Source organism: Heteronotia binoei, chromosome 16, assembly GCF_032191835.1.
Source record: "Heteronotia binoei isolate CCM8104 ecotype False Entrance Well chromosome 16, APGP_CSIRO_Hbin_v1, whole genome shotgun sequence".
Classification (NCBI taxonomy): Eukaryota; Metazoa; Chordata; class Lepidosauria; order Squamata; family Gekkonidae; genus Heteronotia; species Heteronotia binoei.
Window position 1 is genome coordinate 37,409,117 of NC_083238.1, and position 576,716 is coordinate 37,985,832.

General features: G+C 43.3%; 3 protein-coding genes across 10 annotated transcripts; 1 reads left to right on the top strand and 2 right to left on the bottom strand.

Moving 5' to 3' along the window:
- Positions 1 to 548: 548 nt before the first annotated feature.
- Positions 549 to 268,506, bottom strand: ZNF385B (zinc finger protein 385B). Of its 8 annotated transcripts, none has more exons than XM_060257192.1 (9): positions 268,211 to 268,506; positions 106,202 to 106,344; positions 72,254 to 72,364; positions 40,601 to 40,763; positions 23,173 to 23,301; positions 14,063 to 14,320; positions 9,000 to 9,178; positions 7,174 to 7,275; positions 549 to 2,215 (listed from the first exon to the last, which is right to left on the bottom strand). In XM_060257192.1, the coding sequence occupies exons 1-9, from the start codon at positions 268,461 to 268,463 to the stop codon at positions 2,003 to 2,005; spliced, it is 1,551 nt and encodes a 516-aa protein (XP_060113175.1). In that variant the 5' UTR covers positions 268,464 to 268,506; the 3' UTR covers positions 549 to 2,002. The 8 variants fall into 8 exon arrangements, with proteins under 8 accessions (XP_060113175.1, XP_060113180.1, XP_060113179.1 ...); XM_060257197.1 differs by having other exon boundaries at positions 268,396 to 268,481; XM_060257196.1 differs by lacking the exon at positions 268,211 to 268,506 and adding an exon at positions 246,975 to 247,177.
- A 78,783-nt stretch (positions 268,507 to 347,289) lies between these two features.
- Positions 347,290 to 393,146, bottom strand: CWC22 (CWC22 spliceosome associated protein homolog). Its single transcript, XM_060256857.1, has 20 exons — positions 392,884 to 393,146; positions 382,472 to 382,572; positions 381,248 to 381,315; positions 380,395 to 380,511; positions 379,865 to 380,092; positions 378,812 to 378,940; positions 373,832 to 374,000; positions 372,250 to 372,303; positions 370,018 to 370,153; positions 369,720 to 369,926; positions 369,553 to 369,615; positions 369,099 to 369,200; positions 367,966 to 368,047; positions 366,485 to 366,545; positions 362,395 to 362,472; positions 358,490 to 358,642; positions 357,632 to 357,759; positions 354,645 to 354,746; positions 353,949 to 354,139; positions 347,290 to 348,136 (listed from the first exon to the last, which is right to left on the bottom strand). Exons 2-20 carry the CDS (start codon positions 382,490 to 382,492, stop codon positions 347,547 to 347,549), a joined length of 2,679 nt encoding a protein of 892 aa, XP_060112840.1. The 5' UTR covers positions 382,493 to 382,572; positions 392,884 to 393,146; the 3' UTR covers positions 347,290 to 347,546.
- Positions 393,147 to 416,923: 23,777 nt separating this feature from the next.
- Positions 416,924 to 421,521, top strand: LOC132585110 (baculoviral IAP repeat-containing protein 5.1-like). Its single transcript, XM_060256858.1, has 4 exons — positions 416,924 to 417,221; positions 418,504 to 418,637; positions 419,662 to 419,782; positions 421,109 to 421,521. Exons 1-4 carry the CDS (start codon positions 416,979 to 416,981, stop codon positions 421,229 to 421,231), a joined length of 621 nt encoding a protein of 206 aa, XP_060112841.1. The 5' UTR covers positions 416,924 to 416,978; the 3' UTR covers positions 421,232 to 421,521.
- The last annotated feature ends 155,195 nt before the right edge of the window (positions 421,522 to 576,716 follow it).

Below are 576,716 nucleotides of genomic sequence, written 5' to 3' on the forward strand. Positions count from 1 at the left end.
ATATGAGTAGGGAGAGGGGAAATGCTTTTCATCCCATTTCTCCTGTAGATCTGTTTACCTTATGCACTTGCATGTCATACATGCGGTTATCATTCCAACTACAGTCACTTAATATTTACTTCTTTTTTTGTATCTGATCCATCAGTTTGACCTTTTAATCTTCAGTCTATTATACCACTCAGATCTCCCATTCCCTTCCCTCCCTCTTGGCTCTTTCCTGCCCCATTTTTTTTTAAGTCCTATGCATTTACATGTACCAAAAGGACAAAAGCAATTTCAGTAGTATTTCCAGGAACTGTACTTGATGAAAAATAACAACAACAAAGAAACAATTTCAAACAATCTGTATCTTATTCAGTGAAGTATTTGACTAACATGTCTTTTCTTCCCTGCCTCCTTTTGTTATCTTTCATTTTCTTCCTGCTGATTGTCACATTTGCTATACACTTAAAAACACACACACACACACACATTAACACTGGCAAGAAACTCTCTCCCAAAGCTTGCAATTCCATTTGCGTCCCTTTGCTCACAAACAAACATTTTGCTATTCTTCCATGTTATTTTATTAAAAAGTCATGCCTTTAAAAATACACATATATTTTATTCTTTACAGATTGTTTTTGGAAATTACCCTTGTTTCCTCTTGACGACACAGACTGGGTTAGATCCTGCGGATTTGTTTTGCTATGGAATGCATTTTTCTCCAGCGGGAAGTCTTCCCCTGATATAAGGGGCCAGGAACGACGTCAAGGGAACGTTCTCTCTGTTAGACTGAAGTGCTTTTGCGAGTAGAACAGATCCAAAGGATCCAACCCACTGTGTTGGTCAACATCCGGGTCACCTTTGCAAAACCAAGTAGGGGGAGCCAGGGGATGGGATGGGCTAAAACAATAATATATTAGTCAACAGAAGAGAACAATTATGTTTTATAAATATCTTTTTAAAATCTTCTGTACATTATTGCATTAGGGAGCCACAACTGAATATGGCATTGCTATATAGGAAAGAAGTTTAAAAATGGAAAAAAATATATTTTAATATTATATATATATATATATTTATATATGTATATTTATGAATAAATACACAGGCCCATCATCTCAGTAAACAATGAGCACAATCTGAGATAAACATATAAATGATGTATCTGTCTTCTGAAACGGGTGGGTCAGCAACACCAGGGAGAACAGGAGGGGGGGGGGGGAAATGAAACAAAATAAGTTAAACGAAAATAGCAAATGAGTCATAATCTCTATTATTTGATATATGGCTTTCTATTCTGAAATCCTTCTAAATAAATGTTAAATTAAAATACATCTATGTTAACATCTTTTTTTTTTTTAAATAAGCTTCAAGGCTGTTCTGCTTCCAAACGTTTACACACAGCAACTAGAACGGTTCAAATCAGATGAGAGATCAAATCTCGAGTACTACACAAGATACACTAGCACCGAGGCCTAAAACATTACACAACCCCTTGTCAACAGGAGCACGCAAGAAGCCCGAAGCTGCAATCCGCTATTGAGATGCTACCGGTAATTTAAGCACATGGATTTCCTCCCTGTCTAGGTTAGTTCCACACCCGAAATCTATCTGGCTGGTTTCCAGAGCCTGTAGATGTCATCAAATGGGAGGACGGCCCCGGTTTTCAAGTCAGTCAGGAAAATATTCCACATTCCTTGCTTACAGTGCCTGTCATGCATCCATGTTAAAAAGCAGATGTGTGAACCCTTGATGTATTTTGTGCACAATTACATATTCCGTAAACTTTGTTCTGAATTACTTAAAAAAACAAACAAAATCAACCCCCCAGAAACAAGCTTAGGTTGCCCAGTGCGTAATACCCGTCGAGAAAGAATTCCCAGATCCTGTTTTCTGGGAAGCCAAGCAAGCATGTCGGTTTCAAGATTCAGCAGCTTAAAAAAATATGGAATCCTCGTTTGCCTTCTACCTTGTTCTCATCTGGATTGGCCATGGTTGTGTGCTGCCCATTCAAAGGTCAGTAGGGTGTGAAAAGGATGGATGTTGGAGTAGCTCGGATCGGGCCGTGACCTGCCCTTAGGAGAGCGGTGGGTATCACTGGTGCCTGGAACAAAGCGGCAGAAGGACGAGGAGGAAGAGACAACGTTGTCGATACTGCAGCAGCGAGTGGAGAGGAAAGGAACGCAGGTGCCAGGGGTTTAATGAGATCTTTCTGGAATGCAAGTTTTGCCTACGTGGAAGGAGAAAAACAACAGCATGGGTATTTTCTCACTTTGTTGGATTTTTCAACACATTTTCTCCTGGAACAAAGGATTGGATCCTATGGTTTGACCATGGCAGGGGTCATTTTGTAGAAAAATAGGTGGTGGAGCTCATCCAGGGATTGTTATGCAGCTGCACCTACTATTCAATGGACAAGGGAGTAGAACTCTCAGAAGGAGGAGGTGGAACTTTCAGAAAGGTTCAGGAGCTGCGCTCCTGTGAGCTCCCACTGTATCTGAGGCCTGGACCATGGAAGGAAATGATTTTGATCCTTTCTTGCTCTCCAAAGCAGCCTTCTGACCTAAGAGACTATAATGCCAGGCATGTCCCACGACACAGGAATAAACTTTCCCAGGGTCAGGAATAGCAGATGGTGGGAGGGGAAAGCAGAGAGGATCTTTATGGAGACCTCACATGCTGCTTGCATTGGATCCAACCCCAAAGCTTTTAATCCTTTTAAAATTATTGTATCTGTAAAGGAGGAGTGAAAAAACCCCCACATTCCTAAGACACCTCACTTTAGAACTACTGATCAAAATATATTTATTTTATTATTTTTTAATTTTTTTATTTTATTCGATTTATATCCCGCCCTACCCCACCGAGGCTGTTTTCCATTAACCTTAACATTCAAGAGTAAATCAAGAAGAAGAGAAGAAGAGATTGGATTTATACCTCGCCTTTGGCTAAACAAAGGAGTCTCAGAGTGGCTTACAAATCTCCTTTCCCTTCCCCTCCCCACAACATTGGGTGGATTAGACAAACTGGGCCAATGAAATGCAGCCTCTCAGAAGAGCTTAGAATAGTAAACCTGGCGTTATGAATACACTTTCCTACAGAGGTTTGTTCCCCAGCTCCAATAAGGATACAGTTAGGATGGCCTGGAGATCCCCCAGACTTACAAATGATCTCCAGACAACAGAGATCAGCACCCTTGGAGAAAATGGCTGTTTTTTTGGGGGTGTGTGTGTGTGTGTGGATTCCATGGCATTATACCCCATTGAGGTCCCTCACCTCCTTCAAATTCAGCCCTCCCCAGGCTCTACCCCCAAATCTCCAGGAATTGTCCAACCTGGATTTGGCAACTCTAGACAATTCTGAAGACCATTTCCTATTTTTTATGACACAGGTGTACTCTTGAGAGTGAGGATCTATGGCAAAAATTACAATACAGGGGGTATTAAAGCATGTTAGCAACCAGGGTTTTTTTTGTAGCAGGAACGACTTTGCATATTAGGCCACACCCCTGGATGTAGCCAATCCTCCAAGAGCTTACAGGGCTCTCAGTACAGGGCCTCCTGTGAGTTCCAGGAGGACTGGCTACATCAGGGGTGTGTGGCCTAATATGCAAAGGAGTTCCTGCTACAAAAAGAGCCCTACCAGCAACTGAGGAAAAATGTACACTGTGCATCCTAGAATGGCTTGATTATACCTATGAAGCAAAACTGGCTCCAAATTTACAAACATTAACTACAATACGAACAGAAACAACTGTCAACACTTGTGCACCACAATACATTTCTAGGTAATGGCCGGTTACAAACAGCACCTTCTTCAAGCATTAGTGATCACATAAGTGTTCACATTAGGCAGAAATACTTGGTTACTCATGAAATAAATTTCAACCCCAAAGAAGCTCCAAGTGCAATAGAGAAAAAAGACCTGTCATGCAGCCAATTACATTCAATATTAAAGAGAATCCAAAATGGCAGGCGGCAAGAAGAAGATATTGTCTGTCCTGGTCCATGGCCACTGGAATGAAACTGATTGATGTGATGCTTCAGATAAAACCAATGAGTTCCTCCTTAGAGATATCTCATTTGAATTACCTCAGTCACATGCACTGGCCATAATTGTCTGCACACTTATCTGATTCCCTTGTCGTCCCCCTGTAACACAGTGGTAATAGCCAACCACCTTTACAATTAACATTTTTCAGATTGTGGCCGCCACAATTACGTACCAGCCAGGACATAACTGACTGGAAAACCAGAGCGACAAATTCCTATTGTTGGCAGCAGGTGATCAGTTTTCACTGATGTGCTGTTTTGAGCAGGGCTTTTTCTGTAGCAGGAACTCCTCTGCATATTAGGCTACACCCCCCTGATATATTCTCCTGGAGCTTACAGGGCTCTTCCTACAGGGCCTACTGTAAGCTCGTGGAGGACTGGCTATGTTGGATATGTGGTTGGAATTGTATCAATGATATGGAGTTCCTGCCTGGCTCATTGGAGACTGTAGGACTGAGCTTGGGGACTCGGGAACAATATGCAGTAGGATCCAAATTCCTGCTGCCTGCTCCAATCACGAGCCCCCTGCAGGTTTGAATGGTCCAATAGCATGCTAGCATGGGAACTTTGTGTGTATATATAGTTGGCCCTGTTGGCACAGTCTTCAGTCTTTTGAGGCAGCAATATACTATGCTATATTCAATAAAAGAGCTATGTTCACTACCACCTCGCCTCATCATTGCATAGATCCCACTATATTATAGGCTACATCAGGGGGGGCGTAGCCTAATATGCAAAGAGTTCCTGCTACAAAAAAAAAAGCCCTGGATTTGAGAAATCCCAAAGTACTCCTGCACCTTAAAAGCTAAGAGAGAAAGTTGTCCTGTGTGTTTTATAAGACAGACATATTGGATTGGATCTAGCTAGTTTCTTCCTTCAATCCCACCTAGTTTCCCTAGATCCAGTTTGGTGTAGTGGTTAAGTGTGCAGACTCTTATCTGGGAGAATCGAGTTTGATTCCCCTCTCCTCCATTTGCAGCTGCTGGAATGGCCTTGGGTCAGCCATAGCTATCTCAGGACTTGTCCTTGAAAGGGCAGCTGCTGTGAGAGCCCTCTCACCCTCACCCACCTCACAGGGGGTCTGTTGTGAGGGAGGAAGATATAGGAGATTGTAAGCTGCTGAGTCTCTGATTCAGAGAAAAGAGTGGGGTATAAATCTGCAGTCTTCTTCTTCCTAACTTTAGCCCCCTTTTGTACATGTCATGTCCTTTACCCTCTGAAGGTCTCATGATACCCAGCATAAATTTTTTAGTGGTCAAAGGGGACCTCCACTTCTCCTCCACTTCTCAATGGAAAAGCTAGCTGGAGCCAACCCATCGCTGACAACAATTATGAGACTTAACTGGATTCTGCACTAAAATACGCACCTTTAGCTTCCCCGCCATGAAACCAATACTTTTATAAAGCCCGAAGCATTTTCATTACACTCTTTATAATTATACTGGGATTTTAGTTTTGTGTTTGTTTCAAAAGGTAATTTAGGGAGTGGAATATGTTAAAATTAAAATATTTGGCTTTCAGGTATATTTGTCATGCAACAGCGTAAGTGACATCCAGCTCCGTTCAAAATAACAGAGGTTTTGCTACCGACTACAGTGGGGAGCCTATTTTTGCAGAGCGCAGACACACTGGTTCAAAGACAGGCTCATTAAAAAAGAAGACTGCCTTCCAAAAGGATACCCTGGATTTGTACCTGAACAGGAAAAAACTGGATTCCAGCCAGGACTCAAAGTAAAATGCCTGATCAAAACCTGATCAAAAAAAGAATGGAGGCAGCACTACACTTTAACTCTTAAGAGTCACTAGTTATTCTTTGAACATCTGCACTGGTGACCACCGGAACAGAATAGTTTTGCGAAGGGAAAATATATTCTAGGCCAGCAGTGGCTTGGGATCCACATGTGGCTCTTACAAACATACTATGTGGCTCTCGAAGCCCCCACCACCCCAGCTGGTTTGGAGAAGGTATTTTTCTCTTTAAATCATTTCTCCAAGCCAAGCCAGCTTGGAAAATGCATTTAAAGTTGCTTGCTTTCCACCTCTCCCTCCCATTTACTTGCCTTCCTTCCAACATCTGACATTCACGTCTTGCAGCTCTCAAACATCTGACGTTTAATTCTGTATGGCTCTTATGTTAAACAAGTTTGGCCACTCCTGTTCTAGGCTGCATCATGTGCTGCCCTGACCTGGATTATCCGAGCTAGCCTGATCTTGTCAGATCTTTAGCTCCATCTTGTCCATCAGATCTCAGAAGCTAAGCAGGGTTGGCCTCAGTTGGGACTTGGATGGGAGACCACCACGGAAGTCCAGGGTTGCTTTGCAGAGGCAGTGAATGGCACACCATCTCTTGTCTTGAAAATCCTGTGGAGTCGCCCTAAGTCGGTTGCAACTCACTCTGCGGCTTGAAAGCTGAAGTGGGGTAGTTGTGATTTTATACACCCTTTTCCCCAGCCAGCTTGCTCTCCTCTCTCTTGCTTGAGCTACTGTGTCTCATGTTGAGAGAATGAGAAGGTACAGGGGGAAATTCTTCCCTTAACACCAGATAAAGAAGGGTTGGCTAAGATTTAGTAGTGGTGGGGAGAGACAACCCTGCATTCTCAGAGGTACTCTGGTAATTTAAAAGGTCACAGATTTAATATTAAGAGTTACATCTTACATATTTAGTAGTTATCAATAGACACATCTTACATTTGATGGGGCAATGAATAGGGCATACAGTATTCATGTGGCTCTTTTAGCTGAGGGTAAATGTAAATGAAGGTCTATGTTAGTGCTCCCCAACCTTTTTGAGCTTGTGGGCACCTTCAGAATTCTGACACAGTGTAGTAGGCACATCCACAAAATGGATGCTGCAGGAGGCGGAGCCAGTCATACAATGATTGCCACACATTACCTTCTGTCACAGTGAAGGTCCTTGTGCTGTGGTGGCAGTAGTTGCCAAACCGTTAAAAAAAATCTGCACGGCCAATCAAACCTCCAATGGTCAATCAGAAGCCTTGCTGAAACAAAAGTCCCCCCTGGCCCTGCCCACTTTCTAAAAATCCTTCATGGGCAACAGAAAAGGTGTTGACGGCATCATGTAGGGGACCCTTGCCCTATGTCGCCTGCAGAGTGAGTACCACTAAACAATACTTACTGCTAAAATACTCGGGCTGCGCTGCAGTTTGTTGTAAGGACTGTATTTCGGTTTTGTAGGTTTCCCTGCAACTCTGTCTTTGTGTCTTCTGCTGGAAATGTGCTGAAAATTAAAGTAAGATTTTGAGTTTAAAAAGAAACAAACACGGCCATTTATTGGAAAAGGATTCATCCCTTAGCCTTGTTTGTAGAAAGGTCCATTCATCTTTGTATAAGGTTCAATGGCTCACAGCTAACCTTGCAAACAGGATCAAACTGAAAAGTAGGGCTTCAATGTCTAATTAAAGAAACTGATTAATTAAAAGCAATATGGTGATCAAGTAAAAAAAAAAACCTGCCTGCAATTATTTGGGCAGCAGATTTTAAAAAAAATGTTTTAATTCAACTATTTAGAAAATCTGTATATTGCAAGTCCTGACATGGATAGTACAGGATATCTTGGTGCTTGGGGGGGGGGGCACAGTGCGTGTGTATGGGGGGGTCTGGACCAATGTTCCCTCTAAGCTGCAGAGTCTTGTAAGCAAAAATTCTACTTTGTGAGCTAAAGCTGTGAGCTACTGCATAAATTATTGTGCTCTGGGGTCATCCTTCCTGAGCTAAGACAAAAATGTGTGTGCTGGAGGCTAAAAATCTGCAAGCTAGCTCACGCTAACTCAGCTTAGAGGGAACACTGGTCTGGACTTCTGGTCCTTATGGTGGACCTCCTGACGGCACCTTTGGCCACTGTGTGACACAGAGTGTTGGACTGGATTAGTCATTGGCCTGACCCAACAAGGTCCCCCTCGTGTTCTTAGCTCAATCTTGTCAGTTCTCAAAAGCTAGCAGAGCTAGTCCTGGTTAATATTTGTATGGGAGACCATCAAGAAAGTCCAGAGTTGTGACACAGAGGCAGGCAGTGGCAAGCCCCCTCTGCACATCTCTTGCCTTGAAAAGATGTGGGCTATGCTGAGAACACGAGGTCACAGTTACCATTTCTTCCATGAGCCGGTAACAGTACCTGCATAACTATTTCAGATGTCAGAATTTCTTGTGTGAACAATTCTGTGATGTAAAACTGACATTAGCAAATTCTGTCTAAACATTTCAAGACTTAAAATTCAGAAATCTAGATCAGTTAGCAGATCTTCACATAATTCTGAGGGAATTCTGAGTTAAGTATGGCAAAAAAAGCAGGCATGGTCTTTTCAACCCTTTGGACTTGACAAGTTACCCTTTGCCAAAGAAGGATATAGACAAGCTGGAACGGGTCCAGAGGAGAGTGATGAAGTTGGTGAGGGGTCTGGAGACCAAATCTTATCAAGAAAGGCTGAAGGAGCTGGGTATGTTTAGCCTGCAGAGGAGGCGGCTGAGAGGTGGTATGATCACCATCTTCAAGTACTTGAAGGACTGCCATATTGAGGATGGTGTGGAATTGTTTTCTGTGGCCTCAGAAGGCAGGACCAGAACCAATGGGGTTGAAATTAAAACAGAGGAGTTTCTGGCTCAACATTAGAAAGAACTTCCTGACCGTTAGAGCGGTTCCTCAGTGGAACAGGCTTCCTCGGGAGGTGGTGGGATCTCCTTCCTTGGAGGTTTTCAAACAGAGGCTAGACAGCAATGCTGATCCTGTGAATTTAGGGGGAGGTATTTGTGAATTGTCTGTATTGTGCAGGGGGTCGGACTAGATGACCCTGGAGTCCCTTCCAACTCTACAATTCTGATTCTATGAAAGAAAATCCAGTTAACTTTATGAACTCAACATGAGACCTGAAACTAAGGACTTCACGGCCAAGGAACCTGACAATGGTTTTACTGAAGCAATCGTTTGCCCTGTGTGCTTAAACATACCTGCTTAAGTTGAATTTCTGAATTGACATGGACATCACAGATCTCACAATGAAACGTCTTGTTCTGCAACCCAGAGCCTTTAATTCCATTCGCAGTCTTCAGCCTGGATCCAGGCCTAGGGTAAGACTTAATTGGACCAGCCCCGTTCCGAGCTTCAACCATCGTCTTGTGCTTGGAACCTGATGAACCATTTTGTAAAAGAATCGAAAGTTCACTACGGTGAAAAGCAGAAACTATCAAAATATTGGAAGCTATTTACATTGATTTCCATCACTTTCTGCCCTAAGGAAATACAAAACAAGTTTTAAAACAAGTTTTAAGCTTATTTATGGGCCATTCTAGTCTTTCATCAACACCTTATTTCCATACCAAACCTTTAATGGTATAACAGTTGCAAGTGAGAATACACTGAATATAAAAAATTTAAACATTGGAGATAAAATCAAAAAGAAACTGAGATTACAAATGCATGGTCAGATTTAAATTTAAGGATGTCAACCAAGAATTTTGCCACAGTCTTGCTAACCTCCTGCTCAGTATCATTCAGTAAATAATGACAGGGTGGCAGAATAGATGGATCTGGGGAGAAAGAAAGCTTGCAAAATAGATCTTTACGGAGATTATGATATATAGAGCAATCAAGCAATATATGCTGAATTGAGTTGGGAATATTCACTCCATAGGAACAGAGTCTATCTCATAAAGGGACTCGATGATATCTCCCTTGTAAAACTTTTAAAGGAGACGCACTTAGTCTAGCCAACATAAATGCCCTGGGATGACTAGGAATAGTTAAGTCTGATAGATAATGGGGCATTTTGCCACAAAAAACATTGAGACCTATGCTGGGGAGCAGGTATAAGGGTCTGTTGGGCAAAGTTTCATTTCCTCCAACAACAATCTCAATTTAATACATCTGAAGATATATGACTCATCAGATGTAAGAAAATCATCAACCGCTATCCCCAACTGGTTAAATTTAGACATAAGAATTGCTGACCAGGATGAGCTATATGGAAACACCTTATTTCAAAAATTTACTGCAGGAAGCTTTGTGAAAACCCGAAGGCAGCTCTCACTTCCCCCCAGTTTGGAGTCCTGGCACAGGAGGACAGAAACAGTTTCCAAAAGTGTTACAAATTGCTTATCCAGGAAGGAGAGATGTTGTCCCTGATTTATTCCTTCTTGATCTAAGAGCTATTTTCCCTCCCTTTGTATTTAAACACAAAAGAGAAGCATAAGTATTAGAGAACCATGTTTCCCCAGCAGTACATACTTAAATGATGAGAGATCACTTAACATTTAATGCTGAAAATATAATTAATGTGTCGTGGGAAGCCAAAGGAAAGTCCAAATACCACTTCTGTTGTGAAGTGATAAGGATAAAGCTTAACACATTAAAAAAGACTTGCTCTTCCACAGCGTAGATAGGTAAATAACAAAATTGATCTGAGAAATTGAAACAAAGAGTGAAACTATACTTTGAGAGCAAACATGGGGATCTCAACTAATGTGTGTGGAGGGGTGAATTTAGAAGAGAAAATCAGTGGGGTGGTAGGAAGAGTTAACTTTCCCTCACCTGTTTGGAAGCCGGTCAGGCATAGTGGTTAAGTGTGCGGACTGTTATCTGGGTTTGATTCTCCACTCCTCCACTTGCAGCAGCTGGAATGGCCTTGGGCCAGCCATAGATCTCGCAGAGCTGTTCTTGAAAGGGCAGCTTCTGGGAGAACTCTCTCAGCCCCACCTACCTCAAAGGGTGTCTGCTGTGTGTGTGTGGGGGGGGGGGGGGGAAGGTGAAGGAGATTGTAAGCCATTCTGAGATTCAGAGTATAGGGCAGGGTATAAATCCAATATCATCATCATCTCCTCCTCCTCCCTATCTCCATTTTTCCATTTGCCCGCAAGGTGAAGTTTAGTGTGTGGTTGATTTTTCCTATGGTTAGTTTCAAGTTGGTGAAACCAGGATTCAGCCTGCAGATGATCACTGGTAGATGTTCAGTGGTAGAGCATCCACTTGGCATGCAGAAAGTCCCAGGTTCAATCTCTGGCATCTTTAGTTAAAACAGTCAGGCAGTAGGAGATGTGAAAGACCTCTTCCTGAGATCCTGGACAGCCACTGACAGTCTGAATATAAAGCAGGTTCATGCGTTCACTCAAATCCTGGTTTGGTGTAGTGCTTAAGTGTGTGGACTCTTATGTGGGAGAACTGGGTTTGATTCCTCACTTCTCCATTTGCAGCTGCTGGAATGGCCTTGGGTCAGCCTTAGTTCTCACAGAGGTTGTCCTTAAAACGACAGCTTCTGTGAGAGCTCTCTCAGCCCCACCCACCTCACCGAGTGTCTGTTGTGAGGGAAGAAGATAAAGGTGATTATAACCCGCTCTGAGACTCTCATTCAGAGAGAAGGGCAGGGTATAACTCTACGGTTTTCTTCTTTTTGCCTCAGCAATCGTTGATTTATAGTCTTTCTTCTTTCTCCTCCTCCTATACAGAGAAACAGCTGGTATTCCAGCCTGCTTGGTTGCATGGGGCAGAGTCAAGCCAGGCTTAAACCAAGATTTCTGTATGTCACACGAATCCACAATTAAAACAAACTATGGTCAATGAACCAACTTAAACAATGGTTGCAGACCCTAGTTTGAAGTTAGTGGTGTGGCCCCTATTCATAGCAATCACACTAACCATGGTTTATTTAGATTCAGGTGGGGTAGCCGTGTTGATCTGAAGCAGCAGAACAAAGTTTGAGTCCAGTGCCACCTTTAAGAGAAAACGTCTTACTCATGGTATAAGCTTTTGTGTGCAAGCACAGTTCCTCAGATACGGTGTAACAGAACCTCTTCAACCATCACCGGGGCTCAAACTTTGTTCTCATGGTTTATCTAGTAAAACTATGGTTTTGTTAGATGTTGATTAACTGAGGCTGAGAACTGAAAATGGGTCCTGGGAGGAAAAAGGGTTGAGGACAGGGAAGAGAATGGGCATGCACCAAAGGAATTTCCTTCCCCTTTTACCCACCGGGGCTCCTGAGCAGGGCCAGATCTAGGGGGGGCAGAGGGGGTGCTTGCCCCGGATGCTGATGGAGGGGTGTGTGTGCCAAATTGGGTAGGGAGTCCATTGTATTCTTTGGGACAATAAGATAGAATGGCCCAAAAGGGGGTGTCATTTTTTAATTTTGCCCCCCCCCCCACTCAAAAAACATGTAGATCCGGTCCTGCTCCTGAGCAAATGCCTCAGCAACTCCCACATCACTGGTGCTCATCAAACACGTGTTTAGGAATTCCACCTCCTCCTTCTGAGAGTTCCACCTCCTTGTCCACTGAATAGTATGTGCAGCTGCACAACAATCCCTGGATGAGCTCCATCACCTATTTTTCTACAAAATGACCCCTGGTGAAAGTAATGAGTATTTCTGCCCTAATAGCATTTGACTTAAACAAGCTTTGTTTATCTAGACTAACAAACTTCTGACTCTTACAAGCAGACTTTGTTGACTGGAAAAATGAGGAATAAAGAAAGAACATATGGCTCTTTATTGTCACTGCTCTATATAAAAATAAAGATTCAAATACTCTTTAAGGAAAAAGATTCATGGACAAAATTATACTCCTCCTGCAGAGACAAAAAAGTGTATTTTTAACAACATCTATTTTCTCAAAAAAATTTTTTTTTAAAAAACACACCCTACACTAAATAGCAGATGTGAGTCCAATACTCATGAAAAAGCGGGAAAGCTCTGTGCATAAGCTTTTGGTTACCTGCCTCATTCCACTCATGCATGACTTGCCCATCTGATGAACTGGGCAGTAGTCCATGAAAATCACAATACATGTATTAATCTTCTAGGTACCACAGGACTCAATTGGTTTTGCTATCATAGACAGACATGACTTCCCCTTTCCAGAATTAACTATAAAAGCTTCCCCTCAAAACTGAATTGACAGAAGCTTTGACAGTCACTCTGGATGTACAATATGCAGTGCTTCAGATTCAAGTCCAATAGCACCTTAGAGACCATCAGGACTCTAGCCAGGAGTGACTGCTGCTGCAATCCTAAGGGTACGTTCCTGGGAGTAAGCCCCATTGAATAAAATGGGACTTACTTCCAAGTAGACCTGCTGACGATTGCTGGCTGCACCACAATGATGCAGGAGTCATTTCGGGATTGTCTTTCAGGTGATCAGCTCCTGGTGCCAAGTTAAAATATTACAGGTCATCTTCTCACCATTCTTTCCAATGGTGCTGCTCCTTGTGGCAAAGGCAATATGTAAATGCTCCTTACAGTATGCATGGCCCTAACATGTCAGTGCTTCACAGGGCTTTTTTTAATAGCAGGAACTCCTTTGCATATTAGGTCACACACCCTGATGTGGCCAATCCTCCTGGAGCTTACAGGGCTGTTAGTACAGGGCCTACTGTAAGCTCCAGGAGGATTGGCTACATCAGGGGTGTGTGGCCTAATATGCAAAGGAGTTCCTGCTATAACACCGCTCCCCCCATGCTTCATATTTCTAGCCATGTGTGTACTTCTCAGGAATGGGGAGAAACACATAACAAAGAGTATTTTTTCAGTGTAAACTGGCATATGGTGTGTGTGGGCAGGGCGGGGGCTTCCCAGCAGTCACACAAGGGCTTTGACATTAAAAAAAATTTAAGAGGGTCACCCTGAAATTTCATAGTGAAAACAGTATTCTGTGTTCACATTACAACACAAGTTTTCTTAGAATCAGTGTAAAATATGATTGCCAAGAAGCTGAGAGAAACCATCAGTTTGGCCTATATTCATGAACAATGGCTTCACTAAGCTTCTAATAGATGACTATTTCAATATAACCAGATGATTAAAGCCTTTAATAAACAGCAGGATTTATGCTTCCCGTGTTGTCTTTAGGCAGGACTGTAGTAATTGCTGTTGCATACTGCAAATAAAATGTTCGTTCTTTTTCGGCGAAACGCTGAAGACAAATAGTTACACACACCACAGTGACTAAATGCCAATATGTATTAAGTGCAGTTCCCCCCTTCAGAAATACAGTTACACATTTAGTTATTTTTGGTAGATTCTTACCCGTGTTATGGGCTTCTAGCTGTGAAAGGGAGTTCACAGCCACTTTGCATAATGAACAGTAAAGCAGTTTTTTGGCTTTCTCCTCTTCTGACTCAGAAACAGCATTAGTCGTTCCATTTGTGCTCTTGGAGGAAGTTGATGGTGATGGTTTTCCCACCGTGGCGGCTGATGATATAATTCCAGATTGAGAGATAAGAGGGACTGCTTCAACATTTGGAAGCTGACTTGAGCCATTCGCTTTCAGGTTCGCTGTGTCTTCTGAAAGAAAACCACAAGGTTAGGTTGTCCTATTTTTGCTATTTCAAAGGTATCTTTCACATCAGCCCTACCAATGACTGGGGGACATCTTTACACAGCTATTTATTCTGAGGTAAAAACTCATTTCTTCATTTTAGTGTTTTTACTAATGCATCCTATCAATGAACAAACCCAAGGATGAAGCAGGTCAGAAGCAGAGCCCCTGGATAACCATGGGCTTTTCTTTGCTTCAGTTTATGGTCAGGAAAATTGGCCAGGCTAAATTACTCCATTTTAGGCAGAGTTTGGTGATGGTGGAAAGTGCCATAGGATCACAGCTGTCTTGTAGCAACCCTTTGGAGTTTTTAAGGCAGGAGAAGAAAAGAGATGGTGTGCCATTGCTGTCCTTTGAGTAGCAACACTGGACTTCCTTGGCGCCTCCCAGCCAAATCTATGGCCAATCCTGCTTAGATTCTGAGACTGGGCCGAGTCGGACTATACAGTTCAGGGCAAGAATTTGAAAGCATTCACATTTCACAGCAAATACATGGACAGTTGGGGTCTATGCTTGATGATGTACAATAACCAGCACTTGCAGGGCCGGTTGAGACTATCTGGCACCCTAGGTAGGGCTAACGTCTGGTGCCCCCTGGCACTGATAACCATGTGGGGGGCACCCAAAAGGCTGGCACTCTAGGCAACCACTTAGTTTGCCTAGTGGTAGGGTTGGCCCTGAGCACCTGTATTCCTGCTCATGCAGAACAAACCTAAAAATACTACAAGAAATGGTGAAAGAACTATCTCTTGAGAGAAGGATTCTCACGAGGAAGGTTCTCAAGTTGATGCAACTGTAGTGACTGACAAAAGAGAATTTCCCTCAGGAGGACTTCAGAAGCCAGGTCTGCTGTCCACTGTTTTCCATGGGTTCCATGTTTTCCTCTGGATGCAGGACAGGCCTACTGATACTCAATACTCCCACACCTGAAACACTTACCCCAAATGGATTTTGGAAACATTGCCTATACTCCTTAAACTTTCAGGAAAAGATGCCCCTTCTGAAATAACGAAATTAAAATGATGTTTTTGGAAATGCACAATTCCTAGTGATGGGTGAAACCCCACTCCCCTGATATTTATATTTTAATCACTAATTACACATTTGCTTTGAAACCAATCAGGAAAAAAAAAAAAGAATGCTTCCCCCCCCACACCAAATTATCAGTTGGGTTTGGCAAGGTCACTGTAGACCAAGTGATACATAGTTGCCATTCCAAGACATCTTTTTTTGGGACCAGGTCACTGCTCTGTAAATTACAGTGTCATTTACAAAATATCAGCTAAACTTCAGATACCAGGAAGGAAGGAGAGACTAATGAGTTAAAATAATCAGGTTTTGAGGCTACACCAACAGTGCATGGTTGCTTGGTTTGACGAATGTGAGCAATGCCCTGTGGGTGCACAAGCAGGCTAGCTGTTCATGATTGTTTTGTTAGCAACTATGAACAATTTTGAGCAGACTTCGGAGGATGGTAGAAGACAGGAGGGCCTGGCGTAACTTTGTCCGTGGGGTCGCAAAGAGTCCGACTCGACTGTGCGATTGAACAACAACATGAACAATTTCAGGTGCAAGGGTTCCCCAGCCCATAATAAAGAACAAGTAGAGAAAATTCACATTTACATCCCTTTTCCCCCACGAACTGTCTCAGAGTCACTGCTACACATAAACAAAACATAGCACAAATCAAGACATTAAACATGTACAATAGTTTGCTAGCTTAACTAAACAAACAATATTCTGACTTTGAGCATCAGGTCAAGTTGTTTTAAAAATTAGCATTCTAGGACCCATGGCCAGATGCTTGATACTATAGTATGAAAGTTTAATAAAATGTCTGCAAATGATTGTAAAATTTAGCTTGCATGAGTGTTAATTGTAGTCTTATATTATATAATATGTAGATTATATATCTGCCCCATGGCGCAGAGTGTTAAAGCTGCAGTACTGCAGTCCTAAACTCTGCTCACGACCTGATTTCAATCCCCGGTGGAAGCTGGGTTTTCAGGTAGCCGGCTCCAGGTTGACTCAGCCTTCCATCCTTCAGAGGTCGGTAAAATGAGTACCCAGCTTGCTGGGGGGGAAGCGTAGATGACTGGGGAAGGCAATGGCAAACCACCCCGTAAAAAGTCTGCCGTGAAAACGTTGTGAAAGCAACGTCACCCCAGACCCGGAAACGACTGGTGCTTGCACAGGGGACCATTCCTTTCTTTCCTATATTTTGATTAAAATATAAGATTACAATTAACACTCACGCAAGCTAAATTTTCATTTGTTTGATTCACAGGTAATACACTGAGCAACTTATATAAATATGTAAAATCTAACCAAAGGAAGAAATGTTGGATCATCACCAGCTTGGCTTTAGAGCCTAGCTGAACTGATAACTTCCATAAATAAATGAATGCATGTACAAATAAAAACTGTTTCTCTATGTTGCTATTTTTCTACAAAGGCAAGAGGTGATATGTTTTAGAGATTTTTTAATATTACAGAATAGAATATAGTAATAAAGCAGCTATTGATGGAACATATAAAACTATGTATCACCTCTGCCTCTTTAGGAATGTGTTCCAATAGTCTAATAATTTAATTAGCTTCTTTCTAACCTGAGACCAATGGCTTATATAAAGACGAATGATAAACTCCTGAAATATTATAAATAACCCACCAGAGTCAATACAGTATAATGGCTAATCAACTGAATTGTGAATTAGGTTCTTATGTCCCTTCTTTCATATGTGACTTTACACCAGTCACCCGATCTGCTTTATGGGGTTACTCTAAGAACAGAGAGATAATGTACTTGAAGTAATTTGATCATTCTGATATGATATATAAATAATAAATATCAGGAAAAATACCAGAAAATCACACAATGTTAACAGTACACTCTGTTAACATCCTGCCCTGAGCCATTCGTGGGAAGGGCGGGATATAAATCCCAAATAAATAAATAAATAAATAAATAAATAAATAAATAAACAAACAAACAGTGTGATACCCTTCCAAATCCAATGAAGTCAATGGGGTTAGAAGGGTTTTGGATTAACCTCCCTCCCCTTCATTACTTTATTATTCTTGGTCTAGATGCAAAATGCTTCTTGCACTAGGACATGGCACTCTGCTTGCATAAAGGGGTGTGTAACTTATAATTTGTGCAGATTTCCCCCTTGGGCGTTAGCCCTTAAACTGCATCCCATATTGTCCCAGGAGGAACAAATTTTGGGGGTGATATGGGAGAACGAAAAATGCAGAAGTGGGAAAGATCTGTTCTTTGGATCCAACCCAAATTAACAGCAAAACCACTTTGTAATTATAGTATTCTCGCTGCAATTCTCTCACTTATCTTTTTACTGCACTGTTATTTGTCCTGATACATTTGCTTACATTTCCTTTTTAAGATTAGGTATATTTGCTTGTTACCTTTGCCCCCCATTCCCTCTTTTGCCTCTCCCCCAATCAAATTTTAGATTGTACGTTCCTCAGGGGAGAGACCTGTCTTTGACGGATCCCCAATGTGATGCCTGTGGGTACCATCGCACCCACCAACAACTCTTCTGGTACCCACCAAGTGTTTGTAGGAAGTGGCTGGGGCCAGGTAGGGTTTTTGTCCAGCAAGATTTCTGACTGATTACTGGATTGGCTGTGCACATTTTTAAAAATGTTGCTTTGGCAAGACAACAGCTGCCACTACAACACAAGAACCTGCACTGTGTTACTGAAGTTAAGCTATAGCAATCATTTTGTAGATAGCTCCGCCTCCTGCAGCAGCCATTTTAGGGCAACCATTTTGTTGCTGCGCCTACCATATTGTGTCAGACTTTCAAGTATGCCCACAGGCTCAAAAAGGTTTGGGACCTGTCTACAATGAAATTTTCATGTCTGAAGTCAGAACACAAGACCAGTTTTAATGCCTTCATGGATTCTCACTGGAGGTAATAAGTTATCAAGCGGTGAATGCTGCTTGCAACTACATGTTCAGGTACCCAGTCTACTAACTGACAAAGCACTTTCACAAGCATTTAATAATTCCTTTTTAAGACTAGGTATATTCACTTGTTACCTTTGCCTCCCCCCCTTTCCCTCTTCTGCCTCCCCCCCCATCAAATTTTAGATTGTACGTTTTTTCAGGGGAGAGGCCTGTCTTTGAGTTTGCTACTTTCTGAAGTGCCATGCTGATGGCACCACACAAATAAATCATTCATGACTTTACGAACCAAGAGAAAGCTATACAACGAGAACAACCAATTGACAGCAAACTTGCAAGGAATTAATAAGTTATTATCATGTTGTCAGATGCAGAGTTTTGGAACACAGTCATGACACCTCTAATATCAGCCAAACAATGAAGTATACATACACACACACACATTTTATAATAGATAGTTGCAGACAAGAATAACTCTTCATGAGTTTCTAATTAAACTGGGGAAATCAACAGACATTCTAAACCATGTCTATGTAAGATGACACATTATGAGGAAGCCACCAACCATATCTTAGTTGTCAATGCAGGGGAATACTTTAACAATATTTACTGCTTATTACTTTTATAGCATCTCTCAGAGACTAAACCGCCATAGAATTCTCCACTTTTTGTAAAACAAATCCTATGAAGTAGATTAAACTGGGAAATATTTCCACCAGAACAGGAACTGAAGACCAAATCAAATATTGTGATGTATATCCAATCATTTGTGGATTGGAAATTTCTGAATTCCTTCTCCTGCTACAGCCCTCAAGCTTCTTGAAAATTTTGTTCATAGAGTTAAGAACATAAGAGAAGCCATGTTGGATCAGGCCAATGGTCACACAGTGGCCAAAAAACCCAAGAGCCATCAGGAGATCCATCAGTGGGGCCAGGACACTAGAAACCCTCACACCATTGCCCCTCCTAAGCACCAAGAATACAGAGCATCACTTGCCCCAGAGAGTTCCAACAATACGCTGTGGCTAATAGCCACTGATGGACCTCTGTTCCGTATGTTTAACAGACTTTCAGGAATAGAGCCTAGGGGAGGTTTGCAGTGGGAGAGGGGAACTGGCAGAAATTGCTGGCCCCTCTTCCATATTGCCATTATCGAAGGACCTGAATGGTTGGACACATGGTGGTGGGCCTGGCAAAATTTAGTACAAATAATAACAAATTAGCCATTTAGACAACAGTGGTTGCCAGTTCAGCAGTGGCTGTCAGCAGGAGCTTTAAGGATGAAGGACATAAACACAGGCAGCGCATCAATGCTGTGACATCGCTTGCGGCATGAACCTGGAAGGGACATCATCACATTGGTGTGATGTTCTAGGATCCCCCAAAGCTCTATGGTAAAACTAAAGAGGTTTTTTTTTTGGGGGGGGGGGATCCTAGAATATCACATCAATGTAATGATATTACTTCTGGCTTCATCGGTCTTGCTTCCACCATGCCTTCTTTCTGCCGTTTCACGACCATATGACAGTTTTTAAAAAACCAGTAATGTGGCTATAAATTTTGCACATCTGGCATCAGTGGTGGAAGCCAATACTCTTGTGCCTGGTGCAGGACTTCTGATCTTGACGTGCTTCTTCAGGGATCATCATATATACCCGGACTACTTTCTTTGATGGTGCAGCAAGTCTGAGCATCAGAACTTCTGTTAGTTTTGAAATTCTTATCTAGTAACTACATAACTCTAAAGTATCTAATGGCTATTTCTTTTCCTCGCCACATTCACCAGAAGGTATACAACAGCCTGCATGTATACATACATCATTTGTGAACTCTTTTGTTTGTTTGGGAATGTGTGATTTCTCAGTAGCTTTGAGAGTGCCCTATGCAGACTCTAGAAGAATCTTCAAATGACAATGCAGAGGTTGGGTGTGGAGCCTACTGCTGTGATCACGCTTCATCCCACGCATGGCTTAGAAGACACATAAAGAGATAACACAATAATACAGAATAAAGAGAATGATATGCGTGTAACATCGATATACGACTACTGAGCGACATACTGCTTCTTCACCTTATGAGACTACTTTTTACCTCCTAATGCAAAGCTCAAGGTACTTTGTTTCTCAATCCTTGTGATGGACTATTTCAAATAATTAAAATTCTAGTTCTGCAAAAGTCTGGAGAGAGACACAAAGAAAAAAAAAGCCAACTCCTTTCCAATTCTCAATTTTTTCTAAGAAAACCCTCAGCTTGTTTTGAATTACGGAAAAAGAGAGCCCTCTAATTATGCATCGCTTTGGGCTGGGTGTGATAAAGAGGTCTCTGTCTCTTATGCTGCTTAGCTTTTTGGTTAGGACGACTTCTGTTGAACTGGCTTTCAGACCCTAATAGTTTAGTTGCATCTAGTGATTTAACAACAGAGGCTTTGTTTAGCTGATGCTTAGTCTTCCATTTATGTTTACAATGCTACAAATATTTCAAAAAATGACCATACAAATTCAAACCCAAGAAGAGTTATTTGATTTCTTTGTCATGGCAATGGGGAGTTATTTTACAAATTATCTGCATTTTAAAAAAGTAAATAAAACATTTACTTATAACAGAAAAAAATGGCCCTTTCAAGACTTCAACAAAATCTGTGTAACATGTTTTATTAGGACCAGCCAAATAGACATTAAAAAAATTGTGACGCCAATCCAGCTGGTGTTACAAAATTTAAAAGGATAGAAGGGTAGAAGGTGAATTTCTCAGGCCATGCTGTTAAGGGCTGAGTTAAAGAAAAAGAAAGTGAAATATAGCTACATAAGTAGTGCTAATGTACAAAGTATCATATATAATTTAATTATACATTCAAAAGCGTTAAGATATCATTTAAAAACCACAATCTTATGGTTCTGTACCTAATCCTAATATAAAGACAAATGTCCAAATACAGGTTAGAAGATACAAATTATATCCAAATACAAGAACCAGTACCAAACACATTTTGGCTAAAAGCCTTCCTCAGTGGTAAAATTCAAACAGAGCACCCCAGAAATTTAAGAAAAATATACATAAAACTCATAATACACAGAATGGACCTCACTCAAGCTGAGATGTTCACCCAAGTGGTGATAAATATTCTTGAGATGCAACATTGCAATTCATCAAGATGTTCAATATTTCATAAGCCCACTTGAATATTTCCATAGGACTGTGGCTTTAAAATGATATTTTAGCACTTTTGAATATATTTTGTACATTAGCACTGTGTGTGTAGCTATATTTCAATTTCTTTTTCTTTGTCTCAACCCTTAACATCATGGCCTGAGAAATATGCCCTCTTCTGTTCCATCGTTTAAAATTTAGTTTCTTTTTATCTCAACCTTTTTAGTCACCAACTATAGCGAGCAAGGAAATCCAGGTATCTGTTTTGACCCAGATGTGATATGGTATTTAATCTTTTTATGAGTTCCATTTCAAATTCTTCTTTTGGAGAATTTTTGCTGGAACAGTGGTTAAGATTTGCAAGAGAATATCTGGGGAGATGGAGATGTCCCTCCACAGATTTCTGAATGTTGAATTTTTGATGGCAGATTTATATTCATTTATTCTGTCCCATATTTAATTATTTAAAACATTTTTATCCCACCTTTCTACACAGTTAATGCTCTCAAGGCAGGAATCAGATGAAATAATTAAAAACCCATTTTAAAAACAATGTGTGTGTGTATATATAAACAGGGCTCTTTTTCTAGCAGGAACTCCTCTGCATATTAGGCCACACCCCTTCCAATGTAGCTAGGCTTCCCAACTCCCAACCCCCGATATGGAAGCCTCCTCCCCCGCCCTCCCAAAATTCGGAAGCGGGGGGGAAATGGCGCCATTTTGGTGTCACTCGCTCTTGGGGCATTTGGAGGCAGAGCGGCCTTTTGCAAATCGCAATGGCAAAAAAAAAAAAAGTGCCAGGGAGGCCTTGCGAAGAACAACCCACCCCCGCCTGGCGCCCCTTTTGGAACAGCCTTGAGCCTTTCCGCTTCCTTTCCTTCCCTTCCCCGCTCTGCGATTCCTCTCCCCACCTTTAGAAAGAACTACAACTCCCAGCATGCCTAGCGCAGCAGCTTTCCAGGCTTGTGGTTCTCTGGGCCGCTCGCCTCCCATTGGCTTGTGGGGATGAGCTCCAGACGGGGAGCTATGCTTCCCGCCATGCCCCGCAGCAGGACCCAGGCTTCTGTGAGTCGTCTTCGTTCCCACACAGGGAACAGCTGAGGGAGAAGCGGAAAATGGCTGCAGGCGGCGGGGCGGCTGATGCGGGGCGGGGGCGAAGGCGAGTGAGCTGGGAGGAGACGGCAGGTAAGAGAGACCCCCCCCCGTCCGGTAGGGAAGGGGCAGTGGGGCTGGATCTCGCCCCCCAGTTGCAAAAGGGGGGAGAGAGAGGGAGGCTTGGGAATGCCAGAGGGCGAATGGGGATCGTGCATGTTGCTGCACTTCTCCCGTGCCCCAGAGGGCGACGTGTGAAAAAAGCACGTAGGAAGAGTTCAGGGTCTCCAACGGCCCGCCCAAAGCCGGTACACCTGAGCGTGGAGGTGCTACTGCTGATTGGGTTGCCAATCCCCAGGTGTTTAATTATGCTTGTCACAGCCTTGATCTTGGCTCCACCCCTAATGTCTCCTGGCTCCACCCCCAAAGTCCCCAGATATTTCTTGAATTGGACTTGGCAACCCTAGATGTAGCCAATCCTCCTGGAGCTTACAGTAGGCTCTGTACTAAGAGCCCTCTTAGCTCTTGGAGGATTGGCTACATCAGGGGGCATGGCCTAATATGCAGAGGAGTTCCTGCTAGAAAAAGAGCCCTGTATATGTATGTATGTATATATATATATGTGTGTGTGTGTGTATACACACACACCTGTCTGTCCAATGTAGATAGCGGAAGGGCATTGTTGGTACATGAAGGCATATATTAAATTGGATAATGTGGAAGTGGATGAGCCCAAGATGGTGCAGCTGATGTTATTGGATTCAGTGACAGTACTGCCTGAGTGTATACAGGGACAAAAGGAAGAAGTCATGACTACAACTTCAATGGAATTAGGTTCACGGTAGCTTCCTCTTAATCATACAAAGTTCATGTTGGATCGGGCCTGAATGTGGGAGCAATAAAGGCATGATCTGTGGGCCTCAGCTGATCTACTGAGGCCTACTGCTAGAAAAGGCTTACTAGGCCCCTGCTGCAAGCAGGAGTTCTCCCTCTGCCAGTGAGTGTTTCCCTGCTGCTAGTGGGGAGAAAATGGCAGGGAACCAAGAGAGGATATTGGCAGTATCCTGGTGAGCTGATGGCACTGCCTGTGCACCTGGATGTGATGTCAGTGCATTGCTAGGGAAACTCTGGCATTGGGGCAAAAATTTTTGTCCCAGTGCCAGAGTGTCTCCTGGTGATGCACTTGTGTCACTTCCAGGTGCGCAGGAAGTGATGTCAGTGCATCACTGGAAATGCCGTTATGTTACTAGCAAGGGGGCCCATTGCTGTAATTCCCCCTACTTTTTGCCAGGCCTCATGGAGTTGTACATCACTGTACGTTCCTATATGGGGAAAAGTGGCGCACAATAAAACGTGTTCTTTAATGCTTAATAAAATCTTTAATGCTTTCACTGCATTGTATTCACAATATTGGGCATATTTCTTTCTGGGAAATATATTGCCGTGATATAAATGGATATAAATGACCAGATCCCTGCTTCCGGGATAGGGCAGGGTATAAATAATAAAAAAAATAAATTAAATTCCTGAGACATCATATACACTGCTGTATCTAATCATGGCTAGGGATGGGCATGAAAAGGAAAATGTGTTTTGGTCAGGGCTTTTTTTTTAGCAGGAACTCCTTTGCATATTAGGCCACACACCCCTGATGTAGCCAATCCTCCAAGAGCTTACAGGGCTGTTCTTACAGGGCCTACTGTAAGCTCTTGGAGGATTGGCTACATCAGGGGTGTGTGGCCTAATATGCGAAGGAGCTCCTGCTATCAAAAAAGCCCAGGGTTTGGTTCGTGATTTGTGAAGTGCCCCATTATGAACCACAGACTCAAATTTTTAGCTGCCTTATGAACCAGTTCACTTTGTGAGTTTCGTGACCTGGTAGAAGATCCACCCCCTCCCCTGGCATACTAGAGACACCAAACTTGCAGGGGATCTCTGTCTGACTATCCTCTACCTGCCTTCCAAGTTTGGTGAGGACTGGATTTACAGGATCCGACAAAATATATACAAAAAAAAAAAGTGCCTCCAGGAAAGTGGTTTCTGGGGAAATGACTGCCTGCTATTTCCTGCAAGGTATGTCCCTTGAATGCCCTTCAACATGCCCTCCAAGATGTTGCTCTGAAGTTTTGTAAACATTTTGACTGATCAAAGACAGTCTGTCTGGGAATGTATCTGCTCTAAGAACATCAAAGTTCATAGAAAGTTTGTGCCAGGCACCCAGCCACAAATTTGACTTTGCAAATCACAAACAGAGCAAAATTTTCAACAAATTTTGCTTTGTGATTCAGTTCATGCCCATCCCTAATCATGACTTCTATTGCTATCTTTTCATCATCTATAATCATCAGGGCTTTTTTTTGTAGCAGAACTCCTTTGCATATTAAGACACACACCCCTGATGTAGCCAATCCTCCAAGAGCTTACAGAGCTCTTAGAACGGGGCCTACTATAAGCTCCAGGAGGATTGGCTACATCAGGGGGGTGTAGCCTAATATGCAAAGGAATTCCTGCTACAAAAAAAACGCCTCATAATCATAGACTTTAAAGTACACAGGGACACATAGTTCTTGATGGATGTGCTATAGAATCCCGTGACCCTGGAAACCCACCAAAGGCTGAGGGCCAGCATTTACATTATACTATAATTATTACTCATCTGTGTTCTATTCAGTGCTGTTCCAGTCATGTTGACATGTAGAAACCATGTGTGTACACAGAAGAGAAAACCACATGACTGTAAGAGACCAGACTTGTAATCATGTCATATGGGCTATTAGATGTTTGTGTTCTGAACATGCTTCCTGGTACCTTTTGGATCACTAGCTGGTCCAGATTCCATTAAATAAAGAAAAAACTTCGTATGATTAAATTCTAGCTGTTTTAAAAAAAAAAAACTTCCTTTAATTCTGCCATGTGTTATTCTTCCACAACATTTGTGATAACTACTGAGATCACACACAACTAGTAGGCAATTCAACAATTAATGTGCTTGCTTTGCATCATTAATGCATTTGCTTTTCTAGTGAAGTAAGCCATCTATATTTGGAAGACAAATATGGCAACCAGATAATGGTGTGTGTTTGTGTGTGTGCACGTGTATAAATTAGGATGGTATTTCCTCTATAACCCTTCTCCTCCTACATAGATTTATGTTCCCTGAGCACAACTGAAAAGACATGGAAGCCATAATATAAGAGCAAGGCTTGAATATTTCCCAGGAATAGCGTAAGATCTATTTTCAAAATATCAAATGGGTTTGGCTAGCAAGAGAAAAGTTGAAATTGACCGAGTTTTCATACTTGTATTGGGTAATATGATTTTATCTTACCTTTACCCACCATTTGCTGTAGGGACGAGGTGGGCTGGTAATCAAAATCAAATGCATAATTCCAGGCAATATGAAAATATACTGAGCAGGCAGCAACATTTCTGAAGTTGTTATGAGTTTGGAGATAACTTTTTAGATCCCTGATTATGTAAAATAAAATTTAAATTAACACATCTTCTGTCTGCTTGAAGTAATTTCTTTATTCCGTGTGGTGGAAACTGCCATTAAGTTGTAATTAACATGGCAACCCCTTGGGGTTTTCAAGGCAAGAGATGAATGAAGGTGGTTTGCCATTGCTTGCCTCTGCATAGCAACCTTGGGCTTCCTTGATGGTCTCCCATCCTAATAAATAAGCCAGCCAGTCCCTGCTTAGCTTCTGGGATCCAATGAAATAAAGTTAGCCAGGGCCATCTAGGTGAGGAGTTACTATTCCATAAAAAACAAGGCAAATGAAACTTTGGAAAGGTAGACAATAACCTGACAGTTATGATGAATGGCTTGTGAGGCAACAGTGTAAAGAACGAAGCCGATTTTAGAATAACAGTAGCCCTTAGGACATCTCGTATAAGCATATATCCTTCTAGGGAAAATTCATTGATGACTTTGAACTAAAAATTCAGCTGGGGGGAATTATATATGTATATACACATATTCTATCTGTATCTCAGCTGAATATTTTTATAAGTTCAAGACCATCTGAATGCAAGATTAATTATATTTTATAAAGGGCAGTATTCATAAACAACATCTATAGAATTTAGCACAAGTAATTATGTGAAAATAATTAAACAGTGGCTGGGGGACAGGAGTTAGTTTTTTTATTGTAAGTCTAAAGGCTTCCTGTCCAAAACTTCATTCTCATTAAAAAACACCCCAAACCCAAAAGGCACCACATTACTCCTTGACATTCATTAAGACAAAGTTAGGCAGATTTGATAAGGAACTCTCAGACAATTCTTTTCTGCTTTACTGCCCCATTTTATGAATAATGAGAAACTAATGGGTGTCACTCAGAGCAACAACTTCCTAAGATGGTTGTGCAGTCTATTGCGAAATGAGGTTTTAAAAAACATGGGACATTGGAGAAATAGAATAACCTCGCAGACTTGCATGTAAATCAGCTTGGAGCGGAACATCAATTAACTCTTTCTATTCTTTACAGAAAATACATTTCTGCTCGTAATACAACAAACTTCTAAAGCACCTCAAAATTAGTTCTAGTCTCAGATATGCAGAAAGCAATTCAGTGCTGAAATCACTCTGCAACCTGACCAATGTCCACAATAACATCTACACAATCATAGAAAAAGCACTGTTCTCATACTGAGTTTCCAAACATGTTCATTTTATCAGGGTTCCAGAAAGTAAATGCATTTTTAAAAACAAATTAGCACAAATCGAGTGCAATTGTAGCTCGCCTTCTCATGGTGGACTGCATCAGAATCTGCCAAATGAATATTCAAGGTGTAAGCAAGTCTAAACGCCAGTATTTGTTGAGAATTTTATGAGAAACTAATGGGTGTCACTCAGAGCAACAACTTCCTAAGATGGTTGTGCAGTCTATTGCGAAATGAGGTTTTAAAAAACATGGGACATTGGAGAAACAGAATAACCTCGCAGACTTGCATGTTATAAAATAAAATAGATTTAAATATTTTTCAAAAGACTCATCTTGATAGTCAAAATCAAGCCCTCCACAGAGTGAAAATTGCAGGATATGTTATTGGTATGACATACCATCACACCTACAGAATAGTGACTTATGCCCGAAGCAACATTGAAAATTTGAAGATGGTATTGGCCAACGCCCACAGTGACATCCACACAATCATAACGGTTGTGGAAATACAAGTTGTCAATGTTTAAAAACATCCTGCAGTTTCATGGCCAGTACATATCCTCTATCAAACTACCCTAATCCTTCTGTATACACTTTTGACTTTAACAGCCACCATGGAAATTGGAGATGCAATTAATTATAAGAAAGATGAGGCATTTGTCAACTGGGCTGAAGAACATGGCTTGCATCTTGTTTTTGACACTAAAGATAGAAGCATCTTCAGATCAGCAGCATGGAATAGAGTTCAACCCTGATTTAATGTTTGTTTCATCTGACCAGAGAAGTCCATGTCTATATCCAGAGTTGTTCTTGAGGCTTTCTCACACAGCCAGCATCGACCTGTAATCCTTAAACTTGGACTGAATGACTGATTGAATCCAAATACCAGTTATCAGGACTTTTCCAAGACAACGATGGAACTTTAAGAGGGTGAACTGGAAAGGTTTCAGTGAAGATCTGGATACGTGTCTTGGGTGGGTCACTCCAACACATTATAACTACCACCAATTCATTGGAGTTGTATCTATGGCTGGAGAGATCAGCACGAGAGGCTGCATCAAAATTTCCTCAACAGCAAAGACCCAGAAGTAGCAGATGAACTACTCCATGAACCCGACGCTGCATGTAGATAGAAATGGACTGAAGCAAGTGCAAATTTGGATTTCAGGCATTCCAGTAGGAAAGCATGAAGCATTCCAGTAGGAAAGCATGAAATCCCACTTGTGTTCTGAGGAAATCCAGCGGTAACATAAAACCAGGTAGTTTCCTGACTGGTATCCCCAACCAGAGCTCCAGAGGACTGAGATTTTACAGTTGGGATAAAAGAAGAACTGCAGATTTTGAAACACACCTTCCCTGAAGACTGTGAGCTGTCAGGGGATCTCAGTGCTGATGAGATGTCCAAGGCACTGAAGGACATCAAGAGTGGAAAGGCATCAGGCTTTGACTGCATCTATAGTGAGTTCCTGATCAACAGCGACATATTCACCAAGAAGTGGCTTGTAAAGTTTCTCACTAACATAATCAACAGGAAGACTCCCAGAGGAATTCAAGAAAGCAAAGATAGTTACTATTCCAGAAACTGGAAAACCAAAACATCTGGTGGAAAGTTATTTCCCTTCAGAGCTCCTGTTATAAACTGCTAGAGATGTTAATCCTGATCAGAATTAGTGACAGAATTAACAAACATGTCCCTATAGAGCAAGCAGGATTTAGACCCCACTGTAGTTGTGATGACCAGATTCTCAGTTTAACAACTTTCATTGATGGAGGGTATCAGAAGAGTCTTAAGACATCAGTAGTTTTTGTTGGTCTAACTACCACTTATGACACAATCTGCAGGATTGGCCTTCTGTACAAGTTTTCCTCTGCAGAACATTATTTCGACTCCTAAATAACATGCTGAGCAATAGAACTTTCCAAGTAATTATGTATCAATCAGCAAGCAGAAGAAACCGAGTAACGGTCTAGCCCAAGGCTCAGTCCTTGCTCCAGTTCTCTTCAATGATGATCCCAAGACAATGTTCAGGAAGCTTGCTTATGCTGATGACATGGCGATTGCAGTAAGGCACAAATCAATTGAAAGGACTGAGGAATTACTGACTAGGGACCTTGAACTTTCAGCTGACTATTACCCTGAATGGCGGCTTATCCCAAGTCAGGAAAAACAGAATGCTCCTGTTACCATATCAATAACACTTGCCAACTGTGAACTGAATGTCTACCTTAATGGTACTCGACTTACACACAACCATAAGTATTAAGGACCTTGAGCTATAAACACCATTTTACCAATGTAGCAGTGAAAATACACACGCAAAACAATATTCTCCAAAAATTATGTGGTACAACCTGGAGTGTATCTGCAAACAATACTTAGATGCTCAACGTTGGGTTGGTGTACAGTACCGTGCAATACAGTGCTTCAGTGGATCTCAACAGCCTCCATGGCCACAAACTTGATGTCCAACTCAATGCAACAAGGAGAACCATCAGTGGATGTATTAAACCTGCTCTGATCTATTGGCTATCCACATTGTGCCACATCACTCTCCCGCATCCCTGAAAAGAAGATGATCTTCTTCATGAACATAGAAAGATAACTGACAACAGAGAGTTGTCCACCCACAAAGACATGACTGATGTGGGCCTATCCAGACTGACCCCCAGTAATAACAATCTGCACAAATCCTGCAATCACAAAATAAATGGTTGAGAGCATGAATGCAGTCGGTTCCATAACCTGATAAACACCAATGAGAGGCCTGCAGGATTTGACTTGTCATGTAAAGTATGGAAGAAGAAGATGATATTAGATTTATATCCCGCCCTACACTCAGGGTCTCAGAGTGGTCACAATCTCCTTTACCCCCCCCCAACCGCAACAGACACCCTGTGAGCTTGGTGGGGCTGAGAGAGCTTTTACAGAAGCTGCCCTTTCAAGTACAACTTCTGTGAAAGCTATGGCTGACCCAAGGCCGTTCCAGCAGCTGTAAGTGGAGGAGTGGCGAATCAAACCTGGTTCTCCCATATGAGAGTCCGACACTTAACCACTACACCCAACTGGCTGTAGATAGTTAATAGAATATGAACAAGCTTTGGCAGTTGTGCAGACCTATTGTTTAAACTGGGCAAAATAACAGGACCTGAATGTGATTCTGGTGCAGCTCGCCACACTATTTTCCATCTGTCACCAGAATGTATCATGTTTTCCAGGGAGATGTGATGGAGCTCTATGAACTCTCCTCACCTGCTCAAATGATAATGCTTGGCTTGTAACCTCGTAACGTTTATTTATTTATTTATTTATTTATTCGGGATTTGTATCCCGCCCTTCCCAGGAGTGGCTCAGGGCGGCTTCCAACAATAACAATTTAACAATTTAAATATAAACAATTAAATACTTCACATTTAAACATTAAAACCAATACATTTCAATTCATAAAAACAATGCAGCTTAAAACCAATAACATCATTTTATATAAACAGATGGCAGGCCAGTTACGTCAAGTTCCATCCCGGCTAGGTGTAAGCTAGCCGGAAGAGGGTCGTCTTACAGGCCCTGCGGAATTGAGCCAAGTCCCGCAGGGCCCTCACCTCTTCCGGCAGCTGATTCCACCAAGTGGGGGCCATAACGGAAAAAGCCCTATCTCGAGTGACTTTCAGGCGGGCTTCTTTTGGCCCGGGGATAGAGAGGAGATTTTGTGTTCCTGACCTCAGTGCTCTCTGGGGAACGTATGGGGAGAGACGGTCCCTCAGGTAGGCAGGTCCCAGGCCATATAGGGCTTTAAAGGTAATAACCAGCACCTTGTACCGGACTCGATACATCACTGGAAGCCAGTGCAGAGTCCGAAGACCCGGCCGAATGTGTCCCCACTTTGGGAGACCCAATAACAGCCGGGCCGCGGCATTCTGCACCAGCTGCAGCTTTCGAGTCCGGGACAGGGGCAGCCCCATGTAGAGGGCATTGCAGTAGTCCAACCTCGAGGTGACCGTAGCATGGATCACTGTTGCTAGGTCGTCGCGCTCCAGGAAGGGGGCCAGCTGCCTTGCCCGCCTAAGATGAAAAAATGCGGACTTGGCAGCGGCTGCTATCTGAGCCTCCATCTTTAAGGAAGGCTCCAACAGCACCCCCAAGCTCCTGACTCTGTCCACCGCCATCAGCGGCGCACCGTCAAAAGCTGGCAGGGGGATCTCCCCCCCCGGGCCGCGGCGACCCAAGCAAAGGACCTCTGTCTTCGTAGGATTTAGCTTCAGCCCACTCAGTCTGAGCCACTCAGCCACGGCCTGTAATGCCCGGTCCAGATTTTCCGGGGCGCAGACCGGCCGGCCGTCCATCAGTAGATAGAGCTGGGTGTCATCAGCATACTGGTGACACCCCAGCCCATACCTTCGGGCTATCTGGGCAAGAGGCCGCATATAGATATTGAATAACATCGGGGAGAGAACCGCCCCCTGGGGCACACCACAATCAAGTGTGCGCCTCTGGGATAGCTCCCCCCCTACTGCGACCTTTTGTCCCCGACCTTCCAGGAAAGAGGAAAGCCACTGTAAGGCCAACCCCTGAATCCCCGCGTCGGCGAGGCGGCACGTCAGTAGCCGATGGTCGACCGTGTCGAACGCCGCCGACAGGTCTAACAGCATCAGCACCGCCGAGCCACCCCGATCCAGATGCCGTTGAAGGTCATCTACTAGGGCGACCAACACTGTCTCCGTCCCGTGTCCCGGGCGGAAGATGGGGTAAGGAGCTATTTTATTGTACTGCCTATAGCTGTTTCCAAAATTCCAAAAATGCCTACAGATTCAACAAGGCAGGGGACCGCTGTTCTGAGATCTGATATCACTGGGCTTAGACTAGAGAATCTCTGCATAGGATGGGATGGAACCGACTCCAGCTATGGAAGAAAGCAGACATCAACACAGGGCTCACTCACATAGTGGGATTTTGCGTTACGTCAGGAACATCTTACCATTTTTATTCCCTCATCCAGCCTTGACATAGCTCTTATCCTATTCCCTCCATATTCCCCATTCCTTATATCTCCAGCTGATTAAACTGTAAGTGCTGTTGTTAATTTTATGTACGGCAAAACACACGGTACACGTTAAGCGCAATTAAAATAATAAATGATGATGGTGGCAATAATTCTGCAGTGCCATTTCAGATGCACTAATGGATGCACTAAGGGGGAAGGGTACAATTCTCTGATGAGACTTCATACATTAACTCCAGCCCCCTTCACTCAACTATTATTGAAATTAAAAAGAAAATTATGCCTGCCATCATTTATTACATTACTTCTTAATATCTCCATTCATTTTTTGAAGTAAATAACCTATGTATAATTTCAGAGGGTAGCTGTGCTGGTCTGCAGTAGAACAGAGATTTTGAAGTGAGCTTTGATTCTCAAAGGGAGGGGTAGCAAATACAGGAGGAGAAATGCAATACTCTAAAGGAACAGAAATGCAATACTTGAAGGGAGTGGTAACAAAAAGAAGAGGAGATTGGATTCATACCCCACTGTTCACTACCTGAAGGAGTCTCAGAGTGGTTCACAATCTCCTTTCCTTTCCCCTCCCCACAAGAGACACCCTGTGAGGTAAGTGGGGCTGAAAGAGCTCTCCCAAGAACTCTGAGAGTTATGACTGACCCAAGGTCACTCCAGCTGTTGTATTTGGAGGAGTGGGGAATCAAACCTGGTTCTCCCAGATAAGAGTCTGTGCACTTAACCACTACGCCAAACTGGCTCTCTACAGAGAAGATGATGATATTGGATTTATATCCCCCCCCCTACAGTCTGAATCTCAGAGCGGCTCACAATCTCCTTTACCTTCCTCCCTCACAACAAACACCCTGTAAGATAGGTGGGGCTGAGAGAGCTCTCACAGAAGTTGCCCTTTCATGGATACCTCTGCGAGAGTTATGCCTGACTCAAGGCCATTCCAGCAGCTGCAGGTGGGAATCAAACCTGGTTATAAGAGTCTGCACACTTAACCACTACACTAAACTGGCTCTTGAGTCAGGATACAGGATGATCTTGACAGGATAGAGAACTCGGCTAAAATAAAACAAGTAACATGAATTTTAACAGGGATAAATGTAAAGTTTTGCATTTAAGTAGAAAAAAACAAATGCTTAACTGTAGGATATGGGAGACTTCTCTTGGCAGTAGTTTGTGTGAAAAGGATTTAGGAGTCTTAGTGGACCATACACTGAACATGAGGCAACAGTGTGATGCAGTAGCTAAAAAGGCAAATAAAATTTGGACTGTATCAACAGAAGTATAATGTCCAGATCACGTGAAGTGATGGTATTACTTTACTCTGCTCTGGTTAGACCTCACCTAGGGTATTGTGTTCAGTTTTGGGTACCACAATTTAAGAAAGGTATAGATAAACTGGAATGTGTCCAGAGGAGGGCAATGAAGATGGTGAGTGGTCTGAAGACCAAGTCCTACTAGAAAAGGAAGAGGGAGATGGGTATGTTTAGCCTGGAGAGGAGATGACTGAAGTGATAAGATCACCATCTTTGCGTACTTCGAAGGACTGTCATATAGAGGATGGTGAGGAGTTGTTTTCTGTTGCCTCAGAAGGTCAAACCAGAACCAAATGGGTTGAAATTTAATCAAAAGAGTTTTCAACTAAACATTAGGAAGAACAGGCTTCTTTGCAAGGTGGTGGGCTCTCTTTCTTTGGAGGTTTTTAAACAGAGGCTAGATGGTCATTTGACAGCAATGCTGATTCTGTGAACTTAGGCAGATCATGAGATGGAGGGTAGGAAGGGTTGCATCCGTGCTTAGTTCTTGTGGACCCTTCTTAGATGCCCAGGGAAATGCTGTTTGCCCACTTTGGGGTCAGGCAACAATTTGTCTCCAGGCCAGTTTTGCTAGGGATCCTGGAGGGGTATTTTTTTGGGGGGGGGCATCTTCTGGGCTTGGAGCAGGAGTCACTGGGTATGTACTTGTGATTGTGTAGGGGGTTGGACTAGATGACCCTGGATATCCCTTACAACTCTATGATTCTATTATTCAAATGCTCCCCTCCCCAAACTTGTTAGTCTCTAAGGTGGAACTGGACTTGAATCTTGCTGATAACTGATGTATGAACACTCGATTTCTGAACACAGATGCTGGGGGTGCCAATCGTAATGGACTTTTGTGTGCACAAGACTATCCCTGAATGACAGTCAGTGTCATCTTAACTGGTGTTGGGTTTGGACATGGGAAATGTTGGTGTGGTTCTATACCCATTGTTGTAAATGGCCTGTATTCACCCACAACTGAATCTGTGTCAGTCATTTCCCCCTCTATCCAGGGGTTGTTTTGCAGAAAAAAAGGTTCAGCTCCATAGCATAACTCATTTGCATATATCACATATGAAGCACTCTGAGCAGAGTTGGGGGGGTGGGCAGGCAGATTCCGAAAGTTGGGTGGGTAGGTGTGCAGCCAGCCCCACCCCCTGCTCCCAGCAGTCCTTAGTCTGGCCATGGAGAGCTGGGGGTTCCATGTGCTACCTTATTTTCCACCATCATAACAGTAAGTTCTTGAGTGGGTGGGAGGAGAGGCCCTCAGACTGCACAAGCTGCAAGGGCAGGTAGAGTCCTTCTTAGGTGGGGAGGGAGGGAGGAGGGTGGCTAGGACATGTCTCCCCCAGCCACCATGTACAAGCTGCACTAGTTCCCTCCTGCTCCTGGTTGGGGAAGGGCACAGGAAAGCAGGGAAATGAGGAGGGAGTGCAGAGGTACAAATCATCCTTCTTTTGAACTTCGGAATTGGAAGTTGATCACTGCAGGCTGAGCTCCAGGAAAGGTAGAAGGGAATCGGAGCTTACATGCAATTTAAATCACACTGGTGGGGGAAGGAGAGGGGTGGCCACCACCCTCTGCAGCTTCTTGCTCTCCCCCCCATGCCCCCCCCTCATTTGGCCCCCTGCGACTGTGACTCTTAGCTATGGGGCTGACGCAGACCCTGGCTGCAGGCTTCTGTTGCTGGGTGGCTGAAACTGCCTGGGAACAGAAGCTGGCACTGGGATCTATGCACAGTAGGGAGGTCTCTCCCCATGGCATGCAGACCCTGGCTGGAGGCTTCTGTTGCCAGGTGGCTGAAACCGCCTGGGAACAGAAACCAACTTCGCTTCCCGGGCTCTCCTAGGCAGCTCCCCCACTGCTGAAAGGTAGGTGGGGAGGAGGCAGGGGGACTGCTGGAGGTTCAGGAGCGGCGCTCCGGTGCACTCCTGCTCAATCCGAGCCCTGCCTCTATCCTTACATAACATTTTAGGAAGTAAACTGCCCTAGAGAGAAATCAGTAGCCATTTATTTTATTTGTAATAATCACAGAATAGAATATGAAGCAATATGGTAAAGTGCTTAACATTTCAGATATTGAAGCTGGTATTTATAAATAAGTGCAAAGGTAAAGGCTATGTCCCATGATATAATATCTACTTAATAGTGTTCAGAAATGAATGGCTGCCTATTCAGCTCCTTTGCAAGCAGAACTAATGAAGCCTCCAAGGGTTACTAGCCATAACAGCAACTTATTTTTACAGGTGTTTTTTTTTCTTTCAGATTATGCATTAGGTTTAATGGAGGTTACTGGATTATATAGGGAGAGAACAAACGTTCCCACAAGGTTTTGTAGTCAGCATTACCAAGGAAAAGCAGGATGAGTGTGCTACAGGAATCCCCACGAGGTTGTTTATGCGGTCCAAATAGATGAAGATGCATCATAGGTTGCCCTGTTGCAAGGTTATTATTGTGAATCAATACCAGTCTGGATATCCCAAGGTCTTACTTAAGTAGAAAAGAAAACTCTTGCCCCCTTGTTCATTATTCTGAGCCACTCTTATAGCATGCACACTGATCCAGTAAAAGGGGAGGTCGGTTTGAGAGCCGTGAACTGCGCGCTGACCCAGTGAAGGGGGTGTGGGTGCATTCTGCACATGTACCCCAAAGCTGGATGAAAAACGTGCAAAGGTGTCAAGTTCTGCACAGTCCTCCTCAAGGATCACCTCTATGAGTTTATCAAAGAAGGTTTATTGCAAGACAATAGACAGGTATAGCATACAAGAAGGGATTGGATAAACATGGAGCAGAGATCCATCGGAGGCTATTAGCCACAGCGTATTGTTGCAACTCTCTGCCTGGGGCAGTGATGCTCTGTATTCTTGGTGCTGGGGGGGGGGGCACAGTGGGAGGGCTTCCAGTGTCCTGGCCCCACTGATGGACCTCCTGATGGCACCTGGGTTTTTTGGCCACTGTGTGACACAGAGTGTTGGACTGGATGAGCCATTGTCCTGATCCAACATGGCTTCTCTTATGTTCTTATCTCTTGCTAAAACTGAGGTTCTCCCCCAGATATAGGTTCAGGTCCATACGTTATACATTCAAAATGCTGAGCACCCAAATCTACCAACTGCAAGCCCCTCTATTCCCTCTTAATAACATTCCAAGTATTAGCTGTGAGAAAGAAATGAAAGTCCATTCTCTGAGAGTCAGATGACGCTGTGTGACCATGGCGCCACTGCGCACACCTTCTCAGGGCAGAAGCAGTTACGGTACTTAGTAAGATAAAGACAATAACAAGAAAGTGGATCCATGAGCAAAGAAATAACAAAGCAAAGCTCGGAGCTTTTGCAGGTACAACAGTCATGGCAAGAGGCACTCTTGATTAAAGGGAGCTGTATCCAGTGCTTAGAAATGTTTGTGGCTCAGATCAGGTGGCTGGCGTGGTTCCCTCTGATCTCCTGTTTGGCAGCTGTGGGGGCGTGAACTGTGTCCCTGCTTCCCTGTCACCAGGCAGGACTGACGGAGCCTATTAGCTTTGTCAGTACCGGCCATCTGTTGGACGGCTAGGCAGGTGAAGAAAAGCAAACATTAGCATCTCATTGTCGCAGAACCAGATCTCTGGATCACAGCCACTGTGATTTTCTCCTTGGGGTGCTAGATGAAGCCATATGTTTACCTCTAAGTAACCGCTTTATCTACCTGTCAGCAGTTGCACTAGGAGCGACTGCAAGTTAAGGAGATAACTGTAGACGTAGAGCAAATTTCCGACTCCGTCAACCTTTGCAAATCTGAGTTGATGATGCCAGTTTTAAACTAGTCACTTGTTCCAAGAGGGAAGAATAGATGGAAGGGAAGAACTCTCAATATACAGGGGACAAACAAAATAGTTTGCTCAGGTGAACATGTACACCTGAAATACATTAAGAAGAGATGGTCTTGCTGCATTTGATACCACAAAGAAACATACAGCACTTCAGTAAGTTGGTTTTAGCAGAGGGTTTTTTGTGCCTGTTTGCACCAGTATGGTGCACCTGTTTTTCAGCTAACAAGGAATGGGGCTGTAGTTTGGTGGTTGGCAGAGAAGGCAGCAGTGCAGTGAATAAACACTGTTGCACCTCCAGATGTCATCAGTTGCTGTGACATGGGGATGGAGACCCTGGGAAAGGATGGGGCAGGCCAAGCTGCAGCTCCCAAGCAAACAGCCCAGACCCTGGCGGAAAGGACAGGCCAAGCCACGCCTGACCAATCAGCCCAAGACTCCAGCAGAAAGGACAAGGCAAGCGACACGCCTGACCAATCGGCCAAGACCTCCAGCCAATAGGTTCACCTAGCCCCGCCCCTGGAAGACCCAGACTTTCATGAGAAGCTGGGGAGGGGTGGTGTCTTGGGCAGCATATAGGAGACACATACCCACAGCTGGCAGGCAAGAACACTAACTGCCTCACATACTCAAACATGGGTTTTTGAACGCTCCACTGCCACCGCCTGTCATACTGTTGCACACTCTTGGCCCTAAGTTCCAGGCTGGGCATGGAGTACTTCAGGGTACACATGCAGAAGGTGCAGTCGCTGCAGCCCTTCAGAAAATCTGAGGAGGTGGGTGGCAGATGGACTGCTGTTAGGGAGGACCCCACTGACAGCAGGGGATATGATGGCCCTTAAGTACTGGCACCTTTTTGTTTACAAAAGAGAAGCACTGTGTTTTATCCACAGGCCTAGGACATAAGCACACCACCATACAATTGAAAGCTGCCATCAGGGTGATGGTCCATAACATAGATCAGGGGTGGCCAAATTGCAGCTCGGGAGCCACAAACGATTCTTTTACACATTTTATGTGACTCTTCAAGCCAGCTGGCAGCTTGGGGGAATGAATTTAAAATTAAAGTTGCTTTCTTTCCACCTCTCTCTCCCCTCCTCCCGCCCCATTTTCCTTCCTTTCGGCTCTCAAACATCTGACATTCATGTCCTGCAGCTCTCAAACATCTGATGTTTATTCTAAGTGGTTCTTATGTTAAGCAAGTTTGGCCACCTCTGACATAGACAGTGAGTTCCACTTTCTTATTCAGTTTGGCTCCAATGACTTCATACAAATGTGTGCATTGTTTATGAATATCAACCACTCCAAGCTCTTGCCATGCTTTTAAAGCTGGTCAGATTTAATGTTGTGCCATCTTGTACTGACGACACAAAGATATTGTATACATTATATATATATATATATATATATATATATATATATATATATATATATATATATATATATATATATATTCCAGCTAATTTTAGATATTGCCCTGGTCTGATAAATTTGATTGAATCACTGGCTCAATAGTATGTCACTGTGGATTTTATACTTAAGCATGCCTGTATTCCCTCTTTTTTTAGTGAATAAACGATTTTCTCGGCAGAAGGCTCTTAAATTTCATTTGGCTAGGTTGACCAAAGAATCATTGTACAAGTAGCTAAGTTTCCTCTGCTATGCAAATATGGGCTCAGGTAATGCCCTGTGACTCTCTGACAATCTCTAACCAATGTTCCCTCTAAGCTGCAGTCTTGGCAGCAAAAATTCTACTTTGTGAGCTACTAGCATTAAAGTTGTGAGCTACTGCATGAATTAATGTGCCATTTTTCTTGAGCTGAGACAAAAATGTGTGAGGTCGCTAAAAACCTGTGAGCTAGCTCATGCTAACTCAGCTTAGAGGAAACACTGTCTCTAACCTTTTCAATGTCTGCTGTGCTAGGATGAATGATATATGTAATAATATGATTTCAGGTCATTAATTAGCGTTGTTCATTCTGCTTCTGTATGGCTTGTGGGTTGTAAAAAAGATTATTATAGATGGATGTGTTGTGGCACCCCTTAATTTGCCTGTCATCGGTCACCACCCTAATGGTCATGTTCAACAGGATACAGGAAATGCCACTTAAACTGTATAGGAATTGCTTCTTTCCATTTCCAGACCACAGAGCTTTGCAAATTCATCTTCAACCTTTGAGGACAGTCCTGAGAACATAAGAGAAGCCATGCTGGATCTGGCCAATGGCCCATCCAGTCCAAAACCATGTGTCACACAGTGGCCAAAAAATCAGGTGCCATCAGGAGGTTCTCCAGTGAGGCTAGGACACTAGAAGCCTTCCCACTCTGCCCCCTCCCTCAAAAATACAAAGCATCAGTGTCCCAGGCAGGGAGTTCCATAAGGATAGAAGATGAGTGGTCAGCAGCACCACAATGTCCGTAAGTTCTACAATTTTGTATTCAGATTTCAGATCTGAAAAATGCTTCAGATTTTTTTTGCGATGAGTATTTATGTACATATGTGTATGTAGTTCTGAATCTTGGATTTGTTTATTTAGAAAATATGCCTGCCCCCCTTTCCAGAGACCTGACTGAAGCAGCCCCAACCAAACATGCTATTAAAAACAAGCCAGAATATAAAACTGGAAAAAACCAACAGGTGAGTTTCAAGGGGGAGGCCATTCCAAAGGCAAGGTGTCACCACTGAAAAAGCCTCACCTCTATTTGCTATCTGCTTCACTCTCTGTGAGGGTGCAGAAGAAGAAGACAATATTGGATTTATATCCCCCGCCCTCCACTCAGAATCTCAGAGCAGCTCAGTCTCCTTTACCTCCATCTCTCACAACAAACACCCTGTGAGGTAGGTGGGGCTAAAAGAGCTCTTAGAGAAGTTGCCCTTTCAAGGACAACTCTGCGAGAGCTATGGCTGACCCAAGGCCATTCCAGCAGCTGCAAGTGGAGGAGTGGGAAATCAAACCTGGTTCTCCCAGATAAGAGTTCACGCACTTAACCACTACACCAAACTGGCTCTCGCACAGAGAGTAGGGCTTGAGAAGAAGATCTTAATGGGTGGGATGGACAATACAAGAGAAGGTGCTCCTGCAAGATACTACATCCCCAATAAGCTTAGGAACAAAGGGTAAGAACCAACACTTGGAATGGTGCCCAGAAACACAACACAGTAGTGAAATCAATCTTCTGTCATTCAGTACATCAGTCCTTTCCCAGGAAGTACTGTAATGATCAAGCAGCATGCAAGTCAGAAATCTCATGCAAAAACAAGGCGTGGAAGCAAAGAAAGTATAGAACAAAAATTTCATTGACCTGATTTGTCAGAGATGCTGGCTGGGACTGGCGTGGCAGAGCAGCTCGCATTACCCTTTGCGCTGTCCTTGGGAGCACCAGCTTTTGGTCTATTTTTCGTTGCCTCTAGTGCTTTGACCTTCTTGGCATGTTTACTTCCTTTGTAGTGGGCCTCGGCCTGGCTCTACAAAGGAGAACAAAGCAGGCTCATACTTCATATCATGCAACCAATGATAATGTGGGGGTGGGAGAGAGAATAAAATATGGCTTTCAATAATAGGCACCACATTCCTTTGCCTGACCAGGTTTAGCCGTGCTTCATTAATGATCTTGGCTTTTATGCGTTCCGGAGGTAAACAATGGACTTTGAGACTCTAATGCCGAATGTACATTTTTGAGTCCGGAAATAAGAGACACAGCCTTCTAGCTAATCTTACTTGAAACTGAAGCTGTTGTAAAAGGATAAATATAGAAGATTTAGAACCTTCGTAGTATACCCCTGGGTGGGAATTATTCCTGTCTAAGCCCATAAGTAACTCTGGATAAAGGTAAAGGTAGTCTCCTGTGCAAGCACCAGTCGTTTTCGACTCTGGGGTGACGTTGCTTTCACAATGTTTTCACGGCAGACTTTTTACGGAGTGGTTTGCCATTGCGTTCCCCAGTCATCTACACTTCCCCCCCAGCAAGGTGGGTACTCATTTTACCGACCTCAGAAGGATGGAAGGCTGAGTTAACCTGGAGCCGGCTACCTGAACCAGCTTTCGCTGGGATCGAACTCAGGTCATGAGCAGAGGGCTCTGACTGCAGTACTGCAGCTTTACCACTCTGCGCCATGGGGCTCTTAACTCTGAGTTACAGAGCTCAATCCTATGCAAACAGGGCATGTCAAAGGTGACTTAATTCAACATGAGTTTATAGCCCATTTACTTTTCCTAAACTTTACTGAGTGTCATTGGAAATGTGCAGTGAAAGCGCTCATATTACTAAACACTGTGATCTCTGTACTTCTGCTTGCTGTACCATAGGACTGCACAACTTGTGATACACTACAACCAAATGCCACTCACCCGCCATGTATTGAAGCCTGCTTATTCCCCCACCTCCAGTGTTCCCTCTAAGCTGAGTTAATGTGAGCTAGCTCACAGTTTTTTTAGTCTCTGGCTCACACATTTTTGTCTTGGTTCAGGAAGAAGAAGACTGCAGATTTATACCCCACCCTTCTCTCTGAATCAGAGACTCAGAGCAGCTTACAATCTCCTATATCTTCTCCCCCCACAACAGACACTCTGTGAGGTGGGTGGGGCTGAGAGGACTCTCACAGCAGCTGCCCTTTCAAGGACAACTCTTGTAAAAGCCATGGCTGACCCAAGGCCATTCCAGCAGCTACAAGTGGAGGAGTGGGGAATCAAACCCAGTTCTCCCAGATAAGAGTCCACACACTCTGGCCCCAGAGCAAATTTATTTATGCAGTAGCCAAATTGCTTGTGCACAACTTTTAATTCCAGTAGCTCATAAAGTAGAATTTTTGCTCACAAGACTCCATAGCTTAGAGGGAGCACTGACCACCTCCACTCCCAACACATACACAGTATCTTGGAAACAAGTTTCTTGAACTTCTGGTGGAACACTGTACATGGCTGATGGGCTGCAATCAGTTTAGTAGGACGCAAGTTGTACTCACTTGCACTGGTACGAGAGTGTAAATGTTAGCACTGTTACAATACCAGCAAGCAGACTAAGTTTTATCGATGAATATACAGATTTCCAAGGCTTGGTATGTGCAGTTATATTCATTTTAATATTAGAAACAGATCCAAAGGAAGGTTGGCATCATGGTTCATTGCTTTTAGGTAGAGTAAAATATGCCTATTGGCTTTGAAATTTTGTAAATGAAGGCTGGAAAGGGCACAATCTGGCCACAGTGAAGCGCTTCTGCATCACACAGATTTCAATGGGTGTAAGCAAAGCTTAGGCTGAACTCTCCCATAATGTCAGAAGGTCTGGAATGTGCTTCACTATGGCTGGATTGCACTCAGAATAAATGACTGTGTTAATGAATTTTTAAAACTCGCTTTCCAAAACTCTTAGTGCTGTAAGTATGGAAAACAATGCAGGGGAGCAGACGTGAGGACATTTAAGAAAAAATGATGATGTTGAAGCATAAAAGACATAGTTCATCCATAGCACCTGCAACCTAAAACATTTTCTGGGAAATGTTCAGCATAACGCTCACTTTCATGGTAGAACCTATGGAAGGAACTGTTTTAATTGGGCACTTAAATTAAGTGCAAGGCCTAATTGGAACTGGACCATAGCACTGGGTATGGAACTTCACATCTATGTATCCAATAGACAAGGGCTTCCATATATCTCCCTATAGGCAAATCTGTACGATAGGGCCAGTCATGGTTTTAGTATAGTGTTCTGACAACCTGGGAAAAACCACAGACTTGCAGAAAAAAACCCTAACTTGGGGGTACACCCCTCAATCAACAAGTGAGTTGGGACTGAACATATGCCGATGTCACAATTCCCTGGAGTTCAAATGGAATCAGAGTTGCTGTAGCCCCCCCAAACTGGCAAGCACAAATTTGCCAGCTATGGACACGAGGAGCAGGTAAGGAAGGAAGCTGAAGCCAGCACCAGCTCGCCTCTTCTCCCCCAGTCTGCTTTTCCCCAGTAAGGCAAGCTGAGGTGGCTAAATATGGAGGAAGCAATTCAAAATAGTGAGGGGATGAAGGGCCAAGCAAGGTGAAGCCAGCAGGTAGGGTGAGGAGACAGGCATGGAGTGGGGAAGCAGAGGTGGTGGCAAAGAACGGGAAACAAGATTTTTCCTTTTCTGTGAGTCCCTGTGGGCCCCACCTTTATTTAATCCAGGACAACTGTAACTACCTGCTCTTTGTCCTGTGGAGGAACACATATGGTCTTCTTCTAAGGCCAAGGCCTTTTTTTTTTAGCAAGAATACAGTTCCAGCATGCTTGGTGACAGGGGGTGTGACCTAATATGCAAATAGGTTCCTGCTGGGCTTTTTCTACAAAAAGTTCTGTGTGAAACAATTGTGACATCAGCGAGTGTGGCCTAATGTGCAAATGAGTACCTGCTGGGCTTTTCCTACATAAAAATCCCTGTCTAAGGCTATTTTTAACTTTAAATAAAATTCCAGAAGCTCTGATCATGGATCTCCCATAGTCTCAAGTAATCTGGCATTCAGTTATAACCAAAAGTCAGATATCTCCTATTTAGTAGGAATGATTCATATTTTTTAAAGGTGTGCAGCACCACTCTTGAATACTTGTTTCTCCATTCTAAGCCTGGGGAGTTGGATTCCACGACTCTGTTTTATTAATAACGGATTCTTCTTCCGACCCAAGACACCTTTGCCGGTGGAAACATGCCCTCTCCCATCGGAACAAGGCCCCTTGAGCCTGCAGAAGGCTCTCCTGCTAAAACATGAAACATAATAAATTTCATTATTTATTAATGGGTTTCAAGTGTGCTTGTGCCTTTATTGAAATATACATATTAACTAAGTTAATACCAAAACTGTAGTTCAGACTAGCACACTGAGTGGCCTTAGTGCCTAAATACATTAATGGGGAATAAGTAATTCTGTATTGCTCCCATCTAGCACATCTATAGCAAAGGGTGCATGAGAAAGCATGCTTCTCACTAACGACACAGAGAGATGGGCCATATCGGTACCTCACATACAGAAATAAAATGCAAGAGATGGTTCTCGTACCATGCAGAGAACACTGTTAAGAATCGCATCGCTACCGTACATTAGGGACACTGCCTTTTGCTCATTTGTGTTAAAAAGGGAAAGCAAGCCGTAATAACTAAGCACACAAACTTTTCTCAACACCTCCACCAAGTTCCAATCCCTCTTGGGGGTGTCTTGAAAGCTTTGTTGGTTTAGAAAGGGCAACTGTATTAGTCTCAATGAAACTAGAAGCTATTGAACCATCACCTTGGGAGAGAGCATAAAAAACAGAGTCTCGTCACTGGAATGAAAGTGAATAATGGAAAGAGAAGAAATGGAAAGGTGGAAAAAATACACATATATCTGGTGTTAAGTAACGGCCCTCATTGCATATACTTGCACCATGGAAATTACTGTGGGTAAAAACAGCCGTTAGACTAAGCAATGTGTAATGAGAAACACAAACATTTCCAGAAGAGAAAAGGCTGTGTATCTATGTGCTGACTTGTTTTTTTGTTACAGAACTGCTCAAAATAGCTAAAGGCAAAAAGTAAAATAGGGCAGGGGGACATATCCAGAAAATCAATAACGCATTGTTAAAATATTGACTACAGTACTTATTGCAGACATGCTAATGGTGGCTGAACTTTTAACACTTGCTTACTGTTACAATATTAATCACTTACCATGAATAATTAGGGAAATGCATTGAATAACTGGCAGCCCAATCCTAAACATGTTTACTAGGAAGTAAGTCCCATTTAGTTCAGCAGGATTTTCTTCCTAATAAGTAAGCTTAGTAAAGTATGGTTAATAGAATAAATTCACTACTTGTACATAGAGTATTTAAAGAGACACTAAAACAAAAACCATCCATTTAAAAACATTCAACCTCTAAATCCATCGTCCTGTAAATAATAAAGAGCTGAATATTTTTAAAAAATGTTTGGTGGAGATTTTGCACTCTTTTTTTAAAAAATGTATGTGCCTGGTAAATTTATAATTTTTTTTCCATATGGAAAAAAGTTCAGATTCCAGTGCTTTCTCTATGGGTAGTGCCATATTGTTCTTTGTTATCTCTGCAGCCTGGCTTCTCTCTTTAAGGTTTCTAACTGCTGCAGAATAATAAGACCATGTGCCTCATAAACACAATGACTATAAGACTTGGTGCAGATACAATGTGAAACCACGGTTTAATTAAACTATATGTGGCTTGTGTGATCATCTGAGGATAGCCCATTCCACTATATTGAGTTAGAGGTTTTGTTTTTTTGTCAAACCAGGATCTGAAACCATGGTTCAAAGTTGGTTGATTTTAACAGATTTTATGGATTTGGTTGTCTGAATTTTGCTCATTTGATGCTGGTTTCTGGTATGCTTCTATGTTGTTGTTGTTCAGTCGCATAGTCGAGTCCGACTCTTTGCGACCCCATGGACAAAGTCACGCCAGGTCTTCCTGTCTTCCACCATCCTCCGAAGTCTGCTCAAATTCGTGTTTGTTACCATCAGTAATGCTGTCCAGCCATCTCATCTTTTGCCGTCCCCTTCATTTGCCTTCAGTCTTTCCCAGCATCAGGATCTTCTCCAGTGAGCGCTCCCTTCTCATTTGGTGGCCAAAGTATTTGAGCTTCAGAATCTGACCTTCCAGGGAACAGTCAGGGTTGATTTCCCTTAGGACTAACTGATTTGATCTTCTTGCAGTCCAAGGGACTCTCAAGATTCTTCTCCAGCACCACATCTCAAAAGCATCTATTCTTCTGTTCTTGGCCTTCCTTATGGTCCAGCTCTCACAGCCATACTTCTATACTTTAAAGTTTTATACTATTTTCTTTGCTAATCTACTGTTGGATTAAGATGGTTTTATTGCACGCTGGGTTTAAGTCATTTTTCTTTTTAATTACTTCATTCTGACCTGTTTGCCTTGTATGGCAAAGGCCAAACATTCTAAGTAAATAATAAATATTATGCACAGTTAATTTGAAGTCTGGCTTCCCTTTAATTACCATGAATAGTTCCCCTATACTGAACTCCAGAGGAGGAAGGTTTTCTGAAACAGACTCCCCTCCCCAATTCTCTGCACTCAGCTGCCTAAAAATTGTCATGGTTACTTGTCAAGTATAAAGCTTTCAAATGGATGGCTAATTGTCAAGTAGACAGTGCCCCTTTAAACATTAAAAGGTAACTATGTTTATTGCATAGCTTGCACTGTTGAAAAGGCCCAAGGCAAAACAAAAAATTACAACATAAGAGACATAGGTGCACTCGAGAGAAAGGCTTGCTCAACGTAGACACCGCCTAAGAAGCCTTTCTGCTGATATTTGCAATGGGGATGCCTGCAATATCAGTCAAAAACCTACTATACTGTCTGTGATTCACTTCATTCTTTCCTCATTTACTGTACATGAAACCTGTTGGAAACAAACAAGCCCAGACAGATTGAAAACTAGTTATCGAAGTCATTTATACAATATATTACAGCATTTCCATTCATTCATCTGAATACTGATTATGATACTTCAGAACAGGAAAGGAAAACGCATGAACGAAAGATCTCCAAACCTGAAAACTTCATAACTGAAAATTGTATTAATTCAGCAATCCGTCAAGGGGCAGGAAGGGTTTCACTGCATGGGTCACTTTTCGTGCAACAAAACGTTTAGAAGAAGAAGATGATATGGGATTTATATCCCGCCCTCCACTCTAAATCTCAGAGTGGCTCAGAATCTCCTTTCCCTTCCTCCCTTACAACAAACATCCTGTGAGCAATGTTCCCTCTAAGCTGAGTTAGCATGAGCTAGCTCACAGATTTTTAGCTTTTAGCTCACACATTTTTGTCTTAGCTCAAGAAGAATGACCCCAGAGCACCCTAATTTATACAGTAGCTCACAGCTTTAATGCCAGTAGCTCACAAAGTAGAATTTTTGCTCACAAGACTCTGCAGGGAACATTGCCTGTGAGGTAGATAGGGCTGAGAGAGCTCTCTCAGAGAAGCTGCCCTTTCAAGGACAATTCCTGCGAGAGCTATGACTAACCCAAGGCCATTCCAGCAGATGCATGTGGAAGAGTGGGGAATCAAACCCGGTTCTCCCAGATAACACACTTAACCACTACACCAAACTGTAAGCGTTTCAACAGAAATATTCACATTGATTTTAAACAGAACTGGTGTGTGCAGGAAAAACGAACAAAACTGACATACAGATTAGCTTTTACTGGAAAAATACACTGCATAACCAATAAAGCACCCTTTGTCACATTTGATGGTTCCATCCCCTGCTCCTAGCTAGTATACCGCGGTGACCTAAGCAACTGCAGGCTTTTCTGTCCCAGACTTTCTACCAGATGGAGGTCCTTATGGGAAGCAGAACTAGGCAGAGATGTTGGTTGTGTGCCCATATGGGTCTCAGACATTAAACCACCCAGCCTGCACTGGCTTTTTTGTCAGCATCGAGCTCCTTCTGTTCATTATTTTCTAAGGTCCCTGATACGCAGGATCTGGAAAAAAAAAGAAACACTCGAGCCCAATCCTTTTGATGGGACTTTCAAAAGGCTGCAGCAATGAAAGATTTGATAATAAGGGTGACAAAGGCATACTAATCTTTCAGTATTTCCTTTAAAACATTCCATTTATACTCAGTGCAACCCATGCGCAGATGTAGGTCTCAATGCTAATGGAGCTCCCGGAAAGCCACAGCAACCTGGCTGCATTTTAATACTGACAAATGTTCTGCATCAGCCGTTTCCTGATATTTCATGTGAGTGCGGAAGCCCTTGCTTAGGCAGAGCTCCATCTGTGAACTGGAGCCTTGCCTGGACCACAGACCCTGTTGCTACAATACGTTAATGTTTGCATTTTCAGTGTTCATGTTTGACTAACTTTAAATTGTCTTCTCTATAACATTAATTTCAGCGAGATACTTTGTTTAAGCAGGAAAGTCAAGGCAAAAAGAAAATAACCAGTATAAATGCTTTATACAGTCAAATAAGAGTTCATAAGAGCAAACGTCTTTCCCAGGGCTTTCTTTTCTGGAAAAAGAGGTGCCAGAACTCTAAAGAGGGAAATGAAGGAGAAACAAGATGATGATGATGATGATGATACTGGATTTATATCCTGCCCTCCACTCCAAATCTCAGAGCGGCTCACCATCTCTTTTATCTTCCTCCCTGACAACAGACACCCTAAGTGGGGCTGAGAGGACTCTCACAGCAGCTGCCCTTTCAAGGACAACCTCTGCCAGAGCTATGGCTGACCCAAGGCCATTTCCAGTAGCTGCAAGTAGAGAAGTGGGGAATCAAACCTGGTTCTCCCAGATAAGAGTCCGCACACTTAACCACTACACCAAACTGGCTCTCTAAAGGTGCCCCTCATGAACTTTTAGCCCTTTTTTTTTGATAATTTTGTTTCCACAATGAGATTATGAAACTCTGTTCCACAGGGAAAAAAAGTTCTGATTTTTCCACTAAATTATTTCCTATTATATCAATTTGAGCCAGGATTTTCTATGGAGCATAAGGAAACTTACTACTTAGATGTTTCTATAAGTACAGATTTCTTTCTCAGCTCTAGATTGTTTACAGTTTTAGAATCTATAACTGAAGCCTGGGAAGTTTAAAAAATTAATCTGGATGGACAACACATAAAGAGCTGGGAACTTCAATTATAGTTTTGTACTACCCCATTTTGATAAAAGTGACACATCCCTTTCATCTTATAGCCTGGTACCAATAGAGTTACCAGATGGTTAGAGAATAAACATGGGGCATGAAACCATTCCGTACAGTAATATAATAGTAAACTCTCATTTCACTCATAGATTAACCTGCATAGCAGAAGAATTGGAAACAGGTGTGAGGATTGCTTTACACAATAATCTGCGAGCTTTATTGTCACCAGACCAGATACCATGGCCACCCTGGTGGATATAATGACAATGGGCAGTGCAATTGCAAAAAAAAAAAAAAAAGGGAAGGGGGAGATGTCATGAAAAAGACTTTGGTCGTTTTCGCACTCACCTTAATCAGCAGCGACGACCCGCTTCACCGCACAGGATCTGCGCGGATTTCGCACTAATTGCCGCGGAGCACCCAGAAGAGCCGGAAAGTCCCGGCGCTTTTGCAGCGCAAACGGAAACTGGTTTTTGGCAGTTTCTGTTTGCGCCGCAAAAGCGCCGGGACTTTCCGGCTCTTCTGGGTGCTCCGCGGCAATTAGTGCGAAATCCGCGCAGATCCTGTGCAGTGAAGCGGGTTGTCACTGCTGATTAAGGTGAGTGCGAAAACGACCTTTGTTAATTTCAGACCCCATTTCTGCATAGTTCCATTTAAGTGCATTTATATTTTAAGAAACAGCAGTAGCTTGCTGAGTCTTCTTCTTGGGTTGTGGGCTGAGCTTCCTGAACTCTGTTAAACACTGACTAATTTTGCACCAGGGTTCTTCCGGGTGGAGAGCCCCTTTGCTCCCGGCACTTCTCTCGGTTTTTGCATAAAGCTGCCATAGAGCTGCGAGTTGGAGCACCGATTTCCCGCTGCAACCAGGATCCTCTTACAAGTGGTTTCTGCTTGCCGCTGGAGAGCAGCATGCCAATTCCTAGCTCCGCAGCAGCTTGTGCAAAAACGAAGAGAAGCACCAGGGGCAAAAGGGCTCTCCACCCGGGACTAGCTCTAGTGCGAAATCAGTAACTATGTCTCAAACTCCCGATTTTTAACTGCAGTGGATGATGTCAAACCACGGTTTGCATAAGTATGGAGCAGACCTTGGTTAACCATACCGCTCTGCTTATAAATTAACAGATGCCACTGATGTCTTCCTTTCATATATGCAATGGAAAATATACTAATTATGATCTGACCTGAACCATGCTCCACACATAAATATCAGAAATGCTGAGAATCCAAAGAATTAGTCCCAACATTTGGAAGTGGCCGAAGTCTTCCAGTCCTTATTCCAGTCCCACAGAATTATTCCAGTCCCTCATTGCTTGGTTTCAATTTCCCAGTCAGCTGGAAGTGCCGGAGAAGTGAGGGGCAAGAATGATTCATTACCAGTAAACTAAATTGTCTTGATTGACCTTTTTTTGTATTCAGCATTTCTATTTTCAGTCAACCGTTTCACCTTCTCACTGGCTTCCAAGAGATTTTCTGATTTGATATAATCATGGCATTGCCTGAAAATTCCATAACCCAGATCAAAGGCAGGTAGTGGACAGGCTGTTCTTGTATCTACTGGAAATCAGGCAGGGTAGAGCTGGCACAGAGGAAGTGAGGCTAGAGATTGTATGACAGGTAGGTGGTGCCAGCAAAATCACATATTTCACATGTAACAGAATCTGCTAGAAGGTAAGGGTGGCTGAAAGACAAGGGAAATAGCAAAATGGTCACACATTCTCCTCTAATAAGTCTGCTGTGTGGGTAGACAGACTGGGGAAATGGAAGAGATTATTTGTTTAGTATAGTTACATATCACACAATTAATGACATTTCTAAACTAGTTAAAACTAGGTTTCCCCCACCCCAACAATAACTCCCTCCCCAAAACCAGACTGAGAGTCTAGGGGTGAGAAAGGATCAGATTACCTCCCCCTGCCCTGGGTCAGCCACTATGTCTTAGCCCAGGGGCGGCCAAACTTGCTTAATATAAGAGCCACACAGAAAAATGTCAGATGCTTGAGAGCCACAGAACAGGATGGAAGGAATAAGGCAAATAGATAGGGGAGGGAGGAGGGAAGGAGAGGTGGAAACAAAGCAGCTTGAACTTTAAATGCCTTCTCCAAGCCAGCCAACGGGACGGCAGGGGCTTCAAAAGCCAACAATATGTGTGAAAGAGCCACATGTGGCTCCTGTGCCGCAATTTGGCCACCCTTGCTTTAGCCTAACCTACCTCACAGAACTATTGGAGATAAAATGACGAAGTTGGGACCCATCTGGATCATGCGGAGCTTCACTGAAACAGGGCAGTGTAAAAATCTAAGCAATAATCAAATACGCATGGCGTTGCCCTGAGTACCAAGCCACAAAAATAATTCTGTGAAACATAAAGGGTATGAAAAACAATATACAATTTGCATTAACGTTTAAACACAAAATTCATGTCTGAAAAATTCATAGGCTTGGAAAAAGTATGTGAGGGAAGTAAAAAAAAACACCCCACAGATAAACACTTGTCATATCTCCTTTAACTACCTGTACTGTAGAAGGAGACAGCTATTCTGAGTTGCTAAGACAGCTATGCTTATACACACTGTCAACTGAGTCCAGTGGGAATTGCCTTTAAGAACTGTGGGAATGGGAAACATTCCATTAAAAAACAACAGCCAGAAAAAAGCCTGCTCCCACAAGACATGCCAATCTTGTTGCAAACAGGCTGGTTTCTTGCACCGTTGCTCAGAGACCTCCGAATGTGTGTTCTACAGGAAGTCATGGCAATGACCCATGGTTGTCTGAAACTTGTGCTGGTAACATCAGTGCGGAAATTCCAGATGGCTAGACTACGAGAGGCATACTGGGAGAGAACAGCCAGAGAGGAGCTGTTTTTGAAGCAACTCAACAATAATCAATGGATGCAGTTTAAAACATCTGCATACAGCACTGGTCCCAGCACACGGGCACAGTAGGAAATTGCTTGGGCTCCAAATTCCAAGAGAGGGGGCTTGCCTCATCTTGGTGGGAAAGAACTGCTGCCTGCACCACCAAAAATAACTGTGTAAGTAACCCAAAATGCAATGAAATTATGAAAATACAAAAGACTAGAGCAGGGGTGTCAAATTCATTTGTTATGAGGACTGGATCTGACATAAAGGAGACTTAGTCGGGCTGGGCCACGGGTCATAAAATGTAATACCAGGTAGCGAAGATATAAACTTTATTAAGAGCATACAAACTTAAAAGATGCTTTTAAAACTTAAACATGCTTAAAACATTAGCACTCTTGCAATATTTTGGTTATTTAACAGTCTCTGATAACTGACACCTCTTGATCTGTATTATTGCATCAAAATCTGGAGACAATGTTTGTACTATAGCAATCATGAATATGCTGTTCAGGTGTTGATCTGGTGTGTGTATCTGTAAGCCGCAAACCTACTTATGATTTATTAACATTTATTACAGAACTCTCATGGTCAATGCTCTGTGCCTTAGGACACAGGGGAAAACATGAAATGGCTAGCCATTGTGAGCTTTTGTAAGTAAGTTGCTTTGCGTGCTGGCACTTTATTGCTGTGGATTGGAACTCATAAAAACTTTGCCAGACTTGTAGGATGTTATGTTCTGTGCCCATGCTTTTCTTTGCACAATCTACGTTGAAACTTTACTTTTAAGGATGTTTTTGTAAATCATTGAACAATCTAGTCTTTTTATTTTCATAATTTCATTGGATTTTGGATTACTTATACAGTTATTTTTGTGTTGTTCATTTCTTACTGTGTTTCTCACTTTGGATTTGTTTTATGCATTGTTGGATAAGACATCACAAAGAGGCACTCTCAGATATTGGACAGAGTTCACTGCACATTACTGGACAAAACACTACTGTGAACTATGGTGGCCACAAGTCCCCACTCCAATGTTTTTAGAGGAAAATTTAGACATTTTAAAACTGCTGTTTTGGCCCTGGGAAAGGTGTGGTGGTAGTGGGGATACAATCACCTGGTGCTCCTGCACTGTGGGCGGATGAAGATTGGGCCCTCATGGCAATTTTTAAACAAGCCAAAATTTCCTCTGCAATGGCACCAGTAGTTATGGGTTGGACCTCTGGATGTTGTAATGTGTTGTGTTGTTCACATTATGTGTTAATGTGTCATAATGTGTTGAGAGATCCCTTTCCACTTAGGACTTTATCATCTCCTCTGGCTGAGTTGTGAAGTGGAGGAAATAAAAAAAAAATCAAGGTGGGTGTTAACAAGGAAATTAACAACAAAATAGCTTGGTCCACCCTTGATCTTTTCATGAGCTCCTGCAATGCTGTTCAGCAGGTGATTAAAAAAAAACTCATGGGCAACATTTTAATGAGCTTTTGGCAACAAAGAGTAGCTCAGCCCGCCCTTTTAATTAAAGTGCTGATCTTTTAAAATCACTTCATAGTGTGCTTTTAATCAGAAAACTGTTAAATTCACTTTGAGCTGATTTCTTCTTTTATTATCTGGCTGAGGTTTCTTAATGCTGGGTTTTAATGTATGTTTTTAAATGCTTTATGTTTTAATATGTTACTTGGTAAGCTGTCTCAGGTAGGTTCTCCAGGACAAGTGACCTAAAAATTCTCTAAAATGAGCGAACAAATGAGACTTGGACCATGCTAGTTTGAAAATAATTTGTCTGAATAATGTAATGAAGAATCATTTTGAGGAGCTGCCATTTGCCTTTTTGCAGGTCAAAATTTGGTGTTTGGCTGCCTGCTCATGTTTGGGAAATACCTGGAGATTTTGTGGGTGGGGCCTGAGGAGGGTTTGATTTGGGAAGCGAAGGAACTTCAGTGGAATATAATGTCACAAAAACCACCTTCCAAAGTGAAGGTGAACTGATCTCTGTCCCCTGGAAATCAGTTGTAAAAGTGGGCAATCTCCAGCCACCACCAGGAGGTTGGAAGCCTAGATTCCTCCCTGTTAGCAATGATCGAGTGGCTTGGATCCAACCATCCTCTACATGGCCTTTCTCCACCTTAAGTCCCACTTAAGTTAGAGGGAGACTCCTTAGACTGAAAGCCGACTTGAGCCATAATGAAAGGTGAGTACAATTATTTTAATAAACGAACGAATAAATGAATAACCTTTGCTCAGTGGAGTGGTAGGATCAGGGTAGGACCCACCCCATTATTTGCCACAACTATTTTCTTCCCTGTAGAACACAAAAAAGCAGCATATTAAACACATTCTCTTCCTGCTGCAACTAGTATAGAAGTAGCTGAGGAGAAAAGGGATGCTAATGTCTGAAACCTTACAGGGCGATAGATTGCACTAAATGGGACTGTATTCCCACCCACTCAAAATGTGCGGCCTTAATAACAAATGTTCTGAGTGCACAGGCTGAGACTTGCCTTCCGAAGCTGTGACTAGTCTGGGTAATGACATGCAAATTAGCCAATTCCCACCCACTGTTCTTCAAAAACGTGCGCTATCAAATATCTGCCCATTACCCCTTTGATTAATCTGCCCTTTTAACTCCACTCCAAAGTTGCGGAGGGGGAAAGAAAGCAATGGAAGCATTATAATACCAGGAAAAAAACCCCATCCTCTTTCATAGCTATAAATATTTTAGATTTGATTCTTAATGAACACTAGCTATTTCTTTTAGAAAATGTTTTGTGTGGAAAAAATGCCAAACCTTCCAAGTGGAAATCTTGGCTTGAAACCTGAGATTGGCAAAAACAGAGAAAGAACATTACATAACCCAGCAACGGGATCATCCCCGTGAGGACACAGGGCTTTTTTTGTAGCAGGAACTCCTTTGCATATTAGGCCACATCCCCCTGATGTAGTCAATCCCCCAAGAGTTTATAGTAGGCCCTGTAAAAAGAGCCCCATAAGCTCTCAGAGGATTGGCTACATCAGGGGGGTGTAGCCTAATATGCAAAGGAGTTCCTGCTTCAAAAAAAGCCCGAGGATCAGTGAACATGGATAGCAATCAGTTATAAGGAACTGGTCAGATTTAGCTATGGGGGCGGGGAGGACAATCTGTCTCTGCTGGCAGATCTCCTGAGGGCACCTGGGTTTTGGCCACTGTGTGGCACAGAGTGTTGGACTGGATGGGCCATTGGCCTGATCCAACACGGCTTCTCTTATGTTCTTAATCCTGCCTCCCTCATCCCACCCCATCCCATTAGCATGCATTTATTACTGGCAAACCTTTAATCATTTCTGACCTTCCGTTCACATTAAATAGAATCTCTGGGGCCATAGGAATAAGAAACCTCAAGGACCGTCTCTTCCTGTATCTCCACATGCCAGATGCAATCTTCCGGTTTCTCCTCTACTGAGGGCAGACTGTCTTTCATCGAGCAGAGCCCATGATTTTTCCACCATAAATCCCAGTAATATGGAATGGGTTGCCTGAGGAGGTGTGTAGCGAGAGGAGGGATACCCTGTCCCTAGAGCTATTTTGCAGGCAATTCAAGTTTGTTCTGTTTGTCAAAACATGTAGTGGGGCTGTAGACCACAGACATTTTTAGGAGAGCTATGTGGGTTTTTATTACAGTTTGTGTTCTTAATTTGAATTTTTCAGCCACTTTGAGCTATGGACAAGGCAAGGTATAAGCATTTTCACAACAAAATAAAACAAAGCCCAACATCTTGATCTATAACCAAGCATATTTAATAGATTAGTCCCATTGCATCAACCAAAGGTCTATACAAGAGTTGCCTTGTGGGCAATGGAACGTATTACATTTCCACATGACTCCATGGAGCTCAATAACGATCATGGGACAAAAGCAGGCTGTGATGATCCTGAGTCTGCATAACATGACCAGGGGGGGCAGGGAGGAAAAACAGCACTGGAAAAGGGCCCAGTCTGTCCTGCTCTCACCCCAAACACCGCCAAAGGAGAGTGGGAGCATGCCCAGGCAGCAGTGTGTCATGTGCAATGTGGCTGGTTGCCTCTTTTACTGTGCAACCCTTGCCCAAGTGCGTCTGTTGCCATGTGGAATGGAACAAGGCTGAGCTGAGGCTATCCTTTGCTGTGAGGAGCAGGGTGAAGCTGGGCCAGGTGTATACTGTGTTATGCCTGATCACTGTTATGGCAGATCTTTCCTGCCCTGCAGAGGGCAAGGCCTGACTCTCTCTTGTGGCTGGGGTGGCCTTGGCTAGGGAGTACCCTTTCCCGGACACCATTCCATTGAGACTTCTCTGGTGGTGGCAGAAAGTGAGGTCAAATCACAGATGACATAGGGTTCTCAAGGCGAGAGATTGCCTGCCTCTGCATAGCATCAGGGACTTCCTTGGTGATCTCCCATTCAAATACAAACTAGGGTTGCCTCTGCTTAGCTTCCAAGATCTGATGAGATCAGACTACCCTGGGCCACCAATGTCAGTGCCAGAGATTTTTCTAGTGGTGGAGAGGGCTGAAGTCACAGCTGACTTACGGTGATCCTTCAAGGCAAGAGATGTTCAGAAGTGGTTCGACACTCCCTGTCTGTGCATAGCATCCTGAACTTCCTTGGGGAGGGGGTGTCTCCCATTCAAATACTAACCAGGGCCAACCCTGTTTAGCTTCTGAGATCTGAGGAGATCAGGCTAGCCTGTGCCATTCAGGTCAGTGACTTCTCTAGGTGCCCTTAAATGACCACACCACCCCTACATATAGTGTAACAGTCCTTTCTGAGAGCAAGTAAAACCTAGGAAGCTACCAATCATTACTGGATACATGTGATTCCTTTGTTTAATCCTGTTTGTCAAACCAGAAAGAAGTTTGTCTGCATGTCCCCCATGCTTTTCATCATGTAAATGGTAATAAATGTTACCAGGAGTTAAGTATGATTATCTACGTGGGCATGAAATCATTCATGCCTTGTTCCTCTGTATTTGGTCCAGAGATCTGCAAGGTCTTGTTACCAAGGCAAGATTTGAGAAGTTTAAAAAATAAGCAAGACCACCAGTTATCACCCTCTCTTTTTATGCTTTGTGTTAGATGCTTAAGGGCATATAGCTACCCCAAGCTGGACTAAAGAAAATGAACTTCTGAAATATGCATCCTAGTCTTATGCCCCGCTTATACTACCACTCAAGCCAAGGAGTGTAGAAAGGCATCTGCATAAATAAGGCAGTTTTGCTATTTTGTAATGTTTTAAATTCCAAGTAATGTGATTTATTAGCAATAAACCTATAGTTAATCGATCACACTGAACTGGCTCTAGATTTGAAGCTTCTGTACTCATCTACTCACTTTTATACCCTTGGTTTGTGCCGTATGCTACTAGTAAGGATATACTGAGAAACAGAGGCACCTCCAGATGTCTAAAAAGGCTAAAAGGAAAGAAGGAAGAGCAAGAGATGGTAGAAATCCACTTTCTGTGGCTGTTTGAAAACATTTAGAATAGGAACAGATTAGGATTCAAGTCTTGGAGATATGTAAAAAAAATATTGTATGGTGCTAGGCTTTCCACAAGTGGATTAACTTTTTGGATGCAGTCCACAGATATGGACAAAGGAATTTTCTGCTGCCTAGAACCACCAACATTTAGGATCTGCACATAGCGATCCATACTGGATTATGACATTGCATGTAGTCCTTGACAGAACAGTGGTTCAGTCAATGTTGAAAGTCTGAGTACCTGTTTGGAGTATCTCCAGAGACTGAAGCCCTTTCAACATCTGCTCCCCAACAGGTAAATTCATGGTGCCCCCCAAGCAGCGTTACACCATTTTAAGTCCACTGACTTCAATTGACTTAGAAGAGTGTTAACTCTGTTCAGGATTGCACTGCAAGGCTCTCAGAGTCCTTATTTTGATGCGACGAGATGAAATGCCTATGCCTGACTTTCTGTGTCAGTTACATTCTCAGCAGCTGTGTTACACTGAACCCCTAAACAGCTTTTTAAATTTGAGGGGGGAAAAGTTTCCAAAGCAGTTTGCCAAAACAGAATCTAGCAGAAAAGTTCCAGAGTACATGAGAAAGTGAAATGTATGCATCTCCCCAGGTCATCATCACCATAAAATGTTTGGATTTCAATGGGATTTAAATGTTTGGATTTCAGGGGGACGCAATGCAATGTTTGTGATCTCGCAATGCCTAGGCACAGTTGGACTTTCCCCTCTCTTTTTTCAAAATGGTGCATGCACCACAAACTGCCTTTGAAACTCATAGGCTCTGTATTCAAGAACCCAGCTGTTTAAAATCAGAATGTTTAATGCTAACTATGACCAGCATGGTCTGACAATGGCGAAAACCACAGCCTCTCATTTTTAATCCAGATGTAACACTTTCTCCTTCAAATCATTAGTGCTTCTTGAATTTTAGTTTATCAAATTAAATTAACACAACACATGGTTATTAACTAAAAGGACACCGAGAGACAGGAGAAACACGGTCGTGTCAATGATTTAATAAGTAACTACTATATGAGTTCTGTAGGCAGCCATAAACTTTTGTTAAAAGCTTTGTTAAATAGACCCTATTGAAGCAAACTTTCAAGTGCATCAAACCCCTCTAGCCTATAATCATGTAATATTTCTGTCATGTCGGAGCTGAAAGTGTTCATCATTTTGTCAGCCTCGTCTGCAAAGCAGAGAATTACCTTCCCAAGCTCCTCGAGATTTATGCTTTTAATTACCCTCCTATCTGCTTCAATACCCTCAAAACTTAAAGAATCAATATAAATAGTCTTATTTGGAATGAAAATGTTTGACAAAATCCAGCTACACTGTTGGTGGGTTTCCACTTGATGACATTGATTTTTCCTTTATATCTGTGTATGTGTTGTGTGGTGTGTTGCCTATATTTACTGTCAGCTACCATACTGTTTTCTAATCTGGCCCAAGGTTTTCAGAATAGTGCTGGCTAAATATATGAATACGTGAAATAATAAATTGTCATTTTAGAAATTGAATTAACGGTTGTCAAACAATTCCCATTTAGCTTTTATTTAACTTGTTTGTTGTGTATCTACATTTCAAAAAATTAGAACACTGCCATCCTAATTTTTTTTTTTTTAATATACTGCCACCATGGGGTAGTTTTAGCATGGTCCCAGCAGTGTCCCCTCAGGCTTTATATAGATATCTTGCAAAAATTTTCTGAACTGACTTGTAAAGTTTGTTTTCTCTCACCTAATCTCACATTTCCCAAACTGGTATCTTCTGATTGTTACAAAGATAATTCAGCACACATTGCATCTTGTCCAAGGCTGCAATGAAGATATAAATCGGTCTTATAATGAAATAATACATATTCATGTAATCCTGAAATACGGCCTCTGGGTAAAAGGAAAACATGGTTTTTAGGAAAAAAAGTATTGCTATCAAAATACAGCCAATTTATGGCGATCCCTGTAGGGTTTTCAAAGCAAGAGACGTTCAGAGGTGGTTTGCCTATCTCCACATTGCGACCCTGGTATTCCACGGAAGTCTCCCATCCAAACACTAACCAAGACCAACCCTACTTAGCTTCCGAGATCTGATGAGGTCCATTCAAAGGAGAGGGAGCAAAATATGAATTTCATAAATAAATATTTTTGACCAAATGTAGCCTTTATTGAATCCACTCATTCTGAATCTACTTCTCTGTGTGAATTTTTATGGCACAGGTTATGTGGACCAAATATGGATAGTGTTGGCCAGGCCCCAATGAGACCCCTTTGCTTGGGGTAACCAGCTCTGGGTTGGGAAATACCTGGAGATTTTGTGAGTGGAACCTGGGGTGTGGGTGGGGTTTGAGGAAGGGAAGGGCCTCAACAGGGTAATATCATAGAGTCCACCCTCCAAAGCAGCCATTTCCTCCAGTGGAACTGATCTTGGTCATCTGGAGATCTGTAATAGCGGGAGATCTCCAGGTGCCACCTGTAGGTTGGCAACTCTACTTTGTTGGACCTGGCACCTAGTAGACATGTTTCTTGGACCAGTGTCCAACATGAGGCGGCTGACACTAATGTTGGGGAGGATAAGGGATATTCAATTGAGGGCCTCCCATTCCTATCTATCCACTTACCAGGCAACCGGCGTTTTCAATGCCAACACCAGCAATCACCCACTTGACTGAAGTATGCATGGAAACCCTCTCACATAGCAGCAGCAGGATATATGGATTCTGCAAGTTATATTTTCCAACAGCTGACATTATACAGCAGTTTCAGAGATGCTCTATCTAAGAGAGAACAGCTGCTATAGGGGATATCTGTCACATGGCAGATGGCTGAGAAGCTGTAAGCTCTTGAAACTGAGCTGTTTGGGATTCTCCTCTTCTCCACTGTTACTATTTGACCTCCTCTGTTTGTTAACAAAAAGTAAGAAGACAATCTGGTTTGTTTGTTTAGGAGAACTCTATAGAACTACCCCTTTCAAATAGATTCTTCAATAATTTAGTAACAACTATACTGACAATAGTCAAAATTGACTTAGAATTGGATGTGACCAAAATGATTTTTTTTTTGTAATTTGCTTAATGAAAAGCAAAAGGGAATCCTTCATGGCCTCCCACCTCAGTAGGAAAGGGTAAAAACTGGCTTTGTCACCACCATACTTGGAAGCCAGCTGGTTGGCTGGCTGGGTGGCCTTGGGCCAGTCAACATTCCCTCAGCCTAACCTACCTCACAGGCTTGTTGTGAAGATAAAATGGAGGGCAGAAGAATGCTGTAATCTGCCTTGGGTCCCCACTGGGGAGAAATGCAATGTACAAATGAAGTAATAAAAAAAAACTGCACGAGGTGCTGAAACCAGTGCTTATTTTGTTGTGACATCGAGGAATTTTCAGAAACATTCAGAACTACTAAGTTGATGAAGGAGTCAGCAAAGGCACAGTGAAAAATATGACAGCGATTAGGAAGACAAGGAAAGTTATTTTGGGTAGAGTGCTGAATGATAACTGGGGAGACCAACATTCAAAATCCTGCTAGCCAACAAACTTACTGGGGGATTTGGTCCAGTGATTCTCATTCCGTCTAATCTATATAGTAAATTAACTGTGAGGAGAAAACATGAGAGCATGTAGATCCATATAGGTTGCCCTGAGTTCCCTGGAGGAAGGGCAAAATTTGAATGTTTAAAAAATGTAAGAAAGAGTGAAGGGAAGGGAAGGAGAAGCGAAAGGGGGAGCATAGGTTATGGCGTACCTCATGCAGGCCCTAGTACAAGAGGTCTCTGTTTAGTTGCCAGGGCAACAGCATGGGAAACAAAACCTGGAGTGATGGTTTCATGCTTAAGGCCCAACAAGAGGATGCCAGCACTGTCAGCTTTTTGATGGAAATGTTCCTGTACCTTTAACAATAATGCTGAGGTAAAACCAGGGCTGCCAAGTCCCTTCTTTGTTATGGTGGGGGGATTGGAGGGGCATTCCAGGGGTGGGCAGCCCAGCATGATGACATCACTTAGAAGTGACATCATCACACTGGTTACGACACTCTGGTTTTGAGCCAAAACTCTATGGCTTTTTGGCTTCAAAGCCATAGAGTTTGCCTAAAAACCAGAGCACTGATGGTTTGACATCATCACATTGGGGTCATTGTGTGACAACATCACTATTTGGGGGTAGGGTTTCCCACGCTGGCCTACTGGTCCTTGGCGGGCCACAGCCCCAAAAGCAGGGGAACCCCCACTGGGACCTCAAGGGCTGGCAACCCTAAGTAAAACAGGTGAACTCTTCAGAAGCTTTTCACTGCCCACAAAAATTAAATTTTGGTAACATTTTGGGAGTGGACAAACAGAAACGGGACCATTTGTTTCCTTTAAAGTGGCAAATTTGTGTTCTATGTGCTGGTTTTCTACAGGCTGGAATATTTTCGCATGTATTTCACTGTATGAGCCCTCCCTCTATTTCCTTTAGTGGTTGGAATTAAGATGCCTTGCTGAGAATTAGTTTGCTGTGCTACATATGGATTCCTCCAGGTTTTTAGATAATCTTGCCCATTGCACTGCCTCCCTTCAAAGGATGGTTCTGTACCAGAGGTCCTTAACACCCCATGGTGGCCACCAACATCTTTCCTGGAGCCCATCAAGTGTTCTAGGGTCAGGTGGGGCTTTTGCCCCAGCATGGCTTCTGATTAGCAATGCAGATTCTTTAGAACTGTTGCTTTGATAGCAGCTGCCACCACAGCATAAGGATTTTCACCATGTGACTGAAGGGAAACTGTGGCACCCGTAGTACGGCTGGCCCCACCTCCTGTGGCAGCCATTTTGTGAGTGTGGCCAACACACTGTATCAGAATTCCAAAGGGACCCACAGGCTGGGGAATCCCTCATCTACACACTTAATCCAGTAAACAATAATTTAGCCTCAACCAGTGGGGCCTGCCTCGTGAAACCAAATGAACTCAGCTGCTTGGTGCTCCCATGCCATTCCGGGATTTCATAACTGCAGATGGGATATGCAAGAAACAGAAACCACAGTACCCAGATCGCTTTGCATTTGTCTCCCTAAGGACTAAAGACTTGTTTAAACGGTAACCGACACGGAATCAATTCAATCAACTGTAATGGATATTCTCAGTTATTGTAGTACAAGCAATGTTGTAAACACTTTATAAAAGCAACAAACAAATAGAGGGTGCTGAAGGCAGAAAAGCATCAAGATATACAGTGCACAAATGGCTATGGAAATGTCAGTGAATGGTGCAGATTGTTTAAATACTAGTGAACGCCAAAGATTTCTAAATGCTGGAGATTCTTTCATATGGGAAGCACAGAAAAATTCCTGAAAATTGCTACGAATTAAAGGTGGTGTGTGCGCATTTCCCTCAGTGTTGTGGTGCTTAGTTAAATGTCAGAGTTCATTTTTTGATTTGTAACAGGTTGAAAGGACTGGACAGGAAAGTGGCACCATGCAATGAGAGAAATTAATAATTTGGTTTACCTGAAGGTGTTTTCAGGATGTTCTAATGGATTTTAACAGAACATCCTGTAAATGGTTATTTGTGATCCAACTGGCAATCTATGGGCATCATGCTGCTCTCTATATGTGTCAGGCAGGGCATGCTGGATCCCCTGGTACTAGATCAGTTTCCAGAATATTCCCTCAAAATCAGCAGCACGGCTTTGTTCTGTGGCCCTTTTCGGTACCTCGCACTTCAGAAATGTTCCACCTTTCTCACTGAAACACTCACAATAACTCTTAATAATAATGTGCTAATGGTTACTTGACACTTAGATATTCTGCTCTTCAGATTTATCAATGTGTCAAGCTTCTTCCTTAATAACTAATAGTGATAAAATCAGCTACCACACACAGTATACTGATCACATGGGGGGGGATCCATGATACAATGGGAGAGAAGATTGTTTATTATACCCCTCCTCACGGAATGAAAGTGGCACGGTGTAGGCTACCCTTGTCAGATCTTGGAAGCTAAGCAAGATTGGTACTTGGATGGGAGACCATTACGATTTTGGTCCTTGCCTTCCTATATGAGGTATTTCATGGTTTCTCATTATGCTAGTGCTCTGGCTTGTCTTAATGCTAATCCCTCTGAAGTATTGCGTGGGAGGTTTTGTGACATTCCATATTCAGATAATCTTTGTCCTTGCGGCCAAGGTAAAACTGATACTTTATCTCATAAAATACTGGAATGCTCCACTTTTACTGTTTTTAGGAACTGCTGGATTTTAACTGTTTTATCAAGTTTATCGTTCAATTAATTTTCAAAGGGATGTTATTCCCTAGCTGATGCTAGACAGTGATCCAAATATAATCTTATTGGTTGCTAAATTCCTGTCTAATTAAGTGCCATTCTAGTTATTGCTTAAGAGCTGTTGGTCAGAGGAGCTCTGAAAAGGAAAGCAAAGGAAAGATGGGAGACTACCAAGGAAGACTATGTAGAGCAGAGGTTTCAAACGTGTGGCCTGTAGGCAGTGTTCCCTCTAAGCTGAGTCAGTGTGAGCTAGCTCACAGATTTTTAGCCTCCAGCTCACACATTTTTGTCTTAGCTCAGGAAGGATGACCCCACAGCACACTAATTCATGCAGTAGCTCACAACTTTAATGCCAGTAGCTCACAAAGTAGTATTTTTGCTCACAAGACTCTGCAGCTTAGAGGGAACATTGCCCATGGACCAGACCGGGCCCCCAGAAGGCTCCTATCAGGCCCATGAGCAACTTTTGGCTGTCATCTGCTTCTTTTTCTCTCTTGCTTCCTTCTGTGTCACAGCTTGCTTTAAATGTAAGGGTTTTTTTTAAATCTTTAATTGTGTTTGTCTGTGTCCTTTATAAAATTTGTATCTCTGATACCTGTAATTACATTTTATGGCACATATGGCCCAGCTTGACAAGGTCTCATTTGTGTCAGATCCAGCTCTCATAATGAATGAGTTTGACACCCCTGAAATGGCAACTCACCTCTGCTTCTCACTTGCCGTGCCTTGCTGGAGTCACCTTAAATTGGTTATGACTTGATGATACTTACATATATATTATATGTTGGTCTTTGTAAAGAAACTTGTACAAAGAAAAAGAAGAGGTCAGCAATGGGGGAGCTGATAGTTGTCTTGGAACAGCAAATCCCAAATACATAATCCTAATCTCTTTTTTGAGTTGCAGATTTATTAGCAATCTCTCGATGAAAACAGGATGATGGGCGGTTAGTTCGTTGAAGGCAGGACAACCTGAAAACTGCATGACTGATTGAGTGGTTTGGACAGTCACAGTATAAATTCAAACATCACAAGGTTGGATCCTATGACTACCTTCCATCAAGTCTTCTTTCAAGACTTTCCTCCATCAGAAGAAGCCTTTCTTTCTGGAATAAAGCCTTGGCCGTTGGATTGTCAGCTCCAGGCTGGGAAAATACCTGGAGATTTTGGTGATGGAGCCTAAGAAGGGCTGGGTTTGGGGCATAATGCCACAGAGTCCAACTTCCAAAGTGGCTGTTTTCTCCAGGTGAACTGATCTCTCTCACCAGGAGATCAGTTGTAATAGTGGGAGATCTCCAGCCACCACCTGGAGGTTGGCACAGGATGCAAATAATACAAGGGTTCAGTTTAGCACAGTATCCAATCCAGAATCCATACCCAAATGCCCATGTTTGTACATCTACAGGAAGAATACACAGTTTTAATGCAGATTATTAGCAGAATATGAAGAACAAAGCTCCCCTAAAAAAAGCTGTGCTCAGGTTTATCAAGATGCAGGATTACATAACTTTAGCAGGAGTCTGACTAAAAGAAAGAGGTGCTCGTATTCCTGTAAGAACGTTTGCATAATGTTTCTGAAGTGTTCATAGCATTGCATCTAACACAATCTGACTGTGATCCTTACAACAACGTGGTGAAGCAGGAGACAGTATTATTATTAGGCAGGAGTGGAATTCTAGCAGGAGTTCCTTTGCATATTTCGTCACACACCCCTGATACAGCCCATCTTCCAAGAGCTTACAAAAAAAAGCTTTGTAAGCACTTGGAGGATTGGCTACATCAGGGGTTTGTGGCCTAATATGCAAAGGAGCTTCTGCTAGAATTCCACCCCTGCTATTAGGAATACTGCAGATGAGGTGCTGAGCCCCAGCAGGATTGCCAGATGGTGACTGGCACCTGGTGGGAGACTGGGGTGGAGGGATCATTGGGGCAAACATGCCATCACATTGAAAGCATAACGTCACTTCCAGGGCTAATGTGGAAGTGATGCCATGTATCTCTAGGATTCAATGGAAACTCTATGGTCAATGTTATGGTGATTTTTGCTTTATTTTTCCTCTGCTGGCCAGTGGCAGGGGCCAGAGGAAGGTCTCTCACTATATCAGGAGACCTGGCAACCTTAAGTCCTAGAGAAACCACCTCACTAACTTCATGGCCAAGACAATGGGTGCGCTCACACACTGTATAGCAAAAACTCACTTGCAAAATGACTTATTTAGCGTAAGTGTGAATGCACCCTGTGTCTAGTTAGGTGGTTAATCATTTAAAGAGGCTGTGCAACAGAGGCAGTCAATGGCAAACCACCTCTGAATGTCCCTTGCCTTGAAAACCTCACCAGGGGTCACTATAAGTCAGCTGTGACTTGTTGGCAAAAAAAAGTATAATGTATTGTTCAGTGCAGAGTATCTCCCCTTCTCTTTATCTTTAAATGCCAAGAATAAACTGAATTCCTAATTAAGAATTGATGGATTAACAAGAATTTGATGTTTCTGGGAGAAGACCTAAGGACCAATTACATGGAAAGAACAGAGAAAGAGAGCTTGAGTCAGCTCTGAAACTCAAGAGTGGTATTGAATGGCAATGCTTCGTCATCATTGTCGTTTTTGCAGTCAAGTTGCAGCTGACTTACGGTGACCTTGTAGGGTTTCCAAGGCCAGGGCCAGCTCTGCCACTAGGCAAACTAGGCGATTGCTTAGGGCAGCAGTCCCCAACTTTTTTGGCACCAGGAAATGGTTTTGTGGAAGGCAATTTTTCCACAGACCGGGTTGGGGGGGGGGGATGGTCTTGGGATGATACAATTGTGCACTTTATTTGGTGTGGTGGTTAAGTGTGTGGACTCTTATCTGGGGAAACCGAATTTGATTCCCCACTCCTCTACTTGCAGCTGCTGGAATGGCCTTGGGTCAGCCATAGCTCTTGCAGAGTTGTCTTTGAAAGGGCAGCTGCTGTGAAACTTCTCTCAGCCCCACCCACCCCACAGGGAGTCTGCTTTGAGGGAGGAAGATAAAGGAGATTGTAAGCAGGTCTGAGACTCTGAGATTCAGAGTGAAGGGCAGGATATATATCCAATGTCTTATTATTATTATTACTGTTACTACATTGTAATATATAATGAAATAATTATACAACTCAAGGCCTGGTTGCTAAAAGGCCATGGACCGGTGCCCCCATGTGCTTTGTTGACATTATCAGTGCAGGGAGGAGGGCGCTAGACGTTAACCTTGCCTAAGGTGCCAGACAGTCTAAGACCAGTTCTGTCCAAGGCAAGAGACATACAGTGGTGGTTTGCTATTGCTGGCCTCCGTGCAATGACCCTGGTATTCCTTAGTAGTCTCCTATCCAAATACTAGCCAGGCCTGATCCTATTTAGCTTCTGAGATCTGATAAGATCAGGCTAGCTTGGTCAGGACAGTGGCAACACAGTTTTAGAAAGATCAAAGGACATTGCCTAACTTGTTCAACCACACCTTAGCACACTTTGTTTCAACAGGATTATTGAATTAACCCCATGGTATGCCAGCAAACTGTCTTGAATTGGCATATTTAGCTGTGTGTTTTAGCTATATACTTCCTGAACCAGGGCTTTGAGCAAGAATGCAAAGGAATGCAGTTCCAGCTGGCTTGGTGTTGGGGGTGCGGCCTAACATGCAAATGAGTTCCTGCTGTGCTTTTTATACAAAAAAAGCCCTGTCCTGAACCATTTTGGTAGATAGCTTTCTTATTACAGATCACCATGGAAGAAGGAACATCTGGGATAAATAATGCCTCCAACCTCTTTCCCTGAGGTAGTCTACCATCCCCAAGGAGAGTCGGACCCTTAGCAGTCATCCTTCAAGCACCTGAAACTTAGGGTGTTTCTTCTGCCATTACCCTCTCAAGTGCATGAAACAAACCAGCTTCATATCAGCTTCAAGAGAGGATTGGATAAAAATATGGAGCAGAGGTCCATCAGTGGCTATTAGCCCCAGTGTGTGTGTGTGTGTGTGTATTTTGGCTACTGTGTAATACAGAGTGTTGGACTGGATGGGCCATTGGCCTGATCCAACATGGCTTCTCTTATGTTCTTAAACCAGCTGTGCTACAGTACACACCACTAGAACAGATTGTAACTCCTTTTATTCTGAGCAGCCTGAATGCCTGTCCCATCAAGGCAAGTAGCAGCTCCATGTGGCTTTCAGGAAAACAACACAAGGGAGAAGGGCTTAAATCCCCCCCCCCAAAAAAAACCCTGCAATACCAGTCCAGTTTGGGTTCTGAGCACCAGCTATCTCAAAGAAAAGTAATGGTTTTGAAGGTCATAGAATGTCTAGCATTGTGTGTGTTTGGGTTCTCAATGTGGTAGAACAATAAGCTGACAAACACTGTTTCTGCAGTCTGTCTAGGGTTGCAAGCTAGTCCCCAGGAAACTTTGTAGGGGAAGGGCATGGGGAAAAGGACATTGTCAATGCGTCAAAATCCCTTCCAGCTAAAACCCTAAAGTGATGTCATCAACATGCTAGGGTTTGTCAGTTTCTATGTTTTATCAAAGAGAAATTCCATGCAAACTCCTAGCATGCTGGTGATGCCACTTCTGCGTTTTAGTCAGAAGTTACATCAATGCATTAGTGACATCCCCCCCCACCCATTGCTGTTCTGACCACACTTAGGGTATGCGTGTGCTCTGGTGAAGGTCTGCCCACCAAAACCAGGAAAATGGCACCCCCCTATATCTGCCTGCCTCAGTATTCTAGCTATGGACTTAACTGTTTGCTGCTTGAAGGGCACTTGGTGTAATTAGTGGACTTTTTATGCCTTACCAGTGACCTAACTGAGGCTCTGAATGCTGACTGTTTTGAACTCCTGTCATTAATGGATAGAAATTGTGGTTAAATCAATTTTTGAACACCCTGCGAAATTCTGAAACTGCTTGAGTGCCTCAGGCAAGTTTTTATGCTTTACCCTAACTGCCCTTGCAAGGTTCTTGTGAGATTACAATATTACTTCTGAACAATCTTTAAGAAGGAAAGGAAACAGAAATTGTTAAATACATAAACAGGACCTGTCAGTGCTTTAGTTCTTAACTTTGATTTAGAAGAGTGGCACACTTGTTTTTTATGTTATATTTCATATCTCTGTTAATGGCAGTTAAGCAGCATTCATTACTGTCTCCAGTGGGCATAATAATGTTTTAAATGTATTGCAAAAGGTAATTAGTTGCCTTGAGGTTAACACTAACGGAAATGTTAATCATATTTACACTTCCAATGTGCATCCATTTTATGTGGGGTTTATGAAAAGGGCATTCAGAACAGAATTGGTGGCTCGATCTGAACTGTTTCAGACAGAACAGAAAATACTGTACAAAACTTAGATAACTGATGTCCTGTATTGTAAAGTACTGCATGCTAGACTTATGCTGTTGTTTTATATATATTTTATGTGTTATATATGTTGTAATTTTTAGTATTGCTAATTAAATTTTATTTTTAAAAAGATGCTTCACAAAACTGATGAAAACTGAAGTAACTGGCAGAAAGTGACTATTCATTGTAATGGATTTTTTCACAGAATACTTTAATCATCACAAGAAAACAGTTGGGCTGCATCTCCATAACCCTACGCGATAGCAGTAATGCACTATCTGCATTATTGTTCATACATGAAGATTCAGTTGTGAATGGTTACTAGTGTAATGCTCCCACAGTACTGAAAGATGTGTGGATGCAATTCTAGAGATTTCTACTGAAAAGGAATAATCAATGATAATTTTTGTCCTGATTTTTCTCAAGTCCTTTGAGTAATCTAGAGCTCGAAAGTCACCTCCCTTCTGGGCATGGAGCAGGGGGTCACTGGGGATGTGTGTGTGGGGGATGTATTTGTGAATTTCCTGCATTGTGCAGAGGGTTGATGACCCTGGACGTCCCTTCCAACTCTATGATTCTAAATACAATAAACAGAATAACAAAGATTACAGTGACTACAGAGAGCAATTCCTAGAAGTCCTGTTTTAAAGTCTGCCTTGAAGCCACATTTCCTGATCTACCCCTTAGCCCAAACAAAAGGATTGATCAATGTGATTTCAGCCTTCAAAAGCACATACAATACAGCAGGATTATACCTGCTAGCCTCAATGTCCATGTTTTCACTTCGAAATCTGAACAGTGACTGATGCATTTGGGACCCTATTTTTTTTACAAAGCTCATTTACATGTTCATCCAAGTCTATATGTGAAAAACTCACTGTGGTCAAATGTGTGGATGTTTCAGGCAGAAGAAAAACAAAGGAGGGGGGGAAGCTTAATGAAAAAACTGGAATTAAGAACCTGAAAGGTTAATGTGCAGTAAGGGTGAAAAATTAAAAGCAGAATCTAAGGTAAAATAAAAACCAAAAAATACATGTCTTTATTACAGAAAGTTAAAAGCATGTAGGAGCCCATCGTTAGCCGCCTTACTTAGTAAAAAACATACAACCACAACAGGAAACGCGTCAAGTCAAGTGGCTTCCTATTGCGGTTGTATAGTTTTACTAAGTAAGGAGACTATGATGGGCCCCTAAATGCTTTTAACTTTATGTGACAAATACATGTATTGTTGGTTAAGAGCCCCATGGCGCAGAGTGGTAAAGCTGCAGTACTGCAGTCGGAGCCCTCTGCTCACCACCTGAGTTCGTTCCCAGCGAAAGCTGCTTCAGGTAGCTGGCTCGAGGTTGACTCAGCCTTCCATCCTTCTGAGGTCGGTAAAATGAGTCCCCAGCTTGCTGGGGGGAAAGTGTAGATGACTGGGGAAGGCAATGGCAAACCACCCCCGTAAAAAAGTATGCCATGAAAACATTGTGATACAACAACAGCCCAGAGTTGGAAACGACTGGTGCTTGCACAGGGGGCTACCTTTACCATTTATTCTTGGTTATGATTTTACCTTAGATTCTGCTTTTAATTTTTTGCCCTTACTGCACATTCACCTTTCCAATGTTTCAGGCAGAGCCACATCAGCAATCCTACTCCCCTATATGCTTTTTAGATACCAGCTTAGGCCTCGCATAGTGAGGGGAATACAGACCGATTTTGCACTAGGGCTCCTTCCATGTAGAGAGCCCTTTTGCCCCAGGGGCATCTCTCCATTTTTGCATAATTTGCTGTGGAGTTTAGAGTTGCCGCAGCAAGCAGAAACCATTTGTCAGAGGATCACACTTGCTGCGGAATAGCTGTGTGCCAGCTTGCAGCTCCAGGGCAACTTGTGCGAAAACGGAGAGAAGCCCCGGTAGCAAAAGGGCTCTCTTCCTGGAACAAGCCTAGTGCGAAACCGATCACACTGTGCATATATTCAGTCACACTGTGCCCTCTCCAGTTTATTACGAATTTTCATATTCACAGGCTGATCCTGGGCATTCCATACTCAAATGAAGCCCAGACCAAGTTTATATTTTATAGGGGCCTTAAAATATACTAAATGAATCTGAGTAATTTACACACATCCGTGTTCTGAACAAACAAACTGTATTTTCTTTTGTAGACATGTTACCCTAATTGAAACAGTGGAGAATTTTACATAACGCTAGACAAGCTGGTCAGTGAATAACGAAGCCAGATAGTGTAAATGCAGTATAGTGAACCAAAGGGTGATCTGGGGTCATTTTCTACAATCAGGTCATTTCTGTTCCACAAGTGCTAGCACTAGTTGTGTATGGAATTACAATGGAGGACCTCCACAGTGATGAATATTGTGCTTCTAAAATAATTTATCTCCCAGATTTCTTCAGCCACAAAGAGGGCTCTATTCCATAATGGTCACGAATCCACTTACCCCTCTATTTATTGACTTCCGTTCAAGGATATCTCCATATTGTTTTTCAGCCAATTGGTGCTATTACATCATGGCCACAGGAATACTGTTTAATGGTAGACACAGAAATAGTGACTGATTCACACTAACCTTGCTCCGTGGCAGACTTCCTTTTTTGCTCTGCAGCAATCTAGCGATTTCGCACAAGCTGCTCCACACGGCCATTTTTCGTCGCAGCAACGCAAACCTGTTTTTTCAGGTTTACGTTGCCATGTGTCAAAATCGGGGGCTGCTGCGACGAAAAATGGCAGGGCGGAGCAGCTTGTGCGAAATCGCTAGCTTGCTCCGGAGAAAAAGGGAAGCCTGCCGCGGAGCAAGGTTAGTACGGAATCAATCAGTGACTATTTTTAAAAGAGCCAATTTCATTTAAAAATAAAAGGTGACTCAGGCAAGCTGGAGGGCTGATAGCAGGAACTATGCTTTTCAACATGTGACAAAACACACCTTGTCCTGAGAATATGTCGAAATAATAATGCAAGGGCTGTCCATGCACCACAGATACTGTGCTTCTATTCCACACAAAAGCAAAACAAAAAAACAAAAATACAACAAACCAGGTCCTTGTTTGGGGGTGGGAAATGGGAACATAATGGGGAAAGAACAGGAGAAAAGCAGATCAATGACAACATCGTCTTAGAACCCTTATTACTGTTTGTGAAAATTATAGTAATTGCACCACATTTCACTAGTGTAGAACCACCATACCAATCAGCATATAGCCATATGAGCTGTTGAAAAGTGACTTTATGGTGCTCACAATGTTTGTATGTACTAACAGTAGTAATGCACTGTTTTAGAATATATATACGTATAAATATATATATACATATTTTACCTCATTAATACAGTAAATACAATGAAGATACCCAGAGAGTAGAGACAGAAGGTACTCACATCAGAGTTAAAGCGAAGTTGACAGACGTTGCAAGAGATGACTTGTTTCTTCTTTGGGGGAAGTGACACGCCAAATGTGTGGTTTATGACTGCTTTTTGCACCGGATCCATCTGGAGAACAAATAATAAAACATCCAAATGATTATTACATAGGAATTTAAAATGAAGGAAGGAAAGCGCAAAACAAGATTTGTTTTCCTTTGTTTTTTTTGAGAGACGAACAATATTTCAAATCTCCAAAGACAAACAAACCCTCAAAATAATTAATTAGCATTGTGGATGGTAGGTAGGGATGCCAGCCTCCAGGTGGGACCTGGAGATCCCCTGGAATTACAACTCTTCTCCAGACTACAGAGATTAGTTCCCTCTGGGAAAACGGATACTTTGGAGGAAGGTATCTGAGGCATTGTGTCCCACTGAGGTCGCTGTCCTCCCCAAAGTCCATCCCCAAATCTCCAGGTGTTTCCCAATCAGGATCTTACTACCTTACCCCCACATCTGCCACTGGTGGCTGGGGGGGAGGAGGGCGCGACTGACAACCCTAATGGCAAGACATTTAGCAAAGACTAAAGATTATAAAAATGATCAGTTTTCTTCAGCCTTTCAAAACATTGCTGCCAAGTTACTCCTTAACAGGGGTGGAATTCTAGCAGGAGCTCCTTTGTACATTAGGCCACACACCCCTGATGGAGCCAATCCTCCTGGAACTTACAGTAGGCCCTGTACTAAGAGCCCTGTAAGCTCTTGGAGGATTGGTTACATCAGGGCACGTGTGGCTTAATATGCAAAGGAGCTCCTGCTAGAATTCCACCCTTGCTCCTTACTAATACACTGATGCAAGATGATGAAAACTACACTGAAGCCAAACCTTGCCACTTTGAGGGAAGATTTATGAGATTAACAGTACAATCCTAAAGAGACTTACTCCAGTCTAAAATGAATAGGTTTAGACTGGTGTAACCCTCTTTAGGATTGCACTGTAAATAACAAATGTGTCATCCCAACCATACTCTTAACAAGTAGTTAGCAATTTTATTTTGCACCCTTGAAATAGAGAACTACCAGCAATCCAGAGAGAGAAGGGAGATTATTTTTTATGACCCCAACACAGGCAGGATTTTAATGGAATGTTTTAAACTTGTGTTTCTTGCCAAACTGGCCCCACTAAATGGACCTAGGTTTTTGAAAGTGTGTGCGCGGGGGGAGGTGATTATGTTCAGCAAGGTGATTATGGAAAGGTTTTTCCCAGATAGAAAAATGCAGACCATTCTCTCTTTATAGTCAAATCATTATTTTTTATTTACTATAATAATAATAATAATTGTGAATTATAAACAAGCTACTAAAACCTCAGATACCGCTAGTAAAATTCCATCAGAATGTTGTGCCTTGAATATATCCACAGATTTAGGTCTTGAGAAATAAGATGCAGAGTGGTCAGCAAATAAGAATTTAAGCATAGCCCTACTAGATCACCTCAACAGTGCATACAAGTTCCACATTGTGATCATTCCCCTCTTAGATTTGTCAGATCAACCACAGCGAAGGAGGAGGAGGAGGAGAAGGGTTGGTTTCTATACCCTGCGTTTCTCAAAGTAATCTCAAAGCAGCTTACAATCACCTTCCCTTCTTCTTCCCACAACAGACACCCTCTGAGGTAGGTGGGTCTGAGAGAGCTCAAGAGAGAACTGACCCAAGGCCACCCAGCTGGCTTCATGTGGAGGGGTGAGGGAATCAAAGTCGATTCCCCAGATTAGAGTCTGCCACTCTTAACCACTATACCACACTGGCTATCTATGGAATGGCTCCCTGGAGGGCATTAGAAGAAGATGATGATATTGGATTTATATCCCGCCCTCCACTCCGAAGAGTCTCAGAGCGGCTCACAATCTCCTTTACCTTCCTTCCCCACAACAGACACCCTGTGAGGGGGGTGGGGCTGAGAGGGCTCTCACAGCAGCTGCCCTTTCAAGGACAACCTTTGTCAGAGCTATGGCTGACCCAAGGCCATTCCAGCAGGTGCAGGTGGAGGAGTGGGGAATCAAACCCAGTTCTCCCAGATAAGAGTCTGCGCACTTAACCACTACATCAAACTCTATCAAGGCCTCTTCTATCAAAATGTAAGAGGCAGCAGAAGTCTGAAGTTTTTAGACAAGTTTTGCAGGTGGGCTGATCTTAACGTTTTGGGAGCATTTTTATAATGTACATATTTTGATGGATTTTTATTGCTATGCACTGCCCTGAATCCAACATGGACAAATAGAGGTATATGATATATATATATATATATATATATATATATATATATATATATATATATATATATATATATATATATATATATATATATATATATATATATATATATTAAAAAATACTGTCTGTAGCAGCAGCAGACCAGAAGATTCTAGGAAGGTTATAACATACAGGCATGAAGGTTTTAGGTGGGTTATAACATGCTAGCAACCTGTCAGCTGGTAGGGTTAACAGACATGGAAGAGTTGCCAGCCAGTTTCTCAGCTGAACAACCAGCAGCTGGCCCATCAATCACTCTCCCCACATTCCAGGCACCAGTGTCAGCTGTGGACAATCAATCTCCTTCAAGCTCTCCCCCTCCCATCTCAAGAGTTCGAAGCAGGCTCCAGAAAGAACTTTCAGAGCCAAGACATGAGCCACTCTAATGCTTCAGATCTCTCAGCCCTGAGTTCTAGCAGAGTCGCTGCCACCCAGGGAGCAGGCTGATTGAGGCTCCCATATAACTCCCACCCAGGACCTTGTGGAAGCAACAAGTCTATTCTCTGGCTTGCATCCATGTGCCTTCCTGATTCCAGATCCTGACCTGCTTGAATTCCTTGGCACCCTGACCCTTTGGCTTTTGGACACTGACTTCTGATTCCGGTTTGCGATTTTGCTTTGGTGACTTGGCTCCTGCTTGACTTCCTGGACTCCCGCCTGCCTGCGCCCTGAGAATGTGACATTGACATCTATTCCTGGAAATGTTTTAGAACAAATCATCAGTCAGCCCTTGAGTATTTAGAAAGGATGGCTATGATCACTAAGAGCCAGCATGGGGTTCCCCAAAACAAGTCATGTCAGACTAACCTTATCTCTTTTTTTCAAGAAAGTTACTACCTTGCTGGATCAGGGGAAGGCTATAGACATAGTTTATCTTGATTTCAGTAAGGCTTTTGATAAGGTTCCACATAATATTCTTGTTGACAAATTGGAAAAATATGGTTTGGATCCTATTACTGTTAGGTGGATCTGTAACTGGTTGACAGATTTCACCCGAAGAGTGCTGGTTAATGGTTCCTCATCCTCTTGGAGAGGAGCGACAAGTGGAGGTGCCCCAAGGATCTGCTCTGGGACCTGTTTTGTTCAACATCTTCATTAATGATTTGGATGAAGGAATAGAGAGAATGCTTACTGCATTTGCAAGGGGGTAGCAAATATGGTAGAAGACTGAGTCAGGATACAGGATGATCTTGACAGGCTAGAAAACTGGGCTAAAAGAAATAAAATGAATTTTAACAGGTATAAATGTAAAGTTCTGCATTTAGGTAGCAAAAATCAAATACATAATTATAGGATGGGGGAGACTTGTACTGGCAATAGTATGTGTGAAAAGGATATAGGGGTAGACCATACATTGAACATAAGTCAGCAGTGTGATGCGGTTGCTAAAAAGGAAAATGTGATTTTGGCCTGTAGCAACATAAATATAGAAATCCAGATCAAGCAAAGTGACAGTTTGCTCTTCACTCTGCTCTGGTTAGACCTAGAGTATTGTGTTCAGTTTTGGGCACCATAATTTAAGAGGGATATAGACAAGCTGGAATGTGTCCAGAGAAAGGCAACAAAGATGGTGAGGGGTCTGGAGACCAAGTCCTACAAGGAAAAGCTGAAGGAGCTGGGTATGTTTAGCCTGGAGAGGAGACAACCGAGTGGTGATGTGATTACCATCTTCAAGTACTGTCATATAGACAAGAGCTGTCATATAGAGGACGGTTCGGAGTTGTTTTCTTTTGCTCCAGAGGGTTGAACCAGAGCCAAGGGTTTGAAAGTAAATCAAAAGAGTTTTCAACTAAACATTAGGAAGAACTTCATGACATAGTGCTTCCGCAGTGGAACAGGCTTCCTTGGGAGGTGGTAGGTCTCTCCTTCTTTGGAGGTTTCTAAAAAGAGGCTAGATGGCCATCTGACAGCAATATGGATCCTGTGAACTTAGGCAAATGATGAGAGGGAGGGCAGGAAGGGTTGCATCAGTGCTTAGTTCTCATGGCCTTTTCTTACATGCCCAGGGGAATGCTATTCGCTACTTTGGAGTCAGGCAGCAAATTTTCTCCAAGCAAGTTTGCCAGGGATCCTGGAGGGTTGCTTTTTGGTTTTGTTTGCCATCTTCTGGGAGTGGAGCAGGAGTCACTGGGTGTGTGTGGGGAGAACTATTCTATTTGTGAATTTCTTGCATTGTACAAGGGGTTGGACTAGATTATCCAAAAGGGGCTGGACTAAGGGAACAAAATGTTATTGGTACACAGCATTAGCAAGTGTACACTATCTTTGAATATGGCGATTCCATACATCTACCACAGATATATGCTAATAGACATGTCCTTCATTGATATATATAATCCTTTTTCTTAAAACTCCCACCAAATCTTCCAATAATGAATTCATGAAGAATTATTTCATTTTATCTGTTCTATATCCATTACTGTCAGTTTGACTGGGTGACCCTGATGTCTAAGGACAGAACACATTCTATCTTTCTTCATTCTATTCATAATTTTATACACCTCTGTTATTCTCCGCCCCCCCCCCCGCCCATTCATATATTTTCTAAGCTAAAAGTTTTAATTTTTCAAAACTTTTGTGACTTATTTAGCAACAAATTATGCTAGGATACACTGGACATCACCGTAGCACTTTCTGAGTAAAGGACCGTAAAGAGTCTTATTGCTGGCACAAGATGTGCCCCGGTGGAGGTGTGGAAGATTTGTTACCCTTCTGCAGGCCATGCAACACAGAGCTGTTCCGCCAGGCATGTAGTTGAAGCAGGCAGGTGTCCTCTACTCCAGGGGTGGCCAATGGTAGCATGGCCAGTGGCTGGGGCTGATGGGAGTTGTAGGCAAAAAACTTCTGGACAGCTACCATTGGCCACCCCTGCTCTACTCTTGCCTATACCATCGCCCCCCCCCCCCACAGTGATCTATCATCTGAACCTTTATATTCGGGCCACTGAATTATTACACCTAAAGTTGCACTATGTGCCGCCCGCCTCTGCTATTTAATGTTGATGTAATGCTGTTGTTTTAAATTGTATTTATTGGTTTTACTGATTTTATTAAATGTGACTGGTTTTTATCTGTATGTGATCTGCCCTGAGCTCACCTGGGAAAAGGCAGAATATAAGTGAACCAAATAAATAAATAAACATAAGCTTTGGACCTGTCCATTTATTTGCTCTTTTTGGGAGGAAGTACTTAATCATAGCAGCTCCATGGCGCAGAGTGGTAAAGCTGCAGTACTGCAGTCCAAGCTCCCTGCTCGTGACTTGAGTTCGATCCCAGCGGAAGCTGGGTTCACGTAGCCAGCTCAAGGTTGACTCAGCCTTCCATCCTTCCAAGGTCGCTAAAATGAGTAAGCTTGCTGGAGGGAAAGTGTAGATGACTGGGGAAGGCAATGGCAAACCAGTAAAAAAAAGTCTGCCATGAAAACGTCATGATACGACGTCACCCCAGAGTCAGAAATGACAGATGCTTGCACAGGGGACTACCTTTATGTTTTTACTTAATCATATCAATTTTGTATTAGAATGTTCTTTCAGGATGCTTACATACTTTCAGGGCTTTTTTGGCAGCAAGAACGCCTTTGCATATTAGGCCACACACCCCTGCTGTAGCCAATCCTCCAAGAGCTTACAGGGCTTTTAGTACAGAGCCTACTGTAAGCTCCAGGAGGGCTGGGTACATCAGGGGTGTGTGGTCTAATATGCAAAGGCAGTCCTGCTACAAAAAAAGCCCTGCATACTTTTAAACTACTTGTCTGTCTCTTGGCAGCTAAAGGTCAACAAAAATAGACTCTTTGTGCTTTACTGTCCCTAAAAGACTTAGACTGCAACACTGAAAGATAAATGCCCACCTCTAATAATCCAATGGATTGAGGACCTTACAACTTGTCAGCATTTGAATGTGTTGTATCAGCACTTGAATGTATGACAACTGTGCATGGATATGTTTTTAGATATTTGGAATTTTGGACCTCTTCTATATAGATTTGCCACCACTGTTATTATATTTTGTTGTATTTTTTAAATTTTTTTCTGTTTAGGGGTTTGATTTATAATATATTTTTAAAAAAATTAATTTAAAAAAACCCAAACCTTCTCCAGTCACTAAAGGTGTCTTTCCCTTGGTCACAGAAGACACACAATTAGCTGAGAAATTCATCCTTTGTAAGAATATTTGTTTTTAAGTGGGCACGTCTATACTTCTTTCCTACTAGGAAAAACTGACTCATATTCCCCTAGGTCTTCCACACAGAATCAACAAGTGATGCAATTCTACCAAACACTCAGACAATGAATTTTTAAAACAACTTTGGGAAAAACAGAGGAGATGGTATTGATATGCAAGGCTGATAAAATTTACAACATATCCTGGATCAGTGAGTTATTTTGTGACTTCTTTCTGAGATCAAAGGTATTAAAGTTTCTTTGTTTTAACCATGGATCATTCAAAAACTTTTTGGGTACCAGTCCTATCTATCACAGCACACACTAATGCCAGAAAGCATGTTGTTTGTTTCACAACATATTTATCATACTTATCAAAATAATGTAATATAACAATGTATTATAACAAAAATTATTACAATCAGGGATGGAATCCTAGCAGGAGTTCCTTTGCCTATTAGGCCACACAACCCTGATGTAGTCAGTCCTCCAAGAGCTTACAAAAAAAGAGCCTTGTAAGCTCTTGGAGGATTGGCTACATCAGGGGTGTGTGGGCTAATATCAAAGGAGCTCCTGCTAGAATTCCACCCGTGTGTACAATGATATCTCTTCATTCCATGAAGTACATAATAATAAAAAGGCACAATCCAACCAGAATCATGGACTCCTGAGTGGAGTCATGGCTGAGCGGTAGAGCATCTGATTGGCATGCAGAAAGTTCCAGGTCCAATCCCCAGTATCTCCAGTTAAAATGACCAGGTGGTAGGTGATGTGAAGCAGTGGCATCCAACCTTTTTGGCACTAGGGGCCGGTTTTGTGGAAGACTATTTTTCCACGGACCAATGTGTGTGTGGGTGCTGGGGTTTTTGCTGCCCCTGGCTGCCCCCCATGCCCCTCGGGGTCTTTAAATGAGGTGTAGGTAAAGGTTGCTGCTGCGCTGCCCCTTCCGCCTGCCCGGTACCCAGGTGGATGAAAGAGGTAGTGCTTTGGAGTGAGACCACGCTGCCTCTTTTGTCCCCTGGGTCCCAGGTGGGTGGAAAGGGCGGTGGGGCTGCTCTGCCAGGGAGCGAGGCCGCACTGCCTCTTTCATCCACAAGGGTCCCAGGTGGGCAAAAGGGGTGGTGCAGTGCCTTTGTCCGGTTGCTAACAGGCCATGGACCAGGACTGGTCCACAGCCTGGGGGCTGGGGATCCCTGATGTGAAGGAACACTGCTTGAAATCTGGTGAGCTATGGCCAGCTAGAAGACACAATACTGACCTTGATGGACTGATGCTCTGATTCCGTATAAGACAACCTCATGTACTGATTTCAGTGGGAGAATAAAGCACATAAATGACTCCCATTGAAATTAAAAGGACTGCAAACTGTTTAATTTTGGCTGTATTGTACAATTAATACTATTTTGTAGGCCTCATTTTGGGCACAGGAGTGGAGCTTTGGAACCTCTAAATGTTATTGTGCTCTTTCTCCCCCACCCCCCCAATACTGGCTTCTGGGCTCCATTGTTCAAATCTGTCCATTGTCCATTTTGAGAATTTTGCTGAACTATAGGATTCGACAAACTTTCTAATATTTTCCCCCATTAAAAAATGGGAAAATAACCAAAACATATCAAGCAGACAGATGGAAATCTTCATCATGCCACTGTGGCCCCACAGGAAAGACGAGAAAGTAATTTGAAAAGTATGATGGGAGTATATGAGCTTTTTTGCCATTAAATACTACCTGTCTATTTAAAGATATTAGGTTCTAACACAAATACAAAGTGAGATGGTTAAATAAGATGCTTCTTAATCCTGCTAAGGAAAGTAAACCCTTTCATAATCAAAGGTGATCCAATCATTGTATTTATAACTTTCTAAGTTATATCAAAGTTATAAATACGATTGGATCACCTTTCATTATAAAAAGGTTTACTTTTCTGTATTTCCCAGCTGTAATACTGCAGGACCTAAACATATGTTTGAGAAGCCAACAGATGCAAAGTCCTGCTGCCATGTTAAGCGCAGGTCAGTGAATGGAGAAGAAACAGACAGATAATCATTTCACCCAGAAAACTTGATCTGTCTGTTGTTTTTATACTTCTGCTGAAAACAGAAATCCTGCCTGTGGATATTTATTTATTATTATTTATTATGTTAGATTTATATCCCGCCTGTTCTACAAAGACTCAAGGCGGCTAAACAAGGATATACAAGGGTGAGAACGTCACTGAGGATTCTAGGCTTGGCCCTTTAGCTAGTCAAAACCAAAACCTGACAAATAAAAGAAACGGAAAAATAAAATCAGTAGACTGCAACTCCTGGGGGGCTTGAGGGTCTGCTGCAAAATTTCTGCACTGAAGAATATCATCAAGAGTAACTGTGGCTCACAATGAGGGCTGGTTTTGTTAGCTGCTTGCTGAATCCCATTCCTTAGCTGGCAGCCCATGGAAAGCAGCCAGAACCCCTTCATCCTACTGCTGCTCTTTACCATTGCTACATTCTCCAGACTATGGTAGGGGCAGATCCCAGAGGGAGAAGGGGAGTGGGTTGTAGTGAGGGTGGTGAAGAGAAGGTGGGCTCAATGAAAGAGGAAGGTCCCCATACAAAATCTGGACTTAGCACTGCCTATACACCGCTTCCAATAATGTCCTTGGAAGCTTCTTGAATCTCTGGACACTTATAAGTAGGGATGGGCACGAACCTCGTAATGAACCTAAATTCATCATGAAAACCGCCAAGTTTGTGAGCCAAGGGTCATGTGATTGCACCTGCAGTGAACTTCCCATGAATCTCCATGGTTTTTAAGGTTTGTGCATCAGACATGCTGATACTGGTCAATTCATCATCAAAGCAATGGGGGGGGGGGTTGGACTCCTGCAGCCCAGGAAACACCAACAGTGGTTATCCAAAACACTAAACAAAAGTGGTCTTTGTGGGACCCAGGGTGCCAGGCAGGGCAGGGATCTCCCACTTTGGGGGGCTTCTGCCAACCAAAACCCCATTCCCAAATAGCGACAGCACCATGCAATGATGCCAACACAATGACATCACATGGAAGTGATGTCATCACACTGGGGAGTCACATGGCAATACTCTGGTTTCAGGGCTATTTTATCAGAGTTTTGCCCGCAAACCAGAACACTGCCACATGACACTCATAGTGTCACTTTGTTGGCGATGTGTTTGAGGGGTGAAGCCCCACCCCACTCTCAAAAGGCTTCCTCCCACCCCATGCTGGTGTGTGGTAAGTGCCTGGCAACCCTACATGTGGGTGAGATTTAAGTTCACATCCTGGAAACACCTCTACTTAAAAGGATATACAGTCTTCTTATTTCCATACTCCCACTAACAGCCCTCTTCTCAAGCCTAAAGACAGATTCCGCAGAATTTCCCACTTGATGAGTGTGTGAACAATTCTGAAGGGATTCTTTATAGTGCAGAGCTACTTGGCTCTGTCACACTTCAGTGCCTATTGCAGACTTCAGAAAATTTATAGAAGTGTACGGACCTACCACACTGGGGATACCTTAAGTTGCATGAGGGGTTTTCAGCAGGAATCTGGATTTCTGCTTTTCCAGAAGCAACTGCACCATGCATTCTCATCTCTGCATTAATGATTGCACTGTATGCTCCATGAATACGTTAGAGAAAGGACAGAAAGGAGAAATTAATACGTGGCAAATACTACTGCATTCCATAAAGTTCTTAGGAAGGATGGACAATGGTCAATGACAATTATTTCCAGCGGACCAAAAAATAGTGAAAACCTGCCTGAACTGTGTCATCACACCACGGAGACACCAGCAGTATCTTAAACCATTCTATATGGGCTAGTACTACTATCATAGGCACTTCATCTCTAATTGGTCTTGCAAAGTCCGGTTCAGGGCTTTTTAATAGCAAGAACTTCTTTGCAACTTAAGCCACACACTCCTGATGTAGCCAGTCCTCCAAAAGCTTACACGGCTCTTAGTACAGGGCCTACTGAAAACTCCAGGAGGATGGGCTACATAAGATGTGTGTGGCCTAATATGCAAAGGAGTTCCTGCTACAAAAAAGCCCTGGTCAGAATAGTAGCTGAACCAACATTTGTATGACCATCCCAAGGATGTACTGGTACACCCAAAGTACTTAGCAGGGTTTTCTGACAGTGGGTCCAATTATGAAGAAGAAGTGATTAGATTTATATCCCGTCCTATACACTGAATCTCAGAGCGGTCACAATCTCCTTTACCTTCCTCCTTCACAACAGACACTCTGTAAGGTGGGTGGGGCTGGGAGAGCTCTCACAGCAGTTGACCTTTCAAGGACAACTCCTGTGAGAGCTATGGCTGACCCAAGGCCATTCCAACAACAGCAACTGGAGGAGTGGGGAATCAAACCCGGTTCTCCCAGATAAGAGTCTGCACACTTAATACACCAAACTTGCTATCAACACATCCATACTAACTTATATGCTACCAATTTCTTGAAGTACCTAACTAGGTCTTAATTAGCAGAGTCAATACCTCTTCTTTAATCTTGGAGTGATCTACCAGTCTATTTTCCCACATAAGATATTCTGCATAAAGTTCTAGCTTCATCTGTGTTTGAAAGAAAAATGTCTTTAATCTCTCAACCCTGTATTCCTCCTGGCCATTCCTTCTGCATTCAATTCATTCAATTGTGTCAAACTGAAGTCTCTGTGGTTTTCAGCTGATCTGCTGTACTGCTAGCTATAACACCACTTGGACAACCCATTAGTACGATCTCACATTCTGCACTTGGGACTTCCAAAGGAGAGTGTTGCTAAGGTGATATAGTGAATGGATAAATAAGGGTACCTACTTCCACCTGCCTGGAACAGAATCACATAATGACAACATCAGGGTCCAACTTGAGGATATTGCAGATACTGAAGAATGTTTAACAAGCAATGCAAGTAATGACTTGAGGGCTGAAAGGACAATGCCTTCCTTACAAACAGTAACAGGACTTATGGATCCCAAAGAGAACTGAAATCACTAGTATTTTTTTCATACTTATACCCCAACTGCTGTTCCATCATAGTACCCAAGTTGACCAATGTTCCCATCATAGTACCCAAGTTGACCAATGTTCCCTCCAAGCTGCAGAGTCTTGTGAGCAAAAATTCTACTTTGTGAGTTACTGGCATTAAAGCTGTCAGCTACTCCATAAATTATTGTGCTCTGGATCATCCTTCCTGAGTTAAATGTGTGAGCTGGAGGCTAAAATTTGTGAGCTAGTTCATGCTAACTCAGCTTAGAGGGAACACTGACGGTGACATATGTAGATTCTGAGGAGCCTCCCATCCAGGCTATACTTGCTCAGTCTCTGCAGAAAGGAGCTGTAGCTCAATGGTAGATTGTGTTCTTTGTAGAAGCAAGGCTCCAAGTTCAATCCTAGGCATCTCCAGTTGAAAGAATTAGAGAGCAGATGCTAGAAAAACCTCAACTGGAGAGCCATTGAAGTCTCTGTAGACCATAATGACCTTGATTGACCAATGGTTTGATTCAGTGTAAGGCAGTCTCATCAGTATTCAATATGTCCTTTCCCCATTTCTTTCTATTTTCATTTATTGCCATTGTAATCTTTCCACATTACCCATTACTTGCTGCTGGCACTCCTGATTCATTTCTTTTATGCAATTTTAAAACCACTTCAATGGTGATTTCCCCACCACCACCATTTCGTGCCATCTCTATGCTGTTTATGTGGAACTGCCCCCAAATGATGTTAAAATTGTGTTAATTCGACAGAAAATTTTGGCATGCGAAAATAACAGGGGATGAAAATAAAGATTAAAGTTTGATTCATACAAGGGGAAGCAAAAATGAAACAGGTGTTTTTGAATGGAAACAGTGTGGTTGAGAGTTTCAGCAGCATCCCTTGGTGATCAATGCTCTTCCAGTCTCAACCTGAATCTCAGTACCTCCTAAACCAAAATATTTTAGAGAATAAATGCTATCAAACTTCTTCTGAAGTCAGTTGTCAAAGCCTATTCTCTACCTTATTCTGAGCACTGTTTTATTCATTTAATGTGTCCTATTTGGTGCTTAGGGAATGAGTGAGTGTTCTCTCTATTACAGCTTTCTGTATTTGCTTGTATTTTCATTTACGGTTTCCAGTTCTGCTTTTCACTGTTGGTTTTGTAGATTTGCTTGGTTGGGTACCCATGTTGTATACGTGTAATGTAATTCATACATTCAAAAGTATGTTATTTATACATACGATAGATCTGTGACGATTTAGCCCTGCACAAGACACACTGAAAAATGCATGTATTTTATGAGGAAGATTCGGTTTGAGGAAACAAATTAGCACTGAAATAAAGAATCACAGGTCCAGTTCGCACAAGTTGCATCAAAATAGGGATGTTCAAGTCAAAACAGAAGGAATAAGAAATCTGAAATAACTCCTATTGTAGATAATCTCCATAGGAATCCAGCCTGAGTTAAGCATACTTATATCCTATTGATTTTAATGGGAAAAAAGGTTTAAGCGTTTCCTTCACCCTCTCACTGGGATCGATGGATAAGAGTGCTTAATTTTGTCTGGATTGTGTTGGAAAAACTGAAGCATGGTGTAAGTGGTTTCTCCCCACACTCCTGCAGTTATGAGTCAGGCAGTCAGTGAAATCAGTAGGGCTTACTTTTATGTAAATTTGCTATCAGAATACAGGTACATGAGGCTTTATCTACATAGGATTAAGAGTTCAGCTAACATTATTTCATGTTGTAGATTCAGGATTAATTAAGTCTAGTGTCTTCCAGAATCCTAATTAACTTCCAAATGGCAGATAAAAAGAATTTCACAGCTACAATGTGTTCTTTTGGGACCTTGCTGATCCTTTTGTTTTTTTTTGGGGGGGGGGGCTTTTGTTATTAAAACATTACATTTTAACAACCACATGCAGCTAACTAACAAGGTCTTAATTAATGACAAACAGAATATATATTCAAGAAAAACTTCTTGCACACGGAATGGGAATCTTCTATTGCAAGACTAGACAGAAACGACTACACCTTTCAAGCATTCACACCATAATTAAAACATTTGCTCTTCAAACAACAGTTCCTATTTTTAAAGTCTGCCGCTTACGGAAACCATCGTTCACAGTAAACTGCCTAAAGCACTTTCCTAAATCTGCACATGCAAAAAAGTCTGAGATCTTTCAAATATCAAATTCTAACTCAAATGCATAGTGTGGTAAATTACATCCAGCGTTTGCTATTGCCTGTTGTTAGCAGGCAATGTAGCATACAGGTGATACACACATACCCGACTGCACTTATGCAGCAAATTCTGTTTTTAGTAGGCAGCTTTATAAATAACACCGTGCTTTTGAAAGCTCGTTTCCACACACCCCTCCCAATTAAACTGCTAATTACTAGACCCCACTAATAGCAAGCAGCGATGAAAAGTACCTGAACCATCTGAAGTGGCTGGCACCGGTAGAGAGAAGGAGCAGGAAAAAAGGAAGACGGCTGTCTGTAGAACTGTTTGAAGACCCAGCCGCGATCCTCCTGAGATTTCTTGGATAATAATCCACAGCGTTAACGCGAGGCAGTTGGTGGTTCAAATTAAAAAGGCAGCGCCACAATGCAACGCAGGTGGTGGGGGAAAGCCTCCCGTTCCCCCCAACTAGAAGCAGTGCCGGGAGAAACTCTCAGACAAACAATACAGCTGACAGAGTCTCCGGAGGGTTGAGCTGAAGGCTCCTGCAGGAGCTGCTGAGCTCCCTTCCAAAGCGAGCACAGTCGGCTCTCGCAAGTCATGGCTAGAATTCAAGAAAGTGCAGCATTAACAATTAATACCCTTTAAATATGTCGCAACGCTGGGTAGATTACACCATGTTTGAATAGTAAAACAGGACCAGTCTGCCAGAAGGTGAGTGCAGCGCTGTAAACTGATCTGGGCTCACTAAATAAAATTAAAACATGCACGATGAATAATTGGGGTAATTTGTTGATCGGCTGCTGCTAGTTTGCTGCTCAGAGGAGTTCTAGTAAGTGTGTGTCGGGTAGTAAGAACCAGGGACTGTTTAGCCGAAAATAAATTGCAACCATCCAGCCTAGCATCTAGTTCTGTTTTGGCTTTTTTTTTTTTGCTACAGGCAAAATATACAATTTGACACACTTCCTAGCAGAGGCGAGTTCCAGCAGCACAGTGAGATTAAAACCTAATCTCAATGTAATCTGTTCTATACACACATATATGAAACAGAGGGATGGAAAAAAACCTGTTGAATGGATCAATGTCTATAGTCTGTGACAACCTGTTCCCTCTTCTGACTCAGACCCATATGAAATAGTCTTGCTCACGTGGTAGCACAATTCTATGCATATTTATTTCAGAAGCAAATCCTGTCAAACAAACTCCCAAGTAAATATGCAGAAGACTGCAGTCTGAGTCACTCCCCTTCGACTTGAATTCCTAATTCCCAATAGCGCAGGGCCCCAGTTCAGACTGGAAAGGCAGAGCAAAGGGCTAAGAGGCTTCACCATTTTCCCAACCAAAATGGACCCACAGGGTAATTTTCCTGACTGAAATTTGCCCTGTAGGGGGGCTGCACAGGTACTGATGGGCTACATGGGCAGCCCCCCAATGGGGCAAATCTTGTCCCCTTGGGCCATTTGGGATCAAGAAGAAGAAGACTGAAGATTTATACCCTGCCCTTCTCTCTGAATCAGAGACTCAGAGCGGCTTACAATCTCCTATATCTTCTCCCCTCACAACAGACACCCTGTGAGGTGGGTGGGGCTGAGAGGACTCTCACACCAGCTACCCTTTCAAGGACAACTCCTACGAGAGCTACGGCTGACCCAAGGCCATTCCAGCAGCTGCAAGTGGAGGAAAGGGGAATCAAACCCAGTTCTCCCCAGATAAGAGTCTGCCCACTTAACCACTACACCAAACTGGCTCTCTGAATAGGGGTAACCCTCTTTTCCTCCCATACTGTGGTCCTTCTCCAAGTTGGGGCCCGACATGCTTGGGAAACAAGTTCACTCACACCCGGGGCCAGTCCTGCCACCATGCAAACTAGGCAATTGCCTAGGGTGCTGGCTTTCTGAGGGCACCAAACGGGGTACCCCCCCCATGTGACTCAGTGATATTATTGGTGTGTGGGGGGGGGGAACGCCAGAAGTTAGCCTGGCCTAGGGTGCCAGACAGTCTAGGGCCAGCCCTGCTCACACCTCATGTCTGGTGGCCTCCGTCAAAGTCAGGCTGGCAGAACCCAAATACACATTACAGATTGTACCATATTGTCTGATCCCCTGAAGGGTAGGGGAAAGTGATCGTTTCTAAAAACGTAGAAAGAATAAAATTAAATGGATTAATAAAAATGTTGATTATAGTAGCTTCTCATGGAACAGAACTTATCTCTCCCCCCCCCCCCAATTTCCCTCTCTCACTGAAGTCCACTAAGCCGCAACAAAATTTTGTTCCTGGGGGTCAGTGGACCCGGAGAAACAACAATGGACTGACGGGATTGAAGAACTGGCAGAAATCACTGCCTTCTCCTCTGAAGACTTAAGCAGCATTAAGTCTGGAGAACTAATTAATTTGTTGACTGTTTATTAATATGTGCTTGATCCTGAGGGTTCTCTGGAATTACTAAGGCTTTTTTTTTTCTTTCCCTAGCTGAGAGGATCTAGTTCTTGACTTTCAAAAATTCCACCCTGGACTTCCCTCGGGAACTTTTACAAGGTCTACTTGGAGATCTCATTCATATTGTGTTTGTTCTAAGTGTCAGGATTTGTTCAGTTCTCAAAATATGAACTATTAAAAATAATCTAGGAACCAAAATATATATGGACAGTGGTTCTTACGTCTCAGGAAAACACTACTCTGTTCAATTATTACCATCCCTTGCAACTCCCACCTAGATTTTGGGCACAGCTTTCAAATAAATGAAGAAGACTGCAGATTTATACCCCAACCTTCTCTCTGAATCAGAGACTCAGAGCAGCTTACAATCTCCTGTATTTTCTCCCCCCACAACAGACACCCTGTGACGTGGGTGGGGCTGAGAGGGCTCTCCCAGCAGCTGCCCTTTCAAGGAGAACTCCTGCGAGAGCTATGGCTTACCCAAGACCATTCCAGCAGGTGCAAATGGAGGAGTGGGGAATCAAACCCGGTTCTCCCAGATAAGAGTCCACACACTTAACCACTACACCAAAACAAGAGTTAAGTGTCCTTGTATGTACACACATAAAGAAGAATGGTCATTTGTTTGTTTATATGCATATGCACAAATCTAGTTAAAGCCGGACATCGTAGTGATAGCATTAATTCACAGTGTGTAAGTTTTAGTGAGAAAGGCAGGCTATAAATAACATAAACAAAAATAAAATAAATTTCAATAAATGGGGTTAAGGTAATCATTACTAACCTGCTTGGCTGATTTGCAAAGTAGTTAAACTAGACTAATTTTAGCTGGATACTGCAGTGCACAGGGAAAAAAGTGGGTTGCTTCATCATTTGATTATATTTCTATTGATTATAAATGCTCTATTTATAACACTTACTACCAACTCAGCATAGCTTGTAAAATGGCCACCTGGATCTATGCCACAGTAACATCAAGACTAGACTACGATGATGCTCTGTACATTGGTCTCTTCTGAAAGTAAATTCCAAAATGCCAACTGGCATGGCTCAACTGTTATCAGAAGCTTGAACATGCATAAAACCAGGAGTGTGACTCGGGGGCCACATGTGGCTCTTTCACATATATTGTGTGGCTCTCAAAGCCCCCACTGCTCTACTGACCAGCTTGGAGAAAGCATTTGTCTCTTTAAATCATTTCTCCAAGCCAAACCAGTTGGTGGCTTGGAGAACGCATTTAAAGTTGCTTTCTTTCCCTCTCCCCCATCTATTTGCTTTCCTTCTTAAGCATGTGATGTGAGTTTGGCCACCCCTGCGTAACACTATCTGTTGACACTCCACTGGTTCCCCATTTGTCACTGGGCTCAATTTAAGGTATTTGGTATCACATACAAAGCCCTTCTAGGGTCACCAACCTCCAGGCGGTGTCTGGAGATTTTCAAGGATTATAATTGATCTCTAGCTGTCAGATATCAGTTTCCCTGGAGAAAATGGCTTCTTTGCAATGTGGATAGTATGGCGTTATATCATCCCCAAATCCTGCCCTCTTCAGACTCCACGCCCCAAACATCCAAGAATTCCGTAACCCAGAGCTGGCAACCTTAGTTCATGGCCTTGGTCCCTCCTACCCCCCCCCCCCCCCCCACTTTGCTCTGCCACATCAGCTTTGTGCATGTCAGCACTGGGCCTTCTGTGGGTACCAACCTGCAAATGGACAAAATCAACAACTGCCCGTACACGTGCCTTCTCTGTTGTGGCCCCCACGTTATGGAATGGCCAGCTCAAAGAGGTCAGGAAGGCCCCCACTCTCCCAGTTTTCCACAAACTATACAAATCTGAATTAGTCAAGAGGGCTTTTCTGTGCAGATAACAGGGTTGCACAGTACAAAATATTTCACAAATTTAACTTGGATAAATAATCAGGGACTCTGGTCTATACTGCTGTGTACAGTTTACAGTAACTCAGATCCTATTATGTAATTTTTGCACTGCTTAATGTGTTTATTAATAATTATGCTATGCTTGAGTTCTTTCTGACTGGTCTCACACTTCTGCGATCCTAATGCATCATTTATTAAAGGCCCAATTTTGTTGACTGTATTGAAGAAGAAGACTGCAGATTTATACCCCGCCCTTCTTTCTGAATTAGAGTCTCAAAGCGGCTTATGATCTCCTTGATCTTCTTCCCCCACAACAGACACCCTGTGAGGTAGGTGGGGCTGAGAGAGCTCTCACAGAAGCTGACCTTTCAAGGACAACTCTTGCAAGAGCTATGGCTGACCCAAGGCCATTCCAGCAGCTACAAGTGGAGGAGTGGGGAATCAATCCCAGTTCTCCCAGATAACAGCCCACACACTTAACCACAACACCAAACTGGCTCTCTATGATTCACTATGTGTGGTCTACCTTGAGACCATGAGTAACGTAAATAAGTAAAAATAAATATTTAATCTAGTACATTTACCAACCAATCCCTCCCTTTGATTAGGAAATATTTGGAACACTAATTGGAAACCAAATTTAAATCAGTTATATATTATTTTGTTTTAATGGTTTAAATCAATCCATTTTGACATATCCAATAAATCCCTCCTCCTTTTATAAACTCTATAACTCTAGTCTAGAGAAATTCACTTCTAAGAAGCTTACAGGTATCCATTTATCCTATACGAGTGGCATCATTAATTCTGAATCCATGAACAAACAGGATATATGATTCCTATTTTTAAATATCTATCTTAAGTAAAATGCCTGAGGATCAACTTCTGAATTCTTCACACAATGCAGTTTATGAATTCTGTTGTATCTATTTTCAAGATGACATACACCCACAGTTCCAGAAATTTAGAAGTTCTAATTTGTAGCAGAGCATCTAAATTTAAAATTTTGGATACTTGCCCAGGTCTAATGAAAATGTCTTTATTCATCTGATGTAAATTTTGCTCTTCACTTTCATGTTACAGGTTCATAAAGAAACTCACATTCATAAAACAAAAATAAATAGAATAAAAAGACTAAGTAGTAAGCATTCATTAATAGCCCAAACAACAATAAACCAGATTTATCAGCGTCCAGGATACAATGTAAGCTATACATACAAGCCAATTTGCTTGCTTCTAGAGATTTAACAATGAAGATTATCTTGTCATGAATATACTTTTCCCTGTGTCAGTTCTGGCACTTAGGGCAGTTCAGCCCAGCAAATATCACTGACATTTCTCGCTAAACCTTTGTTCAGAACTGCAACCGTTCTGAAAAATCAGAATAGATGTTTTTACCATTTTCCTACAAACACATTTAGATTCCTCGCAGAATTCTAGCCTTCTGTCATTCTGATCCTCAGCCACTGAAAGGCAGACCAAATAAGGTGCTCTTTTGTCGTTGTTGCTGTCAAGTCACAGCCGATTTAAGGTGACCCATTAGGGCAGCGTTGTCAAACATAACGGTCTAGGGGCTGGAACCAGCCCATCCACATCTGTGTTCAGGTCCTATGAGCAAGGAAGAAGAGGGTTGCAGCAAAAAGATGTGAGTCAGGTTAGCTGGCTGGAGGGTCCATTCTCCCTTCCTCTGTTGGGCTATACTGCACACATGCAGCTGCTGCCCCCTCTCCTCCTGTCATGGGTGTGGGGAGGTCACCACTTCCCTGTTAGTGCATACTGGACCTCCCCCTTTGTGTCAGCGGCAGATTCCACTCCCTTTGCCACTACCAGCTTCTTCTCCTCTGCCTCCTTTGCCACTACCACCTTCTTCTCCTCTGCCACTACCACCTTCTGCTCCTCTGCCTGTCTCTCTTCATTTTTTCTCTGCTGTGATGCCAGAGAAGCAGCACTTTGGGAGCAATGAAGGAAGGAGGAGGGAGAAAAAAGTGGTGGGGGAGCTGTTGATGGAAGTGGGTGTTAGAGTAGTGTATGAACTGGAATGCCAGAGTGAATCTTTGGGGAGAGTATACAGGATTGGATGGAGGGATATGGAAGGGAAAGCATGGAATGGGTGCAGTGGGATGTGTGGTGGGAACTGAGGTTGGAAAGCCATGAGAGAGGAGGAGAAATATAGGGGTGTATGTGTGTCTTTACAGAAGGTCAGGTGTCTAAGTGGGACTGAAGTGCAAGGGACTGAAGTGCAAGTGGTCATGGGAGCAGACTTGAAATTTGGAAGTGGGTGGATTGGTGTGAATGAATCACAGAGGTGGTGGGAGAAAAGGGCTGATTTAGGAGTTCTGGTCAGACAGATGGATGGTGAATCTGTGGAGGTTCATGGTTTTTGTGGTGGACTGAGCATGTGTTGAGGGCAGTGTCTCCAGTTCCTTGGAAAGTTTATATTATATGTATATATTTTGGGGTGGACCCTCTCTTAAGAGGGGAAGCAACCCTGCTTCACAAAAAAAAATGTGCAGAATTGCAGAGAAAAAAATTGCTTATCTAGTTTAGTAGGGAAACATATTTTCAGAGAGGGAAGAGGACCCCTGGGATTACTTGTGCTGGGAAGGGGGGGAAGATGAACCAGGAAAAATTTCTCTAAGGTGGGAGGTGTACGCAAGGCAGATTAGACATAGTGGGTCAGTAGAGTTGACAAAATGGGACATTCACACTGTTAATGTTTTAAGGGTGTTTGTATTTCGAGTTAAAAATAATATAGTTAATTGGGTTTGTGTATGAGAGCCAGTTTGGTGTAGTGGTTTAAGTGTGTAGACTCTTATCTGGGAGAGCCGGGTTTGATTCCCCACTCCTCCACTTGCGCCTGCTGGAATGGCCTTAGGTCAGCCATAGCTTTTGTAGGAGTTGTCCTTGAAAGGGCAACTGCTGTAAGAGCTCTCTCAGCCCCACCTACCTCATAGGGTGTCTGTTGGGGGGAGGGAAGGTAAAGGAGACTGTGACCGCTCTGAGACTCTGAGTATAGGGCAGGATATAAATCCAATATCATCTTATTCTTCATAAAGTTTCTATGGCATACATAGCCTGACCTGACAAAGTGACATCTATGTCAGATCCAGCCCTTGTAAAAAACGAGTTGGATACGGTTTTCAAGACAAGAGATGTTCAGAGGTGGTTTGCCGCTGCCTGTCTCCGCATCATGATCCTGGTATTCCTTGCTGGTCTTCTGTCCAAATAATAGCCCGGGCTGATCCTGCTAAGTCTCCAAGATCTGATGAGACTGGGCTAGCCTGGGCCAAGGTGGTTTTACAGGGTATTAAAAAGAAGTCTGAGCTAAAACAAAGCAAAACAAGAAATCTGCTTGTCTTGAGGTCTGAATCATAAATTTCATCTCAGCCTTGAAGTCTGAAACAGCTTAATCAAAACCTTTCTATTACCTAAAAGGACAAATGGTAGCAAACCACAATACACTCCCCAAATAGATAAATCTGCAGTTCATTTCTTCCCAATACCAAAAAGGGTCTAAATCTTGTTGTGTGAAAGTCCTTCCAATTCACTGACAGGGGAAGGGCAAAGTTTTCTTCTGGTGACAACATCTACCTTACATGGCCAGTTTAGTGTAGTGGTTAAGTGTGCGGACTCTTATCTGGGAGAACCAGGTTTGATTCCCCACTTGCAGCTGCTGGAATGGCCTTGGGCTAGCCACAGCTATTGCAGGAGTTGTCCTTGAAATGGCAACTTCTGGGAGAGTTCTCTCAGCGCCACCTACCTCACAGGGTGTCTGTTGTGGGGGGAGAAGATATAGGAGGTTGTGAGCCGCTCTCGGATTCAGAGAGAAGGGCAGGGTATAAAACTGTAATCTTCTTCTTCTTCATGAACTTGGAGGAGGTGTGAAAGGGTACAAGTGGGAAATACTCTGCAAGGGAAAAGTTCATCAGTGTGAATCTGCCTCTCTGAACTTCAGATTTCCTCCCTTAGCGATTATGCAACTGAATGCAGCTAAATGTTGGATGTGGTGAAATGGATGGTGGCCAAGTTCAAGCAAGAACGGGATTAAGACACGGCAGTTCTAATTCATCACCGTATACTCCCGACTGTACCTCCTGCATACCAAGTCAGAACATGGCTATATAACAGAAGATATTTTCAAATTAGGTAAGAATGAGGCAGTCAGGGATTTTGTATAGGTTGTTCCTGTCATGAATTACATTCCTGCATGTCCTGGGGACTGGGCAGGACATGAAGAGTTCATGTAGTCCAGTATCACACCAAGTATCCCTAGATGCCCAGTTCCGCATTAAGAAGAAGAAGATGAAGAAGATATTGGATTTATATCCCGCCCTCCACTCCGAAGAGTCTCAGAGCGGCTCACAATCTCCTTTACCTTCCTCCCCCACAACAAACACCCTGTGAGGTGGGTGGGGCTGGAGAGGGCTCTCACAGCAGCTGCCCTTTCAAGGACAACTTCTGCCAGAGCTATGGCTGACCCAAGGCCATTCCAGCAGGTGCAAGTGGAGGAGTGGGGAATCAAACCCGGTTCTCCCAGATAAGAGTCCGCACACTTAACCACTACACCAAACTTTGTCCCAGTCTCATTCTCAGCTCTCGAGTTTGCGCAGGGCAGGGAACAAGCAGGAAACACGCAGCCCTGCTCAGAGATGCCAATGCAGAATCCGGGAAAGACAGCTGCCATGAAGAGCCCACACAGAAGGGAGGCAAGTGCTAAATGCGGAATCATGATGTATTGCTTACGTGAAGAAATCTACTCAGCAAAAAGAAGCTATGCAGGTGATAAAATGTTGCACCTGTAGAGAGATGATGTACAGGTTAAGTACCCTTTCAACACAATGCCAGGCCAAGCACAAGCGCTTTTTGCATGCGCCGCATCTCAGGCAAATAGGTACATAGAAAAGCGGCACCTGATTTGTTACTTATGTCTACTATGATGATATGTCATAGAATGTGAGATCACTGAAACTTTCTAATGCAAATGCCAGAACATAGTTAAGGCAGAAATTTGACATAGGGATTAATTCTCTGCTCCTCAAAGGTAGAGCAACTCATGAGTATCACACAGGTCTTCTTCTGGAACTGTTTACAGAAAATTGAGCAAACTACATACATAACTGCCATTATTTTCTGCTCCAAATGCAAACTGCATTTTCATGGACTAACATAAAACAGCATTCACATGAAATGTATGAGAAACAGAAATTTGGGATTAAGACACATGTTTTTTGGCACCTTCAAGACTAATGAATTTATTGTGCCATAATCTTTCCTAAATTAGGGTCCACTTTGTTAGATGTACCAAGGAACAAATCTGCTGGATCAGACCAGTAGTCCATCTAGTCCAGCGCAGAGTCTAAGGCCTTCCCCAGATGTTGCCTCCTGGCACTGCAATTCAGAGAGTTTTTACCCCTAAATATGAAGGTTCCCATCAGTCACTATGGCTAGCAGACACTGATAGACTTATATGCATGATCTGATAAAGTGGGCTGCCAGTTCATGAAAGTTTATGCTATGATAAAATTGTTAGTTGTTGTTTTGGTTTCAATAGACTTAATATGGCTAGAATTACAACAAATGACTAAGCATTAAGTCACAGACCACCACCACACGTCAGATGTTAGAATTTCTGGAGGTCCTTACTACACTAAAAGGTAAAAGTAGTCCCCTTTGCAGGCACTAAGTCATTATTGGGGTGATGTCAAATCACAATGTTTTCTTGTTATGCGGTGAACATAAGAGAAGCCATGTTGGATCAGGCCAATGGCCCATCCAGTCCAACACTCTGTGTCACACAGTGGTCAAAAAATTATATATATATATATACATACACACACACACACACATATATATATACACACTGTGGCTAATAGCCACTGACGGACCTCTGCTCCATATTTTTATCTAACCCCCTCTTGAAGCTGTCTATGCTTGTGGTTTGCCATTGCCTTCCCCAGTCATCTCACTTTACCCACAGCAAGATGGGTACTCATTTTATCAGCCTTGGAAGGATGGAAGGCTGAGTCAACCTTGAGCCGACTACCTGAACCCAACTTCCACCAGGATCAAACTCAGGTTGTGAGCAGAGCTTCTCCTTACTACAGTAGCACACTTCTTTAGGGGACTTAGAAGACAGTAACTTTGCTTAGGATGGCACTCACGTATAACTAAAGCAGATATTTATAGGAGATCTAGTGTTAAAAGCACTCCCGGAGAGTTTGGCAATGAAAAGAAACTTTGACAGTACTCACTGCTGAAGTACTTTAAAGACAGGAACTGCAGTAGTTAAACTCTCCAGACGTCAGGTTCCCACTGAAGCAATACAGGACTCATGGAAATGAAATCTATTTGGAGAGTTTTTCACTAACTATAAAGGCTATACTACATTCTCTCTGTGAAATCTGGGAACAACAACACAGCTGCAATTCATCTTTCTAAATTTAACAGCATATAATGTTGCTGTACTATTTGCTGATTAATGTAAATTCACAATAGAAAAATTAAGCTTTATCCTAACTGTTTCTGTTGGCTATTCTGGACCTTGTTAATCATGTATACTCTTGCCTGGACTTGCATAGAATACAGATCAGCAATTTCAGATCTTTATTTTTTTAAGAGAACATGGAAAATACCATTGCTTACCTATTTTCTAAACAAATCCGGCAGATTTGAGCATTGATTTTCTGGGATAAATGACAGGAATCTCACTTCCCCCTTCATTAATGCAGCTCTGCTTAGATTTCTGCAAGTTCAAAGGCTGCAAAGCAGAGGAAGAGGTTCTAATCCATTGGGATCTTCCCACTACTACTACTACTACAGTAAAGTGGTGAAGTTTAATAATACAATCTCTGATTTTAAAGCCCAAAGGAACTTCTATGAGCATAAACAATTTCCTGCAAACATTAGCCACAGAGACTGCTTTTAACGGAATGCAAGGATTTGGGGGTACAACGAAAGCCTACGTGCGGATATTTGATGCCATGCATCACTGTGGCTTGGATTATCTCCCACAAGGCATCTGACAAGGGCTATCTATCATTATAATAAATACATTTTCCTATATACTGTGCTGGCACCCAGAATTTATCCCTTCATAAAACAGTACTGGAAGACGGTCTCAGCAAACAAAAAAGAGGCAGAAATGGTCCATGGATCAAGAAGCAGAAATGTCCTAGGGTTGCCAACCTCCAGGTGGTGCCTGCAGATCTCCCAGCGTTACACCTGATTTCTTTGACGAAGGGACCCGTTGACTCTCAAAAACGTATATGCTAAAAAATCTTGTTGGTCTCTATGGCACTACTGGACTCAAATCTAACTGTTCAACTGATCTCCAGATTACAGAGCCCAATTTCCCTGAAGGAAATGGAAGCGTCAGTGGGCGGATTTATTGCATTACATCTCAGTTGAGCTCCCTCCCTTTTCAAAACTCCACTTTCCCCAGGCTCTGTCCCCAAATCTCCAGGAATCTCCTTGACTGCACTTTGCAACACTACACATATAGGTGGATTCTAGTATTTTTATTGTTTTGTCAGAGCTTTAGTCTGCTTTAGCAGGGCTTTTTTTTAAATCCCCTTTTTTTTAAAACCCCTGATGTAGCCAATCCTCCAAAAGCTCACAAAGAAGAGCCTTGTAAGCTCTTGGAGGATTGGCTACATCAGGGGTGTGTGGCCTAATATGCAAAGGAGTTCCTGCTACAAAAAAAGAAGCCTTCGTCCTTTCTTACACATGGATATAACCCATTTTACAGGGGAAAGACAAGATCTCAACCACTCTCTTCTACATGATAGGACTGCAGGCCCCAACTATGACTGGAAGCCTCCTGCTGATTGTTGATGCTTCCCACCACCATTTTGAGTGGTGAATGGAAGGAAAAACAACAACCGCCGCCACCTCTGCGCTGGTATGTCATTTCTGGATATGACCCAGAAATGATGAAATGGCTTTAGTAATGTGACCTACATTGCACGCCTTCCCATGTTCCCTCCCCCAGCCCTTCCACTGGGTTTCCTCCAACCTCCCATATAAACAAACCAGGCCAAGAGGTCATGTCTTAGCACCTCTTCCTTTGAAGTCAACAACTGAACACTGCCCAATATTCTCCAAACTGTAATCTTTTAAAAAATTAAGCTAGGATAAGACAGAAAATGTGTATCGCCCTCAAATTGTCTTCCTTTTCCTATCGTGTGTGATGCTTAGCCTGCTTTGTTTGAGAGCAGCAACCAGTTCAGGCAATAACAAAAGAACTTAAATGGTAAGGGACCAGGTAAACGTATCACTCATTCTCCTACAGTTCTGAGATAATAGAGTCCACAGGTTTTCCCTATTTCTAAGCTAATACAATTCAGAGGGTGATATCTCCACGCTGATACTCAAAGTCAGAAGCACGCATCCTGAATCCTTAATGTTGGAAGAGATATTGTAACATATGGTTTCTTCTGTACCGGAGTTGTGAATATTCCCAGTGGTGGGCAGAATAGAATCTGGCTTTTGGAAAATCCCTCTTTCCTTTTATTTTCCTTAAAAAAATGCTTAAAGGTCAGAAATTGTGCAGGCAAGCATGACTCAGAAATCAGAAAGGCAAGTCATATCTCAGAACGAGGAAGTCTCTCTCCCGAACAGGAGGGCTGCCATGAGGCAGTCTGGGTGTCGGTCAAACAACAGCTCCTGATAGTATATTAAATTAAATAATTAACAATTTGCTGACTCTTAAGGGCTGCTTTAGGCAGCAGCTTCAGTCTAAGATGAAAAGCTGGCTCTGTTCTAAGCTATTTCTCCGTTACCCCTTTCTCTCCGTTATCCTTTTTTGGCTTCTATTGCTCCGCCAGAATCATGCCTCTTCCACTTGACTTATCAATGTGACATAGAATATGGTAGAGGGCCATACTCCAGACATACATTATAATGAGTAACATGATTTCCAGGGTATAAGCTTTCATAAGTTAAATTTCCCTTTGTCAGATACAAGACTGCTGTATCTGACAAAGGAAGCTTTGACTCTCAAAAACAGGGGCTACTGGTGTTACTGGTGTTTTTACTGGACTTTTAAAAGGTGCTACTAAAGCCAGTTTGGTGTAGTGGTTAGGAGTGCGGACTTTAATCTGGGAGAGCCAGGTTTGATTCCCCAATCCTCCACATGCACCTGCCGAGTGAACTTGGGTCAGTCACAGTTCTCAAACAGCTGTTCTTTCAAGAGTAGTTTTTGAAGTGTGTCTGTTGTGGGGAGAGGAAGGTAAGCTGCTCTGAGACTCCGAGTGAAAGGCAACACAACCTCCTGTTCTTCCTTCTATCTTGCTCTTTCTACTGCAAACCAGCATGGCTACCCACCTGAAACTATTTTACTGTAAACAGAGGTGGAAAATGCACACGCCAGCTTGTGAAAATAGCCTGAACTTCTGCTCTCCACATTTCTAAGAGTTGGTTAACTATCTCTAGTTGAAGGCACAGAAGGGCTGCTCCTTCTGTGGATCAAGAACTAAGCTCTGTCCCTCACTTTCCCTGCACTGATTTGCTATGATTCAACCCAGTTATTTTTTCTTAGGCCCAAACTGAGGTTGCATTCAGATGTCACCTGTAACCATGGTTAACTATGTGAATGAAACAAGCTCAGCACTGGACTCATTCATGCACCTCACTCCTCTTCCATCTCAACTTGTGCTGAGAATCATGACTGAGCATTAACTCTGGCAGGGTTGGCATCAACATACTCTAGGGTTGCCACATCCCCTTGTCACATCAGCAGGGGGGATTTGGTGAGCATTCCAGGATGTCCCCAATGCAATGACATCACCCGGAAGTGATGTCATCACGTTGGGGGACACCACACAGCGATGCTCTAGTTTTTTCGGGTGAAACTCTATGGTGAAGCCAGCTTCAAACTATGAAGTTTTGCCCTCAAACCACAACATCACCACGCGGCGTTCCCGACATCATGATGTCGCTTCCGGGGGATGCCATTGTTTCAGGGATGTTGTGCATGGCATTGTGTTTGGGCATGAGGTTTCCCCCACCAGCCAGTTGACCACCGGGGGGGCAGAAGCCCTGAAAACCAGGGCAACCCCCGCCGGGACCTGAAGACTGGCAACCCTAGCATTCCCTGAGGTGGACCAGCTGCCAGGGTTTAGAAGTTCTGGTGAACTCCCTTGATGTATGAATACAGGTTGAAGAGTTAACCAGAGTTATTCTCATCCCATCTACCATTATTGTAAATTTAAACCGTTTTCGCACACAGCTTACCTCGCAGTCTCAATCCTGTTCCCTCTGCAGCATCTGTCTGATTTCCCACCATCTGCGCAGGAGTTACAGGAAGTGCTGCGGCTTTTGCGCAGCAAATGTAAACTGGGTTTTAGCGGTTTACATTTGCTGCACAGATGGTGGGAAATCCGACCAGACGCTGCGGAGGGAACAGGATTGTGACTGCGAGGTAAGTTGTGTGCGAAAACAGTCTTAGACTAAACCCTGGCTTAGGATCCTGCTTTGTGGGAGAACTATTGCTGATTAGCCCACACACTTGCACATATATGTCACAGGTTAACTGGATTTAGTATTAAGCTGCATGAGAACGGAGAGGCAAAGAACCTGAAAGTGAAGCATGAATGTAAATCCAACAACAAGCTAAATTCATGCACATTCTGCTTTAATAGAGGGTACAGGTTGATGTCTGAACCCAGACAGCCATTCATTGCTAAATTTCCTGCAACTGCAAAACAAAACAGCAAAATAGAAAAAAAAACCCACTAAAATTATAAAATAACAAAATGCCAAGGATAAAGATGTCAAGACTACAAAGCATGACTCTGGGAGACAATGCAATTTTTATAACATATTGTAGGAATTAGTAATTTCTTCTAAAATCTCCCCCACCCCAACCTGCAACTTTCATCAGCAAAACCCAATAACTAACATGTGTGAAAAATGCACGTTAAAAGTTAATTCTGGAGAAGGATCAATGAGAGATACCTTCCTTGGAACTTAGACAAAGAAGACAGATGTAGATCATAAAGGAAGGAGATTAAAGACAAAGGTCCTTCAGTCAATAGCACTATAAATAAATTCTCTGGATCAAAGGAAAGTGGAGAATGGTTGATTTTTTTGCAGTCTGTAAGCTGGAGGGGTTGGACAATGGCCAAGGCTTATTTGCAAGAACTTTTATCATTCAGCGTATTACCATCTGCAGTCGGTATAGTGACGCCTACTAAAATTATCTTTCAGATTTCTCCTGTTCAATAATTCCACGGGTTCAAATGCCTCTCCATAAATATCTTGCCAGTCTGTACCACTGCCACCAAATTCTGTCATAGATATGACTTCCTATTACTAAAAAAATTCCTCCATATAAACATACTATGCTTACACATAATGTTGCACAGGGACATCACAGAATTGGGACACAAGGAAAATAGCGAAGAAAACATCCCTGGCAAAACACGCACTGAAAAGAAAATGTATGAAGTACTTTAATCCCTCATGGTGGCTGAACCCTGAGTGAACCAAGGCAAGCTTCCAGGTTTCATCTTTCAGACAAGGGCCCTTCATGATGCGTAAGTAGAGTTTTCTCTTGTCCCCTGAGCTGCTTCTTTCGAAATTTAGAGCTGATAGATGGTTTACTCTGGGCAAAGCGGCTGGAATAGTTCTTAGGTTTTTTTCTGAGGAATCCTTCTTCAGCAGTATAGCATCAATTCAGAATCTAGATGGATGCCTCAGGTCTGAAAGATCAGGTTAAGTCCAATTCTGATCTGGATAGCCTAGGCTAGCCCGATCTCATCAGATCATGGGATCTAAGTGGGGTTGGCCCTGGCTAGTATTCAGATAGAAGGCCTCCAAGGAATACCAGGAGCATGATGTGGAGGCAGGCAATGGAAACCACCTCTGAACGTTTCTTGCCTTGAAAACCCTAAGCGGTTGCCAAAAGTCCGCTGCGATTTGATGACACTTTCTGCTACCAGCTTCCAGGGCATACTCCAGTCTAATGAAAAAGTGGGTTCTTGAGACTAAATGACCCACTTGCCATGAACACTGAGCTTCTTCACATGCGAGATTTTGTTTGAGTTTGCCCATCATTTCATCTGCTGTCACTGTTAACTGCTCCGGTCTCAAGTAACCTGTGCGCTTCCTTTGCCCGCCCACCTCTCAAATGAAATACGACACAGGTTATGGTTTAAACTGGGACTTGTTTTACATAAAAGCTGATCTGTGCTACTTAGATAACATGTTAAAGCACAGGTTGTATCACACTTGGAATGCAAACTTCTCAAAAAGGGCAAAACCACTCACAGCCAGATCCAAAATCCTTCCGAACTTTTCTCCTCATGGCCTGCATGTGAGTGTTTAGAGCAGATGGAGGGGCAGTCTCACCCACGACTGCTAAGTCTTAAGGCTCATCATATCTCCCCCGCCCAACCCCAAAGAGGTCCCCCACTGAGTCACCCAGACTGCCAAGCTGATAGGCGCCCAGTTTGACGACCCCTCTTCCCCCATTGCTATCTCGGGGTGCTTACCAACTCTAAATCCCCTCAACCCATGCTCTTCCCGCCTTCCCAGTTAGGGCCTAACCAGATTTACTAGGCCTATTTATACCTCAGCCCTTCTGATCATGAGGAGCAGAACAGTCTGGAAAGGAAAGGTCCCCTATGCAAGCACCAGTCGTTTCCGACTCTGGGGTGACGTTGCTTTCACGTTTTCACGGCAGACTTGCAACGGGGTGGTTTGCCATTGCCTCCCCCAGTCATCTACACTCCCCCCCCCCCCAGCAAGTTGGGTACTCATTTTACTGAACTCGGAAGGATGGAAGGCTGAGTCAACCTCGAGCCGGCTACCTGAAAACCCAGCTTCTGCTGGGGATCGAACTCAGGTCGTGAGCAGAGCTTAGGACTGCAGTACTGCGGCTTTAACACGGGGTGCTTACTGGTCATCTGAGGGAGGCACAAAAAATTCCCTCTCAGTCGCAAAACAGGCAACCAGCTAATCCCACACAGTCACAAAAGAGGGAAGGTAGGGGATGATCTCATAGAATCAGAGAGTTGGAAGAGACCTCCAGGGTCATCGAGTCCAATCCCCTGCGCAATGCAGGAAACTCACAAATACCTCCCCCTAAATTCACAGGATCTCCATTGCTGTCAAATGGCCATCTAGCATCTGTTTAAAAACCTCCAAGGAAGGAGAGCCCACCACCTCCCAAGGAAGCCTGTTCCACTGACGAATCGCTCTAACGTTCAGGAAATTCTTCCTAATGTTGAGCCGGAAATTCTTCTGATTTATTTTCAACCCACTGGTTCTGGTACTACCTTTTGGGGCCACAGAAGACAATTCCACATCATCCTCTATATGACAGCCCTTCAAGATGGTGGTCATATCATCTCTCATCTGGACTGGACTGCTGAGAGAGGCAGCTGATGCCTGATCTGGCTGGCGAGCCAGCCTCCAATTGGCCAGCGTTCTCATGCCCAGCATCGATTGGCTCCCCCACTGTTGTGATCATTCTGAGGAGTTGGCGGTGGGGGAGGCGGAGACTGGTGCCTGCTCTATTCAGTAGGCACTGGTCTCCTGTGTGTCTGCAGCACCACTACTGGAAACTCAGAGCGCACACCATGTATGACAAAATCCAGACAAGGCTGGAGAGGCATAGAAACATGGTATTACCTAGAATATTATCCCTACTTAAATAAATACGTGGCACATACTTATTATCAGGTTCACATCTTTGGCTGCTTTGAAATGAATACATTAATATTTAAAGGTACTACTTCTTGTTTTCAAGATTGGAATGCTATTCTATCCTCTTTCTACTGTACTTCATAGCAGACACAAAATCTGTCAGCAGAATTTATTTAGAAGTAATAAAAAGTACTCTCTTGGTCCCCCACCCAACACAGAATGTAACCATAAAAAGGCAACAGTTGGAATTAGTTCAAACTCCCACAGTCTGGCACTGCTGAAAATGCAGAGGGGGTGTGGGGAGGGGGGTTTCGCCCCCCAAACTGTAATGACAGCTATAACACTCGGCATCTCTTGTAACTGTTGTGTATGAGCAAACTGTATTTACTCACTGTAAGGCATTACTCAAAAGAAATGACTTGGAATTACTCTACTTTCTATTGCTGAGAGCTTGTTATTTACACAATGAGTCCCTGCTGAATTGTATGAACATTACAATGTGGGCATTGCAAACATACAAGACATTGGTTTTAAGCCATATGCAGTATAAATATATAGGAAAATCCTTTCGACCGTGCTGTCATAAGAGTTGAACTCTGCTTGCAATCTGTTTAAGAGCATAAAGAAAATGAATTGTAAAACTGAAGATTATGTGAGTGGAATATATCTTTTGTGAACCTAAGAAAACTCAAATAGCCCAGCAAGACCTCTTTCCCCCCGCCCTTCTTTGTTGGTAATGCCATTCATTTACTAAAGCCATTAATTTTTTTTAAAAAGCCAGATTTCTAAGCCTTCCAAATTGTTGCTGCCATATGTAAACTCAATTATTAAGGAGACAGTAGTTTCATCAGTTTTGTGCCCTAATTTTAATTATGGGGGGGGGGGGGGGAGAGAGAGAGAGAGAGCACCAATGCAAAATCCAGGTATCTTGCAGACAGTGAAAAGATGGTTGCTACTCACACACAGACACTATAAGATGAGTGTCGTGGTGCACAAGGAAAGGAGCCAAGAATTACAAGGAACAGAGAAAACCTTACTGAAGATAGTCTTTCAGCAATTCATGACAATGAAGATAGATGAAAGAAAGGGGCTACTGGGCAAGAAGCCATTCCAATAGTAAGAAAAATTACACGCAGAGACAGGTGAAAGTCCTGAGCTCCGAACAAAAGACAGTGGGGACTGAAGAGAACAAAGACCTAGAGAAAGGAAAAGAAAGAAAATAGGTAAGAAGGGATGAGAGAAGGGAGAAGCATCAAAGTAAGCTGGAGAAGTTTGAATTCCATCTTATGGATGTCATAGAAAATGGCAAACTTTAAGAAGAGAATGTACATGAATGTATCTGTCTGTGAGGCTGTGCTTTGAATGCCATACATAGAATTTTTCTAAATAAAGAAATAAATTGAGTAGTGTTGTTTTGGGGAAACCAGGTATTGGCTATGCCTCCCCATGCAACCATTTAAAAGCTAAATTCATACCTATGTCCCAACATCTGCATGTGAAAGAAGGAGATATAAAGGTTCTAATTTCTAATGGCTGCCTTGACAAGAAAAAGCCCACTCAAGTCCCACAATGAGGGAACAGGTGGCATCTAGAGAGAAACTGAGGAGTTTTTGAATGCGCGAACCCAAGACAAGGCAAGCAGGAGATAACAAGTTGTACTGACCAAGAATCACAACTGCAGTGCCTCACAGTTAAAAAACAACACTTGTGGGTTTGTTTTGAAGCATGGCAACCATTTTGAGAGCAGATTCTTCACATTTATGGGAAGCTGCATAAAGCCATCCTACAGAATGGGTTAAGCAGGAAGGACCACAGTTTAATAGTGAATTATCTGCTTTGAATGAAAAAGGTCTCAGGACCAATCCTTGGCATTTCCTGTTAAAGGATATTGGCAGGGGTGGAATTCTAGCAGGAGCTCCTTTGCATATTAGGCCACACACCCCTGATGTAGAGAATCCTCCAAGAGCTTACAAGGCTCTTTTTTGTAAGCTCTTGGATGATTGGATGTGTGGACTAATATGCAATGGAGTTCCTGCTAGAATTCCAACCCTGGATATTGGGTAAAAGGTGTTGAGAAAGACCTTTCTCTGCTTGGGACTCTGAAGCGTTACTGCCAGTCACGGAACACATGGCTGAAACAGATGGACCTGGTATACAGTAACTTCAAAAGTTCCTGTGTTTGAGGGCAGGTATTCGGAGCCAGTAAAGAGTCACAGCATTTGGATATCTGTTCATGAGCAAAATCACTGGAATATCTATCCACGCCCAACTAGCAATGAACATTTGTGAGATGTACTTACTGTACACTGTGGAGAAAGCAAAGCACAAAGGGTGACAGAAAATAAATGCACCACATTGTTTACTTACAGTGTTGAAATTGGGGAAGAGCCCAACTGCAGAACTGCCGTCCACTGGAAAGGACATAAATGGTTTGATATCCAGGGAAGGTTGCATCATTAGCGTAGGTGTTCGAACGAGGGTAGGCAGAGTCGTTGTGTGGCACGTACTGCCTGCAAAGGGGGAGATAATGTTAAACAGAGAACGAAACCTGCCTTGTAATGAAAACAAATACTGCACGCATTAGAAGAAAAACAGGCCAAATCTCTGATATATCCGTTATAAAACTCAGCATCAGAGATCTGTGGTAGGAATTAATGCAATTAAAAATGACTACTTTTCCACAGAGAACATGAAGCATTTCTACACGACGACAGATGTTTTGATCCTGAAGAGATGACATATGGTGCCTAAATCAAATTGGCAGGTATAAACAAGGCCTCCTAGACAATGAAATACTCTGATTAGCCAAAATGGCATGAATGGGCACCACTCGAGCCCAGATGCTCTGGCAGCACGGTGTTGGCTATATGAACATCCACTGAGGGCCCTTCTGCCAAGCTGAAACGGAGAAGGGATTTTTCTCCCCCTCAGCAGTAGAGGATGAATTTATATATGCAGCGTATGAACTAGTTCTACCTGAATGGTTCATTTGTGTCTATTTCTTGTGGCACATCTAAGGGATATTCATCCATATTGATGGGGTCTGAACTGCTGGTGGGTGGACTGGGAAAGAGATCTTTGGATCACAGTGGAAGGCTCAACGAAAATGTTGACAGCCGTAATGGTGAAAAAAGACCAGCTCTATGCTAGGGAGTATTACAAAACAGATTAAAAACAAAACATCCTGTACCGCAGTTGTCCTTAGTGTAAATGTATGGGAATCAAATTTGGAATACTAAGTCAGTTCCATTCTGTTAAGATGAATTCTCTTGATAATGCTTTGGCTAATCTTGTCTCTTATGAGTTCTGGATCACCCCATTAAATTGTCATGCCTGACTCCTGAAAACACTTGCATAGAACACCCTAAAAATTCACCACACGTGACTGGACCATTATTTTAGACAACTTTCTTTCACATTTAAATCTGGCAGACCAGGTTAAGCTTTAATAACTACTACATACATTTACAATATCTTTAGTCCTGGTTACATAGATCTTTCTTATAAATGGTACAACTTTCTGCTACTGACAGAACCAGGTTTAAGTTCCTTCTTCATTCACACAGTTTTATGGGTGACCACTGTGGCCCATGGGAAAGGGTCTGGCCCTTTCTTTTGGTGTGTGAGCAGAACAGCTACCAGCCAACAAGGATCCCTAATCTGAACCTTCAGAAAAACAGACATGGTTCTGTCTCAGAGTTTGCCCCGTGTGTAATAAGGCTAAACCAGTGAAAGTGAATCTGTGGAAATAGGGTTTGCATCTTTAAAGTTTTAGTTGGGAGAGAACCTGTCTCAGGAGATTTTGGAGGTCTCAGAAACTCTCTTTGGTAATAAAGCAAACTGGCTTTGATAGAGGCTGTAGTTGTCTCAAAGCCTCAATTTCTGAGGGAAACTGTGAGAATCCTGAGGCTGAAGGAAGGCTAATATTTACCTGCATGTGGTCCCTTTTGAAGCACTATGATTTTCTTCAGAAACTGACACACAGAGATGTCGAGGGTCAGCAGCCTGCAGCAGCTTATGCTGATGCCCAGCCAGATAAGTCTGTTGTCACCCCTGTCAGTGACTCTGAAGTGGACAAAGTGGGTCCTCGGGCACCAGTTGCTGAAGTTGCTAAGGACAGTGTGGCCCCTAGCCTCATGGGCACTGAGATTACAGAGGAGGCAACCCCAACAGGTAGTGAGCCAACGATCCAGCTTTCAGGAAAGGCTGCCTCACCTCCCCTTTCCCCATAGCCAGGGGAACACAGGAGGTGAAGGGTGTGCTGGGAGATCCTTAAGAGGAGATGGAGGGTGCACCTCACAGCTTGGTGTTTACAAAGTCAGGAGGAGCACTTGGGGCTAATGAGCCAAACGGATGGCTCTTCTGTAAGTTCTTCTGTAAATTCAACGAGATCCAGCTGTGAGCTACACATAAAACACAGGGTTTCAGACAGCTCAAGTGTTGAAGCAACTTGTCAACATTCCAGAGACGCTGCAACCACAGCTTCTGACCCTGACACCTCTCATGTTTTCTGAACACCTGGCTTTTGACCCACGGACCTGCTCGACTGTGCCTCTTGGAGCTGCTTGTACCTTGGTTCCCTGGATTCTTCAGTTTAAAACAATTTTATTCCAGTAACATAGGGTAACAATCAATTCTTGCATTATTAATTACTTCTTTTATCTATCCCATATATTACTTTTCTAACCCCTCCCCCCCCCGTTACTTGACCCCCGCCGGTGTTGTATACTTAAAATACTAATATTTAAAGGTACCCTTAACTAATAAAACAAAATTTTCTATTTTTCTTTCTTTTAAGACTTATTCATTATCAAAAATTGTCCAATGTCATTTTATTTTCCATTCTTTTTCTATATAACTTCTAAACTTCTTTCACTCCAACTTAAAAGTTTCTAGATCATAGTCTTTTAAAATTCTTGTCAATTTGTCCATTTCACTCCATGTTATAACTTTTATAATCCAATCCCATTTCTCTGGTATTCTTTCTTGCTTCCACAACTGCGCATACAATGTCCTAGCAGCTGAGAGCAAGTACCAAATTATAGTTCTATCTTCTTTTGGAAATTTTTCCGTATATAATCCCAACAGAAAAGTCTCTGCAACTTTCTTGATTTCATATCCCAAGATCCTAGATATTTCTTGTTGAATCATCTGCCAATACTTTTTTGCTCTTTCACAAGTCCACCATATATGGTAAAAAGAACCTTCATGTTTTTTACACTTCCAACATCTACCTGGCATCTTATTGTTCATATACCATCTATACATCATTTTAAAACAGTTCTCTTTAATACTATGACATGTTGAAAGCTTTATAGAATTCTTCCAAAGATATTCCCAAAGATATTCCCAAAGATATTTCCATCTGTATTTCTTTATTTACATTTATTGCCCACTTAATCATTTGAGATTTTACTATTTCATCTTCTGTAGATCATTTCAAAAGCAGTTTATATAGTTTTGAAATTAATTTTTCATTATCTCCAAGCAGAACTATTTCCATTTCTGTTTGTTCTTTTCTTATTCCTTCAGTTTTAATGTCTTTTTCCACCAAACTCTTTATTTGTTGCATTTGAAACCAGTCATATTTATTGTTCAACGCTTTCGCAGTTATCAGCTCTATTTTACCGCCTTGTATTTTTAATAACTGATTATATGACAACCACTTTTCTTCACCCACTTCAGCCGTTATTTTTATCACTTCTGCTGGCACTATCCATAACGGTTTTCTCTCATCACCATATTTCTTATATTTCATCTACGTATTCAACAAATTATTTCTTATATAATGGTGAGAGAAAAAACCATCCATCTTTTTTCCCCATAGTACATATAAACATGCCAGCCAAATTTATTTCCATGACCTTCCAACGCCAAAAGTTTTCTGTTTAGTAGCATCACCCATTCTTTTATCCACACTAAGCAGACTGCTTCATGATATAGTTTTAAATCTGGTAATTGGAATCCTCCTCTCTCTTTTGCATCTGTTAAAATTTTCATTTTGATCCTTGGTTTCTTCCCAGCCCACACAAATTCTGAGATCTTCCTCTGCCATAAGTTAAACTGTTTACTGTCCTTCACAATTGGAATAGTTTGAAATAAATACATTATTCTTGGTAAAATGTTCTTTTTAATTGCAGCTATTCTTCCCAATAATGACAAATTAAGTTTATTCCATTTTATCATGTCTTCATCCATTTTACGCCATAGCTTCTCATTATTTTTAAACAAATCAATATTCTTCATTGTTATCTCCACACCCAAATATTTTACCTTCGAGGTAACTTCACAGCCCGTTAGCTTTTGTAACTTCTTTTGTTTACTTACTTGCATATTCTTACAATTTTTTTTTGATTTTTCTTTATTTATATAAAATCTCGCCAGTTCTCCATATTCTTGTATTTTAGCTAACAGCAAGGGTGTTGGATATTCATTTATAAACATTATATCATCTGCAAGTGCTCTATATTTATAAGTAAATCCTTTTATTTTTAATCCTTCTATTTCTTTGTCTTCTTGAATTTGCATCAGCAAAATTTCAAGAGTCATTATAAACAACGGTGGAGAGAGCGGACAACCTTGTCTTGTACCTTTACTAATGATCATATCTTCTGTAAGGTCTGCATTTATACATAGCCTTGCACGTTGTTCAATATATATTGCTTTTATCATCCTTATAAAGTCTTCTCCCAACTCCATTTTCTCCATAACTGAAAACATAAAGTCCCAGTTTAGATTATCAAATGCTTTCTCTGCATCCACAAAGAATAATGCTACTTCCTTTTCTGGATGTTTTTTGTAATATTCTACAATATTTACAACAGTCCTAATATTGTCTCTTATCTGTCTTATTGGGGAGAAACCCCGCTTGATCTTCCTTTATAAAATTTATCAAATATTGCTTAAGTCGTTCTGCCAGTATTCTTGTGTATATTTTATAGTCATTATTCAATAATGAAATCGGTCTATAATTTTTTACATTCGTGACATCTCTATCTTCTTTTGGAATTAACGAAATCACTGCTTCCTTCCATGTATTTGGTATTTTACCTTTTATATCATGTTCATGAATTTTTGGAGCTTCGGTATTAATTCCTCTTTAAATGTTTTAAAAAACTTAGCTGTATATCCATTTGGCCCAGGAGCCTTTCCAATTTTCATTGCATTGATCGCTGCTTCAATCTCTTTTCTTTCAACTGGCGCATTCAAAACTCTTTTCATATTTCCTGTTGGGTGCTATTTTAATATTTTGTAAATATAGTTCCATCTTTTCTTTCTTTATTTTAACACCCTTAAATAGTTTAGCATAATATTTTAAAAATTCTCTTTTTATTCCTTCTTGATCCATCATCTCTCTTCCACCAACCATAATCTTACTAATAATTTTACTTTCTCTCTTCTTTTTCAATTGCCAGGCCAGGTACTTTCCAGGTTTATTTGCTCCTTCAAAAGACTTTTGCTGTAATTTTTTCAAATTCCATTCCACTTCTTTATTTAACAAATGTCTCATTTGTGTTTCTAATATTGTAATCTCTCTCATAATTTTCTTTTTCCCTGGCCTTGTCCTTAATTCACCTTCTTTTTTCTTTATTTCATTTTGAATGTCCAACATCTGTTTATCTTTTGCCGTCTTATCTTTATTATTCAAAGTTATCAATATTCCTCTCATTACTGCCTTATAGGCATCCCACACCATCTGGAATTCAATATCTTCTCTGTCGTTTATTTGGAAGAAAGCTTTGGTCTCATTTTCTAGAGATGTCACTATTTCTTTATTCTGTAGTAAATCTTCATTTAATCTCCATCTTCTTGATTTTTTCAACGAATTTGTAATCCATATTATTGGGTTATGATCAGCTCCTATTTTAGGCAAAATCTAAATTTTCTTTGTTATAAGGCCCAAATCTTTAGTGCCTCACAACATGTCAATTCTAGAAAAAGAATTGTGTCTTGCTGAAAAAAAGGTATAGTCCGGTACATCAGAATTAAATTTCCTCCATATATCTTCCAGATTTTCTTGTTTAACCAGTTCAAAAAAAGATTTTGGCAATTTTCCTTCTTTATTATTTTTTTTGTCCAGATCTATCTAATGCATTCTGAATTGTTCCATTAAAGTCCCCCATTATCAAAACTTGATCATATGTCAATTCATCAAGTTGTTGTGTAATATCCTTAAAAATTACATCTTTCGCTCCATTTGGCACGTACAATCCCAATAACAATGTATTTTTCCCATTCAAATTTATTTCTACTGCTACAAATCTTCCATTTTTATCTTTAAGTACTAATTTCGGATCCAATTCCCGTTTAACATAAAAAATCACTCCCCTTTTCTTCTGCTCAGCCAGGGAATAAAATTCTAATCCCAATTGTTTATTCCATAAAAATTTATAATCCTTCTGTTTTATATGTACTTCTTGTAGACAAACTATATTACAATTTTGCTTTTTAATCCAATGAAATGTTGCCCTTCTTTTTTGTGGTAAATTTAGTCCATTTGCATTCCAAGATAATAATTTGTAATCCATCATGGTGCAAATTCTTTATGTTCTTCATAAAATCTATGCAGTTCCTGTTCATTTGTAATTGTGCGTTTTTTCCCCTGAAGTTCAAAGCTCAAACCTTCAGGTATTATCCATATATACCTCATTTCATTGTCTCGTAATTTCTCTTTCAGTTTTTTGTATGTTCTTCTGTCATTTATCACTTGCCTTGGTAATTCCTTCATGATTCTTACTCTGCTACCTGCCACTATCAATGTCTTTTCAAAATTCTTGTTCATAATCTTTACCACCATTTCTTTTGCCATATATCTTATGACCACATCTCTTGGTAGATTATTTTTTCTGGCATACAATGAGTTCACTCTATACATATAGACATACATATTTTTAGTCTCTTTAGGATCTTCCTCCAAAAATTCTGCAATTATTTTTATTATACATTCTTTCAAGTCACTCTCTTCCTTTTCAGGTACTCCTCTCAGACGTATCTGAGTCTCCATCAATTTGCAGTCATGGTTTGCATTTTTTCCTGTATTTTCAACAAGGTGGAATCATGTTCTTTCATTCTCCCTTCTACCTCCTGCACTTTCTTAGATGTTTCCTCAGTCCTCATTTCTGAGATCCTCAATATCTTTTTTAATTTCTTCTATAATTTCTTTCTTAGAGGCAGTTATCATGTCCTTCATACCTTTCATCATTCTAGCCTCCATTGCCTCTAATTGTTCCTGCATTTTCTCCAGAGAGGTCGCCCTAGTACAGGTTTGCTCATGCTCTTAACATTTAAAAACACCAAAAATTTTATTCTCACCAATTTAAAATTTAACTATCAAATTCAAAAGATTAGAGCTTGCTTTTTCCAACAAGCCTAATTTCACCGTCTTCAGAGCCTCCTAGGCTGAGATATTTTTAAAATTTTTATTTCTTTCAAAATGGCGGTCGCAACTTTCTACTTCTTTACATTTTTTTTCCTTTAAAAGCTTCTAAAATCCAATATTGACAATAATGTCCAATAATATTTATCCTTTCATCACCATCTCAATTATTTCCAAAAATTATTAATGTCCTGAACACCTTAAAATTATTATTTTAATTTTGACCTCCTTGCAATGGCCGCCGATGTTTTTCTATGGTATTATAGTCCTAGAGTCGGCTTTTCATCTAATGCTTCCTGCTTTACTTGCCACCAAATCCCATTTTTGCTGGTAGAGAGATCTCATGATACTTGACTTCCTGTGTTGACTGTGTATGCTGCAGGTCTGTGACGATGGTGCTCTTTTTTCAAAACCGCAAGTAGACCAAACAATGAATTCCTTCTCACTTTTTAGCACTGTCCTTTAAATTTAAAAAGTCCAAATTTCACCTCTTCATCCCTTCTTCTTCCAAGCTTTCTAGATTTCCATTTCCCACCTTTTGAATTTATTCTGTTTAACTTTAAATAGTCCCGGAATGAAAGATAGTAATCTGTACCTTTTCTGCAAATTATCCAGATCCACACCGGTCTTGTGTAGCTTTAGATGTTTAGTGATGTCCAAGAAGGTTAGGATTCGGTCGAGCTTATGTCAAATAAATGACTCTGGAAACTTCTGCAGATGATGAAAATGCAACTCTTCTCCGGAGACCCCTCAAAGGACCCCCCCCCCCCCAGGACTCCCTTTCAGCCAAGGTAAATCTCCTCAAAGTTTTCTATGCATATCTTGGACTAATCTCTGACTGAGAAAAGTAGGCAGTAGGCATTAATTTGCCTTCCTCTACCCCAAACAGCAGTTCCAGCCTGCTTCCTTTATGAGAAGCAGCTCAGCTCGGCATTTCCCTTCCCCAGAAGTCCTTTGTTCCCTGGATTCTTGGCTGGCTTCCCTTGTGTATGACTTTTGGACTGACTTCTTGGCTACATGAACTTGGTTAGTGTCCCTGTTTTGATGCTCTTGGCTGCTACTGCCCGAGTTTGCTCTGCTCTAGGACACAATGTCGTGTTCAACTATCAAAGACCTTGAGCACTTTGTTGACAAGCAAAGTCTTTCATATGTAGCCCAAAGTGGGGAAAGTCTGTTCAGATATAGCATCTTAGCAAATCCACATAGCAGCAATATTGTGCATTGAATATGTGCCAACAGATTGCTGAAGAATGTGAATAATTAATAAGATTTCATTAACTAGTAAAAACAAAGTTTGCAAGCACTGCTGTTTATCAGAACACTGCCATAACTACCTAAGGCTAAACTTAAAATTGCCCTCATATCTATTATCCAGCACCAATGAAATATCCCCCAAATTCATAATCAGATCTCTTACAACCTCAGTTTAGCAATCAATTGTATTATTTTGACAAGGAAGCTTCAAAATCCACCTGTTTTGTGTTACTGTTCAAACCACACAACCCCATTATCTTCCTCGCTCAGCTCATCAATGCAATCCCAATTCTGTTGAGGTTTCTTGCAGCGTTTTTCCTTTAAGTTTTCTATTAATAGGCAAGCAATGACCCATCATTTCTTATGCTGACAAACTTTCTGTGGTTTTCAGTGTTGACTGGTTTGCCTTCCCTGAGATTGTTAGCTATACCATTCTTCAAAAGTACTGATTTCCAACCTATTCTATTTTACAATTTTTGACAGATCACTTGAAAACAAAATGATGTACCCATGAACTGATGATTCCATTAATAGACTTATTTATTTGATTTGTACCCCACTTTTCTCCCCAATGGAGGCCCAAAGCAGCTCACTTTATTTGCCCTTTTATTCTTGGTGCTTGCGGGGGAGGTGGGGTGGAACAGTGAGATAACTTCTAGTATCCTGGCTCCACTGATGGACCTCCTGATGGCACCTGATATTTTTGGCCACTATGTGACACAGAGTGTTGGACTGGATGGGCCATTGGCCTGATCCAACAGGGCTTCTCTTATGCTCTTATGTTCCCCCTCCTCTGTTTTATCTTAACAGAGCTACATAATGTCAAACCTCCTCTTGGTGAGCTGGTGTCGTGCCATTTATGAACATATGAATCTGCCTTATACTGACTCAGACCCTCGGTCCATCAAAGTCAGTATTGTCCACTCAGACTGGCAGCGGCTCTCCAGGGTCTCAAGTTGAGGTTTTTCACACCTATTTGCTTGGACTCTTTTTAGTTGGAGATGCCAGGGATTGAACCTGGGACCTTCTGCTTACCAAGCAGGTGCTCTACCACTGAGCCACCATCCCTCCCCAAACATCAACTTGTCTTGGTGCTGGCTGCAGGGACTGTTGTGCAGATGAACAGTGGGAGGCGCTCATTGCTTTTCTGAAACCTGTAGCAGGAGATGCAGCTGAAAAAATGAATAATCACAAAAGGCATTCATGTCCCTACTTGGCTCACCTGCGCTCAGCCTGGATGGGGAATGTGTACAGATCCTGTGCTACAATTCAACTGATCTTTCCTTCCCCCCAGTTGCTTATGGAATGCAAAACTTTCTTTAGAAAGCCCTTTAAGTAAGTCAGCATTTGTAGTCTGCCCAAGCCTGAAAAGCCTGTTGACAGTTGTGCTTAATTATCTGTAAGTCAGGAGCTTATTCAAGTGTATTCAGAAACACAAAAGAACTGCTGAAGGCACTCTAATATGCAAATATCCCTCTCTGTAAATCTGCAGTGAGAAATATATCCACTGGAAGAGAAAACTGCAACCAAATGTCGAAAGTTTTAATAGCTCACTCTGAGTTATTAGCATCTTCGGATCCAGCACGATATCCACGTGCTGTATTTAACTACAAATCTTCCTTCTAATTAGCAAATGTTACAGTCACTGTCAAGGTGAAGAGTTTTAATGCACGCTGATGCCCATCAATCATTTTACTTGGTTACAGAACCCTATTGTTATCATTCAGACTGTTGTGATTTATATCAATGGGTCTATCACAATGCTCTTGCCAAATGTTACAAAATGGGGGATCAGTGACTTCAACAAAAGACTGAATGTTCCTTTGTGACTTTAGCCTTTGGATAGTAATATCCATTTTAGGGGAGGGCAGAGGGTAAGACAGAGCTGGAAGGAATTTGCAGAGCAGGCAGAGAAAGCAAAGGAGGACAGCTGAAAGATATTTGCCAGAATGCAATGCTGCAGGGGGTTGCAACAGTTGCCAGGGTGAGGGGAATCTACCACAAGACGGAAAAGTGGCTGTACTGTCTACTACAGGAGTCCTTTCGCCTCCATGATGTTCTGCAAGACATTATTGATGAAGCGGTTAAGTGTGCGGGGAACAGAGGAGCCAGTTGGGTGTAGTGGTTAAGTGTGCAGACTCTTATCTGGGAGAACCGGGTTTGATTCCCCACTCCTCCACTTGCAGTTGCTGGAATGGCCTTGGGTCAGCCATAGCTCTTGTAGGAGTTGTCCTTGAAAGGGCAGCTGCTGCAAGAGTTCTCTCAGCCCTACCCACCTCACAAGGTGTCTGTTGGGGGTGGGAAGGTAAAGGAGATTGTGACTGCTTTGAGACTCTGAGATTCAGAGTATATCATCATCTTCTTCAATGGCAATACGTTCACTCAGAAGAACTCTTAAGACCATGCCAGCTTCAACTTTTAAGCAATTACCACGGTGCCTCACACTCCCTAAATGGATGAGCACAATGAGAAAATGGTGCGAACCACAAAAGATATCCTGTAGGACAGCGGTTGCCAATGGTAGCTCTCCAGATGTTTTTTGCCTACAACTCCCATCAGCCCCAGCCAGCATGGCCAATGGCTGGGGCTGATGGGAGTTGTAGACAAAAAACATTTGGAGAGCTACCGTTGGCCACCCCTGCCGTAGGAGAATGATCAACAAAACTGGCAACAAAACATGTAATTTTAAGATGATCTGGTGAATTTCATGAATGTTGCAAGACATGTCTACAGAACGTCTACCTTAACCTTGCAAGAGATCTGTAGCTCATGGAATAGCAACATCTTTGGCACCTAACTTCTGAAGCTCATTCTTTCAACAGGAGCCTGCGTACACCTAAAACTATGGAGCTAAATCACAGTACTTGTCTACAACTGAAGGAGCATAGCAGCCAGGCATGGCAGAGACTGGGAAAGCTTGGTTCAGTCTGGGGCTCGCGAACCAGGCTGCCATGAACTGAATCCCTGAATAAAAAACTTGTCCAAACTGAATGGGTTTGGGTGGTGTTGGGTTCCTCCACCAGCACACCCACATCATCCAGAAGTGATGCACGCACGTCAGCCCCTGACATGCTCACATCACTTCAGGGTGGTATCAGGCCTCGCCCCTGGCATGCCCACATTACCCGGAAGTGAAACAAGCATATTGGCTGTGCGCTTGCATAACATACGGATTATGTGGACCCACTAGGAGTGGGGCCCGATGTCACCTGGAAGTGGCATGCCAAACACGCAAGTCGAACTAAAAGTTCAATGAGTGTCCGGAGGGATACCTCGTGAATTCTAAACTGGGCAGTGTCTGGCCTGGACTTTGGCTCGGGTTCAGGTCTGGGCCCATTCCTAATAGCAACTACCTCTGTGCAGTTCAGACTGCTAATTTTTGGAATGTCATGGTGGCTAGCTGTGTGACTACACTCCTGCTGGTGTCCTTTCACTTGAAGAGCATTCAGAACACCAGTCCTCTAACACTGCATGAGAATTCATCTTAGAGGAGTTCTAAACTCAAGCTCGTTTCCTCCATTTTTGTGACAGCACCTTTCACTCACCAGGTGAAGAACTAGAACTATCATCACTCAAGTCCAGCAGGCAGACCATAATGGTGTTAACCAAGATGGATGGCTGATTATGATGTTGGATGAAGGGGATGTTGCATCTTATTTATTTTCCTAGCTTTTGTTTTATGGCACCATTGCAAAAGTTTGCAATAGCATGAGTCAAATAGGATAGACAGCTTTCAGTTTTATACAGTTGTTAAAATGACCAGAAGAAATTTGGTAATGGCTAAGCTGAAAATCAAGCTGACACACATGCTTCGTTGTTATAGTTTATAGTGTAATAATAGAAGTGTCTGTTGTGCCACTTGTCATGCAACCCGGGGGGGAGGGGAGAAAAAGAAATTATTTAGTGGAGTTATTTATAACAGCCTTATGCTGGTAATTCCTGGGAGCTTTGGGGGATGGAGTCTGAGAAGGGGGACTGTTGCTGATGCAGGAATCCAGAAATGACATCACTGCTGCTTCCCTTCCTACCATGTAATGCTCTAGGAATTCCTCCAATCTCTATGATAAACATAAAGATATAGGAAATTCCTAGAGTGTAGTATCTGTATGGTAAATATAAAGATATAGGAGATCCTTAGACCGTAGTGGATGTGGCAACCGGAAGTGACATTGTTACGTCCACAATATCATCTCCCCCATTGCAAGAAGGGATGTGAGCTGGGAGAGGTGGGAGGTTGCCATAGAGAGCAACCTAGAAAGCCTAATAAAAGAGAGCAATAATTATTTTTTTTTCTTTTTGTCTACTTGGAGGCCAGAGTCAAGCAAGTGTTTTCTCCCTTTCTCCTTAAATATTCCTGACAATAGTAGCAGGTTAAAGATAACCAGAGGGGCACTGCATACACTTCCATCAAGAATCATCATGTCAAACGCAGAATACTGCCAACGTTTCCTCTAAAGGTCAGGCTCATTTGCACCAACGCCCAATCAAATCTGTATGCAAATAGGAACCAAGCAAGAAAGCATTAGCACAAGAAAGCTGTAGCTGCCAATGTTCATTATAACTATGAATGTAACAGATGTTTACAATTTAATTAGCATTTTAATGATAAGGACAATTTAAGGGTGTAAAACACAGATTGTTTTAAAACATTAGGAAATCCTGATTAACCTTATTTGAAGGATTTGAATCTTGTACTTTCTGGAATTCCAAGGTAATTTAGCATACAATTTTAAGAATCTACCATAACCTCTCAAAAATCAAAAAATATATTTTGGATTTTTCTTGTAAATTAAGACTGGGATCAACTATGGTAGCATAGTGTCACCATTTTAAAGCCACTTAAAAATACTGTGACAGTTTGATGCTGATCAGGCCCGCAGCACAGTAGGCTCGTCTCCCCCCGCCCCCGTCTCTTTTCAAGTGGCTGCACCCCTCCCCCATGGTTGTTTGACACTCAAAAAGGAATAGGAGGATCAAGAGCATCTCTACCTATTGCTTTAAAATGGATATCACGTCTAGTTTAACCCTAAAAAGCATTTGCACTGATTCACGGGGGGGGGGGGGGGGAGAATAGCAGATTTTCTCTTTAGAAAACAGACCCATTTATGGAACACTCAGTGCCTCTTCAGAGAGTCCCTTGATTCCAATGAGAGGTCTTTTAGAGCACTAAAGAGTACATGGAATAGAACAGTATGCCTGGAAAGTCCATGCTATATACACAGAACAACTTTGTGTTCTACATTCAGAAGACCTTATTTAGCTCAGCTAGGTTCCTGCCCCCCCTCTCCTCTCCTCCCTGCAAACGGATATGATAGCTTTATGGAAAGAGACATTATCACTTTGAGTTTTACCTGTGCTGGAAATTAACTTGACAAACATTTAAATAAAACACAGTGCAGGAGAGGGCTGGGCGATATATTGATTCCCTCAGATCTTTTTTTTTTTCTTTCCCTATTTCAAATGCTTTTTTTATTACTTTCCCAAACACTGCAAGTGAAAAAGTAGATTTTTGCCAGAATGTATTTGTTTTCATTGGACATCATTTACATAATTCTGAAAAGCTGCACAAACAAAGGAGAATCATCCAAGGCAATGATCAAAGTTCTGCTTCTGTGTTGAGGTGATTCATAAAGTTAAATTAACAACAGACCTGATAATCTATAACATTTTATCCTACCCTTCAGTTTAGGGGTGACCCTCACAGATCTCTTCTCCTCCATTTTAGCTGAACAACCCAGTGAGAAAGGTTAGGCTGAACAACAGTGATCAATTCAAGTCTATCTGGACACAGAGACCTTAATGGAAAGTCCATTCTGCATTTTCATTGCAGCTTTGCAAGCCCAGAACTGCTTCCTGCTACAGACTGCAAAGACAAGGAAGAAGGATCTGGGAACTTCGGCAGCCTTGGAGCTTCAAAGGGTGGGGACAGGAAGAGGCAGGGTGGAGAAAAGAGCTCCAGGGGCCTAATTAAAGCCCGGAGTGGGACGGTTCCCCCGTGGGTCGGACTTTTGACACCCCTGCTTTAACCTAGATCAGCTCTCTTATGCAAAAAATAGCATACCTGGATCTGGGGCTTGCATGGATCAGCTATCTCTGGGGTTGAGACTGGGGATGCACACATACTGGAAAAATACAGTTCGACTCATGGCCGCACAACAAACCAAACTGAACTTGGAGGTCTGTTTGTGAACCAAACTGGTTCGTGGCCATGCAAACCTCATTGAAAGGGGCCACAGTCCCTTCAAACAGGGTTTGCAGAAACTGAAGAGTCCCTTTAAACCCCTGCTTTCTGCTCCATCCATGAACTGCTTTAAGAGTTTGTGGAAGTTCATGATGGTACCCCCTTCAGGAACTTCTGTTTGGGAACCAAGAACAATCCAAGGTTCTTGATGAATTTTGTTTTATGGTTCAGTTTGCGCCACCTTTAGTTGAGACTGTGTGTAAGTGTCAGAGTCCCTGAGAATTCATTGGAGTTAGCACATGCGAGCAATCCACTTTATTAAAAACAAGTTTTTCCACCTCTTTTCACACAAGGGTTTCTCAAGCAGAACAACCCCCTTAGGCAGCAAATGCTTGTTCTGCCCAAATAATAAATTTCTATTCTGTGCACAACATCAGTTTATACAGTTACATTATGACTGGCTTTATAACGGATAGAAGGTGTCGCATTTATTTTTTGGTTCAAGACCGGCAAATGCATTCTTAGAATGTGACACAAACATCACAAATCATGATGTTAGGTCAGTGCTGAATGGATATGGCTATGATGAAATGTCAAGGATCCAAGAAATATTCTGAAGAACGTGACTGTGAAGGCATCCCTTCTTATTATATTTAGAAAGATAATAGTCCATGCAGTATATATGGCTAAGAATTTTGGTTAGGCCAAGGTAGATACTAGAGTCATTATCCAAAAGTTCTTGATCTTAATGTAGCTGCTGCCTTTGAGACTGAAGACCTGTCATCAGAGACCTTGTCTTTCTTTGGGATGGTGAAGTACCAGAGCTCTTTGGGGTCACAGTGTTGTTTTTATCACTTACTTCTGAAGGTGGAAATCCATCTCTTGAATAAGAGTTAGGTTGAATGTGAAAGACTCAAACATTCTTGAGGAGGGTAACAAACAGCACATCCTAGCCTGACAATAGTAGGAAAGCAGTAGTCTGATGTTATGGTCTTGCTGTCTGAAAAGTGTTGATGGAGATGGGAAAAAGGAGGGAGATAGAAGCTGTGTGAATCCTCAGAAGCTCCACTTTAGAGCCTGAGGTGCCCTTGGGTGGACGGGTAGACAGTCTTAAGATTTGTGAGTCTAAGGCCTATGATCCATGGGTGTTTTCTCTCGCTTTCACCATGCATATCCATTGGGTTTTCTTTGTCATTCTGCATTGATTTTCCTCACTTCTGTGCTCAGTTTGTTTTTTTGGGCTCTCTCTCTCTGGGTTTTCTGAGAGTGCTTTTGTGACAATTTTTCCCTTGTTTCATTTCCAAGTCGAAGGTAATTCAAAAGCATACAGAGTCCATTGGATCCCCCCCCCTACTCTTTTGCTGCCTCTTAAAGGTCACTCCCCCACCCACATCGAGGTAGGTCCACCCACTCTGCACCTTCTGCCAACTTTCCCCTTCATTGGTATACAAACTCTATTTCCTCCTCATTTTAAATTTTAATTTTTTTTACAAGTGGCATGAATCTAGTGATCTACCATTGATAGTCACAAATCACTTAATTAAAAAATTAAAATTATGTTTTAGATAAGTTTAGAAGGATCTGTGAGAGGTTTAGTTCTCTGCCGGGATTGACTTGAAAAATGGACTTGAGAAGAGGGAACCAGCAGCGTCTCCCATACACACACACACACACACACAAAGGATTTCAATGCTGCATACAAAAAGGGAAATAAGGGGGGGGTCGTCAGCACATAATGAAATTGACATGAGATGGAGAGAGAGAGAGAGAGAGAGAGAGAGAGAAACACTGGGATGGAAAGTCTAAAGCTTTGAAAACATTTTTCCATTTAGCGCTTTAGTGAACAAAGTTTGGAGGAAACCATTTTGGCAGTCTTTGGAAGCCTAACATTAAAATAATGGCTGAGCCACATGGATCTTCTGCTAATCATTGATTTTAACAATAGCTTGGAATTGATTCATTTGGAGGACAGAGTGCAAAATCAACACAGAATAGGCTTTTAAAAACTGTGAAGATCATGACCAGTATGCAGAATCAAATTAGAAAACCACAAAGAGAAAGTCACACATATTTGCAAGCAAAGAGAGGAAACAGGTATCAGCAAAAATACTCCCCATTTTTTCTCAGTTTAGGGCACAAAACATCTCTCCAGAGCTTCAGCCAGAGGACTCCTCCTCCATACAAACTGCAGCCCTGTGCAAAGCATAGTGTAGTTGCACAGGCGAGTGCATGCACACATGCTGCCAATGATCACAGTTTGCAATGCTATTGTCAGTGGGTTCTACTATGCATTCCGCACACTCAACATGTTTCTCATATTTTGAGATCATGTGACTTTACTATTTTTCACAGTGGCCAACAACAGAGCGGAGAATCAGTGCTCAGCAATATGAAAAATGCAGCTTCACAGCTGCTTGTCAGTTTTTAAACAAGACTTGCCAATTTCAACATTGGGTCTCCCCCCCCCTCCCCTTTGTCTGTGTTTCTTCATGTTCCTTTTAATTCAACTAATTAACATTTAAATGCATGTGCAAAACTTGAACAAGAATGATTTAAATGGAAGATGATTACTGGACGCTACTGTGCAGCTGATCGGGCAATTGCATTAAAAAAAAAACACAAAAAAACTTTGGACACCATTCCCCACACACCACAAGCGATGTTTCACCCTGATTTTGAAAAGTGTGACCAATTTCTCACTAGCGTTGCTCTGCCCCCCAGTTGCAAGCGATCTATTTCCCATCAGTTGCTCCTTCCAATTCCCCGCTGTAATCCTTAAAAGACAGCATCACAAAACCACGCAGGGAACTGGAGGGAGCTCCGTGTCAAAATGTGCCTGCAGTTAATCTGGACATTGGTGGGGGTAGAAGCTGGTTTCAACCAGGTGCCTTTTGCCAGCCAACCTGAGCCAATGGGTGAGAAGAGGTAGCTAATTGGAGAGGACTTGATCTGTCCTTCTGACATTGAAGCGACAGGTATCAGGGAGGTCCCTGCCGCAGGAGATGAGGTCAGTGGAATTCTCACAGACATCACCCCAAGGTTGTTTCCAGCAACAGTGGAGCAGTAGCACTGGAGAAATACCTCTGTACTCAGTACTGAAGAAGACAGCTAAATTGCAGACTGATAATACTTTAGCCAGAGGACAAGACCTCTCCATCATCATGGCGCTGAAAAGCTGCTAAGATGGAAGTAGCTTCCCAATCCCCAGGTCCCAGCGGGGGATCCCCCGGTTTTACAGGCTTCCCCCCTCCCCCAGCCAGCTGGCCGGCGGGGGAAGCCCCGCCCCCAGAGCCATCATGCACCTCCATGAACGATTCCCATAGGGAATGATGGGGAATTGATCTGTGGGTATTGGGGACTCTGGGGGGGCTGTTTTTTGAGATAGAGGCACCAAATTTTCAGTATAGCATCTAGTGCCTCTCCCCAAAATACCTCCCAAGTTTCAAAAAGATTGGACCAGGGGGTCCAATTCTATGAGCCCCAAAAGAAGGTGCCACTATCCTTCATTATTTCCTATGGAAGGAAGGCATTTAAAAATTTGTGCAGTCCCTTTAAATGTGATGGCCAGAACTCCCTTGAAGTTCAATTATGCTTGTCACACCTTGCTCTCGGCTCTGCCCCCAATGTCTCCTGGCTCCACCCCCAAAGACTCCTGGCTCCACCCCCAAAGTCCCTAGATATTTCTTAAATTGGACTTGGCAAACCTAGATGGAAGCAGTTTGCAACAAGGCAGCTGTGTCCACCATTTCATCACACATTATCAAGATCCTTTCCTCAGAGGGCATATCGCAAACAAAAGGCCCAGTTGTGATTTGCCTACTTCATACATTTATAGTATGGTGGATGCCACTAACTTTATGTTGCTTTTCCAGGCAAAAGAAGCAACAGTCATGTCCCTCTGAAGTAGGGATGTTTCTCTCCACACTTTGGCAGTCTTTTGTGCCATCAGCATCTAAATGGCAAGCCAACAGGAAGCTTTTCATTCTACATACATAGCTAACTACCTATCAGGAGCCCTGTGGGTGCAGAGTGGTAAGCTGCAGTACTGCAGTCCAAGCTCTGCTCATGACCTGAGTTTGATCCTGGCAGAAGCTGGGTTCAGCCTTCCATCCTTCTGAGATTGGTAAAATGAGTACCCAGCTTGCTGGGGGGGTGGGGAAGTGTAGATGACTGGGGAAGGCAATGGGAAACCACCCCATAACAAAAAGTCTGTCAAGAAAATGTCATGATGTGATGGCACCCCATGGGTTGGTAATGACTTGGGTCTTGATGTAGCTGCTGCCTTGGAGACTGAAGACTCGATGCTTTCACAGGGGACTACCTTTACTTTTTTAACTACCTATTAAGAATAACAATAAACTACTTCTTGCATCTGAATGCTAACTCTGGACATTTCTGAATTGAAGCTGTGCTTAGCCTCAAAGCCCACCACAGTGTAATAAATAGAGACCATGAAATAGCAACTACACGTTCTCACTTTAATAGAAGTGCTTTAACAGTTAGGAGTTTGAAAACAAAATTAAAGATTTTTTTTTTCCCTTCTCTGTTTTTAAGTAATGACATTTCAAAGAGGAAATGTGAGGTCACCATGCAGGTGCTGGAAGTAGCAATTACCCACCCGCCCCCCTTTAAAGGGTGAAACCAGTCCTAGGTTTTGTTGTATTCCCTGCAGGCTAGAGCCTCGCCATAGACTGTCACATCAATTTACCCAATTATTTTTTCCCTTTAAAGTTTCAGAGTAACAGCCCTGAGGAGTAAACAGGAAATGATTGAATCTATTTTTTAAAATCCAAGCATGCATATCCACAGCATCCAACTTCTTTGCAGATTTAAGGCTTTGCTACTTTACTAATTTGCGTAGAAGCCTTGCACGCACATGTAAACCGCATTTATGCAGGCACTCGAGTTTCTTCCTTTAATTTTAAAGACGTGTGTTCATTAAACAGACGTCTCTCTCTTTCTCCTTTTTGCTTTTAATGAAAAAAAACCCAGTTCATTTCATAGGCACTGTTGGTATTCCACAAACATCCTTAAAACAATTAGAGTACAATCTTATGAACTAACCTGAAAATCAACTGTACATTACAGGACAATACATGTTCTTCTCTTAAAGCAATGGTCTTCAATGTGATGCCACTGAGGAGTTCCCTGATGCTCATCTGCTCCTTCAACAAAGCAAAGAGCCAACCCTGGCTTTCTTCCACCTCAGTGGAGCAGACGGTGCTTCAAAAAAGAACAGGAGGCACAACAGTGCCAGCAAGGAACACCTGTTCAGAAACTGCAGCCTACATTGTAAGCAAATGCTTGGCCTTGCAACCTCCCAACATTGGCCACAGAACCCCATGACATTTTGTGAATGCCCTCCACAGCAGCCATTTTGTGGCAGCACCCACTCCCCATTCTCAAAATATCAAATGGGACTACAGGCTCAACAAGAGTGCTGCCTTAGAGCTTAAAGATTCTCTCCCCAGAGTATATAGATTTTCCAGTCATGCCAAGCCATGCTCCCTGTTCTTCCTAGTTGATGTATGGACTATGTTACTGCATAATATCTAAATTCTTCCTAAGTTTTCAAAGATTTCAGGTTTTCATGGCTGGTAACATCACTAGGGTTTGTAGAATCTTTCGGGCTCAAGTGCCGTGTTCTACTGGAGAAAGTTTTTCTTCCAGACGTTGCGTTCTCAGCTGCGGAGAACATCCTCAGTGGCGTTGCAGCCGGAGCAGGCGCTCTGACCTTCTCGGCTGCTGTGCATTGAGTGTGGCCAGGGCTGCTGGAGAGCTGCTATTTCTAGGCAGGAGGGGGTGTGGTGAAAGGGCAATTGGTTTGTGGATGTGCCCATTGTTTGGTGGGGCTTCCTGGAAGGGTAGTGATAAGGAAACTGGCTGTTGAATGTGAATGTGGCTGTGTTGTTGACTGTGCTGATTGTTCTGTGGAATATGCTGGTTGTTCTGTGACTTTTAACAGAAAGGAAGAAGGCATTTCCATCCACCAATCTTGGTATCCAGCTCTGCAAAACACCCTACAGACTATAAATTGCAGAAAGTCACAGAACAACCAGCATATCCCACAGAACAATCAGCACAGTCAACAACCATCTTCCTTATCTTCACAACCCTTCCAACCCTCCCAGCAATTAACACAGAACAATGGTCCCAATGGTCACATTCAACAGCCAGTTTCCTTATCACTACCTATTATATTATAACTGAAGTAGCATATTATAACTGAAGTAGCTTATTTTCAAAAATTACTATGAATCAGTTTGCAAAAGATGCTTTCATACTTCCCAAATATCAGAGGAAGACCCACTCATTGTTAGGAGCACAACCATTGTTAACGATGAGCGCTCAGACATTCCTTCACAAGTCTATTTTGATCTGAGTGTCATCAAACACCCTGAAAATATACCCCAACATATGCCATGCAATACTTACTCAAAGGCGTCAGAAAAGCCTATTCTCCCTCTAGATGTCCTTGCAAGTTCTTTATACGTTGGTGGATAGGATTATAAAGAGCTTGCAAGGAAATTCTAGGCCAACTGTTTACAACCTGCTTAGTTGTCCAAGTCAGCATTTCAAATGCCACCAAGAACAGTTCATTTATCTAAGGTGGGTGTCTTGTCTTTTTAAAAAAAGGATTCTCAGGGTGTTATCACACTTATTACCTTACAGTGTATGGGTTTTATTTTGACATCTGCAGTTGTGACATCTGGCAGTGTTCACTTGTGGGTTTTTTTTTAATTCTTCAATATTTACAATCACCTGTAAAAGAATCTGTCCCTAGATTCAGCAGTGTAGTAATGTGTGTTCATTACAATTGGCTTTTTGTCAAGCTTAAGCAATTAAATACATTAAGGATCAGTTCTTGCTATATTTAGAAGACACATGTTGGCTGCTGTACACCTGTAATTTATGCCTATCAAGGAAAAGCGTGGACATATTTATTTCTTCAGGCAGTCTACTAAAAACAATCTGTTCAGCTAGAATATTAGGTGGAATGCTTCCCCTCTGGTAGCAGAGAGTGTACTCTTGAAATATACCCCTGGGGCACTGTATGCCTCTACAGTCATTAACACCCCTGTTAACACCATTCACTTCCCAAGAGGAAGGTCCCAAATATAAAATCCTGGCATTTCCGGTTAATGAATCTCAAGTAGCTGAAGAGTAGGGTTGCCAATCCCCAGGTGGGGGCAGGGGATCCCCTGGTTTGGAAGCCTCCTCCTGCTTCAGGGTCATCAGAAAGTGTGCGTGGGGAGTGGGGGTGGGAATGTCTGCTGGGCACTCCATTATTCCCTATGAAGATCGATTCCAATAGGGTATAATGGAGAATTGATCCTTGGGTATCTGGGGCTCTGGGAGGCTGTTTTTTGAGGTAGAGGCACCAAATTTGCAGCATAGCATTCAGTGCCTCTCCCCAAAATACCCTCCAAGTTTAAAAAAAGATTGGACTAGGGGGCCCAATTCTATGAGTCCCAAAAGAAGGTGCCTATCCTTCATTATTTTCAATGGAGGGAAGGCTTAAAAGGTGTGCGATCCATTTAAATGTGATGGCCAGAACTCCCTTTGGAGTTCAATTATGCTTTGCACAACCTTGTTCCTGGCTCCACCCCCAATGTCTCCTGGCTCCACCCCCAAAGTCCCCAGATATTTCTTGAATTGGACTCGGCAACCTTACATGAGCAGGGTAAGACTTTGGCCTGAGACCTTGGGCCAACTACACACTCTCAGACTAACCTACCTCACAGGGTTGTTGTGAGGATAAAATGGAAGAGAGCAGAACAATGTAAGCTCCTCCCAGCTTGGGAGAAATGTGGAGAATAAACTAGATGCAGAAATTGGTCCTCCTCTGTTTACTTCTAATATATAGGAATTTTTTTTTTTCAAAAAAGACTGTTTTCCTGTGCTTTTAATGGCAAGCACAGATATGGAGCAGTCCCCCACCCAATGTTTATAAACGGATACCAAGGGTCCCCCACGTAACCAATGCTGCTGTTAATGGCATAACAGTGGGTTCCTGTGAAAACACTGGCAATGCTAATTAAAGATTAGTCCGTCACTCTTGAGGTAGCATACAAATTTGTCTAAGATTGATTTCCTACTCTGACTTGGACCTAGCTACATAACACATTGTTTCCAAAGTCCTGTCAACTGGCACGCTCTTGGATTTTTGTACCCTGAATGTTATTTCTAAATGTGAAGTGGTCTGGTTCAGATCGGTACTACAGTATATTGGGAAAAGGGACTTAAACTTTCTCTCTGTGTTGTTTTCTGAAACTGGTAGTCGCCCCACTGGGGGTTACATGTACACTAGAGTTGCCAGTTCTGGATTGTAAAATTCCTGGACATTTTGGGGGTGGAGCCTGAGGAGGGCAGGTTTTGGGGAAGGGAGAACCTCAGTGGGGTATAATGCCTTAGAGTTCACCTTCCAAAGCAGCCATTTTCTCCAGGGGAACTGATCCCCTTTTACCTGGAGACCAGTTGAAATTCTGGGAGATCTCCAGTCACCACCTGGAGACTCGTGTGCACCGATGGGTCAGACGTAAGTATCCTGAGTGCTTACTCAGTCCCCAGAGCACCCTCTAGGTTAGTGGTCAATGCACACATCTATGTCATAGCATTGAATCATCTTTATTGAACTCCTGAAATCACAGCAGGTTATTTACTCACTGTGGTCTGACACACCAGGTAGGAATCAATTCATGCTGAATCTAGTTCTTCTCCGCCTAGAGGTGGAAAAGCAATGGAGTCCTCCTTTGTCTCAACCTTGCTACCGAGAATACGATACAATAGGAGGAAGAAGAACAATGAAACAATAGAACAGATTCTCCTGAGCTCATCAGGAGCTGGAAAAATACTCCTATGCTAACCAGGACTTTATAGGAGGAAGAAGAACAATGAAACAATAAAACAGATTCTCCTGGGCTCATCAGGAGCTGGAAAAATACTCCTATGCTAACCAGGACTTTTTTTCAGCAGGAATGCACAGGAATGCAGTTCCGGCTGGCTTGATGTCTGGGTGTGTGGCTTAACATGCAAATGAGTTCCTGCTGGGCCTTTTCTACACAAAAGCCCTGTGTGAAACAATAGTGATGTCAGGGGGTGTGGCCTAATATGTAAATGAGTTCCTGCTGAGCGTTTTCTATAAAAAACCCATGATGCTGACCAATGAGTTACTATACTCAGGACCATCTGACTTACAGTACCCAAAAAACTACATATCCATGGTTCCTACATATAAAGGTACAGAAATATTTTCCTACTTCATATGCACTGCTATATATCCGCTCTGTCAAGGTAGCACAGTAAATTTTGCCAGCTGCTCTCCTTAATCTCAAAAAAGGGCACACGGGGGAAAAGCTTAAACCTGCTGCTCCCACCATTTTGATCTGAATCAGGCCCCTTTTTAGTGCTTGGGACTTAAGTTCCAACCTTAGAACCCCATGAGCACATCTGCTGACAGGACCCAGGGAAGAATCCAGGAACAGTGTTTCACTGTAAGGCATGTGCTAGCGGGAGTCTGTCAACCAGTGTGTCAGGAAAGTGATGACTGGCATCTTGTGCGAGCTGGACAACAGAACACAGCTAGAGCCAGTTTGGTTTAGTGGTTAGGTGTGCTGACTCTTGTCTGGGAGAACCAGGTTCGATTCCGCACTCCTCCATTTGCACCCACTGGAATGGCCTTGGGTCAGCCATAGCTCTCGCCAGAGTTGCCCTTGAAAGGCCAGCTTCTGTGAGAGCTCTCTCAACTCCACCTACCTCACAGGGTGTTTGCTGTGGGGGAAGAAGATAATAATAATTATAATAATATTTAATTTGTATCCCGCCCTCCCCGCCAAAGCAGGCTCAGGGCGGCTCACATAGCATAACATAAAATACAAAAATTACAATAATAAAAGCACACTGTTTACACAACATATTACATTTTACAATTCACTTATATATACTATTACATTACTATTATCAGTTCTGAAGACAGTCCAGCAGTTCAGCTACCTGGGGTGCATCATCTCCTCAGATGCCAAGATCGACAAGGAGATTGACAACAGGCTGGCAAAGGCAAATCGTGCATTTGGCCGACTGCACAAAAGAGTGTGGAGCAACAAGCATCTGAAAAAAGGCACAAAGATCAATGTTTACAAAGCGGTTGTGATGACAACCCTCATCTACGGCTCCGAATCGTGGGTTTTATACCGTCATCACCAGCAACTCCTTGAGCGCTTTCATCAGCGCTGCCTTCGCACCATCCTCAACATCCACTGGAGTGACTTTGTGACCAACACTGAAGTCCTCAAGAGGGTGGAGGTTACAAGCATCGAAGCACTGCTGTTGAAGACGCAGCTGCGCTGGGCAGGGCATATTTCTAGGATGGAAAACCACCGCCTTCCCAAGATTGCTCTGTATGGAGAACTTTCCACCGGCCATCGAAATAGAGGGGCAACAAAGAAGAGGTACAAGGACTCCTTGAAGAAATCCCTTGGCACCTGTCGCATCAACCATCACCAGTGGTCTGACCTAGCCTCAGATCGCAAAGCATGGAGGCACACCATCCACCAGGCTGTCTCTTTCTTTGAGAACGCACGCATAGCTGGTCTTGAGGACAAAAGGAGATTGAGGAAGAATCGCACTGCTACAGCACCAACCCCAAATCAGACTTTTCCCTGCAGCCACTGTGGCCGGATCTGCCTGTCCCGCATTGGTCTTGTCAGCCACCAGCGAGCCTGCAGCAGACGTGGACTATTGCACCCTTCTTAAATCTTCGTTCGCGAAGTCAAGCCGAGAGACATTAAAACCATCTAATTAAAACCATCAAGTTAGTTTGGTGCTAATTGTAAGCCACTCTGAGATTCAGAGTGGAGGGCAGGATATAAATCCAATGTCGTCTCCTCCTCCTCCTCATGGATTTTCCATGCAAAGAAATTCATTCCACACATTCTCCAGTCCACAAAATTAAGTAATCACACATATCAAGTGCATCATGGAGGCCAGGCAGTACATATGGTTGGTAGGCTCTCAGTCTTGAGTGAATGTAATGTCTGTACAGGCCTGTAGTTAGGCCATGAATCAATAAAGAACTCCCAGATATGTAATATATTGAATATTTTCCTTCAGTGGTTACTTCCACTTTTAAGACAAGGCTTTGGGCAGTTCTGACGCTGATACCTCTGGCTTCAGACTTTGAGCTCACTTGAGATTATGGGCACAGTACCGTTTTGAACACAGTTATGCTGTTCTAAGCCTACAGACTTCAATGAACTCAGAAGGGTGTAACTGCTTAAGATTGCAGTATTCAATACTATGATGACAGATAATAAAGCCATTGTCTTCCCACAACCCAGTGTGATAGAACTTAGACCCCTTAACCTCACTAGGCAGCCACCGAATTCCCCATGCCAATTAGGGTTGCCAATCCCCAGGTGGGGGCAGGGGATCCCCCGGTTTGGAGGCCCTCCCCCCGCTTCAGGGTCATCAGAAAGCGGGGGGAGGGGAGGGAAATGTCTGCTGGGAACTCTGTTATTCCCTATGGAGATTTATTCCCATAGAAAATCATGGAGAATTGATCCGCGGGTATCTGGGGCTCTGGAGGCCCTGTTTTTTGAGGTAAAGGCACCAAATTTTCAGTATAGCATCTAGTGCCTCCCCCCAAAATATCCCCCAAATTTCAAAAAGATTGGACCAGGGGGTCCAATTCTATGAGCCCCAAAAGAAGGTGCCCCTATCCTTCATTATTTCCTATGGAAGGAAGGAATTGAAAAGGTGTGCCGTCCCTTTAAATGTGATGGCCAGAACTCCCTTTGGAGTTCAATTATATTTGTCACAGCCTTGATCTTGGCTCCACCCCTAATGTCTCCTGGGTCCACCCCCAAAGTCTCCTGGCTCCACCCCAAAGTCCCCAGATATTTCTTGAATTGGACTTGGCAACCCTAATGCCAATCCAAGCCCCCTGATTATATTTGGACTGAGGAGGCTGTAGAAACAAAGGATTTCATTTAATACAGGGGTCGTTTTGTAGAAAAATAGGTGGTGGAGCTCATTAGCATAACTTATTAACATATGCCACCCCCTCAACCAAAAGCAACCCAATGCAAGAAAGGAGAGCCCTGGGCAAGTGAGGCCTGCTTGGGCTGGCTAGAGATCCAGTCAGCCCAAGTAGGCCTCGCTCACCTGGGGCTCTCCTGGGCCACCCTGCTTCCAGACAAAAGACCAGCAAGCCACCTGCTGCCCAGAATCACATAAGAAGAAGAAGAAGATATTGGATTTATATCCCGCCCTCCACTCCGAAGAGTCTCAGAGCGGCTCACAATCTCCTTTACCTTCCTCCCCCACAACAGACACCCTGTGAGGTGGGTGGGGCTGGAGAGGGCTCTCACAGCAGCTGCCCTTTCAAGGACAACCTCTGCCAGAGCTATGGCTGACCCAAGGCCATGCTAGCAGGTGCAAGTGGAGGAGTGGGGAATCAAACCCAGTTCTCCCAGATAAGAGTCCGCACACTTAACCACTACACCAAACTGGAGAAGTGGAGAAAAGGTGGTGCGGGCTTCTCCAAGGGTTAATGAGGGCTGCTGGGGGCATGGCAAAGCCCCTGATGGCTGGCTGGCTGCCGGCTCTGCTAATCCAGGGATTGTCAAGCAGTTGCACCTACTATTCTATGGACAAGGTAGGTGGGGAGGAAGAGGGAGAACCCTCAGAAAGGTTCAGGAGCTGTGCTCCTATGAGCTCCTGCTGAATCTGAGGCCTGATTTAATATAAAGAAAACTATTGGTATCTGTGCGATGGCAACAAAACAAACTGAAGATAGTTCTGTCATAGTGACAGAAGTTCTGCATTTAGAGTTCCAAATTGTTCTCCTTTGTTATTATCAGTCAATTCCGATTGGGACTGCAATTTCTGACCTCAAATAATTTCACAGAGCAGCTGTTTACATCACTAGAGCGAAGCTACCCACCACTTTACTTAACATAATGTATTAAATGAATTACCAGCTTCCCTTGCAACTGATTTGGGAAAAGCTGGAAAATCAGGAATTGCTAGCTTGGGTAACAACTCAGATTTCTTTTCCCTTTTTATAGAGGTACTGTGTTTGGTATTGCAATGGTGTCAAGCCCTGTGTACTAAAACCTGTTAGAAAAACCTTGTAGGAGATGAAACAAGACGACACTCAAATCCAGCAAGTTCTATCCAGAGTTATTTCCCCGTGACACTGTTCTTTGAAATGTTGTTAACATTGACCAACACAAGACAAATCTCCCATTTGCATGCTAAAGAGACCTTTTGATGCTTACCTCAGCTATAGGATTACAGCTCAAGACATCGTTAAGGCATCAGATGTGAAACTAGGTATCTAGCCATAAATAATTGCTTCACTCCACCATAGTGCTTTTGTGGTGCTTGGTGCTAGGAGACAGCAGGTGAGCGATAAGCCTCAGCAAATCCTGCTCCCTGACACCACCGCCACTTAGCTCTAATTACAGTTAAGGAGAAAGTTTGCAACTTGACTCCAGAATGGGGACGGCCTACAGGGTGACATCACCACATCAAAGCCTGGCAGGATAGATCTTCCTATTGTGCCTCCAAACAAACTCAAGTACACTGGAAACCCTGCTTTCACCTCCCCCTTAATACTAAGCTCTTCACTTGGAATACTTTTGTAAGGTGGTGATTTTGAGTTATTGTCTGCTTTAATAAGCCTAGAATAATACACATTAACAGACGTAAAAGGAAGTTCCTGATGAGGCCGCAAGAAGCGGCAATCTAGAAAATCCTTATGGCGCTTAACTATTACTGCTCTTCAACAGTCCTCCCCCCCCCCCAAAAAAAAATATTTTGGGGGGAGGGGAGAGAACTGGAACTATCTGATGACCAGGGCTGGCCTTAGGGTATGCAGCTCCCCAGGCAGAATTGCCATGCCACGCCTTTCCCCCCTTCTTGTCACATTTGTACAGCGCCCGCTCCCCCCCCCGCATGCTCAGAGGAACGACGCCAGCCTCCCCTTTACCCGGCGGCTTGACTGGGCATTTCCATAAAGCGTTCTCTTAAGAAAAAACATAATGCAATGAGGCTTTGCTCCCCCTCCCTTCTGGAAGGGAGGGAGGAGCTAAGCCTCATTGCATTGTGCATTCTCTTTAGAGAATGCTTTACTGAGATGCCGGCTTCGAAGCGGCCGGGTAAAGGGGAGGTTGGTGTTGCTCATCTGAGCGAGGGGGGGTGGGGTGGAAATGGCCAGCCTGCCTGCCGCCCTCCCAGCTCACTCAGAGGAGCAATGCCAGCCTCCCCTTTACCTGGCCACTTCAAAGCTGGCATCTCAGTAAAGCATTCTCTTAAGAGAACACACAATGCATCGTGCGCTCTCTTAAAAGAATGGTTTGGGGAAATGCCCAGTCAAGCGGCCACGTAAAGGGTAGGTTGGCATTGCGGGGGTGTGTGTGGAGATTCCTTTGAGCTCGCTGCGGGGTGTGTGGAGCTTAGCCATTTGCCTGGGGTACCCGGAGGGGGGAGCCCAATTTGGCGCCCCCCCCTCCTGGCAACCTAGGCAAATATCTAGTTTGCCTACTTGACAAGCTGACCTTGCTGATGACTCAGGTTACCCTACGGAACATGGATCCCTGCTCCTAAAGACTGCCTACTTGAAGGCCGTATGATTTGTCGTATTAAAGTATTTACCTATAAGGAAGAACATGAATGGTTTATAACTGAGAGTTGTGTGGAAGGAGTGGGTGGCAAAACTGACTTTCTGCGACAGAAAATGCTGACCCCTAAGTAAGAGCTAGACTAGGGTGGCCAAACTTGCTTAATGCAAGGGCCACATAGAATAAATGTCAGATGTTTGAGAGCTGCAAGACATGAATGTCAGATGTTTGAGGGGAGAGAGGGAAAGAAAGCAACTTTAACTTTAAATGCCTTCTCCAAGGCACCAACCAGCTTGGTTTGGAGAAGCGATTTAAAGAGAGAAATGCCTTCTCCAAGCTGGCTGACAGGGTGGTGAAGGCTTTGAGAGCCACACAATATGTGTAAGAGAGCCACATGTGGCTCCCAAGCCACAGTTTGGTCACCCCTGACCAGTGTTCTCCTTTAAGCTGAGTTAGCGTGAGCTAGTTCACAGATTTTCAGCCTCCAGCACACACATTTTTGTCTTAGCTCAGGAAGGATGACCCCAGAGCACACTAATGTATGCAGTAGCTCACAACTTTAATGCCAGCAATTCACAAAGCAGAATTTTTGCTCACAGGACTCTGCAGCTTAGAGGGAACATTGTCCCTGACCTAGATTATAACCTAGTACCTTTTATTTGTATCTAAGGGTCTGATTTGTTTTATTTAATTTATTAGATGATATGTTAAACACAAGCTGGTTTGGGGGGAACCCCAAATCAACTTGTGTTTAATGTATGACCTGTGATTCACCTTGAAAATAATTTGTGGGGGGCTAAATCAGCTCCCAAACATGGCATGATGGCAGGAAGGGCTTCATTCATCATCCCCCGCTTTCAACCCCATGAGCTTTTGCTCGCAGAAATGGCGGGGGTGGGGGTGGGGAGGCTGTTTGTCTCACTGATCTTGGTCGCAGTTAAGCCCACCACTTGTCCCTTTGACCCATGCCCATCCTGGCTTATTAAAGCAGGTGGGGATGATATTCAGGGGCCCTTGGCTGAAATTATCCCTTTCATCAGGGGTATTTCTGGCCAAGCTTAAAGAGGCAGTGGTTTGCCCGCTTTTGAAGAAACCATCTTTGGACCCATTGGTCCTAGCCAATTATTGTCCAGTCTCAAATTTACCGTTTCAGGGTAAGATAATTGAGAAAGTGGTGGCAGAGCAGTTTCAAGTCTTCCTGTTAGATACACCTGCCCTTGATCCCTTCCAGTCCGGCTTCCGCCCTGCCCATGGGATTGAGACTGCACTGGTCACCCTCACAGATGACCTCAGAAGGCACCTGGACCAAGGCAGGGCAGCGCTGCTATTGCTTTTAGATCTTTCAGCAGCATTTGACACGGTCGACTACGATCTAATGACTCACTGCCTTGCCGACACTGGAGTTCCGGGGGTGGCCTTACAGTGGTTTTCCTCCCCTCTCTGTGGTCGGGGACAAAGGGTGGTGATTGACGAGCAGTGCTCCCTGCGTCATCCACTAGAGTGTGGTGTGCCGCAGGGAGCTATTCTCTCGCCAATGATGTTTAACATCTATATGGGCCCGCTTGCCCAGACTGCCAGAGGTTTTGGGCTGGATTGTCACCAATATGCAGATGACACCTAGCTCTGTTGATGGACGGCCACCCAGTCTCCACCCCAGACCATCTAACCAGGGCATAGGAAGCAGTAGCTGGTTGGTTGCAGCGGAGCCAGCTGAAGCTCAATCCAGCCAAGACAGAGGTCTTGTACATGAGCCATGGGGGGCTAAGATCAGGCATCCGGCTCCCCACCCTGGATGGCGCATCTCTTGTGCCAGCTCAGAAGGTGATGAGTCTGGGTGTGATACTGGATGCCTCCCTTTCTATGGAAGCCCAGATCACAGCTGTTGCACGATCTGCCTTTTACCATCTTCGGGAGGCCAAGCAACTAGCGCCCTATCTGGCCCCTCGTGACTTAGTTACAGTGATCCATCCAACAGTCACTTCCAGATTAGATTACTGTAACTTGCTCTACGCAGGTTTGCCCTTGAGGCTGACCCGGAAACTCCAGCTGGTGCAGAATGCGGCAGCACGATTGCTGACAGAATCGCCTGTAAGGGCGAGCAGTCAGCCGATGCTGCGCAGTTTGCACTGGCTACCAATTGAGTACCAGATCCGCTTCAAGGTTTTAGTACTGACGTTTAAAGCCTTACGTGGCCTGGGACCGACATATTTGCAAGACTGTCTCTCCCCATACGAGCCCCAAAGGTCATTAAGATCAGCAAATCAACATCTTTGGACCGTCCCTGGCCCAAGGGATGTCCGGCTTGCCTCGACCAGGGCCAGAGCTTTCTCAGCCCTGGCCCCAGCCTGGTGGAACCAGCTCCCTTTCGGGCCCTGCCGGATCTGTTGCTATTCCGGAGAGCCTGTAAGACGGAGGGCCTGGCTGAGGCAGGCGGACGTCCTTACCTTACTATACCATCAAATTGGCCTCCCTGCACTGTTACTTAAGTCGGGCCAATACAGCTGATATTCTTGCCACCAAAGCTGCATTTAACTGATGTGTCCACACCATTCTATGCCGCACTGAAATTAACATTAAGTTAAATGGCTTAATCTGTTTAAATTTCAGTTTAAATTTTAATCTGTTTTTAATTGTTTGATTCTGTTTTATTGTTGGCTTGATTGTTTTATTGTGTTGGAACCCGCCCTGAGCCCATCATGGGATAGGACAGGCGATAAATCAACAGAAATAAATAAATGGTTTCATGTGTCTACATGGCTCACCCCATCCATTTGCACAGTCCAGCCTCAAATCCAGTTTCTTGGTCACTAGAGAGAGTGACAGAGACAGAGTCCTGAATGTGACTTCCAGGGGTGGAATTTTAGCAGAAGCTCCTTTGCATATTAGGCCACACCCACCTGATGCAGCCAATCCTCCAAGAGTTTACAAGGCTCTTTTTTGTAAGCTCCTGGATGATTGGCTACATCAGGGGTGTGTGACCTAGTATGGAAAGGAGCTCCTGCTAGAATTCCACCTCTGGTGATTTCTATGTATGTGGCTAAGTGGCAGCCTGTCAATTTGGGGGCGGGGGGTGGAGCTCATAGTTCAGTGCCTTCCCTCTCATATTCTATCAAGGTAATCACCAACCAAGGCCAAACAGCTGTTTCAGAATGGTTAGAGAGCTGGACTAAGATCCAGGAGAGTTGGGTTCAAATCCCCACTCAGTAATGAAACCCAATGGGAAGATGTCGCTCACTCTCCCCTCAGCCTTTACCTTCCTTGCAGGTCTGTTGTGAGGATAAAAAAAGAGGGAGATGAGAACAATGATATCCTTGGAATAAAAGTGGGAGAAATGTATTATTGCCCTGACCTGGATAGTCTAGCAGGGATGGAAACTAGTCAATTTAACTGACCAAAATCTCTTCCCCAAAACCTGGCCAAATACTGACAAAAAACTACAACCCCTCCCCCAACAAATTACTAAACAATTTAATACCAGCCTATCTATTAATTAAAGAAAACTGAGACTTCATTTAAAACTTATTATTATCCGGCCTCCACTATCCTGTAGCCAGTCACTGCACACCTTTTAATTGGAAAAAAATATTTTATGAAGATAGGACGTTTTCATTATTGTGCAGAATTTAAGAAGACAGGACAACATTTTCATTATTGTACAAAATTTAAGGCAAAGATTTCCTTTTAAAAATAATTGCATACTGAAGATAACGAAACAGCAAGACATATTAAAAATCATACATAAAATAATCATTACGAGGATGAAACATAATTACTGTAACTGTAAAAACCACAAATTGCTTTCATGAAAAGAAAGAAAAACTGACTTTACTGATACCGATTTCCCACTAGCCTTATGCTGCTCTCACGCTCCTCTTCTCCGCGGGGCTTCTGTCGGATTTCACACTATCTGCCCGGGGGCTGCAACTCGCTTTGCCTTTTTTGAGCAGCAAACAGAAACCGGTTTTTAGAGGATCTTGTTTACTGTGCCAAAGAGGTGGAGCGAGTTGCAGCCCCAGGGCAGATAGTGTGAAATCCGACAGAAGCACTGCGGAGAAGAGGAAAGTGAGAGTGGCATAAGGGCTAGTGGGGAATCGGTCTGATTCTTTTTTTAAAAAACCTGACAAATTAAAGGCCAAGATGAAAAAAAAAAAAAGACCTTTACTGATTTTACTGACCATTTTCCACCTCTGCCTACACTAGCCTGATCTTACAATCTAAGCAGGGTTGGCCCTGGCTAGTATTTGATTGGGAGAAGGGCAATGAGGTTACTAGGCAGAGGAAGGCAAAGGAAAACCACCTCTGAATGTCTCTTGCCTTGGAAACCTACAGGGTTGCCATAAATCAGCTGTGATATAACAGCAAAAAAAAAAAAGTATTAGCTAGATGAAACAGATAAGCTCAGGATCATGACTAAATGGGGTTCATAATAATGTACAGGGGTCATTTCATAGAAAGAGGCACCAGACCTCAGCACAACTCTTTTGCATATGCCACACACCCGACATCACAGGAAGGTGTGCTAAATTACATCATCTCAGCATCTACCTTAAAATGCTTCTTGAATTATAATTGTCATAATAAAACTTTCCTCCCACCATACTTTTAAAATTATTTTCTGCTATGTGGCCACAGTGGCATGAAGATTTCCATTTGTCTGCTTTATATGTTTTGGTTATTTCCCCACATTTTTTTGCGGGGAAAAATATTAGAAAGTTTGTCAAATCTTAGAGTTCAGCAAAATTCTCACAGAGGGTTTTGAACAATGGAGTCCAGAAGCAATTTTTTTTTTGGGGGGGGGGGGTTAAGAAAGGAAGAGCACAATAAAATTTAAAGGTTCTGGAGCTCCACTCCTGTGAGGTCCTGCTCAAAATGAGGCCTGACAATGTAGAAGAGTAACAGCCTACTGTACACTTCTAGCATCTCTATATACAGGGATCTAGGGAAAGGGCTTTTTTGTTCTTAACCAGAGTACTGAAGTTTACTTAATTACTGCACGAGCAATTAATATTGGAATGCATGCTCAAGAAGCATTCACTGTAAACTTGTGAAGAACCCATTAGAGCGTTGCAGTCTTGGGATTTACTAGACAGAGGAGGTGCTAAATAGTCTGAAGATGAATTGGTAATATAAACCGCTGGCAACAGAAAGGAGCTGGATTGCACATGTGTTTTACTTTGTAAAATACTAAGTTTTACAGATCTTTCACAACTGAGAAACATACTGAGCAAAGGATATCACAACTCACTTAGTGGTGTATGTGTGTGTGTTTGTGCGTGCTCAGAAAGCACTCCCTGTTTTCCATTACTCTGGATACTGTTTGTAATCATATTTAAGTTATTTATGTGTTACTTGGAGGCTTTTTTTTTTTTTTTCCCTCTGGCTGCTGTTTCTCTAGCACCGTTTTCACCTCTCTGCCCTCACTTCCATTTTAGAGGGCTGGCTGTGTGAATGACATGTAATTTGTCGATCATATAACAATGATACGTTTGACCTGATAACACAGTGGAAAGATCTGGTAAACAAAATCATATATGCATGTTCAGCCGGATTATACAGCAGTAAGGCGAAAGCAAGAAGAAAATGAAACCTGGAAGAAGCATCAGACAGAAGCCAAATGTCTGTACACAGTTTCATAACATGAATGATTGGTGAGACAAATATTTTTAGTTTGTTTGTTCAGTTAGGTGAGTGTATTCTGTGTTCATTTCATGGCAAATCTCCAAATGAAAGAACATTTGGGTGCAGCCCCACTCTAGATATTATAAATAAATGGGGGAAACGGGAGTAGGACCCCCCCCGCCCCCCCAAAAAAATCCTCTACAAGCTGGAATGTTTTTCATTTTTTGAAGCTGAATATTAGAAACATCATAGAGTTAGACAAAATTTAGCTGGATTTTTATCCATTCTTATATGCAAACAAGAACAAAAGCTATGGGATGGACAGTGGTTCAGTGGTAAAGCATCTGCTTGGTAAGCAGAAGGTCCCAGGTTCAATCCCTGACATCTCCAACTAAAAGGGTCCAGGCAAGTAGGCATGGAAAAACCTCAGCTTGAGACCCTGAAGAGCTGCTGCCAGTCTGAGTAGACAATACTGACTTGGATGGATCAAGGGTCTGATTCAGTATAAGGCAGCTTCATATGTTCATATATATGTTCATTCCCCCCTATATTGCTGTTTTCCTTAAAATTCTTCTTGCAGGTTCAAAATCTGTCTTTCCTGTTGTAAAAAATTAAGATATCTTAGAAAGTTATGTTGCTGGGACATTCAGAGCCAAGGTCAGCATCTGACACGGTTGGTGTCCTAAAACCTCAAATAGGCTTCATTGATGTGTCATATATTAAAAAACCCAATAATTTAATCATTTACTTCATTTACGCCCTACCTTTTTCCCCAGTGGGAACTCTAATAATAATAATGATAATATTTAATTTGTATCCCGCCCTCCCTGCCGAAGCAGGCTCAGGGCGGCTCACATAGCATAACATAAAATACAAGGATTACAATAATAAAAACTATTACACAACATTTTACAATTCACTTATATATACTATTGCATTAAAACCATCTAATTAACACCATCAAATTCAATTCCAGCATTCTCAGTGCTACATTCTCAGTGTTTTTAGTTTTAAACAATTTTATTGATAACATATGGTAACAATTTTCGTTAATAACTTCTTTTCATCTATCCCATATGCTTCTTTCTAATCACCCCTCCCCCTGTTACTTGACCCCCTCCAGTGTTATTTACTCAAAATACTAACATTAAAAGGTACCCTTAATTACTAAGAACTAAAATTAATATTCTTCTTTCTTCTAAAGTTTAATCATTATCAAAAATTGTCCAAAGTCCTTTTACTTTCCACTCGTCTTCTACATAACTTCTAAATTTTTTCCACTCCCTTTTAAAATCTTCTAAATCATAGTCTCTTAAAGTTCTTGTTAATTTGTCCATCTCACTCCATGTCATAACTTTTATAACCCAATCCCATTTTCCTGGTATTTTTTCTTGCTTCCGTAACTGCACATATAGTGTCCTAGCAGCTGAAAGCAAGTACTAAATTATAGTTCTATCTTCTTTTGGAAATTTCTCCATTTGTAATCCCAACAGAAAAATCTTTGCAGCTTTCTTGAATTCATATCCCAAGATCCAAGAAATTTCTTTTTGGATCATATGCCAATACTTTTTCGCTCTTTCACAAGTCCACCACATATGGTAGAAAGAACCTTCATGTTTTTTGCATTTTCAACATCTGTCTGGCATCTTGTTATTCATCTTGCCATTTTTTTAGGAGTCATATACCATCTATACATCATTTTAAAACAGTTCTCTTTAATACTCTGATATGTTTTAAAGTTTCATAGAGTTCTTCTATAAATATTCCCATGTATCCATCTGTATTTCTTTATTTACATTTATTGCCCATTTAATCATTTGAGATTTCACTACTTCATCTTCTGTAGACCATTTTAAAAGTAACATAAGTTTTTGAAATTAATTTTCATTATCTCCAAGCAGAACTTTTTCCATTTCTGTTTGCTCTAGTCTTATTCCTTCAGTTTTAATTTCATTTTCCACCAAACTCTTTATTTGCTGCATCTGAAACCAATCATATTTGTTATTCAACTCCACAGCAGTTTTCAATTCTATTTTGCCACTTTGTATTTTTAATAGTTGATTGTATGACAGCCATTTTTCCTCATCTGTCTCAACTGTTATTTTTATCACTTCTGCTGGCACTATCCATAATGGTTTTCTTTCATCACCATATTTCTTATATTTCATCCAGGTATTCAACAAATTATTTCTTATATAATGGTGAGAGAAAAAACTATCCATCTTTTTCTTCCCATAATACATATAAGTGGGCCAGCCAAATTTATTTCCATGACCTTCCAACAGTAAAAGTTTTTTATTCAACAGCGTCACCCAATCTTTTATCCACACTAAACAAACTGCTTCATGATATAATCTTAAATCTGGTAATTGGAATCCTCCTCTTCCTTTAGCATCTATTAAAACTTTCATTTTAATCCTTGGTTTCTTCCCAGCCCATACAAATTCCGAAATCTTCCTTTGCCATTTGTTAAATTGTTTACTGTCTTTCACAATCAGAATAGTTTGAAACAAATACATTATTCTCAGCAAAATATTCATCTTAATTGCAGCTATTCTTCCAAGCAATGACAAGTTAAGCTTATTCCATTTTATCATATCTTCCTCCATTTTACGTAATAGCTTTTCATACTTATTTTTGAACAGGTCAATATTCTTCATTGTTATTTCCACACCCAAATATTTTACTTTAGAGGTTACTTCACACCTGTTAGTCTCTCCAACTCCTTTTGCTTATTTACTTGCATAAATACCTTTTTAGCCAAGGTAAATCACCTCAAAGTTTCCTGTGCATATCTTGGACTAATCTCTCACTGAGAAAAGTAGGCAGAAGGCAAAAAATTGCCCTTTACTATCCCGAACAGAAGCTCCACTCTGTCCCCCTTAGAGAGGCAGGTCAGCTCAGCATTCTCCAAATCCCGGAAGTCCATTCTCAGTGTTTTTTTATTCTACAGTTTTTCGTGACAACGGTACAATAGAATCCACATTAGGAAAAGGCCAGCTGAAAGAGGGTAGTCTTACAGGCCCTGCGGAACTGGGCAAGACTCTGCAGGGCCTGCACCTCCTCTGGTAATTGGTTCCACAAGTGGGGAGCTGTGATCGAAAAGGCCCTTTCTCTTGTAGCTTTCAGTCTGAAATCCTTCGGCCCAGGGATTGTCAATAGATTTTGTGAACCAGATCTCAGTACCCTCTGGGGCACATATGGGGAGAGACGGTCCCCAAGGTAGGCAGGTCCTCGGCCACATAGAGCTTTAAAGGTAATAACCAGCACCTTGTAATGAATCTGTTACACAATTGGCAGCCAGTGCAGTTCCCGCAGCCTCAGCTGTATATGCTCCCACTTAGGGAGCCCCAATAGCAGCCTGGCTGCCGCATTCTGCACTAGCTGCAGTTTCCGGGTTCGGCACAAAGGCCTTACAGTAGTCCAACCTCGAGGTGACCATTGCATGGATCATTGTTGCCAAGTCGTCACGCTCCAGGAAGGGGGCCAACTGCCTCACCAGTCTAAGATGAAAAAAGGCAGATTTAGCAGTGGCTGCTATCTGGGTCTCCATTGACAGGGAAAACTCCAGTAGCACCCCCAAACTCTTGATCTTGTGCGCCGTTTCCAATGGCGCACTGTCAAAAGCTGGTAGGGGGATTTCCCTTCCCAGGCCGCCATGCTCAGGCAAAGGACCTCTGTCTTCACTGGATTCAATTTCAACCTACTTAGCCTGAGCCATCCTGCCACAGCTTGCAACGCCAGGTCCAAATTTTTTGGGATGCAGCTAGGCTGGCCGTCCATCAGTAGATAGAGCTGGGTGTCATCAGCATATTGGTGACAACCCAGCCCATACCTCCAGGCAATCTAGACAAGGGGGCGCATGTAGATGTTAAACAATATCGGGGAGAGCACTGCCCTCTGTGGCACCCCACAATTAAGTGGATGACTCTGGGACAGTTCTCCCCAATCGCCACCCTTTGTCCCCGATCATCAAGGAAAGAAGAAAGCCACTGCAAGGTCAACCCCTGAATCCTCGCGTTGGCGAAGCAGCAAGTCAGTAACCGATGGTCGACCATGTCGAACGCAGCCGACAGATCTAACAACATCGGCACTGCCGAGCCGCCTCGATCCAGATGCTGCTGGAGGTCATCCACCAGGGCAACCAGCACTGTCTCCGTCCCATGACCCGGACGAAAGCCGGACTGGTGAGAATCTAGGATGGAAGCGTCATCCAGAAAACTCTACAACTGTAATGCTACTGTCCTCTCAATAATTTTGCCCCAAAAGGGCAAATTTGAGACCGGCTGTTAATGAGCCAATTTGGCCGGATCTGATGTAGCCTTTTTCAGGAGGGGGCGGACCACGGACTCTTTAAGAGGTTTACATCCTCCTCCTTTCCTCCATTTTATCCTCACAACAACCCAGTGAGGTAAATTAGCCTTAGAATATGTGATTGGCCCAAAATCACAACGCAGATTTCCATGGCAAAGTGGAGATTCAAACCTAATCCAACACTCTAACCACATCACAGTGTCTCTACATTTGGCACTAGCCTGTAAATCAAGGCAAATCAAGTTACACATTTATCTCTACGCTTTCAATTTTGTCAGAACATCTTAGTCTTCCGTGGTTGACATTGCTAAGGCTCCAATCATTCTAGCTATAAACAAGTTCACCCCTCCTCTAATGATCTGAGTTTTGCATTTATGCAGGGGTAGAATTTGAGCAAGAGCTCCTTTGCATATTAAGCCACACACACCCTGATGTAGCCAATCCTCCAAGAGCTTACAAAAAAGATCCTTATAAGCTCTTGGAGGATTGGCTACATCAAGGGTGTGTGGCCTAATATGCAAAGGAGCTCCTGCTAGAATTCCACCCCTGAATTTATGTAAGTGGTGCCAAAGCAACAAGCACAATTTCCCACACATAGGGCCTTAAGTATTTAGAATATAACTTCATGATGTGTTGCTTTGCAAAGCACCAGGTATTTGGTTGGTGCTAAAAAAGAAAAAGAAAAGATAATTATTCACAAGCTCTCAATCACACTTTGATGGGATTATTTACTCTTTTGACTGGATCTTTTTCATGTCTCTTCTGTATAGTGATGCCCTATGTCCATCTCTTGACTGCTTGAACATCTACTCTTTTTGTTTTAATCAGCTTCCCACCCCTCTTCTGTTTGCTTCTTTTGTGTGTCTATGTAATGTATACCCGACATATCCTGCTCCTGAAGAAATGTACTTTGTTGACAAAAAGCTCCAGCCACAATAGATTTGGTAGGTTTTTTTTAAAAGGTGTTACAAAGTCCTTTGTCACAATAATAGCCATGTGAATGGTTTCGAGATCTTTGGTGGAAAAGTACAAAACACTATTACTTACAGCACCCCATAATGGGCATACTCCATCCATGAATACTCACAGATCTTCAGTCTGAAGATCCAAACAAGGTACCAGTACCTCTTCCAGAACAGCTTTGTATAATCATTCAGGGCCGGCCCTGCCACTAGGCAAACTAGGCAATAGCCTAGGGTGCTGGCATTCTGGGGTGCCAAACCTAGTGCCCCCCACATGGCTCAGTGACGTTACCAGTGCAATGGGGGGCACCAGAAGTTAGCCTTGCCTAGGGTGCCAGACAGCCTAGGGCCAGCTTCGTAATCCTTCCAGGTGTTTTTAGGTTTAAGAAAGATGGGAGGAAGGAGAGCAAAATATATCCTTTGTTGACTCCAGGCTCCTCACAGGCCTAGAAAAGGCCCAACAATTCTAATGTATGTGAATACATATCAACATGAGCATCCAGCACATTATTTAGCACCAAATCAACATTTAAGATAGTCATCCTTCATTTATTGAAATGGTTACCAGATGTTACTGGTTGCCGCTAATTTTTTTTTCCCTTCTTGCTCCCCAGCAGAATCTTGTAAACCAGATGATGTGTTCAGAATCTCCCTGCTCCATACATGGTAGTTAAAGAACTGAAGCAAAGGTGGGGAAACCCAGAGTGCTATAGTATCCCCTCATATTGTTTGTTTTACTACACATCATACCAGGGGCGTAGGGGGAGGAGGAGGCTGTTTTCAGTGGCTGCCCTGTGTCCCCTGTAATGTTTATTGTCAACTAGTGTCACACCTGGAAGATGACAATAGAAGCTGAAAGTTAAGAAATACCAACATGCAGGGCTTTTTGTTGTAGCTGGAACTCATTTGCATATTAGGCCACACGCCCCTGATGTAGCCAATCCTCCAAGAGCTTACAGGCTCTTACCAAAAAAAAGCTCTGCTGACAAGTATTGCTCGGCTGACTTGTATCACTTTTTATATTTAAAAAAGTAAATTTCTGAAACAAGTACAGCAACCCCATTTTATTTTTCTCTGTTAGCAGCAGAGTAAAACGTTTATCCATTACCTGCCTACTGATGCTCAGTTGGTACCAAAAAACACCACCTGAAATATTGATAACATCTTATCACAATGCTAATTGGGCTCACCAACGCTCAGAGGATCAATACGCCTCTTCTTCAGTAGGCTGATAGCCAACAGAATAAATGGTAATAGCTTCTTTATTTATGAACAATTTAAAGCCACGATTATAGACATTTAAAATTTATGCTATCGCTGCTACAGTAAATTTTAATTTAAGAGCCTTTAACGGCTAATACACCCCATCGTTTCATTGCCCAAGTGGGGATTCTTTATTGTGCGATTTATTGAAGAGTCAATAGCATAAAGCAATATCTAATGATGCATTCATGACTTGAATCGCTGGCACATCAACAACAAAGCAGAAGCCAAGGTGTCTTGGAAAACAGTGTTTCAAATTAATATTGTTGGTATATATTATCAACATTGCATGCCGTTTATTAATGAGGAAGCTTCTCTGTCAATATGATGCCTATGAGACCAAGAGAAAGACCCCCATCTAGTAGGCCATTCAGTTCACACGCATGCACACAAATATTCATACCATTCATCCCAGGCAACTGAATGGCTTAGGGAGACAGGGTGTCTAACTGATTGATCATCAGGCCTTCCTAATGGCTAATTCTGCTTGCAGTTAAGTTGTGGGGAGGAGAGAAGCTGAAATGCCAACATGACTTTCAGTCTACCTAACAACAGAACAAGGAGCCCCGTGGCGCAGCGTGGTAAAGCTGCAGTACTGCAGTCCGAGCTCTCTGCTCATGACCTGAGTCCAATCTCGGTGGAAGCTGGGTTCTAGTAGTCGGCTCAAGGTTGACTCAGCCTTCCATCCTTCCGAGGTTGGTAAACTGAGTACCCACCTTGCGGTGGGGGGGGGGGGGGGAGAGCGCAGATGACTGGGAAAGACAATGGCAAACCACCCTGTAAAAAGTCTGCCATGAAAACATTGTGATGCGACATCACCCCAGAGTCAGAAACGACTGGTGCTTGCACAGGAGACTACCTTTACCTTTTTTTTAACAACAGAACAAAGTAGGGGCCCCGTGGTACCTTTAACACCAACAAAGTTTTACTCAGAATGTAAGCTTTCATATGCAGGCATCCAAGGAATTCTAACTTTTTACTACATTGCATGCTTAACCACTGCCCACCACCTGTATGTAGCATTGCTTACTGTACCCCATTTCATTGTCTGATGCATACAAAAGCTTACATTCTGAATAAAACTTTGCTGGTGTTAAAGGCAGGCCTTGAATTCAGCAGGAGCTCACAGGAGCACAGCTCCTGAACCTTTCTGATGCCTCCGCCCTTCTCCTCCCCACCTACCTACCCTATCCAATGAATAGTAGGTGCAGCTGCATAACAATCCCTGGATTAGGAGAGAGGGCAGCCATCCACCCATCATGGGCTTTGCCACACCCCCAGCAGCCCTCATTAGCCCCTGGAGAAGCCCCCCCCCCTTTCTCCACTTCTTATGTGATTCTGGGTGGCGGGTGGCTTGCTGGCCTTTTGACTGTTGGGGGGTGGGGGCCAAGGAGAGCCCCAGATGAGCAAGGCTTGCTTGGGCTGGCTCGATCTCTAGCCAGCCCAAGAAGGCCTTGCTCGCCCAGGGCTCTCCTCTTTTCTGTCGGGTTGCTTGTGTCTGGTGGAGGGGCACATGCTAATGAGTTATGCTAATGAGCCCCACCATCTGTTTTTCTACAAAATGACCCCTGGTTAAAGGTACTACTGGACTCCTGCTTTGTTCTATTGCTTCTGACCAACACGGCTGCCAACCTGGATCAGTCTACCTAGAGGTGAGGAAGCTGGAGCAGAATGACTCCATTTCACCCACTCCTTGCTGGTCTTCCAGCAAGATCAGCCTACTAAGAAAGGCCAGCACCGGCATACCATGATGCAAGGCAGTTGCAGGGTCCTCTGCTGCCAACCCCACACCAGTGCACCCATTCCCCACCCATTCACTTCTGTGTGCTCCAGCAGCCAGATTCCTGGCTGTACATGCAGCCCAACATGCAGTCCCTGAGGAAGAGTGTACAAACCGTGCACAGTAGCCCGGAGGCCAGGATTGAGGAGGAAAAGGCACCGGGGGAGGGGGGGTGAAGCGTGCAAGTGGTTGTGAGTGCAAGTGATAGAAAGGCTCACACGCAGATGTGGGGAAAGACACATAGAGATAGGTGGGGCATGTGGGTAAGTGGAAAGCGAGGCATGAGTGGGGGGGCACGTGATGGTAGACAGAAAAGGCCCCTTAAGTACTTTCTGCCCAGAGACCCCAAAAACTGGAACTCACCCCACTGCCGGGTACTAGGAAGTAGGTGTCCTTTTGCTACAACTGGCCCTTTGTAGCAGTGATAGAACTCAAGGGCAAGTGGGAAAAGGGGGGAAGGGCTCTCCATGTCATAGTCTGATCTTATGATTTTATGCATACATACACAAACATCAATCTGCCGTATAATGAACTAAACCACAGGTCCATCAAGGTCAGTATTACCTACTCAGACTGGCAGTGTCTCTCTAGGGGCTCAGGTAAAGGTCTTTCTCACCACCTCCTACTGTTCTTCTTAAAAAAATTGAGGTATCAGGCATTGAACCTAGGACCTTCGGTATACCAAGTACAGACTCTACCACTGAGACATAGCCTCTCCCCATGTGCAGCAAAGGCCCTCATTCTTTCTAACAGCTGCACCTTGAGAAATTAGTCCTCAGCAGATACCTGACATCTTACTATGGCATACCATAGTTGTTACATTTTCCCTGGCTGCCCCGAGGTTTGAGCCAAAAAGCAAAATTTGAGGAACAGGACAGGTGGGTGGACAAAGACTGTGGGTGGACTACCTGTTCTTCAGCTGGCAGGTTGCCTGAACAGCCTCTCACCTAGCTAACTAGCTTCTCACCTAACTGACAGCCAGTTTGGTGTAGCAGTTAGGAGCGCAGACTCTGATCTGGGAGAACCGGGTTTGATTCCCCACTCCTCTACATGCACCTGCTAAGTGACCTTGAGTCAGCCACAAGTTCTCTCAGAGCTCTCTCAGTCCCGCCTACCTCACAGGGTGTCTGTTGTGGGAAGGGGAAGGGAAGGGGAGGGGAAAGGAGACTGTATACTGTTCTGAGGCTCCTTTGGGTAGTGAAGAGTGGGGTATAAATTCTATATCTTCTCTTTTATTTTTGTGAGTTATATCTCATTCTTCCCCTAATGGGAACCCAACGAAGCTCATCATATTGTCCACCGTACCCTCACAACCACCACCACGTGAGATAACTTAGGGTGAGAGACTGCGATGGGCCCAAGGTCACCCAGGAAAGCTTCCATGGCACACCAGGGATTGGAACCCAGTTGCCCCTTATCCTAGTCTGACACTAAATCACTATGCTAAGCAATGTTCCCTCTAAGCTGCAGAGTCTTGTGAGCAAAAATTATACTTTGTGGGCTACTGGCATTAAAGTTGTGAGCTACTGCATAAAATATTGTGCTCTGGGGTCATCTTTCCTAAGCTAAGACAAAAATCTGTGAGCTGGAGGCTAAAATCTGTGAACTAGCTCACACTAACTCAGTTTAGAGGGAATACTGATGTTAAGCCAGCCATAAGTCAATGCTTTTCATTGTCATAATGAAAGAAAGGATCAGGTCTTTGAGATCCCCCCCCCCCCACCAAATCTAATGTTTATATATCTAATAGTGACATTTGGCCCCCATCTGTGGATCCTTAAATCTGTGGATCAGAACTACACTGATACTAAACATGTTTTTCTGCAGACATGGAGAAATCTCCAGGTTTGCAGAAAAATGTGAAAAGTTGTAAAAAACACACTATCTTGTCTGAGCATGACAGACAGTTACCAGTTGAGATGGTGATGGCAACTGCCACCACAGATATCAACACTGGGCTTGGTCACCATAGCAGAGGAGTCCAAGAGTGGCTGCAGGCCCAGCTGCTGCTGTGATGGTTACCAGGAGAGGCTCCAGACACACTGGCAGAGCACTCTGGGAGACACTCCTTGCCTGGCTGTCACAGCAGAGCATTCTGGGAGCAACTCTGCCCCAGATATTCTCCACCATGCATCTGGGCTCCTATATCTCTCCCCCCACACAACAGACACCCTGTGAGATGGGTGGGCCTGAGAGGGCTCTCACAGCAGCTGCCCTTTCAAGGACAACTCCTGCGATAGCTATGGCTAACCCAAGGTCATTCCAGCAGCTGTCAGTGGAGGAGTGGGAAATCAAACCTGGTTCTCCCAGATAAGAGCCCACACACTTAATCACCACACCAAACTGGCTCTCATGAAGGGATCATGATATCCAGAAAATACAAGGTGAAGTATAATAATGTAAAATACAGATCTAAACAAGAAAAACAGAAACCATATTCACAAATCAACATGTAAAATTGAGGGGAATCCAAGGTTTCGGTTAGGCAAAGGTACACAGCTACAGTAGCAGTAGAAAGTGCCATCCAGTCAAAGCTGACTTATGGTGACCTTATAGGGTTTTCAGGGCAAGAGACATTCACAGGGAGTTTGTGGGGCCAACCCTGCTTAGCTTCCGGGATCTGCCAAGATTGCACTAATGGGATGGAAATCCTCTTGGTTTTTAAATGAGTGGAGAACTGGCCATTGAAAAACTGATGAAAGCAGAATATGTGAAGACGACGACGACTGCAGATTTATACCCTGCCCTTCTCTCTGAATCAGAGACTCAGAGTGGTTTACAATCTCCTATATCTTCTCCCCCCACAACAGACACCCTGTGAGGTGGGTGGGGCTGAGAGGGCTCTCACAGCAGCTGCCCTTTCAGGGACAACCTCTGCCAAAGCTATGGCTAACCCAAGGCCATTCCAGCAGTTGTAAGTGGAGGAGTGGGGAATCAAACCTGGTTCACCCAGATAAGAGTCCGAACACTTTACCACTACACCAAACTGGCTCTCTAAAATCAAGGATAACAAAGCCACACAAAAAATAAAAAGGGAGAGGACTTGAGCAGTAATCACTAGTACAATAATAGAGATAATGCAAATATGCCCTTGTGTTCATCTCTAAAATGCTGAAGGGTATGACTTTTCCCTGAATGAAATCCTAGTTGTCCAGATTTGTCTCGTCATGGGACTGATTTAACACTATCCAAATATCACAAAGCATGTGGCACGCACCAGGCAGACGTTCGCCTCTTCCTACTACTCACAAATGTTATGAGTTTATTAGACGCCGGTGTCTCATTACAAGACAGTGACAGATTGGTAAGAGATGAAAGATGAGTGAGAATAGTTAGCATGCTGGAAGGGCTAACTGAGAAGGGAAGATTAAGAGTTAAATATGCATTCCCTGAGTAAGTGATCATTCAGTGGGGACAATATACAAATATTTTATGAGTCTCCTCCATGCCACAGGATAATAAAAAAAGAAAGAAAAAGGGAACTAGGAATATAGTTTTCAAAGGCACATATTAAAACTACATGGAAAAAAATTAATGGACAATCTGATTAATGTTACCAAGAGGTGGGATTCTAGCAGGAGCTCCTTTGCATATTAGGCCACACACCCCTGACGTAGCCAATCCTGCAAGAGCTTACAAAAAAGAGCCTTGTAAGCTATTGGAGGATTGGCTACATCAGAGAGGTGTGGCCTAATATGCAAAGGAGCTCCTGCTAGAATTCCAGTACTGAATGTTATTATTAAAGCAGAAGAGTGTCCTACTGCTTCACAAAAATCAAATAAAATAATTAAGAATTAAAGAACAGAACCCCATTACTTACCGTTACTTAGAACATTTCTATACAGCCTATGTAAAATAATAATCAAGTTCACTAGGAAAGCCAAAAGCATCTAATCCAGAAGTGAATGCCTTAACATTTGCATTTATCTGAACAACAACAAATACCCATACAATACACAATGATTACACAATGATTGAATTTAACCATCTGAATCCTGTTGGTTTTACTAGGACCAAACCAATTTAAATCCAAGTCTTGCGGCTTATCTAGCCTATGAATCACAGTACCCTAAAGACACATTTGGAAAAAAAACAAGAAGTAGGGAGAACAGGTATTATCTTTGAACTATCAGTTTGTGACACAGTTCTATAATAGAAAGCAGACAAAAATAATGAGGATGCATTTGCAAAGGGAAAATGCTGTTTCCAGAGCACAGGGTCACTTCAGACATGTTTTCTTGAAAATAAATCTCATTGATTACAATGGAACTGATTTCTAAATTAGTCTGTTGAGGACCACAGCTCGAGTAATTAAGTGCATCCTAAGTGGAGACCTTCCACTCCTCTGGTTGGGTATAGCAGGACACAACTGGGTGTTAATGAAAACCATATGGACCAGTGCTTCCAAGCCACAGAGGAGAGAGATCTGAACAAAATTTCTCTTGCATCTTAAGCAGACTTCCTTTGCAACAATTTTCTTTCCAATGGAAATGTGCTTAGGACCAGGATGTTGAAGAATGCTTTAAACTAATAAAATAACCCTTTTTTTTACCGCAGTACAGTCTAAAATAAGCAATGAGCCCTGTGGTGCAGAATAATAAACTGCAGTACTACAATCCAAACTCTGCTCACAGCCTAAGTTTGATCCCAATGGAAGCTGGGTTCAAGTAGACAGTTCAAGGTGGACTCTGCTTTCCATCCTTCCAAGGCTAGTAAAATGAGTACCCAGCTTGTTGGGGGTAAAGCATAGATGACTGGGGAAGGCAATGGCAAACCATCCTGTAAAAAATCTGTCAAGAAAATGTCATGATGTGATGTCACCCATGGGTCGATAACAACCTGGTGCTTGCACAGGGGACTACCTTTACAGTCTAAAACAGGGCTGCCAGGTTCAATTCAAGAAATATCTGGGGACTTTGGGGATGGAGCCAGGAGCAAGGTTGTGACAAGCATGATTGAACTCCAAAGGGAGTTCTGGCCATCACATTTAAACGAACCGTATGCCTTTTAAATGCCTTCCCTCCACTGTAAATAATGGGAGGATAGGGCACCTTCTTTTGGGGCTCACAGAATTGGATTCCCTGGTCCAATCTTTTTGAAACTCGGGGTGTTTTTTTAAGGTGACGCACTAGATGCTATGCTGAAAATTTGTTGCCTCTACCTCAAAAAGCAGCCCCCCCCCCACCAAGCCCCAGATACCCACGGACTGATTCTCCACTATTCCCTAAGTGGATTGCCTTCATGGGGCATAATGGGAGTACCCAGTAGACATCCCCCACTCTGCTTTCTGATAGCCCTGAAGTGGTGGGAGGGCCTCCAAACCAGGGGATCCCCTGCCCCCAACTAGGGATTGGCAACCCTAGTCTAAAATGACTTTAACAATCAGTCATAATTTTTATGAACAATTCTACCACTCCCTTCAGCTAAAAGCAGCACTTTCAGTGCTAGACTCATGTCATTTGTGCAAGGGACCTCTGCTAGTGGACACTGTACTGACTGCTCTTAGCAGAGCAGAAGTGAAAGATACAATCCATTGGGCTATGCTGAGGATCATGGGGACTGTGTGGACAAAAGCCATGAGGGGACAGCAACAGTAGAAGGGGAGGGAACTGTGCAAGGCTGAGGGGAAAAAGCTGGCAGGATGCAACTGAAATCATCTCTGCAGTAGTGAAATTCCCCACACTGACGCTTTAAAAACTGCTTGTTATGTGAAATTTTCCACAGTAGATTTTTCCTCATCAGGCACGAACCCAAAGTTTTCTCCTTCTTACCCTGCATATCTGGAACTTGCTAAAACTGGAGATTCCAAAAACACGGGTAAGAAGGAGAAAACTTCAGGTGAGGGGAAAAAAATCTACTGTGGAAAATTTCACATAACACACAGTTTTAAAAATGACAGTGCAGGGAACTTCACTGCTGCAGAAATGGTCTGTGTCTCCACTATTGAAACATTTTATTAAAGTGGTTGTGTGAGGGGTTATTTCCCCCCTGCCCTGGAAAAAGAGTCTACCCAACACTATAATCACCGGTCTTATCAAAGATGTCCTAGTAATTTATGTTGTACATATCAAATAAAGGTGCTGATCACTGAATATCCTGACAAAATAGTTGATAAGATTAACATGGATCCCACAAACGAATGACTGAGTTTCACTGAAAATATTTCACAATCAAATTTACTGAGCAACTACAACGGCACAAGTTTCAATTATACTTCATCTGCTCTAATTATTTTTCCCAGACGATACCATAAAACACATTGAAGTAGGAAACAGCAGCAACATTAACCCTCACCTAGATAACAGAAACGCTCAAAGAACAACCATTGGTACTTACCGTGAGGGGTCATTCTCCTCTGAGTACAGGAAGACATCTTGGGTGCTTTCCACCATCTTGTCAGGGAGGCAGGAAATAGAATAATTCTTCTTCCTCTTCCTTGACCCTGGAGCACCCAGATCTCCTCAGCTGGGATACTCCGATAAGCAGTCTCTAAACTATCAACCTTACTCACAATAAGGAAACAGTAATAACAGTCAGTTAATATGCAAAAAGCATAACATAAGGAACTGTAAAGAATTTAGAACAGCAGAAGAAAATGGAATAGATATAGCAGAATAGACCCTAGTATGACCGATGCAACATGGTGTGCAAGATGTCTTCCTGTATTCAGAGGAGAATGACCCCTCACGATAAGTACCAATGGTCATTCTCCCTCTGAGTCGGAGGCCATTTTGGGATCTCCTATAGCAGTAAATTAATGACTGGGTGGGGCATTGCTCTCTTCTAGGACCACATATTGTAAAACCTTTCTGCCAAATGCTGCTTCTGCTGAACTGTAGGAATTTAATTTGTAGTGTCGGACAAATGTTGAGATAGAGGACCATGTTGCGGCCCTGAACACCTCGTCTACCAAGGCATAATTGTTAAAGGCTGCATTAGTTTCAGCACTTCTAGCTGAATGTGCTGTAATACCTCTGGGTACTTCTAATTTCATTGCTCTATAGGCTTCCGCAATACATTGTTTAATAGCATAGCTGATGGCTGAAGTTGACATCTTTTGGCCCAATCCTGGTTGTGCAATGTTAATGAACATGGCATCCGTTTTCAGTCCTGATTAAATATGGTTGGTTCAGTCCTGATTAAATATGCTTTTAGACAGCGTCTGACATCTAAGTTATGCCACATTCACTCCCTAGGATGTTTAGGGTCTGGACAAAATGATGGCAAGTGAAGTTCTTGAGACTTGTAAAATTTTGACACAATCTTGGGTTGAAAAGTTGGATCTGTACGAAGAACTACTTTGTCTTTGTGAAAAATACAAAGTTCTTTCTTTACAGACAGTGCATTGGTCTCCGACACCCTTCTTGCTGAAGGGATCGCTATTAAGAAGATTGTCTTTAAGCGTAACCATCTTAGAGAAATGCCTTGAATAGGCTCAAAGGGTGTTTTAGTGAGTGCGGACAAGACAGTGTGTAGACGCCACATCGGAAACCTATAAGTCTGTGGAGGGCACTTGAGGGTGGCTCCCCTTAAGAACCTCTGTACATGTGCATGCTTGGAGGGATCTTTACCTTGTATCAGTCCCAATATGGAAGATAGTGCTGCTACCTGTCTCCGTAAGGTGGCTGGTTTCAGTCCAGATTGTAATCCATCTTGTAGGAATTCCAATATGTCTTGAATTGATGGATTTAGTGGATCTTTTGCTTTTCTGCGACACCACCTATGAAAAGCTTTCCAAGTGGTATTGTAAATTCTAATGGTGGACTTCTTTCTGGAGGCCGATAATGTGTCAGTGATCTCTGAAGAATAACCTAACTTCAGGAATGTAGACCGTTCAATTTCCACACGGTCAATTGCAGCCAATCTGGATGTGGATGCCAAATTGGACCCTGCGTCAACATGTCTGGAACGATTTCTAGCCGGAGAGGTTGAGTGGTTGATAGCCTTTGGATAGATGAGAACCATGGGCGTCGTGGCCACCACGGGGCTACTAATATGACCCGTGCTTTCTGATGTTGTACCTGTCGAAGAAACCTTGATAACAACAGAATCGGGGGGAAGGCATACAGTAGGCCCTGAGGCCAACTCACTGTCAGTGCATCCACCGCTGCTGCAGCCGGGTGAAAAAATCTGGTGCAAAAGGTTGTTACCTGGTAGTTGTTGTGAGAAGCAAACAGGTCCATTATAGGTTGACCAAACTGTTTGACTATCTGCTGGACTACTGACATCTTTAATCTCCATTCCACTGGTTGTATGGTCGTTCGGCTGAGCCAATCTGCTAGAACATTGGCAATGCCCTTGATGTGTTCTGCCCTGACGGAAAGAAGGTGGTGTTCTGCCCAGTTGAATAATGTCTTTGCTTCCCTGGACAGAGCTGATGACCGTGAGCCCCCCTGATGGTTCAGGTAGGACTTTGCAGCCACATTGTCTGTTCTTACTAGTACATGCTGTTTCTGTACCTGATCGGTGAAGAATAATAGGGCTAGGCGTATTGCTCGTAGTTCCAATACATTGATCGGCAGTTGGGTTTCTGACGGTAACCATCGACCCTGCGTTGGTATGTTGTCGAGTGTTGCTCCCCAACCTGACAGACTGGCATCTGTGAACAGCTGCATCTCTCTGGGAAGATAGTAAACTCTCCCTTGTCGCAGATTGGAATCCCTGGACCACCACATCAGAGATTTTTTGACCTCTAATGTGACTTTGATCTGTGAATTCTGTTTTGTCATGATCTGGTACTGGTGAGGGCGGATTAACCCTTGTAACAGTCTCGTATGTAATCTGCCCCCACTGAACTGCATCTAGTATGTTTGAGATGAGCAAACCCATCAATTTGGCTAAAGTCAATAATGGAGTGTGGGTGTTCAACTATCTGCTGGAATACTGACATCTTTAATCTCCATTCCCCTGGTTGTATGGGTCACCATGGGTCAGTAAATGAGTGCATTTGGAAATTCTCTGGAGTGGAAGTTAAACTTGCTCCCCCTGGTCCCAGTGATACCAGGATGGTTGGTTCAAGTTTTGCCTTTATTCCCCAGTAAATGAGTGCATTTAGAAATTCTCTGGAGTGGAAGTTAAACTTGCTCCCCCTGGTCCCAGTGATACCAGGATGGTTGGTTCAAGTTTTGCCTAGTGTCAAAGCTAGTCACTGAAAACTGCCAGGCCTTTCACAGCCCAATAGTGGATAGCACTTGATATAACATTTGTTGTTGTTCAGTCGCACAGTTGATTCCAACTCTTTGCAACCCCATGGACCAAGTCACACCAGGTCCTCCTGTCTTCCACCATCCTCTGAAGTCTGCTCAAATTCATGTATTCCACATTCCAATAGTTCTTTGCAGCATCGGACTTTCCTTTCACCATCAGACATATTCACAGCTGAGCATCCTTTCAGCTTTGGCCCAGCCACTTCTTTTTCTGTGGTTACTTGTACTTGCCCTCCACTCTTCCCCAGTAGCATATTGGGCACCTTCCGATCTGAGGGTTCATCTTCCAGCGCCATATCTTTTAGCCTTTTGTTACTGTCCATGGGGTTTTCTTAGCAAGGATACTGGAATGGGTTACCATTTCCTTCTCCAGCGGATCACATTTGTCTGGGTTCTCAGCTGTGGCCTGTCCATCTTGGATGGCCCTACATGGCATAGCCCGCAGCCTCACTGAACCGTGCAAGCGCTCTCACCATGTCAAGGCAGAAATCCATGAGATTTGGGTGATATAACAGTAATATGTGACAATTCCAGAAAACTGACTTGTATGAGCTTCACTAATGGAAGGTCCACAAAAGACCTGTGGGAGACTTGGACTAGGACCTGGGAGACCTGCATTCCAATTTCCTCTCAAGCTCAGAGTGGGTGACTACGGGCCAGTCACTAAGGCTGAACTTAGCCTATGTCACACTGTTGGTGTGTGGATAAAAATGGAGGATAGCCTTGTACACTCCCCTGTGCTCCCTGAACGTAAGAACATAAGAGAAGCCATGTTGGATCAGGCCAATGGCCCATCCAGTCCAACACTCTATCACACAGTGGCCAAAATATATATACACACAAACACACTGTGGCTAGTAGCCACTGATGGACCTCGGCTCCATATTTTTATCCAATCCCCTCTTGAAGCTGGCTATGCTTGTAGCCGCCGCCACCTCCTGCGGCAGTGAATGCCACATGTTAATCAACCTTTAAATGAAGAAGTACTTCCTTTTATCCATTTTAATCTGACTGCTCAGCAATTTCATTGAATGCCCATGAGTTCTTGTATTGTGAGAAAGGGAGAAAAGGACTTCTTTCTCTACTTTCTCCATCCCATGCATAATCTTGTAAACCGCTATTATGTTACCCCGCAGTCAATGTTTCTCCAAGCTAAAGAGCCCCAAGTGTTTTAACCTTTCTTCATAGGGAAAGTGTTCCAAACCTTTAATCATTCTAGTTGCCCTTTTCTGGACTTTTTCCAATGCTATATCCTTTTTGAGGTGCAGTGACCAGAATTGCACACAGTACTCCAAATGAGATCGCATCATCGATTTATACAGGGGCATTATGATACTGGCTGATTTGTTTTCAATTCCCTTCCTAATAATTCCCAGCATGGTGTTGGCCTTTTTTATTGCAAACGCACACTGTCTTGACATTTTCAGTGAGTTACCTACCACGACCCCAAGATCTCTCTCTTGGTCAGTCTCTGCCAGTTCACACTCCATCAACTTGTATTTGTAGCTGGGATTCTTGGCCCCAATGTACATTACTTTGCACTTGGCAACATTGAACCTCATCTGCCACGTTGACGCCCACTCACCCAGCCTCAACAGATCCCTTTGGAGCGCCTCTCAATCCTCTCTGGTTCTCACCACCCTGAACAATTTAGTGCCCTCTGCAAACTTGGCCACTTCACTGCTTACTCCCAACTCCAGATCATTAATGAACAAGTTAAAGAGCATGGGACCCAGTACTGAGCCCTGCGGCACCCCACTGCTTACCGTCCTCCACTGCAAAGACTGCCCATTTATACTCACTCTCTGCTTCCTATTACTCAGCCAGTTTTTGATCCACAAGAGGACCTGTCCTTTTACTCCGTGACTCTCGAGCTTACTAAGGAGCCTTAGATGAGGCCCTGGTGGAATAAATACATGACAGATACATATCACTCAGACAGACTGGGAAGTGTTTAGTGGGTAGGGGCTCCACAACTTTGCTCTGATTGCATCCCACCCCCATCCCGTACTTTCCTCATGGCCTCACTCTCTAACCAAAGCTCCATCCTTCATCTTCTCCCCTCTCAGCTTCTGGTTTCTGAAGGAAGGCCTAACTCATTTTGATGTTTTTTTCCTTCTTCCCTGGGAAAGAAAGGGGGGGATGGTATATAATCAATTCTTCCTGGTTCAGTCCCTGAGGAAAGGAGGAGAGCATCAAAAGTTCAGCACCCTTTCATGCACTTCTGAAGCTGCCTTATACTGATCCATCTACTAGCCCAATATTGCCTGCTAGGTCAGAGGAACTGCCCAGGATTGTAAACAGGGCTTTTTTTTTGTAGTAGGAGCTCCTTTGCATATTAAGCCACACCCCTAATGTAGCCAATCCTCCAGGAGCTTACAGGGCTGTTAGTACAGGGCTTACTGTAAGCTCCAGGAGGATTAGCTACATTGGGGTGTATGGCCTAATATGCAAAGAAGTTCCTGCTACAAAGAAAGCCCTGATCATACGTGAGTCATTTCTCCAGACCTGAAGCCTAAAATCCTTTAACTGGAGATGCTGAGGATCAAACTTGGGGATTCGTGCATGAGAAGTCTGTGCTCTTCTACAGAACTATTGCCCTTTCCTCTCTCTTGTACAAATGACACCGAAGTTGTGAAGGAAGAAATGAGCTTTCACATCCTATGACTAAAAGAGAGAATGTTGGGAACTGGTTATTACACAGAAGATTGTTCCATTAAGGGTGCTTTTTGTTTCCTGAAAAAAGCATTCATAAACTATCCTGGACAAAGCATCAGTGATAACACAGCTGTCCTTTTATAATGGATTATCACTATTAATTTTTTTTTAAAAATCCATTTATGAGAGCTTTTCCTCTGAAACACATAAATAGATTGAAACGCAAAGTATTAAGATAAATAGGGGCATCTCAGCATTAAAGTCAGAAGCAGACAGAAATGATTTCTTAAAAAAATAAATTGCCTTTTTAGTGCATCTATTCTGAAGTGTATATATACACACACAATAATATGTGTGTGTGTGGATGAGAAACTGAACAGGTTTAAAAGCTTTTAAACAGATTTCAAAGTGATTCAGTATTCACGTATAATGCAATTCATTATCATACATCTAATAGGAATGGATTGCTCTCCCATGCAGATCAAAAGACCAACACATATGGTATAATAATATAATTCATATATGTGGTATAATATAATGCAGTATCATATATCTAATAGCAATGGGTGGCTCTTCCATGCAGATTAAAAAATCCACACAAGGGGGCCACCTAAGGCTAAGGTATATGTTTCTGTAAACCAAGAATACTCCTGAGGTTTGCAGAAAAATGTTAAAAGGTTACCAAACAACCCAGGGGGTTAACACCCATCCCTCCCCCCTAACTTGCAATTGCATTCAAAAACCTGCACAAAACTCAAAAAGTAGAGGATAACCAAGAGGAACTATTTATTAATATATATACTATTTAGTTTCCAAGAGGAGCGATCAGGCTGGCTGAGAGAGGGCAGAGAACAAGGAGTGTTTGGGCATGTTAGAGAAGAGGAAAGGGAGAGGATTTCCCAGCCCCGCAAGTCCCCCCTCTTTTAACATATATGATTCCTTTCTTCCAGGATTCCAAACCCACTCATTTGCTATACCTTTTAGCTGCTCTACACACACATGCATGCACAAACACAGAGATTTAGACTAGAACTGATTTATCCTACCCAGGGCTTTTTTTGTAGCAGGAACTCCTTTGCATATTAGACCACACAGAAGAGTTAAACCACTTGGTCATGCTACCAGACAGAACTTTCCTTCAGACTGTCTGCTCTTTTTCTGAGGCATACCCAAACTAACCCTGCATTCTCCCTGAGGCAGATTTGAACTTCTGTTATGCTTCCCTCCAACATTCCATCACCTTTGAAAGATGATTGAACTCTCTGAAGCAACACTCCCATAGACTCAGCTGAATGCCCCCCAATTATATTTAGGTTGATTGATGAGGTCTTCCTTGTAACTAGAAAATGGACACGGGGAACCAGGACTTTTTTTGTAGCAGGAACTTCTTTGCATATTAGACCACACACCCCTGATGTAGCCAATCCGCCAAGAGTTTACAGGGCTCTTAGCACAGGGCCTACTGTAAGCTCCAGAAGGATTGGCTGAATCAGGGGTGTGTAGCCTAATATGCAAAGAAGTTCCTGCTACAAAAAAAGTCCTGGTTCCCCGTGTCCATTTTCTAGTTACAAGGAAGACCTCATCAATCAACCTAAATATAATTGGGGGGCATTCAGCTGAGTCTATGGGAGTGTTGCTTCAGAGAGTTCAATCATCTTTCAAAGGTGATGGAATGTTGGAGGGAAGCATAACAGAAGTTCAAATCTGCCTCAGGGAGAATGCAGGGTTAGTTTGGGTATGCCTCAGAAAAAGAGCAGACAGTCTGAAGGAAAGTTCTGTCTGGTAGCATGACCAAGTGGTTTAACTCTTCCTCTGGAAAAGAACAGAACACCCAAATGTGTTAGGCCTCTCTCTAGTAATGGGCAGACCTTATATCATTTAGTCTAGCTCTTGGAAAAGGCAGGTTGGTGTGGGTGGAATCGTGTGTGTGTGTGAAAGAATCCAATCTAGTAGCTTTTCAGTGAAAGCCAGTTTGTATCTAAAAGCATTAAAGGGAACTCACACCACACTCTGAAGCCATAACTGGCTTAAATTTATATTGCCTTAGCTAGGTTTCTCTTCTGACTATCTGGAGACCAGTGCTGCCGATCAGTTCTTTCAAACCAACCTGTCATTAAATAAGTTTTCTTTGTTATTTACATATAAATCAGTGATCTCCATGTTCTACTTGCTCACCACAAAATTTACCTCATGGCAGCAAGCCCAAAGCCTTTAAAAGAACCTGTTGTAACTGAGGGGAAGATCTACAGTTTAATACAAATCTGGTTCCCCCAAATCATAGGAGGCTGTATGGGCCCCTATGGCTGGTAGAAAAGGCCTGTCACAGCATGTAATGCTTGTAGCAAGTGCTCTTCAATTTATTCCATTATGTAAGTTAAAGAGCAGTTTTCTACGGCACCTAAAAACATAGCATTATGTATAATTTATACAATAATGCCAATTGCATCAGCCTTATTCCCCGTTATATATTTCTATGTAAAAACATCACATGAAATTCCTTGGTGATAGGTGCAGTGCCTATTATTGTCTATTAAGTAACCCTTGCTATGGCATCTGTTGTGTTGCTATCAACAATACTGCGAACATGAGATTTTTAGGTGGCAACCTCAGTGGCTATTCTTTTGTTTCTAAGACTCTCAGTTGTTATGGAGACAACAGAACAGATGAAGAGTGATTTCCCTGCCTGATAAATGCTTGTTACACAAGAGAAGAGAGTATTCACTCTACCATATACCAGCTAAAGTCCAGCTCTCTCTCACACACCCTATGTAGCTGCCTGGAATGCCAATGTATAGGGTGAACACCACAGAATATCCCACAAGTTCAAAATACTTGTTAAATGCCCATGAGTATATGTAAGCAAGACCCACATATATAGTGGCAGTATACTACTAGTGATGACTTTAATGAGTCGTTCAAGTATACATATTAACGTTTGATAATATACTAACCAAATTGCAACATGTTCAAATTTGAATAAGTTTTGAGACTTGGACTGCCCATAGGTACAGTAACAGATAACAGGCACTTCCCATTATCAAAGAGGAAAAGTACAGGCTGCTAAAACTGTACAGCTTGGCACCTGGAATCTGTGGGTGGTCTAGATTATAACACTGCAAATGTGTTCCTGTGGGAAGCATGCACATGTTTTTCAGAACATTTCTAATTCTCAGGAACACATCTGCATGGATAACTGGCAAAGAATATCACAGCTGTTAAAGGGCACAATACAGCACAGAAAGGTAAACAGCTTCCTGTATAATTAGCAGGTGACCAGGCAAAGAAAAAAAATTAAAAGACTATTTTAAAAAACCCATTTCAGGCTACAAATGCCTAACACAGATCTGTACAGATAGGTTTGATGGGGAAACTCTTTTTGAATACACTTTGATTATAAGTAATAAACTATTCCCCCGTTTGGTTGATGAAATTTATTTATTTAGAATATTCCCATGCAGTCTCTTCGGAACCCTGCTCAAGGCAGCTCACAGTTTAAAACCAAAGCATAAAAGAGAAACCATTAAAAAAACCCCAAGCCATTAAAAACACAAGCAACATAAAAACCAGGGCTTTTTTGTAGCAGGAACTCCTTTGTATATTAGGCTACACCCCCCTGATGTAGCCAATCCTCCCAAGAGCTTACAGTAGGCCCTGTAAGCTCTTGGAGGATTGGCTACATCAGGGAGGTATAGCCTAATATGCAAAGGAGTTCCTGCTACAATAAAGCCCCTATAAAAACTATCTATAAAACAGAGCAGACCATTAAAAAGCTGACAAGATAGCCCCCTCATTGAAAGTCTGGATAAAAAGATGTGTTTTAAGAAACTAAAAGGAACTAAAGTAGGTGCAATGCATGCCTCAAGAGAGGACAGCATTCCCAAGGTGAGATGTGCCACAGAGAATGCCACCCACCTCGCCTCTGAAGGAGGCGGTACAGAGAGGAGGGCTTGAGACGCAGATCTTCACTAGCAGTAATATGGGAGAGATGGTCCTTCAAGTATCCTGGCTCCAAGACTTTTAGGGCCTTAAAGATAAGAACCCACACTTTGGGTTATGCCCAGGAACAGATACAAAGTCAGAGCACAACTTTCAGCTCAGGGCTGATATAATCACTGTAACCAACCCCTGACATTGAGCCTTTTCAAGTTATCTTTCTAAAACGGATGGTATTCGTTATTGGCCTGTCATCCAGTAAACCGGTACACTGATTGGGGTTTCACACAGTGATCTTCCTTCCGAAGATAATGAGCCATAGCTGAAGCACTGTGTCATTTAAAAATGTGCCCCTTTCTCTTCCCACCCTTTCGCTCTGTGCGCGATCTTCCTCAGAGGTTCCTTTTTAAAAACATTGTATTGGGAATGCTATGGTGCTGAAACCAAACACGAAATTGACACAACAGCACCACCACTGGGATGCCTGGCCACCATGGTCCTGTTTCAGTGCCACAGCACTCCCAATAGAATTTCTTTTTTTAAAGGAAGATTGCACAGGGCTAAAAAGGGTGTGAAAAAAACATCACTGCAGTTCGCGGAAGAGGACATTTTACACAGTTCACCACAGTGATTCAGAAACAGAGGAAGGGGTTGAACATGGGATGAAAACTGTTTGTGTCAATAATACCTAAGGCATGCTTCACCAACAGAAGACAACCAGGATAGTATGAACAGGTACATATACTCCATTGGCAGCTAGTTACTAAAACAGGCCTGTCTGAAATGACAGAAAAAAACCATTAGTGTCCAGTTACCCCAGCTAGTTATAGTAATATAACTTGGACATGACCAGAGTATGAATCCACATAGCCAGAACTTGCTTTTCATGAAATGTCTGTAGCTGGTGAACCAGCCAGAGCTGATAAAAGGTGCTATATGCAACTGAGAAGACCTGAACCTCCAATTGTAGGCCAAGATCTAGCAGCATTCCCAAGCGATGAACTTATTCCTTCAGAGGAAGCCCAAGCCACTCCAGTGCAGGCTGTAGTCCCTAAGAAGCCTCTCCACTGAGATTGCATTTCAGAACACAGCATAAACTATTTTATTTAGTAGATTTATAGTCCACCTTTCCTCATAATGGGCTCAGGGCAGATCACAAACATGCTAAAACAATAAAACAGTAAAATCCAATAAAAAACCATAAAACAAACAATGAACAACCAAATTATGCAGCACGGTCTGCTAGATGATGTCAGCAGTAAGGTAAGGATGCCTGCTTGCCTCAGCCAAAAGCCTGGCGGAAAAGCTCCACTTTGCAGGCCCTACGGAATGGTAGTAAGACCGGTAGGGCCCGAATCTCCATAGGGATCTGATTCCATGAGGTTGAGGCAAACCGGACATCCTTTGGGCCAGGGATGGTCAGAAGATGCAGAAGAAGCTGGTCTAGGGGTGCCAGCTCTGGTTTGGGAAATAAATGAAGATTTGGGGGTGGAGCCTGAGGAGGGCAGATTTGGGAAGGGACTTCAATGGGGTATAATGCCATAGACTCCATACCTCCAAAGCAGCCATTTTCTCCAACATGTGATATTGCACATGGTTTTATTGTACACTGTATTTACATGTTGTGAGCCGCCCTGAGCCTGCTTGCGGGGAGGGCGGGATACAAATAAAAAGTTGTTGTTATTATTATTATTGTCATCTTAGTAGCCTGAAGATCAGTTGTAACAGGAGACCTCTAGCTACCCCTTGCAGGTTGGCAACCATGGGTTGTTCACATATTTCAAATTCTTCCATATTTCCATTGCTTTTTAAATTGGCTAGGGTCTGAGGATTTGTGACTGTTTGCTGCTGTTTTTTGCTGGGCAGTTTAGGCTTTCTTTCTTCATTAATACATTTTTACCACACCTTCCTCCTGGTTTCAAGGCTGCTGAAGGGTTGGGATAAATTCAATAAAATAATAAATTCTAATAAAATAAAACCAGCAGCCTTTGGAAGGGCATCACTCTCCATTTTCCATCATCTGGCTTCAGGTACTTGGAAGATACCTTCAAAGCCAATTTATCCTTTGGCCAAACCCAAACTTGGAAGGTACATTCAACCCAACTCTTTTTAATAATAATAATAATAATAATAATAATAAATTTTATTTATACCCCGCCCTCCCCGCCGAGGCAGGCTCAGGGCGGCTGTCAAAGTTCCTAAAGGACTGTCAGTTCCTAAAGGACAGTTCCTAAAGGACTGTCAAAGTTCCTAAAGGAAACTGCCACCTACAAACCAGTGTTGTTTGGGGAAGGTGAGGAAAGATTTTGAGCTGATGATATCAAATGTAATCTGTCTGGGCAATGCTGTCTACCCAACCATATTTGAGATGGAAATATACAGGTGCCCAGAGTTTGATCATTTTTAAGTATTGCTACATGAGTCAACTATCATCTGTGTGGAGTTAGAGTAGGGAAGTCTGACATGTTTTGAATTCTGTTTATCTTATAAACTACCTGTTCCGTTGACACCTGTTATCTCCTGCAATTTTACCTACTAAAATAGCACTCTCGTTTCACTTCTGTAGATTGATGTGAACCACAACTCAAGAATAATCTCATGTGACTAAATACTATAGTGTAGGGGTGGCCTAACTGTGGCTCTTTCACACATATTGTGTGGCTCCTGAAGACCCCGCGGCACCACTGGCTGGCTTGGCATTTTCTCTTTAAATCACTTCTCCAAGCGAAGCCAGTCGGTGGCTTGGAGAATGCATTTAAAGTTAAAGTTGCTTTCTTTCCACCTCTCCCTCCCTCCACCCATCTATCTTCCTTCTTTTCAGCTCTCCAACATCTGAAGTTCATGTCTTGTGGCTCTCAAACATCTAACATTTATTCTAGGTGGTTCTTACATTATGCAAGTTTGGCCACCCCAGCTCTAGTGACACTGATTTGAACAGGAGTAAGTGCTATGGAGGGAATTTAGAAAGTTGCAACACAAAGAGCTGAGTCAGCCCTTCTGTTTCCTGAATAGTTCCACCATGGGCTCACAGAACAACCATCAGACCTTGATAGGTCCTGTACAATATAGTGTGGCTTAAGTCCCTTGAGTAGGCAGCTTGTGTCAAACAAGCAGGTTTAATGCATCATCTTCTGGGCCAGCGGACTTATTTGCAAGGTACAGCAAAGCTATACAGCTTGTTACCAACTGATCAGACCACAGGTCACTAGTAGCTGCTGATACATGGATGTTTTACTGCATGCTTGAGACAATGCAAACAAAAGGTTTTATAAGCACCAAGGATTATGCGCAAGGTCAGTGGGCTACAGTTTGCCTTGCTGGTCGTAAATTGTCTGCCCACAACACCACATTTAACTAGAATCACTGTCATTAGGCCCAAACAAAAACGTTACTTCTTCAAAAGTGGAAAACGTACCACTTAGGCAACCTAGCTTCCTATTCAGAGCAGATACATCTGCTATTAGCTAGGGAACGCTTACACATTATTCAGTGACAGAAACATTAAGTGATGTCTTGCAAGCGCGATCAAACCCAACAGACAAAGGTTTTCATTATCACTGCATCAGCTCAAAATAATACTTCACAACAGAGGCAGACACAGAATGATTAATATCCATGCAATCTACCCTGTGGTTCTCTAGCAATAAAGATCCAAGTAGAATTTAAACCTGAGCAAAAAGTTGTGCAACTATCCTGATAGTGTACCATTGCACAGCACAGATGGAGGACTCACAATGAACACCCATCTTTCATGTTATTTTTAAAGTTTATTGATATTTAATAAATTGAGTACAACAAACTTACTATATACACAATCTTAATACATATATTCAATTCATAATAGGAAAAGGGGGGGAGGGAAGAAGAACAAAAAAACCTTAGTCGGTTCATTCAAAAAACATATCATAATCCTTCCTATTAGGAATAGTAATGTTACTTTTGAGATACTCTATCACCGGAATCCACACTTCCTCATGATTAACTCTCCATATATTTTTAACATTTTCCGCAAAAAAAAGAATTGTTGGTTATTTTACTCATTACATACATTCCCCATATTTTATTACATCACTGCACCCTCGTAGTAATGTTGATGCTTGCCCTTCCAATAAAGGCCAGTGCATCACAAAGAAGTGTTGTAGCCTATTTCTTTTCCTTGGGATGCTAAATTTCCTAAGTGTAGGGAGATTTTCTTTTATACATGGAGGGGCATTCACATGTGTCAGAACTTCCCATCCTGTGTGACCAGACCCCAAAGTGGGTGCCAGAGTCTCTGAAAGTGAGTCCCAGGATTTGCAGTTCTATTGATTTGCGCACGCTCCGTTTTATGTTTTTTAAAGTGGAAAAGCTGCTGAACAAAAATGCACACTGAGTCAAATAACTGGCAAGGAAAACATACCAACGAGTGCTTCCAGCTCTGAACTGAATATGAAAGCACTTGACTTCATGAAAGATGGATATCGCAAGGGCAAAATGTCCTGGCAGTAGCTTCCAGTTAAATGGCAACGTTACTCAGCAGGTGGCACGATACTGCTGAAAGCTGTGCACCAGGTGCAGCCTCTGACCAGCAACGTAAGAATGTCAAAGCCAATTCTTGCTGGTTTGTTTAGGCTGGCTCATACAGACAGGCCTTATCTTTCCGTACGAGATGCTTTCCTAACGGAACAGATCACGTTGATGCAGTTCCAACAGAACCCCTCTTCATTTTGAATAGCTCCAACTGGTAACACTTCCCCCAAATGGCATGTTATCTAGTCTGCATGACCCAGCAGACCATTTAGAAATCAGCATTCTGAAACATACCTTTGACCTCCACTTTTGGTTGTTAAACTGCACCAGGGCTTGTTTTTGCAGCAGGAACTCCTTTGCATATTAGGCCGCACAACCCTGATGTAGCCAATCCTCCCAAGAGCTTACAGTAGGCCCTGTACTACAAGCCCTATAAACTCCAGGAGGATTGGCTACATCAGGGTGTGTGTGGCCTAATATGCAAATAAGTTCCTGCCCTGAACAAAAAAAGCCCTGAACTGCACAATGGTAACCACTTTATTGCAAAAAAGAGAGAGAGAGCACATGAGCAGAAGACTGGGATTAGCAAACCTGAAACAGGTAACTGTTCATAACTTCATTTGGAAGTTTCCTTAAAGTGCTAATCTGAAAATCTCTAATTCCCCCATCCCTTCAACCAGCCTAGAACAGCATGGGGTTGAACTCTTCCAATAAGAGAAGTCCACATTTTTGCAACTAGCTCCTGAATGGGTTGCAGGTTCAAAATAATGGTCTGCTTGTACAAACTTAGACCAGGGCTCCACCAGAATAGTTCAAAGCAGCCATCTCTTGAAAGAAATCCAGTTCCTGACAGACAGGGCAGTACTCTGACAGATGCTGCAACTAATTATCAGAAAATGAGAAGATAACTACCAAGGAAGAGCAAGTTGTAGGTAGAGGGCTTGAACAGACAGCTTCAAGAGGGGATTGGATAAACATATGGAGCAGAGATCCATTAGTGGCTATTAGCCACAGCTTATGGTTGGAACTCTCTGTCTGGGGCAGTGATGCTCTGTATTCTTGGTGCTTGGGGGGCACAGTGGGAGGGCTTCTAATGTCCTGGCCCCACTGGTAGACCTCCTGATGGCACTTGGTTTTTTGGCCACTGTGTGACACAGAGTGTTGGACTGGATGGGCCATTAGTCTGATCCATCATGGCTTCCCTTATGTTCTTAACAGTCATTTTAGCAAGGAGAAAGGGAAGCTAGAGCCAGAAACTTCTCATTTTAGCCAGAGCTAAGAAGCTGATACACCTTTTTCTTTGAATATAAATAACTGTTGCTGGTTGAAGCAGTAAAAACAACCCAAGGAGATAGAGAACCTATTTACCTTAGCTAGATTGTTAGCCCACCCACCATCTTTGTTAACCTATCTACCATCTGCCCCTACCAAGCCTTGGTCAGGATAGGAATCCTATGTAAATCTCACCTGCTATACTGGCTTGAATCTTTGTCAATTATCTTACTAAGATTCACTAGACCAGCCACATTAACTTTTGGTAATCTGTGTTTGTGTGGTTAATTACTGTTCTCTTTTAATAATAACAGTCATATATTCTGATCTCTCAGTTTTTATTCTGATGCTTTTACAGTCCCTATCCCCCCCCCCAAAGGTTTGCCAAGTAACACTCAGATGAACTTCCTCTATTCAACTATAGGTAAAGCTTTATTGAAATGCTACGAGTGCAAGACCTCACCTACTGAGAGGCATTGCTAGGAACGAAGATACAGAAAATACATTAGAACATAGCATAAGAGAAGCCATGTTGGATCAGACCAATGGCCCATCCAGTCCAACACTGTGTCACACACTGGCCAAAAAAACAGGCGCCATCAGGAGGTCCACCAGTGGGGCCTAAAGAGCCCAACAAATGTGGGTCGTTCCATCTCCCATTCCCCTGAAGAGCCCAACAAATGCGGATTGTTCCACCTACCACTACCTTCTAACATAAACAGGTGAAAAGACAGTTCCCTATTAGCATAAGCAATCCTGGAGATAGTTTTATCTCAGAGGCTGCCCTCCCCCTTCGGATCTAGGTGGTGAGAAGAGAAGGTGGCAAGGCATTACAGCCAAGCATTCACAGACCTCCTGCTGTCTGTCCCAAGGACATTAGATAAAAACAAATGTCTCCCAAACCCCTCCCATCCATATATTCACAAGAGTAACAGAAAATATGGTGGTAATACAGACATATGGCAGGGGAGAGAATATGGCTCCTGACACCCCTGAACTCTTGGCACAGTCCCCCCTGTCCCCCGCAGTAATCTCAACAGCAACATGAGGCAAGAAAAGCCACTTGTAGCATAATATTTGCCAATTCTGTGTGTCCGTTCTGGCCTCCTGCAAACACTCGTTTCCAAACATCAGCTTATAAACACATAAACATAAAAATATTACATTTTGTGATTTATTTTCTTTCAGAGAAAAAGCATTTCCATGTAAATGCAATATTATGAAAGAACATCATATTTCACATTATTTTGAACTACATCATTCATATTATTTTGACACTTTAAAAACCTACCATTCTAGATTGTCAGGAGGGGGGGGGGAAACAGGTCACAGAAGAGAGAGATTTGTCATAGGCTACACTGCCAAATGAGTTTATTTACAGCATTTCAAAGCAAGCCACAACTGTAATCCTTCATCACAAGTATCACACATGGGTATGTACCACCCTATTTTTTTTTTTTTTAAGGATTGGGCTGCTATCTGCTGGTGGTAAAAGACACAAATGTAGATGGCTAACCATGTGTAGAATGATCAAGATGGGTAGCCACTTTAGTCTGTCTGCAGCAGTAAAAAAGAGCCAAATTTATTTCCCACTCACCTTACGCCACACTCACATTCGTCTTCTCAACATGGCTTCCTTCCGATTTCACACTATCTGCCCCGGGGCTGCAGCAAGCATTGGCATTTTCACACATGAATAGAAACTGATTTTTAGTGGTTTCTGTTTGCTGTGCGAAAACGCCGAAGCTTGCTGCAGCCCCAGGGCAGCTACTGTGAAAACTGAAGGAAGCCGCGCTGAGAAGACAAACGTGAGAGTGGCATAAGGTGAGTGGGAAATCGGTTCAGGAGTCCAGTAAAGACCGTAAAGACTAACAACAAAATTTGTGGCTGGTATGAGCTTTCATGATTTACTGCTCACTTCAGTGTCTGGAACTTCACAGCATATACACAGCTTTCAGAAGTTCCATGTCAAACTTAAAATAAAAGCTTCTGATTTCTCTACATATTATTTCTCTACATATACACAGCTTTCAAAAGTTCCATGTCAAACTTAAAATAAAAACTTCTAGTTCCTCTCTATATTATTTTGTCTTCAACACTATTTTATATAGTTTTAGTTGGAGTTTTCAAGTTCAATCACTTCAGTCATGGAAGAGTTAAAACTGTTTAGGCATGCTAATGTTAGTTAGCTTAGAACCAATAATGGTAGACATGTATTTCCTGCCAAGGAAAGAGAGGTGATATTCCTAAGGAGTTGGGATCGGGCCCAGCTATTGGATGATCAATTTTATTGGGGTGCTACTTGCACTTTGTCACATAGACAGGAAAAGATGGGGGCTTTGGGGGAAACCTTCTATCTCTTTTGGTTTCACACAAGGGTTAGTTATCACTTTAACAGGAAGTAGAAGAGAAAGAATTTGCTATTTTTCTCTCAATGCAACCCTCCCTATTATTTTTTAGTAAAGTCCTTAGAATAAATACACACGTGTGGCTGCCTCCCTTCTTTAATCTGCTGAATATCCAGCAGTTTTGCATGAACAGTACAATTTAGGGTTGCCAGATCTGGGTTAGAAAACTCCCGGAGATTTGAAGACAGAACCTGGGGAGGACAGGGACTTCAGTGGGGGACAATGCTATAGCCACCACCCTCCAAAAACATCCATTTTCTCAGAGGAACTGATCTCTGCAATCTGGAGATGAGTTGTAATTCCATGAGATCCCCAGGTCTGGAGATTGGCATCCCTAAGATGCAACTGTAATTGACAATTGTCCAAGGAGCTGGGAAGGAAACTCAACCCACTATAAAATCCTATTCCAAGTAATTTTTTTCACCAAATTCCTGCTGTCTGAGTAGAAAAACCTAGCCAGAGCTTTCAGTCAAAGAGATCAACAGGGCAGGACAGCTAACTTACAAAGCTGTGAGGAGGCTTCTGGCAGGAAAAAAAATCTGAAATTCTTCTTCTAAAGTAGCTGCCCCTTCCTTTCTTTTTTTCAGACTCCTAGCTGTCCTAAGGGTGCAAGTTCAATACCCGCCTTTGTCAATGTTACAAAAAACAACAACAAACACTACCGGTACCTCAGCTTTGGTGACTGCCCATTAAACTTTATTGAACAAGAGCACTTACCACAGCAGTCTGCAACCTTTGGCTCTAGAACCAAACGTAGCTTAGTACAGAGGAAAAAGATGGTTCTTTTGATAAGAAAACAGGAGTAAAGGTTGTTTTATGTAGCCTGATCTCATCAGATCTTAGAAGCTAAGCAGGGGTGGTTGGATGGGAGATCACCAAGAGGAAGGCAAAGGCAAAACACAACTTACTTGCCTTTAAAGACTCGTGTTGGGGTCACCATAAGTCGGCACTTCCTATATAAAAGTAATTATAAATAAAGACATATTTAAGTTAGGGCTGGGGTCTCTAAACATGCTGAGCCACAGAAGGCACCTCTGGAACACAGAGCGGTGAGCACAGCACAAAATGGCTGCTGAGGTGTCACCAACCACAAAATGGCTACGACAGGAGACAAAACCATACTCACAAATAGGGTTTGCCAAGTCCAATTGAAGACATATCTGGGGACTTTGGGGGTAGAGCCAGGAGACTTTGGGGGTGGAGCCAGGAGACATTAGGGGTGGAGCCAAGATCAAGGCTGTGACAAGCATAATTGAACTCCAAAGGGAGTTCTGGCCATCACATTTAAAAGAACGGCACACCTTTTCAATTCCTTCCTTCCTTGGAAATAATGAAGGATAGGGGCACCTTCCTTTGGGGCTCATAGAATTGGACCCCCTGGTCCAATCTTTTTGAAACATGGGGGATATTTTGGGGAGAGGCACTAGATGCTATACTGAAAATCTGGTGCCTCTACCCCCAAAAACAGCCCCCCCAGAGCCCCAGATACCCGCAGGTCAATTCTCCATGATTTTCTATGGGAATAAATCTCCATAGGGAATAATAGAGTTCCCAGCAGACATTTCCCTCCCCTCCCCCCGCTTTCTGACGACCCTGAAGCGGGGGGAGGGTCTCCAAACCGGGGGATCCCCTGCCCCACCTGGGGATTGGCAACCCTACTCACAAAGCTCCAGGTAATAAGAGCGGTGATTTAAAAATACACTGGGAAAGAGGCATGAGAGGGAGTATCAAACCAAAGCTGTGGCAACTGTTGTGGAAATTATGTTATTTGAATCTGTGTGGCCCATCAGAAGCCCTCCTGGGCAAAGCTCCACCCACTTTCTAAAAACCAGGGCTTTTATTGAGCGGGAACGCATAGGAATGCAGTTCTGGCTGGCTTGGCATCAGGGGATGCAGCCTAATGTGCAAATGAGCTCCTGCTGGCCGTTATCTACAAAAAAAGTGTGTGAAACAATGGTGGTATCAGAGGTGTGGCCTAATATGAAAATGAGTTCCTGCTGGGCTTTTTTTTTTTTTTAAGCCCTGCTAAAAACAATAGGTAGGCCACAGCACCTATAACCCCCCCCCGGGCTTTTTCCATAGAAAAAGCCCGGCAGGAACTCATTTGCATATTAGGTCACACCCCCTGACATCACCATTGTTTCACACAGGACTTTTTTGTAGAAAAGTCCAGCAGGGACTTACTTGCATATTAGGCCACACCACCTGACACCAAGCCAGCCGGAACTGCGTTCCTGTGTGTTCTTGCTCCAAAAAAGAACACCCCACTAGGGAGTTGGGGAACCCTGAGTTAAGGGATACTGGTGGGACACTAAAATTAACTAGCATGTCAAGCAGAATTGCAGACAAGCATTTTTATGGGACTTGCTTTATAGAAAGGGTTTGACCACCCAAGCAACCTAATCAAACAATACTGTCCTGACCTTTGGCCAGCAAACTTTATCAGTGGGACTGCAGCCTCAGAGAAAACAGCATGGGGGGGGGGGGTCCTGCTGGTTTAGTGAAAACACCTTGCGCTTTTCCTGAGATTCAGCTTCACTTTAAGAGTAAAGGACAGTGACCTACATGCTAATTTTATTCTGCCCTGTATTTATTGCTCTGGTTTGTGAAGCATCCTGTATGAGAACAGCCACACTCGGAAGATTTATAGTTCGTTCCTATAAATATCTCTCCAGCTAAGCCGAAAAATAAAGAGACAGAGACTCCCTTGTTTATGGAATCAACAGGTAATACATCTTTTTCGCATAAGCCTATTTCTGTGTCAATCAGAAATCTCTAGTATTTGTGCTCTGATAGAGAGGTTCTCTCATCATCTCTCTGCAAGTTTTCCATACGCATGGATATGAAATCTTTTACAAGTTAATCTCATTTTAAAAGGGGGAGGGATGCTGTCAGCTCTTCACAGCGAAAAGGGTATTTAATATGTAGTACAAGCCCTGCCCTCGATGGCCCAGGTAGGGTTGCCAGCCTCCAGGTGGGGCCTGGAGATCTCCTGCTTTTACAACTGATCTCCAGCTGGCAGAGATCAGCACCCCTGGAGAAAATGGCTGCTTTGAAGGATGGGCTCTGTGGCATTGTACCATGCTGAGGCCCCTCCCCTCCCTAAGTCCCGCCCTCTTCTGGATCTACCCCAAAGTCTCCAGGTAGTTTCCAACACCGACTTGGCAACCCTAGGTCCAGGCTAGCCCAACCTCATCAGATCTTAGAAGCTATGCGGGGTCAGCTCTGGTGAGTATTTGGATGGGAGGCCATTAAAAAAATCCAGAGTCACTTTGAGGAAGCACACAATGGCAAACCACCTCTGAACATTTCTTTCTTGCCTTGAAAAGCCTATGGGGTTGCCATAACCTGGCTGCAGCCTGATTGCACTTTCCACGATCGCCTCCACAAGAGGGGACCTGTGAGACTCACCGGGGGGGGGGGATTATGCTTCCCCAAGCCCTCCCTGTCTACCCAGCAGTCCCCTCACCACCGTTCTGCACTTCTGGCTGCATGCTTCCCTCAGTACCCATTCTAGCTAACCAGTCATAATTTCTCCTTTTCCACCTGCCCATGTCTAGTAACACTGCCACTACAGTGGAGGAGGGAAGCTCCAGCACTTCCTTGCCTACTGAGTCACAGTGGTGGTCATGAGACCAGGGCTTTAATTTTTTTTTTTTAAGCAGGACCTCACAGGAATGCAGTTCTGGCTGGTTTGGTGGTCAAGGGTGTGGCCTAATAGGCAAATGAGTTTCTGCTGGGCTTTTTCTACAAAAAAGCCTGATGTGAAACAATGGTGACAGAGGGTGTGGTCTAATATGCAAATAAGTTCATGCATTATCCATGTAAGTCAGACAACCGCTCTTTATTTTGTGTCCCCCCCCCTACACCTCCCCCTTTTTTGAGGTTTGGGATTTCCTCCAAGTTTGAAGAAAAGTCTCCCTTCTGTCAATGGTGGCCCTGATCCATGGATTTAAGTTATCTATTGATGAGGCCATGCTGACTATTAAATATATTGATACCTTAGATGTAATCAAAACTTCATGGGATGGAAGGCAAGAAAAACGAGAAATAAAAAAAAAGGTTTTGACTATCCTGGGGGGGACTTTAAAGGAAGGGGACACTACAAAAATGCCACAGCTATTAAAGTGCATGCTGGTGAATAAATCAACACCGTTCTCAGAAGCTAAAAATAAAACTTCTGCGTATATAATAATAGGGCAGATATTCTATCTTCTGCATCTAGTTCCAAAAGCAGATTAACACCCTGATCCTGTACACATTGCACAGAATTAAGTGCTACTGAAATCAATGTGCCTTGTACTGTGTTTAGGGTTGAGGTGTAAATCACTAAAAATAAACTTTTGAAAGAGTCATCTCCTAAAATGACAAGATGACATTTGAATAAGCCAATGATGAATAGGTCTTAGTGGAAATGGAACACTTTAACAGAAGCTGATGAAAGGTCTTTTCAGAATATGGCCTCTTGGCTTGAGATGAGGTATTGAAACATTGGGATAAGTGGTGGTGGAAGGTTCTGAAAACTCAAATCCCCACCCTGGGTACAGTGGCCTTTTAGTGCCGTGCAAAAGCTACTGCAAACAGTCTTCTGATGATATATGCATATGTTTTTTGGGGGGTGGGAGTTTAAATTCCTGCCAAGCACCAAAGAGCCCCTTCTCCACAAGTGACAGTAGAGCAGAGGGGCAGATTTTAAGGCAAAAAAAGAATATTTTTTTTGGAGGGGGGAATCTTATTCAAAAAGTATGCACAGTCATTTTGTTTTGTCTGAAAAAGAATCAGAGCAAAGAGTTCCTTGGTTGGAAATTTTGGTTTTGGAGATTTGCTTAAATCAAGACATGCTTTGGTCGATATTAACATTTTCGCTCCGAGATCATATTAGGGTTCTGATTCTGATTATACAAGTGCATTGTAAAAAGATGTTTGGACTGCCAGAACCAGAAGATGGCAGTTAACTGAAGTTTTTAAAAGTCTTGGATGGGTCAAGGAGATGGAGGGGGCGTGATTTTAACTGGAGAGTATTCTCCATGTGCGCAAATAGTATTCTCCAGACAAGAACACATGGCACTTCTTTATAAAGAAGCAAAACATTGGTCCATCAAGGTCAGTATTGTCCACCCAGGCTGGCAGTAGTTCTCCAGGGTCTCAAGCCAAGGTATATTTTTTTTCTTTTAATTTAAAAACTTTATTATAACTCAACACTGCAATATAGTAGATATCCACAAAAAACCCATAGTATAAATAAATCATTCATTCCAATAATCAGATTATTAAAAATGTCCATTACGAATTTAATACAGTGTAATTTGGTTGAATTTTAAAATACCTTTGACTTCACAGACTCAACACAAAACAGAAAGCTAATCTAAATCAAAATTATTATGATCCACACTGTGGTGTTTATTGGCAAGAAGAGTCTTACACCTCAGGGATTCCTTGTCACCAGATAAGCTATAAAGTTTCAGACCATTAACCAATGAACAACTTATTATATTTTTGGTTTAAAAAAAAAAAAACATTTTCAACAGCAAGATATTGTTTTATATACCTTAACCATTTAAACAACTATCTCTGAGTACCTGTACTTTAGGTATACAGTTTCAGTACTTGGCTTGCCACCCACTATTATTCATTTGGCAGGAACAGCTGGAACATTACTGAAGGAACTATATGGGGCAATCAACCAGAAATTATGAGACAAGAGGTATGGCATTACAGTAAATGGACAAAGCCGTGATATTTCTCATCAGCTCCTGCCAGATCTTTTAACTTGAGATGCCTGGGATTGAACCTGGGACCTTGTGCATGCCAAGCAAATGCTCTACACTGAGCCACAGCCTCTCCTCTAAGTGATCAGAAGCAAATGCAACAGAATGGAGGGAGAACTAATGTGCCCTTTCCTGTGAGGCCCAGATAGAGGGATGGAGATGAGAACTGGGAGAACTGGGTTTGATTCCCCACTCCTCCATTTACAGCTGCTGGAACGGCCTTGGGTTAGCCACAGCTATCGCAGGAGTTGTCCTTGAAGGGGAGCTGCTGTAAGAGCTCTCTCAGCCCACCTCACAGGGTGTCTGTTGTGGGGGAAAGAGATCAAGGAGATTGTAAGCCGCTCTGAGTCTTTGTTTCAGAAAGAAGGGCGGGGTATAAATCTGCAGTCTTCTTCTGGCAGGGCAGGCAGGAGGGAAAGCATGCAGGTCATGGCTTGCATTGGTGCCTTGTCATGGCACATGAATGTATGGCTCAAAGTGGTGGCATTCAGCTATACAAAAGGGTGCTCAGGTTATCAGTGGTATGACCCCTGATAGAAGCAACCATTTGCAACAGGATTGTCCTTGTGAAAGAGGCTGTGTCCATTTGTGAATTACTGCAATAACAGTACGCTATGCAATGTTGTATGAATGCAGTTTTTGGGGTCTCAAGGGCCTTCTGAAACCCAGAAAAGATTCACAGCCCAAAGGAAAGCTTTGCCTGTGGAAGGGCAACCAAAATGTGTAGTCATGCATGGCTCAGGGGCTGTGTTTGCCCCTTCCCAATAAAGAGGACCAACAGGCTTACCCTTTCTTTACGCCAATTAATTAGTTTCAAGATTTCACACAGATTACTTGTTCTTTTTTGCTTGCTCTTGTAAACTATTTGAATGGAGGAACATTTAATTTTCTTGAAATGTTTTTTCTAAAACATGTTCTCTACCGACAACTAACCAAATATCAGGTGCTTAATATCACAACGTACACCAACAGATGAAGACTTTTTAGTTTTATCCAGCATATCCTGGCCCTTCTAATGCTGTTAACGTGTTTATAATTGAATTTTATATCTTTAATGGTGTTTTGTTTTAATGCTTTTTATACTTGCTGCCTTGTAGACCCTGACTGGGTGAAAAGATGACATAAAGGTGTACTACATAAATAAATGATGCAATGCATATGGATGTGTATTATCTTTAACCTTTCCACTTCAATATGCAATAAACATTCGCATTTCCACAAATGTTTCTGTAATCACATTTGAGCTTTGCAGACTTCTATGCTGATGTTGATTTAATTAATAAAGGAATTGCCTATTTGGACACATGAAGCTGCCCTATACAGGATTAGACCTCTGGTTCATCAAGGTCAGTATTGTCTACTCAGACTGTTAGCAGCTCTCCAGATTTTAAAGGCAGAAGTTCTCCACATCACTTACTAACCAATTCTGTTCACTGCAGATGCCAGGGATTGAACTTGGGACCTTCTGTCCACAAAGCAGCTGCTCTACCACTGAGCCACAGCCCTTGCTTTCACAATTTATTTCATCAGAGGGGTTTTTTTAATCCTACCCTTCTTCTAAGAGCTTAGAACGACATATAAATTTAAAGTAATAAATAAATAAATAAATAAATAAATAAATAATACATATACACAGCCCCCTGCTATTTTATCCTAATAAAAAACTCTGTGAGGTAATGTATGAGAGAGAGAGCGAGAGTGTGTGTTTTTAGCTGGGCCAAACCCAGCAAGTGTCCATGGCAATGCTCAAGGAAATTAGAACTACAAGTGAGAGCAATAAGGATCCTGTGAATTTAGGGGGAGGTATTTGTGAGTTTCCTGCACTGTGCAGGGGGGTTGGACTAGATGACACTGGAGGTCCCTTCCAACTCTATGATTCTATGAGGGGTATAGATGAAGTTGTAGTAGCAGCAGGAGAAAAAGAGGGTAATGTTTCTGTGGGAACAGGCACGTGTGTGTGATACTCTTGGGGGAAGGGAGGGTGGGAAGGAAGGAAGGAAGGAAGGAAGGAAGGAAGGAAGGAAGGAAGGAAGGAAGGAAGGAAGGAAGGAAGGAAGGAAGGAAGGAAGGAAGGAAGGAAGGAAGGAAGGAAGGAAGGATGGATCATATTTTCTTAGCCATACAAAATCCTGCAGCATCTTAAAATGAGTTTTCATCAGCAATATGCACAAAGTTTCAGTAAAGATGTGTGAATACTATATCAAGTTATAAGGACTGGCCTTAATATAAATTTGATATAAGTGATACTAAGTATTTATAGGAATAAATTTGTTAGTGAATGTGATATGAATTAATTAAACATATACTTTAAAAGTTTGAAATAGTAACAATTTTAAAAATCACTGGTCAAGCCAGAATCTTTGTAAATTCTCCTGTTACAAATGTTTAACTTTTATTAAAGGGAAAAGTTAGCTTAATCCACTAGCATTTTAAATCATAAGCCTGTGAAGAATGCACTAGTTGGAACACACCTTTTTGGAAGGATAAATTTATGTTCATAAACATTCCTTAGAGATGAAGTATCAGGTAAAAACCATCTGTCTTCATGAAATTCAATGCGTCTTTCAGCTACTGTGGAGCTCCAATCACTAGTTCCAACACCCAAGGACATCATATAGGTTTCTGTCACACTCTGGAAAACGTGCGCTCCAAAATTAATTATTGTTTTTCTGGTGATCTATCAGGGGCCTTTCATGGTTATGACAGCCAATCTACTATTCCTCATAAGCCCCACACAAGTTACCCTCTTTAGACATTGGAGAGCATAAATCAGAGTTAATCCTATTATCCTTAATGGACTTACACTGATTTATGTGATACAAAAATAAGACTTCATGTGTGGATGAGAGAGCAAGCAACAAAGCATTGTCTCAGATGAGAAATGTTATCAAATGCTTTACTCTTTTGAGTAGCAGTACATGAGCAGTTCTGTACAGTGCAACTCATGCCAAACCCTTTAAGTACTGATTTATGGCTGATAAGGCTACTGGGACTCCATCACCGATCCACATCCTTGGTATGTATTATTTCAGGCCAACTCACAGTCTGGTTTCAATGGAATCAAAAGTAGCATGACCTCATCTGCGCACAGACGGCTCTGCCACTAGGCAAACTAGGCAATTGCCGAGGACGCCAGTCTTCTGGGGGCACCAAGCTGCACACCCCCTTGTGACTCAGTGACGTTATCAGTATGGGGGGGAGGGGCACTAGGGGTACCAGACATTCTAAGGCCAACCCTGCATCTGGAATCAAGTCTTTGGTATTACTTCAATTAGCAATCTGCTTTAAAACATCACCACGGTTTCAAACACACACAGAAATGCACACATATTCTAATACCTAAAGAAACGCATACGTATTCATGTTACTTGACTTCATAAGGAACACTGGGATTTTAGTTTGAGAAAATTAATAATTAAGACATGGGGGGGGGAATCTAGAGTCTAAAAGACCTCTCTTTACTTGTAGCTCTCTGATTTCCTACACAGGTGACTCTGAATTAGAAAAAGAGTAGCATTATCACCTTATAAAAACAGCTTTTTGCAATCCACTTCAGGTAGCCCCGTGGCGCAGAGTGTTAAAGCTGCAATACTGCAGTCCTACCTGGGTTTTCATGTAGCCGGCTCGGCTGACGCAGCCTTTCATCCTTCCGAGGTCGGTAAAATGAGTACCCAGCTTGCTGAGGGGAAAGCATAGATGACTGGGGAAGGCAATGGCAAACCACCCCGTAAAAAGTCTGCTGTGAAAACATTGTGAAAGCAACGTCACCCCAGAGTCGGAAACGACTGGTGCTTGCACAGGGGACCTTTCCTTTCTTCAGGCAGTGAAAAGAAACAGCTATAAATTACTTGAACATCTGTTTTATGTCCAAAGATGAAGGACTCATAACCCCCCTGTAAGGATATGAGACAGATGTGCATTTCCCTCTTCAAGTGTGATCTTCAAACATAAAGGGGCTGCTTATAGTTCGCCAGCTCAGGGCAGCATCAAGCCGCCCCAGAAGTGAGTCGGTCGGAAAAGGAGTGCCCAGGAGCATCCAGACATGCATGGCCCACCCCGGAAGCGGGACAGGCTTTGGGCACCCTGGAGGAGCACCCAGAGCACTCATGTGCCCATCTGCTGCTCCCTGGATGCTCCTGAGAGCCAGTTTGGTGTAGTGGTTAAGTGTGTGGACTCTTATCTGGGAGAATCAGATTTGATTCCCTACTCCTCCACTTGAACCTGCTGGAATGGCCTTGGGTCAGCCATAACTCTCACAGGAGTTGTCCTTGAAAGGGCAGCTTCTGTGAGAGCTCTCTCGGCCCCACCCACCTCCCAGGGTGTCTGTTGTGGGGGAGGAAGATAAAGGCGATTGTGAGCTTCTCTGAGACTCTGGGATTTTGAGTGGAGGGCGGGATATAAATCCAATATCTTCTTCTTCTTCCCAGCCATCCAGATGGCTGGGGAGGTACCTTGGAGCAGCCTTGAAAATTAGGTGTCATTTTGAAAGTGGTACCTTTTTGAGGCGGCTCCCATCCAGACCAGGATGGGGTGAGTACAGGACAGGGACGGCAGGCAGATGTGCACATCTGGACACACTTTTTAGATCAGCTTGCCTGCCGTCCCCGGGGTAGCCTAAACCACTGGTCTGTAAGCAGCCAGGGAGAAAACAAGAGTGACTATTCCTCAAAAGCCCCACACAAGGTTCCCTCTTTAGTGACTCATGCTTTTCTATCACTGCTTCTTTTGAATGTTCAGGATGGTCTTGTGTTTCTTTACTGACATTTTGAAATGTGAAGAAGTCAGATACAAGGATAGCTGACACGTTCCTGGAGATTTTTGCCCACCCATCCTCATGTTACAATTCAATTTTCTGGTTGCTCCTCATTTACAATGAAAGTACGGAAAAGCGACACTGGAAGTGGCCTATTCTTTCGATTTATGTCAGAGGTGACAATAACAGCAGCAGGTGATGGCTTGATATAATTACTGCTGATGAAATGGGTTAGCTGACTGAAACAATATTGATGGATACATGCAGAGGGAGGCCTTGACTTGACAGTTAGGCATTGTCCTCTTGCTTCCACACAGTGCGATTTGCATTAGTAGGTTTTTTAAAAAGAAATCAGGCCCCTAATTATCGGCCATTGTCAAGTTTGCTGAGAATAAAACAGTAGCCTTCGCTGTGGAAAATGGTTCACCACCCACAATTGGTTTCTAAGAACATGACTGAAGAAAATTAATCACAGGGAAAAATTCTCTCTCTCAATATCCATTCCTTCAGAATATTTTACGTTTGCAAGCTCTCTGATCACTCAGAAATAGACAGCACAAAGGTTAGACTAAAGGAGGGAGGGTCCCACAAGGACTTGTGAGGGCTTCTCATTTCTCCTCCCCCATATTTCCTCTTTCCTCCTCTAAGTGTTGCTATAATAGTCTCTCCCCTTTTCCTGCTTCCTTCTCCACTTCTGGCCAATCCACCTTTTATCTGGTCCCCTGTCTTCAGCTTTCCCTCCTTCCCTCACCCTGGCTGCCGCTATCTGGGAAAACACCTCTGGCCCAGTTGTGTAGGTGCAGGCTGCCAGCCCAGGCCCAGTTTATGGTGAGTAACCTGCAAAAACTTGTGAGGGGCACTTCACTTTCCCCTGCACTCTTCTTCTCATACTATTTTCTCTTTCTCTCCTCACAGCCCTCCTATCCTCACCTTTCCCTGACTCCTTCTTACTCACCAACTAACCTACCCTTTAGTTAACCTTCAGCTACATTTATTATTTACTTCACTTATATCCCACTTTTCTCCCTAACAGGGATCCAAAGTAGCTGACATTTTTTCCACTCCTTGATTTTTTCCCCTCAAAGCAACCCTGTGAGGCTAGGAATGTGTAATTAGCTCAACACCATCCTGTGAGTTTCCACAGCAGAGCGGTGATTCACATTTGAGACTCCCAGATCCTTGCCTGAAACTGTAACCACTATGGCACACTGGCTTTTGTAAGATAGCTGCAGTCAGTCTTGGATGAGTCATGCAAACAGGTGGTTGATGCTAGGCATGACCCCTCAAAACAGCCCTGGAAAGGGCCCTGACCCCCCTTTTTTTCTAACAAAAAACAAGGGTTGAGGGCTAGTGATACTGTTGTGATTACCTAGCAACAGCCACAGCAGCTTCTGAGTTTCTTAAAGCAACAGACACTTCTATTATTTTGGGGCTCACACTTGCGTTGTGTGTGCTATAAATTTTAGGGGGAGGGGGATAATCCTCCAATGTACTTTTTCATATTTTTCTACAAAGCTGGAGCTTTTTTCAGATTTGTAGAAAGATTAGTCTCATCTATTCATGACTCCAGTTTCTGGATTTATGTATCCACAGATCTGGCCACATGGAGAATTGGATATATTGGTGTTATGCTTTTAAAAATGGGTTTCGGCTATAAAAAAAGCGCATAACCTGTCACCTACATCATATGCCCCCCATACATGCCATGGAGTTTTAAGACATGCTACTCATACAAACCAAAAAGCCATGAGGTATTCTGAATATCATTTTACAAAACTTGTTTCTATGACTATAGGACGTATCTTTGTGGTACTTTGGAAGGACTGTAATAGAGTAAGCTAAACACACTGATTTTCAGTCAGTTGCTGTTTATCTAAACCAATTCAGGAGGAATTAGAACAAGGGGGATACATTAGGGATAGATAGGAAGGAAGGGTCCCCTGTGCAAGCACCAGTCGCTTCCGACTCTGGGGCGACGTTGCTTTTACAATGTTTTCATGGCAGACTTTTTATGGGGTGGTTTGCCATTGCCTTCCCCAGTTTTTTACACTATCCCCCCAGCAAGCTGGGTACTCATTTTACCGACCTCAGAAGGATGGAAGGCTGAGTCAACCTTGGGCCGGCTACCTGAACCAGCTTTCGCTGGGATAGAACTCAGGTGGTGAGCAGAGAGTTCAGATTACAATACTGCAATACTGCTGCTTTACCACTCTGCGCCACAGGGCCGCTAAGGGATAGATAAGCATGCTGTAATTTGAACTCTTCAAAATTTCGACTGAACTATCCAAATAGTTAATCTTCTTTAACACACGCATCTCAGCCTCCTCCCTGAAATATGATCACTGAGCAAAGATGCTGCCTGGAGGCATGTGTAAACAGGAAGATCTATGTTGGCTCAGGCTGCACCTCTGGATTGGATCCAGCGCGCTTTTCCATTTAACTACACTTAATTTCCCCTTCTTCCTGACATCCCAAATGTACAGCCATCCAAGCACATCCCATGATTTCCAGCATAGCCTTTTTGGTTAGTCAAAGAGGACCCCTCTCCTCCTCTTGTCACTACGGGAAACTCTGGCTGGATCCAACCCACTGAATAGTGCACTACTGTGTGAAAGCAATCATCTGCAACTGGACAAGGCAATCCAGTTGTGAACGACTGCTATGGCAAAGTGACAGCACAATATCCAACATTCAATGGACCAAACTTTCCTGTCTTACATTATCTTTGACTTCTTGAACCTGCAACAGCATCTCCTTTGTGCCTTCAGGTGGGCTGCTTTTGAGAGCTTTGAACTCTCAAAAGCTTATACCCTGGAAATGCTGTTGGTCTTCAAGGTGCTACTGGACTCAAATCTTGTTCCCCCTCATATTTTATTTCTCTCACTGATACTGTAGTATATTTACTGTATAGATCAGGGTTTCCCAAACTTTTCTTTCCCGTAGCCCAGTTATTTTTATACTTCTCCTTCATGGCCCACTAAAATTTGGGGGTGGAGCCAGGAGACTTTAGGGGTGGAGCTGGAAGACAGGAATTATGTCATTTCCTGTGGTGTCACTTCCAGGGCACACTGAACCAAAACTCCATCTTTTCCTGTGATGTCACTTCCAGGGCACTCCCCCAACCCTGCCTCTTCTTCTGAAGTAACCTCATTTTCAGAAAAATCTCTCTGAAACTCATGCTAAGCCAAAATGAGGGTGAAAGTTGGGCAGTCCTCTCTTTCCACCCCCATACCTGCATGCATCTATCTGTTTGTGTGTTCTTCTACAGCTTCCAAGCACCCCTAATGCCCATGTTCAATTGCCTGCACCACCTACACACCACCTACACACCCCGCCCTCCCCTGCTTCGACGGGGAGGGCGGGATATAAATACAAAAAATAAATAGATGATAGATAGATAGATAGATAGATAGATAGATAGATAGATAGATAGATGACAGAGAGAGAGAGAGAGAGAGAGAGAGAGAGAGAGAGAGAGAGAGAGAGAGAGAGAGAGAGAGAGATAGATAGATAGATAGATAGATAGATAGATAGATAGATAGATAGATAGATAGATAGATAGATAGATAGATAGATAGATAGATAGATAGATAGATAGATAGCAGTGGCCAGTGTATGCAGTTGGGAGTGCTGTTGCCATTGCCATCAGGAATGCCAGAACTGTATATCACTCAAACTGGGCCCTGGCAGCTGCTCTACCTCAAAATATGCTGACACATTTAGTAGGCCCTTCCTTCAGCTGCTACTACTGGAACCCTGCCTCAAGCTGCAGCCAAGCTTGCTTGGTTTCAAGAATATCTTTTGACAGCTATTTTTCATACTTTTCCTTTGCTGAAACATTGGGAAATTGCTGTGAAAGGTAGCAGAGAATTGTACTGCAATTAATGAATTGATTTCAAGTTATATGAAGTTCATACAAGCTTTTCTGCAGTTATCCCAAAAAGGAAATTTATGAGGGCCTTGCAGCTTTTTACTGGCTGTGTTTCCCATGCCTTTAAAAGCAACCTGTTCTGCAGATATTTAGCCAGTGAACATCTTTCATCCTTTTTAATATCTACAGAAGGAGTTTGATTTTGGTGTCAGACAGCTGTTAAAAGCAGGACCAGTAAAATGGTGCCAAGTTCATAGTACCATCACTTCCAGTGCTGTTGAGATATACAGCAGTAATCTCCAATAATCTCTTTCTGCCCCACACCTCTCACTCACTCACATAGAAATCTTATAGAAAGGCCAGCTGGCTACAACTGGGGGGTGCCAACTTTTCATTGGCAGAGCTCCTATGTCTGCAACAACAGTATGATGAACAGAAAAGTTTTATCCAGTAAAAATGGAAGGAAGGCAGGAAGGCAGGAAGAAAGAAAGAAAGAAAGAAAGAAAGAAAGAAAGAAAGAAAGAAAGAAAGAAAGAAAGAAAGAAAGAAAGAAAGAAAGAAAGAAAGAAAGAAAGAAAGAAAGAGAAATGGAAGATAAGGAAAAGACAGACATAGAAAGAACATAAGAACATAAGAGAAGCCATGTTGGATCAGGCCAGTGGACCATCCAGTCCAATATTCTCTCAGACAATGCCCAAAAAGCACCAGAATGCCCACCAGTGGGACCGGGACACTAGAAACCCTCCCATTGTTGCTTCCCCGCCCCAGCACCAAGAATACAGACAGAGCATCACTTGCAGGGAAAGAAAGAAAGAAGGGGGGGGGACAAAGAAAAAAAAGTCTTACTCACCATCAGATGACCCCAGCCAGCAACAATTCTGCCCAGGGGTTATTTCATTTTTTAAAAAAAGCTACTGGAATGCCCACTCCCCACCCCCCCGGGTGAAAAAAATACCCCCCCTTCTTTGTTGCCCAGGCTTCCTGGAGAAATCTCCCCAAAAGAACATACTGCAAGGCACATGAAAATCCGTACCTTGAAGAACACTTAATGGGTCTTAAGTGCCAGTGGACACCAGCTTTTCTCTCAAACACTGGGAGTGGGAGGGAGAAGGAAGGAGAGGCAGCCCAGCTCCTCTCTGCACAACACAGAGATGGGGGAAGTAAGGAAGCCAAACAGAACTCAGGCTTTGCAGCCTGTGGCAGTCTTCAAGGCTAGCTTTTCTCTGCACAACACAGAGACGGGAAGGAAGGAAGCAGAGCAGAGGTCACACTTTGCTGTGGGTGGGGCTAGCTTTGAATTTTATTGTGACCCGGTAGTGAGGCTTCCATGGCCTGCTACTGGGTCACGACCCTGTGAATGAGAAACACTGGTATAGATGTATGTATGTAATGGAACAGTCTGCTCCTCCCCTAATACTTGTGTGATTTAGTTTGGTCCTATTGGGTGGAGCCCAATATCAACATCATATTTGATCCTATTGGGTGGAGCCCAATATCATTGTCTTCTTCTACTGTGTGGCCGTATCTTTTTAACCTCTTTATAGCACAGGGCATTCTACCTTTCTGCCATCCCCAAGCATCAGATGCACATGTTGCCAAATAGCCCTGGGAAGGGAAGCAGAAGAATTTCGGCCAATTTCCTTGGCTGCAAATGATGCTAAAACTATCCTGTATTTTGGTCATCCATGGACACTGGAAAAAGAAGATCCAAACTTCTCCTGCCAGCTTAACCCAACACTTGTAGGAGAAGTCACTGCTAGTCTTTATGCCCTATGCCTATTGATTATTGTATAAACACTGGACTTCCTGCTTACGCAGAAATGGCTGCAAGCTCTCTTTCAGGACTGTTTGCACATTCCAAATGAGTGCATGGTTTAAAACAAGGAAGTTTATGTAATGTTCCAAAAAAAGTGCTGTATTTCATGGCCCAGGTATGAATACACTATAGAGATGAATACACAAGTGTTCTTTTCATCAGAAATTCAAGCAGTAACTATTTCTTCCCAGGTTTGACCAGATTGAGTCACTGGAAAGATTACTTTCTGAATCATCTATCTTAGAATAATGGAAAGAAACAGCATGAATATAACTAACTTTTCCTTGTGTTTTTTTCCCCAGTCTCTGGTACTGACATATAGTATTTACTTAGCCAAATTTTGGGTGCATGCAATGGGACCCTTGGCTGGATTCCCCTGCAGAACACGGTGACACTGGAGCTTGTGTTTTAAATTACGTCACAACATTAATAAAGAACTGCAGAGTAGTTATGTTGATCATCAATCAAACCTGCTACTGGACTCTATCTAGGGGAGGAGGCTGCCTCTTTCAGGCTTGTTACGTTCAGGACAACCAAGTTAGGACAACCTGAAGGAAGCAGTCTCCTTTCCCCATGCAGTTCTTAGCCTATCGGAATGTAGCTGCCCATCCATTGGGACTTGAATACTATTTACCATACTGTGGACCCCTCTGGTATCAGCACTCTGTGAGGTGAAATAGTAGGATTGTGAGGAAGCATTTCCCAGACAGGAGTCATGTTATGTGCTCCTTGGCTCACTCCATAAGTTATATCCTATTATATCCTATATCTACTCTTCTCTAGATGCCTCAGAAAAACCCTTAGAGCAGGGATGTCAAACATGCTGCCTAGGGGCCGAACCAGGCCCCTGGAGGGCTCCTATCAAGCCGCCGAACAACTGGCTGTCATCTCCCTTCTCCCTCTCTCTTGCTTCTTTCTGCTTAACAGCTTGCTTTGCACAGGAGCTACAGAGCAAAACCTCTATTTTCTCCATTGGCTGAGGATCCTCCCTTGTTGAGCAGGGGGGGGGAGGGAGAGCTTGCTTTGCCAGGCTCTCTCAATCGCACAGCACAGCTACTGAGCCAAGCCTTTCTTCCTTCTATTGGCTGAGATTCCTCCCCCCCTTCTGGTCCCCTGGGGAAGGAAGGAAAGAGCCAGAGCTTTCTGTGCTCAGTTGCCTGAATCCCATTAAAGAAATGCAAAGAAACCACCTTTAAGACTAAGGAGTGGTAATGTTTTAAGTTGTTTTAAAAAAAAACTTTTAATTGTGTTTGTCTGTGTCCTTTATAAAGTTTATATCTGTGCTACCTAATCTTAAATAGGTACACACATGGCCTGGCAAGATCTCATTTATGTCAGATCTAGCCCTCATAACAAATGAATTCGACACCCCAGCCTTAGAGTGACCTGGATAATTAGCCCAACATAGGCTCTGAGTTATTTATAATATTTGACTTAAAAACTCAGCAATTTGGGGCACACGTATAATGACAGGAAACATAATGATCCAAGATGTCCACTGCTTGACAACTTATGAAGAACTGAAGAAAACACTATGAAGGATGTATCTTTCCAAATGAATGCATATGACTTAAATTTTGGAAAAAAACTCAACAAGTTTGTGAGCCAAAGACAAGCAAAATAATCCACAGCAACATGTCTTAGAACCTCAGCCTTCTACAGATATGCCCTAATATGCACAGAACATATTTCTTACTTAAAACTACAGCAAGGATGTATTTTGATCCTTTGCTGACATCATTCAATGAAGCGAATTTCTCAAAAAAAAAATCAGCTGACAGTTATTAAAATATTGCAATCAGCACAAACAATACTATATAAAGCATAAGTAGGTGTTTGTCACAAGGAGCTTACAATCTAAATTCAACAGGACATTCTTACAATCTAAATTCAATACCAAATAGGACATTCAAGAGGAGGAGAACATTATGATGATGATATTGGATTTATATCGCGCCCTATACTCTGAATCTCAGAGCCTCAGTGCGGTCACAATCTCCTTTACTTCCCCCCCACACACACACACACCAGACACCATGTGAGGTAGGTGGGGCTGAGAGAGCTCTCACAGAAGCTGTCCTTTCAAAGACAGCTCTGTGAGAGCTATGGCTGACCCAAGACCATTCCAGCAGTTGCAAGTGGAGGAGTGGGGAATCAAACCCGGTTCTCCCAGAGAAGAGTCTGTGCACTTAACCACTACACCAAACTGGCTCTCAGTTGCCATATATGTTCACCTGGCTGATCACCGCTGCACTACTTTGCCAGGATTCCAAGTTTGCTTCCTCACCTTTCATTTCCCCTCCTTTTATACAAAGCAAAATGTGAAGGCCACGTTCTGTCCAATGTTCAGTTATTGATGTGTTTTAAAAGTGATGCATCACTTTTCTACTGGAAGGCACCTAGAGTTGTTTAGTGAGAAACAAGACAGTAGTTCAAGCCTCCCACTGTTACAGTCAGTGAAGGAACCCGACAGACGTGATGGACACAACTGCTGCTTCTCATTCTGACAAGCACTGCTATCTTCTGAGAACGAAGCATGAGTAAATCCTGGCAAGAGTAAGAGGTGAGGTATAGAGATTTTTTCTATGATCCTTCCCCAACTTGTCAAAAGCAAGTGGTAGACAATGCAAGAATTAAAGTACCTGTTTTGCTAGAGTTGCCAGGTTTGGGATGGGAAATTCTTGGAGATTTTGGGGGTGTTGCCTGGGGAGGATACAGTTTTATGAGGGGAGGGACCTCAGTGGGGCAGGGATGTCGAACTCATTTGTTATGAGGACCAGATCTGACATAAATGAGACCTTGTTGGACTGGGCCATGTGTGATATAAACTTTATAAAGGACACAGACAAACAGATGTTTTTAAAAACTTAAAATAAACAATGCTTAAAACATTAGCACTCTTTGGTCATAAAGGTGCTTTCTTTGTATCTCTCCCATGCAATCCACAGAACTGGGCAAAGGAAGCTCTGGCTCTTTCCTTCCTTCTCCAGGGGACCAGGAGGGGATGGAGCCTCAGCCAATAGAAGAAAGAGAGGCTTGGGGCTCAGTAGCTCTGCTGTGTGATTGAGAGACCCTGTCAAATCAATCTATCCTCCCCCCCACACCCCTTCCTCCCCAAGAAAGGAAACTTAGCCAATGGAGAAAACAGAGGCTTTGCTCTGTAACTCCTGTGTGATTAAGCAAGCCTGGCAAAGCAAGCTGTGATGCAGAAGGAAGCAAGAGAGGGGGGGGGGGAGGAAGCAGTTGACAACCAGTTGCTCGGGGGCCTGATTCAGCCACCGGGCTGCATGTTTGACATCCCAGTCATAGAGTATACTCTCCAGGGGAACTGATCTCTATAGCCTAGAGATCAGTTGTGATTCTGGGGGACTAGCAACACTATGTTTTGCCTAATTGGCAAATAATTTGTATAATATGCAAAACAGGCCACACAGATTTGGAAAACTGGAATATGGCTGAGACATTCAAAGAAAAGGAAAAGAAGGAATCCCCTTGGTGTTATTGGGGGTAGGACTTTTATGGCACTACAATTGTAAATTAAAACTGCTTAGATAGCCTTGTGGTAACTTCTGTTTATAAATTGCAACTATGCTTTATTTTCCTTACAAAATGCTAAAAAAAAACCACCCTAAAGCATTCCATAATAAAGTGATCTTGGATGAAATGTCCTTCCTACTGGTTAATAATTATTCTAAAACTCACAAAGACTTACACAGAGAATTAAAACAACTTTGTATTTTCTACATACTGGGAGAAATACCACAGACTCTGACAACACATCCCCACAGTTTATCACTTTTCTCAAAGAGTAGAGTAAAAGCAGCGGCACATGAATATTTTACAAGCTGAACAATTTAAAAAATATTATTCCTTGTGTACCCAGAAAAGGGCATTTGTCAAGTATCAGACAGCGTTCCAATTTATTTTAAGCACCATTATGGATTTTGCAGCAGAATCCTAAAAGGCATATTCATTTATGAACCACTAAACAGGCTTTTACGCCATGTACCACTTCACTGAAAAAAAACATACAAACACCCTCATGTTCTACTGTCAGAAATGAAATATTCCTTTTAACGATGGTTTTCACATAATAAGCCACCTTTAAGAAAATGCTGTGATCTTTTCACATCCATTGGCTCTGGCAATCTCTCTAACACTCATCCCAGTCAAACAGTTAAAAGAAATTCTAAAAACATAATCCACTAGCATTTTAAACATTCACAAAAGATTCAGCTTATCTAAATAATAGGGCAGTACCTAAACCAAAGCAGATAGCAATCCATTAGTATAAATTGTAGCTATGGAAGCACTGCAAGCAGCACCAGATATGTCTCTTTGTGGCAAAGAGGACAGTATATAGAATGTACCCATCGATTATACACCATCCAACCCTCAGTTCCTGAAAATGTTTATTGTGAAGACACACAAAAGTCTCCTTGATTTAAATACAACTCACATTCGAGTAAGTGCACTTGAGATTGTAGCCTTGAAGTTTGAGCCTATTTAATGATCAGAAGCAAATTCTACCAATCTAAAAACAAGGGATTAGTTTCCAGGAAAATTTAGAAGCATGCAATATTAAACTTGGAACCCATGCTTGAAGTGAGGCCCACTGGGTTCATGGGCTTACTCCCAAGGAAAGCACAGAAATTAGTATTTTACTTACCTAAGAGCATGTTTCTCATCACCAGATAATTCATCAACGTTTAAGTCCTGAATAAGGGATAGATCCTAACAGCTCCGCTTTAGTCTTGGCAAGACTGACTAGAGCTGGAGTAGGAACTAGGAACTATTGAGAAATAAGTCCTCAACTGAAATCTGTAGCGGTATAGTGTGCTTCATTCCTATTGGTCAACAGATACCTCAAAGGAAGGTTAACTGAAACAACAGAGATACTGTCCAGAACTTTTGCCACTTCATGTGCGGTGAAGCAACAGCCTTCCCTCAGGGAAGAGTCACAGTTCAGCAGGAGTGGGCATATTTTGCATATGGAAGGTTCCAGGTCCAATCCTGGGACTCTCCCATTAGAAGATCACGTAGCCATTCTGGGGAAAGACTTTTGCATGAACTGCGTGAGAATAGTTGCCAAAGTAGACAGCACTCTTCTCAACAATTCAATGGAATGACAAGGCAGAAAGCACTTTCATATTTATCCAACAAACTGAAACCAGAGGATTTATTGCCCTCCACATCAGTAAGTCTGGCTCAGTTATAGACATCCACCGGAACTTGTACATGTTTTTCCTTTGGGGGAAAAAAGTAGATTCCCTATGCTGCACTCAGGGCAATTTTGGTAGGAAAAAGCCCAGCGGGAACTCGTTTGCATACGAGGCCACACCCCGTTGTCACCATTGTTCCACATAGGGCTTTTTAATAGAAAAAGTACAGCAGGAATTCATTTGCATATTCAGCCACACCCCTTGACACCAAGCCAGCCGGAAATGCGTTCCTACTCAAAAAAAGCCCTGGCTGCACTACTTCTGAAAGTGACCTGTAGCCTATGGGGCAGAACTGCTGTTTAAGAAACACTTATGGAGCCCTAGCAAGTCTGAGATAGATGCTACCCAGGGCTTTTTTTGGTTGGAAGAGGACAATTTTGAAGGAGACAAGGAGATAATGGCCCTCTCCCAAAGCATGGCTTTCAGGCAAATAGTTCTATATGACCTTGCTTTTGGGGTCATCCCCTGGCAGTTTTTTCCAAGCCCTGACATTTTAAGTTTCCCCCAGACAAATTAGGCACATGGACTGCTTGTTGCTGTGCTTCATTTTAGTAGCGCACTTGGTGCATTTCCTGAATAGTGCCTTTACCGACATGCCTCTAGAGGTAGGGGGAGCTAGGCCACCATAAGAACAGTTCTCTGGTAGGTTGGGAGGATGTAGGTCAGCGAAAGCTACCTCAACCAGGAGGAGGTCTGCTGAAAAAGATCGGCACTGAAGCCAAAGAGGGACTTCAACTCGGCCAAAGAATGAAAAAAACAGCTCTTCAGGCAAACAACAAAAATGGACAAAGACCCTCAGAGACGCAGCGAAACTAAGGAGCTGCTATTGCAGTGGCAGCAAAAGAGGAATTGAGAGAGAAGGGGGAATGTGCCTCTAGAACACGTGATGATTTAAACAGGAAAAGCCTTTGAGTTTCTCGGGGGGGGGGGGCATTCCTTCTTGGTTCCTAAGGAAGCTAAAATTCCTATCTGCGTCTCTGGCCTAAGTATGTGCAGTTCCAAGGTGTGTTGGCACTGAAAACAGAAGATGAACAATATTTTTCCCTCAGCCATTTTTCCATAACCCTATGAAAGTTTGAGAGTATATTACAGGCCCTAGATCATCCAGTGAGCATTCATTACAGAAATGAAGACTCAAACCTGGGTCTCTCAAGATACTAATCCAATACATTGGCTGTCTACCCCTATGTCCATCTACTGGGGCAGTTTTAAAATTCAGAATTAGAAAGGGAAAACTAAAAAGATCAAAGAATACACACAAAAAAGCACTAAAATAACAACATCCATTAAAAAGAACAGCATCAGGAAAAGTGTCAGTCAGTCCGTTTATTTACGGTCACAGACCATGCAAAAGTGTAAAACCCCAAAGCCCCCCAGGAGAGCAGCATTTTAACTTTGTGTAGGAACATTAATGAGAGGGCTAGATGAATGGGCCACAGCAGTTTCCCACAAACATGGCACTATCATGGAGAAGGTAATAATGCATCAGACTTCAGACAATGCCAGTATATCCACATCCAACAATGACATCATACTGCAGTTCTAGCATATTGGACAGAACCCCCTTCATGAGTTTTAATAATAATAATAATAATAAATTTTATTTCTATCCCGCCCTCCCCACCTCGGCAGGCTCAGGGCAGCTAACAACATTTCATAAAAACATACAATGGTTAAAAGCCTTTAAATTTAACAATATAAAACAGTAAACATTAACTTAACAGCATTAAAACAGTCCAGTAAGTGCAGTTATTCAGCGGTATGGTCTTAAACCGCATTGGCGGATGCTTAATTGCTGATCTTCTTAACAGTCCAGGTGTGCGAGCTTAAAAAGGGCGGTCTTGCAGGCCCTGCGGAACTAATCAAGGTTCCGCAGGGCCCACACCTCCTCGGGGAGTCGGTTCCATAGGGTAGGGGCCGCGATTGAAAATGCCCGTACCCTAGTATTCTGATATTTAGTCTCCCTCGGCCCGGGGATGGTCATTAGATTTTTCCCAACTGATCTCAGTGCCCTCTGGGGTTCATACGGGGAGAGACGGTCCCTCAGGTAAGTAGGTCCTCGGCCATATAAGGCTTTAAAGGTAATAACCAACACTTTGTACTGGACCCGGTATATGATCGGCAGTTCACGTAGCCTCGGCTGTATATGTTCCCGTTTTGGGAGTCCCAACAACAGCCTGGCCGCCGCATTCTGCACTAGCTGCAGTCTCCGAGGCTCTGCTAAATATCATAATCATATTATAAATTTAATCTCCAGGATGCCTTTCTAGCCAGAGGATTAGAAATAGGAATACTTTCCATAATAACTGAATTCAAGTCCAGCAGAGTGTGGGTGCCTGTGTTGGTCTACAGCTGGAGGAGCAAGATTTGGGCCAAGTAGCACCTTAAAGACAAAAAGGTTTCTGGGAATAATCTGAGTCAAACCTCCATTCACCATCACCAGGTACCCTGGAAATCTGGTTGCTCTTTAAAGGGAGCTACTGGGCTCAAATCTTACTCTTCTAACTGTTCCAGACCAACATGGCTACCCACCTGAAACTGTAATAGCTCCAGTAACACCTTGAATGTTGTTGCTCAGGAAATCAGGTTATATTTTGTCCAATGTTCCCTCTAAACTGCAGAGTCTTGTGAGCAAAAATTCGACTTTGTGAGCTACTGGCATTAAAGCTGTGAGCTACTGGCATTAAAGTTGTGAGCTACTGCATAAATTACTGTGCTCTGGGGTCATTTTTCCCGAACTAAGACAAAAATATGTGAGCTGGAGGCTAAAAATATGTGAGCTAGGTCACACTAACTCAGCTTAGAGGGAACGTTTGTGACCTTTGTTTACTTCACGGGTTCCAGGGATCTCTGATAAACACAGAGATAAAAGGTTTCTGTCCCCACAATTAAAAAGGTAAATGCTAAAAAGGCATACAAACCTCCCCTCAAAATGGTGAAGAGTTCCAGGTTTGTATCTGATCGATAACGTTTCTTTATTCGTTTAAGCAAATAAACAACCGTCTGTATAGTTTGCGTAATAATTATCACTTGTTCAGTCTGCGGTGAGCTTAATGGGATTTAGATTCTCGGGTAGAGTTTTATTTATTTAAAACATTTATGAATACTTCTCTTCCAAAGCACTTAAAATGGGCTACAATTTAAAATAATGACTTGCAACACAACAGACACGATACCGAAAGAAAAATAATGGAAAGAAGAAAATAAGCACTTCCAGTATCAACTAGGCATACAGAGAGCCTCAACATGAACAACACACAAGAGTGAACATACCTTATCTGACCTCCTTCACTCACACAGGAACTGAGGTCTTGATCAGATTGCTTTGATTCTTCTGGTTTAAGTTGATCTCATGCACAGCACCATGCCCCAAACAGCTCAGAGCCTATAGTTTAGTTTAGTTTATTAAATTTATACCCTGCCCTCCACGCCGAGGCAGGCTCAGGGCAGCTTACAACATTGGTCATAATAACAATAGTAATAAAATTTAATCTCACATTAGTAATAAAATCAGTCAATTAATAAAACAATTTAAAACAGCTGGTGCTAATAACATTTTGGTATTATCCAGTTACCCTGGCATCATTATTTCCTGGATTCCTCCTGCTGTTATAGGTCTCAAGGGTCAGCTGAAAGCAAGCTGGAAGAGTATGGTCTTACAGGCCTTGCGGAACTGAGTGAGGTCCCGCAAAGCCCTAACCTCTTCCACTAGCATACAGTATACAGATACAGTAGCAGCTTTGTGCTAAAAGGCAATGCTAAAAGGCAATGTTAGGTGCCCCCCCCCCCCCCCGCCAAATAAAAAAACTTCCAACAACAAAGTCTGCAAACTAAGGCTGATTCCGCATTCACCTTGCTCCGGGGCAGGTTTCCATTTCTGTGCGGAGCAAGCTGGCGATATTGCACTAGTTGCTCCGTGCTGCCATTTTGTGCGGGACAAGCCCACGATTTGCTGCGCTGCAGTGCAAACCTGTTTTTTTTCAGGTTTACACTGTGGCGCAGCAAATCGCGGGTTTTGCCCCACGCAAAATGGTGCAGAGCACCTGGTGCAAAATCGCCAGCTTGCTCCACACAGAAACAGAAGCCTGCCCTGGAGCAAGGTGAGTGTGGAATCAGCCTAAATCATCTCATTTACTAGAGAAGAGGTAGGTACCCCCAAGGGTCATTACTAGGTCAATAAAAAACCTTCTTGTAAAGCAGGGAATTGCTCCCAGTTCATCCCCTTTGCATGGTCTAGTAGTTTAAGAAAGCAGAGTCATTGTGCAAACAGTTGTATATGAATTTATGTAAATAGTCTGGCTATTGGGCTGGAATTCTAGCAAAAGTTCCTTTGCATATTACGCCATAGACCCCTGATGCAGCCAATCCTCCAAGAGCTTACAAAAGAGCCCTGTAAGCTCTTGGAGGATTGGTTACATCAGGGGTATGTGACCTAATATGCAAAGGAGCTCCTGCTGAAATTCCACCCCTTTACCCCAATCACGAGTGGCACATGAGCAAAATCAGCACATGGTCAAGAATAGCCAGTGCCAATTCTCATGGAAAGTTTTTGATCTGCTTTAAACAGAAGTCCTTAACAGTAGATAGCCATATCAAAACACTGATGAATATTTTAATGCTACTTTATCAGGATTTTTTAGAGTTGCCAATCTCAGGTAGGGCCTGGAAATAACCCAGAATTATTCTTGATCTCCAGATGACAGATCAGCTCTCCTGGAGAAAGTGCATGCTTTGGAAGGTGGATTCTATAACACTATATGTTTCTGAGCTCCCTCCTGCTCCAGGAATTTCCCAGCCTGGAGTTGGCAACCCTATTTAAAATTCGCTTCTTATTACAGAAGGAATAAGGTGAGTGGGGGAAGTGTAAACAGAATGCAGTGAAGGAAAAGAGAGACAAAGGAACGGAAAGAAATAAAGCATAATAAGATTTAATGCATGCCATTATAGGATTTTTCAGTATATTCAGCTTTATTTTTTTTAAAGGATCCTGACTTTGTAGATATTTTAGAAAGTGATTTTCTGATTGCTTCAGAACTTCACCCTCTTGTTGCAAAAAAATGTGAAAATAATACAGCAACAGTTGAAATAAAGTTGCATGCTGATAAACTGTCATCTTATCAGCACACTTCTCTTTGTAGCTGCAAGGGGGGTAATCGGAGTTCGCAAAATGATCATCAGTTCACAAGGAATAGAAGCTAAAAATGCTATAGTTACCAAAAACGTGAAAAAGAAAGAAAATAAAAGCACTGACGTTTACAGGGTGGCAGAATGAATGCTAATATAGTATGAAAGTGCCATGAAATTGTTCCAGTATCTAGAAGAGGCTCAGTGGCCAAAAAGAAAAACCATCTATGTTTGCAGAGGCTAGCGCAGAAGTCCCTGTGTGGGGCCCCAGGGGCACCACGGGGCACACCAATATTTTTCCTGGTGCCTGCCAACTGTTTATTTTATTTTGTATTTATAATTCAAATGTACAAACCGCCCTGCCTCTGAGTACACACGGCTCGGAGTGGTGAACGATATAATGAGAAACATTCATTAATAATAGAACAATTTAAGTAATACATGAATAAAAACATTCTCAGATGGTGTTTAACACCTCTTTTAGAAGGTAGGTGGAGTCCGCCCCACAGGGCTTCTGATTGCCCACTGGAGATCCGACAGGCAGTGCAGACTAAAACAACATTTTGGTAACAGCTGCCATTACTGTGTTAGCTTTATTCTCTATCTCCTCTTCACCACTATATTTTTTAAAAATTTACTATTCTCATTCCCTGCACATGGGGTTCCAATTTGGTGTAGTGGCTAAGTGTGCGTATTCTTATCTGGGAGAACTGGGTTTGATTCCCCACTCCTTCACTTGCACCTGCTGGAATGGCCTTAGGTCAGCCGTAGCTTTCACAGTAGTCCTTGAAAGGGCAGCTGCTGTAAAAGCTCTCTCAGCCTCAGCTACCTCACAGGGTGTCTGTTGGGGGGGGGGGGGGGCGGGAGGAGAAGGTAAAGGAGACTGTGAATGCTCTGAGATTCAGAGTATACGGTGGGATATAAATCCATTATCATCATCTTCTTCTCTGCATGCATATGTGATTGGCTCTGCCTCACACAGTTGTCGTTTTGTGACTGTGCCCACCAACCTGTGCTGGAATTCCAAAGGTGCCTTCAAGCTCAAAAAAAGCTGGAGATTCTGGGCTGGCATATGCAAAATGCTCAGTGCCTTCAGAAAACAGCAGTGAATTATAAAAGCTCCACTGAAAAAACGAATCTCCGAAGAACAAATGACATATCCAGGTACCCCATGCAGACAAAGCAGACAGCAGCTCTTTCTGCGTGGGGTTCTTGGATATGTCGTTCGACATCGTGCTATTCCCAATTCATTTGGAGGCAGACTCATTAAAAACACCCCCAGCATTCTTCAGGCGTTCCTGAAGGGATTATTTTTAAATGAAGGTTTACATTTTTTTAAAAAAGCAGTAGCAGAGGAAAAGAGAGAACGGCGTCTCCTCAGAACAAGACATAACACTGACAATTATTAGGCTGGTGTTCTTTTTAAAGCTGAGCTGCCCAATTCAGTTCCCTGAGGAGGCACAAACTGAGGCCACAGATTGGACCAAGTGCCACCCATCCTGAAAGTTGGACAATGAAGAAAGCTGACAGGAAGAAAGTAGATATGTTTGAAACGTGGCATTGGAAGAGAGTTTTATGGATACTGTGGACCACCAAAACAACAAATTGGGTTCTAGATCAAATCAAATCAAGCCTGCACTCTCCCTAGAAGCTAAAATGACTCAAATGAGGCTATTTTATGAGAAGACAAGAGTCACTTGAAAAGACAATAATGCTAGACAAAGTTGAAGGCAGCAGGAAAAGAGGAACACCCAGGCCTCATTTGGGGCAGGAGCTTACAGGAGCGGAGCTCCATAATCTCTACATGTTATTGTGCTCTTTCCTTCTTACCCTCCCCCCCTCCACTCCAAATACTTGCTTCTGGGCTCTATTGCTCAAACCCCCTGTGAGAATTTTGCTGAACTCTAAGATTTGACAAACTTTCTAATATTTTTCCCCAAAACATATAAAGCAGACAGACCGAAATCTTCCTCATGCCCCTGTGGCCACATAGGAGAAAGTAATTTAAAAAGTATGGTGGGATTAAGGTTTTGTCTTGACAATTATAGTTCAAGAAGCATTTTAAGGTAGATGCTGTGGTGATATAATTTAGTACACCTTCCAGTGATGTCAGGGGTGTGTGGCTTATGCAAATGAGTTATGCAAATGAGGTCCAGCACCTCTTTTACTACTAAATGACCCCTGGGAAGATCCAACTCAAAGAAGCTTCTGTTTGCAAGACTTGAGCAAGTCTGTAAATGAGGACCTTTTAGAGGTTATTAATTCACAGTGTTGCCAAAAACTGAAAGCAACTTGATTGCACTTAACACACACAGAGAGATTAATGGAGTCATGAAAAATATTAAAGAGCTCCTTTCACATTCCGCTTTGCGTGCACAGTTCCTAAAAAAAGTTGTTTGTAGATGTGAGAAAGGGTTGCATTCATTCAATCCATCATTTATTAGAAGCATGGACCAGCAGAATAAAACATATGTTCATAGGATGGTTATAGAGAGAGATATGTACAAACAAAAAAAATCTTCTTTTATTTATAAAAGCAAATACACTTTACTGAATTCAGACTGCGCCTTGGTAGTCTCGGGCAGCTGGAGAGAATCTGGAAACTCTATCCGAGGTTTCAGATTGCAAGAAGAAAGGAGATATATCGTTCCTCTGATCTTCCTGGGGGTATTTTGCAGGATGGGTATAATAAATATATGCCTAAGATCTTTACGGAAGAGTCAATGCAGCACCTGTCCAGCTGCTTCAGTTTCCCCAGCAGCACAAGAGCACAGCCACAGATGCTCATGAAGAGCTGCATCACACCATCGCCCCTTCTAATAAAGCAAATGGAAGACAGGCCAGAATTAAAGTTATCCTGCATCTGAGAATCAATAAATTATATAAATAGTTTGACAACACCAATTTCTTGTTCCTAAGTGATGGCATTTGCATCAGAACTTAAATGGTGTTGGAAGTTTAATGTCCCAAATCTTTTTCTAATTTCAGAATTAGCTTGGGAACAATCCAAGGCTATTAAATTGCTAAAAGAATACTCAATGGACTGTAGTTCTCTGAAAGGGTTTTTTTTCCATTTTGACTGAAAGGTACAAGAAAGAAAATAAGCTTCAGTCAGTAATTGATCCTGTGCAGGGCTTTATTTTGATCAGGAATGCAGTTCCAGCTGGCTTGGTGTCAGGAGATGTGGCCTAATATAGAAGTAAGTTCCTGCTGGGCTTTTTCTACCAAAAAAGGCTTGCGCAAAACATTTGTGACATCAGGGAGTGTGGCCTAATATGCAAATAAGTTCCTGCTGGGATTTTTTTATAGGTTCTGTGTATCTATACATGAGCTTCCAGAAAAATTAAACCTATTTCAAGATGCAAAACTGCATAAGGAACACAACAAGGGAACCGCAAGTATGGCTCTCAGAAATTTAGTCAATAATTTGAAGGAGTCTATAGTTGGCATACGTGCAGAACTGGGAGCCTTTTCGTTCACCATCAAGTCACAGCTGACACGATTACCCCATAGAGTTTTCAAAGAAAGAGAAATTCAGAGAAGATTTGAGATTGCCTGTTTCTGGCAACTTATCCTGTTTCCTTGATAACTCATCCAAATACTGACCAGGGTCAATGCTGATTAACTTCTGAGGTCTGAAAATACCTGGTTAGCATGGACTATCCAGGTCAGGGTGGGAACCATATAGCAACTGTAAAATAACCTTGGCCACAAAGACAGGGATAGCTGAAGGGACATATTCACCTCCTAAGAATATAGGAGAAGCCATATTGGATCAGGCCAATGACCCATCCAGTCCATCAACACTCTGTGTCACACAGTGGCCAAAATAACCAGGTGCCATCAGGAGGTCCATCAGTGGGGCAAGGACACTAGAAGCCCTCCCACTGTGCTCCCCCCCAAGCACCAAGAATACAGAGCATCACTGTCCAGACAGAGAGTTCCATCAATATGCTGCGGCTAATAGCCACTGATGGACCTCTGCTAGTTCAGAAATCCGCCCCCCCCCCAAAAAAAAAACCCCAGATACATAATCTGGACATTCCTCACCACATCCTTAATTTGAATGTGCCAAGACCCAGAAAAATGAAAAATTACCTGTAAAAGGAGGGTTGAGACGAGAAATTCCTGGAGATTTTGAGGGTGGAACCTGAAAATGGTGGGGAGTTCAATGGGATATAATGCCATAAAGTCCCCCTTCCAAAGCCTTTTCTTTCACCATCAAGTCACAGCTGACTTACAATTACCCCATACGGCAGGGATGTCGAACTCATTTGTTATGAGGGCCAGATCTGACATAAATGAGACCTTGTAGGGCTGAGCCATGTCAGGCCAGGCCATATGTGTGCCTATAAACTTTATAAAGGACACAAACACAATGAAAGTTTTTTTTTTAAAAAAAACCCCTTAAAATAAAACATGTTTAACACATTGGCACTTGTTGGTCTTAAAGGTGCTTTCTTTGTATCTCTCCCATGGGATCCAAGGAACTGGGCAAAGAAAGCTCTGGCTCTTTCCCTCCTTCCCAAGGAGGCTGGGAGGAGCCTCAGCCAATAGAAGGAAGAGAGGCTTGCTTCAGTAGCTCTGCTGTGCAATTGAGAGAGCCTGGCAAAGCAAGCTCTGCCTCCCCTCCCCTCCTTCCCCAAAGGAGGAGCCTCAGCAATTGGAGAAAATAAAGACTTTGCTCTGTAGCTCCTGTGCAATTGAGCAAACCTTGCAAAGCAAGCTGTTATGCAGAAGGAAGCAAAAGAGAGGGAGAAGGAAGCAGATGACAGCCAATTGCTCAGGGGCCTGATAGGAGCCCTCCAGGGGCCTGATTCAGCTCCTGGGCCACATGTTTGACATCCCTGCCATAGGGTTTTCAAAGCAAGAGACATTCAGAGGTGCTTTGAGATTGCCTGAGATTTCAGCAGATGAACTAAGCTCTGTCACCTGGAGATTAGTTTTAGTTCCAGGAGATCTCCAGCCACTACCTGGATATTTAAAAAATACACAACACTCGGGTTATAGTGACCATGATTACTAAGTATATAATGTCCTGCAAAAATAGTTACAGGTAAGGACAACAATTATTACAAAAATACATTTATAAATACTAATAGTCCCAATGTACAGGAAGTCGACTTGGTACTCCTGCTTCAAAAGTTCTTCTAGAAGAAGACCGCAGATGTATACCCCGCCCTTCTCTCTGAATCAGAGCAGCTTACAATCTCCTATATCTTCTCCCCCAACAACAGACACCCTGTGAGGTGGGTGGGACTGACAGGGCTCTCACAGCAGCTGTCCTTTCAAGGACAACTCCTGTGAAAGCTATGGCTGATCCAAGGCCATTCCAGCAGCTGCAAGTGGAGAAATGGGGAATCAAACCTGGTTCTCCCAGATAAGAGTCCGCACACTTAAGCACTATACCAATCTGGCTTTCAAAGCAAAGGTGTACTCCACTTTTTCTCCAATAAAGACGTCTTCAATAAATGAAGTCAGTTTCACAATCTTCTTCCTTCATACACAAATAATTACAGTAATTCTTAAGTACATTAACAGAGGACACGAAGTCTCAATATGAAAACTCTTAAAATGGGCAGTAGCTCCAAACCGGCTCAAGGCCTCTTATGTTTCTCACCACCAGGATGTTGGCAGCCCTGCCTATAGGGATACTTGGAAGACAGCTTACCCTCAGAGCTGGTTTTTGGTGTCACACAAAGAGCAGCATGTGCTAAGAAAATAGTCCTGTTCACACAACCTACCTGTGTGAGGATGTGTGAACACAGTCCTAGCAGAGTTATATTGTTCTAAGCCCACTGACTTCAACAGACTTAGATAACTCTTCTTAGGATACGCTGACAAATAGCAGCTCCTATTCTGTGGGAAGAGAAAGCACAAGTTAAGATCTCACACAAGCTCTCGCGCTTATCCTTCAGGTGCAAAACATTTTCATGCTAGTCAGCTTCTGCTCTTGAAACAGACTTAGTGGCAATCCTGGGTTTCCCCTGCATGAAACATGAAATGTCCCTCAAGGCAGTTATGAGTAGAAGATCTAAGAAAGCTTGTTCCTCTTTTTACAGAACAATTCCTACCAGGCTTCAGCAACATTGCTGAATACCAGCGTCCATAAAAGAGATACATATTTACCAGTTAGTGATTTTCAAAAGATTATATACCATTTTTTTATATTGAGGTTCAAAGCAGCTTACTAATTAAACAGAATATCTCAAATAAATATAGTGCAGCAATACCAGAGTTTTAGGCAGAATTTCAAACCAATGAAAATACTGGCTTGGCTCCAACAAAGTGTTTCTGTGGGTGGAAGGCTCCTGTCCCCCAGGAACTGCATTGTGGAGGGGAGGGCGTTGGGGACTTTAAGGGAAGGGGGAAGCAAGTTATGCATAGTGGGCAGAAAGCCTTCCACTCTCAGAAATGGTGCCCTGGATCCAAACCTTAAGCTGGTGCTGAAATGATATTAGCAAAAGTTACAGACAGAAATCTAAGGGGGAGATATTTCAAAGGCGTGGTGCCACTACAAAGAAGGCTGGACGTTATCCATTTCAGCTCCGAAGAGCCTCAACCAAGGCAGAAAAGATCGTATAAGAATCCAAATGGCTGGCCAGGCTCATAGTGATGCATATTAATAGATTTAGCATGTTGATCTCTATGATGCTGCCTGAAGTGGGTTTCTTAAGAACAAAGGCACAACCGCTTAAGATGCTCTGAGCCTACAACAGGGCTGGTTAAGATAATCCCGTAATCGGTGTGTGTGTGGGGAGTTCCTTCTACCCCTCCTGCCCCTGACAGGGATAGGCAGCTCTGCCACTGCTGCAGACAGAGGGAAATGTTTTGCTTGTGCCCCTAAGCCCTTGGGAAGGCAGCACTACAGACTGGGTGGCAAGGAGTAGGAAAACCGAGATAAATGCTACACTTGACTCTTCCATGATGCAAAGCAGCAAGGCTGCAAATTCCAGGTGGGGACTGGAGATCTCCCAGAATTGCAACTGATATCCAGACTACAGAGATCAGCTTCCCCACAGAAAATGGATGCTTTGGAAGGTGGGCTCATATTATAGTCCACTCAGGTCCTTCCCCTTCTCAAATCCCACCCTCCATCCTCAAATCTTCAGGAATTCCCCAACCCAGACTTAGGAACCATACCAAGTGCTGTCTGCCGCCATATCTCAATAAGAAACTTTTACTGCAATCAATACTACTTGGATGGAGTGAAAGTGAAACTGACTTAAGCTCAAACTAGTTCAGATGCTAGTTCAACTTGATGAGGATCTGAGATCTCTCAACGTCTTTGCCAATATGCAGCCAGGAGAGTAAATTGACTGGGGCTACAGGGAGGAGTTAACCCCTCTCCCCCCGTGCCATTTCCCACAGAGAAATCTCCTCTTCTCCCATCCTATTAGCCCCCATTGGGGAGGTGGCATGGAACCACCAGTTTAGGTGATGGGTGCAATCCCAGATAACCATATCCCAATCAGACAGTTGAAGTTACAAAATATGTTTCCCACTGAAACAAAACTGAAATAAAACATTCATTCATTCAATTTATACCCTGCCCTATCCCACGAATGGGCTCAGGGTGGCTTACAGAATAAAACCTCATCAACAGTAAAACACTAAAAACATAATAAGAAACATAATAATATGGCAGAACAGATCATAGCAAAAATCGTAACAGAAATTCGTGCCTCATGTCAGGCAGAAAAGAGGTGGGCACTGGGGAAGCCAGAATGATTGAACATCCACCACCTCAGTCAAAAGCCTAGTGTAACTGCTCTGTTTTACAGGCCCTGTGGAATTGAAGTAAGTCCTACAGGGCCCTGAATGCAAACGGGGACATGTTCCACCAGGCTGGTCAAGGCTAAGCAGATGTCCAATGACTGACCTCCAAAATGTCCTATCATTAATAGCCTTGCTCAGGTCTTAATACACTTAATTAAACCAGATCAAGTTTTTCAAGAATAAATGTAATGTAAACACAACAAAGTACATGTCCTTAGCAAACAATACAGCCACAGAACTTGCCCCTTGAAGAAATTCAGTTTTTAAAATGTGTGATTTTAACAATGAGAACTTCTGTACCATCACTTACTGTATAAGATTTAATTAACTCTCTGATCTCATTATTGAATAACCCTGTTTACAAAGCAATCATGCAGACTTCCCAATTAGTCCAATGAACTTAATGTGGATTTGCAGTATAGATCCTCAAGAAAATGCGTATATCACAAGACTATAGCAGTGGTGACTAGAGGTTAATTCAATCATCTGTGATCCAACATACAAAGAGCAAATCAGGGTTTTATTTTGTTTTTTTAATTCAGTGGTCAGCAGCAATCTTCTGGATTTTAAAATTCTTCAAAACCCCCCCAAAACTCTCTGTGGCTGCCCTCTGCAAATGCAGAACGACCATTGGTACTTACCGTGAGGGGTCATTCTCCTCTGAGTACAGGAGGACATCGTGGGTACTTTCCACCATCTTGTCAAGGAGGCAGGAAATAGAATAATTCTTCTTCCTCTCCTTTGACCCTGGAGCACCCAGATCTCCTCAGTTGGGATACTCTGAGAAGCAGTTTCTAAACTATCAACCTTACTCAAAAGAATTAAACAGTAATAACAGTAATGGCAGTAATAACAGTTAGATAATATGCAACAAGCATAACAGAGAGAACTGTGAAGCAGCAAGAAAAAATGAAATAGATATGGCAGAACAGACCCTAGTATGAGTGATACAGTGTGGTGGGCAAGATGTCCTCCTGTACTAAGAGGAGAATGACCCCTCACGGTAAGTACCAATGGTCATTCTCCCTCTGAGTCGGAGGCCATCTTGGGTTCTCCTATAGCAGTAGATTAATGATTGGGTGGGGTATCTCTCTCTTCTAGGAACACATGTTGTAGTAATTTTCTGCCAAATGCTGCTTCTGCTGACCTGTAAGCATTTAATTTGTAGTGACGAACAAAAGTTGAAATAGAAGACCATTTTGCAGCCCTGCATACCTCGTCTACCGGAGCGTATTTGTTAAAAGCCGCATTAGTTGCTGTGCTTCTGGCTGAATGTGCTATAATCCCTCTGGGTACTTGTAATTTCATTGCCCTATATGCTTCAGTGATGCATTGCTTAATAGCATAGCTGATGGCTGGTGTTGACATCTTCTGTCCCAACCTAGGTTGTGTAGCATTGATAAACATGGCATCTGTCTTCCTAATTGGTTCAATTCTGACTAGATACGCCTTCAGACAACATCTAACATCTAAGTTGTGCCACATTCATTCCCTTGGATGTTTAGGATCTGGGCAGAATGATGGTAAATGCAGTTCCTGCGAACTGTGAAACTTAGATACAATCTTGGGCTGAAAGGTAGGATCTGTACGGAGAACCACCTTGTCCTTGTGAAAAATACAGAGTTCTTTCTTTACCGATAAGGCATTAATTTCTGAGACCTTTCTTCCTGATGTGATCGCTATCAGAAATATGGTCTTCAAATGTAGCCATTTTAGAGAAATGTCCTGTAACTGTTCAAAAGGTGATTTTGTGAGCGCGCACAGGACATTGTGTAACCGCCACACTGGAAATCTGTGAGTCTGTGGAGGGCATTTGAGTGTGGCCCTCTTCAAGAACCTCTGTACATGTGCGTGTCTGGAAACATCTTTTCCTTGTATCAGTCCCAATACTGACAACAAAGCTGCTATTTATCTATGTAAAGTGGCTGGTTTCAGCCCAGAATGAAGTCATCTTGCAAGAATTCCAAAATGTATTGAATTGATGGATTTAGTGGATCCCTTGTCTTTCTGTGGCACCACCTATGAAAGGCCTTCCAGGTAGTATTGTAAATTCTGGTGGTGGACGCCTTCCTCGAGGCCAGTAGTGTGTTAGTAACCTCTGATGAGTATCCTAATTTTCAGAATGTAGACCGTTCAATTTCCACACGGTCAATTGCAGCCATTCTGGGTGTGGATGCCAAATTGGACCCTGTGTCAGCATGTCTGGAGACATCTCCAACCATAGTGGCTGGGTGGTTGACAGTTTTTTAATAGACTAGAACCATGGGCGTCGTGGCCACCATGAAGCTACTAGGATAACCCGTGCCTTCTGGTGTTGCACCTGATGAAGAAATCTTGATAACACTGGAATCGGAGGGAAGGCATATAATAGACCCTGGGGCCAAGTCACTGTCAGAGCATCCACTGCTGCTGCGGCAGGGTGAAAGAACCTGGTGTAAAATCTTGGTACTTGATAATTGTTGTGAGAAGCAAACAAGTCCACGACTGGTTGCCCGAACTATTGAACTATCTGCTGGAATACCGACGACTTCAGTCTCCATTCTCCTGGTTGTATGGTCGTTCGGCTGAGCCAATCTGCTTGGATGTTGACAATGCCCTTGATGTGTTCTGCTCTGATGGACAGGAGATGATGTTCTGCCCAGGTGAATAACGTCTTTGCTTCTCTGGCTAGAGCTGCAGATCTCGAAACCGCCCCCCATGATTCAGGTAAGATTTCGCTGCCACATTGTCTGTTCGTACTAAAACGTGTTGCTTCTGTACTAGATCGGCAAAGAATAACAGAGCTAGACGGTTTGCCCATAATTCTAACACATTGATCAGAAGTTGAGTCTCTGACGGTGACCAGCGACCCTGCGTTGGAATGTTGTCGAGTGTTGCTCCCCATCCTGACAGGCTGGCATCTATGAACAGCTGTATCTCCTTGGGGAGGTAGTAGATTCTGCCTTGCCGGAAGTTGACAGCCCTGGACCACCATTTCAGAGAGTGCTTGACCGCTAAGAAGATCTCGATCTGCGGATTCTGTTTTTCCATGATCTGGTATTGGTGGGGACAGAGAAAACTTTGTAAGGGTCTGGTATGTAGTCTGCCCCACTGAACCGCATCCATGTTCGAGATGAATAGCCCCATCAATTTGGCTAGAGTCAATAGTGGGGTGTGGATACTTCGGATAACAAGGTTCACAAGTTGTTTAGTTTTCAGGATCTTGTCGCTTGGCAGAAAAAGCGAATTTTTTCGTATATCTATGATCATCCCCAAGTGCTCCAACCGTTGTGTTGGTTCTAGTACACACTTGGATAAGTTTATGAGAAACCCAAGTTCCTGTAGACACCGGATAGTCATTTGGACGTTTGACAGGGCTTTCTGATGGGACGATGATCTGATCAAGAGGTCGTCTAGCTATGGATGAATATGGACACCCTGCTGTCTGAGCAGAGCCACAACTTTCACCATCACCTTCGTGAAGGCTCTGGGGGCTGTGGCTAAGCCGAAGGGAAGTGCCCTGAATTGGAAGTGTCTGTGCCCCATGCAGAACCGAAGGAAGCGCCGATGGGATAAAAGAATCGGAATGTGTAGGTAGGCTTCTGTGAGATCCAACGACGTGAGGAACTCCCCTGGTTGCAGAGCCTCTGTGATTGACTTTAGGGTCTCCATGTGAAAATGTCAGAGATGGATGAACTTGTTGAGAAACTTTAGGTCGAGTATTGCTCTCCAGTCTCCGTTCTACTTGAGTACTGTGAAGAATACTGAGTACATGCCTTGACCCCTCTGCTCTATGGGCACTTGTTCTATGGCATTGATTTCGAGAAGATGTGATATGGCTTTGTTCGTTATTGATCTCCTTGTAGAATTCTTTAGAATTGGGGATATCAGAAAACGCTCCGGCGGGGTGCTTTTGAATTTTATTGCATAACCGCACGATACGATTTCTAATGTCCAGCAATCCGTCTGGAAAGCCTCCCAGGCGTCTTGAAAATGATGCAGTCTTCCCCTTACCGGAATTGAAGTCCAGTCACGCTTTGTTGAACTTCGGTTCCTGATCCTGCTTGTCTCTGAGGTCTGCGTTCTGTTTGGAGAATCTAGGATTATTGAATCCTTTTCTGAAGGTCTGTCTTGGCTGATACCAGGACGATCTTTTATCATCTGCATAGGGTCTAGATCTGGCCAATGAGTGTGAAGAACGAAAGGGCTGGTTGTAAAAACCTCTTTTATCAGTTCTCCTAATGTTCTTTAGCATTGCCTTCTTTTTGTCTTTAGTTTCCTCTAAAATTTTGTCTAAAGCACTGCCGAAGAGCTTTTCTCCTTGAAACGGGTAAGAGATCACAATTTGTTTGGAGTGATTGTCAGCCGGCCATGCTCTCAGCCATATATCTCTTCTGGCTACTGCCCCTGAAGCTAAACCTCTGGAGCAAAAGGTGAGCGCGTCTAAAGATGAATCAGCCGTGAACTCTGCTGCTTTAAGAAGCCTAGTGGTTTCCTCAATTAATTTCTTATTGTTTTCTGGCAGTAGTTGTGCGAGTCTCCTAGCCCAGACTATAGCTGCTCTAGAAACAATAGAGGATGCTGTACTTGTCTTTATTGTCATTGTCACCGCTTCGTGTGACCTCTTTAATGCCAGATCTATTTTCTTGTCCCAGTTGTCCCTGACAGCACCATGACCCTCCTCTGAAACTAACCCTGAGTTTTGAAGTGCCGTCACTGGGGCGTCCACTACTGGAACCTGTAACATTTCATTTGCAAAAACAGGTAAATTATATAACTTTTTCACCAACCCAGGAAATTGGCGATTGGAATTAGGTTTTTCCCATTCAGCCTTGAGTTGCCACTCAAAGAATTGTGGAAATGGGAAAACCTTAGCAGTTGTGTGAGAGCCTGGAAAAAGCTCCCTATTCCCAGTAGTTTTGTTCCTAGGATTAGTGTCAGTGCTGGTATTCTCCTCCTCAGAGGATGGATCCTGGAGTGCCAGGGCTGCCATAACTCTGGTTAACAAATACTGATAATCGTCTGCTTTAAAACAACAAACCAACTGAGGTGGAACACAGATATCCTCCACCTCCTCATCTGAAATAAAATTTTCTTGATCTCCGTCTCTGACTGTGTCTCCTCTGAATCGTTCTCTAGTAATCTAGAGTCAGACATCTGCTTTCTGGCCGCCTTAGTTGGCCAACTGTCCTGTCTGGGCAAACTCTGACCTGTGCGATGCGAACGAGGAGGAGGAGGGGAAGGAGATCTGGATCCCACTGACCCCATGCTAATAGCCCCTGATTGACAGGCATTGAATAATTCGGCCCTAATAGTCTGCTGAATCATGGTCATAAAATCATTAGAAAAAAGCCCCTTGGGGTTGGGTACATTACCACCTGGGCACATCAGGTCTGGATCCATCACGGAGGCTTGATCTGATAGGGGCTGGCCTCCTGGGTAGTCTCCCGGCTGGAGATTGGCAACCATGCCCTGTAGTGCAGTAGATGGCTCATGGCGCCAATCGGGCGAAATGTGCGCCAAAACTGCGTCTTCAAAATGGCTGCCGTCAGTAGCTCGCTTCTGAGAAGCAGGAGCCTCAAGTGCGCCCGATGATGAGCCTGCATGCTTCTGCCCACTGTGACCGGAGTCACTAGAGCGGGACACGTTGCCAGGAACCGCAGCGAGCTGCAAAGACATGCCAGTCCCGGAGTCCCTTCTCAAGGCGTCAGAATGAGGGCCGAGGGAAGGTGCATCCTCCAAGAATTCATCCCTGAAGCTTTCCATTGCCGTGGCTTGCACCGCTCAGCGGAGAAGAGGAAAAAAAATCAACCGCTTTGAAAATTAACCGCGGTATTGCTGCCTCCTCACAGATTGTGAATGAAAGAGTTGAAATATAAGGTGAGAAGGAGGACAGGGCTAGAGGACTAAAGTTCAGGAAATAGTTAAAAGAAGTAAGGTTAAAGGAAGAAGAGTTAGGTAATAGGAAAAAAAGGTAAATTGCTTCCTATCTTTTTGGAGCTAAACTAGCTATTTGCTCTCCCTTTAGAGGAGGGAAAGAAACTGAGGAGATCTGGGTGCTCCAGGGTCAAAGGAGAGGAAGAAGAATTATTCTATTTTCTGCCTCCCTGGCAAGATTGTGGAAAGCACCCAAGATGGCCTCCGACTCAGAGGGAGAATCCGAATGTGACTGCACAGGTTCCACAACGATGAATTAATCCTATTTCACGTGCCCAGAGCTGGATTTATCAAACATCTATTTGACAACTTTCCATCTCCTTCACTGACGTAACTTGTCCATCTTCTCAGCAGAACAACACTTCTTCTTCACCTTCGTCTTCAACAAGAGGTATGTTAAGATGACGGTGATTTTTATCCGTAACTACCTTTAAAATGCTGTGATTATGTCTCCTTAGACTTATTTACTACCATGTACTTTGTGTTATGTAGAAGACATTGCAAATTCAGACAAGAGTTTGTGTAGGATGCAATTTTTCTTCCCTTTCGCAGCAAAATAGCAGGTTTTTTTCTGTTTGCTTCCCACAACACCAAACCATTTTCTCGACTCATGTTTACAACACGCACATTTAGGCAAGGCAGTCTGCACAAGCGTTGTGTTAATAGGTAGTCTGCAGTCCTCTGCATATACACTGCCAGGGATTCTGAATACTCTATTAAGGCTTTAAAGCTTTTACAGTACACTTTTACTAATAAGGTCAGTCCCATTGTATTTTGAGATATTTTCAAGAAATCACATCAATTGTGAATCCAATTCGTCTTGGGCTGCCTCTAAGGTTTTATTGGCTTGCTGTGCCCTTATAAGCACATCCATGTAAGCTGATTAGTCTCCTGTATGATCACATTGGTAAGGCAGCATTATGAAGCACAAAATATCAGAACGGTAACATGCTATTTTCCCCTTCCCCCATTGAAAGAGGCTTCAAAAATCATGCATTAAAATGCATATAAGATTATAAGCTTTAAAAATATATTGCAACCATTTTCTTCTGCCTCTAGGCAGCTCAAAACAGATACAACATTTCTTTCTCTCTCTCTAGTTCAGCAGAGCAGCCTGATATACCAGCCCAGCCCAATCTCATCAGAGCTTGAAAAGATAAGCAGGGTAGGCCAGGGTTAGTATTTAAATGGCAGATCTTCAAGGCAGACAGTGGTTGCTAGGCAGAGGAAGGCAATGGCAAACTAGCTCTGTTCAGGGCTGGCTTTAAAATGTCTGGCATCCTAAGCAAGGCTAACCTCTGGCACCCCCCCCCCTCATAACATCACTGAGTTATATGGGGGGCACCCAATTTAGGCCGGCACCCTAGGCAATCGCATAGTTTGTCTAGTGGAAGGGCCAGCCCTGTCTCTGTTTGTCTCACCCAACAGCCCTGTGGTCACCATGTCAGTTGTGGCTTGACAGAACTTTCACCACCTACACCAGTTTGTTTAGTTAATTTATAGCGACATACAAGGCTTGCTCGGCCTAGAAGTTAGTCTGAAGAAGACAGAAGTTCTCCACCAGCCTGCACCCCAGGAAGATTATCACCCTCCCTGCATCACTGTGGGTGAATCAGTACTGAAGACAGTCCAGAAGTTCAGCTACCTGGAGTGCATCATCTCCTCAGATGCCAAGATCGACAAGGAGATTGACAACAGGCTGGCAAAGGCAAACCGTGCATTTGGCCGACTGCACAAAAGAGTGTGGAGCAACAAGCATCTGAAAAAAGGCACAAAGATCAATGTTTACAAAGCGGTTGTGATGACAACCCTCATCTACGGCTCCGAATCGTGGGTTTTATACTGTCATCACCTGCGACTCCTTGAGCGCTTTCATCAGCGCTGCCTTCGCACCATCCTCAACATCCACTGGAGTGACTTTGTGACCAACACTGAAGTCCTCAAGAGGGCGGAAGTTACAAGCATCGAAGCACTGCTGTTGAAGACGCAGCTGCGCTGGGCAGGGCATATTTCTAGGATGGAAAACCACCGCCTTCCCAAGATTGCTCTGTATGGAGAACTTTCCACCTGCCATCGAAATAGAGGGGCACCAAAGAAGAGGTACAAGGACTCCTTGAAGAAATCCCTTGGCACCTGTCGCATCAACCATCACCAGTGGTCTGACCCAGCCTCAGATCGCAAAGCATGGAGGAACACCATCCACCAGGCTGTCTCTTCCTTTGAGAACGCACGCATAGCTGGTCTTGAGGACAAAAGGAGATTGAGGAAGAATCGCACTGCTACAGCACCAACCCCAAATTAGACTTTTCCCTGCAGCCACTGTGGCCGGATCTGCCTGTCCCGCATTGGTCTTGTCAGCCACCAGCGAGCCTGCAGCAGACGTGGCTACTACTGCACCCTTCTTAAATCTTCGTTCGCGAAGTCAAGCCGAGAGAGACAAGGCTTGCTCTGCTTCTGTGTCATCCTCAGGATTCTATGAGGTAAATGACCCAAATTCAGCCAGTGGGCTGATATCAGAGGTAGACTAGGGGGCCACAATGGCTGTTGTTGGGGGCCACAATGGCATCATAGTGGTACGATGAGGCGGAATCTCTGAGGGAACCACAGGAGCGATGGGGTAAACAGTTGCTAGTGGTAGGGCTCTCAGGAACAGGAAGATTTCCCTGCGGTGTCTCACACAGATTTCTCCCAGTAAAGTAAAAAGCCTCTGACAGACAACACCAATATCAATACTATAAGGAGAATAGAAATATAGCTGAAGTACATTTTTTAAAAATACACTGGTTGCCTTTTAAAAAGTTCTTCGTTGAGTTTTAGAGATGCAATGCTGGTATTACAAAATATCTGAGGCTGCCATCACACACACGAAATAATGCACTTTCAAACCACTTTCAGTGCACTTTCCAACTGCATGAACTGGCAAAATCCATTTGGAAAGTGGACCGTGAGTGCATTATTTAGTTTGTGTGATCACAGCCAGAGAGTTGTATTGGATGCCTGGTGTAATTTAAAGGGAGGGGACAGGGCACAAAGACCACCTTCTTCCAATCTTCTTTCCCGTGCATCATTACATAATCCAACCCCCCAAGGATTTATTTATTTATTTATTTATATTTCGATTTATATCCCGCCCTTCCCACCGAAGTGGCTCAGTGGATCCAAATTCATTCGTTTTATTTATTCACAGATAAAGAATAACCATCATCGACTGATTCCCTGGTATTGCATACGTGGAAACACTGAATGCTACTTTAATTTCAGGTGGGTAGTCATGTCGTTCTGGAGCAATAGAACAAAGTAGCATCTTTAAGACCAACTTACTTTGTTGGTCTTTTCCAAGAACACAAAGGAACTTTAAGAGGACAAACGGGAAAGGTTTCAGTGAAGATCTGGATAGGCATCTTGGCTGGGTCCCTCCAGCACATAATAACTACTGGCAATTCATTAGAGCTGTTATATATCTATGGCCAAAGGGCACATTCCTCGAGGATATCCAGAAGAATATATTCCAGGCTGAAGTGATCAGAACGAGAGCTGTATCAAAATTTCCTTGAGACGAAGACCCAGAAGAAGCAGATTAACTACTCCATGGACTCAATGCTGCATGTAGACAAAAATGGACCAAAGCAACTGCAAATCTGGATTTCAGGCATTTCAGTAGGAAAGCCTGGAGACTGCTTGGGAGGAAAAAATGGATGCAAGCCCACTGGTGCTCCAAGGAAATCCAGAGGTAACATCATGACAGGTAGCTACCTGACTGGTATCCCCATTCAGAGCTCAGAAGGATCAAGATTTTACATCAGGATTTTAAAAAATAAAAACAAACTTCAGATTTTGAAATGCACCAGCTCTGAAAACTGCGACCTGTCAGGGGAACTCAGTGCTGATGAGATTTCAAAAGCATTGAAGGACATCAAGAGTGAAAAGGCATCAGGCTTTAGCCGCATCCATAATGACTTCATGATCAGTAGCGGCATGTTCACTAAGAAGTGGCTTGCAAACTTTCTCACTGACATCATGAGGACAGAAAGACTCCCAGGGGAATTCAAGAAAGCAAAGTCTGAAACCTAGAAAACTAAAACGTCTGGCAGAAAGTTACAGACCTATTTTCCTTCTGAGCTTTTGTTATAAACTCCTCAAGATGCTAATCCTGAACAGAATCAGTAACAGAATAAACAAACATGTCCCTATAGAGCAGGGGTGTCGAACTCATTTGTTATGAGGGCTGAATCTGACATAAATATGACCTTGTCGGGCTGGGCTATGTGTGTCAGGTAGTAGAGATATAAACTTTATAAAGGACACACACAAACACAATTAAAGATTTTTTTTAAAAAAATTAAAATAAAACATGCTTAAAACATTAGCACTCATTGATCTTAAAGGTGCTTTCTTTGCATCGCTCTCATGGCAATATCCAGAAAGACACCCCTGTACTGATTCCCAAGCTATGCACCCCTGGAATGTGATATTGCAATGTAACCCTAGAATATTAATATGACACAGCAATGCCCATTTGAATTGGAATGGTCTTTCTTATGCATAAGGGAGCAAATCCAGTTCCTTCTAGGCCCCAGGCAGGCTGGAATGATGTCAAGTCTGGTTCACAGGCTGGGCAAACGTGGTGGCTGTGTGGAAAGGCTAAAGAGCATCCATCTTTCTGCTCCTGGAAATGAAGAATTCCAGGCCAGAGAGGGACACGTAGTTGTAAGTTACTTCACTTCTTTTGGCAATCTTTTAAGTCCTGTTATCAAACATAAAAAATAAAGATTACCAGAGCCCCTGCAACACAAACAAGTGTGTGTGTGTGTGTGTGTGTGTATATGTTCTGTTATTCTTCAGGGCAAGACAGCAGAAACACAAAGGCTAAAGGTTAAGTGGCCATCTTGTTGTGAATGTGTGGTATCCCTGTAAACTGGTCTCACATTTCTGCCAGGGAATCTGACTTTTAACAAAATTGCTATTTTTCTTTAATTACTGCTAAGGCTATCAACGTCTCCTGAACACTTGATGGATGCCGATCCATGTTTGACATTAAGGGAGAAATCTATCACTTTTGGGGAGCTTCAAAGGAATCAGTTTGGAAAAACAGGGTCATAAAAAGTCATTTGGCCAGTGTAATTAAAATTCCTCTATTGGGGGTATGGATCTATGACACAATTATCTCTGATTGGATATTCAACATATAACACTCTAATTTTCCATTGGTGTGACACCCTGCTTCCTCACTGGGTAATTGAATCGCTTGATGTGACGTAATTTACCCTAGAAAACAGTCAATCCTACCTGTCAAGATTAGATTTCTCCATTCTCTCCTCCCTCCATCCCTTCCTGCCTTCACCCCTCCCCTTCTTCTCAAAAGAAATCTCCCTCCAGAGGCCTTGTGTTTCCTCTGACTGAGCCTACTCTGTAAGATCTAGGTATTGTATCACCTCTCCCCTATCCCCACTTATGCAGCTAACCACTGTATTCCTCTTGTATGTTTAAAATTGTTTGATTGGGATGTAACTATTTGAAAACCAATACCTATAATAAAATCCATTATTAACCAAAGGATTCTCGGTGGTCTATCTCCATAAACATTGACAGAGATCCTTGCTCACCTCACCTCTCGCAGACTCACCATTTTGAGCTAAGAAATATGAATATTCCCCAATAAAATGTTAGTTGAGGTGTAACAATGGGATCCAGGGAACTGAGCAAAGAAGCTCTGGCTCTTTCCTTCCTTCCCCAGGAGACCAGGAGGGGGAGGTGCTTCAACCAATAGGAAGAGAGGCTTGGCTCAGTAGCTCTGCTGTGCGATTGAGAGAGCCTGACAAAGCAAGCTCTCCCTCCCCTCCTTTCCTCCCCAAGGGAGGAGCCTCAGCCAATGCAGAAAATAGAGGTTTTGCTCTGTAGCTCCTGTGCAATTGAGCAAGCCTGGCAAAGCAAGCTGTTATGCAGAAGGAAGCAAGAGCAGGGGAGAAGGAAGCAGATGACTTTTCCCATATAATTTGTAACTAAATTGAGTTCACTGACCATTTATATTCTACTAGATACCTGACTACTTCCCTGATTGAGTTCTCAGAACCAAGCAGGCAGCACAAATAGGAGAAAGGCCTATCACAGACAGCTGGCCTAGGGCATCACAAGAACAATGCTGCCTTTAGAAAAAAAGGAGCTTCAAAGTTTGCCCACTCACTCACATATAAAGCAGAGCCAAGCTGTATTCTCCTCCTTTGTTCCTATTCAGCTTTCCCCAAGATACTAGTTACATACTTGGCAGATATCCACTGATACCCACAACTACAGGTGGTTTCGCTGAACTTTAGATGCTTACCATAAAGAGAGGCTAAAAACTGTCATCCAGAAGATCCTCATTTTCTCTGCAGAGCTTTCCCTTTCAATTGTTTTATCACCTCCTGAGGCCCCGTCTACAGATAAAACTCACTATAATCCATTCTTTGCAGTTGCCTCTGCACACTGGAAGAAGGGAAATTTACAGATCTCCTGGCAGTACACCAGGCTCTAATTGAGACCACTGTAAGGACACAACGATATAGCTTATCATGCTGAGACACCTGGAAAGACTGAAACAGTATAGAAGTCTAAATGCTTTGAAATAAACTTAAATAAATGCTTCAAATTTCAAGAATAAATGTTTGCAGAGAGAGACTCGTGAGACCAATAAGTCTGTCTCTATAAACTAGGTTCAGTTCTCTGAATGCTTCTTTTATGTACTGGCACAATTTTATTTTCTTTCAAATGCTATGAAAACAAAGCTGATATGTACAGTGGCTATATATAACACAATTTGTAGAAGAGAGATTGTTCTCTCTGTTAATAGATGGGTGATCTAAATTTAGCCTATACTCCAGGGCTCTAAAATAGCATCACAAAATGTCATGAAACCTGCAGCTATCAACCTATTAGAAAAAGCTCAGCACCTATAATGTTAACAGCTGCTACCAAAAGAAATTTCCAACAAGCTGTAATCAGTTATTTTAAAAATGTGCCCATTACGAATTTCTTCAAGAAATGGGACAATAAAGACAACTGCAAAACACTAAAAGTTAAAATAATCGTATTTTAAGCACTACCTCTGATACAGGATATGGCGTTCACTTCTTTTCCCCAACCCATTTAAAGACGGAAGAACAAGAAACAAAAACTGCGCAGTATTTTTTATTAGGGCCATGGGATTTGGCATGCGCCACCCGGGCTGCTTAGCTCTTACCTGGATGGCCCAGGCTAGCTCAATTCTGTCAAATCTCTGAAGTTAAGCAGGCTCAGGCCTGGTTAGTAACTGGATGGGAGACCACCAAGGAAGTTCTGGGTTGTTATACAGGGGCAGGGTTGAAACTTGATGGCACTTTCCACCACAATAGGGATGGCCACAACTCCCCCCCCCCCCACACACACTTTAAATGGCCAGCAGTAACTATCAAATTATGAAGAACGGCTGGCCACACACACACAAAGATTTGATCCAAACACAGCCAGCAGTCAGGGAAGTTGTACACCCAGGAAATAAGGGGTCAGCGCTTCTTAATGGCAACTGGGAGGATCAATAACCTTATCTATTAACAATTCATGATGGCAGCAGAAGCAAGAGGTCACACTAGATCACAACACAGCACAGGCAAACTGCAGCTTTGTTTGGTGTAGTGGTTAAGTGCGCAGACTCTTATCTGGGAGAACCGAGTTTGATTCCCCACTCCTCCACATACACCTGCTGTGACCTTGGGTCAGCCACAAGTTCTCTCAAGGATGTTCTGCTCAAGAGCAGTTCTCTGAGAGCTCTCTCAGCCCCACCTACCTCACAGGGTGTCTGTTGTGAGGAAGGGAAGGAAAAGGAGATTTGTAAGCCGCTCTGAGACTCCTTTGGTTAGTGAAAGGTGGGGTATAAATCCAATCTCTTCTCTTCTTCAGCTTATTAGCCAGCAGCCCTTCCATGTGTCCAGTACAACCTTCCAATACCTTTCCTCTCCCAGCAAACCAACTCAGTGGTTTCTGGCTGCGTGCAGAGAAAATCTTTTCTGCTTCATTGTGCACTCTATTACACCTTGCCCCTTTCAACATTGCCATACATATTGAAGATGCCACTAAAATTCTCAAGGGCAGGGTCACTCTACAAACCCAGCAAGGTGCCACATTCTCTGCTGTAATTGGGTATATCTTTTTCTTCTTCTGAATGAGGATGATGGGCTTGGAAGGAATCACTGTTAATGTTTGGCAGGGCTTTTTTCTGAGCAGGAATGCAGTTCTGGCTGACTTGGCATCGGAGGTGTGGCCTAATATGCAAATAAGTTCTTGCTGGGCTTTTTCTACAAAAAAGCCATGTGCGAAACAATGGTGATGCCAAGGGATGTGGTCCGATATGCAAATGAGTTCCTGCTGGGCCTTTTCTTTTAAAAAAGCTTTGCTGTTTGGCAGCCCTGTTTCTTCAGTACTCCCGTTTCCCCTCTCCTAGTGGTTCTGATGAATTGCACTGGAAAGAGGAATAGATGGCCCAAAGAGAAGCATTATTATCTCCTCAAGAAAAGGAAGCAGGCAAATCCATACACCCTTCCTGTGCTCTTCAGTAGAGCAATCTTTCCATAGGTCAACATGGTCACTACCTACTTCTTTGGGTAATAGTTTCTAAATCGCTTTTCAAGTCTTGTTACCAAATTATAGTTGTGATCTGTGTAATTTTTCACCAGGTCATGTGGAGGCCTTGTGAGCTGCCTAGTGACTGATACACTGCTGCTGCTGGAAAACACAACTCTTCAAATACCTGGTCAAAGTAGACCAATAGCTTGGAGACCAAAGCAAACAGGCAAAAAAAAAAGGAGGCATATAATTTTATATCAATGTGAAAGATTCCCCAGCCATCTTTGCAATCAACTGGTTATTACCTTTAAAGCCCTATATGGCCTAGGATCTGCTTACCTTAGGGACCGTCTCTCCCCATATGTTCCCCAGAGAGTACTGAGATCGGGTTCTCAGAACCTCCTTACAATCTCCGGGCCAAAGGAGGCCCGTCTGAAGTCAACTAGGGACAGGGCTTTTTCGATTACAGCTCCCTGCTGGTGGAACAAGCTGCCGGAAGAGGTGAGGGCCCTGCGGAACCTTGGGCAGTTCCGCAGGGCCTGTAAGACAGTCCTCTTCTGGTTGGCATACAACTGACCGGCATCTGAATATTTGAATTTTAAGGAAGACTGTAGGATACCATGCTGACGAATTGTGTTTATTTTGTGTAAATTATTAATGTATTTTAATTTTTGATTTATTGTTAGAATTTTGTGTTGTGAGCTGCCCTGAGCCCGTTTTGGTGGGGTAGGGCGGGATATAAATCGAATGAAATAAATATTGATAGTCATGGGCGAGTGCTGGATAATTTGGATTTTACAATGGCTGATAAGTGGCTTGTTTCCACATTTGTTCCCATGTGTATATTGCTTTTTATAGATCTTTTCGCAGGAGATGGAAGAGATGAAGGAGGATAGGTGACAGCATATTGTTCACTACTCGATAATTATTGCACGCAAAATGAGAAAAATTTAGCACAAACTATAAATAAAAACAGATGCTGCTGTATTAAAAAAAATCAGAGTTGCTAAGAGAATTCTGGCAAGAAGCAATTTTACTACTGCTGCTGTTCAGCCCAGACGGAGCTTGTTATGGATCTAGTGTGGCCGTGCCTGAATTTAGGAAAAGACTTCATTTCTACATGTTTGCTGATTTTCCCCTCTGCTTCTCTCGTACACTTACTCCTACACAACAGCTCTATTACATTGCGGTTCCTTATTCCAAGATCTCTACCCCTCTCTGTATTTTAAACCAAACCCTAAGAACAGTTTAGGATTCATCTGGGACTTGCTCTCCACTTGTCAATTCCATGGTCAGATGTCCCAAGACACCTGTTTCATATTGTGGATTTTTGCCACAGCCCACATTTATAGTTAATCTATCACTGAGAAAAGATTTTGAGTCCACCTTTTAGACCAACAAAAGTTTACTCAAGGTATGAGCTTTTGTGTGTACTCGTACCTCTTCAGAACTACATAAATAAGATGGCCACCCTTCAGTCTTATTGTTAAGCCCACCAGTTCACATTTTATGGAGCCCTGGTCTCTGTATCTCAGCCTGCAGAGATGAGGCAGGTGGTGACTACAAACTAGGTTTTTTTCCGTGGAGGTGCCTCGCCTTTGGAACTCCCTTCCCCATGAATCTTGCCTGGTGCCTACTTTCCTTTCCTTCAGGCCTCAAGCTTTCTTGCTGGAAGAATTTTATTGGAAAATGAAATATGTACAACTAACAATACATATTCCATTTAAAGACCATTCATCGTTTTGCTGCTTAAGAGAAAGAGCTGGAAGAAATGTTACATCAGCACCACTGGAGATGCACTAGGTCCTAAAATCACCACAGATAGATAGAAAAACAAATGTGCCTAATCCCATTAGATGCTGCATTGCCATCCCCCACTGGGAACATTCATAAAGGTCTTGCACAGCTGTTAATTGCTACCCACTATTGCCATGTATCTATAAAACTCTTTTATGGATATGTGTGCGATGGCTTCTTGGTTGTTTATCTTCAAAAGCAGAGCTTCCAAAGATTCTAATAAATAAAGAGCAGATCTCAAAAAAGGAAAAAAAAAAGATCATTCAAACAGAAGCTTATCAAACTGTCCATCGTTTACAATAAAATTCTTACATAATTTACTCCTCAAATGAGGAAAATTCCATATGCCCGGTGACATTTCTCCATCGTTCATCCAGAACTCCCACACCCTTGTTATTATACGTTGCTGTGAGTCACATTAAACTGAAGATCTTATACTATCTCAATTACATCATTCTTTTGGGGGAGCTTATCCTGTTTCCAAGCTCTAGCTAATGCCAGCCTAGCAGCAGACAATATATATCGTTCATCCAGAATGATATTTTAGGGATATAAATGACATACGTTCAAACCAGAGTGCCCAGCAGAGCCTGTCTGTAGGAAGAACTCTCCCCTCAGGCTGAGCTGGGGCTCTTCTGGACAGCCTAGTTCAAACCAGACTGCCCAACAGATTTTCTGACAAACCTGGAATCTCCCCCCTCTCACCGAGGTTTGCTAAAAAAATTCTGAAAACAAGGGGGGGGAATGGAGACACCTCAAAAGCAGAAGAGCTTTGTAAGTACATGGGAAGTCTGTACACCTCGGAGCCAAACTACAAGTGCCACTGGGTATAGTTCATGCCATGGCTGCTGCCTTTTCAGAAGTTCTTCAAAAATAGAACACAAAGTACAGCAGCCCCTGGAGTTCTTGTTTCCACCCCAACATTTCTTCAGGTACAGAAAAGCTCCCTTTGGCTATTTCATTCATTCACTCATTCAATTTATACCCCACCCTATCCCGCAAGTGGGCTCAGGGCAGCTTACAGAATAAAAATCCATCACCAAAAAATACTAAAAACATAATAAGGGACACAAGATGGCAGAACAGATCATAGCAAAAATCATAACAGAAGTTCATGCCTCATGTCAGGCAGAGGTGTCCCAAAAGACTCTAGTGCCCAAATAATATCCAAGAGTGGGTACTGGTGAAGGGGCCAAGAGCAAAGGAAGCCAGAATGGTTGAACATTCGCCACCTCAGCCAAAAGTCTGCTTTAACAGCTCTGTTTTGGCACTTACAGTGGACAGAACAAGAATTCCTAGGTCCAATGGACCCGTTCTGGATCAAGGCCTTGCAGGAATTTTTAAAGAATTACAAATGCTTCTAAAATGGCATCGGTGGCCACGGGATGCGCATCTGTTAAGCTACCACCTGACAGCAAAGGAAGCAGTGCTATTGATTTGATTTATAGGACAAGTGGGGAGTGGGCAGAGAGGCAAGTGGATGGAAGGACAGAGTTGTGGGGAGTAGCAGAAGCTGCAGTAGTCCCTCAAGGATGTGAGCCAGGGAGGTGGGAGAGGAGGCACCACCTTCTTCCTTAAGAGATGGACAGTTGAGGGAGAGCTACCATGTGGCAGGCCTCCAGCCAGCAGGCTTAACAGTAAGTTGTATAAGCTGGCCTCCCTGTGGTCCACAAAACTGAGGGAATAGTCAGAATGTTGCCGCTCATCAGTTTTCCAAGCAGGAGCATGGTAAGAAGTTTCCGGAAGACATAGGCCATACAAAATGAGTCTGACAGACTGCATATATCCTGTGTCATGGGTACTGGGGACCCTGCAGAAGAAGCTGAGCCTGCAGAAGAAACTGTGCCCCTGCCACCTGCACCAGTGCCCCTGCCTCCTGCTGGAGAAGATCCAAGCCCCCCTGCCTTGCCCTCTCGGGTGGCTCGTGTGCGTGACCGCCTTCGTCAGGACCTCAGGGATCGGAGGAGGGCGGCACGCTCACGAGCAAGACACTCCCTGAGCCCTGAGTTTTGAAAGGATTCTGGCCCTTCTAGGAGTGAGGATGCTTGAGTCTCAGCAGGATCCTGGCTGCCTCTCTGAGCCAGCAATTAGCCCAAATGGGCAACAGACAGCAGAGGGCTATATAGCTGTGGGCTTTGGGAGGAGGCTTTGTGGAAGCAACTAGTCACTTACCTGACGTTCTAGCATCTACTCTGGCTTTTGACTTCGGCTTCTGAACCTCTAACCTGCGATACCTGGACTGTGATTTGGTTTTGGCGCCTTGGACCCTCTTTGCTCACCGGCTACAGACCTTGGACTGCCCCTGGACTTTGCCTGACCCGGCCCCAGCCCGTGACATCCTGCAGGTCAAGTATTTTGTACACTTATTGATTTTACAGAAACTGGATTTCTTAATGTCATATTTAAACTAAAATAGCTTGGTTTTAAAAGAAACATGAGTATAATTCAAACATATCGAACTCCACATTTCTAAAGCTGAATCATGACTACCTATCAAACACACAAGATGATGAAGATGATATTGGATTTATATCCCACTGTATACTCTGAATCTCAGAGTGGTCACAATCTCCTTTACCTTCCCTCCTCCCCCAACAGAAACCCTGTGAGGTAGGTGGGACTGAGAGAACTCTTACAGCAGCTGCCCTTTCAAGGACAACTCCTACGAGAGCTATGGCTGATTCAAGGCCATTCCAGCAGCTGCAAGTGGAGGAGTGGGGAATCAAACCAAGTTCTCCCAGATAAGAGTCCACGCATTTAACCACTACACCAAACTGGCTCTTAAAAATTCACAAAGGTTTGAAGTTAAACATTATAAATAACACAAAAAAGCAATGTTGCACTCAGGGGTTCCGTATAAGAACTAGTGACTAGACTAGCAAGTCATCACAGGTGTAAAGATACCATCCTGTACCTCATCAGTTACCCAGACAGTCCATGCGGGTGATCCAGGTTTATACCTAAGCTCTTTGATGTGTCCTGCTCTTAAACTTGGGATGTATGATGAGAAATGCCAATTTGGCATGGACGTCAACTTTTTTTTTTACTTATTAAAAACATCTTAAAGCAATAAGAATAGCTGCAACATAATATACTACGTACAAATGGCACTACATTATGGTAATACTATAACAGACCTACTGTTCAATAACTAGTACGGCATATACTTTTCATCTGCTTTGGCAACTTACCACTATGTTGCTTCTGAAAAGTTTTGGACCCTAGGTAGATTCTTATGCTGCTTATTGTCATATTTGTATTTGTATTTTATTTTATTTTATTATATTAAATTATATTTATATTCTGCCCTCCCCTGACGGGCTCAGGGTGGCTAACATCAATTAAAACAACCTAAAATTACATTATTACAGTAAAATTGAAATAACCTAAAACATCTCAAATATATACAAATTTAATACCTAGATGGCATTGTTATTACTTCTTAATTAGCACTGTTTATTGTGATGTTAGTAGGTGTTTAGGTTGCCAGTTTAGGTTATCTTTGGCCTCAAAACCATCTGCACCAACTATGGAATAGAAGCCAATCATTTGACAGTCAAACCTTCTGAGCACTGGACTCCAGGCTTACTTCCTTTCTCAGCCATGAAATTATTTTTTCATCTATTTTTAATTCATGGTCAATTTAAGATCTTAATTTTTTTTTAATATCACTGAAGGAGAGGAGGAGGAGAAGAGTTGGATTTATACCCTAACCTTCACTTGGAATCTCAAGAATGGCTTACATTCTTTTCCCTTCCTTTCCCCACAACAGACACCCTGTGAGATAGGTAGGGCTGAGAGAGCTCTTTTGAGAACTGCTCTTGAGAGAACTGCTCTTGAGAACCTTTGGCTGACCCAAGGTCATACCAGCAGCTGCATGTGGAGGAATAGGGAAGCAAACCCAGTTCTCCCATATTAGAGTCTGCATACTTTACTACTACCAAACTGTCTCTCAGACAGTTCTCTAGGAAATGCAGGGATTTTACATTTCTTTGAGGGGGTGAACAAACATGTGGACAAAGGAGACCCAATAGATGTTGTTTACCTTGACTTCCAGAAAGCTTTTGATAAAGTTCCTCATCAAAGGCTCCTTAGTAATCTCGAGAATCATGGAGTAAAAGGACAGGTCCTCTTGTGGATCAAAAACTGGCTAATTAATAGGAAGCAGAGAATTATAAATGGGCAGTCTTCGCAGTAGAGAACGGTAAGCAGTGGAGTGCCGAAGGGCTCAGTACAGGGTCCCATGCTCTTTAACTAGTTCATAAATGATTTGGAGTTGGGAGTAAGCAGTGAAGTGGCCAAGTTTGCAGATGACACTAAATTGTTCAGGGTGCTGAGAACCAGAGAGGCTTGTGAGGCACTCCAAATGGATCTGTTGAGGCTGGGTGAGTGGGCGTCAACGTGGCAGATGAGTTTCAATGTGGCCAAGTGCAAAGTAATGCACATTGGGGCCAAAAATCCCAGCTACAAATACAAGTTGATGGAGTGTGAACTGGCGGAGACTGACCAGGAGAGAGATCTTGGGGTTGTGGTAGATAACTCACTGAAAAGACAGTGTGCGACTGCAATAAAAAAGGCCAACGCCATGCTGGGAATTATTAGGAAGGGAATTGAAAACAAATCAGCCAATATCATAAGGCCCCTATATAAAACGATGGTGTGGCCTCATTTGGAATACTGTGTACAATTCTGGTCACCACACCTCAAAAAGGGTATTATAGCATTGGAAAAGGTCCAGAAAAGGGCAACTAGAATGATTAAAGGGTTGGAACACTTTCCCTATGAAGAAAGGTTGAAACGCTTGGGGTTCTTTAGCTTGGAGAAACGTCGACTGCGGGGTGACATGATAGAGGTTTACAAGATTATGCATGGGATGGAGAAAGTAGGGGAAAAAGTACTTTTCTCCCTTTCTCACAATACAAGAACTCGTGGGCATTCAATGAAATTGCTGAGCAGTCGGGTTAAAACGGATAAAAGGAAGTACTTCTTCACCCAAAGGGTGATTAACATGTGGAATTCACTGCCACAGGAGGTGGTGGCGGCCACAAGCATAGCCAACTTCAAGAGGGGGTTAGATAAAAATATGGAGCTGAGGTCCATCAGTGGCTATTAGCCACAGCGTGTATATATATGTGTGTGTGTGTGTGTATATATAATTTTTTGGGCCACTGTGTGACAGAGTGTTGGACTGGATGGGCCACTGGCCTGATCCAGCATGGCTTCTCTTACGTTCTTATATCCTTCTTTTTCCTGGGCTCAGAATGCAAACTTCACCCATCTTGATAGCCTGCTCCCTTAAAGAATTAACGACAGAGGAATCCAGCTGCTTGGACAATGGGTATGACTATGAAGGTTGGGCTTTCCTTTTGGCTTAGCCTTCTAAGAAAAACATCTCAGGATCTGTGCAGTATTCCAATCTACCGAATTCAGTATAATCTCATTAAATTGTTGCAAACAAAGAAAAAGGTAGTGTTGCAATACTGTTGCTTGACAGTCTGCTGTGAAAAAGAGAATAACGTTCTCCTAGCGTAAAGCTCAGGATCCAAATGTTCCAGGCTGCAGTCAAAGAATTTCAAGTCACTTTCAGGGCTTGAAACCAAACAAGGAAAACAGAATTACATCTTGTGCCAAGTTCTAGACGGCACCACTTGAGCCTGAAGGTTTTTTCTCCCTTTAAATACTCATAAACAACAACTTCTGTACAAGCACATGAGGAAGAAAACAATACAAAATAACTCATTTATCATTTACTAATTAACCAAATCCAGTGTAGATCAGGGGACTGGTATCAGTCCGTGGTCTGCTAGAAACTGGGTCGTGGAGTGAGACAGAGGTGTTGCACTGCCCTTGCCTGCCCAGAACCCAGGCAGATGAAAGAAGCAGTGTGGCCTTGCTCCAAGGCAGGAAAATAGACTCAGAGCAAAGTAAATCAGCCCCACTACCCCTTCCACCCACTCAGGACTCGATCAGCTGATCGTTGGGGGTCTTTAAACAGAAGGGGGAGGCAGATTGGCCTTCTGTTGCCTGGCCACCTAATGGGGAAGTGGCAGAAACAGCCCCAGTCTCCCCCCCCTCCAATTTAAAGACCCCCATGTGGGGCAGCAATGGGGTGTGGGCGGGGGGGGGGCAGCCTGGGATGGCAAAAACCCCAGCACTGCCCCTCCACCGGTCCATGGAAAAATTGTCTTCCACAAAACCAGTCCCTGGTGCCAAAAAGGTTGGGAGCCATTGGTGTAGATGACTGGGGAAGGCAATGGCAAACCATCCTATGAAAAGTCTGCCAAGAAAACATCATGATGTGATATCACTCGGTTGGTCGGTAACAACTCGGTGCTTGCACAGGGGAATTTTATGTGGAGAGCATTTCATTTGTAGTCCTATCTCTGCAAACCTTTTGGTCAGTTTCCTATTTTTCTGACAGGAAAAGTTTCCTTTTTTTCTGACAGATTTCTTTACCTTTGGTGCTGCTGAAAAGGGACTGAAGAGTTATGACTAAACTTGAAGTGAGAGCTCTTCTAGAGGGCACATTAATCACATACGGAATAACGGACAGTCTTTGCAATCAATGTCTGAGAAGTAACGTCAGTAATGGGAGAAGCTAGAACCTGATGAGTCATTTGCAAAGCGGCAAAGATGCATACCCTTGCTACTGGAATAGGAGGGGGAAGACAAAGTAAATATTTGAGTAACATGAATTCAGAGTTGAGAGGGATGTGCTTTGAAGAAGGCACAGAATAATATCTCAGCAAACTTGGAAGGATGATCTATTGATTTGATTATCTTGATGACCTTGTACTCTCAGATAATGGCTTCTGAAGTAGAATGCCTGTAGTCAACAAAGATCACTTCAAAGCAGAATACACCGGGCCTCTCTTCAGTCCATTTTTGTCCATGTGCTGAGAATACAAAAGAGTGCCCAGCTCTCCTATAAAATGTTATATCATTGGGTGTATGAAGATCTAGAAATATGCAAAGTTGTAGAGAGATCACTCTGACCTGGATGGCCCAGGCTAACCCAATCTCATCAGATCTTGGAAGCTAAGCAGAGTCAGCCCTGGTTAGAATTTGGATGGGACCAGGGGTGGAACTCTAGCAGGAGCTCCTTTGCATATTAGGCCACATACCCCTGATGTAGCCAATCCTCCAAGAGCTTACAAGGTTCTTTTTTGTAAGCACTTGGAGGATTGGATACATCAGGGGTGTTTGACCCAGGGATGGAATTCTAGCAGGAGCTCTTTTGCATATTAGGCCACACACCCCTGATGTAGCCACTCCTCCAAGAGATTACAAAAAGAACCTTATAAGTGCTTGGAGGATTGGCTACATCAGTGGTGTGTGGCCTAATATGCAAAGGAGCTCCTGCTAGAATTCCACCCCTGGATGGGAGACTACCAAAGAAATCCAAGGTTGCTATGCAGAGGCAAGCAATGGCAAAGCACCTCTGAATGTTTCCTGTCTTGAAACCCCCAAGGAATCACCATAAGTCAGCCATAACTTGGCGGCACTTTCTAGCCCCACCACCCTACAGACGTTAGAGAGGCATTTTGTATTTTTATATTCATTTCTTATTACAGGGACTATGCAAGCAGATCACTTGCTTGAGTGAGAAGGAAAAAATAAGCATCAAAACGTAATCATTCTGAAATAAATCAGCACTGCCTCTAAATTCGGTCAGCCCTATGAAAGTGATTTAATAAAAACAAACAAACCTGGAAGGCACTACTGATCCATCTTACTTTACTTTACTAAAAGGAAATCCCATAGAGGTAGAAAATCTTTGAAACTCAGTACTGCTGGGGAGGGATGGTGGCTCAGTGGTAGAGCATCTGCTTGGTAAGCAGAAGGTCCCAGTTTCAATCCCTGGCATCTCCAACTAAAAAGGGTCCAGCAAATAGGCATGAAAAACCTTAGCTTGATACCCTGGAGAGCCACTGCCAGTCTGAGTAGACAATACTGACTCTGATGGACTAAGAGTCTGATTCAGTATAAGGCAGCTCATATGTTCATATGTACTCTGAGGCAACATCAAAGGAAAGCCTTAGCCTCTAGGCCCTGTTGCCCAACCTATTGCCCTCAAAGGCAATAGGTTGGCTGCTGGAGTAGACAGACCACTGGTCTGCCTAGTGAGGCTCTTCTTAGAGTCTAAAACCACTGCCCAAAGTCAAGATTTGTGATAATAAGCTTTGTAGATGGCAGAGGACCAGTGTCCTGAGCTTCTCCTGAAATATTCCAGACCCTGGGTAAAAGCCCCTGGACTCCAAAACAGATCTGAGAAAGTGACAGTGTGACTCAGCTCTTCCTCTTTCAATAGCTCTGCATCATGGGTATAAAATCCATACGATATGCAGGTGGCATCCCATGAGGCTGGTACAAGGATGCACCAGCATGGCAGCATTCTGACCCCTCCTCAAGAAAAACCCACTTCACTGCTTCCCCAATATGAGACACAACAAGAACTATCCTATTCCCTGGGAAGAGGGGCAATTTCTCATCATCTCCCACACACGGATGGAGTGAGAAGTGTATGAGGAAGGTCAGAATGCTGTCTGTCAGCTGTTTTCCGGGTGAACAGGTGGCGTTATGATCCCACTCACACGGGAAATTCCACTGAAACTAAAACACACACTACCATTATAAAACACACTGTCTTCGGGACTGCGTTTCCTGGTATTTCCCGCATACAGTGTTACACTCAAGTGAGCAAAATCCCCAGCCACCAAAAATCTGGTTGTCTTCAACCAGAGTCAAGGCCTTTTTCGGCCCAGGAGAGATCATGGCATGTAAAACAGAGTTGTTCCACTGATCATGTCATGATCCTGGGCCTAGTGAGGCCTATAGGCTCCCGAGAAGCCTGCCTAGGAGTTATTACAGAAAACCTACATTTCCCAAGATCCCTTCTATCCCTCTGATTGGGTGGCAAGGTTTTGGAGGGAAACTAGCTCAGAGATGGGTGGGACCTGGGAGGAAAGCATAAAAGGGCCAAGCACAGACAGGGTGTGTTCTCTCTGGAAAAGGCTGCAGGAGAGAAGGCAGCACCCAAGGTGGTGAGTTTTGGTATTAGAGGAAGGTAACGTCTAGCTAAACATGTCAGGGCTTCTATTTATTTGCACCCACCTTTACTGTATATATATTTCACTGTTTTACTCACTTATTATTTGAGCACTGTAATAAACTGTTGTTGTTGTTATAATGCCTGGGTCCTCACATCTCCTTGGTCAGTTAAGAGGTATTTACTAATAAGAGATGGGGTGGTTGGGTGCTCTGGGCCCTCCCATGCAGACCCTTACCAGAGTGGTGGCAGCCAGTAAAAGGCCCTCCTAGGCCCCTGCTGTGAGACAGCACCAATGGGCTCCTTGTTGATAGGTGTCATTTAGCTTTGGCCTCCCCCTCCTCCTTTCCCTGCCTTTTCCCTTCTTGTCAGATGTCTATATACGGCCCCTCCATATGAGTTTCACGCCATCTTACATTGTACAGTAGTTGTTTTTACTGATTTTATGGTGGGACAGTCTCTCCCCATATGTGTCCCAGAGGTTGCTTCATTCGGCCTCCTAAGATCTTTTGACTGTCCCTGGCCCAAGAGATGCCCGCCTTGCCTCTACCAGGGCCAGGGCTTTTTCGGTCCTGGCCCCAACTTGGTAGAATCAGCTCCCTATGGAGATCCAGACCCTCCCTGGCTTGTTAGCCTTTCATAGGGCCTATAAAATGGAGTTGTTCTGCCAGGCTTTTGGATGAGGCAAAAGGCATCCATTTCTTAGACCGGTTGGCCTCCCCTGCTGTACCATCATCAATGCCAAAAAATTATGCTATTAATATAGTGTTGCTATTTCATCATTATTTGGACTACTTGTTGCTGATGTGGGTTATGTAACATCATAATATATGGTATATAAAGTGCTGATGAGATTCTAAGCTTAATGCTGTAACTGATTTAATTGTGATTTTAGCTGTTCTTGATTGTTTTATTATTGATGTACTCTGCCCTGAGCCCCCATGGGGGAATGGGCAAAATATAGATAAAGTAACAACAACAATTATTATTAATTGAAATTAATTATTTTTAAATATCCAGAAGCTTTTGGAATGTATATTTTTAAAATTGTTGTCACCTGCTCTGAGTTGGCTTCAGGGAGAGTGGGTTATAAACTGAATGAAATAAAGTGAATAAAATAAACGAGTCACCACCTTACACTACTTGTGATGGAGTGACTGCCTGAAGCTAGTTTCCTGCATTGTGCAGGGGTTGAACTAAATGACTCTGAATGACATAGAGGTCCCTTTCAACTCTATGATTCTCATTGATGGGGGGAGCTCATATGGAAGAAGGTAGTTCTTCAGATATCCTGGACTCAGGCTGCTCAAACCTTTGAAGTCAAAACCAGCATCTTACTGGCAACCACTAAAGCTGTTGTGATAGTATATTAAGATGGTCCAAGAGGTTGTACTGGCAATCACACATTTTGAACTAGCTGTAGTTTCTGGATACTTTTCAAAGGCAGCATATTTCAGGAGTCCAATCTGGAAGTCAACGTGATCATTAACTGCAGTCAGATCCTTCCGGTCAAGGAAACAGCACAGTTGGTGGACAACCTGTAGATAATGAGAACGAACTCTGGGCCCCTTCCAGATCTGTTCCCAGACTGCAAACTACATTTTTGAGGGAAAGGCAGCCCCATTCAAAACAGACTGACTATCCAAATCTGTAAATCCTATCCATGAACAAAATTATTTTTATCATTCCTGGAATAAACATCACATGATATCAGCCTTCATGAGTCAGTATCTGTTCTACCAGATGCATGAAATGTTGCAAACAAAGAGACCTTCCTGGATGTGGCACCCCAACGTTAGAATTTTCTCCCAAAGATTTGCTCTACTTTTACATTAAGTGTGGAATGTTGTTAAAACTGGCATTTGAAGATGCTTGATTTGCATGTCAGTATTTTGTGGGGCATTTTGTGTTTAAATTTGTTTTAAAAAATGGTGGTCACAGCAACTTATGACAACCTGATAGGGTTTTCAAGGCAAGAAACAAACAGGTGGTTACCTAGTGCCTACACCTACCTAGCAACCGTAGACTGCCTTGGTGGTCTTCCATGCAAATACTAACCAGGGCTGACTCTACTTAGCTTCCAAGATCTGAGAACAAAATAGATGTATTTAATGAATGAAATTAGAAGAGTGCACTCAGGCTGTAAAGATGGTTTATAACATTTTAATAATATACAGAACTTAGGTTTAATCATGAAACGTACTTTCATGCTCCCACTTTAGAGCCAGTTTCCATTGTTGCATGAATTAAGCTGGTGACCAAGATATGTCCAGAGATTTGCAGAGGATCTTGGTACAGTGGTTAACAATGTTCAGTTGTCCATGACTTGCCATGATCTCCCGTCAAATGTGCTTTGAAGGAGTGTGTGATGATTTTAAGCTGTACCTTTCAAAAGGCTAAAAAAACAACAACCCGCAACAAACTACCTCCAGAAGTCTCACCAGCACCATGTAAACCAAGTGTGTATGTTTTAGCATCCTGTGAGCAAATAATAGGTTGTATACATAAGAAACACACTTTCCCTTTTCTCTGTACCAATGACATTATTAGAATCATTTTGAAATTTCAGTATGCCAAACTGATGGGAACATAAGAACATAAGAGAAGTCATGTTGGATCAGGCCAATGGCCCATCCAGTCCAACACTCTGTCACACAGTGGCCAAAAAAAGTTCCCCAGTTCAGTTGCAAAAGAGCACCGGTATGCATATGAGCATCTAGGCGTTAATTAGTTATGTCTTTGGGTGAATCTTAAAGGTTGCAATTCAATAACAGACTATGGAGACGGTGATATCCTTATCTTTATCAGGCAACAGATATATTAAATGGTAGTCATCTGAACATACATGGAAGTGTGATATTAATGCAGAAATAAAAACTGATTTTATTAAGGAATAGAAATAATAGCTAAATTAAAAAAAGAGTATGTGATCCAGTCTCTACATTTCTGTATGGGCAGGCCGTCTGTTTGATTGGACTACCAGAGAATCTAACAAATAATTCGGAAAGGGAACAGCATTGCATTGAGCCAGAAAGAAAAGGTCTTTGGTAAACTGGGATTGTTAAACAAAGAAATCAGATAATCTGGAAGCACTGGAAAAAGAAGGAGCACTCAGCCCCCCCCCCCCCAAAAAAAGGGTACACATTTTTAAATCACTGCATAACTCAAGGTAATCCTTTTGTTCTAGGGCTAGGCTAATAGTGATCTTGTTCATAATTAAAGGAAGATCTGAAAGAAAAAAAGGGGAAGAAATACACAGATATGAGTGTTTTTTCTACTAACCTTGTCCAAAAGGACCCAAAAGGATCAAGTTCAGTCCATTTTAGAAAGTCAGGAAGAAAATTTCACCACAGCCTTCCATACCATCAAAGGAACAGAAAATAAGGCCAGTTTCTATACACAATTTGGAGTTTGAAATGCAATTAGGCACTTGGAAGATGGAGCGGAGAAATTTCAATTTTGGAAGCCAGAGTTGGGAACCAAATTGGAGCTCTGCAGAGCAGAAAGGATCTAATTTTTGCTTTGTAAACTTCCAGAGCCCTCCAGAATGATTTTCTTAAAAAATCTCATGATTGCTACTAGATGTTCTTTGGTAGACTCAAGGAGACAAGAAAAATGAAAATTCCAGTTATTAGAAGAGGCAAAATGAAGGCCTAAATACTTGAAATTAAACACTTGGTCAATCAAATACCTAGCCAGCATCCATGGGTCTGCTATCTTCCTGCAATAGATATTTCAGAAAATATGTTATTTTAGATTTGGTATAATTAAAAGGAAGCAGATTATCATGGCAACAGGAAACAAACAAATTCTTGGAGAAGACGTCTTAATCCCACCCTCAAACAAGAGAGAAGAGTTGCATCATCTGCATAAAGTAAAACTGGAATGGGATGAGCAGCCAGGCTAGGAGCATGAAAATGATTCACTTGTAATTTATTTGAAAGGTCATGTAAATATAGGTTAAATAAATCTGCTCAAGGCTACCCAAAATCCCATTCATGAACATTTGGCGGTGGAAAGTGTCATCATGTCGCAGACAACTTAGGGCAGGGTGTCAAACATGCAGCTTGGGGGCAGAATCAGGCCCCCAAGCAACTGGCTGTCATCTGCTTCCCTTTGTCTAGCTTCCTTCTGCATAACAACTTGTTTTGCAAGGCTTGCTCAATCACACAGGAGCTACAGAGCCAAACCTCTATTTTCTCCATTAACTGAGGTTCCTACCTTGGGGAGGAAGGGAAAGAGGGATAGCTTGCTTTGCCAGGCTCTCTCAATCGCACAGCAGAGCTACTGAGCCAAGCCTCTCTTCCTTCTATTGGCTGAGACTCCTCCCCCTCATCATCATCTGGAGAAGGAAGGAAACAGCCACAGCTTCCTTTGGCCAGTTCCCTGGATCCCATGGGAGAAATACAAAGAAAGCGCCTTTAAGACCAACAAGTACTAATGCTTTAAGCATGTTTTAAGGGTTTTTTTAAAAACTTTTAATTGTGTTTTTCGGGTCAGGGCCATAAACATTTACTTTCCTTTTTGAAAAATTATTGTAAAATAAAATAACGTGGCTAGAAATACCCACAAAGGTGACATCTCAGAGAAAGCAGGTCTTTTAGGGTTGTTTGTGCACAAAATAATGGGAGGAAAAAAAATATGCATCAAAAGTAATACACATCTTACATTCAGGGAAAATGCAGGCTTGAGAGCGATCTAGTCCACAACAAAATAAGACAGCATCAAAACAGATAAATTTAAAGTTTCAGAATATGGTTTAAATTAGATTAACATAAAACAAAGGGGAGGGGACAGATTCCATGGAAACAGGTGTAGGTGTGTGAAGAATGACCTGTTAAAACATAAATGAATAACTGGGATAGTAAATGACAGCATAAATTACTATTTACAAAACAGCTTTTCAACAAAGGTCTGTGAGGAGAAAAATGTGTTATCTTTTCTTTGTAACTAACAGCAGGAAAAATTAACTCCCTACTTTCCTAATACGAGAAGGGAGAGAACTCCTCCAAAGTAACCAGGAAAATCTATGGTTTAAAAAACAAGGTTTCCATAAAACTGCAGAGGGAGAACATATGTTGTACTTGAATGTGGTAATAAAAAATGACAGACGCAAGCCTAAACTTGCCATCTTCCTGCTGCGGCAGGAAATCTACTGTCCTGCTCCCGTTGCCCGCCTCCACTCAGCTGGGCAAAATGGGCAGGGGGGTTCTCAGCTGGCCTCCCCAGAATAATGTTGCTTCCAATGCGGCCTTGAAATGATGTCATCACATTTAGTGACAGTCTAGCATTTACCCCAAAACTCTATGATCAAACCATAAACGATCATTTCCCATCCCCTCATCTTTTGCCGCTTGCCTGGACACACCTGGCAGCCTAACATCCTTCCATAATGTACACCATAAGTTCCCAACTCCATTCAAGTCCACAGGAACTTTTGGAATCTTCAGAAAAGGTAATGGGAATAACTGGGATAGTAACTGGGATACCTACAAAATGGCTGCCATGGAAGACAGGACCAATCATAAAATGAGAAGGAGGAATTAGCAATTTGCTTCAATGAAGAGATGCTAGTTGGTTCCTATTTCTGAAGGAAGAGGGGGCTTTGTTCTCAACAGGGAGAAACTATCAAGCCCTAACAACATGACGAAGTCAATATTTGTGACCAAACTACACATCCATGTCTCCAAAGCACCTGCTCATGATGAGCTCAGCACTTTGGGAGCCTATTCACTAGAAGAAGCAATATGAAATTCCTTGAGGTTTTCTTCTGCTCCATTCAAGGATTTTATGATTTTTTATCTCCCAAGCCTCAATTAGGAAATGGGCACCGAGAAAACCACTGGCAGTACTAAGGCACCCACAGGCTCCACGTTGGGCACTGCTTATGTATCCCACTAGGTATGCATCATCCAAGTCCAATTCTCCCCTATTCCTATATCAGAGACATGTATCACTTCTGTACTCAAGAGGAATATTTCCTGGCTTGAGTATACTGGCTGTAGCAACTAGCCACAGAGCTAACTCAATGGAGTCAGGAACTCTAGTCCGGTTGTGGAAATGTGTGCATAGCTACCACTTGCAGGACTATGAAACAGGAATAAATTGGATGCACATTCAAATGTATACCAAAGTTCATACTGCATTGTTTTAAATAAAATTTGTATTCCAATGCGGGCTGAGGTACTCATCAGAATGCACATGCCATGGGAAGCAAAACATGGAGGACAGATGTGCATTCGAATGACCATCCAAGTTATGACTCTTGCTTTTTTTGCACATAGTTTCAGTAGATAGCCACGTCAGCCTGCAGTACAACAGCTAGTTTTCAGTACAGCTAGTTTTTCAGTCCAGTAGCCTCAAGTTGGCCAGAGGTATTAGAAAGGGAGGAAACTGGGAACATCTGAACCAGCTGGACTGAGCATCTTGTTATCTATTGCTCTTTCAAGGACATTTAGGTGGACATTTGATCCATTTTGTTAAAGTGTGGGTTCTATCTATCTATCTATCTATCTATCTATCTATCTATCTATCTATCTATCTATCTATCTATCTATCTATCTATCTATCTATCTATCTATCATCTTCTTTAAATATTTACTTACAAAAACATGAGCCTGTATCTACAGCTTTCTTAGCCTATTTCTTCTAGTTCATTTTCCCTCTCCCCCTCAGTTCAGATCATCACTATACATACACCATCTGGACTCAAGAGGCTTATCTCAATTCTTCCCAACAGAGAATTCACAGTGAATACAAAGAAGGATTCTTGGTGACATCAAAGAAGGATGATAAAATAAATCAAAAGTCACTATATACTTCACAAGGCAAGAACTATCAAAACCAAAAGACAAAGTCAAAGGTCACCAGATTGGCCTGGATCTATCACAATCTACCTCTCCCCCTTTTGCCAGTATCTTAAAGCCTAGACTTGGTTAGAACTGTAGAACTGGGTTAGAATTGGGTCTTGAGAGCCAGTTTGGTGTAGTGGTTAAGAGAAGCGGACTTTAATCTGGGAGAAAGACAGGTTGCTTACCTGTAACTGTAGATCTTCGAGTGGTCATCTGTGCATTCACACTCATGGGATAGAGTGCTTGCGCCGATCCCCGAATCGGTACCTAAAAAGCCCGGGATTTTTTCACACTCGGCACCAATGGGCATGCGCAGGCGTCCCAATGCACATGCTTGCCAGCGCCAGAGCAAGGATCCTGCCAGTTCCTTCCTGACCACTGGAAGCCCCTACTGGAGGGAGACTGTCAGCAGTGGGGAAGGAGGGCATGTAGTGTGATATGACCGTAGGGGCCACGGCCTCTCCCATCAGTACTGACGGGCCCGATGCCATCGTTTGAGGACAAAGTGCCAACTCGACCAACGCCACCGAAAGCCTCGCCGCTCAATTCTTATGAGTTTGCTTGGAGAAATTCAGACAGTGTGTGCAAGAGTCGACGCGATGTCCCTCGCCCAGACAAAGGAGACAGAGGGAATGGCCGTTGGGGGTGGGGGGGGGCAATCTTCTTCCCACAGGAGTGGCACCTCTCAAAAAAAAACCCAACGTCTCTCCATAGACGCCCAGGAAAAAACCCACCCAGGAAAGTCTCTGAGGGGGAAAACACGGGGGGGGGGAAACTGAGCCCCGAAGGGCAAGTCCAACAAACTCTTTTTTAAAAACAACACTAACTATCTAACAACTAACTAGCTAACTACACTAAGAAAATAACAAACGGGCTATATACAACAGGAAATAAGCAATCTAAGATTACTTTACAGACCGGGGACACAAAAGGAGATCCTCTCAGCGCAGCAGTCAGAAAGGAACTGGTGGGATCCTCGCTCTGGCGCCGGCGAGCATGTGCATTGGGACGCCTGTGCATGCCCGTTGCTGCCGAGCGCGAAAAAATCCCAGGCTTTTTAGGTACCGATTCGAGGATCGGCACAGGCACAGAGCACAGAGACCACAAAGCAGATCTAGATTTGATCCCCCACTCCTCCACATGCACCTGCTGAGGGATCTTGGGTCAGTCACAGTTCTCTCAGAGCTGTTCCCTCAACAGCAGTTCTCTCAGAGCTCTCCCTGTCCCACCTACCTCATAGGGTGTCTGTTATGGGGAGAGAAAGGGAAGGAGATTGTAAGCCACTCTGAGACTCCAAGTGAAAGGCAGGGTATAAATCCAACTCTTCCTCTTCTTTGGTGTAACCCAAAAGGTCTTGCCCCCTGCCTCTTAACCGTAGCCTTCTGTGACCTATGCTGGCAAAACCAGCACCAAGATCCTCTTGTGGTTCACCATCTGTTTTAAAAATGGACTGTGAGCTTGTTGGGTCATGTACTTTTAACTTTGTATTTATGTGTATTCTACTTAGTAAGCCATCTGGGGAGGGGTTATGGCTCGGTGGTAGCCCCGTGGTGCAGAGTGGTAAAGTAGCAGTACTGTGGTCTGAACTCTCTGCTCGTGACTTGAGTTCGATCCCAGCGGAAGCTGGATTCAGGTAGCCGGCCCAAGGTTGACTCAGCCTTCCATCCTTCCAAGGTCGGTAAAATGAGTACCCAGCTTGCTGGGGGGAAAGTGTAAAAGACTGGGGAAGGCAATGGCAAACCACTCCGTAAAAAGTCTGCCGTGAAAATGTTGTAAAAGCAACGTCACCCCAGAGTCAGAAAAGACCGGTGCTTGCACAGGGGACCCTTCCTTTCCTATGGCTCAGTGACAGAGCATCTGCTTGGTATGCAGAAAATCCCAGATTCAATTCACAGCATCTCCAGTTAAAAGATCTGGCAGTAGGTGATGAGAAAGGCCTCTATGTAAGACTTTGGAGAGCCCATATAAGTCTGAGCAGACAATACTGACCTTGATGGACCAATCATCGGATTCCATATAAGGCAGTTTTGTGTGTGTTTGTGTGTTCATTTTGAATCCCAGTTTGGCAGGTAAGTGGAATAAGGTAAATTACATGGCAACATCATTGTTTGGGGGGGGACTTGCCAACCAGGTGGCTGGTGGCAGGCAGATGCCCCCCAAAAATGGGGGATTCCCTTCTCCAAACTGGAGAATGGCAATCCTACTGGGAGACCATTAAAAAAAAGTCTAGGATTGCTACATAAAAGCAGACAATGGCAAACCATCTGTATTCATCTATTGCCTTGTAAACCCTATGCCATGGAGTTGCCATAAATTGGCCACAAATCGACGGCAAAAAAAAAATTAAAATAAAAAATCTCCAACTGTACCCCTCTAAGATTTGTACCAAAGACCAATGTGTATTGGTCATATATTATTTATCATATGGCACAGTTGCACACAAGAAGAATAACATAAAATATGGAATCAAGGTGATACAATGGGTATGCAGACAGATTGGGCAATCTCCCTAAATACTGCTATCTTCAATCTACTCAGTTGCAGCTGGGGAGCTCCATCACATCTCCCTGGAAAGCGCATTGCTCAGATTTCTGTGATAGATGGAAAATAATTTGGCTGCACCACAATTGCATTCGGGTCCTGGTATTTTGCCCCATTTAAGCAACAGGTCTGCACAGCTGCCAAAGCCTGCTTGTATTCTATTAGCCGTATTCAATATTTTATGGGGTGCAATTCTAGCTTACCTCCTCATGGTGCAACCTGAATAACATTAAAGAGCTAGAATCTTAGGATCCCCTGGCTACATGGAAATCAGCCAAATGTAATAGCAAGGAACGAGTGATTTGCCTGGGAAGGAAGTCAAAAGATGGTCCAGAAGCTAGGCTGACTTCAGCCCAAAGCCAGTAATTGGTTGCACAGTAGCTGATCAATAGAACTCAACTACCAGCTTCCCTTCTGCTTTATTATTAGGTCATCATACTACAAAGATCCAAGCAGAGCTGAATCTCGAACACCATTCTTCTCAATTCACTGATCTGAAGAACTAAGTAGTTCCCATGTGCACTCATTCCTACCATTCTCTTTTGTTTCTGAATATGGAACTGTAGTATGACCAAAACTTATCATTCTGTTTATATGTAACCACCTCCCCAAAATGCCTTTTGCTATGTGCAAGGCCATCCTCTGCTCGAGAAAATGCTTGTGGGGAATAAAGTGTAATAGACCGAAAACCAGAGTGAAGAAACTTGGTCTATTTTTCTGCCATTACCCTTGTTGACATATTAACTGCAGCCGAAATCTATAAAGTTAACTTCAAGCCTGTCAATGATTTTTTACTGTGGAGCTGACCTTCAATCAATTTATAGTCTCTCAGATCTATTTCTTGTATATACAGATCACTACCCAGGGAAATTTATTAAAGCCGAGCATCCAGGGGGACTGATGAAAGCTTCCTTTTAAATGGAAGAGATCTTTAAGGAAGTGAATGAAAACTTAAAAGAGAGGGACTCCTCAAAAAATGGAGTTGCTCATGTAAATTAAAGTCATGGCCTTTGTTCCAAATATTCAGTAAAGAAATACTTGAACTCTGCCATCAAAATATTAATTGTGCCAATATCCAGGATATAAAAGCTGTACAATGTACAGAAAGTTGTTTGTAGATGAAATACTGGGCTTCAAGGATTTTTCTGTAGCAGGAACTCGTTTGCATATTAGGCCACACCCCTCTCATGTAGCCAATCCTCCAAGAGCTTACAGTAGTCCCTGTACTAAGAGCCCTGTAAGCTCTTGGAGCATGGCTACATCAGGGGTGTGTGGCCTAATATGCAGAGGAGTTCCTGCTACAAAAAAAAAAGCTCTGCTGGGCTTGGATTGGACCAACAATCTCTGGGTGGGGCCTGGAAACTTCCAGGAATTAAAATTGATCTCCAGGCTATAAACTTCCACTGGAGAAAATGGTTGCTTTGGACAGTGGATTTTATGGCATTATGCCCCACTGTAGTCTGTCTCCTCCCCAAATCCTGCCATCCCCAAATCTTCAGAATTTCCATACATGCCGCTAGCAACTAGGCTTGGAAGGTTAGGTTTATTCGATTTATATCCCGCTCTCCCCGCTGAAGCAGGCTCAGGGCGGCTCATGGTTTACAATGAAACAGCAATAAAACATCGAGTTAAACATTAAGTTAAAAACAAGATACAAGTGCTATAACATAAGCCGATTATATGTAACTACAGTCTGGTATTTCACTTTAGAAACATATATCCTCAACTGAGCATTAAAGAGTATCGTCGTATGACAAACACACCATCCAATGTAACCAAAACACTGCCGGACATTGATCTTTTTTCTACTCCAGCTCTGCTGCCGGGAAATGCTAGCTATTTATTTCAACATACTTATGACACTGGCCTCTAAAGCTTACTGCAGAATGGCAACCATACAAGACCTCTGCATGTTAATTGCACAGGCCTCCAGAATATTTCCACAGGTCACATGCACTGACCTTCCTCGTTGGTTTTGCCGTGACCTGGACGGCCAAGGTAGCCTGATCTCATCAGATCTTGAAGCCAAGCAAGGTCAGCCCAGGTTAATATTTGGAGGGGAGACCACCAAAGAAGCCCAGTGTTGCTCTGCGAAGCCAGGCAATGGCAAACCATCTCAGCCTTGAAACCCATGTAAAGTCACCAGGGCTTTTTTTGTAGCAGGAACTCCTTTGCATATTAGGCCACACGCACCTGATGTAGCCAATTCTCCAAGAACTTACAATAGTCCCTGTACTAGGAGCCCTGTAAGCTCTTGGAGCATGGCTATATCAGGGGTGTGTGGCGTAATATGCAGAGGAGTTCCTGCTACAAAAAAAATCCCTGAGAGTCACCATAAGTGATGGCATTTTCCACCACCACATAGGTTTGTACAGGGGTGGAATTCTAGCAGGAGCTCCTTTCCATATTAGGCCACACATTCCTGATGTAGCCAATCCTCCAAAAGCTTACAAAAAAGAGCCTTGTAAGCTCTTGGAGGATTGGCTACATCAGGGGTGTGTGGCCTAATATGCAAAGAAGCTCCTGCTAGAATTCCATCCCTGGATTTGTAACATAACAGGTTGATAGTGTTATTCAACCATGGTACCTCCAAAGCACATTCTTATGGTGGGCGATCTCAGAGCAGGGGAAGACGTTTGAGCACACAATCTCCGCCACCAAGCTCATCTTCCCCCACTTCAGTGGCAGAAGCTATCCTAGTTAGTAGGGGTGTCATTTAGCTCACAATGATATCTTCCGGCCAAGTGACTCAGGAAAAGGCCAAAAGTAATATTGACAAAATTACCAACAGCTGATTTACACAACAATTTACTTCAAGACACAACAATTTACTTCAAAGGTACTTTATTATGTATGAAGTTTTTGTTTCCAAGTTGGGTTAGCTCTTGGTTAAAGAAATCCAACTCAAAAATTGGCAGCAGCAGGAAAAAAAAAATGTATCTGCAGGTAATTATCCTGAAATAATGCTGGAAGACGATTGCATTGATGGGAACGATCCCTTCCACTTGGTTCTAATTAGTGTTTTTTTCCCTCCTCTTCCAGGTCCTTTTTTAAAAGAAGTTTTATCTCCAAGAGGCACCTTAGCAGAAGCTATCAGCTTTGACAGAAGACCAAAATCCTGGCAGTGAACCACAAATTGACCATTTCCATAAAAAGAACTGCTAAATGAGAAACCATGTGCTGGGTATAAAACTAATTTCATGCTTTCAAAAGCACACAGTGGCTTCTAGCAAGATAGTGGCCCTGGGACTTGCAAAGACAGATTGGCTAACGCAAATGGGTCTGCTCCTGGCTAGCCATGCTTTACATGTACTGTCAAGCAAATGGAAATTCTCGAATCTTCTGTCAAACAAACATGTTCTTATCCATCACTCTGCGGTCTGAAGCTATAAACCCCTCCCCCCGCTTCATGCATTTATTTACTTCAAAAAACATGCAGCAAGCAATGCTCCCTCTACGCTGTGGAGTCTTGTGAGCAAAAATTCTATTTTGTGAGCTACTGGCATTAAAGTTGTGAGCTACTGCATAAATTAGTGTGCTCTGGGGGGTCATCCTTCCTGAACTCAGAAAAAATGTTTGTGCTGGAGGCTAAAAATCTGTGAGCTAGCTCACACTAACTCAGCTTAGAGGGAACACTGCTTTGGGGTCATCCTTCCTGAGCTAAGACAAAAATGTGTGAGCTGGAGGCTAAAAATCTGTGAGCTAGCTCACGCTAACTCAGCTTAGCGGGAACACTGGCAGCAAGGTAGGTCCATTTCTGATTAAAGATCTGCTAAATTACTAGCACTAAACAGATGTTTTTTCTCAACATAAAGAAGTTATTTTAAAATAACTGTTTCCACCATTCTCTTCTTTTAGGGCACTAAATATATAAGTAAAACGACATCTGCCTCAAAACAAGGTTTACTGTATAATTTTCACACCGTTAAGATTGGCTAGAACTTTTTAAGATAGGCAAACACAACTTAATTTCTCTGCCAGACTACCTGAAGCATTACTGGGCTGCCAATATGAACTTCACAGATGAGTCTCAGCAACATATTTACACCTTAAATAAAATTTTGCAGCACTTAAAATGTCATATTTAATTAAAGCATGGTTAGACGGCACTGACAGTAATTTTATGCCTCTCGTAGAACAAGTTGTCACTGCAAATGAATTACTGACGGTTGTCCTCCATCTGACGGGTCATGCTATTAAATACCAACAAAGTCAGACTCTTACAGTTCCAGAATGCAGCCTGTGTTGCTTTCATTTTATTAGTTTCAGCTCATGTTCACCATTCATTTCCTGCATTCTGCCTCCCCCCATAACCCCAAGACAAGCTTGCTTTAAGCAGGATTTAATGCTCACATATTGCTTTCTGACCATTATCACAGAAACCAATAAGTCTCATTTATTAACTATCAGTAAGCTGTATTATAGCAATGACTACATCCTAATGTCCCTGAAATGCTTGACATTTGGAAGAGAGACAAAAAAACCCAGAAAGGAAATTCAACCCACATTTCTTATAAAGTTATGTTTTAAAATGAAATAATAGTTTAACAACCCGATCTGTTATCTCCCAAGTTTTAGCCTCTGTGTCATCTGTGCAGGCATGACGAACACGCAAAAATGTCCCTTCCATAAAAGAATGCCAAACATGTGAGAATGCATAGGAATGTAACTCAAAGCAATTCTGCAATGCTAATAAATTTTTTAAAAAATCATTGCTCACCTCTGCTGGAAAGTCCACTCCACATTATTCCAGTTATTAAATATCCAGCTTAAAAAAAACAAAACCAGGTTAGGAATGCAAAACTTCCAGTATGCATCCAGTGAGAGAGAGGTGGTGGATGCTACGGAGACTTGGCTCTCCAGCCTTAATCATCTGCGTGACAGTAAACCGCTATTTCAGCGCTGTTTCAAACCTTCCCCAATGCTCGCTTATTTGTACTGCTCACTGAAAATCCTTCACACACTGGCAGCATTTTAGGGAAGGACAAGCACACTGAGTCATTTGTAAAGAAAACAGAGCAATTTGAGTTCCACACATTTGTTCGTATTGACACACACACACACACACACACAGTGCTGTCAAAAGGTAGAAAGTCCTCGTGGTGGGTTTATGCTGTCAAACAGGAAAACCTGAAGGATTCACGATCAGCACACTAAATCAGCTTGCTGTGATTGAATTCACAAAAAGACAGATAATTATGAAAAGGCTCGACAGATATAGCTCCGAACCACGCAGAATGAAGAATCATCTTCTCCAAACTGTATCAGCGTTAAAATTAGCTCTGAGTTTTCCACGGTGATAAAGGAACATCCGCTGCCAACATGTTGGTGGAGGGTTATTATGGGAGGATGGTTTAGGAAGTGAAAATAGTGACATATTGAGCGAGCTTTTCTGCTTAGGAAAACACACACACACACATGTCCAGAAGAGAAGAAGCATCATTTATATGCTGTCCTAGAGCAGACAGAAAACATTTCCTCACATAACTGAAATTTATTTAGTAAACATAAGGTTCATAGCTAGACATTACTGATCTTTCCATTTAGACCACTGGGTACCCCCTTGGGACCTCATCCACTCCACCTAGTGAGCTACCCTGTTCTATTGCTCTCTTGGTATGCTCAGAGGCTTCAAACAAATACAATGCCACTTTTCAGCCTACTAGTGCTTGACTCTAGAATCATGGCATTCATCTGTCTTCCTGTTTCTGAAAATCTTCATTTCCTCCTCCTCCCATAGGAACTGGGGCTCTTCCTTCCAGAGAGCAGTCACATGACCAGGGCTCTTTTTCTAGCAGGAGCTCCTCTGCATATTAGGCCATGCCCCCCTGATGTAGCCAATCATTCAAGAGCTTAGAGGACTCTTAGTACAGGGCCTACTGAAAGCTCAAGGAGGATTGGCTACATCAGGCGTGTGTGGCCTAATATGCAGAGGAGCTCCTCCTAGCAAAAGCTCTGCACATGACACAACCTCCCCCACTGGTCTTTTCCAACTCTTTGGCTTGGGTCCAGACTTGACATTTCCATGTGGAAGGATATCAGCCTTTTCCCTCCCATGGCAGCCTGAAATGTGGCCCCCTATCCTATTCTTGGGGTGAGAGGGGGGCATCCAGAAACAGGATTGCGGAGGCAGGAAGATTTTGCTCTGTCTGGCAGAAATTTTTGCACTCAGGTAAATGTTAGTCTGGATCCAAACCGCTTGACCTTACCATATTTGTCCCCCCCCCCCCCCCAATACTGGCAACAGTGCTGCCTTAGAATTCTGTTCTTAGCTGGTCCTTTTCCTTCTAATTCATTTCACATTGCTTCTCTTGGCTGGGCTCACTCAATGTTGTTTTTTGGTCCCTTATTATTCATGCTGTCTCCTTGGGTGGCCTCATTATATTCCATCCTCACTGTAGTCCATAATTTCAGGAGTACCAATATGTGGAAAACACCAAAGTTGGGCCTTTCTGCCTTAATCTTCTTCTCTCCCTTCAAAGTTCTGCATCTTTGCTGATTTGTCCAATGTATCCTCTCAGATGACTCATCACCATCTCAAATACAACATGTCCTAAACTGAAATACTTACCTTTCCTCCAAGCCTTCCTTCCTTCCTTTCCTAATCACTTCCCGTATCTACTGGCAGAATCACAACTTACCCTATTGACCAAATGTGCTGCATTGGCTTTATCTTTGATTAAATTCCTTCTCCCTTGGTCCCACATTCAATCAGTTACTGAGTCATGCTGCTTGTCCAGAACTTGGCAAAAACACAGACAAAAACAAAACAAAACTCACTTCTCTCTGTTCTTTCAGCCAAAACTATGGCTCATCTTCTCACTTTAACTACAACATATGAAGCTGCCTTATGCTGACTCGGACCCTCGGCCCATCAAAGTCAGTATTGTCCACTCAGGCTGGCAGCAGCTCTCTAGGGTCTCAAGCTGAGGTTTTTCACACCTACTTGCCTGGACCCTTTTTAGTTGGAGATGCTGGGGATTGAACCTGGGACCTTCTGCTTACCAAGTAGATGCTCTACCACTGAGCCACCGTCCCTCCCCAAAGTTCTAGGTCTTGAACATATGAAGTTGCCTTATACTGAATCAGACCCTCAGTCCATCAGTACTGTCTACTCAGACTGGCAGTGGCTCTCCAGGGTCTCAAGCTGAGGTTTTTCATGCCTATTTGCCTGGACCCTTTTTAGTTGGAGATGACAGGGACTGAACCTGGGACCTTCTGCTTACTAAGCAGATGCTCTACCACTGAGCCGTCCCTCCCCTAATTTATCTTTCCTGCTGCCCATGCAAGGTCCTTCTGGATGTAATTCCTTCAGTTCATAAAATGAGCTCCTTGCCCTTAAAACACTTCCAGCTGGAACAAAGTTCTGGGTATATTTGAGCAGCCTGAATAGTCCAAACTAGCCCAAGCTTATCAGAGCATGGAAGCTAAACCAGGTTGGCTCACATTCTTCTTTTACCGTCCCTCTCTTCTCTCCCAGACGGCTCCTGGTTGTTTTCTCCCCACTTTCTATTTTAGATTGAAAGCTCCTATTTATGCTATGACAATCCAAATCATAAGTTAAATACCTTTGGGCGCAACAGAATTTATGCATACAGGAGTTGACAATCACGCCCTCCTTCTCAAACGCAAATGCCACTTTTTGTTACTATTTGAAAGTCTTCCATCATCTTTGGTTTTTAGCACACTCAACCCTCAAATGCTTACATTAGGTAGCAACACAGGGAACAAGCAACAAAAATATTCAACCAGTGTCTTTCACAAAACAAGGAGGTTAAGAGAATGATCATCTTATCTCTAGCTAGAAAACATGTTTTTAAAGAACTTTATGTCACTTCATGAGAGCCAGTGTGGTGTCGTGGTTAAAGAGTGGAGGTCTCTAATTTGGAGAAGCAGGTTAGATTCCCCACTTCTCCACATAAAGTCAATTGGGTGACCTTGGGTCATTCACAGTTCTCTCAGAGCTCTCTCAGCCCCACCTACCCTCACAGGTTTCTGTTGTGAGGAGAGGAAGAGAAGATAATTGTACACCTGTTTGAGACTCCTTTGTGTAGTAAAAGGCGGGATGTAACACCAGCTCTTCTTCTACTTCCAAGAAAAAGGTGAAAATGTTACAAGAAGGGAATTCCAAAATAAGGATGTGGCCAGACTCAGAATGATTCCCCAAGCGCTAAATCAGACAAAATGATTTTTCATGGGTTGGGTGCCAGTCCCTTTACACTTATTACTGATGCGTGTAGCCCCACTACTGAGCCATTTCTGGTGAGGGAAACACTGCAGGGGGAAAGACTGAAGCCCCTCCCCTCTTACACTGTGGTCCCAATCTGAATTGGGCCCCTGTGCATGTGGGAAATGTGTTCCCAACAACATGGCATTGTGGTTGGTTGTCTGAAAGGTCTTTTTCGCATTCTGATTTTCCTCACAAGTTCCTGTTGCTTCGGTGGGGAAGGGGGGGGGGTCCTGTTCCACATGTGTTTTGCTCCCTTTAAGTGATTAATTCAATATTACATTGGCTTATGTCCAGCATAAAAACCTTTGCTGGATATTACATTTATTTTTGTCCTGCATAAAAACCTGCAGTTTAAATGTAAAGATAAAGGAAGTCCCCTGTTTCCAACTCTGGGGTGACATCACATCACGACGTTTTCACAGTAGACTTTTTACAGGGTGGTTTGCCATTGCCTTCCCCAGTCATCTACACTTTCCCCCCAGCAAGCTGGGTACTCATTTTACCGACCTCGGAAGGATGGACGGCTCAGGCAACCTTGAGCCGGCTACCTGAACCCAGCTTCCACCGGGATCAAACTCAAGTTGTGAGAAAAGCTTGGACTGCAGTACTGCAGCTTACCACTCTGCACCACGGGGCTCCTTAGTTTAAATGTTCATGGAGATACCGTGTTTCCCCGAAAATAAGACACTGTCTTATATTTGTTTTTTCTCAAGAAGTCACACTAGGGCTTATTTTCAGGGGATGTCTTATTTTTTATTAAGTATGATACAACAATCTACATTTATTCAAATACAGTTAAGTCATCTTCTGGAACATTGTCATAACTCTCCAGACCCGGAATTCCATCCTGAATTTTTTGCGACGCCCATCACTAGGTCTTATTATCGGGGTAGGGCTTATATTTAACAAATGCATAGAAATCCTGCTAGGGCTTATTTTTGGGGTAGGTCTTATTTTCAGGGAAACAGGGTATATTGGACATAACCAATGTAATGCAGGGATGGCCAACAGTAGCTCTCCAGATGTTTTTTGCCTACAACTCCCGTCAGCCCCAGCCATTGGCCATGCTGGCTGAGGCTGATGGGAGTTGTAGGCAAAAAACATCTGGAGAGCTACTGTTGGCCACCCCTGTAATATTGAATTGCCCACTAGAGGGAGCCAAACACATGTGGAACAGGAAATAAAGCTCAAAGAAACAAAAGAGGAAAATGAAAATGCTGAAAAAACCCAAAGTCAGATTGGGAACCAAGCACCAGCCTATTAAAAATTGTCTAGTTTGGCCCTAAGGTCCCTGCTATCACGTACTATCTAAGAGGCTCCAACTAGCTGATGAAAGAAAATATGGTGGAACTCAAGAAGGGAGGTAGTGTCAAACGGCAAAGAGTCCAAGACAAATAGGAATGAGGGGCAAGTACTTAAAATTATTGAATATCATTTTAACCCATGGCAGCCATTTTTAGGAAGAGACAGCCCCTGATCATTAACAAAATGAAAATGAAGAACACTGTCCTGAACTAATGCAGAGTCCAGCACTGCATTGTTCAGTAAAGTCACTAGGGGCAGGCTTACTCCGAATCCATACTGACAAGGAACAGAGTCTTTACAATGGTACCACCTTTGCTGTGGTTATTCTCTTTAGATATACTAAGCTCATGCAATAGAATTTAAAAAGCTATTAATGTCTTTGTGAGAAAGAAAGAAAGAAAGAAAGAAAGAAAGAAAGAAAGAAAGAAAGAAAGAAAGAAAGAAAGAAAGAAAGAAAGAAAGAAAGAAAGAAAGAAAGAAAGAAAGAAAGAAAGAAAGAAAGAAAGAATTTTAAAGGACGTTTTTTGGAAAGTGATAAAAAGAAAATAAATGTTTTCTTTTAGCAGTATATTGTATTAGCTTTAATCATCATATTAACTGGGCTGGTTTTTAGATATATTGTTCTGTTATTGCTGTGAGTTACCCCAAAGGCTGTGATTAACAATACACACATAATAGAAATAAAAACTGTTACAACATTACAAGTTGCTCCTGGGCGAAGCTGCACTGCAAAACCTGGAATAAATACTAAAGTGGCTTCTATAATGACATTCATTGTTGGACTAAGGGCTTCTAATTTACGCACAGCTGCTGACCGTATACCCAAATTAACTGGACTACAACAACATATCACGTCCCATAAAAGAACACTGCACTGACTGGCATACATTCACGTTTTGGATAACAGATTGTCTGCTGTGTATACAACACCTGGCAGAGAAAGATGAAGCATTTTTGGAGTAGCAAGTCCCATTTGGGAACACTTTAACTGCATTCAGTCCAAACATACCTCTCGTCTGATAAAGGGTTGATATGCATAGTTCTCAGCAAACGCACCAATTGCCCTGTGATGTCAACATTTCCCACACCCTCCATTCCTGGAGCAGTTTTGTACTTAAAACATTAACAAAAAAAATAAGGCAATGAATGAACAGATGGATAAATGTATATGCAGCACTTCAAAGACACTCTCCCTCCCCCAAAAAGAAGACAACCCATTTGAAGTATAGAAGGAAGAGGGGAATTGGACGACTAAGCTGCATTTGACGTCTCTCCCACACTGGTATTTTAATCCAGTCTGAGTGTTAAATTAACAGGACTTTTTTTGCAGCAGGAACTCCTCTGCATATGAGGCCACACACCCCTGATGTAGCCAATCCTCCAAGAGCTTACAGAGCGCTTAGTACAGGGCCTACTGTAAACTCCAGGAGGATTGGCTACATCAGGGGTGTGTGGCCTCATATGCAAATGAGTTCCTGCTAAAAAAAAAACACCTGGTGTTAATATGTTGCTGAGGTCCCCACCCGAACTCGGCTTCCACATACCGCCAAGGTACATTTATGTACCTTCCAATTTTTCCTCAGCTTGGCTGCAATCTTTCTTAAGCCTGCTTTATGGCATTTTTCAAAAGATCCCAGTCAAAGTGGAGTGGATACTATGTGGAAAGCGTAGGCCGTTCCAAGTCATGTTCAGTTCTGAACCCTTTTGCTTACCTCATCATCACCTCCACTATTTCCTCCCTGTACCAGGCTTTCGGATTTTTTTTCTTAATTGGTGATTGATGTATTGCTGCAGAATTACCGGTGAAGGAAAATAAATTCTGAAAAATCCTTCCAGTGGAACAGGGTGGTTCAGGAGAATAAACATAGAATCACAGAGTTGGAAGGGACCTCCAGAGTCATTCTAATCCCATTGCCTGCACAATGCAGGAAATTCACAAGTATCTTCTCCCAATACACACCCAGTGACCCCTGCTCCAAGCCCAGAAGATGGCAAAAAAATAAAACCTCTCCAGAATCCCTGGCAAAACTAGCCTGGAAAAGAACGGCTGGTGAACAGCATTTCCCTGGGTGTGTAAGAAGGAGCCACAAGAACTAAGCACTGATGTAAGCCCTCCTGCACTCATGATCTGCCTAAATTCACAACATCTGCATTGCTTTAGATAGCCTCTATTGAAAAACCTCCAAAGGAGGAGAGCCCACCACTTCCAGAGGAAGCCTGTTCCACTGAGGAACCACTCTGTCAGTTTTTCCTAGTATTTAGTCAGAAACTCTTATTTAATTTCAACCTGCTGGTTCTGGTCCAACCTTCTGGGCAACAGAAAACAACTCCACATCCTCCTCTAGATGATAGCCCTTCAAGTACTCGAAGATGGCGATCATATCACCGCTCAGATGTCTGCCCAGGCTAAACATACCCAGCTCCTTCAGCCTTTCCTCGTAGGACTTGGTCTCCAGACCCCTCACCTTCTTTGAGGTCCTCCTCTAGACACGTTCTAGCTTGTCTATATCCTTCTTAAACTGTGGTGCCCAATACTGAACACAATACTCTAGGTGAGGTCTAACCAGAGCAGAGTAAAGCAGTACCATCACTTTGTGTGATCTGAACACTATATTTCTGTTGATACAGCCCAAAATCACACAATGGCAGTGAGAGACCAGGATAAGGAATGTACTGAGAAACCAGCCCTACAGAAGTTCTCATGATGCTGCAAGAATGCCTCTGCGTTCTCAGCAGCAATGAAGAAGATATTGGATTTATATCCTGCCCTCCACTCAGAGTCTCAGAGCGGTCATATCTCCTTTACCTTCTCCCCACCACAACAGACACCCTGTGAGGTGGGTGGGGCTGAGAGCTCTCACAGCAGCTGCCCTTTCAAGGACAACTCCTGCGACAGCTATGGCTAACCCAAGGCCATTCCAGCATCTGCAAGTAGAGGAGTGGGGAATCAAACCCAGTTCTCCCTGATAAGAGTCTGCCCCCTTAACCACTACACCAAACTGAGAATCCTGCTGTGTGGAAGCAGCCCAAGTCATCATACAGATGCTTATCAGTCAAACTGCAAAGAAGCAAGCCAGAATCATACCATGCTGTGAGCTCGCTTTTGGTCTCTGCATACCAAAGAAAAGACTCATACCACTTCCATGCAGAAAGCCAGAGTTGCCTAATGGACCTGAATCTCATAGGGGTGCCAAAGTCCAGACAAGTCCTGGCAAGAGGACTGTAGTCAGGGAGCGTGAGCCACGCCTCTCGCAAATTTGCCATGCACCCCACCACCAGTCATCCTCCCTCCCCAATTCTACCACTACTTTCTCTCAGCCGGGACCTCCTGCAGCCACACCTCCACCTAGTGCAGCAGTCTTTGAGATGCCCCAGACAGCCCATGAGGGTACAAAGAGCTCTGGACATCTTCCAGCTGTGACTTAAAAGGTAGCTCCTCCTGTCCCTGGGGGACCATGGCTGCTCCTAGGGCTCAGAAGGTGCCACTGTGACAGCCCCTTGAGGAAGCAGTGCCATGCAGGACAACCCAGCAACAGTCCAGGTGAGGTGAGATAGTACCTGGCGAGATCACACACCTGAAAAGTGGGTGAGCAGGGAGGAGGGAGAAGGAAGGTCCCACGGAGAAGGCCCGCCCCACACCTCACTGTGCCTGATTGGTAGAGGAGGCACTTGCTCCAGGTGTCATGCAACCCACTGCCTGGGTGGGTCGCACGTTGGGTCATGCCCCCTCCCTGATGATTAACTAGCTATGGGGCTGCCTAGCTACACCAGAGGTCAAGTTGCCTGGAGAAAATGGTTATTCTGGAGGATGAGTTCCATGGCATTATACCCTGCTGAGGTTCCAGGCTCCACCCCCAAATCTCCATGAATTTTCTAAATTAAAGTTAATAACCTTATTCACCAGAGTGTTTACAAAGGCAAATACCAATGTACACACAGCAAGAACATCTAGCAGCTATAAATTTTGGCCTTAACATTTAAGTACGTAGTCCATTTGTTGTTGTTGTTCAGCTGCACAGTCGAATCCAACTCTTTGCAACCCCATGGACCAAGTCACACCAGGCCCTCCTGTCTTCCACCATCCTCCGAAGTCTGCTCAAATTTGTGTTAGTTACATCAGTAATGCTGTCCAGCCATCTCATCTTTTGCTGTCCCCTTCTTCTTTTGCCTTCTGTCTTTCCCAGCATCAGGATCTTCTCCAGTGAGTGCTCCCTTCTCATTTGGTGGCCAAAGTATTTGAGCTTCAGCTTCAGCATCTGACCTTCCAGAGAACAGTCTGGGTTGATTTCCCTTAGGACTGACTGATTTGATCTTCTTGCAATCCAAGGGACTCTCAAGATTCTTCTCCAGCACCACAGCTCAAAAGCATCTATTCTTCTGCGCTCGGCCTTCCTTATGGTCCAACTCTCACAGCCATACATTACTACTGGGAATACTATCGCTTTGACTATACGGACTTTTGTTGGCAAGGTGATGTATTTGCTTTTTATTATACTGCCCAGGTTCACCATAGCTGTCCTCCCAAGGAGCAAACATCTTTTAATTTCATGGCTACAGTCACCATTTGCAGTGATTTTGGATCCCAGAAATATGAAGTCTGTCACGACTTCCATGTCTTCCCCTTCTATTTGCCAAGGAGTGATGGGGGCGGATGCCATGATGTTAGTTTTTTTGATGTTGAGTTTCAAGCCTACTTTTGGGCTCTCCTGTTTTACCCTCAACAAGAGGTTCTTTAGGTCCTCTTCACTTTCTGCAATTAGACAATTAGAGTGATGTCATCTGCATATCTGAGGATGTTGATGTTTTTCCAGGCAATCTTAACTCAGCCTTATGCTTCATCCAGCTTGTAGTCCAGGCACTTCTTAGAAATCAATGTTTTCATCATCAGTATACCTCAATCACTGTATCTGACAATTACTTTTTTGTTACTTTTTAAAAATAAACATTTGCCAGCTGTTTAAATGAGCAATTGCCATACACTAGAAAAGCCTGGGGACCTCCTGCTATCTGCTCCACATCTGGAGATGGCAACAGACAAAATATACCCAAGAAAATAGTCTCTCTTGCTGGACACTAAACATGTGAAAATTATTCAGAATGCCCTGTGAAAACAGATGTGCTATCCTGGTTTCAATAATCAAGAGACAGAGTTTATTTCATGAAGGAAAAAAAATATGCACTGTAGCTTATCAGAGAAATACATTTAAAAAAAAAAAAAAGACTGCCAAATAATCTACATAGCTATGAGTTATTTTGCAGCACAGATGTTTCTTTAAAAAAATCAAACCCAAATGTTTTTAGTTCATTACAAATGATAATTATGTAACTGAAACAGTTTTAATAATCTAACATCACAAAAACAGATTTTGTAGGTAAGCACAACTACACTAGCAACAGGGCAATTATTGGCTGTTCTGATAAATAAAACATGAAATAAGAGTTTTAGCATTTGCTTCTAAATTGCTGGAGAAGGTTGATTATGAGATAGGTAACATTTCACATTTCCTAAGGGGAGGGGGGTCGGTATGCTGATATTCAAAAACTCAACAGCAGAAGAGGGGGGGGGATTGGGTCCTTAGTAAAAAGGCAAAGAAATCTCATTTTCCAGGCAATTATGTTTTAATATACATAGAAAGTGGGAAGAGGCATGAAAAGTAGCACAAAATTAACTTGATAGTGACTCTATCCAGGTTACTGTCAGGTGATCTACCTTGTAGCTACAGTTTTACTAATAAGTCATACTGAATAATATTTCCACACCTGAAAACTGGGACAGTATTTTAAAAAGCCTTATAAACAGGACAGCTTGACTTGCCATGGAGAACCCCAATAACTACATGGAAACTCATTCGTTCCCACAAGTCCGTAAGGCACAATACTCTGCAGCAGGGGTGGAATTTTAGCAGGAGCTCCTTTGCATGTTAGGCCACACACCCCTGATGTAGCCAATCCTCCAAGAGCTTACAAGGCTCTTTTTTGTAAGCTCTTGGAGGATTGGCTACATCAGGGGTGTGTGGCCTAATATGCAAAGGAGCTCCTGCAAGAATTCCACCCCTGCTCTGAGAATAAATCAGGTAGCTCCGCTTAGAAAGGTTCCAGAACTTTTAAAAATCCTCATTTGTCATCATTTGTCTATGCCCTACAACAGTATAACTTTACAGCAGAATAAATTCTGCAGCTTTCCATGCTGGACAGATTTTCCCAAATTGTCTCCAGAAACCTCTCTAGTTCTTGCTTCCTCTTTGACAATTCACTTGCAAAGAAGGGCAACTATTGCAATGCAGCCTACAGCTTATGCTAAATTATACTAGTTCTCCAAAATAAAGTCATATATCATTGGTCAACAACATCATTTAATCCTTTTTCTTCTGCGATTGTGTGTACAGAAGTCACACGCCAGTGTCCAAGTCTGTGCCTCTCAATGGCTTCCAAATAATATCCTACATTTACCTGCGCTGTTGACAAAGATATCTTAGTCTCTCTTGCCACCACTGCAGTATCTCGGTCAACTTTATACTCCCTGTATTTTGCTCTATAAGCTTGCAAACCATATCAGAGCTTGGCTCTTGATAGTAAATAGCTTTGTCTGTCTTATCTCAACATACCAGCTTTGGACTGTTGGGTTTTTTTACAAATGTGTAAACTCTCGTATATCTGAAAAGTTCCGGTAGTGCCAGTAACAGAAGGACATTAAGGGGGGGGGGGGGAGGCATTCAGCTCATAAAGCTGGCCAGATGAGGAATGATTACTCTGTCTTGTCCAAATAGTTATTAAGAGAGAAGAGGAGAGAGAGAGAGGCCTATTCCCCAGATTAGCCACATAATGCTGCGCAGAGAGGAGAATACAGTCTGACCCTCTCTGAATGCTTACAGCACCATCTTGTGGCGGTTGTGCATACAAAAGTGCAACATAAAAGTATACAAGTCAGAGAGTTAACAGATAAAAAATGTATTCCCTACAAAAATTCACAGAAGACCATTTTAAAGAATAAACAATATTTATTCAGCATATGCTGTAGTGGCAAGTCAGTGTTCATTTTCACTGGATGTACATGCTGCATTTGATGACTGGAGAAGTTTATTTCCAAATCAATTTTATCACTGAATTTGGTTTTCAGTTTATTTATTTATTTGATTTATATCCAGCTCTCCCACTGAGGCAGGCTCAGGGCGGCTCACAAATAAAATAAAACAACAATAAAAACATAAACATAAAAACAATTTCTAAATTCCTTGAAGCAGACAAACATAGTTACTGATCCTTATTACATGAGGACATTTTAAACGATTTGTTAAGCATCTCCCCCCGACCCATTTCCTCTTCTATTGACATTTTATGTACCACCTTCCTATCTTTAAAGTTATTTTCAGTATATTTTTCTGTATTTTATTTTCCCCTTTACACATTTGTATATATTTATATCATCCATAGAACCCTCAAAACTAAAGCAGCAAGAGTCCAAACTTACTCTGTTGAGGGCACAGAGAATAGCGATCTTCAAGTCTGGGAACAACAAGACCCTCCAGCCCGTGTCATTTTTTTAACCTGGTCTAAGCACGATTTGCAGAACTGCAGTAAGTTGAATACCTGGCAGGATTGTTGTAAGAAGTACTCTAGGAGTACTTTCTTCAGATCCTAGGTTTCTGCTTCAATGAATCCATATGCACCTTTTGTAAGCATATAATACCAAATTGTTTGGTTTAAGTAACACAGACAGACTCCTATAAATGACTGGTCTTTGAGAATGTGGGAAATAGCATTTATGTCCAAATTAACAGCATTTAAGTCTAAACCAATGTAGAAGTCTTAAAGATGTTAAAGTGCTATTGGAAAAATGTACCGAGAAATGGTCAATGTTTGTAAAGTGACAAAGGTTAAAGATTATTAGACCTTCAGTAGGTAGATGATAGACAGACAGAAAGACAGACCATAAAATATTCACTTCTGTAAAAACAGATTTGCTGGATAAGATTCCTGGTTACACAAATAAAGCCAGGCTCAATTGTCTTTTATCTGAGAAGAATCCCAAGATCAATTATCAAGAAGCCAGATTTTGTGTATTGATACATAGGTCCTGGAAACTGTATTTAACTAGGTTCCAATTTTAACTTATTCTGTATATCTTGTATTTTGTATATACATTTTTAAAATTATAACTATATGTATAAGGCTAGTCTAGCGGCCGTAATATCTATCTGTCTGTCTAACACAGACTGTCATGTTGAACAGCACCACCAGGATTCACCTGGTTAGTTTCAAAGTTTAGAGTGCAGGGGATCTGCCAAACCCTATTAAGGCATAAAGAATTAAGTTGCTCTATGGAAGGAAAGAGACCATGGGGACTGAGCAGGGCCAGCCCTGCCACTAAGCAGTTGCCTAGGGCGCTAGCCTTCGGGGTGAACCCCATGTGACTCGGTGACATCAGTGCGGGGGTGGTGGTGCCAGAGGTTAACCTTGCCTAGGGTGCTAGACAGTCTAGGCCTGGCCCTGGGAGTGAGTGTATGTTCTCCAGGGCTAGGGTAACCAACCCTTGTTTGGCAAATGTTGGGAGATCGACCAGTGGTACTTACAGTGAGGGGTTATTCTCCTCTGAGGACAGGAGGACATATTGGGTGTTTCCCACCACTGTGTCAGAGAGGCAGGAAATAGAATTTTTTCTTCTTCTTCCTCTTCCTGTGGCACTGGAACACCCATCTCTTCAGTTCCGGTAACTCCGAGAAGCAGTTCAAACTTAATAACCTTACTCATGAAAAAACGACAAACAGTAACGAAATAACTCAAGTAAATATAAAGAGATAGAACTGTATAGCAGCAAAGAGAAAAGTGAATTAGAACAGCAAGTGAAGTATAAGAGTGATGTATAGAGGTGGGCAATATGTCCTCCTGTCCTCAGAGGAGAATGACCCCTCATGGAAAGTATCACTGGTTGTTCTCCCTCTGAGTTGGAGAACATATTGGGTTTTCCTCTAGCAATAGTCCAATTATTGGGCGGGAAATCACTCTCCTCTGAAACCACGTGCTGTAAGACTTTTCTTCCAAATGCTGCTTCTGCTGAACTGTAGGCGTTAAGTTAGTAATGCCGTACAAATGTTGATATGGAAGACCAAGTTGCGGCTCTGCAAACTTCGTCTATTGAAGCTTGATTGTTGAATGCTGCATTGGTTGCTGCGCTTCTAACAGAATGTGCGGTAATTCCCTTTGGTACCTCCATTTTCATTGCCTTACAGGCTTCAGAAATGCATTGCCTAATAGCATAACTAATAGCAGAAGTTGACATCTTTAAGCCAATCTTTGGAGGAGTAATATTGATACCCCCCTGGTGGTTCAGTTAAGTTTTGGCAGACACATTGTCTGTTCATATCAGAATGTGTTGCCCCCTCACCTGTTCAGTGAAGAATAGTAAGGCTAGCCATATGGCTCTCAACTCCAGGACGTTGATCGGAAGTTGAGATTTCGACTGTGACCAGCAACCCTGAGTCGGGATGTTGTCAAAAGTGGCTTCCCAACCTGACAGACTGGCATCTGTGAAAAGCTGAATTTCTCTGGGTAAGTAATCTTTCCTTGAAGGAGATTGATTTCTTTGGCCCACCACTTCAAGGATTGTTTGACTGTTAGAGGAACTCTGATCTGCAGGTTTTGCTTCTGCATGACTTGGAATTGATAAGGTCGAAGTAGAAACTGCAGGGCCCTGGAATGCAGTCTGCCCCACTGCACTGCATCTATACTTGAGGTAGGCAATCCCATCAGTTTGGCCGTCAGTAGAGGAGTGTACTGTTCTTGAATGACCGTCCTCGCAAGATGTTTGGTTTTCTGAACTTTCTCGGCCGTGAGGAATAAGGAGTTCCTTCTGGTGTCTATAATCATCCCAAGATGCTCCAAACGTTGAGCTGGCTCTAGTGAACTCTTGGGGAGATTGATGAGAAAACCCGTGTTTCTGTAGACACTGAATAATATTCTGCACGTCTGAGTAGGATCTTTGCTTGGATGGTGACCATATCAATAGATCGTCCTGATACGGATGCACATGGACCCCCTGTTGTCTGAGGTAAGCTACAACGTTTACCATCACTTTCGTGAATACCCTCGGGGCTGTGGCCAACCCAAAAGGAAGTGCTCTGAACTGGTAGTGTTTGCTTCCTACACAGAAGCGGAGGAACCAATGATGAGATGGTAGAATCGGAATATGTAGGTACGCTTCTGTTAAATTCAAAGAAGTGAGAAATTCCCCTGGCTGCAGCGCTTCTGTGATTGTCTTGAGAGTCTCCATACGGGAATGTCGAAGTTTTATGAACCTGTTCAGGAACTTAAGGTCGAGAATTGCTCTCCAGTCTCCGTTCTTCTTGAGTACGGTGAAGAAAATGGAGTACAGCCCTTGACCCCTCTGGTTCACCGGGACAGGTTCTATGGCCAGTATGTCGAGCAGTTGCTGTACAGCTCTGTCCATAATGACCCTTTTGGCGGCATTGTATCGAAGAGGGGACACTAGGAAATGTTCCGGTGATGTTCTTTTGAATTCTATAACATAGCCGTGTGAGGCTATTTCTAAAGTCCAGCAGTCTGCCTTGGATTCCACCCAGGCTCTTTGGAAATGATGTAGCCATCCCCCCACCGGAATTGAGAGGCAGTCATGCCTTGTTGGACTTGCACTCCCTGTCCTGCCAGTTTGGTGTAGTGGTTAAGTGTGCGGACTCTTATCTGGGAGAACCAGGTTTGATTCCCCACTCCTCCACTTGCACCTGCTGGAATGGCCTTGGGTCAGCCATAGCTCTGGCAGAGGTTGTCCTTGAAAGGGCAGCTGCTGTGAGAGCCCTCTCCAGCCCCACCCACCTCATAGGGTGTCTGTTGTGGGGGAGGAAGGTAAAGGAGATTGTGAGCTGCTCTGAGACTCTTCGGAGTGGAGGGCGGGATATAAATCCAATATCTTCTTCTTCTTCTTCTTCTGCTTGACTGAACGAGTTGGTGAATCCCTTTCTGAAAGGATGTCTAGGCTGGTTCTAGGTTGATTTTCTGTTTTCCTGTCTTGGTCTAGCCAGATTCTTCCCCGTAAGCCTATGCTCTGGAGTCTGTTTTCTGGCTGTTTTAGTTGGCGAGGTGCCCTCCTTTGAAGATTGCTGCAAAGGAGTGTGTGAGGAACGAAAGGACTGCGAAGAGAAACCTCTCCTACCCAACTGTCGGAGGTTTTGGGGCATAGTTTTTTTTCTTATCCTTTGTCTCTATTAGTATTTTATCCAAGGAGCTGCCAAATAATTTTTCCCCTTGGAAAGGATAAGAAATTACTATATGTTTTGAATGATTGTCAGCAGGCCATGCTCTAAACCAGACACGTCTTCTTGCTACAGCACCAGAAGCCAAACCCCTGGAACAAAAGGTAAGGGCGTCTAGAGACACATCAGCAGAAAATTCTGCAGCCTTAAGTAGCCTAGTGGTCCCATCCAGGAGTTTTTTGTTATTTTCTGGCAATAACTGAGTAAGTCTCCTGGCCCAGACTATCGCTGCTCTGGATACAATGGAAGAGGCTGCACAGGTCTTTATTGCAATGGCCACTGCCTCATGTGATCTTTTCAGTGATAGATCAATTTTTCTATCCCAATTATCCCTGAGAGTACCATGACTGTCCTCGGACACTAGACCTGGTGTCTGGAGAGCTGTCACTGGGGCATCCACCATCGGTACCTGTAGCATTTAATCTGCAAACCCCGGTAAATCATATAACTTTTTAACAAATCCCGGGAACTGCCTGTTAGAATTAGGCTTCACCCATTCGGCTTTAAGCTGCCGCTCAAAAATCTGAGGAAAAGGGAGCATCTTTGCTGAGGTGGATGAGCCAGGGAAGAATTCTCTATCCCCGGTAGTCTTATTTCTAGGATTAGTCTCAGAATTGGAAGCATCCTCCTCAGAGTAGAGCTGCCATGACTCTGTAGTAGGTACTGGTAGTCATCAGATTTAAAGAAATGAACAGACTGTTCTGGAACGCTGACATCCTCCACCTCCTCATCCGATATAAAATCCCCCTACTCTTTGGACTGTGACTCGGAATCAGAAGCAGCATCCTCTTATTCTTCCCCTGTAAGTCTATGCTCTGGAGTCTGTTTTCTGGCTGCTTTAGGTGGCCAGGTGTCCTCCTTTGAAGACTGCTACAAAGGACAGCATGGAGGAGGAGGGGGGGAGGGGATCTGGACCCCACTGACCAGTGCTCAAGCTCTCATTGTTGTTAAGATCTTTGCTGTTGTTGTTAAGATCTTTGAAGCTCTGCTCTATTGTAAAATGTATGATGGTTTTCCAAAGCTCGTAGAAGCTTGTTAGTGAAACAGGGGATCAAGTACGGCCCTATTGCGTTTCTTGTGCCCTGCTGCACTGGATTATTTCATCTTTAAAATTTGTGAAGACGTCCTGGAGCATTGTACTCCCTAGAACCACCTACCTTTGCCACAACTTGGACTACTCTTCTCATCTTCTTGGCGTTAATTCGCCTATAAAGGGAATTGAGTGTGAATGGGGTCTTTGTCTATTTCATGATTAATTTCACTTTATATGTTTGGTTGCTATATTTATAAACATTTGTATCATTTGTTATATTTTTTTTAGGCTGGTTTTTCGCGGAGGTGTATACCTTGTTCCCTGCTCCAATTTTCCGCAAGTCTCTGTTGGTTGCCCAAGCTCTCGTTATGGCAGGCATTGAAAATTTCTGCCCTGATGCACTGCTGTAGCATGTGCATAAACTCTCTAGGAAGGACCCCCGAAGGTTTGGTACGTTACCAGACCGTGGGACCTGAGCTGTATTGTCTGCGGAGGTTTGTCCCGACAGGGATTGCTCTCCTGGCTCATCTCCCGGCTGGAGATTGGCAACTGAAGCCACAGCCATGCTTGAGGATCATGGCGCCCGCTGCTATCCTTTCATGCCAAAAAATTTCTTCCAAAATGGCCACCATCTCTAGCGACCCGCTGCGAATGGGAGGGCTCTGCTGCATCCATGGAAGAGGCTGATCGCTTCTGCCCGCGGTGACCTGAGTCACTTGAGCGGGAAACGTTGCCAAAGACCGAGACAAGCTGAGAAGGCATGTCGGTGTTGGTTTCTTCCCTTGTGGCCTCTGTCTGAGACCCAAGAGCAGGTGCGTCTTCCAGGAAGTTGTCCCTGAATTGCTCCATTCGCGCGTCCCTCTCTAAGCGGCAAAGCGGCTGCTTTGTAGTCGCCATGGCAACACTGTCCCTCGTCTCTCTCTCTCTCTTTTTTTTTTTTTTTACTACAGAAAACTGAGCTAGGAAGAACAGGATAAAAGGAAGGAATGTAAGGAATGAAGTAAGGTATTTAAGGTGAAAGAGGAAGGGAATAGAGGTAATAGTATAAAAAGAATAAATCTGTGGAGCTAAGCTCAACTAGGTGCTCTCCCTCTCGAGGCAGGAAAGTAACTGAAGAGATGGGTGTTCCAGTGCCACAGGAAGAGGAAGAAGAAGAAAAAATTCTATTTCCTGCCTCCCTGACACAGTGGTGGGAAACACCCAATATGTCCTCCAACTCAGAGGGAGAATTGGGGAGGCAGGTGAGGGAGGGTGATGTCACGTCCTCCATTCCTCTATAGGAAAAAACCTGTGAGCAGGCAGGGATCAGAATAATCAAAAGGTATTGCTGTGCTAAGCAAAACTGCCAGTTGTGCTCATTATCAAGTGTCAAGATCCCAGGCCTAAGGCATGATGTGGCCTGTCGGCCTGAAGACAGCCTTTCCTCAGGCCTTGCTACCAATACTTCATGCAATTTTCATGTGGGCTTACTCTACCCAGACACCCTTCTCGCCTCAAGACTGGACTGAAGAAAATGGGGAGGGAAAGAGGAGCCAATAGCTGTTGAGGTGGCAGAGCCTTGAGCCTGTAAGACCCTGCCCAGGGTGGAAGTTGTTCACTATCTGAAGCTGGATGGCAGTGAGATCTCAGTGAGTGCTGATCCCGCACTCCAAAATGGAGGCGAGTCTGTCCTGAAGGAATAAGGTGTTGGTGTAGCGTTAGAAGTCCAATAAAGACAGTTATGAACTTGTTTTCCAACTAGTTTCTTTCCCTGGAAGTTCCGTCCTATATGTCTGTAAACATACTCTGTGTTAATCTACAGGTTCTTTTATTTCAGTATTGGTCAAATAAATTAGCCTTTTTTTGTTCATTCTGCCTGGATACTTCAAACATCATATTTAGCCCCCAGGGGTGGAATTCTAGCAGGAGCTCCTTTGCACTTTAGGCCACACATCCCTGATGCAGCCAATCCTCCAAGAGTTTACAAGGCTCTTTTTTGTAAGCTCTTGAAGGACTGGCTACATCAGGGGGGTGTGGCCTAATGCGCAAAGGAGCTCCTGCTAGAATTCCACCCCTGCTTAGCCCACACAGCAGGGCACACTCCAACTGAATAGAGTTACCTGTGGGGCAGAGAAGGTACTCTGGACCCTCTTCAGTCAAACCCCAAAACCAGAGAGTGATGGCAACTGGTTAAACCCTTTCCCTCCCCCAGGGCTGACAGGGGAAGAAGGGAAGGTGTGAGGGGTTGTCCCTGTCTCTTCCTGAGATACGCAGAGAGCTGACAGGGGAAAAAGGGAAGGTGTGAAGGGTTACCCCTGTCTCTTCCTGAGATACCCAGAGAGAGGTTCCTTCTGCAAGCCCCAGATCATGAAGGGTCATCCATAATGACACATCTAGGACTTTTTCTTGTGAGCAGGAATGCAATTCTGGTTAGCTTGGTATCGGGGGGGGGGGGGGCGCTAATATGCAAATTAGTCCCTGCTGGGCTTTTTCTACCAAAAATATCCTGTGTGAAACAATGGTGATGTCAAGGGGTGTGGGCTGATATGCGAATGAATTCCTGCTGGGCTTTTCTACAAAGAGCCCTGTGTGAAACAATGGTGACATCAGGGGTGTGGCCTAATATGCAAATGAGTTCCTGCTGGGGAGGGGTTCCCCCCACAAAAAAAGCCCTGGACACACCCATTTCAGTTCAATTCTTTTCATACACGGCATGGCTTGCCACAGACAAGATCAAACAAAAAGTGCTCAATTCAAACCCAACAAAGTCAAAGACACTGGGGGGGGGGGGGCAGATAGAATTTAAGTGTCATTTTCGGGGGGGGAGGGGGAGACAGCAAAGAGAAACGAAGTCTGCAAGGTGTAGAAAGGGTGAATGTTTCATACCTGTGAAAACAAATAAGCTCCCTGCTATTGAGATTTTAAACCTGTCACATCATTAATACTTTTGGCTTTACCCACCGAGCTCTTCAAAAAGCAGCTACCTCTGTCTCCTCTAGATAGCATTACTTAAGCATAGCCACATTTCCCCATCTGTCTTAGTATAAGAAAAGATGATGGATATTACTTTTTTAAAAGGTGACCTCCAAAGGCTTATACTCTAAAAAGAAAAATAAGATCCAGACATATTTTGCATCTTCTTGAGAAGAGATGCTTTATTCTTACTTTGTAACAAAGACAAAAGGAGATGGGAATGATTTGAGCAATATTAGATTTGTAATATTTCTGTGCTCTCAAAAGGCACACAGCATTATCAGATTCATTGCAATTTAACTCTTTAATCTAGTATCCAAAGTTGGAAGGAGGCATCCTCCAAAGATGAGAGGAAAGACAAAACAAATCATTAACTTCGGTTTGACTCCTTTTGCAATTAAACAAGAGCTCTTTAATTAGAAAAATCTCTTACATGTTCTGTCCATCTAGCTTCAGGTGGTGGTGGTGGGGGGGACCCAAAGCAGATGATGGAGAAGATAGCTAGTTTCATATGGGAGAAGGAGGTGAGCTGAGCATCATCCACATCTCCAGATGATATCTCCCAGTGACTTTAAATAGATGTTAAAAAGCACAGGGAACAAGATAGGACCTTAGGGAGCCCCAAGGCCAGAGGTCAAGAGGCAGAACATCAGTCCCCCCTCCTGTCAGCACCTCCTCTGAAACCCACCTTCCACATAGCACTGAAACCACTACAGAACAGAAACTGTCCAATTCCAACTCCAAAAGCAGTCCAGAACAAAAACACAACTTATATCAAAAGCCATCAAGAAGTCCAAGAGACAGGGCTGCATTCCCCCATCCATCTCCTAGTACAAGGTCATCCACCAAAGAAACCAAGGCTGTTTCAGTCCCATAACCAGGCCTAAAACCAGACTGGAATGGATCCAAACAGGGCTTTTTTTGTAGCAGGAACTCCTCTGCATATTAGGCTATACACCCCTGATGTAGCCAATTCTCCAAAAGCTTACAGGGCTTTTCTTACAGGGCCTACTGTAAATTCCAAAAGGATTGGCTACATCAGGGGTGTGTGGCCTAATATGCAAAGAAGTTCCTGCTACAAAAGAAATCTGAATCCAAATAATCCGTTTCATTCTTGATACAAAGGATGCTGTGTCAACTGTGTCACACCCCAATTTTTAAAAATTATGTACCTGCACCGGTGTTCGCAAGCAAACTGCCTGTCGTCGCGCTTGCTGGTAGCTTCCCATTATTCAGCTGCTTTACTCTTTTTAGATGAGACTTTCCATTGTAATGAACCTGAGCCTGTGCTGCTGAATTTAACTGTATGTTGCACACTTCACAGAAGGAAAAGATATTCTTTTTCTCTTTACTCAACTGATAGTCAGGCCTGTCGCATCTCAATCCTTTTTCTTCAAAGGTTCGCAGAAATGCTGATGGATTCATAATTCCATCTTCAAAGATGTGGTCAAGGCTTACTGGGCGCTTCATTACTAGAAAAAACAAAACAAAAGTAAATAGAAATAAAAATTAAACAATGAACAAACTGGTAAATACTCAACTCATATACTCCCTCTAAGCTGTGGGGTCTTGTGAGCAAAAATTCTGCTTTGTGAGCTACTGGCATTAAAGTTGTGAGCTACGGTATAAATTAGTTTGCCCTGGGGCCATTTTTTCTGAGCTAGGTCAGAAATGTGCAAGTCAGAGGCTAAAAAACTGAGCTAGCTCAAACTACCAACCAGCCTTATTATTCTATTTGAATGGTTCCCACTTTCTTTTCAAAACTGCTATTTTTCTTTACTGCATACAGTCAATAATACTGTTTTCATTTTGTCCCTGCTTTTTGATTTTTTTTTTAAATTGTGGGTATATTTGATTAGACTTCATAACAGTACATTAAGGACAATCAATAAAACATTTGTTTTCACTCTTCAGTGTTTTCTCCATTTAGTATCAATTTCCCTTCTATACAAATACATCAACTAGTGCAGCAATTGATTGATAAGATAGCCAGTTAAAAACTCTGACTAAAAAGGCATCCTTGTTAAAACTGGCCAGCAGACTCCTCCCCACATGCATATGTTTTATTAAAACATGCTCTATTTCCTGGATAGCCCAGGCTAGCCTGACCTTGTTAGATCTCAGAAGCTAAGCAGGCTCAGGGTTTGCCGTATGTCCTCTGCAACTTGACGGCACTTCCCACCACCACCATTTATCAAAGTTGCAAAGGGTATGGAAAATTTTAGAAGAATGGTTGTCCCTTTCCTCACTCACAGGGCAGAAAGGAACCGCCTTTCCCCATATATACCCCAGAGAGCACTGTGTTCGGGAATCCAAAATTTGCTAGCCATCCCCAGACCAAGGGAGGCCACACTAAGCTCTACACGGGCCAGGGCCTTCTCAGTGGCAGCACCAATGTCATGGAACGGTCTCCCAGAGGCCATAAGAGCCCTGTGGGACCTCTCCCAATTCTGCAGAGCCTGTAATACTGAACTCTTTCCACAGGCCTACAACTAATGTGGGATGAGGCTGCCACTGCTATGCTTCTGAGCAATACCATCTGCAGGACCACTAACAGATTAACAGAAGAACTGAGGCATCAAATTAATCTGATCCACCTATGTTAAAAACTTTTCCATAGCACCAAATGTCTAGTTTTTAAATTGTTGGTACACATTTTTATCATTTTAAAACTGTAGTTCAATTTGTTTTTTATCATGACTGTTAGCCGCCCAGAGTCTGCTTGCGGAGTGGGCAACATATAAATCCAAAGTAATAAGTAAGTAAGTAAATAAAAGGTAGTTCAGTGGGGTCATAAGTTGGGGCAGAAGAAAAGGGCCCTGGTTCATGAGCTTATCATGAGGAGCCCCAAAAGCATGACGAACCAACACATTTTAAATATGTAACAACATGCGAGGCGGAGGAGGACTAAAATGATCAAACCATATCCCTGAGCTTCTCTTAAGAAGACATTTGCTGTGACAAACACGTGAACCTCCAATACACAGTGGGCTGGTTCCTACCAACTTTTTATTCAATCTGATCCAATTTTTCTCCTTACTACAGCAATAAGAACATAAAAGTATAAGACAAGCTCTGCTGGATCAAACCAGTCAGTGATCCTTCCAATCCAGCAACCTGTTTCACTCAGTGACCAACCAACTGCCTTGTAGGGCCAAACAGGGCATATAGGCCAAAGCCTTCCACGGATGTTGTCCCTCAGCACTGGGAATTCAGACGTTTGGTGCCTCTGAATAGAAATATTCCCTGATGTAGTAGCCACTGATGTATCTATTCTCCATCAATCTATCTAACCCCCTTTTAAAGCCGTCCATGCTCATCACTGCAGTGAATTCTACAGTTTAATTACACATGGACTAAAAGAATGTATTTGTTTTGCCTGTTCTGAATTGAATGTCTAACAACTTGGGTGCCCTCAAGTTTTAGTATTATGGGATAAGAAGATAACTTTCTATCCACTTTCTCCACCTCCTACATTATAAACTTATATCATGCCTCCCATCAGTAATATCTTTTTCTAAACCAAAATGCCTACAAACAGTACAGATAATGACAATGCACCATGGAACTAGACAGAGGCATTACACATGCAACTGCTGGAGTGACCCTGGGTCAGTCATAACTCTCTCAGAGCTGTTCTGCTCAAGAGCAGTTCTTGGAAGAGCTCTCTAAGCCCCACCAACCTCACAGGGTGTCTGTTGTGGGGAAGGGAAAGGAGATTGTAAACTGCTCTGAGATGCCTTCAGGTAGTGAAGGCGGGGTATAAATTCATTCTTCTTCTTCTTCTCCTCCTCTCCCTCCTGCTGTTCAACCAATTTCCACCCATAAGGGAACCCACCTTTTTATCATGTTTTAATCATTGATTGGTTTTAATGTGAATTTAATATGAATTTATTGTTTTATTGTTGTGTTGTTCACCTTAAATGTTTTTAGCCGCCCTGAGCCTGCTTCGGCGGGGGAGGGCGGGATACAAATAAAATTTTACATTACATTACATTATCCCAAAATCTACCTGATCAGTTTTATCTTCATGCTTGTAAACCTTCTCAAAAAACTCCCAAAAGTTGGTAGTTTCAGAGGGTAGCCATGTTGGTTTGCAGTATAACAGCTAGATTAGAGTCCAGTAGCACCTTAAAGGCATTACAAAGTTGGCTATTTTATTTTCAGTTCCTTTTCTGACAAAACCCAACATGGAGTTGGCTTTTTTCACTGCTGCTGCTGCTGCACACAGAATCAAATATTTTCATCAAGATATCCCCTACAACATCTCTTTCCCTCTCTATTTTGGCCAGTTCAAACCTTATCAGCATATATTTAAAGTGAGAATATTTTTTTTGTTCCAGTGTGCATCACCTTACACTTACCTACACTGACCTTTATTTGTACTTCCAAAAGGTTGTTGACAAGGTTTCAACAGAGACTCAAGCTAACCATTCATGGGACAAATGTGGAGAAATGGGGAATCAAACCTGGTTATCCCAGATAAGAGTCTGCACACTTAACCACTACTCTAAACTGTCTCTCTTTTTAAGTTGTTCACAAATGATATGGATTGGAGGTGACTGGCATAGTGGCCAGATTTGCAGATGACACAAAATTATACAGAATGGTGAAAACCACTGTACAGAGCTCCAGCAGGATCTCTCTAAATTGGGTCAGTGGGCAACAATGATGAGCTCCTTTCTTTTCACCTCATTCAGGAAAACCTTCCCTTTTTCAGAATGGACCTTTTTAGCCTTCCTTGTTTTGCGTCCGTTATGCCACTCATGGCTTTTGTCTGTGTAGGTCCCATGATCCCCAGCACGGCCTTTTCGGTAATCAAAATGAAATTCTCTCCTTCGGTAGAAAAGCTAGTTGAACTCAACCCAGTACGCTTTTTGCCTCAAAGCTGCTGTTTTTACTCAAATACACATAAAGAGGGATTTTTGATGGATGGTTTGATGACCCGGGAAATGTCCCTAGAGACTTATGAAAACCGAAGCACAGGCATTTCTATTTACTGAAAAACATTTGGGAAGTTCTTTCTTTGAGAGCCTGTTTAGTGTAGTTGTTAAATGTGTGGACTCTTATCTAGGAGAAATGGGTTTCATTCCCCACTCCTCCAGTTGAAGCCGCTGGGATGGCCTTGGGTCAGCCATAGCTCTCACAGAGCTGTCCTTGAAAGGGCAGCTTCTGGGAGAGCTCTCTCAGCCCCATCTACCTCACATAGTGTGTGTTGTGGAGGAGGAAGTTAAAGGAGATTGTAAGTCGCTCTGAGACACTGATTCAGAGCGAAGGGTGGGTATAAATCCAATATCATTCATCTTTTTCTTCTTGATGAATTTTGAACAATTTTTATAGAAGCTTAATCAACCAAAATTTACATGATTAATCAACTAAGATTTTTTTCTAGCAACAACTTAACTCAGGAGAGCCAGTTTGGTGTAGTGGTTAAGTGTGCGGACTCTTATCTGGGAGAATCGGGTTTGATTCCCCACTCCTCCACTTGCACCTGCTGGAATGGCCTTGGGTCAGCCATAGCTCTGGCAGAGGCTGTCCTTGAAAGGGCAGCTGCTGTGAAAGCCCTCTCCAGCCCCACCCACCTCACAGGGTGTCTGTTGTGGGGGAGGGAGATAAAGGAGATTGTGAGCCGCTCTGAGACTCTTCGGAGTGGAGGGCGGGATATAAATCCAATATCTTCTTCTTCTTCTTCTTCTTCTTATTATTATTATTATTAACACAGCCCTTAAAAACATGCAGTATTATGTGTTAAGTTCATCACCAACTTCATTTTCCTGCAAGCACAAGTCCCTGACGACAGAATAGCTCTTCTTTTAAGTCATTTAAGTCATTCTTTAAGGTCCACTGGCGGACCTCCTGATGGCACTTGGGTTTTTTGACCACTGTGTGACACAGTGCTGGACTGGATGGGCCATTGGCCTGATTCAATATGGCTTATCTTATGTTCTTATGTTTATTTAGTACACTTTTGAAGATAATTTTGTTTGCTGAGATTTAGCACAAAGCATGGGTATACAGATACAAGTTTATAATCCTGGGATAACTGGCCCTTATCTTGGAACAAAGAAAAACAAAGCCGGGGGGGGGGGGTTTGTAGCAGGAACTCCTTTGCATATTAGTCCTCACCCCCTGATGTAGCCAATCCACCAAGAACCTACTGTAAACTCCAGGAGGATTGGCTACATCCGGGGTGTGTGGCCTAATATGCAAAGGAGTTCCTGCCACAAAAGCCCTGAACATAGCACATTCATTGGAGAAAATATAAAAGCAGTGCCCTTTCATTGTTCAGTTATATCTCTACAAAGTATTTGCACAGCTAGGATCTTAAACACTGTGCATTCTTATTTCATCTATTAGAACAGATCCAAAATTCACATACTTCATTGTTCTAGAGCCTCAACAAGAAAGGCAGGTGATAAATGAAGCAAATAAATCAATCATTTCAAAAAGGCTGTGTAAGGCTTCCCTGTGTTCAATGGATTCAGTATTTTTAAAGATGCTATCTTTTGATGAATTCTATCTAGAACATTTTCAGCCTGCCCTTCCTCCAAGTTGCTCAAGGTGGCATACCTTCTCCATTTTATCTTCACAATAACCCTGTGCTATAGGTGAGGTAAAGAGAGAGGTGACTGTCCCAAGGTCACCCAGCAAGCCTGACAGCAAAGCAGAGATTTGAATCCCCCAGAACCTATTCTGACACTCTAACGATGACACCACAGAAAACATTCAACATGTTTTTATCCATCCTGGGTGGATTAAGATGAAACATGTAGATGGGGAAATAATTAGGGCTCTCGCTTTCTTAAAAATCTTCATCACATAAATAAAATGAACAGATTACAGTCTGTTCATTTTCTCACCAGAACAAGTGAGTAATGAACAGATTGCACTTGCCTGTGTATAGAAGATCTACATAAATCTGCATAGAGGTGAAATATAATGCACATAACCAGAATTTTGATGAGTTGTAACCCGAGATCCCACTTCCTTTTAAATGCATTTATTTACATTATTTATAGTTTGCCTTTCTCACAGAGACTTAAAGCAGATTACATAGCGTAAATCAATACAGTTAACAGGATGGGAAATCCAGTAAGCAACACAACAGAATCAGGATTGGTGAAATCTGAAACCCAGCAGAAATCTGAAACAAAGTGAAGTATTAATATAACATGTTAAACAATGCCAAAATTACACAGTAGGGTTCTACATATAACAACAACAGACAGTACGTACTATACACAGTAATACAGAATTCCTTCTCTGCACCCGATCTTTGTTTATGGTTACACAATCACATTTGCACTATGGAATGTAAGGAAATTAAATTCAAGGTATTTACTTGCAAAGTAACAGCAGCACTTCACAAGGAGAGCAACACCAGATCTGTATGACATATGATTTGTCCAGGGGTACCACCACTTGGGGTTTATTTTTCTTTGTACAGAAGTACCCTAGTGTACTTAGGAACAGGGCCGGGCCTGCCACTAGGCAAACTAGGTGACTACCTAGGATGCCAGCCTTCTGGGGGCACTGAATTGGGTGCCCCCCCATGTGACTTGGTAATGTTATCTGTGGGGGGGGGGGGCAGGAGAAGTTAGCCTTGCCTAGGCTGCCAGACAGTCTAGGGCAGGCCCTGCTTAGGATACAGTAGTCCAGCATGTTAAGCTGATGTCACTGAGTGCTAGACATACAGATTAATTCAGTTTAAAGATATATTGATTTAAATTTCAACTTTAAGAGGTACTCCAAGCAAGGAAAAATAGTGCGAGAAAAACACATCGCTCTAACATTAAGTGCTGTCTTTCTTTTAGCTTCTCAATCTGGTATTTACACTAAAAACCTCATTTTGTCACACTCTATTTCTCTTGAGGCCAATGAAAAAATCCCTACACATCAATCAGTCTAACTTGCCCGCAATGGGGCAGGCAAAGGTTATGTAGAGCAAGGGAATACAGAAATAGGCACACATCTGTCAGCAGGGCAAGCATGTTGATTAACTAAAGATCACCAGCAATATCAGCTGGTTCAAGGCAAGGATCATTTCGCCACCATTCTTCCAGGGTGGTACTGGATATTCCTTTTGTGAATACACAGAACTTTAATCATTAAAGCCCAGTGGATTAATCAATTACATACACAGACAGTTCCAATCAATCAGGAGGGCGCACTGTAAAACAAAAAGACTACGCTTATAGGAAAAGGAGGTTTTAATTTCTTATTTTGAAAATTCAGTTGCCCAAACAATATTCCAAAAGTTCATTTCCTTTCATTTTAAAAAAAATTTACTGCCATCTTTTCTAAAAATACCCCTCAGCTTCTTCAGCTGGTAGAATGAGCTTTCCAGTCACAACTGTCATTGGCATTTTTGTGTCTTTTTGAAAAAAAGATAATTACTACTTCCCACATATTATTTTTAGCTCCGGATATTAATTATATCCCTCAAGAGTATGGTGGAATTGACTTTCATGCTGCATTACCACCCAGATACACAGAAAATGACAGTCCCCGTTAAAAATATTCTCTGATATCCTCATTTATTCACAGCTTGAAAATTCTTTTTGACTTTATACACCTCTATAAGAAATACAGACTAGGCTGCCACATGACCAGAAAACTGTTTTGGGAAAGTTTTTTTCGACTTGTCACCACAGAAGCTGCACCCATTCTTCATTACATATTGATTGCACTACAACAGTGTCCCTGACCTTTTTGAGCATGTAGGTACATTTGGAATTCTGACATGGTACGGTAGGTGCAGCGACAAAATGGCTGTCATAAAATGGCCGCTGTAGGAGGCAAAGCCAACCCCAAAGTGCTTGTCACAGTTTAACTTCAGTAACACTGTGCTGATATTTGTGTTGTGGAGGCAGCTGCTGCCAAATAAATGTGTTTATATATTTAAAAAAAAAAAAAACCTTCCACACCAAACTTTCCACACCGCCGGGCCTATGGTTGAGGCAGCAGGCGTCCTATTATTCCATCATTTGGCCTCCCTTGTGGTGACATCATGCTTTATTACAGTGCTATCCTATTGTTATTACCATCGTTTAAGGTGAGCCTACAACTGGTTATTGATACGCTGTGTCCTGTCCGCCAGTGGTGCGTTTTATTTATTGTGTTTACTGTTAATTTTAATTTGATGCTTTAACTTTGATATGTAGGTTTTTATTGTTATTTTTATATGTTGTGATCCTCCCTGAGCCCGTTTACAGGAAAAGGCAGAATATAAGCCTACTAAATAAATAAATAAAGTCTCCAATAGTCAATTAGAAGCCTTCATAGACAAAAGCCCCACCCACTTTCTAAAAACATTTTGTGGATGCCAGAAAAGGTGTTGCCAAGTGCCACGGTGCCCACAGGTATCACATTTGGGACCCCTGCGCTACAGCAGTTATTCACAGCTGGATGTTCCTGTGTGGACAAGCCAATACAGTGGTTGATGACTGCTATATGGTAGCATCCAACTATGTGTGGATGCAGTTAGAGATCAGGGGGTGTTTTTTGGGGGGGGGGGGGAGGGAGAAGCTGGAGGGTTTTTAAAAATGTTTTAAATTACTTTTCACTTTGTGTGCCCGCCTGACCTTTATACCCCAGACACTCATACTAATGAGCTGGACTACTGACCTTAATCCCATTTCATATGTGAAAGGCTGTACGGTGCACATGTGTGCTTCCCTCCACAACCACCTCCAACAGATTCTGTTGTGGCAGGATTAATGGTTGCAACATGACAGTGACAGCCTACAGCTAGGGATGGGAATGAACCAACTAACGAACTGAAGTTTGTTATGAATTCTGTCCTGTTCAGGGTTTATGAACTGAAGTTTGTGAACTGAAGAACCATAATGGACTACCACAAATTTTGCTGCAGTTTGTGATGACTTGTGAGAGTTTGTGAAGAGCAGAAAGCAGGGAATTCTCTTCTTCACATGAAGCAGCTGAGAGGCTGAGAACCCCGACCCCTCAGCTGATTGGTTTAAAAAGCTCAGCGCCCTTTTAAGCCCTGTTTCTGACTCTCCCCAAGTTATTGCCCAAGCATATTTTAAGTAACAGTTTGCTCTTGTTCCGTTTATTATTTTTACTATTTTTGTAAATTAGTTTTACTGACTGTTTTTATTCCACTGCTTATGTAGTTTACGCTTTTTGTCTTGCACACTTCGTGCTTTGTTTTTAATGCTGTAAGTCGTCTGAAACATGTTTAAAGGACAAACATCTAAATATGGATTTCAGACAAACAAAAATGTCAAAAAAATCTTTTCCTTCCCTGTGCCATTTTCCCCGCTAGACAGCTACTCCCTAGCTGCTGTTAATCCCAGCTGAGAAACATATATACAAACCTCTTTAGAGGCAAATAAATACAGAAACAAACTGAATAATCATGGCTGCTAATGTTGCTACACAGTGCAATCATTCTGTGGGAACTGTATGACACTTAAGTGCCGTTCCTAAGGATCCTTTGCTGCTATAAGACCCTGGAAGGCATGATATAACATTACAACTAATCAGATTAAGTACCTGCCCATCTCTATTACCAAAGGTAACTTTTAATTCATACGGATAACATAGCCAACAACTACACTATACATCCATCCTCAAAAAAAAAAAAAAAAGACTTGGAATCTTCCAGTAAGCAAAGAAGGTTTAAGTCATCCAATCCTATGTCTAAAAGAATTCTCTTTGCACTTAAAAACATCCCCTGAACTGCAAATAATCACAGAGGAGAGAAATTACTTAGCATCCCTATCGCCATATTCTATTGCTCAACCACCGTTTCACTTGCATTGAAGTCAACAGCAGGGCTTCAACAAAAGGGGCTCGGATGATGGCTGCGGAGCAAAGCTGACACTGTATCTCTCCGTTTGTCCGGGGATGGCTTACTCGGCACAGAAAGTAAATATCCCCCATGAGGTGTTATAGCCCGTGCTCCAGGTCATGCAGATTTAATCCTATTTAGAGGCACTCTTGGGCATTCTATCCATTAGATCAGTTGGTCTCCCCTACTCTACTGTACTATTCTACTGCGTTGCACTATCCTGCTATGCCATCATTATATCTACACAGGCATGCTAGAATGAGACTTTAAAAAAAACAAATGCTGGGAGTAACAGTCTCCATAAAACCAGCATAGGGAAAGGACAGGGAATTGTTTCTTGGCACCAGTGAGAGAAGGAAACACACATGTACCATACAAAGCACTAGCCGCCACTTGCATCATTATGGATTTCTCTTTGCCTTGACACCAAGGTTAGTAAATGCATCTCCTACAAGAGCTATGAAATTAAAAGAGAACCCCACACCACCCTCTATAATTCCATCCATCCTCCCAGTGGCTCCTTCGGCTCTTGTGCTCTTTCCCCACTCTAGGTCTCTGGGAGACCTCTGTGGTGGTGGACAAGAGCTTGCAAGCCTACCTATTTTCCCCTCCTTCCCACATGGCAGAAATAGTCGCCTACCTGCCTCAGTTGCTCAGAGGCTGACTGAGGTCCCGATGTTAAGCATGCTTACTTAAGAGTAAGCCTGCATTAAGTTCCTCCTTGAGCTCTGAGAGCCACACAATATGTGTGAAAGAGCTGCATCATCTGTCACCTGAGCCACGGTTTGGCCACCCCTGTTCTACCCGGAAACTCTTATTGGTTTCTAAGGTGCTACTGGATTCAAAAGTATCATTAGTGTAGATTCTTGTAGAATTCTTTAATAAGGTGGTCAAAGACCCTTGTCCATTGGATATATGATACTGATCTGATTTTTCTTCCTCTCTGCATGCCCTACAGCAGGGGTCCCTAACACCTGGGCCATGGATCTGTACCGGTCCATGGCCTGTTAGTAACCAGGCCGCAGAGTGAGGCAGAGGCACCGCACCACCCCTTTCACCCACCCAGGTCCCAGGTGGATGAAAGAGGCAGCACAGCGTCACTCCAAAGCACTACCTCTTTCATTCGCCTGGATCCCAAGAAGGCAGAAGGGGGCACCGTGGAAATGACCTTTGCCTACCTCTCATTTAAAGATCCCCATGGGGAGGCAGGGATGGAGTGTGGGGGCAGCAAAACCCCCAGCCCCCACCCACCCCGACCAGTCCGTGGAAAAATTGTCTTCCACAAAACCGGTCCCTGGTACCAAAAAGGTTGGGGGCCACTGCCCTACAGAACGGCATTTCTTCCTTTCTCAATATACTTAGAAGTGAGGGGCTTTATCTTTGTTCTCACTGCACAGCTTGACTGGCTTTTTAAAATTCTGGTATGTGAATGCAATCACTCTTTGTACTGCCTTTCTTGGTATTCCTTTTGACTTTCTGCTCATTAAGATCATTGTCTAAATCACATGGGTTTTCAACAATTCTCACCATTCTTTTTTCATTTTCCATAGCTATGGATCATATCTCTGCTTCCAGTGTAATATTTTTTAAAAGCTGCCAGCCCCATTCATAAAATCCTTTTCAAAGAGTTTAATCTTTCCATGGTATTTTGCTTAACGACACACCCAATTTGTCAAAATCTGCATCTGTAAAGCCTAATGCAACAGTGACTCTATTCTCTCCATGTCCTTTTCTTAGGATCTCTGATTCTGTCATTTTGCAGTTCTTTCTCCTAAGGTGCCTTTTACTTTCATCAAATCCAATCTAATGGTTTATGCAAATATTCAACGACAAAAAGCCCCAATGCATGTTTTCCTGAACAATACACTATGCCGTTGTGCAATGATACAGAACTTAGAGGGTCCACCATTTTGATATTGTAACTTTCTTTGATGCCTTAACCTTAACTCATGGTGCTTCCTGGGGAGTAGCTGATGATTCTCAGTCATTACAAACTGCACCACATATTTTGCCTATATTCCATCATTAAAGGACAGTAAATTAATAAGATAAACACAGTCCAGCACAACATCAACACAATAGTTAAAAATCTACCTTGAAGTCTTTGCAGGGCCAGCCCTGCCAACTAGGGAAGCTAGGCAACTGCCTTCTGGGTGTACCAAATTGGGCACCCCCATGTGACTTGGCGATGTTATCAGTGCAGGTGGGGGGGGGGCACCAGAAGTTAGCCTTGCCTAGAGTACCAGACAGTTTAGGGGCAGGCCTTGGTTTTTGATCAGCCTTTTCTTTTCCTGTGACCCTAGACTTCTCTATCTGATTTCACCATTTCTGCAGTAGTGAAATCCCCCGAATTTTACATTTTTAAAACTGCATGTTATGAGAAATTTTCTGCAGATTTTTCCTCACCGGGAGCAAACCTGAAGTAGTCTCCTTCTTACCCTGCATTTTTGGAACTTGCTAAAGAGGGAATTCTGAAACCAGGGGGTAAGGAGGAAACGTTGGGTTTCTGCCTGGTGAGGAAAAATCTACTGAGGAAAATTTCACATAATGCAGTTTTTAAAACATCAATGTGGGAAATTTCACTACTGCAGAAATGGTCTTAATGTTTGAGAGTGAAGACAGAGGTAGGGTTGCCAAGTCCAATTCAAGAAATATCTGGGGACTTTGGAGGTGGAGCCAGGAGACTTTGGGGGTGGAGCCAGGAGACATTAGGGGTGGAGCCAAGATCAAGACTGTGACAAGCATAATTGAACTCCAAAGGGAGTTCTGGCCATCACATTTAAAGGGACGGCACACCTTTTCAATTCCTTCCTTCCATAGGAAATAATGAAGGATAGGGGCACCTTCTTTTGGGGCTCAGAATTGGACCCCCTGGTCCAATCGTTTTGAAACTTGGGGGGGTATTTTGGGGAGAGGTACTAGATGCGATACTGAAAATTTGGTGCCTCTAACCCAAAAAACAGGCCCCCCCCCAGAGCCCCAGATACCCGTGGATCAATTCTCCATGATTTTCTATAGGGATAAATCTCCATAGGGAATAATAGAGTTCCCAGCAGACATTTCCCTCCCCTTCCCCCGCTTTCTGACGACCCTGAAGCAGGGGGAGGGCCTCTAAACCGGGGGATCCCCTGCCCTCACCTGGGGATTGGCAACCCTAGACAGAGGTGAAGTTTTAGAGCAGTGGGGCTGCTTTGAAAGCACACTCACTGCATTTGGTCCAAGCATTTTGTTTCTCATCTGCAAAGTCTTTCCTTCCCCTAAATTTCTGCAGCAATTTTAACGGATAATATAAAAGCAATCAATCAATAAAGTGATGTCTGGATAAGCACACGGATGTCCATAACCTGCTTTCAAAAAACAAAACATTTGAAAGTATATCATGAGTCTTTTCTGCTCTTCTCACTGCCATATTGTATATTCTTCTAGGATTAACAGTTTTTAAAACAGCAAAACTGGGGAATGGATCCTACAATCCATTGGCAGAAAACAGTGAAAGCCATGGTTTCCCCTCCCAGCATTCCTTCTTGATGCAAGAAAGCTGGATCATGACACCCTCATAAACTAATAGCCACACAAGTTGTAAGGACTATATCGAGGAAGGATAAACTAGCAAAGTCACCCTATAATATAAAGAGGGTAGTTTTGTCACCTTTCCTTTCCATACCCAACCCTGCATGGGGTACTATGACTCCAGAAATCATCAATCTCAGGTTCAGAAGATACGTCTAGAAGGAAGGAGAAGCAACAAGGATCCCTGACCCTTGTGGAAACAAACTGCAGGGTTCAATCCACTCCATGCAGAGAGCTGCTGCCTGATCCAGCAGAAAAGAATAAATATATCTCTTTCTGATCTGTGCAACATTGTGTCTGCTCCCCAGGCACACTTGGGCTGATGAAAACTAGAGAAATATACTGCACTGTATACTTCCAGAAGTCTCTGCTTCTGAATTTGGGACTCTCAGAGGTACTGTAAAAAGCTGGACCATCTGGGCTCCAAGTTCCATTTGTGGACCCACTGAGAGCATGTGTTGATCCCTGTGAATAAGAACCATAAGCAGAACTCCTCTTTCCCCTTTAAGGGAGGGATTAAAAAAAATACCTCTGTGCTTTACAAAATATTCTACGATCAGTTACTGTCCCTATCTACCAGAACGGAACTATGACGAAGTTAAACCCTGTATTGCTCATAAATTTTTCTTTCAAATCATAGGACCGTATCTTTTGAAGCACAAGTTGAAAGAGTTGGCTTTCCACTCTATCCCTTCTCGCTGGAAATTTCTGAAAAGCTGCTCCTGGAGGGTGACAGTACCCATAAGGACAACATACTATGGGGCCCAAGCTGCAGTTTAGGAAAAGGAACTAGGCTCAGCTGCCTGTAAACTGCTGTTGTGTTGACAAAAACACCACTGGCAGAAGCAGGAAAAATCTGGCCTAGTCTCCCCTCCTCATGGCAGAATCTCCTAAATTGTGTGGCCCTTTGCCCGGGGTGGGAGGAGAAGGCAACAATTTCAGCATTACCTTTGGCAGTGATCAAGGCCAAGAAAAATCCACATGCATGTGCACCATTGTATTCATGCTTCACAGACTCCAACCCATATGCCAGAACTTTTCTGTCTGAAGCAACAGAACAAAGTTTGAGTTGAAAGTCCCCTTTACGACCAAAAAAAAATTTAATTCTGGGTATAAGCTTTCTGGTCTGAAGAAGTGTGCATGCACATGAAAGCTTATACCCATAACTGAATTTTGTTGGTCTTAAAGGTACCACTGGACTCAAACTTCGTTCTATCTTTTCTGGAGTAATTGCATTTGTAATGTATGTGCATATATATTTTATTTCATTTATACCTCAGCTTCCACAATGAGCACCAAAACTGGCTTACATCATTCTTTTCTCAACAACTCTGTGAGGTCAGTTAGGCAGAGTGTGGATTACTTGACCCAAGGTCACCCACGAAACTTTAATAGCAGAATAGGGATTTGAACATGTAGAGTGGTAAGCTGCAGTACTGCAGTCTGAGCTCTCTGCTCACGACCTGAGTTCAATCCCAGCGGAAGCTCAAGGTTGACTCAGCCTTCCATCCTCCCAAGGTTGGTAAAATGAGTACCCAGCTTGCTGGGAGGAAAGTGTAGATGACTGGGGAAGGCAATGGCAAACCACCCCATAAAAAGACTGCTGTGAAAACGTCATGATACGACATCAGCCCAGAATCGGAAATGACTGGTGCTTGCACAGTACCTTTACCTTTTTATGCTTCCCCAGTGGCGTGAATATAAGATTGCCAGCCTCCATATTGAACCTGGAGCTCTCTCATTGTTGCAATGGATCTCCAGATGACAAATCAGTTTCCCTAGAGAAAAGGTCTGCCTTGGAGGGTGGATACTATGGCATTGTACCCTGTGGAGGTCATATCTCCTCATCAAACTCTGCCCTCCCAGGTTTCATCCCCAAAATCTCCAGGTATCCTCCCACCCAGAACTGGCAACCCTATGGCAATTCCCAGTAGCTTTTCTAGATTAGTAAAATGATATGTGGGTGTTCAAATAGGCCTGCTCCCAAGGTCGGTAAAATGAGTACCCAGCTTGCTGGGGGGGGGGGGGAGTGTAGATGACCATGGAAGGCAATGGCAAACCACCCCATAAAAAGTCTGCTGTGAAAACGTCATGAAAACGACATCACCCCAGAGTCAGAAACGACTGGTGCTTGCACAGGGGACTACTACCTGCACTTTTTTTTTAACCTCTCAAATCCCAGTCCAACACCTGAACCACACTACACACCAGCAGCTCTCTCATGCGTTCAGCGAGACTCTTTTCCTTCATTCCTCTCATCTTTACAAAAACACAGTACAGCTCCCAAAATGTTAGTAATACTGAAATTGACCGAAAGAAGATCAGAAAAAGAATTTCAGATAATATTTTATGAGATTGAAATGTGCATATCAAAGGTTTCTAGTTATCATGCATAAATTCTCCTTCTACTAGGTTCATAAGAGAAGACTGCTTCCTGAGTGATACTAAAATATACATACCTCGGTCCTTTTGAACTACATATCAGAGCACACAAAATGCTACAAAGTATACAAACATATATATATATATTACTGTTTTCAATATTTTTATTTTTCAGCAATGCAAGTGGCTATCTTGTGTTTCCAACTGTGCAAAAGCTCTACTGCAAGTGGGAGTTTTGCACTGCATCCAACCCCATATCTTTGGGAAGCGCTGTTTAACTGAAATCCATGGATCCTGAAGCACTACACTTTGGCTGGATTGTATCTTTAATTTTCTTAGGCAAAAACCAAAGAGATTACAAAGCAATCAATCTTCACTCTTCAGCATTGCTGCACTGACTTGATAAGTCACTGTGATTGTACTACTGCTGTTCCCAAGCAGTGGAATAGTGCCTGATGAAGCATTCATCTGAGAAATGGTCTGTTTACTGGTCCACCGTTGCACACCGATGATATTCATCTTTGGGACTTTCATATATCATCTTAAGAACAAATAATTGCATATGGACTCCATACGATGGCGTATGTAAATAGAGCTTGGGTTCTTTAAGATGTGGGAGAACATGCATTCGGCAAGTGGAGTGGCAATTTTAATTGTCAATTTCATCTCGAATCAGCATTTTGCAACTGTGTTTGTGTAGAGTTTTTTGTATGAAGAAGTTTTGGATGTGCGATTTGTTTATAAATATCTACGTTTTGCAGCATTTAACTGTGAGCCTTTGGCTTTTTTCTGGTACAGGGCAAATGAACATTAAAGGACTGAAAGTTGTCCTATGACTGTGAGCATTTTCTGAGATCCCATGACAAAGAAAATATTTTTTTCCCCAATCCACAGTACTGGGCCTGCTTGAAAAATTGAATTGAAAATGGAAGGAAACGTTTCAGGACAGCTTTTGATAGGGCATCAAAATCTATTGCGCAAGAAAGAAAAACAATAACTAGAGCAGGGGTAGGGGACGTTGGCCCTGCAGATATTTTTTTTGCCTACAACTCCCATCAGCCCCAGCCATTGGCTATGCTGGCTGGGGCTGATGGGAGTTGTAGGCAAAAACCATCTGGAGAGCCAACGTTCCCTACCCCTGAACTAGAGGGACCCAATTCCTTGGGGTACACCTAAAGTAGTTCTTTGGCTCCTGGCCTTCATACTTTGCTTAGTTTTGATGCAGAAATGATTGATTTTAAGTATGCGTTATTTTCTTCCCTTTCGCTGTTCAGAAGCATCGATCTAGAAAATGTACTGAATAGATATGCTGTAAGAAATAATCCAGATGGTTCCATTCCAGCTATATAAAATGGTCTTTTATTGTAAAAGATTATCAACACCAACAATTTAACAACATAACTCTGTACAGCAGATTTTAGAGCCTCCAGTGATTAGATATTACAAAATTATAGTATTTATGAAGCTACTTAAAGCATATATAGAAAGCAATCTCAGCTGAAGTATTATTGAAATTACTCAATTAAACTTCTGCTCTTTTATTAAATTACTATAGAAACAAAAAAATAGAACAGATGAAGCACAAATAAAACATCTGTTAGAAAGTCAAACACTGCACAAAACTGCAGCACAAATGAAAATATTTAATTAAAAAACCGATGCCTACATTCTGTGGCCCCAGCTTCTGAGTTTAATGGTTAAGGGTAGTGTTGCCAACTCTCCAGGTTGGATCTGGAGTTCTCCTGGAATCTCCAGACTAGAGAGCGCAGCTTCCCTGGAAAAAAATGTCAGCTTCAGAGAGAGGGAATTAAGGGAAGGGTGTCAAACATGTGGCCCAGAGGCCGAATCAGGCCCCTGGAGGGCTCCTATCAGGCCTCCGAGCAACTGGCTGTCATCTTCTTTCTCCCTCTTTCTTGCTTCCTTCTGCGTCACAGCTTGCTTTGCCAGGGTTGCTCAATTGCACAGCAGCTACAGAACAAAGCTTCTATTTTCTCCTTGGGCGGAGACTTTTCCCTTGGGGAGGAAGGGAGGGAGAGATAGCTTGCTTCAAAGGAAGCTCTGGCTCTTTCATTCTTTCCCCAGGGGACCAGGAGGGGGAGGAACCTCAGCCAATAGAAGGAAGAGAGGCTTGGCTCAGTAACTCCGCTGTGCAATTGAGAGAGCCTGGATTGCATGGGAGAGATACAAAGAAAGCACCTTTAAGACCAACAAGTGCCAATGTTTAAGCATGCTTTAGTTTAAGTTTTTAAAAATTCTTTGTGTTTGTCTATGTCCTTTATAAAGTTTGTATCTCGGCTACCTGGAATTACATTTTATGACACATGTGGTCAGACCTGGCAAGGTCTCATTTATGTCACATCCGGCCATCATAACAAATAAGTTCTATACCCCTGATATCTAAGGCATCATATCCCTGCTGAGCGTATCCCTAAAACTCTGCCCTCCACACACAACACAGAGCTGGCAACCCCAATTAAGGGTCCCCCACTACTTGCATCCAGGGACTCCTGCCAGAGGAAGAGATTGTGCAGGAGTGGAGGGAGGAGTGGATGGACTAAAGGTGAACTTTCACCCCCAGCCAGCCATACCTCCACTGTAACCTCCCCCCCACACACACACACCTACCAGACAATAGTTTGCACAATTTTCTAGATCCGGGTCTGGTTTGGAGGTGCGAGCCCCCCCCCCAAGGAAAAGCTTAGGGTGGAGGAACATCGCCCCCAGTTGGAAAACTTGGATAAACACTGAAAATAAACTCCTAGAATAAGTAAAATCCCAGCATATGATTCATGGTATGAAGGAAGTGACTGCTGTAAGCCAGTTCTGGCACCTGGCATTTCAAGGTGAAGTCTTCCAGTTGTATCAGGTGACAAATATTCAAACAAAGGGGGGAACTACACAAAGAGGGTTTTGTATCGTAATTAAGTATCATTGTCGCTTTGGCTGAATGGTGCATTTAATAATAATCTTATAAATTAAAACAATCAGCGTGGAATAAAATATGGTGAAGGTCATTAGCTCAGATGGTATTAAAAGGGTAAGATTAGACAAGTTCAGGGAGGAGAGGTTAATCAGGGAGTACTAGCCATGCTGGGTAAATAGAACCTCTGGGTTTACAGGCAGTATACCACTAAATACTGAGGAACGGGGAAAACTTAATTCCTCGCTAGAGTTGCTCAGCTCCCAAGCTTCTGCCCCCCCCCCACCTCCCCAGCTCAAACAATCAATTTCCCACCAGTTTGACATTTTGACGCAGGGCTCCCTTCAGTTCCCCTCATGGTTTCTTAATCCTTAAAAGATAGCATCACAAAACCATGAGGGGAAGTGGAGGGAGCCCAGCATCAAAATGCCTGCAGAGCAACTGGTGGGAAATTGATTGCTTGTGCCAGGGAAAGCAGAAGCCTGGGGGCAGAGCAACACCACTGAGAAATTGGTCTGTTTGTTATTTATTTAGATATTTATATTCCACTTTTCTCTACACAGTGGCCTGAAGGGGCTTTAACAGCGTTCTCCCTCTGTCCATTTTATTCTCACAACAATTCCCCCTGAGAGGTGCATTAGGCTGTCTGTGAGACTGGCCCCAAATCACTCAACAAACTTCTACGGCAGAGTAGGGATTCAAACAGGGTTCTTTCAGTTTCTAGAGTCTGACAGTCTAACCACTATACTATGCTGCTGCCTTCATATACTGATTGTAGCTGACAGAAATGTCAGACAGAATCTTAGGCTGATCATAGCAGCCATCTTCTTTCGTTCCTAAGAAAGCACAACTTTTTGTATGACGTAGTATTTTTAGAATGACTTCTTCCTTTGCTGCTAACCGCATTGTAGCCTTGATGACTGAATAAGTTGGTGACCTAAATGTCTGGAAGGAGACAGAGACTGGCCTACTGAGTGGTTTGTGCCCTTTGGAAAGATTTTAAATTTACAGCCAAAAATACACATATTTTTAGGAAGTAAGTTAACTGACAGCCTTGCTGTCCTCTCCTTTTTAGAAAGCCACAAATACATTGTCGTACCTTCTTTCAGTTGATAAAAATAAAGTCAAACGACCCCTTAAACTGTGGCAATTCTGCCTCTAAGAGGCGAGCAGAGAAAGAGGGATGTGATGTCACAGACACAAGCTGACAAGGACCATCTGTGCCAACAGCTTGTTTCCGTGGGAGAAAGATTAGGATTTTCTCAGGTCTCTCGTAAAGCACCACAAAACACCAGTAAATTGGCTTGACTCGAAACTGTACTGAGGAAGAAAATAAAGCATAAGCATCTACTCAAGGTAACGATGACACTACTGTATCAATCATCTATATATCTGTATCTCAATTATGGTCCCCATCTGTGAATATCTAAATCCATAGATGAGGGCCACACAGCTCTAAAAATATGTTTCTGCAAATATGGGAGACCCTTCTAGGTTTGCAAAAAAACTGACATCTTTAAAAAAAATACAGTAGGGCAGGGATGGCCAATGGTAGCTCTCCAGATGGTTTTTTTTTTGCCTACAACTCCCATCAGCCCCAGCCAGCATGCCCAATGGCTGGGGCTGATGGGAGTTGTAGGCAAAAAAAACATTTGGAGGGCTACCATTGGCCACCCCTGCAGTAGGGGATTTAAATTCTCTCCCCAAATTAAAAAAACAAACAAACCAAGTGTTGTCTGTTCGCACACAGACAACACACTTATCATTTTCTTCCTTGCTGGTGGTGGCATATGCCAGAAGACACTCCAGGCCTGGCCGCACTGGCATCCGGGTGCCCCAGATGACAACACAGCCAGGCCCGGATGTGTGACAGGATTCCCACACTAGGCCTAGGGCAGCTTCCCAACACCACAGCTGTCACAGCCGTAAAGTAAGGAATGGGGAGAAAGACAGATGGGACAATATTAGCAAAAGGAGGGGGGCAGAAGAAATAGAGAGGGGGTAAGTTGTCAGAGAAGGTGAGGGGGAGATTGATGGAGAAGGGGTAGGGTACAAAAGAAAGAGGGGTGCATGTTGACAGAGTAGGGGAGGAGGAGATTGATGGAGAAGGGGTGGGGGCAAAAGGGATAGAGGTCGTTTGACAGATAAGGGAAGGGGGAGAAAGAAAGGGAAGCGTGGCAGAGAAGGGGGGAAAGATTTGGGAGAGACTGACAAAGGGGGGTGGAAAAGAGAGGGAGAGAGAAGGAAGCAAAGGCGGGCAAAGGATATACTCTTCCCGCATGTTTCTTGTGGGTCCCCACTTGTACTATTCTGAAAGGCACAGCCTTTAAAATCTTCTATCAAGAATATTTATTTATAGTTTACCTTTTTCACTGAGACGCAAAACGGATCACACATTAGAGCCATTTGCTGGAACTTTTATTTTTTTCTAATGATTATAAGCATTTTATTGCCTCTTGCTCAAAGGAGCTACATGTAACTGGATACCAGTAATACAAATGCCAGGCGTCATACTTTGGCCTTGAGATTTTGGGGGTCATTCTCAGCACAGTAGGTGGAATTAGCTGGAATTATCTCCTAGCCCACACAAAGAATAGCTTCTTTTAAGCCTAAACTTCCCATGCTTGCCTCTTTGCAATAACAACTGCCCATGAAAATTGGTGTGAGGAAAGAACCAACTCTTCAACTACATTTTATGTTTAACACACAGCTAATTTGATCATTTTAAAAAATTGTGTGTGCTGATTATGGTGACTACACACGTTTATAGATGTCATCTGGTACACTTCCTAGTAATATGTGCAAGTAACAACCTTATCACTGCTATTCTATGTAGGCATACCACTTATCCAGAGGTAACAGGCATTCCCTGGATTTTGCTGCCTCTCTCTAGCTGCTCTCCTTTGGGGAGGGGGAAAACAATGTCAATGCCACCTCCAGACAAAATCCAGAAGTTACATTACAGCCATGCATACCATAAGAACAGAAGAGAAGTCATGTTGGATCAGGCCAATGGCCCATCCAGTCCAACACTCTGTGTCACACAGTGGCCAAAAAAACCAGGCATCATCAGGAAGTCCATCAATGGGGCCAGGACACTAGAAGCCCTCCCACTGTGCCCCCGCCAAGCACCAAGAATACAGAGCATCACTGCCCCAGACAGAGAGTTCCAACAATTCACTGTGGATAACAGGCACTAATGGACATCTGCTCCATATGTTTATCCAATCCCTTCTTGAAGCTGGCAATGCTTGCAGCCGCCACCACCTCCTGTGGCAGTGAATTCCATGTGTTAATCACCCTTTGGGTGAAGAAATACTTCCTTTTATCCATTCTAACCCGACTGCTCAGCAATTTCATTGAATGTCCACAAGTTCTCATATTGTGAGAAAAGGAGAAAAGTACTTCTTTCTCTACGTTCTCTACATCAGTTTGGTGTAGTGGTTAAGTGTACGGACTCTTATATTCCCCACTCTTCCACTTGCACCTGCTGGAATGGCCTTGGGTCAGCCATAGCTCTGGCAGAGGTTGTCCTTGAAAGGGCAGCTGCTGTGAGAGCCCTCTCCAGCCCCACCCACCTCACAGGGTGTCTGTTGTGGGGGAGGAAGGTAAAGGAGATTGTGAGCCGCTCTGAGACTCTTCGGAGTGGAGGGCGGGATATAAATCCAATATCATCTTCTTCTTCTCTATCCCATGCATAAACTTGCAAACCTCTATCATGTCACCCCTCATACCTCATGTCACCCCTCATACCTCTAAAAATTCCCCAAATCTCTATGATCTTTATCTTTAGGGATTTTCACCAGAAGTGAGGTCACAACAAGTGCAAAACAGTTTGTTTCAAGGGTTCTGCCCCCTAAAAGCTCCTGCTATTTCTGGTGCCAGGTTGGCTGGCATCCTAATCCAATGTGACATCATACCCTGTCCCACGAGTCTCAGAGTTTGCAATGATGATGGAAAGGATGCTGACACTGTATTTTGTAAATGACCTGGCAACCTGATCAGGAACCAGCCATATGCATTCTCAAAATTATTAAATCATATCGAAAGAGGGGGAGGATATAAGGAAGATGCTGATATAATAAAATTCCCTGCTTTAGTTTGCATTTCAAAATATTGTGTAGAGCTGCCTCTTTAAAATAATCTCAGAGATTGTTTTCAACCAGTTCAGGGAAGAGGTTTCAGTTTTCTGCTTAAAGCTTAGAATGAGCTTAATAAGATAGTTGAACCTCAGGTTCAGTCTCTGTGTCCTCTCTGTGATCATAAACGTAACAGATAATATCACTCTCTAGTCAATTTAAAACCGAAGCTGAGGCGGAAAGGGGTTTGAGGGAAAAGCCTCAGTGGTTTCTCTCAGTAGCAAATTAACTCCCATTCACAACATAAACTAGGAACAGAATACATCAATAAACGAAAAACTTCATCTAACAGAGAGCAACCTCATTTGAGAGCCACAGCTGCTGTGCTTTAGGGATTTGGATTAAAATCCATCATTATCTTTCAGTTAATACTCTTTCATGGACCGATCAGTGGTCATATGGTGTTTACTGGCCCTAGACACTTAAACCCACTTGAATGGTCTTTGTGCTATAATTTGTACTTCAATACAATCAGATTACTTCTAATCTAGATGATTTGTTTCCTTTATGGAGGCTGATGTACCTTAATCCTTAAATTCCTAAAACGCAATTTCTAGTAGGTTCCCCCGACCCCAATTTTATAACAGATAGCACAAACGTTATGATTATGTTGATGATGCTGTTATTAATTTTAAGACATCGTATGTTTCTGAACATTGTACTTGGCAGAAACTGCAGATTCTACAATGCCAAATGAAGTACAGATACCGTAGTTGTTTTTTTAATGTGCTCAATATTGTTTCAATCATGATCTTGTGTACTTTGCAAAAAAATGGTATTTTGCCAATCTCACAGCACAAGTGTAAAGAACTGAGATTGGTCAAATGACCGTTAACAAAGAAAAAATGAACAAATAAACAAATTGAGAGCAGAGTGGAATGCACACCTTTGTTAATCGCTGCATTTAATGATCAAATGCATATTACCTCATCCACATACCCCGGTTACAAATAACCAAACTTTATTACAGCAAGCTTTCAGTGACATTACACCACAGATAAGAAATATATTTAAAAATGAGAATGAAAAGAATCAAAAGTGACTTTATAATTGGACGGCAAGCCCCTTAGGAATCTACATTTAAAACATGCATTAAGAGTTAGGCCCCTGAGCCTTGTTCAGGGAGACCATTAATCCATTTGAAATGAATCTGCCCAAACTCCATCCTACATACCAACGCACAAACAATGATGATGGAAAGGATGTCGACACTGAATTTTGTAAAATACCGTACATCAGTACGGACTAGGGTATCCAGACTGACTCTAGCAACCTATATAAATAGACACAACCCAAAGGTTATAGTGACAAAATAACTAATATATTGTAACAAGAAACCATATAATAAACAATAAAGAGAGACAAATCCCTAATAAAGTCCACATAGAAGGTGTCAATCTCTTTTTTCACTCTAGCAACCGGCAGGAGACTGGGTGGGTCATGGGAGGTCAACTGATAGTGACAGAGTGATTCGCTTCTGGGGAAAACCCATGACATCAATCCTGTCAAAGAACTCCTAGAAACTAGAGGTTATACCATAGAGTTTTCAGTCATTCCTAGAAAGGCACAATATCATGCCCAGATTTTCCCCAGAAGCAATGCCACAGCATCTGCATTTCCCCTCCTTCTGTCAGCCTCTGGACTGCCACTGGGCAAGGCCGATGGGGGGCAGGAGAGTACAAAACAGAAGAGTACACCTGCTGGCAGAAGACAATGGTAGAGGGGACAGACAGAGCTCCCTGAAGAAGGGATTTCAGTGTCAAAAATGAGAAGGCCTCGGATAGCAGAGTAGCTTCAGATAGCAGAGACACTCAAAGCAGGTATCCAAAGGTGACCAGAGTAGCCAAGCAGGTTCATATGAGAGAAGGTATGCTGTCTCCAAGCCACAGAGGGCTCTTACGGTCAACACCAACACCTTGAATTGGATCTAGAAGCTGGATGGGAGCCAGCATAGGTAAAACAAGACTAGAGTGATACGATCTTTGCAATCCACTCCAAAACATTCTGGCTACAGCATTCTGGACCAATTTTGGCATCTGAATATTCCTCTGTGGCAAGTCTCCCATTGTTTTTAATGTTACTTCAGAATGTGCCACTATTACAAAATCAGACTCAGAATAAGAAAGAAATTAGTTTCATGTACATATACTAACTCCATGTGCATGCAGTCACACTATGGCAGTTCACTCTCCATTAATACAGCAAAATGTGTACTGATTCTATGGCACAACTTGACTTTTTGCACCCGCACCTGGATAGCCCAGACAAGCCTCATTTCATCAGATCTCAGAATCTAAGCAGGTTTGACTCTGGCAAGTACTTGGATTGGGAGACCTCGGTGAAATACCAGCAGTCAGGAGGACGGGGCAGGCTTTATTCAACCTCCTCTCTGAAAATCCTCCAGTAAGGGGTCAGTCATCAGAGGTCGCCATGAACTCCAGGTGCAGACACGCACATGCATATAAAAAATACAACCTTGCCTTTTTGCATAATCTTAGTTATTGAAAGACCAGAAATGAATCACAGATTAAATATTCCCACAAATGAAATACAGATTAAAGTAGGTATTCCCCCAAGATTCTCTCACAAGTTCTGTAAACACAACTGCAAAGCTGCAGAAATTGCCATCACTATGCACAGGTCTTCACAGTCCAGAGATGGCAGTACTTTAAGGAACAGGTTACACTTTCTACCCTTGTGAGTACAGTGGTCAGTAAGTGACTACTAGAGGTGTGCAATTTTTCACCCTGGATCCCAATAGCAGTAAGTATTCAGATTATGAATTTTTTTGGAAATCACAAATTTTTCAGATCCAGTCAATCAGAGAAGACCCAAGGGGGGGGGGGGGGAACAGTTGAGAAGTGGGAAGAGATTGTTCCCACCACTCAGCTGGTTTTTTGGGAAGGAGGGGGCTTCCTTCTACAGTCCCTTTAAATAGGGCACATTTAAAGGGACTGCAAAAAACAGCCCAGAAAACAGCTGAGCTGGTAGGGAGCAGTCCCCCTGCTGCTGAACTTTGGGCTGTCCAACTGGGAGACTTGCTGCTGGCTCAGCTTTTTTCCAAGCTTTGCTTATCATCCTGGTAATTCCCAGATATGTCTGAGATCTTTTCAGGAATTTCTTTTTTTGTTTTCCCCCAAAAAAATTCCAGATACCTTTGGGATGCCTAAATATATCTGAGCAATACCGATAAGGTATTTTGACAGTATATTTTCAGCTCCAGTAGATCTGAATGCACATCTCTAAGGACTACAGCAAGTTCATCATCATACAGCATCAAGTTTACAAATTACATTACTAGTACACAGGTGCTAGTTTAGAGTAAATATTCAAGAAAGCTAAAACATATTTCAACGGGTTTCCTTTAGAAAATGTAAATGCTGTCTTCAAGGGTTTTACTTTGCTTAAGAAATTATGATCAGTTTAAATAGTATATATATAGATCAAAGTTTGTACAAGAAGAATTTGCTTTAGATACTATGCTTCCCTTTAAAAGTGCTCATTATTTTCCTATTTTATGCATCTTGCATAACATGCAAAGTGAAAACGCGTGTTTCTTTGCATTGGAGAGGTACCTGAATTCCTCACATTCCTGGGACTCACACATCTCTGCAAGAAAGATGTGTCAGATTCCACTTGTCATATTAAATAGGAAGTATAAGAGAAGCACCATTAGTCACATCCAAAGGCACACTCTCTTACAGGTCAGGTAAACCCACGCACCCTACACATGCATCAGAATGAATGTGGCCAACTTTCCAGTTTGACCCAAACCTACATTGAAGTCGCCACTTCTCACTCCTTTACTAAAAAAAAAAGGCTACTAACTTAGGCTCTATACTAATGTAAAACTGGACCATAACCCACATAAACAATATCTTTGGCTGCTAAGCAAAGTTGCTATGTAAGCCTGGAAAGAGTACTGAGAATGTGGATATACTGTAATCAGAAACAAAGTTTATTGAGGGGAAGAATGATATAAGCAGCTGGTCTGGAGAATTAGAAAACTCAAGCAATCAGAATAATAGCAAGCATGTAATGCACTATACAGCACTAGCAAGCCCACTAAAAGGAGACAGGCATTCCAAGCACCAACATACTCACCATATTCCACACAACAGAAGAAGACGACTGCAGATTTATACCCCGCCCTGCTCTCTGAATCAGAGACTCAGAGCGGCTTACAATCTCCTTCCCCCACAACAGACACCCTGTGAGGTGGGTGGGCTGAGAGGGCTCTCACAGCAGCTGCCCTTTCAAGGACAACTCCTGTGAGAGCTATGACTGACCCAAGGCCATTCCAGCAGCTGTAAATAGAGGAGTGGGGTATCAAACCCGGTTCTCCCAGATAAGAGTCCGCACACTACACCACTACACCAAACTGGCTCTCAAGAAAGAATGAAGGGATGAAATATGGCTTAAAGCTACCTATCTGTTCAAGTCAAGCAATGGTACAGTGCCCAGGGCAGAATCCCAAAGAGCAAATAATCCAAGAACAGCAGAGACGAGCAACATGGGTCAAACTAGGCTCTTTACAAGTACCTAAATAAGAGCTGTTCATAGACAGAAGAGTGCACCACTCATGGTACACGGCAAAACAGAGCACCATCTATGGATAGATTCTGGCACCAGTTACAGGACAACATCCTTGGTTTAAATAAGTTTGGAATGAGAGGTATGGCAAGGTGGGATTCAGTTGCGCTGCCTGATTGGAGGGAAGGGAAGAGCAGGGTGGTTCGGGAATCTGAGAATATTTCTTTAAAAGTTAGAGAAGCTTCCAGGAAGAAGTATGTTCGGAGGGAGTTTTAGTACCTCACTGAAATGGGGTTTTGTTGAACAATCCACATAGTCCATATTATTGGGACTATCCAATATGTTTGTGAGAAATGATGATTTGAATACCCCCTTTCCCCTGGGAGAATATTAAAGCTGCCAGGGTTATTTTGAGATAATAATAAGAAAAACAATTTATTGGCACCAAAAAAACCTTGTCCCATGTCAAAACAAGAAGGGCTGAAGAGATATTATGGCAACACGCAAAGCTAGAGCTAGACAACTGACATGTCTGCTTTGACAATGCAGTCTACGTAATATATGCAATTTACTTGATATCATACAGATTAGGACACCACTAGCTTATTTAGAAAAAAAAAACTGTGTCACCTCTCTAGGAACCTGCCCCAAGGCTGCTTGCAAAACAAAAATAATAAAAACTGTAAAAAGATATTAATTAGAAACCAGCACTTAAAAAACTACAGGCCAACATAAAAATATAGATAATGTTGGTTCCTTCTTCCAGGATTTTCAGTATTAAATTCAGAACATCTGGAACTCGTGGTTTTACTCTGTTTGTTGTGCCAGTTTAAGAGGATAAGGAAGAACAAGTTCTGTGATATTTTATCCATTTTTGTACTCTACCTACAAATACAGAATAAAAGAAAAGTACTGAAGCACTGGCTATGATTGCAGCATACCTCATATCGCTAAGATATCATCAAAGTATTCAGACCACAAGGGAAGTCTTTTGAAGAGCTTTCACACAGGTCCTGCTCTTGGCAATCACCATAACGTGCCAGAGACGTTTGCCATTCTGATCACCAAAATCACTACAAATTTTCAAGTAATACATGCAGTAAAAGGCTGTGAAAGATCAGTCATTGCATGGAGTAAACCAGGGGTGTCAAACGTGTGGCCCGGGGGCCAAATCAGGCCCCTGGAGTGGTCTTTATCAGGCCCATGAGCAAATCTGCTTCCTTTTCCCTCTCTCTTGTCTCTTTCTGTGTCACAACTTGTTTTGCCAGGATTTCTCAAATACGTAGAAGCTACAGAGCAAAGCCTCTATTTTCTCCACTGGCTGAGGCTCCTCTCTTGGGGAGAAAGTGGGGGGGGGGGAGAAAGAGCTTGCTTTGACACTGACTACAATATTGCAGGAGTGCTAATACTTTAAGCATGTTTTAAGTTTTTTTTTAAAAAAAAAATCTTTGTATTTGTCTGTGTCCTTTAAAAAGTTTATATCTCCACTACCTGGCATTACATTTTATGACACATATGGCCTGGCCTGACAGGCTCTCATTTATGTCAGATCTGGTCCTCATAAGAAATGAATTTGACACCCCTGGAGTAAACAAAGAAGCATTTCAAGTCATCTCCCCTATGAATGCCACAAGAATCAGCCTTGAATAGGAATATCTCAACTTATAAATGACCCAGGTAACATTTAACTTGCAGGAGCCTAGCCATGCCTACCTAGCCTTCCCTTCACCCACACATTCACCTTTTCAGATGGAGAAACATGTGCAGAGCTGAGGCCCTCAAAAAATTTGTATCCACGACACCTGAAGAGCATCAAGCATTGGCATCAAATTGGCCTCTGTCTCTTCAGTATTTTCTGCTATAATTACTACTGCAGTTTTATGCAATGCTAGTGGCTCTGGACAAAGAGGAGTCCTGAATTATTCTTCTGTACGAGAAAGAAAAGCAGCTGGGAGCTTGGATGACTCAAAAATCACAAGCCACTACAGTATGACCATCCTGTTCTCACCGCAGGAGATGCTGACTTCTACTTCCTGCTCTCCTAGCACATTGTAGCATCTCCAATTAATTGGAGGTGTGAACTCATTCTTAGCTTTACAGTTCATTAAGCCATACATCATTCTTAACATAGGCAACAAAAAGCTATAAATCACAGAAGACAGAATGAGAACTAATTAAAGGGTCGGCAAAGCATATAATTTTGAATTGCTATGCATCAGAAACATAACTAAAATGTACAGGATTTAACAGAAAACACTGCAATGTTAAAAAGAATGTTCAAGCTGGGAATTTTTATTTGCAGAATACTGAAGTAAGCAACAAGCTATATAAAACTCATCAGCCATGTCCAGGTTTTTATTGCAGAAAGTGAAATAAAATTCAAAAATTGACTTCTTGTTATAAGAAAACCTTACCTTCTTCAATAGGTTTTTACACCTATAACATAAAGGAGTCTAAGAAGCCAAGATTTTCTTACACATTTTTCTAGGACTAGGTTTGCCACTTGACCACACGTGGTTGGAAAACCACCACCCTCAAAGGTTTGATGAGGAGGAGGAAGAAGGGGAGGAAAAACACTGAGATTGTAGAGATTAGGATGCCACCTGGCCAGCGATGTCACATTCTCCAAACCAACATTTGTGGGGGGGGGGGCAGCGCACCAAAAAGAGCCCCGTGGCGCAGAGTGGTAAAGCTGCAGTACTGCAGTAGGAGCCCTCTGCTCATGACCTCAGTTCAATCCCAGCGGAGGCTGGTTCAGGTAACCAGCTCCAGGTTGACTCAGCCTTCCATCCTTCTGAGGTTGGTAATATGAGTACCCAGCTTGCTGGGGGGAAAGCGTAGATGACTGGGGAAGGCAATGACAAACCACCCCGTAAAAAGTCTGCCGTGAAAATGTTGTGAAAGCAACGTCACTCCAGAATCGAAAACAACTGGTGCTTGCACAGGAGACCTTTAGCACACCAAGAGAAGAAAAAAAAAAAATCTCAGTTGTAAACTTGCCCAATAAGGTATTGACCCAGACTGAACTTAAGGTTCTCAGTTTGGGAATAAGCTTTGTGCCACTTTCACATAATGATAATTTCCAAGTCAGAGTAGAACTATTTAAATTGCAAAGACTTCTCAAACTAAGAGCTTTTTTTTGGTAATAATGGCAGCAATGAGACTAAGCTGTTTTGCCCAAAATCAACTTTTTTTACCACCAATGACTGATCCAGCAATACTAATTTCGAAAGAGCTGTTCTTAGAGACTTGACACAGTTGGTACTCCAATACCATAAGAGATTTGAAAATTTAACCAAGTTAGAGAGAAATGCTGTGGAAACTTTGAGATGAGAGCCTTGCCTTACCTTTAAACAGGCTGATAAAGGAGGAGTGCTATTTGTAATGAATACTGTAGATTATGACAAAGAAAATTTGAAACAACTTACAGAAAGGGCCAGCATTTGCCTAGGGCGCCGGCAGGGCAGGGTCGCCAAAATCGGCCCCTGCCCCCCCTAGGCAAATCCCTAGTTGCCTGCCTGCTTCCCCCTCCCTCCCACCCACCCAATTTTTAAGGCCTGGGGAATCGGAGGCAAAGCACTGGCTCCCGGAGCTCTTTCAAGGTAACCCCTCTCCCGCCGATCAGCTGATCAGCAGGAAAAGCTGTGAGGAGGCCGGTGCTCCTATGCCAGCCTTCCCGTGCTCTCCCAACCTTCAGTGCTGGGTCCACGGTGAAAGGAAGGACCAGCAAGCCCTGAAAAAGTAGCCGCCACCACTTCCTCCCCACTTCCTCTTCGGATCACGTGGGAGGAAAGTGGGGAAGAAGCAGTGGTGGTGGCAACCGCTTTTTCAGGACTTGCTGGTCCTTCCTTTCGCAGCGGTCCCAGCGCTGAAAATCTGGAAAATTTTTCAGATTTTTATGCAAACCTGAGGAGCGCCTCAACTGTGCAAAAAAAATCTCTTTCGCCTCTAATGTAGCCCCAATTCATGGATTCAGTTATCTGCAGATCACGGCCGCAGATTTTAGACATTGTTTTCTGAGCTGTACAGATTTTAGACAATTGTATTCTGAGCATAAAGACAGTAAACAAAAAAAAGTCAAATAAAGATTGGAAAATTAAAATCCAGTCAATGTAGAAACACAATTCAGATATTAAATATGATTATAGAAGCATAAATATTGAATGACTCCTGAAAAACACAAACATTAAGGAAAATCCTGATTAAAATGACTCAAGTATCCTTAGAGGTAGTTTTTATTCTTTAGTACATACAAGCAAAGTCATCTGAAAAGAACATTTGTAATTTAAATTTAAGTGACAACTCAGACTACAATTGCAAAGCTGAATCACAATTATACAGCAATTTCTACAGGCCAAGTTATTTGGATTAAGCTCCCCAGAATGTTATTTTGTAGTTTAACCAAGATGCCCCAAGGACATCTATCTGAGACCCACTACCAAGGTTTTTAAAAAACAGAACAGGATCCTGACTTCTGCATCTCTCAGTCCAAAAACAAGTAAACCAACCTTTAATGTTAATAAGATTTATATCCCATCCTTCTTCAAAGAAGTTCAGAGGGACTTACACATATTAGCATATAGAAAAATAGTAAACAGTGGGGTTAAAAGTTTAATCTCCAAATAAAGCTTAGTTGTACACAAGATAAGCACAGTAAATATTCACAACATCAGTACCAGGTGATGTAAAGTACAACCTTATGCTGCTACACCTGTCTGTTGACTCAATGGGTTCAGATGGGAATGACTGAACAGGATTGCATTGATAAACTATTCTACACATTGTTTGACATGTGTGCACAAAAGAGCAAATGAATGCAAACCTAGTATTAAACAATGGCAATATTCAGAAAACAGTACATGAACATTTCAGTGCATAAACTTGATAGGAATTTGGGGACTTTACTCCAAAAGTGCAGATGACTGGGGAAGGCAATGGCAAACCACCCTGTAAAAAGTCTGTTGTGAAAACGTGATGCAACTACATGTTATTTTTTTATGGTGGCAAAAGATTCCTTTTTGGTTTTGCAGTAAGAGGCTAATATGTTTACCCCTCTAGAATTTCTCCTTTCAAGTTACTTAGTTTGTGCAAAGATCTAGACCAGGGCAATGTGTGTCATAAAATGTAATGCCAGTTAGCAGACATATAAACTTTATAAAGGACACAAACACAATTAAAGGGTTTTTTTAAAAAAACCCTTAAAATATGCTTAAAAGATTAGCACTCTTGCGATATTTTGTTTAACAGTTTCTGATAACTGACACCTCTTGCTCTGAATTATTACGTCAAAATCTGGAGGCAATGTCTGTGCTGTAGCAATATTGAGTATGATGTTCAGGTGTTGTTTAGGTGCATGTCTATAAGTTGCAAACCTACTTTTGATTTATTGACATTTATTACAGAAATCTCATGATCAATGCTTTAATCTCAAGGTCCAGGGGGAAACATGAAATGGCTGGGCACTGCAAGCTTTTGCACATAAATTGCTTCGTGTGCTAGTCAGCCAATGGAGAAAAAAGAGGCTTTGCTCTGTAGCTCTTGCGTGAATGAGCAAGCCTGGCAAAGCAAGCTGTGATGCAGAAAGAAGCAAGAGAGAGAGAAGCAGATGACAGCAAGTTGCTCGCAGGCCTGATAGGAGCCCTCCAGGGGCCTGATCCAGCCTTCAGGCTGCACATTTGACACCCCTGATCTAGACTTTAGCATAATTGTTCCCAGCACTAGCTGATTTCTGGAAGAAAAATACTTATAGGCATGCACAGAATGCCTTTATCTGAACTAAATTCTCTTCCTTGTAAAGATCAGCCTTTTCCCTTATATCTGTACAAGGGAGGAGCTATAGATTTCTGTTTTAATGAAAGCTAGGGATTTAGAGAACCTGCCTAACCTATCGTAACAACAGTACATTGATATTTTAGTGCTGTAAAAAAAACCAACAATGAAACCACTTGTGTTCAAGGCAGGGTTGAGAGGGAGTGGTCTGATGAGGAGGATGGTCCAACCACTGAAAAGTGGGCTAGAAGTGAATGCAAGTTGGCAGGAAAAAGAAAATGACAAAAACAATATGCGGAAGGAAAAAGGAGACACAAAATCATCTTTCAGAAAAAGAATCAGTACTTCATTTTGTCTGTTCTAAGCCTACAGAACTCATTAATTTAATTGAGTGCCCACAACTTCTTGGATTGTGAGAAAGGGAGAAAAGTTCTTTCTCCCATGCATAGTTATGTAAAACTCTGCAATGTCACACCCTCAATTGTTGTTTCTCTAAGCTAGAGCCCTAACCTCGTTAAGCTGTCTTCATAGGGAAGGTGCTCCATCTCCTTAATAAATTTAGCTGCCTTTTCTGCACTTTTCCCAATACTATCTTTTTTTAGTTGCAGTGACCAAAAAATTGTACATAATATTCCAAATGAGGCCACACCATAGATTTATACGGGGGCATTATGATATTGGCTGATTTGTTTCCAATCCCTTTCCAAATAATTCCAGCATAGTACTTGTCTTTTTAATTGCAGTTGCACAGTGAGTTGACATTTCAATGAATTGTCTACCACAACTTCAAGAACTCTCTCCTGGTCAGTTACTACCAGTTCAGATCCCTCAACATATATTTATAGTTAGGATTTTTTGTTCCAATGTGCATTACTTTGCATTTGCCCATGTTGAATCTCTTTGCCATGTTGAAGCCCGCCCGCTCACCAAGCCTCAACAGATCCCTCTGAAGAGCCTCACAGTTATCCCTGGTTCTCACTGCCCTGAGCAACTTATTACCATCATCTGCAAACTTAGCCATTTCACTGCTCTTACTCCCAAATCCAAATCATTAATGAACAAATTAGAAAGCACTGGTCCTAGAACCAAGCCCTGTGGTACCCCACTGTTGACCACCTTTCCACTGTGAAAAATGCCCATTTATACTCACTCTGTTTCCTGTTAATTAACTGAGTTTTAATCTGCAAGAGCACTTGTCCTCTTATTCTATGGCTGCTGAGTTTACTTAAGAGCCTCTGGTGGAAATCTAGATAACCCACATCTACTGGGTCACCCTTGTACACATGCTTGTCCACCCCTTCTAGCAGATTAGTGAGACAAGATCTTCCTTTACAGAATCCATGCAGATTCTTCCTCAATGATTTGTTCATCAATGTACTTAATAATTCTGTCTTTAATACCCAAGTTACCCAGTATTGATGTTAGACTGACTGGCCTATAATTTCCCAGCTCTCCTATGGAACCTTTTTTAATCAGCTACCTTCCAATCCTCAGGAACAGAGGCAGAATTTTGTGATAGACTGCATGTTTTGCTCCTAATGTATTTGAAGAAATCTTTATTGCTTGACTTTGTTTTTTAGCAATATGTTCCTCATAGTCTCTTTTTGCCTCTCTGATCACCGATTTGCATTTTATTTGCCAAAGCCTGTGCTCCCTTTTACTTCCTCACTCAGACTAGCCTTCCACTGCTCAAAGGAATTCTTACCCTTTACAACTTCCATTACTTTGTTCATTTGTTCATAACCATGCAGGCCTTCCTCAGAGTTCAAACAAATGATATTACAGAATGACTCCTGACTAGGAATGGGCATGAACCAGCTGATAAAATTCTGGCCCGTTCAGGGTTTGCGAACCGAAAACTAGGATGAACTAGCACAAATTTTGGTGCAATTCATGGTGGCTCATGATGGTTCATGTTTCTCTTCAGGAGAAACAGTTGTACAACTGGGAGCGCCCCACCACTCACCTTTTGGTTTATATGGCTCAGAGCCATTTAAATCCTGACATCACAATGCAATAATCATTTCTTATAAATTGACCAAGATTATTTTTTTTAATGCTTACTGTCTGTGACCAAAGGCAGAGATAATAATCAGATGACTCATTCTTGACAGTTTGCTGCCATGATCAGGTACCGTTTCCTATACTAATGGTAAATTTGATGCAGCCAGGAGTCAATACTGACCACTGAGGGCTGACCAATGGGCTGAAACTTGTATGGTCAGGGTCACTAATGGTCGTTTTTAGTTATCACTGTACAATTTAATTCTTAATTGAGGCTATCACCAGGGTCATTATCTGTTTTTAATTTATTCTGTAATAAATACATGTATATTTTTATATTTCTGTTAATCAATGTTTTTAAACTTGTAACAGAAGTAATAGCTTCTTAACATTTTTGGTTCTTAATTCTATTCAGTTTGGGGTAAGCCCCTCCCCCCTTTTTTCATTTTGTTACTAGTATGACCCAGACATACCAAACAACTTGAATTAGCAATGTTTTCAAGTACGTAAGGAAGAATACAGAATACATAACAGATTACTAGTAATATAACTGAACAGCTAGAGGATTTACTGTGATAGTTAATAACATTGCTATAAAGCAAACAATAGTGCTAATTGCTGAAACTGAATTGCTCAGATTTATAAAGCTTGTTTATCTATAAAATCTTAGCAGCTCAGGTTCTCTGACAAATTTTAAACTGGTCAATTAATATGTTATTTATAGAAGGCCCCTGTCAGTTTTCAGCAAAAGCCTGTGAAAAATCACAGTTTCATACAGAATGTAGAACAACTCTGTTATGGCTACATGCTAAAAGTTCAATAAAGTGTTACTTCTTTTGAGATTAAACAACAATCATGGCAGAAATTCTGACGAGACAGTTCATGTCAAAGGAAAAAGCGCTAATAAAAATATGAGCATTAGGGGACTTGATTAATTGGTTTTCGGATTATGTTTAGCTTATGTAAGCACATCAGCAGACTGAGGGGGTACATGGCATTCTCTATAAAGATATGGACAGCTTTATAACAGTTAAATCCTAATCACAGTTATCCAAAATTTTGTGGTCACACATCTTTTATAACACTTTGGAGGAAGTACTTGACATGCATTTTAACATCAGAATTTCATTCATTTTCCAATATGAAGAACATTACTATGGTTAAGTGATTCTGCCCATTTTGTCCCATTTCCATTGGGTACTATGAAATTAAGGGAGGAAAGGCAGTATGGTGCAGCCCAGGGATGGCCAAACCTGCTTAACGTAACGGACACATAGAACAAACGTCAGATGTTTGAGAGCCATGAACAACTATTACACACAAATCTTTATTAAAACTCTTAATTCTTTGCAGAGAAAAATTCATAGTATGCATTTTACAACATGGCCATGCTAGGAGACTTTTTAAAAGGATTTTAAAAAAAAGTTACTGCCAGGATCGTTACTTTCTTCACGACGCAACTTGATTTTACCATGTTTAATGAAATTAAATATTTCAAAGCAACTTGTCTCACATTTTGTTCTTAATTGCAAAAGTCATTATCCAGGAAAAGCATTTTAAAGTCCCATTAACTGCTTAAATCTCTTCTACATAAGTGAGTCTTAAATCACACTGACTGGATTGTACATAAAATAAGTTTTAAAAAAGTTGAGAATTACAGTCCCTATAAAACCAGAATAGGGAAAGATTAAGGAATTATTTTGGCTCCAGCTGAAGAAGGAAACACACATGTATCATATAAGTCACTGACCACCATTTGGATCATTCTACATCTCTCTTTGCCTTGACACCAAGGGTAGCAAATACAGCTCCTAGAAGAGCTATGAAACTACCCTGTGCAGCCTTCTTTAATTCGATCCTTCCTTCCAGTCACTCCCTCAGCTCTTGCACTCTTTCCCCGCTCTAGGTCTCCAGGTGACTTCTGTAGTAGAGAAGAACTTACAAGCCTGCCTATTTCCCTCTCCTTCCCCACTTCACACATGGCAGAAATAATCGCCTACCTATGGGCCAGTGATCCTGATGCTAAACATGCTTACTTGGGAGTAAGCCTGCATTAAGGTACTCCTCAACCTCCCAGAGCCACACAATATGTGTGAAAGAGGCACATGTGGTTCCTAGGCCACAGTTTGGCCACCCCTGGTGTAACCCAATCTCATCAGATCTCAGAAGCAAAGCAGAGGCAGTACTTAGAAGGGAGACCTCCAAGAAGACTACTCTGCAGAGGACACCAATGGCAATTTTCACTTGCCTTGATAGCTTCTTGCTGGAGTCACAATCAGGGGTGGAATTCTATCAGGAGCTCCTTTGCATATTAGGCCTGACGTAGCCAACCCTCCAAGAGCTTACAAAAAAGAGCCTTGCAAGCTCTTGGAGGATTGTCTGTGGTAAGGGTGTGTGGCCTAATATGCAAAGGAGCTCCTGCTAGAATTCCACCCCTGGTCACAATAATTTGGCTACAATATGATGGCACTTTGCAGATACAATATGAAATCAGAACGCACATATTTCCACATTTTAAAAGGAAATTTCTATTTGTTACTGCCAGGATTGTTACTTTCTTCAAGACACAACTTGATTTTACCACGTTTAATGAAATTAAATATTTCAAAGCAACTTGTCTCACATTTTGTTCATAATTGCAAAAGGCGTTAACCAGGAAAAGCATTTTAAAGTCCCATTATTTGCTTAAATCTCTTCTACATAAGTGGGTCTTAAAAACACACTGGCTGGATTGTACATAAAATAAATATTTGAAAAAGTTTGCCAGTCAAGAGAGAAGAGAACAACAGGTTCATATGCCAACCCAGTGAGATATTTGCCAGAACACGCACACAAGTGTGAAGTTAGTTAAATTCCTTCATCCTTAGTTGTACAGTAATAAAAATGATAATACAGCAGCAAGCCCTAGGTAGAATGAGTCAGTGATTCCACACTAAAAGGTTGTCTTCTTAAATCAACACCTAAAAGATGAAGGGGGGGAAATAGTAGTAATCTCTTGTCCATTTCACACGAAGCTGCCTTATTCTGAATCAGATGATAGGTCTATGGAAGGAAGTACTGTCTACTCAGACCAGCAGTGGCTCTCCAAGTTCTTGAGCAGATGTCATTCACATCATCTCCTAGCTCTTCTTTTAGCTGGAGATGCTGAGGATTGAACTTGGATCTTTGGCATTCAAAGCTGATGCTCTACCACTGAGCCATAGCCCCTCCCCCCTCACAAACTAAATACATAGGAAAGCCAAATTTCAAAATATCTCACACCATTCTATGACGGACACATTCTAGGTTAGATCTAGTAGCTCTTGAGCAGGAATGAACATGTAGTTAGCACAATGGATACAAGGATATGCCAGCACATTGATATAGTTTGATTTACTCGCTTTATTTATACTGTACCTTTCTTGCTGAGACTTAAGGTAGGTAATAAAATATTTTTGAAGTGTGATTACCCAGTGTAAGACATCCAGTGAACAATGTGATAAGAGCACGGCTACAGAATCAGGAAACAATGCAAACAAGTGCAAAGCAAGATATACAGTAAACAACGTAGAAAACTGCTTCAAGGTGGAAGACAATGCAACAAAGGGAAGATGATACCAACAATAAACACTGCAAAAAACAACAAACTTATTCCCTTCTAAAAGGGGCCTCCTGAATGGTTCTATATTGTACTACAGTCTATAAAATTGAATTTAAGAATAATAAAAGTAATTTACTAACAATTGGTTTATTTTAATTACCTCACGAATGGGATAATACAATATGCTCCATGCAGGCTGCTCAGAAGGGCCCCACCAAGGAGTACAGGTATCTTACCAACTGCCAGGAACGAATTGGTAATAGCACCTGAAGCATTTTAACTGCAGTGGCTTCTATGCACAATTTTTGACATAAAGCCCTTTAAAGGTTGGTACTTGGATGTCTCTTCAGGAGACATCCTTTCCATTCTCTATTTTCATCTGAAACAGTAGGGGCTGCTTTACTGAGCATTTGAGATCTGTGTATATTTAATGAAGCTTTTACATCTTGCATAAGTTTATCATGTTATCAGATGTTGATCATTTCAAAGAAAAGCAATTTTATCATTTTCCTAAACATTTCAATATGGTTATAAGCTTCAGAATGGGATGAATAGTAAGTAAGCACACTGTATTCTTTTACTCAAACAAAAGAAAAAGACTGATGAATTGATTACAAGCAAAATTTGATGTTTACATCTTAACCTGTGGCCATTTTTAAACATTCAAACCACCCCACCCCTAAAAGCTTGCCAATGTATCTTAGTGGGCATCACACAAGGAACTTAAGCATGAAAATGATGCTGAGAGTTTGACACCTTTCTTTTCTTCTGAATAAATAACGCTAGGCCGATCTTTGAAACTTAAGAGTATGTTAAGGATAACCTCCTAGTGAACTTCCGTACCCAATTACATGCTGACACCAGCTAATTTCTTGAAGATGAAGAGTCTCACCAACACAACAAAACTGACTCGTTTTAAACTGACACTGCTATTTACATCTGGAGAATCCTCAGAACTGTAAAAGATTGTTTATACCCTGTCTTTCTTTCCAATGGGAATGCAATTCAGTTTACATTATTCTACACTCCTCCATTGAACATATGAAGCTGTCTTTCCAATGGGAATGCAATTCAGTTTACATTATTCTACACTCCTCCATTGAACATATGAAGCTGAATCAGACCCCCCTGGGTCCATCAAAGTCAGTATTGTCTTCTCAGACTGGCAGCGGCTCTCCAGGGTCTTAAGCTGAGGTTTTTCACATCTATTTGCCTGGACCCTTTTTTGGAGATGCCAGGGATTGAACTTGGGACCTTCTGCTTCCCAAGCAGATGCTCTACCACTGAACCACCGTCCCTCCCCATTGTGAGGTAGATTAGGTTGGGAATCTGTAACTGACCCAAGGTTACCCAGCAAGCCTCCACAGCAGAACATGGAGTTGAACCGGGATCTCCCACCCAGATCCTTGTTAGATGCTCTAACCATTACACCACGCTGGCTATTACTCACACTTTCACTTGCAAAGAATTCTTACAAAATATATACTTCTTTCTCTTTTGTACCTCAATTCAATTTAAGGCATCAGAAACACTCTTGTGATGGTTTTCATATTTACCTTTGTTAAGCATGTGAAGGAACTTGTACAAAAACATCAAAATTTTGAAGTTCAAAATAAAAAGAAACAAACTGCCTATGAAGTTACATTTAAAGAGTCAGCATAGCTCATTTTCAGAAAGGATGCAAACAGTAATGTTATGCAGTTTCCCCTCAGATTTCTCAGTCGGAGCTCCAAAATTAGGTAATTCCTTCCCTCTTCAATTGTTGTCTTCCATCAACAGGTGAAGATGTTTCTGCTTTATCTGGCATGCCTTCAATGACCTACCAGTCTGTGTTTTGTTTAAATAATCATCATTTTTTTATCATTTTAATAACTTTTAAAGCTTGTTTTAAAGGTTTTGATTGATGACCACTTTGGAAACCCTAAGCTGAGTGGAAAGGTGGCATAAAAATGTTTTAAATTAATAAACGAAGTATATGTTTTAAAAATCTCTCATGCTTTTCTATTTAGAAGCATCCTGCTTCCAGATGTACTCTGGTTATTTACAACTAAGCTAAAAAAAAAAGAGGTAAAGCTAGTCCCCTGAGCAAGTACTGAGTCGTTACCAACCCACGAGGCTTTGTCGCTTCATTACATTTTCTTGGCAGACTTTTTACAGGGTGGTTTGCCATTGCCTTCCCCAGTCATCTACACTTTATCCCCAAGCAAGCTGGGTACTCATTTTATCAACCTCAGAAGGATGGAAGGCTGAGTCAAACCTGAGCCAGCTACCTGAACCCAACTTCCACCAGGATCAAACTCAGGTCATGAGCAGAGCTTGGACTGCAGAACTGCAGCTTACCACTCTGCACCACAGGGCTCCTACAACTAAGCTACCTACCTCCTATAATGAATGTCCTGGAGGGGATGGGGAAATATCACTGGCTGTACTCAATCACTACCTTAAAAATACTGAGACACCAGCAGCGTTCCCCTCTAAGCTGAGTTAGCATGAGCTAGCTCACAGATTTTTAGCCTCCAGCTCATACATTTTTGTCTTAGCTCAGGGAGGATGACCCCAGAGCACAATAATTTATGCACTAGCTCACATCTTTAATGCCAGTAGCTCTCAAAGTAGAATTTTTGCTCACAAGACTCTGCAGCTTAGAGGGAACATTGGACACTAGCACAATTTATTCTCAGGATATGTGTGGAAGAAAGCATCAGGCACCTTATGGGGCGTCCAATTTGGTGCCCCCAGAAGGCCAGAGCCCTAGGCAATCACCTAGTTTGCCTAGGGGCAAGGCTGGCCCTGCAGACTGATCTCTCTGGAGAAGCTACAAGCATAGATAGCTTCAAGAGGGGATTGGATAAGCATATGGAGCAGAGGACCATCAGTGGCTATTAGCCACAGCTTTTCATTAGAACTCTCTGTCTGGGAAAGTGATGCTATGTATTCTTGGTGCTGGGGGTGGGCACAGTGGGAGGGCTTCTAGCATCCTGGCCTCACTGTGTGACACAGAGTGTTGGACTGTAAGAGCCATTGGCCTGATCCAACATGGCTTCTCTTATGTTCTTATGGCATCCCAAAGTTTTGGAGGCAACTAAGAAGGCCCTTTCTGGGGCTGCCACTCATCTAGCCTCAGATGATTGGGGGGGCACTAAAAGCAGGGCCTCTGAAGATAACCAAAGTGGACAGATGGGTTCATATAGAAGGCTAAGCTCATAGGTTTTACAGTTTAAGACTCCGGCTACACATTACAAAGTCTTCATGTGTGCTGAGGAACAAAAATAAGACTTTGTCTCATACATGTGATGGGGACTGACACACACTTTTACATGTACAAACCACCCCATAGGGCTCCACTGTGAGACTTCATATCGCCAGAAAAGTAAGATGATTTTCACAGTGGAGCCAGTAGCAGCTTGAGGGCATGAAAAACGCAGTAGGTGTGTATGTGTGCTAAACCTGCTTCGCCCTGTGTGTTGTGGTCACAAACACAAAAGAGACAGTGAGCATCTGAGGAGCACGAAACTCCCATCATATGTCTGATACAAAGTCCTTGCATTGTTCCCCCCAAAACATGAGGACTTCGTAGTGTGTGGATGGAGACTAGACAGCAGTGCTTTGAACCTCAAACCAGGGGCAAGTGTTTGTAGAAACAGCAGGAAGCATTTGCTCTGGAGAAACACCAGAGTATGCTCTCCACAAAGTCACCCTTCTCTGTAGTCATTCAACAGTTCACTTGACTGATGCATGTCCAACCCTTCATTCCGACAATACTTCCATTTTCAAATGTTTATTTTACTGATCTTCACCCAGCCTTTTCACATATGTGTCTGATATTACATACGTATTTTGCCTTTTCAGAATCATGGAGTCCTACTCAATTAGGAATGTATGTTCATTACAACATGAATTTTTTAAAAACCTATGAAGCTGCCTTCTACTGAATAAGACCTTTGGTTCATCAAGGTCAGCAGCACTGTTTACTCAGAGTGGCAGCAGCTCTAAATGGTGTCAGGCAGAGGGCTTTACTACCTGGTGATGCTGGAGATTGAACCTGATACCTTCTGCATGCCAAGCAAATGCTCTGCCAGTGAGCCACAGCCGCCTCTGTTCATCTCATTTGTTATACCAACAACCACCAAGGTTAGAAAGAGGAATGCTACTTATTTCCCCTACTCCTTTTTCCCACCCGCCCTCAACCCCTCCTGCACTGTCTGTGCACTATGGATTCGCTGGTGATACAGATGAAATACTATGTCTGGGGGAGTGATGCTCCGTATTCTTGATGCTTGGGGGACAACACTGGCCCCATTGGTGGACCTCCTGATGGCACCGAGTTTTGGCCACTGTGTGACACAGAGTTTTGGACTGGATGGGCCATTAGTCTGATCAAACACGGCTTCTCTTATGTGGTGTAGTAGCTAAAAAGCGGCAGACTCTAATCTGCAGAACCAGGTTTAATTCCCAACTTTTCCTCCACGTGCACCTGGCTAGGTCACCTTGGGTCAGTCACAGCTTTCTCAGAGCTCTCTCGGTCCCACCTACCTTTCAGAGTGTCTGTTGTGGGGAGAGGAAGGGAAGGTGATTGTAAGCCCCTCTAAAACTCCTTCAGGTAGTGAAAAGCATAAAAACAGCTCTTCTTCTTAAGAGGTCTGCAAGCAGTCAGCCAGTTAGCTGACAGGTGGGGAGGAAGTCAATCTCTACTAAACACTTTCCCAGCACCTCAGATGATGTTTCCACCATCTGGGACATAGTCCTCAGGGAACACCGAGGCACAGCATTAGAGGCACAAGAGGAGAAAGAGATTATTCTCTTCTCCCTTCAACAGTCTGGATAGCACAATAAGAGCTGGGGGAGGGGTAGTGTTATGGTTTCCCCTTGAAACCAGTGGTAACAAAAATGAATGCAGTTAACAAAACTGAACTCATGGTAGTAACAAATACTGTGAACTTGAATAAATTCTGAAATTAGGGCAGTGAGAACGGCACACCTGTTAAATTAAACTGCTGCCTAAATATGCTGCCTAAATACCCCATTCGAGACAACTTCTCACTGTAATTACCTCAGCGGGTGAGGTGATTTAAACAAAATGGATCATAATCCACCCTGACAATAGTGGACAAAACAGCCTATGTAATCCAAGGAAACAAACAAGACCACACTTTTCTACCTCAGCAGCCAACAACCTTGAGACAGACCACGTATGAGGAACAACTTCCTCGTGAATCCATAGCTACGAGGGAGTTTTATGAACTTTTTAAAAAAGGGAGAGAAAGAAAATATGTTTTCTAATTCCTTCTCTAAGCAGCAAACTCAAGAGGACTCCAGAAGGATCTGTGTTACAATTGTTTACTAGCCAAACATTTTCTAACCTGGGATCCAAAACCAGCATGTTGTAATATGCTATAATGCCCTCTATCCAATAATTTCAGCTTCTCACCAGAACCAGCCTTTCCCTACTCAGAGCATTTACAATGTTTCCTAATATTTTGTCCACCATAACACCTTTGAGACCGGGGTGTGTGTGCAGGGGGAGCATTACCCAAGCATTTGGATTTACAAACCAAGGCATGTTATTATTGCTTTATCTATGAATGCCTGTATAAAAATCTCCTTAACAGATCATTTTTATCCCTCTTTTCTTATCTATTAAAGCTACATGGCAACAAAGGGAATTCAAAATAAGGCACGCGTCGGCTTTAGCGACAGATAAACATTTCTAAATTTATCCTGTGCTTTTTTGTCAACTCTTGGCTGGCAGCCAACATTCACTCTATTGAATTGATTATAAGGTTACAAATCCTCCATAACCTTCAGACCTTTCTTTACAACACAGCGGGGGGGGGGGGGGGGGAGAGGAGGAGAAGATGATTCTCTGCTGGAATTAGTGTGTGAATTACAGCATTTTTAGAAAATAAAACACTCTTACTGAATAATCCCACACAAAGCTAGCTGCTGCATCAGCTGTTTTGGAAGGTCTCTCATGCTTCTGAGCATTTGTTGCTTTCCTCCCCCCCTGTTCAGAAGTATAGCACTCAAGAAGAAGAATTGCAGATGTATACCCCTCCCTTCTCTTTGAATCAGAGAGGCTTACAATCTCCTATATCTTCTCCCCGCAAAACAGACACCCTGTGAGGTGGGTGGGGCTGAGAGGGCTCTCACAGCAGCTGCCCTTTCAAGGACAACCTCTGCCAGAGCTATGGCTAACCCAAGGCCATTCCAGCAGGTGCAAACGGAGAAGTGGGGAATCAAACCGGTTCTCCCAGAAAAGAGTCCACACACTTAACCACTACACCAGACTGGATCAACTGTGATCATCCACTGCCTTGTGAGAGCCACTGAGTGGGGCACCTCATTTTCCTTCAAGCATAGATAATGCTACCATTTGTGAATAAAAATGAAAATCAGCATTCCTCCTTACCAGTGTATGACTCATAAGGAGAGCCCTGCTGGATCAGACCAGTGGTCCAGCATCCTGCCTCCTCCAAGCCCAACATGCAGAAATCAACATCAGTTGCAGCGCATACCTACTGTTCTTTCTTGACTCACCTTCTGGCAAAAGCTTCGGGTGTTTCACGCTCACACCTCTGCTCTGAAATTAGATCATCAAGGATGATTCCTTAAAGTAGGCTAATTCCTGATTTACTTAAGGCAGTCCCTCCTCCACTAGAGCTTCCTCCAGAACTTAAAAAGAAGATCCACCCCGGCGCCAAAGGAGGCTAAAAGAACTTTTAACAGCATTCCTCCTCAACTCGACATCAATCTACAAACACACCTTCGAGCAAACATTTTCTCTCCCCCTTTCCTTAAAAAAAAAAAAAAAGTCTTCATGCCTTTCCGAGACACAACAAGGTTATGCAAACCTGACGCCTTTCCCAAGGACACTGACCTATTGGAGAAAATATGCGGCGTCCCCTACAAAACCAACCCCTGCCCGCTGCATCTGCTCCGAAGCGGAGCACGTGGGAACCGAACTTGAAAGCTTGCATAGCCCAACAGCCGGCAAACAGCGCCTGAGCTGGGCAAGGCAGCCACAAGGGCCGCTCCAGCCCCAAATGAACCGGGATTCTTGTACCCCACGCACGCACACCAAGGATCACAAGCAGGGCTCCCTCTAAGCGGAGTGAGCGGGACCTAGCTCACCGATTTTTGTCTCAGCTCAGGAAGGATGACCCCAGAGCAGAATAACTGATGCAGGAGCTCACAACTTTAAATGCCTTCAGCTCACAAAGTAGAATGTTTGCTCACAAGACTCTGCAGCTTCGAAGGAACACGAATCCCGAGTAGGTCTGTTCGTAGCCGCACTTTGTTCAGAAGGGTGGCGTCTCACTGCGAGCACTCTCCGTTGCACTTTGCACCCCCAATCTAGCTGTGGATTTGGCAGGACTCAAACTTCAATCCCCGGAGAAACCTGCTGCTGCTGCTGCTGCTGACAGAGCTCCTCATTGGTTTGCCCGCCTCCCTCGCGGCTGCCGCTTGCTTGCCGGGCTCTCCTGGGCCTCTCCCGCCCGTCCCACTCAGCGCCTGCATTCCGCTCCGGCGCAGGTTCATTCGGGAACGCCACCACCGTGCCCTCCAAGCTGCAGAGTCCGGTGAGCAAAAATGCTACTTTGTGAGCGGGCAGCTGCTGCATCAATTAGTGCGCTCTGGGGTCCTCTTTCCCGAGCGAAGCCCCAAAGGGGTGAGCCGGCGGCTACAAATCTGTGAACTAGCTCACGCTCGCTCGCCTTAGAGGGGACACCGACCGCGCCCCTACAAAAGCTGGGTCTGGGAGCAAAGCCCCGTGGGACGCAGCGGAGCTTCCCGCCGCGTTAGACAAGCATCGGCCTGCATGGGAAGCCCCCGAGCTCATGATTCTCTCTTGCTGGGGAAGGAAGGCTAGAGACGCGCCCAGGCCAAGCTATGGGGAAACCCCGCGCGAATGAGCCCGTTCGCGCAGACGGAGTAACGCACGGAAAGGCTTTCCCCGGCTTGTCTTCGACAACTGCAGAAACTTCGAACTTCAGACGCGCCTCGCCTCGCCTCGCCTCTCCCGCCAGCCCGAGCCCAGAGGCAGCCTCGTTTTGCAAGAAACCTGCCAAAGCTTCCATTGCAAGGTTCTCGCCCGCGCCCGGCTCTTCCCCTCACCTTGCCCGGGCGCCGCCCGCCGGCTCCTCCGCGCTGTTTCTGCGCTCTCGGGGGAAGTGGGAGGGCGCACGCGGAGCCCCCAGCCTCGCAGCCGCTTGGCGCGCTCCCGCGCCTCCCCCCCCCGCGCGCTCCCGCTCCGTCCCCCCGCGGCTGAGCGGCTCCGGGCTCAGCGGAGCGCGCGGCCAACCGAGATCGCTGCCAACGGGAGGCCAGCCTTGCCCTGGACCACAGCCCTGCGCGCCACCCTCGGAGCGCATGCGTCCAGCTCGTCCCTAAACGACCCTCCCCACTGAGGTGTGGGGGAACTTACATTAGTGGGTCAGGAGCAATGTTCCCTCCAAGCCGCAGAGTCTTGTGAGCAAAAATTCTGCTTTTTCACCTACTGGCATTAAATTTGTGAGCTACTGTATAAATTAGGGTGCTCTGGGGTCATCCTTCCTGAGCGAAGGCAAAAATGTGTGAGCTAGCTCACGCTAACTCAGCTTGGAGGGAACACTGTTGTCAACCTGGCAACTCTAGCAGGGACCTCAGTGGGTCTAATGCCACTGAGACCACCTTCCAGAGCAGCCATTTTCTCCAGGGCAACTGAGCTCTGTAACCTGGAGATCAGTAATGCCAGGAGAGCTCCAGCTAACTCAGCTTAGAGGGAACACTGGTCAGGAGGTGCAGAAGAGCACGGGAAAGTAGGGCAGAGGGTTCCTTTTCCCCGCTCTTACTGGCACCCTGCTTTACCCTGACAGAGAAGAATATTGCAGTGGTTAGCGTCACCCAGTGTTCCCTCTAAACTGTGGAGCCTTGTGAGCAAAAATTCTGCTTTCTGAGCTACTGACGTTAAAGTTGTGAGCTACTGCAGAAATTAGTTTGCTCTAGGGCCATTTTTCCTGAGCTGAGACAAAAATGTGTGAGCTGGGGGGCTAAAAAACTGAGCTAGGTCACATCACACAAACTCATTTTAGAGGGAACACTGGTCACGATACCCCCCCCTTGCAGTCTTTGATTGAAATAAACTAGTGGTAACTTGAAGTTGAGTGTTTAGGGCTACCGTATTTTGAAAAACAAAAAAAGAGGGGGGGCATGTTTCCCAGACTGACTGACTTCTCCAAACAAGTGGTCGCTCTGGCAAATCTTATTTTAAATACCCCTACTATTTAAGCTGTGATCATTGCTGCTAATTAGGAATAGTCCTGAGTTTCCTACCTAAAAAGAGGACATTTATTTTCATCAGCTTTTTTTTTTTTTTAAACGTAAAAGTAATCCCCTGTGCAAGCACCAGTCGTTTTGACTCTACGGTGATGTTGCTTTCACAATGTTTTCATGGCAGACTGTTTTTTACCAGGTGGTTTGCCATTGCCCTCCTCAGTCATTTGCACTGAAGGGAGCCTAAAAGAAGAGGGACTCCAAAAGGACATCTGGTAACCATGGCCAGATCTAGGGAGGGGCAGAGGGGGCTGCTGGAGGGAGGGTGTCAAATTGGATATGGAGTCCATAAAATAGAATGGACCCATAAGGGGGTGTCGTTTTTTAATTTTGCCTCCCCCTCAAAAAACATGTAGATCCAGTCCTGTTGGTAACCAGTATCCCCTCTAAGCTGAGTTAGTGTGAGCTGGCTCACAGTTTTTTAGCTTCCAGCTCACACATTTTTGTCTTGGCTCAGGAAGGATGACTCCAGATTAGCAAAATACAAAAATTCAAAGCACTTTGGTTTCCGGTGGTTGAGTATCTGGTGGAACAAAATGTTATTTAAAACAATGTATATTACTGTGGTTTGTTGGTCTTGTAATTTTACTTAATTTTAATTGTCTCGAATTTTGATAGCTTGTTTATAATCCTGTTCATACTGATCTGTCTACTCTTGTATATTATATATCTCATGTATATTTTATCATCCCTATGTTAACATATTATATAATTTATGTTGGATTAATAAATTTGTTTAAACTCGGGGGGGGGGAGGATGGCCCCTGAGCAGACTAATTTATGCAGAAGCTCACAACTTTAGTACCAGGCGCTCACAAGATTCCACAGTTTAGAGGAAGTATTGCTGGTAATCCTAGGAGAGTTAGTATAATTATAACGATGAACCAACCTAGTGGAGTGGTTTATGGGTCAGAATAGAATCTGGGAGACCAGACTAAAACCCTAATCAGCTGTGGACACTCCTTCAGAACTAGAGATTCCAGCTCTTTGGGTTGGGAAATTCCTGGAAATGTGGGAGGTGGAACCTTGTTAGGGCAGGGGTTGGGGAAGGCATGCCAACCTGGCAACTCTAGCAGGGCCCTCAGTGGGTATAATGCCATTGGGACCACCTTCCAGTGCAGCCATTTTCTCCAACTAATCTCTGTAGCCTGGAGATCAGTGGTAATGCCAGGAGATTTCCAGCTACCACCTGGCGGTTAGGGTTGCCAACTCTGTGTTGGAAAATACCATGAGACTTTGGGGGTGGAACTGGGAGAGGGCAGGGGTTTGGGGAGGAGGAGCCTCAGCATGGTACAGTCCCATAGAGTCCACTCTTAAAAGCAGCTATTTTCTTCAGGAGAGTTGATTTCTGCCAGCTAGATATCAGTTGTAAAAGCGGGAAGAAGAATTGCAGATTTATATCCCGCCCTTCTCTCTGAATCAGAGACTCAGAGCAGCTTACAATCTCCCATATCTTCTCCCCACACAACAGACACCCTGTGAGGTGGGTGGGGCTGAGAGGGCTCTCAGAGCAGCTGCCCTTTCAAGGGCAACCTCTGCCAGAACTATGGCTAACCCAAGGCCATTCCAGCAGGTGCAAGAGTGGGGAATCAAACCCAGTTCTCCTAGATAAGAGTCCATGCACTTAACCACTACACCAAACTAGCTCTCAAGAGGGAGATCTCCAGGCCCCACCTGGAGGCTGGCAGCCCTACCACTGCAGAAGATATTTCTGGGAGGGCAAGAGCCAAATGGAAGTCTGTCCAGAACAACCAAGTGAATGAAGTTTTATTTGGTCACTCCTTTCTCTTTGTTATCTTCATGTCGAATGGCTGGCGATGGAGGTAGTTCTGGGAGAGGAAGGAAACAAAATGGCTGCTGGTTCAGACAAGAAGGCCAACGGAAGGTACATTTGGTGCCTGGCAGGTCAGTAGTGGGGGCCTCAATATCTCACTTCTCCCTTGGATGCAGGCAGATGGAATGGTTTTGAATTGAAGCAGTTCTCTTGGTTGCTTATAATTTTATTCCATGATCTGATCCCACAAAAGTTCTCAGGAGTTTTGAGTCTGAAAACAGGAAGAGCTATGATATCTGTCTATATCCACTGCTTGAAGGATAATGGGGTAGAAAGTGCTATCAAGTTGCAGCTGACTAAGGGCAGCCCCATAGAGCTTTCAAGACAAGAGACAAAGAACTTGTGGGTCCTTCCTCTTCAATTTCATCCTCCAGTGAGCTTATGAGGTAAAATTCAACAGAAAACCCAGTGGCAGAGGCAGACTGGGAGAGAAAAAAATGGTCTCCAGCCTACCCTGACCTATCTAGGGTTTCCAGGTCCAACTTAGGAAATATCTGGGGACCTTGGGAGTGAAGCCAGGATCAAGGTTATGGCAAGTATAATTGAGCTTTGAAGGGAGTTCCAGCCATCATAAAGGACTGCACTCCTTTAAATGCCTTCCCTTCGTTGGAAATAATGGAGCATGGGGGCACCTTCTTTTGGCGCTCATAGAACTGGCACTTATAGAACGACCCCTGATCCAATCTTTTTAAACTTTTTTTTTGGAGAGGCACCAGATGCTATGCTGAAAATTTGGTGCCTCTGCCTCAACTGCTCCCCCTTTGAGCCCTAGATATCTACAGATTGATTCTCCATTATACCCTTGGGGATCAGTCTCCATAGGATATAATGGAGTACCCAGTAGACATCCCCCCACTCTGCTTTCTGATAGCCCTGAAGTGGGGGGAGGGCCTCCAAACCAGGGGATCCCCTGCCCCCAACTAGGGATTGGGAACCCTAGGCTTACCCTGTGGGAAATAGCCAGCCTAGCCAGTCCCTCCCTGTGTGGCTCAGCTGGGCATTTCCTTCCCTGCCTTGTAAAGATGTCAAGGCTTCCAAACTCACAACAGTGGCTCACACCCACCCACCCAATCCAAGTCTCACTCTCAGGATGTTCCTCATATGAGGCCAAGTCACTGCACCCCTGACAGGACTTTTCCCAGTGGCTTTAACAGCCAAGCCAGTTCTGCCCAGGAGCACCATTAAAGACTATTCCAGCACAAGTTTTTGTGAAGCTGAGCTCACTTCACCAGATGACTGAAGCATACAGGTAGGTATAGCAAGTGTGTTTAGGATTCGAGTGACAAGTGACAGAAAGGCAGGAGTGGGGCGATGTTACAAAGAGAGGGTCAGTCTGAAGCAATGACCAATCAAATTTTAAAAATGGTGAGGACCAGGCCCATTCTTAGATAAATGGGTAGAACAAGATCAACACCTGATCTAGTCAAAGAAGGTGCAATGTGAAAACATGATAATACTGATTATTTGCAGCATTTATATGCTGCCTTTCTGATCAATCAGGGCCACAAAGGCGACATTTGAGAAGAACTAATAAACATTCATTAGCTATTAGCACCTATTGTGAATGAGGAAACCCTTTTTTAAAACCTGAGGGGAGAGAGGAGGGGAACTCTCGATGAAACCTAATTCCAGAGTATGCAAGGCAGGAGCGGAGAAGAACCCAAAGAGAAGACAGGAAAAAGAGGAGGTGGGGGAAAATGTCAAAAGAACCAGCAGGGTGAAAAGGAGGAAAAATAAAGGTAGTGGAGAAGAAGCAGGGACACCAAGTGAAATGCTCCTCCCCCCATGGTTGTTTTGGCACTTGAGAAGACATGGGGAGCGGGGGGGGGACGAGAATTCCTCGTCCCACCACACCTTGGCCCTGATCAGAATCAGGCCCTCATGGAGGGTTGCCAGTCTTCAGGTGGTAGCTGGAGATCTCCTGGGTTTGCAACTGGTCTCCAGCCGACAGAAATTAGTTCACCTAGAGAAAATGGCCGCTTCGGAATGTGGGCTCTATGGCATTATACCAGATTGAAGTTGCTCCTCTCCCCAAACTCTGCCCTCCTCAGGGCTCCTTTGCCAAAATCTCCAGTTAATTTTTTCAAAATCTCCAGGTACTTCCCAACCCATAGCTGGCAACTCTACAGCATTTTAAAATTACCCCAAGAGGCTTTTAAATGGTAGCAGCACCCAAAGATCAGGAATGCTCTCACATCAAATTTGGCCCTAAACGTTAGTTTAAAAGGAACTCGGTTGTAGTGTATGGTCCAGTGAGGAAGGTTGTTCCCCCCGCCCCCAATCTTTACCACATTTTAAGTTGTTAATTATTATTATTACCATGGTTTGAGAATTCCACAGGACTCAGCTGTTATTTGGAATATTGTGGGCTGCAATAATTAGATAGCATCACACTATGTTGTCCTTTAAGCTGTGAAAAAATCCCCTACATTTCTCAAAACAAGTGTAAAATAAGCACACAGTCACAAAAGTATCTGCCAACAGGCACAATCCATGTAAACCCCAGCCTATTGACTGCAGTAATTCCAGTTACAGAGCATACTTGTTAAAGCTCATATCAAAATCAACGGAACTTCACTGTGCCTAGTTTTAGCTGGATCAGGCCCTGTGTCTGAAGCGCTTTGGTTTGCCATTGCAACTATGATTTGCTACCCATAACAAATCCAAACTGGGTGAACAGCAAAACATTAGCAGTAATAGCAGAGAGAATTAACATGGTTTTACAGTATAGTGGCCCGTGTCCAAGAAAAATGATGGAGCAGATGCTCCGACGATTACTCAGAATAACAGAGAGAAAACACGCTGTTTTCATCAATACTGTTTCTCCTGGCAAAGTGAGGGGTTGTGAACTAGAGCAACTACTGTCAATTTTTTTTCTGACAACTTTCTTTCTTTGCCCCAAATACTACTTTGCTACTTTCATCATAAAGGAATCTTAATACTGCACCGAGTTCCTGTTAGGTTAATGATTTTCTAAAACACAGACAAAATACAAAGTTATATCTGCTCAAAAAATGATGGTAATGTTTATTTTAAAACGAAAGAAATTTATAATAGTTTGGCGGGGGGGAGCACCACTTTGGTTTTCCATTTTATAATCTGATTAATGGTAGTGAACATGGGCCCTGAAGTGGATAGCCTAGGCTAGACTGATCCAGTCAAATCTTGAAAGGTAAGCAGGGTCAGCCCTGGTCTGTATTTGGAAGGGACTGGAGACCACCTAGGAGGGTTGTTATGCAGAGGCAGGCAATGTCAAACCACCTGTTATGTATTTGCTGTGATATGTATTGCATCTCACTGGGTTCTAGTTGCCTGAGCTTGAGACAGGCGCTTCTTGTAAACCAGGATCCTGAAGCCTGAATGAACTGGCCTGTCAGGATGCTACAGAATGAAATAAATGTCCCAGGGTGACAAAGTCTTAGGTACTTAACAAATCTCTAGGGTATTTAGCAGTAATTAAGAACAATGTGTAAAGTTTCAAAACACACTTTAACAAGGAAATTCACTAACAGCAAAGTAATATAATATGTGGAATAACGCAATGCAGTAACGCAATGCGATTGCAGGTTACAGGGCTCTTAGTACAGCGCCTACTGATGCAAAGGAGTTCCTGCTACAAAAAAAGCCCAGGGAACGGATGTTATATTAAGGCACACTTGTACAAAATTTTTTACATCAGAGTGCAAGTTTCAGAGACTTCTGGCATAAATTGAGATTTACTGAGCTTAATGTGACCTCCAGCTTTAAAGTTACTAGGGGAAGAAGGTAAAGGAGATTGTGAAACACTCTGAGATTCAGGCCGATTTTGCACTAGGGCTTGTTCTGAGTGGAGAGCCATTTTGCCCCCGGCATTTATCTCGGTGTTCACACAAGCTGCCCCAGAGCTGCAAGTTGGTGAGCCGCTTTTCCACGGCAAGCAGAAACTGCTTGTAAGGGGATCTCGCTTGCTGCAGAAAGCAAACTTATGCAAAAACTAAGGGAAGCGCCGGGAACAAAGGGGCTCTCCACCCGGAACAAGCCTAGTGCGAAATTGGTCTCAGAGTCAAGGGCAGGATTCAAATCCAATTTCTTCTTCTGTAAGTGCACCTGTTCGTTATACTGATTTAGGATAGTCAGTTGAATCCTGTCATAGTTGAAGTTCAGATTACATCATCAGTGGGGTCTTGCCCCTCCTTTCTACACTTAGATTTTGAAAATACTGTTCAAAGTAATGCAAGGTGCCCGATTTTGGAAATTAACCTATGTATAAGAACATTTTGTCAGTCTTCAAGGTGTCCTAACTTGGATGGCCTAGGCTAGCCTGATCTTGTCAGTTATTGTAAACTAATCAGGATTTGCCCTAGGGTGCGGGGTGCCCCAGGCATGCTTGCTGCCTCCCCGGCCCCTGCCCTCACTGCCTCCCCACCCGCCACGCTCCACAGAGAGTGCACGCCGGACAGGTACCCCCCACTCCCGTTTGCTCTCTGATGATCGGAGTCATCAGAGAGTGAGTGGGGAAGGGCACCCGGCTGGTGCACAGTCTCTGTAGCATTCTCTCAAAGAATGCTACAGTGTAGAAATCGGAGTCATCAAAGAGAGAGTGCCTGGCCGGCGCACAGTCTCTGTAACATTCTCTGAGCGTCCTCCGCTTTTGGGTGGAGGACACTCAGAGAACATTACAGAGCCTGCGTGCCAGCTGGGCACCCTTCCCATTCGCTCTCCAATGAGAGCAGGCGGGGAGGGTGCCAAAATTTAGGCATTTGCCTATGGCACCAGGCCAAGAGGGCCCAATTTGGCGCCCTCCCCTGCCTAATTTGCCTAGTGGGAGGGCCAGCCCTGCTAAGCAGGATAAGCTGTGGTTAGTACTTGGATGGGAGACCACCAAGGAAGTCTCGACACAAAAGTAGGCAATGGCAAACTACCTCTGGATGTCTCTTGCCTTAAAAACCCTACAGGGCAGCTCTCTCTGAGAGCCCTCTCAGCCCCACCCACCTCACAGAGTGTCTGTTGTGGGGGGAGAAGATATCGGAGATCTCTGATTCAGAGAGAAGGGTGGGGTATAAATCTGTAATTTTTCTTCTTCTTCTTCTTCTTCTACAGGGTTATCATAAGTCAGTCGCTTTCCACCACCAAGGTGCCCCAAAGCTGTATATTTTAACCTGTAGATTATATACAACCAGTATTGAAGTATTGAAGTCAGAGAGAATGTTGTTTGTTCTCTCTCACACACCCTCATGAGGGATTTACAGAAAGCCGTGATTTTTACAGAAGTGAAGAAAATCAAGGGACTCTGCTAGACAGAACACAAAGTGGAATGCAATTAAATTCTAAACTGGAATTAAACTCATCAGACAAATATTTAGCGACTGTCTAGAGGATGTGATTCTAGATGGCAGGGAAAGAAGTACCATGCTTAATCCATTTTTGTTGCTGCTCAAAGCAGGGGGAAAATCACTTCAGTAGTGCTGATTGGATAACACCTCCATTGTACTTCAATCTGTGCTCTTGGAAAAATTGTGGTTCTATTTAATAGCATGAAGAATTACATCACATGCTGTTTGCAGTTCCATTCATAACATGACATAAAAATCCCTCTTGCTTAAAGTTTACCGTGAAATATTTTCAATCTTTGGCCTTGCTTCTGTTCTACACTGAGGCATTTCGTTCCTGCCAGTGTTCTCCTTTGGTTTAAGCAACTGGACTGTGGAAGACAAGGTATTGGTTTCAAAGGCAGGAGACAAGATTTAGACCCACATTTAACGTGCCCAACCCAAACAGCCTTTTTGTGACCTTATCGGTTTTGTAGGCTTATTGTGAGGGGGAGGGGGGAGATAAGAAAAACAACACGTGATAAGTATGGTTGCCAGGTCCAGCTCAGAAAATATCTGGGGATTTGGGGGGTAGAACCAGGAGACTTTGGAGGTGGAGCCAAGAGCAGGATTGTGATAAACATGATTGAACTCTGAAGGGAATTCTGGCCATCACATTTAAAAGGACCACGCTCCTTTTGAATGTCTTCCCTTCATTGGAAATTATGGAAGAGGGGGCACCTTCTTTGGGGGCTCATAGAGTTGGACCCCTTGGTCCAGTCTTCTTGAAACTTGGAGGGGGCTTTTGAAGAGAGGCACCAGATGCAATGCTGAAAATTTGGTGCCTCTACCGCAAAACACTCCCTCCCCGAGCCCCAGATACCCATGGATCAATTCTCCATGATGTCCTATGGAGACTAATCTTCACAGGGTATAATAGAGTGTCCAGTGGACATCGACAACTCCTCCCCCCACCGCTTTCTGATAACCCTGAAGTAGGGGGAGGGCCTCCAAACCAGGGGATCTCCTGCCCCCAACTGGGAATTGGCAAACCTACATTATAATAACCAGGGGTGGAATTCTAGCAGGAGCTCCTTTGCATATTAGGCCACACACCCCTGATGTAGCCAATCCTTCAAAAGCTTACAAGGCTCTTTTTTGTAAGCTCTTGGAGAATTGGCTACATCAGGGGTGTGTGGCCTAATATGCAAAGGAGCTCCTGCTAGAATTCAACCCCTAATAACAACACATTGTTAAGGACTGTGCTCTGTACTATTGTGAACAGCTTTTTGAAACCAGGTTCCTGCTATGGAATTTTGCATCGTTTAATGTGTCATGTTACTTATGCTTTGCTTCATCTCTGTTTTTAGATTTCTGTTTAGTTCTATAACACTAATGCTATTACATTGTTTATCGAAAGCCTCATCTGTCAATTGTGTTTACTCAGGGGTAAAGCGTGCCATCAAGTTGTGACCAACACATGGAGACAAAGCAAGAGAAGATGAAGAAGACCGCAGATTTATATCCCACCCTTCTCTCTGAATCAGAGTCTCAGAGGGGCTTACAATCTCCTTTATCTTCTTCCTCCACAACAGAGCTCTTCCAGAAGCTGCCCTTTCAAGGACATCTCTGTGAGAGCAATGGCTGACCCATGGCCATTCCAGCAGCTGCAAGTGGAGGAGTGGGGAATCAAACCTGGTTCTCCCAGGGGAAAAAAGCACTTTAAGCAGAGACTGGACAAACTTTGGTCAGGGATGCTCCTGCATTGAGCAGGGGGTTGGACTAGATGGCCAGTATGGTCCCTTCTGACTCTATGATTCTATGATGTCTCTCCCAGACAAAAAAAGCAAATACCATCTTGGAGTGTATCAACAGAGACATAACTTCCAGATCACAAGATGCCATAGTTCCGCTGTACACTGCATTGGTCAGGCCACACCTGGAGTATTGTGTGCAGTTATGGAGATATCACTTCAAGAAGGATGTGGACAGAATGGAGCAGGTGCAGAGGAGAGTGACAAAGATTATCAAGGCTCTAGAGACCAAGCCCTATGAGGAAAGGCTGAGGGACTTGGGAATGTTCAGTCTGGAGAAGAGGAGGTTGAGGGGAGACATGATTGTTCTCTTAAAGTATTTAAAGGGCTGTCATTAGAGGACGGCAGGGAGCTGTTCCTGTTGACAGCAGAGGAGAGGACTTGTAATAATGGGTTTAAATTAAGGTTGGGAGAGTATTGACTGGATATTAGGAAAAACTTTTTTACATTAAGAGTTGTTTGACAGTGGAATCAGCTACCGAGGGACATGGTGAGCTGAGCTTCACTGGCAATCTTTAAGCAGAGGCTGGACAAACACTTGTCAGGGATGTTCTAGGCTGATCCTGCATTGAGCAGGGGGTTGGACTAGATGGCCTGTATGGCCCCTTCCAACTCTGTGATTCTATGATGTCTCTCATATTTATGATACTTATAATATGATATTTATATGATACCTAAAATTCCCCCCTTCATGCTTTCTTTTCTGTACCTCTGTTTCAATTTATAATAATAATAATACTAAAAATAAAAATATCAAATAGAAGCAGGTCTCAGATTCAGCAGGAGCTCACAGGAGCACAGCTCCTGAACCTTTCTGAGGGTTCCCCCTCTTCCTCCCCACCTATCTTGTCCATTGAATAGTAGGTGCAGCTGCATAACAATCCCTGGATTAGGAGAGCAGGCAGCCAGCCAGCCACCAAGGGCTTGGCCACACCCCCAGCAGCCCTCATTAACCCCTGAAGAAACCCACACCATCCTTTCTCCATTTCTTATGTGATTTTGGGTGGTGGGTGGCTTGCTGGCCTTTTGACTGGGGGGGGATCTCTAACCAGCCCGAGCAGGCCTCGCTCACCCAGGGCTCTCCTTTCTTTCATCAGGTTGCTTTTGGCTGTGGGGGGGGGCAGCATATGCTAATGAGTTATTATGCTAATGAGCTCCACCACCTATTTTTCTACAAAACAACCCCTGAATAGAAGGATTACTCGAAGACCACCTCAATGGAGCTGGCTAGCTTACTGATTCATTTCAGAGACTTTTTTTTTTGCATAAGCACTTTATTGAAGTTCTGTGACAATATTGTGCATTGGATTTTATCAGTACATGTCTTAATAACTGTTGTTGTTCAGTCGCACAGTCAAGTCCGACTCTTTGCGACCCATGGACAAAGTCACGCCAGGCCCTCCTGTCTTCCACCAGCCTTCGAAGTCTGCTCAAATTAGTGTTTGTTACATCAGTAACACTATCCAGCCATCTCATATTTTGCCGTCCCCTTCTTCTTTTGCCTTCTGTCTTTCCCAGCATCAGGGTCTTCCCCAGCGAGTGCTCCCTTCTCATTTGGTGGCCAAAGTATTTGAGCTTCAGCTTCAGCATCTAACCTTCCAGGGAACAGTCAGGGTTGATTTCCCTTAGGACTGACTGATTTGATCTTCTTGCAATCCAAGGGACTCTCAAGATTCTTCTCCAGCACCACAGTTCAAAAGCATCTATTCTTCTGCGCTTGGCCTTCCTTATGGTCCAGCTCTCACAGCCATACATTACTACTGGGAATACTATCACTTTCACTATACGGACTTTTGTTGGCAGGGTGATGTCTCTACTTTTTATTATACTGCCCAGGTTCACCATAGCTGTCATCCCAAGGAGCAAACGTCTTTTAATTACATGGCTGCAGTCACCATCTGCAGTGATCTTGGATCCCAGAAATGTGAAGTCTGTCACTACTTCCATGTCTTCCCCTTCTATTTGTCAAGGTGTGATGGAGCTGGATGCCATGCTTAGATTTTTGATGTTGAGTTTCAAGCCTACTTTTGTGCTCTCCTCTTTCACCCTCAACAAGAGGTTCTTTAGGTCCTCCTCACTTTCTGCCATTAGAGTGGTGTCATCTGCATATCTGAGGTTGTTGATGTTTTTCCCAGCAATCTTAATTCCGGTTTGTGCTTCATCCAGGCCAGCATTCCGCATGATGTACTCTGCATATAAATTAAATAAGCAGGGTGACAATATACATCCTTGTCAAACCCCTTTTCCTATTCTAAACAAATCAGTTGTTCCATATCCTGTTCTGACAGTTGCTTCTTGACCCTTATACAGGTTTCTCAGGAGACATGTGAGGTGGTCTGGTACTCCCATCTCTTTAAGGACTTGCCACAGCTTGTTGTGATCCACACAATCAAAGGCTTTAGCATAGTCAATGGCACAGAAATAGACTTTTTTCTGATACTCTTGTGCTTTCTCCATAATCCATCGAAAGTTGGCAATTTGATCTCTAATTCCTTTACTTCTCCGAAATTCAGCTTGAACTTCTGGTATGTAAGAACATAAGAGAAGCCATGTTGGATCAGGCCAACGGCCCATCCAGTCCAACACTCTGTGTCACACAGTGGCAAAAAATTTTATATATACACACACACTGTGGCTAATAGCCACTGATGGACCTGTGCTCCATATTTTTATCTAAACCCCTCTTGATGTTGGCTATACTTGTGGCCGCCACCACCTCCTGTGGCAGTGAATTCCACATGTTAATCACCCTTTGAGTGAAGAAGTACTTCCCTCTATACGTTTTAATTTGTCTGCTTAGCAATTTCATCGAATGCCCACGAGTTCTTGTATTGTGAGAAAGGGAGAAAAGTAGTACTTTCTTTTGGTAGTTCCCAATCTACATACTGCTGAAGCCTAGCTTGTAGGATCTTTAACATGACGTTGCTGGCATGTGAAATGAGTGCAATGGTGCAATAGTTTGAACATTCCTTGGCATTGCCCTTCTTTGGGATTGGAATATAAACTGTTTCCAATCTCGTGGCCACTGTTGTGTTTTCCAAATTTGTTGACATAATGTGTGTATCACTTTAACAGCATCATCTTTTAGGACTTTGAAGAGCTCAACTGGGATATCATCATCTCCGCTCGCTTTGTTGTTAGTAATGCTTTCTAAAGCCCATTTGACTTCGCACTCCAGGATGTCTGGCTCAAGGTCATCGATTTCACTGTCATGGTTGTCAAAGACATTGAGATCCTTCTTGTATAATTCTTTTGTGTATTCTTGCCACCTCTTCCTGATCTCTTCTGCTTCTGTTAGGTCCCTACCATTTTTGTCCTTTATCATGGCCATCTTTGCACGAAACATTATTTTTATTTTATTTCTTTTATTTATTTTTCGTACTTATATCCCACTCTCCTCGCCGAGGCAGGCTCAGGACGTTCCCTTGATTTCTCCAGTTTTCTTGAAGAGATCTTTTGTCCTTCCCATTCTATTATTTTCCTCTATTGCTTTGCATTGCTCCTTCAGGAAGGTCTCCTTATCTCTCCTTGCTGTTCTCTGAAAATTTGCATTCAATTGGGTGAATCTTTCCTTTTCATCTTTGCCTTTCACTTTCCTTCTTTCCTCAGCTATTTGTAAAGCCTCATCAGACAGCCACTATGCTTTCTTGCATTTCTTTTTCTTTGGGATGGTGCTGATTGCTGCCTTCTGTACAATGTCACGAATCTCTGTCCATAGTTCTTCAGGCACTCTATCAACTCTAGTTCCTTAAACCTATTCTTCATCTCCTCTGTATATTCATAAGAGATGTGATCAAGGTCAAACCTGAATGGCCTAATGGCTTCCCCAGTTTTCTTCAGTTTAAGCCTGAATTTTGCGATGAGTAGCTCATGATCTGAGCCGCTGTCAGCTTCAGGTCTTGTTTTTGCTGACTGTAAGGTGCTTCTCCATCTTTGACTGCAGAGTATATAATCAATCTGATTTCTGTGTTCCCCACATGTAGAGTCGCCTTTTAGGTTGTAGGAAGAGGGTGTTCACTATGACCAGCTTGTTCTCTTGACAAAACTCTATTAGCCTTTGCCCGGCTTCATTTTGTTTTCCAAGGCCAAACTTGTCAGGTGTTCCGGTCACCTTTTGACTTCCTACTTTGGCATTCCAGTCCCCTATGATGAGGACATCTTTTTTTTTGGTGTTAATTCTAGAAGGTGTTGTAGATCTTCATAGAACTGGTCCACTTCAGCCTCTTCCGCATCAGTGGTTGGGGCATAGACTTGAATTACTGAGATATTGAATGGTTTGCCTTGGATATGGACCGAGATCATTCTGTCATTTTTGAGATTGTATCCCATTATTGCCTTCCTCACTCTCTTGTTAACTATAAAGGCCATACCATTTCTTCTACAGGACTCTTGGCCACAATAATAGATGTAGTGATCCTCTGAGTTATTCACCCATTTCTGTCCATTTTAGTTCACTGATTTCCAAGATATTGATGTTCAGTCTTGCCATCTCTTGATTGACCACGTCTAGCTTACCTTGATTCATAGATCTTACATTCTGCGTTCCGATGGAGTATTGTTCTTTGCAGCATCGGACTGTTCTTTCACCATCAGACACATCCACAGCTGAGTGTCCTTTCGGCTTTTGCTCAGCCGCTTCACTTGAATGCTCTTTCCCAGTAGCATATTGGGCACCTTCTTACCTGAGGGGCTCATCTTCCAGCGCCATATCTTTTAGCCTTTTGTTTCTGTCCATGGGGTTTTCTTGGCAAGGATACTGGAGTGGTTTGCCATTTCCTTCTCCAGTGGATCACATTTTGTCTGGGTTCTCAGCTGTGGCCTGTCCATCTTGGGTGGCCCTGCATGGCATAGCCCACAACCTCATTGAACCGCGCAAGCCCTCTCACCACGACAAGGCAGCAATCCATGAGGGGGCTTAATAACCGTACACACAGTTTATTCATATTAGTTAACCTTTGTTCCATGTATCTCTTCACAATTCTAGCCTTTAGGTGGGGTCTGGAGATCTGGAATTATTACTGATCTCCAAACAACAGAGGTCAGTTCCTCTGGGGAAAATGGCTGCTTTTAGAGGATGGACTCTATGGAATCATACCCGGTTTAGGTTCCTCCCCTCCCCTCCCCTCCCCAAACCTCCCCTTCCAGGCCCAACTCCCAAATCTCCAGAGATTTCCCAAGTTGGAGTTTGCAACCCTACTAGTGTAAGCAGTAGATGTCTGTTTTAAAGTTTGTATTAAAAGAATTGTACTGGGCTTTTATTAATGCTCACAAATAATTCTGCTTATATTTATTCAGCATTTCTTCTACACCTCTCAGCAACAATTACCTGTGAGCTACAGAAGGGGAATGAAGTTGTTTTTGCGTCTGGCTTATTGTCTTCCTCAAATCATCCAGCTGTCTAGTCTGAAAACACTCGACGAGATGGCTCTTCTTGTGTTCTTATGCTCAATATCCAGATACATTCACCCTCCTTTAAGGTAGTTTATGTAATCTATTTACAGTTATTTGTTCATTCTACATTGACTCTAAACAGACAATATTTGAGTTTAGGCTAAATCATCATCTAGAACAGGGATGTCAAACATGCAGCTGGGGGGGGGGTGTTAATCAGGCCCCCAAAGAGCTCCTATCAGGCCCCCAAGCAACTGACTGCCATCAGCTTCCTTCTCCCTCTCTCTTGCTTCCTTCTGCATCACAGCTTGCTTTGCCAGGAGCTACAGAGCTACAGGCATTTAAAAGGTGTGCAGTCCCTTTAAATGTGATGGCCACAACTCCCTTTGGAGTTCAATGATGCTCGTCACAACCTTGCTCCTGGCTCCACCCCCAATGTCTCCTGACTCCACCCCCAAAGTCCCCAGATATTTCTTGAATTGGACTTGGCAACCCTAATTAGAAAAGAATGGCCTTCTCTTCAAAGCAATCGCCAAAAAATGAAGAGGGTCTCACTCCCTCCAACTATTGTTGAGCAGCACTTAGATGTTTAAATCAAGGAACTGTAGATTAGCAGCGCAATCCCATGCAGAGTTACTTTAGTATAAACTCGGTCATCACAATTGCTCATGGAGTGGTAACTCTGCATTTGCTTGCACTGTTATACTTACTCACTTTTTGACTAGTATATATACTGAGGAGGTTTATGGCTGCATTTATCTAAGTGAAAGGTGTAAAATGCAGTCAGCTTGGAAGGGTGCAAGCTAAAATGCTGAAACAGTTGATGGCCTTCTCTTAATTCACAGAAACAACCAGGGGTTGTTTTGTAGGAAAATAAGTGGTGGAGTGGAGTTCATCCAGGGATTGTTATGCAGCTGCACCTACTGTTCAATGGACAAGGAGGTGGAACTCTCAGAAAGGTTCAGGGGCTGCGGTCCTGTGAGCTCCCACTGAATCTGAGGCCTGGCAACAACTCAACCTTCATGCCGCTAATTTAGGCTGCAGTCTCACCTTAGCAAGTTCCAGTTATACTGATTTTGGGAAGGCCACAGAACCAAAAGCTTTTAAAACCAGGGAGTAAAAGTAAATATTTAAGCATTTTGCCTTTTCCGGGAAAAGAAAACTCAGTCTCTGAGAGTGCTGAAAGACTGAACACATACATCCTGTATGGAAAAGCTAACTACTACTTACACAAGCTGTTTTCCAAATAAATTGTTTCCTCGTTTTCACATATCTGTATTAAGCCAGCTTCAAATGAAAGCAGAGGACTGTACAGACAAAAGGAACAAACTACCTATGATTAAAATAATTAGTTTCAATCTGCTACAGAATCATTCACAAAGATCTCCCTAAGACTGGAGCACTTGCTTGTGTTGCGTTTTCTGGATCCTCTTCATATGATTTCATTATTTAGGGCAGAACCTAAACTTATGTCTTGCTCCTGCCCCAAAGAATGGCACCTCCTTGTTACTCTCTCCAATACTGTATTGGTCAGGGGTGTCCTCGGGAGTCACACGTGGCTCTTTCACACATATTGTGTGGCTCTTGGCCAGTCGGCCAGCTCGCAGAAGGCATTTCTCTCTTTAAATTACTATTCCAGCCAGTGGCTGGGAGAATGCATTTAAAGTTAAAGTTGCTTTCTTTCCACCTCTCCCCTCTATTTTCCTTCCTCCCTCCCTCCCTCCCTCCCTTCCTCTGATGTTCATATCTTACGGCTCTCAAACATTTGACATATATTCTATGTTAAGCAGGTTTGGCCAATCCTAGTAGTGGTCTTTCACCTATGAGTCAGGACTGTCTAGCAAGCTGGGTTACAAACATTTTTGGGTTCCACTGATAGACCTCTGCTCCATATGTTTATCCAATCCCCTCTTGAAGCTTTCTATGCTTGCAGCAGCCACCACCTCCTGTGGCAGTGAATTGCATGTGTTAATCACCCTTTGGGTGATGAAGTACTTCCTTTTATCCATTCTCACCGGACTGCTCAGCAAGTTGAATGTCTACGAGTTCTCGTATTGTGAGAAAGAGGGAAAAGTACTTCTTTCTCTGCCTTCTCTATCCAATGCATAATCTTGTAAACCTCTATCATGTAACCCTTCAGTCAACATTTCTCCAAGCTAGAGCCCCAAAGTGTTTTAACCTTTCTTCATAGGGAAAGTGTTCCCACCTTTTAATCATTCCAGTTGGAGAAGTGATTTAGAGAGAGAAATGCCTTCTCCAAACCAGCCAGCAGGGTGATTGGAGGCTTCAAGAGCCACAGAATATGTGTGAAGGAACCAGATGTGGCTCCCGAACCACAATTTAGCCACCCCTGCATTAGAGGTTCCAGCTAAACAATTGATCATTCACTGAAGAAGTGAGCAGTGACTTATGAAAACTCATAATTCACTAACAAAATTTGTTAGTTTCTGGACTCTTCCTCTTTTCTACTGCTCCAGACAAACATAGCTACTCAGCTTGTTATTCATATTGCTTGCTACCTGGTGGCAATACTTAAACAGAAGAGAGGCAGTTGTCTATGCCAATCCTACAAGAGCTTGTAATAAGTGACCTGTAAGCTCTTGGAGGATTGGCTACATCAGGGGTGTGTGGCCTAATATGCAAAGGAGTTCCTGCTACAAAAAAAGCCCTGACTATAACAACTTATTTGTCATCATCTCTGTATTCTTGCCTAGGATACAGTGACTTGCAAATAGACCAGTAATTTATTTTGTCTTTTTCTGCTGATTGCATTTATAGTTGTTTATTTATACGAGACACTTTCAGCAAGTAACTTTTCCTGGATAACTTGCAGTATTTCAGCATATTGTCTAAAGGTCCCATTGGTCTCTTTAAACATATTAGAGTCATTTCTTTCTGCTCCTGTGCTCATTACTAGAATTAGACCGACTGTATGATTACAATATTGTTCATAGTCCTTAATTATGTGATTCAGTTCCTGGCACTGCTGAGAGTCAGGTCCATTTTATTTTTACAAGACATGGGGGAATGTTAGAACTGTCCCCTGCATTGCATCCAATCTTCTTAGCCATTCAGATCTCTCCAAGCATGTTCTTCTATGCAGCACTGATTACCATTTTCCTTTGTTATGGAAGTCCTAATTTTCATGTTGCATTTACACTACAAGCATAAACTAGTTGAAAAGCAACGTTGTTGACGTGACATCCTTCAAAGAAGCACAAACCTGGTGGTTTTGAGAAGGTCCTGTATCTCCCCATCATTGCTCCCTTGGCTCTCTCGTATAGTAAGAGCTGCCAGGATTTCTGGGAAGCAACAGTGACAAACCAGTTTGAAGACTGATGGTGCATCCAGTTGTCAGGAACATCATGGCTACTTGACCCAAGTCTACATGTTGGCTTCCAGCTGGGCAGTTATAGGCACACAACACCATATATGGAAATGAATTTTTAGCATATCACTGCAAACAGCAATTGCCGACAATATAGTCTAAACCAGGGGTGTCGAACTCATTTGCTATGAGGGCTGGATCTTGACCTTGTTGTGCCCGGCCATGTGTATGATAAAATGTAATGCCAGGTCAGGGAGATATAAACTTTATAAAGGACACAGACACACACACTCAGCCTAATCCACCTCACTGACTTGCTGAGCCTCAGCCAACAGAAGGAAGAGAGGCTTGGCTCAGTAGCTCTGTTGTGCAACTGAGAGAGCCTGGCAAAGCAAGCTGTCCTTCCCCCACTTCCTCCCCAAGGGAGGAGCTTTGCTCTGTAGCTCCTGTGTGATTGAGCAAGCCTGGCAAAGCAAGTTGTGATGTAGAAGGATGGAAGAGGGAGAGGGATGCAGATGACAGTGAATTGCTGGTGGGCCTGATAGGAGCTCTCTGGGGGCCTGATTTGCCCCTGGGCTGCATGTTTGACACCCCTGGTTTTGCCAGGGGGCAAAACAGGTGGCTTTCTTTCCACCTCTCTTCCCCCCTCCCATCTATTTTCCTTCCTTCCTTCCTTCCTTCCTTCCTTCCTTCCTTCCTTCCTTCCTTCCTTCCTTCCTTCCTTCCTTCCTTCCTTCCTTCCTTCCTTCCTTCCTTCCTTCCTTCCTTCCTTCCTGTCTTGCGGCTCTCAAACATCTGACTTTTTTCTGTGTGGCTCTTACATTTAGCAAGTTTGGCCACCCCTGGTCTAAACACTGAATTCTGCAGGTATTAGTGTTTGCACACTATTGGTTCACCAAGGCAGGTAAATACTATATGAAGGCTTTTCAAGGTGTTTTTAAGCATCCATGGTGTACTCAGTAGCTGTGCGCAAACCCTCCATTTATACTGTAAACATTTATTTGGCAAACAGCAACCATGAAATTTGATGTCATTGTATAGAGAAAGTTATAAGGACATAGAAATGATGATCACTTCTATGGTTAGGATTTGATACCTCTTCCAAATAGGTAGCAAATGCTGCTCTGTGCTAACAGTTCTTTGCTGTAGGAATTTAAGCTGATGGTTACTTGCTTGAAGCCAGTGAGCTTCGTTGCCAATCAGGGATTTGAACAGATGTTAGCAGTCTGGATAGCCCGGGCTTGGCTGGAAGTGAGTACTTGGTTTGGAGACCACCAAGAGAGACCAGGGTTGCTATGTAGAGAAAAGCAATGGCAAACCACCAATGGCAAACTATGTAGAGAAAAGCAATGGCAAACCATCTCCTGCCTTGAAAATCCAATGACAGTCATTTGCGACTTGATGGCACCTAATTATTATTTCCTCTGTCGAGGCAAACATCCCAGGCACTGCAACACGCTAGTCCTCAAACACAACTACATCATATTTATGCAGTAAAATAAATAGAGCATTTTGGCAATTGAAGGAAAAGAGAATTATAGGTTGAACCAAGTTTGATGATACAGTATGATGCTTGGCGCTTGACTCATGGTTGAGTGGTTGAAACACACACTATTTTTGTCTATCTTATTTCAGTTTTCTTTCAACCCAGCCCTTTGGCAAAATAACTGTGACATAGATATCTTACAAAAAAGTTGATTTTTATAGCAGTTGGCTCCTAATTTTATGACTGAATAGAAGCTGGGAGGTTTCTGCATTGCTTACATGAGAGGACTTTTGAGTAGGCTGTGACATTTCACTCTTCCTACGGTAGTTCTTAAGTATCCAAAAAGAGTAGGCATTGGGTTGGATCCTACCAGTCTGTTTTGCAGTTGGAGGTGGGAAAGCCTGTTCAAGTCTTATGGAATCTCATAAGACCTTGGGAATGGGGATTTCCAAATGATCCCCCCTCCCTTCTGATACCCTTCCCAGAGACCCAGTTTATGTTATTCTGAAGTTTAACTCAATATCCAGGTTTACTGACAGCTCTTAAGAATGTGTTCTGTTGAGTTGGAATCAGAGGGTTATTTATTTTTCAGAGGTTTTATTTATCCGTTTAAAACAGGGGTGTCAAACTCATTTGTTATGAGGGCCGGACCCGACATAAATGAGATCTTATCAGGCCAGGCCATGTGTGTTATAAAATGTCATGCCAGGTAGCAGAGATATAAACTTTATAAAGGACACAGCGACAGAGATTTTTTAAAAGCTTAAAATAAAATATGTTTAAAACATTAGCACTCGTTGATCTTAAAGGTGCTTTCTGTGTATCTCTCCTGTGTGATCTGGGAAACTGGACAAAGGAAGCTCTGGCTCTTTCCATCCTTCCCCAGGGAACCAGGAGGGGGAGGAACCTCAACCAACAGAAGGAACAGAGGCTAGGCTCGGTGGCTGTGCTGTGCGACTGAGAGAGCCTGGCAAAGCAAGCTTTCTCTCCCCCCTCCTCCCCAAGGAGGGAACCTCAGCCAACAGAGAAATAGAGACTTTGCTCTGTAGCTCCTGTGCAATTGAGCAAGCCTAGCAAAGCAAGCTGTGATGCAGAAGGAAGCAAGAGAGAGGGAGAAGGAAGCAGATGACAGCCAGTTGCCTGGGGGCGTGATAGGAGCCCTCTGGGGCCTAATTCAGCCCCCGGGCCGCATGTTTGACACCCCTAAAACATATCTATACTGCCTTTCCACCCAATTCAGGAGGGAGCCAGTTTGGTGTAGTGGTTAAGAGCAGCAGACTCTAATCTGGAGAATGGAGTTCAGTTCTTCACTTACTCACTTGAAGCTAGCTGGGTGACCTTAAGCATGTCACAGCACTCTCTGAAGAAAAAAAGCATAGCTCACCACCTTGTGGTGCCAAAAAGAGCTACAGCTTCGGCAGCCAAACAATCCGTCCAGGGATCTCCTGGCTATTCCACACACAATGCCATACGATAATTTCAATTTACCCAGTTCAGGGTTCCCAAGATGGCGAACATTAAAACATTTCAGACATTAAAAAGCATTTCAAATCCAAGTATATATAAAATATTTAAGACGATTCAATAAAACATAAGCACATAAAACCCCTCAAACAGTGAGAAAGGCTATTTAAACTCAATGCCCAACAAAATGAAAAATTATTCACACACTGGCGAAAGACAGGCAAACCCATGGGGAGGGAATTCCAGAATCTTGGCATCATGACCAAGAAGCTAGAAGCAGTTTGAAAAGACTGTGGCTGGTGGAGTATGCAATAAGTATACAAAGTCTAGTTAGAACAGATAAAAGGAAGTACCTCTTCACCCAAAGGGTGATTGACACATGGAAATCACTGCTACAGGAGATGGTGGCAGCTACAAACATAGTCAGCTTCAAGAGGGGATTGGATAAACATCTGGAGCAGAGGTCCATCAGTGGCTATTGATGAAACTCTCTGTCTGGGGCAGTGATGCACTGCATTTTTGATGCTTGGGGGGGCAGTGGGAGGACTTCTAGTGTCCTGGCCACATTGGTGGGCCTCCTGATTGCACCTGGGGTTTTGGCCACTGTGTGGCAGAGTGTCTGGATGGGCCATTGGCCTGATCCAACATGGTTTCTCTTGTGTTTTTAAGTACATGGTCACTTGTGGTAAACAGATTTCTCAGGTTTTTACAATGCAAATTGGGTGAAGAGGAGATCATTTTAAAATCTAAATAATAATAGAACTTTCTTGCATTTTGTACACTGTTGATGGTAAAATACTTTCCTATTTTCCTAACTCGTAAAAATGTAGATATCTACATGGTTCTTATGGGCGTTATCTTGGTGCCTGCCAACACTTTTCCTGGTGCTCCTCAAATGTCTTTAGAAAGTGGGTGGGGTCAAGTGGTGCTTTTGCCCAGCAAGGCTTCTGATTGGCCACTAGAGCTTTGATTGGCAGTGCAGAGCTTTTAAAATGTTGCTTTGGCAGCAGCTGTCACCACAGCACAAGGATCTTCATGGTGTGACTGAAGGTAAGCTGCAGCAGCCCTTGTGCGGCTGGCTTCACCTCCTGCAGTTGAAAAGGGTAACAGTCCAGTAGCATCTTTATTTTATTAATTTATTATTTCATTAAATTAAATTTGTTGGCTGTCCTTCCCTGCGAACAGGGCTCAGGGCAGCTTACATCAGGGAAAGGTACAATAAATCTTAAAACCTTAAAATACTAAGCATCAATAGTTAAAGACAATACACAATCTAAGATGGCAATGCAAAGTTCAGTACCCACTTGCTCCCTGGGGTAAAGGGAATGTGGGGAGATGAAAAGGGGGAGACCGGGATGCGACAGAACCAGACTGTCGCTGTCCTCAACCAAATGCCTGGTGGAACATCTCTGCCTTGCAAGCCCTATAAGAAAGGCAATAAATAAAGCACCAGTCGTTTTCAATTCTGGGGTGACGTCGCATCACAATGTTTTCACGGCAGACTTTTTACGGGGTGGTTTGCCATTGCCTTCCCCAGTCATCTACACTTTCCCCCCAGCAAGCTGGGTACTCCTTTTACCGACCTCGGAAGGATGGAAGGCTGAGTCAACCTTGAGCTGGCTACCTGAACCCAGCTTCCGCCAGGATCGAACTCAGGTCATGAGCAGAGGGTTCCGACTGCAGTACTGCAGCTTTACCTCTCTGCGTCACAGTATACCCAAATTTTGTTAACCTTCACGGTGCTACTGGACTCTTTTCTACTGCTATGGACGGACTAACACGGCTTGATTCACCTCCTGCGGCAACCATTTTGTAGCTGGGCCCACATACCACATCAGAATTCCAAAGGTGCCCACAGGCTCAAATAGGTTGGGGACCCCCTTTCTACAGAATCCAAGCCATTGTTTTCTGAAAACAAGCTTCTGGCTTAGAAGTGGGCAGGAAAAATAAAGACAAATATTGTGACATGTTAAAGAACAACACTGAGTAACCACAAGTCTTCATTTATCTTAGACTAAAGACTTCCATGGCATTCTTTACCTTGGCACCATTTATGTTAGAAATTAAACACTGAAGGGGATTGGGAAGTAATTTTTTTAAAGTCCTGCCAGACTTAAAATAGCTATTAATCTTGCCTTTCAGAAGAGTGATTCTTCAAATTAAGAACAGCAATGCAGCTGACCTTGAAAATGGGTTTTAGCTGGAGCACAACATACTGCTTACTTCAAAGATTGCTCTCTCTGTGTGTTGTTACACACAATGGCAGGCATTGTCATTATGAAAATAGGATCCATAAATAGCATAAAATTGAAAGCTATTTGAGATTACACAGGCAGACAAAATGAAGTAACCTCTAGTTATAGCTTTCTGCCCTGTACGGCCAACCCGGTCATTACATCCACCCCATTTGTAATCAAAGAAAGGCCAGATTGCAGAATATGGCAAATACTGTCATGGGGATATTAAAGGCTAACCCTTGGCTTCCAGATTGACCTCCAGTTCACTTTTAGCCTTAAATGGCTGCTGGAATGCATGTAAAAATAACCCAGGGTTGCAGGAAACTATTGTAAGACAAGGGCATGCTTTGAAAAGAAACAGCATGTTTTCAGACACTAAATGTGACACACACAAAGAACATTTAGATTTGAGTCCAGTAGCATCTTATAGACAAACAAGAGGTTCAGGCTGTAAGCTTTTAAGAATCAGAGCTCTCTTCATCTCTTAAAGTTCCAGTGGAACTCGAATCTGAGGCTGCAATCACACATGATAAATAATGCAGTTTCAATGCACTTTCCAACTGGATTTTACTGCATGAATTGGCAAAATCCACTTGGAAAGTGCATTATTTAGCAAGTGTGATCACAGCCTAACAGTTCTACTGAAGACCAACACGACTACCCTCTGAAGCACATAAAAAAACTCATTTATTTTTATTTACTTCATTTGTGCCCCACCTTTCTTCTCACTGAGGACCCAAATGGCTTACGTCTTTCTCCTCTCCTCTATTCTCTCCTCGTGACCACCTCATGAGGTAAATTAGCCTCAGTTTTTGTGACTGGCTCAAACTCAATCAGCAAACTTCCGTGACAGAATGGGATTTTGAACTTGGATCTCCCAGATTTTAGTCTGACATACTAACCACTACACCAGCGTGGCAACGAACAAAATATTGTAAATATTTTCAAATATGGCAACCATGTTCAGAGAATCTTAACTTTTAGAATATAAATGGAAGCAGTGGAGGATGGTTTTCTCACAAAAATGTTTTTGCTGCATGTTATTTTACACACACACACACACAGCTTTTTCGTACAAAAGGCCCAGCAGGAAGCCACACTCCTGATATCACCATTGGAACAGGAACTCATTTGCATGTTAGGTCACACCCTTGATGTCACCATTGTTTCACACAGGGCTTTTTTTGTAGAAAAAGCCCAGCAGGAACTCATTTGCATATTAGGTCACACCCCTGATGCTAAACCAGCTGGAATTGGATTCCTGCTCAAAAAAGCCCTGTATATATACACAGAGAGAGAGAGCGCACGCAGATAAAAATCCGCTTGTTCTTTCACTGGGAATCTTAGGGTAACTGCTTTTTAAGTGTACAGATAAAGTTTCCTACATCAAGGCATAACTCATTCCGGATGAGCGTTTATGATAAATAAGGTAACAAGTGTTTAATGCCACTTAAAAGGTTATTTGAAAGCCAGTTTTACTGGACAGGCTTGTTGCTTCCAAATTACGGCTTAGGATGCCAATGTGTTGACATAGCAAGCGGGCACTCTCATTTAGCTGGGGGCGCTTTCCAACATCCTGCTTTGCACGTTTCTACTAGCAGCAACTGGCACATGGCTGAACACAGCTGATGTCTGGACTCCAAGGGCGCAGTTCCCCACAGAAGCAAGGAGAGTTAGCTATAGGGTTGCCAATCCCCAGGTGGGGGCAGGGGATCCCCCAGTTTGGACGCCTTCCCCCTCTTCAGGGTCATCGGAAAGCAGGGGGAGGGGAGGGAACTGTCTGCTGGGAACTATTATTCCCTAAGGAGACTTATTCCCATAGAAAATAATAGAGAATTGATCCGCGGGTATCTGGGGGGGGCTATTTTTTGAGGTAGAGGCACCAAATTTTCAGCATAGCATCCAGTGCCTCTCCCCAAAATACCCCCCACGTTTCAAAAAGATTGGACCAGGAGGTCCAATTCTATGAGCCCCAAAAGAAGGTCCCCTTATCCTTATTTCCTATGGAAGGAAGGCATTTAAAAGGTGTGCGGTCCCTTTAAATGTGATGGCCAGCACTCCCTTTGGAGTTCAGTTATGCTTGCCACACCCTTGCTCCTGGCTGCACCCCAATGTCTCCTGGCTCCATCCCCAAAGTCCAAAATATTTCTTGAATTGGACTTGGCAACCCTAGTTAGCTAGCAGATATAGGATAAGTGGATCTACGGTGTCAAAAACAAGTACTGTAGAAGCTGGTTTTAATGCGGTAAGTTAAATTTTCTGGGAGAGTTTCTTTAAAAAACCAAAAACACTCACACTTTGGGTTGGCGTTTAAATTAACAAAAAGAAAATGAAGCCTGGTAAACCATTTGGATTCTGAAACTCTTGACTGCTTTATTAAAATATTCTGCTGTAAATCCTGTTTGCAACTAGAGGAATACTACCCCTACCACAAGGTATTAAAGGAGATTATAACATTTCATCAAAAAGTAGAAATATTAAGAAGGCTGGGGAAAACTATATGCAAAGACGGCAGGAAGCCTGTTAGGTGCACACTGTAAAACAGGGATGGTTGTAAACTGAATCAATTTATTGTGGAATATTATTCTTGAGTAGTCAAGAAAAAAAGAACGTAAGCATTCACTGAAAGGAAACAAGAAGAAAGTAGGCTGACTCGAGGCAGATACTCAAGCATACAAACTCAGGGTCCCTGAGGATGGTACGTCATCAGTTCTTCTGACACAGATAATTTGAGGCAGGGGCCAAAATATTAAAATCTGTGTATATATACATGAAGGAAATCTTACAGCCAGTAACTATTCATTTTAAAGAATTTCCTAGAGAATACTCACCTCACCTGCATTATATACACACATTTGTATCCTTGGAAGTCAATTTAAAAATTCCATCTGGAGATGGAGCATATTGGCTGTTGTAGATTTTCTGGACTGTGTGACCTGACATTTTGCCCGCAACTGACTGGCATCATCAGAGGAGTAACCCAGGAAACTGGAGTTCTCTCTGGGCCAAATTGGAGTCAAAATGGAGCATATTGTTTTCAACTACAGGGAGCAGTGTATTATAACATAACAAACATATGCACACAAACACACACTCTGAAGAGCAGTCTGTGAAAACCCGATCAATAGTTAAAACAGAAAAAGTATTTTCCTTCCAAGTTTGTATCACGCAAACACATGTTAAATACACATCAAACGTAGTGGTTCTTTGCCTGTCAGTAGAGCATAGTAACAAAGGCATGCTCTTTAGGTACAGGGGTCTGCATATTTTGGGAAGAATGCCCAGGTATGCAGAAACCACCCTGTTTGTGAATTAAAGCATACGCAAGATGACTTGATGCAGCTGAGCCTAGTTGGGGGGAAATAAAAGGAAAATTCACCCCTAACAGTCTAGAAACAAATAAGAGACAAGGGTCTCCTTGTAATGCCAATTCACAACTGCTTCAAGGATTAACCAGTATAGGGGACAACACCTTACTATACTATTGTTTATAGCAGGGGTCCTCAACCTTTTTAAATAGGGGGCCAGTTCACTGTCCCTCAGACTGTTGGAGGGCCGGACTGCCGTTACTGTACAAGGCCGCGGGCCGTCAGTTCTCCATCTTCTGCATCTCTCTCCCTTCCCCACACCATACACCCCGGCCTGGGAACTCACCTCACCTCGGTATCACCACACTCTGTCTCCGCCGCCTCAGCCCAGTGCTGGAAGTGTGCGTTGCTAACGCGAGTTTAGGTCGAACATCACTTCCGGTCTGATTTTGCCATAACCCGGAGGGCCGCATAAACGTCCTCAGCGGGCCGCATCTGGCCCGCGGGCCGTAGGTTGAGGACCCCTGATTTATAGTATTTCTGGAATTGGGGATGAAATTAGGGTCAGGGGATACCTTCCCAACCTCAATTTCCCCACAGATCCTATAATTTCAAACCAAGTCAATTCAACTTTACTGTATTTAACCGTAGGCTATCACAACAGACAACAACAAAATTACCTGGTAATGGTGTGGAAATTTTAATACAGAAAAAAATATTAGACAAAAGGATTCCTTCTACAGCTGACAGCTGCTTCATTCAGTCTTTGTACCTGAATTTTAATCAGCTGTCATTCCAAATGGTACCATTCTATATACATTTTCCAAGAACCAGAACACTAAGTACGGCTTGAACATCAGCCTACATAAAATATACAAATGGTAGGTTAAAAATTTCCTTTTTGGCCTGACATATAGTATACACTTTATACAATACAGATATTCTCTTAAACTTGGCCAATGCTACAAATACAAGACCTTAATGTCTTTTATCCCAATAAACAGAAAGTATACAATGGAATTCAAGCTCTATAAACACTTGTAAAAAAGAAATGACATCATCTTTGATACTGAGGCAAATTATGACCCTTCTAAAGCAGTGGTTCCCAACCTTTTTGGCACCAAGGACCGGTTTTGTGGACAAGTTTTTCCACAGATCAGGGAGGGGGGGGATGGTTTGGGGCAATGCTCCCTCTAAGCTGTGCAGTCTTGTGAGCAAAATTTCTACTTTGTGAGCTACTGGCATTAAAGTTGTGAGCTACTGCATAAATTAGTTTGCTCTGGGGCCATTTTTCCTAAGCTAAGACAAAGATGTGTGAGCCAGAGGTTAAAAAACTGAGCTAGCTCACACAAGCTCAGCTTAGATGGAACACTGGTTTCAGGATGATACAATTGTGCACTTTATTTCTATTATTACATTGCAGTATATAATGAAATAATTATACAACTCATGGCCTGGTACTGGTCCATGGTCCAGGGGTTGGGGATCACTGTTCTAAATCATCCTTTACTATCTGGAGTTATTTGTACTGTGCTTACATCCATATATTCATTAGCATCTTCTTCTGTAAGCTTAGATCCCCAGAAAACTAATTCCCTCAAAGGACAGGAGATGCATCTAAACACCCTTTTCAAGTTCTCAAAGAAAAAAGAAATCTCTTCTTAGGCAGAGGGCGTTGGACCCAGACTTGTTCTTCCATAAGAGGCCTTTGGACCTAACTCCAAGATTTGGATCCAACCCATGATACTCTGTCATCCCATAGCCCATCATACGTATTCAAGAAGAAACAGACAGAAAGCAAAGTGCAGCTATAGTTCCAACTGTTAGGAATAATCTTACAAATGTATTCCCAAGTGTTTCCAGCTCAGCAATATGTCTCACAGATCTCCAAGCAATATATTTGTGCAAAGATTCGACTACCAAACCATTTATAGCAGGCTTTATTCAGTAAAACTGCCCACAGCTAGGTCTTATATTAGAAATTATATTAAACTAAGACAATTAACCATTTATTAAAATGATTATTCAGTGAACAAGAAATAGTTCATCTTTTAATGTTTATGCAACGACCAGAATTGTTGGATCCAGATGGAGAGCCATGTCGGTCTGAAGCAGCAGAACAAAGTCTGAGTCCGGTGGCACCTTTAAGACCAACAAAATTTTATTCAGGGGATAAGCTTTCATGTGCCTGCACACTTCTTCTGATGAAATGGAAGTTACCAGTCCTTACATATAGGATAAGCAGCAAATTGGCATACAATGCAATGATGTTTAATAGATTCAAGAACCAAACAAGCTTAATTTATATGGTTAACCATTTGTTTGGGTTTAATTCTGGAGGAAAACAGTGAAGAAAATAAATACCCAAACTGGAGACTGATTGACAGATGTACCCTTCTAAATGCTGAAAATAACTGAGACTGAAAATAATTAACTGACCAGGGGTGGAATTCTAGCAGGAACTCCTTTGCATATTAGGCCACAGACTCCTGATGTAGCCAATCCTCCAAGAGCTTACAAGGCTCTTTTTTGTTAGCTCTTGGAGGATTGGCTACATCAGGGGTCTGTGGCCTAATATGCAAAGGAGTTCCTGCTAGAATTCCACCCCTGCCTGCCATTATAATCCATATGCCTCCTCTAAAGCACAGAGGCATCTTTACAGCACCCACTTCTTTGAGGTGGGGCAATTGGCTTTGTAATGTAACTCCTCTGTCCCCAGACCAGAGAAATACATTCCAATCTACCATCCAAATTATGTTACATTACAATCTACTAGTCCAAATAAGAAATAAAAATAAAGAGGATGTAGAGCACTTCTGGGATTGGCAAAAATACAGTTGTACGGACTGAATGAGGTTAGCATATGCAGTGAGATAAGAAATCAATGTGTGTTAAGTCCAGTGGATTCCATTGTTCTGAGTGTTCTAATAATTTACAACTCAACAATTTCCCTTTCTAGTCTGTTCTCGAAGTTGCTTTGCAATAAAACAGCTACTTTGAAGTTACCCATTGGATGTCCTGGAAGGTTGAAATGTTCTCCTCCAGGTTTTTCTGTCTTGTGGTTCTTGATGTCACATTTGAATCCATTTATCCTTTGGCATAGGATTTAACCTGTTTCCCTCATGTAGAAAACTGAAGAGCATTGTTGGCATTTAATGGCATATACAATGTTAGAAAGATGAGCAAGTGAATGAGCCTGAGATGGCGTATTTGATGCTGTTAGGTCCTGTGATCATGTTGTTTGGGTGTATGTATTAGCAAAGCTGACATCTGGGTTTAATGCAAGCTCTAGTACCATTGTCCATGTTCATTCTAGCACATGTTTTATGTGCCTTACATAAAACTTGGTTGATTTTAAAGGTGCCACTGGACTCAAACTTGTTCTCCAGGATTAATGCTATCAATGACTAGACACCTCAAGGAAGTTCTGCCTCTTTTAAAGGGACTTTCTCCAAAGCAGCATGAGGGGCAAATCGGTGATCAGTGGCAGAAAAGGAGAACTGACACAAATTGCATGCCCCTTCTATGACGAGATCTAGGTAGGCAGCCATGTTGGTCTGAAGCAGTAGAACAAAGCTTGAGTCCAGTGGCACCTTTAAGACCAACCAAGTTTTATTCAAGATATGAGCCTGTGTGTACATGAACACTTCTTCAGATACATTGAAATGGAAGTTAACAGTCCATACATATAGGCAGAGGGTGAGCAGCAAATTAGCATACAACACAAGGAAGATTTTTAATAGATGCAAAGACAAACAGGAGTGACAAGCTAAGTTTATATTAACTGAGACCCTGTTGTTACATTCCATTCCTCCATGCTTGAGAGAACCCAAACGGAGCGTAACAACAGGGTCTCAGTCAGTTACTCTTAGTATTATGCAATTAAGGACACATTTTCACATTAGTCTCCTATTTTGACATATTTGTTTCACTGCGTTTCCCCCCTGTAATTAAATCCAAACAAATGGTAACCATATAAACTTAGCTTGGTATTCCTGTTTGGTCTTTGCATCTGTTAAAACATCTCCATTATGTTGCTAATTTGCTGTTCACCCTCTGACTACATATGTATAGACTAGGGGTGTCAAATTCATTTGTTATGAGGGCTGGATCTGACATAAATGAGACCTTGTCAGACTGGGCGAGGTGTGTTCCAGTTTAAGATTAGGTAGCAGAGACATGAACTTTACAAAGGACACAGACAAACAAAGATTTTTTTAAAAATAAAACATGCTTAAAACATTAGCACTCATTAGTCTTAAAGGTGCTTTCTTGGTGTCTCTCCCATGGGATTGAAGGAACTAGACAAAGGATGCTCTGGCTTTTTCTTTCCTTCAGAGGAAGTGTGCATGTAAAAGAAAGCTTACAGCTTGAATAAAACTTGGTTTTAAAGGTGCTACTGAATTCAAAAGTTTGTTCCACTTCCCCTTCTGTTAGGGGAAAACTGTCCAGATCTAACCTTTACTTTTCAAATGTATAGCAACAATTTTATAACAGGCCTCATAGAGTTGTTCAATTACAAACAAAATCTGGCTTGCCCAAGAGGGGAAGTTATGATGATGGTGCCAACTTTATTGCAGATCCTTACATTCTGAAGAAAGTTTTACACTTTTATTAGCTGTATGGGCCAACTGTTGGTGTCAATTCACTACGACATTCAAATGAGAACCTAATTTGATCCAGAAAGCCTGTATGTAGGTCATGGGGTTTTTTTTAACCTCTCAAACGTTTTTTGAACAACATCCTACAGAAGGGCTAAACAAAGTTAGGGAGGTAGACATTATGTGATATAAGCCATTCCACAATATCTTCTGATTTCTGTAAAGGTTTCAAGTTCAAAGCAGTAGCTTACAATTTCTTGTTGAAAAACAAAAGGCAAACTCCATTTGCCAATGCCGTCTTTGCTTCAAGGCTTATATAATCACAGAACTGCGGGCGTGAACACTTTCTTTATACTGAAGTTATAACTATTCTGTGAATCTTCTAGTAAATAAAACTAACAAAACTCCAGCACTTTAGATAGCGTAAATAATATTTACAATTTGGGGAAGGGGGGGGTGATACTAAGTACGAAAATTCAATGTTTAAACATTTTTTATTAACAAAATAAACAGGGTTTGGTTTTTCTTTGACGCAAACACCAGAGAAGCAGAAGGTTTTAGCGGTCACAGCGATCATAAAAAGACATACTGAAAAGTTTATAAAAAGCCCAATCACGTTTAGAAAGAAGGACTTTATACAAAAGGAACTTTCTACAATATGGGACTTCAGAATGTTAATAAAAATTTACAGTTTGCATCTGAAGGAAAAACCATTTCATCGGTCTATCAGCATCACTTGCGCCTGCGTGGGGAATCCTCCCTGTGCCTTCGCCTATCTTCGTTTTTCCTTGACTCTCTTAATTGCTCAGCATATCGGCTGTGCTTCTGCAGGCTCTTCTCCGAGCCATTTCGATAACGCTCCTCCTCCTCATCCCTTGGACTAGGATAGTTATGGGATTTCTCTCTAGATTTTGATCTGTCTTTTCTCCTTCTGTGGGGTTCACTGTCATGAGTCCAGTGCCTGTCCCTGCCTTCATTATCTGAAGAAGAATTTCTTCTCTCTCCCCTTTTCTTTTTAGAATGACTGTGTCGGCTTTCTAAAGGAGTGGCACTTTCTTGATCCCTGTCCTTTCCACCCCAATAGCTGTTCCTGTCACTGTAATAATCTCGGTCGTAGGATGGTTTTTTTGAAGCATCGTCTCTCCGAGATGGGTCTCTTGAATTTCTGTCAGCGTCCCTTTCTGGGCTTCTCTCCACATCATTCTCCCACTCGGGTTGCCTCCTGTCCTTTTTCTTTTCAAGCTCTTTATTTTTACTTCCCGCTTTTCTCCTGGCACCCGTGTCGGCTGCTTTCTTCTTTTGAGACTTCTTCCTTTTCACACCTGAAAGTATAAGTACACAGGATTCTGCTTTTAAGTTTATTATCTTAATTCAATGCACCACAATATCATCATCATCATGGCTTTTTTTTGTAGCAGGAACTCCTTTGCATATTAGGCTACACCCTCTGATGTAGCCAATCCTCCAAGAGCTTACAGGACTAGTCTTACAGGGCCTACTTTAAGGTCCAGGAGGATTGGCTTCATCAGCGGGGTGTGTGGCCTAATATGCAAAGGAGTTTCTGCTACAAAAAGCCACTTTTATTATTATTATTATTATGCCTCAGATTCAATGGGAGCTCCTGTATCTTTTTGAGAGTTCCACCTCCTTGTCCACTGAATAGTAGGTGCAGCTGCATAACAATCCCTGGATGAGCTCCACCACCTATTTTTCTACAAAACGACCCCTATTATTATTATTATTATTAATTATTATTAAATCAATCACCCCATCCCATTCAGTGTGAGGCTCTGGACAATGTACAACATAACAATAAACAAAAACGGTCCATACACATTGAGACATTGAGTAAAACCAGTTATATTAAAAAGAAATTATAAACCCCAATGGTGTCTCATTTAAAGTGCTATTATTGGCTTGCATCCAAGTCACTGTGGAAGAAGAGTGCCATGAGCATGCTGACCTTTGCCCCCTGAAAGTCACTCTGTAGGACCTTCCAGCAACTTGTAGGTTCCTCTTGTTTACGCAACAAGACCTCTGGATACAAGCAACAGACTTGTTGTGGAGGTACTATGCTAATATGCCAATTTATCAAGTGCTTTCCTGGCTTGAGCTAATGATTTTTTCCCCCCTACGTTGGAAGTTTTCCAGTGCAAAGATGCTGTGTCTAGCTTCCTCTCCTGTTTAGACAAAGGAAAGACCGGGAAATACCTGCATTGTTAACACTACCACCTCCTGCATACTCCACTGCTTTAATTTCACAGCCTTTTCAACAACAAAGGTAGTTTAACTAGATGCAATTCAGCTCCTTTTGTTTGCAAAAAGCGTTCTTTCCTCCATTGGACTAAAAAAAAATCAAAGCTTTAAAAATACACTGGTAAGAAGAGAAAACTCTTTATTAGTAGAACAGAGCTTTTAATCCTCCAACAAGGGTAAGCTATTTGGTCAGTACTAAAAGCCTCATTGGAAGCCCTATGACGAAGGGGTCAGCTAATCTGCATATTCTAGCTGCATACAATTAGCAGCCTGAATACAATTTATGTACATCTGGTAAGTCTCAGAATATATTTGGTGAATATCAACATCGCCGCTAATAGCCAACTTGATGGTTAGGTGTCTACCAGCAGGACAGCAAGATGGCGCTACCTACTGACAAAATGGAGGTTTTTGTAGCCTTGGGGACTACCCAGCTATGGTGCATACTATCAGTTTTGAAGTTAAAAAGAATTCCAGTGCAAAAGACTGATCATGCTCAGCACTTGTTTTGAGCAGGAACGCACAGGAACGCAGTCCTGACTGGCTTGGCGCCAGGGGGTGTGGCCTAATATGCAAATGAGTTCATGCTGGGCTTATTCTACAAAAAGTCCAGTGTGAAAATAGCGATGTCAGGTGTGGGTGGCCTAATATGCAAATTAGTCCCTGTTGGGCTTTTTCTATTAAAAAAAAGGCTCTGATCATGCTCATTGCTTTCTCTCTCTGAGTCTTGAAGCGTTGAGGGCAAAGGGAAGAGAAGAGGCAAAACATTTGCTTGTTCAATCCTCTAACCACTAAGAGACCCCAAGAGACGTAGTTTGGATTTACTGCTTTAGGCCACAAGACTTGGCCAGTGAAACCCACTATACCCTTCTTGAGGCCTCTCACTACTCTGAACCTTTGGGGAGCAGAGGAAAAGGGAATCTCTAAGTCCTTACCTAAAATCACACCACCATGAAACTTTCATACCTCCAACTACACTCTCTCTTGTAGAGCAAAGGGAGAGCTTCCCACTGGTAACCTTTAATCATAAAGAAGCATAGCAACTGAGCTACAGAACTGGATTCTAGTGCGGGGGTGTTGATCTAATTTGTTATGAGGGGCGGATCTGGTATGAGACCTTGTCAGGCCAGATCATGCGTCTCATACAATGTAATGCCAGGTAGCAGAAATATAAACTTTATACAGGATATAGACAAAGAATTTTTTTTAAAAAACCCTCCTTAAAATAAAACATGCTTAAAACATTAGCACTTGTTGGTCTTAAAGGTGCTTTCTTTGCATCTCTCCTGTTTGATCCAGGGAACTGGGCAAAGGAAGCTCTGGTTCTTTCCTTCCTTCCCCAGGGGATGAGGAGGGGGAGGAGCCCTCAGCCAATAGAAGGAACAGAAGCTTGGCTCAATTGCTCTCCTGTGCAATTGAGGGAGCCTGACAAACTCTCTCCTCCCCCTTCCTCCCCAAGGGAGGAGTGTCAGCCAATGGAGAAAATAGAGGCTGTTCTGTAGTTCCTGTGCAATTGAGCAAGCCTGGCAAAGCAAGCTGTGATGCAGAAGGAAGCAGGAGAGAGGGCGAAGGAAGCAGATGACAGCCAGTTGCTTGGGGGCCTGATAGGAGCCCCCTGGGGGCCTCATCTGGCCTCCAAGCTGCATGTTCGATAGCCCTAGTGGTTCAGGGCTAAGGCCACTTTCAAAACAGGCTTTCTACTGCTGTTTCACTCCCAAAGTGCCAGGCTTTGGGGGGGGGGGTTGGGGGGAGATAAATTTCAAATAAGTCCTTGCATATTCTTCAATCCCCCCCTTGGTTTTCCAAACCACTTTTGATCTCATGTTTCTCTTTGATGTGAAATCCATTGACTGATGGCGAAGACTGTTTCCTTATATGACATTGCCTCTGCAAACAGGAGTCCTCTCTGATGACCTTGTGTCCTAGCAGCAAATTAGTTGTGTGAAGAGAGGCTGCTTTGCCTCTGCAGGATGAGCTCTGACTTCTGTAGTACGCTCCATTAAAGGGATGATTCTCCCTTTTCCTTCCCTCTGAAATCTCCTGTTCCTACCTTACTTCAGAGAAAGGCTAGGCAGCAAGGCAGGTGTGTGGAAATACCCTAAGGGAGCCAAGCTTTGTTCCAGTTACTAGCACTTTTCCAAGCAATCTTGTAACAAGGGCAATTATGTGTGTCTCATGTCAATGATTTTTCACTGCGGTTCTTCTCAAGTCTTACAGCCAAACTAGACAACATGGGTTGAGCCATTCTAAAGAGCTGCCGCTCCTTTAAATTGCACCTCAGGGGCACAATTCTTGTCAGGATCACCACAGAGCAGGAGAAGAGGATCCTACCATCCATCATGCCATCTTTTCCAAACTGTAACAGTGCCAGGGGTGTTATTTGTCCCCAGGGCTTTTTTGTAGTACCGGGCCTACTGTGAACTCCAGGAGGATTGGCTACATCAGAGGTGCATAGCCTAATATGCAAAGGAGTTCTTGCTACAAAAAAAAAGCCCTGATCCAAGCCATTATAAGCTTGTGCAACTAGCACATGATCTTCAAAGACGAACTTCCACAGTACATAAAATTAGGCCACGATCAGCAATAACATGCTGGAACAGCTATCCACTTGGGACAAAACGTCTTCACAGTTACAAATCTGCACAAAAGCACAATCTGAGTTCCAACCTTCAAACCAGCCTGGAGCGCTCTCGACTATCATTACAAATAAACAAATGAAAGTGGATTTCGCCTCCCTGTCTCACATCATTATGAATGCTACTGCATTTAATCATTTTGGCAACATTTCTGCTTTGTTACCCACCCCCCCAAATCAGAATATACTGCTGAGGCTATCAAAATGCATTGTTTTGACAATCTACTACTTTTCAGTGGGAGGAAAAAAGGACAAAACATCAGCGTAGAATGTACTAAAATTAAAAATATGGGAGTGGGAAGGGGAGCAGTGCTTACACCAGCAGACTGCAGCCTCAGTTAATTTGTCACCGAGGACTTACCTCTCTGGTTCCTATCTAGTTGCAGCTGTCTATGCATAAAGCCATCTGGCTCTTTGTTGAGATGCCACATCTATGACCTCACACTCCATTACGCCTCCCTCTTTAGTGCTTTGTTATAAATCCAATGTCGTAGATTTAGGCAACGCAAAGCAAACTTGCAACAAATTAAGAGGGCTGTTCCTCAAGCGTTCCTAAACTGCACCGTTGCAGTGAATGAAAAGATTTTTCAGCTCCTAAAATCGTTAATAAATTAATTTCAAACCAGCGTGCAGAATCCAACGGGCAGAAGCTCATGCTGGGGTATCATCTGTTCTCGCAACCGACTGTATTCTCAAGACTGGACTCGTGGGCGTTTTTTGGATTAACAATGCTCGCTGTAGTTCATATTAAATAGTTTAAAAACCAGCAGGGTGACTCTTACTAAAAAAAAAAAAATCTAATTATAAAATTGCCTTTATTGTATACTGTGCAGGCAGCAAATGGCTCTTGGAAAGGGCAGAAGAAAGCAAGTGGTATTATAACCTACCACATACGCTACTGTTAATGTTTTCTGTACTGGGATCTGTGTCTCCAGGGCCAATTTGATAAAAAATAGAATTCATAGGCATGCTGCAGCATCTGAGGGGAGTTCTGGCATACAGGCCCCTCCATAAGGTTTGACCACACACTGTAACCTGGCTCATGTTCATTATCACTGCATGAGCTATAGTCCATTCTGAATTTAATCCCCTTTGTACCCTAGATAATGAAATTCTTTGGCCACGTTTCAAAACGAACTAGGCGCTGAAATGAATTTAAAAAAATCCTAATTATTCGAGTGACAATATTTCAGTGTCATTAACTCCACAAGTGAGTAAACAACTTACACCAGGGTAGTGAAGAGGTTATGTTGGACTAGTATCTGGGACACCCAGGTTCAAATCTCCAGTCGTGCCACAGAAGCTTGCTGGGGAACCTTGGGCCAGTGACCACTTTCTCAGCCTACCCTACCCTACGGGGTTGTTGTGAGGATAAAATGGAGGAGAGAATGATATAAGCCCTTTTGGGTCTTCATTGGGAAGAAAGGAGGTGTGCAAATGAAATAATATTTCAGAGAATGAAGCAAGTTAGAGGATTCTCCCATCAGCCATTAGAGAAAAGGTCACTGTGATCTTCTGCATGCCAATCAGATGCTCTACTGCTGAGCCTTGGCTGCTCCTCTGGCTTTTCTCCACCTCAGAGGAGCAGCTGGTCTTTCTAAAGGGTCTGCATCTGCAGGAAGCACCCACTTGGAAAGAGCTGCCCCCATCATAGGAACATACCAACCAGGGCTTTTTTTGTAGCAGGAATTCCTTTGCGTTTTAGGCCACACCCCCCTGATGTAGCCAATCCTCCTGGAGCTTACAATAGGCCTTGTACCAAGAACTCTGTAACCTCTTGGAGTATTGGGTACATCAGGGGTGTGTGGCCTAACATACAAAGGAGTTCCTGCTACCAAAAAAGCCCTGATACCAACATTCTGTGATTTGTCCTCTGCCCCCAAGGCAGCCATTTTATGACGGGACTGACCGAAAATTCCAAAAGTGCCCGCAGGCTCAGCGTTGGGAGACCCCCCCCTTACAGAATTGTGGACGTTTGTATTTAATTTAACTTAAAAATCCACAGAGGAAGAGGAGGAAGTTACCCATATATTTCTGAATGGATTTCAGATCTCTTAAATATTCAGCCAGGCAGTTTTCTGTTTCATGATGCCCACCAATTCCAGTAATTTAAACAACTTTCAGACGCATAGGAAACAATGTGCCGGCTGTAGAGCCATTTCTATTTCCCCCTGCGGTGCAAATTTATAGTAGCGTGCAGAGTAAATTCTAAAAAAGGATAAATTATAGATGAGAGTTAATACTTGAATCACTGCTGTTCCTGCTGTCGGATGACGTTTCGCTCTCATTGGAAGAACCCGAGCTATCACTGCTGTCGGTGCCGCTGCCTGATTCAGAGGTTTCAGAGTCTGAGGAGGAATCAGAGGACTCCACATCTTGTTTCTGGGTCATAATCATTTTTGGTGCATTTTTCAGATGTTCACGTAGCTCATCCCTAAACAAATAAATTAGGCAGGTTTTAATCAGGCAGAAAGATATTCAATTTTGGATTTATATCCCGCCCTATACTCTGAATCTCAGAGTCTCAGAGCGGTCACAATCTCATTTATCTTCCTCCCCCACAACAGACACCCTGTGAGGTAGGCGGGGCTGGGAGAGCTCTTACAGCAGCTGCCCTTTCAAGGACAACTCTGCTAGAGCTATGGCTGACCCAAGGCCATTCCAGCAACTGCAAGTGCAGGAGTGGGGAATCAAACCTGGTTCAGATAAGAGTCACTGCACTTAACCACTACACCAAACATTAATTATCTTCTCCCAATTACGGCCCACACTGCAGCCAGTTATCTGTATCTCTCTGGACACAACAGGAGCACCTGAGAACACAGCCAGTCCTTATCCCCATAGCCTCACCCCGGAGTTCATTCTTTTTGTGACACTGAAGTGAAACAGAATCCTGAGAAGATCATTTCATAATAAAACGCAAAGCAGGCTTTCCTTACGTCAGTCCCCCAAGACCGATGGATGTGAAGAAATTGATGGCAAATCTTGTGTTTCTTGGGTTGTCCCGAGGCAAGAGCCCTTCGAAGAATGACTGCAGAGTTCTGTTAAAAACAAATGGAGCAGTCAAGCTACAGGTCGTTTTTCAAGATTTTGCATATAGCATACAATGAGCTTGGGGCTGATATGAAAGCGGTTTTTAAAATCCTCCTAAACCCCCACAATTCTCCAGGAAACCACAACAGATTAGTTTCACTTATACAAAGCTTAACAGATTTATTCTATGTCCAGCCTTCGTAAGTTTAAACATCTGGGAGCTACCGAATTAAAAGATTTTTTTCCCCCAGTCAGGCAGAACAGAAAAGTAGCTAACGCTCTCCAAAAAGAGCAGTGCTATGAAACTTGCAATGAACTTTAAAAAAAAAAATTAAGCAAAGATATTACTAATTTGTCCTGTGTTTTTGACCGTTGCGATGACACAAACATTCAAACAACTCATTGTCTTTTGCAGACATGAGTTTTATTTAATTTCATTAAGAAGAAGATATTGGATTTATATCCCGCCCTCCACTCCGAAGAGTCTCAGAGCGGCTCACAATCTCCTTTACCTTCCTCCCCCACAACAAACACCCTGTGAGGTGGGTGGGGCTGGAGAGGGCTCTCACAGCAGCTGCCCTTTCAAGGACAACCTCTGCCAGAGCTATGGCTGACCCAAGGCCATTCCAGCAGGTGCAAGTGGAGGAGTGGGGAATCAAACCAGGTTCTCCCAGATAAGAGTCCGCACACTTAACCACTACACCAAACTGGCTCTCTCATCCATTCTCTTAAATGGATGAACACAGAATATTATGGGCTGAATCAACATTTTGGGGCTTTGCTATAATAACAGCAAACTAGATCTATTTAAAGTGAATAATTGCTTTATGACTAAGCTAACCATGTACTGATTAAAACAACTGCCTTCCGTGAACATTTACTTCCCTTTGAAAGGGAGGAAGCAAAAGAGAGCCAGTTTGGTGCAGTGGTTAAGAGTGGTGGACTCTAATCTAGGAGAACTAGGCTTGATTCCCCACTCCTCCACATGCACCTGCTGAGTGACCTTGAGTCAGTCACAGCTCTTGAAAGAGATCTCTCAGCGCCTCCTACCTCACAGGGTATCTGCTGTGGGGAGGGGAAGGGAAAGGAGACTGTAGGCCATTCTGAGCCTCCGAGTTAAGAGTAGGGTATAAATCCAATCTCTTCTTCTTCAAAACTGAAGGGTTAAATAGCTTGCAGCCATTTAAACCTAAGAGCTTGCTGGGTCCACTGTGGAGCTGTTAGGTTTAAATCACTATGATCCATTTAACCCTTCTGTTTTGCTCCCCCCACTTTGAAACAGTGGGGAGCAAAGCTGAAGGGTTAAATGGATCGTGGCAATTTAATTCTTCCTGTGTGATCCCTGCCTCCTTTTCTCCAGCCACAGAGAGCTATGGCCAGGAGAAAGGTGGAAGAGAAGTTCCCTCCAGGGCAGTACCTGTCCCCTTTCCCCCGGTCAAACCAAGCTGTGGCTGGGAGAAAGGGGGAACTGAACTCGTCAGACCAGTTCAGGTGGGGTCCATTTGGGACATTTTTCTGAGGCAGTGTTGGCAATCCTATGCAGTAGTGGGGAAAGAGAAAGGAAAAAGATATGCAAAATGAGGCCTCTCAAACTTCTCAGGAAACTGGTTTAAGTCTGTCATTTAACACAGCATCACTGGTAAACATCAGCGGTTCATGACTTAATTAAGGGCTTCATTACAGGAAGGAGCTAAGTGTGAACTCCTGCTATGCCAGTGCTTATTCACTGTCTGGTCACAGGCCTGGGAGAGCCAGTTGTAAAAACATCTAGGCAACTATTTAATGACAACTGGCAACGTTTGAGGCTTTCTCCTGGGCTGGTGTCTGGAATGAAAGTGATTTGGGGAGGGAGGGTGAAGCTTTAGTACAGGTCAAGTTTGCACCTGTTATGAGTTAACAGCAGGGCTTTTATTCCGGAAAAAAAGAGGTGCTGGAACTCTCAAGAGGAAAACAGGTGCTCCTCTCAAGAGCATAGGTGCTCCTCATGAACCTTTAAACATTTTTTGAGAATTTTGTTTTCCACAAAGAGGTTCTGGAACTCCATTCCACCGTGTTCCCCCAGAAGAAAAAGCCCTGGTTGACACTAAAGGGCTGTATCTTCCAGATTTGACTCTACTGTGTTTCAGGACGACGCAGGACAGAAATGTCTTGCACTCTCAACTTTACAACAAGCATATCATTTGATGAAAAAAATCCAATAATTCCTATTAATCCCAAAGCAACGTCATTTCCTTCTGCCATTCCATTCTGAGAAGACATTAAATCTAGTCAATGCCACCTCTCAAAAGCGCCAAATGAGCAAACCAACGCCAAGGCTATCAGACTGCTGTAAAATGATTGGGATTCAGTCTCCCTTCAAAAGATACAATTATAGCCAAACCAGCAGATGTAACCTTCTGTTTAACTCAGATTTGGAATCAAGGCTTGCAGGTAAGAAATAGGATTAACATGCTTTGATAAGAACATAAGAGAAGCCATGTTGGATCAGGCCAATGGCCCATCCAGTCCAACACTCTGTTTCACACAGTGGCCAAAAAACCAGGTCCCATCAGTAGGTCCATCAGTGGGGCTAGAAGCCCTCCAATTGTGCCCCCCAAGCACCAAGAATAGAGAGCATCACTGCCCCAGACAGAGAGTTCCAACAATACGCTGTGGCTAATAGCCACTGATGGACCTCTGCTCCATATGCTTATCCAATCCCCTCTTGATCTAGCATGAACTTTTGTGGAATGGTGCTTTCTCCATCATCTGACAAACATTCTCAATGCATTAAAATTTATGCTACAACATAACTGGGCTCATCATTAAGGTGTAAGGACTCTTGATTGTTTTCTGAGCAACACGCTAACACAGCTATCCTGCTAGAAATGCATAATGTTAAGTTTCTACTCACTCGTCCTTTAACCTTGCATTAAGGTTGGGAAGTCCCATGTATTCACTGAGTTCCTGGAAGAATATTTTAACAAAAATCCTACTGGATGACGTGGTGGTTTCTTCGCTTAGGGTTATGCATTCAAGGACCTACACATTTTAAGAAAGTGGCAGGATATCATCAGTGTCCATTTCCTTCACTCCAAAGAATCCAGTTCATGTTTTATCTTCATACTGATGTGGTTTTCTTTAAGCATAACAAACTCCCAAGAGGTTTAAACAAAGTATCTTGACACTTGACAGCCCTTTAAATGCAAAGTCCTACACATGCACTAGGAGCAAACCTAAATGGGTCTACTCGGATTTTATTTAACTCAGCTCAATGTTATTCAGCCAGGGTTATTCCCAATGAAACAAAAGTCCACTAGCCCACTAAAGACTGACAACTACTCACTTCTCACAAAACCTCACACAGAAATAAATGTTAATTTTTAAAGTGCCACTAGACGTTTGTTACACTAGAACAGGCTAACATGGCTCCCCCATGCAATTATTCCCAGAAATGTATTCTTAGGACTGTGAAAACCTTTTCCGGCCTTCCTGTGTTCTGAGATGAGCTCTTTCAAATCACATACTGTCCAATTCTGTAACTGGAGATGCAAGGGATTGAATCTGGAACCTTCTGCATGCCAAGAGGCTCCACTCCTGAGCCACAGCCCCTCCCTCAAAGCTTTGCCAGTTCCATAACGGCTCACAATACACATTTTAACCAATTCGGTCTAATTTTGAAACATTTCAAAATATAAAACCACCAACAGATATCCAAACGTTTCAGAAACCAAAACGCTGGGATTTTTTGTTTTTGTTTCGTAATGCTTACACTCCACGGCAATGAATCTGTGTATAAAAGATGGGCAAACATCTTGGCGACGTTCCTCAACTTGTTTGTTTCCAGTCGGTGGATGGTATCATACTGCTCTTTGAAAATGGCTTCAAACGCTTCCATGTATTCTTTTTTCAACATACAGAACCGCTGAAATCATAAGACGTGGCTAAGACAATCACATGAAGGAAAGTGAATATGGAAACACCCTAGAGCAGTGGTGGCCAAACTGTGGCTCAGGAGCCATATGTGGCTCTTTCACCCATACTGTGTGGCTCCCATAGCCCCCTCTGCTCTGTTGGCTGGACTGGAGAAGGCATTTCTCTCTTTAAATCACTCTTCCAAGCCAAAACAGCCAGCAGCTTTGAATATGCATTTAAAGTTAAAGCAGCTTCCTTTCCGCCTTCCTTCCTTCCTGCTCTCAAGCATCTGATGTTTATGCCTTGTGGCTCTCAAAGATCTGACATTTATTCTATGTAGCTCTTGTGTTCAGCAAGTTTGGCCACCTCTGCCCTAGAATTACAACACCATGGTAAAGAGGCCTTTCTTTTGAGATACTACTAGTAGTAATAAAATGTCTTGTATATCGCCAAAGGCAGATACTAACTTGGACCAAAAGGAGCGTGAGGGAATAAAGGGTCATGCTTCTCAAAAGGAAAATCCATGACTCCTGCATGCACAAGAATGAGCTTTGTTGAAATTTTAGCAGAACTCCACCAGGAAGGCAGTCCACCCTTTGAACAAGCACGGTCTGAGGAGATTGCTAAAGGAGGATAGAGACTGCAGAGAAATTGCGGAACAAATTCATTGTGTCAATATTCACACTCAAAGTGCCAGAGAGAACTAAACTGCTCAAATGTCTTCCCCCCACAAAGCAATTTCAGTGTAACAGAGGACACAAATTAAAGTCACTAATTAGTCACTGGACCTGGACAGCATACTCCAAAAGCCGTTAAGCAAACTTATAGTAAAATTTGATCTCTTAACAAAAATATGTAGCTTGACACTAAAATCAGCCCCGCTACAGAGGTTTAGAAAATAACCAAGAGGGAATTGGGGAGGGGAGGGGTGAAAGCGCTGATATAAATTTATGGGTGTGTTAACTTGTCTGTCCTACGTAAAAGTGGAAAGTATTATTAAAGTCAGAATAGTTAAACACAACGTTGAACAGCCTTTGTTGCCAAGGAAGAACCAGCATGGCTTTTATAAAGGTAACTCTTCTGAATCATCAACTTGAAGAATTCTTTCAGCATGATGATAAGGATGATCTGGTAGATATTACATAATTGGACTTCCAAAAACACTTGGTTTTGTAAGTAAATGTGGCAGTCAGGGGATAAGAGGACAAGTCCTCATGCATCAGTAAATGGTAGGAGTAAATGGACAATTCTTACTATGGAAAACAAGCACAGTCCCTCCCCCCGCCACACAAAGAACCTGTGTGGTTTAATTAGTTCCTAAGCTATCTGGAAGTAAGGGGGTGAAGGTGGCTAGGCCTAGAGATGTCAACAAATTACCAAGGATGGTGAGAAACCAAGGAAACTGTGATCAGATCTGTCCAAAGTGGGTGACTGCACAATGACATAGCAAATGAGATACAGTGTGAGTGAAAAATGAGGCACATTGGGGCAAAAATCCCTAACTTAATACAGTCACTGATGGGGTGTAAATGGTTCTGCTGAACCAGAAAACAGATCTTGAGATTGTGATGGACAGCTTAACAAAACGTCAACTTAATGTGCAGCAGCAGCGGAAAATGATGAATTCCAGCCTAGGGATTATTAGAAATGGGAATGAAAAACACAGTGGCTATGCTGCCATATTTGGAATGCTGCAAGCAGTTCTGGTTGTCTCATCTCACAACAGCGATGAGCCAGAAAAGGAAAAGAAAAGAAGAGGACAATCAAAAAGTTAGATCACTTTCCTTATAAGGAAAGAAATGTTTGGGGCTTTTGTGAGACACATACAGAAAATTTCTCCCTCTGTATTCTCTAGATCAGGGGTGGCCAAACTGTGGCTCAGGAGCCACATGTGGCTCTTTCACACATATTGTGCAGCTCCTGGAGGTCAAGGAGAAACTTAATGCAGACTTACTCTCAAGTAAGCATGCTTAGCATTGGGACCTCAGTCAGCCTTTGAGTGCTGACCCATGGATAGGTGACTATTTCTGCCATGTGTGAAGGAAGGAAATAGGAAGGCTTGCAAGCTCTTCACCACCATAGAAGTTGCCCAGAGACCTGGAGTGGGGAAAGTGAGCACAAGAGCCAAGGAAGCCACTGGAAGGAGGGACGGAAATAAAGAGGGCAGTGAGGGTTTCCCCTCAGTTTCACAGCTCTTGTAGGAGCTGTATTTACTAATCTTGGTGTCAAGGCAAAGAGAGATGCATAATGATGCAAACAGTGGTTAGTGATTTATTTGATACATGTGTATTTCCTTCTCTCACTGGTGCCAAAAATTAATTTCCTAACCTTTCCTTATGCTGGTCTTATGGGAACTGTTATTCCCAGCATTTTTTTAAAAATTCTGCTAGCATGGTTGTATTATAAAGTGCTTACATATGCATGTTATCTTTCTGTACAACGAAAGTATTGAGTTTTAATAAAGTCATGTCTGTAGTATTAGTTCATCTCTTGTGGCTCTCAAAACCTAACACTTATTCTATGTGGCTCTTATGTTGAGCATGTTTGGTCACCCCTGCTCTATGCCATGCATATGCATGAAGGTTTACACAGTTATGCATGACTTGAAGAACTTATTTTTGTCTCTCACACTGGTGAAAGTGGCGATGAGAAGAAGAATCAGGAAGCACAGAAGACAAAACTTCACACCAAGTACAATTACCAAATGGAATGATGTGGTGAAGCCCCCTACTTAGATGGCTTGAACAGGGGATTATACAATGGTTATCAGCCACAATAGCTTAAATAGAGCATCTGCATTCAGAAGTTCATGGCCAACTCTGAACACCAGCTGCGAGGAGGCAACAGGGAAGGACCAAGGCTTTCATGCCGATTGTTGGGCTCCCAGAAGCATCTGGCTGGCCACTCCAGGGAACAGGACACTGGGATAGATGGCTCTTTTGTCTGAAACAGTAGGTCTCTTTTTACAGCCTGAATTTTTTATACTGTGAATGATGCAGGGGGAAAAAACAGGCTTTCTTCAACGGAAAGTTATTTTCACCTAATAGGAAATACCTATTTAAAGTTACACTTCTCCAGCTAAAGCGATACTAAACAGGTCACCGTTTTCAGGGTCAACAAGAACTGAAAGAATGGATATACTGCTTTCTGCAATGTGTAAGAGGGAGAAATTAATCTCTCCTTGTAAGAGAAAGGTCAGCTGAAAACAGCCAATTGTAATTAACTTTTTCTATCATCATTTCTTCCACATTATCAGCACTTGCCACTAAATACCAGAAAATGTCCCATGATAAAAGCAACATTATGCAAAATGAGAGACGGAGGAGAAAATTGTATTGGGGCGGGGGGGGCAGGATTTCCAGCAAAGAAAAAGGACCAAGAAAATCTTGGCTTTCATACTGAAGACTTCCAAAACATTCCACTATTTTTTCTCATTTTACTGTTCTCTTACCACCTTTAAAAAACAACTGCATGCTCTATTTATATTACTATTTATTTTAACAATCTTATTGCTGTTCTTTTTATAACTAAATAAATAAAACTGAACATTCAGGGACAGGGCATAAAATTTCTCTACTTGAAGTATGAACAGACCCTACTGAAAAGTTATGATTGAGTTGAAGTGAACTTTTATGAGATCCCCTCTGACCTATAAATGTTCAGTCCCAGATGCCATACACCAACTGAGACTCGACATGCGGGGTTATCAGCCCTCCTGACTAGAATCTGCATCCTGCTTCATCCGCTAAGAAAGTGACTCACCCCAGCCAGTAAGCCGAAGAATTTCTCGTACGTTCTTTGCTGAGCACAACAGTCGAGAATCATGTTGCATAATTCTTTCTGTTAAGAGAGAAGGAGGAACTTGTAAGAAGAAAATCTTGCATTGTGCAGGGGGTTGGACTAGATGACCCTGGAGGTCCCTTCCAACTCTATGATTCTATGAAGATTCTGCAAGCCAACCAAGAAACTCAAGTTCTACATCAGAAAAATCAGTGAATGAGCATGGCAGGTATTCGTTTTATACAAGCAAACACACAATATGCAGTGCATTAGACATGTAAAATAATGCTATACTCTACAAAAATTTATTTTATTCAATTTTTAGCCCACTCTTCCTGTAGAACAGGCTCAGGGTGGGTTACATCATAAAAACAGTCAACAGTGAAAACAGTACAAGACTAATTTAAAATATACAAAATCTAATATTTCAAAGACTAAGATGGCAGATTCCGCCTCACAGACGCGACCTATTGTCCAGGTCCAGCAGATCTCGTAGTGCTGGGAGGGAATGAAGGGGGAGGCCGGTAACAAGTGATGCCCATTGCCTCAGCTGAAAATCTGACAACACTGCTAAGTTTCAACATGCGGAAAGCCATCCCAAAGAAATAATTTGCACTGCAGTTCTAAGATGCTGCGGGAAAGATCTAGGACGGCAACTTAAGAGATATTTTTATAGCCTGTCTTTCTCAAGGAGGATTACGTAATGCAAGTCAGCACCATCAATAGGATGAGGAGACATCTAACAATTAATGCAATGAGACTAGGATAGTGAAAATCTGCAACCAAAGGGACATGCTGCTAGTGTACCCCTGGTACCAACACAGTTACCAGAACTTAGCAGCAATTAGAGAGCCAGTTTGGTGCAGAGAGCCAGTTTGGCGTAGCAGACTCTCATCTGGGAAAACTGGGTTTGATTCCCCACTCCTCCATAAGCAGCTGCTGGAGTGACCTTGGGTCGGTCATAACTCTGTCAGAGCTGTTCTCTCAAGCATAGTTTCTGTCGGAACTCTTCCAGCCCCACTGACCTCATAGGGTGTCTGTTGTGGGGAGGGGGGGAAGGAAAAAGAGATTGTAAGTGAAGAGCGGGGTATAAATCCAGTCATTATTTTATCTCCTCCTCCTTCACTGTGTTAAGAAGAAGTAGGACCCAGTTATCACTCTAAACTTTCAAAGTCTAGGGCCCTACCCCTAAGATCAGCTCATCCTCAGTGATCAGGCAAGAGAGTTATTTCTTATTTTATTTATAGTCCACCTTACAAAAACTCACAGGAGATAACTTAAGCTGTACCCATGACTCCTGCAGGATCAGAAAGAAGAAGACTGCAAATTTATACCCTGTCCTCTCTGAATCAGAGACTCAGAGCAGCTTACAATCAGAGACTCAGAGCAGCTTTACAATCTTCTTCCCTCACAACAGACACCCTGTGAGGTTGGTGGGGCTGAGAGGGCTCTCACAGCAGCTGCCCTTTCAAGGACAACCTCTGCCAGAGCTATGGCTGACCCAAGGCCATTCCAGCAGCTGTAAGTGGAGGAGTGGGGAATCAATCCCGGTTCTCCCAGATAAGAGTAAGCACATTTAACCACTACATCAAACTGGCTCTCTCTAGATAGCTAGCCATATGCCAGGACTGACCTGGGGACCTCAGGCAAGCTGGAGCTGTGATTTCCCACAGTGCCACACCTTTCGTCAGCATCTTTACCAATCTGGCATATATCTCTAATTTCAAAATCAAGGACCCCAGACGCCCCACATCATCTCTTCTGGCTCCACCTCCAGTTCATTGTGTGGCTGGAGGAATGTTCTGGGGCCCACGAGATTCAGCCCCCTCTCTTTGCTGCTGAGGGGAATTACTTCTTCACCCAAAAGGAAGTACTTCTTCACCCAAAGGGTGATTAACTTTTCATTGTTCTGCAATAGAACACTGCAGTCAATTGGTTCCTATTCAATAAAACGGGGCAAAGTGCTGATGCTGTTGCTAATGAAGCCAGCATGACTCACAGAACAAATTGCTTTTTACTCTCTTAACTGCAGTTATAATATTTTAATATCTCTCAGGGGCTGAAGTAATTAAATATTTTAATATTTGATTAAATATTAGAATGATTTCTAGTGGAATCTCTTGCACAGCCATGTGGAAGAAAACAGATTTGGCTATAAAGACACTCTTGCTAGCTTTCCCCCTCCCCAAAAACAAGCAAGAGGCTAGCCCTAAAGTGCCGGTCTTCCAGATTAAACATTAAAATGTTTTCACTTTTTTAAATAGGATTGGCCAGCCAGAAGTCATACAGCAGCTTTAGCTGCAAAATGCAGCATTGAGGCTGAATTTTAATCTTTCAATCGATGAACTCTTTGCTTTATGAAATCGCCGGCAGAACTGCGTGCGTTAAAATGAAACAAAAACCAAACTGCTATCAAGGCTATTTTGTGAAGCCCTCTTCTCCAATTGAACCAGATCTCTTCAAAACTATCCTTCAATCCATATAAAGGATGTATAGAAATAAACCAGAATTAAGCCAAAATTGTATCTGTTTTCTTCTCCTGTTAGGTTTATTAAACAGTGGCAAGACTGTGTGGTGCATTGATTAAGAGTGTCAAATCAGGAACTGGAGACCCAGGGCCCAATCCTCACACTAACAAGGAAACTTGCTGGGCGATCTTAGTTCAGTCACACACTTGCAGCCTAACATGCCTCACGGGGTTGGGGTAAGGACAGAACGGAGGTGAGGAGAACTTGTGTAAATTGCCTTGGGTCCCCCCTGAGGAGAAAGGCAGGGTAAAAATAAAATGAAGTTAGACAAATATTTGGAGGATAAGCAGCAATCCCATGGGATCTGTCTCATTTCCTCTTTCCAGAACAACACCACATCTTTACTGTATTACAAGACTAGTGCAGACCCAATACTCTCAGTCATAAACAATCATTACGACACTGGAAACAGGTCACAGGAGCAAATGCTTCTCTTCCTTTATGCATAAACCCTGCCCTCCCTCACCGTTGACACTAACCAGGTTTCCTGTTATCACGGTGCAACTCTCTGAAAAAAACATTTTAGCTTACTCTTCACTTCCAGAGAAAGTAGACACATGGTTTTAGGTGTGGCTTTGAAAGTGTCCAGACTCAAGCTCGTGCCTGGACTTAGTTCCCCCAATGTGTCCCCCCCCCCGACTCTGGAGCTGGGACACTTGGCTGGTCCATGGCCCTCAGAGGGAGGGAGAAGCACCAGGGAACAGGCTGGCTGGCATACAAGGGAATCTACAGGAGCCAGCCAGCAGACGACTGAGGAGGAAAATCAGGACCAGGGAACTAGCCACAGCTGGGCCAGGACCAGCTGTAGGGGCCACGGAGCATATGGGGAAGGGTGGATAATTGGCTCCTCAAGGACAGAGGAGGCAGGAGGAAGACCAGAGAGGGAAATAAAAGGATGGTTTTGCAGACAGGCCAGGGAGGAAGGAAGCAGCACAATGCCAGAGGGGGATGCAATGTGTTGTTGTTCCAGGGCAGAAAAGGCAGGACTAGTACTCAGCTGGTGTCCTACTTTACCCAGTTCTGAGACCTAAGGAACTCCAACACAGAAGGCACAATGGGAGGGGGTGGGGGGAGAGAGAAGCGACCTCATGGAAGTGGGCACTCACAAAAGGTCCCTGGCTTCTTACTCCTTGACTTTGGCCAGTGGGTGACAGTCCTGTAGGACTATTTAATACTAAAGTCAGCAACAAACTCACACAACTCATGGCTTTCCCTTTAGCTTTATAAATGGAATTGCTTTATGTTGCTTGTTTATTACAGTGCTCCAGCAGAGAAGACACGTTTGCACATAGAAAGGACATTGTGTGATTTTTCCACCATCTATTTCAGGGCATGTTACTGGTAAGAAAGAAAAACTACAAAATTTATTACTATTTGATTTACTAGTAATGTTAACAAAAAGCCCATCATTCTGGAAAAGATGTAACTACACTGAGATATGGGTATTAACTCACATGCTATGTAATGCAATGAATTTTGTTAATAACTGAGTGAGAAAATGAAGATTTCTTCCAGAAAAAAGAAAAGAAATTGTAGAGAATTACCGTTTGGCTCTCAGGAAAATCCATCTTCAGCAATTTATGAGCACATTCTTCAAAGTCTAAACTGTTTGGGAGGGACAGAAAAAAGCACATTGACTGTCAAACGCAATGGCTTAGAACTCTTCTATACAAAATTCTGCTGTTTCTGCATCAGAAGGGTGAATGTTGCAAAACCAAAAGAAATATTGCTAAAATACGGGAGGGAGGAAGGGAGGAAGGGAGGAAGGAAGGGAGGAAGGGAGGAAGGGAGGAAGGGAGGAAGGGAGGAAGGGAGGAAGGGAGGAAGGGAGGAAGGAAGGAAGGAAGGAAGGAAGGAAGGAAGGAAGGAAGGAAGGAAGGAAGGAAGGAAGGAAGGAAGGAAGGAAGGAAGGAAGGAAGGAAGGTCAGCTGTGTTCCAGTGTTTCTGCTATGAGAGATCTCTTCCTTCTCCCTTTTTTACTTTCTTCACTTCACTGATTGAATACATCTCTATCGCACAGACTTTTAAGATCCACTGCAGTAAGTATGTTCACATGAGTCGTCTGTAAGAAGTCCCTTACAGATAAAATTATATCAATCAGTACTGTCCCATGGCAGTGGAGTGAAAACTCGCTATTTTGTCTGTGATGTCATTAAAAATATCAAAGTTATCTACAAGGCCCTTTATAAAGCTCAGCTAAGAAATAATTCTCATCAGCCCTTTTTGCCGTTCTCAACATTTTCACAGGCGACAGAGCCAAAACTAATAGATTTTCAGACAGACTGAAAACAAGATGACTCTCATTTGTGAGTCATTATTGCTACTACATCATATTAAACAGAAATGGTAACTAAACAAATGAGAACATTATGCTGCCTTCCGAATAAATCTCAAGTGTTTTCGGGACGCTGTCCCGTAAGAAACATTAGTCTCTGATTTGGAAAAAAAGGAGTCAATTAAAAGCATCCCAAAGCCTGCAAAAAAAGAAAAAAAAGCAAACCTCCTCAGAACCCCCCTCCCCCAAAATATAACTTCCTTCTCTTAGAATCATAAGAGTTGGAAGGGACCTCTAGGGTCATCTAGTCCAACCCCCTGCACAATGCAGGAAACTCACAAACACCTCCCCCTAAATTCACAGGATCTTCATTGCTGTCAGATGGCCATCTAGCCTCTGTTTAAAGACCTTCAAGGAAGGAGAGCCCACCACCCCCTGAGGAAGCCTGTTCCACTAAGGAATCACTCTAATGGTCAGGAAGTTCCTCCTAATGTTGAGCCGGAAACTCTTTTGATTTAATTTCTTGAAAACATACTGGCTAGATATTACATTTTTACCTCAGGCTTTAAAAATAACACTCACTTTCTTTCAGCTAATCCTAAAGAAATGTTAACTGCTTGTACTGATTTTTAAATCCAAGTATTCATTGGGAACCTGAATGTAATCCTCACACATTGAACACATTGCTACTTCGAATAATTTGTAATCAGTGCAGAGGAATCACAAAAGGACTGTTAAGTGTTTTATTACCTTGACTGAATTGCAAGATAAATAGTTCGCCGAAAGGAGACCAAGTTAATTTCTGTTTTATCATGGATAGTCACTTTTTGTCCTTGAAGAGAAAAGAGCACGGAATTTTATGATAAAGCGTTCAGGGAGAACCGATCAAAATCCACACATTACAAATATGCTATTTGTATATGTATAAAATAAGATACAACGATGTGTAGATAATTAATCCATGAAGACATAATTTAACGCCAAATGTGTCTGGCTTCAAATTATAATAGCATTAAAAATTGAAGCACAATAAGGAAGTTAAACTACTGCCGCCCCCCCCCCCCCCCACTCACAACCAATACAGAAAAATGTATCAATCTATCTCTGTTCTGCTCAGAGGTGTACTACAACTGAACCAGCCTTGCAAATACTTTTGCAGATGGTACTGGTCCATAAATAGCTCTAAACTTATTTTTATTTATTTGATTTATATCCCGCCCTCCCCGCTGAAGCTGGTTCATTTTCAATCCGTTAGATGAGCTTTTATCGTAATGGAAGCTATCTTAGTTTCTCTAATTGTAGCACCTTAATTATTAATACATAACAGCTGTTTTATCTAATTTTAACCTAATTTACAACTGTAATTTAATTGTATTTTAATTTGTCTTATTGTATTGATTGTATTTTACTGAAATCATGGTTGTTCCATGTCTGTGAGCCGCCCTGAGCCTGCCTTTGGCGGGGCAGGGCGGGATACAAAAATAAATTTATTATTATTCTTAATGGACACCTTCAATAAGATAAGTTCAGAGACATTAAGACCCTGCTAATTCTCCTGGACCTCTCAGTGACTTTGAGGTACCACTGACTATGGTATCCTTCTGGACTAACTGGCAGAGATAAGAAGCAGGGGCACACACTTGGAGTAGTCTCAGTTATGTCTGGCTGACTGGTGCCAGAAAGCAGCACTGAGGTGCAGCTTACTTAGCTGTGTATGTTCTAAATTTTTTAATATCCACTGTGTTCCAACACTTCCCCAATGTATGGCTGATTTGCCAATTAATAAATGTTAAAAGTTAAAAATTAAAAATTAGCATACCTCACCTTGACAGCAAACCATAATTACCCAGAGCCTCTGGACCTGCTTCTAGCTGTGCACCTACCTTCTTCATCCTCTTCCTCCTCCTCTTCGTCTTCCTCCTCCTCCTCACTACTTCCGGCATCCTGACCGGTTCCTGAGTCACTGTCGCCTTCATCAAGAATTTCTAAAAATACAAAACGCTTAACTAAATAAACACCAAAAAACAGATGCCTTCCAAACTAAGTACTGGCGGCTGCTTCAAGCAACCCCACGTAGTCTTAATTCCCCACGGGACACAGAACTTTAACAAAATACACGAGTGCAATAAAGAATGCAATAATTCTTTTAAAATGACACAATTGCACAATTCTTCCCCTCCTGGTCAAAACAAAGACAGTTTGCCTTCTGAAACAAGATTTTAAAATCACCAGGTTTTTTTCACTATGCAATCACTTTATTATTCCCAAGTACTATACCAAAACATATTTTATTAATAGAATAACACTGGAAAGCAAAGATAAACTTGAACTACAAACCTTTCTTCAGAGCTTTGTACTTCTCTTCATTCTCCATAAAGTCAGGATCCAGCTTGAACACATCTTCAGGAGAAAAGAAGAGAAAATTAGGCAAGTCTCTTTTTAAAAAAAATGCTCTGCTTTGAAGGATCCAAAATGAAAAAGGATTATTTCAGTCTCACACTTACTGAGAATGTCGTCTGGATTATAATCATCTTCCAAAGGCAGCATGTGAGTGAACTGATCCTCCTCCTCCACAAGATCCAGCCCATCTGGAATGACTGGGTGATCCTTGAATCCATCTTTGCGCACCGCAAACATGACCTCTATCATGTACTGAACCCGCTTGTCGGTTTCGGATTCGTGGAGAACGTGACGAAGGCGATCAAAGATGGCTGCGGTTTTTTTAAACAATACGATAAAATGAAAGCGAATTCAATAAAACAGCAGGAATCAAGAAGGAAAGTGTGCCAGCGATATACATACCATTAATACCTCTAGGAGACACTTCTGTCAATCTGAGGCCACATTCCTTTAGGAATCCAATCGCTACTTCAATACTGTCGTCAGTAGGTCTTTCCAGAAGCAATGTAAGCATTTCCAGACACAAAACCTCGTGAGCCTTGCCAGGAAGAACAAACACCACAGAAAGGGGAGGTGTTATTACACATTAAGTCTCTTTCTCACTTTCTACACCATGTGCATTTGAAGAAACAGGGCATTAATCATGCAAACAGTTTCATTAGCAGCAGGAGGCACTTCAGGCGTGTGTTTCTCAAAGAGCAGCCCACTCCTGTTGATCAGGGATATTGCAAGGGATCTAGCATAGAAGCCTGCCGATTAAAGCAGGAAGTTCTCCTAGGCACACACGTGTGTCTGAAGCAGTCCTCCTCTGTTATCAATAGCTGGCAGCTAAAGTTTAACAGCAGCCATAGTGGAATAAAGTTAAGAGTCCAGCTGCACCTTTAAATCCAACAAAGTTTTATTCAAGGTATGAGCCTTCATGTGCACGCACGCTTCCTCAGGGGTAAACATAATAACATAAGAGAAGCCATGTTGGATCAGGCCAATGGCCCATCCAGTCTGACACTCGGTGTCACACAGCGGCCAAAAAACCCAGGTGCCATGAGGAGGTTTCTTCAGTAGGGCCAGGACACTAGAAGCCCTCCCACTGTGCCCCCCTCAAGCACCAAGAATACAGAGCATCACTGCCCCAGACAGAGTGTGCTGTCAAGTTGCGACCAACTCATGGAGACAAGGCAAGGGATGAGCAGTGGTGGTTTACCATTGCCTTCCTTTGCCCTAGTAGTCTTTCTTGATGGTCTCTCATCCGAGTACTAACTATGGCTGAATTCAGACAGCCAATATGGGCTGGCACAGACACCCCTCACAGCTGGATTAAAATGGCATGTTCAAACGCACACATCTAGGCTCTGGCTGGCTCTCACCCTGACCTTATCCTCCGGCGCCTCTATGCTGCTCCAAAAAGCCACCAATTACTAATTGCAAATCTCTGAGGTGCTTCCCTGTCGCCTTTCCGGGCTGTCTGAACAGCTGGGAAGCACCTCCCAAGCACACAAGCAATGTGAATGCTCCTCTGAGGTGCACCAGCCTGTCCCTCTTCTGGCAGTGGGGTCTGTGCTGTCTGACTGCCCTGGAATGCCTCTACCTATGCCAGCTATATCCTGAGCCTGGAGGTTGCCAACTCAAGCTGCCCGTGTGTACCCAGCCTATAACTGACCCTGGATAGCTTGCAAAATCTGCTGAGATCAGACTAGCCTGGGCTATTAAGGCTGCTACAAAGACAGTCACACTGCAAGTCTAGATATTTCCATGATTCTATGAATCAAAGGCTGAAGGGCTAGCAACATTTGCTCTGTCCCTGGCAGAGTTCCTCCTTCCCTATACCCCGCAAGCTGTGAACTTCTACATATTGTGCACAGGATTCAGTACGAGATGCAAACAGACCTAAAAAACTAGTCAAAGAGACATGGGGGGTTGGATCCTACCAGCTTTTCCACTTGGTTTCCCTCTCCACTGTAGCCACTGTCCCATTTAGCTTTAGTTTACATGAATCCTACAATTCCCAGCATGCCCTTTTCAATTCCAATAGCTCCCCCCATTCACAGGTGGGAAAAAAATGGCAGAATACAGCTCCCTAACGGATCATGTTCCAGGAGCCATACTAAATCCTGTAGCATGATTAGACTAAGAAGTTAACTTAATTCTCTTGTAGAATATATAAGGCATGAAAATCAAGTTAGCGAAATGCTCAGGAGTGATATTTTCTGCTAAGAAACTCAGTCACAACTTGTTCCGGATACACAGCTCTGTCAACATTTTGAACATTTCTTAAACCTGACTGGTAAAGTACTGGATCTCTAGCTCCACCACTGAAATTACTGAGGCAGGGTCAAACAGCTGCATGGGGGAATTAGCTGCAGGATCATTTTTAAATATCAGCCACAGCCTACACTACAAAGCCACCCTACTTGGGTACCTAAGAACAACTGTGGAGTAAGGGCTCGATTACCAGCCCCCCCCCCCAAAAGAGGGGTGAGCAGGTGTCCAGGATACCACATATAACCAACACAAGACCTTGAAGAGCCTCCTTGCCTCTCCAATTCACCACTGTGATCACGGACAGAATATCACAGCAGCTTTGGAAAGCTAACAATAAGAATTATAGCAAATCTGCTACCATAAAGAACACCTTACCACATTCTGATTCATAAGATGGGCAACAAACTTGGAAGCTGTCAGACAAAGTTGCTGCAAAAAAACACAAAAACAACCTATTAGTAGGAATAACATGTCCGTTAGATTTTCTGTCCTTTTGCATTCCAAAGGTGCTGAGCAACTTACACAAATATTTAAAATTCCATGTTTTAAAAAATAGCCTCTCCCATGTTTGCATTGTGTATGCATGTTTGTGTATGTGCATGCATATTTGCCTGGGTCCCCCTCCCCACAGCTCTTCTTCCTCTGGATAACTGTGCACTTTGAAGTGGGGGACAATCTGCATCATTCACAAAAACATTTCACAGAAATTATGCTCTGAAGATTCAGTGTGCTGCCCACAATTTGACACTTGCTATACAAAGAGTGGATCATGAAAGCAGTTCCCCTCCTCCAAATGACAGGTTGATTTTTTGCAGTGAACGAACTGTGAAAATTCAGTGGAACCAGGCTTTCCTAAATGGTTCAGTATGCAACATATTTGTCAGCCACTGAGCACTGTGCAAACTGCAAGAATATGGTTTTCTTAAATGGATAACAGCGGATTTCAAAAAAACTCAAACCTATCACCACTCAATTCTCATCCCTACGCGAGCCAGTCGCATACCATTTTTGCCCCACCAAGTGGAGATCTTACCTACCCGCACAAAGGGAAATATACTAACAAAAGCATTTCTACACGCTGAATACACATTAAGACATTTTGAAAAACATGCTCTTTCCAGCTGTTTTCCTGTGGAGGGCACTTTCTCCTACACCACATCCTGAGACGGAATACGAAAGGGAAAAGTCAATACAGCAGTTCTAGGAAAAGGGGTCTGTCAATTGACTCAGTGGCTGCAAGAAAACATCTGAACCACACATGAGTTCCTTAGATCAAGGGGGAACAAAACTTAAGCAGGTACCAGCTTTTCCAGGAATAATTAGAAGCCAAAAAGCGCTTATTCAGCTAACAGCACTTGTATTAGGGCCATCTGGATAGCAGCACTTAGAAAGGAGTCTTTTAACAAGCAACAGAAGGACTCCATGGAAACAAACTTGCCCCACCTTGAACTGCCTACTACTTCCCATCCACTTGCAAACAAAAACAAAATATTACATTGCCGTATTTGGGAACTGAACAGGGAGAGGGGAAGGAAAAAGGGGTGGGTGTTATTACCATTTTATCTACAAGAACAACATATATTTAAAAACTGCATTAGGTATGTATTCAAGAAGAACAGCGCACACAGTGGATGCTGTTAACTTCTCAGCATTAGCTAGATAAGATATAATATACAAAAGTCACTAGGCAACGAACCTTTAAAAAAATGTTCAGCATGCATGGTATCTTGCCAGTATTTTATAGCAAGTCATTTATAAAAGCTGTAGATTGATTCTGTAGGGTGCTCACATACCACTTTCATGTTTATCCCATGGCACTTCTGATGACCAAAACCATACCCAATTCCTAAATGTGAATGTAAATTTCACTGAATACAAGGATTCTTCTAAATTCAGCAAGTGAGCAGCAGAGGCCCAGTTAATCTTAGGCTACCATTTTGTACAATAACGTAGGTACCTTATCATTTCTTCTGTATCCTTTGCGAAAATTCAGAATGAGCCTCTTGAGAATCAGTTCCCCAATATTTGGAAACTTGGAGTTGATGATGGCTACAACTGCTGCGTAAACGTGAGTGAAAATGGGTGAAGCACTCTGGGCTTGCAAAATTGATCTTGCCAGCAATCCCCTGCAAATGAAAATACGAGGACATTGAAGTACCTTTGCAAGATAATATGCTTTATTTATTGCATTATTTATACAGGAGTGTAAGTTCAGACTGCTTGAAGATGGCAGTGGGCCCCTAGGTTGCAGGATTGTAGATTTCTGTTTATTAACAGCTAACTAAACCCACACTCTATTAACAGCATATACTGTGGTGTCAAACATGTGGCCCAGGGGTCAAATCAGGCCCCCGGAACACTCCTATCAGGCTCCCAAGCAACTGGCTGTCATCTGCTTCCTTCTCCCTCCCTCTTGCTTCCTTCTACATCAAAGCTTGATTTGCCAGGCTTGCTCAATTGCACAGGAGCCACAGAGCAAAACTTTTATTTTCTCCATTGGCTGAGGAGGAAGGGGGGGGGAGGGAGAGCTTGCTTTGCCAGGCACAGCAGAAATACTGAGGCAAGCCTCTTTTCCTTCTATTGGCTGAGGCTCCGCCCCCTCTTGGTTCCCTGGGGAATGATGGAAAGGGCCAGAGCTTCCTTTGCCCAGTTCCTTGGACCCCATGGGAGAAATTTTAAAAAACCTACCTTTAAGACCAAATGCTAATATCTTAAGGATGTTTTAAGGTTTTTTTAAAAAAAATCTTTATCTGTGTCTGTGTCCCTTTTAAAGTTTATATTTCTGCTACCTAATCATAAATAGATACACACATGGCCCGGCCCGGCCCAACCCAACATGGCTAAGCCCGACAAGGTCTTATTTATTTCAGATTTGGCCTGCATAACAAACGAGTTTGACACCCCTGGCATATACCATATTCCTTCCCACACAACTTCCCTCTCTCGATGCAGATTTTTGAGCAACCCTAGTTAATTTACCAGAGACTATAGAAAGTAACAGCAATATCAATATACAGTTTGCTCCTTCTTTACAAAACACACTTGCACCCTGATACTAAGCAAAACGACCAGCAATCCCAGTTTTGAAATATTCTATATTCATTCCACACGGCTGTCTCACGTTTAAGTGGGTATATTTTAATTTGGGGCTGCAACAGGAGCAACAAAGACTACAGATCTCTGTTCATCTGTAAAAAAGCAGTTCAGATCGTAGTCATGCAGAATGGAATGGGAGGTTTAACACTTCTACCAAGTTTTGCTAACTGGAAACACCCCCCTCCCCATGCAACTATTGGTGATGAAACATGTTGTCAAGACACTGCCAATTTATGATAGGGTTTTCAAGGCAAGAGGCATTCAGAGATGGTTTCTCACTGCCTGTCTCTGCATAGCAACCCTGGTATTTCTTGGTGGTCTCCCATCCAAATCCTAACCAGGGCTGACCCTTCTTAGCTTCTGAGCTCATCCAGGTGGGCCATCCAGGTCAGGACTACTATTTTAAATAAACAGATTATTTTTTAAGAAACAAACCCCTACACTTTGCCTTTTATAGACAGATCTGCCATCTTTGCTGCATCTTTTATGACCCTTAACAGATCCAGTTTGTATCACTGTATCAGCTGAAAGTTTCAAGATGCAGTTCTAGCAAAAAAGAACCCAACTGGAGCACCATCACTTGAAAAAGCAGTTTCAAACCTTAAAACTTAAAGAGAATGGTTTGGATTTGGTGCAAGGATAATGTAAGGTCTGCACAAGCATCCCTGATCTTCCAGGCTCCCCTTTACATACACAAAACAATTTCCGACTCTGGGAAAGTTCATTTCGGGGTCTGTGGAGCCTGTGTGCAGTAGCAGACACATGGTCTGGGAGGCTGTCGCAGTGGAGGCAAATCACTCCTTCCTTTTGTCTGCAGAGCTCCATGTACCCAAGAGGCAAGAGAGAATGCTTTCACACACAAACCCCTTCAGCCTCCCAACCTGCATGACCTTCTGCGGGCAGTTCGCAGGATCCAATGCAATTAAAAAGAACTGCTGTTCTCATCCCATACATATCCTGGTGTACCATTCTGAAGTCTGAAAGCCAGTGCCACGTGAATGTTAAACATGCGGGGGGGGGGGGGGCGGTGGTGGAATTAATTACAAATGTAATTTGCCCTCTAATTCAACCCTGGATTTATTTTCATGCCTGGATTTCAATCTTTGTAAACATCTAAGTCGACGACATCTTCTAGAAATGCGTCTGCCAGCAATCTATGCCAATGACGTTTTTGTAGGAAGTGTGTCAGGAGAGGATCTTTATGGATTAGGAGTTCACTGGCGCGGCTGTTCCCCATCCCTCCATTCCACCCCCCCCACAGAAGCTATTATCCTGTTTCTAGCAGAAGTCCACTTGTTTATGATCATGGCTGGGGGTGGGAGAGAACAAAAGTTTATGAAATGCCACAGAACGTGAGTCTTGGTTTCATTCAACTGCTACACCCATAAAATCAATGGCAGGACACTAGAGCAGTGGTTCCCAGCCTTTAAGATATGGTGGCTCACCTTAATAATAATAAAAAAAGAACACCCACACATTGATAAAACTGCACAAGCCTGGGAGCCATGTTCACAGGCTTCATGACCCACTTTGAGGTTGGGACCCTCAGAATGGGGGATACTACTTCAGAGACTTATGAAGTAAGCATTTCTATGCTGTATTTCCATACCATTTAGAGCAGTTTTAGACTCTGAAATATTAAATATTCAAGTATTTACAAAGCAAAGACAAGCTGCTAATTTGGATGTGCAGTACAGTAGCCCAGGGGTGGCCAACGGTAGCTGTCCAGATGTTTTTGCCTACAACTCCCATCAGCCCCAGCCATTGGCATGCTGGCTGGGGCTGATGGGAGTTGTAGGCAAAAACATCTGGAGAGTTACTGTTGGCCACCCCTGCAGTAGCCCTGTAATTTACCCTCGTCGAAGGCAAGCCACAGTAAGAAAACAGTCCCTATGTTTGGCTCTCCCTAGAGGCTGACTGGTGTACACAAATGTGCTAACCACGCAAGCAGAAGTCATTTTCAGACCTTACAGTCCACATGTACACATGATCAAAAATCCAAATTGTTAACTGCTTATTCTTGACTCCTGAAGATCAACCTAAAGGATGTCAACTCTAATTCTGTCACGTTTAGAGGGGGAGAAAGACTGTGGGTATAACCACTGAAAATGCCTTATAATGTGCACTTATTACATGAACAAGATGGTTAACAGTCACAGGAAATATTGACACTTGATCTTGGGAATATCAAAGGAGCACAGGCAGTTTCTTAAACAGTGGTAAAGCAGTTGGAGTCTACTCAGAGACAGAGAATTGCATACCCTCAAGCAACCAATGCAGGCTAAAATGGGGAGGGTTTTGCTGAAAATCTCCTAACTATTCTAAGACATGGAAATGAACTGGCATGGTTTCAGGACAGACAGCAAATGCATGAATTGATGATCACAAGTTGCCATGATTGTCTCTCTAATCACAACAAATGACAAGCTGACAGATTTAGCTAGTATTTATGGATCACAAATCTTCATAACTCACCTACAGTAAAAACAACTTCATGGCAACTTCAGAGATGCCAAAGTCAAGGTCCATTACCACTGGAGGTAATGGTGGACAAGGCTACCTCCCTACTAATAATACAATTTATTAAGTATAATTGAGCCCAAAACAGTGAACTTTTCTTTCGTGCCAGGCATCACATTACTGTAAAATTCACAACACATCTTACCTATGTCTGCATTTTCTACTCATTAATTCATGTTCAAGCTTAAAATATTCATCCCAAGCCAATACACATACAGACACGAACACACTCTTCATTTTTCAATTAATTACTCTCAGCATTCCTCAATTAAAGATACATCAGTTTCCAAATTTGACATATTTATTTCCTTCATTATTTTCCCACAAAAATAAACCCAAACAGTTACCATATAAACTAAACTTATTATTTTTTTTGATTCTTGAATCTGTTAAACATTGTCCTTATGCTGTATGATAGCTCACCCTCTACCTATATGTATGGATTGGCAATTTCCATTTTGTTTCTGTCTCTGTCTTGACTCTAATTGGCCCTTCCAAGCAACTACCCCCTTCTATATGTAATGGCTGAGAAAATTCTGTTTCACCTTTTTTGTAGAAAAAACCCAGCAGGAACTCATTTGCATCTTAGGCCACACACCCCTGACACCAAGCCAGCTGGAACTGTATTCTTGGGTGTTCCTACTCAAAAAAAGCCCTGTGTTTCACTATATCTGAAGAAGAGTGCTTGAACACGAAAGCTTATACCTTGAGTAAGACTTTGTTGGACTTAACGGTGCCAATGGACTCAAACTTGGTTTTACTCTTTATTTCTATTTCGCTCTCCACCTGTTCCAAAACCACACACTAGCACCAAGATCACAGATCAGAACACATTTACTTTAACTCTAGCAGAATTGCCATGACTCTGTTGTCTAAAGCTTGGCAAAAAGACTTGAGAAAAACCTTCAGCTTTATTTTTAAAACTGTGAACTTAATTATACAAACAGAAATTGTTTTGTTGGCGCAACACAATTTAGAAGGTCTGCTATCAACTCTGCATTGATTTTACTACTGAACTATATTATACAAAGCTTGCAAAACCACCACGCAACACCATCAATACTTTCCAGACAAGCATGACCCAAGGCTTTTGAGTTCAGTGGAGCTTACACACAAGTAAATTTATGCAAGATTACAAGCAATCTTCACACAGACCCCCAACCTCACCTAACTTCTTATTATCCCAACCAAGATGGTCTAATTTACACTGAAACTCTGAATATAGCTCAAGCAGGATCTAACCAACTAAGTTAGGACTAGAAAGACTTGAAATTTATTCTTTAATTATAAAACAAACAGATTTTTTTTGGTGAACACTTACCTTCCTCTGACAATATTTTCTTGAAGAAGTTCATGGATGATATTTTCAATGTTTGAGACGTTCACTTTATTGACAAGACCATTGATGGATTTCTTCAGTGCTTCCCAACTCATCCTTTGGTATGCTAAACTATTAACAGAGTATTACAGGTTTACTAATGGATATAACACTGGGAAACTTGATAAAAATATTTACTGTTTTAAGTAAACACATGCCACCGCTTTTAAGGACTTGGTTCCTAAGCGTTTTGTATTTACTTAATTTACACCCTTGCCTTTCTCCACAAGAGGAACCCAAAGTGGCTCACATTATTCCCTCTCCCACATTTCATCTTCACAACTCCCTAACAGCGCATGACTGATCCAAAGTCACTTCCACGCCAGAGTGAGAATTCAATCTTGGGTCCCCCCAGATCTAGCACTCCAATGCACTGGCTCTGAGCATGATATGCAAGCATATCTCTCCTCCTCATCATCATCATTTCAATTTGCTTAATTGTCCATCCCGACCTAGGGCAGGCTCTGGGCAATGTACATCAGATAAAAATACTGTACGTTAAATCAGCATAACAATCCATAGGAAACAGAGAAACAGGTGCACCAGCCCAAGCTCTTTGGATCAAGGAATGGATAAAACAAATGGGATAGTCAGACACGGTCTTCTGAATCCTAGCCTCTGATGCAAATGGAAAGTAAAGCCACACTGGACCTATTTGCATCGGAGGCTCCCAGAGTCTCCTGTGTCACCATATTACTTACCTTCCCTGGCAATGGCTATGCCAGTCAACAGCTGGGCACCTACCTCTGCGTCATTCTACACTCCCAGTTCAACATCTTGCCTCTAAGACAAACCTTTTATCTCATTTTATTTATTTATTTAAACAAATTTATATCCCGCCCTCCCCTAATGGGCTCAGAGCGGCTAACAACAGTTTAAAAACATTAACAATTAACAACATAGCATATTAAAAAATAAAATATATAATAAAACATTTTAACATTTCTAACTGCAACCTTTACCTGGTGGTGACGGCTGTGTGACACATTTACGTACCTGTTTTTATCGGTGATCTGTGCCTGCATCATCCGGAGCTTGGCTGGAGGAATATATGCGCCACCAGTGCGAGTGAGAATTGGATCCAGGTCCTCTTTCTTCCTTTTCGGAGGGGGTTCATCATGAGCTGATTTCTCAGGGGTATTTCTTGTCTCAGGCGAAAGGGACTTCCGGGACTTTCGCCAATCAGACTCCCTCTCTCTTTCTTGTCTTTTATTCTCCCCTCTCCTAAAAGCAGGGAAATCCCATATATGAAAAGCAATAATTATCTAGGAGAGCACACAAAGTTAAACAGACTGCTAATCGTTGATACTAGTTCAGTGTACAAATCTTATTTTTAAGTAAAGAAAAGTTCTGCTAGGAATCAAACAGTACAAATATATTTAGGGCCTTTTTTTTTAGCAGGAACGCAGTTCTGGCTGGCTTGGCGTCAGGGGGTGTGGTCTAATATACAGATGAATTCCTGCTGGCCTTTTTTAACAAACCCCCCTGAATATATTAATGGGGGGGGGGAAGGGCTTGCTACTTACTTTGCTTCTGTGTTTCTCTCACTGTAACGGCTCTTTTCCGAACGTTCATGGTCAGATCTGCTGTGATCAGAGTAACCTCTGCCTTGTGACGACCAAGACTTCCCATGTTCTGAGTCCCTGTTGTTGAGGCCAAGAGTAAAAAGAAAGCCCAGCTGTTTTTAAACATAAAGGCTGATCGATTCAGTTCTCTTCCAGTCCACAAATATTTTCTCTATGTTTGTATTTATTTTTTTCATTTGGATTTTTATTGAGTAGGACCATGAGAGTACATGAATGCTCAAGTGGAAAATAAGAACATTATTTCTGTGGAAATGGCTTTGTACATGCAGAGTTTCCCCCCAAACCATCTGTGCGTAGAATCAATCTTGGGGGGGGGGGGGGGAGGAAAAAGCCAGCTTCAGTGCTTGAAACTGCAAGAGCAATGCTTGTTAACTCAGATAAGAAACTGCTGTGGAAAAGGGGCTTTTGGTCTGGATTCCACCACCATCCTGCCACCCACAGCAGGCAATTAATCCAGCAGTGGAAGGGGTATGGTTACAACAGAACAGCAGGCAAACAGTCACTGCAGATCTTATGACCCTTTAGATCACACTGACAGAAGTCAGTGCCCATCTGAGCAGCACACAATTCACTTTAATAACTATCTGCCTGCTGAGAAAGCAACGTGAGCTTTTGTGGTTTAACACCGAGCACATTTCACCCCCATTTCCAAAAGAGCCCAGTGCCAAATTGCAATCACTTTTAAACTGCAGCCAACAATGGGGGGGGGGGGGGGGAGAGCCCAGCCCCCTATGCAATATTGCTTATAATGAATGTTAACTACTATAAATAATCCTAAGAAGAGAGTTCCTACCTGACTTCGGGAGAGGGACTTCTCCGGCGAGGGCTGTGAGCATCTGTTCTTTCGTATCTAGAACCAGGCTTTAAGACAAAGGGATATACATTTCAGATCTTCAGTGCAAATTTTGCACTGGAGATCAAAAATACTGGCTGGGATGCAAAGAACTGTGTGAAGTTCTGTGAACACAACAGTATGTGCTCCCCCCTCACCCCCCCAATACTCCTGAAGGTCAGGGAACATTTTGATACTGGATTTAACGCAAAGGAAAGCTGCCAACTGTTCCCCATATGAGCAGGACCACTTTCTGATTACAGACTGGACCGCTTTACATCCTTCACCCCAAAATGACATGCAAGATGAGCATCTCCAAAGGTACTGTTAACAGCACGTTCTACAAGCATCTGTGTAACAACCCTGTTTTAACACAAATGCTTATATCAAGGGTGGTATTTTCCCTATCCACTCATCCCAAAAAGCTATAAACAGGGTAGTCACTCTTCTCTAGGAAGCATCATTTTTATATTAGAAGCAGACAGGTAATACTTAATATCTAGCTGAGTAATACTTAGCAAAAAATCCTCAGATAAAGCAATTTTCTTCACATGCTGCATTCCTTGATAGTCTCAAAATGCTTCCACAGATGGCAGTTTACCTGCCGAGGAGTACTGGGGAAAATGTGTACGTGAATTTGCTAGATGCATTTGGAAGATCAACATGCATTTTTCCTGGCTGTATCTCTGGACATTGCCCAGAACCACTACCACCCAGATGGAGATGCCAAAATGGCTGCAGAGAAAAGGAGCAGCAGCCCGCCAGTCACTCACTTGCCCTACCTTCCCTTTTAGTTAGAATCGCCCTGCAGCGGTTTGTGGCCCACAGGAAAGTGGCAGCCATCTCTTCCTGCCTTCTCCCTTCTCCCCAGCCACAATGAAGTGGAACAGCCATCTCAAGCTGTGACTACTTGCCCTCCCCCCTCTTGGAATTCTGTTTTCAGGAACGGGATCACAAAATATTCTGTGAGGAAAAAAAAAGACTCCCCTCCAGGTGATCAAGTGGGAGGAAGCTTCTCCTTTCCAATAAACCTTCTCCTCTTCCAGAAACAAGGACGAAGAGAAGCCACGGTTGCCAGCCAGGCTAAAGGACAGGCGCCCTTTGAGTACCAGAACGTTAGAATCCTTGCAGCCCATCTCAGATGCTCTTTATTTCTTTACAACACTCAACAAAAAGCACATTTACCTGTGTTGATCTACTCTTCATTTTTGTTGTTAATCCACTTATTAACCTCTGATACGAAATCTATGTATGTCGCAGGTATTCTTCTAAGCATAACAATTCATCTATGAAAGAAAAATAATTAAAATTACTGAAACATAATTACTGAAAAATAATTAAAATTACTGAAACAAAGCCACCCTGGAATAAAAAAGGCAATATTTCAGTCAATAATGAAAGACTTGGTACAGCTAAGGGATTTGGCTAGTCTCTTGCTAGAGACATCAGAGTTAACATTACCACTTACGTTATCATAATGTTACCACTAATGTCACCATTACCACATTTGTCAAATAAAGATGAATTTATTTGAGCAATTATCCTTAGTGATTAACCACCTGCCTCACAGGAATTATGCCACAGAGCTCTACACTATTTAAAAGGACTTAAGGACACATCCATCTTCAGAAGAGGGGGAACTGATTCCTCCATCTGACTGAGGGACCTCACACTTTGCTTCCTGGGCTATTTCTGAAGGTCTGGCTAATGCAGAACAAAACTGTATGGGGTTCTGCGTGCTGAAAAATGTGAGAGGGATGTTGGAAAGTTCCATTCTGCAAGGGGATCTCAACGGATGCAACCCAGCAAGCCTAGGGTCTGCATTGGATGGGCAATCTCCTTCCAACAGGCCATCCCACCTGCCTTTGCCTCTCAGGCTGGCACAGAAACAGTGGAGGTGGAAATGATGCCAACATCACTGTCAAAAAAGATAATCCAGCCCAGCCTGGGCTAAATGCCTTTTGACAAGAGGGCAGCTAAAACAAACTGCAAAATATTGGGGTACACCTGTGTGCACCTCAGTTCGGTAGGCTCCCATCAGTCCCCCGTTCTTCCCTCCAGCCAGGTGGCCAAAAGACAAACTCCTGCCCTTCCCGGGAATGACTAGAAAGTCCTCCCTGTGAGGTGGGCTCACAGTAGGAATTCCCTCAAAGTTAAATGGTCTGCCAGTCTAGGCACTAGATTTAAATTACAATCTGTGAAGACAAATTACCAAAGATTATATATATATTATTAAGGTGCAAAGATTACTTAAAATAAGAACAGTTACTGCGAGCAGCAGAAGGAAAACAATAAATCTAGGTATTTAGTTACTAGCTAAAACGCTTTTAAAACTTTGGTTCACAAAGTACAAGACGTTACTCTTCTTAGTTGCAGGTTCCAAAGCAACTCTCTCCACAGTCAGCAAGACTAGTGTTGGCTAGCTTCAGCAAGGAAAGTCTGAGATGATCAAAAATGAGCCAAGACATACAGTACCAACATGTCTGGATGATGCCTTTATTGCTAAGGCTCCCAGGTGTTGCTAGGCCTTTGTACAAATAAGGGCCCTCAGCAATTACCTACAGTCAAGTACATAAGCCAATCACTGACTAGATGATCTAAGAGTCTCTGACCATATGAGAAAAGAGGGGCGATCTGTCTGCAGCCAGGTGGAACTGGGTTCCCACAGGTGCTTAATTGGATGGAATGTGAGTGGGGAGATAGTAGTGGGAGATGATTCTACACAGTTGCCTTATTTTCCCAGTACATGGTCAGTGTTTTCTCTTCTCAGCACAGCAGTTTCAGTCTCTTGAAAAAAATGAACCCCCAAAGCAAGCCACAAAAAGCCTGAACCAAACTTTTAAATCAGACTCATTTGTGAATGAACCAAAAATCCATGACAATTCACGGCAAAAGCCTTGATTTTGAGGTCAGTCGACGCCCTAGAATACCATATTCTAGAGTGCCAGTTGCTGGGCTGACACCCTGTCCAACCACGGCACGTCACTTGATGTAATTTCTGCTCCATGTCCCACCCCAAAAGCTCCTGTCACCAGTTGGATCCACTCTGATTACTGTACACAGTACCTCTCTCGGCTTGGCTTCGCGAACGAAGATTTAAGAAGGGTGCAATAGTCCACGTTTGCTGCAGGCTCTCTGGTGGCTGACAAGACCAATGCGGGACAGGCAGGTCCGGCCACAGTGGCTGCAGGGAAAAGTCTGATTTGGGGTTGGTGCTGTAGCAGTGTGATTCTTCCTCAATCTCCTTTTGTCCTCAAGACCAGCTATGCGTGCGTTCTCAAAGGAAGAGACAGCCTGGTGGATGGTGTGCCTCCATGCTTTGCGATCTGAGGCTAGGTCAGACCACTGGTGATGGTTGATGTGACAGGTGCTAAGGGATTTCTTCAAGGAGTCCTTGTACCTCTTCTTTGGTGCCCCTCTATTTCGATGGCCGGTGGAGAGTTCGCCATACAGGGCAATCTTGGGAAGGCGGTGGTTTTCCATCCTAGAAATATGCCCTGCCCAGCGCAGCTGCGTCTTCAACAGCAGTGCCTCGATGCTGGTAACCTCTGCCCGCTTGAGGACTTCAGTGTTGGTCACAAAGTCACTCCAGTGGATGTTGAGGATGGTGCGAAGGCAGCGCTGATGAAAGCGCTCAAGGAGTCGCAGGTGATGACGGTATAAAACCCACGATTCGGAGCCATAGATGAGGGTTGTCATCACAACCGCTTTGTAAACATTGATCTTTGTGCCTTTTTTCAGATGCTTGTTGCTCCACACTCTTTTGTGCAATCGGCCAAATGCACGGTTTGCCTTTGCCAGCCTGTTGTCAATCTCCTTGTCGATCTTGGCATCTGAGGAGATGATGCACCCCAGGTAGCTGAACTGCTGGACTGTCTTCAGAACTGATTCACCCACAGTGATGCAGGGAGGGTGATAATCTTCCTGGGGTGCAGGCTGGTGGAGAACTTCTGTCTTCTTCAGACTAACTTCTAGGCCGAATAGCTTGGCAGCCTCTGCAAAGCAGGACGTCATATGCTGCAGAGCTGATACCGAATGGGAGACGAGTGCAGCATCATCAGCAAACAGTAGCTCTCGGATGAGTTTTTCCATTGTCTTGGAGTGTGCCTTTAGTCGCCTCAGGTTGAACAGGCTGCCATCGGTGCGATAGCGGATGTAGACACCATCGTCCTCATCTAGATCTACTGCGGCTCTTTGAAGCATCATGCTAAAGAAGATCGTAAAGAGAGTTGGCGCAAGAACGCAGCCTTGCTTTACACCTGTGCCTATTGGGAAGGGCTCCGAGAGGTCGTTGCAGTGTCTGACTTGGCCTCGCTGGTCTTCGTGTAGCTGGATGATCATGCTGAGGAACCTTGGGGGACATCCTAAACGTTCCAAGATTTGCCACAGGCCTTTCCTGCTAACGGTATCGAAAGCTTTGGTAAGGTCGACAAAAGTCACATACAGACCCTTGTTCTGTTCCCTGCATTTCTCTTGGAGCTGCCTGAGAACAAATACCATGTCGGTGGTGCTCCTGTTAGCTCTGAAGCCGCACTGGCTCTCTGGGAGGAGTTCTTCTGCAATGGTGGGCACCAGTCTGTTCAGGAGTATTCTGGCAAGGATTTTGCCTGCGATGGAGAGCAGGGTTATCCCCCGGTAGTTGGAGCAGTCTGACTTTTCCCCTTTGTTCTTGTATAGCGTGATGATGATTGCATCGCGAAAGTCCTGTGGTAATTTGCCTTGTTCCCAGCAGGTGACAAGTACTTTGTGAAGTGAGCTATGTAGTACTGTGCCCCCATGCTTCCAGATCTCTGGTGGAATTCCATCAACTCCTGCTGCCTTGCCACTTTTCAGTTGCTTGATGGCTTTAACAGTCTCTTCTAGGGTGGGGATCTCATCTAACTCTGTTTTCACCGGTTGAAGTGGGGTGAGGTGGATTGCTGAATCTTGAACTACGCGGTTGGCACTGAAGAGAACCTGAAAATACTCCGACCACCGGTTCAGTATGGATGCCTTGTCTGTGAGGAGCACTTGGCCGTCTGCACTATGCAAGGGACTCTGAGCCTGATAAGATGGACCATATACTGCCTTCAGGGCTTCGTAGAACCCTCTTAAATCACCAGTGTCTGCACACAGCTGGGTTCTCTCTGCAAGCTTGGTCCACCACTCGTTCTGAATGTCTCGAAGCTTGCGCTGGAGGTTGCTACATGCAGCGCGAAAGGTTGCTTTTTTCCCAGGACAGGAGGGCTGAGCAAGATGTGCTTGGTAGGCAGATCTCTTTTTTGCCAGTAATTCTTGGATCTCTTGATTGTTCTCATCAAACCAGTCCTTGTTCTTCCTTGTGGAGAACCCGAGGACTTCTTCAGAGATCTGCAGGACGGTAGTTTTTAGGTGTTCCCAGAGTGCTTCTGGAGAAGGGTCTGTGGGGCAACTGAGGTCCTCAATTCTTGACTGGAGTTTTGCCTGGAAGGCAGCTTTAACTTCGGCTGACTGGAGGCTGCCAACCTGAAACTTCCTCCGAGGGATACCTCCTCTCCTGGGTGTGGGTTTAAAGTGAAGACGGAGATTGCAGCGTACAAGATGATGATCCGTATGACATTCTGCGCTGGGCATTACTCGGGTGTGTAAGACATCTCGAAGGTCTCTCTGGCGCACCAGAATGTAGTCGATAAGGTGCCAATGCTTGGACCGTGGGTGCATCCAGGTTGTCTTCAGACTGTTCTTCTGCTGGAAGATAGTGTTGGTGATGGTGAGCTGGTGCTCCATGCAGAATTCTAGCAGGAGGCGCCCGTTGTCATTGCAGTTGCCAATGCCGTGTTTGCCAAGTACTCCTTTCCAGGCTTCCGAGTCTTTACCTACTCTGGCATTGAAGTCGCCAAGGATGATCACCTTGTCCTCTGTAGGGGTCTTCCGTACGAGGTTGCGTAGATCAGCATAGAACTTGTTCTTTTCTGCAGGATCTGCTTGAAGGGTTGGGGCATACACACTGAAGAGTGTTGCATGCTGCTTGTTTTGAAGTGGGAGGCGCATGGACATGATGCGATCTGAGTGACCTGTTGGAAGGTTTTCGAGTTTGGAGGCAATGGAGTTCCTGACCATGAAGCCGACGCCAGAAAGGCGGCTCTCAGCCTTTGACTTACCCGACCAGTAGAGGGTATAGCCAGCACCGTGTTCTTGAAGACTACCTTCCTCAGGGAAACGGACCTCACTGAGAGCTGCTATGTCGATATTCAACCTGAGAAGTTCGTGGGCAACTAGAGCAGAGCGTCGTTCAGGGCGACCACTGCCTACTGTGTCAAGCATGGTTCTGATGTTCCAACACGCAAGCTTTAGTCTTTGCACACTTTGTGAGGCAGGTGCATGCCTTTTCTTTGTTGTTATTTTTCGACCGCAAGTAAGGATGCCCGTTGACCGCGGCTAGCCAACTGGGGTGGGGGAGACAAGCTTTGTTTAGGCCACCTTTTCTAGGCCCCTCTCCGTGTGGAGCAAGCAGTGCTGTCCCTAGATAAGGCTGCTTGGTCGTTCAGGGTGCTGCCGAAAGATGCTTTCGTCTCCGGGTTAGCATCAGGCGACCAATATCCTGAACCGCCTACATGCAGGATCGGGACTGCGGCTTCCAGTGGCACCTTCCACCTGCCGTTTCGCCCCTTGCCTATCGCTGCAGGACTTGATGCGTTGTGGATATGCCCTTCAGGCCTGCGCAGAGGAATTTTTTAGGTGAAGCGCAGTGTGCGCGGTACTGGCTCCACCCTTTCACCTGGGGGTCATCTGCCATGGCCCAGTAAGCCGGGACGCCGGCAGTGAGTCCTCCAGGTGGTAGGTGTTACATTAACGAGCTCTATCTGCCCGGGTTTGATGTTAGAGTTTTCCTTCTCTTAGGCTGACGAAGTTGGTGGGCCCAGCCTGCCCATCCGGTTATACCGCCGGACAATTCGGTCGCACCATGACGTAGCAAACTCTGTGAAAACGGGGGGGACCAGCGAGAAGGTGTTGCTACGGATGCAGTAATGCAGGAGAGGCCATTGCAGTGACCATCTGCCAGGCATAGCCAGACAGTGACCACGCGGCATTCACTACACCGGGAGAGGAGAGGCTATGTATTGCGCATGCACTTTCCCTGGGGGGGTAGGATTCCCAGAGGGAGCCCCACCCCCCACCACCCCCCACACAGTACCACAGCAAACCAATTGTCAGAGCCCCAACTCCATTTGTTTGAAAGCTACAATCCAAATGAGAGCCCCAACTACTGCTCCAAAAGTAGCAACTACTTTTAAATCTGTTCTCCTTCCACACGATGGCTTGATGAAATTCTACAGAACAAAAGTCTAGTGCAGGGGTGTCAAACATATGGCCCGTGGGCCGGATCAGGCCTTCCAGCAACTGGCTGTCATCTGCTTCATTTTCCCTTGCCTGCTTTTGTCGGTCGCCATTTTATGTTTCTCCCCGGATAAGCCAGAGCAGCAAAGCAGCCTTTCTGTCTCCTCCCTTCCTTTTCCCAAAGGGAGGAGGAGGAAGGAGCAGCCTCAGCCAATAAGGGAGCTTGGCTCTATAGCTCTGCTGGGTGATTAAGTTTGTCAGGCTCAATTAATCACCCTGCAGAACTATTGAGACAAGCCTCTCTTCCTTCTAATGAATGGCTGAGGCTCCTCCCCCTCCTTGTTGTGCCCCTCCCCCCCCAGGGAAGGAAAGAAAGAGCCAGAGCTTCCTTTGCCAGTCCCCACCATCAGGAGAGCTACAAAAGTGTTTTTAAGACTAGCAACGTTTTAGTGAAGGTATGAGCTTTTTGCCTTGCCACAGAGAGAGATTTGTTGGACTTGTTATGGTTGTAACTGGGTTCCCCTCCTCTTTTTCACTGTACTCATGCCCTCCAGCCTTGCTCAATAGGAAAGCATGTGAACTATTTAGAAGAGAAATATCAGCATTAGGCTGAGAGTGCATTCCACCCCAGGTTTACCCAACAACTTTTCCTTAATTTGCCTTTCACATTTTTGATTGAGGGTCTTGAATTTAGACTTCCCAGATAATACACTGACATTGACCACTGTACATGGCTGTCTCTCTGTCCTTTCTGGAGGGAAGTTGTATTTTTTTTAGTTGTAGTCATTTTCATGGGGAAAATTAAACTTTTGTAGACAAGCACATAGCCCTCAGTCTGTGACATGGTGCCTTCACATGCTCTTGACTAGTACGTGAAGCAACTTCTGTACTAAAGCTCACAAGGTCCAGCTGCTTCATGTTCCTCTGGGTCCTAGGCGCAAAGCATTGACCATGTGATGTTCTGTAATGAATGTCAATGAATAAAAAATAAGTTTGCAACTTACAGATGTGCACACCTGAACAGCACATATTCAAGACTGGTACAGCACAGACATTGTCCACAGTTTTTGATGCAATAATTCATAGCAAGAGGTGACATTTATCAGAGACTGTAAAACAAAATATTGCAAGCGTGCTAATATTTTAAGCATGTTTTTCTTTAATTGTATGCCTGTGCCCTTTCTAAAGTTTACATGTCCGCTATCTGGTATTACATTTTATGATACTTATGGCCCGGCCCGACAAGGTCTCATTTATGTCAAATTCGGCCCTCATAACAAATGAGTTTGACACCCCTGGTCTAGTGGTACCTTAAAGTCTAACAACATTTCTTTCAATACCAGCTTCCATGATTAACAATTCTGCCTCTTTATGCTACTCAGTCTTCACCACAGTAAACGACACAAACCACAAAACGTTCAAACTGCACTTCTCTCAAAGACTCATTAAGGAAAATCCAAGAAAGATTCTAATCACCATCACTTTTGCCCACTTTTCTTTTGTTAGGTTCCTTCCTAGCCAAAAATCAATTTAGTGCAACAGTCCTTACTGAGACCACCACTGGATAGATAATACAAAGATATTCCAGATACAAAATACATGCACAATCTGCGACAGTGAATACAACAGAACTATGGTTCTCTCTAAATTTAGACATTTTGCTACAGCAACAGTGTTTCAGAATTCCAGACCCTGATGCTGTTAATGGTTCCTTTTGGATGTGCAAACCTCACAGCATTTAGGCACTTTTTTTTGAGGGATAAGTACAGCAACAGCAAACAGCCAAGACAGAGGCTGAAGCAGAGCCTGAAGAATCCCCACACAAAGTTGTACTGTATTGCCTGATAAGCAATTTGTACCCAATTTTAAGATGACATGGGTATATTAGCAACCCGCTGCATTGGATTGAGGGGGGAGGGCTGAAAACACATAGGCAGGAGGGATTTTTAAGTACGTGTTAAGAAAATTATTAACTGAGAATAGCTCAGTGTGTCTAGAGTGTATCAGTAACAAGGAGCTCAGATGCAAATACTATGTAAGAGATGCCCCTGACAAAAGGAGTCACTCAAACAGATTGTTTTTCTAACAAGGGATTTTCTTATCACACTTTTTCCTCCTACTTTTGTCTAGCACCCTGTTATTTAGTCCTTTTGCAAGATGGATTACTAGTAGCACCCCGCCCCCCTGAAATAGACCCACGTCTTACTGCCATTTCATTGGTAACTGGCATGCAGAGATAGCAGATGCTCAAGGGCCTGGATCCAGCCTTTGGGCTCCCAGTTCCTTAATTCTACATATATGTATACATTCACCCCACTACAGACAGCATTTTCCTCCTGTCTCAATATATTAGTCACAACACACACACACACACAAATATAAGTGGTCTCAAGTTCTTAAGAGCCATGAAGAAAGGAACTTTACTTCATATAGGGGCATAAAATATAGTCCCCTGTGCAAGCACCAGTCATTTCCAACTCGGAGGTGACGTTGCTTTCACATTTTCACAGCAGACTTTTTACAGGGTGGTTTGCCATTGCCTTCCCCAGTCATCTACACTTTTCCAGCAGCAAGCTGGGTACTCATTTTACCGACCTCAGAAGGATGGAAGGCTAAGTCAACCTTGAGTCGGCTACCTGAATCCAGCTTCCGCTGGGATTGAATTCAGGTGGTAAGCAGAGAGCTTAGGACTGCAGTGCTGCAGCTTTACCATGCTACGCCATGGGGCTGCTAGTATAGGGGCATACCTACATTCACTACAGATAAACCATGATCAATACAGGTATGTAAACATATGACATAAATATTTGTCTACATTTTAAAAACACACACAGAGATCTTGAAAATCAGCCTTTGGCTTCTTTCTGTTTGTCTCTCGGAATTCTGTCATCCTTACAGTGACATCCTAAGCAGATGTCACTGTACTGATAGGAATAACACTGTTTACAATTGCACTGTAAAACATACATTTAGCAACATGGGGTAATCTAATGGGCATAGTACTGGAAGGCACAGTTAATACCTTAAATTTAAAATGTCAGTTTTTAAGAAGGTTACAGTAAAAAATGTCATATAATTCATATGAAAATAATAAGCATGCACACATGCATACATATGCCTACTACACACACAAACACACATATATACATACAAATACACTGATACCTCTTCTTAAAGAAAAGATCCCATCAGTGGCTACTAGCTATGCTGACAGGAGAGTGTCCAGAGGCTGTAAATCTGCAAATATGAGTGTGCTAGAAGACAACATCAGAGGAAGCCTTGTTTTCTCTGCCACTTCTTTACCTTCCGGGTAAAGAAGTGGCACAGAAGTTCTCAACTGTATTACCCCCTTCGCAGCCCACTGATTTCAGTCGCCCCAACTGAGCAAACTGATTGAATAACTCTGCACATAAACTGCAAATCAACCACCAGCTTAATTAAAAAGGGTGTCTCTTATTTATGTTCCTGTATCAAGACCAGTGTTCTCCCTAAGCTGAGTTAGTCTGAGCTAGCTCACAGATTTTTAGCTCCCACCTCACACATTTTTGTCTTAGCTCAGAAAGGATGACCCCAGAGCTCAATAATTTATGCAATAGCTCACAACTTTAATGCCAGGAGCTCATAAAGTAGAATTTTTGCTCACAAGACTCTGCAGCTTAGAGACCCCATTTTGATTCTGTACACATGCAAACAGGTCTGAACCAGGGGTGGCCAAACTTGCTTACTGTAAGAGACACGTAGAATAAACGTCAAATGTTTGAGAGTCGCAAGACATGAACATCAGATGTTTGGGGGAGGGAGGGGAAGGAAGGAAGGAGGGGAGGAAGGAAGGAAGGTAGGCAAATAGATGGGAAGAGGTGAAAAGAAAGCAGCTTTAACTTTAAAACCATTTCCCAAGCCAACGACAAATGTCTTCCCCAAACCAGCTGATGGGGCATTGGGGGCTTCGAGAGCCACACAATATGTGTGAAAGAGCCACAGTTTGCCACCCCTGGTTGATTGCAGCGCACATTCCCATGTGCACGTGTACTCTCAGTGTGCCAACACGATGAAGTTCCCCAGCCCCAACCCTAAGAGGCCGCCTGGTACGGGTCCTATTTCCTGGGGAAAGGCAGCCTGCGAAGGGTTCCCCTCAGATGGGGCCAGGGAGGGCACAGCCAGGCGAAAGAGGCCGAGGAAGATCTTTCGTCTTTCCCAACAGACACCGTGCCCCCGCCAAATAGCGGCTTTTCTCCCCTCAGAGCCGGAGGAGGTGGGGAGGGGCTCGCCCCTTTTTCTCTCAGCCCAACTTCCCCACTTACCTTCCCCAGCCGCGCGCGCCGTAACGCCACTTCCGCCCAGTCAGGGAAAAGACAGAAGGCGGGACTTCTGGGCCGGAAGTCAGTGATCCCTCCCACTCCAGTATTTTGATTTTTAAAAACCAACAAGCTTGTTATCTTCTTATTTGAGAGTAAAGTGAAGCGGAACGTCATACTTTTAATGCAAAAATAAATACATAAATCTTGGTCGGGGAGGCGAGGAACTATGACGTCACCCAAAGGGCGGTTTGTTCTAGCCGGCTAGACTACAGCTCCCAGCGTTCCTTGCGGCGGGTCACCTTAGAGGGACTGCATTTCCCAATGAGCCGTGGGGAACATATCGGCACTCTCGCTTCTGAAAGCATAGGAACGTCAGAGAACTTGTTGGATCGGGCTGATTTGGTCCAACCCTCCGTATCACACTGTTGTCAAATCCAGGTGCCATCAGAGGGTCCACCGGTGGGGCCAGAACTCCAGAAGTCTCCCCTCTCTGACCCACCCAAGCACCAAGAATAGAGAGCATCACTGCCCCAGACAGAGTGTTCCCTCTGTTGTTCAATCGCACAGTCGAGTCCGACTCTTTACGGCCCCATGGACCAAGTCACGCCAGGCCCTCCTGCCTTCCACAATTCTCCAAAGTCCCTTCAAATTCATGTTAGTTACATCTGTAACGCTGTCCAGTCATCTCATCTTTTGCCATCCCCTTCTTGTTTTGCCTTCTGTCTTTCCCAGCGTCAGGATCTTTTCCAGTAAGTGCTCCCTTCTCATTTGGTGGCCAAAGTATTTGAGTATTTGAGTATTTCAGCATCTGACCTTCCAGGGAACAGTCAGGATTGATTTCCCTTCGGACTGACTGATTGGATCTTCTTGCAGTCGAAGGGACTCAAGATCCTTCTCCAGCACCAAAGCTCGAAAGCATCTATTCTTCTGCGCTCAGCCTTCCTTATGGTCTAACTCTCACAGCCATACATTACTAGTGGGAATACCATTGCTTTGACTTTATGGACTTTTGTTGGCAGGGTGATATTTCTACTTTTTATTATACTGCCTAGGTTTGCCATAGCTGTCCTCCCAAGGAGCAAATGTCTTTTAATTTCATGGCTACAGTCACCATCTACACCTTGTGGCAAATAGCCACAGGTGGACCACTGCTCCATATGTTTATCCAATCCCCTCTTGAAGCTCTCAATTCCTGTAGCTGCTGGTTCTGCTTCCTGCAGCAGTGAATTCCATATGTAAATTATTCTTTGGGTGAATAAGCACTTCTTTTTATCTGTTCTAAGCCTACTGCTCATTAATTTCACTGAGTACACAAAGTGATTGGATGGTGAGTAAGGGAGAAAAGTGGTACAATCTCCTTTCCCTTCCCCTCTCCACAACAGACTCCCTCTGAGGTAGGTGGAGCTGAGAAAGCTCTGACAGAAACTATTCTTGAGAGAAACAGCTCTGAGAGAGCTTGTGACTGACCCAAGGCCATGCTAGCAGGTGCAAGTGGAGGAGTGGGGAATCAAACCCTGTTCTCCCAGATAAGAGTCCATGCACTTAACCACTGCACCAAACTGGCTCTCCCAGGATCCTCCATTATGGCAACTGGATCAAAATGGTTCATAAACATAACATTTCCTCCAGTAGGAGTCATGAGCATCTGTGAGTGGACCATTTTGAATGGTCAGGGTGTTGGGGCCACATTCCCCTTTGCCCTCAGAAGATAACAGTCAGTCCATGATTCAGGCCAAATCTCCAACCCTGACTTTCCCTCAAAGGCTCAGTACAGAAGGTTAAATCCAAGGTGTGGCTTCTTTCACTTATTGGGCCTGTCATGACCGAACTATTTCGGCAGGCCTTTAACATTTAAATAGGAGAGGACTGCCACTCTACACTGCTGAGCGATATTTTTTTAAAAGGAATTACGACCATTGTTGGATCACTGTCAGAAAGAAAGTTACAATCCCACCTATTGAAGTTGTTAACAGCAGCATGAAATGTATTTTATGTATTAAATACTTTTCTATGCTTAAATATTTTACTTGTTTTAATATGTATTCTCAAATTGTTTTAAACTGACTGCTAGCCATCCTGAGTCCACTTGTGGAGAGGACGGGATTAGGGTTGCCAAGCCCCCAGTCTGGGTGGGGAATCCTCCGCCCAGGAGGTTCCCAACCCACTGGCCCACATTGGGCTGGCGGAGGGAACCTCCCCCAATGTCACCGGTGCGATGACATCACCTGGTGACCACTCTAGGCATTTCCAGGAAAACTCTTGTTTTCCCAGACTCTCTAGCCATTTGGTAGGGAAAACTCTATGGTACAATAGGTAACATAGAGTTTTCCCCTCCCAAATGGCTAAAGCGTCCAGGAAAACCATAGAGTTTTCCTGGAAATGCCTAGAGTGGCTGCTGCATGCCGTCACCGGCATGATGACATCACTCGCAGGTAAATCCTCCACCGGAGGCTCTGAGGGACTTGGCAACCCTAGGCCAGATATAAAATTAAAGTAATAATAATAATAATAATGACATGAAACAATCCCAAGGCTGTCAAATAAACTATAAAGTCAAGGGTGGCCATAGAGTTGCCAAGCTCCAGGTGAGGCCTGGAGGTCTTCTGGAATTACAACATCTTCAAACTACAGAGATCATTTCCTCTGAAGAAAATAACAGCTTTGAAGACTGAATGGTGCGATATTATACCCCTCTGTGATCTCTGCTAGGGATGCCAGCCTCCAGGAGCCAGGAGACATTGGGGGTGTAGCCAGGAGACATTGGGGCGGAGCCAGGAACAAGAGTGTGACAAGCATAATTGAACTCCAAGAGAGTTCTGGCCATCACATTTAAAGGGATGTCTTCCTTCCATAGGAAATAATGAAGGATAAGGGCACCTTCTTTTGGGGCTCATAGAATTGGACCCCCTGGTGCAATCGTTTTGAAATTTGGGGGATACTTTGGGGAGGGGCACTAGATACTATATTGAAAATTTGGTGCTTCTACCTCAAAAAACAGCTCCCCCAGAGCCCCTGAAACCTTCAAATCAATTCCCCATTATACCCTATGAGAATCGATCTCCACATAGGGAATAATGAAGACATTTCCCTCTTCACCCCCCTCCGCCCCCGCCCCCCCCCCCCGTTTCTGGCAAATCTGATGCAGGGAACTGGCCTCTCTACTCACGAGTTGCTGCCAGCTTCTCACAGCAACACAGGCACACCAGCTGGGCACTTTATGGCATGGAATAGGAAGCTGGCAGAACTCACTCACCTCCGGAGGTGCAAAGGCACATGGTCCTTTGGGGGCGGGGCGGGGCTGGGCTCCCCTCCCTTCACCGGCCAGCTGACTGGGGGCAGGAAGCAGCCTGAGAAAACAGAAGAGCTCTGGCTGCTGCAATCGGGGCTGGGTGGGAAGGGCTGCCATTCTCCCCCCTCCCGCTTTCCCTTTTTTTGGCGCGCGGGGGGAGGAGGCTCCAAATCGGGGGTCTCCAGGCCAGGCGGGGGATTTGGGAAGCCTAGGCCTCCATAGGGTTTAATCCGACACTGTGGGACTGGCAACCCTAGCTGGCCCTTGGAAAGATCCCCCAGAACAGACATTTTAGGTGCCTCCAGGACTACCTTTTGCCATCATGATTTGGGTTCTGATTTGATTTGTTTCTGCGTTTTGAGTGCAGCTGAAATTCAAACTGCTTTCCTTCCATGCTTCGGAGACAGTATTGATTATATCCTTTGGCTACCTTTGCGAAGAAAGTACAGAGATCTATGAAGCAGTTTATGAAATATGCAAACAGCAAATCCTACTGTAAATTCTCAGAAGCACTGCAGTACAGTGAAAGTGTTCAAAATAGGCAATTTAAAAAGTTTTTAAAGATGATTGAATTGGATTATTCCTCCTGACGCACAAAAAAATTCCACATTGAAATAAAGAATTGTGAATGAGGATGACTACAATTATTTAATCTTGTCTGCAGTGGTTCTGACCACCATTTATGTTGTCTAGGAGTTATTTGAGCATTTCTCCATCATCTAATCAAAAGCCTGAAAATTGTTTCTCCAGCTTCTTTTTACATATATGCAGAGTGCCCAGCAGAAACTCATTTGCATATTAGGTCACACCCCTGATGTCACCATTGTTTCACACAGGGCTTTTTTGTAGAAAAAGCCCGGCAGGAATTCATTTGCATATTAGACTACACCCCCTAGTGCCCAGCTGGAACTGTGTTCCTGCTCAAAAAGAGCCCTGCATATGTGTGCTTACAAACAGGACAGATCAGAATATGAGGGATACAAGGGGCAACAAAAGAAGAAATAGTGTTGGGGAAGATTCAAGGCATAAGTTACGGTAGATGTCCCAGTAAGTCTTTGCAGGTTACTCAAAGGTTTACTATCACCCACCTGATCGAGCCCTTGAGGCTGACTTTGAGATGGAGAAGGAAATATGGGTGGTGACTACGGCAGATAATGTTAGTATACTGGGAGACTTCAACTACCCTCACATTGATTGGGTAAACATGTGCTTGAGTCCTGCTGTAGAAATTAGATTCCTAGACAGTCGCATCATAAATGGCTGTACGGTGGATCAGCTGGTCACAGAGCCAACCAGATAGGTAGTGATCTTAGACTTGGTTCTGAGCGGGTGAGTACTGTAGAGGTTCTGAGACTTGGTGAGTATTGTAGAGGTTGTTGTACCAGCTGGGAACAGGGACCACAATACTATTAAGTTCAGCATTCCGTTCAACTGAATGTTACCTCTAAAGTTCAAAATTGCAACATTCGATTTCAAAAGAAGGAACTTTACAAAAATGAGGGGAATAGTAAAAAGGAAGCTGAAGGGGAAACACAAGAGATGGACCCCTGGTCTGATCCATCATGGTTCTAGGGTTGCCAAGTCTGACTAAAGAAATATCTGGGGACTTTGGGGATGTAGCCAAAAGCAAGGGTGTGACAAGCACAATTTAACTCCAAAGGGACTCTGGCAATCGCATTTAAAGGGACTGCACACCTTTAAAATGTTTTCCCTCAATTGGAAATAATAAAGGATAAGGGCACCATCTTTTGGGGCTCATAGAATTGGACTTCCTGGTCCAATATTTTTGAAACTTGGGGGTTGTTTGAGGAGAGGCACTAGATGCTATGCTGAAAATTTGGTGACTCTATCTTAAAAAACAGCTTCCCTAGAACTCCAGATAATCACAGATCAGTTTTCCATTATACCCTATGAGAATCAGTCTCCATAGGGTATAATGGAGTGCCTAACAGACATTTCCCTCCCTCCCCTCACCCACTTTCTGATGACCCTGAAGTGGGGGGGAGGGCCTCCAAACTGGGAGATCCCCTGCCCCCACCTGGGGATTGGCAACCCTGCAGGGTTCTCATATTCTTAACTGGGGTGACCACTAGCTCCTGGGATGTTCCACTGCTTAGAAAGGTGGGGCACGCCCAAAAGTATACTTTCTAAAGGACTTCTGATTAGGTCTTATTCACCCACTGACAAAAAGCAGGGAGAGAGATGCCCCCAAGAGGATTGTTAAATAGATTACTCGATCACCTCAACCTGGGCTACAGTTGCCAGCTCTGGGTTGGGAAATTTCTGGAAATTTCAGGGATGGAGCCTGGGGAGGGTGAAGTTTGGGGCGGGAAGATACCTCAGCAGGTATAACACCATTGATTCCAACCTCCACAGCAGCAATTTTCTTCAGGGGAACTGATCTCGGTTGTCTGGAGATCAGTTGTAATAACAAGAGATCTCCATGTCCCATCTGGAGGTTGGCTACTCTACTCCAGGCTGTTTTGTATATTACTACTTCACCCTGAAGCTGCTGAGAAGTCATTTAATGCACAGCAGTGTTCACATTGGAAAGAAGAGGGAGACTTCTCATACAAGAAGTATACAAGAAGATGCTTATAAACCCTTCTCCTGTCCAAAGTGCCACTATGCTGAAACCATTCTTGATCACCTCCACATGAGTACTCTAAGATAGCAGTTTTCAAATGTTTGTGTTCAAGGGGCTCCTTTTTCTACAATGATGGATCTGCTAAGGATCTACGGTACCTCAGCACTGCAGATAATTGTGTGCAGTGTTTGAGAGACACACTGGTGTGGAGCACCCGTTCAGGCACAGAAATGAAATGTCAAATTGAATCTGACAGTGTGCCTTAAAAAATAGCAATTGCTTCTCCTGTGGGCTTGCTGTGAGAGGGAAATAGCCCTTCAGGGAATCTTGAGTGCTGTTACTAATCTTTTCATTGGGAAAAAACCCTGCCAAGCATTTGACACACTGCAGAGTTTGCAAAGTATGGAATTCACTGGCCTAAATGGCTAATAGTTGCATGTTGTCAGTGGCTTCCTTTTAGAAGCATTGCATCTGAGGTAATATGAAAATTCTCTGTTTGAGAATCTCCGTGTAGATTCTTTTATTTGGAAAATGTATGTACCCAGGGCTTTTTTGGTAGAAAAAGCCCAGGAGGAACTCATTTGCATATTAGACCACACCCCTGATGTCATCATTGTTTCACACAGGGCTTTTTTGTAGAAAAAGCCCAGCAGACACCAAGCCAGCTGAAACTGCGTTCCTGCTCAAAAAAAGCCCTGTATGTACCACAAACAAGTAGAAGCCATTAAATGAGCCATTAAAATCAAGCATAAAAACCATAGAAAACATTATTATCTGTCCTCATTATGCATACCCATTCAAATGTTCACACACACCAAGTAAGCAACATTGCTCAACAGAAAGCCAATTCAAATGCATTCCAATGCACAAGGCTGAGCCGCCTCAGAAAGCTTGTGATAAATCACAGGCTTGAATGTCAGCATAGTATAATGATTAAGAGCAGCAGATTCTAATCTGGGAAACCGTGTTTGGTTCCTCACTCCTTCACATGAAGCCGGCTGAGTGACCTTGGCCCAGTCACAGTTCTCTCAGAACTCTCTCAGCCCCACCTGCCTCACAAGATGCCCATTGTGGGGAGATGAAGGGAAGGCGATTGTAAACCGCTTTGAGACTTCTTATGGCAAAGAAAAGCAGGGTGTGAAAACCAACTCTTATTCTTCTTGACATGAAAATCTCCTTCTACATGCTTTAACAAACTGTGGTTAAATAACAAAGCATGAAAACTATCATGTCATCTAGAAATCAAAGCTTTTAATTCATGAAACCGCTACTTTTTAAAAAATATTACGTGACATAATGTTCTAAAATTCTCAAATGCCATTTCACAGTTTGAGCTGAATTGAACATTCACTGTCCTTTCAGAGTACTAAATATCTTCTCCCGTGCAGCGTAACGATAATTTCCAAGTAAGCTTCTGGCACCATTTCTGAACGGAACTGAGACTGTAGTAGAAATAAATCGGCTTTATGTCTGAAGTTGCTGTGGAGCTTAGGGGAAAAGAGATGATTCAGCAGATAAAACTGGGTCAAGACAAGGACAGCTTGTTTCTTTAATTAATAGAAGTCTCCAGTACTAAAAGAGGGGGGGGGGGGAACCCTATACATTGGAGTTCATTTAAGGGCACAGATATTAATTCTTATAACAGATCAACAGCCCCCTAACGAGTTAATGATGTCATCCATCTGCCATGTGATGTTAGAGGCAAACTAAAGCTCCGGATTCCTTATGTTTTTTTTATGTATAGAATATTTATAAGGTATGTGTTTATTAACCTTGGCTCGACCCCCAGGCTAAAGCAATTCCTCTACTTGATAGGAATGTCACCTCCAGCCTACATTAGCCAAAACTCAATTTACTTCTCTCTTTTTTTGTTACATTTAAATCCTGCTGTTCTTTCAAGGAGCTCAGGATGACATATGGAAGCTTCCAGACACTGTCTCATTGTCCTCGTTCTTGTCACATTCCCTCAGGTTCAGGGATCAAGCTGTGTCAGCACCTTCAGGTCATTTTCTGGGTTTTGTATATGACATACCAACAGACATTCATTGAGCCTGAGGCTGAAATCCCAAACGCCTTTTCTAGGGATTGAGTCCAATTAAATTCAGCAGGAGTAAAAAATCTATTTAGGAGAATGACACTGGGTTTTAAATTTTAAAATTTTATTTTATTTCTAGCCCACCCTCCCCCAAAACCGGGTTCATGGAGAATTGATCCGCGGGTATCTGGGGCTCTGGAGGGGCTGTTTTTTGGGGTAGAGCCACCAAATTTGCAGTATAGCATCTAGGGCCTCTCCCCAAAATGCCCCCCAAGTTTCAAAAAGATTGGACCAGGGGGTCCAATTCTATGAGCTCCCAAAGAACCCTACCCCAGGCCCAGCTGGCCGGCAGGGATTACTGGGCCAGGTGCGCTGTACTGCAGCCTCCCTGGGGCCAGCTGGCCAGCGAGGGTTGCTGGGCTAGGCCATGCAGCATAGTAGCCTCCCCAGGGCGGCTGGCTGGCAGGGGTCATGGATCCCAGCCGCACTGCTGTGGTCTCCCTGGATCACTGCAGGGCCTGGAAGCGTCACTGTGAAAGTTCAAGTAAGTTTTCCCCTTAGAGTTGCCAATCCCCAGGTGGGGTAGGGGATCCCCCCGCTTCAGGGTCGTCAGAAAGCGGGGGGAGGGAAGGGAAATGTCTGCTGGGAACTCTGTTATTCCCTATGAAGATTTATTCCCATAGAAAATCATGGAGAATTGACCTGCGGGTATCTGGGGCTCTGGGGGGGGGGGCTGTTTTTTGGGGTAGAGGCACCAAATTTTCAGTATAGCATCTAGTGCCTCTCCCCAAAATATCCCCCATGTTTCAAAAAGATTGGACCAGGGGGTCCAATTCTGTGAGCCCCAAAGGAAGGTGCCCCTATCCTTCATTATTTCCTATGGAAGGAAGGAATTGAAAAGGTGTGCTGTCCTTTTAAATGTGATGGCCAGAACTCCCTTTGGAGTTCAATTATGCTTGTCACAGCCTTGATCTTTGCTCCACTCCTAATGTCTCCTGGCTCCTCCCCCAAAATCTCCACCCCCAAAGTCTCCTGGCTCCACCCCCAAAGTCCCCAGATATTTCTTAAATTGGACTTGGCAACCCTATTTCCCCTCCTTTCTTTATTTCCCTTTCTTTCTATTTCTTCTCTCCTTTTTGTTTCTCTTTCTTCTCCCCTTTCCGCCCCCCCCAAATTCTTTATTTCGATTTCTTCCCCCATTTCTTTCTTTCTTTCTTTCTTTCTTTCTTTCTTTCTTTCTTTCTTTCTTTCTTTCTTTCTTTCTTTCTTTCTTTCTTTCTTTCTTTCTTTCTTTCTTTCTTTCTTTCTTTCTTTCTTTCTTTCTTTCTTTCTTTCTTTATCTCTGGAGCCTGAGTTGTGGGTGTTGTGAAGGACAGTTGGTGGGGTATGTGGGTGCCTTGGGTCTGGTAGGAGCAGCTGCAGTTTCTGCATGGAGGGAGGGAGGGAGGGTGGCCGGGGATGGGGGTGGAAGCCAGCTACCAACAGTTCAACTTCCACTTGATTATCCCAGATGCTGTGGCCTAATATGCTAATATTAGGGGGTGTGGCCTAATATGCTAATGAGTTCCTGCTGCCCCGCGAATGATGTTATAAATTTCTGAATGGCCCTTGGCAGAGAAAAGGTTCCCCACCCCTGCTCTAGAGCAAGGTCCTTCTGTAAATTTCTGTATTGATGTTTATATTTTAATTTATTTTATTTTTCGATTTATATCCTGCCCTATCCCGCAAGTGGGCTCAGGGCAATTTACAATATATAATATGGATTCTTCAGCATACAATTCCCCAAGCTCAAAAACGAAAATCTGGTTTATTCCAAAGTGCAACAACTGTCCTCTGAGCTAATTTGTTCTCCCACGTTTTTCTTTCCTATCCTTCTTCTCTTAATCACATCTCTTTCACGCACACACTGTTTTTAACAATAACTGTCTTTATGACTGACTGCATGGCTTTTATTTTCTTCTTAAGAAGGGACTACAGGCACGGTATTTAGAGAAATACTGCCCTCACGTGCACCTTCATAAATGGGACAGTTTTTATGTATATTAGTCTGAGTTTCCTTATCCCTGACCAGACATCATATCAAGATAAAGTTTAGCGTACAAGTGTTTCTTCATTGGGCACTCGTCACATGGATGCTAATCAGTAATCAAAATAATTAAATGACTAGGACTTTCCATGTAGGTTCCATAGATTTTTTCTGTAGGGGTATCGTATCTGTATCTATGACTGCTGAGAAAAATCTGAGGGTTAATATTTAGATTTTTGTGTGGTGTAGAAATTTGTGAGGAATGTTATGTCAGAAAAGATTCTCAGTGTAATGCGTTTGCAGGAAGTTCTTATATCTTTAGCCAGATTTGTTTCCCCAAGAAAATACATATGTGTCATTTATGGGTAAAGCTCTGAGAGAAATGTAGAAAATGAGCCAGGCATTTCTTTGATGATGATGATTACTACTATTATTATTAAAATTGAGATGGGATACAGAAAAGAAAGAAGGAAGGGGAAATTATAAATATAATATTTCTATGTTATTTGTTCATCATAAGGACAAATAGCATCAGAGTAAGTATAAAACAAAAACATTTAAAATACCCAATATTCAGTAATTTCTACAAACTATGCTTGTTACTTAGACCTAACATTTATTATAAGTAACTATTATTAACATTCATTATATATTTTAATACATCCTCGTATTATCATGATTATCATAGTAAAATTTAAATCTTAGAGAGCCAGATTGCTGTGTCTCTTAGGGTTGGTTCATTCGCACATGACAGTACATCTCTTGATTATTCCACATACTATAATTTTTAGCTGGAAGTTAAACTTTCACTGAAAGACACTGTGTGGATGCCTGTTGTGAAGTCAACCAGTTTGAGAAGCCTGAACCTTCCATTCTATTTTTGCCTTCTTTAAAAAAAACAGCAATGTGTGCATAAGTGCATAATCACCCCTGGCATTGTCAATCACCACTTGTACGTCCAAGCATTCTGGATCGGGAGCCCCGGGGGAGTTGTTTTTGAGGAACAACCCCCCCCCCCATCCCTCTCATCTTGTTTCTGCATCAGAGTTGCTGTTGCAGAGCATCCCATGATTGACACAAGGGTAAATGTACTGAACTCAATGGGACTACTCTCATGTAAATCTGCACATCCCCCCATGTATTCCAAGGAAGATAGGTGAAGGGAAGGAGGCTGAGAGGAGCCAGAGTACTTGGCAGATAGATTGTGGAGTTGTCAAAAAGGAGCCAGAGATACAGATACATGCTTAAGTGCATAGATAGATAGATAGATAGATAGATAGATAGATAGATAGATAGATAGATAGATAGATAGATAGATTGATTAGTGTAGGGTGGCCATAATATCTGCAGGCCAGCCAGGAACACCTTGAGGGGGGAATGAATGTGTGTGTGTGAACAGGAAGTGATGTCACTTCCGGTGACGTCATGCCACCGCCGGAAACAGGAAGTGACATCACTTCCGGTGACATCGTTTCCCCGCGCCACCTGCCAGAAGCAGGGAAGTGACATCACTTCCTGTGACATCATTTCCCCCAAATGCCACTGCCGGAAACAGGAAGTAAAATGAGTACCCAGCTTGCTGGGGGGAAAGTGTAGATGACTGGGGAAGGCAATGACAAACCACCACCTAAAAAGGTCTGCCGTGAAAACGTGAAAGCAGCGTCACCCCAGGGTCAAAAATGACTGGTGCTTGCACAGGGGACCTTTCCTTTCCATTGGTAATAATGGCTAGGAGCACCTTCATTGGAGGCTCATAGAATAAGACCCCCTGGTCCAATCTTTTTGAAACTTGAAGGGTGTTTTGAGGAGAGGCACCAGATGGTATGCTGAAAATGTGGTGCCTCTACCTCAAAAAACAGCCCCCCAGAGCCCCTGACACCCGAGAATTCTCCATTATACCCTATATCAATTCTCCATTACATCCTATGGGAATCAGTCTCCATAGGGAATCATGGAGAGCCCAGCAGACATTTCCCTCTTCCCCTCTGCTTTCTGATGACCCTGAAGTGGTGGGAGGGCCTCCAAACTGGGGGATCCCTTGCCCCCAACCTGGGGATTGGCAACCCTATCCCCTCAGGCTGCTTTCACGGCCAGCGGCTGGCCAATCTCGACTCTCGTCCGGCTTTTCTCCCTGCCGCGCTCCCCCCACAGGCGCTCCTCCGATCCTGGGGAAAGAGCAAAAGCATCCCTCCCTCCCAGCAGAGAGACCTGCTTTGCAATCCATAGGGTGCTCCCAGATTCGCATTTTGGGGAGCGGGGGTGGAACACCGTTTAGGGGTGCTCCTATCCGCCTCCAGCTGCCGGACTTCTGCCAGGTCCCCGCCCCAAAGAGCTTCCAAACACGCAAGCTGAAGGAAGCGGAGTCCGCAAAGATCACCAGATGTGGGGGGGGGAGAAAAGAAATCCCCCCCCCATTTTTGAGCCAAGGAAATGCATTCCACCACAGCCTTTTCACACTATTCCAATGTTTAAGAACATAAGAGAAGCCCTGTTGGATCAGGCCAATGGCCCATCCAGTCCAACACTCTGTATCACACAGTGGCCAAAATTTATATTTATACACACACACACACACACACACACACTGTGGCTAATAGCCACTGATGGACCTCTGCTCCATATTTTTATCTAACCCCCTCTTGAAGCTGGCTATGCTTGTAGCCGCCACCACCTCCTGTGGCAGTGAATTCCACATGTTCTATCCGTTTTAACTTCCTTCTATCCGTTTTAACCTGACTGCTCAGCAATTTCATCGAATGCCCACGAGTTCTTGTATTGTGAGAAAGGGAGAAAAGGACTTCTTTCTCTACCTTCTCCATCTCATGCATCATCTTGTAAACCTCTCTCATGTCACCCCGCAGCCGACGTTTCTCCAAGCTAAAGAGCCCCAAGCGTTTTGACCTTTCTTCATAGGGAAAGTGTTCCAAACCTGTAATCATTCTAATCATTGCAGGGGGAGGCGCTGCAAAAGGTTGTTTCTGGCGGGAAGGCAGGGGAAGCCTTTGCTAAACTCGGGCTCCAGTGGAGTGGTGGGGCTGGCTGCAGGCGCAGGCCGCTCCCCCCACAACCGGGCTAAGGTCAGAAATCCGAACCGCCCCTCGCGCAGCAGGGCAGGGAAGCGGCCCTTGGGGAGCCATGGGGGCGGGGGGGGCTGCCTGGGTTGAGAGTCAGGCATTCACTGGGATTGGTGCATCAGAGAAAGTTCGCCCCAAGACCCGCTTGGGGGGGCTCTTTCTAGGTCGGAGAGGCAAGAAGCCGGCCTCAGGGGTTGCAGCAGGGGCTCACAGGAGCACAGCTCCTGAACATTTTCCTCCCCACCTCCCTGCCTTGTCCATTGGACGGGAGGTGCAGCTGCATAACAATCCCTGGATGAGCTATTTTTCTACAAAACGAGCCCTGGTTGCAGCTCTCCTGGGTGGGGGGGTGAGGTGGGGGTAGGGAAGCCACCTCCCCCTCCCCGGCAAAGACCCCTCCAAGGGGGGGGAGGGAAGAAATAGCGAACCGGACCCCGCCCCCCGTGCAGCCTCCCTCCTCCCACCCGTACCTTTGTCGTTCGGCACATCCCGGCCGCAGAGCGAGAGAGAGGGCCCTTCCCCCCCTCCGTCGCGCCTCCCCTTCCCACAGAACATGGGTGTGAGGCGGACGGCAGGCAGCGACTCAGCGACGCCTCACGTGGGTCGGACTCCCAACCTGCGCGGCAGCGACCGGCCCAGGGCATCGACGTCACTCGAAGGCGACGAGAGAAATCCAAAGGGAAAGGCGGAGGGGAGGCTTCTCGGGAGAGTCGGCTCCTGCACATGCACGAGCGGCGGACTAGGTGAGAGCGGCGGATTTTGGCGAACCCGGGATTTGATTGGTCCCGGGTTAGCCAACCCGTGAGGCGGGAATTTGGGGACAGGGGCGGGACTTTCCCAGGTGGTCGGGACGATCTGGCCACCCTAGATTAGTGACTGCAGCCGGGGTGATACGGGTGGTGTCACACCTAATTGTGTCCTTTGACACTACATGCTTTTCCTAACATTGGCCAATGGCTATTTTGTTGTGTTAGCCCATTAGAAGATCTTGATTTATTTTATGCCATTGATTAGGGCCCAGCTAGATGCAATTGTGTCCTCATGGCTGCCACAAGGATGCTATCGCCATTTCAAAGTGATTTTAAAATGCTATGACAACTTTCTGCAGTATGGCAAACTGAGAGGATCTTGTCCTCCCCACACTCTATCAAGTGCCAAAACAGCCCTCCTCTCCACACACCGTGGCTGTTTTGGTACTTGAAAAAGTGCAGGGAGAACAACATTTTAAAATAAATTTAAAATAAATTTAAAATGGCGCCAGTGCCCTTATGGTGGTCACGAGGACATTGTCATGTCTCGTCTGGCCCTGACACTTGACCTTCTATCCCTGAACTATCAAAATCCTGAATTGCTTTGAATAGATGAAAATGAAATGCATATCCCCCTTTTTTAAAAAATGCTTTGTCTCAGCAATATATATTTATATTTGTCTGCATTATTGTTTCATTTATGGGTGGAAAAACTCAGGTCACTTGAAAAGACTGGAGAGTCTGTGATTAAGAAAGAATTTAAAAACCAGTCTTTTGTCGTTTCCCTCCACTATAAGAAAAAAAAAACCCCTGCATCTGGTGCTTGGCAGAGAAACCAGTCGTTACAGTGGAAACCCCCATCCCTAGTCAGCGCCTCACAGCCCAGCAACCCACCCTGGTCTGAATCTTTGTGATCATGAAAGAAACTTGCAGGGATGGCCTACAGCTTGTGTTTATTAAAGGGTGTTATGAATGTATCTTGCTAACCTCTTCAGTTGCTAAATATACTTGGACTGAGCTTTTGAATCCCATGTGCAGGTCTCCAGAAGTTTAAAGAAAACGTGTGTGTGTGTGTGTACATACAGGGCTTTTTTTTGAGCAGGAACACACAGGAACATAGTTCTGGCTGGCTTGGTGTCAGGAGGTGTGGCCTAACATGCAAATGAGTTCCTGCTGGGCTTCTCCTACAAAAACCCCTGTGTGAAACATTGATGACATTAGGGGGTATGGCATAATATGCAAATGAGTTCCTGCTGGGCTTTTTCTACCAAAAATCTCTCTCTCTCTCTCTCTCTCTCTCTCTCTCTCTCTCTCTCTCTCTCTCTCTCTCTCTCTCTCTCTCTCTCTCTCTCTCTCTCTAACTCTTATATTAGTGAAGTATCAGAGAGCCAGCAGGGCATAATGGTTAGAATGTGAGACTGGGATATTGGGAATTTATGGTCGAATCCTCACTCTGCTACATAAGCTAGCTTGGGACAGTAACATACTCTTGGATAGGAGCATGGGCAGGAGGAAGACTGCTGCATGTCATTTCCTGCTTCAGAATCGAAAGTGATGTCATGATGCTCTAGGAATTTTCAAATGTCTGTTTTTATCATCATGGCATTACTTCCTGTGCTGAAACAGAGCTGATGCCTGACACTGTTTCCCCCCTTTCCTCCCACTAGTCCATTGAGCAAGGGCATAGGGTGAGGAAGGGAGTTGGGAGGTCCCTGGCCAGAACCTAACCTACCTCACAGGGTTGTTATGAAGATAAAATGAAGGAGGGGAGAATGATGTAAGCCACTTCAGGTCTCTATTGGAGAGAAAGCTGTGGTATAAATGAAGGAAATAAAACAAAATAAACTCCATCATGCATTAGTTACCGTAGGTATGAATGAGGCCTCCATTCTTGTTAATCTGAGCCCACTTGTGGGGAGAGCAGAATATAAATCAGCAAAAATAAAATCAGAAATAAATAAATCTATTCCCTGCCATTTTATGTCTGGATTCATTATCCATTCTTCAGCCATCAGACACATTATGTCTCCTCGTATTTTATGTTATTTTAATTCACACATAGGCACACAAGCACATAAAACCCCCTCATTAAAATGTTATCTTATACATGGCTTTTAATCATATGCAAGACAAAAGAAAAGAAAGGCTGTTAGAAATGCTTAGGAAGACAAGTGTGAAAGAACCTTCATACAGCATTGTAAAGAAGACAAGATGGCTTTCTATTATGAAAGCACTGTACACAGCTGTTCTTAATGCCTGGATATTTGTTCTTGTTAACATTCACATAATCAGCATTACTTTGAAACATGGTACCCAGTTTCATGCTAAGTATTTAACGTGGTGAGCATTCCTTTTGTAATCAAGGTAGAAATAATTATCTGGGAATTCACACTCTGTTCCAAACATGACCTGTACCCCATTTTGATGGGGGGGTTTTGGGAGTGGGGATCCCCCCAGTGGCCCACTCCGTGCCGGTGGGTTGGGGGCCTTGAAACTAGGGAGCTTGGAAACAAAATAAAACAAAATAAGGGAGTTTGAAACCTGGTAGCAGCTTGGGAAACCTATGTGTCACTAATTCTCTGTGACTTTAATAATTCATGTGTGTACTGTCTAATCTGTAACATGAATTTTTAATACTGTTCATTGAATGGTTATGTTTATTGGGAGTGTTTCTGTTTGTTTTTATGAAATGTCAGATGGTGTAGCCTGTTGGTATACTAGGGTTGCCAAGTACCTTGAAGCCTCCGGCAGGGGGCGCTCTAGCCATTTGGGAGGGGGAAAGCTCTTCCCTCACAAACGGTTGAAGCATCCGAGAAAACCATAGTTTTCCTGGAATCGCCTAGAGCAGTCGCCTTGTGACATCACCGGTGCGATGACATCACTTCCTGGTTCCAGTGACGTCAGGGGAGGTTCCCCCACCAGCCTGCTTTCTAAAGTAGAAGCACCAAGTTTTCAACATAACATCTGGTGCCTCTCCTCAAAAAACCCTCCAAGTTTCAAAAGATTGGACCAGGGATCCAATTCTATGAGCCCCAAAATAAGGTGCCCCCATCCTCCATTATTTTGAATAGAAGGAAGGCATTTAAAAGGAGATGGTCCCTTTAAATGTAATGGCCAGAACTCCCTTTGGAGTTCAGTTATGCCTACCACAACCTTGCTCCTGGCTCCACCCCCAACATCCCCAGACATTTTTTGAGTTGGACCTGGCAACTCTAATGCCCTGTTGTTGGCTGGAACTGGTTGGCCACTGTGTGAGACAGGATGCTGGACTAGATGTACAATAAGTCTGATCCAACAGGGTTCTTCTTATGTTATGACGGAGAAGCAGTTTCCTGTGGGTTAGATGCATTTCCATGGTTGTGGTTCCCACCCCCACAGCCCTTTCTTGTCCTTTAATGTCGTCTCAGTAAAGCTTCCCAACAAGCCAAAGGTTGTCAGAACAAGGGAGATAAGAAGATAGTAACTCGTGTTGAATAAACCCGCTTATGGGGGCAGTGGAGGGCTGACCTGCACTCATTAACAGATGCTTGCTGTTTCAGGATTCCACTGTGCTGGCGAGAGGGAATCAAATGAGACGGTTGCATGAAGTTGTCATTACCCCGTGAGTTTCTCTGTACAGTTCCCAGCATACAGCGCTTCGTTCCTTTCAGATCCAGCCCCACACATTACTGTATCCTTTCTGGTTTGCACATCAAAGTCCTGCCAGCACTTTCATCATGTTCTGAAGGAGGATTCGGAGAGAGTATGACAATACAGGCCCATCAAACAGCATCAACTTCTATGTTTTATTGGCTACACTGCTTTCTCATTCCTTGATCCTTAAAAATGGCCACGGAATTGACGCCCAGGGACTGCCAATTTAAACAGCAAGGATGAAAGGGGAGGGGGGGGGGAAATCTCACACTCAATACCTGCATTGTTAAAATGCCTGCATTGTTAAAATAAACGTTAGTCCCCTAAACTTACCTTTTGCCCAGAGGTACGGACTGCTGGATAACAGCAAATACGACTGTGACTCAGAGATATTAATCAACAGTTTTGCAGCAGTCCTACATACAGTTTTTTGAAGGGACAGTGGGGTGTAAAGGAAAAGATGCTCTTATTGAAGATATTCTGCTTCTGTGCCTCTCTTCCAGGCACAGAATTCTGAGAATTCTGAAGGGGAGGGAAAAAGAGACTTGGGAGCTTGGAAGATCTATCCACACCATGTTGGGGACCCCAACCTCTATCTGTGTTCTACCTCTAAATAAATCAGACATTACAGAAAATGTCAAAAGCCTCCTGTGAGCTTTCTTTCAAATAAAGGATCGTAGGGTCACAGAGTTGGAAGGGACCACTGGGTTTGATTCCCCACTCCTCCACTTACAGCTGCTGGAATGGCCTTGGGTTAGCCATAGCTATTGCAGGAGTTGTCCTTGAAAGGGCAGCTGCTGTGAGAGCCCTCTCAGCCCCACCCACCTTATAGGGTGTCTGTTGTGGGGGGAGAAGATATAGGAGATTGTAAGCTGCTCTGAGTCTCTTAGTCAGAGAGAAGGGTAGGCTATAAATCTGCAGTCTTCTTCTGGTCCAACCCTGAAGATTTAGTCCAAGAAGAAGAAGAGATTGGATTTGTACCCTGCTCTTCACTTGGAGTCTCAGAGTGGCTTACAGTCTCCTTCCCTTCTTCTCTGCACAACAGACAACCTGAGAGGTAGGTGAGGCTGAGAGAGCTCTTTTGAGAACTGCTCTTGAGAGAACTGCTCTGAGAGAACTTGTGACTGACCCAAGGTCACCCAGCTGGCTACATGTGGAGGAGTGGAGAATCAAACCTAGTTCTCCAGATTAGAGGCCACCACTCTGAACCAAACTGGAACCAGACCAGGTCATGCTGGGTTAAGAGCCAGTGTGGTGTAGCCGTTACAGTGTTGGGCTAGCATTTGGGAGTCTGACTCCCTGCTTGGACCATGGCAGCTTGCTGGGTGATCTTGGACCAGTCGCTCTTTGCCTAACCTACCTCCCAGGGTTGTTGTGACGACTAAATGGAGAAGAGGAGAATGATGTACGCTGCTTTGGGACCCCACTGGGGAGAATGGCAGGATATAAATGTAAGAGATAAATAAGGAAGGAAATGCCAAGATATGAAGGAAATAAATAAGGAAGGAAATGTGAAGGATGTTCCACAACTTTCCAGTGCTTTTTTGGTAGCAGGAACTCCTTTGCATATTAGGCCACACACCCTTGATGTAGCCAATCTTCTTGGAGCTTACAGGGGCTCTTAGTACAGGGCCTACTGTAAACTCCAGGAGGACTGGCTACATCAGGGGTGTGTGGCTTAATATGCAATGAAGTTCCTGCTGCAAAAAAAGCCCTGACTTCAGCCAGTATTTTGGTTCCAGAGGATGTAGTTCGTTTGAATGCAAAAAAGAAAAAAAAAAGGCAGTGGTTAACATGGAGTCCCTTTAGGGTGCTTTGCTCTACAGTCGAATCTTCCAGCATCTAATTGAATTTAATACTGTCCTCCCACTGGGGATGCGTTAATTCTATAGTAACCAGGGGTATTTTCTGGAGTGAACAAGCCTGAAAGCTCCAGATAAAGATACACTAAAATTGGTTCAACAAGACAGTTACAAGCAGCAACTGCGTGCAGGAAATTTTTCTGCAGGAAACCTGTACAAATCCAAGTACACTTACTATGATAAGAAAGATGAGTGAAGGAGTTATCATTGAAAAGGCCTGATTTTTCATTGTTGCTGTCCTTTTGACAACAGGGCTTTTATGGTACTCTTAAGCATCTGGGTGAAATTACACCTTATGGAAGATGTGGGGCTCCCGCTGAAAACTTATCTCACAGGGTTATTGTGAGGATAAAATGGCGGAGAGGAGAATGACATAAGCTGCTTTGGGGAGAAAGGTGAGGTATAAATGAAGTAAATAGATACGTGGTAGCAGACCCGTGAGGCAACGCATGTGTGAGAGAAATCCTTTTCTCTCAAGCTGCTTCTCTCTCTGCCTCTTCCAGATTCTAAACCACTATTTCCTCAGATATATATGTGTTCCTTTTTTGGGCCTTCAGTTGGAAAGGAAGGGGGGTTGTCTCCTCCACATCCTGATGAATTCTTGGACTAACAATTAAGGCCAATTGAGGAGACAGCTACAATTACTCCTTGTCTGCCCCCCCTCCCCCTGCATGTCACTTTAGGCCAGGCATATAGGAGAGAGAGAATCACAGTAACCAGATTTCTAACTCACTACCACTACCCCTTTTCTTGTATTTCTCTCCTAAACTGATAACTTCCAAGCTTATCAGATGACATAGGTAATTGCACTGGCTCACAAAATCTGCGTTTGGCATACTGTGTTTGGCATCATAGAAATATTTGACTAACTACTGATTTCAATTGGACGGCTGCCATTTTTTTTGTTCTCCCCAGAATGTCATGGGGGCAACCTGATATTGGCCACACCTGCTGAAGTCATCTGAGCATCCTAGCCTGAGACAAAATGGCCTTTAAGTTTTTGTTATGGCCATGCCTTGAAACTTCACACCCTTAGAGAGAATAATAATAATAATAATAATAATAATAATAATAATAATAATAATAATAATAATAATAATAATAATAATTTTTTAAATTGATATCCTGCCCTCCCCGCCGAAGCAGGCTCCAAAAAATCAGAAGGAGACTGAGACTGGGACGGGCGGCCATGAAGGAGCTATAAAAGATTCTTACTTCACCTTGGGCACCAGATAGGGTTGCCAATCCCCAGGTGGGGGGCAGGGGATCCCCCAGTTTGGAGGCCCTCCCCCTGCTTCAGGGTCATCAGAAAGCGGGAGGGGGGGAGGAGAGGGAAATGTCAGCTGGACACTGCATTATTCCCTATGGAGACCGATTCCCATAGAGAATTGATCCAAGGATATCTGGGGCTCTAGGGGGGGGGCTGTTTTTTGAGGTAGAGACACCAAATTTGCAATATAACATTCAGTCCCTCTCCTCAAAACACTCTCCAAGTTTCAAAATGATTGGGCTAGGAGGTCCAATTCTATGAGCCCCCAAAGAAGGTGCCCCTATCCTTCCTTATTTCCAATGGAGGGAAAAGGTGTGCAGTCCCTTGAAATGTGATGACCAGAACTCCCTTTGGAGTTCAATTATACTAGTCACAAGCTTGCTCCTGGCTCCACCCCCAAAGTCCCCAGATATTTCTTGAATTGGACTTGGCAACCCTAGCTCCAGATGCTCTGAGGCTGGCCTTGGTCTTTATATCACTTTTGCTTTTTGTTTTGTTATCTTTTCTTCTTTTTAATTAATTAATTAATTATGTTAGGGGAGATTTTCAAGTTCTAATATAACCTCCCCACCCTTTCCCGAAAGCTGAGGGAAAAAAATAATCACTCAAGGCTTCAGGCTGGCAAAGCAGGCATTTTTAATTGAATGATTATCAATAAGAGCAAGTCAGAGAGAGGGCTTCACTAACAGGCTGGTATACACAACAGGGTAAAAGGTTCTTCTTTTATAGAATAGGACAAGCAAAAGGTCAGGGCCTAGAATTCCAAAAGAAAGCTCATCAATTCTGTTCTCAAACACAATTCATTTTACCCTGCCTTACAGCATAGCCTGGATTTCTTTCAGGGAGAAAAGAAAAACAAACCCTTTGCATTCTTTAATGAGAGATAAGAATGGAACAGACTTTTCTGCTGAGATAAAGCAGCTTAGAGATCAGAAGGCCAAAGGACAGATTTTTCTGAATGAGGGGTTAGGAGGGAAAAAGCACTTTGAAATATAGCAGGTCAATTGTGGGTTCATTAGAAGCCATTGTAAGAATCTCAGATCTCTGCTTAACAGTGTAACTTTCAAAATATATTAAAAATATCTTAACAATATATACCTTGCCTTCCTCCCCTGATGGTAGACTCAAAGCAGTTTACCTCATTCTCCTGTGTTCCATTTTTTCTTCACAACAACCCTGTGAGGTAGGGTTAGGCTAGGAATGGGTGATTGGCTAAGCTTGCCTAGTGAGCTTCTCTGGCAGAATGGGAGTTCGAATCTGGGACTCTCAGATCCTAGATTGACACTGTATTTACTTACACCACACCAGGGTTTGGGTTACTCCTTTGTGCATCTTTCCTAGCTCTACATCAGTGGTTCCCAACCTTTTTGGCAGCAGGGACTGGTTTTGTGGAAGACAATTTTTCCATGGACCAGGGGGGGATGGTTTCGGGATGATACAATTGTGCATTTTATTTTGGTTTAGTGGTCAAGCTTGCGGACTCTTATCTGGGAGAACCAGGTTTCAGTCCCCACTCCTCCACTTGCAGCTGCTGGAATGGCCTTGGGTCAGCCATAGCTCTGGCAGAGTTGTCCTTGAAAGGGCAGCTTCTGGAAGAGCTCTCTCAGCCCCACTCACCTTGCAGGGTATCTGTTGTCGGGGTGGAAGATAAAGGAGATTGTAAGCCACTCTGAGATTCAGAGTGGAGAGCAGGTTATAAATCCAATGTCTACTTATTATTATTATTGTTGTTATTACTACATTGTAATATATAATAAAGTAATTATACAACTCACGGCCCGGTTGCCAACAGGCCACAGACCTGTACTGGTCCTCGGCCCGGCAGTTGGGGGCCCCTGCTCTACATCATCTCTGTTAAGTTGAGGTGACTGAATTGTACACTGTCTTGCAAATTATCTATGAAAATACTGGCCATTTTATTTTCAGTCCCTTTCCTAATAACTCCTGTCACAACCAATACGCCCTCTAAGCTGTGGAGTCTTGTGAGCAAAAATTCTACTTCGTGAGCTACCTACTAGCATCAAAGTTGTGAGCTACTGCATAAATTATTGTGCTCTGGGGCCATCCTTCCTGAACGAAGATAAAAATGCATGAGCCAAGAGGCTAAAAACTGTGAGCTAGCTCACACCAACTCAGTTTACAGGGATTATTGGTCACAACTTGCCCTTTTTACTGCAACTCATCCACACAACTTGCCTTTTCTACTGCAACTTCAGTGGATTAAACTCCACTGAACATAGGAGGATTCATTTCTGAGTAAGCTCATATAGGCTTGGGCTGCGGACCTAAAACCATTTATCACAAGGGTGTGGGTATTGCAGTGGAATCCAGTTCATTTGGATATTTATAGCTATTGTATAGTGGGTTCTATGCATTGAGGACTCTCAGGATCAGTGATAATAAGCTCTTTATTAGGAGCAGCATAGTAGAAGGCTGCACTACAAAAGAGTGTTGGGGCCACAGGGCCAAACGTACACATCTCTGGGTTCCAGCACAAGCACGTACTTGGGTCATTCAAACTTTTGGGGACTTGTGATTGGTCCAGGGCTGCAGAGATTTTGATCCTGCAGCGCATTGTTCCCAAATCCCCAAGTTCAGTCCGTATGGCTCCAATGAGCCAGGCAGGAACACCCAAAGTCTTCTCTTGAGCCCACATACATAACTATAGCATTACCCTGAAATCAAGATAGGTAGAATGTAAATATCAGGGCTGCCAATCTCCACTTGGGGGCTGGAGATGTCTTGGAATTACAGCTGATCTTCAGACAACAGATATCCGTTCCCCTGAGGAAAATGGCTGCTTTGGCAGATGATCTCTATGATATTGTGCCCAAGTGAAGTCCCTCCAATCTCCACCCCCAAGCTAGGCTTGACAGGTCCAATTCAGGAAATATCTGGGGACTTTGGGGGTGGAGCCAGGAGACATTGGGGTGGAGCTGGGAGCAAGGATGTGGCAAGCATGATTAAACTCTGAAGGGAGTTCTGGCCATCACATTTAAAGGGACTGCACACCTTTTAAATGTCTTCCCTCCATTTGGAATAATGGGGCACCTTCTTTTTTGCTCATAACATTGGACCCCCGGTACAATTTTTTTGAAATTTGGAGGGTATTTTGAGGAGAGACACCGGACGCTATGCTGAAAATTTGGTGCCTCTACCTCAAAAAACAGCCTACCTGAGCCCCATATATACATTTTCCATTATACCCTATGGCAGTCGGTCTCCATAGGAAGTAATGGAGTGCTCAGCAGGCATTTTCCTCCCCCATTCGCTTTCTGATGACCCTGAAGCGGGGGGAGGGCCTCCAAACTGAGGGACTGGCAGCCCTACCCCAAGCCACCAGGATTTTCTGAAACTGGAGTTGGCTACCCTAGTGGCTATGAAACAACATGTCAATTGTAAGAAGATGACACTGCAGTGGTCAATCTATGTATTGCTGTGCTTGTCTAGTTTTAAATATTTTATATTTGAGCATGGAAGGTAGATATTTGCTTGCTCCTCAGCCCCTCACAGTTTTCATTAAACACACACATACACACAGACCACCTTGATCTTTGCAGGTGAGACCAATCAATGCAGGTAGCCCCATGTCCTAAATATAAAGAGGTAGACCATGCTAATGGTGGGCAGTTGTTCAAGAGGCAGTTTGATGAGAGAAAGGTTTCTGTGAGAGCCCAGATGGAGCTATTCCTTAGAGAGATCAACTTGGCTTCAGAGAGTATGTCTGGATTTAAAGAAATGTATAGCTATGAGAATCGCCTGAAAACCTTTGCAGAATGGCCTCTTAAGGAGAATTGTAAATGCACTCCTGAAAATGTAAGTCTGGAGCTATTTGGTAATCTCTTTAAATGGGTGTAAGCAGCAGGAATCCTGCGCTGGGTGGTTTGAAAGTAAGTCCTGCTGAGTCTGATGGGGCTTAATCCCAAGTCAACAGAACAAAGTTTGAGTCCAGTGGCACCTTTAAGACCAACAAGTTTAATTCTGGACGTTAAGCTTATACCCAGAATTAACTGGACTCAAACTTTTTTTTCTTGCTTCAGACTGACATGGCTACCCACATGACTCTCCCAAGTCAACAGGTTAAGACTAAGATCTTCCAAACTCTCACTTTTGAAAACAGAATGTATTTTAAGTTAATTCAAAGGCTGTTCATCCTTCAATGTGAGTTATAAACTGTCCTCTTACAGTCGCCAACTGGCCTAGAGAAACACCCCCCCCCCCCTTTCAGTCCTTTTCATAGAGGCGTAATTGTGTGGAAAAGAGCACCTGAGGTTTTTTCTGGTATGGAGGCAAATTACTTCACCTGGTAAATAGCATCCTATTAAAGGGGCAGCACATCTTTTCTCCAAGCAGTTGGCAACCCTGTAAATCTTGGTAGTATGCATGTCTCTGTAAGGACACACAGATACACATATGTTCTCCCTTGCCATTCAAGTCTTAAAACAGAAGCTATGTAACAGCTTTTAAGACTAACCAAAATAATACCACACAGCATGCAGCATAAATTCAAAAGCTTGCACTACATATTCTGGCGTTTGGTGTTAATGAAAAGTCTTATATGGATCTTTCTGGATTTTGCCATGAGCCACTGTAATAACCTGCTTTGGTACCCACTGAAGCCAGTTTTTTTACTTCCTTGGAACCCACTGAAGCCAGTTTTGGTACCCACTGAAGCCAGTTTTTTTACTTCCTTGGAAAATGTGAGTTTTGAGTGCCATCAAAGTTGCTTCTGACTTATGTGAATGATCTTGTTCAAGTAGACCCATTTCACTTTCAGTTTGCAATCAAAATAAGAGAAAGAATGGGGGTTTTTTTTGCCATCTTCAGGGCATGGAGCAGGGGTCACTGGGTGTGTGTGGGGGAAGGTATTTCTGAATTTCCTGCATTGTTCCAGGGGTTGGAATAGATGACCCTGGAGATCCCTTCCAACTCGGTGATTCCATTATGAGACAGGGGAAAGTTGTGACTGCCTCTCTGTTTTAGGAAAGTGGCAGATAGGGACTGGGAAACAGATCGGGTGCCATCATGGTGCCTACAGGTGCCACACTGGGAATCACCATCACGGCTGTGTTCAAACTGCCATTATCTTTTTGTTCAGATGGCTAAAGCCGGTTTTATCCACTGTCCAAATGCCAGTGAGCCTGATGTGGCCAAATCTAAAACCTTGGATGTGGCAAAGTGTTTCTTCTGCTTGACAGAGCTGGAGGGCTGGGAGCCAGATCATGATCCTTGGTAAGTACGATCTAGCTAAGATCCAATAGTATATCATACTTGGAAATAATGAGCAACTATCTCTGTGTGGTGTTCTACCAGTTAAGGCTTTACAAAGAAGCATTCTAAGCCATCTGGCTATCATACAGATCAGTTAAGAAGGGTTTTTTTGTAGAAAAAACCCAGCAGGAACTCATGTGCATATTAGGCCACACCCCCTGACACAAGTCAGCCGGAACCGCGTTCCTGTGTTTTCCTGCTCAAAAAAAAAGCCCTGCTGGGGAAGGGAATTTGTTGCTCGATCTTTGAAGCACTGTGATCAGAAGAAATCCCAATGATTAGTTTGCCTTGGTCTTTTCTTGTAATATTTATTCATCATAATCAATATATGAGCTGTGCTGTAGAGGTCTGTGAACAGTGTTTTGTCTTCAGGGGTGGAATTTTAGCAGGAGCTCCTTTGCATATTACACCACACACCCCTGATGTAGCTAATCCTCCAAGAGCTTACAAGGCTCTTTTTTGTAAGCTCTTGGAGGATTGGCTACATCAGGGGGTGTGAGCTAATATGCAAAGGAGTTCCTGCTAGAATATCACCCCTGGTCGTCTTCCTGCCTTAGCTGAAGCACTTGCTGCAAGGGAAGGTGCCAAATGGAAGGGGATGAGCTCATGTGATGGAATTTGCACATATGGTTGCTTTATTTATCCATGCTCCAAGCAATATGGGCAAATGACTCTCGCATCATAACAGGTGTATACTCGAAGAGGAGGACTTTTGGATGTATCTGTTTTCTCTCAAGTGCTGTAATTTATCTGGGACTCTCTGGGGAGAGCAGGTTTATAACGAAAATTGTTTTTCCAAGTTTGGCTGTACTATATTTGCAGAAGAAGAAATTGTGTATTGCTGTCCGTTGTTTAGCCTTCAGACTACAGGTGGAAGAGGGGACAGAGTAAACAGTTCACACCATAGAGCTTACAGCTGGTCACCAGAAGTTCTTCCTTGGCTTTCTGGCTGCCAGCAACTTCTCTTGGTGTTTCTCCATCACAGGGTGGAACACTCCAAGCGGAGCCAAGACACTTGTGGGTTTTTATCCCTCTCCAAGGATGTGGATGACCTGACAATAGAGGAATACTATCAATTAGAGAAGGAGAGGGTCAAGATTTTTCTTGTGAGTAGCAAGTGGTCTTTGAGTGATATCTGTGTTCTTTAAATGACAGTGGTTTGGGGAAAACCAGGGCTTTTTTTGTAGCAGGAACTCATTTGCCTATTAGGCCACACCTCCCTGATGTAGCCGATCCTCCAAGAGCTTACAGGGGCCTTCTTACAGGGTCTCCTATAAGCAGGACTGAATCTACATGTTTTTTGAGGGGGGGCAAAATTAAAAAACGACACCCCGTTATGGACCATTCTATCTTATGGCCCCATAGAATACAATGGACTCCACACCCAATTTGGCGCCCCCCCTCCACCAGTGTCCAGGGCAAGCATCCCCCTCTGCCCCCCCCCCCAGATCCAGCCCTGCCTGTAAGCTCCAGGAGGATTGGCTACATCAGGGGTGTGTGGCCTAATAAGCAAAGGAGTTCCTGCTACAAAAAAAGCCCTGGGGAAAAAATCTTGAAACTTATACTTGGCTTACATTAGGGGCATATGTGTGGTGTGGAAACAATTGAGGTAACAGGTTATTAACTATGTTATCAACTCTGGGTTGAGAAATTTCTGGCAATTTGCGGGGGCAGGGTCCTAGAGATGGCAGGGACCTCAGCAGGGTATAATGCCATACAGTTCATCCTCCAAAGTAGTCATTTTCTCCAGGGAAACTAATTTCTGTTATCTGGAGACTAGTTGAAATTCTAGGAGATCCCCCGGTACCACCTGGGGGCTAGTAATCCTACAGTTAAATGAGAGTTGTTCAACATCAGGTAAATGAGAAGACCAGTCTAAGATTTCTCATCATTCATTCATTCATTCATTCATTCATTCATTCATTCATTCATTCATTCATTTATTTATTTATTTATTTTATTCCATTTATACCCTGCTGTACCCTGCAAGAGGGCTCGCGGCAGCTCACAACATATAGTAGCAGGGCTTTCTTTGCAGCAGGAACTCCTTTGCATATTAGGCTGTACCCTCCTGATGTAGCCAATCCTCCAAGAGCTTACAGGGCTTTTCTTACAGGGCCTGCTGTAAGCTCTTGGAGGATTGGCTACCTCAGTGGGGTGTAGCCTAATATGCAGAGGAGTTCCTACTACAAAAAAAAAATCCCTGAGTAAAACAATAAATAGTAATTCAGAAAAAACATCACAAATGCATCAATGAAGATATCCCAGCTGTCAGCGTAACAGTTCTGACTATAGTGATCCAGTGTGGTGTTGGAGGACAAGGTAATCCAAGAAAGTATGCTTCCTACAAACAGAAAACCTAAATCAACTCCTAATGATGACTTTCTGACTTATTCCGTTAGTTAATACATTTTCCTCTCTCGATTCTTAAGTGTAAAGCTGCAAGAAGTGTAATAAGTTCCTTTGAAAAAGAAGTGGCTGCGACCAGGAAACGTCTTGTGGATCACTTTGTGAAGAAGTACCAGTATGCTCCTGAATCGGAGAACCCATTCTAGACACTCCGTCCCCACCCTTCTTTACTGCAGAAAGAACTTCTGCCTGCCACATGGAATGAAGAGTCTAATAATGGATTTCAGGGGAGGCTATTGTTGATGTTGCAATCGGCATGTATTCATTCACATTTTAGGCAATCAGATGCTGACTGAGCAATGAGCTTTCTCAGATATTTATTTGTATATTTTTATGACTGATGCATGTTGTTAGTAATGACAGCCTTCATGAAACTAGCAAGTTTTGCTCCTCTATTTTTTATGTTTTGCAAAAATAAAGTTTTGTATGACCACTCCTTCAGTCACTAAAGTATTAGGCATCTTATGCAATGACATTCTAAGAATGTACTTGAGCATTTCATGGCATTTGTTTGAGCTTCCCTGTATGTGCTCAGCAATGTTCATCTAATGATTAGTAGCGGTCAAGCACTATTGTATGCTTAGCTGATATGATTAACCCTTCTATATGCCGGACTCAGACCAGGAATCTGCATAAATTTCCCACATTTGTAGCGAGTCCTTTCTGCCCCAGGAAAGATGATTTCTGGGGTCTCAGAACCTGAATAGCCTAATATGGTAGCCCCTAGACTAATATGCTAGCCCCTAGCCTACATAACAAGAGCTGAAATAACCCTCATCTGTTTGTTTATTTATTTATTAGATTTAATAAATCTAATAAACTTGCTTGCCAGTTTGGTGTAGTGGTTAAGTGTGTGGACTCCCTACTCCTCCACTTGCACCTGCTGGAATGGCCTCAGGTCAGCCATAGCTCTGGCAGAGGTTGTCCTTGAAAGGGCAGCTTCTGGGAGAGCCCTCTCAGCCCCACCCACCTCACAGGGTGTCTCTTGTTGGGGAGGAAGGTAAAGGAGATTGTGAGCTGCTCTGAGACTCTGAGATTCGGAGTGGAAGGTGGGATATAAATCCAATATCACCATCATCATCTTCTTCTCTCCCCCAACAACACAGGGCTCAGAGTGTGTAACATATTTTGTCAAATTTATATAGGAATTTACTTCTATTGATTTCCATGAAGCTTACTTCCACATAAGTACTGCAGTCCAATAAGACCCATATGACCCTGACAAAATAGTCTCCCCCGCCTGCCCTGTTGATTCAGCATTGCCTAGTAAAGTACAAAGAAGCATCTCTCTCTGAAATAGGGTTGCCAGGTCCCCTTACTGTTATGGCTGGGGGATTTGGCGGGGTGTTCTGGGGGTGGGATGCTCTGGTTTTGGGGCAAAACTCTATTATTTGTTTTGCCTTCAAAACCATAGAGTTTGCCCAAAAAACAGAGCACTGCTGCACAGAGTCCCTGTTTGGGAGTGGAGTTTCCAGATCGAAGGCCCCAAAAGTGGGGGAGCCTCCACTGGGAACTGGCAACCCTACTCTGGAGTCATGTCAAGAGGATGGTGACTGTGATAAACTTTGGCACAGCAGGGTTGTTAGGCTAAACCTATCTTTGAATGAAAGGATGTTATCATTGTGTCTAATACTCAACATGGACCCATATGTGGACATATTGGAGCCATGAATAGACTTGACAGGTCTTTCTGTCAACCTGAGAAAACTTTCAGGCTTGCAGAAAAAAACACCGCAACAACTGAAGGAGGGCTTAAACCTAAAATAGAAGCAGTGCTTGTAGCTTTAAGAAACTAATGCTCTCTGTGGCTGTTGTTATATTATAGTACCATAGTATTACCAATGTTCGAGCCTTTATTTCTGTCAGTAAAAGGCAAAGGAAGGGTCGAGGACTTTTTAAAGGGCTGTTCTGAGTTCTGACTAAGGTTCCCATTCCTCTGTCCCCTGTGGGGTTCCCCCAATTTCAGGGCCTCCAACCTGCTGGCACAGAGATTGCCAGTGGGGGGAGCTCTGCCCCTGAAGAGCTCCATCATCACCTGACATGCTCGGTGAGATGACATCACCTGGAAGTGATGCCATCGCACTGGGCACATTGCATGGGGGACACTCTAGCATTTTGGTAAAAACGTCTATGGTGTCCTAGAATTTTAACCCAAATACTAGAGCATACGCCACATGGATTTGATTCTCACCAACAAGGAAGAATTGATTGAAGAAGTGGAAATAGTGGGCAGTAGTGACCATGTGATTTTGGAATTTACAGTCTTAGGGAAGGGAAAGGCTATACGTAGCCAGACTTATAGGTTGGACTTCAGAAAGGCAAACTTTGATAAACTTAGAACTATGCTGGGTAAAACCCCATGGTCAGAAATACTTAGGAGGAAGGGGGTTCAGGAGGGGTGGGAGTTTCTTAAAAGCGAAATACTGAAAGCCCAATCACAGACAATTCCTATGAGAAGAAAAAATGGAAAAAGCCCAAAGAAGCCGAAGTGGCTCCATGGAGAGCTCTCTAAAGACTCGAGAAATAAAAAAAGACTCCTTTAGGAATTGGAAGAAGGACCTTATAACCAAGGATGAATATAAACAAATCACTAGTGCTTGTAGAGAAAAAGTTAGGAAAGCTAAAGCTCAGTATGAGTTTAGGCTGATCAAAGATGCTAAAAACAACAAAAAAGAATAAGAAAAAGTTCAGAATAAGAAAAAGAGCAAGGACACGGCAGGCCCGTTGCGAGGGCAAGAAAGTGAAATTGTAATAATAGATAATGAAGAGAGGGCGGAACTGCTCAATTCCAACTTTTCCTCAGTCTTCTCTTCTGAGGGAAATGGTGCTCAACATGGCAAAAACAGAACATATAAGGAGGGTATGAAGTTCCAACCTAGGATCAGCATAAGGGTAGTACATAAACACCTAGTTTCTTTAAATGAAACTAAGTCATCAGGGCCAGATGAATTGCATCCAAGGGTTCTAAAAAAGCTTGCGGATGTAATTTCTAAGCCTCTGGCTATTATTTTTGAGAATTCTTGGCGAACAGGAGAGGTGCTGGAAGACTGGAGGCGGGTGAATGTTGTCCCCATTTTCAAGAAGGGGAAAAAGATGATCTGGGTAACTACCGACCCATCAGCTTGACGTCTATACCTGGAAAAGTTTTAGAACAAATCATCAAACAGTCGGTCCTGGAACATTTAGAAAGAATGGATGTGATTACTAAGAACCAGCATGGTTTTCTCAAGTACAAGTCATGTCAGACTAACCTGATCTCTTTTTTTGAGAAAGTGACTACCTTGCTGGATCAGGGGAATGCTGTAGACATTGTTTATTTTGATTTCAGTAAGGCTTTTGATAAGGTTCCACGTACTATCCTTGTTGACAAGTAGGTAAAATGTGGTTTGGATCCTGTTACCATTAGGTGGATCTGTAACTGGTTGACAGATCGCACTCAAAGAGTGCTTGCGAATGGTTCCTCATCCTCTTGGAGAGGAGTGACAAGTGGAGTACCTCAAGGGTCTGTCCTGGGACCTGTTTTGTTCAACATCTTTATCAATTATTTGGATGAAGGAATAGAGGGAAGGTTTATTAAATTTGCAGATGATACTAAATTGGGAGGGTTGCAAACACAGAAGAAGACAGAAACAGCATACAGGATTACCCTGACAGGCTGGAAAACTGGGCTAAAACCAATAAAATGAATTTTAACGGGATAAATGTAAAGTTTCTGTAGGAAAAATTCAATGTATGGTTATAGGATGGGGGAGGCTTGTCTTAGCAGTAGTATGTGCGAAAAGGATCTAGGGGTCTTAGTGGATCATACGCTGAACATGAGTCAACAGTGTCATGCGGTGGCTAAAAAGGCAAATGCAATTTTGGGCTGTATCAACAGAAATATAGTGTCCAGATCACGTGATGTGATGGTATCGTTTACTGTGCTCTGGTAAGACCTCACCTGGAGTGTTGTGTTCAGTTTTGGGCGCCACATTTTAAGAAGGAAAAAACAAGCTGGAATGGGTCCAGAGGAGGGTGACGAAGATGGTGAGGGGTCTGGAGACCAAGTGCTATGAGGAAAGGTTGAAGGAACTGGGGATGTTTAGCCTGGAGAGGAGGCAGCTAAGAGGTGATATGATCACCATCTTCAAGTACTTGAAGGGCTGTCATATAGAGGATGGTGTGGAATTGTTTTCTGTGGCCCCGGAAGGTAGGACTAGAACCAATGGGTTGAAATTAAATCAAAAGAGTTTCCGGCTCAACATTAGGAAGAACTTTTTGACCGTTAGCGCGATTCCTCAGTGGAACAGTCTTCCTTGGGAGTTGGTGGGCTCTCCTTCCTTGGAGGTTTTTAAACAAAGGCTGGATGGCCATCTGACAGCAATGAAGATCCTGTGAATTTAGGGGGAAGTGTTTGTGAGTTTCCTGCATTATGCAGGGGGTTGGACTAGATGACCCTAGAGGTCCCTTCCAACTCTATGATTCTATGACATGCCCAGTGTGATGATGTCACTTCTGGGTGCCATCATTGTGCAAAAACACTGCCCTGCCAGCAACCAGGCAAGACCTGGCAACCCTAATGTTGACCTTTGAGGGAGCACTCATGGGCCAGGCTTGCCAGCAACCCTCAAGCAACTTGTTACCATGTAACTTCCATGATTCTTCCAGGCCCAGCTGCTTGCTACTGTTCGGAGAAAGGTGTGGTATAAGTGAGGTAAATAAATAATAAACATAGCTGAAGATGGGAGACAGATGAAAAAAGTAGACTGGTTGGTAGAAGAGGAAGAACAGAAGGAATCAGGGAAAGGTGAGGATATGGGGTTGCAAGGAAGAGTGAAAGAGGAAATAATGTAGGGAAGGAACACAGGGGGAGAATACCCGCTTGGTGTAGCGGTTAAGTGTGCAGACTAATCTGGGAGAATCGGGTTTGATTCCCCACCTCCACATGCATCTGCTGGTATGACCTTGGGTCAGTCATAACTCTGTCAGAGCTGTTCTACTCAAGAGCACTTTCTGTCAGAGCTCTCTCAGCCCCACCTACCTCACAGGGTGCCTGTTGTGGGGAGGGGATGGGAAGGAGATTGTAAGCCCCCCTGAGACTCCGAGTGAAGGGTGAAATATAAATCCAATCATCTCCTCCTCCCCGCCCCTCCCTTGCAGGTCTCCCACTATGCCACTGGGCCTGGCCTGTCAGCCTGGATTATGAAACTGGACCATAGTTTTCAGGGCTTTTTTTGTAGCAGGAACTCCTTTACATATTAGGCCACACACCCCTGATGTAACCAATCCTCCTGGAGCTTACAGTAGGCCCTGTACGAAGAGCCCTGTAAGCTCTTGGAGGATTGGCTACATCAGAGAGGTGTGGTCTAATATGCAAAGAAGATCCTGCTACAAAAAAAGCCCTGATTTTACTGGCTAGAGGCTGTCAGGAGGAGGAAAAGATGCAGCAAAAGAGGAGAGGTTACTGTGGGTTTCAGGAAGGGGAAAGTAGGAACAATGAGGGAGGGGAAAATGGGACCTTGGAAATCCTTGTGGATTCCCTGCTTGTCTGCTCTAATGTTGGTTGAAAGTGTTTTTTCCCCTTCTCCTAACTCATTGTTATACAATTTGTATGTACATTTCTCCGAGGGCTTCTTAAACTGGAAAACATGACTCGAAATGTTGCAAATAAAAACATGCAGGGAAATGAGGGTAAGCAATTAGTAAGGCCAACAATAAGACATGTAGCACCCTCTTTCCCATAAAGCTGCTGTAGGTATACTTTATCCACCTTCAGAGACTTCAATAATGGTACTGCCAATGGCGCTATGTCTATTCTTTGTAGCATAATAGTATACTGGGACTGCCCTGTGCTAATATAGTGCTCTGGAGGCTAATTTTGCTCTTGAGTGATGACAGTTACAAGGAACTTGAGATACAGGACTGGAATTAATGCCTTTTCTGAGCCTGGCCTGCTCTCTGGATTGAATTGTTTTTTGTAACTAGTTCCAGTGGGGGTAACTGTGTCAGTCTGTTACAGCAAAACAAAACCGGAATCTGACAAAGGAAGGTTTGACACTCGAAAGCTCATAGGCCGAAAATAGTGTTGGTCTCTCAGGTGCTATTTGACTCAAACCTAGCTGTTCTTGACACAGCTGCCTTCTGAAGCAAAACAAAAAGGGATCTTATTTCAGTCTTTCTGCTAATCGTTTACAGATCTGTTGCGGTGGAAGCTTATGTGGAGTACAGCCCACTTTCTTAGGTGGGTGAACTAAATTTTGAGGCAGCAAAGGTATAAGTGACATACAGGGGTCATTTCAAAGAAAAAGAGGTGCTGGAGCTCATTAGCACAACTCATTTGCATAAGCCACACACCCCTGATGTCACCAGAAGAGGGACTAAATTATATCAACTCAGCATCTACCTTAAAGTGCTTTTTGAATTAGAATTGTCATAAGAAAACCTTATTCACATCTTACTTTTTAAATGACTTTCTCCTACTTTTTAAATGACTTTCACATCGTGACAATTTCCACCTGTTTGCTTTATATGTTTTGGTTATTTTTCCATTTTTTGTTGGGGAAAATATTAGAAAATTTGTCAAATCTTGGAGTTCAGCAAAATTCTCACAGGGGGGTTGAACAATGGAGCCCAGAAGCAAGTATTTGGGGGTGGGGGTAAGAAAGAAAGAGCACAATAAAATTTAGAGGTTCTGGAGCTCCACTCCTGTGAGCTCCCGCCCTAAATGGTGATGTCATCACACCCCACCCGCATTGCCGCATGGGGCCTGACAACTCAATCCGTGAATCTGTCTAACCCCTTTTAAAAGTTGTTGGAACAATTCATAGGGGGAGGCTCCCAATATCGTGTCTTCCTTTCGAAAGCTGCAACTGCACGGGACCGGAATCAGAATAAAGTTGTAAACAGCTGTAATGGTCGATACAAAATCCACAAAAAGAAACAAAATAATGCAATACCTTTTCTTATTGAGGCTAGTCCAAAAAACACAAAACACTGTGCAGGCTTTCAGGTTCTCTCTCTAGGCATGTGTTGGTGTGAGAGCCATTCCATTTACCTGCAAAGGACTGATTTAGGTGGAATCATGTCAGCAACACCTCTGTTTTGATTGTTACTCTGCATTGTAGCAAGGCAATTCCCTTTTTTTGACCGCACTTAGAGACAACATAGGAATAAAAGGTTCTTCCTCTTCCTCTCTGAACACACATCTGCCCAAACAATTGAGGAGGAGGGACATGGACTCTGCAATAGTAGTACAAGATTCCAACAGATAATTTTAGTCCTCGGCTTTTTTTGTAGAAAAAGCCAGCAAGAACTGCGTTCCTGTGTGTTCCTGCTAAAAAAGAAGCCCTTCTAGTCCTTGTCGATAGGGTTGCACAGAGGAGTCAGAATAGAGATTTTCTAGGCCAGGGGTGTCAAACTCATTTGTTATGAGGGCTGGATCTGACATAAATGAGACCTTGTTGGGCCAGGTCATGCCAGGTTGTGCTGAGCCATGTCAGGCTGGGTCACGTGTGTACCTATTTAAGATTAGGTAGCAGAGATATAAATTTTATGAAGAACACAGACACAAATATATATTTTTACAAACTTAAAACATGCTTAAAATGTTAGCACTCATTGGTCTTAAGGATGCTTTCTTTGTATTTCTCCCATGGGATCCAGGGATCTGGGAAAAGGAAGCTGTGGCTCTTTCCTTCCTTCCCTAGGGAACTGTGGGGCAGAGGACCCTCATCCAATAGAAAGAAGAGAGGCTTGGCTCAGTAGCTCTGCTGTGTAATTGAAAGAGCCTGGCAAAATAAGCTATTCCTCCCTCCCCAAGGGAGGAGCCTCAGCCAATGGAGAAAAGAGAGTTTTTGCTCTGTAGCTCCTGTGCAATTGAGCAAGCCTTGCAAAGCAAGCTGTTATGCAGAAGGAAGCAAGATATAGGGAGAAGTAAGCAGATGATAGCCAGTTGCTCAGGGGTCTGATAGGAGCCCTCCAGGGGCCTGATTTGGCCCCTGAACCGCATGTTTGTCACCCCTGATCTAGGAAAATGAGGGCTACAGCTGCTGTCTATTATTGCCCATTTCTTTTTGTGGGCTTTTTTTCATCCCTTTTGACAATCACACTGCATTTTGCTATATGAACGGCTCATGTGGCTCTCCCATGATTTTAAGGAACAAGTCTAGAACATCTCAGCCTTTTGCAAGGGATCAGTCAACTTTCAAACATTCATGTGGTCCCCAATATTCGGTTCGAAATGTCCTTTTGAGAAAGAACATTGGCCTGTGACAGCATGGACGTCAGACTTTCCAATAGATGGAGCTATAGCCTCAGAAAACCTAGATTTTCAGAGCTTTCCTGGTGATTTTCTATACAGAATGATTATTGATTATTAATGTGTATTACAGATATACATTTTAAAAACCCTAGATAGTTCTTGCTGCATTATTGTGTCCTGTGAAACTCATCTGATTCTTTGTATTCCAGGGAAGTGATGCTTCTGCGCTTCCCAATTGAATCCAAACACTCTTCTATCTGAGTGCCTGCGGCTGGGTTGGGTTTGGATATTGGATTTTTAAATAGCAGACAGCACCTGGTGTAAAAATTAATGGATGATGAATGGCTGACAAGATCCTATGATTCTCCCAACAGTGATTTGTCAGGTGACACACACCATTTCTGCATAACCAGATGTTTGCCATAGTTTCTCTGCCGAACTTCTGTTTACCAGATTACACTTTTATAGAGAACATCTGCCTTCACTCACTATCTACCCCTAAGCCTCTGAAGTTAAGATTGTAACTACACATGGACTGATTCCCCACCAGCCTTAAGCTGCTCTTAAGAGAGCCAGTTTGGTGTGGTGGTTAAGTGCGTGGACTCTTATCTGGGAGAACCGGGTTTGATTCCCCACTCCTCCACTTGCACCTGCTGTCATGGCCTTGGGTTAGCCATAGCTCTGGAAGAGGTTGTCCTTGAAAGGGCAGCTGCTGTGAGAGTCAGTTTGGTGTAGTGGTTAAGTGTGCGGACTCTTATCTGGGAGAACTGGGTTTGATTCCTCACTCCTCCACTTGCACCTGCTGGCATGGCCTTGGGTCAGCCATAGCTCTGGCAGAGGTTGTCCTTGAAAAGGCAGCTGCTGTGAGAGTCAGTTTGGTGTAGTGGTTAAGTGTGCGGACTCTTATCTGGGAGAACTGGGTTTGATTCCTCACTCCTCCACTTGCACCTGCTGGCATGGCCTTGGGTCAGCCATAGCTCTGGCAGAGGTTGTCCTTGAAAGGGCAGCTGCTGTGAGAGTCAGTTTGGTGTAGTGGTTAAGTGTGCGGACTCTTATCTGGGAGAACCGGGTTTGATTCCTCACTCCTCCACTTGCACCTGTTGGCATGGCCTTGGGTCAGCCATAGCTCTGGCAGAGGTTGTCCTTGAAAGGACAGCTGCTGTGAGAGTCAGTTTGGTGTAGTGGTTAAGTGTGTGGACTCTAATCTGGGAGAACCAGGTTTGATTCCTCACTCCTCCACTTGCACCTGTTGGCATGGCCTTGGGTCAGCCATAGCTCTGGCAGAGGTTGTCCTTGAAAGGGCAGCTGCTGTGAGAGTCCTCTCAGCCCCACCCACCTCACAGGGTGTCTTTTGTGGGGGAGGGAGATAAAGGAGATTGTGAGCCGCTCTGAGACTCTGAGTGGAGGGCAGAATATAAATCCAATGTCTTCTTCTCTCATGCTCCTCTTCTCTGCGGGGCTTCTGTCGGATTTCACACTATCTGCCCCGGGGCTGCAACTCGCTTTGCCTTTTTCACATGGCTAACAGAAACTGGTTTTTAGAGGATCTTGTTTGCTGCACGAAAGAGGTGGAGCTAGTTGCAGCCTCCGGGCAGATAGTGTGAAATCCGACGGAAGCCCCATGGAGAAGAGGAGCGTTAGAGTGGCATATGGCTAGTGGAGAATCGTCTCAGATGGTACCAGAGATGTGGTATTTGGGGAAATGATGGTTTAAATGATCATCTGTGCATTGGATCCTGATTTTGTGCACTCACAACAGTTAAAATTATTGGGATAGTTTGTTAATATAGCACAGTCATGGAAGCATGATACAGAGGATAGTAAAAAAAAAATTCCCAAGAAGTAAATTGCTGTAAAAGGTAAACTTACATTTATTCAAGTAGATCCATTGAAGCTGCAGTCAAAAGGAGAGCGAGAAGCCTAATCTAAAGAGTACTTTCCCTATCACAAATGGTCGGCTTGTCTGGCATCGTGTGTGGGAGTATGAGGACATTCTAACTTCAGGAGAGACCTGTGGAAACCTGTGTAACCGTGGAAGGGCATGTGAGAGGACAAAGGGAGAGATGAGCAATCAAAGGTCACTTCCCAGGTTAAGATAAAGAGAGGCATCCCATTCAAGGAGAGAACACCTATATACAGTTAGAGTGATGTATTCCCCACCCCCCCCAATCCAGAGAGAATAAGGGTAAGAACAGAGAGATTGGAGTCCAGTAGCTCCTTAGTTTGGCAAGCCAGTGTGGTGTAGAAAGCCAGTTTGGTGTAGTGGCTAAGTGAGCAGACTCTAATCTGGGAGAACTGGGTTTGATTCCCCACTCCTGCACATGTACCTGCTGGGTGACTTTGGGCAAGTCACAGTTCTTGCACAGCTGTTCTCTTAAGAGCAGATCTTGAAAGAGCTCTTTCAGCCCCACCTATCTCACAGGGTGGAGACAGGAAGGGGAAGGAGACTGTAAGCTGCTCTGAGACTCCAAGTGAAGGGTGGAATATACAGCCTCCTTCACTTCCTTCTTCCACAGCAAGATTTTTGGTGTGTGAGCTTTGGAAAGTCAAAGCTCCACTTATCAGATAAGATATGACTCTTTAAAAGCCAGTTTGGTGTAGTGGTTAAGTGTGCGGACTCTTATCTGGGAGAACCGGGTTTGATTCCCCACTCCTCCACTTGCACCTGCTGAGATGGCCTTGGGTCAGCCATAGCTCTGGCAGAGGTTGTCCTTGAAAGGGCAGCTGCTGTGAGAGCCCTCTCCAGCCCCACCCACCTCATAGGGTGTCTGTTGTGGGGGAGGAAGGTAAAGGAGATTGTGCCGCTCTGAGACTCTTCGGAGTGGAGGGCGGGATATAAATCCAATATCTTCTTAAAACTCATATCCCTAAAATCTTGTTGGTCTCTAAGGTGCTAGTGGACTCCAGTCTTGCTGTTTTACTGCGGACCAACATGGCTACCCTCTGAAACTAAGGGTAAGGAGATGTTAGAAATATGATGCATGATGCTATTGCATTTAGTGTTTCTGCTACTTTCATTAAAGTATATTTAAGTGAGTAGCCACGTTGGTCTGAAGCAGCAGAATAAAGTTCGAGTCCAGTGACACCTTTAAGACCAACGAAGTTTTATTTGAGATATAAGCTTTCGTGTGCAAGCACACTTCCTCAGATACACAGAAATGGAAGTTACCAGTCCATACATATAGGTAGAGGGTGAGGGGCAAACTAGTATAAGTCTAATAAATGGTGTTTAACAGATGCAAGGACCAAACTGGAATAACATACTTGGTTTAGATGTTCACCATTTGTTTCGGTTTAATTCCAGAGGAAAAGGAATTAAATATATCAAAATCAGAGATAGATGAGCGGATCTATCCTTCTTAATTGTGGAATGCTGTCAGCAGGGTTTTTTTGTAGCAGGAGCTCCTTTGCATATTAGGCCACACACCCCTGCTGTAGCCAATCCTCCAAGAGCTTACAGGGATCTTGGTACAGGGCCTACTATAAACTCCAGGGGGATTGGCTACATCAGGGATGTGTGGCCTAATATGCAAAGGAGTTCCTGCTATAAAAAAGCCCTGGCAATTAGCTGAGACCAGGGCTTAAAAAAAAACAAAAAAAAAAAAACAGGAACGCACAGGAACGTAGTTCCGGCAGCTTGGCATCAGAGGGTGTGGCCTAATATGCAAATGAGTTCCTGCTGGGCTTTTTCTAGGGGAAAAAGCCCTGGCTGAGACCCTGTTGTTATGCTCCATCCGTCTCCTCTCAAGCATGGAGGTAATTTTACAGCATCCTTTCCTCTGAGGTGGGGTAATTGGCTATGCAGTGTTTATCTCCTCTGTCCCCAGACCAGAGATATACATTCCAGTCCACCATTCCAAATTGCATTACATTCTACCATTCATTACATTACATTACAATTACTATTCCTATCGACTACTCCAAATAAAATAAAATAAAGTTGTTATTGATCAACACTTGCCAAAGAACCTCAACTCGCCTTCATTGGAGATGTCATACAAAAGCAGCTCATGAGGTATTCTCTCCAAACCCCCCTTCACAAAAGATCTGTCAGAAGAGAAAATTCGATCATCTGGCTGGTTCTTTCCTGTTCGCTTCCTCACTTGCTCATGCCAGCCTCCTCCTGTAGCCAGGATTTTAAAAGTTAGGGGGCATGTAAAAAAGTCAGGGGGCACTCAGCCGCTCCCCTCCCTTGTCTTCCACTGCTGTAACTCAGGGCAACCGACTCAGTGTGCCTGACCTTCCCTCCTGCCCCCCCACCACTTGAGGGCCCTTTCAATGGCATGGGAGGGACACCAGCTGCTCCTGGGTACCCCTCCCATGCATTTTAAATCATGAGTGGAGGGAAGGGCAGCCCCCAGCCTCTCAGCTTTCACCCCTGTGGTGGTGGCAGGGGGGAAGAGGGGAAGGAGGGAAGGTCAGGGGAACTTGAGTTGGGGCACCCAACAGGAAGTCAGGGGGGAAGGGCCCCCACAGGCTCCCCTGTAGCAACAGGCCTGTCCTGCCCACTCCTGCTTCCTCCTCCGTCACTTGTGGTGGGGAGCATATGGGGGGAAAGTGAACAGAATGACTGATAGGCCGTTACACTCATCTGACAGTCCTGTTGGTAGCTCTCCAGATGTTTTTTGCCTACAACTCCCATTAGCCCCAGCCATTGGCCATGCTGGCTGGGGCTGATGGGAGTTGTAGGCAAAAAACATCTGGAGAGCTACCGTTGGCCACCCCTGCCATAGAGTTAGGGCTGCCAATCCCCAGGTGGGGGCAGGGGATACCCTGGTTTGGAGCCCTCCCCCTGCTTCAGGGTCATCAGAAAGCGGGGAGGGGAGCAAAATGTCTACTGGGCACTCCATCATTCCATATGGAAACTGATTCCCATAGGGTATAACGGAAAATTGATCTGCAAGTATCTGGGGCTCTGGGGAAACTGTTTTTTTGAGACAGAGGCACCAGATCTGCAACATAGCATCTTGTGCCTCTCCCCAAAAATACCCTCCAAGTTTCAAAAAAATTGGACCAAGGGGTCCAATTCTATTAGCCCCCAAAGAAAGTGCCTCTATCCTTCATTATTTCCAGTGGAAGGAAGGCATTTAAAAGCTGTGCGGTCCCTTTAAATGTGACGTCCAGAACTTCCTTTGGAGTTCAGTTATGCTTGTCACAACCTTGCTCCTGGCTCCACCCCAATGTCTCCTGACTCCACTCCCAAAGTCCCCAGTTATTTCTTGAATTACACTTGGCAACCCTACATAGAGTACACTTTCCAAAGCAGCCATTTTCTTCAGGGGAACTGACCTCTGTAACTGGGAGACCAATTAAATTCTTGGAAATCTCCAGCCACCACCAGAACACTGACAACCCTAATTCTATATGAGATCCACTCACAGATTTCCAGCATGTTGTAAAGGCTAGAGGGTTGAACTAGGATCCGGGATACCCAGGTCTAAACCTCCATTTTGTCATGGAAAGTTGCTGGATTATGTTGGACCATCACTTTTTCCCTCAGCTTAACATCTCACAAGACTGTTGTGAAGATAAACTGGAGAAGGGGAGAGCAATGTTGTAAGCTCTTTTGGGTCCCCGGTGAGGAGAAATGTGGGGTATAAATATCTAAGTAAAGACACTCCTGCATCACATGCAGTTTGGCCCTGAGTGATAAATATAGAGGCATGAACCTGCCTTGGGTCACTGGGGAAGGTATAGATTAATCCCCATAAATCAGTCTGAAGCCTACAGAGGAACCCTCAAAGAAACATTATCACTAAACTACAAACGCAGTGATGGGAAGAGTAGATTAATTGTCCTAAGAGGGACAGATTTTAATTAGATGCTTAAAAACATCCTGACCTTGTAAGGATAAATCTAAATTGGACAGAATTGCAAAGTGAGACATTAGAGATGATTAGGAAACAAACAATGATTAGATTCCAAATGAGAACAGGTCTTCAGTATGTGTCAGGTAATACATTCAGATACAAAACAAAGATATCCCATTAGCTCTCAGGATGGGGGAAGGGGGGATGTCACAAGGATAGTCTGATTGGATATGCAGAGCTCCTGGAAAGCAAAGAGAGTTTAGTGGCCAAGAATGTAAGCTGGGAAAGCCCAAGTTCAAATCTCTCCCAATACCAGTTTTAGACAAGCCACTATAAGTCAGCCTCAGATGAACTTTGTCAGGTGTGATGGACTATCAAGAGTTAATACCTCACAGAGTCTGAGAACCTTTGGGTGGTTTCACACAGGAGATTTGCCCGGACCTAGCCCCGCCTCCTATTCAGATTCAAAGTGCATGATCACACAAGCATATCTGCCCTCCGAGCTGCACCCACTCTCACCCCATCTCCAGATGCCTCCTATCTGCATCAAAAAGTTACCTGGATTTTCCTGGTAGCATCCCCCTGAATCGGATGTAGGTCGCATAATTGGCTGCTGTCTGAATGCCCTGGGGTGACTCATAAACGAAAGAGCTGTGCGATTGTACCAAGCCATTTCCGGCAAGGTCGGGTGTTTCTGCCCCCCCCCCCCCCCCGTCTGAGGTATGCTTGTGTGCTTCTCCAATTGAGCACACACATGGGGGTCTTCTTAAAAAAAAACCTTTCTGCAGCGGGTCCATGGTTGAGCCAGGCTAGCAGTGTGAATGGGCAACCACTGACCGCTGGCGGGATCCTGCCGCTTCAGCAGGGGCTGTCTGATAGCCCAGAAATGGTTCAAACTGAAGTGAATTTTTTTCGCAATGGGATAAAATCATGTCAGTTTCACAGTGTGAAATCAGCCTTTGAGTGACAGGCCGTTCAAATAGAATTCTGCAGAGAGCGACAGTTAAGAAATGACGGTTGGGAACTTACAGTTGAAGAAGAGACAGTCTTGCTGCAGACTGGGAAAGAGGTTGAAGGAGTGAGTGGATCACAGTGGATCCCCATTCAAGCTGAAAGCATCCAGTCAAGAGAAGTTATCCTTGACCAGTGGAAAGGGAAACAGCTCTAAAACGAAGAATGATCCCTGATCTGTGTATAGTGAAGGATCTGAGGAACTTGATTGTATGTTTCTGCCTTCTAAACCTTAAGAGTCAATGAAGCTCAGGAACTTATACTTGAGTGTTTAAGCAGAAACTAAAAAGAAAGCCTCTGTCCTCAGATTTTCAAAGACCTTGTTGAAAAGCAAAAACACTTTCTTGTTGGCAACAAATTATCTGGATTTAATGCAGGGCTTTTTTTGTAGCCAGAATCCTTTGTATCCTTTGCATATTAGGCTACTACACCCCTCTTATGTAGCCAATCCTCCAAGAGCTTACAAGGCTCTTCTTACAGGGCCTGCTGTAAGCTCTTGGAGGATTGGCTACATCGGGGGGCGTAGCCTAATATGCAAAGGAGTTCCTGCTACAAAAAGGTCCTGATTTAGTGTGATTACAAAGTTACTTCAGTTATTATTGGTTCAGTTCATACATTCTATGCTTGATTCCACCTGACCTTTCCCCCTCTAAGTTAAATAAAATATTTTATTTTGAACTTCCAAAAGACTCTTGCGTGCCATTACCAAAGAAGAATATAAGCAGATCATTTTGTCTCTTCCCTCCAGTCCCTACGCTGGGTCAGCATCAAAATATATAATAATGTGCCAGGTGACAGCTATAGACCAACAAATAATAAGAAAATATATATATAGGTGCTGCTCAGCAAGAAAGAAGAAACCACAGAAAAATTCTGTGCGTGAGGGAGGGAAGAAAGTGAGATTGCCATAGCATGTTGTAATCTGTGATCTGTCCTTCCCTATTTCTTTTTAATAATGTAATTGTTCTGAGAAGTTTGTTCTTTTTGCTTTTGCTGCTGGTATTCTCAATTTGCCAGAGTCTTTTACTGCATCCTTATAACACCCAATAGTATTCTTAAGCTGTTTTTATACCGCTGTAATGCCCTTCAGCTGGCCTACACGGTTTATACTGCTTTTATACACAAGTTTTGCAAAAGCAATGCTAAAAATGACATACCGGTAAATTGAATACCAGAGGCTGCCATTTAGACACAGAAAATGAAGGCTCAAATGGTCGATTCACACAAGGAAAAAGGAAAAATAAAACTGGGATTATTCATTCGAAGCAGGGAAGCATCCTGAACTGAGAGCAATATCTCAAATGTTGTCCTTCATCCTAACCCTATACCAGCACAACTCCCCTTTTAAGCTTAATGCTAGCAGGCAGCATTTGGTATTTGGCAGGAAATAAATGTATTCTGTCATCATTTCCCACAAGACACAAGGGTTGCCTGCAATGAGTGGTCTTTTCCACAAGATGGCAGGAATTTCTATAAACCACTCATGGAGAAATCTCTGCTGTGTGTACCAGGCTATAACTTAATTTATATCCCTGACACACACTTTTGCATTTTTCAAGGCAGGAAAAAGTGCCTCAGGGTGCTTTCACACACAAAGGTTGTTGCTCAGATCAAGCTGAACTTGGCTGCTGTACAACTTGAAAAGCGTTTGGGAGCTGTTCTCTAATCACGCCATGCTGTGTGGTGAGGAATCTTGAGGAAACGTATGATCCAGTTCTGTTCTTCCTCAGAACTACACTGTCCAGTTCTGAAAGCAGATTCTGTCTCTGATTGCCTTGCTGAATTCATCAGTCTTAAGACTGTTAACCTCAAGATGGGGCCTGGAGTTCTCCTGGTATTAGAATCCATCTCCAAACTACAAAGACCAGGTCCCGTGAACAAAATGGCAGCTCCAGAAGGTGAATCCCGTGACCTCACATACCCGATGAGTGTACTCGTTGCTCTCTGGGCAAGTCAGAGCTCTTTAAGGACAGGCAGGCCAGAGTCAGGGCAGGCCTCAAACCAACCAGGATTCAAGGAAGCCAATGGCAAATTCTAGTGAAGCTGTTGTTCCCACAATTGCCTGAGAAGAACTGAGGCTATTTATGGACAGCTTACAGCTGTCATCAAGACCAGAATCCTGCAGGCACTGATTTAGTTCAGCATCCAGGCAAACCTCATGACAGATCCTGATCCTCACAAGGCTCAGGGATAGGGTTGCCAGATTACCGCCCCCCCCCCCAGGTGATGACGGGGTTCCCCACTGACAAACCCCATTGCTCAGCCACCGATCAGCTAGTTGGTGGGGGAGAACTTACACCCCCCCCCCCCCAAAAAAGGAAGATCCATCTGACCTGTAGTGATGTGTCTCTGACAGGTTTCACTGGCAGGATCTTTTACATTCCCTATGTCTGCCTCATGAACCCTTTGAGTTTCTGGCCACATGGTCTCAGTGGATGGCTTTTATCTTGAGTGTCTGAGGCCCAGTAAATATGGGTTCTCCACAGGGTTAATCATGATGATCTCCTTGTTGTCTGTGGAGGACTTGTAGGCCAAACCTGATGACTGAGCTTCTTCCCCTGTCCAAATCCCACCCTCCCCAGGCATTGCCCTGTAATGTGCAGGTATTTCCCAACTTGGAGTTGGCAAACTAGGCTATGAAGCACCTTTAGTTACTATTACCATATTGTTTTGAAAATCCAAGTTCAGTTTATGAATGTGACAATTTACCTCAGACTTTGAATACTAGAGGATTCTTGACATCTCTTTTCTGGGGGCAGGGACCAGACATGAAATCACAAAAATATCACCTGTCAGAGATTAAATATCACTGCATGTTAATTATGAGTTAAGTCAAGTATCAAATACTATGACATGTCATCTACTAAATACCACCAAACATCCTGTTCAGAAATCAAATATCAAAACCAGAAACTGAATATTGTCGAATGCCACATACAAAAAATGAAATCCCAAACAAATATTCATTGAATATCTGGTAAATGAACATCCCATATCAAAACTGGCAGTGGAGAAATTTGAGAATTCTGGGGAATAAATCCACTCCAAGGATCATTCATAAAATGTGGCACACTTTAAAAATATTTATAACAATGTCTTCATCTCTGTCATTCTTTGGTCCATTTTAACTGATCACCAATATCTCCAGTGTGAATTGCCAATTCCTCCATGCTGTTATCCCTTTCGGTCATTTGACTTATTTATTTATTTATTCATTTAGTAGGTTTATATTCTGCCCTTTCCCGTAAATGGGCTCAGGGTGGATCACAACATAGACAAATAAAAACCTACAATAAAAACCTACAAATCAGAGTTAAAACAATACATTAAAATTATGAAGTACTTGGAAAGCCCCCTACTAGCACTGTATCAAATACAGTTAAGCTGGCTGAGGTTATTTGGTTGTGGTTAATCAAAGGAATACATTTGAGACAAAACACTTTTTATTCTTTATTACCACTTTAAAGTTTTCAGAGCTGAGTCCTTATTCTACTTAAGCATTGTTTTCAATAACGATGTTCTTTCATTGGGTGGAAGATTAGATTGCAGAGCCAATGGGTTAAATTCAGTTCAAAATTTCCACTTATCCTGGAGCTCTTGTTCTAGTGGAAAAACAATGGTGAAAAAACCACATTAGCCACTTAGGCTGAGTCAAACTTATTACATCCACATTTGTGTTTCTGCTTGTTCAAGATCTTGTACAACTAATTTCTGTCAACTATACTACACAGGAAGGAAAGCACGAGGTGTTGCATAAGATCTTCTAGCTTTGCTCTTCTTCATTCTCTACCACCCAACCTACCACTATTTTGGAGCCTTGCTGCCTGTACTGTCTCATAATTCCCCCCTGGGGTCCTTTTCTGCTGTTCTCCAAGGCACCCCAACCAGAATCACACTCAAACTCTTGACAGTTGGTGCCAGTGTTAAGGGCACACCATCAAGAGTTGAGAGCTGGCACCTCAATCCTGAATCCTCCCTGCCCAGTCACAGAACCTCCATTTTAGGATTCAGTCTCAGCCAACTCTGCTTTAACCATTCCACCATGGTATCCAACCCCTCAGCCAAAACTGTTGGGGCGGTATCTGGCTGGTCGTCCATCAACAGATATAGCTGCCTGAAACTGTTTTGCTGTTTTATTATCTGTAATATGGGATTATTTTTAAAAGGGAATCCTTTTTTGCCTTAAATTTTTTACAATATTGAAAACATTGTCCTATCATCAATTTAAAAAATCAATAAAAAGGTGAGCGATGGTTGGCTATAGGGATGGTGGAAGCCAGATAATAATTTTTTAAATGAAGTCCCAGTTTTACTTTATCAATAGGCTAAAATTAAAGGCTACTAACAGACCTGCACTTTGGGTCGACTCAGAGACGCCTCTGAGATCAACCCAAAAAACCCCCTCCAGATGGCAACATCTGCTGCCCGCCCCTGTCCCGTACTCACCCCGTCCTGTAGGCCGATCCACCTGGCTCAAAAAGGCACCACTTTTCGCTGAGGCGCCTCTGAGGTGCCTCCCGGCCATTTGGGAGGCTGGGAAGCACCTGGAGAGCACCTGGGGAGCTGCGGACAGGACACATGAGCTTTCTTGACACTCCCCGGGTGCCCACAGCCTGCCCCTTTCCCCGAGTGCTATCTGGAAGCTCCTGGGCACTCTATTTCTGGCCGGTTTTATTTGGGGTGGCTTCAAGCCGCCCCAAACCAGCCATCTGATATCATCCAAATTGTTCAATAATTTGTCAGGTTTTGGCCAGGGTTTTTTTTTAAATTTTGAACAGAAAAATTGGTAATTTTTGCCCTTTTACTAATTTCCACTGCTGGATACACCACTAATGGAACTCTTGAAATGTGGCAGAAGAGCCTCCAGCTTCACACTGTGGAACTGAAGTGAGTCACGATGTCCAGCCAGGTTCTAGAAGGGTGGTGAGGTATAGCTGCATCAGTTGGCACAAGAAATCTCAGAGGGGCACAGCTCAGATGCTCCCTGCTTATCGAGAGTGCTCTGAGGATGGACTTCCGGGGTTGGAAAATGCCGAGCTGGGGATTAGCAACCTTAATGCCATTTGGCTGGGCCCATGAAAATACAATTTTTCAAGCCACAGAGCAGCTGCCAGAGTTCCTTACGATCTTTCTGTAAACTTTATGACAAAGCAGGTTTGGGAAAGACCAAAGGAAAGCCAGGGAAACCCTGGGAGGGGCATGGATGCACCATGTGGGGAATCAGGGGAAAAAACACCTGGGACAAATCTGCTGTATGGAAATAGCCTTGGATCTTTTTATAGCATGCACCCAATTTTCTAATCATAGGAACATAAGATGAGCCCTTCTGGATCAGACTAAGAGTCCCTCTAGTCCAGCATCCTGTCCCACACAGTAGCCAATCAGTTCCTCTGGATAGCCAACAACAGGACACAGAGGTTGAGGCTTTCTCCTGATGTTGCCTCCTGGCTCTGGAGCTCAGTGGATTAGTGCCTTTAACTGTGGAGGCTCTCCTCAGTGACCATCGCTAGTAGCCACCGATAGACTTCTCTTCCAGGAATCTCTCTAATCCCCCTTGTAAGCTCTTTATTCCTGTGACCATCACTGCATCCTCTGGCAGCAAACCCTTCATTTGAATCATTTTCTGTGTAAAGTCACATTTCCTTTTCTCTGCCCTGAACCTAAGGCCCAGAGGTGGAATTCTAGCAGGAGCTCCTTTGCATATTAGGCCACACCTCCCTGAGGTAGCCAATCCTCCAAGAGCTTACAAGGCTCTTTTTTGTAAGCTCTTGGAGGATTGGCTACATCAAGGGGGTGTGGCCTAATATGCAAAGGAGCTCCTGCTAGAATTCCACCCCTGCTAAGGTCCATCCCCTCCTCTGTTCTTTCCCAGCTTTTGGCAAACAGAGATCATAAGGAGAGCTGCACTAAATGTGATCCACAGGGCTTCTCCTCCTTTGTGCCTTTGACGCCCTTGGAGAAAAATCTGCTCTGATGCTCTTGGTGAGTCAGTGCAGTGCTGCAGGGTGGAGGGGGAGAGGAAGAGGGAGAACAGCTTTACTTTACCTGCCTGCCCAATTGGGTGGCTCTTTCACTCTAGAACCAAAAATGGCTGAATTCTTCTTCTTTTTAGGGCACACATCACAGGAGCCTTTGCCTTCCATTTCAGAAGCATAAATGGCTCAAGATGATTGGGATAAGCGCATCTGGGAACCAAGGCACAGAGCCCTGGCTGGAAGCTACCTATGAACATGAAGAAGAAGAAGAAGAAGAAGAAGAAGATATTGGATTTATATCCCGCCCTCCACTCCGAAGAGTCTCAGAGCGGCTCACAATCTCCTTTACCTTCCTCCCCCACAACAGACACCCTGTGAGGTGGGTGGGGCTGGAGAGGGCTCTCACAGCAGCTGCCCTTTCAAGAACCACCTCTGCCAGAGCTATGGCTGACCCAAGGCCATTCCAGCAGGTGCAAGTGGAGGAGTGGGGAATCAAACCCGGTTCTCCCAGATAAGAGTCCACACACTTAACCACTACACCAAACTGGCTCTCCCTTCCATCTGCATTATTCCTGCAATATGAAGCTTCATCACCCAGGTGGGGGTTGGTGATACAAAGAGGCCTAGTCTGCTTTGAGGGTCTGGTTTAAGAACATAAGAACATCAGAGAAGCCATGTTGGATCAGGCCAATGGCCCATGCAGTCCAATGCTCTGTGTCACACAGTGGCCAAAAAACAAACAAACCCAGGTGCCAACAGGAGGTCCATCAGTGGGGCCAGAACACTAGAAGCCCTCCCACTGTTGCCCCACCCAAGCACCAAGAATACAGAGCATCACTTGCTCCAGACAGTGAGTTCCAACAATACACTGTGGCAACAGCCACTGATGGACCTCTGTTCCATATGTTTATCCATTCCCCTCTTGAAGCTTGCTATGGTTGTGGCCGCCACCACCTCCTGTGACAGTGAATTCCATGTGTTAATCACCCTTTGGGTGAAGAAGTACTTCCTTTTATCCATTCTAACCTGACTGCTCGGCAATTTCATTGAGTGCCCACGAGTTCTCGTATTGTGAGAAAGGGAGAAAAGTACTTATTTCTCTATCTTCTCTATCGCATGCACAATCTTGTAAACCTCTATCCTGTCACCCCTTAGTCCACGTTTCTCCAAGCCACACAGCAACACAGTTTCCTTACTTCCTTGCAGCCAGTCCAGGGAAGCTGTGGTTTTTGTTGGGCTGTTATGGCCAACAGCTGAAACAATAAAAACTTTGACTTTTACAGTCCAGGGAAGCATGAAGCTAAGCTCCATCCTCCAAGAGGCAGAGCTGGCTGAAAACTGTGCAATCCCTTCCATCTGCATTATTCCTGCAATATGAAGCTTCATCACCCAGGTGGGGCTGTGGCCACCACCTGCAAATAACACCTGGCTCCTTCTGCACAGCAGGCTTATTGTCTGCCACAAAGGCCCTCAGCTCCTACAAGAACTTCCTTGCTGGGGGTGGCTGGGAGGGACAGAAATCTTTCAGAAGGACAAGAAACTCTCCTGTCAATACAGTGTTCTTCAAACCTTGCTGCGACTTCTCTTTCTCTCCCAGAGACTCCCCCAAAAGGTCTTCCATTCCATCTGAGGAAAAGGTGTGAGATAATATCACCACAGGAAGGCTTCAATCCAGAGTCTTTCACTGAATCAGAGGAACTGAAGTCTTTCTCCCCCAAAGAGCTGCCATTCTTCGTGAAGATGTTTTCAAGATGATTGGTGACTTGGGTTTTTCAGCTACTTCTGCCTTGACCGCCATTGAGGAAATCCTGGAAGTGACATCGGAAACCTTCATAGGCAGGAAAACTGGACCCCTCCTGAAAAACAAGTATTCACGTCAGAAATTGCCCATTTTCTTGGCAAGGAACAAATGGGCCCTGGAGAAGCTGCATTCTGCTGATAAGAAGGCATGTTAGGACACCCGCTCCCTAAATGACTTCACTGCAGGAGGCAAAGAGGTATGTGAAGCGGACTCTGAGGAAAGGGCTGTCCTGGGAGAGTTCAGACACCCCCATCCTTTGAGCCAACCGAGGGAATTGCTGAGGAGATGGTTCTGATTCTAGCCTGAAGGGCTTTGCTATTCTGAGCCAAACAAAACTCTTGCATTCAGCAGGAGCTGATGAAACACAAGCCATTGGGATGCCCACAGAGAAACTCAGGGGGGCAGTTCCTCCCCAAACTGTTGACTCTGAAGAAATAATAAAAGCCAAGGTTTGTTAAAGTCTCAAACAGACTTCTTCAAAGGCAAGCATCTTCCAGAGTGTGGAAGAGATCAGGAAAGTGCTCAGCTACATCTGGAAGCATGTAAGTCAGGAAGGGCAGGTCTCGCAAAGATAAAACTCCATTCTCCCTTAGCTCTTTCAGAATATCCTTCACAGCTTCAGTCCAGAAAAACTCAAGTGCTTTCCTCCATCCATAAAATCCAGAGCTGATCTCCAAATCCAACGGGCTTCTTGCCCGGGGACATGTCCTGCAGCAACCACCACAACAGGGAGAAAGGAGAAAAGCCCAGTGTTCTCCTGTTAGTCTTCCAAGAATGGCCATTTATGAAGAGAAAACAGAGCCCAAAGAAACCATCCTTACCAGCTCTCAAAAGCCTGCAGATGGTAACATTTAAGAACATAAGAGAACATGTTGGATCAGGCAATGGCCCATCCAGTCCAACACACTGTGTCACACAGTGGCCAAAAACCCCCCAAGTGCCATCAGGAGGTCCACCAGTGGGGCCAGGACACTAGAAACCCTCCCACTGTGCCCCCTCCAAGCACCAAGAATACAGAGCATCACTGCCCCAGACAGAGAGTTCCAACAATACGCTGTGGCTAATAGCCACTGATGGTCCTCTGTTCCATATGCTTATCCAATCCCCTCTTGAAGCTGTTTATGCTTGAAGCTGCCACCACCTCCTGTGGCAGGTTGGGACATCTGCTCCCAAAATGACTTCACTGCAGGAGGGAAAGAGGTGTGTGAAGCGGACTCTGAGGAAGGGGCTTTCCTGGGAGAGTTTAGACACCCCCATCCTTTGAGCCATTTCCTTCTGATCGAATGTTCTCTGCTGAACAAGTGACAAATGCTACATATGGGACTTTTGAGTCAGGCCTTGGGAAAAAAAGTGAAGATGACTTTATGCAGGAAGAACTCTCTCAGATATTGAGGTGGTAGTGAAGGTAATCCACAAAATGGCAGAACGCAATGGGGTTTACCAGCCTATTTGGCCCCCAACTCCTCCTCTATCATTTTCAGCCTGCTTGAGCATCCAGAGAGATCAACAAGAGGAGCAGCTTGCCTCCACACAGTGTGTCCAGTTCAGTGGCCAAAACTGCACTGCTACTTCAGATGTCAATAATTTTTCAGGAGAGCTGGTAAAAACCGTCCTCCAGGAAGTTCCCTGTGACCTTCTGTCCAGCAGTACTCTCCCTTGGGAGGTAGCTGTTGACACAAGAAAGGGCCGGCCAGAGAGCCATGCAACCAGGAACCACAGAAGGGGAATTTGAGTCGGACTTGAGGGGAACATGGAGACCTGATAAAGTGCACTTTCGAGTAATAAACAATTTTATTAGTAACATATGGTAGCAAAACTATCTCTACAACTTATAAAAACTTAAAGTAAAAGAAAAAACTTTCTACCCCATATCTTACTTTTCCCCCTCCCCTCCCCCCGTTACTTGACCCCCGCCGGTGTTATTTACTTAAAGGAAACAAATATTAAAGGTACACTTAACTATTAAAGAAAAAAACAACAACCAACAGTTATATTCTTATTTTAAAAACCTTAATCATTATCAAAGATTATCCAATGTCCTTTTATTTTCCACTCTTTTTCTACGTATCTTCTGAATTTCTTCCACTCCAATTTAAAAAGTTCCAAATCATAGTCTCTTAATTTTCTTGTTAATTTGTCCATTTCACTCCATGACATAACTTTTGTAATCCAATCCCATTTATCTGGTATTTTTTCTTGCTTCCACAGCTGCGCATACAATGTCCTAGCAGCTGAGAGCAAGTACCATATTAAAGTTCTGTCTTCTTTTGGAAATTTTTCCATTTGTAATCCCAGCAAACTGATTATTACAAACTGATAAAGTGCACTTTCAAAGGCTCCAGTCTTCTTGCCGTGGGGCGAACAATGCCAGGAAAGGAGGGAGTTTACTCCTCTGTCCTTACCTTTCCCCCACGGAGGATGGGGCTTGGGAAGCTGCCCTGAGCCCATCAGGAGAGGGCGGAATATAAATATAATAAAAAATAAATAAAAAATAAGTCAGGTTGAGATAAGGACGGCTTTTTGCTGAGAAAGTCAGTCCAGCCCAGCCCAACCAATCTTTGTCTTTCTCTTCCTACCCCCCCAACCCACCCACCCCAATCTGGATTCAGTAATCTCTGCAATCTTTTGGATAATTTTGGACTGCTGGAACTGCGATTGTAATGGAAAAGCCTGGCAGTCTTCCAGCAGCATTTGGAGTCGGCTTCCAATATATAGTAACGTTTGCTTGAAGCGTTCAGTGTTTCAGCAGGAATGTGACACAGCAGGGATTAATAAAACTCAGTTTCACCAACAAGACAACTCATTGGAAAGATAAATTTTATTTATTTTCCTCTGTTATTTATTTATGTTATCTTCCTCTGTTATATATTTTCCTATTTGGATGTTTTCCTATTTGAGATTTCCCCCAATTCACCTCTCTGTTTCCTGTGGTTTCTCTGTGATTTATTCCATACTAATTGCCTTGGCTTTGCCAACTTCCTCATTCTCTAACACCCAGCCTTCCAATTTTGGGGGACTTATTGTATCTACTGTTCCAGAATTCCTTCCTGGGGTTCCCTTTCTACTTGTTTCCTGAGATTTCTGCCTGAATTTTTCCACACTAATTGCCTTGGCTTTGCTGAGTTCCTCATTCTCTAATACCCACCCTACCAATTTTGGGGGGTCTTCCTCTCTCTTCTGTTCCAGTATTCCTTCCTGGGGTAGAGCCAGTTTGGTGTAGTGGTTAAGTGCACGGACTCTTATCTGGGAGAATGGGGTTTGATTCCCCACTCCTCCATTTGCACCTGCTGGAATGGCCTTGGGTCAGCCATGATGATGATATTGGATTTATATCCTGCCCTCCACTCCGAATCTCAGAGTGGCTCACAATCTCCTTTATCTTCCTCCCCCACAACAGACACCCTGTGAGGTGGGTGGGGCCGAGCGGGCTCCCACAGCAGCTGTTCTTTCAAGCACAACCTCTGCCAGAGCTATGGCTGACCCAAGGCCATAGCTTTCATAGGAGTTGTCCTTGAAAGGGTAGCTGCTGTAAGAGCTCTCTCAGCCCCATCTACCTCACGGGATGTCTGTAGTGTGTGTGAGGGAAGTTAAAGGAGATTGTGACTGCTTTGAGATTCTGAGATTCACCATAAAGGATGGGATATAAATTCAATATCATCATCATCATCATCATCATCATCATCATCATCATCATCATCATCATCATCATCATCATCATCTTCTTCTTCTTCTTCTTCTTCTTCTTCTTCTTCTTCTTCTTCTTCTTCTTCTTCTTCTTCTTCTTCTTCTTTTTTGCCCTCCTCTGTTCTTTTGGGGGTCTTGCTGCCTGCAGTATCCCAGGGGTTCCCTTTCTGCTCTTATACAATACCCCCCTCTCTTTCTTAAGCTTCTTCTCTGATCTAGTCCATACTAACTGTCTTGGCTTTGCCTCTTTCCTCATTCTCTGACACCCACCCTACCCCTTTATGGAGTCTTGCTGCCTGTCCTGTTCCAGAATTCCTTCCTGGGTTTCCCTTTGAGATTGCCCCCAATTCAGTCCTCCATTTCCTGGGTTTTCTCTCTGATTTGTTCCAGAATGACTGCCTTAGTTTGGCCTCCTTCTATTCTCTAACACACACACCCTTCCACTTTTTGGGGTCTTAGTGTCTCCACTGTTTCAGAGTTCCTTCCCGAGGTTCCCTTTCTGCTCTTCTCCAATGCAACCCTCTGTTTCCTGGGATTTTTCTCTGATTCATTCTACACTAACTGGCTTGGCTTTGCCTCCTTCCTCATTCTCTAACACCCACCTTACCACTTTTTGGGGTCTTGCTGCCTGCACTGCCCCAGAATTCCTTCCTGGGGTTCCTTTTGCTATTTTCTCTAATGCACCCCTCCATTTCCTGGGTTTTCTGTCTGATCTATTCCACACAAACTGCCATGGTTTTTCCTCCTACCTCATTCTCTAACTCCCACCCTACCACATTTTGGGGTCTTGCTATTTCCACTGTTCTGCTATTCCTTCGTGGGGTTGCTTTCTGCTTTCTATAATGCCCTTCTCTGTTTCTTGGGTTTTCTCTCAGATTTATTCCATGTTAATTGTTGTTGCTTCGCCTCCTTCATTCTCTTACACCCCCCCCCCCCCCCACTTTTTGTTTCTTGCTGACTGTACTGTTCAAGAATTGCTTTCTGGGGTTTCCCTTTCCTGCCTTCTCCAGTGCCCCCCTCAGTGGCCCAAAGAGCATCTCCAACTCTCATTCCCCACCCCTCCCCCGCCCCACAGTCAGGCACCCTAGAAAATTGGTGCCCTGTGGGAAGGATGGGAAATTTTATTTCTCCAAGCTAAGCAGCAACCATCAAAGCTATGCTATGATTCTTCTATAAACTTCGTGACAAAGCAGATTTGGGGAAGACCAAAGAAAAGCCAAGGGGATCCCGAGAGGCACATGAATACACCACAAAAGAAAGCAGGAAAACAAACTGACCTCAGGGCAAATCCCCTAGTTGGAAATGGCCTGGGCTCTAACATAACTGACCTTAATCGGCAGCAGCGTCCCTCTTCACCGCGCAGGATCTGTGTGGATTTCGCACCAATTGCTGTGGAGGAACCAGAAGAGCCGCAAAGTCCCGCGGCTTTTGCGGCGCAAATGGAAACTGGTTTTTGGCGGTTTCCATTTGCGCTGCAAAAGCCGCGGGACTTTGCGACTCTTCCAGGTGCTCCGCAGCAATTGGTGCGAAATCCGCGCAGATCCTGCACGGTGAAGAGGGACGCTGCTGCCGATTAAGGTCAGTTATGTTAGGGGTACGGAAGAAACATTCCAAAGGCACAAAGTGGTAGGAGGAGGAGAAGACTAGTATCTGGGAGTCACAAATTTGAATTCCCACTCAATTCCCACCCACAAATTTGAATTCCCACCATGAAAGCTCCCTGGGTGACCTTGGATGAATCACGCTCTATTGGCCTAACCTACAGCAACCCTGTGAGGATAAAGTGGAGGGAAAGAGAGTGATGTAAGTTGCTTTGGGTCCCTGTTAGGGAGAAAGGTAGGGTACAAATGCATTAAATAAATAAATATATTAATAAACAAATATTTCTGTTTGTGCATCACAGGATCCAAGCCATTATATCTAGCTTTGTGATCACATGTTATTTGAGAAACAGGTTTTTTTTTTTTTTTGGTAGCAGCACCCCTTTGTGCCTATCTGCAGAATGGATCTCCTATCCATATCCTCATCAAATGCAGCACACAAAATAAAATCAGAACACAACCACGTTTCTTTATCAATGAAATAAATTAGGAACAATGAGAAATCTTGCGGAAGAAAAAGTGTATGGTTTAAATGTTAAGAGAGCAATCTAGAAGGGTAAAGAAAGGAGAGACTCTTTTGAGGATTTAGGACAAAGTATCTCTCTGTCTTAGATAATTGTGGAAAGCAGGTTAGGGACGGAGCTCCGAGAACACAGAAGTACCTACACTTCAAAAGAATTTTTTAAAAAAACCCTTGAAAAAGTTGGGAAAGCGGTTGGTGACAGATTTGGATCAGAAGGAAGTAGAGCAATAGCTGGCACAGCTGGATACGATCTTTGATGCTGAATGACGTGAAATTTAAGACGAATCTGAGCTTTTAACAAGAAACTGCCATTGGAGATGCCAGAAGGAAAGGAGATGGGTGAATGAGGTCAGGATACTCAACTATTGTAGACCCAACAGAGAACACCTCTGTCAATGGAAGAGGAAATATTTAGTGCCTTTGCGACTCTTCCAGGTGCTCCGCAGCAATTGGTGCGAAATCCGCGCAGATCCTGCACGGTGAAGAGGGACGCTGCTGCCGATTAAGGTCAGTTATGTTAGGGGTACGGAAAGAATGTACAGGTCAAAGGGAAGTGACCTTGAGACAGTCGGTCAGCTGAGCCACAAAAGAGGCTGCTGGCAGTTGTTATTGAAGAGACTGCTCTGATGGGTCTTTGGTCTGGAGTTTACATATTGTCCTGCTCCCTATTACAAGGGCAAATGTTATGAAGACTCATGAGATCTGGTATCGTGTCACAGCTAAGAGACCGAGATGAGGACTGGAAAGTTCCTGCTTGATGAATTCAGTTGATAGTCTTAGATGTATTCTTATCCCTCAGGCTCCCTTCAGTAAAGGTTAATAAACATAAGGACTTCTTTAGGCTAAATTCATACATTACCCAAAGAAATGTGGAAGCCCTGAGGTACATTTGCTTTTTCTCTGCCCTTGTATGAGAGGAAGGAAATGAATAATATGCAGGGCTTTTTTGTAGTGGGAACTGCTTTGCATATTTGGCCACATCCCCTGATGTGGCCAATCTTCCAAGAGCTTACAGGACTCTTAGTACAGCACCTACTGTAAGCTCCAGGAGGATTGGCTACATCAGGGGTGTGTGGCCTAATATGCAAAGGAGCTCCTGCTACAAAAAACCCTTGATTTTATGTACGTTAGCACCAATATGTCCTGAGGTCTGGGAAAGATACTGGTTTGTATTCTTCTGCTCTGCTCAGCAAAGTTTAAAGTCTTCCTCCAGTTTCAAGAGCCTTCATCCAATGGATGAGGACTACTTAAGCCAGAAAAAAGTTTCAAAGCTGGTGAGTGAAACGGTAGGACACAAACTGTCACCAGAAGAAACCAGAGCATACTGACAAAGAATTTCATGCACATTTTCTTAAGAAACACCCTATGGAGACCAGTGGGGAGACTGCAGACTCCACAGGGGAAGGGTGACTGTTGGTCTTACAGGGCTTTTAGTACAGGGCCTACTGTAAGCTCTTGGAGGGTTGGCTACATCAGGGGTGTGTGGCTGAATATGCAAAGGAGTTCCTGCTACAAAAAAGAGCCCCGATTATAGTAAGGACAAAGTGGAGGAGATGCAAATGATATCCTCTGCCTTGGGGGCCCCAAAAGGTAGAAAGGCCAGGTATAAATGAAGTACATAAACAAAAATCAATAATGATAAGTGACAACAATCTATTTTATGTATTTTATTTATATTTTAATACCCCCGGCTTCTTGAAGAAGAACTAATAAATAATTACCACTAATAGCAGTAATACTCATACGTTATTACTGGAGGAGATACAAAGGTTGCTTTCCGATCCCCCATTCAGAGTGCAAAAATATCCTACAGTCATTTTTGAATCTGAGAAAAGCAAGCAATCTTGTAAAAAAGCAAATGAAGGTTGAAGGCTTTACTTGATTAAATGGCATTCTTCATTCATCACACACAATTAGATATAAACAGATCCATAGGATCTGAAGCAAGGTATGCAGCACAAAGAAAAGACTCATGCTTAAGCGCCCTGAAATGGACAAGCATTCAGCCCCACCCCCCACCATCATAGAGAATGAAGGCTGCGGACAGGAGAAAACAGAGCCTTATCTGAACAGAACTGCAAATCTAACCTACTCTATCTTCACTCCATTGGAGGGTCAGGGATAGACAGAAGGTCAACAAACTGGAAGCAAATTCTCAATAAATGTATCCTCATTAAAAAAAAAAAAGGAAGCATATTCTCTATCATGGTCCTTTGTTCAAATTGAGTTCTATCTGTTTACAGGAGGTCTTGGGATGTACATTTAACAGTTGGGATTGGCTTTTTTTGTAGCAGAAATTCCTTTGCATATCAGGCCACCCCCCACCTGATGTAGCCAGTCACCTGGAGTTTACAATAGGTCCTGTAAGAAGAGCCCTATAAGCTCTTGGAGGATTGGCTACATCGGGGGTGGTGGTGGTGGTGGTGTAACCTAATATGCAAAGGAGTTCCTACTACAAAAAAAGTCCCGGTTGGGATAATGTTAAATAAATCCATAGTAGATCATTTATGATTTATCATGACTGTTACCAGCATTATACTGTAGATATTCTTATAGTGTTCAAGTCTGGATCAAAATATGTTTTTAAAAAAGTTTGGTTTTCATTAATGCTACTTTAGTGTTAAAGTCCACACCAGTCTCAAGATGAGACAGAGCAGTTGTGATGTGGGGCCGTTTATTACACTTGCAGACAAGGAAGTAGTATGTAGGATCTGATTAAAGAAATGTGATCCGTTAATGCAGAATTTAAAATCTGAGGAATGGATAGAGAAAGCACAATGACACCATCAAGATTTATCTGGGAAAAAATTCCACCCACTCACCACGGACTAAAGGTGGTTAATTCCATGATAGAACCCCCCAGGGAAATTAAAAAGCTATTCAATAAAATGCTTATCAGTGACTCTTCAAGTCAGAAAGCCACCTCTGTACCACTAGTATAACTAGGGTTGCCAAGTCCAATTCAGAAAATACCTGGGGACTTTTGAGGTGGAGCCAAGAGACTTTCCCATTCCCTAAAATGAATAAAAACACAGCAGTGCAGTTCCCCTGAATAGTCTTCATTTCCTTGTCCCACCCAGCAATTCCAATAAATGAAAGTGAACACACACTAACAAAGCAGCCAAAATAAACAGAGTTTGCAAGCACACACTTTTGCGATCTCACTTGGGCATTACACACAAGAACTGCTGTATTTCCAACCAACTTCTTCAGACTAACACAGGCAAATGAAAAGAGAGCGAGGTGGAATTTTCCTCTTCTCATAAACAGGTTGCTATACAAAGACATCTGAAATGAATCCAAGACAAGCACTGAGACTGTGCTCTCTCTCTCTCTCTCTCAATGGCTCTGATTCCTATATCAAAGATGTCTGAAACCAAAGAAAGCAGAGGGACTTGGCTTTTACTCTGTAAAATATGTGGCTCTGCTACTGGCCTCTCCTGATGCAGCTTTCACTTCCTGCTTAGATTTAAAGGCACAAACACACATTTTGAAACACAACATGTTTGCAGGCTTCTAAACCTGCGGGAGATCTAGAGGCATATGGTGGCTGTGGGGGTGGGGCTTCCCTCACCAGCCAGCTGGCTGGGGGTGGAGCCTGGAAAACCGGGGGTTCCCCTGCTGGGACCAGGGAATTGGGAAACCTAAGTACAGCCCTAAGAACACTTTCCTGGGAGTAAGTGCCACTGAATAGGCCTGAGAAGTATTCTGAGGAGACCTGCTTTGGATTGCTCTTTGAAAGTTCTGTCACTTTTTGGTAGGTTTGAAGTGTGAACTGCACAACCTACCCTTCAGCCAAGTTTGGCTCTGTGGCTTGCAGGCCCATGGCCTGCTGTGTCCAGGACAGACTTCTTATGTCATTTCCCAACCATTCCCTGATCCTGAAGCAATCACCCTATCTCTTTTAAATGTAAGAACAGAATCAACACTCAGTGAAGAGCATAACATGAAGCCTAATGATCCATACAGCCCGACTTAATGACCCCCAAATGTCTGGCTAATTATATAGCTGTAGAAAACGAGGAGAACAGTTTCCACTGTTGTTAAGTTAACAAGGGGCAGTGTGGGTATGCACAGCAAATCCATATCACAACAAAGTGTTTTAGATAATCATTCGGATGATATGAATCCTATCATGCAGCAAGCGGAGGAACTCTTCCATTATCTCTAGAGTGTTACGAGCCAGTTGTGCTAATAAAAATGCGAGCTCGATTCTTTTTCGGCTCAAGGGTAGTGTTCATCAAGATATCAAAGTTATGTAATATTATTTATAATGGGAGTCTATCCAGGAGAAGGGAAAGGAGGGAGGGAAGAAAGAGAGGATCAACTCATATAAATTAAAAATCTAATCAATCTTCTTAATAGATTCCCATTGAGGAGCTTTTGTGGCACTGAGATATAGTCTGCCGAAGATAAGGCTGTCTCCTCACATTTCATCATTTCGTTGCTCGCTTGACTGGCTGGTAGTGAAAACACTGGTGGCTTAATCCTAATTTCTAAAGCAGCATTGACAACTCTTCCTTTCCATGGGAACGAGGTGGCAGTACTATCAACCAATTTACAGCTCTGATTACCTCAGTGCCCTCTGTTTTATAGATGTGAACCTTTAAATAACAGACACCCCTGAATCCCCACCCCTATGAAACGCAGCAATACAATCTTTTGCAAAGCGACCAGCAATTTAAAAAACAAACAAACATAATGATAGCAACACATCCTAAATGAAGCAGGTATATCTTAAAGTCAATGAAACTTTGATCGCTTTTAGTTCTTACTAGGCCACGTCACTAAGCTCTAGTTCTTGCAGAGGTGGGCATCCAACCACATTCTGAAGGTCAAAGTTTGCTTAACTGTTTCTAAGAAGGGCAGCAATCGGGGTGGAATTCTAGCAGGAGCTCCTTTGCATATTAGGCCACACACCCTTGATGTAGCCAATCCTCCAAGAGCTTACAAAAAAGAGCCTGATTTCTGTTTCCTGCTGCAGTAATGTTGCCAGCCTCCAGGTGAGGTTGGACAGCTCCTGGGATTACAACTAGGGATGCCAGCCTCCAGGTGGAGTCTGGGATCCCCAAGAATTACATCTCATTTTCAAACAACAGAGGTCAGTTCCGCTGGATAAAATTGATACTTTGGAGGGTGGGCTGTATGCCATTGTCCCCTGCTGAGGTTCTCTGATCTGCCCAGGTTCTTTGATCCCCAAATCTCCAGGAGTTTCCCAACCTGGATATGTCAACCCTACTGCTCCCATCCTCTGCAGGTAGCTGGGAGGGTGTGTGTGTCTGGGAACCCTATTTACAACCAGGAATTCTATCAGGAGCTCCTTTGCATATTAGGCCATACACCCCTGATATAGCCAATCCTTCTGGAGCTTACAAGGCTCATTTTTGTAAGCTCTTGGAGAATTGGCTACATCAGGGGTGCATCAAGTGCTAACTAGAGCAAACCCTGCTTACCTTCTGAGATCTGATGAGATCGGGCTAGCCTGGCCACTCATATCAGGGCCCAGTGTGGTATAGAAGTAATAAAATTAGAGGTGGACTGGAGAGTGTCTCTGCACTGTCATATAACTTACCGGCGGCCTTGGACCAGTCACTCTCTCTAAGCTTACTGTATCTCACAGCTTGTTGGTGAGGGTAAAATGTCCAGTTTTCTGTTTCCTAAGTTAGTTCAAACTGATTTTCATCCTCTATCCATTTCCACATGCACAATCCCAGGGGTCATTTAGTAGTAAAAGAGGTGCCAGAACTCATTAGCACAACTCATTTGCATAATATATCTGCATATGTCATGCACCTCTGACATCACCAGAAGGTGTACTAAATTATATCAGCTCAGCATCCACCTTAAAATGCTTCTTGAATTACAATCGTCATAACAAGACCTTACTTCCATCACACTTTTAAAATTACTTTCTTCTATATGGCCATAGTGGCATGAGGAAGATTTCCATCTGTCTGCTTTATATGCTTTAGTTATTTTCCCATTTTTTGTGGGGGAAAATATTAGACAGTTTGTCAGATCGTAGACTTTAGCAAAATTCTCACAGGGGGTTTGAACAATGGAGTCCAGAAGCAAGTATTGGGGAGGGTAAGAAAGAAAGAGCACAATAAAATTTAGAAGTTCTGGAGCTCCTGCCCAAAATGAGGCCTGCACAATCCTATGAATAATACAAAAAATGTGGCACATTAAAAAGAGGATAGCTTGATCAAATGCTTGGATTTTAATGTGGTGCCTTCAGTAGATGAGGAGTTTTTGGCAAGTATGTTTTTTCAAATCACTGTATACAACCAGGGGTGGAATTCTAGCAGGAGCTCCTTTGCATATTAGACCACACCCTCTGATGTAGCGGATCCTTCAAGAGCTTACAAAAAAAGAGTCTTGTAAGCTCCTGGAGGATTGGCCACATCAGGGGTGTGTGGCCTAATATGCAAAGAAGCTCCTACTAGAATTCCACCCCTGTATACAACCATCAGCTGGAACATCAAAGTCCGGCCATCTGTGATCTAGATCTATGTTTTTGTGTATCTTCCCAAAGGAGGGTTTTAAACGGTCCTTGGAGAAAGGACTTGTTCGAATCCAGAAGTTATTTATTTTTGATCTAATTTCACTTTTTCATTCTGTGACATGATGGGTTTGATCATAACAAGACACACACTAGGAAATATCCTTCGACATGGGCAGAAAATCTATCCTATAGTTCCTCAAGTCATTTGTAGAAAGGCGGTAGCTGTAATACACAGATTACATGACGATTTGCAGCTCCGTTCTCTATTTTTCACACTTGAAATATTAGGTCACATTTGATTTTTTTCTTTTTTTGCTATCGGAAGTGAAAGCAGCAGGTATTCACTTTAATTGATTTTCCCCCTTACTCTCTCCAACACGTTTTATCACATTAGGCATTGGTCGTTGTCAGCAATCCAACAACACATTCCATACCTGGGAAAACGATAGTTTTTAAAAAATCAATGAATAATGTAGCAAAGAACCAGATGTTAATCTTACAATTTTATAGAACCTATTTCTGTTGTAAGGCTTTCCAGATGCTTTCTTAAATACCTTGTATAGAAAATGCCACTGAATAGAGCCACATTCTGGGGCGATCAGCCAATAGGGAGAACCTTATACAATCACAGATAAAATGAAGCATTGTGCAAGGTTTCTCTACAAGGGATGGATGATTTAAGAGAGAGTGTTCTTCTGTCTGTTGGATTTAAAATGTGTTAACAGAGATAGAGACCATTATTCTTGATGGATAAGGAATTCCATGGAGGAGGGGGGGAACACCGCTTCCATGTTTTATAATGTCTTGCAGAGTTTTAGAGTTGGCAATGATATTGGTAGGTTCACTTGTATAGGTTTGTAAATTAGTAAATTTATTCTACCTTTCTGCACGTTCTATCTCTGTTCAATAGTACAGGAACTCGAAATGAAATATACCTAAAGAATTATACTAATTGATAGAAATGGAAAGAACTTCATTGGTAATCGAGTGGTTTCCAATGACAGTTCAGACTTTTAAAGTCCTAAATGTCCTACAACTGGGCCATCTGAAGGGATGTGAGGGCAATCAGGCTGCAACATCTGTCACCCCACTGATCGCCAGGGTTGATTCGGCTGATCTGGCTGACTAGGCGGGTGTCTCCTATTTCCCTCACTGCTTCATGTGCGTCCCTCCCGAAGCTGCATGCTTGGTGGAAGAGGACGACTATCCCAGATAGAAGGAGTGTACGGTTCTTTGGTCAAGGATATCTGAAGAATCACCTGCTTCCCTATGAACTTCCCCGACTGCTTCAATCCTGAACTTTGCCTTTTCGTAGCTGTGTCCTGTTTGTGGAACTACATGTAATCCAAAATTTATGATACCTCTTCCGAATTCAACATCTCATTGGATGTGACACCTCCAATTCATATCATCACTGAATTAATACAGATAGTAAGACACTCCAGCAGAATAATTTTATCATCACACCATGTTGTTTGCATGCTTATCTATAGAAGTTTAAACACGTGTTTATCACTTGTATAAGAAATAATGAAAATCTAATGTACTCTGCCTTGGCCCATTGAGAGTGCCTATTATGTTACTTACAGTCAGTCCTAAATACAGTCTTGAAGTCAGTGGGCTTAGAAGAGTGTAACTCTGCTTAAGAATGCACTACTGAACACTATATTTTGTGACCAACAATGCTTGATCTGGAAATGCAGTGTACTCGTATTATACATAGGTTTATCTCATTCTCATGTTATACTTCCAAGTATACACCTAAAAATATGTGAGGTACTTTTGGTAAACTTGGTCAAATGCTTGAGCCAGTTTGGTGTAGTGATTAAGTGTGCAAACTCTAGTCTGGGAGTTTGATTCCCCACTCCTCTGCATGCAGCTGCTGTGTGACCTTGGGTCAGCCACAAATTCTCAGCAGATCTGTTCTCTCAAGAGCCCTTCTCAGTCCATCAGCCCCACCCACCTCACAGGGTGTTTGTTGTGGGGAGAGGAAAGAAAAGAAGATTGTGAGCCACTCTGAGACTTCAAGTGAATGGTAGGGTATAAATCTAATCTCCCCTTCCTCCTCCTCCTCCTCCATTTTTCTTCCTCTTCCTCTTCTTCTTCCTTCAGTACATGCAGCTAGAAACATTTCCCAAGTCTTGAGATATTCCGGAACCCACAAACAAGACTGGAGGTTATAAATTAGACAGAAACAAAGAGTTGGATCTGAAGAACTTTGAGTAGGGGCTCTGCTCATGAAATGGATCTTCTTTCCCCTCACTGTTTTTTACTGTCCCATGCCCCCAAATAGTTGTTTCTGACTCTTAACATGGTGGACCACATCTGATGGAAATCCATAGAAATTGCAATCTATACCTACAATTTTTTTTAAAAGCTAAGTTAATTAATAGTAGAAGATTGTGCCAGGGCTGGACTGTGGCGAGGCAGATAATTGCACTTGGTATATAGGGCCAGTTCTCCACCCAAGGAATCAAGGTGAGTCCCTGAGGTGCTGGCTGTGCTACTGGGGATGGCAGCATGAGAGAAGGTGACTTAGTGAAACTGAGTCTCCAGACTCAGGCATTCAGATGTCGCCTTGTGTCCAGACCGTTACAAAACTCACCAGTCTTGGAACTGTAACGTCTTCATTCCATGAATAAACCTTATTTGATTACATCATAGAGGTGATCATTGATGGGGATTGTGCAACACTTGACACTCGGGGACAGATGTGTGATCATGCACATTAACAATGGAAGGGAGGCGTGGCTAGGTCAGGCCAAATCTCCTGTGTAATTGTACCCAATGTTTGTACTCAGGGCTTTTTTTGTAGTAGGAACATCTTTGCATATTAGGCCACACACCCCTGATGTGGCCAATCCTCCAAGAGCTTACAGGGCTCTTAGTACAGGGCCGATTGTAAGCTCCAGGAGAATTGGCTGCATCAGGGATGTGTGGCCTAATATACAAAGGAGTTCCTGCTACAAAGGAAAGCCCTGTCTGTACTAAAATGACACTTGCCATCTAAGATATTTGTAAGTACTTGTACTAAGCATAATTTACTTTGTAAAAAGTCTGTTGCCTGGTTAATCAGGGGCACCTTTTTAATCAATCAAATGTTTTAAATAAATTATTCTACCCGATTAATCAACTAACTGTTGCAGCCCTAATATGTTTTCACTGCCGCCGCTCTCCCCAGGCTCTTTCCTGTCTCCCAAGCTCTCCTCGCAGCCTCGTTTTCACCACTGCTGCTCTCGCCAGGCTCTTCTCTGACTCTCCCACTCTTCCCACACTGTCCGCAGCCCCGTTTTCACCGCCACTGCTCTCCCCGGGCTCTTCCCTGCTTCCCAAGCTCTCCCCGCAGCCCCATTTTTGCCGCCGCCACTCTCCCCGGGCTCTTCTTATCACCTCCAAGAGCATGAGAGAGAGAGCTGGGACCCGGAGGCTGGCTGCTGGAAGAAGAGGCCAAGACTCCATGGCTTCCCCACCCAAAATTTTATGTCCTGGGCCCCCCCCACCCAAAAATTTCTGGCTATGGGGCTGCTGGCAGGGTCGGATTGGGGCTATATTTAGATTGAGATAGCAGTGCAAAGGCAGAAGGAATTTCTTGCCCCAACCATCTTCAGGAGCCAAAACGACACTGAGGTTGCAAAGGGCATGTTATCTGCCCCACTGGTGGCTGCACATGCACTGAATGCTTGTAAATAAGCAAACAATACCTTCCCCCACAGCTGGAGGGCCATTTTGCCTCTGAAAATGGAGTGATGTTGGGAGGCAGGAACCCCCTCCTCTCCTATGCCACAGTCCCAATCTGAATTGGACCTGTGCTGTGCGTTTACACAGAAGTTGCCACTATGGAGTCACAGTTCCAATATGGCTGCCAGTCCCAATAGGCAAGTTGTGTAAAACATAACCTGTAGTTTGACCCACAGTTTCTAAGGATTTAAATTTCAGGCCGCTTGTCCAGCAGTATTCTACTATTCTTGTGGAAGCTTGAAACCCCCCCCTCAGCCCATTATAATGAAGTAAAAACCTCTCTGTGAATGTAGCATGTTTAAAGGCTGTCTTGCTCTGAGAACCATACATTCTGTTTCAGTTTACTTTGGGGCTGAGGGAAAAGCTTCCTGCTGTTGCGCGCACCTTATTGTTTAACTGACATAAGAAAGAGACGTGTTTTCTAGACAACCATGACTGCTTATAAAACAAAAACTAGCCAAAGGCTACCTGAAGGGCAAATATATTAAAGCTTCCTGAGATTTTGAACAAGCTTATTTGGTAAACAGGTAGAGGAGAGATAGCCTAGAGTTCTGGCCATGAACAAGCATTTTCAAAATAACACACATCCATATATCAAATTCGGCGTCCTATTAGCCTGTTTAATTCTGCTCACACTGGAAGGCCCCTAGAGCAACTGCACTCAGAGCTGGTCTTGTAGAAGCGATCAGGAAGAAAAGGCCTGAAGGTTGAAAGAGCCATATTCTTCCTCATGTAAAAACAGCCACGAATAAACAGATGACCCACCACAGCAAGGAGGCAAATAGGAGGCGCAGAAAAATATCACAAAGAACATGGCTGGACCACCACATGGAAATTATAGCATTTTGCAAAACTAAATGATAACAAAGGCAGATAAAATATAGGCTCCACGAAACAAGTACTGTATAAATGAAGACAATTTTAGGTTTGTATGGTCTTATGAGGCAAGAATCAGATGGATTCAACCGTTAGAGATGAGGTGAATCGGAGATTTTTAAAGGGATCAGAGAAACACATAATATTTTACTCCTTAAGGTTCTACTATGCATATTCTGAGAAGTGTATTCAGCATCTTCTGGGACACAACAAGGATGTCCCTCTTGAAATTATCTGCTGTTTTTCCATTTCATGCCTTTGCCTCCGAAATGACTGTTGTCCCCCACCCCCATGGACCCTGTGATTGGTTGATTGTGTTTTGAATGTTTCTTTTAGATGGTGGTTTCAGCTAGGGCCATGCTGTCTGCGTCATGCATTCCACAATGAAGATATTTTGAACAAAAAGATAAATGCTTTTTATGAAGTTGAACAAAGCAGGAGTCCAGTAGTACCTTTAAGACCAACAAAGCTTTATTCAGAACGTAAGCTTTCGTGTGCTAAAAGCAGACTTCTTCAGATGAGGAGATCAAGTACGGTGGGCTGAAATACATGCAGTTTGTTGATTAAGAGGGCAAATTGGCTGGGATCACATGGTGGAACAGTGTGACAGTTTAGAAGGCCATTTGGTCTGGATAGCCATAAAAGGTAATAAAAGTTGCCTGCCAATTGTTGTTTCTGCAAGTCTAGGTAAATCACAAAAGGACATGTATTTTCTTGTTGTTGTCCACCTAATTTAAGAAGTAAATCAATCGTTACATTATAAACATCATTCTAATTTGCCATTAGAAAAAAAATAATACATAAAATGAAAATGGGTTAAGTATATGTAACGAGATAAATAGCCAATATTCCTTATTTGAGTATGTCATTATAAAACATTATTCTGATTCACTATTATTAAAGAGAAATACATTGGAATACTGTGGATGTATAGCTATACTCACTGAGAGTGGGTTTAGCATATGTAATGAGACAAAAAACCAATATCCCTGTTCAGTCCTGGGGAGGTGTTTGTTCCAAGTTTCATAATAATTTGTAATTCAGCAATTTCTCTCTCCATTCTGTTCTTGAAGTTCCTTAGTCCTTTGTTCTTTTTATGAAGATCCTCTGACTTTGTGGGCACGGGAAGCTAAGTCAGTCAGTCAGTTTATTTTTACAGTTATAGACCAGAACATGTAAATAATTTAGAGCAGCCTTAAAAGTACCTTATAAAAGGTCCCACATATTAAGATTTGAAAACTTGAGGGTTGTAACAGTAAAAAAAAAAATAGCAGATTATTATTTAACCCTTTAAACCTTTTAAAAATCACTTTAAAATGTGTTAAAAGATTTACAGTTTGCCCTATTTGTCTCGCTTTTTGCGTTCTTTATAAACCTGGGAACAGAACCTAGCCACCTGTCTTGTTGTCTGGTGGTTCCTATCTGACAGAAGGTAATCTAATTTGAGTTTATTTGATCTGCCAGGGAACCCTTCCAATAGCGGGCTAATAACTTCCCTTCGACTCACTGTATGAAAAGAACAATCAAAAAATATATGCTCCAGAGAATCTATTTCAGATTGAGAACAGGAACAGAGCCTAAGTGCATAAAGAGTCCCTTTATACCTCCCCTCTACAACTGCCGATGGCAGGGACATACTCCTAGCTAAGGTAAAGGCCCTTCTCGTGTTGTGAGATTCAAGGAAGTATAGGTAGGCAGTGGGGGCAACTACGTATTTACTGTTTGCTGAAGAGAAATAGTCTGGGCAGCTGAGAAGATCTGTTTGTCTTTCTATTTCTAGCACTCTCTGCTTAATGAGTGATTTTGCCTGGTCTATGCCAAGATTTAGGAGGGCTTGGGGTAGGGGGAAACCCCAACTTCCTGATGACTGTATGGACTGCTTGCAGCCAATTGCATTGAAATTGGTCATGCAAGATAAGAGGAAACAGCCCCTTAGGATTCATGTTACCAGTGACCCATTTATATATAGAAAGAACACAAATTCTGGCCTCTACTCGAGTCATTCCTGTTTCCAAGTGAACCCAGGAGTTTGATACACACCTGGGTACTTGGATTAAAGTTCTGAGAAATTTGGATTGGACTCTCTCAAGTAGGGACAGGGAGGAAGCTGAAGACCCCAGAAATGTCCCATAAGTTAGCTGGGCCAGTGCCTTAGCCTTAAACAGGAGAAGTGCAGCTGGAACACTGTAACCTCCCTGAGTCTGATAAAATTTCAGGATACTATTTGCCGATTTCTCTCCTGCATCAGCAGCACTGCTGTTTTGGATTGAGTTGGAGCCCAAAGCCTGCACTATTACTCCCAAGTATTTGAAACTAGATACTTGTTCCAGCTGATGTCCTTGAATCTCACAGTACCTGGACCTTGTGTTTTTTTCCAAAGGTCATAACAGTTTTCTGATAATTAATTTTAAGATGTTCGATTTCACAATAAAGGGAGAATTTTTTCAGGGCCTGTTTTAGCCCTATAGGTGTTCTGGAGAGAATTATGGCATCATCCGCACACAAAAGCACTTGGATGTGTCGATCTGCTAGTTTAGGGGGGTATAATCTTGGATTGTTCATAAAACTTACTAGGTTATTTATATAGAAAATAAACAGTATGGGGGCTAAAAGGCAACCCTGCCTGACTCCCCTGAATGTTTGAACGGGGCCTGTCAGGGAAGTTAAGTCTGAGATTGTCGTTTATCGTTTCCAAAACTTCTTCTGCAAGAAAGAACCAATTTCTGTTTCTAGTATGGAGGGAGGAATAACAGGGAGATCAGAGTAACACTGTCAAACCCAAATGTGTCAAGATTGTAGGCCAAGATGTGTAGTTTAACTGATAGGTTTCAGTTATTAGAGCACAGCTAGGCTGTTCTAACTGAAATACCTGTGAAGCATGGAACTAATAGATAGCATCTGTTGACCTAACATAGGGATGTTCCTGGGAAAAGCGAGCCGTGTACTATTTAGGACTTGATTGCCACTCTCAGAATATCTGGTTGACTACCTCTTTTTGTAGCTGTGTTCAAGATGAAGGCAAAGAAAACAGATGACCTGCTCGAGTTTTGCTTCCTGCAGAATAGCGGATGCTTCTCATTCTCACTTTAAAAACATGTCCCAAATCATGGATACAGGGCTTTTTTTGTAGCAGGAACTTCTTTGCATATTAGACCACACACCCCTGATGTACCCAATCCTCCTGGAGCTTAGAGTAGGCCTTGTACTAAGAACCCTGTAAGCTCCTGGATGATTGGCTACATCAGGGGTGTGTGACCTAATATGTGAAGGAGTCCCTACTTCAAAAAAAGCCCTGCATGGATAAAAAGCATGGCAAGGGTCCAATTCAAATGCAAAAATGGGTGTGGCAGCGAGGGGCACTGAACCCTCCCCCCCACAGCTCCTCTTCAAGCGCTTTTCTTCTAGTTATTTTTTCGCTGCCGGAAAAATGCTCAAGGAAAGAATCCACAGGAAGATTATTGCAGTCCTTATCCTTGCCCTCATCATGACCTCTCTTTCTTTGCGACTGGGACAGTTTTGCTTTTGATGCACCACCATTCTTTCTCATTTGGTTCCCACCAGAATCCCAATTGTGCATGTCCTGTGATAAGAGAATTGGTGTCGGGAATGAGAAATGGTGGTCTGTGTTTTATCAGTAAAAGTAATGGTAAGTGGAGTATTCCTCACAGTTCTTCTAAGCGGGAGAAAGTTCCTGGTGATGACACGTTCTGCTTATAAAGCACTGTGTAGCGGGATAAATCACGCTGTCAATTTAATGGTTTGGTGTTTGCTGCCTCTGTATTATCAGCATGATTATTCTCTGCGTTCAGGTGAAATGGATAGGAATATATAAAAGAGATCCAAAGTGCTTTTTAAAAAATGTATCTTTTGTCACCGTGTTACCCAAGTTGACATAAGGTACACCAAACAAATGACTTGCTTTGTTTTGCACCTTTTTATTATGATGATGCATTAGAAAGAAATGCTGCTTTCTGTCACCAAGCAACATTTAAACAACATTTCCATGTTTTGAAAAAGTGTTCTGTGTCAAGAAGGTAATAGTAAGTGAAATAACATCAGCCTTAGTGGCGCTTCTAGGAGTTCCTCCACAAAAGAGCAGCGGCACTTTTCAAACAGTTAGCAAAAACCAGCTAAATTATGTCATGCACGAATATTGTGCAGGCTCAGCGAATTATTTGTTGCAAATTTCAGAAGGTAAAATGGGATCCTGACAAAGCTTCTTCATTATTTTGGAGTAACAACAATGATAAACAAGGCACCTGTATGTTACTTTAGATCTACGTCAGGTCTGCAAGGGAAACAGAATTGATGCTGTGAAAAATTCCATGGGGACAGCACCAAAATCACCTGGGGGGGGGGGTACACAAGATGCAGTGTTCAGAGTTATGTGCTTGAAACTCATGGGATTGGATCATAAACACTGTGAGAGCAATGGAGCTTCCTGACATGAATCTCTGCCGTCGCTTCTTTTCTGCAATAGTTCCCTGAGATTTTAATAAAGTTAATGCAGGGGCTCATGGGAGCTTTACGAACAAAATTATACAGGACGTGGGAAGGCTGCAATTAAGGGGCTGGGTGAAATAGGCAGCTGATTTTGACCAATTTCCTCCTACTTGTTGCAACCTCCCCCATGCCATTTCATCCATGACATCCCATGACCCCCAGCATCAGTATATCAGTAATCTTGGGGAGGTGGGAAATATCTGAGAGCCCCTTTCTTCTCACTCTTCATAGGATCTGATCCATAAATTGCAGATGAAGAGAGTGAACCACATGCTTAGTTCTTACAATGAATGAAGTGGGGCTTAAATGTGTTTAACTGATTCAATTGTTCCCTGTGGTGTTTATATTGATATGCATCTAAGGTATATTGATGCATCTAAGGTGTCCCTTTAATTATATCCTATCAGTGTAAATAACATGAGGAATTCAGAGCTGATGTTCAATGAATCTACATCAGGGTGGCCAAACTGAGGCTCTTTCACACATACTGTGTGGCTCTTGAAGTCCCCACTGTCCTTTTGGCTGGCTTGGAGAATGCAATTTCAGTTAAAGTTTCTTTCTTTCTTTCCTTCCTTCCTTCCTTCCTTCCTTCCTTCCTTCCTTCCTTCCTTCCTTCCTTCCTTCCTTCCTTCCTTCCTTCCTTCCTTCCTTCCTTCCTGTGGCTCTCAAACATCTGATGTTTATTCTATGTCGCTCTTACATTAAGCAACTTTGGCTATACCACTCAGGTGTTGTTTGGTATCAAAATACTTAATTTAGTTTCAAGGGGATTTTGTTCAGGTAAGGGAACAGAAAAATATGTCATTTCTGGCAACCAGTTAACATGTTTTCATTTAATATGATAGCAACAGTGTCGAAAAACTCAGGACATAAATACCATTGTCCCTTCTAAAAGCCAGTATATGCCGTGTGAAACAACATGGGTAAAAGGATACACTCAGTGTACACCAAGAAAGGTCCAAAACTTCAGGGGAAAGTGTTTTGAAATGGGAAGATGGCATGTAAAGTTATCAATAAGCGAGCTAGTAAGTCAGAAATCAGCCCTAATAAATGAAAGGTGCAAATCTGGACATGTTGTCTGTCTGAAAACACAATTTAGCTTCATTAGCTTTGTTTATTAATGGAAGAGTATAATCCAGGGAGCAAAATGTACTCAGATAACTTCAATACGCATGTATAGTGTGTATATAGGGTAATACTGATTGAATATTTTAGTGTTCAGAGTACATTCATTTACATCAAAGACAGTTCCTATCACAAATTGAATGGTGGCAGGAATTGAGGAAGGAGCTGTGAATCCCAAGGGCATAATTTTCTTTCATAGGAAGTCTTACAGCAATAAAGGTAAAGGTAGAACCCAGTGCAAGCACCAGTCATTTCCGACTTTGGGGTGATGTTGCTTTCATGTTTTCAGGGCAGATGTTTTTACGGGGTGGTTTGCCATTGCCTTCCCCAGCCATCTATGCTTTACCCCCAGCAAGCTTGGTACTCATTTTACCGACCTTGGAAGGATGGAAGTCTGAGTCAACCTTGAGCTGGCTACCTGAACCCAGCTTTCACCGGGATCAAACTCAGGTCATGAGCAGAGCTTGGATTGCAGTACTGCAGCTTTACCAATCTGCGCCAAGGGGCTCTTACAGTAATAGGTAACGGCTAATAATTTTGCTTTTGTGTGTGTCACAGATCTGAAATAACGGAGAGAGGATACAGATATGAAATAACGGAGATGGGGCAGTGTTGCCATTGCTACCCAAGAAGATGTCAAAGACAAAACATAAACTCATTGATGCTGCTGACTCTACTGAGTCTCCTTTGCTGCCAGCTGATGAGATAGGACCTTTTTATACGGTGTCAACAAGAAATAGCTCAGATGCTTTCATCCATTAAATATGAAGGTTGCATGACCCTTACCAAAAATTTGTCTGCCTTTGCAGTATACAGTGTTCTTTGTCAAAGGAAATATGAAATATGGGCCTCTTGGAGGTGGTATACTTTGAACACTAGTGAAGCAATTGGAAAAAGTATAAAATGTTCAAGGACTACGCTCAAAAGCCTGGGAGGTTTGGTATCAAACAGCAAGATGACTGACCTGACTGAAAGATGAGGAATGTCAACCCTTAGTTCAACATTGATCTAATCATCCTGGAACAATCCTGAGGTTGGGTTGTTTTTTTTCAAAGTTGTTTCTTCTATGAGAAGGGGAAAGAAAAAGACACAACTTCAACTTTTGGCATTGGATCAACCATTCGGAGCCCTGCAGTATCTATAGAATGTTGCACTGTTTAAAAAGCCTGTCTCGTGGGTTTTTGCTGTTGTCTTGCCAGTGATTATACAGTGAAGGCACTCCCTCACTCTGGAATTTTTGAACAGGAACCTTTGGATGCAAGTCGAATATACCTCAAAGGTAGATCCAGGTAGGTAGCTGCAGGGGTTGGATTCAGCAGGAGAATCTCCAGTGGCCCCACCTCCCTCTCAGCTAGGGGTCTGTTTGCACCTGGGAGAAAGCTCCCTGCCATGCACAGATCCCGCTGGTTGGGCTTTCCTCGTGCTTCTTGTGCAGTCTGCTTCCCGGGCTATTCAAGAGGTGTGGGGTGGCTGGGCATTCCCTGTGCAGCCAGGAAAAATCTCCCTCCACCCAATTCTTCCCGGGCTGTCTGGGAGGTGCCGGGTGGCTGGGCATTTCCTTCCTTCCTTCCTTCCTTCCTTCCTTCCTTCCTTCCTTCCTTCCTTCCTTCCTTCCTTCCTTCCTTCCTTCCTTCCTTCCTTCCTTCCTTCCTTCCTTCCTTCCTTCCTTTCTTTCTTTCTTTCTTTTCTTTCTTTCTTTCTTTCTTTCTTTCTTTCTTTCTTTCTTTCTTTCTTTCTTTCGTCTCTCATATGTTATAACTTTCTCTTTTATTCTGTCATTAGCATAACTCCTTTGGAGTTCCCCCCTACAAAATGACTCCTGGGCAGCCGTGTTAGCCTGGAGCAACAGAATAAAGTTAGAGTCCAGTAGCACCTTTAAGACCAACAAAGTTTTATTCAGGGTATAAACTTTCATGAGTACACGCACACTTCTTCAGATAGAATGAAATGGGAGAAACCCATTCAAACTTTTAGACAGTGCTGAAGAAAACAAATTAGCACATAACATTTTGAGACAAAACAGGGACAACATGCCAAGTACACGGGGTCAACAGCTGTATCGATCCAATGAAGGGGAAACAACATTTCAAAATAGGAGATAAGTATGCAACCCATTTTGGCTTCTAAACATATTTTACCTATATGGATTTGATGTGGCTTATAGTAGCCCTCACTCTGACCTGAATGGCCCAGGCTAGCTCCATCTCATCAGACTTCAGAAGCTGGTTAGTATTTAGATAGAAGACCACCAAGGAAGTCCAGGGTTGTTAAAAAGGTAAAGGTAGTCCCCTGTGGAAGCACCAGTCATTTCTGACTCTGGGGTGATGTTGCTTCCACAACGTTTTAACGGCAGACATTTTTACAGGATGGTTTGCCACTGTCTTCCCCAGTCATCTACACTTTCCCCCCAGCAAGCTGGGTACTCATTTTACTGACCTTGGAAGGCTGAGCCAACTTGGAACTGGCTACCTGAACCCAGCTTCTGTTGGGATCGAACTCAGGTCATGAGCAGGGAGCTCAGACTGCAGTACTGCAGCTGTAGTGCTCTGTGCCACTGGGCTCTCCAGGGTTGTTACACGTAGGCAAAAAAAAATTGGCAAACCACCTTTGATTGTCTCTTGCTTTGAAAACCATATGAGATCGCCATAAATCAGCTGTGGCTGTATGTCAAACAGTGGCCCCTTGAGGGTGAAGAAAAATCTTAGTCCTGAGTTTTTTTGGACTCTAGGATTATCAACAAAAGTACCTGTTGGTTGTCATAAGAGACATTCCTCCTTTTAGATTTTTTGGCTTTCCTGCTCCGTTATTTGTCTCACGTTGTATGGTTTCTTCCGGAAACATCCCTCCTTTTTCTTCTTTGAAGAGCCAACTCAGAAAATTGAGCCATATTTCAGCGTGTTTTCCCCCCTGGTCTTTGTAGTGGCTGTCTATAAGTGTCACCATAAAACAGAAAGGCAATGTGAGTCATAGTCTAAGGGTACATATGCACATATAAATGATTTTAAAATTAACTGTTTTCCAAGGGAAAAGCAGCTTTGGGATTTGTTGTAGAGAAGCCGCAAAGCCTCTACACCTCCCCCTTGGTTTCCCAAACAAATGTTTTGAGAGCTAAGCATATAATAAGGTGTTGCTAGGCCTTAAGGGCTATTGGTCTTGTTATACTTAGAGCTATGTAAGCACACTTACAGGAAGGCAGTTTTACTGATATTAATGGCTTAGGTCCTCAAAACAGTGAACAGAATGGAGTTTGTAGGGGAGGGGGATATTTGTTGCCTCTTGGTACAGCTTTGTATGTTCTCTGAAAAGCTGCTCTTAAGGGCTACAGGACTCTTGGGAATGGCATGGCATGCGGTACAGGTTGGAGTGCAAATGAGAGAGCCAAAATTGCCTTCTGGGAATTCTGTTCTGTTTACTGTTCTCTGACTCCAAGCCAATGGAATGTATTTCACGGGTAATTAGATTAAGCAATGAGGTGTTAATGCTTTAAAGCGTTTTTAAAAATGCAGTTCATGGTTCTCAATTGTTCTAGGAAAATAAGCCCGGGAAATAGAAAATTAATCCATGGCCCCCGAAAGTGGTCCGTCAAGTTGGATTTGCTCATGAAGCCACTTTCCCCCCCAGCTCTGCTGTTGTCCGTTTGAGCACTTGAGAGTCTAGTGGGACTTTGTTTGCATAACCCTGAGAAAGATTTGCAGCTTTCATTTATTAACTCGGATAAATGAGCGAACCTCAGGAGAATCACGCGCACCAAGAAAGTTACAACTACATGGCTTCAGCAAAAAAAAAAAAATGCCTATTCTTGATTGCGTGATGACAACTTCATTAAAAATATTTAAATTTTCTGGAACATTTCCTGTTCAAAGCAGCTCACGGTAATTTCAAACATAATTATAATCAATCCAGTTCAAAATAAGCAGCAGCAGCCACCATTTACCAGGTTAAGAAGACATACATAAAAGACCAGGAATGGAAGGAACTGACCAAAAGTATTGAACCCCGCCCTTGCTTTGTCTGATATCTGAGTGGGTTGCCAGCCTTGGGTTGGGAAATACCTGGAGATTTTGTGGGTGGAGCCTGAGGAGGGCAGGGTTTGGGGAGCGGAGGGACTCCAATGTCATATAATGCCATAGAGTCTGTCTTACAAAGTGACCATTTTATCCAGGTGAACTGATCTCTGTTGCCTGAAGATCCATTGTAATAGCGAGAATTGTCAGCCACCACCTGGAGGCTGGCAACTCTACTGAGTGAACATTAACAAAGGTGTGAGTCAGAGCTCTCAAGAGGGGGAATTCCAAATATAGGACACCACCACCAAATAGACCCTGTCAACACTTGTCTCACCCAGAGAAGGACATCAAGTGAAGATCTGTGAGTGGGCAAGTGAAGTCAATTAGGGGAGCTTTCCCTAGAGGTGAGGCCCCCTTCACCAGCAAATAATTGCTCAGTGATGTCAGTTGTATCTGGTTAACGCTGGTTGCATTGCACTTTGCTAGTTGGAGGAATTAAAATCAAGACGTGATTTGCAATCTCTACTCTGCAGATCAGCTTGCTTCACTTTAGTATGAAGATTACTCATTGCATTTGAGTTTCTCCTCTTTGAGTTAGAGAAAGTCTGCTTTTGGTCATCTGTTCCTTTCATTGTTCCAAAAATAAGTCTAACTTTTGATGGCACATCAGCCATTTATTTGGGGAATGATCCGGCTTCACTAGTTATGTGTGGTTCTGATTTTCAATTTTTATAATCCTTCTAGCTTCCAATCTACTGTCTATGTAGTCCAGCATTCTGTTTACAGAGTCACCACCAAACACTTCTGGGAAACCGATGATCAGAGCAAACATAGCGGACAACAGCTATCACCTGTTGCTGCCCCCTAGAAGCTGGGCCATGTAATGGCTTTCTGTGTGTGAACAGCAGCTGTTCAGCTCTCCTTTCCCTTGTGTCCCCCCCCCCTCCATGGAACTCCTCAGAAGAGCTGTACTGTGTACTTGCTTCTGGCAGGATCAGTTGTGCCTGTATTGCATATGAGTGCATACAGGAGTCATTTTATAGAAAAATAGGTGGTGGAGCTCATTAGCATAACTCATTAGCATATGCCACCTCCCACCAGCCAAAAGCAACCCAATGCAAAAAAGGAGAGCCCTTGGCAAGCGAGGCCTGCTTGGGCTGGCTAGACATCCAGTCAGCCCAAGCAGGCCTCGCTCACCTGGGGCTCTCCTTGCCCCTCTCCCGTGTCAAAAGGCCAGCAAGCCACCCACCACCCAAAATCACATAAGAAGTGGAGAAAAGGTGGTGTCGGCTTCTCCAAGGGTTAATGAGGGCTGTTGGGGGTGTGGCAAAACCCCTGGTGGCTGACTGGCTGCCCTCTCTCCTAATCCAGGGACTGTTATGCAGCTGCACCTACTATTCAATGGACAAGGTTGGTGGGGAGGAGGAGGGGGAACCCTCAGAACGGTTCAGGACCTGTGTTCCTGTGAGCTCCTGCTGAATTCACGGTCTGTGTGCATATAACTTTTTGTTATCACAGCTCTGTCCAAAAGCTAAATTGGGATTCCAGGAATATTAGAGAAAGTTTCTGCAGCCCCCTATCTTTTCAAGGGCAGGGGGAGAGGAGAACTGATGTGCAGAAGGCTTTGGCTTTTTTCCCCCTTTTGCAATGTGGTTAAATTTTTGCATTCCCTAAAACTGCCAATTTTTATAGAGATGTAGTTCCACCATGTAGCATTTGTAGAAACTGAAAAACATCCAACTCATTTGTTCAAAGTCGTTTATACCAGCATGCTTTTATTTAATAATGAAGTGTTTGTAGATGTATTTAATCTATAATTAAATAATAGATTTAATTATTTAGCAAACCAAGTAGAAGTAATTTACCAGGAACCTGTGTGAGCAGCATCCAAATTCTCTGCTATCTTCAGAAAAAGCAGAACAAAGCTTAGATTCTCTGTCCAAACAATTCTTATTGATTGTTTCATTTTGCAGGAAAAAATAATCACTTTGGAGTGTCTCTTGTTTAGAGACTCTTTAAACAAAACCTCATGAATGTCATCTAGATTGAATGTATTTTACTTTACTTAATGTAAATATAAACCAATGCCTAAGTATTGTCTCTCTAGTTAAAGAACTGTAGACTAATTATCTGACTTCAAATAGTGTATATGAGTTTTAAAAGAATAATGAAGTCCCTAAAAAAGTCCAGTTTGGTGTAGGGGTTAAATGTGCTGACTCTCATCAGAAAGAACCAGGTTTGATTCCCCCTCTTCTACATGCAACTGCTAGAGTGACCTGGGTCAGTCATAACTCTGTCAGAGCTGTTCTGGAAAGAGCATTTTCTGTCAGAGCTCTCTCAGCTCCACCTACCTCTTAGAGTGTCTATTGTGGGGAGGGGAAGGGAAAGGAGATTGTAAGCTGCTCTGAGACTCCTTTGGGTAGTGAAAGATGGGGTATAAATCCAATCTCTTCCTCCTCCTCCTCTTCTTCAAAAAAATCAGGGTGAAAACCAATCAAAGTTAAGTCCCAATGATGTGCCATAGTAGTTAAATTGATGGACTAGGACTAGGGATACAAGGGTTGAATCCCCTCCTACCATGAAACTGATTCAGTCAGTCAGGTGGCTCCTCTCAGTTTATCAGAGATGATAAAATGAAGAAGAGGAGAGCCGGATATACTTTCCAGAACTCTTTGGAGGAAGGGTGGAGTAAAATATGCACTAAATAATTAAAAGCAAAATAGCTGTGCTTACAGACCCCCACCCCCACTGTTTGCAGTCATGTCGCAGCTGACTGACAGCAATCTCACAGGGTTTATAACTGAAACCGTGATCAACCTTTTAGTAAGTCTCAATTTTTACAAAAACACAATGATTTTAAAGCCAGTGCTCATATTTAGGGTGGTCATTGAATGCCTGGCTCCCCATTTTGTGGGCCATTTACTTTAGAAGACTTCAGAGGCAATTATGATTTACCCACCTTTCTACGCAAGGGTCATCCACAGTCGCCCTTCCTAGATCTCTCTGCCATCTCTCTCTGCAGCCTGGCTGAGGAGAGCTGTATGGTCTCTCTCTAGTTCTGTGTTGCTCAGTTTATTCTCTCCAGATCCACCAACATTATGACCCCAGGTAGGATTGCTGCTGCCTGCCTGCCTTCCTCTCTTCCCTTATGGTCTTAGTTTGATCCTGTCACTAAGCATCTTGTCACTCAGTTTCTTGTCATACCCCAAGGGTCCCAACTGCTGTAAAGTCTACATAAACCAGCCGAGGGACTTTTCCAGCCAAGTAGAAAGTGCCTCGCTAGCTGTTTTCCCTTGTATTTGGGATGCCAGGCAAAAGAACCTAGACCCTGAGGGGAGATATCCACTGATTCTCCTCACCCACAGCTGACCCTCAAATTACTTCCAACATTGTTCCTGAGGAAGAAGACGATATTGGATTTATATCTCACCCTCTACTCTGAATCTCAGAGCAGCTCACAATCTCCTTTATCTTCCTTCCCCACAACAAACTCCCTGTGTGGTAGGTGGGGCTGAGAGAGCACTCACAGAAGCTGCCCTTTCAAGGACAACTCTGCAAGAGCTATGGCCGACCCAAGGCCATTCCAGCAGCCCCAATTTCTGGGGAGGGGGGGCACCCTCAGTGAGCTGCAGCAAGACTGGGAAATGACACATTTCAGTCCTGCAAGGCCCAAAGATTGTAGGATATCTGTCTTGTTTCCACATTCCTGTTTGTACAACGGCTTTTAGGAAGGGTTTATCCTGCTGCATCACGTTAGAGTAAGCTAGTTGCTGATGCCAAAAGAGGTCTCATAATCAGTGGTCATTTTGTAGAAAAATAGGTGGTGGAGCTCATCCAGGGATTGTTATGCAGGTGCACCTACTATTCAATGGACAAGGAGGTGGAACTCTCAGAAGGGAGAGGTGGAACTCTCAGAAAGGTGCAGGAGCTGTGCTCCTGTGAGCTCCCACTGAGGCTCCCACTGTGAGCTCCCACTGAGGCTCCCACTGTGAGCTCCCACTGAGGCCTGCTCATAATGAAAACAACACTAAGAGCAGGACAAAACTGCATTGTGAAAGGCAAACCATATTTTCTATCTAATTAAAGCTATTAAGTTATTGGAAGTTTACAGCAGTGTCATAGAGCGTAATTGTGCCTTTTAAGCTAATTTGCAGTACTTAGAGTGTGTAATGTTAATAGCCTAGTGAATACAGAATAGGATGATAAACTGCAAGCTTTTAATTTTCCCCCCTTTAACATTTGCAGGAGCTAGGTAGAAATATTTTAGACAAAGAAAGGAAGTTTCAGGATAATAAATGCTTCGGACACTAGAGGAAGCAAAGGCTACTCATGAGTAAGGACACATAGAAATATATATGACCTATATCGTGACAGGCTGATACAAAAATATATTAACATTAAAGATATTTTTCACATCGCTTCTCTTTTAGCCATTGATGACTTTTGTCATGAAAACAATAATTAAGAAGAGAAAGATAAAGGTACTTGTATGTATCCAGAGCCAGCACCAGGCTATAAGGTGCCTCAGGCAAGGCCCCCCACACCCAGTCTCCCTCCCCCCCCTTGGGCAAAACGCACCCCTGGTTCCCTCCCCACCCCGGCACCCGGCCAACCTCACCTCATCTCAGTTGCCTTACCTGAGGGGAGTCTGATAGGCGGGGTGGAGCTCCCTTCCTTGCTGTGCACTGGTGCAGTGCAGCATGACCTGGCTGTGTGTGCTGTGATCCAGACTCAAGCATGTTGCCTTTGCCTCTGCTGTCCCCTCCCTCCCAGATGATTTAAAATGTGTGGGAGAGCAAGGGTGAAAGGGCTCACTATCAACTGATTGGTGGGGGTTTTATCTGTAAGTGGAAGGGCAGCAGCTCTTCTTTCCTCACTTGCTCCCCCTACCTGCCGCCTGGGTGGGGGGTGGTGGTGGTGGTGCCCCACACCCCCCAGGGCTGAGTCCATAGGCAACCACCTAAGGTCGCCTAATGGACATGCTGGCCCTGTATGTATCAATTACCCTGACCCAGATAGCGCAGTCTCACCACATCTTGGAAGCTAAGCAGAATTGGCTCTGGTTAGTATTCGAATAGGACACCACCAAGGAACTACCACTGAACGTTTCTTGCCTGGAAAAGTCCACTGGGGTAACCATGAGTCAGTTGTGATTTGACAGCTAAAAAACACCTCATGAATTGCCTCAATTAATCAAGGGCCTTTCCTCATTATTAGTTACTACAACATAACCCCAGCATTTTCAGTGCACAATGTGTACCCCCATGGTGTATCTTTGTAAGCACAGCTATTGCAACCTTTAAAAAATGAAACAATTCCCATAAGCGTATTGCTTTTTTTGGTGGTGGTGGGTGAATGGTGCAGGGTATAGCGTGGTCAAGGTATCATCACTATCTGGTGGATAGTTTGGGGTGACTTCATTAGCAAGCGGGTACCCCACCCCACATTTATTTAAAATATATTTACCTCTGCCTCTCCATATAAATATCTATGAGACAGTTCACAGCACAATATATAACAATAAAGCACCAAATACAAGAAATGATATAAAAACAGCAAGACCAGGGGATAAAAGAAACAGCTCAGATTAAAATATAAAATATCCTAAAAGTAGCCTGTCATAAAGCCTTCTGTGGTAGGACCTGACTGCTTTTCCGAACAGACCCAGTTCTATCCACTAATTTTTATTTATTTGATTTTATTTGATTTATATCTCACACTCCCTGCAAGCAGGCTCAGAGCAGCTCTGTTGGGTTGTCAACTCCTGGAGGGAGCTGTTACCAACTCCTCCACTTGCAGCTGCTGGAGTGGCCTTGGGTCAGCCATAGCTCTCCCAAGAGTTGTCCTTGAAAAGGCAGCTTCTGTGAAAGCCCTCTCAGCCCCGCACACCTCACAGGGTGTCTGTTGTGGGGGAAGAAGATAAAGAAGATTGTAAGCTGCTCTGAGACTCTGATTCAGAGAGAAGGGCGGGGTGTAAATCTGCAGTTTTCTTCTTTTTCACTAGGGTGTGCTGCCACCATCTAATCAATTAAGGCAGGGCTTTTTTGTAGAAAAGCCCAGCAGGAACTCATTTGCATATTAGGTTACACCCCCTGACATCACCATTGTTTCACACAGAGTTTTTAAAATTATTATTGTTTCACACAGAGCCATTTTTTTGGGGGGGGTTGGCTGCACCTGCTGCAGCAGCCACTTTGCAGTTGTTGCTACCACCCTGTGTCAGAATCCCAAAGGTGCCCGCAGGCTCCAAAAAGCTGATAACACTTGTTCTACAGTCTAGCCACCTAGAAATGTCTCTGTTTCTAGCCAGTTTGGTATAGTGGTTAAGAGCAGCAGACTCTAATCTGGAGAACCGTGTTTGATTCCCCACTTCTTCACATGCAGCTGGGTGACCTTGGGTCAGTTGGTTTTTTCAGAGGTCTCTTAGCCCCACCTACCTCACAGAGTGTCTGCTGTGGGGACAGAAAGGGAAGGAGATTATAAACTGCTCTGAGAGTCTGAGTGAAGAGCAGGGAATACATCCAACTTTCCTCCTCCTCACCTCTAAGCAGGGCTTTTTTTGAGCAGGAATGCACAGGAATGCAGTTCTGGCTGGCTTGGCATTAGGGGGTGTGGCCTAATGTGCAAATGAGTTCCTGCTGAGCTTTTTCTACAAAAAGCCCTGTGTGAAACATTGGTGATGTCAGGAAAGGAAAGGTCCCCTGTGCAAGCACCAGTTGTTTCCGACTCTGGGGTAACGTTGCTTTCACAACATTTTCACGGCAGACTTTTTATGGAGTGGTTTGCCATTGCCTTCCCCATTCATTCGCCCCCCTCCCGCCCCAGCAAGCTGGGTACTCATTTTTCTGACCTCGGAAGGATGGAAGGTTGAGTCAACCTTGAGCCAGCTATCTGAAAACCCAGCTTCCACTGGGTATCGAACTCAGATGGTGAGCAGAGAGCTTAAGACTGCAATACTGCAGCTTTAACACTCTGCGCCATGGGGCTCTTTGATGACAGGAGGTGTGGTCTATTATTCAAATGAATTCCTGCTGGGTTTCCCCCCCTACAAAAAAGCCCTGCCTCTAAGCACAGAGGTCCATAGAGTACAGCTTCTGATGACAATCTTAACCAGGTTCATACGGAAGAAGGTGATGTCCAGATGTATGTATGAAACATTTGTATTTTGGGGGAGGGTATGGATTGTATTTAATCTTAAAACATTCTTTGGAAGATCTGGGTTTTCCATTTGTACAGCCCTTCTGTTGGAGTTATTCAAATAATTTAAAATGGTCCGACAGGTGATGAGCAGGCATAATATGAACTCGCCACGAAGAAGAGCCATGTGGGTAGTTATTGCATCACAGAGAGGTCTGATCCACATTTACATGGACATCATTTGATTTCTCTTCCTTTCTCTTGGCAAAGAGTGGCCAAGGGCAGATTGCTGAGAATTTTTTTGGCATAATTTTAAATGATTTATAAGAAGGGGAACTCTTCTCCCAGATGTCTCCCTTTATTTTTATCCACATGAATCACTGTTAGATATTCACTTTGGTGTGGAAAAAAATATAAATAGGTACATCATAAGGTTGGGGGCTAAATTTACTTCCTGTCTCTGGTGACTTGAGTGAGTGTGGATCAGGTTTGCTCTCCTGAACTTTAGCCCATGTAGCAATTTTCTTCATTTTGTCCAAAACACAATAAGAACTGCTGATAACTGAGCTTGAGTCTAACTCGGGGGGGGGGGATTCTAGCAGGAGCTCCTTTGCATATTAGGCCACACGCCCCTGATGTAGTCAATCCTCCAAGAGCTTACAAGGCTCTTTTTTATAAGCTCTTGGAGGATTGGCTACATCACGGGTGTGTGGCCTAATATGCAAAGGAGCTCCTGCTAGAATTCTACACCTGGTCTAACTTATCTACCTAGCCCTTTCTCTTCATCTGTGTATCTCTCCACTGGTTTTTGCAGACCTCGTCCCCCCATTTCATAAAGCATTGATTGTAGGTTTTCAATGTGGATGTTCTCCCTTACCATCCAAGAAAGCTCCATATTTTCCTTCAAAGCCAGGTTTGTGTTTTTCACATTTTTATCCCACTTAGAATGTTATGTATAGTTCTCCCCTTCTTTGCTTTATCGTCACAAAAACTCGTGTGCAATGATGAATGTGAGAGGGAGCAACTTGCCCAAAGTCACCCTGTGAGTTTCACAGCTTAAGGTCTAACTACACATTTCTTGTTAAAGGAACTTTGGTGTACACTTGTAATTACCTATAAATTTTCCCCAGCAGGTCAAATAGTAGGTCCTTGAGACTAGAGCTTTTTTTTGAGCAAGAACACACAGGAATGCAGTTCCGGCTGGCTTGGCATCGGGGTGGGGTGGGGGTGGCCTAATATGCAAATGAATTCCTGCTGGGCTTTTTCTACCCCAAAAGCCCTGCTCCAGATCATTTGGGGTCAGAAAATAGCACGTAGGAGAAAGGCTTAAGGCCCATATAGATTGGAGCCAGACTACATTTTTCAATGGCAGAATGGAATACCCCTGCCTCCCTAGGGTGGCCAGTCCCCTGCTCCTATCACTTGTTTCCTGCCACCCCCTCAGAACAGCTTTGAAATATTTTTTTAAATGGTCATTGGGTCGATGGTGTGATGTCACTTCTGGGAAACCCTGTCTAAGAATCACTGAAAACTCTATGGCTTACTATAGAGTTTCTGGGTATTCCTAGAGAGGCATAACTTCTGCCTTGATGGCCATGTCCTCATATCCCCATGCCCCCCAGTCTTCTGCTGGTTGCTTGTCTGGGTCTGGCAACCTATACCTTCCCCTTCCACAGCAGCCCACTGATCTCTATGAAGTGCTGTTCATTGGGGATAGGGGACTCTGAAAAATGACATGAAGAGGATCTGCAGGAAGGAAGGGGAACTGGCAGAAATAGCCAGTATAGTCTGAATCCAACACCATGTGGTGTGGTCCCAATCTGGCCCCTGCACTCTCAGGAACTGAATTCCAAGAATGGAACTCACCCTGGTCCACATGTCTCATCAGCAGGAGAACTTGAGGAAAATAACCCACAATTAGGCCTGTGATTTGAACTCAGGTTTCCTCAGTCCTACTCTGACAATCTAACCATTAAACCGCATTAGCTCTTTCAATGGTATTGTTATCTCTTTCTCCAAAGAACTCCTATATTCTGTTTTCTGCTGGTATGCTATGCTTATACACAAAGAATGATTGCAGATACAGTCATTGATTGCTTTATTTGTATGTTTACTAAATTCAATAAAAAAGTTTTTGGACATTAAAAAAAAAAAAAAAAGAACTCCTGGGTTTGTCAGGGGGGGGGGGGCTCAATTGTTTCCTCCATTCTCCTCCCCCCTCTCCTGAGGCTAGGCCCAGACTGGTTCATAACCACAAACCTTTCCCCTGCTTTTGGTTTCTCGGAGGCATTCTTAACATGGCAGCTTGGAGAGTGACAAAGGACAGATTGTTAGGAACTGGCTATTATGTGGATGGATTACGGCACATTATATTGCATATCTATTATGATATATGATAAAGTCCTTCAAAGAGTAAATCAAAAGCTCAAATTATTTAAATGTACAGCGGCTGATGGTGATTAACAGCATTGTGGTGGGTAGTGATTTATGCGTGTGAGCTTTAAATTCCACTGGGATCATTGGTGAGGAATACGTTGCAACGGATCTGTTTATAAAATCACTAGACATTGAACAACAAAGGAAGGGGGGAAATTGTTGCTACAAAGAATCTATAACCCGCTGTGAATGTGTTTTTTTCCTCCCCTGACCGATTCAATATGCTGTATTTTGTAAGAACTCCATAAAGAGAAAAATATGATCAAATAAATCAACACTGAAATTTATCTAACAGAACTGAAACAAATGGAGAACCACAAGAGCTCGGGGAGAAAAAGGTAATGCTGCAGCTCGGGAAAACACATCAACAAATTATCCTAAGCAAAGAAGACTATATTTCCCCCCTCATGATTGGGGAGTTCTTCTAACCCCCCATTGCTCAGACGCACTAACTAAAGGCAGTGACTTCTCTTTTAAACCCTCGAGTGTGATAACACCTGGAAATGAGCTTTCTTACGTTCTGCAGCAGAAGGTAGTTCTTAGAAAATAAAATGCTGCTCTTAGGAAGATCGGGGTGGGGAAGAACAAAATTGCATTACACAAAGCGGGGGGGGGGGGGGAATGAATCCTCCTTTCAACGACTTGATCCATGGCTGCCAATTGTATTTAAGCATGAATTACAAGATAATTTTACTTTTGCCTGGACAAAAGGAACGGAGATGGAGATTGTTCGGGGTCCGCATACGGCAAAGTGATTTCAGCAGAGGGAAGGAAAGTAGTGAACTTTAAACTGGTGATGCCTTTTGGACAGCTTGCTAATATTTGAGCCAGTTTGGTGTGGGAGAGCCAGTTTGGTGTAGTGGTTAAGTGTATGGACTCTTATCTGGAAGAACCGGGTTTGATTCCCCACTCCTCCACTTGCACCTGCTAGCATGGCCTTGGGTCAGCCATAGCTCTGGCAGAGGTTGTCCTTGAAAGGGCAGCTACTGTGAGAGCCCTCTCCAGCCCTACCCACCTCACAGGGTGTCTGTTGTGGGGGAGGAAAGTAAAGGAGTTTGTGAGCTGCTCTGAGACTCTTCGGAGTGGAGGGCGGGATATAAATCCAATATTGGGCATATGAGGAGGGGGGGCTCCTATCTGGAGGAAAAGTTTAAGAGGTGCCATTAGCTAAACTAAGGCTTTTATGACAAGCTGTTAAGAAATAGCTTAGTTAAACGCTCACATTGGGCAAACTGATGCTTCAAGTAAGAGGAAAGATAGGTTAGGACCAATACTCCTTCTAAGCGGTGGAGTCTTGTGAGCAAAAATTCTACTTTGTGAGCTACTGGCATTAAAGTTGTGAGTTACTGCATAAATTAGTTTGCTCTGGGGCCATTTTTCCTGAGCTGATAAAAATGTGTGAACTGGAGGCTAAAAAACTGGAGGCTAGCTCACACTAACTCAGCTTACAGGGAACACTGGTTAGGACGTAGTTTAATGCAACAATTTGCCCAGTTTAATATTGACTGCAGTTAGTGCTTAAGTAAAATGATAATAAACATATTTTAATCAACAGAGGACTAGGGCTGCCAAGCTCCCAGTCTGGGCGGGTAATCTCCCGCCCGGGAGGTTCTCAACCCGCGACCCACATTGGGGAACCTCCCCCTGCGACGGGGGGGAATCTCCCCCTGCGATAATGTCACCCAGAAGTGATGGCATCAAAATGGCGGTGCCTGTGCGGGGCCACTCTAGGTGTTTCTGGAAAAACTCTATGGTTTTCCCAGATGCTCTAGCCATTTGGGAGGTTAAACCTCTATGGCACTTTTGTACCATAAAGTTTTAACCTCCCAAATGGCTTGAGCATCTGGGTAAACCATAGAGTTTTCCCGAAAATGCCTAGAGCGGCCCCTGCCCAGTAGTCACCATTTTGATTATGTCACTTCGGGGTGATGTCATTCATCGCGTGCGCAAATGTCCCCCGTCGGGGGATGAAGAGGACTTGGCAACCCTACAGAGGACAGACATGGTATACATGTGTGGCAAAATTCAAAAGCATTTGTTCTTATTGGTTTACTCTGAATTCACCCCTTTTCATTCTCTACCCTCTTTGCACCCACACTCACAAACTCTTCCATCTCCCAAACAATTCTTTGTACTAATAGTTAATTCCAAAGTTAGAATTGTTTGAACATTCCACATATCTGCAATCATACAAATAACATAAGCAGTCTCATTTTGTAATCATATGCTTAAACAATTATCTGTGATCTTCTACAGCTACATCATCTATTATATCCGATCACACATAGATACAAAGACAAAAACGATGTATACAAAGAAAAATATCCCTGGAAGCGGTGACCTTTTCCTTGATGAACTGGTAAAATGACTTGCTACTGCTCCATTTTCGAGACTATCTGTTTTATTTCCTAATATGACTTCGCAATCACAGCTAATGCCCTAAGATGGAAAATTGTATGTACTGATTTTTGTCCTCCCCAAACTTTGCATTAGTTTCCTACTGGAAATTAAGAAAGCTGTAATAAAGCTCTTTGGGTCCGTCCCCCCCCCCCCCCGAACTCTGAACAGCTCATTTCAAAGCTGCTTCTTGTTAGCCAAATTGCCCTCAAAGGAGGTATGGGGGAATTAGATAGGCAGGCAAAGATGGCAAACTATACAGTAGGGGTGGGGAACGTCCAGCCATTTATGGCCCTCGAGATCACTTGGTCCGGCCCTTGAGTATTGCTGGGCTGGGCCAAGCCACGTGGCAGCCTCTACAAAAAAGCTCTGGACCTTGGCATTTTCTAGGGTGGCAGGCCGGGTGTGTGTGTTCCAAATTAGGCTCTCCCCACATGACTTCAAGTAGAAAAACAATTATTTGTATTAATTTTGCTGATCTGAATCACTCTCCCTTGCCGGAGCACTCTTTTTTAAGTTGATAATTTTGTATAGCCCGCGAATGATGTTATAAATATCCAAATGGCCCTTGGCAGAAAAAAGGTTCCCCACCCCTGTTATACAGGGTCAATAACCTGTGTATACAGGAGTCAGTCTACCCAGGAGCCCTCTCAAAATAACGAGATTTGTCAACAAAAAGGGTTTTTTAATTAAGAAAAATATTCAAACATACAAGAAAAATAAATCTCACAACAATCGCACGGTCCTAGGAAAATATAGAAGGGAAATTGGATAGGGAAATCATATAAGGACAGCAGGCAGGATGATACTTTACCTCTCAATGAAGCAGAAGGACGATATCTCTAGCAAAGACAATAAGGGAAGGAGGAGCAAGAAACAACCAGCGTATCTTGCAATAGTTGGCCTAATACTGATCAGACAGCAAAGGTAGGGGTGCCATCAGAGACACACTTGAACTGGCCCAAACCCTACCTTCCTCTAACCAAATTTGTGTCCTGAGGTGACGTCATGTGGTACATGACATCATCCTGGAGATGGATCCCAGGATTTTGACTAAAGGATTAATGGGTGATGATGGTTTTACCAAGTGCAAACCATTTAAAAAATATTCTACTTGGAATCTGGGGAAAAACCTCTATGGTAGGATCCATTTTTACCATAGAGTTTTTGCCCTAATACTGGAGCATCTCCTCAGTGTCACAGCATGATGATGTCACTTCTGGTACATGCTGAAAGTGACACAGCCATATCACTAGTGATGTTGCCTGGACCTCCCTCCTGTTCAAGTCCCATTTATCCTCTGCTGGTTGCTAGGAGGGACCTGGCAACCCTGTGCAGAGCACTTGAGAATGAATTAAATAAAGGAAAGGGTTAACTGACGCTGCTCGGGAAATTCCCAGAAAAACTCCTTGCAAGTTTACTCCAGCAGCAAGGGCAGGAGGCTTATTGTTTCTTTTAATGAAAGCGGAGAGTTCAGAGACCCCCTTGAAGTCCTTTCCTTCCCCAAACCCCACCATCCTCAGGCTGCACCCCCCAAATCTCTAGGTATTTCCCAACCCTGAGCTGTTAACTCTACTTATACAGGAAGACTATGTGCAAAGAAAGTGTACTTGGTTCCCTCCCTATGAGCAGGAGCACTGCTTTTTCAAATGTTCCTGATCATGGGAGAGAGCTTATACATGTGCACTTTCCACGCATGTAGCTTCTGTGCTCAAATGCTAGCAAGCACATGTAGGCAGCATGAACAGATTTCAACATACAACATCCTGTGTAGGTTTGCCAGCCTCCAGATGTGGCCTGGAGATCCCCCAGAAATCAGGTCCCCTCTGGAGGAGCTTTGGAAGGTGGACTCTGACATTACCTCCTTGGTGAGTTCCCTCCTCTCTCTAAATTCTGCCCTCCCCAGGCTCCGCCCCCAAATCTCCAGGAATTTCTCAAGCAGGAGTTGGAAGCCCTAGGACTAACATCAATGTGTTTGTATGTATGTCATTTGTTTGTATTTTGGGAGACCAGATGTGTGTGTGTGTGTATCTGGCCACATATATACAGAGAAAGGAGAGTCAAGTGATAATTATGGTGTCCATTTGGCATAAATGAAGTCAAACACCCCACCCCATACCTGATATTTTGGGGTTTTTTTTTAAAGCCTGTTACTAATGGGGCTCAATTTTGGTTATACAAAATGGCCAAGCCCTGAAAATCCTGAAAATTTTTGGCATTTTAGGGCTGCTGAATAACCACACTTAAAGGGCATTTAAAGGGATCATGGTCCCTTTAACTGCGTTCTCCAAGTCGTGCAACTTTGCAGAGGGTTCACCTGAAAGACATTTAAAAGACTCACAGTCCCTTTAAATGCTTTCCAGGTGAACTTGGCACTTGGAGAAGATGTTTAAAGGGGCTGTGAGCCCTTTAAATGCCTTCAGACTCTCACCGCAGAGTTCCAAGGCATAGGAAAGGCATTTAAAGGGATCATGATCCCTTTAAATGCCTTTTACCCTCTCCATGGAGGATAGGGGCACCTGGAGAGCCAGTTTGATGTAGTGTGTGGATTCTTATCTGGGAGAAATGGTTTGATTCCCCTCTCCTCCACTTGCACCTGCTCGCATGGTCTTGGGTCAGCCATAGCTCTGGCTAGGGTTGCCAAGTCCAATTCAAGAAATATCTGGGGACTTTGGGGGTGGAGCCAGGAGACTTTGGGGGTGGAGCCAGGAGACATTGGGGCGGAGCCAGGAACAAGAGTGTGACAAGCATAATTGAACTCCAAGAGAGTTCTGGCCATCACATTTAAAGGGACAGCACACCTTTTTAAATGTCTTCCTTCCATAGGAAATAATGAAGGATAAGGGCACCTTCTTTTGGGGCTCATAGAATTGGACCCCCTGGTCCAATCGTTTTGAAATTTGGGGGATACTTTGGGGAGAGGCACTAGATACTATATTGAAAATTTGGTGCCTCTACCTCAAAAAACAGCTCCCCCAGAGCCCCCGAAACCTCCAGATCAATTTCCCATTATACCCTATGAGAAGACGCTTCCCTCTCCACCCCCCTCCACCCCCATTCTGGCAAATCTGATGCAGGGGACTGGCCTCTCTACTCACGAGTTGCTGCCAGCTTCTCACAGCAACACAGGCACACCAGCTGGGCACTTTATGGCATGGAATAGGAAGCCGGCAGAACTCACTCACCTCCGGAGGTGCAAAGGCACATGGTCCTTTGGGGGCGTGGCTGGGCTCCCCTCCCTTCACCGGCCAGCTGACTGGGGGCGGAAAGCAGTCTGAGAAAACGGAAGAGCTCTGGCTGCTGCGATCAGGGCTGGGTGGGAAGGGCTGCCGTTCTCCCCCTCCCCTCCCCCCGCTTTCCCTTTTATGGCCAGCGGGGGGAGGAGGCTCCAAATCGGGGGTCTCCAGGCCTAGCGGGGGATTTGGTAACCCTAGCTCTGGCAGAGGTTGTCCTTGAAAGGACAGCTGCTGTGAGAGCCCTCTCCAGCCCCACCCACCTCACAGGGTGTCTGTTGTGGGGGAGGAAGGTAAAGGAGATTGTAAGCCCTTCTGAGACTCTTCGGAGTGCAGGGCAGGATATAAATCCAATATCTTCTTCATTGGGGGCCCATAGAATTGTACCCCCTTGTGCAATCTTTTAATACCTTGGATGGTTTACATTGCAAATGTGGTGCCTTTACCTACAAAAATACCACCCCCAAGTCCCAGATACCCCCGGATCAATTCTCCATTATATCCTGTGGAGACCATTGAGTATAATGGTTACATAGTGTGTAATGGAGCCAAAAAATTTGGCTTTCTTGAATATTTACCAAATCCAAATACTATACCAGTATTGGGATTTGGGAATATTCAGGAAATACCTATGTTTTCCATCTTCAATATACCCAAACCTGAATAATAACTGGGTTTTTTTGCACACCACTAGGAATATAATACTTAAAAACATTTAAATATTCTGTACAGAATCAGAATTTATACTAGTTAAATCTTTCCTCAGCAAAGTCAATTTTATGGTATATGCTTTTTAGTGTTGGTTCTTTTCTAGTGTTAACCTTCAGTATATATTTGCTAAAACTTTTACTGCTAATAGCATAGGCCATAGATTTCAGCCCTGAATACTACAGCAGAATAATCTTTTCAGAATTACTCATATGTGATTCCTCGCATAAGAGCGAGGAATCAAATTACTGGCCTTCTTTAAAACAGTGTTTTTCTTCCACACGTTTGTTTTCATTTACTTTACAGTTAATGGCCATATTCTCTTTCAATTACCCTCATTAATGTCAACAGAAGCTACTGCAGATAGAAGGAATAGTGGTTTAAAAAAAAAAAAGACAGTTGAACACTTTAATAGGAGACTGACCTAATTATTTTCAGTTTTATTTATTTTACATACTATCTATGTGGAATATGTTTTCCCCAGTGTTTTGGGGGATTTGGAGGGGGAAAAAGAGTTAGTGAATGAGGACAATATATCACAATATTATCATCACAAAATGATCAACAAACAATGCTACTGAATACCTTTCATTCATGAAAATAAATGAAATTGACCTTGGATAAACTCAGTCAGGAAGATCCTGGGGGAGACTCTATGGCGTAACATAGCAGAAAGCACAGGGAACTGACATTTAGATTGGTGGGAAGAGGAGGGGGTGGTATACAGTGACCCCTGGGCTGGACTTCACCTAAGTAATCTCATGCAAGTGGTAGCCAGAGAAGGGTGAACTCTGGTCAGCTCCCTTCTATCTCCCCTTACTTCCTCCCAGTGAATTCTGGGAAGTGCAGTTCTTCAAACACATGACATTATTTATGGGAGACAGCAGAGCTTTTTTTGGTAGAAAAAGCTCAGCAGGAACTCATTTGCATATTAAGCCACACACCCTGTGATTGCCATTGTTTCACACAGGGCTTCTTTGTAGAAAAAGCCCAGCAGGAACTCATTTGCATGTTAGGCCATGTCCCCTGATACCAAGCCAGTCGGAACGGTGTTCCTGTGCGTTCCTGCTCAAAAAAAGCCTTGGGGGATAGGGCTAACCGTGCAATCCCAAGAACATAAGAGAAGCCATGTTGGATCAGGCCAATGGCCCATCCAGTCCAACACCCTGTGTCACACAGTGGCAAAAAAACATGGGTGCCATCAGGAGGCCCATCAGTGGGGCCAGGACACTAGAAGCCCTCCCACCATCCTGGGAATAGAATTCATTGAACTAGCTTTATTAGGATTCTAAGTAGATGTGTTTAAGATTGCTCTCTAAGATCATTAAGTCTAAAGTCTAAAATCACCTACTGATACCACTACTGGTATGGCTTTTCTGATTTTGCACTCTGTCTAAATTCAAGCATGTTCAGCATTTACTTTTCTTACACATCACAAAATTCAAATTGCCACAGCAAGTTCTGAATATAATAAAAATGTGATTTTTATCGAATGAAGGGATAGCATCTTGGCTTTGTCTGTGACAACAGGAAGGAGATAAATCAGAGGATATTTTCACAAGCGGTACTTAAATAGTCATTCAGCATCTCTCATGTAATTTACCTCAGCACCCAATTGTTGTTCACACAGAAGGAAAAGCAGGGGCAAAACATACATAAACCAAACACCTGGGCTCATGTAGGGTTTATAATTTTTTTGGCATAATATTTATGGTACGAACTGCAATAATACATAATAATAAACATGGTACAGTGAAAATACAATAATGCATCAGATGTTTAAATAAAGTATACATCCAAATGAGTAAAAATATCATAAAGAAATTCAGATGGTACTTGAGAACAGAATGAGAGGAGACACAATCAGCATAAGCATTAAATTCCGCAGTCATGGCATCATGTTGAACAGAATCCAAACTAAATGAGAGGAAAGAAAAAAAGAAAAGGGGAAAAGGGTTTTTTTTGGGGGGGGATTCCTGGTGACTTAGGGGTGGAATGTGAGGAGTGCAGAGTTTGAGGACAGAACCTCTGTGGGGTGTATCACTGTAGAGCCCACTGTCTAAAGCAGCCATTTTCTCCAGAGGAAATGATCTCTGTAGTTTGGAGATCAGATGTAATTTCAGGATATTTCCAGGCCTCACATGGGGGTTGGCAACCCTAGAAGTGGCCTTCTTTCTTCAAAGACCCTGTGGCAAAATTAAACAAGGAACCATTTTGCCTTGGCACACTGTATTTCTATGTTATCTGCCTCAAAATCCTAAATTCACTAACTATGGTCGTAGCGCTCCTCTATGATGTGGGATGAAGAGGAAGTTTGAGGGAAGAAAAACATCTTGAGTCAAGTGGGATCTTCTATCTCTACTTCCTTCTCACACCATATGTCTCTCATTAAAAGTTTGAGAGCAGAAAGAAAAATGTGATAGTCCTTATATTAACAATAAGGGAGACGAATGTTCATTGACGAACTAGGTAAAGAGATGAGAGAAGGCGAGAACTCTCCTCACTTCAGCATCTCGCAAGAGCTTTCTCATTAGACCGTTTGCCCCTTATCAAGTGGCTGGTTTCTCTTGTGCTTCTGGATCTCTTTTGAAGACATTTCATGTTGAACTAGTTGTACAAGGCAAATTAAAGCAACAGGCAATAGACTGTGAAAAAAAAATCAATTTAATTCTTACTGAATTGCAAAGCTGATTCCCCCCCCCCCCCTCCTTTCTTCCTCAGACGTCCAGGAAAAAATAACAACAGCTATTTCATATGTCATCTATCTCATTCCTAGGACTATGTCAAGTTAAATATTTAGCAACAATTAAATGAATGGTGTTTTCTAGGGATGGGGTTGTTTGAGGACAGTGCTGCTGGCATTTCCTCTGCTACAGTTGATCTCATTTAGAATATCCAGCTGTACATTTGTGTTCTAACCAACCCAGCTGGTGTAGATATATAATTCATCCCATGTGTACATGAGAATCCAGGCTCAGTTAACAGTTTTCAGCTTAATCAAACAAAGGATAAGCCGACGTTGGTATTTTGGGATAGGAAGAAACACACAATTAGCTAGAAGACATGTACAAATAGGATTACCTCCCTCCTTATTTGGTTTTCAAATTTATACGCCATCTTCTCCTGGTGAAGTAGGCTTTCAGATTGGCTCACAGTTAGAATGCTGGAAAGTTTGCGTTTTATCCTACAGTAGCCAAGAATCAGAACAAAGTTTGAGTCCAGTGGCACCTTTAAGATGAACAAAGTTTTATTTATTTATACTTTTAGGTCCTCCATTGATTCTCCTGGACCTCAAAATAGCTGTTTTATTGCAAATGAGCTTCAGAAACAGACTAGAATGCAAGATTGCTAAGTTACAAGTTATAATACTCAGGACAATGGAACCCCTAGGACTTAATAGAGATATTGGTTTCTTATCTCACTACTCATACTAATGTCATTCAGTTCCCACATCCTTTATTATATTGTATGCTAATTTGCTGTTATTCAGCGGTCTTATCAATCCATTCAGTCTTTAGCTAGTTTTGGGCTCAGTTACTTATGCACCTTGACTCTAATTTTCTTTACCTTCCATCTATATGTAATGGTTGGTGACTTCCGATTCAATATATCTGAAGAAGTGTGCATGTACATGAAAGTTTATACCCAGAATAAAACTTTGTTAGCCTTAAAGGTTCCACTGGACTCAGACTTTGTTCTGTTGAGAGGAAAATGTATATGGATCTTTCTATTGCAGGATCTTCTCCCTTCCTTCCTGGAATTTCCAAACACTTCTGTAGGGAGCTTGTAACCCTACCCAGGGGCTATCTCATTGTTTTATAACCCATAACATATACAGCCTAGACAAAGGGTGTCAAATGTGTGGCCCGGGGGCCAGATCAATCCCCTGGAAAGTTCCTATCAGGTCCATGAGTAAGTCTGTTTTCTTCTTCCTCTCTCTTGCTTCCTTCTGTGAACCAGCTTGCTTTGCAAGGCTTGCTCAATCACATAAGAGCTACATAGGAAAGCTTCTATTTTTTTCTTTTGGCTGAGGCTCCTCCCTTGGGGAGGAGGGAGAGCTTCCTTTGCCAGGCTCTCTCAATCACACAGCAGAACTACTAGGCTAAGCATCTTTTCCTTCTATTGGCTGAGGCTCCAACCCCTCATCATCCCCTGGGGAGGGAGGGAAAGCGCCAGAGCTTCCTTTGCCCAGTTCCCTTGATCACTCGGGAGAGATACCAAATCTTTAATTGTGTTTGTCAGTGTTCTTTATAAAGTTTATACCTCCATTACCTGTTACTACATTTTATGACATACATGGCCCGGCCCAACATTTATGTCGGATCCGGCCCTCATAACAAATGACCTAGACAATCCAAAGTTGTCAGCATTCACCACATTTTGGGCATTTGCTATTTAAAAATAACAGTTTTGAGGGGATGGAGACTCTGGTCTCTCCAACAGCCATCGTGAGGTAATTGTCTAGGAACTTAGACTTGAGGGGGAAAAGATTGATCTAAGGGCTGCTGAACCATTTTGCTGGCTTTTTTATTGTATTTAATCTGATGTTTGCGAACCACCTTGAAGATAATTTAATCAAAAGATGAAGCCTATGTCTTTAAAATAAATTATATACATACATAACCTTCTGTGGAAATGTCTGGTCAAGTAGCTCAGAGAAATGTTAATAAAGTAATGGAACTAAGAGAAGGTGAGAGGCATAAGACAGTGCAATTCAGTAAAGTGTAATTAATACATCATGCAGTACATTTAAAATATCCAAGGATGTCCTGTCACTGTTCAATAATAGTCCAAAGACTTCTAAATTACAGGCCTGACATATAAAATTCTTTTCATTTCACATTTAAGTCTAACAGGCCTCAACGTTCTGTAAGGACAATAATGAATGTACAGTGAAAATCATGTCAGACTTCGGATATGAATTCTAATCAGACGTCAACATCTCGTTGGGAGCAACGCATCTCCAATAAAGGGAAATGCTTAACCACTCATTTGTAAGATGGTTTTGACACATGCATTCAGATGGCAAAGGGGGAAATGATGAAAACATAGTATTATGCCCCAAGCAGAAAAAAAAATCAAGGTGGGGAAAATAGCCATTCTTCTTGGTTTATTTATTTTTGCAATCTTTATGTTGCCCTAGCTCGCCAGTGGACCTAGAAATGTTTATATCATGTCATAGAGCAATAAACAATTCCATAAAGCAGTAATACATAAAAAACAGTTGCAATTGGTTCAAAATTGTAGGTGACTAATTTAAAATATAGCTATACCCAGGGGTGGAATTCTAGCAGGAGCTCCTTTGCATATTAGGCCACATGCCCCTGATGTAGTCAATCCTCCAAGAGTTTACAAGACTCTTTTTTGTAAGCTCTTGGAGGATTGGCTACATTAGGGAGGTGTGACTTAATATTAAAAGGAGCTCCTGCTAGAATCCCACCCCTGCCTATACCTAATGACAGCATGGTATTTACTTCCATTTCAGTGTATGCTAAACTCATGGCAGAAAGGAGTGGTGGATTGCGCTGATGGATTAAAGCAGCCACTCCCGGCGGCCATGATGTAAATAGTGCCATGGAGGACTTGAAGCGGGGAGGCCAATGTTATTTGACATCTGCTGCCTCAGCCAAAGGCCTGATGGAACAGCTCTGTCCTTACAATACTTGTAGAACTGCAAGAAATCCACAGGGCTCTGATCTCAATTAGGAGCATGTTCCACCAGGCTGGGGCCAGGGCTGAAAAGGCCCTGGTTGAGGCAAGGTGAACAGCTTTTGGGCCAGGGACTACTAGGTGATGGTTGGAAAAGCTAAAGGCTCTTTGGTGCACATACTTGGAGAGACAGTCCCGCAGGTATGCTGGTCTTGGGCCACATAGGGACCAATACCATAACATTAAATCTACTCAACCGGCAATCAATGCAATTGGCTCAGCACTGGCTGAATGTGCATCAGCACAGATGCCCCAGTCAGCAAACCTGCAGCTGCGTTTTGTACCAGCTGAAGCTTCTGGATCAAGTTGAAGGGTAGGCCCACATAGAGCGAGTTGCAGTAATCAAGCCTGGAAGTGACTATTGCATGGAGCCAGGGCTTTTTTTGTAGCAAGAACTCCTTTGCATATTAGGCCACACACCCCTGATGTAGTCAATCCTCCTGGAGCTTGCAGGAGGCCCTGTACTGAGACCCCAGTAAGCTCTTGAAGGATTGGCTACATCAGGGGGTTGTGGCCTAATATGCAAAGGAGTTCCTGCTTTAATAAAAAAGACCTGCATGGATCACTGTCACTAAGTCATAGGAGGAAAGGTAGGGGATCAGCCGAAGACGGTAAAAGGCTGATCAGGCAACACTGGTGACCTGGGACTCCATGGAAAGGGATCACTCCCAAAGTTCTTACTGTTTGCACTGGCATCAGTGGTGACCCAGGTAGGTCAGATTCCCACACCCACAACTCAGGAACAGGACTTCCATTTCAACTGGATTAAATTTCAGCCAATTCTGTTGTCAGGGCTGGCGCATGGGAGTAGGCCAAGTAAGCAGCCACTGGGACGCCACTTGGTCTAGGGGCACCAGACCCATGCCCTGTACCCGCTGCCGTCTTGACTTTGTCGAGGTTTATGGAGAATTGGGCAGCCTCGGCAAAGTTGGCGGATGTGGCAGCGAGCGCACTCTAAGCATGTCCGCTGCCTTCGGGACATTGCTGAGGCCTCCTGAGGCTCAGGCAGCCTCAGCAAAGTCGAAGGGCATGGCAGCAAGCATGCTCTGAGTGTGCCCACTGCCTTCGGGACTTTGCTGAGGCCTCCTGGGGCTTGGGTGGCCTCAGCAAAGTTGGGGGGCATGGCAGCAAGCGCTTTCTGAGTGCGCCTGCTGCCTTCGGGACTCTGCTGAGGCCTCCTGAGGCTCGGGTGGCCTCAGCAAAGTTGGGGGGCGTGGCAACAAGCGCTTTCTGAGTGCACCTGCTGCCTTTGGGACTTTGCTGAGGCCTCCTGAAGCTCAGGCGGCCTCAGCAAAGTCAGGGGTGTGACAGCGAGCATGCTCTGAGTGCGCCTGCTGCCCTTGAAACTTTGCCGAGGCCTCCCAAGGCTCGGGTGGCCTCAGCAAAGTCAGGGGGCATGGCAGAGAGCATGCTCTGAGCATGCCCGCTGCCTTCGGGACTTTGCCAAGGCCTCCCGAGGCTTGAGTGGGCTCAGCATAGTTGAGGGGAAGTGACAGTTACATCATTGTGATGTCATTGGTGCGTGCTAGCTTTGAATTTAGCAATGGGGGCGGAGGAGAGGAATCCGGCCTGGGGCGCAGGAACCCCTAGCACTGGGCCTGTTTGTTGTAACCAGTCAATCACTGTCCCTAAAGCCTTAGCCAAGATCTCTGGGAGAGAGTCCATCCATCTGTCCATCAACAGATACAGCTGGGTTTCATCAGCATACTGGTGACAACCCAAATCCCCCCCACCCCCGATTAACTGGGCAAGGGGGCACAGATAGATGTAGAGTAATATTTGGGTGAAGATTGCCCTTGTGGGACACCACATACATAGGGTAATGTGACAAAACCCTCTCCCCAAGTGCCACCATTGCTGACCATAGCGAAAGGAGGACAGCCACTGCAAGGCAGTTCCCTATATCTCTGCATCAGCGAGGCAGCAGGTCAGAAGGTTGTAGCCGACTATACCGAACACTGCTGATGGAGTAGCAACAGCAGCGCCAACCTGCCTTGATCCAGGTGCCTCTGGAGATTGTCTATGAGAGTGACAAGCACAGTTTCCGTCCCGTGGCTTGGGTGGAAACTGAAATGGATCCAGGATAGAGGAGTCATCCAAGAACACCTGGAGATGCTCAGGTACCACTTTCTCAACTATCTTACCCAGTCAGGCGGGATTTACTTTTGTACACCTCAGTAACCAAAACAACCTGCAGTTATCAGAAGGCTAATACATACACTAATAAGTTTCAGGACCTTACAGATAAGCTTTATTAGACTTCAGGTTTCTTCTCTCCAAACAAGGTTTAATAATACATATAGAAAAGCAAAGCAATAGATAACATTAGTACAGTTTCAGAATACAGTTACACAGTTAGAATATAGTTAGGCATAGTTCTACAGTCAAGCATAAAGCATAGTTCAGAGTTTAGAGTCTAAGTTCCAAGCCCCAATTAGTTTGGCATGACCAGCGTAGTCTCCTCTCTCTAGTCAGATCAGCAACTTCTGCTCAAAATGTGAAGGTTTATAAAGGCTTCCCCCCCCCCCCCCCGGAAACTTTATCACATCTCTATTTCATCCTCATCTTATCATATGCATCAATTAAATTTCAGAACTCCAGCTGCACCTTACAGATGACTAGTTATCTTCACTCTTTCTGGTTCCTGCTCATACCATATAAGGCTTAAGGCTGCCTGAGATAGCCCTTACCTTTCACCCACTTTCTACTGACCTGGATTCTCAGCCTAAGCTGTTAGCTGTTAGCAATATGAATGCTTAATAGTGCTGAATAGCTTGGGCACCTTGTTGCCAATTTCATAAAGAGGGCCAACCCAAAAGAAATTCTGCCACACCCAGGAACTGAAGGTTTGATACTGGGTGGAAGTTGGCTAGGACCGTAGGGTCCAAAGATGGCTTTTTCAAGAACGGTCAAATCACTGCCTCCTTGAGGCACCCTGCGGACATCCCGGATGATAGGGACAATTTGATAATTTCTCCCAGGGGAGACCAAATCTCTATCTCCTTTCTATATAATACCTTGCTCCACCATCACAATGTTCTGAAGAAGAAATGAGTCTCACTTTCATCCATTTCAGTAAATCTCTTTTTTAGATCTCAGCCTACCAGGAGCTTTGCTGTTGTCCACCACTTGCATAGTCCCACTTACACCAGCAAAACTGCTGGAAAATAATGTTGTTTTTTAAATTTCCTTTCTTAATAATGATGTTTTGAGGACATTTCAGTGTGATGGAACTGGTAAAGTCTACAACATGGGTGGCCAAATTTGATCAACATAAGAGCCACATAGAATAAATGTCAGATGTTTGAGAGTCACAAAACATGAATGTCAGATGTTTGAAAGCCTCAAGAAAGGAAGGAAAGAAGGAAGAAGTAAAGGTGGAAAGAAAGCTGGAAAGAAAGCAAATAGATAGGGGGAGAGAAAGAGGTGGAAAGACAGCAATGCATTTAATTATAAATGCATTCTCCAAGCCACCAGCTGGCTTGGCTTGGAGAAGTGATTTAAAGAGACAAATGCCTTCTCCAAGCTGGCTGATGGGGCAGTGGGGGCTTCAAGAATCACACAATATGTGTGAAAGAGCCACATGTGGCTCCCAAGAAGCAGTTTGGCCACCCCTGGTCTACAGCTTCTTGCAGATACTTTAAAAAAAACCATTTCCCCTCTCAGTATCTATCATTAATTAAACTGTGGCCTGACTTTCCCTCTTATGTGGACCTCCAAGGTCACGATCCTCTTCCTGTCGTGAGCTTCTATGGCAGGGTATGTTAGCTGCAGCTCAAAGCATTAGAGGGACATTGCTTGGAACAAAGATCTCTCTGCTCTGTTCATATGGATGGACTCCCAGAATGTGGATTCTGGCCAGCAAGAAGCAACTGAGGGTTTGATTAGGCCTGGTCTGCTGTTTAAATAGGGTTGCTAGGCATCTTGTTATGGTGGGAGACCTCCAGCTGGCAACCCTCACTGCTTGCCACCACTCTGTCAGCTGGTAGGAGAAATAAAAGCTAAAAAACTAAAATAAATAAATCTCATTGCCCTGCAGCATTATGTCACTTTCAGGGACAACCTGGAAGTGATGTCATGCTTGCCTAGGAATTGCTGTCATCTGGAAGTGACATCATGCTGCTCAAGTAAAACCATAGAGTTTCCAGTGATTCCTAGAGAGACATGACATCGCTTTTGGGTTTTCCCCTGAAGAGATGCAATGCTGTCTTGCTGAGAGTGCTCCCCAAGTCCCTGCTCCCCCTATTATCCTGATTGTTGCCAGCCATTGGCAACCCTGTGGTTAAGTATGAGAGTGAAAGAATAAGGGCTCTTCAGCAAGTTTTCTGAAGAATAAGGGCTCTTCAGCAAGTTTTCTGGCGCCCACAGAGATGGTTTATTGGCAATTCAACAATCGAGCAAACAAAATTTTTTAAATACTTGGGGATCACTTTTAACCACAAGTTAAGCTGGGTTTCACATCGTAACAACACCGTCAACTTGGCTAAATGTTCAGCTATTCAAATTAAACAGTTTTTCTTTGCAAGGGGCAAGCAATTAGTTCCAGCAGCTATTAGAGTGTTCAAAGCCAAAACGCTTGCCCAAATCCTCTATGGTATCCCTATTTGGATCTCAGCTTTTACCAGGAAAGTGGAGGCCATTCAAGCCTCATTCTTTAGACAAATTCTTGGTTTGCCAAAATGTGTGTCCTACTTTGCTCTCTGCTCTGAAGTGGGTCAGTCTTTGGTGGAGACAAAAGCCTGGATTGCGGTGTTTAAATTCTGGCTCAAAATTCATTTTAGAACAGATCCCAACAGCCTTCTTGATTGTATGAAAAGAGACCCATATATTTCATCCTGGACAGCAGTGCTTCTGTCTAAACTCAATCAATTGGGGTTAGAGGTAGATGATTTTTCTACCGCTGATGAGTCATATATCTTCAGATGTATTAAACTGAGACTATGGGAATCGGAGGAAACGAAATTACGGCCAACTGACCCTTATATTTGCTCTCCAGCTTCCTTAGGTCTTTATGCTTTTTGTGGCAAAATGCCCAATTATCTATCAGACCTAACCACTCCAAGTCATCGCAGGGCATTTATGTTGGCTAGACTAAACGCATTTCCCTCCAAAGTTTTACAAGGGAAATATCAGCGAGTCCCTTTAGCCGACAGACTTTGCTCCTGTGGAGCAAATACCCCTGACTCAATCCAGCATATATTGCTTGATTGTTCTTTATACCATAACCTCCGTAAAGATTTATTTGGCAAGCTTTCTTTTTCTCCAGATTTGTCTATTCTGCCACCCTGTTATTATTTATTGAGTGATACTGAGGGGGTGGTTAGTGAGGCTGTGGCAAAATTTCTGGCTGACATCCTTAAATTTAATCCTGACCATGTTTGAATGCATCTGTAAGCTCGGTTTTATTTTGATTTTATCTCCAATGTTTAAATTTTTATATTCTGTGTATTTTTATCTGAATCTATTATGCCATTAAAGGTTAAAAAAAAATTCAGTTGATTCTTTATGGCCTTAATGTAGCAGAACCAGATTTAGGCTAGCCATTGTTAGTGATAACTTCTAGTTTGATCCACCAGGAGGTTTTACTTACCTTTCTTCCAGAGACTGTAGCCTTATTATAGAGAAAATATCAGCCTTTCAGATTGGGGAACTACTTGAGACTGATCTCTTACTGCTACAGTGAATTATAGATTTCCTTCCACCTGTAATAAGCTCCCCCATCTATTTCCCAGTGGCTGAGGAGATAAATTGTAAGGCCAAAAAAAAAGAAGAAGGAATTTAGGCAGCAAGGAGAAGGCTATTTTATGCCTTAATGCTCTACAACAAAGGAACTGAAAAATGACATCACTGCTTCCTGTCCAAGGAGGTCCACTGAAAAGTTGGATCATTTGCTATGAGAATTATGATCTCTGTATTTATTTATTTATTTATTTATTTATTTATTTATTTATTTATTTATTTATTTATTTATTTATATATATTAAGATTTATACCCCGCCCTTCTCACCTAAGTGTCTCAGGGCGGCTTACAACATAATAATTAAAACAACTTCAGTTTAAAACATTTAAAAATACAATTAAACCATAAATTAGTAAAAAACAAGATAGAATAAAACTGCTGTATTTAACACTGCTGTATTATATATGGACGTGTATTTTAGAAGATTTGTACGTTTTACTTTTTCCTATTTCTGATAGATTTGTGCTTTTTATCTGGTCTATGACTGTTATAATAAAACTCAGCTCAATCTCTGTACACCATTACATCCAGTTAACCTAGAACAAGGAATATTGCTATGAAAACTAGACACTTTGATAGAGACTGTCAGGCCCTGAAGATCCAGTGTACTAACACTTATGTTTCCCTTAGTCTTTGCCTAAAGAACTAAGCAGCAATGTAAGACTATACTCAAAATGAAGAAATGGACATATAAATCCAAGACTTGGTCCATGTTACTGTGGGCCTCCATTAATCATGATAACAAACCTTTTTTGGAATATAGTTAAGAGTTCCCCAAAAAGTTGAGTTGCCAGGCCAACATAGACACTTATTCTAGGGCTGCAAAGCCCCCGGTCCGGGTGGGGGTTCCTCCACCCGGGAGCTTCCCAACCCATCGGCCCACATTGGGCCAGCAGGGGGAACCTCCCCTGACATCGTCAGCACAATGATGTCACCCGGAAGTGATGTAATTGTGCCGGCAACGTTGCTCGGCGGCAGCTCTAGGCATTTCTGGGAAAACTATGGTTTTCCCAGACACTCTAGCCATTTTGGGGGGGGGGAATTCTATGGTACAATAGGTACCATAGAGTTTTCCCCTCCCAAATGGCTAGAGCGTCTGGGGAAACCATAGATTTTTCCCAGAAACACCTAGAACGACCACAAGCAATGTTGCCGGCACAATGACGTTACTTCTGGGTGACATGATTGCGTCGTGTGCACACATTGTGCATGCATGAACATCTCCCAATCCAGAACGCAGGAGACTTGGTAACCTTAACTTATCCATGGCTCTGGGAACACCACTTGAAAACTATGTTCCGTGACCCTAATCCAGTTTTTATAGATGGTATTCTAGAAATGTTTGAGGATTTGCCTGTTTTGGATCCAGTGCCACAGAATGTGGTTAAATTGTCTAAAGGTTGGCAAGGTGCCTCAGCCAGATTTTGATCCTTCTGACCTGAATGCTGATGTTGGCTGGCAGTCAGCTATAGAAAAGGTTTTTATATCCCTTTTCTCTATCTGAAGGAGTCTCAAAGCACAGCCACATTCCCATGTGAGGGGGGGGGGGGTGAAGGAGTTCTAAGAGGACTGTGACTGGCCCAAGGACACCCAACAGGCTTCATGTGGAGGCTCTGAGAATCAAACTCCAGTCCACCACTCTTAACCACTACATCCTGGCCCCACTGATGGACCTCCTGATGGCTCCTGGGTTTTTTGGCCACTGTTGGACTGGACGGGCCATTGGCCTGATCCAACGTGGCTTCTCTTATGTTCTTATGTTGGCAATTATTAGAACAGGGATAATGCTTGACCGGTGGTGGGGCAATGGTCGTGCCCATTTATGAGAGGGGCAAGAAATGACCCTGCTAATTATTGCCCTTTCAGTCTTATTTCAGTCATGGGCAAATTACATACTTCCCATTGATGCCTCAATCTGGATAACTGGATAAACGGTAGTGTGGCTGAAATCTGGGCAAGCAGGACAGATGTTTGGGGTAGACCTGGAACAGCCCCTGATAAACTTAACTTTGTAACAACAGAATTAAAATCTTTAAATTTATGGGAGTTTTTAAAAATAGGACAGATTGTGATGTAACAGCTGAGTGCCACAAGAGGGCAGAGCAAATCCCTGCCAGAGACCTCTCTGTTCTTTAGCAATTGTGGAAGAAGTGGTTATGGGAGAGAAGGCATTGTGTGGTGACAACACACAAGAAGAAAACATGTCCTCCGTCAAGATTTAAAATTTGATCGATCTTATCAATCGGGCGCGGTGGGTGGGAGAGGGGTTTTTAGGATAGGAATTGTTGCACAAGAGTCTGTTTGTTTGTACCAGATCAGCTTATTCTGAATCAGAGCATTTGTCTATCTCAGGGGTGGCCAAACTGCAGCTCGGGAGCCACATGTGGCTCTTTCACACATATTGTGTGGCTCTCGAAGTCCCCATCACCCTGTTGGCTGGCTTGGAGGAGGCATTTGTCCAGGGCTTTTTTTTGTAGAAAAAGCCCAGCAGGAGCTCATTTGCATATTAGGTCACACCCCCTGACACTAAGCCAGCCGGAACTGCATTCCTGTGCGTTCCTGCTCAAAAAAAGCCTTGTCTCTTTAAATCACTTCTTCAAACCAAGCCAGCTGGCGGCTTGGAAAATTCAGTTGCTTTCTTTCCACCTCTTCCTCCCTCCATCCGTTTTCCTTCCTTCCTTCCTTCCTTCCTTCCTTCCTTCCTTCCTTCCTTCCTTCCTTCCTTCCTTCCTTCCTTCCTTCCTTCCTTCCTTCCTGCCTGCCTGCCTGCCTGCCTGCTTTCAAAAACCTGATGTTCATGTCTTACAGCTCCCAAACATCTGACATTTATTCTGTGTGGCTCTTATGTTAAGTAAGTTTGGCCACCCCTGGTCTACTAGTCCAGAACGATCTACTCTGGCTACTAGAGCATCCTCTGTAGGTGCAAAGTCCTGGGTTTATTCCCTGGCATTTCTAGTTAAAAGGATCAGAGCATAGGCAAGACTTTTGTCTGAGACCCTGAAGAGCTGCTGCCTGGCTGACTAGTCAATATTGACTTTGGTAAAACAAGAATTTGACTTAATGACAACTTCATATATGTACTATGGAGATACTGGAATGGAGATACTGGAAACTGAATTTGTGACCTTCCTCATTTATGAACCTTGCTCTGCCACTGAGCTATAGCCATACGAGAGCCAGTACTTTAATAATAATAATAATAAATTTTATTTCTATCCCGCCCTCCCCACCTCGGCAGGCTCAGGGCGGTTAACAACATTTCATAAAAACATATAATGGTTAAAACTTTTACATTTAACAATATAAAACAGTAACATTAACTTAATAACATTAAAACAATCCAGTAAGTGCAGTTATTCAGCGGTGTGGTCTTAACCGCATTGGCGGGTGCTTTGTAGCTCAGGGCTCCGCAATGGCTCATGAATGTTTGTGGTCCCCGCCAATCCTTTCCCTGGTGCCCACCAAGCATTTTCAGGAAGCAAGTTGCTTGTTATTGGCTGCCCTCATTCAGATGAAAGGGATTTTCACAACACTGGAGGATCAAGATGGGTGTGCACTCAGGCTTGTGGTTCTTTCACCTTCAGGCTTTTATAATTTTATCCCCCACTCCTTCCTTCTCCATTCCTCCCCTGCACTTTGCTTTATTTCTTTTTATTCTCCACTCTCTTTCTCCATAACTCATTCCTCTTGAGCTTTTCTTCATTTCTAAAATTTCCATTCTGTGGTTTGTTCTTTGGTGGGTTTTTTTTAAAGCAAGGAAGGTATTGTGTGTGGGTTCACCTCTTCAGGCAGCCATTTTGGGTTTGGTGTCGCTTCCTGTGGAAGCCATCTTGGGGTGGTGTTCACCACTTCCTCTCAAAATTCCAAATGTGCCCATAGGCTCAAAAAGGTTGGAGACCCCTGGTGTATTGACCGGAGTGTTGGACATGGATCTGGAAGACTCTGATTTGAACCCCCTCTCTGCCATAGAAACTTGCTGGGTGACCTCAGCCAACCACACACTCTCAGCCTATCCTATCCCACAGGGTTGTTGTGAAGAAGGGGTGAATGTTGTGAGCCAGTTCAGATCCCCACTGGAAAGAAAAGAAGGATAAATAAATAAATGAAATAAATAACAATGTCATCTTCTTAGATACATTGCATTTTTTTGTTCACTTAGAATCACTTTACAAGGAACTTTCTAAATTCCTCTTGTAGGATGCTGTGCAAGAATTAACATGAAAAATTCATTTAAATCTTCACTAGATGTTCCAGATGAAATTTTTTCCTATTGTATACACAAATTGTGATTGACTGCACCTCTTCACTTTGATTTTTTTTAAATGGTCGCTTGATTATAAGATACTTATTAGCATTATTCTGTTGTACAGAAGCCAAGGGCATGCAATGTCCCCCCGCCCATGTGTGCATCAGTTCCTAATAAATTGAGGTATTGATTTCTCCAGATGACCTTACAGGCTTTTTGAATTAATGACACACGAGGCTGTGCTAGTTTTCTTCTGTCTATCAAAGCCTTGATTAATCAAATCTTTTAAGATACTAAGAGGCGGTTATGTCTTTAAAGATGTTTGGAACGACAGAGTATATTATAGGGAACGGCATTTGTGTCGAGGAAATTTGATAGTGACAGAGCTATTTTAAGAAAAGGATTATTCGGGACACAATGCCTATCGATATCCCAAACTGGATTTCAAGAGATTCCAATCCTTAGCCTGCATTTAAATAACAATTGAAGGCAATAAACCCCCCCCTTGACATGAGACAAATCAATAACGTCAAATAAAGATTATGTTTCAATGAGTGAAACATAGTTATAAGTAGGAAATGTAATCAAGTGGAGGCTGTGACATTGTTCCGGTGAAGCATTAAGACAATTGCTCCAAAGCTCAGCTGTGAAAGGCTACTTAATGAATGACCTGAGGTGCAATAGGCAATATACGGAAGACAGGAAATAGTGCCTGTGACCTAATTAATGTTCCCCATTCCTACCTCAAGAAACAGGTGGAAGCTGTTCAATTGCAGACACCATGCACTAGGCTACCAATCTCTGGAGCTATTTCCACCCCTTGAAACAAGCTTGGGAAACCATGGCAGCTTTTTACAAAAGACACAGAGAACATCATTTAAGTGAATGTATGAAGGCTTCGTTCAGTTCAATGGCTTCCACTGGGCTTTAGTGTCTTCTGCTGGTTGCTACATTTTGCTTGCCCCCCCACAGCTGCTGAAAATGATCCAGGCACCGTTTCCCCCAATTGGTAGGTTGCCAACATTCAGGTGGTGCCTGGAGATCCCCTCCTCTTATGAGTAATCTCCACAGGGATTTTTATGAGCAGGAATGCACAGGAACACAGTTCCGGCTGGCTTGGTGTCAGGGGGTGTGGCCTAATGTGCAAATGAATTCCTGCCGGGCTTTTTCTGCAAAAAAGCCCCATGAAACAATGGTGGCATCAGGGGATGTGGCCTAATATGCAAATGAGTTCCTGCTGGGCTTTTTCCTACGAAAAGCCCTATGAAATAATGGTGACATTAGGAGATGTGGCCTAATATGCAAATGAGTTCCTATTGGGCTTTTCTACAAAAAAGGCCCTGGATCCCCAGATGACCAAGATCAATTCCCCTGGAGAAAATGGCTGCTTTGGAGTGTAAATTATGGCATTATAACCTGCTGGGATCCCTCCCCTCCCCAAACCCCACCCTCTCCAGGCTCCACCCCCTAAATCTCCAGGTCTTTCCCAGTCTTGAGCTGGCAACCCTAGCAATTGATGTGTTTTGAAGCACTTTGACTCTACCAAATGATAGAGATTATGCAAGTTCAAGAAACAAGTTTCCAATATAGTTCTGCAATCCAATAGCATCAACGTAGTCACTACACAAAGAAGACAGTCGCTGCTGTTGGTTTTCTCTGGTGGGCACTGGTGGTAGTTTTTTTTCTGAGTAGCGACAACCCATTAAGAAACCACAGAAGGATGTGGATATCTTAAACAGACACATGGTGACAGGTAAGAAGGATAGCATCTGAGAAGGATTTTTTTAAAAAAAATCTGATGGAAATAAATGGTGATAAAGCAATTTAATAGTAGATACTGTTAGGAATGATAAAAGAATCCTGTTAAGAGAAAATGGAAAGTAGTGGATAAATAAGGAGATGTGCAATCAAAACACATGCAGGTATACATGACAAGGTAGCCTGGAAATAACAGATGTGATCGCTATATAAACAGCATAATCAAGACCATCTTTTCAAGTCACGTATCTCCATGGTGCTGAATAGATCTAGTTGAAAGAAATGTTTGTTTTGCATTTGCTCATTTTCGCACATATGGCTGATGTACATTGATCTTGTGCTGACAATCAGTTTCAAGATCAGCCTGCATCTTGTTATGCCCAACGCAAGGCGAAGGGCCAATTCGCACATTAGGATTTTTGTGGTGTCCTATGCTTTTGAAGGGTACACCTAACGTTGTAAACTGTTAATGAGCTAGAAAGGTGTTTGAGAACATGTACATTATATAGATATGCGAATCAGAAAGCTGGGATTGGCTGGGTGGCAGAAGAGGGACACCTAAAATGGTAAAGTGTTAATGTGACAGACAGGTGTTTGAAAATATGTGTATTATATAGATATGCTCATTAGAAAGAAGAGATTGCCTGGATGGCAAAAGAGATACACCTAAAATGGTAAACTGTCAATGTGACAGACAGGTGTTTGAAAATATGTGCATTATATAGGTACTAGGAATAAGGCCCATTGTGAGGAATAATACAATGGGCTCTAGAAAGAAGCTCTGGGCAAGTGCCCGCCCTGCTGTCTCCCCTCCCCCTCCAGGGGAGCAATTTTTCATTTGGTCAGAAAGTAGATTATGAAATATGGTAACATTAGGCAATTAGTATGCAGATAACAAAATATAATATTTTAATCTAACAGCGAATAAGGTGCAGACCATTCTGAAGCAAACTGAAATGCAAAGAAGTCAGCCACCAAGAGATGTGTGAATTCATCTCACATTTTATAGAAACTCCCCATCCGGTCTACTCATCACACCAATATGTTTAAGAATCTTTCTGCTATCCATTAGTTCATGGCCATACAGCCTGGAAAATCTACAACAACTAATGAACTCTGGCTGTGAAAGCCTTCGACAACATATTTCTGCTGTCCCTTTCTGCCACCTTGGCCACAGCATTTCTTGAGGATGCTGATCTCACCATAAACTTGTGAAGAATTTTAGACATGCAGTTGTGACAGACTGCACTTTTAAAAGCTTAGAAGTGCTATACAAACAAGTTAAAGACTGTGAGGGGTTAATTCTTCACACAGCCTGAAAGCCTTGAGTGACAGTCTGTTCCAAAATACTTGGTTAGCATCAGCTGAGCAGAGAAAGACTTCAAAACTGGATGCAGGGGAGAATTCAGTCTGATTTCAGCCCTAGCTGAGAAGAGTTGAGTCCTGAAAGTTTCAGATTTCAGCCCTGACTGAGAGTTTAACACAGACAGGAAAACTGGGGAAAGTCGGTAAAGATTAATGGGTATTTAGGCAGAGACTCCCTTTTAGGCCAAGTAAAGGGAATAGATCTTCTACAGAGAGATGAAAATTCCCTACTCAATCAAACAGGGAGTTAGCTCTGAAGAGTGCAGAGATTCCTGGTCTGGTGTGGTTAGAAACTCCCTGTAGAAACTTAAAAAGTCAGTTAAAAACTCAAGCTAAGTACTGGTGTTTCAAGGGAAGGGGTTTGGGTACTGGAAAAAGTGTATCAGCCTTCTAGAAACCAAAAGAGTCAGAGAATACTCAAAGAAAGTGTACTGAAGAGCTTGGGAGAAAACACTGGAACAAAAAGCCTCTCAACATAAAGATTTAAATCACTTAGAAAAGCTTAAGAAACTGTCTTTAGCCTGAAAAATAAGAACTAACGTTTGTGTATGTTCTGCTAATTTTACCTCAGAGTTATCTATATTGAGTTACCGCAGAAATTTTGCCCCCTGATTTCACCTCACCTTCTCCTCTATGTTAAATAAAATATTTTGTTAGTTTGGACTATAAAAATGTCTCAAGTGCCATTTAAGTTACAGGAAACTCCCAATCCTTCCCTCAGGTTCCTGGGCTGAGCAAACAGCCAAAGTATTACACTGTGATAGGATGGGACAGCTAGAGTTCTTCAGGAAAGAAGAGAACACATTACTAGGGTGGCTCAGTCAGAAATGGAGGGAAAACTTTGCCTCTGAGGGAGAGAAAGGGTGGGTGTCGTCATAGCAACAAATGCATGTTTAGCTCTAGCTGTTCAAGCAAGCCCTTGCCAACTTACCAGAGTTCAAACAGCACACAAGGAAAGTGTCATAATCAGAAACGGAAATGAGCCTACAAGTATCTGGAAGGCATAAAAATGCATGTAACAATTAATTCATTCCATTAGATCTTTAGAATATGGAGCAGGAACCACCTTTTTTTCACTTACATAGAAAGAAAGATGCCAGGTGAGTCAGACTGATACTTGAATTTACAAAATTACCTGACAAAAGGTACCAATTATACACTAAATATAGTTCTCGCTCTGTGAGAGTGTTGCATATACAGAGGTTGAAAGAACTCAGCCTTGGTAGAATCAAGCAATTCCTTTAATTAGCGTTTATCTTAAGCACCAAGATAAATTGATTGCCAACAGTTACCCCCCTAGGACATTTCTTGAATGATGCCACTCTTTGGGGCCATTAGTACTGGACTATTCATTAACCAATTCTTTAAAACTATGCTGAGTTCTTGCCCTTGGGTCCATTATAGGCTACATGATGTGGTTTCAGAACAAGAATGAATGCTGGAGTACCAAAGGAGAAGTGGGCATCTTAAGCAATCTGTCCACCATCGCTATATAGCTATTTTTTAACCCTGGCAGCAAGCACTTACTCTTTTTTGGTCATAATTAACTTATGGAATTGACTGCTCCAAGGTGAGGTCCTGCTCACGGGCTTTAATTGGCATTTGAATGCAACAAAACAGTTAATGGGCTTTGCAGTGAATATTGGGCTATGACTGTGTATTTTATCTTATTTTTATAATTTTTGTTGATTTATATTCCACTCTCCCTGCAAGTGGACTCAGTTCTGTGCAAGCTCTGTGTGCAGAGGCAATCTACTGTCATCATTGTGCCTGGCTTTTGAATTCCCAGAAATTATTTGCTATTGCTGGAAACAGAATACTGGATGACATGATGCTTTACCTTGATTGAGAGCCAGTTTGGTGTAGTGGTTAAGTGTGCGGATTCTTATCTGGGAGAACTCGGTTTGATTCCCCACTCCTCCACTTGCACTTGCTGGAATGGCCTTGGATCAGCCACAGCTTTTGTAGGAGTTGTCCTTAAAAGGGCAGCTGCTGTAAGAGCTCTCTTAGCCCCACCTACCTCACAGGGTGTCTGTTGTGGGGGGGTGGGGAGGTAAAGGAGATTGTGACTGCTCTGAGACTTTGAGATTCAGAGTATAGGGAGGGATATAAATCCAATATCATCTTCTTCTTCTAATCAAGTAAATAAGGTCTTCTGCGACTCAGTGGTAGAGCATCTGCTTGGCATGCAGAGGTCCCAGGTTCAATCCCCCAAACATCCAGTTATAAGGACCAGGCAGTAGGTCTAATTCAGTAAAAGGCAGATTCATGTTTCTTATATATGCTGTATGTTTTTTGTGTGTTTGGACAAGTGTGTTTTGTATTTGGACAAGACTTGTGTAAGGCTATGAACTAGACAGGCACTGTAATGGAAGCTAGAAATGCTTAAGATTAAGAGCCAGTTTGGTGTAGTGGTTAAGTGTGCAGACTCGGACCTGGGGGGCACGGCGTCGCGGGTGAAGAGTATGGATGCATAAGCAGAGAGCTCTCTCCCTCACCGCCCATAAATGCCACAAAAAAGCGTTTAAAAACCTCTTCTATGGATAAACCACATAAAAATATCGATACTACAAACAAACCTTGCCAAGAAAGAAACGTTTCCTGCCTGGTAAGTGAATATTTTCTACATAAAAAGATCAACAAGTTCAGGTTGGGTGGGCCTCAGGCACATTCAAAACTGGCAGGAAATGCAGAAGAAGAAGATATTGGATTTATATCCCACCCTCCACTCCGAAGAGTCTCAGAGCGGCTCACAATCTTCTTTACCTTCCTCCCCCACATCAGACACCCTGTGAGGTGGGTGGGCCTGGAGAGGGCTCTCACAGCAGCTGCCCTTTCAAGGACAACCTCTGCCAGAGCTATGGCTGACCCAAGGCCATAAAGAGATAAATAAAATGCTTAATGAAACGAAAAAAACAGCCAACGTGGCATTTACACTCGCTGAGACAGTTCAGGAAGAAAATCAGATTCTTCAAAAAGAAATGGAAATAATGGCAACAAATATCCTCTCCTTAGAAATGGAAATCAGACAAAATAATATTAAACTGAGAGGATTTCCTGAGAATGTGACTGAAAAAAAAGATTTAAAAGCCTTTATTTCCTCATGGCTGCAAGCAGAAATTAGTATGGAGGCAGAGACTGATCCTCTTCATCCTCGATCACGATCCGCCCCGTGGTATACCCCGGAGATGCGATCGATGAAACGACGATTAAGACGGCTAGAGAGACAATGGCGTCGCGCTCGTGACGAAGCTACGAGAACATCATATAGGTCATTTATGAGGGCCTATGAGATGGCTATTCGGACTGCAAAGAAGGAATACTTTGGATCCAGAATCGCATCTGCGACCTCGCGCCCAGCACAATTGTTTAGTATAATTTGGTCATTAACAGAACTGCCGCAGGGCAAACAAAATAGTAGAGAATTGGAAATAGGCTGTGAGGCTTTTGCAAGCTATTTCGCAGATAAGGTCTCGTCACTCCGACACGACCTACCCGCCATAATTAATACAGTAGATGAACTTGGGGCACCGAGCACGTCTTCTAGTTCAATTCTGGAATCTTTCAGTCCACTCAGTCTGGAGGAAGTCGACAGGACCCTTGCAGCTGTACGCCCTACGACCTGTAGGTTAGATCCGTGCCCGTCTTGGCTTATAAAGGCTAGCCAAACGTGGCTACGTGAACCACTACAGGACATCATCAATAGGTCCCTGATTGAAGGGATCTTTCCCACACCTCTTAAAGAGGCAGTGGTCCGTCCCCTCTTAAAAAAACCATCAGCAGACCCGGCCACATTGGTGAACTATCGGCCGGTGTCAAACCTTCCCTTCCTGGGTAAGGTCATAGAGCGGGCGGTGGCGACTCAGCTGCAGGGATTCCTGGAGGACACTTCCGCACTGGATCCATTCCAGTCCGGCTTTCGGCCAGGTCACGGGACGGAGACAGTTCTGGTCGCCCTCATGGATGATCTTATGCGACATCTGGATCAGGGCGGTTCTGCAGTGCTGCTGTTACTAGATCTGTCAGCCGCTTTTGACACGGTTGACCACCAGCTACTGACTGACCGCCTTACCGATGTGGGGATACAGGGATCTGCCTTGCAGTGGCTGACTTCCTTTCTCCAAGATCGGGGACAAAGGGTGGTGATAGGGGAGGAAGCATCCCAGAGGCACCCCCTTAGTTGCGGGGTGCCGCAGGGAGCGGTCCTATCCCCGATGTTATTTAATATCTATATGCGCCCCCTTGCCCAGATAGTCAGGAGGTATGGACTGGGTTGCCATCAATATGCGGATGACACCCAGCTCTACCTAATGATGGGTGGCCAGTCTGACTGTACCCCGGAAAATCTAGACCTGGCATTACAAGCCGTGGCCTCCTGGCTCAGACTGAGTCGGCTGAAATTGAATCCGACGAAGACGGAGGTTCTCTACCTGGGTCGGGGCGGTCCGGGGAGAGAGATCCAGCTGCCGGCCCTTGACGGGGTGCCACTAATACCGGTCCCCAAGGTCAAGAGCTTAGGCGTGCTCCTCGAGTCCTCCCTTACAATGGAGGCTCAGGTGGCAGCCACTGTTAGATCTGCCTTTTTCCATCTTCGGCAAGCACGGCAGCTGGCCCCTTACCTGGACCGCAGCGACCTAGCGACGGTAATCCATGCTACGGTCACCTCAAGAATAGATCACTGTAATGCTCTCTACATGGGGCTACCCCTGACGCTAACCCGGAGACTACAACTAGAGCAGAACGCTGCGGCACGGCTGCTAATGGGGCTACCACGACGGGAGCACATTCGGCCAGTGCTGAGAGAGCTACACTGGTTGCCTGTTGTGTTCCGAGTTCGCTTCAAGGTGTTGGTATTAACCTTTAAAGCCCTTTATGGTCAGGGACCTGCCTATCTACGGGACCGCCTTTCCCCATATATCCCCCAGAGAGCACTGCGATCAGGGACAAAAAATCTGCTGTCTGCCCCTGGCCCAAAAGAAGCCAGGCTATCTGCAACAAGATCTAGGGCCTTCTCGATGGCAGCACCAGAACTCTGGAACACCCTCCCAGAAGCTATAAGGGCCCTGCGGGATTTGTCGGCGTTCCGCAGGGCCTGTAAGACCGAACTGTTTAGGCAGGCTTTTCTGGTTGACTGAAAATGGGCTGCCACCGGACATCCTACAGAAGCTGGCGGTCATAGTCAGAACCCAATACCGCCAGACTAGATTGAGATAGCGTACTAGTTTTTAACTTGATAAATGTTTTATGGTTTTATATGTTTTATGGAATTGATTGTTTTTATGATACTGTAAGCCGCCCTGAGTCCGCTTGCGGAGAGGGCGGGATATAAATGTAAAGTAATAAATAAATAAATAAATAAATAAATAAATAAATAAATACTAATAACAAAAGCCTTTTGTTTAGGCTCTCCATATAACAAAATGTAAAGGCGTCAGCGATAAAATAGTGACTTTCCTGTAGGGTGGCCATAATTTCTGCAGGCCAGCCAGGGACACCTTGAGGGGGGAAGGAATGTGTGCGCGCGCCGCCGGAAACAGGAAGTGACGTCACTTTCGGTGATGTCATGCCACCGCTGAAAACAGGAAGTGACATCACTTCCTGTGACATCATTTCCCCCACGCCACCTGTCGGAAGCAGGAAGTGACATCACTTCCTGTGACATCATTTCCCCCAAATGACATCATTTCCCCCAAATGCCACTGCCGGAAACAGGAAGTGACTTCACAGCACTTCCTGTGACGTCCCCAAAAATCCCCCAAATATCACTGCCGGAAACACCAAGATTATTTATAGAGAGGGAAAGGGGGAAATAAAGTTAAATAAAACTCTTTTTTTACTTTTTTCAAAGTGAGAAGACTAGAGAGAACGGGTTCCACGCTGAGAAGCCAGTCAGATTCCAGTGAGATTCCAGTGAGACTGTGCTGCATAATGCAGCCTATTTATTTTGTCCTGTTTGCTCTGTTGGCTCTATCTGCGCCACCTTCATCACTTTCGGGGTGCGGATCCCCCAGTGGGGTGGTCTCCCGACTCCCTCCACCAGCTGTTTCTGATAGCCCTGCGCCCCCTCTTTCATTTGATATGTGTCCCGTGCAGGTGCCACCCTCCCGCCGGGAGATGCCGCAAAATGAGCCCCCTTGAGGCTTATGGCGGCAGGGCTCGGGGGAAGCGAGCTAGACTGCTGTTCTTTTGAGGGGTTATAGAGTGTTTTGAGCCCGTCCCTGTGGCATCGGTCCCATCGTTGTGGGACCCAGGGGGCCGGTGCAGCGGTACGCCGAAGCAGCCTGTCACTAATAACACAGGTCGAGATGCAGGACAGGAACCCGGAAGTGACCGACAGGCTGGGATGTAAATCCAATACCTTCTTCTTCTTCATACAGGAGGGATGGGAGAAGATGGTATCATCTACAGTACAAATTATGGCACAATCACTGTTTTCTGCTAAAGATAGAAATGGGATGTTTAACATTAGATGCCAAAATATTTACAAGTGGATTTGCTTTGATGATCCTATATGGCTATAAGACACATTGTTATTATTAATTATAAATGTTGGGTAGGATCCAACAGCTTCCTTCTGCTAAGTGATGAGGATCACTCCATCAAAGGAAAGCTTCCTCATTTAACAGAAGGAAGCAGGATCTAGTCTAGAGGTGGCCAAACTGCAGCTCAGGAGCCACATGTGGCTCTTTCACACTCATTGTGTGGCTCTCAAAATGCCCAGCGCCCTATTGGCTGACTCGGAGAAGGCATTTGTCTCTAAATCACTTCGCCAAGCTTTCCTTCCTTCCTTCCTTCCTTCCTTCCTTCCTTCCTTCCTTCCTTCCTTCCTTCCTTCCTTCCTTCCTTCCTTCCTTCCTTCCTTCCTTCCTCATTCATTGTCAGATGTTTATTCTATGTGGCTCTTACATTAAACAAGTTTGGCCACCCCTGATCTAGTCCTTATTGTCATTATTAAAACATAATGTTAATATTATATTTCTAATAGGTATGGGTGACCCTACCAAAAAGATAATTAAAAATCCACAGTGGGGTCACCCAGGGCTAGGGTGGATTTTTTATAGTTCTGGGGACAACCCAAGGGTTACATAAAATATTACACTTTAAAAACAGGAGAGATAAGATAGAACACAAAATATTTAAAACAGCAGAGATCTTGCGAGATTGCTTCATATGATCTTGGTGGCCATTCTACAGTGGTTCCAGTCCTACCTTGAGGGTATTTTTTAAGAATGAGGTTCTGGGGGACTACTGCTCTGTCCCCTTGGCCCTTCCTGGGCAAAAAAGTTTTTGTCACTGTGGTGTATGCCTTGATAGCTTTTAGATTAGATTACTGCAATGCATTCTACTTGGGGCTGCCATTGAAGACTGCCCAGGAGCTGCAGTTGATGCAGAATTCTGCGACCAGAGTGTTGACTGGAGTGGGTCATAGGGATTGTATCACTCCAATCTCATTCCATCTACACTGGCTTCCAGTTTGCTTCCAGGCTCAATTCAAGTTGCTGCTGGTATTTTTAAAGCCCTGTAAAGTCTGTTGCCAACATACCTTAAGGACCACTTTCTCCCTTATGTATTTACCTGCTCACTCTAATCATTTTTGGAGGCTTTGCTTCAGTTGCCCCCACCATCTGAAGCTAAATGGGTAGCTACCAGAGAAAGGGTCTTCTCCCTCGTGGCACCAAAACTTTAGAACTCTCTCCCCAGAGAGATTTGTCTAGTCTCCTTCTATCAGTATCTTCCAACAGTGGATCAAGATTTTTTTTTTTTGCCATAAACATGATTTTTTATTGAATTAAGACCCCTGAACATAACATGAGCCACATTAAAGTGGATAAAACTCATTAATACATCCATCAAAATTATCTCCAATCTTAAAAGTAAATAATTAAATACCTTTAGACCATCACAACATTAGCACAAATCACCGTTTGCATTAGGTAAATAATAAAAAAACAAAGATCAAAGGTAATCAAAATAATAGTAATCAGAAATATAGCATTCTTTTATAAATAGAGTTATTTGGTAGAACCCCATTTTCAGTAAGATAATTAATAATGGGATACCAAATGGCTTTAGCTTCTTGAGGGACAGATACAGCAGGTTCCACATATTACAATATTTTATACATCACGAAATAGTCCCATAACTTGCTTTGCTAAGGTCTAATAGAAGGGTCAAGATTCTGGTCACTTTTTAAAAATATGCAGCTCACTGTGCAGGTACAAAAAGCAGGTAACATGTTTATTCACAAGATACATCTGCCTAAGCAGACACAAAGAGGGAATTAATGGCAAGCGAGGTTATACTTTACTTGAGTCAGCCACTCAAATGACCCAAACCATCATGACCCCTAAGGGTATTGCTGTAAATGAGGTGCTTTTTAAATTCACTTGAACAAAATCCTCTGCCAGGTAGAGAGACCAAGAGACTTCTGCACAAATGCAAAGCTAATTGACATGGTACTGTGCTCCTGATGAACTTTGTAGGGGAACTTAGCTCAGTGATTCAATCAAGCATTCATGTATTCAAGGGAATTTCAGTGACATGTCCCCACCTGGCAAGCATATTCACTGCAAACTTCTCAGCATGCTTAATTGTAACAATGCATGTTATGAAATTCTTAGACCAAGGGTGTCAAACACGCAGCTGGGGGCTCCCAAGCAACTGTCATCTGCTTCCTTCTCCCTCTCTCTTGCTTCCTCCTGCATCACAGCTTGCTTTGCCAGGCTTGCTCAATCGCACAGCAGCTACAGAGGAAAACCTCTATTTTTCCATTGGCTGAGGCTCCTTCCTTGGGGAGGAAAGGAGAAGGAATACTTTGCTTTGCCAGCCTCTCTCAATTGCACAACAGAGTTACTGAGCTAAGCCTCTCTTCTTTCTATTTGTGGACGCTCCTCACCCTCCTGGTCCCTTGGGGAAGGGAGGAAGGAGCCACAGTTTGCTTTGCCCAGTTCCCTGGATCCCATGGAAGAGATACAAAGAAAGCAACTTTAAGACCAATGAGTGCTAATGTTTTAAGTTTGTTTGTTTTTTTTGTAAACCTTTGTTTGTCTGTGTCCTTTATAATCTCTGCTACCTAGTCTTAAATAGGAAGACACATGACCCTGCCTGACATGGCCTGGCCCAACAAGGTCTCATTTATGTCAGATCTGCCCGTCATAACACATAAGTTTGACAACCCTATTTAGAAAATATGGATAATTCTGCATTTGCGTTTCAGTCATTGTCAAAGACTAGCATATTTTGCCTGTTTTAAAATATTCTGATTCATCTTTTAAAACAATGTCATAAGAAAGCACAGTATTTAAACCCTGGGCGCGGTTACACATCACATTAAAAGTGGGCGTGTAGTGCTCAAATCTGAACAGTTGAATACTGATTCGATGCAAGGCCGATCAGACGAGCATCCAAGAATCCGACTCTTCCTGTTGTTGAGTGCTCAGACATCCAATACTATCATGCCCTTTTCTTGGAGCATGCGTGATCAGATGGTGATTCCTGGAAGGGGGGGTGTCCATTAAACATACATCCAACTGTTTGGAGGTGGGAAATCAAACATTGCTTCAGAGACAGGGGAGAGGGGGGAAGTTTCCGGAATTAACATTGCCGATTCAAACCAGGGGACTGCCAGGAATTACTTTCCTGGAAAATTGCCAGTGACAATGATATCTGGAAATCCTCCACATTGGAAAAAAAAATTATTTTTTTTCCTGTTCTGAATAGTGGGATAACGTCCCCCCACCCTTCCAATCCTGTGTTGATTGGAGAAGCAGAAGCGTTACCTCAGATTCCCGGATGATCTGGCAATGCACATGTTTCCTGGGGCTTTTTTTAAAAAAAAAAAGGTGGGAGGGGTGGTAAACATTCCAAGGGACAGTATGAGCTGTCCAAACAGGAAAAACCCAATTGTGTGCCACTTCTGTGAAAAAGGGCGGGACTTTCTGCGCTATCAAATTAATGCGACATTGATCTGGAGCAAGCCGGGATGACCCCAGATGATGCTCGACTGCCAGATGTTGATGTCTAGATGAACAAATTTAATCTGTGAGCAAGATGGAGCTGTGTTGCCACTAACGGTACGTCTGAACGCACCCCCAGAATTACAAAAGATTATATGAATCATAAAAATTGCTCCGATAGTTTTTGAGTGCAGCAGAAATCAGTTCTGCAGAACATTTGGAAAGAGCTAAAAAGTTCAGAATCTTTCAATCAGTATGTTTGAAATTGAAAAAAACAACAATATCAATTGCAATTCACACATACTAAAGTCAATGGCAAAACTTTCTCATAGAGTTTAAAAGTTCTGTATTGTATTTAGTATGCATACTTGATCATAATGATCCATTACAATGTATCTTTGGACACCAAAAGTAGAATTATTCATTACATTCCATGAAAAAAAAAAATCTGCTATTGAAAATGACATCTCTGTGGACCATTCCCTACCTTGATACCCTCTATGTACCATGAAGTGTCACAGATGAACACACTATTATTGCAAGCTGCCTTGAATCATGTAGAAAGGTGAAGTACAAAACTTTGAATGAATGAATGAACAAGCCTTTTACTGTCTCAGATCCTTGGTCCATCAGGGTGGGTGCTGTCTACTCAAATTGGCCGCAGCTTTTCAGGGTCTCAGGCAGAGGCCTTTCACATTACCTACTACCTGATCCTCTCAACTGCAGAATCTGAACCTTCTGCTATTGAGGCATTTAGTTAATATAGCAAAGTTTGCACAGTCATAGAAGTGTGATACCGAGTGCAGTAAATACATCTCCCAAGAAGTATATTGCAATAGGGAAAAACTTACATTTATTCAAGTAGATTCAGCTCACATTCTGGTAGCAATCGAAAGGGGAAAGAGAAGCCTAACTTAAAGAGTACTCCTTATCACAAATGGCCAGCTAATCTGGCATCATGCGAATGGGAGTCTGAGGACATTGCTTCTACAGGAGAAACTGTTGGATATTCTTAGAGAAAAATATTATTTAGTGTTTAAAATTAGCAGGCTAGCAGGGAAGGGTAAAACTGGGATGAAAATAACAAACACTAACTTCTACATCTTTACTGCTGGAGAACAATACAAGGAATGGGTCTTCTTCCCCAAACTCAGACAAAGAAAGAGGAAGAAAGCCATAAAATGCAGAATAACCAATACACTGATTTCCAGTCACAACATGCAATTCCAGCTGATCTAACTAAGACCTCCTACAAACATTTGCGGGTTTTCTCTCTAGCTAACAGATTGGTTACAGTAAACACATGTGACTTCCTGTTGACTAACAAAGTTAAGAGCTAACTCTATAAAGTTAACGCTATAATTAATGAAGTGTTGCTAACTTGCTAAGTTCCAACAGAAACCTATAGAAACATGTGACTCCGCGAAAAGGTATGTGGGAAATGGAACGAAGAAGAAAGGACACACACACACAGGGAGAGGACACAGATGCTTTGTCACTGAGCCATAGTTCTTCCCCTATCACTGAATGCATATTTCTGATGCCATCTGGTTTCCTTGCTACACATCACCGACTGGCCATGGTTTGGACAAGAAAATGCACAATATGATTACATCAGAATGTGGAGTAAGTGATCTTCTGTGCATTATGGGGCTATAAGGAAAGGATTTAATAAATATCAAATGCAACATATAGTTCTACCCTCAGAAATATTTCTTTTGCTCCAGTTCATATCCCAACTGTCTTGTGACCTGTACTGTTGCTTTGCTTGGAAACATGTGCTGTGCAGCTTGTGTTCTCATACATATGAATCAATTCCAGCAACATAACTGGTGTCATTTGCTGTGCAAACTGTTTTCATCAAGGTTTTTACTACCTTTCTTTGTTGCTAACCACAGAGCAAAATAAAAGTGGTTCTCCTTCAAAAAGTTATTACTGTATGATGGTCCGCATTATGTAGAGGCATTCCACAAGGGAAGAGAGAACACTTTGGGTTGCATCGAAAAATGCATTTCAATGAGTATGAGTGTAAAACATCTTTCCATTTCACTGGGATTCTTTTTACTGAAACTGAAATGACTGTGGTTCTCTCCTGGTGAACAGATGGTTAAAAGGAGATCAGTGGAAAGTCAGTTCAAGGTTTGCTAGAATCAGATAGCATAAACATGCACTTCTGATCTTCAAAGAAGGCCCACACAGGTATGCCCTGCCTTTGAAAAAGTTTAATTGACTTTGTGTGTAGGGTTGTGGTTGATATTTTCATTTTTTTTAAAGTAGTGTGTAACTATAAATTTAGATAATGGTAAAAGGTAAAGGTAGTCCCCTGTGCAAGCACCAGTCATTTCCGACTCTGGGGTGTCATTGCATCATGATGTGTTCATGGTAGACTTTTTACGGGGTGGTTTGCCATTGCCCTCCCCAGTCATCTACACTTTACCCCCGGCAAACTGGGCACTCAGTTTACCAACCTCGGAAGGCTGCGTCAACCTTGAGCCGGCTACCTGAACCCTGCTTCCACAGGGATTGAACTCAGGTCATGAGCAGAGCTTGGACTGCAGTACTGCAGCTTACCACTCTGCACCACAGGGCTCGTCAGATAATGGTAACCAGATACAATTGAGCTGCTTCTAGTATGTTTCAAGGTCATCTGTTTAATTAGCCTTGTGCCTAGGATTGTGGCTGATATTTTCATTTTTTTTAAAAAAAAGTGGTATAAAACTGTAAATTAAAATAATGATAACAAGGTACAATTGAGTTGCTTCTAGTATGTTACAAGGACATCTGTTTATGTGCTGTTTGATATTATCAGCTATGTTTTATTTCTTCGGGCTACTACAAACCTGTGCTTAACATTGCTTTCCCTCATGTTTAATCATTTTTGAACACATGTAGCTACCTTTTACTGAATCAGACCATTAGTCTGTCAAGATCAGTCCTGTAATGGTAGTTCAATTTAATTTAATTTAGTTTAATTTTTTGATTTATACCCCGCCCTATCCCGCAAGTGGTAATGTTAAGGTAATGTTAGTAGGATGAAACTATGTACTTGTTAAAGCTTGATCTTTAAGATAAGAATATGTTAACAGATCAAAATGGAAATTTGCTGGAACTTACTTTCATTGAAAAATACTTTTTAATGATTTATTTATTATTGTATAATGCAGAAATGGAACAGCGAAATTTTCTTTTATTCATGATTTCCCTTTCTCCTTTTTCTTTTTAAACTGAATAAAATATTTAAAACAAGATCAGTCCTGTCTCCTCAAGCTGCAGAAAATGTTGCATTTATATAATTGACATCTATGGAACAATTAGCAGTGGCTAACTTAATTCCCATTGAATTCCGTGAAGGTAGTTTCTGACCAAGGGACCTTTGACTGTCTAAAACAGGGGTGTTGAACTCATTGTTGTGAGGGCCAGATCTCACATCAATGAGGCCTTCTTGGGCCGGGCCATGTGCGTCATAAAATGTAATGCCAGGTAGCAGAGATCTAAACTTTATACCTCAGTTTTAAACTTTATACCTCAACTTTATACCTTATGCCTACCTCAGGGACTGCCTCTCTCCATATGTTCCCCAGAGAGCACTGCGTTCCAGTTCACAAAATCTTTTGGAAATCCCTGGGCCTAAGGAGGCCAAACTTAAAACAACTAGGGAGCTGGCCTTCTCTATAAAAGCCCCCCAATGGTGGAATCAGCTGCCGGAGGAGGTGCGGGCCCCGTGGGATCTCAAGCAGTTCCGCAGGGCCTGCAAAACTGCCCTCTTCCAAGAAGCCTTTAAGACGTAACCAGAATGAATATTACGCTGCCAGATAAATAGAGACTGTAGCACCACTGTATTGTTTTAACTTTTTAAAATTAATTTATATTTGTATTTATATTGTTGATTGATTTTATCTGTTATTGTGATATCATGATATCGTATCATGTTCTGTAAGCCGCCCTGAGCCTGCCTTGGCGGGGAGGGCGGGGTATAAATAAAAACTTATTATTATTATTATTATTATTAAGGACACAAACAAACACAAAGATTTTTTTTAAAAAAACTTAAAATAAAACATAATTAAAACATTAGCACTCTTGCAATATTTTGTTTATTTAACAGTCTCTGATAACTGACACCTCTTGCTTTGAATTATTGCATGAAAATCTGGAGACAATGCCTGTGCTGTAGCAATCTTGAGTATGCTGTTCCGGTGTTGTTCAGATGTGTATCTGTAAGCTGCAAACGTACTTTTGATTTACTGACATGCATTACAGAAATCTCATGGTCAATGCTTTGAGCCTAAAACCCAGAGGAAAACATGAAATGGCTGGGCATTGCAAGTTTTTGTGCATAAGATGCTTCATGTGCTGGTTAGCCAATGGAAAAAATATAGACTTTGTTCTGTGCTTGATTAAGCAAGCCTGGCAAAGCAAGCTGTGATGCAGAAGGAAGCAAGAGAGAAAGAAAGAAGCAGATGATAGTGAGTTGCTTGTGGGCCTGATAGGAGCCCTCCAGAGGCCTGATCCAGCCCCTGGGACACATATTTGACACTCCTGGTCTAAAGCTTCTATCCCAAAAACTTTGTTAATATCTAAGGTGCTAAATACCAAACTGTCTTCTATGAAGATAGACTATTGGTCTATCAAACTCAGCATTGTTGACTATTCTGACAGACAGCAGCTCTCCAAGGTCCTGAGTAGAGGTATTATTTCATCACATTGTGACCCTCCAGCTTGAGATGCTGGGGACTGAACCTGGGACTTTCTGTATGCAAAGGAGGTACACCACCACTGAGCCATGGCTGATTCAGTTAACTGCTTCTGGACTGGAGTGCACAAAATTTTCAGTCACTATCCCATTTAGCTGATTAGTAGGCTATTTATTTTCCAAAGGCTGATTGTTGCTGGTGTTTATGGATTGGTTATGACTTGACCTGATAGCCCAGGTTAGCCTGCTCTTCTCAGATCTCAGAAGCTAAGTGGGGTCAGCCTTAGGCAGTATTTGAATGGGAGACCACCCCTTGGAAGTCCAGCGTCATGATGCAGAGGCAGGTAACGGCAAACCACCTCTGAATGTCTTTTGCCTTGAAAATCCTATGAGGTCATAATACGTTGGGTGGAACCAGGGGTGGAATTCAAGCAGGAACTCCTTTGCATATTAGGCCCTGATATAGGCAATCCTCCAAGACCTTACAAAAAAGAGCCTTGTAAGCTCTTCGAGGATTGGTTACATCAGGAGTGTGTGGCCTAATATGCAAAGGAGCTCCTGCTAGAATTCCACCCCTGGGTGTAACTTGATGACAGTTTTCACCACATTATTTGTGACATTTATGATAGCCTTCCTGTAATGCTTTCCATCATTTAAGTGAGAATTATTGAATTAAACTAATTTGTGTGGTTGCTGGGATAGTTAAATAGGGCCTAATAAACCAAGTTTTGGAATCAGGGATTGAGTTGGTGTATTAGTAACAGTCAGGGCTTTTTTGTAGAAAAAGCTCAGCAGGAGCACATTTGCAAATTAGGCCACACTCCCTGACATCACCACTGTTTCACACAGGGCTTTTTTGTTAGAAAAAAACTCAGCATAACCTCATTTATATATTAGGCCACACTCCCTGATGTCACCATTGTTGCACACAGGGCTTTTTTGTAGAGAAAGCCCAGCAGGAACTTATTTGCAAATTAGGCCACACCCTCTGATGCCAAGCCAGCCAGAATTGCATTCCTGCTCAAAAGAAGCCCTGGTAACAGTCGGTCTGAATGTTTTGGCATGATATGAATGGAGACATTCTGACTCAGTTCTGGCTAGTTCCCCTGGCTATAGAGAGAACGAGATGAAACCAAAGTTTGTTACCCCCCGCCCCCCCAACAACAACAACAACCAAAACCTCAGGATCTGAGAGACTGTTTGCAAATGGAATCCTGGTTTCGCAGGTTTTGCATTATGTCACAGGCGCAGAGCTAGATTCAAAACAGATGATGGTGCAGGTGATATATTTTTGTTGGTGTAAATAAAAATAATAATAAAGTATATTGGAACACCTCTTCCCATGGGATCAAAATCAAATATAGGGAAAAAATTATGTGAGTTGGTTTAATAATAATGGAATCTCTGGTTCTGATAAGAAAGGCACGGCTAGTACCATTGAAGATCTCCCACGGATGATAGCTATTGTGTCCATGTCCTGATGGGAACTCATAAACAGTACTAATAACATATAAGCAGCACCCTCTGAAGCACTGAACTGCTTAATTTAGTTTAGGTGCTGGTCAGGGAATTAGAATCCACTCTTGAACTTCATCCCAGCCTTTATTCTTTCAGTACTAGAACAGAATTCTGGAGATCAGTGTGTTCTCATGTATTGCTCAATTGGATGGGATGCAATATGAGAGAATCAGGTCAGGAAACATGCAGTTTGGCATCAAGTCTGTTGTACAGTTATTGGCCATGTCTGTTCCTCGGCATTGTAACTCTGAATAAAGTACCTTGATTGAATTTTAGGGTGAAGCTTTACTCTGGCTGCTACCATACTGAAGTTTGAATCATTATAATTATGAGGAAATATAGTTTCCCCCAATGTGGTGTAGTGGTTAAGAGAGGCAGACTCTAATCTGAAGAACCAGGTTTGATTCCTCACTCCTCATGAAGCCTGCTGGGTAACTTTGGAACAGTCACTGTTCTCTTAGAACTCTCTCAGCCCCACCTACTTCACAAGATGTCTGTTGTGGGGGAAGGGAAGGCAGTTGTAAGCCGCTTTGAGATTTGTGGTAGAGAAAAGTGACATATAAAAATCTTTTCCTGTTATAAACTCTCAGCTGCTGCTGCTGCAGCTACTACTACTAAATTTATTTAGTACATTTTTACCCTACCTTCTTTGAAGGAGTTCAGGATGGTATCCATTATTCCATCCTTCTCTGTTTTGTCAGTGTTGTGAGGTAACTGAAAGAAAATGACTGTCCCTAGTTAGCTTCATTGCTGAGTGGAGCTTTGAACTTGGATCTGCCAAATCCAAGTTGGACACTAACATTTACACCACACCATTGTGTCTTCGTAATACTCTATCAAAGTGCCTACCATTCTACAGAGTTAAAGGAGACAAGTACTTGCCTCAAGGAGATTACAAACTAATTTTTGGAACCCAGAAGATAGCAAGGGGAAAGGGTGGAGGTAGGGAAAAGATGTGCATTCAGTGGACTACTGCACCCTTCTTAAATCTTCGTTCGCGAAGTCAAGCCGAGAGAGAGAGAGAGAGAGAGAGACATAGGTATCATTTCAGTGGGGCAGAGTGTGAGTCTAAGCACCCTGTTTTCCCTCAGTGGTTAATGTGATTCTTAGAAGGCCTGTTCCAGTTTGCAAGTGTCCATAGTTTGGGCCTTCCTGCAGATAGTATCCTTTTCTCTTTCAGGGCAGAATCAAGAATGTGGTAAATGGTTACTAAAGAGAACCTGTGCTCAGTTGTGTAACCAGATGGGGGGGGGGAATTAGGTGTGGATGTTAACATCTTCTGGAAAGTTCCATTTGTTCCTGATTTGATCAGAGAAACTACTGTTTCTGGAGGGCAAAAGACTATAATAAGCCCAGAAACAACGTGGCGCCTTTCAGTCCTGTGATGGAGGGGGAAGGTGGGGCTCTGATTCCCTCCCGAGAGTGGAAATTCCCCCCTGTGATGGAACTTCAAGAACAGAATGGAGAGAGGAATTGCTGAATTACAAATTATTATGAAACTTGGAACAAACACCTCCCTAGGACTGAACAGGGATATTGGTTTTTTAAATCTCATTACATACCCTAAACCCACTCTCAGTGAGTATAGCTATGCATCCACAGTATTCCAATGTATTTCTCTTTTATAATAGTGTATCAAAATAACGTTTTGTATTGACATACTCAAATAAAGGATATTGGCTATATTTCTCATTACATATACTTAACTCATTTCCATTTTATGTATTTTTGTTTTCTAATGGCAGACTAGAATGATGTTTATAATGTATAGATTGATGTGGATAAGTAAATTAGATGGACTACAACTAGGAAATACATGCCCTTTTGTGATTTACCTAGATTTGCAGAAAATACCAACTGGCAGGAAACTTTATTACCTTTTATGACTATTCAGTCCAAATGGCCAAGCCACACTGTTTCACCATGTGATCACAGCCAGTTTGCCCTCTTAAACAACAAACTGCACATATTTCAGCCCACAATACCTGATCCCCTCGTCTGATGAAGTGTGCTTAGAGAGCACACGAAAGCTTACGTTCTGAATAAAACTTGGTTGATCTTAAAGGTGCAACTTGACTCCTGTACTGCAGGGGTGGGCAACGGTAGCTCTCCAGATGTTTTCTGCCTACAACTCCCATCAGCCCCAGCCATAAGTCATGCTGGCTGGGACTGATGGGAGTTGTAGGCAAAAAACATCTGGAGAGCTACCGTTGCCCACCCCTGCTATACTGTATAGTGATATCTTTTAAAAAACTTTTGAATAAACCTTTATACATTTTTACAAAGGTCTGCTTTATTTATATGCATTTAACCTCGAGGACCAAAGGGATGGGTACTGCTCAAGTGGTAAGGAGTGGTGACCCAAGCTTGGGTCTCTGACACATGGGAATGAAAAGATTGTGCAAAAGGGAATGGTGGGTTTGGAGAAGGAGCCTGAAATGAGAGAGGTGTTGGTAAAGTACAGCTATTCTGCGAAGCAGCCTGAAGAAAGGACAAACAAAACTTGAAAACTGGCTTTGATTTTTCCATTTCTATCTATGATACCGATAATGAACACTCCATATTGAACAAATAGTCTCCAGGCACTACCAAATTGATTGCCGCATAAACTTTTTTGGATTAGCGCCTACTTCATTGGATGTCTGATGCTCTGCTGGACTTCAGAAGGCTCCTGGAAATGCTTCATTTATTTCAATATTGGGAAATGCTCCAGATGCACATTTGAAGAGGATTAGCATCACTTGCTTGAACATACAGGCAACAGTGTGCACACTAAAGTCTCTGCGTCCACACAGCAGATGCCAGACTGGGTGAGCACTGTATTGAATCCATGCATCACTTTCTTCAGCCATCGCACCTCACTTAGTTCATCATAGCCGAGGCTTTTTTTTTTTTGGTAGCAGGAACTGGTTTACATATTAGGCCACACACCACTGATGTAGCAATTTTCCAAGAACTTACAGGGCTCTTCATACAGGGCCTACTGTAAGCTCAAGGAGGATTGGCTACATCAGGGGTGTGTGGCCTAATATGTAAACCAGTTTCTGCTACAAAAAACCCCCTGATCACAGCTGCTCACACTTAGTAAAGGTCTCTTTACAACACAAAAAAATACACCAATGCTAACATCTTATCTGCACAATAGATTTAATTTAGAATTTCAAGAAGGATGGAATGTATTTTTTGATTATATAGCTCAAAACTAGGGTCAAATTCTCAAGGTGAAGAATGATCAAGAGGCAGAATTAGGGAATATATATTTATAAGGAAATGTCAGATACAGAATATGGAAGAAAAGATAAAATATAGATTAAAAGAGAAAATTTAGAATATATACAAATAATTTTTATGCAATTAAGCAAGTTTTGTTTGACAACTGTAATAGAAAAAAGTAGTCACAATGTAATAGACAAGAGTTGATCATGAATGAAGGTCTATATCTTTATAGACCTGTTTTATATCCTGCTTTTCTACCTGGCTGAGACTCAAAGTGGCTTAGGTCAGGACTTTTTTGTTGCCACAGGAACTCCTTTGCATATTAGGCCACACCCCTCTGATGTAGCGAATCCTCCAAGAGCTTACAGTAGGCCCTGTACGAAGAGCCCTGTAAGCTTTTGGTGGATTGGCTACATCAGGGGTGTGTGGCCTATTATGCAAAGGAGTTCCTGTGACAAAAAATGCCCTGGCTTAGGTTATCATTCTCCCTTCCTCCATTCTGTCACAACGGCAAGCTGATGGTTTGATATCAGATGGGATCTGAGCACATGAAAGCTCACACCTTGAACAAAACTTGGTTGGTCTCAAAGGTGCCATTGGACTCCAACTTTGTTCTGCTGCTTCAGACCAACGCGCCTACCCACCTGATTCTATCATCATGGGATTTGTAAAATCGATGATGTGCAGCCCCTTGATTGTTGTTTCTCAAACATATGTGCGTCAATGCTAGAGAAAGTGACTTGGTGATAACAAAACGCTGACATTGTTACTTAGATGATATAGACATGGCCTGGGCTTTTTAAAAAGCAAGAACACACAGGAACGCAGTTCCGGCTGGCTTGGTGTCAGAGGGTGTGGACTAATATGCAAATGAGTTCCTGCTGGGCTTTTTCTACAAAAGAAGCCCTGTGTGAAACAGTGACATCAGGGTGTGTGGCCTAATGTGCAAATGAGTTTCTGTTGGGCTTTTTCTACCAAAAAAGCCCTGGGCATGGTCCCGTCCCTTAGATGTAACCTAGTCTTTTAATCCTGGTAAGAGCTGATTCATTGAAAGTATTTCAAGTTTGGAAGGGCCTTTTTAGAGTCAGATTCTCAGTTATTGGAACCATGCTGAATTCCATGCTGGCAAATCTGTCATGTGCCCACTTTTGGCTTTAACTGTTTAAAAAAGAAACACAGCAAGAGCTGATTCAGAAATAAAGTTAAGCCTCTGAAACTACATTTACACATTTCCTTTCTTGTTGGCTGAGTAGTTAACACAGCAAAGGTGCACAACCTGATTAAAATATAGATAAAGCTTTATTTAGGAACTAATATACTTGATAATGGAGAGGAGAGACAGAGATAGGGTCCTAGCTATATAACTAGCTGAGTAAACTGGTAAGGCTAAGTGTGGAACTTTTGAGAAGAAGTAGGTTATTGCCCTATAGAGTAGCAATCTAGAGACAGACAAGGAATTACACTCAATAAGAGAGAAGGTGCTGACCACACTATCCTGTCTGTCTTCTTATTGATCCCTAAAGGGCCTTCTTCTCTTCTTTGTGCACCAGACATTGTTATTTCAACATTTCCAAGGTCTAAAAATTGTCATGTTAAATGGCCATGAAATATGAAAGGTACAGAAGTCACTGACTAGAATCCCTCTCCTTTGCAAGCATGTCTGTCTGTCTGTCTATCATCTATCAGTTATCTACTATCTAACAACTATATGTCTGTCTGTCTGTCTTTCTGTCTGTCTCTGTCTGTCTGTCTGTCTATCTATCTATCTATCTATCTATCTATCTATCTATCTATCTATCTATCTATCTATCTATCTATCTATCTATCCTATCTATCTATCTATCTATCATCTATCTATCTATTGTCTGTTGTCTGTCATTGTCTGTCGTCTGTCTGTCTATCTATCTAACAACTATCTGTCTATCTAACGTCTGTCTGTCTGCTAATGGCGGTTTTATTTCAGGCAGCTGATGAAGTGAGCACCAACCCACAAAAAACATGATACCGCAATAGATCTATTCATTTGAAAGCTTCTTTATGTCTCCCATGCAATGGTCTAAAATGGCTAATGGGAACACATTCTTCCTTCTTACCTCTCCTCCCTCTGTGCTTTTCCTTTCTGGCAAAATTTAGATGGTAATCCCCTTGAGAGTCAAGGGCCAGGAATTGTGCTTGTTTGATTCCATCAAGTGCTATGCAGATCAAACACTGCTGTTGACATGCATATATTTGTGTGTGCTTATGTTGAATTCACAGACTATGGATGGAATATTTCATTTTTCTAAGGCTTAGTGGCAGATTATTATCTATATATCTATATCTATACACACACACACACACATAGTGATTCACATGCTGGAATTTTATTACCTGAAAAGCCTCCTGTTCCCTCTCTTTCTTAGGCAACAGATCTTCTTGACATTCATCCAGGTAATAACTGCTCCCTCCATCACATCTTTCGAAGACCTTTGTTTCCTGCTGTAACAGGTTTCACATCTGAAGTCTAAACTCTTGAGGTGTGGTGGGCACTTAGAGGGGGGTGATGAATAAACAAAGCCTTTTGTCAGGGCAAAACACTCCCTCAGATTCATGTGCGATAAAATAACAATAATTACAGTGGAGGCTGAGACTTGCTGCCGAAAACCGGCAATTTTAAACAGATGCAGCTCCCAACTATGACAGCTATTCAGAAGTAGAAGGGGGATGTGTGGAAACCAACCTGGCGTATTTTTCTTTTACTTTCCACCAATTTGTTTTTCTTGTGTGAGGTAGATGGACCTGGTGAGAAATGGGAGCAAACTGAAGTTTTAATAACTCTGTTTTCCCTCTGTGGTGAATTGGGTGTGAACAGGGATGTCATGTGGTTCTTTGCAAATAGGCCTCTGTTTTAAATGCAGATAATCCTGGGTTCACTCCTTGGCATCTCCAGATAAAAGATCTCTACTTGAGACCCTAGAGCAGGGGTGGCCAAACTGTGGTTTGGGAGCCACATGTGGCTCTGTCACACATATTATGTGGCTCTTGAAGCCCCCACCACCCCACTGGCCAGCTTGGAGAGGGCATTTGTGTCTTTTAAATCACTTATCCAAGCCAAGTCAGGGGTTTGGAGGATGCATTCAAAGTTAAAGTTGCTTTCTTTCCAATGACTCCCTCCCTCCTCCCTCCCTCCCTTCCATCTTGTGGCTCTAAAACATCTGATGTTGATGTCTTGTGGGTCTCAAACATCTGACATTTATTCCGTGTGGCTCTTACATTATGCAAGTTTGGCCATCCCTGCCCTGGAGTCATTGCCAGTCAGAGCAGACAATACTATATCACATGATCCAGCTTGGAGGAAGTGTGGGAGGAAAGTGTGCTAAACAAATAACAAAATGCACCTTTATAAAATAGCTACTGCCCAATAATGGACTTAAAATTACCACAAGGATGATGGGAATTAGCATCATATCACCTGCAACAGCCACAGCTGTTGATTTTATCTGCTTAGCAATAAGAAACATGTCGGGGAAAGAAAATCCTTGGAGTGTTGGCTGTATGTGCTAAGATTTTTCTCCTACCTCACAACTTTAATGGAATCGGGTGGTGATTTCATAGATAGCACCAAACATGTAGGTAACCTTTTGTACACAGATATGGATGGGGCATAGAAACTGCCTGATTCAGAACATATTTGAAGAAGCATTTATTCATTTTAAAAAATTATCCCTCATAAACTCTCAGCCTAAGGCTTCTGGTGAGGGCTTACACAAATCAGTAAGAAAACAACCATCAGTGAAAACAAAGCAGTAAAAGTCATTAAGAATAATCATTCAGTAAGCTGCAAAAAAAGGCTAACAAGCAACATTTTACTAGGAACTAATAAAAAGCCAACAGAAAAACCAGCCAAGAAAAAAAGTCAGGGTGACTTATTATCTATGGCCGTTTTCGCACTCACGTTTTACTGGCGCCACGACCATCCTGACGCCGGCGAATCTGCATGGCTTTCGCACCAGAAGCTCCGGCGCTCCCAGAAGCGCCGGCTACTTCCGTCGCTAAGCCAGCGCAAACGGAAATCGCAAAGATGCAGGAAAACGTTTGCGCTGGCTTAGCGACGGAAAGCGCCGGCGCTTCTGGGAGCGCCGGCGCTTCTGTTGCGAAATCCATGCAGATTCGCCGGCGTCAGGAGGGTCGTGGCGCCAGTAAAACGTGAGTGCGAAAACACCCAATCAGAAATTGGGGCTTTTTTGTAGCAGGAATTCCTTTGCATATTAGGCCACACACCCCTGATGAAGCCAATCCTTCTGGAGCTTACAGTAGGCCCTGTACTAAGAGCCCTGTAAGCTCTTGGAGGGGTGTGTGGCCTAATATTGGATTTATACCCCGCCCTTCTCTCTGAATCAGAGTCTCAGAGTAGTTTACAATCTCCTTTATCTTCCTCCCCTACAACAAACACCTTGTGAGGTAGGTGGGGTTGAGAGAACTCTCCCAGAAGCTGACCTTTTAAGGATAGCTCTGTGAAAGCTATGGCTGACCCAAGGCCAATATGCAAAAGAGTTCTTGTTAAAAAAAAAGTCCTGTCAGAAATCAATCAAAAGTGTGACAAAAGAAATAAAAATTCACGTAACATAAAAGCTAGACAGATAGGCTAGGCAGCAGACAAGCTGTAGTGGAGAAGAAGTTCCAAAGATGATGCATCACAGCAGATAATATCCAGTCTCTTATGGCCATCCACTGCAGGAATGGAACTGTGGCTCAATGGTAGAATATTCATTTTGCATGCCGAAGATCCCAGTAGTAGAATACTCATTTTGCATGCAGAAGATCCCAGTGGTAGAATATCCATTTTGTATGCAGAAGATCCCACTGGCAGAATATTCATTTTGCATGCAGAAGATCCCAGATTCAGACCCCGGCATCTCCAATTAAAAGGTTTGTAGGTAAGTGGAGGGAGAGAACTCTGCATGAGACTCTGGAGAGATGCTGACGGAGTCAACAATACTGACTTTCATCATCCAGGGGTCTGAATCAGTCAACGGCAGTTTGTTCACCTCACATTTTGACACTGAGCTGCTAACTTGGTAATGACACAACTCTGGCAATTACAAGTGACTGCATCTCTGAAATCCTAGCAAGTCAGTCATAGTGAGCCTTAGAAGAAACCAAGCTGGTGTCATTGGGTGGAGATGAGAGTAGGCAATGTAGCTTCCTCACAACTTGGGAAAACTGGACACCGTTGAGTAGATTTATTAGTGAAGTCCTCACATTTTGCTGCCCTCACAGCAACTGATTAGGCATGAAGATGTCCTGTATCATCTCCAAGTTTTCCTCTATCTGATTTTTAGTTGTCTTCTTTGTTGCCTGTAGCTTATGACAAGCAACTGTCTATCTATAGTTTTTAGAGATCAACCAGCATATCATCCATGCAGAAAACTCCCTGAGGGAAATCAAGAATTCATTTCTATCCATCATCCTCTGAGGGTAGAACATCTTCATAATGTATTTTTCAATAGCTGAAAGTTTTTAATGTTTTTTTAATGTTTGCCACCTTGCAGACCCTGATCAGGTGCAAAGGTGGCATAACACATTTTGAATAAATAAAAAAAAAATAATATCATACTATTTGACATATTTATGAAATCACGTGCCCAATACCTTAGTTTTCTCCAAGCAAAATTGGACATATGCCCAATACTGAAAGACAGCGAGAGAAAACACCACACCTATTCTACTGCAGCACGTATGTAGGTTTTTGCCACCTAAAAGGTAGGAAAAAATAAAAGCTTAAAATAGAAAACAAAATTTTATAGTAAACAAAAGAAAGTTTCATACCATTGTAACTGGACTAGCAGTATATTTGGACAACAAGCTAAATTTTATAACACTGAAGACACTGAATCCTTTAATACTGTGATCATATACATTATAGAATGCTAACTGGAAAAATAACTTTCAAACAAAAATAAATAACAAAAAACAGTATGTATCTGTACAGTACACATAGGAATTATCATTCTCTAATGTTATATTTTTTTACACAAACTTTCTCAAGCTATGGATTTTCTGTGAGTAAAATTTTGTCTTGGAAAATGTTCTTTCTCATTGAAAAGGGGAAAGTATTTCATAGGCTGTTTATCAATGCTCTCCCCACCCCCCACAATTTCCAATTTAGTGTTTTCAGCCTCTCCATGGAATTAGATAAAAAGGACAGATAGATCTGTATAATCTCAACATATTGTTGATATTGTATTGCAGATCTCTGGCTAACCTCTCCAGGGGTGTTATTTCAGCTAGATGTAAAATAATACAGGAGGAAAAAATAGTGGAATCACAGAGGTTCCAGACCAGTGGTGAGAACACTAATCTCTCAGCACCACCACCTCTGATATCTAAGCAGCAGAAAAGAACAAAGCCACTACAAAGTAGTGCTCTCACTTCCATCCCAACTAGAAGATGGTCCAGAGAGAGTGCATGGCTAATGGAACTCAGCCACTTGAGAAATCCAGAAGAATTAACAGAGTAGGGTTGCCAGCTTTTACCTGGCTTTAGGCAGGGGAAAATTTTATGTGTGCACAAATGACGTCACTTCCAAGTGATGTCATCACACTAGGCATGTTGCATGGGGATGCTCTAGCAATTTGGGTAAAAACTCTATGGTGCCATAAAGCAAGGGTGTCAAACGTGGCCCGAGGGTCAGATCAAGCCCTCAGAGGGTCCTATGAGGCCTGCGAGCAACTGGCTATCATCTGCTTCCTTCTCTCTCTCTCTCTCTTGCTTCCTTCTGCATCACAACTTGCTTTGCCAGGCTTGCTCAATCACACAGGAGCTATGGAGCAAAGCCTCTATTTTCTCCATTGGCTGAGTCTCTTCCCTTGGGGAGGAAGGGGGAGAGGGAGAGCTTGCTTTACCAGGCTGTCTCAATCACACAGCATAGCTACTGAGCCAAGCCTCTCTTCCTTCTATTGGCTGAAACTCCTCAGAGAAAGAGTTGTCAGTTATCAGAGACTGTTAAATAAACAAAATATTTCAAGAGTGCTAATGTTTTAAGCATGCTTTAAGTTTTTTAAAAATCTTTGTGTTTGTCAGTGTCCTTTATAAAGTTTATATCTCCACTACCTAGTATTACATTTTATGACATTTTATGGCCCAGCCCAACAAGGCCTCATTTATGTTAGATCTGGCTCTCCCAACAAATGAGTTTGACACCCCTGATAAATTTACTCAAATTGTTAGAGCATCCCCTGCACAACTTACCTGGTGCAATGATGGAAGTGCCGTCACTGTGCCAGGCATATTGCACGTGATGGAGCTCTTTGGGGGCGGGGATCCCCTCAGCCAGCCAGCTCCATGCTGGGGAAAACCCCACCCCCAGCAGGAGTCTGGGAACCCAATAACAGAGACACATTCTCTCTATCAACTGCCTGATAAATATCGTTCAATAGAGTGACCAAACCAGTTTATGTCTGAGTTGGAAATAGTATTGAAAAAGGTAAACACAGGGGTGGAATTCTAGCAGGAGCTCATTTGCATATTAGGCCACACACCCCTGATGTAGCCAATCCTCTAAGAGCATACAAAAAAGAGCCTTGTAAGCTCTTGGAGGATTGGCTGCATCAGGGGTGTGTGTCCTAATATGCAAAGAAGCTCCTGCTAGAATTCCACCCCTGGGTAAGCATAATCCATGTCACCCAGTGACACCACCCTTCCTTGTCCAGAAAGGACAACAATTTGGCACATATTTGTTCAAATCTGAGGGATGCAAAGATAAGATCTTCCTATAGCTTCTTTTAAAACCTCAAGAATGGCCCCCTCCTGCAATGAGACATTGATAATTTGTTCCGCCTCTTCTGACAGCCCTTCTATGGCAGATTTAATTAGCTAAGAGGGCCAGGATTCTGTCCACTTATTTCAACTGCAGAAGCATAAAGGCATCCATAAGAACATAAATGAGTGGAACCCTCAGGAACATCCATCATCACAACTATAATTAATGTGGAGTCCAAGTCAGATCAGATACAATCAATTTTATCTGCAAAGTGCTTAGCAAATTAGTCAAAAGTCCCCTGGGGCCGAGCATGTAATAGGCTCCTTACCACTTGGAATAACATAGCTGGAAGATGCTAAGCAGACGTCATGGTGATAGAAAAGTAAGATTTCTGTGCTATGGTCACTAATAGACAATAGGCTTTAATAAGAGCTCTAGTTCATATTCGATTAGTTTCAGCATTAGTCTTAAAAACTGAAACTGAATCCTGACAAGATGGAAGTAATGCTGATTAGGAAGCCTGAAATCTTGAAAGGCCTGGTACTTTCCACTTTCAATAGAATTCAACTGACCCTTACTGACCTCTGGAGAAGCAAGGTAAAGCAGATGCAAAAAATGCTTCTTTCTAACTCTGTTTAGTCTGGAAGGTGAACCTCTAACAAGACTTAGCCTATCTGGCCATCTGGATCCAGGCTACAGTGACACTGAGACTAGACTACTGTAATGCAGTCAACATAGGTCTGCCCTTGAAGACACTAGATGGTACAAAATACTGCAACTCATCTACTATCAGGAGCTGGTGAAGCATGTGTATTATACCCACCCTGCAGCCACTGTATTGGTTACCCGTGGGCTCAGTTCAAGGTACTGGCAATCACATGGTTTTGGACCACATGGTCTTCATGAGCTTGGCCCCTTACATCCATGGGACATGAATACAACAGCTTCTCTCTTCTATGTAGGTACATGTTGTTTTTTTTTGCTGAGTTTTCCGTCCATAGTAGAACTTCAGCTCTTCTCTCGTGCTATTCCTCTGTTCCCCAGGAGCAGAATTCTGGGGGGCATTTCAGACTGCAGCTGGGGAGGAGGGATGCAAGGAAAGCCGATGGAAATTTTTGCATAGGATCCAGCCTGACATCTGAACCACAACCTCGCTGCCATAGATTCTGTTTTCCAATATGCATGAAGTTCCTCAAAACGCTATAGGAATTTGAATGGAATCTAGCTTCTAGTCAATTATTACGCAATTAATTTTGTGAATTAAGTGCATTTTTTGAACAATACATATACTGCATAGGCTGCAGTTAAGGCAAGTGAGAAACACATTGAATATTCAGAGCAGTTTCATTTCTGTTTAAATGAAATTTTGCACAAAGGAGAATGATATATATATATATATATATATATATATATATATATATATATATATATATATATCAACAAGAAGCAGGGCTGGCCCTGTCACTAGGCAAACTAGGCTAATGCCTAAGATGCCGGTCTACTGGAGGCGTCAAATTGTGGGCTCTGAATCTGACTCGGTGACATTATCGGGGGGGGGGGCACCAGAAGTTAGCCTTTCCTAGGCTGTCAGACAGTCTAGGGGCGGCTCTGGCGAGAAGAACCATCAAAACAGGAGTCCGGTTTGATTGTCAGCCCCTGCAGGCCTTTTATTTTGGGTGACATTGATACAAAACATGGAGTGGCAACAATTTGCACAGAAACTGTTGGATTTAATGGAAAGAATGTAACTTTGTTGCCTTTTCTCAGGTAATTAAATAAGCAGTCTGTACTACCTTAAATTTTCTACTGCCACAGATGTCTTGGCTACATTGGTCCAATGAAAGACAAAAGAGGAAAAAAACCACCCTTTTTCAAGTACTGTCTATGCGTTTTATTATCTATATTGGAGATGTCCAATATGCTTGTTTGAAATGTCTGGCCTTGATGTTAAAAATGAGGTGCAGTAATTTTACCATTTAGTAGCCTTCATGAAGAAATCAATGAACATTATTGTTTTTCATTGACTGTACTAGAGCAGGTAATGAATACTTGCGTGTAATCATGGAGAAAGAGATAATAACTACGTGTGTTGGGGTAGCTTAAATGTTTCCAAATCTAAGCTTGTTTGAAAGTCATGTTAGGCCGTTCATGTTTGTAATTCTTAATTCAAAGGATTCTTAATCTTAACTTGGACTTCCATTTCTGTGATTCTTAAAAAACAACAACAACCCACTACATACAGTTTCTTTACCCCCAACAAACAGAATGTCAGAGTCAAACTATATGCCTCAATGGCCCCAAGTCCAACCTGTGACTGCTGTTGCCATTTTGGAGGGAAATTTAGCCATTTTAAAATTGCCACAAGAGTTGACAAAGAGAACTTTTCCTCCCTCTTCCAAAATACTAGAACTCGAGGGCATCCAATGAAGCTGATGGGCAGTAGGTTCAGGATGGACAAAAGGAAATACTACTTTACACAGGGAAGGATTATAATGTGGAATTCACTGCCAGAGGATGCAGTGATGGCCACAGGAATAAACAGTTTTAAGAAGGGATGAGGTAGATTTGTGGAGGATAGGTCCATCAATGACTGCCAGCCATGGTGACTGAGGGGAATCTCCACATTCAGAGGTACTAATCCTCTGAATCCCAGAACCAGGAGGCAACATTAAGGGAAGGCCTCAGACTGCACACTGTTGTTGGCCAGCCAGAGGAACTGTTTGGCTGCTGTGTGAGACTAGATGGACCATTGGTCTGATCCAGCAGGGCTCTTCCTAGTTCTTATGTTTTTATCTAACCATGAGTTGACCCCTGATTGATCCCCCCCGTGGCAGTTTTGGAACTTGAAAAAGCATGTGGAGAAAAACAAGCTCACATGGTACCATTACAGTACAGTTCAAATTACGATCAGACCCCTGTGGCAATTTTTAAATGGCTACATTTTTCTTTGGTGTCAGTGGCTATGGGATGAATCTGTGACTGCTCTGTATTGTGTAGTTTAGTTTTCAGTTACAGTTGTCTTTGATCAAATATGAGATCTTTGGATCTTTTACTCAGGGCTTTTTTTTTGTGGAATTGCATATTAGGCCACACCCCCTGATGCCAAGCCAGTTGGAACTGTGTTCCTGCGCGTTTCTGCTCAAAAAAAAGTTCTACGTTTACTTCTTGGGAAGTAAAACAACTTAATTTTGAGTGAAGGCATTATTAAAAAGAAAATATCTTAATACTACCATGACCACATCAACAAAAATCTACATAGGTATATCATAAAATAAAAACCATCAAGAAACAGAATCATAACATTTAATTCAAAAAGAAATGAGTCCTGGAGGTGATAAGCTAGCTAGAAGAACCCACAGAGTGGATTAATCCCTATAGTGGTTGCAGCTGTCTCTGACAGAGAATATAATAAACCAATCAATTCTAAGATAATATTTTCAATTCTCTACTGTAGGGAAAAGAACTCCTACTAGGAGCAGAAGTATTTATAGCAGTTGATGACACCAGTGGATCTTGGCAAATTCAGCTTTTAACAGATGCTGATTTACAGGATTACCGTTTGGCATCTTTTTCATTTCATAAGTATATCTAATGGTGATCCATTATGTTGAGAGTCTTGCTGGTGTCACATATATAAGTGGTTTTCTGCCAGGGGAGGGCATGGTTTTCTGTTAGGCAAGAATGTAATGAGAAGCCAGTGAGAATTCCAATCAAATTTCAAGAGGCCTTGAAACTGAATGGACACTCCGAATTTGTCTTATCTAAAATCATTATGCCTAATTCTGACCATGGTTTAGTGTAGAGGTTAACTGCATGGACTCTTATATGGGAGAACTGGATTTGATTCCCCACTCCTCCACTTGCTGGAAAGGCCTTGGGTCAGCTATAGCACTCACAGAGCTTTCCTTGAAAGGGCAGCTTCAGTCAGAGCTCTCTCAGCCCCACCTACCTCACAGGGTGTCTGTTGTGGGGGAGGAAGGTAAAGAAGAATGTGAGCAACTCTGAGATTCAGAGTAAAGGGTGGGATATAAATCCAATATAATCTTCTTCTTCTGATTGTGAGAGCCACAAACTAGGGCCATGTACAAAGGAGAGAGATCTTTCAACAAACTTTAAGGAACTGTAAAATAATAAAGGATGCATGTGGGGGGGGGGGGGAATAAAAAAGTTTTTAAATGCCAAGATTTCACAAGGATTTCCTCATGAGAACTTGGCAGCCATTTTCTATTGCCTAGGCAACTCTGGGAATCCCAAATGGCTGCAGCTTCATTACAATACTGGAGATAAATTGGGAAAAGAAGGAGTAGGAAGGCAGTCACAAGGCAGTGCTGTTGGAAATACATATCTGTTTTGTATGACCTTTGCAACGTTCTAAAGTTCCAGTCATTATAGGGTTAACACTGTGCCTGATTCCCTATTGTCTACATGACCTGGGAAGAAGATACTGACTGCTGCCAATCAAGGTCTATAAGCGGGAAAACCTGTTTTGTCCGTTTGGTCAGTTAGTCAGGTGACTTCCTTTGTTCAGGCAGAGAGTTCAAGAAGAAGGAGGAAGTGGTCTTCCATTAAGCACATGATCTTTTAGTGTGAGGATGTAGTTCTACAGTGTTTGTTATTTTCACTTCCCAGTACCCTTTCCCTATAGAAATAAAAATATTTTTGCTTTTTCAAGTTAAACGCCTCTCAATGATTATTTGATCCAGTGATCCATCGCACTGTTTGAGATAAAGAAATAGAATTTCAAACAGAATTCCCTAACAAATGCAAGAAGACAGGGATGGTGGAAGGAAGAAAGCAGCAAATTGATGAAATGAAGCCTGGCGGGAGTGAAGAATGCAGCAAAAACTGAAAAGCTGCAGGGGGTCAGGAAGGATAGGAGGGAAAGTGGTGAATGGGAAGATAAGAAACATAGATGGGAGGCAGGGAAGGAATTGGGAAAAGGAGTGAAACGGTGGACACTGTAATAGAAACGGGAGGGAAAATAGAGATAGGTTGGGGAGCATAATCAACTGAGGGGCATGAGGTTCTTCCATGAGTCCTCATGGGTTAGGGTTGCCAAGTCCAATTCAAGAAATATCTGGGGACTTTGAGGGTGGAGCCAGTGGTGGGATTCAGCCGGTTCGCACCGGTTCTGCCGAACCGATACCTAATGTGCTATCAGTTCGGCTGAACCGTTTGTTGGCCGGGCGCCTGCTGTTAATTTTTATTACTTTTTTGTGTGAGCTTCGCCCCGAGCCCCAACTTGTGGCCACCAAGTGCTCACTACATGTGTGCCTGACGAAGCAGCTGCTTCGCCAAAGCATTCGGCATCCTCTCACACACGGGCTTTCCTCAGACAGCTGGTTTGGCTCCCCCCCTTCTCTCCACCCCATTCTCCTTCAGTGCGCATGCGCCCGACCGCCCGTCAGCCAGCGCGCATGTCTAGTGCGGCGTGTGGGGCACCTGCTTGTCTGGCTGCTGTTTGCTGCTGCCGCAGCTAAGACTCCTTTCCGTTCACTGCTGGCTCCAGTCTCCTCCTTCCCCCGCCCACTTCCCCTCCATCACCCAACAACATAGAACCTGTTGTTAATTTATTTGAATCCCACCACTGGGTGGAGCCAGGAGACTTTGGGGGTGGAGCCAGCAGCAAGGGCGTGATAAGCATATTTGAACTCCAAAGCATATTTGAACTTCTTGCCATCATATTTAAAGGAACTGCACACCTTTTAAATGCCTTCCCTCCTTTGGAAATAATGAAAGATAGGGGTACCTACTTTTGGGGTTGTAGAATTGGACCCCCTGGTCCAATCATTTTGAAACTTGGAGGGTATTTTGGGAAGAGGCACTGGATGCTATGATACAAATTTGGTGCCTCTAACTCAAAAAACAGCCCCTCCAGAGCCCTGATACCCACAGATCAATTATCCATTATTCTATGGGAATTGATCTTCATAGGGAATAATGGAGTGGCCAGCAGACATTCCCCCCTTCTGCTTTCTGATGACCCTGAAGTGGGGGAAGGGCCCCCAAATCAGGGGATCCCCTGTCCCTACCTGGAGATTGACAACCCTAAGCTCAGAAGGCAAGTTCACCCAGTAACACTGCTTAGAACAGCAGCCTTAATTCAACATGCCTACTTCAAAGAGCGCTCCCAAATCAGTGCGCACAAGGTTGGGGCAGCTCTCTTCAGCAGGAAACAGAGGCACTGCGATCTTTCTTGCGCCTAGTAGGGAGTAAGCTCAGCTGAAACACTGGGATTTGCTTCCAAGTAAATGTGCAAAAAGAAGACGATTATGAAGAAGTGGGATGACGGAAGCCTGTGGAATGCAAAACGGCTGCAAATTGATCCCAGCAGGTTCTCTGTGTAAACGCCGGGATTGGGAAGTGAAAGAGAGGAGCCAGAAAGCGTGGGGGGGGGGCAGCAATCCTACAAGGGCTAGGCAGTATGCAGTTAACTTACCACTCCCCCCCTGCCCCGCTCCAGGAGGCCCTCCTACCTTTGTGTGCATGACTGCAACCAAAGTTCCCTTCAGAAGATCAGACAAAGGGGGCTTTGAATCTTGAAAGCTGTTTATAACCCTAAAAATCTTGGTGGTCTCTTAAGGTGTTCCTGGACTCAGCTTGGCTCTTCTCGTGCAGAGGAACTGAGCTCTCCACCTTAAGCAACTGCTGACAATGGAATCGCTCCCAGACGCCATACCCCCCACCCCGCTTCCAGATTTTTGGAAAGCAGGGGAGAAGGAGGCTAATCCTGGGGTGCCCCGCCAGGGCGGGAGCCTATCATGGGTCCTCTAGTAGGCAAATACATATCTTTGGACATTTTAACTCAAAAGAAGCCATGTGTGGAACATTTAGTCTCAACAGGACTTTTTTTGTAGCAGGAACTCCTTTGCATATTAGGCTACACCTCTCTGATGTAGCCAATCCTTCAAGAGCTTACAGGGATCTTAGTACAGGGCCTACTGTAAGCCCTTGGAGGATTGGCTACATCAGGGGTGTGTCCTAATATGCAAAGGAGTTCCTGCTACAAAAAAAGCTCTGAGTCAAAAAAACTAAGGCTGATTTCCAAAGATTTCAAGGAATAGTTACTTATCCAGCAAAGTTTATTCCAGTGTACCAACAGTGACAAAACAAGACAGTTACTGGTCAAAGAGGTTGCATTTTAATGAATGACAGATTCATGAAACAACATTCAGCAAAATGCACCTGTGTTCAAACATTGCAGTGTGAAAGAACCAGTAACAATATCAATAGAAGCCACTTCTGTAGTACTGCTCATATTGTATTGTGACAAAAAAAAAGGCTCAGGTGTTGCATATGCAACAGCTGACAACTATTCAACAGGAGTGTTCAGATGGACAAAGAAATTCTGACAACAGTGTTTGGATGTATACATTCTCATTAGCTCAATTATGGAGGAAAACAGTAATTGCCATTGGTGACAATTTGCGGAACACTTTTGTATAACATACCCCCCCAGGAAACTCAAAGATGGTTATTAACTCTGGGGGAAAAAATAAACTAAAGGTGGCATATGAATCAAGCAAAAAAGTTAACCATTGTTTATGATCTATCCAGGGAGAATGAGAGCTATCAAGGAGAATGAGTAAATTTCCTTAATGAAGCAGCCTTAATGAAGATTACCCTGTATTTGCATTTACTGCTCTATTTGCATCTGTATCCCACTCTGTAAGGCAACACAGCAATTAGACGTACTCCAAAAGAAATATGAATCAAGCTGTGTGTTAATGCTGTCCAAAGGTGGTTAACTTGAAAGCTGGAATGTTAACAGAAGGCCATTCCCTCATGGTCAATCAATTCCCCCCACCCGTTTCTTTTGGGCATTTCAAAAGGTCAGCTAGAGGATTCTGCCCTTTGGTCATCCTCACCCTCATTTTCTTTTTTTAGATGCCATCTGACCAAGTGGTGATTTAGAGGTTTGCAGCTCAAGGCTTTTATGATACTGAGAGAGGGATGAGAAAATATTGCATGATTTTGCATGGGGAGAGCCGCATGCACGTTTCTAAAAGATGCTCAGAGTGAGAATATTCAGGACAAATGGATTGTGGAGAACTGTAGGAGGATCTCTATAAATTAGGTGAATGGACAACAGTGTGGCAAATGAAGGTTAATGTAAGGATAAAAAAGGTAAAGGTAGTTCCCTGTGTCGTTTTATAGTTATTTCCGCTAGCCCTGGTACTGCTAGCCCTGGTAGGTGAGTCAATATAGCACCCTGTGCAAGCACCAGTCATTTTTGACTCTGGAGTGACGTTTCATCATGACGTTTTAATGGCAGACTCATTTACAGGGTGGTTTGCCATAGCCTTCCCCAGTCATCTACACTTCCCCCACAGCAAGCTGGGTACTCATTTTACACACCTCAGAAGGATGGAAGGCTGAGTCAACCATGAGCCACCTACCTGAACCCAGCTTCTGCAGGGATTGAACTCAGGTCGTGAACAGAGCTTAGGACTGCAGTACTGCAGCTTTACCACTCTGTGCCACGGGGTATAAGTATAAGGGGATGCATATTGGAACACCCCCTACCCCAATTTTAAATATATGTTAATAGCTGAAACCAGGGGTGGAATTCTAGCAGGAACTCCTTTGCATATTAGGCCACACACCTCTAATGTAACCAATCTTCCAAGACCTTACAAGGCTCTTTTTTGTAAGCTCTTGGAGGACTGGCTACAACAGGGGTGTGTGGCCTAATATGCAAAGGAGCTCCTGCTAGAATTCTACCCCAGGCTGAAACTGAGGTTGAAAGAGATCTTGGGGTTGTAGTGCAAAGCTTGATGAAAATATTGACCCAGTTGGGGCGGCAGTGAAAAAAGGCAAACTTCATGCTAGGAATTATTCAAAAAGGAATTAAAAATAAAACACCCAATATCATAATGCCTTTGTATGGAGCTATGGTAGTATGTGGCCAGATCGTCCCGGTTGCCTGGGAAAGTCTCGCCGCCGCCCCCAAATTCCCGCCTCCTGGGCTGGCTATCCCGGGACCATTAAAAGTCCCGGTTTAGCCAGCTCCTGGAGCCGGCAAGCGAGCGCGCGGGCGGGAAAGGCGGCGGCGAGCGAGCGCCTGTCCGGAGGGGAGGCTGGGAGCTTCCTCCCTGCGCGTGCGCGCAGCTCTGCACATGCGCAGGGCCAGGAGAGTGGGCGGTGTGGCGGAGGCGGTGGCGGGACAATGGCGGCAGCCGGAGCGGGAGGCCCCGGGTTGGTGGGCTCGGCCGCCTCCTTCTCAGCCGCCGCCAGCCCCGCCAGCAGCGCCGCCAGCAGCACCAGCCGCTGCCGCGCCTCCTGGCCAGCCCGCCCGCTGACCCTGGAGGTCCCTTCCAACTCTATGATTCTATGATTCTGCCCAGGTCATGGGACCGAGACAGTACTGGTTGCTCTGGTAGATGACCTCCAGTGATACCTGGATCGAGGCGGTACTGATGTTGTTAGATCTATCGGCTGCATTCAATATGGTCAACCATTGATTGCTGTCTCAATGCCTCGCTGACGCAGGGATTCAGGGGTTGGCCTTGCAATGGCTTTCCTCCTTCCTGGAGGGTTGGGGACAAAGGGTGGCAATTGGGGGAGAGTCATCCTGAAGGCATGCGCTTATTTATGGTGTGACACAGGGGACAGTGCTCTCCCCGATGTTGTTTAACATCTGTATGCGCCCCCTTGCCCAGACAGCCCGGAAGTATGGGCTGGATTGCCATCAGTACACTGATGATACCCAGCTCTATCTACTGATGGGTGGCTGGTCTGACTGTGTCCCAAAAAATTTGGACCTGGCGCTGCAAGCCGTGGCTGGATGGCTTAGAGCCAACTGAAGCTGAATCCGATGAAGACAGAGGTCCTTTGCCTGAGTCATGGGGGTCTGGGCAGGGAAATCTCCTTACCAGCTTTTGATGGTGAGCCACTGACAATGGCGCACAAGGTCAGAAGCTTGGGGGTGCTGCTGAAGCCTACCTTGACAATGGAGGCCCAGATAGCAGCCACTGCTAAATCCACATTTTTCCATCTTAGGTGGGTGAAACAGTTGGCCCCCTTCCTTGAGTGTGATGACCTGGCAACTGTGATCCATGCAATGGTCACCTCGAGATTGGACTACTGTTATGCCCTCTACTTGGGGCTGCCCTTGTCTCGAACCTGGAAACTCCAGCTAGTGCAGAACATGGCAGCCAGGCTGCTATTGGGGCTTCCCAGGTGGGAGCACATACAGCCGAGGCTGCGGGAACTGCACTGGCTGCCAGTAGTATACCGGATTTGCTACAAGGTGCTGGTCATTACCTTTAAAGCCCTATATGGTCAAGGACCTGCTTACCTTAGGGACCGTCTCTCCCCACATGTTCCCCAGAGAGCACTTAGATCTGGATCTCAAAACCTACTAGTGATCCCTGGGCCGAGGGAGGCTAGACTACAATCTACCAGAGAGAGGGCCTTCTCGGTAGCAGCCCCCTACTGGTGGAACCAGCTACCGGAGGACTTGAGGGCCTTGCGGGACCTTGCCCTGTTGAGCAAGGCCTGTAAAACCAAACTCTTTTGGCTAGCCTTTAATTGATCTAGTTATCATATTGTGGGAGCAAATGTAAGAATACTGAAGCCATCGGAAACGAAATAACTACAAATAATATCAGCACCAGATTGTTTTAATGATTGTTTTAATTATTGATTTTTAAATTGTCATATTAATGTCATGATATTTTTAAATTGATTTTTTATTTTGTTGCTGTGAGCCGCCCTGAGCCTGCTTCGGCAGGGAGGGCGGGATATAAAATAAATAAATAAATAAAATTAAAGAGTTGTATAAATCTTTTGTACACATTATAAAAAAGTACAACTTTACAATATTACAAGAAAGGTCCATCCAATGAGCACCCGGATTTTAGATTATTTAAATGCTTAATTGTTAATTGTACTTAACTGTATTATCTTGTTTTATTGTTTTAACATGGCTTTTGCCATGTCTTGTAAGCCGCCCTGAGCCTGCCTCGGCGGGGAGGGTGGGGTATAAATAAAAAAATTATTTATTTATTTATATAGGCTCATTTCATCAAAGCTCCCACATTTTTATCTTAGCTCAGGAAAAGTGGCCCCAGAGCAAACTAATTTATGCAGTAGCTCAAAGCTTTAATGCCAGTAGCTCACAAAGTAGAATTTTTGCTTAGAGGGAGTGTTGTATAAGACTCCTTCCTATGTTGATGGGTGTATAGTAATAGTGACTTCCCTTTCCTTTATTTCTTGTATTTTTGTTCCGCATTGCTCAAAGCTGTTTGGTTTCCATGCTGTCAGCTGAGTAGCCAGGCTGTGCCTAGAAACTGGTGGTAGTTTGGGTAGCGGAGACACAGATGGTACATTGCAGGGCTTTTTTTGTAGCAGGAGCTCCTTTGCATATTAGGCCACACACCCCTGATGTTGCCAATCCTCCTGGAGCTTACAGTAGGCCATCTACTAAGAGCCCTTTAAGCTCTTAGAGGATTGGCTATATATATGGCCTAATATGCAAAAGAGTTCCTGCTACAAAAAAGCCTTGGTACACCGTGTCATATGTGCCACATGTGCCATGATGTCATTTCAGGGAAAACTCAGTAGTGACTTTGGGTAGCTCAAGGCATCCCTAAAACCTCCTGTCCCTTCTGAGCTTCCCCTAGAAGCGATGTTATGGTGCTTGTGACACTGACTTTTCTTATTTTCCTCCTCCCACTGCTCCGAGTGCCATCAGGCAATGCTGATAGTCCTCTCAGTTGCATAATATCTGCAATTATGAGACTGAGCACAACATTGTGTGGGGGAGGGGGGAAGTTGAGATGGTCAGGGTTGTAATAAGACCCTGCATGTTGTACGAACAGTATCAGCTGCAGTCCGCAAGTTGTCTGTTATGCACCATTCTAAGACACAGCCATGTGAGAAGAAGTTTAAATGTATTGGAATGACAGAAATCTATTTTTCCCCAGCCATGCATAACAGCTTGATGCTAAGTACAGAAGAAAATTCCCAGCAGACAGAGCTTTCATTGGTGAGGGTGTGTGTTGCATTTCTCCAATTCATTCCCCATGTAGCACTTAGCAATATTTATATCCAGTCATTCATGCTATGCATGTCACATCTGGTTTTCACATTTGTATACAAATTCATTTTCTGAACAATGATACTAGAATAGTCCTTTAAAAACCTCCCGTAAAAGAACTCGTAGTGAGAAAAACTCTTCGATTTTTTTTTTAAAGTGTGCATGCCTCACCACATTATTTCAAATGTCACTAGAAGCAACCTGATGCCCAGGGGTCATTTAACAAGTTCTCAGTCATACTATCTGACAGAATAATTTAGTATCATTTCAAGGAGTTCTGTGTAGGATACGCAGTCTCACATTTTCTGGAATTATTAATACCAGAAGGTATTATTTTTGGAACATGCAGGGGTTATTCCCAAGGACTTCCGGGAATATAGTTTACTTAGATTTAGAACAATCCTTTTCAGGGCCAAAACAGATGCGACAAAGATGATAGGCTTCTGTCAGTCTGCAAAAGGTACGGTAACTGGTGTGCATAAAAAGGTAAAGGTAGTCCCTTGTGCAAACACCAAGTCATTACCAACCCATGGAGTGATGTCACATCATGATGTTTTCATGGCAGACTTTTTGTTATGGGGTGGTTTGCCATTGCCTTCCCCAGTCATTTACACTTTACCCCCAGCAAGTTGGATACCCATTTTACTGACCTCGGAAGGATGGAAGGCAGAGTCAACCTTGAGCCAGCTACCTGAACCCACCTTTCACCGGGATTGAACTCAGGGCGTGAGCAGAGCTTGCACTGCAATACCGCAGCTTACCATTCTGTGCCACGAGGCTCTACATGGCGTGGATAGACAGCCACAATTTGGATTGGGGTCACACAAGAAAGGAAGGCTGGATCAGTCTCCCTTTAGGCAAGCTTCCTTTTATTGATGAAAACTGGACTTCCCTGTGCTATTATTAACATTTTAAAGAGAAGATTTTTTTTTAAACAACCCTGCCATTCTCCTCTTTAAAATGCTGTTAAATGAGCAGGGAAATCCTCATTTCAAAGTTGGGTAGGGGCTGAAGTATTAAACCCCTCTCCCACAGAACTCTGAACTGAATCTGAACTCTCAGAAGGTCATACTTAAAAAAATCTTGTAGATCTCTAAGAGGTTACTGGACTGAAATCTAGCTCATCTACAGACCAAGAGGTGGTGGGCTCTCCTTCCTTGGAGGTTTTTAGACAGAGGCTAGATGGCCATCTGACAGCAATGGAGATCCTGTGAATTTACGGGGAGGTATTTATGAGCAAATGGTGACTGTAGCCATGCAATTAAAAGATGTTTGCTCTTTGGGAGGACAGCTATGGTGAACCTGGGCAGTATAATAAAAAGTAGAGACATCACCCTGCCAACAAAAGTCAGTATAGTCAAAGCGATGGTATTCCCAGTAGTAATGTATGGCTGTGAGAGTTGGACCATAAGGAAGGCTGAGCGCAGAAGAATAGATCATTTTGAGCTGTGGTGCTGGAGAAGAATCTTGAGAGTCCCTTGGATCGCAAGATCAAATCAGTCAGTCCTAAGGGAAATCAACTCAGACTGTTCCCTAGAAGGTCAGATGCTGAAGCTGAAGCTCAAATACTGTGGCCACCAAATGAGAAGGGAGCACTTGCTGGAGAAGATCTTGATGCTGGGAAAGACAGAAGGCAAAAGAAGAAGGGGATGGCAAAACATGAGATGGCTGGACAGCATAACTGATGTAACAAACACAAATTTGAGCAGACTTCGGAGGATGGTGGAAGACAGGAGGGCCTGGCGTGACTTTGTCCATGGGGTTGCAAAGAGTCGGACTCGACTGTGCGACTGAACAATAAAGATTTATAAGTTTCCTGCATTGTGTAGGGGGTTGGACTAGATGACCCTGGAGGTCCTTTCCAACTCTAGATATCCCAGGCTGGCTTGACCTTGACAAATCTTGGAAGCTAAGTAGGGTCAACCCTGACTTGGAGTTCGATGGGAGACTCTATGGCAGGGGTGGCCAAACTGCAACTTGGGAACCACATATATTGTGTGGCTCTTGAAGCTCCCACCATCCCGTTGGCCAGCTGGAGAAGGTATTTGTCTCTTTAAATCACTTCTCTAAGCCAAGCCAGCCAGCAGCTTAGATTGATTTTTCCCACGTCTCCCTCCCCCCAATCTATTTTCCTCCCTTCTTTCCTCCTTCCCTTCCTTCCTTATTTCCTTCCTTATTCCCTCCCTCCCTCCCTCCCTCCTTCCTTTCCTTCCTTCTTCTCTCCCTCCAGAGAGCCAGTTTGGTGTAGTGGTTAATGCGCAGACTCTTATCTGGGAGAACTGGGTTTGATTCCCCTCTCCTCCACTTGCGCCTGCTGAGATGGCCTTGGGTCAGCCATAGCTTTCATAGAAGCTGTCCTTGAAAGGGCAGCTGCTGTAAAAGCACTCTCAGCCCCACCCACCGCACAGGGTGTTTGTTGGGGGGGGGAAGGTAGAGGAGATTGTGACCGCTCTGAGATTCAGAGTATAGGGCCGGATATAAATCCAAAATCTTCTTCTTCTCCCTCCCTCCCTTCTTCTCTCCCTTCCTTCCTGTCTTGTGGCTCTCAAACATCTGACGTTTATTTTATATGGCTCTAATGTTAATCAAGTTTGGCTGCCTCTGGTCTAAGGAATACCAGGTTTGTGATGTATTGGCCGAAAATAGCAAACTGAATCTGAATGTCTGTTGTGTTTAAAACCTATGGAGTTGTTGTAAGTCAGTTATGACTTTATTTAATTTAATTTATTTTTTGGATTTATATCCCTCCCTCTGCTACAAGCGGGCTCAGGGCTTCTTGCAACAGTAAAACAACAGAGTTAAAATAGGGTTGCCAAGTCCAATTCAAGAAATATCTGGGGACTTTGGGTGTGGAGCCAGGAGACTTTGGGGGTGGAGCCAGGAACAAGGATGTGACAAGCATAATTGAACTCCAAAGGAGTTCTGGCCATCATATTTAAAGGGACAGTACACCTTTTTAAATGTCTTCCTTCCATAGGAAATAATGAAGGATAGGGGCACCTTCTTTTGGGGCTCATAGAATTAGACCCCCTGGTCCAATCATTTTGAAACTTGGGGGATACTTTGGGGAGAGGCACTAGACACTATACTGAAAATTTGGTGCCTCTACCTCAAAAAAACAGCTCCCCTGGAGCCCTGAAACCTCCAGATCAATTCCCCATTATATCCTATGAGAATCGATCTACACACAGGGAAAAATGAAGTGCTCAGCAGAAGTCCCCCCCCCCGCCCCGTTTTCTAGCAACTCTGAAGTGAGGGATTGTCCTCTCTACTCACAAGTTGCAGCAAACTTCTTCCAAGGAACACAGACACTGCATCCCAAGAGGAAGCCTTTCCAATCGGAGACTGGAGCCCCTGGAGGGGGAAAGTCACAAGGTGGCTTTGAGGGCGAGGCTTCCCCCCGCCAGCCAGCTGACTGGGGGAGGGAAGGAGCCTGGGAAAGTGGAAGAACCCCCGCTGGGACCTGGGGTTTGGCAAATAATATCATAAAAACAAGCATTACAAAAACAGGAGTAGCACAGTAAACAATCTTACTTGATGGCAAAAGGGGGGCGCGCACCACCGGCTGCTCAACGTTTTGTGCTGTTTTTATGCTCTGTTTGGGTTTTTAATTACTAGGGGATTTATGGTTAGTATTTTTTTAAGTGGCCCTGACCTCACTGGCACAGGCTAGCCTGATCTCATCAGATCTCAGAAGCTAAGCAGAGCTGGCCCTGGTTAGTATTTAGATGGGAGCAGGTCTTTTTTTTGTAGAAAAAACTCAGCAGGAACTCCTGTGCATATTAGGGCATACCCCCTGACATCACCATTGTTTCATACAGGGGTTTTTTTGGTAGAAAAAGCCCAGCAGGAACTGATTTGCATATTAGGCCACACCCTCGGACACCAAGCCAGCCGGAACTGCGTTCCTGTGTGTTCCTACTCAAAAAAGCCCTGGATGGGAAGCCAGCAAAGAAGTCTGGTGTTGCTATGCAGAGGCAGGCAAATGGAAACCACGTCTGTTCCTCTCTTTACTTGAAAACCCTACAAGGTGGTCAGGGCTGTTTTTGAGCAGGAACGCACAGGAACACAGTTCTGACAGGCTTGGCATCAGAGGGTGTGGCCTAGTATGCAAATAGGTTCCTGCTGGGCTTTCCCCACAGAAAACCCTGTGTGAAACAATGGTGACATCAGGGTGTGTGTGGCCTAATATGTAAATTAGTTCTTGCTGGACTTTTTCTGCAAAAAAAAAGCCCTGAAAGTGGCCATAAGACAGCTGCAACTGGATGGGGCTTTCCGCCACCATCTAAAAAAACGAGTTTGTGCTTTTTAAAATGCTTGTATCATGTTTTACTTTGTCAGCCACCTCCAGCAGGTCTCTGGAGAGGTAGCATAGAGTTTCTAAATAAATAAGAAATAAATTACAACATCTGTCCACCAGATTGTACGTCTGCTTCTGCTAGTTTGTTGTATTTTTGATGGATCTTTTTTAATAAGCTGCCTTGAAAGGCAGGGGAAAATATTTGAGCTAACAATAACCTTGATTTGCAAGCTAGAGTGCCGGGGAGAAGGCAGTATGGGCCACAAGTTGACAAGCATACACTCCATGGTCCAGAAGGAAAATGAGAAGAGGCAGTTCATACAAGTCCTGTGCCTACTCTTCATGAGCACAGGGTTGAGCCCACATGGATATGGATGGTGCCCACAGAGAATATTTGGCATGATAACGTTTGGTTATCAGGGCTTTTTTTGTAGTAGGAACTCCTTTGCATATTAGGACACCCCCTCCATGTAGACACTCCTCCTGGAGCTTACAGTAGTCCCTGTACTAAGAACCCTGAAAGCTCTTGAAGGATTGGCTACATCAGAGGGGTGTGTCCTAAAATACAAAGGAGTTCCTGCCACAAAAAAAGCCCTGCTGGTTATTATTGCTCTAGATCTTTGTGGACTCCTGTAATCACCACCAATGCTTCCTCTAAGCTGTGGAGTCTTGTGAGCAAAAATTCTACTTTGTGACCTACTGACATTAAAGTTGTGAGCTACTGCATAAATTAGCTTGCTCCGGGGCCATCTTTCCTGAGCTAAGACAAAAATGTGTGAGCCAGAGGCTAAAAAACTGTGAGCCAGCTCAGACTAATTCAGCTCCTCTCCTTGCCACAGATTAAAATACTGCTATGTTCCTCTCCCTTGTGAGGAAGAATTGCAAGTGCTAATTTTCTTATATATGCAGTGTAAATTTTCAAGCTGGCTTTGAGGGAAAGCAAAATTCCGATCATGAGACAAGGGGAAAGCTGTCTGTATTTTTTGTCTCAAAGTTAAAGCAAATCTGCATTAAAAAAAACACCCAGCTCTGTTTGATAAAAAGCAGTACTTTCTCCCCAGTCCAAAGTTGTCTCTCTGTGTTCCCTTGGCCAAGAAATGAAGGGAACATGTAGGCAAGACTGTGAAGTGTATAGAAGACAGTGTCTCCATACAAGTCTCTTACCTTTTGATACAAAGGGGTCACAAATTATCATTCATATCACTGGTTAAGAATACCATTTGAAGTGAGAGATGCCATCCAAGATTAAAGTTTCCTTTGCTAATAGACATATATTAGCATATATTTCTAACAAGGTATTCCTTCCCTTATCACAATACCTTTGATACTTTCATCTTCCCTTATTTGCTGTCTCTTTTCCATCCGGGCAAGCTAAATATCTTGCATATTTTTGAATGAACTGCCCATTAGCAGTGTTATTTTTTTAAATAAATCACAGCTTTCATAAAATTCTAGTAAAATTTAAAGGAAATGTTTGCCCTTTGAAGTTCCTTGCAAGTAAGAGAAGATTTGAGAACTTGTGATTGATAAATACAATCCCACCTCTACAGTTCAGTTTGGATGTCAGCATTACATACTGCAGTATATGGAGGTCTTTGGATTTAGGGTTGCCAGCTTTGGTTGGGGAAACACCTGGACATTTTGTGGGTGGAGCTAAGGGAGGGTGGGGCTTGGGGAAGAGGGGGGACTTCAGTAAGGTACATCGAGTCCACCCTCCAAACCAGCCATTTTCTTCAAGAGAACTGATTTCTATTGCCTGGAGATAAATTATAATAGTGGGAGATCTCCAGGCCCTACCTGGAGTTTGGCAATCCTAGGATTCAGGTAAGAAGCAGTATAGTGTAATGCTTAGAGGAGCCCTTTTCAGATGTTACAAATGTGCTGACCAACCATGTGTATTTTGAACATGTGCTGCTCATGATTCTCCCAATGTGCATGATTGCCATATTGTGTGAATGGGGCAGCACATGTATTTCCTGTGTACGCATAGTTTAACTACATGAGAATGTGAACGCTGAAAAATCCAGTGGTCAGTTCACAGGTACTAGAGCTGTATGCACATGGTAAATACATGTGTTGCCTCTGTGCACTTAATACAGCAACCACACATAGAAGGAGGAGGGGCTGTGGCCAGCCCTACACGAGGGGTTCTGCCACTTGAGGCAGATCCCTGTGCCATGCCCTCTCTCCTCCAAAAGCTCTCCTTAGGGAAATCCTAAGTGGCGTCATCACACAGGGCGGGAGGAGGGAGCAACGGGCAGCGCACAAGAGTGCTGCCATGCCTCTGCTTTCCCTAAGTACGCTCTTTGGAGGCTTCCAAGGAAGGTTCTGAAGAGCACACTGTTTTAGCGCTGCAGCTTCCCATTGCACTGTGCAATGGGAAGGTGCTGCTCAGCCGCTTTCAACCCAAAAGGGGCCGGATAGTGCTAAAACAGTATGCTTCAAGGCAGGCTCGGAGGAGCACTCTGCAGGGGCAAGGGGGAGTAAGGGGGTTCCCAGTGGCACAACCAAAGTGGGGTAGCACTCTAGGCAGCCCGCCTGCTCCCACACGCCGGCCCTGGCTGTGGCTCAGTGGTAGAGCATCTTCTTGGAATGCAGGAGGCTCCTGATTCAATCTGCAGCATCTCCCATTAAATGATCAGATAGTAGGTGATAGGAAAGGCCTCTGCTTGAGACCCTGGAGAGCCTCTGCTGGTCTGAGTAGACAATACTGGCTTTGATGGAGCAAGGGTCTGATTCAGTAGAAGGCAGCTTCATACTTTCATGTGATCCACGTGTGGTTGGTAAGCTCTTGGTATGCACAACTGTAATGTTTGAAGAGGACTGATGTTGGATTCCTATCTGGGAATTTCACCAATGCCTGTTCAATCATATTGACCTCTCCCTTCACAAGATTGTTGTGAAGAAAAACTGAAATGGAAGAAGATGATGATGATATTGGATTTATACCCTACCCTTCACTCTGAATCTCAGAGCCTCAGAGCACCATACAATCTCCTTTACCTTCCCCCTTCACAACAGATACCCTGTGAGGTAGGTGGGGCTGAGAGAGCTCTCATAGATTCATAGAGCTGGAAGGGATCTTTAGGGTCATCAACCCCCTGCACAATGCAGGAAACTCACAAACATCTCCCCCTAAATTCGCAGTATCTTCATTGCTGTCAGATGGCCATCTAGCCTCTGTTTAAAAACCTTCAAGGAAAGAGAGCCTGCCACCTCTGAAGAAGCCTGTTCCACTGAGGAATCGCTCTAACGGTCAGGAAGTTCTTCCTAATGTTGAGCCGGAAACTCTTTTGATTTAATTTCAACCCGTTGGTTCTGGTCCTACCTTCTGGGGCCACAGAAAACAATTCCACATCATTCTCTATATGACAGCCCTTCAAGTACTTGAAGATCGTGATCATATCACCTCTCAGCCTCCTCCTCTCCAGGCTAAACATTCCCAGCTCCTTCAACCTTTCCTTATAGGACTTGGTCTCCAGACCCCTCACCAACTTCATTGCCCTTCTCTGGACACGTTCCATCTTGTCTATATCCTTCTTAAAATGTGGTGCCCAAAACTGAACACAATACTCCAGGTGAGGTCTTACCAGAGCAGAGTAAAGCGATACCATCACATCACGTGATCTGGACACTATACTTCTGTTGATACAGCCCAAAATTGCATTTGCCTTTTTAGCCACCACATCATACTGTTGACTCATGTTCAACGTATGATCCACTAAGACCCCTAGATCCTTTTCGCACATACTACTGCTAAGACAAGTCTCCCCAATCCCATAACCATGCACTGGATTTTTCCTACCTAAATGCAGAACTTTACATTTATCCCTGTTAAAATTAATTTTATTGATTTTAGCCCAGTTTTCCAGCCTGTCAAGGTCATCCTATATCTTGTTTCTGTCTTCTGTGTTTGCAACCCCTCCCAATTTAGTATCATCTGCAAATTTAATAAGCATTCCCTCTGTTCCTTCATCCAAATGATTTATAAAGATGTTGAACAAAACAAGTCCCAGGAGGGATCATTGAGGCACTCCATTTGTCACTCCTCTCCAAGAGGATGAGGAACCATTCACAAGCACTCTTTTGATGTCAACCGGTTACAGGTCCACCACGGTAACAGGATCCAAACCACGTTTTATCAACTTGTTAACAAGGATAGTATGTGGAGCCTTATCAAAAGCCTTACTGAAATCAAGATAAACGATGTCTACAGCATTCCCCTGATCTAGCAAGGTAGTCACTTTCTCAAAAAAAGAGATCAGGTTAGTTTGACATGACTTGTTCTTGAGAAACCCATGCTGGCTCTTAGTAATCACATCCATTCTTTCTAAATGTTCCAGGACCGACTGTTTGATGATTTGTTCTAAAACTTTAAGGTATAGACATCAAGCTGATGGGTCGAGAGTTACCCGGATCATCTTTTTTCACCTTCTTGAAGATGGGGACAACATTTGCCTGCCTCCAGTCTTCCGGCACCTCTCCTGTTCTCCAAGAATTCTCAAAAATAATAGCCAGAGGTTCAGAAATTACACCCGCAAGCTCTTTTAGAACCCTTGGATGCAATTCATCTGGCCCTGAGGACTTAGTTTCATTTAAAGGACCTAGGTGTTTATGTACTACCCCTATGCTGATCCTGGGTTGGAACTTCATACCCTCCTTATATGTTCTGTTTTTTCATAGAAGCTGCCCTTTCAAGGACAGCTCTGAGAGAGCTATGGTTAACTCAAGACTATTCCAGCAGCTGCAAGTGGAGGAGTGGGGAATCAAACCTGGTTCTGCCAGATAAGAGTCTGTGCACTTAACCACTATACCAAAAGGTAGGCTTTCCCAAGCTCCTCGAAGGAAGAGGAGCATAACAATCATGACAGCTTTAGGGAGACATTGCACTTTGGTATCTTAATTCTTGCTTCTTTGGAACAATCTTTTAAAAAGGTAACATTTCTGCATGCTTTCTCTCATTCTGCGCATTAATGTGCATATTTTGATGGCATTGGGCACATGTGAAATGGCAAAGGAAGTTGAATGGAAACTGCACGAAAAGCAAAACCGTTAGAACTAGAATGATTGCCCAAAGGGAGAACTTGTCTTCAGAAAAAACACACACAGCTTTTGTTATCACCTGCCAATACCTCAAACGGAATATTTTTCATTATAGCAGTTCACACATTCAGCTGCAAGTCATCAATAAGACGTTTCAACGAAACCCTCAGATGAAATCTCATCTATAATATATTACCTGCAGATGCAAAAAAGCATTTTGAGGAACATGTCGCTAAACGCATCAAGACCAATCATAAAGGAGTCTTTAAATAAACCGGGAGCAGGAGATTGTCTAGGAAAGCAGTTGGATGACAATGAAAGTAAAAGAGCACAAAAGGAGGATAAGCAATTGATGAGAAACTATATTAATTCCTCTCATCTGTCTTCACTGCTGAAGCTGTAGGGCAGATACCTGCGCTTGAATGGATGTTTTCAGGAAGGGAGGATGAGGAGCTTGGGCCAATAGTGTTGACAAGGGAGGAAGTTCTAGAACTGATGGAGAAACTGCAAACTAACAAATCACTGAGACCAGATGGTGTCCACCCTAGAATTTCTTAAAAACTCATATTTGAAACTGCTGATTTTCTAACTAAGATATACAACATGTCCCTGATATCCTCTATATCTAGAGAACTCAAAAGTGTACTAAATTATATCAGCTCAGCAACTATCTGAAAATGCTTCTTGAATTATAATGGTCATAATAAAACCTTACTTTTAAAATTACTTTCTCCTATGTGGTTCTGGAGCTTCGCTCCTGTGAGCTCCTGTTCAAAATGAGACCTGATGATAACTATTCGTCATGATCTATAGCTATAGTACCATTGCAACCCATGTATGACCCTGTAGGCCAAGGATGTCAAACATGCAGTCTGGGGGCTGAATCAGGCCCCCAGAGGGCTCCGATCAGGCCTCCGAGCAACTGGCTGTCATCTGCTTCCTTCTCCCTATATCTTGCTTCCTTCTGCATAACATTTTGCTTTGCAAGGCTTGCTCAGTTGCACAGGAGCTGCAGAGCAAAACCTCTATCTTCTCCATTGGCTGAGGCTCCTCCCTTGGGGAGGAAGGGGGGGGAGGCAAAGCTTGTTCTTCCAGGCTCTCTCAATCGCACAGCAAAGCTACTGAGCCAATCGCACAGCAAAGCTACTGGGGAGGAACGGTGGCTCAGTGGTAGAGCATCTGCTTGGGAAGCAGAAGGTCCCAGGTTCAATCCCTGGCATCTCCAAAAAAGGGTCCAGGCAAATAGGTGTGAAAAACCTCAGCTTGAGACCCTGGAGAGCCGCTGCCAGTCTGAGAAGACAATACTGACTTTGATGGACCAAGGGTCTGATTCAGTATAAGGCAGCTTCATATGTTCATATGTTCAAGCCTGTCTTCCTTCTATTGGCTGAGACTCTTCCCCCCAGTTCCTTGAGGGAGGAAGGAAAGAACTACAGTTTCCTTTGCTCAGTTCCCTGGATCCAATGGGAAAAATACAAAGAAAGCATCTTTAAGACCAATGAGTGCTAACGTATTAAGCATGTTTTAAGTTTTTAAAAATATATATATTTAATTGTGTTTGTCTGTATCCTTTATGAAGTTTATAGCTCTGCTACCTAATCTTAAATAGGCATACACATGGCCTGGCCTGACATGGCCCAGCCCAACGTGACGTGGCCCAGCCCAACAAGGTCTCATTTATGTCAGATCTGGCCCTCATAACAAATGAGTTTGACACCCCTGCAGGCCTTTCTGAATACTTGCAATGTTCCTTCTGAATGCCTGAATGTTCCTTTTTCTCACTAAAGTTCAGCCATCACTGGGTTGCCATGACAACTTTACCAAACTTATGGCCAAATTCTCACAAGAGGATGGTCGGCATATTTTAAACAACCTAGAACCCAATTAAAAATAATAGCAAAACATCAAGCTAATCTTGCATATAAATGTTCTGCCCAAGAGCAGTAAATTTTCTTGTGGCCAAATAGCACTAACATTAGATTAGCATTTACATAGGGAATAGCAGAAGAGCAATAAAAAGTCCTCACTAAATAGGAGAGCACGTAATAAGTTAACCTACAGGAGGTACCATAGAAACTAAAACTGGGGCTTTTCCCCCCAACAGGAATGCATAGGAATGCAGTTCCAGGTGGCTTGGTGTCAGCGGTGTGGCCTAATATGCAAATTAGTTCCTGCTGGGCTTTTTCTACAAAAAAAATCCCCAATGATCACAGAATTCAGCAAAAATATTTGAATAAAGAAATCAAGAAAATGTCTGGGAGAATAAATATATCTTCAGCAGGCACCAGAATCTTAACGGAGTTGGCAGTAGCCAACTGAGAATGGCTTTTCCATAGATGAACTGCCATCACAGAAAAGGCTATGGATGCCAACTTCAGTTTGGGAAGTTCCTGGATATTTGGAGGTGGAGCCTGGAAAGAGCTGGGTTTGGGAAGGGGAGGGACCTCAGCAGGCTATAATGGCATAGAATATACATCCAGAGCAGTCATTTTCTCCAGGGGAACTAATCTGTGTAATCTGGAGATCATTACTAATCTACATGCCACAAGGCACTACAAGATAACCCCTACCCCGTCCCAGTAGTCAGTCACGTTTTGACAGCCCTGGTGGGGTCAAAGATTTTTGGGAAGCTGGACTTGGCCCAGGCATACCAGTAGCTTCCAGTGGACGCCGAGATGGCGGAAGCCCAGACCATAGTGACCCACAGGGGGGCTTTCAGGGTGCAACGGTTACAATTTGGGGTGAGTGTGGCTCTGGGGGTCTTTCAGAGCCTGATGGATTCTCTCCTCAAAGGGATCCCCAGGGTGCAACCGTTTTTCGACGACGTTCTGATCGCCGCACCAGACGCGGACGAATTCAGCAACTGGCTGCGAGAGATCCTCCGCAGGTTCCAGGCGGCCGGACTGAAAGTTAAGTGGGAAAAATGTTCCCTCGGGGTGCAGAGGGTGGAGTTCTTGGGGTTCGCGGTGATCACAAGGCTGGACCGGTTGCATCCTGACCGGGCCACCGATCAGGATTGGACTGGTCAGACTGGGGGGCAGTTCCGGGTAATGTATATAAGCGGGACCCGGCCCGCATGTTCCCTCTCTTGTAATGTACCACTGAATAAAGCGTGTTGCCTTCAACCCGTCTCGCAACTCAGTACATTACAGTCAGCATACAGAACTGGCCTTCTGGTGATGATAAATCAGAGTTGCATCGTGAAAGCAATTCATGCTTTCATTCCCATTCCCACTCCCAAACCTCCATTTTCGTGGTTTGTGGACCTGAAAAAAGTTTGTATTCAGGACTGCTCTTTCAGTCGCTGCAAAACTATATCGTCGCATACCTCTTTTTCTAACCAATCCTGCAGTAGTAAACTAAAAACCAAGGCAGCCCATTGTTTCTATTTTATATGTGACTGACACGTGTTTAACCAGTTTGGCGTTCAGCCAAGATACCATATGATTTGGCCACTCATTGTATGCACATGGCAAGAGAGCCTGGATTGTAGTGTTCTGTTGTGAGTGGTGGAATTTTAGCAGGAGCTCCTTTGCATATTAGGCCACACCCCAGATGTAGCCAATCCTCCAAGAGCTTACAAAAAAGAGCCTTGTAAGCTCTTGGAGGATTGGCTACATCTGGAGGTGTGGCCTAATATGCAAAGAAGCTCCTGCTAGAATTCCACCCCTGGTAAAGATCATCAAAATGGATTACAACTCCTGTGTTTTGGGACGGTATTTCCTCACGTCCTTGTTTGCTTTATTTTTACTCTTGAAATTTATGGTGGGTGTAACATGTTGACTTTTCTTTTGTGCCACCAGTGACGGCACCACTATAATTAGCCCTGCTCTTCCTCTGGATTTTGCTGTGCCTGAAAGAAAAGACAAAAAAACAAAGATAAGGGGAGCACGGATGCTTTGTGATTTCATCCCAGAAAACAAGAATAATCAGCATGTAGATGAATGTGTTTTTCTCAGTTACATGGTTATGAGTACCCATGTGTTAACAAATGGGAAAATAACACACTCATCGCAGCCAGTCTATAATAATCCCTCTATGATGAATTCTAGTGGTAAACCTGCCAAGATGTGCAGATTCTCAGCATGATCACACAGATTTCATTGGTCATAAATGGAGGGCAGTGCATGTTTCTGCTTAATGATGTTGGTTTTGCAAACAGGAATATATCTGAGGCAGCAGTTCAACTAAATTGGCAGGTGTTTAATAGAAGCGATGAAAACTTCTGGAACCAACCTGTCACTGTGGGGTTTTTTTTTAAACCATTTACAACACATCCGGCCCTTCTCTCCTGTTGTTTTGAGCTGACTGGCAGAAACACAATAAAAATAGATCATCAGCTCGCAAAATGGAAGCAAAGGATTTTGAATTAAGGATTGGCTCGTAGCCCAACACTTGTTTCTTTGCAGATTCCCATGGTGCTGATCCTAGGGGCCCACTGACCTCCCCTTGGAATAAAATAAATGGGGATTCACCAGGCTACAGCTGGAAGGGGAAGTGAAAAAGCCCCATCCTGTGAGATCTACGCTACATAATGTAAAACAAGGGTGGTCAATGGTAGCTCTCCAGATGTTTTTTGCCTACAACTCCCATCAGCCCCAGCCAGCATGGCCAATGGCTGGGACTGATGGGAGTTGTAGGCAAAAAACATCTGGAGAGCTACCGTTGGCCATCCCTGATGTAAAAGATAATAAGTTTAACTTGTCAGGTCCTACAACAAAATGTAGCATAATTTAGGGGAAGGGCTGTGGCTCAGGGTAGAGTATCTGACCGATTTTGCACTCACCTTATGCCGCTCTCACATTCATCTTCTCAGCGTGGCGTCCTTCTGATTTCCCACTATCTGTGCCGGGGCTGCAGCAAGCATTGGCGTTTTCGCGCAGCAAACAGAAACTGATTTTTAGTGGTTTCCGTTTCTCTGTTTGGCATGCAAGAGACTGAAGATTCCTCACTTCTATTGAACAAACAAGTATCGACAGTGGTGAAGTCAACATTTTTATTTCTACACCAAGCATGCCAACTGGCTCTCTATTTGGGCTGATCTGATCGTCCTACTGTGATCCATATCATAGTCACCTCCAGACTGGCTCTCTATTTGGACTGCTCTGATCTTCCTACTGTGATCCATATCATAGTCACCTCCAGACTGGACTACCACTGTGCAATACTCCCTCTAGGCTGTAGTCTTGTGAGTTACTGGCATTAAAGTTGTGAGCTACTGCATAAATTAGTTTGCTCTGGGGCCATTTTTCCTGAGCTAAGACAAAAATCCATGACTTGGAGGCTAAAAAACTGTGATCACACTAACTCAGCTTAGACAGAACACTGTGCTCTATGCAGGACTGCCTTTGGTGATACTTCAGAAACTTCAGGTGGTCTAGAATGCAACCACCAGACTGTTGGCCAACTCAATATTGGTCTACTCATCTTGGTCTACTCATATACAGCTAATCTTGAGGCAGCTGCACTGATTGCAGTTTTGTTTCTGGTTCAGTTCAAGGAGCTGGTTATAAGCTTTAAAGCTTTAAACAGTCTTGGACCAGCATAGCTGATATAACACCCCCCCCCCCCTTCTTGTCTGAAGAAGCTGGTTGAAATACACCAGATAGTTACATTCAGCAACTTCCATGAGTAAATTGCTCCAGTGAGATCACAAAAGTGTAGGTTTGCAAACTATTTGTTTTGGCTACTTTGTGAATGTATGCACATGTCCCTTTAAAAAGCCATGCTTGAAAATGCTTCCAAAGTCTGACAAGGGGACTTGTGGGGTATGACAAATTTCACTTTTATTTAGTGGAAGTGCAGCCATCAGGATAGGCAAAAAAAGAGGATGAGGAAATGAAGACATTATTTAGGGGAACTGCACTGCTGTATTTTATTTATTTATTTAGGAAATGGGAAAGTTTCCTGGCTCCACCCCCAGAGTCCCCACATATTTCCTGACTTGGACCTGGCAACCCTAGTCCAGGCTCTGCAGGGCATGTAAGATGGAATTCTTCCGGTAGACCTTTAGTTACTCCTTTTGGTTTGATGCTGCAATTGGTTGGCCAGCTGTTTTCTCTTTTGAATATTTTCTAGGTACCAGGAGAACATCAAGATTTTAACTGTTTAAATGATGAACCTTATGATATTGTATTTTTAATATGTTGTGAGCCACCCTGAGTCTTGTGTTGTGGGAGATAGGTGGGCTATAAATCTCAATACATAAATGAATAAGTCTCGGCTTGGAAGGGTTTTTCCCCATTTTGATCTGCAGCTCCCTCCAATTTTCCCTGAGGCTTCCTAATCTCCAAAAAACAAAATCTAGAAGCCTTGGGGGAAACTGGAGGAAGCCCACAGGCCCGGCACTAGAACCCCGCATCTCTGCTCCTCCAGGACGGTGATGTCATTATAAGTGACATAATCGCTTAGCCCACCCAGCCCTCTGCCACTTCAGAGTGAGCTGGCTGGGCAGCAGTTGCCCGCGTGCTTTTTCCTGTGTTCCAAATAGGAATGCAGGAAGAAGCATGTGGACGGCCATTGCCCAGACAGCTCCTTCTGAGGGGGTGTGTGTGTGAGGGCTTGGTGATGGGTGGGTCACCCACCCTTCGCCCAGCCCAACCACCCTTCACCCAGCCCTCTGCTTGCCTCTTCAGAGGGAGATGGTTGGGCAGCGGCCGCCCTCATGCTTTTTCCTGCTTTCTGAATTGGAACGCAGGAAAAAGCATGTGGGTGGCCACTGCCCAATCAGCTCTCTCTGGAGAGGCAGAGTGGTGGATGGCCTGCCCATCTTCAAACCCCCTCCCTCCCTTCAGAAGGAGCTGGTTGGGCAGCAGCTGCCCACATGCTTTCTTCTGCGTTCAGAACATAGGAAGAAGCGCGCAGGCAGCCACTGCCCAGCCGCCCCTCATTCACCCAGCCCTCTGCCTCCTCAGAGGGAGCTGCCTGGGCAGCGGCTCCCCGCATGCTTTTTCCTGCGTTCTGAATCAGAACACAGGAAGAAGCGCATAGGCAGCCGCTGCCCAGCCAGCATCCTCAGAAACAAGCTCCCTCGGCGCGAGCAGGGATGGGGATGGGGCGTCTGCTCCCGCTGTGATCCATATCATAGTCACCTCTAGACTGGACTACCACTGAGGCTGAAATACAGCAGACAAAAATCCATGACTTGAAGGCTAAAAAACTGTGATCACACTAACTCAGCTTAGACAGAACACTATGCTCTATGCAGGACTGCCTTTGGTGATACTTCAGAAACTTCAGGTGGTCTAGAATGCAACCACCAGACTGTTGGCCAACTCAATATTGGTCTACTCATCTTGGTCTACTCATATACATCTAATCTTGAGGCAGCTGCACTGATTGCAGTTTTGTTTCTGGTTCAGTTCAAGGAGCTGGTTATAAGCTGGTTATAAGCTTTGAAGCTTTAAACAGTCTTGGACCAGCATAGCTGATATAACAACCCCCCCTCCTTGTCTGAAGAAGTTGGTTGAAATGCACAAAGGCATTTACAGCCCTCCCTCCCTGCACATACAATGCATAAGCTGCCAATATTGAGTCCTTTCCTTCTGCATTACTGTTTTCATGACAAAAGTCATAAACAGCAAGGCATCACGCACTAAATGGGAAACCTAAAGTTTATCGTCTGAGTTACGACGTGATTTTACTATTGCTGCCTAAAATTTAGCCACATGCAAAGTCACTTGCTTACCTTCATCTCTTAGTAACCAAGAAGATTTAACTTCTAGAGAGTCTTGCTTAAGTGAAGCAAATATCCGTTCTGCTCTCAATTGCGAAAATTCATGGCAATCCCAAAGAATATGAGCTACAGAGCAAATTCTGTTAGTACCACATTCACAGAATCTGAGTATGGAATATCCTTCCTTACACCAGTGGCAAGGTGTCCTAAAGCACAAGCATAAATGCCCTTTTATTCTTTGGAAGAGATAATTCAGACAGATGGTTTGGCATTTTTGTTGGCAGAAGGATACCAACTGAAATGGGTGAACATACCCTGCGAGCTCTAACTAGAATACTCTTATAATCAACATCCCTTAAAATAGGGAGCATTTTGGGTATGCTTGTTGGTACCCAGCAAACTATTTGATGCAAACCAGGGCTTTTTTTTGTAGCAGGAACTCTTTTGCATATTAGGCCACACACCCCTGGTGTAGCCAATCCTCCAAGAGTTTACAGAGCTCTTAGTACAGGGCCTACTGTTAACTCCAGGAGGATTGGCCACAACAAGGGGGTGTGGTCTAATTTGCAAATGAGTGCCTGTTACAAAAAAGCCCTGATGCTACCTGCATATAGAAATGGTGCTTGCATTTGTCTTTTGTGCTTAAGTGCCTGCATAAAATATATCTGATGTGTTGACTTCATGCCTTAAATATATCTTGCACTTTTCTGTTTAATAAGATATCCAAACTCTCGAGATTTCTGTGCAAGACAAATTTGTCAGCTCTTTAAACAGCATTAACTTTCGAGTCTAGTGTGCCCTGCTAAATCCCTTAAGCAACAATTAGTGTGATCAATATTTGATATGTAGCTTAGAAATCCTATGAATATTACAAGAAAGCATATTTTATACACTTGAACCCCACCAAGGGAAGGATCGCCACAGACCAAAAGAAGTGTGCTGTGGAAAAGTAGAAAAAAATCAACACTCGGGCAGAGTAATATGGTGGCTTTCCTTAGAGATCTCTGACAGCAATCCTAAACAGTTCTATTCAGGGTCTCATTCTTACTCTCAGGAAAATGTTCTTAGGATTGCATTGTTAATTGCCTATATCACTGGAGTAACGTGACGTATCGTGGAAAAAAAATCCCTACATTATATAAAGTTGCTTAGGATCTGGGTCTTGAGTAGTGCTTGCTAAATATGTTCCTGACAAAAACTTGTTCTCAAGCGATATTGAAATATGCAAACAATTAAGAATTAATTTGAAAATAATAAAATCAGAATAATATTCAAAAGGTGTGGTGAAATCTTCAGCAACGTTATGATACAGTTGCAGGAAAAGGAATTTTAGCACAGTATAATAGATGCTTGAACATTAGAACGTTTTTTTTTTGTTTTTTTTTAGCAGGAACGCACAGGAACGCAGTTCTGGCTTGCTTGATGTCGGAAGTGTGGCCTAATATGCAAATGAGTTCCTTCAGGGCTTTTCCTACAAAAAAGCCCTCCGCAAAACAAGGGTGATGTCAGGGGTGTGTGGCCTGATATGCAAATGAATTCCTGCTGGGAAACGCAACCAATAGTATGGCAGCCCAGTCTTTAAAAATTGTGCACAATGTGTTTGAATACACTGAGATAGCTCAGAAAGTCCCAGAATGTATTTTCCTAGTACAATGGCATCATATCAGTATTTCTGGATTAAGGTAGATGGGTCAGCAGCCATTCCCTGGCATGGCTATGGTCCAATAATGAAGAAAGAGTTTTTAACTATTGATGGGTGAATCCCTTCATACTGCTTGACCTCACAGGGTGCCACTTTTTGTGAACCTCTCTGTGGCATTCAAAAACTTCCCAAAGGTGAGCTCACAAAAAACCTCTCTCACACAGATCAGAACCTTGTTCCTTGTCAGTTTTACAACCAAATGAAAAAAAAAAATGGGGAGAAGTAACCAAACAAGGTTGGGCCCTGTTCTGTGTTTGTGAGCCATCCCTAACTGGTGTTCCTTGTCACTGTGTGAGGGAGAGGGGATTGGCAGGGAGCTCTGGATAGTGGTAGGGTGCTGGAGATCAGCTCTGTTTTTAGACATCCTGGAAACAAACAAGAACTCTCCCCAAAAATATGAAAAAAAGTATTAAATTATACACCACTTAATGTCAACACCACTTAATGCACAGCCTTCATTGGTTAAAACAATTTTTATTTAGTAACATATGGTAACAATATCTTATTCCTGCATCATTCATAACTTCTTTTTATCTATCCCATATATAACTTTCTAACCACCCCTCCTCCCTGTTACTTGACTCCCACCGGCATTATTTACTTATAATACTAAAATTAAAAGGTACCCTTAACTAATAAAAACAAAAATTAACATTCTTCATCCTTCTAAGACTTAATCATTATCAAAAATTGTCCAATGTCCTTTTATTTTCTACTCTTTTTCTACATATCTTCTGAACTTTTTCCACTCCATCTTAAAAATTTCTAAGTCATAGTCTCTTAAAATTCTTGTTAATTTGTCCATTTCACTCCATATCATAACTGTTACAATCCAATCCCATTTCTCTGGTATTTTTTCTTGCTTCCACAACTGCGCATATAATGTCCTAGCAGCTGAAAGCAAGTACCAAATTATAGTTCTATCTTCTTTTGGAAATTTTTCCATTTGTAATCCCAACAGAAAAGTCTCTGCAATTTTCTTAAATTCATATCCCAAGATCCTAGAAATTTCTTGTTGAATCATCTGCCAATACTTTTTTGCTCTCTCACAAGTCCACCACATATGGTAGAAAGAACCTTCATGTTTTTTACATTTCCAACATCTGTCTGGCATCTTATTGTTCATCTTTGCCAACTTTTAAAACAGTTCTCTTGAATACTATGACACGTCGAAAGCTTCATAGAGTTCTTCCACAAATATTCCCAAGTTTCCATCTGTATTTCTTTATTTACATTTATTGCCCACTTAATCATTTGAGATTTCACTACTTCATCTTCCGTAGACCATTTTAAAAGTAATTTATATAGTTTTGAAATTAATTTTTCATTGTCTCCAAGCAGAACTCTTTCCATTTCTGTTTTCTCTTTTCTTATTCCTTCCATTTTAATATCATTATCCACCAAGCTCTTTATTTGTTGCATTTGGAACCAATCATATTTATTATTCAGCTCTTCAGCATTTTTCAATTCTATTTTGCCACTTTGTATTTTTAATAGTTGATTACATGACATCTCCATATTTCTTATATAATGGTGAGAGAAAAAACCATCCATCTTTTTTCCCATAATACATATAAGCGTGCCAGCCAAATTTATTTCCATGACCTTCCAACGCTAAGAGTTTTTTGTTTAACAGCATCATCCATTCTTTTATCCACACTAAACAAACTGCTTCATGATATAATTTTAAATCTGGTAATTGGAATCCGCCTCTCTCTTTTGCATCTGTTAAAATTTTCATTTTAATCCTTGGTTTTTTCCCAGCCCACACAAACTTTGAAATTTTTCTTTGCCATCTATTAAATTGTTTACTGTCTTTCACAATCGGGATAGTTTGAAACAAATACATTATTCTTGCTAGAATATTCATTTTAATTGCAGCTATTCTGCCCAGCAATGACAAATTAAGTTTATTCCATTTTAACATATCTTCATCCATTTTATGCCATAGCTTCTCATAATTATTTTTGAACAAATCAATATTCTTCATTGTTATCTCCACACCCAAATATTTTACCTTAGGGGTAACTTCACAACCCGTTAGCCTCTGCAATTCCTTTTGTTTATTTACTTGCATATTTTTACATAGAAGTTTTGATTTTTTTTTAATTAATACAAAGTCCCGCCAATTCCCCATAGTCTTGTATTTTAGCTAACAACAAAGGTGTGACTTGTATGGGATTTTCATTTATAAACATTATATCATCTGCAAATGCTCTATATTTGTAAATAAATCCTTTTACTTTTAATCCTTCTATTTCTTTATCTTCTTGGATTTGCATCAGTAAGATTTCAAGAGTCATTATAAACAACAGTGGGAAAAGCGGACAGCCTTGTCTTGTACCTTTGCTAATTATCATGTCTTCTGTAAGATCTGCCTTGCACGTTGTTCAGTATATATTGCTTTTATCATCCTTATAAAGCAAAGCAAAGCAAAGCAAAGCAAATTTTATTTTTATATCCCGCCCTCCCCCACCAGAAGGCGGGCTCAGGGCGGCTCACAGACATGACAAGCATGATTCGGTTAAAATAGACAGCAATGGTTTAAATAATACAATTACATGAATTCATAAAGTTTAAAAATATAAAAATAAGAGAATAGGAGATTAAAAGATATAAAAATATAAAGTAGGTAGAAATAGGTGCTATATTTCTGTCGGTCATAGTTTACATATTGTCATACATCAGTTCCAATTTCAACATAAAGTGGCTAAAATTACGATAGTTAGTCAGTTTGGTCAGGTCCTGTTCCAAATGAGAGCTGAAAAAGATGGGTTTTGCAAGCCCTGCGGAACTGATTCAGATCCCGCAGGGCTCGCACCATCTCTGGGAGTTGGTTCCACCAACGAGGGGCCATTAGTGAAAAGGCTTGCTCCCGGGTTATCTTAAGTCTGGCCTCTTTTGGCCCAGGGATTTGTAGAAGGTTTTGGGAGCTGGATCTTAGTGCTCTCTGGGGAATATATGGGGAGAGGCGGTCCCGTAGGTAGGCAGGTCCTCGGCCATATAGGGCTTTAAAGGTGATAACCAGCACCTTATAGCGAACACGGTAGACAACCGGCAGCCAATGCAGATCCCGCAGCACAGGCTGCACGTGTTCCCATCTAGGTAGTCCCGCTAGCAGCCTGGCCGCCGCATTCTGCACTACCTGGAGTCTCCGCGTTCGACACAAGGGCAGCCCCATGTAGAGGGCATTGCAGTAGTCTAATCTTGAGGTGACCGTTGCGTGGATCACAGTTGCTAGGTCGTCGCGTTCCAAGAAGGGAGCCAACTGCCTCGCCCTTTTAAGATGAAAGAAGGCGGATCTTGCGGTGGCGGCTATCTGGGCCTCCATTGATAGCGAGGATTCCAGTAGCACCCCCAAGCTCTTGACCCTGCGCACTGGTATCAGTGGCGCACCGTCAAAAGCCGGCAGAATGATCTCCCCTTCCGGTCCGTCCCGGCCCACGCAAAGGACCTCAGTCTTCGTTGGATTCAGCTTCAGCCCACTCAGCCTGAGCCAGTCAGCCACGGCCTGTAACGCCCGGTCCAAATTTATAGGGACATCGCCAGTCCGGCCTTCCATCAATAGATAGAGCTGGGTGTCATCAGCGTACTGATGACAACCGAGCCCATACCTCCGCGCAATCTGGGCAAGGGGGCGCATAAAGATGTTAAACAATATCGGGGAGAGAACTGCTCCCTGAGGCACCCCACAGTGCAGAGGGTGTCTCTGAGACAGCTTCCCTCCAACTGCCACCCTTTGTCCCCGATTTTCGAGGAAGGAGGAGAGCCACTGTAAGGCTAGCCCCCGAATTCCTGCGTCGGCGAGGCGGCAGGCCAGCAGCCGGTGGTCGACGATGTCGAACGCCGCCGACAGGTCGAGCAGCAGCAATACTGCCGAGCCACCCCGATCCAGTTGCCGCCGGAGGTCATCTATGAGGGCGACCAAGACTGTTTCCGTCCCATGGCCCGGGCGAAAGCCGGACTGGCATGGGTCCAAGGTGGAAGCGTCCTCCAGAAAGCTCTGCAGCTGCAACGCCACAGCCCTCTCAATAATTTTGCCCAGAAAGGGCAAATTTGAGACCGGCCGATAATGTGCCAATACGGACGGGTCTGATGTAACTTTTTTCAAAAGAGGGCGGACCACTGCCTCTTTCAGGGATGTTGGGAAAACACCCTCCGAAAGGGATCGATTTATGATGTCCCGTATAGGACATTTCAATTCCTCCTGGCAGGCCTTAATTAACCAGGAGGGGCAAGGGTCCAGGTCACAAGTTGTGGGTCGTGCAGTGCCAAGAATTCTGTCGACTTCCTCCAAGCTGAGTGGGTCGAAGCAGTCCAAGGTTAAATCTGAAGACACGCATTGGGCCTCAAGTTCACTTACTGCATCTAAGTTGGCGGGGCAGTCGTGGCGGAGCGATTGGACCTTCTCTGCAAAAAATTTCGCAAAAGCCTCACAGCCTATCTCCAATTCCTTAGCTTTTGGATTGCCCTGTGGCAATGAAGTAAGATTCCGAATTATTCTAAATAATTGGGCTGGGCGCGAATTTGCAGATGCAATCTTGGTCGCGAAGTATGTTTTCTTTGCGGCCTTGATTGCCATCTCATAGGATTTCATAAACTTCCTATAAGATGTTCTAGTCGCTTCGTCGCGAGTACGTCGCCATTGCCTCTCTAGCCGTCTAAGGCCTTGTTTCAGCCGGCGCAATTCCGGGGTATACCACGGAGCCGGCCTAATCCGAGGTCGCAGAGGGCGTCGAGGTGCAATCCCCTCGATGGCCCTAGCGAGCCGGTTATTCCAGGACTCAACCAGGTCATCGAGAGGAATGCCAGAGGGCCAGGGATCCCGCAGAGCCATTTGGAACCGTTCCGGGTCCATCTGGCTCCGCGGGCGAGCCATAATAGGCTCCTCGCCTAAACAGGTTTGGGGAGGCATATCTACATGGGCCTTGAGGGCAAAGTGATCCGACCATGGCACCGCCGTGGCGGTTATATCGCTCACTACAACCCCGGCCGCAAAGACCAAGTCCAACATGTGACCAGCCTGGTGAGTGGGGGTCATAACAAGTTGAGAGAGTCCCAGTGTCGCCATGGAGGACACTAGGTCCGTCGCCTGACTGGAGGACGGGTCATCAGCATGGACGTTGAAGTCACCCAGGATTATCAACCTTGGGTGCTCCAGCGCCCAGCCCGTCGCCGCCTCCAGTAGGGACGGTAAGGCGCTGGCCGGTGCGTTAGGCGTACGGTACACCAGCCAGACCGCCAACCCCTCTCCAGCCTCCCACGCCAGGCCGGCACATTCGATACCCTCAATCTTTGGGGCCGGGAGTGCCCTGAAGGAGTAAGCCTCCCGTATAAATAATGCCACCCCTCCCCCCCGCCCACTAGTCCGTGATTGATGTAGGACTGAGTAACCCGGGGGAGTTGTTTGCGAGAGGGCTACAGTATCATCCTCTCGGGTCCAGGTCTCAGTCACGCAAGCCAGATCCATGTTTTGTTCGAGAAGAAACTCTCGAAGAGTTGAGGTCTTATTGTTGATGGACCTGGCGTTGCACAACACCAATGACGGAGGTGGGTTATTCCATCTAGCCCTACTACCTGTCACCCTTGGGATGGGACGCAGATTGGAAGAAGGCCGAGCACTGTCTTGTCTCTGTCCTCTTCCCTTATAATATCTGCTCCCACCGCTATATCTCCCCCTCCCCAGGAGCACTGGAATCCCTGAGCCTGCCATCTCTCGTTTGGTGGCAGCTGCTATGGTCACCACTATCAGGCTGGAGTCAAAGATGTTTCTGTTTCTTCGTCCCACTAGGTCCTAATATTCCAATTGACCCAAAAATTCAAAGATCTACCTCCCCCAATTTCTTATATATATTTGGTAAATTAACTCCTATAGCAAATTAATTTAGTCCCTCTTGATTGCTTTAAATCACTCAAATTAATTTAATCCCTCTTGATTACTTTAAATCAATCAGCTAAAAATTCATACAGTCTGATCCAAATATATAGTAAATTAGTCTATGTGTCAATTAATAACTAATCCAATTTAAACCAGTAGGTTACGAAGTGCAGTTGTAAAGTGCAATGCAAAAATTCTCTTAGGAGGTAGTGAGGTAACAGCGGGGTGTTGTGGGTATTGCTGATAAGATGTTTAGCAGCCAGTGCAAGTTAAAGTGCAAATGCGGGTCAGGGGCTCCGGCCTCCGTCCGTTAGCAGCCAATGTAGATTAAAGTGCAAGTGTAACGTCAGAGTTCCAGGGTTCCGGAGTTAATATCTAGGTGTTCTGGGTGGATCTGGTAGTCGCAAGTTCTGGGTGTCAGGTCTTGTGGATTGGGGGCTACCCGATGTTCCTGCCTAGGCTGGTGGGTTCGCGGTGAGTAAAAACCCCCCACGTACTCCTCCCGCCACGCAGTGGGGTCCCTTCCCTCTTTGCTTATAGGGGCGGCCAGTTCGTAAGTGGCCCCATTCCGTCTATACACCCCGTTGTAAAGCGCCCAGTTCATCTGCATTGGCTCTCAGGACTGTTCACAAGCACTTCAGCTCCTGCACTAACTCGGTTCCTCCGGCGCACCTCCTACCAGCCTCTGGTTACTCTCGCGGTTGCTCGCCGTGCTCGTTGGCCCGGTGCTTCCCGTCTCTGCTAGCCCAGTCGGGCGGAGTAACAGCGTCGCTGGTTCCACCCTCGGCTTCGCTCTCAGCCTTACTCCGGCGCAGGTCAGCGGCTCCGGCCTCCGTGCAGCTGCCAAGCCGCGGCGTCAGTTACACGTTCGGCCCGGGCGTTCGTATCGCTGTCTCGGTCAGGCTGTAGTCTGCGCCACCGTCGCAGTTCCCAGCCGATAGACGCCGCCTTCGGTCTGACTCAGCATTACTTGATTGATGTTTAGCGTCGGGGCGCTCGACGTCGGGGGGTACCTCGTAACCGCCAGGCACAGCGCTAGGCACAGCGTTAGCTAGGGTGTCAGTTTCATTTCCCCGTCTGTCGTCCAAACCGCCGCCTCAGTCAGTCGGTCAGAACGCCAGACTCCACCTCAGCCCTCACCAGGAATTGATACCAGTCTGTCTGGTTCTTTCAAAAGGTGGTTGGAATATAAATAGGACCTGACTAAAGTTTCCCCCCAACTCCATTTTCTCCATTACTGCAAACATAAAGTCCCAATTTAAATTATCAAATGCTTTCTCTGCATCCGCAAAGAATAATGCTACTTCCTTTTCTGGATGTCTTTCATAATATTCTACAGTATTTACAACAGTTCTAATATTGTCTCTTATCTGTCTTTTGGGGAGAAACCCCGCTTGATCTTCCTTTATAAAAATTTGTCAAATGTTGTTTAAGCCGTTCTGCCAAGATTCTTGTGTATATTTTATAGTCATTATTTAATAGTGAGATTGGTCTATAATTTTTTACATTCGTGACATCTCTATCTTCCTTTGGAATCAACGAAATAACAGCTTTCTTCCACCTATTTGGTATTTTTTCTTTTATTCCTATCACGTTCATCAATTTCTGAAGTTTCAGTATTAACTCCTCTTTGAAGGTTTTAAAAAATTTAGCTGTATATCCATCTGGCCCAGGTGCTTTTCCATTTCCATTGCATTAATTGCTGCTTCAATTTCTATTTTTTCAATTGGATCATTCAAAAGTTTTCCCATATTTTCTGTTAAGGGTACTATTTTAATCTTTTGTAAATACTCTTCCATCTTTTCTTTCTTTATTTTAACACCCTTAAATAATTTGGCATAATACTTAAAGAATTCTCTTTTTATTCCTTCTTGATCTACCACCTCTCTTCTCTCCACCACAATTTTATTAATAATTTTACTTTCTCTCTTTTTCTTCAGTTGCCAGGCCAAATATTTTCCAGGTTTATTTGCTCCCTCAAAAGATTTCTGATGCAATCTTTTCAGATTCAATTCCATTTCTTTATTTAACAAATGTCTCATTTGTGTTTGTAATATTGTAATCTCCCTCATAATTTTCTTTTTCCCTGGCCTTTTTCTCAGTTCCCCTTCTTTTTTCTTTATTTCATTTTGAATGTCCAGCATCTGTTTTTCTTCTGCCCTCTCGTCTTTATTATTCAATGTAATTATTATTCCTCTCATTACTGCTTTATAAGCATCCCACACTGTCTGAAATTCTATATCTTCTTTATCGTTTATTTGGAAGAAAGCTTTAGTTTCATTTTCTAGAGATGTCACTATTTCTTTTTTCTGTAGTAAATCTTCATTCAATCTCCATCTTCTCGACTTTTTAGACAATTTTGTAATCCACATTATTGGGTTATGATCAGCCCCTTTTTAGGTAAAATCTCTATTTTCTTTGTTATAAGGCCTAAATCTTTAGTATCCCACAACATGTCAATTCTGGAAAAAGTTTTATGTCTTGCTGGAAAAAAGGTATAGTCCCACACTTCAGGATTAAATTTTCTCCATATGTCCTCCAAATTTTCTTGTTTGACCAATTAAAAAAAAGAATTTGGCAATTTTTCTTCTTTATTATTTTTCCCCCAGACCTATCCAGTGTGTTCTTAATTGTTCCATTAAAGTCCCCCATTATCAAAACTTGATCATATGTCACTTCATCAAATTGTTGTATCATGTCTTCTAAAAAAGCATCCTTTGCTCCATTTGGTACATACAGTCCCAGTAACAACATTTTTTTGCATTTAATATTATTTCTACCGCTATAAATCTTCCATCTTTATCTTTAAACACTAATTTTGGGTCCAATTCTTGTTTAATATAAAAAATCACTCCCCTTTTTTTCTGTTCAGCCAATGAATGAAATTCTAGTCCCAATTGCTTATTCCATAAAAATTTGTAATCCTTTTGTTTGATATGTACTTCTTGTAAACAAACTATATTACAATTTTGCTTTTTAATCCAATGAAACGTTGCCTTTCTTTTTGGTGGTGAATTTAGTCCATTTACATTCCAAGATAATAATTTGGTGCAAATTCTTTATGTTCTTTATAAAATCCACGCAGTTCCTGTGTGCTTGTAATTGTAATCCTTGTTCCTTGTAGCTCAAAGCTCAAACCTTCAGGTATTATCCATCTATACCTCATTTCATTGTCCCGTAATTTTTCTGTCAATTTCTTATATGCTCTTCTGTCATTTATCACTTGTCTTGGCAACTCCATAATTCTTACTCTGCTGCCTCCCACTATCAATGTCTTTTCAAAGTTTTTATTCATGATTTTTCCCACCATTTCTTTTGTTATATATCTTATAACCACATCTCTTGGTAGATTATTTTTTTTTTTGGCATATAGTGAGTTCACTCTATACATATAGTCATACATGTTTCTAGCCCCTTCAGGATCTTCCTCCAAAAATTCGGCAATTATTTTTATTATATATTCTTTCAAATCAGTTTCTTCATCCTCAGGTACTCCTCTCAGACGTATCTGGGTCTCCATCAATTTGCAGTCATGAATTGCCACTTTTTCTTGTATTTTTAACAAGGTGGAATCATGTACTTTCACTCTCCCTTCCACCTCTTGCACTTTTTTTGATGTCACCACAGTCTCATTTCTGAGATCCTCTATATCTTTTTTTAGCTCTTCAATATCTTTTCTAACTTCTTTTTTGGAAGCAGTTATCATCTCTTTCATCCCTTTCATTATTCTGGCTTCCATTGCATCTAATTGGTCCTGCATTTTCTCCAGTGAAGCAGTCCTTGCACGGGTTTGCTTGCAGTCTTACATGTAAAAACACCGAAAATTTTGACCTCACCAAATTAAATTTCAGCTATCAGATTTAAAAGAGTCAGGCTTGCTCTTTCCAATAAGGCTAATTTGGCCATCCTCAGAGCCTCCTGGGCTCAGATATTAATTTTTAAAGTTTTTATTTTTTCCAAAATGGCGTTCGCGATTTTCTGCCTCACTTTTAAAAAAAATTTCCTTTTTCCTCTAGAGGCTTCTAAAATGGTTATTAACAGTAATGTCCAATAGTATTTACCTTATAATCGTCACCTCTGTTGGCTCCACCAATTTTTAATGTCCCGAACACTTTAAAAAAATTATTTAAATTTTAGCTTCCTAGCAATGGCTGCTGATGTTTCTCTATGATATTATAGTCCTAGATTAGGCTGGCTGCTTCAATGATTTCCCTTTTCCATCCGATACTTCCTGCTTTGCTTGCCACCAAATCCTGTTTTCGCTGGTAGAGAGATCTCACGATACTTGACGTAGTTCCTGTGTTGGCTGTGGGAGCTACAAAGCTATGACGATGGGGCTTTTTCTCCAAAACCGCAAGTAGACAAAACAATAAATTCCTTCCCACTTTTTAGCACTGTCCTTTAAATTTACAAAGTCCTAATTTCACCCCTTCTTCTTCTAAGCCTTCTAGATTTCAATTTCCCACCTTCTGCTTTTATTTTGTTTAACTTTAATTAGTCCCGGAATGAAAGATAGCAATCTGTACCTTTTCTGTAGTTATCCAGATCAACACCGGTCTTGTATAGCTTTAGATATTTAGCAGTATCAAAGAAGATTAGGATCCTGTTGAGTTTATGTCAAATAAATGACTCTGGAAACTTCTGCAGATGATGAAAATGCAACTCATCTCTGGAGACCCCTCAAAGCCTCAAAAGAGCTCCCCTCGGGACTCCCTTTTAGCCATGGTAAATCTCCTCAAAGTTTCCTGTGTATATCTTGGACTGATCTCTGACTGAGAAAAGTAGGCATTAGGCATTAGATTGCCTTCCACTACCATGAACAGAAGTTCCAGCCTACTCCCCTTCTGAGAAGCAGTTCAGCTCGGCATTTTCCAACCTTGGAAGTCCTAGTACTGCACAGACTTCATTAATGATGAGCTCAATATTTGTTTAATCATAGAAAGCTTTATTCATATAACAAAGCTGTTTCAGGGAAGACTTCGTCTTGATAGAACGGAAGAATCAGGTACAGTCAGTCAAATACATAGATGAGTTCAGACCGTTAATTCAGACTGAACTATTTAAACTTGTCTTCAATGGTTAAAGGGAGGTAGCTAATGCCCCACAGCATTGGACAAAATACAGATAATCAGACATGCATCTTGGATTTTTATGGTTGGAAAATGTATGGCATTGTTTATATTGTACGTTCTGGTTTTTAATATTCTATGTGGTCTTTAGCTGTTGTTAGCTGCCCTGGGCCCATTAGGGGAGGGTGGGATATGAATTTGATTAAATATAAAAATACAATTAATTCAATTGAGTAGAAAGCACCTTTTTCCTACCAATGAAGCAGCACCCCTTCCCCTCTTACACATTCCAGCTATAACCAGCTGCAGCCAAGCGATAGTCTCTGAGGGTATGACCTTGAAAGCCCAAGTGTACTACATACCTCAGGGTGAGAAAAGGATACTTGTATGCAGGGATAGAATTCTAGCAGGAGCTCCTTTGCATTGTAGGCCACACACCCCTGATGTAGCCAATCCTCCAAGAGCTTACAAAAAAGAGCCTTGTAAGCTCTTGGAGGATTGGCTACACCAGGAGTGCATGGCCTAATATGCAAAGGAGCTCCTGCTAGAATTCCACCCCTGCTTGTAAGTTTCATAGACATAACATGTATGATTAGCTAGCCATCTACATCTACAAACACAATAGCCCAGTGTTACAAAATCTGAACCAGCATGGAAGTGCTTATGGCAAGGAGACACCTTGACTTTAACAAAAATACAAAATCTCAAAGGGTAAGCAGAGTAACACCGGTAATAATATAGGAATAGACATATGAATATAAGCACAAGTATTTAACCACAAGTTTTTCAGAGTCCAATAGGCAATAAGGACTTCCAAAAGTTCAAGCCACATCAAAAACTATAATGGGGGTTCTCCCCAATAAACATTGCTGATTCCAACTGTAAGAGTCTGTATCAGTTATTCCATCTCCTGTATTTGTATCTCTCTCAACGGAGTTCAATATTCACCATCATACATTCTCAAGTGATGATACAATGTATCCAAAATTGGAATCAGAGTTGTGGGGAGTATCCACATTTCAAAAATGGAACACATACCTATACATATTTTACAGCACAATGACAATCAGTACATTAGGCTAAGTGCTCTTTGTTTCATATTGTTGAAAATGTTCTTGTTTGTTTCCAGGTTGCCTTACCTCTCTGCCCTGTGTTTTGATAATCACTGTTCTAGACATGTCTGGATTCTTAGTCTGCACTCCGAATAACTGTGAAGCTTTTCAAACTGGAAGGATTTGAATTATGGGCCTTTCCTAATTTAAACTTCATCGTCATCACTCCTTGTCATAGCAAAAGAACCCACGAATAAAGAGTATGAAACTTTTTCTCCCTCTACTGCTTACCTCCTTGAAAATTCTGGTTTTGAGTGCTTTTCTCCCAGTTGAAGTTACCTCTGGTACTAGCCTTCAGCTTGTTGTAATCAAGTAGGGATGGTATAATACAGTGGGTTCAATGCAAGGAGGAGACGCAGTTGCAGTGATCATAGCTCACTTTATTAATTACAGCATGGTAATGTGTAAACTAGAAGACTGCTTAACTGGGCCAACGGGGCCAATTATATACAGATCCAGGTTCTCGTGCTAGAACACCATTGGGTTATTTCAACCAGCGGGGGGGGCCTGTGATTGGGCCAGGGCAGCAGGGATTTGGATCCCACTGCCCATTGTTCCTGAGTCCCCAAGCTCAGTCCACAGGTTCCAATGAGTCAGGCAGGGACACAGGTAAAATGTATTGCAAGAGTCCACATACACGACAGATGCCCACAAACCTCGTCATGAACCTAAATTTGTCACGAAAATCAGCAGGTTCGTGGTTTGTGAGCTGAGGGTCAAATGATCATACCCGCAACAACCATTGGCTCCCACGAAACTCCATTTTTTTTAATGGAGGTCCATGTGTTTCGTGTCAGCAGTTTGTGTGGTAGGCACTCTAGCACCGATCAATTAATCGTCAATGCAACCGGGGGGGGATAGGCTTCTGCAGGAAACACCAATAGTGGCCCTCCAAAGCTTGACAGGCAGCACTGGTGCGATGGACTGCACTTTTAAGATGCTCAGAAGTGTTGTGCAGACAGCGGAAGGGTTAATTCTTGCATGCTGAGGAAAGATTCAGTCAGATTCGTTTAAGGTGGTTTAGGGAGTAATTCTAAGTAGGTCTGTTCAGAAATAAGCCCCATGTTATTCAATAGGACTTACTCCCAGGAAAGTATTTTTAGGACAGCAGCAAATCCAGATGCCTTAAGAGAGCTCTCTCACCAATAAGACTGCTCCCATTTTGCTCTGTGGGAGCAGGATGATATATGCCCCCGGCTCACACGCAGCCATTGTTTTCTGTAGGCAGCAGGTGTGCTGTGCATTAGTTAGAGGCAGAGACAGAGAGGGAAGAGAACTGGCTGTGATTTCCTGAGAGAATGCTTTCCTTGAGGCACCTGCTTTGGGGAGCTGTAACTCAGTCCTCCTAAATCCAATCCTCACCAAACTTGGAGGGCAGGTAGAGGAGAGGCAGCTGGAAACTCACTGCAAGTTTGGCAACTCTAGCCCACAGGGAGGTCATTCTACTGCATCATGAACATTCTACTGCGTCATGAACTTCATGTTTGTTTATCTTTCACCATCTTCTAGTTTATTTGTACAGCCGTTTCAAAATGCTTAACTGTTTTAATGTTTTAAC

Excerpts from the sequence above, each read along its gene's own strand:
- ZNF385B (XM_060257192.1), bottom strand. The coding sequence starts at position 268,463 with ATGAATCCATCAGCATTTCTGCGAACCTTTGAAGAAAAAGGATTGAGA. Across the intron at positions 40,764-72,253 it reads AACTTCGCTTTAACTCTGAT|AGCCAGGCCGAGGCCCACTA; the intron begins GTGAGTACCTTC and ends TCTCCTTTGTAG. Across the intron at positions 23,302-40,600 it reads CAGCATCTCTGACAAATCAG|GCAGTACTGTCACTGAATCC; the intron begins GTCAATGAAATT and ends GTATACACTCAG.
- CWC22 (XM_060256857.1), bottom strand. The coding sequence starts at position 382,492 with ATGAAGAGTAGATCAACACAG. Across the intron at positions 380,512-381,247 it reads AGTCCCTCTCCCGAAGTCAG|GGACTCAGAACATGGGAAGT; the intron begins GTAGGAACTCTC and ends CCTCAACAACAG. Across the intron at positions 357,760-358,489 it reads CAGATTCATTGCCGTGGAGT|GTCCTTGAATGCATAACCCT; the intron begins GTAAGCATTACG and ends TAAAATGTGTAG.
- LOC132585110 (XM_060256858.1), top strand. The coding sequence starts at position 416,979 with ATGCAGGTAGCCCCATGTCCTAAATATAAAGAGGTAGACCATGCTAAT. Across the intron at positions 418,638-419,661 it reads GAGCCAGATCATGATCCTTG|GGTGGAACACTCCAAGCGGA; the intron begins GTAAGTACGATC and ends TCTCCATCACAG. Across the intron at positions 419,783-421,108 it reads AGAGGGTCAAGATTTTTCTT|TGTAAAGCTGCAAGAAGTGT; the intron begins GTGAGTAGCAAG and ends TCGATTCTTAAG.